Source organism: Schistocerca gregaria, chromosome X (genome assembly GCF_023897955.1).
Source record: "Schistocerca gregaria isolate iqSchGreg1 chromosome X, iqSchGreg1.2, whole genome shotgun sequence".
Taxonomy (NCBI): Eukaryota; Metazoa; Arthropoda; class Insecta; order Orthoptera; family Acrididae; genus Schistocerca; species Schistocerca gregaria.
In genome coordinates, this window is record NC_064931.1 from 612,394,796 (window position 1) to 612,939,043 (window position 544,248).

The 544,248-nt window shown below is 42.5% G+C and overlaps 1 protein-coding gene and 1 non-coding gene across 2 annotated transcripts; both read left to right on the plus strand.

Moving 5' to 3' along the window:
• The first annotated feature begins 116,321 nt into the window (after window positions 1-116,321).
• On the plus strand, window positions 116,322-486,827 carry LOC126298026 (innexin shaking-B). Its single transcript, XM_049989349.1, has 4 exons — window positions 116,322-116,785; window positions 341,642-341,861; window positions 360,784-361,302; window positions 486,356-486,827. The coding sequence occupies exons 1-3, from the start codon at window positions 116,426-116,428 to the stop codon at window positions 361,296-361,298; spliced, it is 1,095 nt and encodes a 364-aa protein (XP_049845306.1). The 5' UTR covers window positions 116,322-116,425; the 3' UTR covers window positions 361,299-361,302; window positions 486,356-486,827.
• Trnat-ugu (transfer RNA threonine (anticodon UGU)) lies at window positions 284,349-284,422 on the plus strand. Its single transcript has one exon. It is a non-coding gene; the product is annotated as a tRNA-Thr (tRNA).
• Window positions 486,828-544,248: the final 57,421 nt, after the last annotated feature.

Here is a 544,248-nt window from a genome sequence, read left to right on the forward strand (position 1 = left end):
CTTCTTGAAGTCTGCGGGTAATTCACCTGTCCCTACAGCTTGCTCACCAGGTAGAAGAGTTTTGTCATGGCGGACTCTCTCAAGGCTATCAGTAGCTCTAACGGAATGCTGTGTAATCTTGTTTTCACTTAAATCTTTCAGTGCATTATCATATCTTTCTTTTCATCTTGATTTATGTCCTCTTTCATTTCCATAATATTGCCCCCTTCCTTGTATAGGCCCTCTATATATTCCTTCCACCTTTTTGCTTTGCCTTCTTTGCTTAGGACTGTGTTTTCTGTCTGAGCTTTTGATATTCACACAGGTGGTTCTCTTTTCTACAAAGGACTCTGTAATTTTCCTGTGTGCAGCATCTACCTTACCACTAGTGATATATGCTCTTATATCTTTACATTTCTTCTCTAGTCATTCGTGCTTAGCCATTTTGCAGTTCCTGTCGATCTCATAATTTTCCCTTTCACCTACCTCATTTAATGCATTTTTATGTTTTCTCCTTTCATCGATTAAATTCAGTATCGCTTCTGTTACCCAAGGATTTATATTAGCCTTCGTTTTTTTACCTATTTGGCCCTCTGCAGCCTTCACTATTTCGTCTCTCAAAGGTGCTCATTTCTCTTTTACTGTATTCCTTCCCCTGTTCTTGTCAGTCGTTCCCTGATGCTCCCTCTGAAACTGTTTGCAGCCTCTAGTTATTTCAGTTTTTCCAGGTCCCATCTTCTTAAATTCCAGCCTTTTTGCAGTTTATTCAGTTTCAGTTTGCAGTACATAACCAATAAACTGTGGTCAGAGTGGACATCTTCCCTTGGAAATGTCCACATCTGTCATTGGAAACGTTTGCAATTTAAAACCTGGTTCCGGAATCTCTATCTTGATATTATATAATCAGACTGTAACCTTCCGGTGTCTCCACGTCCCTTCCACGTTTACAGCCTTCTTCCGTGATTCTTAACCAAAGTGTTAGGTATGATTAAATTCTGCTATGTGCAAAATTATATCAGACAGCTTCCTCTTTCATTCGTTTTCCCCAGACTATATTCACCTACTGCTTCTTCTTCTCTTCCTTTCTTGCTATCGAATTCTAGTCCCCCATGACTGCTAGATTGCTTCGATCTCCTCCTCATCTGCGGAGCTGGTTGGTATATGAACTTTTACTACTGTGGTAGGCGTAGGATTCGTGTCTATCTTGGCTACAATAATGCGTTCACTATGCTGTTAATACTAGCTTACCCGTGTTCCTGTTTTATTATTCATTATTTAACCTACTCCTGCTTTACTCCTATTTGATTTTGTATGTATAACCCGGTATACATCTGACCAGAAGTCCTGTTCCGCTTGCCACCGAACTTAATTAATTCCTGCTGTATCTAACTTTAAGCTATCCATTTCCCTTTTTAAATTTTCTAACCTACCAGTCCGATTAAGGGATCTGACATTCTACGCTCCAAGCCGTAGAACTCCAGTTTTGTTTTTCCTGATAACGACATCCTCTCGAGTTCTCCCCGTCGAAAGACCGTTTACCTCCAGAATACTTTACTCAAGAGGATGCCATCATCATTTAACCATACAATAAAGCTCCATGTTCTCGGGAAAAATTAGGCTACGGCTGTAGTTCTCCCTTTCTCTCAGACGTTCGTAGTACCAACACATAGAAGCCGTTTCGGTTGACGTTAGAAGGCGAGGTCACTCAGTCATCCAGTCTGTTGCCCCTGCAACTACTGCAAAGGCTGCTGCTCCTCTTCTGGCTGTGGCCGAGTGGTTCTAGGCTCTTCAGTCCGGGACCGCGCCGCTGCTACGGTCGCAGGTTCGAATCCTGCGTCGGGCATGGATGCGTGTGATGTCTTTACGTTAGTTAGGCTTAATTAGTTCTAAGTCTAGGGGACTGATGACCTCAGATGTTAAGTCCCATAGTGCTTAGAGCCATTAGAACCATTTTCTTTCTCTTCAGGAACCACACATATGCTTGGCCTCTCAACACATACTCCTTCGTTGTGGTTGCACCTACGGAAGGCTTTCTGTATCGCTAAGGCTCGCAAGCCTCCCCCGTCAACGGCAAGGTCCATGGTTCAGGTGGTGGTGGTGGGGGGGGGGGGGGGGGCAGTAGCTATGATGTAATTAAAATCATGCTGCATTTATGCATTCTCTTTTTTGAAAAGAAATGTATTGTTTCTGGTAGTAAACAAAGAGTTAATTTTCCAATAGGCAACGGCCTTGCCGCGGTAGATACTACGGTTCCCGTCAGAACACTACAGATAAGCGCTGTCAGACGTGACCGGCACTTGGATGGGTGACCGTCCGGGTCGACATGCGCTGTTGCCCTTTTTCGGAGTGCACTCAGCCTCGTGATGCCAATTGAGGAGCTACACGACCGAACAGTAGTGGCTCCGGTCACAGGAAACCGTCATAACGACCGGGAGACCAGTGTGCTGACCACACGCCCCTCCTATCTGCATCCTCAGCTGAGGATGACACGGCCGTCAGATGGTCCCAATGGGCCACTTATGGCCTGAAGACGGAGTGCTTATTTTCCATATCTATGTTACGTTGTTATCATAGATATTAATAATATTATTTGATCCTTTCCCCATTAACGTTACTGTAGTTGTTGTTGTTGATGTTGTTGTCTTCAGTCCTGAGACTGGTTCGATGCAGCTCTCCATGCTACTCTATCCTGTGCAAGCTTCTTCATCTCCCTGTACTTACTGCAACCTACATCCCTCTGAATCTGCTTAGTGTATTCATCTCTTGGTCTCCGTCTACGATTTTTACCCTCAACGCTGCCCTCCAATGCTAAATTTGTTATCCCTTGATGCCTCAGAACATGTCCTACCAACCGGTCCCTTCTTCTTGTCAAGTTGTGCCACAAACTCCTCTTCTCCCCAATTCCATTCAATATCTCCTCATTAGTTATGTGATCTACCCATCTAATCTTCAGCATTCTTCTGTAGCACCACATTTCGAAAGCTTCTATTCTCTTCTTGTCCAAACTATTTATCGTCCATGTTTCACTTCCGTACATGGCTACACTGCATACAAATACTTTCAGAAACGACTTCCTGACACTTAAATCTATGCCCGATGTTAACAAATTTCTCTTCTTCAGAAACACTTTCCTTGCCATTGCCAGTCTTCATTTCTCCTGATAACGACGTCCTCTTGAGTAGTCCCCGCCCGGAGATCCGAATGGGGGACTATTTTACCTCCGGAATATTTTACGCAAGAGGACGCCATTATCATTTAAGCATACAGTAAAGCAGCATGCCCTCTGGAAAAATTACGGCTGTAGTTTCCCCTTGCTTTCAGCCGTTCGCAGTACCAGCACAGCAAGACCGTTTTGGTTAGTGTTGCAAGACCAGATCAGTCAATCATCCAGACTGTTGCCCCTGCAACTCCTGAAAAGGCTGCTGCCCCTCTTCAGGAACCACACGTTTGTCTTGCCTCTCAACAGATACCCCTCCGTTGTGGTTGCACCTACGGTACGGCCATCTGTATCGCTGAGGCACGCAAGGCTCCCCACCAACGGCAAGGTCCATGTTTCATGGGGGTAGAGTTAATGTAGGGCGGAAGTAAATAAGAACAGTTTTATAGAACAGTTTTCTTTATATTACACACAATCATTAAATTGTACAGAAACATCCAGATAACTGTTTCTTATATGATTCAAATTCAGCCTCAATACTATTCAATCCTGTATTTTTATTGTCACAGACTCAACACTTACACACGTTAGTATGTCGGGATTACAGGATATGATACATTACTCCACTTGATCAATATTTACACTGTTATTGCGCAAATATTCAACAAATTCGTAGTACGCTCCTCTCACATACTGACGCCAGTGACACAGTCTATCAGTGGGAATTGATAACATACAAATCGGTCTTTCTGTTTTACAACACTTGGATGTTTTAGATACATTTTCGTGTCCAATGAGATTAAGTCTAGCATTGAGTCATCATACATATCTCCTGAAATATGTGAGAAGGATCGTACTCGTCTGTCATCTTCCTATCTATGTCTTCCGTCGTATTGCATAGACAGTCCCACTCACACGATGAACACTGTACTTAAGCACCGGCAAACTGTGCATTTTCTACCTCTATAACTACTTTAGTCATTTTCAGGTGTCAAACCTACATTTCCACGTATAAAACCACTGACTGTTACATTGTATGTGTGAGCGAATAATAGTAGCCTTGTGCGACTTGGCTGCTGTAGTTGTACCACGGTGTAGTCGAACGACTCCAGGTCGATTACCGTTGGTAATACATAAGTCCGAGCGATTGAACAAGAAGGTCCTGTGTGCTGTGACTGTGGAAGCATGTGAGTTGTCCTCGTTCAGCACTGGACCAGGCGCGAGTTGCAGCTGCTCCGTTTGTGCTACAGCACAGTCTAACAACACTGGACATCGTGTCAGCTGCAAGTGATACTGTTCATCTGAAACGCCTATAACAAAAAAACTAAGCATAATTAAGCATACACACTTAATATTAATACTTTGAGTTGGATTGGCATAAAACATACTGTTAGTCTACTTCTTCCCAGCTGCTTGCTGTTTCTGCTGCTGGCAGCACCTCATTCTTGACAACAAATGATGATGCACATCCAATAACATTATTATAAAGAAATGCTCAAGGGGAGGGGAGCTGAGCCCACACGAGCTACTGAGCTACCGAGCAGGGCACTTGAAGTGGAGGGGTTCTTCATGCAAAATTTGCAGTAGCGTGTGAGCGCACCAGGGAGCCCTCCCCGGCCGGCCGCGGTGGTCTCGCCGTTCTAGGCGCGCAGTCCGGAACCGTGCGACTGCTATGGCCGCAGGTTCGAATCCTGCCTCGGGCATGGATGTGTGTGATGTCCTTAGGTTAGCTAGGTTTAAGTAGTTCTAAGTTCTAGGGGACTGATGACCACAGCAGTTGAGTCCCATAGCTCTCAGAGCCATTTGAACCATTTTTTTTAGCCCTCCCCTCCCTACCCCCTCCTTCACCTTAGCATGGGACAGGATGTCGTGATTGTGCCGTAATGGCCTTGAGGATAAAGTTCTGATGTGGCTGTCAACGAAACAGACAGGCATAATTGTCTCAACTACAATATGTCACCAGAAAAAAGTGCTGATGCTGATGTCAACTATATTCTTATCCATTCTCTCTTTGCCCTGCTACTATCTGGGTTCAAGTCACAGTCTGTCACAAATTTTTATATGCCACTATTGAATAGTAGATATATACCTAATACAGTTGACGTCAAGGAATTCGCAGTCAGCGAATTAATTTTGAAGTTTGTATTTCGTACAGCTGTAGATCGTCAACGGTGTCTGTCTTTCAGACATGCATATAAAGATTTATATCCCAGTTGGTGAGGCGGGTGCACGCCTGACTGGTCACCACTGAAAGACAAACATAGTAACGTCCTCCTCTCACTTCCATGCACCATTTGGCGGCTATGAACATCTCCGCTTCCTGCAGTCCCTTGAGGCTAAATGTCAACTTAGCGAAGACAACAGATAGGTCCATGTATTTTTGTAAATATATTATTTAATGCATAATGAAGACATTTCAACAACATTGTTTTTCTTTATACATAATTTATATACTGCTAAAAAGTATCCATGGATTCATGGTTAAAGAGGGGAACTTTGAAAGGAGGTAGTTGTCGTAATTTAACCAATACATCCACTACTGAAGAAAAAGGGATACACAAGCAAGTGTTAACCAACATATTTTCATTCAAGTGGACCTAAAATGAAGTGTTGATCAAAGATACTTAAGATCTGGATTCTTGTGTACTTGCGAGTCAGATGCTTGTGTTCCAGTGTGCGTTTTTTCGTCATCCATAAAAATTAGTTCGTTTCTGGGAACACGAAATCCAAGACTGGCTGGAAATGGCCTCCAAGTTGCGGAATATAACCCATTTCCAGTCAATGATCGGTTCAGTTGGGGCAGAATCCTCAGTACATTCCATATAAACGAAGAGAATTATGGCCCACGAGACAGACATTAAAGGTATCCTGTACGAAGTATGTCACGAGACAGCACAGCTGAACCCGATCGTAGATGAGTAGTAAATCAGACTGATAACTTGGCAACTCAACAGGAGGAAGAACTATTTCAACTATTGTCGAGAAGAAAGAAAGTTTTCTCAGTCAAACCTGGCAAGGTGATGGGGTATGAGCATCACTTAAATGTATTACCAGAGCGTTAGATAAAATATTAGGCAGCGAAATAGATTCGCAAATAGTTTTGTGTGCTGATGATCTTATGATCATGACAAAAAAGTGGTAGGAACAGTCATCATTAAGACAGGGTTCTCAAAGCTCGTATTAGAGGAGGGATGATCCTTAGAGTGAAAAAATGAGACTCCATTAAGAAGGAACTCCATTAAGGAGTTACTCCGGCAGGCAGTGAGAAAGATCTTAAGAAAATAAAGGCAATAAAGTACTATTCCAGAGCGAAAGCCTGTAAGCAGTTAAAAGCCTTTCTAAGAATGTGTTCCTTATACCGCAAGTATGTGAATGATCAGGTTTTCAATGACCCAAGCTAGAACAGTTTACTTATGAAGAACAGTACGTTCATATGGACCAGCGGTTATGAAGCACCGTTTGATCGGTTAAAGGAGAGTATGACAAGAACATTACATTGTTTCATCCCAATTTGAGTCATACATTTCACATTGCTACAGATTTCTCCATCTGTGGATGAGGTGTTTTGATATTTTAGAAGGTACTGAAAAGTTCATACCAGATACATCAAGATTGTCATAATGTGTGTCAGTTCCTAATAAAGCAGAGGAAAATGAATGAACTTTCCGCACAAGCTATTTCAAAACAGTAGAAGGAAAAGACAGAATAAAAGAAAGCTGTCGTAGTGAGCGATTTCAAAATAGTTTAAGGGAAAGATAGAATTAAAGAAATCTATCGTAATATGAGAGGACACCAGAATGCTGATGCTGTTGAGATAATACCGTCTTATGCTATTTACAAAGGAGCTTTGTATTTGAAAAAGGAAAGTAACCCAGGCATATAGAGGGCGTGTTGGCTCTTTCAGTAAATTAATGAGGCTGTAGAATACTTTCATTTAGCATATCGCCATTGCGGGGCAAAGGAATGTGCTGAGACAAGCTTTGAAAGTATTACTTTAAATAATTTGATACAAAGTGTAATGCAGAGAATTAAATCCTGCGATGTTTGTCAGAGTGCAAAAGTGGCAAATGTCACCAGTAGAGGACCAGTGCAGACCATAAAACCAGAAGATGTAATGGGTTACGTCGCGTTGGATATTTTCGATCCATTACCAAAGGTGTCATATTTTGGTAGTAGTGGAGCTTTTTTCAAAAGTTCATAAGATTAGACCCACTAAAAAAAGCGACAGCCGAGGCTGAGTACAACAAGATGGCTCTAGATTACTTAGTGAATGTGGGTAAGCTGAAGCGAATGCTCTTAGGTAGTGGTCCTCAATATTGTTCAAAGAGATGAAAGATGTGAAGGCTGAAAACCATTTAGCAGTAACGCACATTTATCATTTCTGCTTGCTGTCTTTCGAGCAACGCGACAGAACATAACACGAGAGAAATAGGACGTTTATGACCTGCCCATTGCCATGAAAATAACTAATCCTGGGGCAAACATGTGGTAGAGTTCAAAAAGATAAGGATATACATTGTACTAGTGCCGACATTGTGCATGCTCTGTTGCCTGTGTATATGTGCCTGTGGTTCTGTCAGTGTGATCATGTGATGTATCTGACCCCAGGAATGTGTCAATAAAGTTTCCCCTTCCTGGGACAATGAATTCACGGTGTTCTTATTTCAATTTCTAGGAGTGTATATGATAGCATTCAGAGGCTTCATCATATAGTCCAGAAGAGAGTAGCTTTAAGTACACTGGTACACAGAGCAAAAACTATTCCTGACGAGGACCAATTCGATTCCAAAATTAAACATTTAAAGTATGCGATCCGAGTGAATGTCTATGGATCACGTGATATGAAGTCAGCATTCTCCAAGAAAAGGAAACGTGAAAATGTTGAACATTCACGTGATGTACCACCGATTGCATGCCTTTCTTTCTGCGGCGCTACATCCAGCAAAATAGGCAGAGTCTTGGGAAGACGAGGTATAAGATCTATCTTCCGATCTCCTAAGAAGATACAGGAGATGATGCGCCCTGTTAAGCAAAGTCGGCTTCAGGATCGCTGGGATTTACAGTTTTTGTAGAAGCAATTAAATCGAGCAGTTCGTCCGCACCATTTTCGGCCGCTGTGCAGCACATCAACGACAAATGGTTCAAATGGCTCTGAGCACTATGTGACTTAACTTCTGAGGTCATCAGTCGCCTAGAACTTAGATCTAATTAAACCTAACTAACCTAAGGACATCACACACATCCATGCCCGAGGCAGGATTCGAACTTGCGACCGTAGTGGTCGCTCGGCTCCAGACTGTAGCGCCTAGAATCGCATGACCACTCCCGCCGGCCATCAACGACATATTAAAAAAACGAGAACTGGAGAATCTACAGTTTCTGAGCACAACCTCACAAACAAACATAAAATACTGTTTGACGAAACTTAAGTTTTGTCACAGGCTCCTACATAATGGGACTCTGTAATTAAAGAGGCTGTAGAAATAATAATGTGTGAGAAAAACAGCGGATATAATTTTAGCGGTGATTGGAAGCGAGCTCTAGTCGCTGAAAAGAGCCAGAGATACTCATCGCAATTTTCACCCTATGGCGAGAACGGTGGCACCATCGGCGCAGACGTGGAGATTATCTGCGACAACTTTACGTAATTACCGACCAATCAAAAGTCGTCTATGGGCAATATAAGGTCACTACAGAAGCAATTTTGACAGTCAGTTGCTCCTGACGAAAACGATGGAGGTAATTGTCAAAAGCTGGATGTTTTCTCCTGAACTGGTGCGGCAAGAAGTCAAGAAAAGTTTTATGTAATTCAAAAGTTGTGTAAAAGATATTTATTAAGAAAGTAATGTTAGGTTTGTTAAGTGCAGACTGTAACGTCAATACTCTACTGGGCGCAGCGAGTAACAGTAGCTGACGGGGCACGGTGCACAGCTAACGACAGTTTTTTGTTGCTAGGAGACGCACCACGCGTCGGTAGCACCAAAAAACAGTCGAGACAGCGGCCGTTTTTGCCTTCACAGGCCGCACCTGAGCAGTGTTTCCACATGCTAAATTTCAATTCTGTACTGTGTTCAAACATTGCAGAGAGCAAAACCAACCTTTAAACCTTCCTTCCCTGGGGAATGTCAACCAACTTCCGCTCCCAACAAAGATATCCGCCCCGTGATAAACCCCTTTTTCTAACCCTAGTCATGATGCTCCACCTCACACCATCCTTCCATTTTATCTTTCTCCGTTTCTCCAACTTGCTGACTTTTAACTGCTACATGCTGTTCCGCGGGGCCCTATGGTCACTCTCATCTTTCTACCTTCATCATAACAGCTATCATTTTCATGTATCACCAGCATCGTCATTGCTCCATAACATCGTTCCCAGTATGGTTGGTGACTATTTCAACTCTAATACAACATCCTCAGACAAGTTATAAATCATCAATATCTTCCATCTACGTGTTTTTTTTAAAGCTCATTTATTGTCTTTTTTGTAAAATCGAAAATGTCGTTCACCAGAGTATTTTTTTAACGAAAATCATCCGTTACTGTCATATTTTACGTATTTGAACCCTCTATTAAATATACGTATGTAACCTCTTGCCCAAGAGCGGTTTTTATCTGCTGCCAACGCTCCCACTTTGCGGAGAACTGAAATAGCAACAAGGAGAAAAGCGGTCTCTGCTCCCCTTTCGAGAGGCAGCAAACGAAGTATTTTTATAAATCATTTAATAAAAAATAAAAATATATGATCATTTTTCAAATCCTGCACAATGACGTTGTGCTTATGGTGTTTACGGTCTACTGTCACAAGGCTTCGTCTATTGCATCGTTTTGCGCATGTTAAACAAATAACCTTTATTTCCATACAGAAAAATAAAGTTATTGGGTACATAGTTTCCACGTATATAATACAGATGCTGACGATTGATACTTATTTTTAATTTAGCCTTTAGGTTGACCTTATTTGAAGCTTGTTCCGTGTTGAACAGGTACTGAGCCAATCATAAGGTTACAGCTTTTCTTCTTTTACAGATGTTTTTAATTTGGCCGGCGGGAGTGGCCGAGCGGTCTAGGCCGTACACTCTGGAACCGCGCGACCCCTACGGTCGCAGGTTCGAATCCTGCCTCGGGCATGGGTGTCTGTGATGTCCTTAGGTTAGTTAGATTTAAGTAGTTCTAAATTCTAGGGGACTGATGACCTCAGAAGTTAATTCCCCTAGTGCTCAGAGCCAATTGACCATTTTGTTTTTAATTTGTCTAACGTTTTTATTATGTTAACACTAATGATTATGTAAGACTCTTTGTGTTTTCATGAATATTGTACTACTAGTGTCTTCTACACTGTCAATTAAGTTATGGCATTACATGGAGGATATGATATGTAATTAGATTTTTTGGTATGAGTATTGCTGTTATATTGATCTTATGTCCTTAGTATTAACCACCAGCTGTTAGGCCTCAAACAGTACGCTTATTCCTCGTATGCCAGCGTATAACTTTACAATATTAACATTGTACCAGTACCAACAGTTTTCGATACAAGATTTAATACACTACAAACCGTAGTTTCATGGCTTGCTTGTAAAAAGGCAACAACCGATTTTTTTTAAATTATTTATAAAAGAAAGAATTATTACAATAACTTTTTTCTTCAAATTTAGCTCTTGTTCGTTGTTACATCCGCGACTGCGAACTTATGCTGTCACTGCCTACCCCTTCGCACATTATGGACAACTGATATTTACTTCCATAAGAGGATACATATAATTTGTACGTAGGTGCCATGTATATAGCGCATATATTGATGATTACTACTCATTTTTATACTTAATCCTCAAATTTTCAGTGGCATATGTAATGTTATTGTATTATTCTGATATCCTTACTATTAGCCGAAAGCTGGTAGACAGGATACAGTATGCTCTATCTCAAATTCGTGCGCACAACTTTACAAATTTAACTTTATATGCACATTTTTGTTTACAAAACAGATTATATTTGATCATATCTATACCTGTGTATTCCTTACTATCAGTTTTAGGCACGGACGTTATGGGTGGTATGTAATTGTATAAAGCCCTTGAACCCTTCATTCACTAATAGTACGGATATATTTATACATCAGCGCCATCTAGTTTGAGAGATGTGCATCAAACTCGGTACAGTTAACTTTAAGAAAAACTTTTAATTTATATTATGGAAAAATTATTCAAGGATATTGGTTAATCAATACTGTATGCTGTTAACAAAATGCAAATTACTCCTTTAATGCCAAAATATGACATATCATAACCACCAAGAGTTCTGGTGGTCTCCCACTCTTATTGGCTTTGTGAGTGCACTCTAATCAGTTTGTACTTACTTGTCATGACATTGAGGTTGACGAGATGCTGTGTATCTGTATTGAACAGAGTCATTCTCCTTTTTGTTATCCATAAAATATTGTTATATTTGTGGTAAGTGTTAAGTTTCACTCATTTGTCATGGTATACCTTCTATTTTTGAAGTTATCACATGTTTCTCATTGATACCCATTTAATTGAAGATCCTTTGAAAATGGTGTAACGCCGAAACGCGTAAGGTATAATAAAGTCAATAAAATACTCTGATCAAGATAAATAGTGTTATTATAGAATCGTCCTTAGAAGTAACGACCTATCCCTTCCAGTTGGTGAACCGGTTCAACAATATGTAGCGATGTGACATTACTATCATTTTACTCTTCCCCACTATTCCGCTCTTGTAAGTAAACTCTCTTAGCTGCGTCATAATGGAACGCCCCATCAGCTTAACACAGCAGTTACGTATAACAACATTATCTTCCGCATAAGATAGCATTCGGTTACATGTCCTAAATATTGTAACTTCTCCGAAAGCAGCAGTCGGCTTTTGAAGAGGGAAACGCCGTTAAATTCGTCTGCAATACTGGCAGTAGAACTTCCTATAGTTTCATTTGAAAAGCGGAGTTGATACCCACACATCATTAATTGATATAGCTATGAAAATAGACTATACGGCATTTAGTGAGGACTTTTTTTTACAGTACATTTTGGTGAGAACGGAACTACGGTATCCTAAACGGTTCCGAAACTGAGGTGAAAAACTTCGCTAAATCACCCTGTATTTCGGACAGATGCACTCTTCGGAACAACTTGTCGTTGTCGGGAATCTTTATGTCCACGCTCCCTGAAAACTGGACAGACATTAGTATGAAATTTTGAACTATAGGTAAAATCATCTACCGAAATAATTAACATTCCTCTTGAAATAATGGACTTAATTACTAACGAAATGTATATACTCGTTATACAAATAACATGTTTCACAACATAACGTTTTTTGTGATTCTGGTTAACAGAACATGTGACCCAAATGAAAAGGAAGTTTTTTCCTTCGACCGTGTAGCCTTATGGAATTCGTGTCGTTACATCGCCTTTGCCTAACGTGAAAAATATTGTGCACCCCACATGTCGCTGAATCGTGTAAACCGTGTTGTGTGTATTTTGTTGTTACGACTGTCTATTTATTGTAGATATGATATGAAAATGAGGGCAAAGGTCCACATTCACCTAATCAGCGCATGAAATACTCTAAAAATCACACCAGTGATCATAAATCCAAAGCGTGGAATCCATTCAGGTCTGGGTGTCGTCCTCGTTTCACAAAATTGCAGTCTACTCCCTCCAGTATGGAAACAGATCATTTATCTTAAAGATGGATGAATACGTTATTACAGACATTAACGTTTCATATCTATTAAATAACTTTAGAATTTACTGCCGTACCTAAAAGATTTGTTGCAAAAGCCGATACGGGAGCTGATTGTTGTGGGTTAGGAATAAAAGCAACAGAACTACCGATGATGAAAATAATTACAGCTTGTGACCTCCTGCTCTAGACGTATTCGGGCTTTACACAACAATAAAATTTCAGGTGTACTGTGTGAGTATTACATATGATAAAATTTCTGTACGATCATACAGAACATTCTAGTAGACATTAAAACATTTACTAGTTTGTTAATCATCTCTTGTACGTCATAATGGATTTTGTTGTGCAAAAATAGCCTCTATGTTTGATTGTCATTCAACAGCAGCATTTTTCCCTGTTGGATGAGTATTTCATCTCACTTCATCTATATCGCTGGCGCGAAAATATCTTACCAGAATTTTCAGAACACACTTCAGGAAAAAAGGTCGGCGCGGGAATCAAAGAAGCCATCCAACGGGCTCTTTCAACGGGAGCCTAATGGATGTGCCGACGGACGACGAAAAAGCCTCTGTTGTGCTGCCAAGGCTAAATGTACACATATCCGGAAGTGAAGCTGCGACTTGCAGCGAAATTTACGACCGAAACAAACACTGCAGCCGCCGGTCTTGCAACGAAAGTACACGCCTCACACACGGGCATAGTCTATGCTGCATCTTTCATGACTGTAACATGTCACCACGCTAAGTTGCTTTGTGCCAGATATAAATAACCTCAGGTGCTCCAAACAGTTTTTTATGAGAGCAGTGAAGAATAGAAATATACGACATTGCAACTGCATACATGCAGATGGCAGACAAAAAATGGAAACACCAAAAATATAGCATATTAACCAGCCTAATACGGTGCAGAAAACCCGTTGTCATTCAAACCAGCTTTCTGTCATCTCAGAATAGATAAACACAAGTTGTGGAAAATCGGCCAGATGTTGGAAACTGTGTGAAACAAATTCATCTTCCTGTGCCCCACAGTCCAGGTTTTAGTCCTTAAGCACTACATTTTCCTGTTACAGGCGTTTGCATCACTAATGAGAGGTTTTGAAATTCCTGCTCGCCCTGCAGATCACCACTAATGGAGCTCTCTTGTTGTTATTTTACTGACAGGGTTCGCGAGTGCAGATTTCAGTTCTACAGTGACACTGACAGCTTTTGTCCTCTTATGCTTCGTCACAACGACCGTCCGTCAAGATCACTCAACTCACTCTTTCTTCCGCGTTGTTACTTAGCGGATGCCCGCCTCTCGTGGTCGTGCGGTAGCGTTCTCGCTTCCCACGCCCGGGTTCCCGGGTTCGATTCCCGGCGGGGTCAGGGATTTTCTCTGCCTCGTGATGGCTGGGTGTTGTGTGATGTCCTTAGGTTAGTTAGGTTTAAGTAGTTCTAAGTTCTAGGGGACTGATGACCATAGATGTTAAGTCCCATAGTGCTCAGAGCCATTTGAACTTAGCGGATGATGTTTATCCGCTTTTGTTGTATGCGGTTTAAATATTCGATACAACGACTCTTGAAATACCAAACACTAGGCTGCATGGTTAAGGGAGCACGCACCATACGGGCACCAACAAATCACTTAACTCCGACATTACGCAGTCACAATCACACGAAACACTGTTGTGACCACGATTGACAGGTGTAGCGTATTGAAGTAATTCCAAACGCCGTTCGTGGTCAAATACAACAGCTCAAACTGCAGGCTTGGCTAGCATCTGTATTTACCTTCAAGCAGGCGTTGCTTGTGGTGTTCTCATATTTTTGGCCAACCGCTGTATGTCAATATTTGATAGATCTTAGACAAAAATCCAGATAGTCTCACGATTTTAAAGTAACATTGCCATAATTTTCTTGGCTAAGATTATTTAAAGTGCTATCGAACTATCAACAAAACTCAAGCGTCTCTCTATGGGTGTATCCCTGTACTAACTCTGTCGATATTTCTGGTTCATAACAATCACTTCTTCCTGTGGTTCTTAAAGCGGTTGATGGAGAAAGATTTGTCGCGAAGTTGAATATTAGTTAAACACAGAAAGTGGAGCGCTATTAGTAGCAGTTGTGTTAATGACTGTGTGTCATTCGTCTAGAGGAAATTTCAAAATTATTCACATTACGGACTCCTGTCTCTCGAAGGGGTAGCACATCCTTTCTGCAAAGGAGCGACACAGTAAAACACAGGTTCTGCAGATAAGAAGTATTTTCAAACTTTATCAGGGTATTTATTCTATGTACACTGCTTGACAATTGCTAAGCAACAAACACCAATAGCTGCAGAACAACCAATGATTGCTACGGAACACCCGATCAATGATATAGAAGATTTAGCCAGCAGAACGTGTTAACAGCAGCGAAGCCTGCATACGAATCCTCTGTATTTATTCGACAGTTTGTGCAGTACGGAGTCTGATGAAGGTGGTAATTACGTGTAATAGGCAACATGTTTGCAAGACATCATTTCAGTCCTTACGATCGTCGACGAGCAGTTGAACGGCTCGAAGCCGGTCAAAGTATCTTTACTGTGACCACAGTACTGGGTGCGTCCAAAAGTGCCCTCTCGCCACTAAAGAAGGCCGCTAAAGGTGGAAATGCTATGCGAAAGAATGCCAGTGGTCGTAGATAGACCGCCACACCGCGACAGCATCGATAAATAGCTCTAGTGTTCTGTCGTCCGAACAAAACAGTGACCGGACGACAACGTACAGAAGCCTACTCGGAAGATACAAGAGCAGCTCTCACCCACTGGGTTATAGATCATCGTCCAGGGCTGACTTAGACAGGAAACGCCGTTTCATGAACTCTTAGAAGTAAACAGAGAGTTGCTCTAAATTGCAGTTGCTATGTACTGTGAAGTTTACCTAGGATTATTTGCACTTAGCCATTGAGGGTCTTTTTGTGTTATATTACAAGTAGTGCTGCAAACTTAATAATTCAACAACTCATAAAGATAAGTAAAACTTTTAACTCATTTGTGTGACTTTGTTACTAATTTGTGGGAGTGTTCTAGAACCTTCGTTTTCCTATGCTGTTACCTGACCATGGGCCATAGCCCTGTAGCAGTGGCTGGGAGAAATTGTCTTAGCGGTGTACTGCACCAGAAGCCGTATCACGAACTTACAAACTCGGTCTACAGTAACATTAGTGTCAATTCGGCGTCCACAGCAGTAGCGAAGAGGCTGTTACATAACTGGCGACGAGGGCATACAAAAATCTCATTGCTAGACAGATTGCTGCAAATCTTGTAACTGCTACAGGTGCACGTGTATCTACCAGAACCATTTCACGGCGATTAAACCAGGCTGGTTCGGGTATTCGGAAGCCTGTAATGCATCCCACTTAAACCATACTATAGTCGAGAAAGAGTTCGGTGGTCTAGGGGCATGTTGGTTAGGGTCTGCAACAGTGGTCCAAAGTAATGTTCTCCGACAAATCCCGCTTCACTGTGGCGAGTGATTCCGGCCACCTGTTAGTGTGGAGAGAGAGGGGAACGTGTGACACAACACAGAATGTTCATGAGCGTCATCGGTGTAGCCTAGGCGTTATGGTGTGAAAAGGTATTATGCACAATCACCGAACATCGCAACGTATCTTTGCGCGAGGTGCCGTTAGAGCAAAGCGGCATTGCAGAGAAATGATCATGGATCACGTCCGCCTATTTATGTGTGCGGTGCCCACACACACAAGACTGCTGAGGTGTAATACATTCTGGAAAATGAAGATATTAAGGTATGGAATGGCATGCGTATTCCCCGTGCCCAAACCCTGCAGAAAATGCCTGGGATGGTTTTCGGGGACGACGTGTTTCTTAACATACACCCAAGAACTGAAAACCGCCATGAGAGATGAGTGAGACGATATCCCTCAAGGAACCCTCAACATTTTGGTATCCAGCATGAATAACAGTTGAAAAATGTGCATTAGTGCCCCAGCACTGCGTATTCCCTACTGCGAGTCCGATATTGACATTTATATTGGGAGTCCGATCAGTGTGAAACATGAACGTTATTTATGTCTGTTATCCTGATCTCCCATGTGGTGAAATCTGTACCATTTTCCGTTATAAACATACCATTACACCTGCATTACACACGTACTACACTCCTGGAAATTGAAATAAGAACACCGTGAATTCATTGTCCCAGGAAGGGGAAACATTATTGACACATTCCTGGGGTCAGATACATCACATGATCACACTGACAGAACCACAGGCACATAGACACAGGCAACAGAGCATGCACAATGTCGGCACTAGTACAGTGTATATCCACCTTTCGCAGCAATGCAGGCTGCTATTCTCCCATGGAGACGATCGTAGAGATGCTGGATGTAGTCCTGTGGAACGGCTTGCCATGCCATTTCCACCTGGCACCTCAGTTGGACCAGCGTTCGTGCTGGACGTGCAGACCGCGTGAGACGACGCTTCATCCAGGCCCAAACATGCTCAATGGGGGACACATCCGGAGATCTTGCTGGCCAGGGTAGTTGACTTACACCTTCTAGAGCACGTTGGGTGGCACGGGATACATGCGGACGTGCATTGTCCTGTTGGAACAGCAAGTTCCCTTGCCGGTCTAGGAATGGTAGAACGATGGGTTCGATGACAGTTTGGATGTACCGTGCACTATTCAGTGTCCCCTCGACGGTCACCAGAGGTGTACGGCCAGTGTAGGAGATCGCTCCCCACACCATGATGTTGGGTGTTGGCCCTGTGTGCCTCGGTCGTATGCAGTCCTGATTGTGGCGGTCACCTGCACGGCGCCAAACACGCATATGACCATCATTGGCACCAAGGCAGAAGCGACTCTCATCGCTGAAGACGACACGTCTCCATTCGTCCCTCCATTCACGCCTGTCGCGACACCACTGGAGGCGGGCTGCACGATGTTGGGGCGTGAGCGGAAGACGGCCTAACTGTGTGCGGGACCGTAGCCCAGCTTCATGGAGACGGTTGCGAATGGTCCTCGCCGATACCCCAGGAGCAACAGTGTCCCTAATTTGCTGGGAAGTGGCGGTGCGGTCCCCTACGGCACTGCGTAGGATCCTACGGTCTTGGCGTGTATCCGTGCGTCGCTGCGGTCCGGTCCCAGGTCGACGGGCACGTGCACCCTCCGCCGACCACTGGCGACAACATCGATGTACTGTGGAGACCTCACGCCCCACGTGTTGAGCAATTCGGCGGTACGTCCAGCCTGCCTCCCGCATGCCCACTATACGCCCTCGCTCAAAGTCCGTCAACTGCACATACGGTTCACGTCCACGCTGTCGCGGCATGCTACCAGTGTTAAAGACTGCGATGGAGCTCCGTATGCCACAGCAAACTGGCTGCCACTGACGGCGGCGGTGCACAAATGCTGCGCAGCTAGCGCCATTCGACGGCCAACACCGCGGTTCCTGGTGTGTCCGCTGTGCCGTGCGTGTGATCATTGCTTGTACAGCCCTCTCGCAGTGTCCGGAGCAAGTATGGTGGGTCTGACAAATCGGTGTCAATGTGTTCTTTTTTCCATTTCCAGGAGTGTATGTTTTATGTCGTCCATCAGTGCCTGTGATTATTCCTGTCCAACAAGGTCTCTGTTCTTTAGCAGTTGTCAATTAAAAATATACACCAGCTGCACAACATACTGTTATTTATTCGTCACAGTAGTCCCAGTTGATGTTTAGGCAGTTGTCAAAGAAAGAAATGACGTTACAAGTTTTTCAGGTTGCACATCCACTTTTAAGAGGGACGAAGTGGTGCAACACAGCGTATTTCGTTGGATGCTGGCCTTCATAGCATTTCAACTTAGTTTTTGATCGGACATTTTGAGTTAGACTGATATTCTCACATTTGCTTACAGTCTGATAAGGGCACACACTTGGACTGTTCGACTAACGGTGTAGAACATCAGTCCACTCTTTTACCGCCAAAACATTCATTTGTATTGATTGGTACTTGTATTTCTGTAGCGCGAATATAATATTCAAACAACAACTTTTTATTGCTGTTGTCTCCTTTGTTTGTAGGCAGCGGGCAGTTTGGCAGACTTTCGTGATCTTGTCAAAGTGTCACTTTTGATGATTATTCTGCCGAGAAAAGCTCAGGCAGCATGAGCTCTAGAATATTTTAGAACAAGATAACCATAGCTTTTACGACAGACAGTTGAACACCAAATCTCACTGACAACGGCAATCCGGATACTTCAACATTCTGCGTTTTACTTTGGTCTGTGAGTGCAAGCGCAAAACCTTATTTAATTATATGCAGTTGTGCTCATCACAAACAAATTTCCTTCTCCTCGGTAATGGTAGAATTTTATCGCTACAGTTGTTTATTTCTGTTTTTCTGTATTAAAATGTTCTCAGTCCGACGGTCATATATGTTACCGAAGTTTAACGCTCAGATTTTCCTTTCCTTATTAGGCGTCACATACAGCTGATGTGGAAAGCATTTGGTCTACCTCCGTTTCATTCTTGCTACACCACGAAGATGACGTGCTACAGACGCGAAATTTAACCGACAGGAAGAAGATGCTGTGATATGCAAATGATTAGCTTTCCAGAGCATTCACACAAGGTTGGCGCCGGTGGCGACACCCACAACGTGCTGACATGAGGAAAGTTTCCAGCCAATTTCTCATGCGCAAACAGCAGTTGACCGGCGTTGCCTGGTGAAAGGTTTATGTGATGGCACGTGTAAGGAGGAGAAATGCGTACTATCTCGTTTCCGACTTTGATAAAGGTCGGATTGTAGTCTATCGCGATTGCGGTTTATCGTATCGCTACACTGCTGCTCACCTTGGTCGAGATCCAATGACTGTTATCAGAATATGGAATCGGTGGGTTTGGGAGGGTAATACGGAACTTCGTGCTGGATCCCAACGGCCTCGTATCACTAGCAGTCGAGATGACAGGCATCCTATCCGCATGGCTGTAACGGATCGTGCAGCCATGTCTCGATCCCTGAGTCAACAGATGGGGACGTTTGAAAGACAACAACCATCTGCACGAACAGTTCGACGACGTTTGCAGCAGCAGGGACTATCAGCTCGGAGACCACGGTTGCGGTTAACCTTGACGCTGCATCACAGACAGGAGCGCCTGCGATGGTGTAGTCAACAACGAATCTGGGTGCACGAATGGCAAAACGTCATTTTCTCGGATGAATCCAGGTTCTGTTTACAGCATCATAATGGTCGCATCCGTGTCTGGCGACATCGCGGTGAACGCACATTGGAAGCGTGTATTCGTCATCGCCATACTGGCGTTTCACCCGGCGTGATGGTATGGGGTGCCATTGGTTATACGTCTCGGTCACCTCTTGTTCGTACTGACGGCACTTTGAACAGTGGACGTTACACTTCAGATGTGTTACGACCCGTGGCTCTACCCTTCATTCGGTCCCTGCGAAACTGTACATTTCAGCAGGATAATGCACGACCGCATGTTGCAAGTCCTGAACGGGCCTTTCTGGATACAGAAAATGTTCAACTGCTGCCCTGGCCAGCACATTCTCCAGATCTCTCACCAATTGAAAACGTCTGGTCAATGGTGGCCCAGCAACTGGCTCGTCACAATACGCAAGTCACTACTCTTGATGAACTGTTGTATCGTGTTCAAGCTGCACGGGCAGCTGTACCTGTACACTCCATCCAAGCTCTGACTCAATGCCCAGGCGTATCAAGGCCGTTATTACGGCAAGAGGTGGTTGTTCTGGGTACTGATTTCTCAGCGTCTATGCATCCAAATTGCGTGAAAATGTAATCACATGTCAGTTCTAGTATAATATATTTGTCCAATTAATACCGGTTCATCATCTTCGTTTCTTCTTGGTGTAGCAATTTTAATGGCCAGTAGTGTATATGTATATATTCGGTATAAGGTCTGTGCAATAACGTTTGATGCATTTCACGGTGGTTCATGCCTTTCGCTTGCAGGAGCCAGTCAACTTCTTTTGTACCTTTCGAAAAATATTTTCACGTCGAAGCCACAATCAAGTTCAATTCGGAAGCATGATTATAAGCAAATGCAACACTCACAAAGGAACATTACCAACTCGACCTGATAATTTAAGGAGTAAAAAGCCTCCTTGCAAAATATCAACCCCAACAATTGATGCCGCGTGAAAATTTGGGCCACACTTCTACCAGTACGCAGTTATGACCTTCTGAATATACGGATTTTAAACTTTGGGCGCACCGGTTGTTTGTCACTCGCGCCGTCCAACTGCAGCCGCTGAATACCCGAGCACGAAGCCCTGTACAGCAGACTGACCTCCAGAGACCTCCTATTCGCGGGATGTTGGAAGATCGGGCGGGAGGGAGAGTCACTTCTGCTGGACGTGTTTTGAAATCTTGTCCCTGTACACGTTTCTTTTTCTTTTTTTTTTTTTACACGCAGAGGATGTATAATATGTCAATCTCGAGCATATATTTGTTCAATATTGCCCGAAAATAAAAATGAATAAATTTAGACAATTAAGAATTATTATGAAATGGAGTTACTGATTTTCGATTCACAATATGATTATGCAAATCACGTTGAAGTACAGCGCATCTACTGCAAATGTACTTCACTTTAACACTGTCAGCTTTACACGCCAAAGACAATAACGCACAACAGCGGTGTTAATAATTAAACAGCGCTACGTTACTTTTGTAATGATACACTCAATCGTTTTTTAAACACTGCATTTGGGAATGATAACATGAAAGTGTTCAAAGCAAAGAAATCTCTGTCGCCAACTACAGGTTAGAAACCGCGCACTCTGACGCAGTGAACAAAGCATTATCGCTTGTTTGTTCTTCAACATTATGAACAAGAAAGTCTAACTCCCTCCGCTTCACAGTGATCAGTGATTGGCGATCGGGCATTAGGTGGCTGTAGTGGGGCGGAGCGTGTGACAAATAACGGTGCACGCGGAAGTTTAAAAGCTGTACTTTTAAATGTTCATAACTTGTTACTATCAGAATTACGGCCCAAATTTTCGAGTGGGATAGATTGATGGAGCTGATACCTTGCATGTGTGCTTTTTCTCCTTAAAATATGAGGTCAAGTTGATGATGTTTCCTTGTGAGACTAATAGGAAGAACATTAAGGAAAATGTAATTCATCCATGAAAAAAAGTGGCTTACTAAATACTTGTCTGATTCTTGAACATGCTCGTCGGCCAGAGATCTTTACCAGGTTAGTATAACAGAAGAGACAGACAAGACCCAACGGAGAGTGTTGCTTTTTGCTATGGGATCGTTTAGTCAGTGTGAGAGTGAGAATTTGACAAACTCCAGTGAAAAACATTACAAGAGAGGCATTGCACATCACAGAGAAATTTACTATTGAAATCCTGAAAGAGCACATTCCGCGAAGAGTCGCACAAAATTTTGCTACCTCCCACATATGTTCCATGAAATGACCACAATGAGAAAAAAAAATTCAAATGAGTGTGAAATCTTATGGGACTTACCTGTAAGGTCATCAGTCCTTAAGCTCACACACTACTTAACCTAAATTATCCTAAGGACAAACACACACACACACATTCCTCGAACCTCCGCCGGGACTAGCAGCACAGTCCATGACTGCAGCGCCTGAGACCACTCGGCTAATCCCGCGCGGCACACAATGAGAAAATTCGAGGAATTAGAGCAAATATAGAGGTCTATTGACTGACTCTTACGACACACCGTTTGCAAATGGAATGGGGAAGGGGAGATCAGATAGTGGTACCAGAAATACTCGCCACCTCACAGTCGGGTGGCCTGCGGAGTATAGATGCAGAGGTAGTTGAAATTTTAAAGTACTAATACCCAATACCCATTATTAATTGTTTGATCATACCATTTGTGATTAATCACTGGTAACCACAACCTGAAAACATCGAAATGTATACATTCGAACGGATTCGAGGTAGGAAAGCTAACAAAACAAAGTGTAGGAAAGAGAGTTGCCAGAAGGCTGAATGCTGTAGGCAGGTTCGAACTGATGACCTGTAACACCCTAACCAGCTATGTCAAACACTATGCTACACTACATGTGCCACTAATCACGTCATTTTTCCCCCTAATAAAGTGACAGCGACCCGCCATTTCAGAAATTCTCATTGGAACTGGCAGTATCTAGATCTTGTCAGTGGTCCTCTGTATGACTGCGTTGGCGACTTCTGGCTTTCTGATGGTGTTACGTTCTCTTCACTACGCTGAGCATCGAAAACAGCTTCTCCAGTCGAAGCTTCTCGACTGTCGAGTGGGTCTGCAGGTTTCTTGAATCATACATCGTCGATTGGCGCCTTTGGATAGCAGTAGGGCTTCATATGGAAGAAATGTATGATGCGTTCTTATCTTCTGATGAAGGGCCATAATCTTCTGCTTCACATGTGGCCTCCAACAAGTGACGGATGCGATACGGAGCCAAGTAGAGCTTTAATAACTTTTCCGATAGTTCCACTTCCCATGCAGGCGTAAATTTTCGTACCATTTCTCCCAGGCTGTATCTAACTGTCTGGTGCTTGGAACTGTAGCGCACTTGGCCTTCCTCCTGGGTGCCCAGGGTCTGTATGCGAACCAGTTACCTCGCTTCTTCGGTCTTGGTAATGAGGTGTTTCACGTAGTCATCCTGCGTATCGTCCAGTTGGGGCGGGAGCACTGTATCCACTGTCGTTCTAGTCCCGTGATCGTGGAGCAGAAATAACAGCATGAAGAATTTAGTGTTTTGTTTCACTGTGTTGTATACAAATGCCACGATGGGCAGTATTGTATCCAAATCTCTCTGTTCGGCATCAACGTACATCAAGAGCGTGTCTACCAATATTTTATTAAAGTGTTATGTGAGGCCATTACTCTTTGGATAGTACCAACGCAGATCGTCTCCTCAGTTTGACGGCTCAGCTCCACGGGACAGCGGCTGCCTGCGTCATAGACACTTAGGTCTCCGAGAACCAACGCAGCTAGAAACATCGTTTGCTGTTGAGTTGTCAGAAGACTTTATTCAGAAATTAGAAATGCTTGGTGTGTTCCACATGACTGCTCTCAAAAAATAAGTAGATATGTTTGATTATTCAATTATCGCACTGTCCATTGATATTCTATAGTGTGGCCAGCTACCTGGTTTGTGTCCTGCTTCCTAGTCTACGAATTACTGTTGTGACCACCCGAGACACAAAAAGTAGTTGTCAAACAACAGGTAACGTTGCAACATGAAATTACCTCTGATACTAGTTTCGACCGGAAATTTTTTCCACGATCAGAGATCATCAGATGAGGTGCTTCATGCCTCAAACTGACGTCCTCTGCAAGGAAATCTGCAATTTCCAGAGTTTCAGCAGTCGGCGTAGCTTCGGTACAGCTTAGCGATCTAGGTAGTCTGTGCAGACTATGATGCATCAATTCCCGTTTGTAGACTTCAGTAAACTTCCCAAGAGGCCTATTATAATTCGGCAGAACGCCGCTGCTGTAGGAAGGATTTGTGTCAGATTCGTCGGTGGTAATTGCAGCACATGCTTCCGCCATTGGCACTCTTTACAATGGCCCACGAAGTGTCTAAGGAATCAGTAGATACCTGCATGTGATTCGGTCTAGAGTCTTCATGAGTACCAGCATCGTGAAAATACTTCAGGATCACTGGCCACAGATGAACTGGGATGAATACAAAAAAAAATCCAAGACATGTTTCTGTGATTGCAGGAAACATGGAAAAATACAAATATCGAAACATCCTTGAAAATTAAAACCGTGTGCCGGACCGAAACTCGAACTCGGGACCGTTACCTTTCGCGGCCAAGTGCTCTGCCATCTGAACTACCCAAGCACGGGTCACGCCCTGCTCTCACAGCTCCACTTCTGCCAGTACCTCGTCTCCTACCTTCCAAACTTTACAGAAGCTCTCCTGCAAACCTTGCAGAACCATCAGTCCTGTAAGAAAGGATACTGCGGAGATATGGCTTAGCCAAAGCATCGGGGCTGTTCCCAGAATGAAATTTTCACTCTGCAGCGGAGTGTGTGCTGATATGAAACTTCTTAGCAAATTATAACTATGTGCCCGACTGAGACTCGAATGCTGGACGTTTGCCTTTCTCGGGCAAGTGCTCTACCACCTGAGTTATCCAAGCACGACTCACGACTCGTCCTCACAGCTGGAATACAAATATCTACTAAATCTGGAGAGTGTAACGGAGATAGGTGCAGATATTTCAATTGGCGACTGAGGATGGTGTGCTAAACAACATTACATCAGTATTTGCGTCTTTTGCAGACTAATAATTATAGGCATTGGAAGTCATATGTTTTTAGGTTGGTTAGTACCTCCGAGTAAATGTGGCAAGAGCAAGCCATTATTCACAATATACGTAAATGACCTTGTGGATAACATCGGAAGTTCACTGAGGCTTTTTGCAGATGATGCTGTAGTATATCGAGAGGTTGTAACAATGGAAAATTGTACTGAAATGGGGGAGGATCTTAAACGAATTGATGCATGGTGCAGGGAATGGCAATTGAATCTCAATGTAGACAAGTGTAATGTGCTGCGAATACATAGAAAGAAAGATCCTTTATCATTTAGCTACAATATAGGTCAGAAACTAGAAGCAGTTAATTCCATAAATTTTCTGGGAGTAGGCATTAGGAGTGATTTAAAATGGAATGATCATATAAAGTTGATCGTCGGTAAAGCAGATGCCAGACTGAGATTCATTGGAAGAATCCTAAGGAAATGCAATCCGAAAACAAAGGAAGTAGGTTACAGTACACTTGTTCGCCCGGCCATCCTGATTTAGGTTTTCCGTGGTTTCCCTAAATCTCTCCAGCAAATGCCGGGATGGTTCCTTTGAAAGGACACGGCCGACTTGCTTCCCAGTCCTTCCCTAAACCGATGAGACCGATGACCTCGCAGTTTGTTCTCTTCCCCCAAAAGAACCCCAACCCAACTTGTTCTCCCACTGCTTGAATACTGCTCACCGGTGTTGGATCCGTACCAGATAGGGTTGATAGAAGAGATAGAGAAGCTCCAACGAAGAGCAGCGTGCATCGTTACAGGATCATTTAGTAATCGCGAAAGCGTTACGGAGATGATAGATAAACTCCAGTGGAAGACTGCAGGAGAGACGCTCAGTAGCTCGGTACGGGCTTTTGTTGAAGTTTCGCGAACATACCTTCGCCGAGGAGTCAAGCAGTATATTGCTCCCTGCTACGTATATCTCGCGAAGAGACCATAAGGATAAAATCAGAGACATTAGAGCCCACACAGAGGCATACCGACAATCTTTATTTCCACGAACAATATGAGACTGGATTAGAAGGGAGAACTGATACAGGTACTCAAAGTGTCCTCCGTCACACACCGTCAGGTGGCTTGCGGAATATGGATGTAGATGTAGATGTAGATGTAGAATGCTTATTTTTGCCTGGGAAGCAGATCAAGTGTTTAAGTGTGGACTCATGGATGCAAAACGGTTAGTCTACACTCAAAGTGTAATCCGCTTAGTGGTGCAGTACAACTGTGCAGAAAACACCAGGTCGCAAAATTTGTGACGTGTTTGCGAGAAGACTGTTCAAGGCAGAGAAAAACAATCAAAACACAGATGTGTGTACATATTAAGGTACCACACATGCAACTATCTGCACTTATACCCATTACGCACCGTGTTGTGGTGGGTTAATATAGCGACATAAAATTTCGTTTTATAGCTTCCTTCAACTTCCTGGTGCACTCTTCGGAAAAATGCGTCTAACATTTAAATCCTGAAGAGCTGAAAATAGCGAGAGAGTATTTTCTCGACAGCGAGCAGTTTAATTTGATCATTGAGAAAGGCACCTTTCCTTGCGAGCATACAACTGATGAATCCCGTTTGTTGGAAGAACAGTTGCCATCGACTGAATTGTTCAAAATCGTGCTGTCCGGTGAAACAAGTCAAAGAACACAAATATCAGAGAGCGTATGAAGTGTGGAGTTTATTTGAATGCAAGACATAAGGACATTACATTGACTCATTTTTTAAAAACCGACGTCTTGCTTTTGGCTAATGTTTCTGAAAACTTCCACACATTCTAACTTGAAACATACGAACTAGATCTGGCCTATTATGTGACCTCATCTGGCTTTGCATGGGATATGTTACTAAAAACTACTAAAGTAAAATTACAACTCATTACCTATATTGAGTAATTGTAATTTGTTTAGTGTGGTGTGAGAGATGGTATTGTTCACTGCCCATATAGACATGCAGTTGCAGACAATACGTTCATGGCTGACTTTGATGAAAATAAGGATGAATCTTATACACCTCGATGTTAACAATGTGTACAGCTAAGTCATCTTGCAACACTTAGTATTCAGTGATTTTCTGTGGGTGTCCACGGACAGTTCTGATTGTCATTCCATCCGTTCACCTGGATGATAAAGTATATCGATATTAGTGATGAGAAAAGCACGAATACAAAGGACAGTTTAAGGACGGATGTAACGGATTTTTGACCAAGAAATCGATTTTTCAATTATATTATCTGCTTGTTCTACACAGTTTAATCTATGTTGTATGTGAATCTTATCGTGATAGCAGCTTTAGAAATGCCTTTAAACTGTTAAACTGATTAACTGTGCACTGGTGGCCACTCCCAATTTTTCCGACATTTGGGAAACTTGCTTGCTTTAGCAGAATTTTTGTCAATGCGACGGCTATTTTCTTTCGTCATCTTTGGCTGACATCTATATCTCTGATTCATATGTTATCTTTGCCTGAAAACTTTCTTGCATGTGGTTTATTTACGTTTTGACAATACTAACCATATTAGTAGGTGGAAGGCTGAATTATCAAACCTTTACGTGGAAGTCAAGATTTAAGCATAATGCGTGGTGGAAAAACTGTGTTTAGGAAACGGATGCTTTATGTAAATCGGTTTACCAACAAAAAAGAGGAATCAGCTCGAAATGAAGAGCATAAGCACTCATGAAGAGCATAAGCACTCACCTTCAGCATCGAAACTTGGAACAGGAGAATTTCACAAGTGCGTGAATAATGTTGATATTCATTCCACTGGATTCAGACTTATTTATTTAGAGCTTCTCTGCCAGGCTATTAAGTTTTCATTTTGATGTGTTAGCTGTAAAAATGTGGAATATGAAAACGGTTTAGAAGATACCGTTGCGGAATTGCAGAAAGAAACAAGGAAAGAGGGAATTCCAGCGGAAATGAATGAGGAATACTGCGGATTGCAGCTCTCTTATCAGAAACTAGGGAACGGATGACGGAGGCAATCGATCTGGTGCCTGGGGCATTAAATTTGGAGAAGGAGAGAATCGATAAACGCATATGGAAAACTTTGGAAGACTGTGTTTGGAGCAGCAGGTGACGGAGATATTCGAAATTAACACATTAGGCAAGGTACGAGCACTATCAGACGTTACGAGGAGTAAGGTGGAATGGCATACCACCCAACTGATGAACATGGAACAAGCTGTACTAAATAACACTATAGTGGTACGGGAATTGGCAAACGATTTGATGTAGTACCCTAGAAGCGTTAAGCAGATTATAAGTAAAAATCTTAAAGGGTTATAGAACAGGGGAACAAGAAATTGATGGGCAGATAGTCGTAGCCAGACTACAGATTTTGATAGGTAGTATCAAAGATGCAAAATTGCTGACATTAACATTGCAGGAGTCTGTTTTCCATGCCGTACATGGGTAACTAAACGATACACTATTGCTACTTCAGCACTTCTTGGCAGGAATACGAGATGAGCAAATCGATTTTATAACTGAGTTATGGGATAAGCGGAACCAACTAAGGGCAACTTAGTATTATTATACCACATGAGAACAGATGGAGCGCCGCTGCATATGTGGATACGATTTTTGGCATTGATGTCTTATTATACACCCTTACCCTGTGAAATAGATATTGGTAGGAAAATACGTGAAATTGCATACTGGCAAGGTACTGATAAATTCAGAGAACAGCGAAACATATGTGTTGATGTCCTGGGAAGAGTTACGGGATTCTCAGCAGGCGAGTATCACGGTCTGTCCAACCAGAGCGGTCTGGACTAACACACACGTATGTGAGGTACTATTGTTCCTGTGGTAATCCCAAGCAACAGGATGTCGGAGGGAAGTATTAAACTCTTGAAATTTCCTGGCAGATTAAAACTGTGTGCCGGAGCGAGGCCGGCCAGGGTGGCCGAGCGGTTCTAGGCGCTTCAGTATGGAACCGCCAGACCGCTACGGTCGCAGGTTCGAATCCTGCCTCGGGCATGGATGTGTGTGATGTCCTTAGGTTAGTTAGCTTTAAGTAGTTCTAACTTCTAGGGGACTGATGACATCAGAAGTCCCATAGTGCTCAGAGCCATTTGAACCGGAGCGAGGCTCGAACTCGGGACGTCTTCCAGGAAGTTTCATATCAGCGCACACTCCGCTACAGAGTGTTAATTTCATTCTGGAAACATCCCTCAGGCTGTAGCCAAGCCAGGTCTCCGTAACATCCATTTTTCCAGGAGTGCTAGTTCTGAAAGGTTCTCAGGAGAGCCTCTGTGTATTTGTAACACATTGATCACTGTTCACTCCCACAATGTATTCAAAAATACAACGGCCATTAACGAACAAAAGGAAACAAAAAGTCGGTAGAGCTCTTGCCCGCGAATGGCGAAGGTCCCGAGTTCGAGTCTCGGTGCGGCACACTGCTTTAATTTGCCAGGAAGTTTCATATCAGCGCACAGTCCGCTGCAGAGTGTAAATTCCATGCTATTTAAAACCTTGTCTGCATTTCCAAAGAAAGTGCGCGCATTTGATATATTTGTTATACACAACGGAGATCATAATTTTGAGCCGGGTGTAGTGGCCGAGCGGTTCTAGGCGCTACAGTCTGGAACCGCGCGACCGCTACGGTCGCAGGTTCGAATCCTGCCTCGGGCATGGATGTGTGTGATGTCCTTAGGTTAGTTAGGTTTAAGTAATTCTAAGTTCTAGGGGACTGACCACCCCAGACGTTAAGTCCCATAGTGTTCAGAGCTATAATTTTGAACTGCTATGAAGAAGGAAAGCCACAAGGTGTGTCCAAAATTGAGTTAAAAGTAGTGGAATCTTAATAAATGAAGAGATTGTGATATAGCCGGAACAGATTTTTGCTTATCAACAACAGGCACGGATACAACAATAATCGAGTTAACACATCCTTTGCTTCCAGAATGAGATTTGGAAGGTAGGAGACGGATACTGGCAGAAGTAATGCTGTGCGTACCGGACGTGAGTCGTGCTTTGGTAGCTCAGTTGGTAGAGCACTTGCCCGCGAAAGGCAAAGGTCCCGAGTTCGAGTCTCGGTCGGGCACACAGTTTTAATCTGCCAGGAAGTTTCACATCCTTTGCTGTTTCGGTCAGAGAAGCCGTCAGAGATGCTGCCAGTCCAAAACCCAACATTTTTAAATGATATCTTAAACCCAGATATCCTTCACTCAGTGGACCAACAATAGCATCACGGAAGGAGCAGATTTCTTCAAAACAGACGTTACATCCCGACAAACTGTACTGCGAAAAGCAGCGTAATCGGATTGCAAACTTAGACATTTCAGCTTCGACTACTGAGGGGTTCTAATCGCCATTTGTATAACTTACGCTTGCGACAAAAAGAAAAGAATAACTACACAACCCCTGTGCATTAGATACCTACTGCCTGGTTTGGCACCTCGCACTTTCAAGCAGCGCGGTCTGAGTACCGTCGCTGCTAGGCAGCTTCGGGAAGAAAACGGGATGATTGTGAAACCCACGTCAATAAATGACTGTTAATTGGATGAAGTTTTATTAGCTCTCCGGCGATTCACAGGAATATTCACTCCCATTCTCTGCTCGATCCCGGCACGGGTCGTAACACTTTGTTCAAAAAATGGTTCAAATGGCTCTGAGCACTATGGGACTCAACTGCTGTGGTCATTAGTCCCCTAGAACTTAGAACTACTTAAACCTAACTAACCTAAGGACATCACACACATCCATGCCCGAGGCACGATTCGAACCTGCGACCGTAGCAGTCGCACGGTTCCGGACTGCGCGCCTTGAGCCGCGAGACCACCGCGGCCCTCTAACACTTTGTTGATGGACTGCAGTTCCCCAGGATTCTTCCAACTGATGTGACTGTCATCTGCCTTACAATTAATTTTATGTGGTCGTTCCATTTCAAATCGCTTCGTAGGCATACTTCTGGATATTTTATGGAAGTAAATTCTTCCAATGATTGTGCTGCAATTACAAAATCATACAATAAAGGAACTTTTTGTCTCAGCATTCGCAACAAATTCCATTAGTTTATGCTGTGGGTCAATTGCGACTCCCTGCACCAAGTTTCGATCCTCTGCAGGTCTTCCTGCATTTCGTTACAAATTCCTAGCGCCACGACTTGTGTGTCTACAACAGCATAATCGGCGAAAATCTTCATGGAACTTCCAACATTATCTAATAGGTGATTTATACTGCATATATTGTGAAATGCGCTGTGTTCTGTTGGTTAGAAACACATCAGACGAATCTAATATTCCGTTAGCTCGGTTTTCGTTCACTGGGTGTCACTGCGGAACTCTTTCGCACGCGCTTCGGAAATGAAGAAACACAGCATCTACCTGGGCGCCAGTATCTAGTGCTATCTGCGTCTCGTGGACAAAGAGAGCGAGTCGGGTTTCACACGATCGTTGTATTCAGAACCTGTGTTTTTTCCTAAACAGGAGATTTTCGCCTCCAGAAATGTCATAGTACACGAGCATAAAAGACGTTACAACTGCCCGACGTCAGAGATATACACTCCTGGAAATGGAAAAAAAGAACACATTGACACCGGTGTGTCAGACCCACCATACTTGCTCCGGACACTGCGAGAGGGCTGTACAAGCAATGATCACACGCACGGCACAGCGGACACACCAGGAACCGCGGTGTTGGCCGTCGAATGGCGCTAGCTGCGCAGCATTTGTGCACCGCCGCCGTCAGTGGCAGCCAGTTTGCCGTGGCGTACGGAGCTCCATCGCAGTCTTTAACACTGGTCGCATGCCGCGACAGCGTGGACGTGAACCGTATGTGCAGTTGACGGACTTTGAGCGAGGGCGTATAGTGGGCATGCGGGAGGCCGGGTGGACGTACCGCCGAATTGCTCAACACGTGAGGCGTGAGGTCTCCACAGTACATCCATGTTGTCGCCAGTGGTCGGCGGAAGGTGCACGTGCCCGTCGACCTGGGACCGGACCGCAGCGACGCACGGATGCACGCCAAGACCGTAGGATCCTACGCAGTGCCGTAGGGGACCGCACACAGTTAGGCCGTCTTCCGCTCACGCCCCAACATCGTGCAGCCCGCCTCCAGTGGTGTCGCGACAGGCGTGAATGGAGGGACGAATGGAGACGTGTCGTCTTCAGCGATGAGAGTCGCTTCTGCCTTGGTGCCAATGATGGTCGTATGCGTGTTTGGCGCAGTGCAGGTGAGCGCCACAATCAGGACTGCATACGACCGAGGCACACAGGGCCAACACCCGGCATCATGGTGTGGGGAGCGATCTCCGACACTGGCCGTACACCTCTGGTGATCGTCGAGGGGACACTGAATAGTGCACGGTACATCCAAACGGTCATCGAACCCATCGTTCTACCATTCCTAGACCTGCAAGGGAACTTGCTGTTCCAACAGGACAATGCACGTCCGCATGTATCCCCTGCCACCCAACGTGCTCTAGAAGGTGTAAGTCAACTACCCTGGCCAGCAAGATCTCCGGATGTGTCCCCCATTGAGCATGTTTGGGACTGAATGAAGCGTCGTCTCACGCGGTCTGCACGTCCAGCACGAACGCTGGTCCAACTGAGGCGCTAGGTGGAAATGGCATAGCAAGCCGTTCCACAGGACTACATCCAGCATCCCTACGATCGTCTCCATGGGAGAATAGCAGCCTGCATTGCTGCGAAAGGTGGATATACACTGTACTAGTGCCGACATTGTGCATGCTCTGTTGCCTCTGTCTATGTGCCTGTGGTTCTGTCAGTATGATCATGTAATATATCTGACCCCAGGAATGTGTCAAAGTTTCCCCTTCCTGGGACAATGAATTCACGGTGTTCTTATTTCAATTTTCAGGAGTGTAGGTCCGTCTGTTCGACGACCCCTCTTGAAAAGGGGAATGCCCGGTGCTTTTTTCTAGTCATCAGGAATGTTTCGCTCCTCCAGAGACCTACGATACACCCTTGCTCCCTCCTGCTGAAAGAGAGGCAAGTTCTTTTGCATACTCTATGTAGAATCGTATTGGTCCAATGGCCTTCCTTCTGTTGAGCGACTACAGTTGCCTTTTTATCCCATGCCACTTATTTCGATATCAGACATTTTTCATTTGTGCAATGATATTTAGATAGGACTCTACAGTGTGATATTCCTGCTTGAAACAGTTTTGGATAAACACTTACGGTATTTTGACCCTTTCCGTCTCGTCCTCCGTTTCAATGCCATGACGGTCACAGATTGCCTGAACAGATGGCCGAGATGTGTTTACTGATTTTAAATGGTTTAAATGGCTCTACGCACTATGGGACTTAACTTCTGAGGTCATCAGTCCCCTAGAACTTAGAACTACTTAAACCTAACTAACCTAAGGACATCACACACATCCATGCCCGAGGCAGGATACGAACCTGCGACCGTAGCGGTCGCGCGGTTCCAGACTGTAGCGGCTAGAGCCGCTCGGCCACCCTGGCCGGCTTACTGATTTTAACGTAAGGCCAAACCTACTTAGTACTTTCTCTCAAGTCGGTACATAGAATTTTACTTTCGAATTCGTTGGACGTTTCACGAACGGCACTCCGTTCGTCAATTTTCGCTTCTTTTTATTTTTGTTTGTCGGGTTTTATCTACGTTTAAATTTGCAGTGAAGCTCTCTTTGCTTTCGTAACAGTTCTCTGACATGGCTTTCAAACCATGGTGGACCTTTTCCATCCTTCACAGCTTTCCTCAGTACACAACTGTTTTAAGCGTATTGTACAATGCTCTCGAACTTTACCCGGTGATACTTAACGCTCTTGGTGCTAGAGATGAAATTTTCCGTGCTGACCGCTCAGGTAATCTGAAATCTGTTTCTTGTCGCTCTTGTTACGCACCCGCAGTCACTAACACCGCTTCAGTCCGTATTACAACGCCGACTCTTTAAGAGAAGAAGAGATGAAACTGTCGCAGATTGTGGCTTTACTCTGACTTTATCGCGAGGGAACGCACACTCCCAGCTCACCTGAGGCTTGTACATTCCCCCTGAACTACAGAGATGTGCAACGAGAACTAGGTGTGATGTACTAGGTGAACAACTTCAATTCTGCACGCAGCTGACATTCGAAAGGCAGTAAATTAGTGTGCGAAGAACAGCATCAGGTCTCTGGCGAGAAGGTCATTGGGTGACAATCCACGAGTTCTGCGAAAGTCAGTCATCGCACTGTGATGCGTATGTGCATTCCTGTGTACACTGCTCCAACTTCGACCGTCGCTACAGTCGCAAAGAAGGTGTATACCGGAATACAACAGCGGAAAAAAAACAAAAAAGGTATTCTAATCAAAGTTACACCATAGTAGACATGAAGATTACCGTTTCTCTTGTAAGGCTTTTATTTTTAAATTCATGAGCGGTGTCAGTGTAACGAATGCCCATAATCAGATGCAATTACAGAAGAAAACAAGAGAAGTGTCCTAAAAAATAACCTTTACATATGCTTGTATGCATAAGATAAGGCAAATATATCCAATCATTTATAAAAGTCTAACAGTGGTCAAGTTAGGTACGGTGAAAAAGTGAGAAAGGAAAATGTCGTCATACCATAATAAAACAGAGAAATCACCTAGGTGAAGAGGCGTCGTATAAAATAAGGAAACCAAGTACCTCAGCAGTCCACATTCAAATTGACAAATTTAAGTGCAGAACCGAAAATCTGATAAAGCGATGTAGACAATACGAAAGTCGCGTAGAAAGGTGCCGGGTGGTTATAATTAAACTTTCCCTTACGGAAGGCTGCTCTCTTTCCATCTGCTGTGCGGAGCTTGATGAAGAAGTTGGAAACAACTGGAGAACTGGGCGTCGCTCCGGATAGAGACCAACGACCCGTTGCACCACAGGTGGTTGATGAAATCGCTGTTGCTGTGGCAGACCTGCCCTACAGGAGAGATTCGCAGTGAACTCAACAGTTTACATGCAAGATGGTGCACCACCGCACATCGTTCGTGAGGTTCACCTGCTTCTTCGAAACACGTTTAGAAACGATCGAATTATCACCAGATCGTTTCCAAATGCCTGGCCGACACGATCGCCTGATCTCACTCCCTGTGATTTCTAGTTGTGGGCCTACCTGAATGATTGGGTTTACTAGGGGAACATTCGCACATGTTCTGATCTCAAGCGCAACATACAGAGAGAGAGAGGTAGCCAGCGTACCTACGGACATGCTTCATTTTGCGGTGCAGAATGCAACCTGCGCTTTCAGACTCTTCAGGACACTGATGGGCGCCGCATTGAGGCCTTTTTGTAGCAGTAATGGTACAATTATGTAATGGTATGTGTACCGTAGCGGCACATTAAAAGTGTTTCAATTGGGTTGATTCTGCATTATTTCCCTTCCTCATGAACTTGACATTAATGCTACCACGTTTGGTACTCAACGGTAATTAGTTTCCGTGTTATAGCATGTTAAGTAGCGAAAGTTTAATTATAACCACATGCCATTTAGTGCCTCTTTCCTCAAAACTCTAGTAATGTGCCATAATCGGGAACTAATTATTACTTATGTTTATCACCTACGGTAAAAAAAATGGTTCAAATGGCTCTGTGCACTATGGGACTTAACACCTGAGGTCATCCGTCCCCTAGAACTTAGAACTACTTAAACCTAACTAATCTAAGGACATCACACACATCCATGCCAGAGGCATCACCTACGGTAAATACTTCAGTGGTTCACAAATATTTTATTCTGCACAGTTTTACGAATTCTGCACCTTCAATAGTATTAATGGTTTCATTAACTTCTGATTATGGTATATTATTGTAAATCTGCTAAATATATAGCCACTAAATAGCATATGCCTACCACTTTTGGTAAGAACTTTACTGTTCATTTCGGTTTTATTTGGAATACGTTCCCTTAAGCTACTAGCTTAGTTGATTTTATCCCCTATTAGTTTTATTCTTCATTTTAAAGTGTTCTGTAATCCCTTAAAATTTGTCGTCTTATAATCAAAATATCCACGGGTGTACTGCCGGTCTATAGTGTCCAACGGGCACAATATTTCGGCGATCAAACATGTCGCCATCATCAGGTGAACTGACGGACTGAGCTCCGTTTTTCTATGCGTCTTTCGCGTTGTGAATATCACTTTCCCCCCCATGAACCATGGACCTTGCCGTTGGTGGGGAGGCTTGCGTGCCTCAGCGATACAGATGGCCGTACCGTAGGTGCAACCACAACGGAGGGGTATCTGTTGAGAGGCCAGACAAACGTGTGGTTCCTGAAGAGGGGCAGCAGCCTTTTCAGTAGTTGCAGGGGCAACAGTCTGGATGATTGACTGATCTGGCCTTGCAACATTAACCAAAACGGCCTTGCTGTGCTGGTACTGCGAACGGCTGAAAGCAAGGGGAAACTACAGCCGTAATTTTTCCCGAGGACATGCAGCTTTACTGTATGATTAAATGATGATGGCATCCTCTTGGGTAAAATATTCCGGAGGTAAAATAGTCCCCCATTCGGATCTCCGGGTGGGGACTACTCAGGAGGATGTCGTTATCAGGAGAAAGAAAACTGGCGTTCTACGGATCGGAGCGTGGAATGTCAGATCCCTTAATCGGGCAGGTAGGTTAGAAAATTTGAAAAGGGAAATGGATAGGCTAAAGTTAGATATAGTGGGAATTAGTGAAGTTCGGTGGCAGGAGGAACAAGACTTCTGGTCAGGTGACTACAGGGTTATAAACACAAAATCAAATAGGGGTAATGCAGGAGTAGGTTTAATAATGAATAGGAAAATAGGAATGCGGGTAAGCTACTACAAACAGCATAGTGAACGCATTATTGTGGCCAAGATAGATACGAAGCCCACACCTACTACAGTAGTACAAGTTTATATGCCAACTAGCTCTGCAGATGATGAAGAAATTGAAGAAATGTACGATGAAATAAAAGAAATTATTCAGATAGTGAAGGGAGACGAAAATTTAATAGTAATGGGTGACTGGAATTCGAGTGTAGGAAAAGGGAGAGCAGGAAACATAGTAGGTGAATATGGATTGGGGCTAAGAAATGAAAGAGGAAGCCGCCTAGTAGAATTTGGCACAGAGCACAACTTAATCATAGCTAACACTTGGTTTAAGAATCATGAAAGAAGGTTGTATACGTGGAAGAACCCTGGAGATACTAAAAGGTATCAGATAGATTATATAATGGTAAGACAGAGATTTAGGAACCAGGTTTTAAGTTGTAAGACATTTCCAGGGGCAGATGTGGACTCTGACCACAATCAATTGGTTATGACCTGTAGATTAAAACTGAAGAAACTGCAAAAATGTGGGAAATTAAGGAGATGGGACCTGGATAAACTGAAAGAACCAGAGGTTGTACAGAGTTTCAGGGAGAGCATAAGGGAACAATTGACAGGAATAGGGGAAAGAAATACAGTAGAAGAAGAATGGGTAGCTCTGAGAGATGTAGTAGTGAAGGCAGCAGAGGATAAAGTAGGTTCTAAGACGAGGGCTGCTAGAAATCCTTGGGTAACAGAAGAAATATTGAATTTAATTGATGAAAGGAGAAAATATAAAAATGCTGTAAATGAAGCAGGCAAAAAGGAATACAAACGTCTCAAAAATGAGATCGGCAGGAAGTGCAAAATGGCTAAACAGGGATGGCTAGAGGACAAATGTAAGGATGTAGAAGCTTATCTCACTAGGGGTAAGATAGATACTGCCTACAGGAAAATTAAAGAGACCTTTGGAGAGAAGAGAACCAAGTGTATGAATATCAAGAGCTCAGATGGCAGCCCAGTTCTAAGCAAAGAAGGGAAGGCAGAAAGGTGGAAGGAGTATATAGAAGGTTTATACAAGGGCGATGTACTTGAGGACAATATTATGGAAATGGAAGAGGATGTAGATGAAGACGAAATGGGAGATACGATACTGCGTGAAGAGTTTGACAGAGCACTGAAAGACCTGAGTCGAAACAAGGCCCCCGGAGTAGACAACATTCCATTAGAACCACTGACGGCCTTGGGACAACCAGCCCTGACAAAACTCTACCAGCTGGTGAGCAAGATGTATGAGACAGGCGAAATACCCTCAGACTTCAAGAAGAATATAATAATTCCAATCCCAAAGAAAGCAGGTGCTGACAGATGTGAAAATTACCGAACTATCAGTTTAATAAGCCACGGCTGCAAAATACTAACGCGAATTCTTTACAGACGAATGGAAAAACTGGTAGATGCAAACCTCGGGGAGGATCAGTTTGGATTCCGTCGAAATGTTGGAACACGTGAGGCAATACTGACCTTACGACTTATCTTAGAAGAAAGATTAAGGAAGGGCAAACCTAAGTTTCTAGCATTTGTAGACTTAGAGAAAGCTTTTGACAATGTTGACTGGAATACTCTTTTTCAAATTCTAAAGGTGGCAGGGGTAAAATACAGGGAGCGAAATGCTATTTACAATTTGTACAGAAACCAGATGGCAGTCATAAGAGTCGAGGGGCATGAAAGGGAAGCAGTGGTTGGGAAAGGAGTGAGACAGGGTTGTAGCCTCTCCCCGATGTTATTCAATCTGTATATTGAGCAAGCAGTAAAGGAAACAAAAGAAAAATTCGGGATAGGTATTAAAATTCATGGAGACGAAGTAAAAACTTTGAGGTTCGCCGATGACATTGTAATTCTGTCAGAGACGGCAAAGGACTTGGAAGAGCAGTTGAACGGAATGGACAGTGTCTTGAAAGGAGGATATAAGATGAACATTAACAAAAGCAAAACGAGGATAATGGAATGTAGTCAAATTAAATCGGGTGATGCTGAGGGAATTAGATTAGGAAATGAGACACTTAAAGTAGTAAAGGAGTTTTGCTATTTAGGAAGTAAAATAACTGATGATGGTCGAAGTAGAGAGGATATAAAATGTAGACTGGCAATGGCAAGGAAAGCGTTTCTGAAGAAGAGAAATTTGTTAACATCGAATATAGATTTATGGATCAGGAAGTCGTTTCTGAAAGTATTTGTTTGGAGTGTAGCCATGTATGGAAGTGAAACATGGACGATAACTAGTTTGGACAAGAAGAGAATAGAAGCTTTCGAAATGTGGTGCTACAGAAGAATACTGAAGATAAGGTGGATAGATCACGTAACTAATGAGGAGATATTGAATAGGATTGGGGAGAAGAGAAGTTTGTGGCACAACTTGACTAGAAGAAGGGATCGGTTGGTAGGACATGTTTTGAGGCATCAAGGGATCACAAATTTAGCATTGGAGGGCAGCGTGGAGGGTAAAAATCGTAGAGGGAGACCGAGAGATGAGTACACTAAGCAGATTCAGAAGGATGTAGGTTGCAGTAGGTACTGGGAGATGAAGCAGCTTGCACAGGATAGAGTAGCATGGAGAGCTGCATCAAACCAGTCTCAGGACTGAAGACAACAACAACAACAATATCACTTTATAATTTTTTCTCTCCTATTTGGCGTGTAAATTTGTTAGTGTGAATGTGAACGGCTGGCTTAGTCGTTTTCATACTGTTCAATTCCATTCGTCCTAACAGAGGCCATAGTATCGTCGCACCAAGGTTTACCGGTTTAGCCCCCTTGTGCCCCATTCAATGCTCTGCGCTCGCTCGCGGTGGTCACCTCCGCCCTACTCAATCTTCTGTTACTCGGGGTCGCAACACACGACGTAAGTGATCTGCGTCTTAATTTATACCATGTCTCTTCACACACGCTGTTCCTCTATTTTATTATGGTATGACAATGTATTCTTTTCTCACTTCAGCTGGTCCCGGTGGAGGTTCGAGTCCTCCCTCGGTCATGGATGTGTGTGTTTGTCCATAGGATAAGTCAGCTTAAGTAGTATGTAACCCTAGGGACTGATGACCTTAGCAGTTAAGTCCCATAAGATTTGACACACATTTTAACATTTTTTCTCACTTTTTACCGTACCTATTTCGACTGCAGTTAGACTTTTATAAGTGATAGTCCCCATTTGTTTTGTTTTACGCATACAAGTGTACGTAAAGATTATTTTTTAGTGCACCTCTCTTGTTTGTTTTCAGTAATTGCACCTGATGATGGGCATTTGTTAGCCCCAAACCGCTCGCGAATCTAACACTAAAAGCCTTGCAACTGAATCGGTGATTCTCATGTTTATTACGATGCTCGTTTGCGGATGTTCCTCCAATAAGATTGTTTTAAGCAAGTGTGCCAAATTACTGTCATACAAACACATTATTTTGACCGTGGAACCATTGAAACCATAGTAGGCCTATACCGCAGTAAAGACAGTACGATTTGTGCTGAACCGTGTGAAACCAATACCAGTGAAGACGCTCGACCAGCTCATTACCTCGGACTGATTGAGGCGCCGGAGTGTGTTAAGCTCACATTCAAGACGATTGCTACACCAGTCCTCGTCTACCCATCAAGATTTCAATTTCTGTAAACCACTTAGGGTTGGCGCCGCAATGGATACGTTGTAAAGGGCTCAGCCGATTTACTTCTCCTCCTTTTCCTTCGTCCCTACCCGTCATTGAAGATACTTGAACGGTAATTCCTTTTGCTTCCTTGTTCGGTACTGGACCTCCTCGTACTTGCAAGTTTGATGACTCATTAATACGGAAGACAGTTAATACGGAAGCAGATCCTCGCCACTCAAAGTACAGAATACTGCAAGGAAAGGGTTGTCTACGAAGTAGAAAACGTTTGATGCAAAGAATTCAAGTGCAAACTGATGACCATCAAAACAACCGTTTGGGAAGATGCAAGAAGAACTGAAAAGCCCGATAGTGCTCCATAAAAGAATAGCCTACTAACAGAACTGACCTCTGTACGTGGCAGACGCTGTACAGGACTACGCTGGAGTGCCGTACAGCAAGACCAACTTGCAGGAGTAGGGCTTCCACCCAGCAGATACGGATCTTGTCTGCGAATGCGGCAAAGTGCAGTACCCGGGCCACCTGTCGCAGTACCGTCTGCCGCGCAAGAAAATCATTTAAACTTAGCGACAAGACCTTCTTGTTCGAGAGTATTCAGAAACATTTTATTTTAATGGTCAAAGAAGGTAACGAAACAACAAATAAAGTGGTCGTGAACGACAAACTTTGACAGCACGCCACATTAACATTATTGCTGCATGTTGCACAAAAAGATAATAGAGGATAAGGTTTGCTGTCGAAAATGAGAAAGATATTATCAGTAATTTCCAAGTACCAAAGTAAAAAGCTATCACACGATTGAAATCCGAGTTTAAACAATAACAGGAAACATCGGAGTACACGGTTCCTCTTGAAACTCAGCAACACAAACCCAGGCAGCATATAAAACACTAATCAACAGAGCCAATAAAAATGGCCACCAGAAGGAATACAGTATAATCAAACAAACAATAGTGGCAATGGATATGCCGACACTTTTAAGACATAAACAATAAAAGTCTAAACACTAAATTAAACTCCCTCTGAACAGGCGTCGGAACTCCCAAAGGTAGCGACCAACTGCTATGTCATTCTCAGCCTAGGTATGGACAAATTTTTAAAAATGTCGATGTATATCGCATCGACCTTTTTGATGTATATCGATATTATCGATAAAAAATATCGATAATACGACATGTCCGTTGGCATATTCAATGTTTACAGGAATTAAAAAAAAATCGTTTAAAAACTGACAAGTACTTTCTATACTCACGAAATTCCAATCACCAACTTTCTCCTCCGAATGCGAAAATATTTTGTTGACACCGACTTACATAGGGAGGAACGACCACGAAGATAAAATAAGGGAAATCAGAGCTCGTACGGAAAGATATAGGTGTTCATTCTTCCCGCGCGCTATACGAGATTGGAATAATAGAGAATTGTGAAGGTGGTTTGATGAACCCTCTGTCAGGCACTTAAATGTGATTTACAGCGTATCCATGTAGATGTAGATGTAGATACTCAAGATTAGCTATTGAAAGACATATAATGTACTATAAAATCACTTATTTACAAAAAAATCAATTAATGAAACCAATAATCATCACCAATAGACTTTAACAGAATTGTTTGTTTAATTTGTTCCCCTGTAAGTCTGCTTCTGGTATCTGGAACAACCAAGCCTACTAAGGAAGCAACTATTGCGGCCGAAACAGAAGAGTGTTCGCATATTCAGTATTCTGAGCAATTTCTGACAAAACAGGTGTGAACTGACGATTATCAATCCGGAGTTCCCTCCTAAATGTGGCTGATCGAGGTATTGTTTTAGCTCGTCTGACACAGAATCAGAGCTTCGAATTTCTTGTGTTGTTTTCGGAGAACAGTTTTTCATGCCGTGGCAAGATTGGACGACAACCAGCTGAAAGCCCGAAATTTGTTTGAACAACTGTTTTTATTTACTTATTATTGATTCGACAATAATAAAAAATCAGTGAAAGGTAGTTTGCAACTCACCACGTTTCACATAAAATGAGACAAAACATTGATTTTCGTGTGTTGAGCGTCTACAATCTATTTTTGACGCAAGGAATACAAAGACAAATGTCTCACTTTACTTTTCTTTCTTACAAAGGTGGTTACACTTTGGCTGCTGGCGTTTTGCATACAGCATTAAACCCCTAAAATAATAAACAATGGGCACAAAATTATTAGGTACACACATTAACTTTATGAGATATGCTATTAGGTAGTAACATTTCCTCTCAATGGAACAAGAATGTACGTAGGGAAATTTTTTGAGATACTACAAATTTTCTGCTCCGACGTTCAGAAACTTGTTTCCACAGAGTGAGCCACTGATGAAGCTCCAATACTTCATATCAATTCATTTTATTTCCATTACTAATTTCGTGTATTATACTACATTCACCTTTTCTGACATGGAATGGATGGTCAGTATCCTTAACGTAGGAGCAGCTATTGCTTTCATGTATTGTACCGTAGATAAGTATGCATATCTTCACTGCAGCATTTATCAAAATCTATTCCTGTTTAGCTACAACAGAAGGCTGTACTTATACAACAAACAATTTTATACGTACCTAACTGTGTACATTTACCTTACTGTGTGTTTATGTTGTGACGGAGTGTGCGTTAAAATTTGGTTTGGTCTGAACAAGTTGATGTTGTGTTATCCGAATATGTTACGTGCATTACAGGAAATCTTCTGAACATACACTATCTGATCAAAAGTATCCAGACACCGCCAAAAACATACGTTCTTCATATTAGCTGCATTGTGCTGCCACCTGCTGCCAGGTACTCCATTACAGCAACCTCAGCAGTCATTAGACATCGTGAGAGAGCAGAATGAGGCGCTCCGCGGAACTCAAGGATTTCCAACCTGGTCAGGTGACTGGGTTTATACGCGAGATTTCCGCACTCCTAAACATCCCTAGATCCACTGTTTCCGATGTGATAGTGAAGTGGAAACGTGAAGGGTCACCTATAGCACAAAAGCGTGCAGGCTGACCTCGTCTGTTGACTGGCAGATACCACCGTCAGTTGAAGAGGTTCGTAATGTGTAATACGCAGACATCTATCCAAACCATCTCACAGGAATTCCAAACGGCATCAGGATCTACTTCAGGCATTATGAGAGTTAGGCGGGAGGTGAGAAAACTTGGATTTTATGCTCGAGCGGCTGCTCATAAGCCACACATCACGCCGGTAAATGCCAAACGACGCCTCGCTTGGTGTAAGGACATTGGACGGTTGAACAGTGGAAAAACGTTGTGACGAATCACGGTACACAATGTGGCCATCCGATGGCAGGGTGTGGGCACGGCGAATGCCCCATGAACGTCATCTGCCAGCTTGTGTAGTACCAACAGTAAAATTCTGAGGCGGTGATGTTATGGTGCGCTCGTATTTTTCATGGAGGAGGCTTGCACCCCCTGTTGTTTTGCGTGGCACTATCAGAGCACAGGCCGACATTCAAGTTTTAAGCACCTGTTGTAGAGAAATTGGGTGATGACGATTGTATCTTTCAACACGATCGAGCACCTGTTCATAATGCACGCCCTTTGGCGTAGTGGTTACCGACAATAACATCCCTGTAATGGACTAGGCTGCAGAGAGTCCTGATCTGAATCCTACAGAACACTTTTGGGATGTTTTTGAACGTCGACTTCGAGCCAGGTCTCATCGACCGACATCGATACCTCTCCTCGGTGTAGCACTCCGTGAAGAATGGGGTGCCATTCTCCAAGAAACCTTCCAACAACTGATTGAACGTATGCCTGTGAGAGTGGAAACTGTCATCAAGGCCAGCACCACATTGAATTCCAGCATTACCAGTGGAGGGCGCCACGAACTTGTAAGTCATTTTCTCATTTTCTGCCAGGTGTCTGGATACTTTTGATCTCATAGTGTACGTTATACAGTAGCAGATTTCTATTATCTGTTTTTTTGGAAGTTCCTGCAGTGGTTACAGTGGTTCCACTCAGATCAACGACGTTAGGCACTATTGGGCCTGGCTATCACTTGGTTGGGTGACCGTCTGGGTCTGCGGAGCGCTATTGGAAAGCAGGGTGCACTCAGCCCTTGTGAGGCCACTTACGGAGCTACTTGACTGAGAAATAGCGGCTCAGGTCACGAAAACTGGCAATTGCTGGGGAGAAGTGTGCTGACCACATGCCCCTTCATATCCGCTCCCAGTGACGCCTTTTAGCTGAGATAGAGATCGTCAAAAATATCGAAATATTGATATCTGAGTCACATATTATTAATATACATCGTTAATTACAAGTTATTGATTTATCGATTAATCTATATTTAATACTTAATAGTGAACGCTTTTTCCTTGTCTGTCTTTTCTTGAGTCATAGGCATTATAGTCCTCATCAGCAGGTTTCTTTACTATTCCAACTACATTCAATCTTTGTAACTTGACAGTAAGTGTCTTACAATGAGCTTAATTTAATGTTATGTTCAATACTACAAATGAGCACCGGATTTCAACATGAATGTATCCATAGAGCATATTCACGAAATCTTGTTACTTCCTTGTGTCACTGCTACTATTACAAATGGTAGGTACGAGGCACAAAATGCATATATTTGGTGACAGCTCTGTATGAGAATACTGGAAATTATCACTCCCTGCTCCAAACTATGAGGCAGAATGTGTACTTCTCGTACCCACTGGATCAAGAAAAGACAGATGGACTGTAAAAGTCACTTACGCTGGGCAAAATAGTCATACACATTACTGCACTGGTATTTAATTGAAGATGGACTCTGTTGCTTTGAATGTTTATAGTGAGTACAATATATCATTCTCAGAACACATGTCAGAAGTGTTTCACTCCCAAGAAGCTAAGGCTTCCCTATCGTTAGCCATTTCCTTCCTGCTGGCTCGTCATTTGTTTTTTAGTTCTGGTATCAAAACTGCTACTGTGATTAGGTTCTTATCTAGCATAATGGGGCCAAATCTTTTTTGTAGACTTCTCATTACGGCTCTTGCCAGAGGTCTGCATGGAACTGTCATTACTTTTTTGGGAGTTCCAGGAGCAAACATTTGATAGTAGGAAGTAAGTATTCTATGTACACATTCTTTTCAGGTTGCAAAATCATCAGTTCCATTGCAGCAGGCTTCATGACCCGAATAGAAAATTATTAAATTAAAATTCATTGATATCGTAACGTACTAATGTTTAAGTTGTGTATGTTTTACGTTAAAGTGAGGTTAACTGAATGTAGAAGTTAGCTGAGTCAAACTATTAAAAATGAACAAACAGAGGAATTTTATTAACAAGAAAATGTAGTTATCTTAAGTTCACAAAACATTGTCACCTCAAATGATGTTTCTATGGGTAAAATAGGTAGTGTGTCATTAACCATTGAAGAGTTAATAAGATTCGAAGTAAGTTTTCGAACTCTTTTTTCGTTTACGATGATGGCCTTTAAAAATATGGTTTAGCGGTTTCATTGCATATCTCATTTTCAAACATCCTTTTGCTGTAAGCTAAACTGTTGCAAAACATATTTCACTGATGCGTATCGGGTTAAGTGAACCATAGTTTTGTGGTTGACTAGTAAATGGTTCAGTTAAAACCACTAACTCACTGGTACACACCAACAGAAGCATTATTAAGCATTAGAATTAGATACAGTGTGAATTATAGGCTTCATAATGCCAAGAATAAGACAGACAATCATCTAAAAGACGCAGTTAGTCAATATATCCATGAAAAGTTTCTTTATGGAAATTAGAAAGAAACAACGCTTAAACGAATACAGAGAAAGCCTTTATTCTAGAAAATGACAACAATTTCAGATTGTCAAATGAATATTTCAAATTGTTCAGAAAATTGGAGAAACAGTATCTAACTATATTACATCTGCACACGATAGTATGACCAAATAACTACAAGAATCTTTGCCTATGGATTTTCTAAGGAGGATGCAAAATCTGTACCAAAGAACTGCGATAGGCAGAACATACGTAGCTAGACTGGAGTGGTTCAGGGCATTCATTATACTAAACAGACTTTCATAACATTTAACAGAACAGACAAGTGTATGAAACGGCCACTAACTATGCAGACGCAAATATCGAAATGTTAGGTAACAATAAGGTTTTCCTTCAAGAAAAGTACAAGTTTTAACAGCAAGACATGTGCTATGTGGATGAGACAGGAGCGGCCACTGTACAGATGCCACTGGGAATATTGTGTCAGTCTGGGTGCAGACCGGTTGGAGAAGCCACGTGTGCTGGAAGATGTTCACCTGTGACAATGTTGGGATAATTACCCCTGTATCCACATCGCTTGTGTTTCCTAAGGTGCCCTTTAATCATCATATTCGCACAGTTTCCCACATTGTTCTGGGGGTGGAGCCACAGTCTCGCTTTGGACGAATAATTAATTGTTTTACCCAGTACTGCATCAGTCAAACATGAAGTGACTGCAAAATACTCCCTAAACTCATTATTCTGGACGGTCACTGAAGCTAAACAAGCATACCAGCAGTCTCATATGCGGAAGATAATGGTATTATTTTATTTACTCTGGTACTTCACACAGCACAAGCTACATCTGGAAGTTTTGTTTCTTTCAAGAAATTCCAAAAAACAGAGAACTTTTTTTTCTTATAGCAAGCACAGAGTTTTCAGTCACAACCTGTGATGTTGTTGGACTATTGAACTGAGCATTACCCCTTGCCATCACCAACGGAAATATATGCATCAGTTTAAGGGATGTGGCAGTGAAGAACTGAACACAGATATTGTTGGAAATGAAGATTAGCAGCCAGCTTATTTGACTAATTGTCTTTTGCCAAGTTGTGTACCCAAAGAATGTATGTCCCGTCTACGTACACTGTTGATGATTCTGACAAGATCATAACTGCAGATGTGAACATTCCTCAGCCGTTGAACATGCCAAGGCCAATGGTAAAAGAAGTGTGGCAATATCTTCAGAAGACATTCTGCCTTATCTCAAAGCCTCTCTTGTAGGAATAAAACACGTTATGAAAACTAAATCAATGATTCTGACCCACACACCCATCAAAAACAGTCCTAATGAGGAAACTATATTAACAAAAAGAAACTGAAGAAATGTAATAGGCCTATAGGAAAATAGTCTGACAATGAAAGGAATAAAACGTAAAGAGAAAAGTATTTGATTTGGAAGAATCAGAAGAGGCTTAAGAATCTGATCTGTTGCCTAAGACAACTCATTTGCAGCAGTGAGTCTTTCTTCAAATGAAGAAAGCATGGTGTATTTTCCTGGAAATTTCGTGACTGTGACCGTCAGTGGCAAAAAATTTACCAACTTTCCGACATTATGTTGGTAAGTTTTTTTCAGATCCTGAAAGATACAGTTCAGATGTAATTTTAGTACACAGGGCGTCTTGCCTAAGAGACATCAGGTGCATTTTCTCTTGTGTTTTGACAGATATTTGCAATCGCGCTTTTGCGATGTGTAGCTGGAGTCAAACCAAACAAATACTGCTCGCTACACCTTTCTTTCGACGCCTCGTGTCGTAGGAAAGGGCCTGTTTGTTTTTATTATTTTTAAGGCGGAAATTTACGGTGTCATTCGATAGAGCGGTCCCGAATTAGCCTAGTGAGATATTTATTTTATCGCTATGAATTAACAGTGACAGTGAAACACGAAGTATAACCAGCATTCCAGTAGCAAGACCAATGCCTTGGCCCGTGCTGACTGCTAGCGCCACGTAATACCGCTGCTGTCCAGGCGCTACTGTTAATCCATATCGATAAAACAAATGCCGCACTAGACTAATTTCGGAATGCACTATCTTACGAACACGTAAAATTCCCCTTTAAAAATAATTTTGTTTGAAATGGGAAACAAACAGACGCTTTCCATCAACGCTGGGCGTCGTACAAAAGATGTGGTGAGCTGTATTTGTTTGTGCTGCCTGACACGTTGCAAAAACGAAATTGCAAATATTTGCGGAAACAACAGAGAAAATGGGCCTGACGAATCTTGCGACACCCGCTATATGTCTTGAACATTGAAATTTTTGCGAACACGCAAAAGAAGTTTTGTACAAGAGACTGGTTAAGGTGGGCTTGGTATGAAAATATGTTGTCTTTTAATTGTCTTTCGAGTGACTTCATGTGGTCACAGCTATTTATTAGCCCTTTGGTGGCCGTTGTGATTCTACGATTCTCGTATAACTTATTGTTTGCGTCACGTTATACTGTATTCCTATGGGTGCAGCGATTGGCTACTTTGATGTGACTTTGTTACTGAATGTATAACAGTTAATGACAACGACTCAGCAACGTCCTGCAGGGGGTTAAGCGTACCACTTGCAACTGTCTTACGTTTTGGTTTCTGGTTTTATTAATATTTACATTAGGCTCTTAACACTTTTTCTAACATTCCTTACACAGCAAACAAATCCGTGATGTGGTAAACATTTACTTGCCGTGAAATAGAAAAATGCAAAAAATTAAAATGTATAGAAGGTCCTGTTAACCTAACGTTACCATATATTATGACTGTAATATATTCAGTCAGGCAGACACATATCAACTAGGCTGGCTGAACATGAACGCAGCTGGAGATTGCAGAATTCAGACTCTGCATTTCCTGAGCATGTATTGAGTGAGGGTCACAACTACCAGCCAGTGTCCCATGTACTTCACTTAGCAAACAAAGGCCGCGAACGCAACCTGCTGGAAGCCCTGGAAATTAGCAAACATCTTGCTCATAGTCCGGATCTCATCATAAATGACCAGACACAGCTCAACACTTCCCCTCTCCTAAACTTCATATAATCATCTTTGTTGTTCATTACTTCCCACACTCTCTCTTCCTACATATTCCCATTTTCCTGTATTCATTAAGTTGTTTTGTTTTGTTGAAATTGTCTTTGTATTCCACATAGACTGTATTTTCAATAGTTAAGACTTTCTTTTAACAGGTACTTGTATTACTGTCCATGTTTAACACCCCTTGTAGTTGTCTCATCAAATACTGTTCATATTTTACTTTGCTTATTTATTTAATGAAAGCTGTTTCACAGCCATTGCTTTGATTATAATGTTAATGTTAAAATTCAATACCACCACACTCTCAAACTGTAGGTTCCCTCAAACACCCCCATTTTCCTGCATTTATTTATCTTATTGATATTGGTTAAGTTTCTTATGTTTTCTGTATTTACATTGATACCTGTCTCTTCTTTTAATTTGTTGCGTATCACTCTCTATGTTTCATACCTCCCGATGCAACCTAGTGTAGTACTAATTTTTTTTGTTTTATTAGTTTTGTTTATTAATAGAAACTGTTCTGTAGGCAGGCTATTGCGATTTTGTACTAAAGCATTTCCTGTCTACTCCATTGTTATTTATGTACATTTCAGCTTTTACTTTTTCATTGCAAAGATGTTACTTTCTGTATGTTTCTACTTCAACCTAGATGTGATACTTCTCTTCCAATGTTGTCTGCTAACATTTAACTTCTTTGGTGATAATACACAGTAAATGTCTGAAGATGGCCTTGTAAGCCGAAAACCGGTTAACAATAACAGTAATATTGTAGAACAAAAGAAAACTGGTGCTTTTCATTTATTATAATCTTGTTCTACCAAGAACAGACGGAAGATTCTGTTAATATGTAATACATTTAAAATTTGCCGCAGTAAATTCATTCAGAAATGCCACGTCTACTGGTCGACAGCGTGTTAGCCCCATGCTGTCCATAAAGACATCTAATGGATCTAGGCCGCCCTTTCTGATGCAGACATCAGACATTTAACACTGTCGTATATGCTCTTCCATCTTGTAGCAGTAGGAGTCACAAGCAACTCGCAGCTCATCGTGGGGATGGAATCGGCAATTAACGCAACTTTTTTGTTTATTCCATAAATCTTGGCAACGTGCAAGTGTTGTTATTGCTACTTTCTTAAAGTGAGAATCGTCGTCTGCTTTTTGGCTATCCTAAAATGACTATAAATGTTAGCATGTAAAACGCAAAGAGACAGTTGGCAAAAAAACAATTAAATTATAAAGAAAAGAATTCCTGTTTACCTTCAGATTAACTGTATGCGCTGCATACCGCTGATGTGGCGACAAGTTATACTAGAATTCATTCACACCCTCGTCAAGAATGGATGCTACTTGAACGAGCTCCATCTCTTCTGGTTCATCAGATGCCTCAACTTCACCTTCACCACGTGTCATGCCAAATATTCTTAAAACAAATAAATGAAAAGTCGATATTTGTAAAAAAGTAAAGCAGAACTGATATGTTGGAAAACTCAATCGCCGGCCGGAGTGGCCTAGCGGTTCTCGGCGCTTTAGTCTGGAACCGCGCGACCGCTACGGTTGCAGGTTCGAATCCTGCCTTGGGCATGGATGTGTGTGATGTGCTTAGGTTAGTTAGGTTTAAGTAGTTCTAAGTTCTACGGGACAGATGACCTCAGAAGTTAAGTCCCATAGTGCTCAGAGCCGTTTTGGAAAACTCAATCAAAAGCTACGTTACATTAACTTACGTGAAAACCTTGACAAAATTGCTGTCATTTTCTGTTACACAGGACACCACTTTACCGAGCGAGGTGGCGCAGTGGTTAGTACACTGGACTCGCATTCGGGAGGACGACGGTTCAATCCCGTCTCCGGCCATCCTGATTTAGGTTTTCCGTGATTTCCCTAAATCGTTTCAGGCAAATGCCGGGATGGTCCCTTACAAAGGGCACGGCCGATTTCCTTCCCAATCCTTCCCTAACACGAGATTGCCCTCCGTCTCTAATGACGTCGTTGTCGACGGGACGTTAAACACTAACCACCACCACCACAGGACACCACTTTGTTATGAATATTAACATGGAAACAGCAGCAGCCAGAACATCGTGTGTATGGCGTCCCACAAGCCTCCTTATAGCAAGTATAGCACGTTGTCTACGTAGTGCCTCGTCATCGAGTCTGTGACCGATAACCCCAATAAAAGCCCTAGTAAAATGTGACCACCAATGTGCCGTGGTTGAAACTGCATCAGCTCTTGACAGCTCTTCTACGAGTTTCATTTCTTGGTTATTGTACCTTTCCTTCAGTTGTGCAGCAACAGTCTTTCTGGACATCACTGTCCTATTTGGTGCCAAACCCTTTATTAAATTTATGAAGGAATCATCTTCTACCACTGAAAAGGGCTGAACAGAATAGTAGACAAAATTTAAAATCAATCCGTCGATAGTGCTTTGGCTGGTAGCGCAGTTTGTGAAAGAAAGTGTAGAATGTGTTTTCTTTGCACCTATGCTTCCGGTTTGAAGATCATACTTTATTTTTTTCTCTCGCTGCAGGGATTGTTCCATTTCAGTTAACTTTGTTGTATGAATCCTCTGCACGGGAAACAAAGATTGTGCGATTATTCGTAAAATGATTACATTTTGCCATTTGTTGTATATGCACCATTCACACAACATTGTTTCCTTAGGTTAGCGATGTATACCGGTACTTGGAAAACTGTGGTACCACTTGGCAGTAGAATGTACATATCTTTCAATTTGTAACTTAAATATTACATAATACATTTTGAAATTGTAACTGCATACCTGTATATGCTTCTTTAAGTTCGACACCGTACTCCAGACAGACTTTAAAAATTTATTTTCCGGACAGAGCTTACATTTTACGGTCATATATTGTTTGCTGTGTGCACCATTTAACTCAAAATAAGTTTTTGAGTAAAGATATGAAAATACTCTCACCGTCCTCTCACTGTTTTTTGTTTCACTGGACATGCTATATATCAGAGCAAAAAACGAACAAGAAACAAATCTCGACTTCGCTCATGTCAAACAACTTTAACAATGACCGAATAAAGATTGGGCCAAAGGATATAGAGTGACACATTCTTCGCCACCTACGGGATACGTGCAAAAGAGAGCAACTTATGACTGTAACAAAGTAACGATTCTAATGCTGTAACGATTACTGTTCTATTGGAATAAGTAAATTACAAGTACAAATTACATTTTCTAAAATGTATCGATTACAAGAAAAAATACATTAAAAGTAACTGTTATGTGTAATTCAGTTACGTTTACACACTTACTTACCGTCACTGAACACAACCAACTTAGATACTCATCTGAAACTTAAACATCATTTTGCCTACTTGCAAATGGCGAAAAAATGCAAAACCGTTGTCTTGAGTGCCAAGTCCATCAACATCTGTAAACGAACAAATACTTCTGCCCAAGATGATGTCGATCGTTTCAGTGAAGGACCATGGATGATTCTACTGTTGACGATGTAAGTATTATGTAATAGCCATACAGAATTAATATTAATAGGTTGTTTACTCTAACAACCCAAATTTTCACAGTGAAAATTTTATTTCACTTTCTTGTGCATATTGAGGTACATCGTCATCTTCAGACGCCCACTACTAATTATTATATTTCTGAATTAGATACTACGTGAAAAAATCATTTCGTCTTTCTCTCCCTCCCAGTTCACACATGAAGATCGTAACAGTAATGAGGCTTTCGAAGTGACAATAGCTATTTTATATTATTATTGTATTTATGTATTGTTAGGCTATGAATGAATGTTTTCTACCTGTATCTTTTTGTTTTTAGGCTACACTGTGCAGTAATAATGATTCATAAGTCACAGCCAATTCTGGGGCGGAGACCTATTTTGTATAAGATCCTGATGCAAAGAAAAGAAAGCAACCGACCCTAAAGATTGTTTTGAGAGACATACAAATTTTGAAGGTAAATTGAGAGTGCCGTACTTTGATTTTAAATCTGGATTTGTCGAAGATATTTATCTTTTATTCACAATTAAAATTTATTTGTAATAAAAAATCATATGAACAAGTGAGGGTCATAAAGTTTCTATTTTATTTTATTGTCGTCGGACCAAAATTATCAAATCAGAGTGGCAAGTACTAAAGTTTAGTGAAACCTAGGCCAAGCTTTAAAAATATCGGTAGTTTGATATTACTTATTCCTGTTTCTAATATTTCTCATTCAGTACAGATTTAAACTTTTCGGAAAGTGGCCAAAGGCATTGTGACGTTACAAAAGTCTTGATCTACATCATTTGTAAGGATAATTTGCCATTTTCATGCTTTGAAAAAGTTGGAATGAAAAATATTGCGCATGCAGTTTGTCCCCTCTATAAAACGCCTTCCAGAAAAAAAGGCTTGTAAATTACATTTTCATTATTTCATTTTACTGAGAAGCACATTATATTGTATAATAATTTCTGTAACTATTTTGTAATTAATATTTATATGTGCTTCTAAACTGTAGGTGAATCAGTTAGTAGAATGTAGATATAACACTGTAAAGGTTATTCTTTAAAAAAATCTGAATGAAGCAAAATTTGTTTATTTTACAAGAGACATACTGACTGTTAACGACTCCACAAAGAATTTCTTGGTATTGGCAGTTCATTTACTTGACAATATCAGTGGCTTTTCTGTGCTTCAAAATATAAATCCATCAGAGGAAGACTGTCTCAAGTAGGTTTTGTTTAATAAACAGATATTTTCTAAATTATTATATCAAGTACATCAGAATAACTATGTTATGAATAAAAATAAGATTTATCTACATCTACATTTATACTCCGCAAGCCACCCAACGGTTTGTGGTGGAGAGCACTTTACGTGCCACTGTCATTACCTCCCTTTCCCGTTCCAGTCGCGTATGGTTCGCGGGAAGAACGACTGCCGGAAAGCCTCCGGTAGGTCGAACGAGTGTTTTATAAGCCACCTCCTTTGTTGATGGACTACATTTTCTAAGGACTCTCCCAATGAATCTCAACCTGGCAGCCGCCTTACCAACAATTAATTTTATATGATCATTCCACTTCAAATCGTCCCGTACACATACTCCCAGATATTTTACAGAAGTAACTGCTACCAGTGTTTGTTCCGCTATCATATAATCATACAATAAAGGATCCTTCTTTCTATGTATTCGCAATGCATTACATTTGTCTATGCTAAGGGTCAGTTGCCACTCCCTGACCCAAGTGCCTATCCACTGCAGATCTTCCTGCATTTCCCTACAATTTTCTAATGCTGCAACTTCTCTGTATACTACAGCATCATCCGCGAAAAGCCGCATGGAACTTCTGACACTATCTACTAGGTCATTTATATATATTGTGAAAAGCAATGGTCCCATAACACTCCCCTTACTTTAACGTCTGTGGACGTCTCTCCATTGAGAACAACATGCTGTGTTCTGTTTGCTAAAAACTCTTCAATCCAGCCACACAGCTGGTCTGATATTCCGTAGGCTCTTACTTTGTTTATCAGGCGACAGTGCGGAACTGTATCGAACGCCTTCCGGATGTCAAGGAAAATTTCATCTACCTGGGAGCCTGTATCTAATATTTTCTGCATCTCATGAACAAATAAAGTGAATTGGGTCTCACACGATCTCTGTTTTCGGAATCCATCTAGATTCCTACAGAGCAGATTCTGGATTTCCAGAAATGACATGATACGCGAGCAAAAAATATGTTCTAAAATTCTACAACAGATCGATATCAGAGATATAGGTCTATAGTTTTGCGCATCAGATGGACGACCCTTCTTGAAAACTGGAACTACCTGTGCTCTTTTCCAATCATTTTGAACCTTCCGTTCCTCTAGAGACTTGCGGTACACGGCTGTTAGAAGGGGGGCAAGTTCTTTCGCGTATTCTGTGTAGAATCGAATTGGTATCCCGTCAGGTCCAGTAGACTTTTCTCTGTTGAGTGATGTCAGTTTCTTTTCTATTCCTTGGACACTTATTTCGATGTCAGCCATTTTTTCGTTCGTGCGAGGATTTAGAGAAGGAACTGCAGTTCGGTCTTCCTCTGTGAAACAGCTTTGAAAAAAGGTGTTTAGGAACTGTACTGAATACTCTTTCATCTTGGGCATTATGTTTCAGACATACACAGTACAGTACGTCAAACATCGCTAGGAGGAAATTGTAGAAGATTTTGGCTTAGACAAGAAATAAATTATGTGTATTACTACCGACGGCGGTGCAAATGTAGTGGCAGCGGCACGATTGTTTTTAGGAGACGAGAAGAGGATGCCTTGTATGGCTTAACTACTAAATTTAGTACTCGTTGTTGCACTAAAAGAGGACAATGGCGTCTTTCACGTACTACCATTCCTAACATCTGCCCAAGTCTCATGGAAGCAGGCAGCTGGGCACCCAGAAAGCGCCCAAGTAAAAACACAGCAACTAGCAATGACAACGAAATTGCTATTCTGGTTGCTGTAGCACACAATTCTGAGGCGAGTGTACGACAGATTCACTAGGTTCTGGAATAAGCAGTAGCAGAGTGTGGAGAATTCTGCATAGGCATACGTGTCATCTCTATCATATCAATTCTGTCATTTTACACGTCAGCGGTTGCAGGATACATTGTTTACGATGAAACCTTCGTTCACAAATCATGATCATGTGACTCTGCCGATTATGCACTACAGGTCCCACTGCCTTCGCGTTGTGCTTATTAACGACACTGGGTTGTCAATCTGCGGTGTTGCATCGTTGTTACCCATATTGTAGGTCCCTATTTTTAACAGGGAACATTAAAACATTAATGGATGGTGATATACATCATTTCTACAAGACATTCTACCCCTTCTCATGGAGGACGTGGGATTGGAAATTCGTCTGTCAATGTGGTTCCAGCATCAGGCATGACAGATGCCGCGCACGCTACGCACGTGTTTCCAGGGAAGTCGTGGATGCAATGTTTCCAGATAGGTGGACAGGACGGAGAGGTCCTCTGTGCCGCCCACGCTGCATCCCCCCCCCCCCCCCCCCCCTCTTCCCCGCCACCCAACGGGATGACGTTAGGCGTCTGTCTCTGCGGCACAGCGAAAGAGCATGCGTACTATAAACCCCAATGACAACAGAGGCTATACAGCAACATATTACTGCTGTGTGTGTGGCAGTATCTATGGAAACACTACATAATGTACAAAGTTTATTTGTTCACCGTCTCCACGAGTGTACTGACGCAGTGCGCTCTTCGACCATCCGTTGGTGTGACGCAGGTTGATCAGATGTGACGTTACCGGTTATTTGTAAGTTTTCGTCTGTTATATACCACTAATAGCTGTGTTTAGGACACCGAAACTATATCTTATAACTGAACTGTACCTCTAATTTTCATTTTTGTAGAAAAACATACATGTGCCATTTTACCATTTAAATAAATGGAACTTTGTATTGCAAATGATGTTTGTTTACTTTTATGGAATGTGGATTCCGTCCCATTGCGTGAGTCCCTGTTATCAGGCTACAGGAGAGTGCAGTCAGTTCTTGCTCCGTGCATTACAGCAGATACCGCGGCTCCGTAGTCGTCCTTTCAGAATGTATGGGGTTAAGAACAGCGAAACCAAGTTTGCCGGCACTAAATGTACCTCTAGTTTTCATTTTTGCAGAAAAAGGAGCATAAGTCATTTCAAAAAAATGTGATCTCCACGACATACACTGCCCCACAAAAAAGTGAAGCACCAGAACAGGAGGAACAAAATGAAATTTCACGCATTGGTTTAAGTTATTCAGCATTCAAACATTTTGATCCATCTAGGATCGTCTGTGCCACCAAACTACTGTGTCACAGAATGGTACATCGTTGCGATACACTTTCACCAACCCAGGATTGATTGTTATTGCACTCTATTCCTTCAAATGCAGAAGGCGAAAAACGCACGATATTCAATTTTAGCAACATGTTGCGGTGTGTTGTTTTCGCCAGCTCTAGGGGCGAGCTAGGGTACTGTCGCTCGAGAATTTCACTGTGCAGGCATGTACGTGTAAACGAACAAAAAGTTATGACGTGATTATATTTACTGGAATTAAATTACGAAATGACACACTAAAAAGAGTCGATGAGTTTTTTCATTTGTCAGTAAAGTAACTGACGATAGCCAAAGAACAGGGAATATAAAATGTGGACTTGCAACGGCGTGAAAACTGTTCTTGAAAAAGAAATATATTAACATCGAACATAAATTTAACGCCAGCCGGAGTGGCTGAGCGGTTCTAGGTGCTACAGTCTGGAACCAAGCGACCGCTATGGTCGCAGGTTCGAATCCTGCTTCGGGCATGGATGTATGTGATGTCCTTAGGTTAGTTAGGTTTAAGTAGTTCTAAGTTCTAGGGGACTGATGACCTCAGAAGTTAAGTCCCATGGTGCTCAGAGCCATAAATTTAACTGTTAGAAAGTCTTTTGTGAAGGAATTTTGAATTCTTGCGTGGAAAGGCGACGTGGAAGATAAACATTCAGACGATAAGAGACTGGAACTTTTAGAAACGTGGTGCTACAGGAGTATGGTGAATATTAGATGGGTAGTTCGTATAACTAATGAAGAGGTCCTGAATCTAACTACGGAGAAAACGAATTTGTGGGATAACTTGACCAAAAGAAGGGGTCAGTTGTTAGGACACATCTTGAGGCCTTAAAATCGTCGATTTGGTAATGGGAGGAAGTGTGGAGTGTAAAAATATTAGAGGGGGACCAAGGCACGACTACATTAAACGAGTTCAGATGTACGTAGTTATGCGAAGATGAAGAGGTCTGTTCAGGAGACCAGAATAAAATCAGTCTTCGGACTGAAGACCACAATAACATTTAGTTTTTCCTTATAGATATTTCTACATGGCTCCCTGTGAGTTTCTTAAACTTTGTAACCTACTGGAATGTTAATATTTACTGAGCATGGATAGAGGTTCTGCGTATCGGTTAACATTTTCCGCATATAAATCCAGCAGAAGTAAATAACTCTAATTTTTCCAAGGGTATTTTCCCTTAGGCTGAATAACTGAAACCTAATCGTTTGGCATGGGATTTACATGGAATGTCACACTGGATCTGCCTCTTGCTCTCATGTACAGGGTGTCTATAATTAATGTTCCAGTTTCAAAATGCTGTAGAAAGAGAATCACTCCTCAGAATGAGGTGAAATTTCGACAGTATATTATTGACGCAACGGCAACAAAAGATTTAATAAAAACGTCTTAACGTAAGTGGGGTCAGCTATAAAAGACAAATGATTCACAATACGACGCCCATGGTTTGAGATGCGCATTGCCCCATCTGTGCTGTTCAACGTGCATCGCTGCACAAGTTGGGCACTCAACAGTTGTGGCACTGTTACTTTGGTAACCCCATCCACCACGGAAAAACCGTACTACTTGGATGGCAAAAATCGGTTTATAATTGTCCTGAAGCTAGAAACCGCATAAAAAGCAAAATTACGTAATTGTCCAGGGGCCAAAAACCGAATAAAAACCAAAATGACATCGGTTTTTAATTCTCCTTGGGCCAAAAACCCCGCAGGACATCGCTTTTTAATTGTTCTGGGACCAAAAACCGCATAAAAAGCGAAATGACGTCAGTTCCTAATTGTCCTGAGACTGGCGCAAGAGATGTTCCATATGAACAGTGATCACAGTAATCATATGACTATATGAAAAGTGATCAGTATATGGCGCTGATTTTTTTTTCGTTTTTTGTTCCATAGCGTTTCCCCCAGCGTCAATAATACGCTCTTCAAATTTGACACCATTCTGAGCAGCGGTTCTCTTTTTGCAGCGTTTTGAAACTGCAACTTTAATTATGGACACTCTGTATATCAGGCATCCAGCATATTCTCAGATGTAGTGATTTGTCACCAAGCGAACAGCGGAGCCTGTGTGATGGGATCGCTGGCGTCCCTAGTCACTCAACGCCTCGTTCTTCTCAGTTGTCGCTGGACTCCATTTCGTTCTTCTGCGATTACAGCGTTCCTCTACTCCCGACATCAACTGTCATGTGACACGCAGTAAATTGTGCTGGCGCGTGATGTGGTGTTGCCATTAGCCTCCTCCAAAGCTTGCTTTGACGCTGGGGCTCACTATATCTCACGAATGTATTAATTCTTCTACGAATCGTTCCTATCGAAAGCAGAGTGAGAAGTTGGTAATTCTGTTCCCTAAAACAGAGATATAAGACACACATTCAGTTATATCTGATAATGCGCAATACGTCCGCAATACTATGTCAGTCTTACCATGTCTGATCGTAATACCACAAATCGACGTGACATAAGGACGGATTGACGATCGGCAGTATTTCTGAGGAAAGATAAGACATTAATCACCAGCAGAAACCGAGCTCATCAGAGACAGGGAAAGAAATCAATTCCAGACTAGTTTGAGAAACAATCTCTGTAGCCGGCAGAATGAGTTAGGGGTCCTATGAAGGCCTAAATCAGGATGGACTGACACGCATTTGATTCCTGCTCCTTCTGGACGCTTGTTCGGCGTCTTAAGCAATGCACCTCTTTACTCGGTCACTGTACTTCAAGAGGGCATAGGATTCGGAATCGGTTACCTGAATTGCAAGACACTATTGAGCTTGCCTTTACCTCAAGGAAAATTTGCGAATACAATAAATGATATCAATTACGAATGTAATAATAACAAATCAGGACGAAACTGGGAGAATATACCATTCTTTCAAACAACATATCTTTATACTAAGGTTATCGTCGGTTTTAGTCACCTGTTTATCGAAAATAGGTGCTGTTGCAAAATTAAAAAGTGCTAACTTAATTAACCGAGAAACGCTTTCAGTAAAAATTCACAAAGTTTCCTTCTGTCACAAATCTCGGAGGAAAATATACTCGAAAACTGGATATCAGTCCGTCATGTCACGGGACCACAATTCTTCGCGACTGGTTTGAAGAACATACTGGACAATTCGAGCAAATGATTTGGTCACCAAAATCTCCCGACACGAATCCCAAGGGACATTTCAGAGGCCATTTGATGCACGAAATCTTGCACCGGAAACGCTTTTGCAATTATGAGCATGGCTCAGTAATTCTGCAGGGGACTTCCAATGACTTGTTGAGCCCATGCAATGTCGAGTTGCTGCAGTACGTGAATAGAAGTATTATTTCTGTTCGTCTCGTTGCGAATTTCTTACAATTACCTTCTGCGCTATACTATCGTAGTTCTTTCTATGTGTGGTTCAAGTTTCATCGAGCTGGGCTATTTTTCAGTGGAGGAAGATACTTTCATCATTAAGTTTTAGACATCGTTGTATATTTTTGCCTCTTAAAACGTGTCCGGCGGTCGTTGTTATGTTTTCCACTAGGGAACGGGACATACCAAGGAAAGTTATTTGGTGTTTTTTTTTTTTTCGTTGTAGTCAAAGCTGGTCAATAACTTAGTACCAGTTTCGGATAAGGGGAAGGAATGTTAAGGCTCAGTGTCCCGTAGACGAGGAGGTCGTTAGAGACGCAGCACATTCTCGGATTAGGGAGAAACTGGGATGAGCTTCAAAGGAACTACCCCGGCACTTGCCTTCAGAGATTTAGGAATTCAGCGGAAAATCTAAATCTAGATGTGGAAGCAGATTTCAACTGCCCTCCTCCCAAATGAGAGCAGACTGCCAGACCACTGCGGCATCTCTCGCAGTCCACACCAATTCTTTTCAAATACACTCCTGGAAATTGAAATAAGAACACCGTGAATTCATTGTCCCAGGAAGGGGAAACTTTATTGACACATTCCTGGGGTCAGATACATCACATGATCACACTGACAGAACCACAGGCACATAGACACAGGCAACAGAGCATGCACAATGTCGGCACTAGTACAGTGTATATCCACCTTTCGCAGCAATGCAGGCTGCTATTCTCCTATGGAGACGATCGTAGAGATGCTGGATGTAGTCCTGTGGAACGGCTTGCCATGCCATTTCCACCTGGCGCCTCAGTTGGACCAGCGTTCGTGCTGGACGTGCAGACCGCATGAGACGACGCTTCATCCAGTCCCAAACATGCTCAATGGGGGACAGATCCGGAGATCTTGCTGGCCAGGGTAGTTGACTTACGCCTTCTAGAGCACGTTGGGTGGCACGGCATACATGCGGACGTGCATTGTCCTGTTGGAACAGCAAGTTCCCTTGCCGGTCTAGGAATGGTAGAAAGATGGGTTCGATGACGGATTGGATGTACCGTGCACTATTCAGTGTCCCCTCGACAATCACCAGAGGTGTACGGCCAGTGTAGGAGATCGCTCCCCACACCATGATGCTGGGTGTTGGCCCTGTGTGCCTCGTTCGTATGCAGTCCTGATTGTGGCGCTCACCTGCAAGGCGCCAAACACGCATACGACCATCATTGGCACCAAGGCAGAAGCGACTCTCATCGCTGAAGACGACACGTCTCCATTCGTCCCTCCATTCACGCCTGTCGCGACACCACTGGAGGCGGGCTGCTCGATGTTGGGGCGTGAGCGGAAGACGGCCTAACGGTGTGCGGGACCGTAGCCCAGCTTCATGGAGACGGTTGCGAATGGTCCTCGCCGATACCCCAGGAGCAACAGTGTCCCTAATTTGCTGGGAAGTGGCGGTGCGGTCCCCTACGGCACTGCGTAGGATCCTACGGTCTTGGCGTGCATCCGTGCGTCGCTGCGGTCCGGTCCCAGGTCGACGGGCACGTGCACCTTCCGCCTACCACTGGCGACAACATCGATGTACTGTGGAGACCTCACGCCCCACGTGTTGAGCAATTCGGCGGTACGTCCACCCGGCCTCCCGCATGCCCACTATACGCCCTCGCTCAAAGTCCGTCAACTGCACATACGGTTCACATCCACGCTGTCGCGGCATGCTACCAGTGTTAAAGACTGCGATGGAGCTCCGTATGCCACGGCAAACTGGCTGACACTGGCGGCGGCGGTGCACAAATGCTGCGCAGCTAGCGCCATTCGACTGCCAACACCGCGGTTCCTGGTGTGTCCGCTGTGCCTTTCGTGTGATCATTGCTTGTACAGCCCTCTCGCAGTCTCCGGAGCAAGTATGGTGGGTCTGACACACCGGTGTCAATGTGTTCTTTTTTCCATTTCCAGGAGTGTACTTAGATTAACACCCATATATAGAACAATGGTACACGCACGATTCAGCTACAGGGGTCTAAATGTAGTAATTGAAGTCTGTCAATGGCATGCAGTATTTGTCTGAGAAACTCCACCTCTCATGCCATTCTGCAGTTATTAAATTCCTTTTATTGAATTTATTACTTTTCCATGAGAAGTTTTTTTACATTCCTCTTTCCTTATTATTTATTTAAGCGACATACGCCCAACAGTACAGTTCGAAAAATCTATAGATATGGTGCTAAAAGTTCTACAACGGCGAAGCAGCGAACTTTCATCTTCTTCTCGACGTCACAGTGGCTCTGACCAATCGTAAGCCAGAGCATTGACTCGATAGTGCCCAATTGCTGTTAAAATGGACACATGGTGGAGCCTAATTACAATAAGCGCTGGACTTTAATTCCTTTGTCCTATATTAATAATTCTGTTCATGGTAAAATCACCTTTTCCTGCTGCAAAATCTGCACGTATTTTTTTGGATGTCCAATGTCCATACGGGTGCTCTCTTAAAAGTGTGTTTACTATATGCCTGAAGTTCGCTGGCCTCCTTTGTAGTGGGCCCGGGTTCAATTCCAAGCCGGGTTAGAGATTTTCTACGCTCGTGGACTGGGTGTTGTGTTGTCCTCCTCGTCATTTCATCCTTAACACCGACACTTGAGTCGTCCAATGTGGCGTCCAGTGAAATAAGACTTTCATTCGGCGGCCGAACTTCCCCGGATGGGGCCTCCCAGCCAGCAATGCCACACGATCATTTCATTTTTTTGTGTGCCTGAAAATTATTGCTTAATTTATTATAATTTATGGGTTACTTACTACTCATCCAAAAGGTAAAAAATGTGTTGATATCGTGGTACTATCTTGAGTCACACATCAATATTCCACATATGTAGTATTCCAAATTTTTGCCGTAGTTATTTTCTATCAAATATGAATTGCTAGCCAGTAACAAGTTCCACGGGTCCGCCGCAACTCCTAGAACTTTTTATCTGTTCGTAATATCCTCTGAAGTGGTTCTAAGGAAACAACCTAGAATTCGGGACTGTATACAAATCGATTCGTAATACGTTTCGTTGCTGTTCTTTTCCGATTTAACCGTGCCGTGTACCAGCCTTCACAGACAATAGCATAATAACGTAAATTTCCGCGTTATGACCAATGAGCCAATCGGACCGCCGTGTCATCCTTTGCTAAAAGCATTATTGGATGCAATATGGAGAGTCATGTGGTTACCACACCGCTCTCCCAGTTGTTATCGGGCTTTCTGTCCTTGGAACCGCTACTAATTGGTCGAATAGCTCCTCAGGTGGCCTCACGCGGCTGAAGACCCCCCACCGAGGGAAAAAAATTCATGGCAGTACCGGAAATCGAACCCAGATCCACGGGATGGCCGTCAACTGCGCTGCCCACTTTGCTACAGAAGCGCACTGCATAATATTATAGGGTAACTCATTTTCTTCTGTCTTCTAGAGAATGACGGACATTATAACTTGTTAACGGAGGAGGATATTGGAGTTTAACGTCCCGTAGACAACGTGGTTATTAGCTACAGAACACAAGCTCGCATTAGGGAAGGATGGGGAACGAAATCGACCGTGCGCTTTCAAAGGAATAATCCAGGCATTTGCCTGAAGCGATTTAGGGAAATAGCGGAAAACCTAAATCAGGATGGCCGGACGCAGGTTTGAACCGTCGCTCTCCTGAATGCGAGTCCAGTGTGCTAACTACTGCGACACCTCGCTCGGTCAGTTTGTTAACGGGCTAGAAAATACATATCGTTATTCCTGTTACATTGTTCCCGTTGTAGCACAGCCTCAAGTTTTCTCCTAATTAACTGTGTTCTCCGAACTTTTACCTTTCCTGAACCCAAACTGGGAACTACTTAATCGTGTTAGTACTTTATTTTATTGATCAAAACTTTTTTCAGTATGTTACCCATTACATTTATTAGGCAGATAGGCCACAAGATATAGGGAATTTTGGAATCTTTATTTTCGTACTTTCTTCATTATGACAGTGCATTAGTCGTATTGTCACACAAAGTGGTCTACTGGGAAAGAGCGACAGAGTTCGCTGTATACAATCCCAGTCTGAGCTCGAAAACATTCACTCTGCCTTTAATCTAGCCTACACTTCCCAACGATGTGAGGTGTCGCCAAGAACGACACATGGTTTGGAGTCTACGTTAAACTGTAGGATCCCTTTCCACGGTTGAATGACTGGCGTAGATTAGGAACTAGAGGTCTGAATCTGACGTTTGTGCTCGCTCGAACTGCTCGATGTATGTACTTCCGTGTAAGTGTCAATACACTCGCTTTGGATACGGGGAGCAACTAGACTCTGCTCTGACTTCCTTGACGCCTGGTGAAGGGTCTAATGATGGAATTGCCTGACCTACACTAATTACTCCAGCGTTGTTCAGTCACCCGCTGTAGGTTCACGGAGCGTGAACGTGAGATGATGGAGAGTGTCAAAGCCATACCTGATTAGAAAGAATATATCATAAGTGCGAAAGACGGTGGTCGTAAGAATGATTAGGAGAGATTTTTGTCAGTGATTGATAAGAATGTCGGCTACATGTACTGTGGCAATTGGCCTGGTCTCCTGTGTTAAAGATCCGCCATAACTCATCTGAAGGCACATGTCTGCAGAACACACCAAAGTATGAGTTCTGAAGTGTTACCAGTTCCAGTAAAAGCTACGGTAATTAAGAAGGTACGTAGAAATTAGTGCGAGAGATTTTCGTCCATTGACATTGATACAAGATTAACGTAGGAAGACAAAGCAGTTCTGAAAGCTGTGATTGTGACAGGCAACTATCACGTTTTTGCCCTCTACAACGCCCTCTAGTATCATGAAAGTTATTTACTGATGTCTTAACACAAGGAACTCAGGCTGTATGTCAGGAGCTTATAAATGTCGATTCAGAACTGGGAACTAGGACAAAAAAATGGTTCAAATCGCTCTGAGCACTATGGGACTTACCAGCTGAGGTCATCAGTCCTCTAGAACTTAGAACTGCTTAAACCTAACTAACCTGAGGACAGCACACACATCCATGCCCGAGGCAGGATTCGAACTTGCGACCGTTGCGGTCGCGCGGTTACAGACTGAAGCGCCTAGAACCGCTCGGCCACTAGGCCGGCGAACTAGGACATGAAGACATCTCCAACATTTTGCCTTATCCTACGACAATAGCACGAAACACTGAAAGCCAAGCCGTTGAAATACGGGCGAGTATGATGCCCAGTATTATCTAGGCCATAGACATGAATGCATGTGGACATATAGACCGAAACATACAGGAGAATGTGTTACCTGCCTGTTGCTCAGGTTGAAGAGCGGCGTCCTAAGCTGCTGCCAGCCCGCCCCCTTCGGGGGCAGGGGGGAGGGGGAGGGGGGCGGAATCGAAACTCAAAAAAGGAAGAAAAATCTGTTGCTCTCAAATTTGTTTATCAAGGTTATGCGCTGTGAAATTCGGTATTGGTGACAACTCACTTTTTTGAGAAGAAAAAAATCTATATGATTCATTAAGAACAACATCGGAGAAACGTTATTTAACTTGTAGGAGTAACTCTAGAGAGTCTGAATTAGATTTCATTTGTCATTGACCAAGGCCCTGATAAGTGCAAGGCATTGCAATCCTTTCAGCATTTTGCATGCGTTACACATGTTTGGAACACAGTCCTGAAACACATTTTTGATGAGGATGATTTGATAAATGACGACTCAGTGATTTATTCCACGACTTATGCTACCAAAGAGAGTGTCCGCTTCATGAAGAAAGCTGGCGACTTGAATTCGATACAGAAAGGCTAGACTATGCGGAGACTAGATGGAACAGCGTGTTTAGAATGCTACAGTCTGTTGTTAGGCAGTACGATAAAATCATGAAAATGCTTCCGGAGAGTAGCATCTATGAAACAAATACTGGTTACAACAACAAACCTGCAAAAGAATTCCTGACATTTTTAGAGCTATTCAATGGTGCAATTGAAGTGATGGGAAGCGAGAAGTTTCCAACAATTTCGTTCGTTTTGCTATGAGAGCACAAACCGAAAGATAATTTTAATTCAGGGCCCGGAGATACAGAGGTACCTTTAAATTTTTTTAAAGTTGTCTTAATTAATACACACTGCGTGTCCAGCACATGAAAAATGTTCATAATTTGCAATACGTCAGTTTGAATATCACGGGTACTTGAGAAGTTCAGTATGAATGTCGTCATATCGTCTGTTAACGCTAGGTCCGACACGCTGAAAGAGCGCTGTCTTCATCTCATTAGACGAGAAAATCGACATTCGGGCATTTTATAGAACAATAACATTTCCGTAGACACCGTTTCTGTTATTGAAAATTGTCTGTTTCTCAAAGAGATGAAACGCTAAATACTGTGTCAAATGTATAATGAAATACCATTTCCTGATAGGTTAGAACAAAGTTATAAGGTGACAGTAATATCTTACTCACTTTTTGTAATATTTTCAAGTATTTATTTAGGACCATTGAAACAATGTTAGTCGCAATCAATAGTAAAAAAAAAAACTAAATCGGTGTTTTCGGAGTGACTAGACTGTGGGCCATTCACATTCATTCTAGCGATGAAGGTGACTTGTATTAACTCGAACGGATAGTGGTGACGACAACGATCCACATGACACGTGGAAGGGTAACAATGGTCTCTCTCGCAAGCTATCTAATTTAGGGAGAACAGTGTTCTGTGTTGTAGCCTCAAATGCGACTAGCGAAAGAAATTCCAGTGCGGCATGGAACCTTATCTCGAACGGACGATGCGGACTTGTCAAAAATGAGACGATCCATTGTAATTACGCTAACAGGTAGTAATTTGGAGATGATTTTGTTCCTATTAGATTTCTAATATCTTAGGTAGTCAAGTTCATAATTGTAAATTTCAATCGACGAAGCAGAAGGTGTTATTAAAAAAAAAACAGCAGTGTGTTTTTTTCATAAAAAGTCGGTAGTTACAAAGTTTTCCTGCGAAACTTCAAACTGTTTCCAAATATTTGTTATTGCATAAATCAAGCTAGTTTCTCTTATGGATCACAATGATGTCGCAATTAGACACTACCGCACAGGATATACGTGCACAGCATAAATACTAAACTGATCTGACTGTAGTTCCATCAGCTTGTGGGAGTATGTCAGAGGCAACACCAGTCTGCAGACACACAAAGTTGCCAGTAAAACGACCGCAACAGCAGCTCTGCGAGCCCGCCAGACCTGGCGCCAACTACCCTCCTCCCGGCGCACTAAGTGTATTTTATGCAAAGAGTTGGCCAAAATTTGTTTTTGGTGTTTTCTGTTCTGTGAGGCCCCAGAGAAAGTCTTTGTAAGATGACAATGTATTTACATTCCTTGTAACATGAAATAAAACAAAATTACCGTGTTTTTATTAGATTCTTTATTTATTAGCTACAATACTATGTAATGTTCAGATGATGCCTCCGAGTATTCAGCAGCGAGGAGGCGACGAAGCAGGATTTTTCTAAACAGTTAGATCTTTATTCGTGCGACAAACAAGTTGGAGAGGCACTAAATGTGAGTGAAATATGTTCGTGTCGGTATCGTGACTGGTTTCAAATTTTCGTTTGAACTTAATTTGCTGTGAACCGTCACAACCCCATTTATAGATGAGTTCCAATGAGTTTATGCCATCATCTGGCAGATCATTTAAAACCTCTTCCAACTATAATATTTATCGCGCATATGGGCAAGGTTAGGTGGCAGCCACCCGATGGATTCAGTCTCAGGATAGTAGTGCTTTTTAGCCTCTTGAAGGGTTCTGTAACAGGGGTAGACCTTCTTGTCAGTTGTTCGTATTATTTCGTATTGTTTCCTTGTATGTCGCTATGACTCCAATGTAACGCTTGTCTGGGACTGGCATATATTAATTCTGTGGCTCCAAAATTATTTCACGATAACTGTGTCTGACGTGTTTTACTGCGTTCGCTTAATTCTACGAAGAGTTTTGATGGCATACCAACTCGAGTTTTCCAACATTGAATTTTAATGGTACTTTGCAGTCAGTTATGGTTACTTTTTAAGAAGATACTTTCACGTTTGTGTTTAAGCAAGCCATCATATCTTTAATTGTGACTTTATATAAGTCAGTTTAGGTTTAATACCTTTCATTTCTTCATCAGGGAAGGTAGAATCTGGTAATACATAATTTTTTACGAATTTCTATCTGTTTACAAACTCTTTTTCAGATCATTTCTTCGTAAGATCATAGAGTCCTTTTCTTGTCATAACCTTGACTTTCGAAAGGCCTAGGATAATAGCATTATGCTTTCAGAATTGATTTAGGAAATGACATTTTTTATAGCTGACAACTCTTTAATGTAAAACAATCGCAAAAAATCAAATTGCGGTATTCAGCGGTTATTGTTTTTAAATTTCGAGTAGAGTAATGGTTTACCTATCACACTGTGTTAACAAATACGTAGGGAATATAAATAACGATAGATACTCGGATTTTCGCAATCCATATTGCTTTTCACCACACACTTCAACACATTCAGAAATGGAGAGTGATTTCAAACCAGTAGAGAGGCTTCAGATCCACTGCAAGCAAGACATAAATACAAACTAGCTGTACCGCGTATCAGCGCACAATACGTATATAGCTCATTGCCTCAGAAATGCCTCTTCTTTCAGATTATCGCAGCAAGTTATGCTTTCCAGGTATTACTCGCATTTGAAAAGTGGACATTTGGCCAGCTTTTAGGGCAAAATACCCCTATGTGCGGTACCTCGTTGGACCGCACATATTCGAGCAAATCACACCCGAGCGCGTTGGACTCGAGCGAGTATGAGCGAGCAAGACGCACAATTTGTAGATCTCTATTAGGAACTCTTAAGGCGCAGAACTGGCGACCAATTGGAAGACATGAACCCGGCCACTGAACCACACGAAGTTCGTGTTAGTTGTATTCTAAACATCTTGTGAAGAGGGGTCTCTGGGATGTACAGGGTGTACCCAAATTCCCTTTACAGACTTTGAGGACAGTTTCCTTACACCAAAATAAGAAAACAAGTATCTAGTAAACATGGGCTCTAAAATGAATATCTTGAGAGCTGGAGCACTTTTTCATCTTCAGTACTCTGAAACACATCTCCTCTACTGGAAGCCCTTTGCTTTCCACATGTTACCAGGAGACAGTATGAACCAAAACAAGAAAAAATATTCAGTAAACATTATCTCTAAAATACATACACTGGGAGCTATGAGCACTTGTTCGTCTACGCTACTGTGAAACACATCTCTTCTACTGAACAAGTGCTGATACCTCTTAAGGTATACACTCCTGGAAATTGAAATAAGAACACCGTGAATTCATTGTCCCAGGAAGGGGAAACTTTATTGACACATTCCTGTGGTCAGATACATCACATGATCACACTGACAGAACCACAGGCACATAGACACAGGCAACAGAGCATGCACAATGTCAGCACTAGTACAGTGTATATCCACCTTTCGCAGCAATGCAGGCTGCTATTCTCCCATGGAGACGATCATAGAGATGCTGGATGTAGTCCTGTGGAACGGCTTGCCATGCCATTTCCACCTGGCGCCTCAGTTGGACCAACGTTCGTGCTGGACGTGCAGACCGCGTGAGACGACGCTTCATCCAGTCCCAAACATGCTCAATGGGGGACAGATCCGGAGATCTTGTTGGCCAGGGTAGTTGACTTACACCTTCTAGAGCACGTTGGGTGGCACGGGATACATGCGGACGTGCATTGTCCTGTTGGAACAGCAAGTTCCCTTGCCGGTCTAGGAATGGTAGAACGATGGGTTCAATGACGGTTTGGATGTACCGTGCACTATTCAGTGTCCCCTCGACGATCACCAGAGGTGTACGGCCAGTGTAGGAGATCGCTCCCCATACCATGATGCCGGGTGTTGGCCCTGTGTGCCTCGGTCGTATGCAGTCCTGATTGTGGCGCTCACCTGCACGGCGCCAAACACGCATACGACCATCATTGGCACCAAGGCAGAAGCGACTCTCATCGCTGAAGACGACACGTCTCCATTCGTCCCTCCATTCACGCCTGTCGCGACACCACTGGAGGCGGGCTGCACGATGTTGGGGCGTGAGCGGAAGACGGCCTAACGGTGTGCGGGACCGTAGCCCAGCTTCATGGAGACGGTTGCGAATGGTCCTCGCCGATACCCCAGGAGCAACAGTGTCCCTAATTTGCTGGGAAGTGGCGGTGCGGTCCCCTACGGCACTGCGTAGGATCCTACGGTCTTGGCGTGCATCCGTGCGTCGCTGCGGTCCGGTCCCAGGTCGACGGGCACGCGCACCTTCCGCCGACCACTGGCGACAACATCGATGTACTGTGGAGACTTCACGCCCCACGTGTTGAGCAATTCGGCGGTACGTCCACCCGGCCTCCCGCATGCCCACTATACGCCCTCGCTCAAAGTCCACGCTGTCGCGGCATGCTATCAGTGTTAAAGACTGCGATGGAGCTCCGTATGCCACGGCAAACTGGCTGACACTGACGGCGGCGGTTTCACAAATGCTGCGCAGCTAGCAACATTCGACGGCCAACACCGCGGTTCCTGGTGTGTCCGCTGTGCCGTTCGTGTGATCATTGCTTGTACAGCCCTCTCGCAGTGTCCGGAGCAAGTATGGTGGATCTGACACACCGGTGTCAATGTGTTCTTTTTTCCATTTCCAGGAGTGTATTTTTAAGAGCCCATGTTTAATAGACTTTTTTCCTTGATTTAGTCCATACTACCTCCTCGCAAAATACTGAAAGCAAAGAGCTTGGAGTGAGAGATGTGTTTCATAGTGTCGAAGATGAACAATTGCTCACAGCTCTTAATGTATGCATTTTGGAGCCCATCTTTACACGACATTTTTTCTTGTTTTGGTCTATGTAAACTGTCCTTTAAGTCTATAAAGTGAATTTAAAGTCTACAATTGAATTTAGTTACACCTATGGAAATGAGCCAAAGATGTACATTTAAATTCAGTGTAATAGAATGCAAAATTTAACATTATGAAATATTAGTCCATTACAACAATGTTTTAATTAGAAAATAAACTAAAACATTTGCTTTATGAGTTTCTGTGCTGATACTCTTCAAAGGAGTAGAAGGTATTGCTGAAAAGGTTTTTATTTAATCTTAAACTTTACCAGGTTACCTATAAGATGTTTAATATTCTCTGCCACGTTGTTGCATACATAATTAGCCAATTATTTCGCTCTTTTCTGCACTAATGTTGACATTTTCACATCCTTTGTAGAGGTTGTTTTTCGTTCTTCTGTTAAATTTAGGCTTTTCACTATTTTCTTACAGAAAAGAGAAATGTTGCTAGCGAAAAAGAGTAATTATGAAAAGACAACTAAAATCCAAAATATTACTACTATATGTTTAATAGCGTGTTGATATGCATTTGGAATGCAATATGGCAGAGACTCTGTGCACCATGGATTCAACAAGTCCAGGGTAAGTATCAGAGATTTATGGCACCAAATGCCTACGCACAGGTCACGCATTTCGCTCACATCACGGGCCGTTGATTTTGGACGAGGACCTTGCGTCTGATAGAGTCCCAGATGTGTTCCATCGTGTTCAGATCAGGAGAATTTGGTGGCCAAGACATCAACGTCAGTTCACCACCATTCTCCTCAAACGATTATGGCACGAATCTCGTCTTGTGGCACCGACATTTTCCTTGGTGGAAGGTGCCATCACTGTCGGGGAAGACATCAGTCATGAAGGGATGAAGAAGGTCCGCAGTGATGTTCACAAAGTCCACAGTTATCATCAGTAGAGGCTCAATGACAGTGCTGGCCAACATTTGCACTTTTTTTACGTCAGTGTTCCACAGGTGGAGTATCCATCTGGTCTGAGGTAATCGCGCTTGCTATATTTCATTGACATCAACATCAACATTCCCAGAATTGCCACCTCTCCTACTACTACTGACAACTGCACTGGGAGCATCAAGAATATCTTGCTGTTAATATGTACACTAACATACTCCTTATGCAGAAACATTTATATCTATTATGGATTCAGATCTACATCTGAATGATGAATGTTGTTCTTCAGCCAGTAATTCGATGAGTTCAAAAAAGGTATTTATTTTACCTCTTGTCTCTTGCATAAGGCTATATTTGTGTGGGTGTAGAATACCAGCTCCTCTATTCCATATTCTTGCGGAATATCCACGAACAATTTTAAGTTAACAATCTTTACAAACAAATTACCCGTTAACTGCTGTTATTCCACCGACTTTTGACCTCTGAAAACTGTTGTTCTGTTCCTAGGTGCACAACACCTTCTCCACCACATTAACCATACTCCTTTATCAGACCCAGATGGAAATGGAGCATTATAAGCAGATTTTTGTGTGTCCTTTAATGTAGTATACGTTCTCGTTTCTGACATCCTCAGCAGGTCGTAATGCAAGGGATGGCTAATTACCATTGCTGCTGACAGTCTCTTACAGTCCCTATTTATATCCAGATGTATCACTAGAGATATACATATACTGTGACATACTGAGATGGGACCTAACGAAACAGTGAATACATAAGAGTTGAGGGTTGACTGTGTGGAGGTACACATATTACAGGCAATCAGAATCGATAATTGGTTACAAAAATATGCCTTATATCCATATAGTCTTACTTATTTTACATGAAAATTAATTGCACAAACTACCAAACACCTATACAGACAGATGTATTGTGGATTATCTCTTCATCGTATTCTATGTCGTTCTGCTAGATGAGTGCATATTTGTCATAAACAAATTATATTTCATATTCTGCATGGGATATATATGCTGTACAAGACGGTCAGTTTTTAACATAGCATTTTTTAGTGGCTGGAATGAGTTGATCACTGACTATTCATTGAAGAATTTCCATACAGAACTTTAAGTTCATCTATGTTGTAATCGACTCAGAAGTTATATTACTCTTGTCGGATATTTAGTACAGAGACAAGATTGGGTAAGATAATGATACTGGGCAACACGTTTATTATTTGAGGTTATTATGGCTGGCAAAAGCACTAACTTCCCAGCAGTATTCTTTGCTAGTGTTAGGAACGAGGACAAAAACTAGTAACGTTATTGTCTCCATGACAGTAACTATGGGAATTAAAAAAAAATACATATCTGCTAACAAAGAAGAGACCTGACAGTCTCGTTTGCAAATAGTGAATGTGTTAGGCAAACTTAATGCCTTCCAGGAGCTACTAATCCAGTCGCATTACCATGACGTCAGTCATTGATGTCTTAGCTTAGCGCCGAATCTATAATTATTTATCAACTGCATAACACATTTCGGATTTTTGTGGTGTATTATATGCAAAATATGGCATCTGTTCATGAGCCTGAGACACTTACCAGGTTGGATTAGTAGATGTGGGATATAATTATCATGAGAAAATTTGATGGAAGCCTATTTTACTGCGAAGGTGGTAAACCAATTCATTGTTTACATCTACATATATTCAGACCACCATCAAACTGAAACACTAGTTAATTCAGTATACCGGTACATGTTACAGGTTCTTCGTGTTTTATGTGGATTGTCATGTTGGAGGGGTTGCAGCACCATCATAAGTACTATTTTACACTTTGCATTAGGTAGTTAAATCTTCAGTATACATGTGGCATCTCTGTGTACAGAGCTGTCGAGCCTCAAACTCTGATTTGAATTTGCAACCATTGTCAGTTTGCCATTACACAGACATACAGTTAAAATATGTTCACTGTTTCACTGACTCCTAACCATGTGTAGGGCACTGCAGGAAATGCATGCTAGCAAAGTCAGCAAGTCGTGTAATCAGAAAGGCACCTGTGGGATATCCTCAAGTGTTCTGTGAGTGCTTTCTGTTGGAGCTCTTTTTGAGGAGGCAATTTATTATAGGCTTAATTATTTGAGCATTAGATTTATTTATCATAGAAGTGTCCCTATATTTATAAGTTGTGCGATTTGCATGCTGCTAAATTGGAATGAGAGTGCACTGCATCAAAACTCATGCCAGCTATGTAGTGAACGTGACACGTATCATCAAGGCTAGTGACATCTATGTGTGCACGTGGCATGACTGGCGAGCTGAGACAGGCAGGGAATGCAATGCCTTGCGAAATGCACTCAGTATAAAGCTGACCAGCTGCGTGACACCCTGTTTATATACAATTTCTCTAGGTATGCATTAAGATATGGTTCCTACACATATATGGATGCAAGATGTGCATAATTCCAGTTTCCTCAAACCGCAGGAGAATATTAATTTACCATGAGGGCGTGGTTTTTTTTATAGTTTGTGCTACTAGGAACTAAGGTCAGACATGCAGGTTCCACACTCTAACAGCACTTGGGAGATGTATGAAATGTAAAATGAGGTTTTCCTTGCCCATCTGGAAGGCCATCTACAGTGGTTAGCTCAGCTGCCAGCTTTTATGAGCAAATTAATCATATTGTTGACAATGTGTGTTCCATGCATTCGGTGGGGATTTCATGCACAGGGTGAATCACAGTGTAGTACATGGAACGTTTTTGCTGTAGGTGTGGCTTTAGTGTGTGAGAGTGTAATAATAACACATGAATATGCACCAGAATAAATGACGGACGATGATCATGCATTTTAGTGCTTACAGATGACACGTGGAGTCTTTGGTGGGCAGTGAAAGTTTGTCTTTCTTTCTAGAGCACATTATAGTGGAGGCACTGCCTCTAATCTTGTTAAAAGTAGCCAAGTAATTATTTCAAAGGCGATGTTTTACTTCATGTCAGGCATCTAATCCTACCAACCTTTTAAACTCGCATTTTGGTCCGTTCCGTCGCTTTTTATGGCTGCTCACAATTGGCAACGGTGACATGTCGACACGCTAACGTCATTTTCGGTGCACTTGCAGTGGAGTAGTACAATATCTTCTTTGTTTGTGTAGAGTAAATATTATAACTGTAAATCTAAACTTAACACACAAGAACAAATCAACCATATGCTGCAAGACGCGATTGCACCTCCTTTACAACAGTGTCTCAATTTCCTCAATAAAAAATTAAAACGACAGACAGTTGGATAATCGTTCATGTTTCATACACTGTTTCTTTTCTCATAAGTGAAAAGAAATTTTATCCTACTTTGTTAATGTAACACTTGTGTAATGTCACATGCACTGGTGTACACATGGAAGTAGGCAGAATGTTCGTCCTGACAATTTGGGGCTTGTAAAAGTACTTAGTCTATACCTTTAGCAGTGATAAACTTGGTAGAAATTCATGTATGTAGGAACAGAAAAAATTCAAGCTACCTAACCGAGATATTACGTCAAAAAGAATCTTTACCATACATGATCACTATTGCGTATTCATACTACCTGACCATAACACAAATGTGTACACAGTTTCAATATTTGTGAAGTGCTTACAGAAAACGCCCAATATTTTTCTGCTGGATACAAAAGCCAAAAGCTATTGCCGGCCGCCGTGGCCGAGCGCTTCAGCACGGAACCACGCGGCTGCTACGGTCGCAGCACACTTCACCTAAAGGACTAACATTTCTGTAGAATTCTCACACACTGTAATGCCAAGTATATTATGTTAATATTTACCACCATATTTTTGTGGAATATGCTATGAAGTCTCTCTCTCTCTCTCTCTCTCTCCCTCCCTCTCTCTCTCTCTCTCTCTCTCTCTCTCTCACACACACACACACACACACTGCAGTGTTAACGTATCTTACCAAACTATTTTTTTGCTCTGTCTCTCATTACAGTGCATGTGGACACCAGCAATTCAGCAATCTTTAAATCCACAGCACTCGAATATTTTAATGTCAATGCACATCCACAAGAATAGTTATATTTACATATGTACCAATTATTTTTACGCTGATACATCTGCATCTTGCTCTCTTCTATCAATTTTACCAATTTATGATTTGGTATCCTACCAAATTGAAATTTTTACAGACCATTCTCCAATTTCCAGATGTGTCACCACTCGACTAACATGTTTACAGACTATACTATGATGTCGTTATTTTATATTGCTGAAGTACCTTACCATGAAATATGTACAGCATACGTGCTGTGTATGTATGGCAATGTACAGCTCATGTGCAGTATATGCAACGGTGCATTTGTGGCGTAATTGTGGCATATGCATGGCATAATTTCTTCATAAGTGTGGTGTAATTGCAATGTATGTAGAGTAATTGTGGTGTTGTTATGGTCTTCAGTCCAGAGACTGGTTTGATGCAGCTGGAGTAATCATAGCATATTAAGTGTATGGTGTTGTATTGGAGTTAAACATTTATTTATTCGTGTCAGAAGTACCAGGACACAGTCAGTGTTGATTTAAAAATAAACATATTTGTATAAAATTCAAATGGCTCTGAACACTATGGGACTTAACATCTGAGGTCATCAGTCCCCTAGACTTTAGAAGTACTTAAACCTGACTAACCTAAGGACATATCACACATCCATGCCATAGGCAGGATTCGAACCTGCGACCGTATCGGTCACGCGGTTACAGACTGAAGCGCCTAGAACCGCTCGGTCACAGAGCATATTTGTTTACATGAGTAATTCAAAGAAATACAAACATAATAATATGAACAAACAGGGTAAAAAGAAAAGAAATCAGCATTTACATAATACATAAAGTAGTAAGAAATCAATATTTACATAATACGCACAGGAGTAAGAAATCAATTTTTACATAAAAAACACATTTACACTAGTTGTATCCATTATTTGGCAACATTGACTGCGTTGCTAAAAGCCAAGGCCAGTTCCAGTCCTGTACACGAGTATGGGCAGAGACGTCACTTCAGGAGATGGCTTGTAGTTTGTTCATCTCCACTCTCATACGATGTGTCTCCGCCTTGTGCGATGCTCCATTCCTTCAAGTTATCCTTCGTTCTTGCAATGCCGGAGCGCAGTATATTATGGACTTCTATGTGCACCATCCTTCTTGGTGACCAGGGGGCAGAGTTTCTTCAGTTACGTCTCGCTCTGGATGGACAGGATGTCTTTTTTTCCACAGTTCAACCCAGGATACACTTTGATCTCTGTCAATTGGAACAGGAGACTGTAGAAAGTCCTTCCTGGACCTTAGTCGAGGTGGTGGTGGCTGATGTTCGTGCAAAGGGTGGACCGGGTTATTGCAGACCTTTTGCCTCTCGTTGCTAGCAGCTATCTAGCGTCTAATATCGGGTGGGGCTATACTTGCAAGTCTGCACAGCTTCTGTATTGGCGTTGGCTTCAGACAGCCTGTGATCAGCCTGCAGGTTTCATTCAGGGCGGTGACCACTTTTTTTTGTATATGAAGAATTGTACCACAATGTTGCGGCATATTCGGGAGTGGTGTAGCAGAGTGTCAGGGCAGTTGTTTTTACTGTCTGGGAGTGGGCACCCCTATCCAGAACCTGTCACCTTACGCAGTAGGCAATTTCGCGATGAAACTTTGGTTTTAAAGTTGGTGCAGTGTGCCTTGAAGGTCAGGGAGCGGTCCAGGGTAACACCTAGGTAAACTGGAGCACTGCAGTATTCCAACTCCTTACCATTCCAGTTCACATGCAGCTGTCAAGAAGCTTCTCTGTTCTTCAGATGAAAAGCACATGTTTTAGTTTTTGATAGGTTTGGCTTGAGATAACTTTCCTCATAATATTCTGAGAGAATCTTCCGAGCAGCAGTGAGATTATCTTCTACTGTCTCAAAATTTTTACCCTGAGTTGCCAATGTCAGGTCTCCTGCATATAGGAAGCTTCTTGTGCGGAGAGGAAGTAGTTGGTCACTGGTGTAGATATTAAACAGCATTGGTGCTAAGGCACTGCCTTGCAGGAGCGACTTCTTTTGTATTCTCCATCAGCTCCGCCTGCCTTGAAATGCTACAAAGAAACGTCGATTCTGCAACCTGAAGTCCATGGTAAGGTCATAAATCTTTCTTAGCATGATTTGATGTTGTACAGTGTCATAGGCTGAAGAGAGATCGACAAAGGCCACTCCAGTGATATTTTGGGGCTGAAAACCATCTTCTATGTGCTGTGTCAGGTTAAGGGTCTGTGTACAGCAGTTCTTTCCTGTTCTACATCCAGCTTGCTTTGGGATGAGAAGAGGTTTGATCAGAAGTGTAATGCGATTCAATAACAGTCTTTCGAAAACATTGTAAAGATGGCACAGAAGTGATATTGGCCTGAAGTTCTTTGGGTCTGTTGGCTGCTTCCAGGTTTCAGAACAGCAACAACTTTAGTCTTCCTCCAGATTTAGGGATTTGGCATCGTCCCAGGCAGTTATTTAAGGGCTGTAGAATCCATTGCTTGGTAAGGTTTCCAAAGTGATGAATCTGCTCCATACGCATTTTATCTAGCATGGCTGTCTTGCCTGTCTTACTCTTTTTTGGTCAAATGTTTGTGAAACCTTATGGCACTTAACTGCTAAAATCATCAGTCCCTAAGCTTACGCACTACTTAACCTAAATTATCCTAAGGACAAACACAAACACCCATGCACGAGGGAAGACTAGAACCTCCGCTAGGACAAGCCACAAAGTCCATGACTGCAGCCCCTCAGACCGCTTGGCTAATACCAGGCGGCTTACCCTTTTTTATGACATTTCCAACTCTTGTTCGACATTTCTTTGAAGATTAGATGGTCTTCTTGTTTTATTTGTTTTGCCGTTGATCAAGAGTTGATGAGCAATCTGGTTTGGTGTAATGTTGTAGTGCAAGGGATCTTTCGTGTTCAGAGATCTTATTAAATTCCAGGCCTCTCCGCTGTTTTTTGCCATGTACAGTTCTTCCATCAGCTTAACCCAACGTTCTCTCCTCATTTCGTCCATACTTGTCGGCCAGTTTTAATAGTATCCTCGCTAAATGGGTTGTCTTCATAGAGGGAGATATATTCTTTTAACTTATCTGGTGTTCTGGGGTCTAAGCTCTGTATATACCTAGACCTACAGCCTCTTGTAATTGACTTGCGAGAGCACTCTTGCACAGCAGTAGTAAAAACATACTTCTCTGGGACGCGTTGGATGTCATTTCATCTAAGCGCTTTGTGAATTTCGTCCAGTCCGCTTTTTTGAAGTTATATATTCTCATAAATGGGACAGATTGTGGACGTACTGCTGATACAACCTGGCACATGATGGGTCTGTGCTGTGTACTGGGTAAAGGTTCGCAGGCATTCTTCCATACTGCTGTGATATAGCTGCACTGACAAAGATTAAGTCCGGATTGTATCCGCGTCTTCACCGACCGCTGTTGAAAGATGCAGGTAGTGTGTTGTCGTGTATTAGAGATACTTCATAAGATTTTGACCATGTAATTACGGCTTCACCATCTTAGTTGTCTTCTCTGTATCCCCGCTGGCAGCTATGGCTGCTGAAATCGCCCACAATGACACGGATCTTCTCCTCTCACCCTGCGTCTTATTCGGAAAAGTGGAAGGGAACAGTCGGTGGCTTGTATACAGATGTTATTATACAATCAGATAGTTCAACTGATAATACTTCGATGTCGTTGTTGTCTGTGTTAGTGGTAGATATTACTTGTAGTTCTGTCTTTATGAAAATAGCGATTCCATATTTATTAAGAGGTCTCTCAGTTGCTAATCGCATTCCTGGGACTGTTGGCCGCTTTTGGTTAGCATTCCTGTGAGCCTCTTGAACACAGAGAACATCGCACTTATTGGTTTGACACAGTTGTTGTAGCAGGGTTTCCTTGTTTGAATTTATGTCTTCTGTGTTAATTGATATGACTGTCAGCTTTGGCTCCGAGGGGGGCCGAATGTGCGGGCTATTAACCATTGTCATTCACTGTTGGTACTTCTGGAGTGGAAAGAGCTGCCGGTTCATCACCGTTGCCCAGGGATGCCTGAGTGTGGGCTATACACTTTTCTGGGAGGCTCTTTCCGTGTCCCCCAGAGGATTCCACAGCAGTCACATGCCAGGCAGCAATGTCTCCTACATATTGTGCAAATCCCCTCATCTCTCCCCCCCCCCCCCACTCCCCCTCAGTGAATATTGTTGGCACTCCAAGGCATGGTGACCGATCCGATTACATCTCTTATATCTTATGGGATACACGCCGCCATCCATCTCTCCCGATTACCTTTAAATTCAATAGGCTGTTGTGGCTCGACCAGCACCAGATTGGGGGCTGTTACAATAACAAGAAAACCAAGATATAATTACATTAAAAGATATCGTGTACACAGGTTACAACGTCATTAGTTTATTACAATAGTTAAGCATGTTTGTAAAATACACATGCACTGTGAAAAAACAAATGGTTTTCTAAGTCTAGCATGGAAGCAGTACAACATTCGCTGCTGCATTGGAGTGCCGTGACACATTCGTCCAAGAATTGACAAATACTTACTGGTGGACGTCTTCTGTCCGGCTGATTGTTGCTGGTGCTGTTTCATGCTCGGCAGAGTATGGAAAGCAAATGATAGCCATCATACAATCGAATTATAAGAAAGTAAATATTGCTCAAGGGATGTGAGGCTCAACTTGCATGCCATTGGCTAGAACATCGTTGCCACTGGGCTCTGGGACTTCAGCACAACGGGCTGAGAGCACAATGACGTCAACACACATACGTAATGTGATTTACCATTGGGTGGAGGGCTTGGAGGGAATTCCAGGAAGTGAGGCAAGGAAAAGAAGTCCAGGAATGCTGATATTGATGTTAGCGAAATATAACAAGCACAATTTCCTGATGACTGGATGGTGCTGACACCAGTTCCTGGAACACTGAAGGCAAAGAAGTGCTGACATCAGCAGTTTTGACCGGAACCGGCAGTGACCCTCTACTATCATGGTACCTTCGATTACTACCATAGACCTCATGGCACTCTAGTTGAATGTTTCTCCGACCATAATACTGCCTTCATCGACCTATTTTTAATTAGCGTTGCATGTTTTGCGGAGCCATTCACCTTGAAGACGGCGTAAGCAGACATGACCATATTTCTGGTGTAGCAAAAAACATGATTCAGTCACCCAAGCAACACGTTTCTATTAACCTACGATCGAATCTTGATGATCCCGTGCACATTGCAGTCATTACTGTTGGGTCAACATGACAACAAATATTGTGGAACTTCCTGGCAGATTACAACAGTGTGTCACGCTGAGATTCGAACTCGCGACTTTGCCTTTAGTGGGAATGTTCTCTAACTGATGAGCTACCCGTCTTGATAGCTGTATTTTCGCCGGTACCTCGTTCCCTACCTTCCAAACTTCACAGAAGGTATCCTGCAAAACCTGTCGGACTAGCACTGCTGGAAGAAGGGGTATTACGGAGACATGGCTTTGCCACAGCCTGGGCAATATTTAAAGAATGAGAAACATCGTATTGTCTTAGGTGTATGTTGAACGGTGCGAATGAAATGACGTGGCTACTGGAAACGTACTCTAGAGTTGAAGTACGCGGGACGGTAGGATTCTTGTGAGTAGAATGTCCAAACTGCATGCACATTCACCTTTACATTCTGGACGAAATGCAATGTCAGGTCAACCGTAATGAAATGGTGCCAAAAAATGGGACCAAGACCACACAGTCGTAGGTGATGGTGATAGGAACGGAAGGCCTTCGACATTGACCAGCCGCGCGGGATTAGCCGAGCGGTCACAGGTGCTGCAGTCATGAACTGTGAGGCTGGTCCCGGCGGAGGTTCGAGTCCTCCCTCGGGCATGAGTGTGTGTGTTTGTCCTTAGGATAATTTAGGTTAAGTAGTGTGTAAGCTTAGGGACTGATGACGTTAGCAGTTAAGTCCCATAAGATTTCACACACACTTGAACACTTGACATTGACCACAGAGGATAATGTCCAGGCAATCAAGTAACTGATTCTCGTGGATGAAGACTTTTTAACCATGAGGTAATCCGATGCAGAAGGTTAGCAACAACTTACACAGAAATCAGACTGCAGGTGTAACGGTCGAAGGGGACGAGAGGGAAGCAGGCATTGAGAAAGGTGTGAGACATGGTCGTAGCCTATCCTTGATGTTCCTCAGTAAGTATATTTTGTAAGCAGTAGAGGGAACCAAGGCAACACTTGGAAGAGGAATTTAACTTCAGGGTTAATAAATTAAAAAAATTTCCACTAACACCGTAGTTCTTTCCGAGACCGCAAAAGACTTGTAAAATCAGTTGAACCGGTTGTATAGCGTCTTAAAAAGAGGTTATAAGATGAACACCAAACCAAGTAAAAAAGAGGGGTAATGGAATGGTTTCGGATTAAATGAGGCGCTGTTGAGGAAATTAAATTAGGATATAAGAGGCCAAAAGTAGTAGAGGAGTTTTATTATTTTGAAGTGTAACTGACGATGTAGAGTAGATATAAAATATATGTTGCAGATAACAAGAAAACCGTTCCTCAAAAAGAGAAAATTGTTGACATGGAGTATAAATTTAAGTGTTAGGAAGTCTTTTCTGAAGGTATTTTCCTTGAGTGCAGCCTTTCACAAAACTGAATGTAAGACTATAAACAATTCACCCAGGAAGAGAACAGAATGATGCTATAGATGAATTCGAAGATAAGATGCGTACACCTAATGAAGACGTACTGAATTGATTCGGGGAGAAAAGTTATTTTACCAGTAACTTGACTAAGGAAGGGATTGGTCGATAGGACGCATCTTGAGGTATCAATGAATTGCCAAGCTGATAATGGAACGAAGTGTGAGGAGTAAAATTTGTAGAGAAAGACCAAGGCTTGAGCGTGCTAAGTAGGTTCAAATGTATACAGGTCGCAATAATTACGCAATAATGAAGAGGGTTGCACAGAATAGACTACAGTGGAGAGGTGTATCTAACAGTATTCGGATTGAAGATCTCATTAACAACAAAATTAGAATAGCATGTAGTTACATGGGAAAGCAGCAGGTCATATGATTCGAATGATCCTGAGCTATAAAGCATTTAGCTAAAATATTTTCAAATTGTTTGCACAGTGGAAAATTAACAAGAGATTGGAATAAAGCCAAAATAATCCTGATACACAAGAAAGGTAGTACTAAAGATATAAAGAACTATGGCCCTACCAACCTCCTGTCCATACTGTACAGAGTTCTTATTAGAATTTAAAATCAGATTGGGCCCCACACATGATCTGGCCCAACACATTGAGCAAGCTGGGTTCCGCGCAGGATTTGTAACAATTCATCACATCCTCACTCTACTCGAAGCAATTAGAAGAACAAATGAGTACCATCAACCTCTTTGCCTTGCCTTCATAGGCTTTGAAAAGGCATTCGATTGTATCAGTCACCCAGCTGTGTTTGAAACTCTAACAAAGCAATGAATAGAACAGGCATATATTAAAGTTTTGTACAACATATACAAAACCTCCACAGCGTTAGTGAATGTAGTTGAAGAAAAGGGCGTAAGACAAGGTGACTCTTATCACCAAAACTAATTTCAGCAGTACTCAGGAAAGCAATGTCTAAATTACATTGGAGAACAAACGAAATCCAAAATCTGGGGATGATATTAAATAACCTTAGCTTCGCTGATAACATTGTACTATCTGCTAGTGGTATAGAAGAACTTCAAATACTGGTTAGTAAACTGTGGTCAGTCTGCTCTGAAGTTGGCCTAAAAGTGGACTATGATAAAACCAAGATCATGATGAATGAATGGGCACTGGAGGTGGGAGTACGCAACTTCAAAGGGACGTAGAATATCTATCTCGGACAACGGTTAAATATGAAAAAAAGAGATTTATTTATTTGCTGCCATTTACAAATGACCCGCCACCGTGCAACTGAGACAATACGAAATTGTACATTCACATAATGTAAAGCTTATTTGTTATTTCTTATTTTTAATACGGCTTAATAATATTGCGCCTTTAATTATTTTTAGGCTTCAAAATAAATAAGAAACTAAATCTTAAAATTAATGATTTATGAATAGAAGATAGGAACTTTTGTAGCTAGAGAAGATGTTATGACATATTATAACTTTAAGACATATTAAAATAAGGAAATATTTTTCTGAATAAACAAGATTCTTGAATTTAAGGTGGATGAATAAAATATATTAAACATTTATGAAACTAACAGTATTTTGGAATATCGAAACATAAAACACAAAAATATTTTTAGGAAGAATAAACACAGAAGATAGGGAATATGATAGTGGAAGAATGTACCGTCACCAAGTGTGTATGACGGCGAGTGTCTTGAAGTTGTCCATCTAGCCGTCGACCTCCAATCACAGCCCTTGGTCTAAATCTAACTACTACTCTAAAGTACCAGATAACTGAACCTTAACCTCTAATTATTGTCTTTACAATATGTTGCCAGTGTGCGCCTTTTCTGCTTGCATATAGAGTTGTTGAGATTAACATTTTTTAGGCTGTTGTGTTGTTTATTTAGGGTATTTATTCATTTTAATTTACGATCGTGTCGGTATCAGTATCATCACCTGATTCCATGTCGGAATCTGTGTTGTTTTCTACCCTGTGGATCCCTTCCTGTCTTTGCATATAGGCTCGTTGTCTCGTTCGGACATACTCTCTACAGGTCGCTTTGGACATATCGTCAGTGAGTATGTTTAACGTGGTCCATTGGTCTTCGTCTCTGAGTATTACGTGTTTAGTGTCTCGAATATTGTTTAGGTTTAACCGTAATGTGTGTCTGATGTTGGTATATTTTCCGCAGAAAAAGACGATGTGTTCTGGAGAGCCTTCTTCCCCACATGCGCATTTTGGCGTCTGGCTCAGACTCATGCAGTTAAAATGTGTAGGATAAGGTTCAAATGGCTTTCAGCACTATGGGACTTAACTTCTGAGCTCATCAGTCCCCTAGAATTTAGAACTACTTAAACCTAACTAACCTAAGGACATCAGACACATCCATGCCCGAGGCAGGATTCGAACCTGCGACCGTAGCGGTCGCGCGGTTCCAGGCTGTAGCGCCTAGAACCGCTCGGCCACTGTAGGATAAGGGCTGTGTTCTGTTTATAACTAGACCATACTACGGCTGGGATCGAGATGTTTAATTTTTCTTGTCTCTCCCTTACATCGGGAAAGAGCTGGTGTAGCCCGGTGCACTTATCACTTGTGTCCCTCTGACCTTGCCAGGTACCTATCTTCCAATTTTTTAATTGGCGTTTGGTGTCAATTGGTACTCCAGTGATCTTTCGAACCTGGTCGTGCCTTCCCACCTTAAGCCAAACATAGGCTCTTTGTATCTTATCTTAATGTCTACTGGGAAGATTCCGAGCACCACGCAGAGCGATTCCATTGAGGTGGTGCCGAAAGTTCCCGATAGTCTAAGTAAGCCGCTCCTTTGTCCTCGTCTGACGAGGGTCCATTTTGTTGATAGGCTCAACCTGTGAGTCCATCTTCTGGCGGCAGTGCTAAGTACCGATACGGAGAGAGCACAATGGTATGTTCGTGTAACTGACAAGGGGAGTTGAAAATTGTTCTGAATTTAGTCTTTCCAATTTGTTTAGTATTTTTTCTGCTTTGCGAATATGCGTATGTGTCCACGGAAATTTTACTTTTCGTCTTCGTGTACTTCAAGATAGCGTGTGGTGACTGCTCGTTTAATGTTTGTCCCCTATTTCCCTGAAGAGACCCTTTCAGTAAAGTGTATGTTGTATTGCTATCGAGTAACTTGGGTTGTTATTGTGACACCACTGCGTTATTGTTTTGAGTGTTATATTTACTCTTTCTTCTAGCTGGGTCCTATTATAAGCAGAAACTGCGACCAAGAGCGTGTCTGCGTATGCGACAACTACATTTATCGTTATTGTTTCCTCCATTAGCTGCAAGAGGGGTTCAGTAGTGATGTCCCAGAGGATGGTTCCACAGTAGACCGTTGGGGGGGGGGGGGGGGGGGGGGGGGGAGGGTAGGGGAGCCTTTTGTAATCGTTTTGATTACTTTTCGGCCGTCCATCTGCCATTCGACCACTCTGTTCTTACAGTGGTCTAGTAGACTGTCGAATAGTGATTCGGATTCTCCAGTTGCCTGAGTCCCTTGAACATTACGTGCTACCAGAGATTATCAAAGGAACCCGCAATGCCGATCTTAATTGCCATTGCATTCTTAGTCCTGGTGTTAGCAAATAGTAACGCTTGGCTGATGCCATCATGAATCGACTTTCCCTCTCTCAAGCCGAACTGATGGTGTCTTAAGCCATGGAGAGAACTCTTTGCGCCTACATAGAGCTTTTCCTGGAACGTGGCAAGTGTATTTATAAGACATATAGGCCTATATGACTTGGAATCTGATGGATCCCTGTCAGTTGCCTTCTTTATTACGACTGCCTTGGAGATCTTCAAAAGTGTAGTTACTCGGTCTACCCGTAGAGAGTCGTCTAGCAGAGCTGTAAGGAATGGGGTGATCTGTGGTATTATCTGTTTTAATACTTATGAACGAATTGCGTCTGATCCAGGCGCTTTCAGGTTTGTGAGCTCTGAGATCGCTATCCGTACCTCTTCTTGCGCAAAAGGACAGGTAACTGGCAGTGTTGTATAGTGCGTCACTTCCTCTCGCAGTGTGCTTGTTGGTGGGTGTCAGTGCTGAAGATGTCATCAGGAAGGACCTTGTGCAGCAGGAATTGTGCATTTTGTCTTCATCCTTTTGTCATCGCGCCGTCACCCTATCTTAGCGTTCCCAGAACTATTAGGCAATTTATTTTTTCGGTAGTTATTTTGTATGGTTCTCTCCATATGTTTGTCTGTATTTGCTATGCCACATGTCTGTCCCAGTGTTATTTACGTGCTTTGAACAATTCGTTTTTGTATTGATCTGTTACGAGCCTATATACTTCTGGTCTTCTTTGTCCACCTCTTTCTGCTATTCACAGTTGGTATAATCGTCTCGGTATTCGGGTTTCTTGGTTTGGCCTGGTCAATTTATTTCTCCATGGTATTTGGGCGCGTTTCGTATTCTGTGTTTTTGGTGTGGATATATTTTGTGCTTTTGTGTTGAGATTGGTAAGCATGTGTGCCTTGAAGTCAATGCTTCCGTCGATGGCCTCAAGGTTTCCGTCTTGTACTTTTCCTCTTAGTCTCTCCCAGTCAGCTTTATGGAACAGTAAGTGTCAGGTGTGTACTTTGTTGGTTGTGTTGTTTTGTCTGGTTAGTCTCACATTGATCGCGTTGTTGTCACTGACAGTAATATGGTCACGTACTTTCCAGTTCGTTATGTATTCTCTGGCATCGTTATTTACGAGTGTGATGTTTATATTAGTTTTCGATACGTCATGTCCACTGTGTGTCGGTATTTCCCTTCCACGGTAACTACGTGTAGTCGTGTTTCCTGTATGACGTAGTTTATTATGCGTCATCTGTCGTCTGTTGTGTTGGAATTCCAGAGGGAGAACCTGGCGCATATGTCCGAGCATATGAGTACCATCATACCTGCTGCATATTCGGCTATTAGCCTTGTATAATTTGCGTAGGGCGGTATGGAACTACTGTATTGGCGTACAGTGAAGCAATAATCCGTATCTTTCCTTGGTATGAATGTTCAACTGTTACCAAGTGTTCATTACATAATTCGGTTATTTTGACAATATTTATACATTTATTTAATATGGAAACTGCTGCCTTGCTGTCATGACTACCGGTTACGTTTATGACATTTGTCGGAAGTACGTCAGTTTGCCTTGGTTGTCGTATGGGTCTTGTAGATACGGTATATCTGTATTTAGGTCTTTAACTATTTTGGTTAGTTTATTACTTACTTGCTTGCTCCTCATATCAAAAGACACCTAAAACCAGAAATATTTAGATGTACTAAAGTAGGCCGACAAGCTTGTGGAAGTTTTGAAACCCAAGATGTCGGCCGAGCTGAAGAAAAGTGTTTTTCATCGACGTATACAGCCAGTAATAACTTACTGCTGTGAAACACGGGCAATAAATGAGTTTATTGTCAGAAAACTAATAGTAGCCCAGAGAGGAATGGAAAACTCAGTTTTGGGCTATCAAAAGGAAGACAGAAAGAAAGCATTGGTATGAGGCAGACGATAAAGGAAAGAGTGAGTACTTTAAAATGGAAGTGGGCTGGTCATGTCTCTCTCGAAGAAAAAATTGCAGGTGGTTAGAACAAGTACTAGATTGGAGCTCTATTTACCAAAAAAGACAAAGGGGAAGACCACCGGACAAATGGGACAGATATTTAAAAAAGACAGCCGGACTGAACTGGCAACGAGAAGCTCAGTATCGCAGAAATGGAGGAACCTGCAGTTATCCTATGTTGGACGCCGACTCAAAGAGGCCACATCACCAAGCTGATGATGATGCTGATGATGATGATGGGCAACAATCGTGCCTGACCTTAACGACAGTGTCAGTATCAGTGACCATGACGTCATCCTAAAAACGACAGTTGCTGAAGTTAACAAATCCAAGAAGAGGACTAGGAGAGTTTTTGTGCTGGAAGAACAGTTAAGTAAGATTTAGACAATGAGTGGACAGTATTTAGTTCCTATATGATAGACGTAGAGTAATTACGGGAAAAGTAAAAATAGACTGTGAATTGCGCTCTGGAGATTTATATGCCTAGTAAGTGGATTCGTGGTGCAACCTGACCAGAAGAAGGGATCGGTTGGTAGGTTACATACTGAGACATTAAGGGATCACCAATTTAGTATTGGAGGGAAGTTTGGAGAGTAAGAAACATAGAGGGAGAGCAAGAGATGACTGAAGTTTGCAGATTCAGAAGCATGTAGGTTGCAGCAGTTATTCGGAGATGAAGAGTCTTGCACAGGACAGAGTAAGATGGAGAGTTGCATGAAACCAGTCTTCGAACTGAAGACCACAGCACAACAACTGGCTTAAGGACGATGAACAACAATAACAAAATTCCGAAAATGCTGAGAAAACAGAGATTGTTGGACTCTCGGTTACAAATCGTATGTAGAAATGCTGACAGGTAAAAGTTAGTAGAAATCGTGTGGCGATAAATAGAGTGATACCCGAAGTATACAACAACACCCGTTGTTAAACGCTAGCGAAAGACTTTTGCGAGAACTCGAGAAAATTCTAGTACTACGTAAAATAACTAAGCAGGTCGAAGGCTTTTATTCAGTTGCTCTTCGACCAGCAAGATGTTGTCAGTAGAACACAGCAAAAGGAAAGCTGAAGTTTTCAATTTCGCGTTTAAAAAATCATTCATTAAGATCGAAGGATCGTACAGGCCATTGTTTAACCGTCACACAGATCCGGCACAATGGAAGTAGAAATAGGCATCCCTGGTGTTGGAAAGCAACAGAATGAGTTGAAACCAAATAAGTCGCCAGATCTGGATGAAATCTTCGGAGTTGGCCCCTTACTTAGCTTGTGTTATAAGGAAAGTCTCACCCAGCGTGACTGGGAAAAACACGCAGGCAATTCACGTTTATACAAACGTTAAAAGAACAACCCGTAAAATTACAGATCAACATTCTTAACGTCGGTCTTCTGCAGAGTTCTTGAGCGTATTCTAAGTTCAAATATCGTATATTTCCATGAGATAGAAAAATTTCTGTGCACAAGTCAGCACGGATTTAGAAAGCATCGCTCCTACGAAACCCGGCTTGCGTTCTCTCACATGATAACCTGCAAATCAGAGGAGAAGGGCAACAAGGAGGTTCCATATTCCTAGATTTCCAGAACGCCTATGACTCCGTGACCCACTACATAAAGTTAACGAAGGTTTGAGCATTCGAAATAGGTTTTCATATATGTCACTGGCTAGGATTTCACAAGCAGTAGAATCCAGTACGTTGTCCTGGATGGTGAGTGTTCATAAGAGGCAATGGTATTGTCGGGAGTGCCCCAGGAAAGTGTGACAGGATTTCATATGTTCTCCGTGTACACGAACGATCTGACGGATAGAGTGAGTAGCAATCTGCAACTGTTTGCTGATGACTCTGTAATATACGGTTAAGTGTCGTCGTTGTGTAGCTGTAGAAGAATACAGGATGACGTGGAACGAATTTCTGTTTGGTGTGATGAATGATAGTTTCCTCTAAACGTAAAAAAATTTAGATAATTCAGATGAGGAGGCAGTCGTATAATGTTTGAGTTTAGTATTAGCGGTATACTGCTTGACACAGTCATTACGATTTGATATCTAGGCGCAAGGTTGGAAAGCGACATGTAAGGAAACGAGCACGTGAAGTCAGTAGTAGGGAATACGAATGATCGACTTCAGTTATAGGGAGAATTTTAGAAAAGTGTAGTTCGTCTATAAAGTATATACACTCCTGGAAATGGAAAAAGAACACATTGACACCGGTGTGTCAGACCCATCATACTTGCTCCGGACACTGCGAGAGGGCTGTACAGGCAATGATCACACGCACGGCACAGCGGACACACCAGGAACCGCGGTGTTGGCCGTCGAATGGCGCTAGCTGCGCAGCATTTGTGCACCGCCGCCGTCAGTGTCAGCCAGTTTGCCGTGGCATACGGAGCTCCATCACAGTCTTTAACACTGGTAGCATGCCACGACAGCGTGGACGTGAACTGTATGTGCAGTTGACGGACTTTGAGCGAGGGCGTATAGTGGGCATGCGGGAGGCCGGGTGGACGTACCGCCGAATTGCTCAACACGTGGGGCGTGAGGTCTCCACAGTACATCGATGTTGTCGCAAGTGGTAGGCGGAAGGTGCACATGCCCGTCGACCTGGGACCGGACCGCAGAGACGCATGGATGCTCGCCAAGACCATAGGATCCTACGCAGTGCTGTAGGGGACTGCACCGCCACTTCCCAGCAAATTAGGGACACTGTTGCTCCTGGGGTATCGGCGAGGACCATTAGCAACCGCCTCCATGAAGCTGGGCTATGGTCCCGCACACCATTAGGCCGTCTTCCGCTCACACCCCAACATCGTGCAGCCCGCCTCCAGTGGTGTCGCGACAGGCGTGAATGGAGGGACGAATGGAGACGTGTCGTCTTCAGCGATGAGAGTCGCTTCTGCCTTGGTGCCAATGATGGTCGTATACGTGTTTGGTGCCGTGCAGGTGAGCGCCACAATCAGGACTGCATACGACCGAGGCACACAGGGCCAACACCCGGCATCATGGTGTGGGGACCGATCTCCTACACTGGCCGTACACCTCTGGTGATCGTCGAGGGGACACTGAATAGTGCACGGTACATCTAAACCGTCATCGAACCCATCGTTCTACCATTCCTAGACCGGCAAGGGAACTTGCTGTTCCAACAGGACAATGCACGTCCGCATGTATCCCGTGCCACCCAACGTGCTCTAGAAGGTGTAAGTCAACTACCCTGGCCAGCAAGATCTCCGGATCTGTCCCCCATTGAGCATGTTTGGGACTGGATGAAGCGTCGTCTCACGCGGTCTGCACGTCCAGCACGAAGGCTGGTCCAACTGAGGCGCCAGGTGGAAATGGCATGGCAAGCCGTTCCACAGGACTACATCCAGCATCTCTACGATCGTCTACATGGGAGAATAGCAGCCTGCATTGCTGCGAAAGGTGGATATACACTGTACTAGTGCCGATATTGTGCATGCTCTGTTGCCTGTGTCTATGTGCCTGTGGTTCTGTCAGTGTGATCATGTAATATATCTGACCCCAGGAATGTGTCAAAGTTTCCCCTTCCTGAGACAATGAATTCACGGTGTTCTTATTTCAATTTCCAGGAGTGTACTATTGTGCAACCTATTCTTGAGTACTGCTCGAGTGTCTGGGTTCCCCTGCAGTTCATAATAAACAAAGACATAGAAGCAATTAAGAGGGGTGCAGCTGTTACTCGTCAGTTCGATCAACTCTGGAATGAGACGAATATTCTTAGTGGACTGGAATGGGAATCCCTGGAGGAAAGACGACGTTCTTTTCACAAAACAATGTTGGGAAAGTGTAGAGAAGCGACAGTTTCCGCTGATTGCAGAAAGATTTTACTGCCATTGACTTATATATTGCGGAAAACCACGAAGACAAGACAATTAGGGCTACTACGGAGGAATAAAATGGTTCAAATGCATCTGATCACTATGGGACTTAACTTCTGAGGTCATTAGTCCCCTAGAACGTAGAACCACTTAAACCTAACTAACCTATGGACATCACACACATCCATGCCCGAGGCAGGATTCGAACCTGCGACCGTAGCGGCCGGAGGCATATAGACAGTGGTTTTTCCCTCATTCCTTCCGAATAGAATAAGGAAACGCATGACTAGTTGTGTTAAAAGGTACCGTGCGTCATGCACTCTATGGCTGCTTTCGGAGTATGCCTGTATACGTAAATGGGCAATCCATAGTTTTCCTTTTCTCTCTCTTCCATACAGTCAACCCGATGATTCACTGATGCGTAGCCCCTTTTCATAACTCCCTGCTTCGCAAGACTGTAGTCTCACTCTGGCACTATTTATTGTCAGCGAGAAAGTTACTGTTGAAATTTAAAATTCTCTTACCCCGATTCTCCACTGCCGCAGTCAGGATCCTGATTCTAATTTTAACTGTTAGGTACTGACTGCTAGTAATTTTAAAAATAAAAAACTCTGACTTTTTTTTTGTTCATACGAGACGGCTGTATTTTGCAAGGGTTGTACAGCAAAATTGTTGTTTGGTGTTGTTTCGGTGCAATATAATGCAATTCTTCGACACTTTATACTTACCGTACCTTTCTTACGTGTGACATACTCGTCAGACCTCCCTAACTAAAAGTTTACTGCTTTAACTTGTTGTTTAACGTTCCCTCTACAGATCTTAAATGTATTTCAGTGCAGTCGACCAACGGGGTACCACTGACTCAATTTTGGATCCACGCCCATGTATCTGTTTTGTGTCCTCGCAGACTACGCTGTAGCTCGGTAACTGGCGCATTCACAGCCTTACATGTTTTAGCCCTATGCCGATTTATGCTTCAATAATTAGTGTTGACAAAACCGCTGAATGTAAATGCTTCCAAATATTTTGTTTAATATGAACCAATAGAATAAAGTTATGCTTTTCGACAAATATTGCACTAGTCAACGTTCTAAGAATCTTCCTCGTAGGGCAGCCAAGCAGCGAAGGGCATGTGCTTTCTTGTACGACCACGCCGATCGTTACTCCTAAAGTCACAAAAAGGAGTGGAGTTTCTGAAGAAATAAAGAGGGCTACCTGCTTTTCTGTGCAGCTGAAATCGTTTCAGATTGGTATTATAACGCAATTCAGTTGTGTGGAACAAGAGCTGGAAAAAAAGTGGCTTTAACAGACTTAAATATGTTCCATTTCAACATAACGGCTGTGAAAAAGGCCTTTTATCAGTTTTAATTGGCAACTGGGGAACAGTTATTGTAACTTTTAAATCTAATAAATAAAGTCGCAGTATACAGATCGAAGACTTTTCCTTGTTCATATACGTACATCTCATAGCCTTCAACGCTGCAGCTGATTTTACAACGCGGTTAAGGTGCATAATTTTGATACAGACGCTCAGACACTTCGTTCGCAGCCTTATGCTTTGCATCACAGGCACTACATTGATGTGGAATCTTGCTGGTACATCTTCATATACATCTACATCTACATCTATACGCTGTAAAGCACAGTTAAGTGCATGGCAGAGGGTACCTAGAAATGTACCAGTTATTTGGGTTTTTCTCGTTCCATTTACGTATAAAGCGCGGTAAAAATGATTACCGAAACGCCTTTGTGTGCACTGCAATTACTATAATTTTGTCTTCACGATACCTAAGGGATTAATACATAGAGGTTGTAGTACGTTTCTAGATTCATCATTTCGAATTTTTCTTCAGTTCAGTTTCTTCTGCAACTCTGCGACACTCTGCTATGGGGCAAACAAACCAGTAACCAGTCGTGCTGTCCTCTGTACACACTATCTGATGAAAAGTATTCCAACACTCACATGTAATGCGGAATTGACCACTAGACGTCACGAGAGGCTCATCCACCAATACAAGAGGAGGCATGGAGTATTGTATTGTCTGTGTAGAAGCAGTACAGCAGAAAAGTCAGTCAGGAGAGTTCACTGACTTTGAACGTGGACTTGTCATTGGATGTCACCTGAGTAACAAATCCGTCAGAGACATTTCAAACCTTCTAAAGTTGCCCAAATCGAGTGTTGGTGATGTGATCGTGAAATTGCAACGCGAAGGAACAACGAAAGCTAAACCGATGTACTGACAGACAGTGGCTGTGGAGCACTGCTGAGGGTGGTTTTAAAAACAGCATGAAATTAGTGAAAGGATTCAAATGTTAAGCAACGCTTGCGGTGCTGTAAATAGCGACGCCTTGGTTAGTGAATTACTGGGTAGAGTGATTTGGGGTGATTCCCTGTGGCAGTCCGATGACGTGGTTTGGGTTTGGCGAATTCCTGGAGAGTGGTTCCTACCATCAAGTGTAGGGCCAACAGTGAAGCACAGAGCGGGAAATGTTTCTGTATAGGGATTTTTTTTCGTGGTTAGTTGCGGCCCCTTATTGCGCTGAAGAAAACGATATATGCTCAAGGATGTAAATAAATTTTATAGTATTGTGTTCTGTGTATGGTATGGAAACAGTGCGGAAACAATAACCGATTGTATCAGCATGACAGTGCACCCTGTCAATAAGGCAGCATCTGTAAGGTAATGGTTTGTGGGCACCGCCCGCTGTGGCCGAGCGGTTCTAGGTGCTTTAGTCCGGAACCGCGCTGCTGCCATGCTCGCAGGTTCGCGTCCTGCCTCTGGCATGGATGTGTGTGATGTCCTTAGGTTAGTTAAGTTTAAGTAGTTCTACGTCTAGGGGACTGATGACCTCAGATGTTAAGTCCCATAGTGCTTGGAGCCATTTTTTGGTTTGTGGACAATAACATTCCCGAAATGGACTGTCCTGCCCAGAATCCCGGTCTGAATCCAATGGAACACCTCTGGGATGAGTTACAGCGACGGCTTCGCTTAATGTTCACTATTAGGTATCCGGATACTGCTGGAAAGATATTGTACGTTGAATCTCCCCTGTTAGTCCTATTTGGTACAGGTCTCATGCACTTGAGCTATTTTCGAAGAGGGGTCCTACGAGTGATTTTTAAGCAATCTCATTTGTAGACTGATGATGACTTTCCCTAGTATTCTACCAATTAACAGAAGTCTTCCACCTGCTTTGCCTACGACTGAATCTATATACATCTACATCAATACCCAGCCAGTCACCTGACGGTGTATAGCGGAGAGAACTTCTGGTACCACAAACTGATCCCCCTTCCCTGTTCTATGCGATCGTCTCATCTTGCATCCATACAAATTGTTACACCTAGTTATTTGTGTGAGTTGACTGATCATAGTTGTGACTCGTTGCTACTGCAGTCATACGTTACTATGTTTTTTCGTTTCGTGAAGTACAGAAGTTTACATATCCGAACATTTAAAGTAAACTACCTATCTTTGTATCACTTTGTTATCTTATCAAAATCGGATTGAATATTTATGCAGCTTTTTTCGGACGGTTTTTAACTATTAATAACTGCATAATCTGCGAAAAGGCTCAGGCCACTCTTAATTTTGCTTGCAAGCGCCTCTTTATCTAGTCTATTAAACATATAAATATTTCTGATTGTTTTAGTTGCCCTTTGACTTTTGTTAATCGTTGTTGCTACAACTGATACCAGTTTTAATGTGGACATCCTCAAAAATGTTGCGTCTGTTTTCTGACATTAGATCGAATATATTCCCATCATTAACGAGGTTCCGAACGATCTGTTATAGGTAGTTCTCATAGAAGGCACTTGATGTTTCGCAAGAAGTCTCGTCATGCCAACCATTATACAACTGCAATTTTTCCAATTGATTGTTGGATGACCGAAGCCTCCTCCGATGATTATAGTATGATTAAGGAATTTGCGCACTAGCGTACTGAGTTTTTTTTCTTAAGGTTTCAGTGACATCAAGAAGTGAGTCTGGTGGTCAATAAATGGACTTGACCGAACAATGTCACACGCATCAGTTTCTATTTCTCTGGATTATAGTTTCTAGTCTATTGCTACAAATACACCACATTCATAGCCCATTAGCCTATTCTTCTGATATATGCTTAAATTGCTTCAAAAATCTCACTGCTGTCAATTTCGGCTTCTAACAGGTATTATGTGACCTTCATTGCCTTTTCTTAGGAGCGCTTCAAACATGAGAACTTTGCTGTGAATGCTTCGGGAGTTTACCATTGGGAATAATCTTTGAACTTAGACTGATACTTCTGAACCTTTTACAGGTATCATTGTACCGATATATATATATATATATATATATATATATATATATATATATATATATACACTCCGGGAAATTGAAATAAGAACACCGTGAATTCATTGTCCCAGGAAGAGGAAACTTTATTGACACATTCCTGGGGTCAGATACATCACATGATCACACTGACAGAACCACAGGCACATAGACACAGGCAACAGAGCATGCACAATGTCGGCACTAGTACAGTGTATATCCACCTTTCGCAGCAATGCAGGGTGCTATTCTCCCATGGAGACGATCGTAGAGATGCTGGATGTAGTCCCGTGGAACGGCTTGCCATGCCATTTCCACCTGGCGCCTCAGTTGGACCAGCGTTCGTGCTGGACGTGCAGACCGCGTAAGACGACGCTTCATCCAGTCCCAAACATGCTCAATGGGGGACAGATCCGGAGATCTTGCTGGCCAGGGTAGTTGACTTACACCTTCTAGAGCACGTTGGGTGGCACGGGATACATGCGGACGTGCATTGTCCTGTTGGAACAGCAAGTTCCCTTGCCGGTCTAGGAGTGGTAGAACGATGGGTTCGACGACGGTTTGGATGTACCGTGCACTATTCAGTGTCCCCTCGACGATCACCAGAGGTGTACGGCCAGTGTAGGAGATCGGTCCCCACACCATGATGCCGGGTGTTGGCCCTGTGTGCCTCGGTCGTATGCAGTCCTGATTGTGGCGCTCACCTGCACGGCGCCAAACACGCATACGACCATCATTGGCACCAAGGCAGAAGCGACTCTCATCGCTGAAGACGACACGTCTCCTTTCGTCCCTCCATTCACCCCTGTCGCGACACCACTGGAGGCGGGCTGCACGATGTTGGGGCGTGAGCGGAAGACGGCCTAACGGTGTGAGGGACCGTAGTCCAGCTTCATGGAGACGGTTGCGAATGGTCCTCGCCGATACCCCAGGAGCAACAGTGTCCCTAATGTCCTGGGAAGTGGCGGTGCGGTCCCCTACGGCACTGCGTAGGATCCTACGGTCTTGGCGTGCATCCGTGCGTCGCTGCGGTCCGGTCCCAGGTCGACGGGCACGTGCACCTTCCGCCGACCACTGGCGACAACATCGATGTACTGTGGAGACCTCACGCCCCACGTGTTGAGCAATTCGGCGGTACGTCCACCCGGCCTCCCGCATGCCCACTAAACGCCCTCGCTCAAAGTCCGTCAACTGCACATACGGTTCACGCCCACGCTGTCGCGGCATGCTACCAGTGTTAAAGACTGCGATGGAGCTCCGTATGCCACGGCAAACTGGCTGACACTGACGGCGGCGGTGCACAAATGCTGCGCAGCTAGCGCCATTCGACGGCCAACACCGCGGTTCCTGGTGTGTCCGCTGTGCCGTGCGTGTGATCATTGCTTGTACAGCCCTCTCGCAGTTTCCGGAGCAAGTATGGTGGGTCTGACACACCGGTGTCAATGTGTTCTTTTTTCCATTTCCAGGAGTATATATATATATATATATATATATATATATATATATATATATATATATATGTGTGTGTGTGTGTGTGTGTGTGTGTGTGTGTGTGTGTGTGTATGTGTCCCACATATTCAACCAGCTGGGTAACAGCCTTGATGCATAGTGCACAGCTGACCCATTTTGGAGGATCCTACAGTTCTCAACCTGGGAAGTAACAGCCTAGCTTGTCACAGAACCTTCGAAATCTCTGGTTCAAGTTACCCACTCGACTCAGAACCAGGGGCCACGATTATTTCTGGGAACAATGTTGCATATTGTGACCTTTCTCAATCTGCTCTGCTACTCTCTGGAATGATCTACCTATGACGTCAGAACCCAGATGGCAGGCATCGTTTTTCCTAACTTGTGCCACAATCTGCAGTTGGTTGACCCCTGGTCCCTCTATAACTGACAGAATAAGCACTTCACCGTGTTGAAGGAAGCTTCCAGGTATACTCACAGAGTTCAGATGGTGTTCCTTCCCATCACTTGCTGCCATTTCCAAAAGGGTTGCAATAATTTCTCGCAAGTTTGAAGTGACAACGATTAATATGTCTCTACCCTTTTGTGATCGCTTTCTCTTGACACGGGATATTGCAATTTCCTAACGGGTGAAGTGGATCTCTCTGGCTCAGTTTCAGTTTCAAAGCAAAACAGCATCTCGAAATTGTTGGCTGGGGTGAATAGTATAACATCCTGAGTTCTCCCTGGTCTCGTCTCCACTGTGCAGGGCACCTACACTTATGATTGACACGCCATTCACAGTCAAGTGAACAAATAGAGGTAGATCATGTACTTCGTGCGGAGGAGACTGTATCCAGAGAAGGGGACAGTATTTTAAATACCTTAGCCATCTCTGGTACACGACTCTAGGTAGCTCTCCGAACACACCCATTCGCAGCAGCTTCGAGCCGCTTAGTAGCAGTCAGGGCGATTTCCAGCAGCCAACGAACAGCACGTAACTCGTCCCGTGACCGATATTTGGGCTGCATTGTGGTGGGTACAATATTTTACAGACCAGTAAACAAATCATTTTAAACGAAGCTTACCCATTCTCTTTTAATTTATGAGTCTGATCTGCCACGAGTATTATTTGTAGCCAATAAGATCTAAAGCTATTAACAGCCAAAACATCATACCTGTTATAACAACAGAAAAACTTGTATAAAAATTTGATATTTTTCGGAGACGTTTTTGAGGTTATTGTCACTAACAAATTTGACAGTAACGTTAATTTCGCTAAATGCAGACGATATATACTCCTGTTAAAATAGGAAACTAATGTGACACAGTAATTATAAATCACATATGCCGGTTTTCTACGAAATAAGTTATGCACAGTACTCAAAACGTAAGAAAATTCTTAAAATATTGGTGTACGTTTATCCACGTAGATAAGCGGTGTAATATAAAATGACATTGTTTCTAAAAACTCCAAACTCCGCTTACAATTGATGATATAGTTGGAGTTATTTGCAGCATTCCGAAAATACGCAATATATCACGATACACACGAGTACTGATACAGTCAATGGACGATTACATGAAAATGACACGAACAGCAGAATATTAGAATTTAGAATTTCGAACTGATCCTATCTAACACATGTGGTCTCACCTAAAAGGAACTTCGAAAGTCGGCTTATACGGGGTCTATTTTTATTTCAATCTCCAATCGGTCGCGAAATTAAATCCACTGTGAAAAATCCGGTGAAGCTTAGCGCATATTTGTTGCGTAGTGTCTCTAGTTTCTTTTTCTTTTTTTTATGGGACTTAAATTCTGAGGTCATCAGTCCCCTAGAACTTGGAACTACTTAAACCTAACTAACCTAAGGACATCACACACATCCATGCCCGAGGCAGGATTCGAACCTGCGACCGTAGTGGTCGCGCGGTTCCAGACTGTAGCGCCTAGAACGGCTCGGCCACTCCGGCCGGCAGTGTCTCTAGTATGCCCGTCTATCGTGTCACGTTACACTTTTGAGTTCTGAACTGCCAGCCGCTGTGGCCGAGCGGTTCTAGGCGCTTCAGCCTGGAACCGCATGACCGCTACGGTCGCAGGTTCGAATCCTGCCTCGGGCATGAATGTGTGTGATGTCCTTATGTTAGTTAGGTTTAAGTAGTTCTACGTTCTAGGGGACAGATGACCTCAGATGTTAAGTCCTATAGTGGTTGTTTGGTTGGTTGGTGGTTTTGGAGAAGGAGACCAGACAGCGAGGTCATCGGTCTCATCGGATTAGGGAAGGACGGGGAAGGAAGTCCGCCGTACCCTTTGAAAGGAACCATCCGAAAGTCCCATAGTGCTTCGAGCCATTTGAACCATTTTTTTGAGTTCTGAACTCACAGTGAACATGTAAAAATTCCTTGAAAATAGTGTCTTCCGCCAGGTTTGAAGAGCATGCTGAGAGGTTTCACCTGATTTCATGCAGCTCACATAACGTAACTGTCATGCTTTTTCTTCTTCATGTCTATTCTTGGCCGCAGACTGCCGCTACAAAGAAGCTCCTGCAGCGTTTTCGATGGGAAGTATTTGATCACCCACCATACAGCCCAGTCTTGGCTGCGTCCGATTTTCATCTCTTTATTAGCATGAATTGTTTTCTATGAGAACAGCATTTTGGCACAGATGACGAACTGCAGACCAGCGTAGGGAATTGGTGGAAAGCACAGACGGCTGCTTTCTATGACGAAGGCCTTGGAAAATTGGTACCACGTTACTGACAAATGTCTATGTCAGCGGTGACTATCTAGAGAAATAGCTAAATGACGAGAATAAAACATTCTTATTTTCACAGTGGTCTGCATTCCGCAGCCGATCAGAGATTGAAAAAATAATAGCCCTCGTGTATGTAAAGAAACGTGCGAATTTACGTATTTTTACTTACCATAATTTGTGACCCCTTTTACACAGACATGCCAAAGATGAACACTGCAGCGTCAATTTACCACAAACAAAATTTGCAAAACCTGTGGAGCGCCAACAAAGTACGTCTTCCTCTTCGGCCGGCTAGCTACGTATTTTTCGTCTATGAGTTTTACGTGACATCCTGTGTTACTTTCAACTATGACTTGTGTAGTGAAATCAGTGATGAATCTTTTTGAACACAGTATCAATTTGTATCAGTTATGGGTAAGAGAATTTATGCGAGATTGTCTCTGTACATTAATTGTCGGAGACAGCCTTGAATAAAAATGGTGACAGCAATCTTCACTTTGTGAAACACCTCAAGTTGTTTTAAACCTTCTGCGTCCCAAGCGTCTGAGAGGTTTCTAATCCCGGTTCTTTTCTATTGGTATTGCGTCCTCGGCTGCTATTGATCTAAGTTAACAGTCGCTTTTTTAAAAGCATAGCTTCACTCCACTCAGACACGTATAGTTTTTTTAACCAGTATGTTAATAATATTCCTTCCTCCCTTCTCCATACACCATCGCTCTAATACGCTATTTGGGATTATTCAAGTGTTTAACTTTCGTTTAAACACTTAACACTACATTTTACCACATCGCCACCTCACCCAAATAGTTCTATAATTTTTTTGTGGTGTTAGAGACGTAGGACCTTTTAATATTTTATCGTTCAGCTAGAGAGCCAAATGTCACTAAAACGCTAATACGGAGAGAGTTGTGTCCGATATGAAGGTTCTATTTCAGTACGCTACTTAAATCATTTACGAGAAAATGTGAAGAGTGAAACGGTTTTCCCTTAAATAAAATAGAAAGAGGCAAGAATAGAGAAAACGTTAGTATGATTTCTACACAAAGCAAGAGTCAGACTGTGATTTCACGTAGGTAAAGAAAAGAGTAAGCGTGTGACAAAGTAAGAGGCCCATGATCTCAACCATTGCACTAAACTGTTATGAATTACCAATACTCAGCAAGAAAGAGAGTAGAAAATTCTTTTCCAGGCACATATATCTGTGCTACGTCATGGAGTAATTGGAACTAGTTTATTATTTGCTTTGGCTTCCTAAGGACAATGTGGTTTTATAACGCGCTTTTCGTGCATTTAATTTATCTTTCTGCTAAGTTATCGAGACAGACTTCCATATTATTTGCTGAACAGGCAGGACAATCGTTTAGTATTTAAAATGTGACGTCCCGCCTAACTCGGTATCATTGGTATCGAATCAGACCTCAATTTTGTGCCAGGAAGTCTATGTATGTGAAATGACACACGCTTTTTTCACTTAGGAAATGCGCAAAAATAATCAAGAATCAGCTACAAAAGTATCAGCATATGTTTAAGTTCCTAAGAATAGTTCTGTAGCTATGTTTACGATTCTTGCAATTTTGAAATATCCACCGTTTACGCGTGCACCTGAATAGAGTTATTTGCAGCGTCGCATGTTTATTTGCATTTACGAGAATGACTGTGCATTTCAACCATTGGGACTCACATATTACGAAGGCGTGTGGAAAAGTAATGCCCCTGAATTTTTTATGTGAAAACTAATGGAGCTTTTTAAATAAGACAAACGTTATTAACTTTATGAATCTCCAGTATTCATGTCTACATATTTATTTCTCAACATAGTCACCCAGACAATGAACACGTTTCTCCCAACGGCAGGCCAGTTTGTTGATACCCTTACTGTAGAATGTCTGACTTTGTTGACGGGACCACAGCCTCACCACTGCTTACACCGCTTCATCACTACAAAACTGGTCTTTAAGTTTTAGAAACTCATGGAAGTCGGATGGGACCAAGTCGGGATTGTATGGAGAGTCATCGATGACAGTGTACCCAAGGCGTCGGCCTGTTGTGGACGTCGCAGCGCTCGTGTGTGCTCTGGCGGTAAAAGAGAGGGTGCTCCATGCATGGGCGTAGTTTTCTGCCGTTAAAAACTCGATTACAGTAAGCTGTTACTCACACACCGACTTTGTTACGTTACACATTGCCATGTTACACGCTACAATTCAGAACTCTCTAGCGGCAGAAGGATGCAAATATGTAGACATGAAGAATAAAAATACAAAATGATAACAACTTTTAAAAAAAAAAATTAAGAGTTCTCACATAAGAAATTCGGAGACATCACTTTTTAGTACGCCCTCGAAGTTTTATTTAATTTAAATTCCGAAAAAGTTTATTTAAATAACCGCTACCAGTCACGGTCGAAATATAGTCATAATGGCTTTAAATTGATTAATTTAAATTCCTTCTCTCTATGGCTTACAAATGACAAGATTTGTTTGAAGTGCATGTTAATTGTATAGGGTGTTTACAGAAGATTAATCCGACTCCATAAGACTACATCTTTGCCATAAATGAAGACGCAAACTCGGGTGGCAGTTTATCTTATCATGGGAACTGAAAGTGTACTTTGGCGACAGTTGTAAGCTCCCATTTCATTTGGTTTCCGGTAGAGGTCTCCCTGCGGTAGCTAGCTCGCTTGTCTGCTACCAATGGGCGTCGAATTGAGATGAAGATGAAAGAAACAAAAGGCTCTCTGTGTTTTGCGTTCTCCATTTCATCACGTGCAATTCAATTATAGCTGTGCGGCATGATATCCATCGAGCGCACGGCAATGCACCTCCTAGAGCTCAAAGCATTCGATGATGTCACTAACAGGTTTAAGACACTTGTTGCTTATGAAAGGGGAAATACGCAGTTCCCCGTTGAGATTCTCGATGTATGCTCCTTCATGACGTAAAGCGCAATCAATAGGGTTTTACATGTAGTCCACAGTAGTCTGCTCGTCGTACCAGACGAGAGCTAGCCATACTTTATATGTCCGTCTCGCGTGTTTGGTGTCGATGTTTATGATTCAATCCGCACAGCATTCAGCTGCCACAAGCCCATCGTGATGGTCATAAATAACGTTGAAAATTTTGTTCATTCGTTCTGAGATACCAATTTCCTGTCGCTACGTTTCATTTAAGTGGAAAACAGAAACACCACAACCTAAAGATACGGGAACACACCAGCCACATTACATAGTCGAACACGAGAGAAATTTTACTAAGCTTCATGTTTTGTGCGTCGTTTCCCGAAAAAGATTTACGGCCCGTTCTTTATTGTGTAAAAGACGGTTACACGAACCACACATCTGGGTGTGTTAGAAACCTGGCTTTATCCACGATTGCAAGAAGATTCATTTTTCAATAGGGTGGAGTGCCACCGCAGTGGAATCTACATATAAGAGAATTTGTTAACAGTGAGTTGCCACAACGCTGAACCATTCGCAACGGGCGCACGGAGACTGCACTGTACCATTGGCCTCCAAGTTTGCATGATGTCACGGCATGTGGAGGTTTGTAAAAGACACCATCAAGGTGGTACATTAAGTACCGACCAACTTCGAGATGTTGTAGAGGGTGTCTTGAGGAACAAATTGAGAATAGGAACCCGTGTCCGGAAAAGCCATTCAACGACGCTACAGGCCGACGAAGCTACAGGCGCCGGCGCCTGCATCCAGGCCACCCCTTCGGCAGCATGTATGACTGTATACTGACCGACCAGAGGCGGAACGTCTCGCATTATTCTTCGTTGTACAGCGATAGTGAATGAATGCCACGATCGCCGGCAGATAAAATGGAGCTAGCTGCTGCATAGCCAGGACTCGTCTCCTATGAATACGTTTCTAGGTCATGGAAGGTGTCAGTACATGAAATTACAACATAAAAAATAACGGAAAAAATAAATCAATATGAACCCGAAAATAGTCAGCCCATAAGTTTAAGTAAACGCAATCAACAATACCATAAGAATCAGCTTAAATTTTCAAGGAACTTCTCCACAGAATAGAAAGAGTGACCCATGAGGAAACTCTTTATTTTCGATTTGAAAGCGCGTGGATTACTGCTAAGATTTCTGAATTCGTATGGTAGCTTATTAAAAATGGATGCAGCAGTATGCTGCACACCTTTTTGCACAAGAGTTAAGGAAGTCCAATCCAAATGCGGGTTTGATTTTTGCCGAGTATTAACCGAGTGAAAGCTACTTACTCTTGGGAATAAGCTACTGTTGTTAACAAGAAATGACAATAAGGAATATATATATTGAGAAACCAATGTCAAAACACCCAGACTCGTGAACAGGGGTCGACAAGAGGTTCGGCAACTTACACCACTTACTGCCCGAACCACCCGTTTATGAGTCAAAAATATTCTTTTAGAATGGGAAGAGTTACCTCAAAATATAATACCATATGACATAGGCGAATGAAAATAAGCAAAGTAGACTAATTTTCGAGTCGAACGTTCACTACCTTCTGATACCGTTCGAATAGTAAAAATGGCAGTATTAAGCCTCTGAAGAAGATCCTGAAAATGGGCTTTCCACAGCAGCTTACTATCTATCTGAACACCTAGAAATCTGAACTGTTCAGTTTCACTAATCATATGCCCATTCTGTGAAATTAAAACGTCAGGTTTTGTTGAATTGTGTGTTAGAAACTGTAAAATCTGAGTCTTACTGTGATTTACCATTAGTTTATTTTCTACAAACCATTAACTTAGGTAATATACTGTTCTATTTGAAACCGAGCCAATGTTGCACACAACATCCTTTACTACTAAGCTAGTGTCATCAGCAAACAGAAATATTTTAGAGTTACCTGTAATACTAGAGGGCATATCATTTATATAAATGCTTTGATGGTTAGGGGTTTCAGACACTGGTTTTCATCCATAGTTTATTTTTCTCTTGATACCAAAAGAAATTGAAGATTTTAGACGGTCCCAAGAGAAAAATAAACTACTGATGGAAACCTATGTCCGAAATAGACATCCACCAAGACAGCAGACCACAGCAGCTAGCTCCATCTTCTTACCGACCTTAAGAGCTAAGAGCAATTTTCATCTTCAGCTACTGTGCAACACATGTCTTCTACTGAAGAAGTTCTCGTAGAACGTATTGTAAGCATTTTCGAGCTCATGTTTACTAGACAGCTTTTCTTTCATTTTGTCCATCCTACCTTCCCCCAAAATATGGATAGCAAGGAGCTTGCAGTTGAGGACATTTGTTTCACAGTATTGGAGATGAAGGCCTGCTCTTAGCTCTTAAAGTATGCATTTTAGAAACACTTTTTCGCTTGAAATGATCGTTTCTGTCATATCCTTGTATATTCACCATTACTCGTAGAGTACTCCGCACATCCGGACGGCTTTCATGGTGTACAATATGCTACCGCCATCCACATGACCGCAGGACGAAAGCGCAGCTGCAATGACATTCTTCTTGGTACACAGATGAGCGCGGACAGTTCGTTGACAGAGTCACGATCGGGCTGTCGCTTACGAGCTCGATTCATCGTCGTACAACTGCGAAAAGTGTACAACAGTAGATGTCTGAGACGAAACAGGAAAATGTGCAGTGCATTTAATGTCCAGAATTTTGTTTTGTATGAAATGGATGCCGAATTTGTTGAAGGAAGGTCAAAAGCAAATGTAAAGGCGAATTTATGAATGTTGTTCGTGGCGCGTAACTGAGAATCCAAGTGATTTTGAGCACAGATTTCGGACTACGGAAGAGAAGTGGGACTGCCACTTCATGCCAAAAGCCTAACAGCCGTCCAGGGAGTTGATGGAATACGGTGATTCTGCACCAGATATTGTGATGCTGACTTCAGTTTCCAGAAGGCCTATATCCTAAATTCTCTTTCGCTTTGTTGGCCACCAAAAGTAAAAAAAATAATTGGCGAATACTTTGCTAATCTTCTGAACCAACTCAAGGAACAAAATGTGATTAGAGGCCTAGATTGCAAAGGCAGTAAATAAAGGCAAATTTCATTGGGCTAACCCAAAGATTTGATGTACGAATTATTTGAATATCCAAACTATTCACCGGTTTAGCACCCTTTGACTCTTGATTATTTGCACAAGAAATACAATTTGTTCGAAACATTTTGAGTTAAATGAAGAGTTTATGGCTGGAATAAGTTCTGTTTTCCAAACATTCTAGAATCGCACTTAAGGATGGAATATACTTACTGAAATGACATTGGGTGAAGTAGACACGCTCAAAGTGGAACAATGTCAAAAAACAGGTTTATTTTTTTTCTAACCTAAAAGCAGAATCTTTCACTGTCAGGCCAAGAAAATTCACATTGGTTCCATACCCCCTCGCCATGTACGTAATAAGCTCATCGGACAAAACTTACTCACGTCCTTAAAAGTTCAACCTGGTCACTTTGGAACAGCGTATATGGTATACACTTCGTCATGTTACCCTCCACCGCTGACGTAAATCATCACAGAGGAGACAGAAGTGTGTAGGTGGCTGTCGGTTGTGTACAATGAGCGCAGCAAGATTGGTCGATGAGAAGACGTGACAAAATGGCTGCAAGAAACTATTGTGATTGGACATGCCCGTGACTGCACCACGAATGAAGCTACACTATTTGTTGGTGTATCAACGCGGACTGTGCAATATATCTACATTGAATGATGTATCACTAGCGACCATGTGATACGACGTAAGGACAGTCGCCGTAAACAAATCCTAACCGACACTGGTTCAAATGGTTCAAATGGCTCTGAGCACTATGGGACTTAACGTCAGAGGTCATCAGTCCCCTAGAACTTAGAACTACTTAACCCTCACTAATCTAAGGACATCACACACATCCATGCCCGAGTCAGGATTCGAACCTGCGACCGTAGCGGTCGCGCGGTTCCAGACTGAAGCGCCTAGAACCGCTCGGCCACAACGTCCGGCTTACCGACAGTGATTGGAGACGAGTGCCACGTCTTGTCAGTGACAGTCGGTTTCAAACTCCACGGGAATTGCTACTTCCAGTGAATGTGGATCCAGTTTCTGAGCAAAGATTGAGTAGTAAACGGCATGCAGTATATATCTCGAGTTTAACACCTTGCAAAAGGCCAATGCTCATAGAGGCACATAAAGCTAATGTCTCCAATGGGCAAAAAACACAAAAACTAATCTGTAGCTGACTAGAGACGTATCGTGTGGGGCTGACAAGTCACAGAGTTTTCTCTGTTTTCAAACGATGCAAGGTGGTGAGTGCATCGGCGGCCCAAAGCGACGTTGGACCTGAAGAGTCTGAGGTATGCAGCTCAACACTAAGGTGGATCTGTCATGTCTTTGAGGCCTTTATCGTAGCCTGACTTCGGCCTACTCATTCAGGTTGTCACTGACATGGACAAGAACGTTTATTTCAACAGTATCGGTGACCAAGTATTTCCAGTTCTTCTACATCTTCGTGAATGGTACACTGAGGACATTCCCATTTTCCAAGATGACAACAGCTGTGTTCAAAGTTCAAAAAAATGGTTCAAATGGCTCTGAGCTCTATGGGACTTAACAGCTGTGGTCATCAGTCCCCTAGAACTTAGAACTACTTAAACCTAATTAACCTAAGGACATCACACACATCCATGCCCGAAGCAGGATTCGAACCTGCAACCGTAGCAGCCGCGTGGTTCCGGACTGAAGCGCCTAGAACCGATCGACCACAGTGGCCGGCGTCAGAAATGAAGGAATATGGAAAACTATAAGAGATGCAGACACTGTTCTTGATGACATAGACATCAAAATATTAAATTAGTATAGCAACCTCCAACGAATGGATTATAACCTATGGCCAAAAAGAATGTATGAATGACACCAACTGAGAGACGAAAATGCGGAAGAACATGTAGAAGACGGATGCAAGATATTAATGATGCGATGAATTCAAGGGGCCTTCAGAAGAAGATCGGACAGTTACAAACTATAGAAGTTGTGAACCCGTAGAGGACGGTCCTCGTTAAAAATATATGCAGGGTGAACCAGAACTCCACATACAAAATTTCGGAGGTTATTCAGAGATTTTTTGTGAGTATTATAAGGGACGCGAAGTCTCTGGTGACTCGCTAGAATCTAATGATGTAATCATGATTTTTTTCAGTTTGTAACTCTCGTTTCCCTTTCTTATAGGAAAATATGTCCAAAACATTGAAAAAGTATGTGATACGACAGCACAACACACAGAGTACTGCAACAACTCTCTAACAGATGCAAAAGTAGTGTAATGGGGTTGCGGTCGAAGGGAAAACACATCAGCACAGCGTCCTTCTGCCCCTTTTTCACTGAATTCGGTGAACCCATAACCCGCTTCCGTAGCCGGCGTCGCTAACGAATGCGTGCGCGATGGCACTCGACTAGGAGGTAAGCCGGTTAAAATCCAAGTGGTGTACGAAATTTTCACTGCCTGTATTTGGCCGGCTATGGGGGGTGAGGTGGTGCCGTAACGTCTTTGATCAACAATCTTTGCACCAATGTCCTGGATTAAATTTCGAACCTCTCCACAGTGTCCTATGAAGTGAGGGCATATGATACTGTTGATGGTCATCCGCCTGTCATCCGCCTGTCATATGTGGACGTTAAGCTCGTCTGCACCTTGGTGCTGTTCGCGAGGAGTAGCTATGTGCTGGCAGGGGGTTTCACCGTTTCCGTTCTCTCCTCATCTCCAACACGAACACGACACTGCACTATACATACACCCATTAGGCCACCTACACTTATCAGTTACAGTTACACACACAGTTCATACTTAGTGAGGGAAAGATGCCTGCAGGCGCGAAGGATAAGGAAAACCTTTCCAATTAGATGGCTGAACCTGCTCTTTGGGGTCTCCCAGGTATTCTAGCCATCCTGCATTACTTACTTTATCAGTGAACTCATACAGGAGATGAATTTCGGCAAACTCTTTATCAGCAAAAAATTCCGTACTGCTGTTTCCCACTGTTTAACGGACAAGTAACGCAACCTTAAAAGAAGGAGGCAAAACCGACCAGTAATGAATGCTGTATTGAGGTCGAGCAGTAAAGTGGGCTTTACTGTTTTCAAGAACAAGTACCACTAGTTTGTGGAACAAGTGTTGCTGAACAAGACACACAGTCCATACCGTCGACGTTTGCAATGTTAAACTGATGTTTTCGGTGCAATACAGATAGAAAGATACACGAGGGCAAGAAATAAAATAAACTGCAATTACTTCGTAACGAGACACTTGAGATCACCTGCCCCTTGTACCAAAATACTCGGAAAATATCCGTGAGTATCCGCAGAAAGTTTGTCTCTTGAATTCTGGACCACCCTGTATACACTGTCGGTCAAAATTTCTCTATCTTCTATCGCAACAATGGATTTCTGGTTAGAACATGAATTTCGTTTAGAATTTTATATCATATCCCAGTTCTGATAACAAAACAAGTATAAATATGTAAAGACTAAGCGCTTCTGTTGTTTATTTGACTGGTTGTTCGCAGAAGGGAGCTGATGAGTATGCATAACAACACTGACGTGCTTTTACCTTTTATTCGTATGGGCCTCATTCCTTTAGCTGTCTCTGTAGCAATCAGTTAGCATTTGTTTACAGTACATTGTGTGTATCTAGCAGTGTGTTTGTATTCCTGGTCAAGTTCATATCGTGTTACCTCCCTATGGGACAGTAGCAGAAGACTGGAATTGAAAAACGAGCAGTAATTGTAGCTTCGTACCAGTAAGGCTATTCTAGTAGGATGCTGTCAACAGAAGTTGGCGTCGTCCAATCTAGTTGTGCGTATATTGCAGTAGTTCAAGCAAACTGGTGCGAGTGTAAGAGTTTCGCGATCTGGAAGACCCCGAGTAACATCAACTTGAGAAGATCAGTTCATATGCGCACAAAGCCAATGTTAGAGGACTCGTACTGCACCTGAAATTCGTGAGTAGGTAAATAGTATGTGAGCAGCTCCCATCTCTGTCTCTGCAGTACAGCGCCGTTTTTGTAAACAAGGTTTAAAGGGGTGCATAGCAGCCAAAATCCTTTACTACGCAAACAAAACAACATGGAAAGATTGCAATGGACACAGTAACACAGAAACTGAAACGCGCAGCAACGGTCCAAGGTGTTATTCACGAACGAATCTACGACTGAAGCAGTTGGAAGGCCATCGTCGAATGTCTATTCGTAGACAACTTATATGTCAGTGTGTCACGCCAACGGTCAGTCATGATGTGGGAATGTTTTCACGTGGTAAAGTTAGTGATCTTGTGAGAATTAATGGAACCGTAAAGAAGAAAGTGCATCATAGGATACTGATCAACAAAGCCGTTCCATCTGGTAAGTCGCGGGTTTGTTCTGCAGCAAGACAAATATCCCAAACTTGCTTCTAAATTGTGCAGAGGGTATGTCAATAGAAAAGGGAGATGTGGAAACTAAAGTCTATGGTTGAACCAAGTCAGCCAGCTGACTTAAATCCCATTGACCTCTTACGGGATGAACTTAACACGGAGGTCAAAAAACTAAGATCATCTAATGCTGAAGATCTATGGAATAATTTATAGACATGTTGGACTGCAATATCTGCATGAACACTGCAAAGTCTTATCCACAGAATGCAAAAAGTATGTGCAGCTGTTTTGAGGGCAAATGGTGGATACTTTGAAGAGGCTTAAATCAAAACCATTGTACATAATGATAGAGAGAGAAAATATTTATTTAATTGGCCTATTTAGTTTGTACACTGTGTTTTTACACTGAAATAAAGTGCATACGGTGTCTCTCCAAATGGTCGTCAGGCGAATTTTCTCCGGTGTTTTAGGAAATGTTTACAATTTCGTCTTTGCGCAGTGTAGTTGGAATCAGCTCAAACAAATAGTACACTTCATGTCTTTCACCTGAAGACCAGCAACGACGGAAAGCGTCGATTTTTCCGCGTTTCGAACAAAATGAATTTACAGGGCAATTTTACATGCCTATTCTATAGAGCGGTCCCAGATTATACCAGTGCGATATTCATTTTATTGATGTGTATTAACACGGACAGTAAAACTCAAAGAATAACCAGTACTCCAGCAGCGAAAGCACCACCCTGGTTCTCGCTGACTGCTACCGCCAAACCTGCAGCGCTGCTGGGTCGCTGATAGATTGTTGTTTATCCTCCATGTTTTACTGGCTGGTGCAACTGGTTCAGCTGGCTCTAAGCACTATGGGACTTAACATCTGAGGTCATCAGTCCCCTAGACTTAGAACTACTTAAACCTAACCAACCTAAGGACGTCACACACATCCATGCTCGAGGCAGCATTCGAACCTGCGTCCGTAGCAGCAGCGCGGTTTCAGACTGATGCGCCTAGAGCCGCTCGGTCACAGCGGCCGGCCCCTTGTTTTACTATCACTGTTAATACATATCGACAACACAAATATCAGATTGGACTAATCTGGAACCGCTCTATCGAATGGTCATATAAAATTGCGCTTTAAAATTCTTTTTGTTTGTAACGGGAAACAAAAAGTGACGCTTCCCATCGCGTGAAAGACGTGAAGCGCACTATTTGTTTGGGCTGACTGCAGCTACACAACGCAAAAACGAAATTGCAAACATGTGATGAAACATAAAAGAAAATGCGCCTGAAGACTCTTAGGAGAAAAAATATCCACTACCAGTCACAATAAAAGGTTATATATTTGTCACACTACCGGTACCGGGCTTGCGCCCATCCTCAGGTATTTATATATTCATTTACATGTTTATACTGTTGTAGATCAATAAAGATGAAGCACCATTATTACAGTTATGCTGTGGTGACAGTTTTGCCACTTAATTACACACTTATCGTCAGTTTCACGTGCATATTTCATTTTTCTACATCTACATCTACATACATACTCCGCAATCCACCATACGGTGCGTGGCGGAGGGTGCCTCGTACCACAACTTGCATCTTCTCTCCCTGTTCCACTTCCAAACAGAAAGAGGGAAAAATGACTGCCAATATGCCTCTTTGCGAGCCCTAATCTCTCTTATCTTATCTTTATGGTCTTTCCGTGAAATATAAGTTGGCGGCAGTATAATTGTACTGCAGTCAGCTTCAAATGCTGGTTCTCTAAATTTCCTCAGTAGCGATTCACTTAAAGAACGCCTCCTTTCCTCTAGGGACTCCCACCCGAGTTCCTGAAACATTTCCGTAACACTAGCGTGATGATCAAACATACCAGTAACAAATCTAGCAGCCCGCCTCTGAAGTCCTTCTATGTCCTCCCTCAATCCGACGTGATAGGGATCCAAAACGCTCGAGCAGTACTCAAGAATAGGTCGTATTAATGTTTTATAAGCGGTCTCCTTTACAGACGAACTATATCTTCCCAAAATTCTACCAATGAACCGAAGACGAGTATCCGCCTTCCCCACAACTGCCATTACATGCTTGTCCCACTTCATATCGCTGTACAACGTTACGCCCAAATATTTAATCGACGTGAGTGTGTCAAGCGCTACACTACTAATGGAGTATTCAAACATTATGGGATTCTTTTTTCTATTTATCTGCATTAATTTACATTTATCTATGTTTAGAGTCAGCTGCCATTCTTTACACCAATCACAAATCCTGTCCAAGTCATCTTGTACCCTTCTACAGTCACTCAACGACGACACCTTCCGGTACACCACAGCATCATCAGCAAACAGCCGCACATTGCTATCCACCCTATCCAAAAGATCATTTATATAGATAGAAAACAACAGTGGACCTACCACACTTCCCTGGGGCACTCCAGATAATACCCTCACCTCCGATGAACACTCACCATCGAGGACAACGTACTGGGTTCTATTACTTAAGAAGTCTTCGAGCCACTCACATATTTGGGAACCAATCCCATATGCCTTGTTAGGAGTCTGCAGTGGGGCACCGAGTCAAATGCTTTCCGGAAGTAAAGAAATATGGCATCCGTCTGATACCCTTCATCCATGGTTCTCAAGATATCATGTGAAAAAAGGGCGAGTTGCGTTTCGCAGGAGCGATACTTTCTAAAGTCGTGCTGATGCAAGGACAGCAACTTCTCTGGCTCAAGGAAATTCATTATATTCGAACTGAGAATATGTTCGAGAATCCTGCAACAAACCAATGTTAAGGATATTGGTCTGTAATTTTGAGGATACGTCCTTCTACCCTTCTTATATACAGGCGTCACCTCCGCTTTGTTCCAGCCGCTCGGGACTTAACGTTGGGCAAGAGATTTGCGATAAATGCAAGCTAAGTAAGGAGCCAATGCATTAGAGTACTCTCTGTAAAACCGAATTTGAATCCCATCACGACGTGGTGATTTATTTATTTTCCCAGGTATAGCTTCATATTTCACTATTATGAGGTGCACTCGTGAAATACACTACGCTTACCTACAAACATGTGGGCTGTCACCACAGCATAACTGTAATGGTGCTTCATCTTTATTGATCTCCAACAGTATAAACATGTAAATGAATGTGAAACCTTAACTTTTCCCGGCGAATTGACTGTTCAAATAACTTTCGGGTTTGCTGCCGGGTGACGTCGTCGAACACCGCCGAAATTTCGACAGGAGCACACCCTGCCATTCTCAAGGCACAAATGCAACGAAGAAGGAATGTGCAAGCAAATTTAATACCTCGCTTCACAGAGGAGAAACAAGAAGGACGCCACACACAGAACAAATGTCAACACAAACAAAGATAACCAACATCAGAAATATCGATAGTTACTATTAATCAACAGGCGAGGTAGTCTGAAATCAGACTATCAAGCAACTTTATTAACAGAGATGGTGGATTTTGTTTAAATGCTGCTTGGAATCCGGCTCTGTCTCTCATAAAAAAACAGAGGGACAGAATTAGTGCTACCTCACCAGTTGATTAATAGTAACTATCGATATTTCTGATGTTGGTTATATTTGTTTGTGTTGACACTTGTTCTGTGTGTGGTGTCTTCCTTGTTTCTCCTCTGTGAAGCGAGGTATTAAATTTGCTTGCACATTCCTTCTTCCTTGCATTTGTGCCTTGAGAATGGCAGGGTGTGCTCCTGTCGAAATATCGGCGGTGTTCGACGACGTCATCCGGCAGCAAACCCGCAAGTTATTTGAACATGTAAATGAATGTTAAACACCTGAGGATGGGCGCAAGCTTGAAACCGGTCGTGTGACAAATAAATAACCTTTTATTGTGACTGGTAGCGGATATTTTTCTACACCCGATGAAGGAACAGTCACGGAGTTCGACAGCATCCACTATGGATAAATTTCATTCTTACGAGAGACACCCCGTATAGCTTTTACCGAGCGTAATCGAAAACGTTTGAGGTAGTGTACCGGGTGATCAAAAAGTCAGTATACATTTGAAAACTTAATAAACCATTGAATAATGTAGATAGAGAGGTAAAAATTGACACACATGCTTGGAATGACATGTAGATTTATTAAACCAAAAAAAAAAGCAAAGTATTGCTAGACGCGTAAAAGATCTCTTGCGCGCATAGTTTGGTAATGATCGTGTGCTCAGCCGCTACTTTCGTCATGCTTGGCCTCCCAGGTCCCCAGACCTCAGTCCGTGCGATTATTGGCTTTGGGGTTACCTGAAGCCGCAAGTGTATCGTGATCGACCGACATCTCTAGGGATGTTGAAAGACAACATCCGACCGCCAATGCCTCAACATAACTCCGGACATGCTTTACAGTGCTGTTCACTACATTATTCCTCGACTACAGCTATTGTTGAGGAATGATGGTGAACATATTGAGCATTTCCTGTAAAGAACATCATCTTTGCTTTGTCTTACTTTGTTATGCTAATTCTTGCTATTCTGACCAGATGAAGCGCCATCTGTTGGACATTTTTTGAATTTTTGTATTTTTTTTTTGTTCTAATAAAACCCCATGTCATTCCATCATTCCAAGCATGTGTGTCAATTTGTACCTCTCTATCTACGTTATTCCGTGAATTATTCAGTTTTCAAATTTATACTGACTTTTTGATCACCCAGTATATCAGCCACTTTATCCTGGGTGTTTGGGTGAGTTTTCAAAAATGGCTCTGCACACTTTGTACTTGTGCCACCTTTGTGGGGTAAGTCGACTTACATTCCCGAGTTGTCGCACGAAAGCTCTGTTGTTATCAGTTGCATCAGACGGTATTAACGTGTTGTCTTCTGGCGCTACTAATTTTTTGTCCGGTGTGCTTAGTAATGTTGATATAGATGGAGAGCAGTTACGGCAGTTAAGGCTGGAGTCAGTGCTTGAAACACGAGAGGCGACGCTGTGGGGCAGCTAAGAGGTGTGGAGGTGGGAGCGCGGGTTGCGGGGTTGCGCATGAGCCGGCGGCGGCGGCGGCGGCGGCGGCACCGGGTGTAGACGCGTGCCCCGCCGGCGGTGGCAGACAAGTAGAGCCGTGTCGAGAACTGGCCGAAGCGGGCCGACGCGGCACGAAGTCAAATTTAGCATGGTGTGTGTACAGAGAGGGGGAGCGTGACAGTTGGCTGCTGGGATGTGCGGCGCGCAGGCGAGGCGGCGCGGGCGCGGGGCCTGCTCTCTCGACAGCGAGCCGCCTAGGCCCCGACGACAACATGCTCGACATCTTCCGCGGCCTCAAGAGCTTCGTCAAGATCAGCCACATCCACATCGACTCGCCCGTCTTCCGCCTGCACTACAGCATCACCGTCATGATCTTGGTCGCCTTCAGCCTCATCGTGACCACGCGCCAGTACGTCGGCAACCCCATCGACTGCATACACACCAAGGACATTCCCGAAGACGTACTCAACACCTTCTGCTGGATACACTCCACGTACACGATTAAGTCCGCTTTCCACAAGAAGGTCGGCGTCGACGTCCCTCACAAGGGCATTGACAACTCGAGAGGCAGCCAGGAAGACAGAAAGAGCTACATGTACTATCAGTGGGTGTGCTTTTGCCTCTTCTTCCAGGTCAGTATCCTCACGCTCGCATTTGTGATTCCTTTTACAGCTACTGTCATGCAGTTTCCCTGTCATCTAACCATTCGAACTTTGACAAGCCTCACTCATATTCTTTTTTTTTCGACAATAATTTCTGTAATATCACTGTTTTTTTTTTTAATGCTGTTTTACACTAGTAGTTACTGATGAGAACTATATCATATCAGATATAATCCTACAATTCCTCGCTTATAACACTGCTGTTTCAGTTATCGACATCATCGTTTCTTCCATGTCCTTCAGTTACCTGTAGCGCAAAACCGGTGACTGAACTATATGTTTTGCATACGATTCTGTAGCAAGGAGCACGTAAGTTCCTACTAGTGTAACGATGCATTTCCGAGAGCGTCACAATGTGTGTGGCACGCAACTTGGCAAGGCGAGCTGTGGAGGAAAAGGATGACCAGACATTTTTGTTCTTTCCTTTCCCTCATTTTGTGAAGATGTTAACGAGACTAGTACATACCGAAAGAGAGAGGATCGTCGTAAGTGTGTTGAGTTTCAGCAACGACCGTTGACAGGAATAGTGCCTGTGAGAGGCAGGCACCGCGTGGCGCGTGGCCCGACCTGACAGCAGCACGTGCGCCGGGGGTCCAGCGTGTTCCAAAATCCTCTCTGCTGCCATCAGTTCACACTAACAGCGAGCCCTCAAGGATCTCATGTGGCTTGCTCTCAGCTTTTCGTCACACTTCCGCAACTCCCAGAACAATATTTCGCCTGACTGAGCACCTATTTCGACATCTTTCTTACGAGAGCTAACCCACTAAGAAGTGCGAGCCGTCACTACTTCAGATTCATCTATCACTGACGTTGGTAGATCCCTTCTTTACTATCACCAGACGCGTATAATTTGTTACGGAAAATCATCAACAGCAATATATTGCTGCAACGGAGCATTATAATTGTTTTATTTATAATATACTTACAGGCTGTGGTTACATTAAGCTGCTAATTTGTTGCTTATGCGCTGGATCCACATGCTACTGGTGTTCGTCGTATATTACCATGTTCATTCCGCTTTTCTCACCGCAAGATTTTGATCTGTGGTTAATTATTTTATACCTACATATGCATGCCACAAGCCACTGCACTTTATGCTGTGGGGGTATATCGGTATAACTTCGTTTGGACTACCAACACACACGGGGAATGTCGGTACGCCACCTTCAAATTTCGAGGTAGTCTAATTATACAGACCAACTTCTTGCCCAGAATGTACGTAGGCTGAAGCTGCATATTTATTGACTGATACAGGAACGTTTATTTCCATAATTATAGCAGTAACTTTCCGTGATGCGCGATATCTTTCTTGTAGTGTGTCACGCCAGAGTTTGTTGAAAATGTCAGTGATCCTGTCACGCTGACGAAAGTGATCCCTGCATATGCAAATGGATACACTTAGATACTTGTGGTTCTGACTTACTGTAATTATTCTTCGGCGACTGTGTAGCGAAACATTTTTTGATTATGTACGCTCCTTACATAATTTTTTTTTACCAAGGAACAGATATAATTAAAAAGCGAAAATGACTCATAAACACAGATTTAGTGATGTGTCAACCCGGGAGCTGTTTCTAATCTGGACGTAGACAACAATGAACGTAACGTAAGTGTTGCAGCACAGCACTAGTAACGATGCTTTGATGAAACAATTCGTATGCGTCTGGTGATGGCGAGGAAAACGATATAGATACCTGCAGACAGTTTTTCTAAATCTAATCGATGCATGAAGAAATTGTGAAAGGTAGCTAGAAAGTGAAGATTCTGTCGCACAATTTAATAACAAAACTAGAGGTACAGTATGCTGAAGTGGAGGTATATAAAATAATTTACAACTTAAAGTAACTGCAAAGAATGGAAGTAAATAAATCAGACACACTTATTTAGAGGTTACTTGGTAGAATTATGGGCAATGCTCTGTAGCGTCCAGACTTATTTCCAATAGCTGAAATTTCTGTCAGCCTGCATACTGGACATTTTCAGATTAGTTGCACAGCTCATGAACTAAAACACATATCCGGAGAGTAATCATTTTTGGGGACAGGAAAAACGCTGGGAACAAATGTGTAAAATTCTGTGTTCCATTCTCCTACACCGTTTTGATGAGATAGTGAAAGTAATTTGCTACGATTTTGATAATTACTATGTTTTTTACCAATTAAATAATAGTTTAACATTGCCAATCAAACTGCTGACGCTGTAATGGAAAGGTATACAAATCACCAAAAGAAGCAACATTAAGTTTGTAACGTGGTTTGTGGAAACTGCATGTTTCGTGTGCAACTTACCTGAGACATTATTAGCACATTCGTAGCAGTTGGCTGTATATGTAGCAAGTACCAGAATGATTCAGTATCTCCATATGCGTGGGAAGATAGAACGCAGTACCTTAAATGTTACTTTCACAGCACGCAAACGATTCACCTATTGACATGGGTCCCTATTGAAACCATGGTCTAGACAGCATCCTCTGCAAAGCGTGGGAGTTTGCAAAGGCAATTGAGGAACATCTTACACAAATTAAACGTGTATGGCGGACCCACACTCGAAACCGGAAACTTACCTTCCGCGAGCAATGCGGTGTCCAGGCACAGTTATGTCTGCCAGGAAATTTCAACCGAGCGCACATCACACTACAGAGGGAAAGATTCATTTGGACTCTGCATAGATTTCGTCTCATGCTATACAAGAAGCCATCAAAAAGTTTCCATTCGAAGGGCGTTGAGTCCAGAATCGATATGCCAATGAGGCAAAATCGCGTTATCATATGTCCCACCGACGCACTAGGTTGAAGATACCCGTTTACCAAACACCTTGTGAAGAAGTCCGTAACTGCCTGCGCCACATCCTCGTCCAGCTGGAGTCTTCGACCCATAAAAGACGTTTTTTAAAGGGACCGAAGGTGTGGTAATCGCACGGAGAGAGATCAGAACTATAGGGCTGGTGCTCGAGTGTCTCCCACTGGATGAGGCTGGGCTTCCAGATCGACCGGCATCATATGTCGAATCGCGACCAGCACAGAAATTGATGCACCGTTCCACAACGGTGGTTTTCGACAGACAAGTTTCCCAACATTTCTTCATTCTCCGACGGATGTGTACCGTTGTGTGTACATTGGCAGCCAAGGAAAGAACGACAGAGTGTTTGGAAGCATTTGCTAATACCACCACCATAGTTCACGTTTCTGCGTTTGCCGCACGCACGTCGGAAAGACAGGAGTGCCACTCTAATCCCTTGCCTTCATATCGATGCTTATACAGGGTGGTCCATTGATCGTGACCGGGCCAAATATCTCACAAAATAAGCGTCAAACGAAAAAACTACAAAGAACGAAACTTGTCTAGCTTGAAGGGGGAAACCAGATGGCGCTATGGTTGGACCGCTAGATGGCGCTGCCATAGGTCAAACGGATATCAACTGCGTTCTTTTAAATAGGAACCCCCTTTTTTATTACATATTCGTGTATTACGTAATGAAATATGAATGTTTTATTTGGACCACTTTTTTCGCTTTGTGATAGATGGCGCTGTAATAGTCACAAACGTATAAATACGAGGCATCACGTAACATTCCGCCAGTGCGGACGGTATTTGCTTCGTGATACATTACCCGTGTTAAAATGCACCGTTTACCAATTGCGGAAAAGGTCGATATCGTGTTGATGTGTGGCTATTGTGGTCAAAATACCCAACGGGCTGCTCGGTATCCTGGACGACACCATCCAAGTGTCCGGACCGTTCGACGGATAGTTACGTTATTTAAGGAAACAGGAAGAGTTTAGCCACATATGAAACGTCAAGCCCGACCTGCAACGAATGATGATGCCCAAGAAGGTGTTTTAGCTGCTGTCGCTGCTAATCCGCACATCAGTAGCAGACAAATTGCGCGAGAATCGGGAATCTCAAAAACTTAGTTGTTGAGAATGCTACATCAACATCGATTGCCCCTGTACCATATTTCTATGCACCAGGAATTGCATGGCGACGACTTTGAACGTCGTGTGCAGTTCTGCCAATGTGCACAAGAGAAATTACGGGACGATGACAGATTTTTTCCATGCGTTCTATATAACGACGAAGTGTCTTTCACCAACAGCGGTAACGTAAAGCGGCATAATATGCACTATTGCGCAACGGAAAATCCACGGTCGCTGCGACAAGTGGAACATCAGCGACCTAGACGGGTTAATGTATGGTGAGATGTACTTCCAACATGATGGATTTCCGGTACATAGCTCGTGTGCGATTGAAGTGGTATTGAATAGCATATTTCATGACAGGTGGATTGGTCGTCGAAGCGCCATAGTATGGCCCACACGTTCACCGGTTCTGACGTCCCCGGATTTCTTTCTGTGGGGAACGTTGAAGGATATTTGCTACCGTGATCTACCACAACGCCTGACAACATGCGTCAGAGCATTGTCAATGCATGTGCGAACATTACGGAAGGCGAACTATTCGCTGTTTAGAGGAATGTCGTTACACGTACTGCCAAATGCATTGAGATTGACGGACATCATTTTGAGCATTTATTGCATTAATCTGATATTTGCAGGTAATAACGCTGTAACAGAATGCGTTCTCAGAAATGATAAGTTCACAAATTTACACGTATGACATTGGAACAACCGAAATAAAATGTTCGAACGTACCTACGTTCTGAATTTTAATTTAAAAGTCCTACCTGTTACCAACTGCTCGTCTAAAATTGTAAGCCATATGTTTGTGACTATTACAGCGCCATCTATCACAAAGCAAAAAAAGTGGTCCAACTAAAATATTCATATTGCTTTACGTACTACACGAATATGTAATAAAAAATGGGGGTTCCTATTTTTAAAAAAACGCAGTTCACATCCGTTTGACCTATGGCAGCGCCATCTAGCGGGCCAACCATAGTGGCATCTGGTTTCCCCCCTTCAAGGTAGACAAGTTTTGTTCTTTGTAGTTTTTTCGTTTGACGCTTATTTCGTGAGATATTTGGCCCGGTCACGATCAATGGACCACCCTGTATAACCGCATGGGAGTCGCCCTACGTTGCATATGCGCTGCAGCAACATCCTCAAACGGAAACCATTTGATCGCTTCTTATATAATTTGATTTCATCCTCAAAGTTGCTTACACTGTCTGATATAAATATCCTGTGGACATTAATATGGAGCGTGTCCAAGTTTAGCCTTTATGGCGGCTTGTGCTCTACTGGAGACACTGAATGAGGTGTTTGAATTTCTGGAGGAACTACAGATCATTCTTCCTCAACAGGCGAAGTCTATGAAGGTAGTGATGGTGCACGCTTTGTGTCTGGAGCGAAGTCGACGTTCTAGCTCATCCAAAGGTGATACATTGGGCTCTAGTCGGGACTCTGGGGAGGTCAACCCATTTCAGGAATGTTATTGTTCATAAACCACTGCTCCACAGATTCTGCTTTATGACAGGGTTCATTGTCATGCCGACAGAATCATCTCCTGCTCCTCTACCGGACGCAATACACACTGCTGTAAAATGTGTTCATATCCTTCTGAATTTAATGGTTTCTGAGACGTAATAAGGGGACCACACACTAACCACAAAAAACGCTCCCATACCGTAACGTTGTCCGCCCCCGGTAACTGAGTGGTCAGCGCGACAGAATGTGAATCATACGGGCCCGGGTTCGATTCCCGGCTGGGTCGGAGATTTTCTCCGTTCAGGGACTGGGTGTTGTGTTGTCCTAATAAACATCATTTCATCCCCATCGAGGCGCAAGTCGCAGAAGTGGGGTCAAATCGAAAGACTTGCACCCGGCGAATGGTCTACCCGATGGGAGGTCCTAGTCACACGGCAACATCATCGCCATAACGCTACATCTTCCGTATTTCAATGTTGGACCTGTACAGGATGGCAGGTAAGGTTCTCCAGGCAATCACCAAACCCAAATCCTTCCGTCGCATTGCCGTAGCGTATAGCGTGATTCATTACTCCAAATCACACGTTTACAATCAACCATTGTCCAGTTGCGTTGCTCTTTACACCACCTCAAATGTCACTCAACACTGACTACAGAAATGAGAGGCTTACGAGGAGCCACTCGGCTATTGTATCCGATTCTTTTCAACTCCCTACGCACAGTCATTGTGCTGGCTGGACTGCTGGTAGCACTGAGGAAGTCACCAGGGATTCCATCCGTTGATTTCATGTCAGTTTTTACAACCACCCTCCGCAATGTTCAACGGCCAATCAGTACATGAAGTCTGCCTGGTCGTGTTTTAGCTCTGGTTGTTCCTTTGCATTTCCACTTCACAATAACACCACGAACAGCCGACGTTGGCAGCATTAAAAGACTTGAAATGCACTTAATGGATTTGTTACTAATGTGACATTCAAGAACTAATCCACGCTCGAAGTCAGTGGGCTGTCCGACGGCCCATTCTGCTATTACTGCTTTGGTACTGACAAAGCAATACTCCCCGCCGCTTTTCATTTTGGCGGGTCCGCATTACATGGGGGTGTCAAGATTTGTTTGATCAGATAGTGCTTTTTTTTTTTTTTAGTACCACGTTACCAGCGTGGTTCAAATGGTTCAAATGGCTCTGATCACTATGAGACTTAACTTCTGAGGTCTTCAGTCCTCTAGAACTTAGAACTACTTAAACTTAACTAACCTAAGGACACCAGGCACATCCATGCCCGAGGCAGGATTCGAACCGCTCGGTCACTCCGGCCGGCGATTTCCAGTGTGTCTCTGTAGCAAATTATAATAAATATGAACGAACAGATATATTATACTGTACACTATTTGTTTAGGACCAGATGGATGTAGACCGCGTTTAGGGTTTGCGAAAAGGAACTGGAACTTGCATTTAATGAAAGCAACAGTTTTCCCCATTGAAGAACAACTGAAAAGCATAATAGTTCATGTTTCCACTGAGTAAATACAGACTGTTTCTGGGACTGTGAAGTTGTGCTCTTATAAAGGCAGATTACCGTCTAACATCATTAGAGACAAAAAACACAAGTGGGAGTGAGTAGGGAAGGATGGGGAAGGAAATCAGCTTTGTGCTTGTCAACATTACCATCTCGGAATCTGCCTCAAGCGAATTAGGGAAGCCTAAATCTGTATGGCAGGATGAGGACTCGAACCACCTTCCTCCAGAAAGTGAATACATATTCTTAATCTTTGCATCGCCTTGCCCTGTTGTGTTATTATGCTAGTTTCAATAAGCAAAAGCTGACTATGGGAAAGCAACGTTAGTCAAAAAACTGCTAAGATCTGGAAGGGAAGAGCACAACAAAGGCTTTTTGTGTTCACATTTCACTGGCTTACCGGCTGAATGAGATAAAATTCTATTACTGCAGTGATAGTAACTTTTCTGAAACTGTTTGACATGCCGTCATGTTAATTCTTAATTATGTGAGATTCTAAAAAGTTTTCTTTTGTTCGCTGGGGGCACACAAGAGAAGTCGGGCTTCATTCTCTGAGATCAAATATGTAGGATAGAAAGGGATGAATTTATCGAAATGATATAAGTGAAATACCTTCAGAAATTTGGACACCTGGAAAGTAATAAGTAAGTCGTGACAAGTAAAAATTTGTGTCAGATCAAAACTCGAACCCAGATCTCTGGCTTTTATCGAGCGGTCGGCTGTACCAATTATATGACCCGTTAAATACTGACTGAAATGTTCAGTACCACCAATGATTTAACAAGAAACATGCAGGCCCCAATACCTTTGTTCGACTTTATTGGCACTCTCGATAAACTAGAAATAGTTACCCTAAGTATTTTGGCTTTCGAAGGCGATAAAAGAGGACACCACCTTAAGAGGATGCCGTTACGCAGGGTTAAAGTAATGCATTTTCGATCAGTACCCTACTGTGGCATATGCTGATGGCACGTATCACGTAATAGTTCGGAAGCTGTTGCAAAAATACAGCCCACATGAGTATCACTTTTAGAAACTCTATGTAACTCTTATCATATTTGTACAGAGGTTTCATCAGCACCGAAGTGCTAATAATACTGCCCTCGAAACACACGTGTTCAAAAAATGTTCAAATGTGTGTGAAATCTTATGGGACTTAACTGCTAAGGTCATCAGTCCCTAAGCTTACACACTACTTAACCTAAATTATCCTAAGGACAAACACACATACCCATGCCCGAGGGAGGACTCGAACCTCCGCCGAAACACAAGTGTTATTGTGGCCCTAATGACCACGTCGTCGACCGCTCGATACTTCCTAATCTGCCGTCCTTCCTTCCTCCGTACGTGTTATTCACAGATGAGTCATACTTTATTCTGGCCGGTTATTTTAACAGTTCACATCAGATCCATTTCACGTGTAGTTAGTGGTCAAGTTAGTTATCCTGAGAATTTAATCACCAAGTGCAAGAGATATATTTATACATAATTTCGACCACCATGTTGTGTATTTATTTCCTTGGGTTAAATTCAAAACACCTTGGTGGATGGGCAAATTAAGGCTGGGAGAAGCTTCACGCTTACAGAGAAAAAAAGGAAACTTAGAGATCAACGTCCGGTGAATGTGGAGGTCTGTGGAGATGCAACGTCGGCTCAGTTGAAAAAGCTGGATTTTGCAACTCTGTTGGAGATCACTCGTTTCATTAATTTAAAACGTGTCAAGCTCAGCTGTGTAATCGACCATTCTTCCGTAGTGTTCAGTTACAAAGTTAACAGTTAACACAGTGGTGGCGGGCACAAGCACAAAGTAGCGAATCATTGAGATATTTAGGATGCCTGATAAGGCAAACAAAACTGACCCTCCCATCCTCCAGTCTGCGGTCTGTCCAGCGCATGTCTTTGCGTGTGTCTCCTGTGATTACTGTCTAAGTCTGCGCTGTTGACATCAGTCGTGAAGAAATGAACCGTCAAACATACGCTTGCATTTAATTGTGGAAACCAAGAAGAACTACAGTCCGACGGCCAGACAGGTATTTGAATTTGGGTTATCTCAAGTACAGTGTCAGATTTTTTCACGGGACTTCGTGTTATATATTCATCTTATTTTCACAGCCATTCGTACAACACTAACAAAATACTCCATATGATACTATTATCAGCCGGCCGGAGTGGCCGTGCGGTTCTAGGAGCTACAGTCTGGAACCACGCGACCGCTACGGTCGCAGGCTCGAATCCTGCCTCGGGCATGGATGTGTGTGATGTCCTTAGGTTAGTTAGGTCTGAGTAGTTCTACGTCTACGGGACTGATGACCTCAGATGTTAAGTCCCATAGTGCTTAGAGCCATTTGAACCAGGTGCAGATAAGGCTTTTTCTAATGAACACGCTGCATCCTCGTGTGCTTCGCACTGATCACTCAATACCTGACGCTGTTCATGCCTCTTACCATATGGAGCCCAGTAACAACACTGAACACGAACAAAACTAATATACTCTGGTGCACTGTTCTACCTGGCACAAAAATTGCAGCACTGATCATTTATAAACCCTACAGCGGCGTGTGCGTGTAAAAAGTTATACATTGATATCCGACCTTGTCTTCCATGTGCTTCACTCTTTTGTCAGGTAGTGTATGTATACAGTTGTCTAATATATCATTGACTTTAAATAATATCTTAACAATGGGAAACTTAGTTAGCCGGCCGGAGTGGCTGAGCGGTTCTATGCGCTACCGTCTGGAACCGCGCGACCGCTACGGTCGTAGGTTCGAATCCTGTCTCGGGCATGGATGTGTGTGATGTCCTTAGGTTAGTTAGGTTTAAGTAGTTCTAAGTTCTAGGGGATTGATGACCTCAAATGTTAAGTCCCATAGTGTTCAGGGCCATTTAAAACTTAAGTTATTTACCCTGAAAATGTTAGGAAATTAATTTAGGGAAATAACAAAAGTGACTGGTCGACGTTTTCTGTGTTTATATTCAATTAATATGTCATCTGGTTTATTATCTATACTATATCTAACCGACTGGAGTGGCCGAATGGTTCTAGGCGCTACAGTCTGGAACCGCGAGACCGCTACGGGCGCAGGTTCGATTCCTGCCTCGGACATTGACGTGCGTGATGTCCTTAAGTTAGCTAGGTTTGATCTACAATATCCATAATGGTTAAGTTTATTCTGCAAATATTGTCTTTATTAACAGCTCTGCCGTGTACATTTGTAGAAATGTCACTGGCGTTTCCGTCTTGAAAACTCGTTGTCTTGTTGGACTTTTTTTACCTTCCTCAAATCAGTATAGGATGTATAACTGAACAATATGGACGCTAGATGCAAGGAACTGTGCGGTGCATTGCCTCATTTGTCTGGAAAAGAGGAGCACAATACTGGCGCATAGCACACTCCTCACGAATAGAACCGAACGGAAGGTTTTCCCTACATAGATGTTGAAACTTGTCGGATGTGTCACTCTGATCTTTATAGTTTCCAGGAGCTACAAATCTGTCATCTGTTAGCACTTTCGGTTATAAAATAGGTGTTTGCTAGAGATATGTTAAGCGGTAAGATAAAATGTTGGCGTAACAGAACTCAGGGGAGGCTCAAGATGTGGAATGAATTCCCAAGACCACTTATCTGCTTTCGGACGTTGTATAAATACAACCGTATGATATAAGACGATGAGAGAACTAAAAGTAGTGCATTATGTTTGCTCAAAATGACTAGGAAAAGCCATGAAAATGTTTATACAGGGTTTTCGTACTCCGCTGTGTGTCGTATAAACAAGCACACGTGCGAGATCGATGTGTTGCAGTCGATGCTGGTGTTTATTTCGAGAATTTTAGGGAGAATCCCGCAGTGGATGAGTTTTGTTGGAAGCATTAATTGGAGTAACAACAGTAATGTTGAATTCTTTTGCAGTTACTGCGTCTGTAGCATCACGTAAACAGTCAAAGACTCTCAGAACGAGATAAGTACATGATGTGTATGATTGCTCCAGTTAGGACGAAGCTCACTCTGGAATAAGTCACACTATCCCGCATTAAGGAGTACTTTGTAGTTATATATGGCAGCCGACGGCGTTAGGTTACTATTCAGAGCCTCGAAGATCAGTCTACGTTCAGTTTCAGTTTGCTATTCTTTTTCCGGTATTGAATGTGACTTGTCTCTCTAGAACAGCTATACATAAGTGAAGAGTAGCTACTTGCAGTGTAGTTTGGATTCCACATTAAACTAGTGGTTTTATTCTAACTGATAGCGAAAACCGGTTCACCTGACGGAGGAAGTCATGAATAGAGGCAGCAAAGTTTGCCAGTTCGTTTGTCATCCATCTTCTGAATGGAGTGCAGAAGAAATAATTATATAATTCCATCGACACATATACCGTTCTTACCTTACATTCGCGAGGTACGCAGTAGCCGCAGTGGAATCGCATCATCGATTGTGTCGACAAACTAGCGCAATTGAGTTTCGTGAAAATAGCGTAATTTTGTTTTATTAGGTGCTCCTGTAAGCAAGCCCCTGAGCAACCACAGTCCTCTCAACAGAGCGATTAAAAATCTGGCAGCATACCGCCGTATTTTCTCGATTATTTTCTGTGTCAGTTTACCTGTGTAACGGTTTGAGTGAGTCAGAGAGAGAGAGAGAGAGAGAGAGAGAGAGAGAGAGAGAGCAGAGGGAGGGAGAGGGGGAGGGAGGGAGGAGGATATCACGTCATCCCAACATTCGTGTTAATGACGAGAGCAAATTCATATTTGGTATTTCTACGTCAAGTGTTTAATTTTAAAATCGACTAGCGTAGGTTTGCTGTGGACTGAAACCCACATGCCACAAAGGATTATACGCTGATCAGCGAGAACATTATGACCACCTACATAATAGCTGGTATGTCCACCTATGGCGTCTTCCACGGGCTCTACAATTATCTGAGTTATCGAATAGTCTCAAACAGAACTAACCCAGCTGAACTGTGCGCCATCGCAAACCGTACCCTTCAACAGTTTGTTCAAGGAATGTTGGACAGAATAGTACGTAACCAGAACATTATGCGGCCCCCATCCTGTTCCCGTTCCTACAGGATGGTAGCGTAGTTTCTTGGGCTGTTACGCAAGGCGATATCCGGATTGAGAATATGTAGACATTTATAGGACATCGTCTGGTTTAAATTGCTAGTAATATCCCTAGACTAGCTGTGATAACATGTGGAAGTAGCGTGCAATACTGTCTCCCAAGGTGGCAGTGAACGTCTCCATATTTAAAGCGAGATGGACAAGGTCTCTTCAGTGCAGATGCTCACTAGTCTCGAAATGTTACGGCAATCGCTGAAATGCCGCAAGTAATGAGGATAATGGGCAAGGGGCACTACATTAGTAGTATTTGGATAAGTTGAGAAGTTAGGTTTGGCGGGAGGCCTGCTAGGGCAGTCCGTGTGTCTGGATGGCTCAGTGGTCAGAGCATCAGCTGTGTAAGCAGGAGATCCTGATTCGAATCCCGATCCGGCACAAATTTTCAACTTTCCCCATTCATTTCAATCAATACCCGCTTGCAGCCAATGTCTGTAACCCATTTTTGTCTTAATCTCTACGATTGTCTGTATGCATTATAACAGGAACCGTTGCTTCAATGCGTCATATTTACCTTTCCGTTTCTGTAATTTGTAATCCGATTAACGGCAGTGGGGATTAGGCCGAGTCGGCCGCGGTTCCCAAGCGGTTCTAGGCGCTTCTGCTACGCGAATGCTACGGTCGCAGGTTCTAATCCTGCCTCGGCATGGATGTGTGTATTGTCCTTAGGTTAGTTAGGTTCAAGTATTTCTGAGTTCTAGGGGACTGATGACCTGAGAGCCATTTGAACCATTTTTTGATTAGGCCGAGACATAATCGTCTAGATCAGGTGTGTCACCTTTTTAGCTCACCTGGGCCACACTAGAACATGAGTAGTTTTGGGCCGCACGTAGTGTGCTTAACACTAACAATAACCACTGGAGTGGGGGGGGGGGGGGGGGGGGGAGAAGGGGGAGGAAGAAGAAGGGACGGACCAATGAGAGAATAGCATCATGTGGTTGTAGTTCCAAATTGAAAATATTCAATTTATCAAAACATTACATAAACGGAATTTGACGGAAATTTTAAATATTTTACCGATCATGTGATAGATACATTCTGGGCCGAACTGATACTTGCGATGTGCCACATGCAGCCCGATGGTTAGACACTCCTGTTCTAGATTTTTACGGTATTCATCTGAAGTGATTTAGAGAAATCACACTTAGCCTGAGTTAATGTGACCGGGCTGAATTTATATCCAGCATCTCCTAAATATGGATTTTACCGCTACTTTGCCCGTCGGCTCTGCTCGTTCGTAGCAAGTTTTAAAGAAAAATTGAGAACTGCGCCCTTTCGTCAACTGTCTTCCACACTGAACAAAGCAGGAAGAATTTTCTGTATAATACAGTCCTGGTGCTGATATCTCATTAGTTGTTGAGCCACGTGAGTCGTTATTTTGATCTACCTCTTTTTTAATGTGGTATATTATCGGGCGAAGCCATATCGGGTCCTTGTTAAACGTAATGAATGAAAGAAATAGAATAGTGAGAAATAACGTCGCACTGGCAAGTCAATCTGCAATATCCTCACATAAAAATGTTTATATGACGTCTTTACAGGCGTATTTTAACTAGTAATTTGAGATAAAATAGGTAATGACAACACGTTGCCCGTTGTCCCTAAAAGGTTTACTATAACCACGCACTCCCACGTTATAAATTAATTCTCCAGGATTTGAGGCTGGTTTGTAATAATGTATTTGACTATTTTCTGGAACCTGTTTTAAATGATAATTATGTCATTTTATGCTCCTAACATGCATTTCAGTATTCTTTTATAAAAACGGAATTTTAAATTGAAATAATTTGAAAGCCCGCAAAAAAGCTCCATTCGAGTCCTGTGGTGCTTGTGACTTAACTGGCTAGGTCGCTGCTCCTACTTTCATAATGCTAATTCACAATGAAGTTTTGGAATTTACGTTTTGGAAAATGTGTTACAAATGGTGTGTAGTACTATACTGTACAAACACATCAACAAAAATCCCATAATTTTTTTTGACTACTCCAGAAAGTGAGAAGTTGCGTAAAATGTGGTTCCACTGTACTGGCAAATTACCACCACGCAGAAGCATAAGTTCACTAACTTATTTAAAAATGTGTTGCACTGTGAAGTTAACATTAAGGGGGGAAACCACATTAGGAGGTTCAAATAAACCCATATTTTTATTTCACAAATCGTTAGCTTAACTATCCAAGAATACGCTGTCAAACGTTCAAAGCGAAAATCGCATTCGTTTAGATTTTATGAGCATAGGACCGAGTGCACATCGGTTACAGGCTCGAGCGCAGATAGGGCGGGGTACTGCCTTAGGTATGCTTGACCGGTACAACCTCAAAATGCGAATGAAAGTTTTATTTCCACTATTTGGCGATTAGCTGCTAAACTCTTGCACTCCAGAATAAAAGTCGTTGAATTGGCATCGTATTTAGCACCATGCTTATTCAATGAAAGGAATTCATCCATTCTGATGGTCATGAACGAGGCTGGAGTTGTAGTAGGCACACAAAGCTTCAGTTATGCCGGACAAATGGACAACCAGCGCGTGAGCCGGCAGAATCGACGTAGTTCGTTGGAATCGAAGGAAGATCGCAAAGTTCGGAAAGCACTGCTGCAAGCGCGAAACGAAGCCTATGAGGAGGAAGAGGGATTACTATATGGTGCTGGGATCGCAGATTAATCGATATGCATCTTATATTATTGTTAACGTCTTTGAATTTCTAGTTTCCGAGAATTTATTTTTCAACCGCGTTTATCTCGAAATGACTTTTTTCACATTTGCGTGCAGTCTGTTGTGGTTGGCAGGAGAGCCAACCGCATGGTTAAAGGAGGCCGATATGCACGCGTTTTAGCTCACGCAGGCTCGCGTGAGGTCTGGAACATGACAAGGGAATTAGAAGTGAGAAAAACGGACGTAGCTGGTGGAATACTTAACTTTAATCCAATAATGAGGAACGTCGCTCTTTATGGTACATGATTGACAATATCAATAGTACGGATACTGGCGCCTTGCTAGGTCGTAGCAAATAACGTAGCTGAAGGCTATGCTAACTGTCGTCTCGGCAAATGAGAGCGTATTTTGTCAGTGAAGCAAAGTCGGCTGTACAACTGGGGCGAGTGCTAGGAAGTCTCTCTAGACCTGCCGTGTGGCGGCGCTCGGTCTGCAATCACTGATAGTGGCGACACGCGGGTCCGACGTATACTACCGGACCGCGGCCGATTTAAAGGCTACCACCTAGCAAGTGTGGTGTCTGGCGGTGACACCACACAGTCTAATTCAAAAAGTGTAGAACCGATCATTATTAAAACTGATAGTATAGTTCTTTATAAAATTGCGAATTATATGAACCAACTTGTGAGATGAGATCATGATTTTAGGGGCTTTTTCTTTGCATTATTTGAGAAAAAAATCGTGAAAATCGAAGTAAATTGTTCCAACGCCTGCAAAGTTTTTAATTTTCATTATTTTCACCTGCGTTGAGGTTCATATTCTTAGAAAATAAGTTATTAATGTAAACTCAAAAGTTTTTGATTTCAGATGAAAATCGGAATGGCTACACTGCACACTATTGGAGAACTATACTCACAACCTTCAGCGGACGTCACAGTTTAACTTCGTTATTTTAGGCTGAATTTATACAAACAAAATCACAAAAACTGTTCGAAATATGAATGAAATGATGTAAAAATTTGATTAAATTGTAATTAATTCTTCCCACCCAAAAAAACTCCCAAAAAATCAGTGTCAAACAGCCTCCTAATGTGGATTCCCTCATTAACTTAGCTCCGAGATATGCTCTCCCACTGTTACAACGAAGCATAGCGTCATTCAGTGAATGTAAACTCCTAATGAAAATTATCGTTTAACCAACAACACCCGAATTATTCGGCAGCTCAGTTGGTAGAGGAGTAGGCCGCGAATTTTATAAGATGATGTCGATAGATCGCTGGTTCGAATCTAACCCGAAAGAACATTTTCACTTATTTGTAAAATGACTAGACAGCCCTATCATATGAAAAACAAATCACAATTACAAAACTTCACCACACAGATCAGAAACACAATACTGTTGTTTTTTCCTTACTGCTTGCATGCACGTACTGTTGCAATCGCTGTTCACACATGTCACGTTCAAAATGATGTTTTCTAGTTAATGTGACCATATACTTTTTACTTTATTATGAACAATGTTTTTATCTTCGTACTGTCCAGCTAGAAACCTTATTGTTTAAATTTTCGCAGTTTCCTGATCTTAGATAAAGATGAAGTAAGTCTGCTTCAGACACTAACGTTAGTTTACACTCACAAACATCACAGCCTTTATGTTTGGGTCACCTGCATGTTGTACACGCGTTATATCTCTCTATATAACCTCATCGTCCTACACCTCGTTGTACTGTGGGTGTATGGTGATATCTTCACTACTATTAACGCTTTCCAAAAAAGTTAACAGTTTGCTCGCAAAGTAAATTCATTTATCCTCTGTCTGACCATTTCTCACACTAAGACTATTGTGTATCTATATATATATAATACATCCCACAATCGAAACAACTCCCACAATCAGTTGTTGCTAACACTGTTTTCGTATTTCGTGTAAAACTTTTTAAAAATACAATTCGAATACCTGACCTCTTAACCTGCTGTTGGATGCGATATCCGTTGCACCACAGGACGCCTGCTGGATGCAGTATCTCTGCTAAGTGTCATTTAGAAAAGAAATCAACACTAAGTTTTACCAAGAATAATTTTATTGTGTTTTGGCAGCAGTTCATGACTGATAGTCGACAATCTAGTTATAATATACAGGCCCATTTGAAAAAGTACTAAAATTCATTAGCTTTGAGCAAGTTCCACGGCGTTACATGGAGCAGGGCAAAACAAGTCGATCGTAGCACATATCGTCGTTCTAAATGGGTGGAACATAAACGCATCATTTTTCACAAGACTTCCACTTTCATCGTTCACAAAATTCGTTTCCATTGTTACTTAAAAGTTGTAACTGCGTTTTTCATCACCAAATAGCTATACTGTTTGCAGAAAAAGTACGTAAAAACTTCGTTCCTGTAACCCACGTATAGCTCCGTCTTACTCCTAATGTCTGACGCCACAAGAGCATTAGCCAATAACAGAGCGTTTGCGATCACGCGATCAGATCTTGATATTTAATGATTTTTAAGTTTTAATTGCACAAAAAAGAGAGATTTTGTGAGAATATTGACAGTAAATGCTACTGAAATTTTATAAGCAATCAGAATAACAACACTATGAACCATATTTCTAACATAGGAAGATAGTCTATTGTATTTGTGTTTCAGTTCAATACTGTAGTCACCGGCCGGGGTGGCCGAGCGGTTCCAGGCACTTCAGTGCTACCGCTACGGTCGCAGGTTCGAATCCTGCTTCGGGCATTGATGGGTGTGATGCCCTTAGGTTAGTTAAGTTTAAGTAGTTCTAAGTTCCAGGGGACTGATGACCTCAGATGTTAAGTCCCATAGTGCTCAGAGCCAATACTGTAGTCGTCAGAGACACTTACGCATTACATCACATATTCTGCGTCAGTACTCCACAACACTATTCTTAGTCAATATATTTTGTTTTTAAACCTCGAGTTCATAGCAAAAATTCGAAAACCGTGGACAGCTGTGGATCCATACAAATATTTCTCGAAAATTTTCCTCTTTTGAGTTGGAATACGTCGTAGTTTTCAGCAAGGCAGTTGTCATTACGGAATACCAGTCTTTCTGCCGACACCATTGCTGTGTTTGATGCAATGCGAAGTGCACCATTTGTCACGCAGCTGACCGTTCGCAGCTGTGCTGCTGAAGGTTCTCATACGTCTGCGAAGATCTCTCTCTCCCTCAAGCAACTTTGTCGTATCCTGGCAACTAAAGTGTAATGGAACAATTACTGCGAAATGGTTTCCAGAAGAGTCTCATTGTAAATATTCTAGTGTTTACCTCCTGAACTTAAAAGTAAATGAGTAGTGTAAAAAAGCCCGTTTCACTTAGGACGTACACAGTTTTCCGTTTAGTTGGCAACAGTCTGCGAATAACTGTTTTACGATCACACGCGTAGTAAATAAACATTCTTCAGTTGCAGGGCTTGTAATGTTTATACCTGGGCTGACAGTGTTGGACAGTATATGCAGAGTTCCTCTGAAGCATGTAGCTGGGCACACTGCACCGAGCAAGGAGACGCAAAAGCAAATTCAGTGGGTAGATACTCTGGAAGAACAAGATTCAAATCTCCGTCGGTCCATCTTGACTTAACTTACCTGTGATTCTCCAAGGTCACTTATGCCCACTGCGGAGCGATTACTTCGATAACGCTACCGGCCACTCAAACTGAAACGATGTGTCCTGGAAAACGATCGTTGATCATTTCTTCCATTTGTAGGTGTCTTCTCTATCAGATTTTACATTTTATAGCAGAATAATCGGTCGTACAACAAGGCCAGAATTCTGACCCAGAGCCCACAAACCATGTGCTTATGATCTGCAGGAATTGTGTAACCTGTGCATAGACACCTATCTCTCATTACGTCTAGGATGCAGATTCAGTCCCACGAGATACTATAGATGTTTCTTGCGGCTGAGGTATCCTAATAATGCCATAGTGTTCTAGGATGACAAATGTAATTACAAAACGCAAGGAAATGGTAGCGTTAGCTCGAAAAATCAGACGGAGCAGCACGTGGCTCTCAAATGAAAACTAGGCAGATGGAAAAAAGTAGCTAAACTATTTATTATTTTAAAAGAAATCATCTTAATTGTTAATGAATTTACCTCACTGTGAGACAAGATGGTCTATGCTTTCATGGAAGAAAAGTTTGCAGTTGCCTACGGAACCCTGATTATACCCAGACGTGCACAGCTTCGTCCGAAGCAAATCGACGGCCACGATGCATGTTTTCAGGGCCCCAAAAATTTGGAAATTTCATGGGTTAGATCAGGACGGTAGGGAGGATGTGAAGGGCTTCCCAGCGAAACTTCTGCAGAATGCTCTGAACAAGATTGGTAACATTCTTTAATTTTGCATCAATTTAGTGTACCGCTTTCACAGGAATGATCAAATACGCGTGGTTGGCATCGAAGTTGATTGAAGAAAGAGCGATCTTTTTGAATCCAAACGAACTGCCATTTCCGAGAGTGCTTGTGAAAGACAGTTATACTATCTGGATGACGCTGGAAATAAAGAAATTTACAAGACGATCACATTGTTCCCCTGCGGTAGTATGCATAGTGTAGTATATCGTGTCGAGAGTTCATAGTCTGCGACGTATCTGATCATTGCCAGCCATTGCGTGTGAATACATAGGTGCCATGGGCGCGGAACATAAACTCTTTGTCGTCCATCTTCCTTACTCGCTGAATTACACGAAGGTATAAAAAGCTGTACGGCCATTTTTATTCATCATTCTGTTCTTTTCCTTGGCTGATGATTGCCAGAAAGGTACATGTACGCTTATACGCAATAAATGTTGGTTCTACGTGAAAATCATAAATCACTGTTAGTAATTTCAGGCATTATCCGAGTCACTTATAATAATTATTGCTGGTTGATAATGATTATTATCCAAATATATTTTGTAGCATCATGATTAGGTATTTACTACTAATAGCGAAGTAATATAATGCAGGATGTGTTTAAATATCTATCTGGCGTGGCTAGTAATTGAGGTGTTATGTGCTATCTTTCCTTAAGGCGAAATTTCGAACCTGCATCTTCGCGATTTATTTCAAGGATTATTTCCTTTTTTTGGCTTAGAATAAAAATTTATTTGCTTTTACACCTTTACCCGTCAGGCGGAACGAATAAATATAATACAATTTATTCTGCTTTCAGATGCATCGTACATTACACTAGGCTAGGTAAATTTTAACTTTTAAATCAGGAATGAATACAATTAAGTGCGTTGGTTGCAATTTGCTTCTCAGTTCTGAGAACAATTGTAGGAAATCACTGCTTAGTGTTCTAGGTTCTTGAAGGTTCTACTTATTTATGTTTATACAGAGGAAATTCCTCGTGTCTGCACAAATAGCACATATTGTTTTCATTAAATCTGTGGAGTGATTAGTAAAAGCGAAAACTTAATCCTCTTGTAAAGAAGTACTATGATTAGTTTAATTGCGTGGCACCTGTCTATAGATTCTAGCTAACTCACTCTGAAAGCAGTTCTTCTTTGTAACTGTCACAAAGTTTCATCTCTTCCGATTGCTCATGCACTTAACAAGGAGGAGATATACGAGTATGAGAACTTTAAACGACTACTCCCAACCAAAATTAAAATAGAAATGACGTATACATGGTGCTCTTAATATATCTGCAATTCTTCTCAGCCTGTAGCTCGGACACACAAAGCACTGGAGCTATCAATGCGAAAGAAACAACAGTGAAAGAGAAATAAACCATGTTCGTTTCGAAAAAAAGGCTTAATAGGAATCAACTGCTAGCTGGACCGAAGAATTAATATCATTAACTGTAATCGCAGATGAAGGATTAGACGTCATATCAGCAAAAGTAGTAGCAAACATAAAAAAATTTCAATTAATGTTGAAATATTTCACAGAAGAATAAGCAGGTTGGTACAAAATATAAATTTAGAAAGGCATAAGTACTAAACGCTTACATTCACGTCGCATCTTCACCTTATTTTTACCCCAGAATGGTCAGGTATTATTTTAATTCTGTTTAGAATATAGTTAAATACATTATAAAACAGAATACTAAAATATGGTCAATAAATAACTTCCAAAAATTATCTGGGCATTACATAACAATGTGTTACATTTCTATTCCATCACTTAGCCGCAAACCGTGTAGATTCCGTGTAACTGAGGGCAAAAAAAAAAAAAGAAACCTTACATGATCCTGTCGTTTTAATATAATTAAAAAAATTAAGTCATGGGATATCTCATAAAATCGTTTTAGTCCTCCTTTTGACTGGCGCAGCGCAGCAGTTCGACATGGTGTGGACTCAAGTCGTCGGAAGTCCCCTGCAGAAATATTGAGCCATGCCGCCTTCACAGCAGTCCATATTTGCGAAAGTGTCGCCGGTGAAGGATTTTATGCAGTAGCTGACCTCTCCATTATGTCCCCTGTCTACATCTACTTTATTACTCTGCAATTCACAGTAAATCTTCCACATGTTCCTGTCTGATTACAGACTGCGTGTCTTGGATATTATGAATCTTATGTGTAATTACTCTTTCTTTCAATTGATGTTAACATATTACCAACAGTAACAAACTTTTGCAGAAAAGAGAAGCATCTGCATGAATATCAAGAGTTCGGCTGAAAAACTAGAACTAAGCAAAGAAGGGTAAGCTGAAAGGTGGAAAGAGTATATAGAGGGACTACACAAGGGGAATGAAGTTGAAAGCAATATTATAGGAAGATGACAAGAGGTAAATGGAGAAAACATGTGAGAATAATTTGACAGAACACTGAAAGAGCTAAGCCGAAACACGGCTCCTGGAGTAGATTACATTCCCTCAGAACCACTGATATTCTTGGGAGAGCCAGCCATGAGAAACCTATCCCAGTTGGTGCGCAAAATATATTAATGACCATTAAAATTGCTATACCACGGAGATGACGTGCTACAGACGCGAAATTTAACCGACAGGACGAAGATGCTGTGATATGCAAATGATTAGCTTTTGAGAGCATTCACACAAGGTTGGCGCCGGTGGTGACACCTACAACGTGCTGACATGAGGAAAGTTTCCAACCGATTTCTCATACACAAACAGCAGTTGACCAGCGTTGCCTGGTGAAACGCTGTTGTGATGCCTCGAGTAAGGAGGAGAAATGCGTACCACTACGTTTCCGACTTTGATAAAGGTCGGATTGTTCCTCATCGCGACTGCGGTTTATCGTATCGCGACATTGCTGCTCGCGTTGGTCGAGATCCAATGGCTGTTAGCAGAATATGGAATCGGTGGGTTCAGGAGGGTAATACGGAACGCCGTGCTGGATCCCAACGACCTCGTATCCCTTGCAGTCGAGATGACAGGCATCTTATCCGCATGGCTGTAAAGGATAGTGCAGCCACGTCTCGATCGCTGAGTCAACAGATGGGGACGTTTGCAACACAACAACCATCTGCACGAACAGTTGACGACGTTTGGAGCAGCAGGGTCTATCAGCTCGGAGACCATGGCTGCGGTTACCCTTGACGCCAAATGAACAGTGGTCGTTACATTTCGGATGTGTTACGACCCGTGGCCCTACCCTTCACTCGATTCCTGCGAAACCCCACATTTCAGCAGGATGATGCACGACCGCATGTTGCAGGTCCTGTACGGGCCGTTCTGGATACAGAAAATGTTCAACTGCTGCCCTGGCCAGCATATTCTCCAGATCTCTCACCAATTGAAAACCTCTGGTCAATGGTGGCCGAGCAACTGGCTCGTCACAATACTCCAGTCACTACTCTTGATGAGTTGTGGTATCGTGTTGAAGCTGCATGGGTAGCTGTACCTGTACACGCGATCCAAGCTCTGTTTGACTCAATGCCCAGGCGTATCAAGGCCGTTATTACGGCCAGAGGTGGTTGTTCTGGGTACTGATTTCTCAGGATCTTTGCACCCAAATTGCGTGAAAATGTAATCACATGTCAGTTCTAGTATAATATATTTGTCCAATGAATGCCCCTTTCTGATCTGCATTTCATCTTGGTGTAGCAATTTTAATGGCCAGGAGTGAATATTAATGGCTTTTAAAAAAATGTAGGGCATTACTTATTGAACGGCCCTCATGTAATAGCCTACTGCTACCGATACGAAAGCCGAAGGTTGTACAACAAAGATTAAAGAAGCGAACTATGGTGCAGCAATTACTGCAATGAGAAAACAAAATATGGGATAGATTTGCCGATATTTATAAATAATAATGACAGCACACTACGTAAAATTGTGATGCTTATTTTAATGGAATCCACAAAAAAGCATCATCATAGTTTTAATAAATGCTAACCAGCCTAAGATGACCTAAAACTATAACGATCTCATACTGATTGACTTATAAGGGCAACCACTTCGAGTATTTGCCATCTTCGGAAAAATTGGGGTAAGTTTTGCTAATCTGAACCCAATTATTTTCATTAATGGTAGTGAATTTTAAACTTTTACACTAAATAAAACTTTTCATTTTCCAAGGGGCTTCACAGACACCTCATCTGTGTGTGTTTTTCTCATCTGGGTGATTTTTACTTCGTATATCGGTTGTACATTAGTTTCGTGCATCTACATTGAGTACATTTCTCCGCCCCCCCCCCCCCCCCCCCCCCCATAGCGCTGGCCAGGAATTTATATCCTGTGGACACTATGGTCGTCAAACTGCGGGCTGCGGGCCGTGTGCGTCCTAATGAAGTACTCGCGCGGCCCTCGATTCTCAGTCGTATTTTATAATAATATGGATCCATCAACTAGCAGCTAGGGGTTAATGACGGTTTGGAGGACCGTGGTGGACCGCAGTTTTGGATAGCACCTCTTTGCCATGCATAGTATACATTAATCGCGGCGGCACACGAACCACTTACTGACTTAGCCATTTCGGAAGCGCTTCCACCCTTTGCCCGGCAGCCAATGGTCAACCCTTGTTGATGTCCGATAAATCGCTCCGTTTCCGCATTACGACAACAACAGCAGTGCTTCCCACGTCCCATTGACATGATTTATATATCATCCACTGCTAGTGCTGCCACCTGACTTCTGTGAATGGTTATTGCATGCTGACGTCGAACATAGGCGGTGGTCACGTTAATGTGACTAGATCATATAGATCCTAATTGGATGCCGACGCCGGCCGCGGTAGTCTTGCGGTTCTAAGCGCTGCAGTCCGGAACCGCGGGACTGCTACGGTCGCAGGTTCGAATCCTGCCTGGGGCATGGATGTGTGTGATGTCCTTAGGTTAGTTACGTTTAAGTAGTTCTAAGTTCTAGGGGACTGATGACCAGAGATGTTAAGTCCCATAGTGCTCAGAGCCATTTGAAACATTTTGGATGCCGACGTCACCGTGTTATGGAAGAGGACGATGGGAACAAAATCAATATCGGTGGTGGTTGTGAAAGTCTTAGTAATGTGTTAGAACGTCTCTTTAGCGTCTGATTTTTCTTCCCCATCAACGTATGTCAGGAGGTAGATAGTTTCTTTGTGATCGTAAGGTTCTGTGGTCAATACGCCGAGGGACTATACACGTATTACGCTTTAGAATAAGTAGTAAAATTCTTCACGTATGAAACTAAAAGTAACTCCGTTACTTCGAGCAAAACATAGTTATCGTACACCTTGTGATGAATGCAGCAACGTGTAATGCGCCATAAACTGACGTACAATGTGGTCTGTGTATTCTGTTTATTGATTACTAACAGTGGAGCTGGTGAAGCAGTTTGGAGGTTCCATTACGGAGGCGGAACAAGTCAGCCAGTGAGAGCTGTGCGTGTCTGGTAATCAAAGGCTGGCCCGCAGCCTACTTCTGGCGGAGCTCCAGCCGCTCAACATGTCCCCTTTCTTCCACCGCCTCGGGGCCGCTCTGTTCGAATCCTCGTTCTTCGACATATGTCATCGTATTACAACCCGCCTGTTATTATTTCCCAAGTTGTGGAGGGCACATACGCTATACGTGTGTGAACGTCAGGTTCAAAACTGTCCCAGTAAGACTTCCGTGTTAATGTTTTTTCCCTACTGCGTTATCCCATTTGCTGGGGAACTTGTTTGACTGATCCTTGATCACTGCGGTAAAGGAACTTATTTTTGTGATAAAATACCGTCTTAACTGATCGATGACTCTACGCTGACGTGAGGAATGCTCTATGCATCTTTATCGCAACCATTCTCACATTATGGAGGGGTTACTACTGTCGTGAAAAGAAAGGATGATTCGGTCAGAAACAGCGAGTACTACGCCAAGCAAAGTGTGAGTCTGGCGATGAGGAATTCCATGTGATGATGTTGATGATTGGTTTGCGGGCCGCTCAACTGCGCGGTCATCAGCGCCTCTACGAAATCCCAGTTTTGACACCGTCCAATTTTTTTTACACAGTCCAATCTAGCAATTGTCACGAATGATAATGATGATGATATGATGAGGACAACACAAACACCCAGTCCCCGGGCAGAGAAAATCCCTAACCCGGCTGGGAATCGACCTCGAGACCCGTGATCCAAAGGTAGCAACGCTAGCCACTAGACCACTAGCTGCGGACGGAATTCCGTGTCGTGCAGTGCTTGAGCGAGAGAGACGCGGAATTATAGTATACTCAGAGGAAGATATAAACAGAAACACAAAGTATAAAGGTCTACAGCAGGTATTAACGTACTGTTGGGAAAAGAGATACGGTATAATAAGGAACCAAAAGGTGGTGGTTTTACTGCTGATATTTGATTTTGTTCTTGGTGCCAACCACTGATGCATTACTTCATTTCCTTTATACATGCACATATAGAATACTTCGGAATTTCCCATAGCTCATACGCGTTTATAAATGGTAATACACACAAAATAAGGTCAAAAGTGTGCTCATATCTTGATGTCTGTGTGTTTTAAATACACTACTGGAAATGGAAAAAAGAACACATTGACACCGGTATGTCAGACCCACCATACTTGCTCCGGACACTGCGAGAGAGCTGTACAAGCAATGATCACACGCACGGCACAGCGGACACACCAGGAACCGCGGTGTTGGCCGTCGAATGGCGCTAGCTGCGCAGCATTTGTGCACCGCCGCCGTCAGTGTCAGCCAGTTTGCCGTGGCATACGGAGCTCCATCGCAGTCTTTAACACTGGTAGCATGCCGCGACAGCGTGGACGTGAACCGTATGTGCAGTTGACGGACTTTGAGCGAGGGCGTATAGTGGGCATGCGGGAGGCCGGGTGGACGTACCGCCGAATTGCTCAACACGTGGGGCGTGAGGTCTCCACAGTACATCGATGTTGTCGCCAGTGGTCGGCGGAAGGTGCACGTGCCCGTCGACCTGGGACCGGACCGCAGCGACGCACGGATGCACGCCAAGACCGTAGGATCCTACGCAGTGCCGTAGGGGACCGCACCGCCACTTCCCAGCAAATTAGGGACACTGTTGCTCCTGGGGTATCGGCGAGGACCATTCGCAACCGTCTCCATGAAGCTGGGCTACGGTCCCGCACACCGTTAGGCCGTCTTCCGCTCACGCCCCAACATCGTGCAGCCCGCCTCCAGTGGTGTCGCGACAGGCGTGAATGGAGGGACGAATGGAGACGTGTCGTCTTCCGCGATGAGAGTCGCTTCTGCCTTGGTGCCAATGATGGTCGTATGCGTGTTTGGCGCCGTGCAGGTGAGCGCCACAATCAGGACTGCATACGACCGAGGCACACGGGGCCAACACCCGGCATCATGGTGTGGGGAGCGATCTCCTACACTGGCCGTACACCTCTGGTGATCGTCGAGGGGACACTGAATAGTGCACGGTACATCCAAACCGTCATCGAACCCATCGTTCTACCATTCCTAGACCGGAAAGGGAACTTGCTGTTCCAACAGGACATAGCACGTCCGCATGTATCCCGTGCCACCCAACGTGCTCTAGAAGGTGTAAGTCAACTACCCTGGCCAGCAAGATCTCCGGATCTGTCGCCCATTGAGCATGTTTGGGAGTGGATGAAGCGTCGTCTCACGCGGTCTGCACGTCCAGCACGAACGCTGGTCCAACTGAGGCGCCAGGTGGAAATGGCATGGCAAGCCGTTCCACAGGACTACATCCAGCATCTCTACGATCGTCTCCATGGGAGAATAGCAGCCTGGATTGCTGCGAAAGGTGGATATACACTGTACTAGTGCCGACATTGTGCATGCTCTGTTGCCTGTATCTATGTGCCTGTGGTTCTGTCAGTGTGATCATGTGATGTATCTGACCCCAGGAATGTGTCAATAAAGTTTCCCCTTCCTGGGACAATGAATTCACGGTGTTCTTATTTCAATTTCCAGGAGTGTATATTCCTATGATACAGACCTTTCTTGACCGGTATCATCAGTTTTTGACTGGTTTGATGCAATCCGCCACGAATTTCTTTCCTGAGCCAAGCTCTTCATTTCTTTTTATGTCATACCTTTCTTAAAGGGGTTGTAACGTAGGATGTGGAGAAATCCTTACCTTGTGTAGTTTAAGGGGTACTTATGTTTCGGGAATTTAGTTTATACTAAAGTGACATTGTTTAAATCGGTTTCTTCTTCATTGTTACAATCGCACTTGAGCAGAATTTAAAACTTAAATATTCTACACTGACGAAACATCCATGTTTTAACCGCATTCGCACTATGAAGCTTTGGTTCTGTTTAGTCATTCTGACTCCGTCAAATCACGATTTCCTCTGCTCGTCTAAATCTAACCAAGTAAAAAACCTTCCTTTGCTTTTTATCAGGATGTGGGTCAGAGCATAATCCAGCTACTTTATGGTTACTGATGTTTCATTGGAACAAAATCGCGATGAGGGAGTGTTCTTCCTTGGAATGTCCCTAGTGCAGTACTTTGTTTATAATGTTCTGGCTGTTTCATTGGCTGTGGCTGTTTCATCTACTACGAGCTGAGTGTATCATAAATATAATGAATATCAACTAGTGGGGTGCTTCTATGTACCGTACCGAGCGAGGTGACGTCGTACGTAAGACCCTGGCGCTATATTCTGGTGGAAGTCGGTTGAAAACCCTGACCGAATACTGCAAATGTCGGATGGTTACACTGAAAATGTGAGGTGAATGATCCTTGGTTTCAAGCGGTAGATCTTTCAGCTGATGGATCTTCTCGATCCTCGTGTTGTTAGCGTCTGTGTGTCACCGGAGTAAGAATTTCTTTATCAGTCTCTTTCATAGCATTTCTTTTCCATCTTAAAGAAATAAATATGTTTACAGTGTCGATATTGTTCTCTGTGTTGTACATACCTTGTTCAATTTCTGCAGTACATATTCTTAGCGTTTCCAAATGATGCACATTAATTTACTATGGATCATATCAACGATCTGTAGAAAAACAGAGTTTTTCGTAAGGTTACTCACTGTGTTAGTATGGTAGATCAAAATATATCTAGTGTTTAGTTAACTTTATGTACTCGATACGTCCATATCATGATAATCGGCGACCTAGATGTATTTCTAGGAATTTGATTGTGTGTGTGTGTGTTTTTAGTCTACTTTGGATTTTTACCACCAAGTGGTAAAGGAAGAATGCATTAACTTGAGTAGGGCTTGTCAGCAAAGGTATACTGACTCAGACATACGCCGACTTCTTTTCATTTAAGGACTAGCGAAGCTATAGATAATGAGACCCATTTAGATCGGCTGTGCAGTTATGGGACCCATAAACTGAAAGAATTTAATACCCATGAGAATGAGAAGATGATATATGCATTTACGCTTCCTATGTATTCTACCTTTGTACAACTCTCGTATCAAGAGGAAATGCATTTTTAAGGTCTGCTGACTACGAAATTTTGTCTTCAGTTGCAATATGTGAGACTGAATGTGTTATCCTGCTGTCATACAAAACAATTTGTTTGAACAGGTTTCCGCACATGATGCGGATATATGTTTCTGGTGCCTTAAAATTTGAAATTTTTGCATAAGTTGTTTACGCTCCACATTCTGTCGTCAGACACATTTATACCAAATAATTAAGTCCGACATCCGGTTTTGCGATGCAAAGATTGTCCACGGGAGCTCTTTTCCTGTATCTGCGACAATATAGCTGTTTTTTCTTACCACCATTCCAAATGAACTTTCATAATTCTTTCAGAGACTTACACTGAAAGACGTAAATTGTTTGAAAAGGGTTAGCTTTAAGTGGACGGTTTTTAGGTTTCGGGAAAAGAATTACTAAATACTTGCGCCACTTCATCATAAATGTACAATATCTCCGCAGGACCCAGTAAATTTCGATGATGTTCTTCTTAGAAGAGTTTAAAAGTAATTAGATCATTCAGTAGGTTATGTGATTAATCCATTGCGTAGGATCTTTACTTAAACGCATGTTCAAACTACGCTACCAATATTAGTTTTTGCAGCATCCAGATTGCTGTTTCTTCGATGTTAGAGGGTAAAACTAACATGGGGGAGCAAGTCTTCCTTTCCATCATCTTCGAGAGTGATATTTATGAGTATTTTTCTTTAGGTTTTACTAAAACATTTGAAAATGTATGTTATAGAAAGAATGTTACTTAATAACCGTCTCCGTAATGGTATCTGCTCGTTAAGTTTAAACCGCCTTCAAAGTTACGATGTTAAGTGGTCATTATGTATTATTTGACCGAACCATCCTTGTTTACATCTACCTACAAATTATGAGGCTCTGTACCAGTTGTTTTCATGTTAACTGTTAACCTGCTGTGTTTCTCAGGTAGCTGCGGGGATCAAGCTATGGAGTCCCTTAAACGGATGTACGAAACCCTTTGAAAATCACATCCACCTGCCCGGTTCACCAAAGCAACGGTTGTTAATCCGACGCACGGATTCGATCCGTGTCTGGCTCACTTCTCTGTCTCACAGTCTAAGCGAGCAGGTCACTTGCTGAATAAATATGAAGTTTTAAGTTTTCCCAATGAATATTTCATAAGGAACGTGTTCTTCGCCTCACAGAACGGAAGGAACCGTCGCTCTGGGCCCGCACTATTTTGTGCTCCGTTTATGTTAGCAGAAACATTTTTTCTTGCATTTAGAGAACACATTATTATTGTTAGCTCCCTCTTTCATTAGTCTTAACGTGATGTAACGTGCAAGAGTCTAGAATATATTATATTAAAGATTTTTCACTTGTAATTATAAATAGCTATTTCGATTATTCGAAGTATGTGCTACTGAGTCGGCACGTTCACAAATGTATTCTGCATTTCGTTGCCAGAAACTAATGAGTTTGCAGTAGTACCTGTACGTACTTATGATATGATCAACATAGGAGCATGAGAAATGAAAATAATAGCGGAAAAAATTCAAAGTTTGTATCACAAAAATAACAAAGATATTTATTATAGAGTTGGGGAAACAGTGAACAAGCGTTAAAATTATCTTTAATTTTACAGCTCCCATGGTCTGACAAACTATTCTTCAACAGAAATACGGTTGTTCTAAATATAAGAATCAACTGTACACTAAAAATAGATTTAAACTTACATTTTACACCAAACTAATGCTAAACCAAATTTAGATTAGGCTAAGGGACAAAGAAAATTATTCTTATTGTGGGTTCGTCACGGAGATGCGAATCTAGTTCAATATCAGATATGGTTATCGGGTGATGGCCCTATTGTGCGAAAGACCCACTCTTCTTTCCGAATGAGGAGACGGGAAACTGAAATATGTAATCTACATATTGGTGTCTTGCCGTCCTCCTTCCGTACTCCTTATTCCTCATGCCATTGAAAGAAGTAGACCTGTCAGACACCCATTGAGACGAAACATGAATCGCTTCCTGTCAGTGACTATGTAACCTTCTTGGCGTATACATAAGGTTTCGTGTTGCTGAAAACGACTAAACTTCGGTGACCAGGCTTCTCTTCGCCGAGACGAGTACTCGGTGTATCTAGTATACTACTGTTCTGCGTACTTTTAGCTTATTAAAAATTCTTAGCAAAATTAGCTTCAGGATGAGTAACAAGCCCTTACATCCTGAATGTGATCTCACTGTCATAATTCGCTCACATTTTTGTTGTACCAGAAACAATAAAACGTTTATTAATGTAGAAGAATTTCACTGATATACTGCCATACACGAAGTAGGTCGATAACCAGTCCAAGAAGATCTTTCATTTTAAGAGGCACAACACGTTCCGCTACCAAGCCTTTCAACACCCAGTCCATTGCAGAGGATAAACTACCCGTAGAGAAGCCCATGGATAAACAGGTTCAGGCGTAGCGATATAGTTTCCAGCCAAAGCAGAATGTCGTTGCATTTAAGCTAATAAATGCCACACAGCCAGTTCTTCTTTTTCTTCTTATTATTATTTAATAGGGGAGGGGGCCGGTGGGAAGCGTTGGTAGTGGCCAAAAGGCTGATTAAAATTACCGTTATACAGAAAAACATGTTCCTATGATTAGTGAAGTAATGATTACATGCCTGACGTGGTCTTGATATGACGTAAGCGGATGTTTGAGGGGAGGATATGGAACGTGTATGGGGGCAAGAATCTGACGGGGCGTTTGGAGACAACAGGGAGATGAGATGCGATGATTTATTGATATATTGTGCACTGATATAGGCAAATGTCCTCAAGAATGGGGAATACAATTGGATGTTGACACTCAAGTTAATAGGAAATATAGGACAGGCGAAGGCATTCTGGGTATACAGGGAAGTATGGGGATTTGGAGTTGAAATAGGGTACGAATGGGAGAAGTCAGATACATAAAGCGAGATCGGGTGTATGTCTTTCATGGATTTGGAGCAAGCGGTATTGCTTGTGAGGAGCAGGATATTGTGAATTTGTGAAGTTGGGGGGGAATGAAACTCTCGTATGTTTGGGTAGTAGTTGTGCTATTTACTCCCCACATTCTCTCAGTAGGATTTTCATTGATTTTTAGTCTATTGTGAACTTCCTTTTCGATGGTAAGAAAGAGGGACTTCTAAGCTACTATTTCAAAGAGTGTTGCTGCCAGATATTTTCGTGTTTCAATTAGATGTGTAGGACGGTTCTGTGTTATTAAGTAGAGGTTCCTCCACATTATCCAGCCAGAATATTACATCTCAAAAGGCGAATATAGTTCTCAAGGTGAGCGCTAATTTGATAGTAAGGACACTAGACAAAAAATTAGCCACCTGAAGGAGATCTCACACTAATACCATGACTCATTTCGCCGAGGAAGAAAGTCTACAAGTTTCTTCAAGTATGCCATATCCAGATCAAGTCAGAGCTGATAATCACTTTCTCTAGAGCTACCAAATTACGAAGTTTTTGGCTGCTCACTGTTCATCCGATATTCGAAATAGTCCAAGACGTTGCCTGTGGTATTCACATCGGGTGATTTAAGGGGTCAGTAGATCTGCGATAGAGTGCTTGATTGTTCGTCAAACCAGGGAAGTATGCATGCAGCCCTGTGAGCACGGTTGTTGTCATCCTGGAACATGGCAGTGTCCGCAGGATACTCATACTGAAAATGTAGAAGAAAGGGCAACACATCGTCACCAAGAATGTAGGAATCAACATCCTGGTTAACGTTGACGGAACCTGGTCAAGTAGGCCAGTCTTGGGTAAAAAAAAAAATTAAAAAATCATAGAACCATCTCCACCAGTAAAATACTGTGGCTTATACGTTCCATTGGGCCTTCGATGCACTCAACACCCAGCACCATTTGAAAAGAGGTCAAATCACGACTCATCGGACCACGCTACACGCCTACACCCTACACGCCTACTGTCCAGTTTGTGTTGTTTGGCCCACTGAAGACGTGCAGCCTTGTGTACTTCTGTCAGCAATGGCCTTTTGTCAAATACCAGTCTCCAAATGACCAGAGAATATAGTTCCCTTCGCAGTGTTTATTCAGAAACTGGCTGAGATGTCCTGCATTCACTGAAACCAGCAGTGACACTTCTCTCTGGTCCCTACCGGTTTGGATATTTTTACGATCACTGTTGTTACACTATGTTACATGGTAGCGAGTAATAATCTAGTTCTTGTCGTTCCGCTGGATCGTCCGTGTCGATGAGCCAGTCGAAGTGGCCGAGCGGTTCTAGGCGCTACAGTCCGAGACCGCGCGACGGCTACGGTCGAAATTTCGAATCCTGCCTCGGACATGGATGTGTGTGATGTCCTCAGGTTAGTTAGGTTTAAGTAATTCTAAGTTCTAGGGGACTGATGACCTGAGAAGTTAAGTCTCATAGTGCTCAGAGCCATTTGAACCATTTTGAATCCGTGTCGATGCACTAACAAGTCGGGCAGCTTTGCTCACAGTGTGGTCATGGACACGTCCATATACGATAGTTCGTTTCTGCCATTTTGTCACGTCTCCTAGTCGACTCCCGAGGCAGGATTCGATCCTGCGACCGTAGCGATCGCGCGGTTCCAGACTGTAGCGCCTAGAACCGCTCGGCTACACCGGCCGGTACGTATGGAGTGAAACAGCTTAAATTTACTGAATTAAATTATCGCTACTGTTCTGTTCAACATTTCTGCGTCATCAATATATCTTGGTGCTTTAATACCTTGAAAACACTGGGAATGACAGTTTCAAAAATTTTGAAATAAAGAGGTTAAAATGAATAAATCTTTTCATGTCATTCATCGAGATCAGGATATCATCTAGACCTTGTAACAAGAGTATTTTTGTGTATGGTAGCTTTTCCTGCGCCAGAGGAGCAATACTTGTTCGACGTAAGCTGGACACTGTATCTGAAATTTTTATTCATGTAATTCTTGAATTCAGTAATAATCTGCATCCATTTTGAAAACTTCTGTGTCAGTTAATACATTTAACCCTAAAATATACAATAAAACTGAGAAATTAACACCATATATACCATTTAAATTTCACAAAATTAACAGTTCACCCCTCCATCCCACACTGGGACCCTTTTGATATTGTCAGTAGTGAGGCTAGTTGCGGGTACTCTCACATAATCAACTATGTAAGTATGTGACATAAACTTATGACCACACGTGCTATTACACGTTACACATGAAAAGTACCCACTCTCTCGTTCTTATTTACTAGAGGATTTAATATAACGCAGTAGACACTAAGGGCTTTGGATGGCATATTTAGATTTGAAAAACCTCCCACAAATGTTCGTACAAAATGTACAAATACTCACCATTTACAATGCGGGTAGTTGAAAATTATTATATTATCTCGTTAATCGTGAATCTTATATTAAAATTCAGAAACTGTTTATTAATTATTATTTATCTCCCTGAAATCGGCATGGAAGTGATTAATGGCAAGCTTTGACGGAATTCGGAGGACCGGGAAGCGGCTGCTCTAGCCAGATAGGCCGTCCAAGGCCCTGAAGACGCAGCGACAAACAGTCGCCGCGTTATGCTGGCCACTCCCCCAACAGCTTTTTCGTGGCTTCTGAAAGCTACCGGCGGCGCATAAGGCGCATTATCTTGACACTAAGCTACTCGACTTTGCCGCTCAGCTGATGAAAACGCAGTTCCGCCAGACACAAGTAGAAACGCTCGTGACCAATACTCGCACTAGGCTATATATATGTAGTCTGTCACACACGAATTGCCATAGAAACTCTGAAAGAAATTATAGCGTCTACAATCAGCACTCCTTTCTAAAACTTAAAACTGTAAGAGCTTACACACATGTGAATGTGAAACCATTAAAGGGCTCTAAAACTTAAGAAATCAGTTTTATTGGTCATAAACAAATAGAAGAGATAATATCGCCAACTGATATTCTAATACTGTTCGATTTATAGTAGTAAAAAATTTGAAACACGCACACACACGCAAGAAAGATTACTTCCTTAATATTACAGACATTATAGCATTCTAGTTTCGACATCTATTTTCACTTTGTAATTTGTTTAGTGTCTCATGGCAGTCTTCCATTAGATCGTCGTATAGGTCATTTATGACTACGAGGAATTTGTTACAGGATTTCATCACTCAACATTTCGTTAGTTCTTATATGTCTAGCCTCAATTTCAGTTTCGTAATATTCATTCTGACACACTTCTTTCATATTACCCATCTGTTCGTACTCATGTGGTATCTCATTGCTCCTTACATTATTCGTTGGGGAACAATTTATTTCTAAATTATTGAGCCCATTTCTAAGTGTTGTGTAGTAGAAGTTCTCATACACATCCCTTACATGCATTCAATTTCAGGCGGATTGAGAATTTATTTTTTGGATCGATGCCATGTCATTTTCTTCTCCTATATTTATTTTGGTGCTCATTTGCGTCTATTCCGTTAACGCTAATCTATAGTGCTTTCTTTTTTGCGTACTGGTTATGTAAAATTTTGGTATTACTGTAGTTCATCTTCTCGACGACTCTCTTCAGTGTTAAGCTTCGCGTCATTGTTCCAAATTTCCTACACGTAAAAATAAAAAATGGCATCTAGAAGTCGAAAATAGATCAAACAGCTCCTGCTAAAAAAAGAACATTGTCTGATGATCATCAATATCTGAAAGAAACCGATTACTGGTAGTTGAATTGTTTTTGTGACTGCTGACGAAAGAAAATAATACAGTATAACCCGTTGATGTGTGATTCTTCGGTCCAGATTAGTGATTCGCATGGCTCTGAGCACTATGGGACTTAACATCTGAGGGCATCAGTCCCCTAGAACTTAGAATTACTTAAACCTAACTAGCCTAAGGACATCACACACATCCATGCCCGAGGCAGGATTCGAACCTGCGACCGTAGAGGTCTCGCGGTTCCAGGTTGAAGCGCCTAGAACTGCTCGGCCACATCGGCCGGCGCCCACATTACTGGTTTAAAACTCTGTCTCAAACTACAGACAACAGTTGTGATGAACTTGAGAGATTTTACGCAATTCTTTTTGAGTTCTGACGTTTCCTTCCAGTTGCTGGAATACATCACGAACTGTAACATTATTCAAAATGTTTCTTACTTGTTTTCAAACAACTGACCACCAAAGGTATTAGAATCAGACTGCAATTTTTTAAAATCTGTAAATTTTGCATCAAACAGCAATTCATACTAATTTTCATTCCTGTAATAGTTCACACTCTACTACTTCCAGACGAAGCTTATCCTTTCTACTACTTAACTTTTTGTTTTTGTGAGTTTTAGTAAAAATCTCATTTATCTTTGACTAATATTTCTTTACATCTTTACATTTACTTTTTAATTTGTACGAATTACGCTGGTGTTCCACGTAATTGCTGTTATAATTATCTTACACAGGCATTTTAAATAACTATGCCAACCTCATTATTTTCGAAAACCTTACAGTTTTTATCCCCTCTATTGCTATCTCGGCATGCCCATGTTTTATTTTTTTGTCTTGTGTCAAACATTTGTATCTAATTCTGGAGATGTTGAGGAACTTAATCAGTGTCACACAACGACAGCTAATTTAGAATTTTATTCCGATTGCTTAAGAACACAGGAAAGGCAGTATAAAATGTACAAGCTACAAGCCTCGCAGTTCCTGTGTTATTCATTTATTGTCGCTAGGCCATTACAGCTGACTTTCTTAACAGGTTCGAATCCTGCCTCGGGCATGGATGTGTGTGATGTCCTTAGGTTAGTTAGGTTTAAGTAGTTCTAAGTTCTAGGGGAATGATGACCAGAGTAGTTAAGTCCCATAGTGCTCAGAGCCATTTGAACCATTTTTTCTTAACATTTACTTGCGTCAGATGCTATTCCATACTCTGCTCACGTAGTAACAGAACATTCTTTCTACTTCCTGAGCAATTTTATCCTCTCCCTTATCATATATCGCCCTCGTTAGCTCTCCAATAATGCAGTGAGGCTGACAGTGTGAATATATTTCAGTGGCAGTTCGAATCCTGAAGTAACTCCAGACTTATTACTCATTTGATGACAATTACAATGTAGTGTTGCCGGCCGCGGTGGTCTCGCAGTTCTAGGCGCGCAGTCCGGAACCGTGCGACTGCTACGGTCGCAGGTTCGAATCCTGCCTCGGGCATGGATGTGTGTGATGTCCTTAGGTTAGTTAGGTTTAAGTAGTTCTAAGTTCTAGGGGACTGATAACCACAGCAGTTGAGTCCCATAGTGCTTAGAGCCATTTTTGAATATAGTGTTCTTGAATGTTTATATATCGACTTCACCGATTCCTGCAGTCAAGGTAATAGGTGAGGCACGTGATTTGGCAGCAGTTTCTTTAACGAGCGTCTGTCTTGGGCTGTTATCAAATAATGCGGTAATATTTGTGGGGACAAGGTTAGATGTATAGTCCGACTGTCTTAAACAGTTAGTTTATTAACGGAAAGAAATCTTGAAACGTAAAAGTAGCTTCCGGTGTTCCCCAAGGAAGTGTTACAGGACTATTACTTTTCAGAATATGCAGGGTTATTCATAAGTACATCCAGAGTTTCGGAAGAGGACTGCATGAAAACAACAATTTACACGGAAAATAGACAAATATCAGTGGATAGAGCATCTCCCCATGTTTCTAACTCGCATTAGAGGTGCTCTATATGGGCACTGTTTTTGAAATGGCAAACGTCAATACATACGTATAATTAATTAAAGTAGCTTATTAGAGTAGCCTGGGAAGGAAGACCGCTATAGAAATCTGTTCATCGGATTGCATATCTGTAGGTGCTAACAAATTCGATGCACCAATACGGAGCAGATGATTCGTCTATAACACAGGTTCCCAACCTTGCTTGGTCTAGCGCCCCCTTTCCAAAAAATAATGTTACTCACAGCCCACTTTAAAAAAAAAGCAGACTTTCATGCATGAACTCAATAAGGTATCTCATGGTTTTGCAGCTTTTCCCGGTCATAGCACCCGTTTTCGTACAGAGATTCCCTGGCGTTTCTTTTGGGTGAAGAATGTTACATATATTGCAAAAAATTCAGATTTTTAAATTAACTTTATTAAAATATATTAACAATGCTGGCGCATTACTAAAATTATTAACAAATAAATATTACTACAATGTTAACATAATGTTATTGGTGAAAGGCGTGAGCTTGATGCAGTGACACACATTTTTCGATATTTGGTCATATTTGTCATCAGAAATCTTAAATTGGCACTTTCCACTATCGATAATTTTTTTAGGACACTAAATTCATGACTACACTAAATCGTCCTTCGTCTAAATATGATGGGAATGCTATACAGAACTTATTTGCTGTAGCCCATTAAGCTGGATATAATAGTGAACTTTTTGCTTCGAAGACAAAATTCGTAATTTCAACTTTTAAATTTCAATAGTAGACCTGCATTTGTTGAGAATTCTATCAGTTCCTCTTGTAGTGATAATTCTGGTGTTTTTAGGATTGAGGTAGGTTCTCGTTCCAATCTGGAATGATCATATTAAGCACATCTTGAAATCTGTTTTTAAAGATTACTTTCAGTGCTCAGAAACGCTGGAAATACAAGACATTGTCATCATTTGTTTCCACAGAGGAAATGTTCTGGAAGTGATAGAAATGTCTACGACATAAATTTTGTTTGTACAAGTTTTTAAATGAACGCATAAATTGGTGCCATTGATTTGATCAACTTCAAATTATCTCCTCGCAGCTGCAGATTCATTTCTTCAAATGCGTTACCCATGGTGCCCCATGGTAAATAGTACATTTTCAGTCGGCCACCGTGCGAAGATGTAGATGTGCTCACGCCATATACCACATCCAATCGGGCCCACGAAGTACGCCAGTCGGTTCAGTATGGAAGTTGGCCAGTTCAAGTACGTATTGAGGCAGTGGAGGTGTTGTGTCGCGTGCAGAGAGTTGCGTCTCCACAACGTGGAAAGGACCTTGCAAGAGTCCGCTGTTTCCATGTTCCAGGTGAATAAAACAAGGAGATTGAGATGGGTCTACAACTCATGTGAAGTATAAGTGACCTGAAATTACAGTTCGAACGCATGAAAATATACGACGAGCTCATGCAGCTCTGCAAAAAAGCCGATAGGGATCTCCCAGTCTCTGTCCCAGAACATTAAAAATCTCTCACAGATCTTTGCAGAGGATTGCGAAACATGATTTAAAGTTTCATTCTTATAAACTACAAGTGGGTCAGCCGTTACGGCCGGAAGATAAAGTTTATAGGTGTAATTTCTGCACAACATCACCTGCCGTAATTGACCAGGAGACTCAATTTAGACAAAGCTTGTAATGTCTGAAGCGGCAAAATTTCATCTGAATTGGCATCTCAAGACACAATACGTGTGATAATGTTCGGACACAAAGCATTGTTGCTAAGTTTCCTTATCTTTCAGCCCATGATTTTCTTCTGTGGGATGAAGTCAAGAACAAGGTTTTTTTTCGGTTGTTCCACAGTACTGATGAATTGAAAGAGCAGAAATCCCGGAAGAGACAGAAGCCATTCACCAATAAATGTTTAAGAACCCAATGAGAATCTTACGCGAACGTTTCCAGCAATGCATCGCCAATGATGAATGCTGTTTATCTAAGGACGTTTTAAGAATAAAACTTGTCTTTGGCTTTCCAGTAATGACAATGTGTGTAGAACAGTTCCCTACACGTTATATTGATGCAAATACTGTATATGCTATACCTCGTAAGAACCAAATGAAAATGTACTATTCCCTGTAGGCCACGCTGTATAAATCAGTTAAACAAACTTTATCATTCTGAAATTTCATTACATTCATTCTTACGGAATTTTCAATAAACGTCATACCTGAGTCAAAGAGATCATAAAATCTTTTTGGGCAGCATTCTTTGATTGACAACGAACTTCTGTGTTTGCAGAAGTACGCGACTGTATTGTTTATCATTTGATTCACAACTCCCTTAAATTGACCATGGTCCAGGAACACTGTCTTAGATATCATGAACGTCCATAGGTGGACAGTAGTACTCCCATTGGGAACCGCTAGTTTACATTTTCTGCCATGCTTACCCCTTAGTGCATCTACTCTACGGTGCGTAATATGATTCGATACTGTATCCGCTGACATGTGTCAGTCTTCTGTATGTATTGTCGCTTTCTGGCAGTCGTCTTATGAATCTCTGGAGCTGCTAATGAATAACTCTGTATATGAAGCGTCCCAGGAGGAATTTTAGGTATTTGTGGATATGCCAGGAACGCTCATTTGAAGCAGAAAGCTTCAGATGGACATGTGACCTATTCCGAATGGTTTCCGAAACAGAACACACTTAATGTACATTTGGTTTCTGCCTAGTGGTGCTGACGTATGTGCTAGTCATTTTAGAAGAGCGAATGACGGGACAGAATAACTTGAGTTTTTGGAAAATACGTTTCTTGAACATCCTGGGGACGTTTCTTTAACCACCGGGACTGCAATTTACTTCCAGTATGACGCAGTGCCTCCTCATTTTAGCACCTGAGTGAGGAAACATCTCAACCGCACTTACCTTAATCGCTGGACTGGTCGTAGTGGTACAGTTAACTGGCCACCAAGATCGCCAGACATTACGCCATTAATTTTTTGTTTATGGGACTGGATGAAGTCTGTGGGAAAACGAACCTTGAATAGGTGAGAAGACCTTCTCGGTTGTATTATGGACACTGTTGTCCTCAATAGGGGAAGAGCAGAGGCACTCAGACAAGCAACACCACATGTTTCTCCAGCCAGTACACAAATGCACTGAATTTGACTCTGTAATATTTGAACAGTTATTGTGAACTATGCAATAGCAGAAATGCGACATGCACTCTAATTCTTGGAGTTGAATGCGTAGAAGATACGCATTTACCAATTGATACGGTGTAAAACGCACGTTGTGATGTTTTCTAACTGCTGTACATGTATACTTGTGTAAACCTGACAGTGTACTGAATAATGCAGAAAATAAATAAGAATGCATGTTAAATGTGTTCTGTCTCGGAAATCTCTTGGAGTATGGCACATGTCTATACGAAGATTTTTGCTTCAATTAATCATAATCTTCCTGGACACCCTGTATAAATGAATTAGAGAGCTAGGTCGGTAGTTCCATTAAACTGTTCGCAGAAGATACTGTTGTACAGGATGATTCCGTTATGATTCTACAAACTTTCAAGGATGGTGCGAAGGGTAAATGTATCAATTTGAGGTAAGGGACCCTGGTCAAGAAACGAGTAAGTCGAAAGCTATAACCGTAAAGCGTTCTCATACCTCTGACAGTGGAATTAATTTACCGGTACGGTTGTTGTTATGACTGTGAGTAGGCAACTTTTAGAGGTTGTACTATGGACCAATAGAAAAGGAAAAATTGTGTTAACTATGTGTTCTTAATAGCTATGAGCACTTGTGCCTCCACAGTACTATATTCACAGCAAGCTCTTTAGTTTCCATATTTTGGAGGAAGATGTATAGACCAAACCGAGAAAAAGTGTCCAATAAATATGAACACTAATCCGCAAACCTTCAGAGCTGGCAAGAGAAGAATTGTGTTTCACAAAGTGGCGGCCGGTAATCATGTGCGAATAGGCTACACCAAACTGTAAATGTTGCTCTAAATTATGTCATTTCTCTTCGAATACAAGCCGTAAATCTCAGAGAAATTACGAGATTTCTCTTCGAATGCATGCTCATATACAAACAAACCGAACGAAAATATGTTTCATAGCACTCTCTCAGGGGTAACTAGAAACCACTGTGTCAAGTGTTACAATGATTTCAGCCGAGCCATGATCCATTCAGAGAAGAGATACAGCTGCCTGTTTGTGGCTGCACATGCTCTGAAGCGACGTTCTCTGTGCAGGCACTAACTGTACTAAAATCCTTGCAGCACCACTGAAGTGACAAATGCTATGTTTCGCTCATGTGCAAATTCATGTTACTAATGTTGCTTGTAATGTATGGAAGATTTATCACAAACAGGTCATCCCTGATACGACATTTTATAATTAAATATCAGTTAATGATGCATGAGCAGTAAAAGCCTTCAGGAGACATATGTTCTTTTTTGGTTGGCTCGGAGCACTATAAGACTTAACTTCTAAGGTCATCAGTCTCCTAGAACTTAGAACTAGTTAAACCTAACTAACCTAAGGACATCACACACATCCATGCCCGAGGCAGGATTCGAACCTGCGACCGTAGCGGTCGTGCGGTCCCAGACTGTAGCACCTCGAACCGCTCGGCCACTTCGGCCGGCTTCTTGTTTTGGTCCACATTACCACCTCTGAAAGTTGCCTACTCTGCAACCTTACGAGGAAAACTCCCCATCGCAACCCCCCACCCCCTCCTGCGCAGATATAGTGGCCAAATTAAAAACTGAACACGGATCAAGTATGAAAACAGGAAGAAGGTGCCTGAACTGTGAAAAAGAAGCAAAATAGAAACAGTGAATGGTCCAAGGTCAAGATACGCAATATAGAGCGCATTGCAAGAATCACTGCGTCTTTCTTTCGTGTTAGACTGCAAAACGGAAGATCAGCGTTCAAATCTCCCTCGTGCTCCCTTTTTCTCCCCACAAAATTATTAACTTTCTCTCTGATCGCTGACGTGTCTGTCCTCCTTATGTAGTCTTGGCAAATGTCATGCTATGCATAGATTACAGAATATGAGTCACGTAGTAAGAATATATTACCGTCGTAAGTTAATGTGATGAATAGTGAAAGCAGACCAGATGTCGCATAAATCTCTCACAGAAATGAGAACAACAAATAATCGGATGTGAACTATATTGCAACAAAGGAATTCAAGAGTAAAATCTTCCAAAACGTAAGAGCCATAACATCTGGTACTTGTGTAACACAAACAGGAGATACGTAAATCTATAGGTCCCTTCGTTACACGTCGCTTTTGCAAATGGACGTTACACCACGACACAGACACAAGTTGAACTTCAGCTAACGAACACTGCAATGACCGGACGGACAGTTCATAATTTTGTGAAAAAAAAATTTGGCATGAGCGAGATTTGGACACGGACTTCCCACTTCGCTGTCTAACTCCGACGTTGCAGCCATTCATGTTCGCTCGATGTTGCACATCTTGAGCTTGTACAGTTCACTATTTCTATTTTGCTTCTTTTGTCAAAGTTCAGTACACCTTCTTCCCTTGTTAGCAACAACGGTACAGGTATTTCACTTTCAGAGGTATGAGAACGACTACCGTTTATGATTTTCAACTCCGTCGTTACTGCACAGGGTCCTTTACCTCAGATAAAAACAGTTACCCTTCTCCATCATTCTTGAAAGTTTGTAACATCACGATATACACAGAGAAGTCACAACAATAGATCACTGTAGCAAAATGCGGGAAGATGGGAATAGGATTCGTACTTAATGAGATTGGTAGTTGATCCACAACATACAACAAATATGAAGTATTGCGCATAAATATTCGGAAACAGCTGTTGTTTTATAACTATACGATTGCAAAAGTCACTGGAAGCGTCCGTTAAATGTCTACAAGTACACCTGGCGTTGACAGATGTGAAAATTACCGAACTATGAGTTTAATAAGTCACGACTGCAAAATGCTAATACGAATTATTTACGGACAAATGGAAAAACCGAGGAAGATCGGCTTGGATTCCGTAGAAATGTTGGGACACGTGCGGCAATACTGACCCTACGACTTATCTTAGGAGATAGACTAAGGAAAGGCAAACCTACGTTTCTAGCATTAGCAGACTTAGAGAAAGGTTTTGACAATGTTGCCTGGAATACTCTCTTTCAAATTCTGAAGGTGGCAGGGGTCAAATACAGGGAGCGAAAAGCGATTTACAATTTGTGCAGAAATCAGATGGCAGTTACAAGAGTAGACGGGCATGAAAGGGAAGCAGCGGTTGGGAAGGGACTGAGACAGGGTTGTAGCCTATCCCCGATGTTATTCAATCTGTATATTGAGTAAGCAGTAAAGGAAACAAAAGAAAAATTCGATGTAGGAATTAAAATCCATGGAGAAGAAATAAAAACTTTGAGGTTCACCGATGACATCGCAATTACGTCAGAGACAGCAAAGGACCGGGAAGAGCAGCTGAACGGAATGGACATTGTCTTGAAAGGATATAAGATGCACATAATCAAAAGCAAAACGAGGATAATGCGATGTTATCGAATTAAATCGGGTGACGCTGAGAGAATTAGATTAGGAAATGACACACTTAAAGTAGTAAAGGCGTTTTGGTATTTGGGGAGCAAAATAACTGATGATGGTTGAAGTAGAGAGGATATAGAATGTAGACTGGCAATGGCAAGGAGAGCGTTTCTGAAGAAGAGAAATTTGTTAGCATCGAGTATAGATTTAAGTGTCAGGAAGTCATTTCTGAAAGTATTTGTATAGAGTGTAGCCATGTATGGAAGTGAAACGTGGACGATAAATAGTTTAGATTAGAAGAGATTAGAAGGTTTCGAAATGTGGTGCTACGGAAAAATGCTGAAGATTAGATGTGTAGATCACATAAATAATGAGGAGGCATTGAGCAGAATTGGGAGAAGAGAAATTTGTGGCACAACTTGACTAGAAGAAGGGATCGGTTGGTAGGACATGTTCTGAGGCATCAAGGGAACACCAATTTAGTATTGGAGGGCAGCGTGGAGAGTAAAACTCGTAGAGGCAGACCAAGAGATGAATACACTAAGCGGATTCAGAAGGATGTATGTTGCAGTAGGTACTGGGAGATGAAGAAACTTGCACAGGGTAGAGTAGCATGGAGAGCTGCATCAAACCAGTCTCTGGACTGAAGACAACAACAACAACAACAACAACACTATGTGATCAAAAGTATCCGTACACCTGGCTGAAAATGACTTAACAGTTCGTGGCGCCCTCCATCGGTAATGCTGGAATTCAGTGTGGTGTTGGCCCATCCTTAGCCTTGATGACAGCTCTCACTCTTGTAGACATGTAGACATGCTTTCAATCACGTGCTGGAAGGTTTCTTTGGGAATGGCAGCCCATTCTTCACGGAGTGCTGCACTGAGGAGAGGTATCGATGTTGGTCGGTGAGGCCTGGCACGAAGTCGGTGTTCCAAACCAACCCAAACGTGTTGTATAGGATTCAGGTCAGGACTCTGTGCAGGCTAGTCCATTACAGGGATGTTATTGTCACGTAACCATTTCCCCACAGGCCGAGCATTATGAACAGGTGCGCGATCGTGTTGAAAGATGCAACCAGCATCCATGAATAGCTCTTCAACAGTAGGAAACAAGAAGGTGCTTAAAACATCGCTGTAGCCCTGTGCTGTGATAGTGCCACGCAAAACAATAAGGGGTGCAAGTCCCCGCCATGAAAAACACGACCAACACCACCTCTGAATTTTACTGTTGACGTTACACACGCTGGCCGATGACGTTCACCGGGACGCCATACCCACATCCTGCCATCTGATCGCCACATTGTGTACCGTTATTCGTCACTCCACACAACGTTTTTCCACTGTTCAATCGTCCAATGTTTGCGCTCCTTACACCAAGCGAGGCGTCGTTGGGCTTTTACCAGCGTGATGTGTGGCTTATGAACGGCCGCTTGACCATGAAATACAAGTTTTTTTTCACTTACCGCCTAACTGTCATAGTACTTGCGGTGGATTCTGATGCAGTTTGGAATTCCTGTGTGATGGTCTGGAAGATGTCTCCCTATTATACGTTACGACTCTCTTCAACTGTCGGCGGTTAGTCAACTGACGAGGTCGGCCTGTACGTTTTTGTGCTGTACGTGTCTCTTCACGTTGCCACATCACTATCACATCGGAAAAAGTGGTCCTATGGATGTTTAGGAGTGTGGAAATCTCGCGTACAGACGTATGACACAAGTGACACCCAATCACATGACCACGTTCGAGGTCCGTGAGCTCCGCAGAGAGCCCCATTCTGCTTTCTCACGATGTCTAATAACTACTGAGGTCGCTGATATCGAGTACCTGGCAGTAGGTGGCAGCACAATGCACCTTATATGAAAACGTACGGTTTGGGCAGTGTACGGATTCTTTTGATCACACAATGTTTGTGTACAAAGTGAAATGACCATATAAATCGCAAATAATGCAGGTGGCAGACTGAGAGTCATTAGAGAATCTTCAGGAGGTATCTTACAGAACTCTTTTTGACTGATACATTAATGTTACTTGTGGATTTGAGACCCCTACAAGATGAGATTGATAGAAGAAGTAGAAAAAAAAAACAAAAAATAAGAACATCGCGATTCAGCATTCGTTCTTTTAGTAAGGGCGGAAGTGTCCTAGAGATACTCATCAATCTGCAGTGGCGGCTGCACCACGTGTATTTTACTATTAAAACTACGACAGCATACATTCCTCGAAGAGTCAACCATGTATTGCTTCCTCCTAAATTCATCTCGTGAAATTTGAGCTCACCTTTATGTTTACGAACAATCGTTCTTCCCGTGCACCATTCATGACTGGAAGAAGGAAATGGGAGAAGTATAGTCGCACACGAATAGGTGACTAGCGGAGTATAAATGTAGATGTAGTCTCTCGAAGAGCTGATTGTGATAATTTTGCTCTCATAAAGAATGGATGGGGCTAAACCATAATACGTGATATGCTGAGGATGCTACGTAATTTTGCCTTTCAGGACCTGAAAATCGCAAACCTTGACAATCATCTGTCTAACAGAGTATATTTAACCCCTCTTTATCATATCTTGTGTATTCGTGGCATAGTTAATGTAAGAACTCATACCAGCCAGAAATTTATGCTTTATCAGTCGTCTCATTCAACTAGTCTCATTTCGTAGCCTACTGTGTTTTCCGAATTATTTGCTGAGCTATCTGAACTATTAACTGCGTGACAGTCAAATTTAGCAGAAGTGTCACGTGTAGTGTACTAAGAAGTGTGGCAAATTCTTACCGTTTATTTCTGTATCAAGCCAATATCTTTCAGTTATAATAATTTTGTATGACGACAAATATCTTGGAATCTTTTCCGACATAGGCACTGGCAACCACCACCACGTACATATTAATTGTAATCAAAATTCGCAGAGTTGGTCCCCTGTCCCATCGCCAGTAAGTTGAAAATGGTGAGTCCACGCAAAGTAAATTGGTGGCAAGGAGAGAGATGAGCTATAAATCCTCCGGTCTTCAACGTCGTGTTTCTGGTAGCATATTTTACCAATCAATAAGGACGCAAATCCTCCAATGAGCCGTGAGGTACATTGGAACAGAAGTAAGCCAAAAGATGACAAGAGACTACATACATATTAAATCCTACATCTGCCTCACAAAGTCTCTTAAGTCCGTCGTCTTTCTGTTACAATACGCTTGTCTTGTATCAACTGTGACTTTATTTTGTTTTTGTACTTATTATGACGTCGACGATAATATTCTTAGAAATTGATAGGCCTAAATTCTGTATGTGTTTGCGCAACACAAATTCTATTTACATTAGTTTTCTCGCTCACACACGTTCAAGACATTTGTACCGTCGCCAGTGAGTTGTCATTTTACTGAAATGGGAAAATACTAAATGTGTTTTGATAATAATAGTGATCGGAAATAAGACCTAAAGTATTTTATTGTTTTGTTGCGATTGATTTTTTTTCTAGAGTACTATCTGTATATGTTTCGTACAATCTGCATAAACCGATTGGATAGATTGTAATCTACAAAAGGGGATGTTGTCATGAAGGTATTCGGAAAAATTAACATTTACTCAAAATTTGTTTCAATTTTATCATGGCATTTCTGTACCTTCCACGCATATGGAGGCATAAATACGTTACATTTGTTATTTTTGGTACGCAGATTTCAATTTGGTTAAAAACTAACTTCAAGCTGCCAGGGGCATACAGTTCTTGTGTGAGTATGTGTGTGGTGAGCATGGGTCACAAGCCATCACAGTACTGCTTCCTTTCCTGCGATTATATGTTGCTGAGCCTTATTCTCTAGGACAGATTCAATGTAGAAGACCCAGTATGTTTGTGCGACATCGATTCTGAATTTTATCCCTTGGTTTTCGCTATCTTATTGTTGATAGCCAGCGCCACTTTGTATGGTGAGCGGTGTAGTTGCAGGCAGGTGAGGTCCACTAGATACACTGCTGACCGAGAAACAATGCTTTGTTAACTTGAGATACACATGTCGTTAGCAATGTGAGGTAGACACATCCCACTCGAGCGACCCTAGCCGGCAAAGGCTCGCAGGTGTCGACATCCATCCCTGTGAGAAAGAACGGCGCAGCGTTCGCGATGCTGAGTGATGGCCGATGGCCTGAGACAGTGGGCCACTGCCTTGATGCCAGCGGCTTTCCGTGTTGTGCTGCGACAGAGTCCTTCAGTGGCGAACGCTCGCACTTAAACGATTCAGGCCTGGCGGCGTCCACCTAGTAGGCGAAGAAAGACTGCTATGCACGGAACATGACCCACTGCCCTCTGACCGGAGTCGGTTGGCGGCAGGCGTGGACAGCAGGACAGCGGCGCCGTGGTGCTAAGTCTCGAAGGCAGTGTTTGGCCCGACCTAGTCACGAACTCCTGGCTGCAGCTAGCAGAGCTCAGTCCCGTCGTTGTCCGGCGTGGACCTGGCGTCATGGTGGTGCTACTGGACTCGGAATGCCTCTGCACCATACTATTTATGCGACTGCGAGGCGCATTTGTTACACTATAACTCTGCACCTGGTCACGTCGCTCACGACAAGAGTTATGTCGTGGTATGGTGACACCGTCCTGCCCGCTGCCGCTGTTACTGCTGTGCAGTGCAATTTTTTGCTGAGTATGGCTAGACTTTCTCACAATCCTTTTGTGTATACATTATTCAGTCCCACATATTGCCACACTGATTACTGTCCAGCAGTAGCCTGCTGCAATGCTACACCTGGCTCTTTACAAATTATTCCAAGTTTTACTAAAACTTGGTAGTGACACTACATTATATACAGCCCTGTATCTGGGTTTGACTTCCATTTTTCCAAATTTTTTAATGAAATGCGGATAATGCGGAGTAGGTCGGCAATACCCAGCATGGTAGCCACTCCATGTGGGGACTCCTCAATGGTGCCCCCCCCCCCCCCCCCCCCCCAACTACTCAAGAAACACTTTATTGATGCTTGCCCAGGAGTATTTGCCTGTCTGTCTGGGGGAACCGGGACTCTGATCAGTGACTGTCTAGCCATTTTTGGGGAGAATATTCAAAATGTATTTCGAGAAGTCTCTTCTCGTAGTGAATTACGAAGTGGATCTATCTTATTCAAGACGGCTAATCGTACCCAGTCCCACATGTTACTCCCTTGTGAAAAACTTGGTGATGTACATGTTGCTGAAACATTCTTGAACAGGTTGGATGAACTACGAGAACACTTGAACAGTTGTGAGGTTCATTTCGTATGTTGTCTACATCGAGGCTCGTCAGACAACGATGTTTACTTTGGAACATTCATCCTCACTGTTGAAGGGATTCAATTACAGAGAAGGCAACTTCACGAAAACTCACCATGTGCGCTACCACTGTCTATTGCAGAAACCTCCACCCATCCCCAGTCCCCGAAGAGTACTGCCCTAATTAAGGAACGCAAAATCCACCAGTAATAGAAGATGATTGTGGGTAGTGATCTGTCTGCCTGGCCCCTGGACGCCTAACCAGGATGTCCTTAACACGATAATTCAGTGGAACTGCAATAGACATTACTGTCATATGCCAGAACTACAACAACGAATGTGCTCCTGTTCTGTGAACTGTGTTTCACTCCAAGAAAATCACTTCGCTGACGATCATTCTCCAGATCTTTAAAGTTGCCGTACATTCTGTGGGAACCGTACTGCCACCAAGAAGGCATCTGGAAAGGTATGAACATTGGTTCACACAGATGTCAGTGAGTGGATTCCTCTCCATGTCGCATTGGAAGCCAATTGAATGTGAGTGTGAATACCTCCATGAAACACCATTTGTATCGTTTTTATCTCTAGGATCGGAGACTTACATATGTTAAAATCACCTTAATCAACAACTCGCCTACTGAACTGATTATTCCATTCATCTAAAATTATTTCGCAGGTCTGGCACCAATGTTGCCTTCAATGCCTCGATATTCTCATATTTTCAAAATTCGATTAAATTTATTAGCTGACTTCACTAACTCCAGATGATCCATCTCTTGACGTACTGGCTGGTGACCTAGCTATTTAATCCCTTAACTTTCTAGCTACAACCAAAGTAGCTGCAAGTAAAATTTCTGCATGTTCTAAAACAACGATGTCAGGTCACCGGGCCACAGTTGCTAGCGACTGGTTTCAAGAACATTCTGGACAATTCGAGCGAATGATTTGGCCACCCAGATCTCCCGACATGAATCCCATCGAACGTTTATGGGAAATAATCGAGAGGTTAGTTCGTGCACAAAGTCATGCACTGGCGACACTTTCGATGTTATGGACTGATGTAGAGGCAGCATGGCTCAGTATTTCTGCATGGAACTTCCAACGGTTTGTTGGAAAAAGGAGGTCCGACACGACATCACGGGGTATCCCATGACTTTTGTCACCTCAGTATAATTCCGAAGAGTCTCTCGAGTATACTCGCATTCGGGAGGCCGACGGTTCCATCCCGAGTCTGGCCATCCTGATTTAGGTTTTCCGTGATTTCCCTAAATCACTCCAGGCAAATGCCGGGATGGTTCCTTTGAAAGGACACGGCCGACTTCCTTCCCCTTCGTTAATCCGATGAGACCGATGACCTCGCTGTCTGGTCTCCCCCCCCCCCCCGCCCCCCCCAAACACAACCAGTCTCTCGAGTATATTCATGTGGTAGTGCCAAGTGTAGAACCATCAATGCTCAGACATACTAGAAAGGGTGAAAGTCTGGATTCTTGAAGGATTATTTCAATGCTGATGCTTTGGTTGTATAGCAACCTTTGATTGTTTTCGACATGTGAAAGCTGCGGTTAACATACACATAGTCTTCTGATAGATAAAGAGATGGAACTTTTGGTAGCGTTTATTCTCCTAAAACGAAATGCCCTACTCGGAGTCCAGCCTGAATGTAACAAAATCAGTTCACCCGCTAATGTGGTAACAATGAGACCAGACCATCTAATCTGCAAGCCTTTGCCAGCTGTTAAATACTGCAGACACGTTGCTATTAATGCTTTTCGATGGCGAGATGCAATGCCTTGTTATTCACATTTCCGCAGTTCGTACATCTGAGGCGTCAGTTGCTACTGCAGTACGAAAGACCGTGCGACCGCATACCAATATATTGACTATGCAGCTACTAGGTAACTCAAATAAGTAGGGAATAATTCTAAAATAGTCCTTTTTATTATAGATTTCCTTGTCTTTATACATCTCATGCATAATACTTCAGCAAATCTCTCGCTACGATTCCGGACTTTACTAGCACAGATAGTTAAGTGGAGTGACAAGTCCGAGTAGGAAGAAAGGCAGTCCACAAAGAGACTTCAGCCAGTTGTCGTGACAAGATGCTTTTATTCCTGAGTGTAGGGATTTATAAGAACCTCTCAAAAAACACAAATTATTCAAACAACAAATTTCAGTGAAAAAGTTGTTTCTCGTTAATTTTGCGGACTGCCTTGATGAAAACATCGTCTTGCTGTAGAAGACAAACTGTCCGAACATTTTAAGAATATTTTAGAAAACCTAAGCAACCGGTAATCAAGGTTAGCAACGATACGACAGAAGATTGTATACCTAATTTCAAATCACAACTATTATCAAAACAAAGTAGGTATTTTGTGACTTCGATAAAGTAAGGACTCCCTAAAATGTAAATATAGTGTGCCTCCCGTCGGGTAGACCGGTCGCCGGATGCAAGTCTTTCAATTTGACGCCACTTCGGCGACTTGTATGGGTATGAAATGATGATGATTAGGAGAACACAACACCCTGTCCCTGAGCGGAGAAAATCTCCGACCCAGCCGGAAATCGATCCCGGGCCCTTAAAGGACTCCCTGATGATGGTACAGATTTGTTGATACATGTCTGGGCAAGAAAAGTAACGTAAATGATTTTTTTTCCCAAAACAGGCAGAATGTAGTCTGATGAATTTGTAATGTTATCGTCGTCGATAGCACAACGAGTCCAAAGACAAATTGAAGTTTCAATTAAAAGTTCCAGGCTGGGAGGCTGTGATCGATATCTACAGGGTGGCCAGAAACAGTCTAAAAACCTAGTAAAGGTGTTGCAGAGTAGATTATGCTGAGAAATAATTGTTAAGAAAAAAATCTGATACGTTGCGCCGTTGTCGAGTTAATTGGCAGTGTAGTTAGCCCATCAGGCCGTTACGCACGCAGATTCGGGAGGCCCGCCAGAGACCGTGTGGCCGAACGTATTGTTCGTTTTGTTTCCTAAAGCCGAACAAGAAAGTGATACAAGAATGGGACACGGAACGGTAGTAAGACTCGAGCCCGAGCCAAAGGCTCAGCAAAAAAAAGTGTGTGAAATCTTATGGGACTTAACTACTAAGGTCATCAGTCCCTATGCTTACACACTACTTAACCTAAATTATCCTAAGGACAAACACACACACGCCCATGCCCGAGGGAGGACTCGAACCTCATCTGGGTGCAGCCGCACGGTCCATGACTGCAGGGCCTTAGACCGCAAAGGCTGAGCAATTTCGTGAGCTATCATCTACACTATGAGAGCAACTGACGCTAGTTATACCTGACGGGCCGCTTTAATTTGCGCGAGCACCTACCTGAGTGGCTAACTTTAGTGCTAATTAACTCGGAAAAGGCGCAACGTATCGAAGTTTTTTCTTAAGATTTATTTCTCAGAGCAACCTATCCTGTAACACCTTCCAAGCTTTTCAGACAGCTTCTGACTACCCAGTATACTTCTAAATGGCTAACCTGAGGCACTGTCACCAAAATAAGTAAAAGGTTGCCTACCCCAAGGGTTCTAGGGGCAACAAAAATTTGATTTTCAATACTTTTTATAATTATTGACCGAATTTAAAATTTCAAATGGTATCAAAATTTACTTAATCAGAGGTATAATCGTACATTAAAAGTTTGACAGAATAAGACAGGTATTAAAGTAAGATACTGCATACACATCTTCAGGCAGCGTAAACGACGGCACAGAAATTACTTAGATTTATTCATCCTGTGTTTGAGAATGACAGAACTTAGCGACTTCCAACAAAGTTTACACATAATTTCAAATCCTTAAGAAACTTTTCGTCGTTGACATGCTCCAAACATTTATAAAAGAAAAACGTTTATCGCTTAACATATTTTCGCTATTCGTGCAGTGAAACTTTATCATCAGGCATTGCCTTTAATTTATTACTTCCTTATTACTAATACTATTCGCATCACATTTTGCAAGCAATGTCCACATATACCACTAAATGTACCTGCACAATTATATTATTATACGATATATAGTTCAGGAGCTATGATGACGTAATCATTAAGATGCCTGAAAAACTAGATTTTGCTGAAAACGGAGCGTAAGTTACCCGGACTATACTCATCCAGTATTTGATAACAAGCGCACCTAGCGACTTCCAACAAATTTCTAATATAGTTTCAAAAATTTGCTAAACTTTTTCTTGCTTGCGTGCTTAATGTCAAATATTTAAAACGTTAACCCATCAGTAAAGTAATCATATACTAATTTATACATGGAAGTTCGATTGTTTAAAGAATCGATGGTTCACTGGTAGAAAATTATTGCCCGACGTTTTGTCTCCGACTGCAGGAGACATCTTTGAAGGTAAAACGATTAGTCCAACAAGGACCTGAGGGGCTCCAGAAGTTATAGAGCACCACCATTCGTCACGTGATTCCGATTGCGTGACGAATGATGGTGCTCTCCATGCGACTCTATAAACTCGAGAGCCTTACGAGTCCCAGTTGCAGGAACAGTTTAACCTTCAAAGATGTCTCTTGCAGTTGGTGACGAAACTTCGTCGACTAGTTTTAACGGCCTCTAAAGCCGGAAGTTTTAACTGACGTAAACACCCTCCGTGAAAGCCTACATTGTATGACAAAATGAAATCATGGTTTCTATCGGTCAGCTCGTTTATCCGTGTGATGCAAGACGAGCAAAGCACTCTATAACACAAGAAAACAGACTCAGATTCATTCTGTAGGCGTAGATGGGTTTTAATATGCGTCTGTATAGTGTCATCTTTCGGCGGCTATACTTACATTCCGAATTACCTCTCAGGTTCATTTTCAGATTTAAGTCGTTATTGATTGATAAAATATGCAGACAGCATCTCGTAGGTAACGACCGGAGGGCGTTTAATTCACCTCTCCCCCTTATTACATTTTATCATATATGTGATGTTGTACCATTTATATGTATAAGTTGAGCTTTCTTCAGTGAATCGATCTCAACTATATCTTGAAGCTGTATTTTACCTGGTTCTTCAGTATGTCTTACAATATTTATGGTCGTGATCGACACTGATCATGCTAATGTCCACGTGTGGTTCCACATCTGGATTGTTAGATCTATTTACATGCCACATGTGCTACGGCATGTTGCATAGAGATACTATGTATGTGCTCGATAACGACTTCACAGTCGAAATTGGTCAATAGCAGCAAATAAACGGGAAATTTTGCGGACTAAAACGGACGACGTTTTCTCTCGAAAAATAAGAAAATCTTAATAAGTGATCTGAAGGAAATTTTTTGTCCGAATTTTCGTAGCGAAATGAAGAGTGGGAAGTTGTCAAATGGGGTATACAACTCACTACCGACATGTATGGTTTTGCAAAGCACGATATAATTGCTTGAAAGAATTCAGGGAAGTTAATAAATCGTAGTGATTAGATGGAAATCCGAAATATTTCATGTAAATGAAGTGTCAAAATGTTCGCGTCTTCCAGGCCTAGTTATTTTGAAGATAAAAAGTTTCAGCAGTGTAGAAATTGTGCAATTCTTTCTCTCGTGTTGAAAAATAAAACAAATATCAAATTGTAGCACAAAATGAAGCTTCTCTCGATCTATATCCTCTTCATTATAATAGAACACCGATCGACATTTTAATATATTTCATACGTTCTGAACAAACCCTGAAAAAAGGTTTTGAAAAACAACGACCAAATATTTTCTGAAATGATCTGTCTGAAAGTAAGAAATAAAACAGAACAGATAAACATTTGACGCGCCTCATTTGATATATATAGTTTCGAGGATCATTCAAAGGTGCATCGAATCTTTATTAATATATAAATGTAGAAAACCGCTACCAGCCATTTTTTGACACACTTATTTATTCCATTAACAGGTTTGCAAAACTTCAGAGGTTTATCTTCAGATGGTGCACAGGAGATTACATCACTATTTTACAGCTTAATATTGGGTGCTGGTTTGCAACAGTATTGTCAGATCCATGAAGTAGGCTTGTAACTTTCTGTGCATTATCTGAAGATGAACTGAAAAGGTTCGAAAACCTGTTTATGGGAGAAACAAGTATTTCAAAAGGATGACTGTATTTACATTGAATAAACATTTACGGGTTCTTAAAATCCGTAATGGATAAGTTTAATCTTTTTCTCTAACACATTATATTTCTTACTTTGAGACAAATGGTTTCGCAAAAAAATTGACCGTTTTTTCCAAAACTTTTTACATTCAGTCGGCTGTTTGGCTGTTACAAGTTAAAATTGAAAACTGAGTGCTCTGTGATTCAGTACAAAAGAATAAGGTGCCTCTGTGTGTTACTGAATTCAGGCTCAGATGGTGCTTCATTGAAGCAGACTTGCAGCTAGAAAACGGTTCCTCTGTGTGTCCGCTGCTTGACGAGACTCCACTCCTCGCTGTGTACACCTCGCCGTGTCAAAATGCAACCGGCTCACCAGCCTATGGCCACTGTCTTACGTCGCCTGTTGTGCAAGGCTAAAGCTGTGCGCTTCCACCTCTCAGAAGAAGGATCAACTAATCTCGAACACCTATGGACTGAAAAGGATTTGCTAGAAAGGACCATTTTAACACGTTTTTAATAGGCCACTTTCTTGCCAGTTTGTTCGGTACAAATTTTGTAATTGATTTTAAACGAACCTCCCGATGAGCTAGAGACTTGGAACTTTCAACATAGCTCGGAACCTGATGACGATGTAGTATTAACCCGCTCTCTTTTCTAGTGTATGGTGGAGGGCACTCTGTGTACCATTGCTATTTCCCTCTTTTTCCCTTCCACTTGAGAAACGGTAGCTGTTAAGATCCCGTGTGAGCTCATTTCTCTCTAAATTTTACCTTCGAGGTCTTTTCCTGAGATAATCGTAGGAGGAAGCAATGTATTTGTTGATTCATGTGAAGAGGATCTGAAATAATCCTGAATGTCTCTGTTGAAATCTCATAAAATTTTTTGAAATCGACTGAAAAATTTGACACACAAAATACTAAAAAGCAGAAATAATTATCTAAATAAAAGCTTTGAAAATAACACATTTAAAACTAACTTAAAAGTATAAAATAATTTCTCCTAGCCTCAAACAGATTTATAACCCCCTACAGACAGTCCTGAAAATGTTTACCTGTGACTTTTTAATCGCTATGAAAATACTTGTAGAATTTAAAACAAAATAGGCGGGGCGCCTGCAGTGCATGACTGATGCATGAATAGTTCACCTTCTTTCTATTATCTGTTGCATGGGCCCCACGTTTCTCGCTTTAATCTCTATAAATATTTTATAGCTATTAAAAATTCACAAGCACAAATTTTTAGAAACTTTTTGTATGGGATTGGGAATCTGTACTGGGCTCGGAAAAATTATTTCATCCTTTTTAGTCTATTGTGAAACATGTTATATTAGAAACGTTTTATAATATACTTAGTATTCAACTAATTTATTACATGTCCCAAAGATCATTTGCTTGGCTTATCTTACAACCCCCTCCTCACCCCCTGAGACGAAGCATGGGGCTTGCAGCGGTGAAGTGATTTGTGTGCTTCAACTATACAGATAGCCGTGAAACGATATTGGAGGCACATCTGTGGAGAGGGCATATTAAACTAACATGTGGTTCCTGAGAAAGTGCAGCAACCTTTTCTGTAGTCACAAGATCAAAAACTTCGATGACTGACTGATGTAGTCGTAAAGTTAATCAATATGGTTTACTTTCGGTATTGCGAAAGGCTTAAAGCAAGGAAAAACAGCCGTCGTTGCATTTCTCGAGAACAGGCAGCTCTAGTGTAAGGCTCTATAATTGATGGTATCCTCTTGGGTTGTAGAGAGGATATAAAATGGAGAACAGCAATTGCAGGGAAAGAGTTTCGGGAAAAGAAAAATTTATTAACACCGAATATAAATATATGCAGTCTTTACTGAAAGTGTTGGTCTGTTACGTAGACTTGAATGGGAACTTTTGAATTGTGGTGCTACAGAAAAATGCTGAAAATTATATTGGTGTCGTTAATGTTCAGGTACTGAATCGAATTGGGGAGCAAAGAAATTTGTGGCTCAGCTTGATTAAAAGAAGGGATGAGTTGATGGAACATATTCTGTGCAATAAAGAAGTGTCAATTTCGTACTGGAAGAGTTGCACCAGACCAGTCTTCGGACTGACAATCACAACAAAAACACCGTAAAAATTTATAATTGGTCAATCTAAAGAGGGCTGAAATAATTAATTTTATACAAAGGTACAACCTGCTCAAGTATATTATGATGCTGTTTCATTTTTCCCCGAGGTAAAAGAATGTACAATGCCAAACACTAGACTGTAAGTCGATTGTGAAGATCGCTATTGTTTACCTATTGACACGTAAAAAAAGCTTATTCAAGTTCAACAAAATCACTTGGTACAGCCGCTGAAAAATTGTGTTCCTGGAACAAATCGTAACACACCCGCCTTCGAAAATTAAAGCTATCGAAAATATATTACCTTTGTCCTGCGCCCCACAGGATAGTAAATATGCTCAAATGACTCAAGGCATATCAGTTATAGCACTCAAAGATTCTTAAACATTTGCCTTTTTACGCAAAGAGAAAATTGATTAGTGACTGATAGACTTTAGTCTAGTAACGAATCTTCTCATTGGCTCTAGCCCATTTTACACAAATGCACTTCTCAGCTAGATGCTACTCGCTGGCAGAATATCTCGTTAGTACTACGTACATCTTAACTTTTAGAAAAGTTTCCATTGATTTCCTGTAAAGTATTTAGAATTTAGACCAGCCCAGAAGCAAATGCAAGGATACGTTTCTAGCATCGGCACCATTTCTGGGAACTTAACACGTTCCACTTCGGGAAATCCACCCACCACCAATAGTACATTAAAAAAAGGGATATGTAGCTCCAGAACACATCTATATACTTGCATATGCTCTATATAATAGGGACTGGATAATTTGGTATTATGAGAGCTCATTCCGTACACACTCATAAATAATAAGTTTACATATAAACTCCGTAATGTCATCTTACTGATCTCGAACTGGCACTGACCACCAAAACAATGTTGGCAGTGAGCGGTATACAAAATGATCATCTTCTGGTTTTCTTCCCAAGTTCTTAAATGACAGCCGGCCGCGGTGGTCTCGCGGTTCTAGGCGCGCAGTCCGGAACCGTGCGACTGCTACGGTCGCAGGTTCGAATCCTGCCTCGGGCATGGATGTGTGTGATGTCCTTAGGTTAGTTAGGTTTAAATAGTTCTAATTTCTAGGGGACTAATAACCACAGCAGTTGAGTCCCATAGTGCTCAGAGCCATTTGAACCATCTTAAATGACAAACAACTTGGAGAATATGCCCTCAACAGGAACTGCATCATTGTAAAGGAGTTATAACATGCGAGGATATTATGTATATGGATGCAAAATAAGTCAATCAGGAACGGAAAAACGAAACCGTCATTCAGGTTTAGGATTTCATGAAGAGAGATAATTGTGAGCACCAGAAGCCAGCATCTTTTATCGGGACATTTAGGCTACCGAAGTTCCCTGAGTAAATTACTGTAGAAATTCTCCGCCTCAAGATGAGGACCTTTATCCCTCAACCAACGTGTTGCTTCAAGTGTCAACGCCTTGACCACATTCAGGCTACGCGTGGGAGATGGGGCTCCGCTGCCTACGGACGTGGTGCCCAATGTATTGCCCTACCTACGTGTGTTAAGTGCTCCCAAGCTCATCCTGTTTAGCAAAAGTTGTCCCGTTTCGCAGAAGAAATGAAAACCAGGATATTATAGTCGAACAATGCAACAATTATTCTGACGCGACGAAGGCGATTAGGGCCCCACAGCCATCCACTTCCTCGAAGTCATTTGTCTCGCCACTAAAGCAGCTTGTACAGAAGACAAGTATTAACACCTAGACATTCACACTTGAGGAGAGCACAGCAATCTGCAGCTGTAAATCTACCTTCAAACCTGCTCCTCTAGTCCCATAACCAAGTTTTCCTACCTTTGAAATCATGGTGGCTCAGAACATATTGTCGGAAAAAATTACAGACCTTCACGGCAGGCTGAAGACGAGATATAAAAACATTTTTCTATTAAATCGGTTTGACCACAATCACCAAAATCCAAGCTCGGGACGAAAAACAATAGGCCAAAACGATCAGCTCTGAAGATAGTCTATAATACTATGCGACCTTGGTCATGTCTAATCGATCAGACGTTGCCCATATTGTCGATGGTATGAACATGGAAATCTGCGTGGGGAATCGGCGAAAAGTGCCACAAGTAACTCCCTCCTCACCCCCCTACCATTGCTATCACCCCTCCCCAGAGGAAAGATGGGGGGAAAGACAGAATTAAAAGCTCACCTTTAAGGTCGCTACCATACTGCAGTGGAACTTGAATGTGTTAACGATGTATACGGAGAAACTATGTTTATTAGCTGGGAGTAGACGAATGTACATCTGATTTCAGGAGACACATTTTAAATCTATGAATCCCCTCTGCTACGTGACTACATTCTCCACAAAAAGAGCAGCCTTAGTGAAGAGAGAGCTAAAGGAGGAGTGACTACTTTCGTAAATAACACTTATCACACATCGCTTCTCTCACTCACAATCAATCTGCAACAAGTCGTGTTCACAGTACATGTGTGTCATCGGTTGACAATATGTTCACTCTATCCGTCCCCACATGAAGTGCTAGACGAAGAGGCTCTCCGTGGCCTCCTTACTCAGCTCCTCCACCCTACATCCTCTGTAATGATTTTAACACACACGTTGTGCTCTGCGGCTCTGCAGCCACCTGCCACAAGAGTAGAGCAATTAACAGCGTGCTCATGTCCTCATGTGCGAGTTTGTTGAATTTGGAGCAGAGCATGTACTTCAGCACCGTAACAGGGTCGGTCACTGATGTCGATCTCTCGGTATATTCTCCAGCCATTGTACACACCGCTTAATGGAAAGTGGTAAATGACTTGCAATCAAGAGACCACTTACCGATCTGGGTTCACCTGGCACACTGTGGTGTCCGAAGGGAAGCCGCCACGATGAGACACAGTAGGACAGACTGGACGTTTTACATTCGACTTGCTGTGTTTGAACACCGTGGCAGCGTCCAGGAATGGATGGATCATATTACACAAATGATCAACGTCGACCTTGAAGCATGCTATACCGCAGCCTTCCGGGCAGCTGAAAAAGTAGCTTGTCTCTTGGTGGAGCGATGGAAGTCGCTGTGCTAAAGCGGGTGAATCATCATAGCTCACATGAAGGCCAACTGCAGAGAACCTCGCGGCCTTTCGAGTAACGAGGGCCCGCGCGGGATTAGCCGAGCGGTCTCAGGCGCTGCAGTCATGGACTGTGCTGCTGGTCCCGGCGGAGGTTCGAGTCCTCCCTCGGGCATGGGGGTGTGTGTGTCGTTAGGATAATTTAGGTTAAGTAGTGTGTAACTTAGCAGTTAAGTCCCATAAGATTTCACACACATCTGAACATTTTTTTGAGTAACGAGGGCGAAATTTCGTCGAATTATTAGAGAGAGGAAGAAGAGATCGTGGCACCAGCTAAACTATTCCAGTAAAAATACATTCCTATGGGAGACCACCAGGAGGATATATAGGGGAGGAGGCAGGTGTCCAATGGCTTGTCTCATGGGAAATGGAAGTCTCCAGACCAGCCCACAAGACACAGCCCGGACTATGACGGATTATTTTGCTGCAACTGCCGCCACTGCCAGTCAAAATTCAGCATTCCGGTGCTACAGAATGGCTGCTGAGGAATCTGCTACTTCAGTTACAATACTGATGAAGAATACAAGAGCACCTAATCCATGTGGGAGCTGGAACGTGCATTATCTGCAGCTCATGACATGTTGCCTGCTGACAATACTGTCCATTTATACCATGTTACCGCACCTCACAGGGCAGCAAGGAAATCCTCCTTACCTTTTTAAACCTCATTTGGACATTAGGAAATTTTTTGACTCGTGTCGAGAGGCAATACCTTAGTAGTTATCGCTTCACATCACGCAACAACTCCGCATGGTGAAAGAGACCTATAAATTAACCAGCGGAAAAATGGTCCTACCAGTGCTTAAAAAGTGAGAATATGTTCCTGTTTTTATAAAGGACTTAGACTGAAAAGTGAAGTACCAGCTGCCTCATTCTACCATTCGCAGCACCTTTAAAAGTTTTCCGAAAAATTTTGACATGCAGACAAGTTAGCACTTTCTTTTAACATGCAGCTTACCTCAAACTGGCACAAGATTCCATAACTGTAACTCACTCACACTCACTAGTCCACCGCTGTAAGTTGCTCGTACCCATTCATTCCCAGCAGCTATTTTTCACTTTCAGCCCAAATCATTGTCATTATCTGTTTGTGACTCTCAGTTATTGTCTCCCGTGTCATAGCCACAGTCAAAAAGTGGTTCAAATGGCCCTGAGCACTATGCGACTTAACTTCTGAGGTCATCAGTCGCCTAGAACTTAGAACTAATTAAACCTAACTAACCTAAGGACATCACACACATCCATGCCCGAGGCAGGATTCGAACCTGCGACCGTAGCGGTAGCCCGGTTCCAGACTGCAGCGCCTAGAACCGCTCGGCCACTCCGGCCGGCTAGCCACAGTCTCCTTCCTTCTGTCCTAGTACTATAGTGTGCTCTCATTGTCACTGTCTGTCTTGCTCTCTCTTACCGCTAATATCTCATTCCTTCCCTCCACTGGTACCATTTTTTTTCTCTGCCGTAGCAGGTCCTGTAACTCATATGAAAAAAAATGTATTGCTCAGTAAAATTTAGCAATCCCGTCTCCAGCCATCCTGATTTAGGTTTTCCGTGATTTCCCTAAAATCGTTTCAGGCAAATGCCGGGATGGTTCCTTTGAAAGGGCACGGCTTCCCTCCCAATCCTTCCTTAACCCGAGCTTTCGCTCCGTCTCTAATGACCTCGTTGTCGACGGGACGTTAAACACTAACCACCACCACCACCATCAATAAAATTTAGATAGTTAACTAACTTGAAATTGAAATAACGAAAAACTAATTTTACTCCTCAACCGGATTTTACGTGCAAAAAATATTTCTTGTGCGTCAGTACTACAAAATGGGGTTCACAGGTGATAAAGGAAACACTTTACAGCATATCTCTCCGTGCTACGTCACTTTATACACTATGTATTCGTCTCGCACGGGATTTTACGTGCTTACTTAACGTGTAAAAGTAGGGTAACTATGAATCTCAGTACCTTGGAAACAGGTAAATGTATGAAGGAAATTTTCAAGGTGGTTCGAGATAGGGATCTTAGGAGTAAATCGCAGAAATTAAAGTCGTTTGCTGTGTATAGCCGATCCCGAATCCGCGGCTGGGTTTTGGTACCCAAAAAATAAGTTTTGGGGTATTCTCGATAACAGATAAAGATTTTTGATAGCGGAGAGACGGCTCTTCCAAATAGATGCCTAGAGAATCTTCCATTACAATGAGAATCATTTTCTTCTGTTATTGATTATTTAGATTTCACCACATACCTGATTTTGCGAGTAGAAGTGAGTTAATTTTAAACCTCTGTTTCTTGGAAACGGATGAAGATATCAAGAACATTTTCAAAACTTTTCGAGATCGGGATCATAGGAATATATTGCAAAAATTTCAGCCTTTACTGTGCACAGTCGTCTTGGAATCCTCGGCTGGATTTTGGTCCACTAGAGACTGCGAAAATATATTAAAAACGCTTTTTTTTATTTTCCGAGGAACAGCCATGAAACAATGCTACCTCCGTAAGTCCCATCATGCACACCGTAGACAACTTCCAATGCAAAGAGAACCAACCGATATGCTCCATTCGCCTATGGTGGTGGAAATGTGTGACATTCATACTTTGTCCCTGTACTGTAATGTTGGATAGTGACACTAAGACGATCCTTCTGTTGGGTATACAAATGGTCCCTAGGCGAACTGCAATCCAAAGCACTTGTCTCTACTCTTTTATCACCAATTGAAGTACGAGCACCGAAAAAGCCGTTTCTATGCACCTTCCTGTGAATACACACTATGTGTAGCAGAACTCCTCACGATCCTGAAGACACTGGAGCAGATGAGGCGTCTTCAGAACAAACAGTTTCTCATCTGCTACGATTCGCTTAGTGCCCTAAAATCCTTCCAGAAGAGAAAATGATCCATATCTCACATACTCAACTGTATTTCGCTTCAACAGCGGAGGAAGCTGGTATCATTCTGCTGCGCACCGGGGTATGTGGGAATTTGGGGAATATACAAGCAGACGAAACAGCAAGGAGCCCAGCAGAGAACATGCCGTGTCACAATGTGCAATTCCCCTGCAGAATGTCGTGTCAGAGCTCTTTGAAACTGGCGGAGGAGGAGTGGATGGCAGTGAGGGACAACAACCTGTGGTTGGTGCAGCCAACTTTCCGGCTATGGCGTTCCTCTTGTCAGCCACTCAGGCAGGATGAAGTTACCCTGACGATTTCCAAATAGGGCTCTGTCCTCTAACACATGACTTTCTATTCTGGCGAGAGGATCCCCCACTCTGAGATGCTTGTGGTGACCAAATCACTGAACGGAACATTTTAACTGAGTGCGTTTTATATAGTGTTGAGAAGGCAGAAGCGAATTTCAGTGGAGATCTGCCCTGTATTTCAGCTGGCGACGAGATGAGTGTGGTGAAGGTTTTACAGTTTTGTGAAGTGTCTGCACTCCGGCCTAAGCTTTTAGACTGAAGATTTTAGTGTGTTGCAGAGTGGCTGACTCATACTTTTTATTCCGGCGGTCAGCCATTCTCAGCTATCTGCTGTGCTATTTTAATTCTTTCCACCACTTTCTCCTGTTTTAATCTCAGTTTTGGACGTGAAACTTGACATAAGTTTCATAGTTCTGTATATGTGTACACGTATTGCTGCGTTTCTATTATTTTCGATTGTAGCTGAAGTTTTGAAATCCTGTTTAATGTATTTTATCGACACTCACTTCATAACATTTTCGTATAGGTGCTGAAGACCGCGGGCCTTTATGGTCGAGCGGTTCTAGGAGCTTCAGTCCGAAACCACACGGCTGCTGCGATCGCAGGTTCGAATCCTGCCTCGGGCATGAATGTGTGTGATGTCCTTAGGTTAGTTAGGTTTAAGTAGTTCTAAGTTTAGGGGACAGATGACCTCAGAAGTTAAGTCGCATAGTGCTCAGAGCCATTTGAACCATTTCTTTTGCTGAAGACCTTGATATCGTGCGCCCACACCAACATATTACCATTATCATCTTTGCTCCTGTATATATCTCACCGCTTCCTTTCTCTCTTTCTCTTTTTTTCTCTTTCTCACATTGTCCAGAAAATCATGGATGTAGGTAATCGTATAGATGAAATATTTCCTCACTTCGTAAAAATATTTTACTCGGTACCACACCATCTTTTCTTAACAGAATAACAACTGTGTGGGTGTCTCAACAAAATTTGTGACTATGTTGAGGATTTCTTTGTAGGCAGGATGCAACAAGTTACCTTGGATGCAGAGTCATCAGCAGTAGTAGAAGTAATAACAGGAGTTCTACAAGGAAATATGTTGCGATTCTTAATGCTCATGTTGTATATTAAGGACCAGGCTGGAAATATTAATAGAAACCTCAGACGTTTCGCGGGCGACGTAGTTGTCTAAGTACTGTTCAAAATAAAGAGCGCCGCAGAAATATTCAGTGGTGCAAAGATTAAGAAACTTGCTTTAAACGTACACTGCATGATATTCGGAGCACGGGGCAGAAATCACATTGCATCGACATCCGCTAGGGCCATCGCAATGCTTCGTTTTAATTAGACAGTCGGATCCCCCCAGTCCGGGCCAGTTCTGAGTTGATCGTTTAGTGGCGGCCGAAGAGAATCCGCGCACCCACGCGCCCCTGGAGGAGCATAGGAGTATGCTAAGGCGAACGCGGCCTCACAGCCAGGCAGACCCATAGGAGGCCGAGGTATGGGATCGAGCTTGCATCCTGCGCTCATACTAAGCACCGGGGAGCGAACCCCGCGCAGGCGCTCGCATTCTGCACCGCCGGCCAGCGAAGGCAGACCAACTGCGAAAGCTGACCACGCCCACGCTAAACGCCCGCACTTACCGACGGCACTGTGGCACTCGCCCAGGCCAGGACGTTAATGTTGGCCCACTCCCCGACCAAGCTCAACACGCCCCGATCCTCACTGCCAAATCTTATCCCGAAGTTACTAATCTAATTTGCCGACTTCCCTTACCTACATTATTCTTGGAGACCTGCGAAGAATATGGGTACGAACCGGTGCGACACCTCCACGTGGTATTCTGCCAGATTTTTAAGGTCCGTGTTGTAGAGCAGGACGCCGCCATAACTGTAGTGCTCTCCCCATTCAAAACCTATCCCCCTGCTAGAGGATTCCCGGGAACTTGGACGCTCATGAAGAAAAGAAAACTTCTCCCATCTCGTGACGGCATCTCCTGGCCCTGTTGCGTTACCCTGACGAGCATCTCTAAAAAAAGGGTCCGACTTGTATCGGTTCCGGTGCCGGGTTCCGGAATAGGAACAAGATTCCCTTTCGCTCAAAGGGGCCAGTACAAAGTGCATAATGCTATGACGGCCCCCATCAACATCGGATTCCTCCTAGGTTCAAAATGGCTCTGAGCACTATGGGACTTAACTTCTGAGGTCATCCGTCCCCTACAACATAGAACTAATTAAACCTAACTAACCTAAGGACACCACACACATCCATGCCAGAGGCAGGATTCGAACCTGCGACCGTAGGCCGCGGTTCCAGACTGTAGCGCCTAGAACCGCTTGGCCATCCCGGCCGGCTTCCTCCTAGGGCTTAGGATCGACTCACTTATGTGCAACGGTTGTTCACACGAAACCCTCCTCCGCGTCAGCCAACCAGAGCCTTGCTGGAGTATTTCTACTACCACCTAGATCTGCACCGATGGCGGCTCACGCCCAGACCCTTCTGCATCCACCGCCGCGTCCCTCCTACTCGTCATGTCGCGAGGACAGTCCATGACTGCCAGACTGATGGCTGAGTATAGGCCATTTTCATGGCTAGTTGCTTCGGCAGGTGAGTTGTTACACACTCCTTAGCGGATTCCGACTTCCATGGCCACCGACCTGCTGTCTTAAGCAACAAACGCCTTTCGTGGTTTCCCATGAGCATCGATTTGTGCACCTTAACTCGGCGTTCGGTTCACACATAGCGTCAGTTGTGCTTATCAGAAGTGGTCCACTTGGCACTCCGATCGTTGCTCGCGGCTTCAGCACATCAAGCAAGCCAGATATCTCACTAATTTAAAGTTTGAGAATAGGTTGAGGTCGTTTCGGAGCCAAGGCCTATTATCATTAGCTTTAGCGGATGAGACTCGTACGAGCACCAGCTACCCTGAGGGAAACTTGGGAAGGAACCAGTTACTACCCCGTTCGATTAGTCTTTCGTCCATGTACCTAGCTCCGACGATCTATTTGCAAGTCAGAATCGCTACGGACCTCCATCAGGGTTTCCCCTGTCTCAGTCCTGGACAGGCATAGTTCACCATCTTTCGGATCCCAACCTCGCAATGAGGACGCCCCAGGAGTGAGGAGGCCGCCACCCCATGAGGGGCGGGGAAGCTCATTCTTCCCTCAGTCCGCGCAAGGCGAGACCTCTACATTCATTACGCATTTAGGTTTCGTATATCCCAATGACTCGCGCACCAAAAATTATCGTAGTATCATGTGACTAAAATATCAGCGAGGATTATGAAATGGAATTATCACTTGTTGGTAAGGCAGGTGGCAGACATCGATTCCTTGGCATAGGTTGGGAAAATTCAGTCTGCGAAGGAGACTGCCCAAAAATCACTTGTACGTTCCAACTTAGAATGTCATCCGGTGGCGAACATATACATTAGAGGGCGGTACGAATGGTCACAGGTCTTTTTGACTCACGAGGGAGTGTCAAGTAAATGTTGAAAAACCTCTACCGGCATACTGCTGAAAGTAGTCGCAAATTAATCATCGAAAGCCTACTTACAAAGTTTCAAGAGCTAGTATTAAGTGAAGAATCTTGAGACATTCTTCAGCCCTCTACGAGTCGCTCCCGTAGGCCCTGTGAAGACAATATTAAACTAATTACAGCCGGCATTGTTGTATTTCAGCAGCAATTCTTCCTGCCCTCCATACGCGATTGGAACGGTCAGTAACTTTAGCATTTAATACCGTGCCAAATAGCCTCTGCCACGTGCTCCACAGTGGTTTGTAGAATATTTAAGTATTTCTAGCACCAAACGTAAACATATGCAAAGGGAGGGGCCGTAGCGGAGTGTACGCAGGATGAGCCAAATTCGATTGTGTGTTGAAATCTTGTTGCATAATAACAATCGCCAACATGCTGCAAATAATAAGTTCAAAAATGGTTCAAATGGCTCTGAGCACTATGGGACTCAACATCTTAGGTCATAAGTCCCCTAGAACTTAGAACTGCTTAAACCTAACTAACCAAAGGACATCACACACAGCCATGTCCGAGGCAGGATTCGAACCTGCGACCGTAGCAGTCCCGCGGTTCCGGACTGCAGCGCCAGAACCGCACGGCCACCGCGGCCGGCCAAATAATAAGTGCTTTGCAGGTATATACAACTACGAGGAATAAACACAACCGTAGACAGGAATACACGCAGTTATAACAATAGAATATTGAGTCTTTTATCTAGAACAAGGATTTTGTAGTTGCTAGTCCGTCACTAACTTTATTGAAACATATAAGATACACATACTCGATGCTAATACATATTAATTGCATTAAGAGATATTAACTTTATTGAAACATATTAACTTCATGGAAAATTTATTGAAACAAACCACAGTCCAGGCCGAGCAGTATTATAATCCACTATTGAGCGTCATGGGAGAGCACAAAAAGAATTTAAAAAGAATTTAAGACAAAAATATTAGTAACATCACAGTTATGTGTATAGATTAAGGAATCGCTACCTATACATCTTCGTAATGATGTTAATTTACACGTTACTCTTTGCGTAGTGTTTTCGCTTTGATATTTGTATATTTAGTATGATAACATTGTTCACACTTACTATTAAGATTCTGCGATTCATTTAGTTATTAGTGACTTGTTTCCTATTCTCGAATGCCGCTAATTTATGGGCACCTATAGCACAACATTAATGATTATTATCTTATTTATGCTGAAATATGTGCAGGTATGCGAGATAATGCCTATGCCTTGTTACACCATGAGCCGTTCCTCGTATCAGCTTTAAGTGCTTCATCCTCATTCTTTTCTTGAGCTCTGGAAATAATTAACAAATCCTACTGACATTTTAGGAGTCTTACACTTTTACTACCATTCATCGCCCACCTAATTATTTCCTTCGTTCTTGTTCACTTTTCTGCATACTATGATCTCTCTTACCTTCTTCGTGTTTCCGTTACGAAATCAGTAGGTGGCATCAGTTGCTCATATTTTTAGATCTATTTTATACGGACCAAAGCCTATTACTAAGCTCCTGCAAGCACTATTTTGTAGGCCACAGCGAGCTTCAGAAGTACCTCACATTGCATTTCACTCAGTGCTTTGATAGGTGTAATTTGTCGAAGTACATGTGCCCCACACGACTATTCCAGAACTTATTACAGTACCTAGGATCGCTTCATAATATGCACGTATGCAGTCTGGAGATAGTCAATAAAGTTAGGCTATGTTGGCAAAATGTGTATATGACTGGATGCTTTGAAGCAACGTTTGTAATCTTTACATTGATGTTTATGCATTCATTTGGGAAGAGACCAGATACCTGTTTATTGTTCCATGTAATTTTATGCTTGAGCATTTGGTCCTATAAAACTTTCCTCTTGGTAACAAGTGGCTCAGTTCACTGTGATTGCAGTAGTTTTGCAGTGAGGTTTTGCCCGAGCCCACCTTGTATCACTTATCTGACTACCATCTGCATTCACAACTACTACTTCTACAGAGTCACCGTCTTTTAGCAGCTGGAGCAATGGCTTTGTGACTATGTCCAGTGGCTTGGGTTGTTTTGGTGGAGGAGACAAGACAGCGACGTCATCGGTCAGGTCGGATTAGGGAAGGATGGGGAAGGAAGTCGTCCGTGCTCTTTGAAATGAATCATCCCGGCATTTGCCTGAAGCGATTTAGGGAAATCCCAGAAAACCTAAATCAGGATGGCCGGACGCGGGATTGAACCGTCGTCCTCCCGAATGCGAGTCCAGTGTGCTAACCACTGCGACACTTCGCTCGGTCTATGCCCCAGAGAATAGGTTCACAGGTAGCCCTGTGTGGGTAGCCTTTCGTAATTTCTCTTTTGCTTATCGTATTGCTTATCGTGGTTCCTTGTACCACTCTCCATTCTTTTGTAATGGTCCTTGAAAAGATATAGGTTTCTTGGAAGTCAGGTATGGCGAATAGGTCTGCCTGTCGAAGATGGTTGAACATTAAACCAACTGCATATTGTTCGTCTCAGTTGTTCACGACACCTTTGGCCGAATTAATAGTGTAGTGTAACGATCACCTTCCCTGAAAACGTAATCATTATATGTCAGTACTGCTATCCACTGTGTGATGTTAGTCTTGTAGTTTTACAGCAAACATGTTGGCTTGTATGCTCTTATAGTCTCTAACCATTCGCTCAAATATTCTGAACGTTCCCCGAACCACTCTTATACAGTGCCGGTGATGGTGGAGTGGTGGTAGTGATGATGATGATGATGATGATGATGATGATGATGTAAAAGTGCTTTATTTTTTACGATCTGTAGGTCATTTATAGCTCTGACTCTCACTCCTGGACCTTTGTTCCAAATGCACTCTATTAAATGTATAAGTTCATTGCTTAGTTTAGATTCCTTGAAACTAACATCATACTTTGCGTCCTTCTGTTCTGGAAAACGTGTGGATTTATGTGTCTGGAAGCTATCCTGAAGATGTGCTCTGTCTCCTTCAAGACGTTAATAGCATTATAGTTGCCTATCTATCTTCCATGCTACTGGGTACGTTTTTACAACTGGAGCATTTTCAATTGATTTATGGGTGACATCTCTGATCCTTCGTGATTTGTATGAAACTGCCTTCTTGTTGTGTTTTCGTCACATGTTTTAACCGCATAAGCTGTGACAGTTAGGATATCTTCTGTGTTGCTTTCTTTCAACATAAACGAAAACTGTTGGCTCCCGTGGTACTGATGAAGACATCTCATAAGTCTTTGCTTGACATTCCTGTCTCTTTTGTGTTGACGTAATCATACAAGAACGTTCATGGAGTCTTCTTTTTCCTACCACTTATTAACGTTTCTGAACGAAGTATCGAGCGAGGTGGCGCAATGGTTAAGGTACTGGACTTCAGTGGATAGAACGATGGTTCAAATACACGACCAGCCATTCACATTTAGGTTTTCCGTGGTTTCCCTAAGTCACTTAAGAAAAATGCCGGGATGATTTCCTCAAAAAGGAGACAGCCGACTTATTTTCCCCACCCGAGTTTACGTTTCGTCCCTAGTGGTTTCGGTTTCAGAGGGTATATTAACACTGCTCTTACTTCCCCTCTGACAAAACATCACTCTCTTTAGTTATAAGCATGCTTGTGTATTACGTTTCCTGTCGTTTATTGTCGAAGTTATTTCACTTTCAGCTATACTACTTTTGATGGCAATTGCCGGGACAACAATCTTCTCACAAGAATTTCCGTAACATATTCCTGCTGCAAACTTTCAGGAAGAGGGCTTCTGACTTCGACGTGATATCTGGCCTCCTATGGACGCAACCCATTACTCCACCATCTTCCATACCAACTTATCACAAGGAGACCGTGTAACAGACGTACTGTCGTTATTTTCTGTGCAGCCTCCATCTCTGTTTTGAGCTGGAATCTAGGGGCATCAATTATTGGAATGATATGGACGATATTCTGCCTCTACATAGATACTCCAAAAGCCAACGTATGGTGCGTGGCGGGGAGTGCCCAATACTACTACTATTCATTTCATTATCAGGCCTCGTCGCCTCAATTACGACAGTTATCTTTATATGATTCCACTCGAGGTTCAAAGTTTGGCACATGTATGCCTCCGGTGACCTTGTGTGCTCATTCCTGTTGTAAATACATGCCCTATGACTGAATTTACTCGTCGTTGCTGTCGTAGACACAGCCTGTTATGTTCCTTGAATCAGCAGACATTGTCCCACTGGCCTCTACGGAGGTTTTATCGACTATTCTATCGAGGAATTAGGCTATCATTCTCGAAGAAACGTCGCTGTTCCATTTCTTGATTCCCTAGCTGTTCATTATCATTGTTGGTGAGCACCCATTCCTATTGGATATAGCCAAGGGACCTTTGCACTTCAGTAAGATTTTTGTTATTCGCTCTTCTTAACTTTCTCTGAACATACACTGGGAAAAGCGATCTTAATGTGTCGGACCACTCGGACTTGGCTTTATATTCTCCTAATATCCAGACAACTGGCGAAGTTGAACGCCCCCTGAAGATTTTTACTTTCATAGTAATTTCTGCCGCATTGTTCCGACATGTGACTACAATTTCTTTTTCAGAGTACGTTCGGCATTCTGCACGCTATACAGCCCAAGTTAAGCGCTTGTTCGCCGCCCAAAGGCTGTTGCGCGACCTATTTGCTGATTTTGGCAATTACTTTGGTTGCAAAGTCACTGTCGACGATTAGCTCAATTGAAGATTTACCTGGCAACATAATCTCATTTTCCGAACAGTTTTCCGCATTCTCAATCAACTTCTCTTTTAAAGTTTCTGTTTGCAACTACGAAATTATATCTTCTCGCAGTTGGTTAAGATCTACTGATTAAGCCGTTTGCCGTAGTGGCTAAATTTTTATGATATGCTTACCAGCTTCAGTTATTCTCTTCAAAGTGTTTCACAATTCATGTTACACACTTCTAGTGGGTGCAAAGGACATTTAGAAGACCAAGTTTTACATAGTAACTCATCTCTGGAAACGTCATCCAACGACGCTACAGAGCGTCAAAGTTATAGGCGCCCACACCTGTAAATTTATGTATATACACGGTGATTCCGTGAAGAGGTTAAAAACTTTCAAGGACGATGCAGAAGGGTAACTGTATCAATTTGAGGTAATGGTCTCTCTACTGAAAACGAACGAGTCGAAACTTATAAGCGAAAACTGTCCTGATACCTCTGACAATGGTATACATGTACCGGTACTGTTGTTGCTAAGACTATGGGGTACGAAACTTTCAGAGATAGTAGTATGGACCGAAATAAGAAAAAATTCCAGTAAATATTGACTCTAAAATACATACCTTAAGAGCTGTTCAACAGAGGAGAGGTGTTTCACACTACCAAAGATGAATAAGTGCTCACATCTCCTGAGGTATGCATTTTAAAGCTCATGTTTTCTAGACATTTTTTCTTGTCTTCGTCCATACTGCCACCTTTTAAAGCTCGAAACCCTACATTCTTAGCAACAACAGTATCGGCACATGTATGCCACTGTCGAAGGTATCAGAATGATTTTCGCTTGTAACTGTCGACTCGTTCGTTTCCGAACCAGGCGCTCTTACCTCAAATTGATACATTTACCCTTCTCCATCATTATTGAAACTTTTTAACATCATCACGAAATCACCCTGTATATACATACATTTATAGGCGCCGGAGCTAATAATTTTATTGCTCTGTAGCGTTGTTGGATGATGTTTCCATACATGGGTTCGTATATGAAACTTTATCTACTAAGTCCCCTCTACAACCTCTAGAAGTGTGTGACATGAATTTTGAAATACCCTGCATATCCGTGACCTGCTCTACATCTTTCATTAGTCTCCGCAAGGTTTTATCAATACCCACTCAGTTCCGCGAATTGCCATCCAATAAAATTGTCATCCTCTCTCCCAGGACGAGCAGTGTTTGCTCTGCTAACTGAATGACGGAATTTCTCTTATTACTGTGAGCAAAGGGAACAGCCAAAATAATCGCATCACCGTCTGTTAGGTACTTCGATTAAATCGTTTCCTCTTGACTTTCTTAAAGGGGGGGAGGGGGGAGAGGGGTCTGCAAATTCCTTTGCATAATTCCGGAGATTAAAACTTCCGACAGTGCACGCATTAACGCTGTCTTCTTATCGTGAAAATATTTACCCCCGGTTTCTTTTAACGTACTTGCCTTTTCTACTAAAACTGGGGTCGCTAATATTCGCATAACCGACTAGCACCTATATTTAGAAATCAAACACTTAATGACAAACGTACAAGACAGTCAGGAGCAGGAAACAAAATAACACACAGCTGATTAAATAACAGTCTAATACACATCACAAAAAGCAACTGATTACTAAAACAATCTACCACTCAAAACATACATTCTCTACTGTAACCAGGATACTCAACTACGTGAGACATTTAGTACGATACACGAATGGACAACTTGCTCAATGATAAGAAATTCATCGAGAATTTTGACTCGGATTAAATTAAATTTTTTTACATTTTCCGGAGAAAAATCAACTGCCATAGATTACCGCTGAAATAATTTATAGAAGGAACTTCATTGAATTATACATTTTGCTAAAATATAAACTTATGCTAAGCAACTATTTCTTTTGTAGCCGCCAACCTAAAAGCAACTTTGCTGATAGTTAAGTTTAGCGGTGAGTGCTAGCTTATTAATTCTAGAGATAATAAAAGAGGTCAGTGGATAAAGAGCCAGAACAGTCTCTGGTATTGTGCTGCAACGTTGAACACACGCAAGGCAACATATAAAAAAATAGTTGTACGTAAGTCGAGTGGGTGTGGTTAATCATAACGAAATGATAAAGATATAAATCTTAAAAGGAATTGGTTTCTTTCCATGTCATAAATGAATGTAGCATAACTTTCGAATTTGGAATAAGTAGCGGCAGAAAAGTTGCGATTGCGCTATATGTAGTATGTGGATCTACGTTTACATAGATACTCTGCAAATCACAGTTAAGTGCTCGGCAGAGGGTTCATCGAACCACCTTCACAATAATTCTCTATTATTCCAATCTCGAAAAGCTCGTGGAAAAAACTAATTCCTACATCTTTCCGTGTGAGCTCTGAATTCCCTTATTTTATTATGATGATCGTTTCTTCGTATATAGGATGGCGTCAACTAAATATTTTCGCATTCCAAGGAGAAAGTTGGTGCTGGAATTTCGTGAGAAGATTCCGCGACAACGCAAAACGCCTTTGTTTTAATTATGTCCACCTCAAATCCTGTATCACATCAGTGACGCCCTCTCCCGTATTTCTCGATAACACACATCGTGCTGCCCTTCTTTAAACTTTCTCGTGTAATCAGTCAGTCTTATCTGGTAAGGATCCCACACCGCGCAGCAATACTCCAAAAAAGGAAGGACAAGCGTAGTAGATCTATTGCATCTTCTAATTGTTCTGTCAATCAAACACACTCTTTGTTTCGCCTTCCCCATAACATTTTCATGTGTTCTTTTCAATTTAAGTTGCTCATAATTTTAATTCCTGGGTATGTAGTTGAATTTACAGCCTTTAGATTTGACTTATTTATCGTGTAATCGAAGTTTAACTGATTGCTTTTAGCACCGATGTGGATGACCTCACACTTTTCATTATTTAGGACCAAATAACAATTTTTCCATCATATAGATATATTTCCTAAATCGCTTTGCGATTTGTTTTGATTTTCTGATGACTTTACTAGACGATAAATGACAGCATCATCTGCAAAAAAACCTAAGACGGCTGCTCAGATTGTCTCTAAAATTGTTTATATAGATAAGGAACAGCAGGGGGCCTATAACACTACCTTGGGGAACGCCAGAAATCATTTCTGTTTTACTCGATGATTTTCTGTCAGTTACTAGCAACTGTGACCTCTCTGACAGGAAATAAGAAATCCAGTCACATTACTCAGGCGATATTACATAAGCACGCAATTGAACTTCAAGCTGCTTGCGACGTACAGTATCAAAAGCCTTCTGGAAATCTAGAAATACGAAATCAGTTTGAAATCCCTTGTCAATAGCACTTCGTGTGTGTAAGGAGCTAGTTGTGTTTCACAAGAACGATGTTTTCTAAGCACGTGTTGACTGTTTGTCAAGAGACGGTTCTCTTCGAGGTAATTCATGATGTCCGGACACAATATATGTTCCAAAATTGTGTTGCATATCGATGTTAATGATATGGGCCTGTAATTCAATGGAGTACTCCTGCTGCCTTTCTTGAATACTGGTGTGACCTGTGCAACTTTGCAGTCTTTGGGTACGAATCTCTTGTCGAGCGAGCGGATGTAAATGATTGTTAAGTATGGAGCTATTGCATCAGCATACTCTGAAGCAACCTAATTCGTATATACTCTGGACCGGAAAACTTACTTTTATTAAGTTGATTAATTACTCCATGGATATCTACTTCTAAGTTACTCACGTCGGCAGCTACTCTTGATTCGAATTCTGGAGTAGTTACTTCGTTTTCTTTGGTGAAGGAATTGCGGAAGGCAGTGCTTAGCAACTTTGCCTTAGCAGCACTGTCGTCGATAGTATTTTCATTCCTATCACGCAGAGAAGGCCCTGAGTGTGTCTTTCCGCTAACATACTTCACATACGGCGAAAATATCTCTGGGTTTTCTGCCAGGTTTCAATAAAAAGTTTCGTTGTGGAAACTATTATAAGCATCTCACATTGAAGTCCGGGCTAAATTTCGTGCTTCTGTAAAATATCACCAATGTTGGAGATTTTGCGTTCGTTTAAATTTGGCATGGTTTTTGCGTTGTTTCTGTAGTACTGCTCTGATTCGTTTTATGTAAAAACAGGGATCAATTCCGTCGTTTGTTAATTTATTTGGTATAAGTCCGTCAATTGCTGTCGATAGTATTTTTTTTTATATAAGTCAATCTGATGTACACTTACCGGTTCATTGATGATTTGGATAAAGATGAGATTTTCAAAAAATTGATCGACTTCAGAACTCTTTGGCAAGGCACATGCATGCATGTCCTAAGGACCTTCGCATCGTAATCAGAACAACACAGGCACTGCAGTATCGTATTTATCTGCCGATACAAGGCAAGCGACTTTCCAGTACAACGTCTGATCTCTACGGGAGTATATGTAATGAATGCACGAGTACAGATCGTTGACGCATGGTTGACGACATATGGAATTTTGGGGTTGGCCATGGCTCGTGCACGGATAGCCAAATGGTCAGGTGACCGCTCGCGATAAACGGGACATTCGGGTTTGAGTCGCCGTCCAGCACAAATTTTCGATGTCACCATTCGATTCTACAACTGATGGTTATCGTTATTCGCTATTGCGAAGTCGTTTAATGTACTGACTTACCAAGTATAGACGTAGTGATTAAAATTCTTCTGGATATTGTGCCGCGTCATTGCTAAAAACTAACAACAATAATAAACTAATAGTGCCCTGAGGAAGGCCGTTGCAAATTCGGCCGAAACGTCGGTTTTAGTTTATTATTGTTGTTGGTTTTTAGCAATGACGCGGCACAATACCTAGAAGAATTTTAATCATTATGACACCGGCAGCGGAAGCCTAAGTTTTTATACAAGTATAGACGTGTATGAATTCATTACAGTTGGCACAGACAGACAGTCTTGTGAGGCACTACTAACCGCGTCTTCCGAAAATTGTCATGAGCTGCCAACTTCGACATCCAAAAGACAATGGAAGTACACTAAAGTGACAAACGTTATGGGATAATGGGATATCGACATGCACATACATAGATGTCGGTAGTACTGCGTACACAAGGTGTAAAAGGGCAGTGCACTGGCGGAGCTGTCATTTGCACTCACGTTCTTCATGGAAAAAGTTTAACAACGTGATTATGGCAGCACGACGCAGTTAACAGACTCTGAACACGGAATGGTAGTTGGAGCTAGACACATGGGGCATTCCATTTAGGAAATCGTTAGGGAATTCAATTTTTTTAGACCCACAGTGTCAAGAGTGTGCAGAGAATACCAAATTTCAGGCATTACTTCTAACCCGGACAACGCAGTGACTGATGGCCATCAGGTAACGTCGGACGTGCGTAGAGAATTTCTCTGAATGACATCATTCCAGGACGTTGGGTTGGAAAAGGGGCGGGGGGGAAATAATAGATGAACTTCATTGCCGGTGGGCTCCCAGGTCTCCATATCTCACATTTTGTGGCTTTTATCTATGAAGTTACGTAAAAGACCGCGTTTTTATCCTCCCCCCCTCCCCCTTATGCCTTGAATCGAATTGTTGAAGCTGTGAATTCGATAACGGGAGACCAACTGCTTCGTGTGTGGCAGGAAATGATCTTCTGTTTTGATATCTGTCGTGTAACACATGGTGTTCACATTGGATGCATACTTTTCTTTTTCCATGAGCGTTGGGATTGTGTTCCTACCTTTCGTAGTTTAGAAGCAATAAATTTTGGAAATCTGATCCTTCTTTTTGAATAGTCCTGGATGTGAAATAACACAGTCGTAAAGGGCGCAATATTCAATGACAGAGCCTGGAAAATTGTTGCCTAAACTTTTCCTGTGCTCATGAGAAAGTAATGATTAATTTGGTTCTCGGATTGTAGAAAAATTCAGTCGTTTAAACGACTTGTTAAAAAATGTCTACGGAACTTCCTCTAAGCCCGGAGAACTAACAAATTGAATTTACAAGGCACATCTTGAGAACATATTGCAACCAGAGGTCGCTAATAACAGAGTCAACCGATTACCACGGAAGAAATAGTACCGCCAAACTGCACACCTGTGTGCCAATCATGTGATGTTTAATTTTATCACCAAGTTAAAAAAAATTATTTCGAGGCGTTAAAATTAGCATCTGCTTCTAGAAACGCAGTGGGAATTGCACAACGGCGCGAATGCAATAACAATCCGCAACGTAATTCATTATCAACGTTCAACACCGACTTTTCAAGCAATGTTATCGTATGCGTTGTGTGTATCAGAATTATTTCCCGAAAAAGAAACATTTTAAAATGTAAACCAAGACTGTTTTCATCCGGAACTTCGTGGGGAACGATGTATTTGAACGAATATTGCATTCATTAATTGTTCTTGGTAACACGAGTATATTCCATCTGAATTTTTATATGACTAGCACCATCCATATAGCTGTTCGAAGGAAATTGAGGGTATGTGACAAAGTGAGTGACAGAGTCATTATAAGGCGACTAGGAATAAATTTTTAATTCCTTAGCAATACAAGTCGTTTGAGAACTTTATTTCCCTGCCTTGTTATTGTTCTATATTGATTTACATATCTTATTAACCCTCCTATTTCTACCTATTTCGGAACTGGGAAAAATACAAATAAACAAAAGCTGCAGAAGTATCTTGGGTATCGAACCTAGGTTTGCTACTCCGCAGTCAGATATCTTGCTCGCTACGCGAATGGGACTGTCGCCCAAGACACTTCACCTTGTGGGTACGTAAGAGGCAGTCGTAAATGTTTTTTCTTCGATTTATATGAAAATATTCGTTTGCAGACACCATATATGATGATGAAAAATGATTAGTTTGCAACTATCTATGGATCCTGTCAATATGGAGTCGACAGCGCATCATAAACGGTAAGGGTAGTTTTCTCAAAAACAGGGAGGTGCTGGGCCAAAATATCGTAGTCTCTTATTTTAGGTTGTTGGAAAGAGACCTGCCAAATAGAAGCCGAACCGGTTGACCATGTCTGAGGCCTTCCCCTTGTAAGTCTATCACCCGCAGTACAGCGCATGTTGCGGACAGTCTAACCAGAGGAACCCGCCGTAAGTCGCTCTCTGATACAGGCGAAATTTGGCATCGTGAAACAAGGATGAAACTAAAGAGGCCACCTATATCGGCTTAGATGCCAACACTTAACAGGTTTCGAGAAAAATGATCGTCAGTCTTTCGGCAAGACTTCAGCAGTCCACTTACTCATCGTAACACCAAGTGAGCTGACAGCGTAGCGATCAGAGAGCACAGTTACGAAATTTCGCGCCCCGTATTCCAATCCAGTTTTATGTTTTGTTTTTCTTTTGTTCTCGTGAATGTACGTCACATCAGTACTTTTTGCGACATCGTAAAATATAATGGAATTAATGAAAAAACAAAAAACTATTTCAATTTTTTTAAAAACGTATGAAATGAAAAGTAATTGAAAATTAAAAACATGAATATTCTATTACATAAATTTTTTTCCTTTGATTTTTTCTTTTATGTATCAAGAGAACCGGTGCATTCATAAGAACATTCATAGCATGAAAGTTCGGGGCACCACGAGCTACATATGAAGCCGCATGTACCAGTCACATTTTTTGTGTGAATCTCATTAGGAAAACAACCTCGCAAACTCGCTGTAATTTCGCGACAAACCACGCGCATCGAAGCATTTACTCGAAAGCTGTAGCCTTCAAATGATTATGGATCTGGGACGTATCTTAACTGCACCGTTTCCACGTGTATTTTCTCTTTGCCGTACCGTGAGAGTAGAGCACCTCCGTAATCGGCGAATGTAATTCTTCACCTGTCAGTAAAAGTATACGACAGAGGGTTTACATAGCGGCATAACTTTGGCCGAATTACTGTTAGGGAACGCTTCGGTATTCTGATTTCAATGAAAAATGACCCACCGTATAAAGAGGGATCGTTTTGTCCACCCCACGAGTCAATAATGTACAGAAAGGCTCCATTTTTACTTAAGGTGGCAAAAATGCGTGTAGAAATTGTTTACAGGTTTCTTTTGCGAGCAATCCAGATTTTGCGTTGTTGCAGGGCACAGTATGATATCGTCCTATTAACTGGTTTAAGTCTTGATGGAATCGAAGCCCAAATCTGTCACTAACTTTTGGAAGATAAACGAAAAGTGTTGTAACAGTTTTCTGGAAAGTGTTAATTCGTCCCAATTGTGATGATAAAATTTGTTTTCAATAAGACTTGCAATCCTTATTCCTTTTGCCATTAATTCCATGGTACTTCACGAGATCAAAGAAAACTCTGATGTCACCTACTCCCGCGACAATAAAAGGAAAAGAAACATAAGACTGGATTTGAACACGGGGCGCATAATAGTGAAATAGCGCTCTTAGCCTGTGCTACAAACGCAGTTACTTTTACACCACGCCAGAAGCCTGATTTAGCCGCTTCAACACTTTGACCGTCATTTTCTCGGAAGCTACTGCGTGTTGGAACCCAATCCAAACTAGGTGTCCTTTAATTTTCGTTCTTTTATCACCCAGGCAAGTTCCTGATGTATCAGACAGCGACCTGTGCCTGTTCCCCTGGTAAGTTCCTGACAGTTAAACGCTGCGAGATTCGGTGCGGTGGACAACAGGGAATAAATGGAGGCGGCGGCTTGCTGTTTTAGGTTTTTTCTGTTGTTGATACTTCATTATTTGCTTCTTGTTGATATACATATAGATCTGCGACAGAGAAACTAAAGCAGACCGTAACTTGCTATTGTTTGCAATAAGTATCATTCTTCAATTTTATTCAGTAACTGTTTTCATAGATATAACGCTTCACAGCTAATTCCTTAATAACTGTGACAAAATACTTACTAACTAAATTTAACTGCATACAGCCTTAATTACTCACTAAAACGTCTATTCTTTCTTTTGCATGCATTCTCAGCTTGTACACTACTACAAGAGGCGATAACAATATCGATAGTTATTATTGCCTTCTGCATACAACTGCATTGTACTTCAAAACAGATACGACCAATTTTGCGGCCCCAGACACCAGCATAGCGTTTCTGGAACCCGGAAGTCGTTGACCATGCTAATGGGTACTATATTTGTAACTTCAGCATTTATGTAAAACTTTATACTAATCTACAATGATTTTAAATTTATTTTTCTTTCTCATACACTAATTTTGTGCTGCCATTAATGTCAAACGCTGTGAACCCCTGAACCTGCCTCTATAACTACAGAAAAAACTTCCATGACGAGCGTCCAATCTTATTCGCGTGGTCTTGGGTCGAGGTACAGCAAAATGCCACGGATCAACCTATGTTTTAAATAAACAAACAAAGTAATTAGTGTTTTTGACACTTGTTGTTATCTTGGGCTACAAGACCCGAACAGCAAGAGCAACTTGCGACTAGCGCTTATAAAGAGCCCTATTAGTATATCCCGCTGCCATAGAGCGCTCATGTTGAGTTATCCTGCACTTACCAAACTCTTGAGAGAGCTGTGGAACTAATTCGTTCGTTTGACTCCGTAGCTGACGTGTCTACATGCATAGCACGTACGAATACAAGACAGACCTTTCCTGCACGCTTTACACAAATATGGCCATAAATCGCACCAAGCAGTTACATATTAAATTCCGCGGAACTGTAGCTTTTATTGGAAAAGACCGTAGAACGTATTCAATTCATATCTGATTCACTAGGATTTCCGACTGTTAAATTATTTGTATTACGTTGTTTCATCATACGATAGTACGAAAACTGTGTGTCAAATAGGACCATAGTGCACACCAAATATCAGTTCTCAATTAGTTCAAAATGGTTCAAATGGCTCTGAGCACTATGGGACTCAACTGCTGTTGTCATCAGTCCCCTAGAACTTAGAACTACTTAAACCTAACTAACCTAAGGACATCACACACATCCATGCCCGAGGCAGGATTCGAACCTGCGACCGTAGCAGTCGCACGGTTTCGGACTGCGAGCCTAGAACCGCGAGACCACCGCGGCCGGCTCTCAATTAGTACCGCTTCCTAAATGCAGATACGACACTGCAGCACAAGTAAGCTGAGATACAATTCATTTATCCAAACTGGTTCCGTGCTTCTGTTTAATTCAATACGGAGTCCCTTTCGTCGCCATATCAGTCGGAAACCTGATCTCGTCCTTCTGCGGAAACACAGTCTGCCACAAATACGAACCAGAAGTAAGTGACGGCTGTTTCATTTGGCAGCAGATACGTGAAAGGGCTGAGCTACTTTCAGGAGCTCCAGATCCAGACTACATGTGGAAGGACGACGGAAATGGGGGAGCTGTGCAGCGCCGGAGGCTAACTGCGCTCGCCGGAGGCAAAACAAATCGCAAGGCGAAACAACAGCCAAACAAAACAACCTGTCATTCATCGTAACCGCATTCCCGTCAAACATAATAACAGAATTGCTCTGGAATACCGTGCCAATCGTTCCAAATAGCCTCCTATTATACCGGATCACTTAACAGCTGCAGTGCGCACCAAGGCGAGAGGAATGGTAAACATTTCGAGATGGTTCCAGAAGGATTTGAGTATTCCCGAGATTTGAGACTAGTACTTGCCACTAACGATCTCTCTTTTCGTGAGTCAAGGTTTCGGACTGCATTACTTGCTTCTAGAAATAATGTGTTTGTTTGGTTCCTGTTACAACATGGGCTTATTTATGTTATGCGCTTTATTTATCTAATATTCTGTTAGAAAATTTTAATACTTTTGTGCTTATTTTACTCGCGGTGTTATACTGGTTTATCCCATATCTTCATGGGATTACCCTGCTTAATACGTATAGAAAATTCTGTATAGAATTTATCAAGGGGTTTGTATATTTATCCATTTACTTTAATCATAATCGGCTTCAAGTACAAAACAAGATAGCCAAAATACACAGCCACTGAATATCTCATAGCTACTTCTGCGGAATAACAGCCAAATAGACGACCACAAAAACACAGGTGCAATGTATATTGTGGAACGGAGTGGGGGTCTGCACAGGACTGGGGAGCATAGTTACAGCTTTTGAATGTAGCGCCGGCCGCGGTGGTCTCGCGGTTCTAGGCGCGCAGTCCGGAACCGTGCGACTGCTACGGTCGCAGGTTCGAATCCTGCCTCGGATGTGCATGTGTGTGATGTCCTTAGGTTAGTTAGGTTTAAGTAGTTCTAAGCTCTAGGGGACTGGTGACCACAGCAGTTGAGTCCCATAGTGCTCAGAACCATTTACAAACATTTTTCTAAAAGAAATATTTTCAATCCCATCCAGCATTTTAATTTGCTCATTATTTTTATAATAATTTTAAGAACTAACAGTTGTAGATTGTGCGAACAATTATTTCGGCAAAAGACTACAGTTACTATAAACTGAAGACAAATATTAACAACAAAGAACTTTCCCATCAACGACTTTATAAAACCTAATTTTCATGGCAGTAATCATCCCTGTAAACTTAAGCGATGGACATTTGGGTCAATATGAAACAGATTACACGTATCATACTCACGTTAGTAACTAAGGAAGAAACGTATTCTGCCGTAATGCAAGGAAGGCTGTAACATTTTGGGTGTCATGTAACTGAATGTTCCACTGCCGCAGTATTGAGCCGTGATATACGGAATATGGGTTTGGTTAGGTGCCTACAAGGTTTTTATAATAGTAGTACTTCTTGAGATTATCTACAGTCCTTGCTACCATCCGTGAATGCGATCATATCCTACAGCAGTCCGTAGAATAATGATTTTGAAAAGTCAGGAACCAATTACAAAAAACGAAAGCAAAGCAAAATATTAAGTTTAGAAATATATTTATGAATCAATATACTAAAAGTCCGCTCCAGTTGCCAGTAATTTCTTATTTATTGTACGACCGGTTGCGAAGCCTAAAAGCCTCACCTTTAGGTGGCACCAAATAATTGAGGCATTCGGTCGTAAAACATGGTAACCAACTAAATAAAAACTTACGGGAAATCGGCTGTTAAGTTTTTATGAAAATATCAAATAGTTTGCTCTAACAAAACTCACATAATTATGTTGCGCAGATATTCTATGTGTACTGAAAAGTAAAATTCGTCTTAGCTGCTCCTCATAAGATTTTGTTTGCGAATATAAGAACTAAAATCAGAGGAATGATGGTGGTAGATACCACATTTTTCATTCATTTATGAGACATTGCTACCTTATTATCTGTCAGATACCATGTTTCACAACAACTGACGTTAAATGTTATTTCTGGTTCAAATGACTCTGAGCACTATGGGACTTAACATCTATTGTCATCAGTCCCCTAGAACTTAGAACTACTTAAACCTAACTAACCTAAGGACAGCACACAACACCCAGTCATCACGAAGCAGAGAAAAATCCCTGACCCCGCCGGGAATCGAACCCGGGAACCCGGGCGTGGGAAGCGAGAACGCTACCGCACGACCAGTTATTTCTGGTACGTGGCAGTTACCACATAGATGGAACCTTACCAGGATGTTTACAGTGCAGTTGTGTAACGTGATAATCACATTGGAAATAAAATAAAGTAGCCAAAACTTGCATTACCAATTGCTTTATTAGTAGTTTTTAGGTACAATAATTTTACATTTAGTGCTCAGGAACTAAACTCGTGTAATATCAGTGATATGCCTTAGGAATATACTTGAACAGACTGAGGACATCGCGCAATTTTTCCTTATTGACTGGTATTGGTGTATTATACAGCAGTGGAAGACGTGCGTTAAATTTCCCCAGAAAATCTTCTGTAAGAGGACGACCTTTCAGCTTCAATGATATTTCTTCACCAGATCCGAAATATCATTCATAAACAGTCAGAGAATCTGGTTATTCGCGGCCCAACAGAAGTTTGACAGACACAGAAATTACGTTCTTGGGTGCTCTAAACAATGCCTTCAGTGAAGAAACTTGAAAGAAATCTCCGTGCTGCATTATGTACACATTAAAGGGAGGTGAGCGTTGGGGGTTTTTCTAGATCTGTCCCCATTCCTCCTTGCAGTACACATACTGAATGTGATCCCTCACATACTGCTCTACTCGGCCGAAATCTCTGTCTGATGGCAACATAGTATGTCCAACTACTGCAAAAATATGTTCAACACGTTTTACACGGCCACTTGCTAATAATTTAAGCCAGAGAGCGACTATTGTCCAGTTTTTATTTTGACCACAGCAGTTATCTGATATTACTGTCAGTTTCTTGCACTGTGTGATATTCACGGTGAAGTGTTTCAATGCGCAACTTGCAATTTCATCACTTCCTCTCCTAGCAGTAGCCTCGTCCCAGTAATAAAAGTACCCTACGTTATTGGAGCAATCATGAATGCTGAGGTTGTAGCAAAACAATTTTCTTTTGTAAAATGCCGGTCCAGTGGATAATTTTGGAATGGGCAATGCCTGTTGGAGATCAAATGTTAGAACAAGGGCTTCTTTGTCCTCTAGGGTAACTTGCAAAACTATTTGGCCGGCAGCAGCATGTAGGTGGTGTCTCTCGGTTTTGTGTCCAATTTCTTGGTCTTAAGCGTCATTTTTATCGTTTTCGGCTTGTTGCAGTTTAATTCTCATTGAGTCGCAGTCCTTACATGTGTCTGCCTTATGAGACTTGAATCCTATATTATATTCTTCCGTAAATATTTTTCTGAACTTGTCGGAAGATACAGGACTGCTACCACTTGTTGAACAGAACTGAGTATATTTTTCAAAACAACGTTTAACTGTGTATTCCATAGACATAAACATCTTATAAGGATTTTTGCGCCTGGTGTAGTGACTGTCGTATTTGGGAAATTTTGATATAAAAGTATGCACATTTTTTATATCGTCTTATGAATAGTTTTTCTTGTGGTGCCCATGTGCACCTCTTTTATCTGATGGTGGAGTATGAGCGCCATTGTTTTTTTTTTTTACCAGAATTTCGACTCTCCCCCTACTTTTTCTTCGAGAGGGACTTCCACTCTTTTTCGTACTTCTGGCAGTTTTTTAACATCTATTACACCAAATAGACAAGCGTTTTAGATGTTGTAGTTTCCAATTCTATTGAACTCTTCAAAAACCGAGTGTCGTTCGTCAGCATCAATCTTTGAAAAACATTTTTTCTTACAAAGGCAATCTGGGCCTGCTTCTCGAGGTGATTGTGGATTTCCTTTTCCTCGATAAGACAAATAGCTTTTACCTAAATTTCTTAATTTTTTATTTTTTTCCTGTTGCTTTACCCCACGTTTCCTTTTTCTACCTTTTTTGTTTGATTTTTCCTGATCATCTACAGTATCCTTTTGTTCAAGGGGTACCGACGATCCTGCATAACGGACTCTACTAGGCGGATTAGAATTTTCAGAAGCAGTAGGTGACCTTAGATCCGCATTGTTTTCATCGTGACTGTTGGTTGTAGACCTACTGGTATATGGTTCTGATTCACAATCCTGGTTGATATTGAGAGCGGTCGATTTCTGAAACAAAACAAGGAATAGTTCTATCGAAAAGCTCATTGCCCTTCTTTCTAAAAAAAAAAAAGCGCAAGGTATAATAATAAAAATCTCGTGTGCCTCCCGATTCTGTTGCTAGTCTATCAACTTGAAGCCACTTGGGAGGTTCCCGTATCCCCAACCTGCAAGAGAAGGGATTTACAGTTTATCGCGGAAGCCGAGCTGCGACTGTATCTGGTGTAATTCGTATCTTATTGAAGACGATCGGTCCTAATATTAACTGAAAACGCTTCGTGATCCGACCAGGATTCAATCTCGTGACCTTTGGCTTGGTAGTCAAGCGCTACACTACAGGACGCAAGATAAAAGTGTTGTGTTTACGTTTCAGGTAGACATTTCTTCTGAAGAGCTGAGTTACGCCATGATAATAGAAAAAATCCTAAGTGATTTAACCTAGTGGGAGTAAAACATGGTAACTCTAGTAATACCGTGGTCACCTCCGCACATATTTATAATTTGCGAGTCAAACTGAAACCTATTTCGGTTATTTCTATATAATGCATTGAGTTTATGTTTTACGAAGTTTGGTTACCACGTACCCAGTTTATATTTGATGAAAGGAACGTTCAGAATTTCCGTTTTTGAAAAGTTTCAATATGGAATAGGTAGTAAAACTTAGTAAGTGCAGTACATACCATCTTTTACTTCAAACAGATTAAGAAATAAAGGCATCTGTTCTTCCTTTTTAAGGAGTAATTTGCACTCATAAACAGGATAATACTCTGGGGTTTCATCTTCGTCATTACAGGAAGAACTGTAGTCAGAATTATTGTTAGCGCTCGATACATTCGATTCAAGTTCCTCATCACTACGGAACAGACTGTGTCGGGCCGCCATGTGTGTTACTTACAATGTTTTACCTGCAGTTATCTGTCACTTAACCATAACATAATACGAACATAATTTCTAACAACGTACACATCTCCCACAGATTCCTTCACCAACCTACGAAATCTGCTGTAAGGAGTCCGACGTTGCCATAAACGACAATTGGCAAAAATTGTTAGACACCATGTTTTACGACCGAGTGCCTCAATTATGGAAACAGGAAATATACATGTGTGGCGGTACCGCCAGTCGGTCATTTGGGGGAGGGTTTACACACACACATCAAACAAATATACACTGAGGCGCCAAAGAAACTGGTATAGGCATGCGTATTCAAATACAGTGATATGTAAACAGGCAGAATACGGCGGTGCTGTCGGCAACGCCTATATAGGACAACAAGTGTCTGGCGCAGCTGTTAGATTGGTTACTGCTGTTACAGTGCCAGGTTATCACGATTTAAGCGAGTTTGAACGCGGTGTCAAATCTGCGACGCTTCGAAAGTATTATAACGTTTAGAGCCGCTATCTGTTCTTCGTCTGCACGATACGTGAACTCTGGTCGCAATGTACTGCCTATTATAACACGTTGTAATTCGCTACACGGCCATGTTAGCGCTTCGAGTAATCCCCTCTTAGATATGTCGGAGGAATGCAGCCTTGCGAACGGGATTTCCAATTAGAAGTTATCAAATACGGGCCTTCCCTACCCTTTTAGCATGGAGGAGGGGTCCCACGTGCCACTGGTTATTCGAAGACATTCTATTCCTTTGATTACACCGCCATCATGGCGAAAGGAAGAAAATGTATCAGAGAAATCGTATGTAGGTTTTCCAGTAGAATCGAAAACGGGGGTTCCCACTGAAAATTTCAAAGTTTCCCCCGCCAAGCACTCACGGGGTAGGAGGGGGGAGGGAGAGGGTGGCGGGTAGTATCATTGGATGTCCCCCTCCGAGACAAACAAATTGGAATTATGGCTTTTTTGATCCGTTGTGTAGTTATCGAGATATTTCAATCCCTTCAGTTAAAATGAACACTCAGTATGTATTCGAGTCAGAAGCATACATGTAGAATTCCTACATTTAAAATTTCAGGTAAGGGAGGGAATGAATTTATACATATACTCACCTACAAAATTAAAATCAAACAGTCTTGGCCCAGAAACGAGCAACTGCTACAGCAATTTGTTGTTCCTTGAACATATCCTATTCGTTACAGATATCAGGATAACAATGACACAAATGTTTCGTTGTCTGTACTTCTCCACATTCACATAGTGCTGGCCCTTGTAAGTAAGTAGGTTGTCCTTAGACCTTTCAACGCCCAATTGTAACCTGTTCAGTGATCTCCATGTGGTCCAATCCAAGCTGTCTCCGGCTGGTAAGCATTATGCTGGATTCATTGACTTTTGTATTTAGTGCAGTTGTTATTGTAAAAAGCTCTTTCTAGGCTTCAGCCTATGTCTAGGTGAAACAGTGACATGAAACGTAGTGAAAATGGAGAACACAAAACGTTACATAAATTATTTGCCTTCATTTACATACATACTCCACAAGCCACCGTCCGGTATGGCGGAGGGTACCTTGTACAACGACTAGACATTCCCGTTCCTGTCCCCTGGCAAACGAAATGAGGGTATAACGACTGCTTATGCCTAAGTACGAGCCCTAATTCCTCTTATATTGTCTTCTCTGTCCGTAAGTGAAATGTGTGTTTGCGGCGGTCAGCCGCAAATGCTGGTTCTCTAAATTTTCTTTAAGGTATTTCGCGAAAAGAACGCCGTCTTCCAACCAGGGATTCCCATCTGCGTTCATGAATCATCTCTATAATACAGGCGTATTGACTGAACCTGCTGTTAACAAATCTAGCAGAATACATCGGAGTTGCATGGAAGTCTTTCTTTAATCCGAAATGGAAGGGATCGCAAACACTACCGGTACTCAAGAATGGGTCGCACTAATGTTCCATACGCGATTTCGTTTATATATTACCTACAGTACGGTAATCGAACATTAAAGCGTTGTTTTTCCAATCATCTGCACTAACTTGCATTAATCTACATTAAGAGCAACCAGCCATTCTTCATACCTAATAGAAATTATGTCTAAGTAATCCTGTATGCTCCTACAGTCACCTGACGAGACTTTCCCGTGCCCTACAGCGTCATCATCAAACAGTCACAAATGCTGGAGTTACAGGGAGTGGACAAAAATATGGAAACACGAAAAACACAACACATCACCACGCCTAGTACGGTGTACTAAACCCGTTGTCATTGTTGGAAAAAGCTTCCAGTCGTCTTAGAATGGATAAATAGAGGTCCTGTATGGTTTTCATGCGAATATATGCCATTCCTCCTGCAAAATAGTGGCAAGTTCAGGTAACGATAACACATTTCCAGAATAGACCACGAAGGTACTATAATATTGAGATCTGATAGATGTGGTGGACGAATGAGATGTAACAAGTCACCTTCGTTCCCATAAAACGAGTTGAGGATGATTCGAGCTGCATGAACAGCGGCCCGTGCAGCTTGGAATACAGTAGCACCAGTGGGGAACAAACACTGCGCTATGGGATGGACATGATGAGCCAAAAAGGTCATCAACTACTTGGAAGCAATGCGGCCTTGCAGAGTAACCATGGGGCTCATGGAATGCTACGATATGACTGCCCAAATCATCATCGAAGCCCAGCCATGTCTCGGGACGTAAACTCGGCAGAAGATGGAGACAGTGTGAAATAAGACTCTCTTCTACTGCTCCATAGCCCAGGTTCAGTGGCTTCGGCACCACGTTCTCCCGCTATGGACTTTTGCTGCACTGATAAATGGTTTTATAATTCTAGCTCCCACTGTAATTCCTGGCTTATGGAGCTTCCTTCGTGTTCTTTTTGTACTGACAGGGTTCACGTGCGCGACATTTAGTTCTGCAGCCATTTTTGCAGCCACCGTCCTCTTCTTTTTCGTCACAATTCTTTTCAATAACCGTCCGTCTCTATCACTCGACACACACTTTCTCTTTCGTTGTTACTTACCGGGCGACGTTTTCCTGTTACTTGTCTAGCATCTGAATTTATGTTCAAGCGCACGTTTCTCATAGTGTTCCCACATTTTTGTCCAATCCTTGTACTAAGTAAAATTTTTTGTATTTGACTTAGCACATATGTGAAACGTTAAAAGAGAAATTATCATTTTGCAATAAACTATCTAGTTTTAATGTATGCACCACTGCGCCCGAGGCCGGTGAGCAACGTTGGTGCTGCGCCCTTCGACCCTACATTAGTCGATTAATCTTGATGGTGGAACAAATTTTCATCACTAATATTTGCCCGACAAGAGATAAAATATGGCTGGGTACAGTCCAGCATCTCTTAAGTCTATAACGAACATCTTCATTAAACACCGCAGCGTCTCGTCGCATTGAAGTGGCGCAGTGGTTAGCACACTGGACTCGCATTCGGGAGGACGACGGTTCAATCCCCTCTCCGGCCATCCTGATTTAGGTTTTAAGTGATTTCCCTAAATCGTTTCAGGCAAATGCCGAGATGGTTCCTTTAAAAGGGCACGGCCGATTTCCTTCCCTATCCTTCCCTAACCCGAGCTTGTGCTCCGTCTCTAATGACCTCGTTGTCGACGGGACGTTAAACACTAACCACCACCACCATGGCACAAGCTCGCACTCTCTTTCTCTCTCTCTCTCTCTCTCTCTCACTCTCACTCTCACTCCCTCCCTCCCTCTCTTCCTCCCTCCCAAAGAAAGAAGTCGCGCAATGCTAAGACACTTGACTGCCATTCTGGAGGATAGCGACGCAAATCTGCATCAAGCCAACGAGGTTTTTAATGTCCACTTTCCTTAAGAGAAATTCCGCAATTGTTCCCTTTTAAAGGACACGGTCGACTTCCTTCTTCATCATTCCTCGGTTTGAGCTTTTGATCGTTAATCTCTACGCTTCCTTCTTTCCTTTTTGACGCTGCTAATGCCAGTCGGATCCATAGAGCGTCTGTATTATTCATTATGGAAAGCAGCTATCTGCGACAGATCTCTTCGGTGGGAAGGAAGGAAGATTGGAGCCCGCTGCGGTAGCCGAGCGGTTCTAGGCACGTCAATCTGTAACCGCGCGGCTGCAACGGTCGCGGGTTCGAATCCTGCCTCGGGTATGGATGTGTGTGATGTCCTTCGGTTAGTTAGGTTTAAGTAGTTCTAAGTTTAGGGGACTGATAACCTCAGCTGTTAAGTCTCGTAGTGCTTAGAGCCATTTGAACCATTTTTTGAAGATTGGAGCATAACGTTCCGTCGACAACGATGACATTAGAGACGGATCACAAGCTCGGATTGTTCTGTTAATGATGGAGGAGAAAATCAGCCGCGCGTCTTCAAACGGATCACCCCGGCATTGCCTGGAGCTATTTGGGTGAGTCACGGAAAAAAAAAAACTAAATCTGGATGGCTGGAGGCAGATCTGAACCACCGTCTTCCCGAATTCAAGTCCAGTGAGCTAACCACTGCGACACCTCACTCGGTGGTTCTTGGGAAGTGGACTACGATCGACAATAAGTCTCCAATGAGCATTGTAAACAATATTTCTTAATTTCTGTTTGGGACGTTGTGATAGGCTCTAAATGTACGAATTATATTTTTCGTTGGAAATACGAGCATTATGTGGTAAAACAATGCGAGGGAGTGCAGCGGTTCACATACTTCTCCTCTCATGAGACGAGCAGGGTTGAAATCCCAGTGTGCCCATCAGTATTAAGATTTTATGTGGTTTTCCTAAAATCACAAAAAAGTTTGATAGTTTCGTAAATAAGGCAGCGTTCGATTTTCGTCAGCATTCTACGCCAGTCCGGAATTGCGATACCTTTTGAACGCTCTTATCGTCGACGAGATTTTCTTACACAGACTTTTCTCCTGTGACGTGCGACGCGTAGTACAAAAGTGACTTATCGTGTTCCACCACATACCGCCCTCACGAAGTCGTCTACACGTAGTGGTCTATGATATCATGTAACTGGTGGCTGCACGAATGGCACACCAAAGTTGGGATGAAATTGCTGTCGTAATCTTTGCAATGCATAACAGGCGTAAAACATTCGCCGATGCATATTATTACCATAAGTCATCTGAACCATCTGGATATCAAATCTTTAATTGTAAGTTGTTCCCGCAGTCTAAGAACAACAGGAAGGCTTTCATCTAAACACCTGATTATTTCTGTCTGTGTTTGACCTGCTTTCAGTCTGACCATGGCACTCTATCGCTGTCAGTCTTCTAATTGAAAATGATGCCTCAACCCCATTTGACCTATTTGGCGCAATACCAGCTGCCTTTTGATAATCTTACACCAGCTGACGTCCTAGTCTGAATCATGAAACTTTCTGCATTCCTCAAAGTAGGAACTGCCCAATGCTCCGTAGTTGGTTTGTATGTCGTCGCTGGGCTTTCATGTCAAATGCTTAGTTTTTTCCAGATTGACATCTATTTTTTGACTTATCCCGTATTTATAGACACCAGTATAACATAACAACTGTTCATGGAGTACAAATCTCTAGTTGCTTGCTAGACAGAATTCTGTAAAAAGTTGATGCCTGAGGTCACGATGAACACGAAAATGTCGCATCTCATTCAGAGTGGCGATAAGACGTATATTCGTAAAACTCATTTATCGCTGATTCAAGTCATGTGCATATCTGGATTATGTGTCTTTCACGTTTCAGTGTACATATGGAACATTCTCCTGGACGAATGACATAGAATGAAGTAGAGCTGTGGTTAAGGAATGGCGTTGGATACAAAAGGGCATAGTAAAAGTATTTGACCGACATTACAGATTGTTAGCATAGTTTATGTCCAGGGGATGGTGACACAACAATCTCATTGCCTGATTACTGTTCTGAGATTTCCTGCAAGTTGACTGAAATACAGGTAGGACCTGGCTGGTGAAAAAAAAAGATACTTCCACAAAGAGCAACTACAGTTTAGTATATAATATGTTTATAGTCTTCCATAAAAATCATCGAACGTCCTTTAAACTAACTGAAGAAAATATTGCGAATGTGCGTATTCATTCAATAACTTACAACGCCTTCAACACCACGCTGCAGTTCTGACTTACATTCCAAAAAATATCCTGCGGAAAACTTTTCCAAGTCAGTGAGCACACGAATAAATTTCGCAGTTTCCTAGACCAACGCCATAACAAAATTTTTAACCCATTTAGAAGTGAATGATGGGTTGCTCATCCGCACAGCTTTTGCCTCTATTAGAACATAAAACTGACTGACCTAGTCTAATATGGCCGCGATCCTTATATAACCGTCAATCTGTTGTTATAAAACTCACAAAATGTATTTGTTGTACATATTATTACTAGAACTATACATCCAAATATGTCTCACAACCCGCTGATTTCTCTAATATATTGTAATACATTAGTTTCGTTGTGATTCACAGGTAAATCTTGTACAACGCATCTCATCCGTCACGTGACGGCTTCCCAACAGAGTGGCCGAGCGGTTCTGGGCGCTTCAGTCTGGAACCGCGCGACCGCTACGGTCGCAGGTTCGAATCCTGCCTCGGGCATGGATGTGTGTGATGTCCTTAGTTTAGTTAGGTTTAAGTAGTTCTAAATTCTAGGGGACTGATGACCTCAGATGTTAAGTCCCATAGTGCTCAGAGCCATTTGAACCATTTGAACCTTCCCAACAGATTAAAACTATATTAAAACTTACCTCATCATATAGAACTAGAATTTCATCAGTTTTTACACTGTTTTCTTGGTGTTTTATAGAGACTCTTAGTTTGTGAGTTTTTGCATATCATTACCATCAATCTGCCAAAATTACCGTTATTCCCAATTAAGTATAAAAACCAAGAACAATTGGACATACACAGATTATTGCTCTGATTTGTTATTCCATCCTACCACTGCACTTATGGTTATCAAATTATTATTATTATTATTATTATTATTATTATTATTATTATTATTATTATTATTATAGGCCCAACTCAGGACCACGTGAAACGGCTGATTTACGACATCATATGCTTTTTCTGTTTTTGGCTACCCAACGATTTTTAAGTATTTCTTTCTGTTGTGTTCTTCTATCTTCTTTCCATGTCCTTCCCCTGTTATTTTGTGTTTTACTCTGTAAATCGTTGACTTTTTGTACATTTTCCCTGAATTCATGTCTGTTCCCTATGTCTTTTCCGTTATTTCTAACTGTTTTATATCTTCCTTAACTTCTGTAAACCATGAAATATTGGTTTTTGAATTTTTTTCAAAGAATTTCTATGTATTTTTGTCAGCCTCTTGTTATACATTAGTTTCAAGTGGTCATAAAATGTAATTTTACTCTTTCTCATTGTATCTGGTACATTCTCAGTTTCTTGATATATTTCCTTATTGCTTGTAAATTTCCAAACACCATTTTCATACTCAAATTATTTTCAAACCGCTTGTACTTTAATAACTATTTTTCAAACACTGAATGAGGTCATTATAATTCCTATTATTTAATAAAAATGTGGTTCTTCCGGTCAGTACAGTACAATTTTTTTATAGGATGACGATGACTTGAAAGGTACTGTCGTGATCTGACAGAATGATCAGCCAGTCATTTAGTACTCAGTTTTACGTCGGTGTGCCGAGCGTGGTAACGCAATAGTAAAACATTGAAGTCGTATTCTGGAGAACGTTAGTTCAAATCCCCGTCTGGAAATCCAGATTTAGATTTCTCTAACTCGCTCAAAGTGAATATGTCGCAGTCTGATGATCAAGAACTTTACGCCACGATCTCTCTAGAATATCTCTCAGTCGAGCGCCACCGCACAGATCTGCTTCAGCGACCTGGGCTGCCTTCTCTCTGCGTAGTGTTGTCGCTTAATATCTTTGTATGACTATATGTTCTTTTCGAATGGCTGGCAATGTAACAACTACTTATTTGCGCACTGCCACTCAACCACCTTCCTGCCCCTGGCACGGTTCTGCTATTCCCTTCGTTTTAAACATGGACTACCACTTTTAATAAAGTTTTTATAGCCATTACTGATAATTTCATTCCAAATTTAAAACGTACATTATGTTTATGCACATATACTCAACTTCCTCTTTCGACATAAATGTCACATCAGAGAGATGAATAATTCTCTAAAATACAGCATCATTGTCGATTTGGAGAAGGCTTTGAGGAATAATTCTTTTTCTTCGTTCAATATCCCCGACGACAGTAACCGCTTTTATTTTTAAAATAACCGGTTTCATCTGCGATTTACAGCCGTATTCAGATCAGATTTCCTGCATAAGAAAGCTCGTAATACGGAGGCTCACGCGTTGTCATACTTACGACAGGCATGCTCGTACTCATGTCTACGTAAAGACGCATGTGCCTATATGTTACAAGGCTACCTTTACTCCAACACTGTTCTGAAAATGGCTGAAGGCCGCAGCGTAAATCGGTCATTCAAAATAGATCCGCAGACTGTCGTCAAGTGAAAAAAAGACACAAAAATGAAGAATATTCTCAGGTGACTTAAGCTTTATCAGAACATGGAGAAAACACGCAATCGAAGGAGTACGAGAAAAGGCGATTTCGGAAGATCTGTTACAAGATGGGTTGGGTCGTTTGGGGGGAGGAGACCAAACAGCGAGGTCATCGGTCTCATAGGGTTAGGGAAGGAAGTCGGCCGTGCCCTTTCAAAGGAACCATCCTGGCATTTGCCTGGAGCGATTTAGGGAAATCACGGAAAACCTAAATGAGGATCGCCGGACGCGCGATTGAACCGTCGTCCTCCCGAATTGTTACAAGAAATTCTCTTCTTTCGAACTACTCTAATTTCTTCGTTTAAGTGTTCGACTAGCTCAGAATAATCTTGGGTACAATTTTTGATCGTAAAAAATATCTACTTTCAGAAGCCACAAATAATTATGCGGATATAAGTGCGCTGTTCATCTTCATCGAATTCAGTAGTGGTTGATAGGTAGGTGACTGTTTAATTGGTTGAGTCTTACGAGCATATAATATTCCGATCACAGGACTGATATGTTTATCGTTATTGCTCTTTTGAAGTTCGTACTTAGTAGCGTCAGCTGTTGCTAAACCAGTGTCTACAAAGTAGTATTCCTGTGAAGCAGGATTTCGGATGTGACTGTATGCGATTGTCACATGTTGGGCAGTGATGCAGTCTGCTGACGCAAGTGTAGGAGGGCGCGCCGCTTGCCAGAATCAACAACCCTCCGCCAACGCGACACACCATATTCTCGAGTGGATGCTCGTCTCGCTGGCCGCTCTTTGTTAAATGTTTGGACTCCGGTAAAGACTGAAATAACTTGTTCTCATTCGCAGAATGAAAAAAAAAATTGTCGAAAGCCAACTTTTCACGTTTCCACTAGTTCACCGCTAACAATGATGAAATACACAGATCACAGCAATGTATGAAAATAAAATATTGCACTCTTCACTTGTGGAGTGCGGTCAGTATAATTTAGTTAAATATCAGCCAAGACGCTTAGCGTCATACACATAACACAGCATAGGTAAGGCATAAATAAACTTATTATTGACTGCAGAAGGAATAAAAATATCAAGAAGGGTATCACGTGTATTACAACGTTTTGTCTTAGCGACATTTACTAAAGGAATCGATCATCTAGTTTCCTGTCGTTTGCGTATTATTAAAAATGAAATACATCGCAATTCCCTTTCCAATAAAATTGTTTTATGCAATTACACAAAAAAAAAGACACAACCTGTTCGCTATTTATCTAATTTACCTGAGTATACAAACCAATGAGTTTTATCTCCTTTAAGGCCATTTTTAATGAATATAGTGCTGGAGTCATTACATCTAACCTCGTTGTGTAGATCCATCTTGATTTATAATACTGCCCGCTATAATTCTCCTGTAAGTTCTTTGAGCTGTTAACAATTTTGCTGTAAATTCAGGCCACGAGCCTCAGGTTCCTCTGCTAATGTGAAGATTACCCGTTAGATTTGGGGCAATCACTGTATTCCCACACATGTAATTTTCTGTGAAAAGTGAGTTATTCATGTAGTTAAAAATTTAATACAAGTGTATATTTCAAAAAAATTCCCTTTTCTTCTTTCTCGTTTTGTTGGCAGATATGACATCGTTATTCGGGTCATCTGTATGATTTAATCAAACTCGCCAATCACTTGTACTAAATATCTGTGTTACCTTCAAATCCTATTCTTAGAAGGTAAGATCGAATGCTAGAGAAAACGACTGAGAATTCTCCTGTCGGCTTTCAAAACCGTCGTTTCTCATAATTGACAATTTTTTGAGTAAACACGAATTAGAAAATTTTGAAGTGTGTGTGAATTCCTAAGGACCAAACTGCTCAGGCCATCGGTCCCTAGACTCACACAGTACTTAAACTAAGAACAACACACACACCAATGCCTTAGGGAGGACTAGAACCTCTGGCGGGAGGGAACGAATTAACCAAATGAAACAAATATATGAGGTTATCTCCTCCAGATTGGAGTAAAATTTTGCTAATGCCCATCATAGGTGTTTGATCCTCGTATTTCTGTATCTGTTGTGGGCTTTCCCGAAGCAGAGTGGCTGATACTCTGCATTAGCTGATTTGTCCTCAACTCAGTGACCAATGGATCAATGTCTACATAGCTTCTTGCTACATAGCTTATCAGATGGGCATAGGCTCACCAGAGGAGTAGAGATTCGCCGCCAGTGTAGGGCCAAAATTCGCTGATATCAGTATTCGAGGAATTGATAACATCAGCATCAGCTTTCCCAGAATCGCTGACGCCAGCATCCGGTGCTCAGGCAATGACATCATTCCTCTCCTCGCCCTGCAGACAATGACGTTACTCCAGCAGGACTCTGGGACACCAGCGGCATGCAAGCTTGGTGGCCCCACCCGTCAATCAATTTTAATTTTTATAATTCGATTGCACAAGCAGTCATTTACCGTCTGTATATCCATCCAGTGTTATTACTATTATGATTATGTGTGTGTTCAGCTGCACTTATGGCTTTGTTATTACCTCCCCACTTCCGCATTAGAGTTCACCGAAACCTCAACAACATCTTCCCCTACGTTGGACAGGAGATAGAGGCCGTGCAGGATGGCCTGCTATATCGCTGGACTTAAACAGCCTGGATTTTTACCTCTGGAGGCATCTGAAAAGCATTGTATATGGTGAACCGGCTTGTGATACGCAGACCCTCCAATAGCATGTTCACGAGATCTGTGACGCTATTCAGCGAAAGACCAGAACGTTCAAAAGAGTGCGGCAGTCCATAACGCGACATGAGAACGCGTGCATTGCATCCCATGGGGACCACTTTGAACATCTGTTGTGACGTGAATGCAGTGCAGCTACGTACTGTGTTCCGGGATGATTTGTTGTCATTGTACGCACACCGTCCATTTCTGAATACATGTTCATAGAATCTTTTTTCCTCCATTTCCAGTCAGGAATTCGTCCCTGCAGTTTGTCACTATTATTAATGTTCACCCCCTACGTAGTCAGCACACACACATACTAAAGTATAACAAATGCTTCATTATCTGCTACACACACACACACACACACACACACACACACACACACACACACACACACACACAATCTCTCTCAAACGAGTAGTGCGAGAATGGTTGGGTCCTGATCCCATATGCACAGATGATTCATTTGCTATCACGGAGTGATAGACTAACTCCCAGTGGCAGTGCAGTGTGCACCTCGTGGTCTTATGACAAAAAGACTACTTAGTGTACCATATGCAGAAATGCATTGATATTGTGTAGGCACTTGTTATTGTCCTCGACCGTGAGAGCTTGAGAGGCTACATGATACACACCCTTAACCCATCTTTGGGTGGCACCTGCATCTATACAATATGCATACATTTCTTAGATTTGAGCTCTACAAACTCCACAGTCTGTGCGCCATTCACTTCATCTGTCATAGGCTGATAACCTCCTTTGATCATGTTATGCTGAAAGAATTATCGGTAACATATCAATAGGTGCCGAATTCCTCGGGATCGTGCCAAATTATTTCACATGGTTCACAGCCATTCATTCAATAAGTGGAACTCTCTGTATCCATATAAAGCAAATGGGGTCAGCGAAGTTTTGGATTTCCAATCTCGTAGTTGAATCAGTACATGTGGAGTTTGGAGAGGTCCAGAATACACATGCCAACATAGACAGGCTTCGTGAACGCCACTGAAACCTTAGCCATCTCCACAGTGACTACTCCTTCACCGGATATGGTGGCCTGCTTAAAATTTGTTGTGGTACTGTAATCTCTTGTGAAATAACGTCCATATCAACCATAAACTGGATGAATTTAGCGGTGGGTTCTAAGATGCTCCATTCTTTTCCCCAAAACGGATTTAGTCATTAATTTATAAAATTATTTTTCAAAATCACATTTAGGGAGAGTCCTCTGTTCGGCATTAGTATCAATGCACACCTTCAAACAGAGACGCTGGTCTAAATAGATGCCATGGATAATTCTAACAAGTTTCATCCACAACCTGAGGCATGGCTACAGATGTGTGTAGAGTAGAATGTACCTCTGTTTTACTTCCCAACGTTGTAATCAGCCTGAAAACAGAACCATTTCACAGCTTCAAATGGTTCAAATGGCTCTGAGCACTATGGGACTTAACATCTAAGGTAATCAGTCCCCTAGAACTTAGAACTACTGAAACCTAACTAACCTAAGGACATCACACACATCCATGCCCGAGGCAGGATTCGAACGTGCGACTGTAGCGGTCGCGCGGTTACAGAATGAAGAGCCTACAACCGTTCGGCCACTCCGGCCGGCCATTTCACAGGACTAGGCACTCCGGACACAGTGACAAGGCACGAGGCACGTCGTGAAAATTGGTTGGATATGCTAGGTTTACCACTAGCACATATCACCTACCAGCAGCCTCACTATGGGTCTCTTCCTTCCACATGATTTCATCTTTGGGCAGACATTAGATCCCTCCAAACGGCTGAGTTTGTTCCATGGTATACCCACAGACATGCACTAAATGCTTGTCGCCACCAGTTTGATGGCTTGGGATGGTGTGATGACAATCGGAATATCATCAACCCAGATTGTAGTGAAAGTTTGCAAGTGGGGACCACAGCAAGCATGGTGATCCAACCTGCAGCGCTTGTGGCTGTCAATTCGAGGGTCCAGGCTGGGTGATGATGATGACTATATCATCAGCTGGAGGCTGCAGCCATGGGTTTTCAAGCAATGACCATAGTGAGCATAATGACCCAAGTAGTGGTGTTTGTAATTTTAGGTTCAAGTGTCCAGGCTGAGATGATGAGTACATCAACATCAGTGATGTAGTTAGTCTGTCTGCAGATGGCTCCAATACTTCTGCAAAGGAAGAAGTGAGATTGATAAGTATCACACATGCAATAGATGCATCCAACCATCAATAACAATCTTTTTCTGATACTTATTTTGAAGTTCACTGATACTAACAAGTGACTTTTAACCACTTCTCATTTTTGTTTTTCGTGTTAGTAGACATATATTCAGATATTTTTTCTTTCAGTAAAGCACCCACATCTGTAGCTATGTTTTCATCAAGTGTGTCTAAAAATTAAGAGAAAAAATACATCACAAGCACACTATGCAAGTGTAAATTATTGTTGATAGAGGAATTAGTAATATGTATCCTTACTTCAAAGACCAGTGAAATCCCCCATGAGCACTGAGTACAAAATGGTGTCATGGCTGTGATACCTTAGTGTCTATGTTGTCATCAAGTGTATCTAAAAAAATGGAGAAAAGAAAACATATAAGCACTCTATGCAGGCATAAATTATCACTGGTAGACTAAGTTGTAATACTCACCCATCCAGTCGTCGATGATCAGTGACATCCCCCACAACTTGTGACTAGAAAAAGATGTAATGGCCTGTGGCAGATTAGTGCTGGTAGCAGGTATAAAGAAAATAGGAACACATAAGCACTGCACGAAAGCGTGAGCAAAATTAAGACACTCATACTTACGTTTGCCCTCCTGCAAATCACACATTAGGAAAATCATAGCTTCAACATCAAACTGTAGTGATGCAATGTTAGTGTTCAACTAACACATATGTATGAGAGAATTCAGATCACCTAGGAAAAAAATTCATCTTATAAATACTGTCTAAAGTATTTTTAAAAAAAACTTACATATGTATATTTCCATTCCTGGAGGAAAGCCTCACTTAACTCATCAAAGAGCGAAGGTGGTAAGCTTACATCAATTGATAGATGAGGATAAGACCCACACCATCGCCATTAGCACTGCCAGACAGAAGCTTTAGCTTCACACTATAGTGGACGATGATAATCGGTACAAGAGGCCCTGCTCAGACCGACTTATTTATACCCATCATTGGTAAGTGTGACCAATCCTACTCATGCTGATGAGGCAATCATCAGGTTGCACATACCACACATTTCATCATCTCAAGACAGTCTGCAAAGAAAAAAGTACAATTATGTGATGGCTTGGAAGCAGTCGGCATGTGTATACATGTGGGAACTTCATGGTAGTACAGACTCAGTCACTGTTCATGTACGCAATTTCGGGAACTCAAATCACGCCACAGTGATCTTCTTCCGCACTACTGAAAGTGTAGTGTATTCAGTAATAGGAGTGCTTTATTGAATGAAAAAAAATCTGAATATACACTCCTGGAAATGGAAAAAAGAACACATTGACACCGGTGTGTCAGACCCACCATACTTGCTCTGGACACTGCGAAAGGGCTGTACAAGCAATGATCACACGCACGGCACAGCGGACACACCAGGAACCGCGGTGTTGGCCGTCGAATGGCGCTAGCTGCGCAGCATTTGTGCACCGCCGCCGTCAGTGTCAGCCAGTTTGCCGTGGCATACGGAGCTCCATCGCAGTCTTTAACACTGGTAGCATGCCGCGACAGCGTGGACGTGAACCGTATGTGCAGTTGACGGACTTTGAGCGAGGGCGTATAGTGGGCATGCGGGAGGCCAGGTGGACGTACCGCCGAATTGCTCAACACGTGGGGCGTGAGGTCTCCACAGTACATCGATGTTGTCGCCAGTGGTCGGCGGAAGGTGCACGTGCCTGTCGACCTGGGACCGGACCGCAGCGACGCACGGATGCACGCCAAGACCGTAGGATCCTACGCAGTGCCGTAGGGGACCGCACCGCCACTTCCCAGCAAATTAGGGACACTGTTGCTCCTGGGGTATCGGCGAGGACCATTCGCAACCGTCTCCATGAAGCTGGGCTACGGTCCCGCACACCGTTAGGCCGTTTTCCGCTCACGCCCCAACATCGTGCAGCCCGCCTCCAGTGGTGTCGCGACAGCGATGAGAGTCGCTTCTGCCTTGGTGCCAATGATGGTCGTATGCGTGTTTGGCGCCGTGCAGGTGAGCGCCACAATCAGGACTGCATACGACCGAGGCACACAGGGCCAACACCCGGCATCATGGTGTGGGGAGCGATCTCCTACACTGGCCGTACACCTCTGGTGATCGTCGAGGGGACACTGAATAGTGCACGGTACATCCAAACCGTCATCGAACCCATCGTTCTACCATTCCTAGACCGGCAAGGGATCTTGCTGTTCCAACAGGACAATGCACGTCCGCATGTATCCCGTGCCACCCAATGTGCTCTAGAAGGTATAAGCCAACTACCCTGGCCAGCAAGATCTCCGGATCTGTCCTCCATTGAGCATATTTGGGACTGGATGAAGCGTCGTCTCACGCGGTCTGCACGTCCAGCACGAACGCTGGTCCAACTAAGGCGCCAGGTGGAAATGGCATGGCAAGCCGTTCCACAGGACTACATCCAGCATCTCTACGATCGTCTCCATGGGAGAATAGCAGCCTGCATTGCTGCGAAAGGTGGATATACACTGTAGTAGTGCCGACATTGTGCATGCTCTGTTGCCTGTGTCTATGTGCCTGTGGTTCTGTCAGTGTGATCATGTGATGTATCTGACCCCAGGAATGTGTCAATAAAGTTTCCCCTTCCTGGTACAATGAATTCACGGTGTTCTTATTTCAATTTCCAGGGGTGTATTTCTAATAACCCGAAAGCTGAGGTCTAGGAGATGCAGTCAACTTGCAGCACCCATATTGAGCACAGATCATACGTACCCTCGGAACCGTCAGTAGTCATACAGACAAAGTTTCCAAACTTATTCCCTCATTTCTTCATGAGCAGCACAAGAAGCCTCTAAGTGACAGGGTGAAAAACAATTCAAAGCCAATAAATAAATACAAGGCACTTAAACAAAAATAATTTATTTATTGGCAACACAACTTAAAATTATTTGCACATTTTCTAAAGCGCATATAACTGCTGACGTTGTTGTCACCACACACTTATTTGAGTCTTCGGATTGATGGGAAGCTAAACTCCTCATGACAGCATATTGATGTGAGCTCCTCAAGACTGATGCACTCTTGAAGATATCATCCAGCCACAAAACTTCCTCACGTCCTTTGACATTAACTACGTTACTTTTATTGTCATGAGTTCGGAGTGATGTCAGTATATTTTCACACGACACTGCCTTATCACCCCACAATTTTCCAAAATGATACCAAGTAAGTCATACAATTGTTTGATGAGTCTTAGCACAGTGCTCTGTACTAAACAATTTGGATAAAGCAACGATTGCTGAATACATCATTAAATCTTGCCCAGCGTTGGAGAATGCAGCAAATGCAACATTTCTAAACACAAATTGTGCACATTTTTCATAAATCACTATATATCCACAAGAAAGGTGTTTGCACTTTGAGGTGTCATTGTGCGATATGATGCATGTGGCGGAACGCCTCTACATGTATACCATACATTGTTTGATTCTTATAAGAGGTGAGTAATTTATGTCACGGTCATGTAGCAATAATTCATATGCTGCAATGTCTTTAGCGAAGTTTTGCAAATGATTAAAATTCAATACATATATCTACAGTTCCACTTTTAATGGCTTCATATTGCTTAGAGTAATTAATCACAATTGTGAGTGCTAATTCCTTAAACTTCTTAGGACTGAGCACGCATGCAACTTCATTACTCTCATAGCAGGAAGAGCAAAACCTTGTGTACTATAGGGGTACAGTCTGACTCATACAGTTGTCAGGAGACAGCTAGGTAGGATACAGTGGTGAGGTCCTAATTACGCTCGAGATTGCCAAGAAAACATCAATGTCAATAACATATTTATTAGGTCGAAATACAAAATGTTCAGATGTGTGTGAAATCTTATGGGACTTAACTGCTAAGGTCATCAGTCTTTAAGCTTACACGTTACGTAACCTAAATTATACCCATGCCCGAGGGAGGACTCGAACCTCCGCCGGGAGCGGCCGCACAGTCCTTAGACCGCTCGGCTAAGGTCGAAATACAGGACTGTCTTAAAAATCACTGTGCCACAACCACGCCACATCGTGGGTGGCAGGCAGCTTGCACTCGTCTTGCAGTATCGCCAGCACAGTGCAGTAAAGCGTCAGGTACCGGCTGCCACATTATGGGCGGCTGTCAACTGTGGAATCTGGCAGCCTCTAGCTCTATGTATCAATCTCGACAGTGCTCTCCTGGATGTCGAAGATTTTCATTCAAGAGTCTCGACCCAGGTCTGCCTGAAATACGCACTGGCATGTAGGAGTCGGTTCTCAGCTCCCGTTTAGGAAGTACGGACCAGTAGCATCAGTGTCTGCCACAGCTACAGAATCAGCAGCAGCAGTGCTCCCTGTCTCGAAGGCGGATGACAGACAGTGTCCAGGCAATGCAGGTCAAGCCTTCAGTAGATCTGCAAGGTGATAACAGTCCTCGCACCCCACCAGTGACGCCTTGGAAGTTGTTAGTGCAGTTGGGAGCTGCAACACCCTTCCAGCTTGACTCTCTGTTCCATAGATGATCGGAGACAGCGAGGTGTGCCGAGGGTTGTCCTCCATAGCCTCCCCTCTCACTGGATAGCGGCAACTGACATGAGGGCTGAGACCACACACTGAGCAGTCGGCTATCAGCACTCATCAAAGAGACATCTGAATGGTGGGGTATTTATGTTGGTGCTTCTAGTGCACTTTGAGGTAGCGGGGATGGCTATGACATCGTGTGTCCCACTTTTTCCTTAGCTGTCAGATCTCCCAAATGACTTCAGACTTTCACATCTTCATCTTTCAGAGGCTCTTGTCTGCTGGCTCGACACCTGAATACTTAAAGTTGTCTTGTACCTAGCCTTTCTTACGAAACTCTGTTTTTTTCACTAGTATGGCAGTATCTCTCAGCTTGCATGATGTCATTATGCTTCACTCACAGACCTGGGTTCTCAGTGGTTCCCCATGCCACGATAGCTTCCGTGTTTGCTGCAACTCGCTGAGAATTACCTCCTAGCTGGCAGTCTGGTGGTCACTGACACAGGCCGTACATCTTCCGTGAGTTGCCAAGATAGAATTTATAGAACTTGGACGAATTTTTAATATCTGCCCGGCATACTGTACTGGGGTATAGCAGTACATGTCATACAGTATACCAAGACATATTATTCCAGTCAACTTTAAGTCATTGAATGGAAAATTTATGTTCACTTTGACATATATGTTGCAATTGCACCAAGTCTCAAGTTTGTGGCTGTTAATAGGGCTCAAAATAAAACATTTTTAAGGAATATATTTATTTACCACCAGCAATTATATATAGTTCTGCTAGCGCTGTAACAATGACAACGATGTCCTAAGTATACCGAAACACACACATGATAATAATAGCTTAGAAATGGATGAAATAGTTGCTGATACATATTTTCCAACACATCTCAGAACCGTTTGTTGCATGATGGGAGACTGCATACACATTTTAAAAAGGACATACAATTACTGCAAATGTGGTACATTGTGTTGTGGATCCAGTCACATAATACACCTTCTTGGCATTCTGCTGCCTCTCCATTGTTTGTTGAGCAGTATTCCTCCTGTCTGCAGTCATATGCACTACTCTTACCATGCCTTTCCCCTCTTCATGTAGAAAGGTGTGAGTATATGTCTGTGATATGTGTTTACCAAAAATTGTTGTTGTCAAAGTCTTATTTGCTCATCGCATGCATCTAGTCAGTTTGACGCAGGAGACCTAGACGAACATACAGACAGTAAAGAAATGATTGTGATCTCGCAATCGAGATATAAAGATTAAAATTGCTCGATGGATGGGGGAGGGGGGGGTAGACCTTGCACACCTTTGGTGCCCTGGGGGCCCATCGACGCAATAAAATTGTCCGCAGGGAGAGAGAGGGAGGGATGAAGTCATTGCCCGAGCACCACATACTAGTGTCAATGATGCTGACGTCATCAATTCTTGGAATGCTGATGCCGATGGCAGTAGCTTTTGTGCCAATACTGACTCACAGGGTATTCTAAAATTTGATGAACAAGTGTCCATCAGAAATAATTCTTCTTCTAACTTCAACCATTTGAGATACGTGGAATATTCATTGCTGGTGATTCACAAATTCTCTGAAACTTATCCTGCAGGAAAATTATATTTTCTTGCTGATATTGCTTGTCTACGTATGCTGCTGGAAATCTGCCGCTGCCGCTAAAAGCTAATAAGTAACAACCAGTAATCTCATACGCTTTTCCGAAACAGACTACCACGTCCTAACCTGAAATCCAGTACGTGTTTTAAGTGGTGTCAAAGGACTAAACAATCAACTTCCTTTTAAAACTAATAACCATATGTATCGAGCAGGCGATCCACGTTGAAGACCGGTATGTCTTGAAAATTAAAGATTCTATGCATTACTCGGAGGCGAGAGATACATTTATCTATTATGGAACGTATGAATAAGAGTTCGAATAACACAAAACTCTTGAAGAAAAGAAAACAAAAAAGAAAAAGAAAAGAAAGACATTCCGTTTAAGGAGATCGGTAACTGACTCATTATCATGTTCTTTTTATTTTTAACGCGATCACTTTTTAAAGTTGTTGTGTCAAACACAACCAGAACTTTAAAATAAGACTTGCTGTTAATATTATTCATCAATAAATTTAAAAATATTAACTTTCTTACTGCTTTTCAATCTTTATTGCAGAACTAGTTTGCCTCTGTGTGTTTCGGCAGCGTGATTCTAACTTAATGTGCATTATTCTGCGTGTTGCACGCCTAACTGAAGCTCGATGTTTGTCCTGAATAAGCCATTTAGTCTTCAACTTTGCTTTCGTCGTTTTACGGTAGGGCCGGCCGCTGTGGCCGAGCGGTTCTAGTCGCTTCAGTCCGGAACCGCGCTGCTGCTACGGTCGCAGGTTCGAATCTTGCCTCGGGCATGGATGTGTGTGACGTCCTTAGGTTATTTAGGTTTAAGTAGTTCTAAGTCTAGGGGCCTGATGACCTCAGATGTTAAGTCCCATAGTCCTTAGAGCCATTTGAACCATTTTTTTTTACGGTTGGTGGCAGTAGCGGTAAGTAGTGTGCATGCAGGTAGTAGGTCGTGACATACAAGCTTAGTCATTTCTAAACATAACGTCATCAAAATGTTGGTCGATTTGTGATTGCATCATAAAGTTATTCTCGACTGAACATCTCAACTTCTCGCCATTTGCGGGAAGTATTAATTTTCTGCTTTAACATGAAGAAACTTGCGGCAGAGGCTAATAAAACGAGGGTAAGACCTATAGTGAGGAACCTGTTAGTGAAAGAACATGCAGACAATGGTTCCAGCGCTTCAAGAACGGTGATTTCGACGTCGGAGACCTACATGGCAGTGAGAGAGTGAAGATTTTCGAAGCTGCTGAAACCGACGGAAACGATCACAGGAGTTGGTTATCGAAAGCAATTGATGCGTGTGAGCCCAGCACAGAAAGCAGCGATAGACAGTTCTCGACTCCATATCGCAAAACCTGTGTAAACACAGTCGGAAACGTTGAAACTGGAAGTCCTACCCCACCAGCCGTATTTTCCAGGTATTGCTCCCTCTGACTACAAACTTAAGATCAATGGCGCATGGCCTGGCTTGCCAGCACTTCAAGCCATATGAACAAGTGCAAAATTGTACTAATTTATGTATCTCCAAAAAAGACATCCAGTTCTTCCGCGGCGGGATTTCTATGTTGCCCGAAAGATGGGAGAAAGTAGTGGCCAGTGATAGATAATACTTAGTATCGTTGATTTTTTGTACGTTTTTCACAATATACCCTCGAACTTCGAGAAAAAAAACGGCTAAGCAAAGCTGTAGAGCTAATAACACGAATGAAACTTTAACTGAAGTTTTGAAAAAAATATGTAATCTATTTCCGGCGCTCTAAACTCAAAAAAACATAGTTTCATCCTCTTCCCCTACACAGGTTTTTGCATTGGCGTGGGTAGTAATAAAAAGAAACCGAATCAAAAAACATGTGAAATGCTATAAATTTAGCAAGACAGTTCCAGAACTCGATTAACCCTATGGTAGAATGCATAAATTTTGATCAAGAATGCTTAATTGTGACTGGTGACTGTAACAAATGTCACTACATTTATGCCAACATATACACACTGTAAATAATGTAGGATGATTCTTACAAAGAAGAAGACAGCAACCAGCCACTGTAAATAGGTATGTGACAGTGTTTTTTACTTTCATTCCACGGATAGAGCGTGGTAAGAATGGCTGCTTACAGGTCGATATATGAGCTGACTGTCTACTTTCGTGTTTACGGTCTCCATGAATGAGATATGCAACGCTCTGATCAATATTCGTATCTTCCTCACAGAAAATCTGTTCTTGCAGTTTTCTAAGTAGATTTAAATCGAGGAGTTAGGTGAGCCTTCTTTCAAATGCCTCCCTGTTGAATTTTTCAAAATTTCTCTTTCTTTTGGCCTACCGCGAATTATTCTTCTTTGCGTACAATGTATATCTCTCGTTAATCAATCCTGATATCGATCTGAAACACTTGAGCAACATTCCAGCTGAGGCTGTAAAAGAGTTCAAGTTTTCAGCATAAAATCGTGCCATTTTTATTACCCTCTACTGAACCTACAAAATCGTTCCATTTCGTGCCACTATATTACGACCTAACTGATTTCAGTTGAGAATTAGTAATTGTGTCGTAAAGTAGAACTCCCTTTTAACGTTACGTGAAGTTCACACTTTTACATTTTTTCATGTTCAAAGCTACTACACAGTTTTTGCGCCAGGATGATCTTTTGTCAATATCTGAGAAAGTATTACTCTTTCTTTTGCGGGATACCACTGTCTCGTGGATATCCGTATAACCAGCAAGAAGTCTGCGACTGCAATTAATATCCACTGCTAAATCATTAATATTAACGGTCTTTCCAGCATGATGATACAGATTATCAGAGACGATAGGGACGTGCAAATGAATCAGTCCGACATCAGAATCGCTTGGCTGGAAATGCCATCCGAAAGCTACAAAGCCAAACGGTTTCTGGGATAACCCTGTAGGTGACAATGTAATACGAGTACCTTCAAGTCGTTGTTCCATGATGTAGCAAAGCCATGTCAATAACATTGTAGTACTTACATGATCACTGATAATTTATTGGTATGTAAGACTACATTAGAATTTATAATCTGAAGTGTACAGTCGATTTCCCGTAGTGAAATGGCGCTGTATCTGGTTACAGTAGTATCAGGCAAGAGTTTCGTTTATGAACAAGGAAATGTGAAATGTTGGAAAGCTGTGACAGGGTGTCTGGAGCCAAGTCGCGAGGTAGGACATTTCCGTCGTGGACCATGTTTCCAACATTGAATGGTTAAGGGGAATTTGTATCAAAAAACGACGACCAAGGAGGACAAAAAACTATGCAAATTCCAGACATTTCCGTATAGTCCATGCTCGCTTGGACATGAAGTCCTCTGCCATCTCCTGATCAGTTGGATCTGGTATGGGCATCACATATAGTGATATTTGGGAGTGCATGCATGTCCGGAGAACATTGAATCGTAATTCTGAATAACACAGGCACTGCAATGTCTTATTTATGCAATGACACCGAGCAAGTGACTTTCAATGAAATTGTCTCCCCTGCACGGGAATATAAATAATGAATGTACGAGTGTAGGTTGTAGACACGTGGCTTTGGTCTCAGGAGTATCCATGTTTCATCCACAGTAGCGAAACGACGCTTAAAGTCCTGCGGACTCTTCCTGAACAGCTGCAAACAATCCTTGCAATACTTCACACGATTCCGTTTCTGGTCAAGCGTGAGCACTCGCCGAACCCATCTTGCGGATAGCTTTCTCATGTCCAAATGTTTATGCAAAATATTATGTAGCCGTTCATTCGAGCTGCCCATAGCACTAGCAATCTCACGCACCTTAACTATTCTGTTATCCATCACCATTTCATGGATTTTATCAATGATTTCTGGAGTCGCAACCTCCACATGGCGTCCAGAACGTTCAGCATCACTTGTGCCCATATGGACACTCCGAAAATTTTGAAACCACTTATAAGCAGTTCTAATCGAAGGTGCAGAGTCATTTTAATGTGTATCAAGCTTCTCTTTAGTCTTCTGAGACGTTTTGCCTTTCATAAAGTAATGTTTAATCACCACACGGAATTCTTTTCTTGTCAATTTTTTGACGCTTGATTGATTCATACGAATGCCAAACATAAAGAAATAGACCAATATGGCTGAAACTTGGTTAGCGTTCTTTCCAAAGATGCTACTAACTACACATGACCTCGATAGGCGTCGGTGGTGCCATCTCTCGGACTTTGCACGGACTTTTCAAACGCCCCTCGTATTCGCAACTGCAAATACATTTCATGTATTTCATAATGGCTGTAGTCGCCGCAGTGCTTGTTCCTACGAACACACATGCATGTGCGAAGGAACACTGCATCGTAACTCTGAACAACGCAGGCACTGCATTATCGTAGTTGCGTTAATGTCGTATGGGAAGTTGAGAATGTGAGGTCCTGCCCACTCGTGTCTTATAGTGTGCCTAAAAGATGCAACAATTCAGGCAAATCACATTAATACTTTTTATTACAATAAAGTTGGTTGACAATACTTAATTTAGGGTCGCAAGCAATTGGCGACATGCAAAAAATCATTGTTTTTCGCTATGTACAATGTCCGTACAAGTAATTCACAGAAGTTCGTATGGATCACTAATCACGGCTCTTCTAGTGCCTCTCTACTAGTTGTGCGTGGTTTCTAGTCCGGGTCTGCTAGCGCGCGTCTTCTACTGTCCGACCGAGACTGGCAGGTGCGGTGCTTATATTCTCTTCGTCTAGTTGCCGCTCCTGTCGTGGTGACGTCCTAATCAGCGTACTATTGGCTGGCGTCGTCTCACAGCCTTCTCTGCGGTTACGTTCTCGATCTTCGTGCCGCTTCTTGTCTTTACGTCGGAACAGAAAATATCCTCGCAACGGCTGCGAAGTGTCATAACAGCGATTTCCAGCGAATGTGTGAGCGTGAGTAGTAAATGAACGGTTCACAGTACCACACAAACTTCCCTCTCGCTCTAACTACGTTTTGTGAGAGACAGTATCCCGAAGTCGTAGGAAGATACCTCGCTTGATCTTCGTGCCCATACGTAGTTTCAGCGTGATGGAATCTCAGGAGATTTTATACATTTTCGTCATAAACAAAATCGTAAGACGTATCTTGAAAGTCGTATATGGAGAAGACGTCCTGTTTCGCGGTCAGCTCCTTCACGTCACCTGATTTCTCTTGATTTCTTCTACTTGAACCATGTGAAATGTCTTATGTATAAGACACTGTAGACATTGAAGAGGATCTCATGGCAAGAAATTTCGATGTCTCTAACATTCTTCGAACAACGTTGAGGCTGTTAGAACGGGTACAACAGCAACTTGTGTGACGGTGTCATACCCGCATAGTAACTGGATGAAGCCACTCTGAATAGCTATTGTGAATGTCTAAGACGTACAGATAAAATTATTATATAAATGTGTCGACTAAAATTTTTGACGTCAGCAGATTAGTGGTGAAAGTGAAATGACCTCTTTTTTTCGCTTATAGCTTTTGACTCAGTCGTCTCTGGATCAGGGTTTCCTATCTCGAATTGATAGACGTAATTAAATGGAAGCAAGCCCCATCGTCCCTGAAAGTTTGTATCACCACGGATATACCCTGTACAACAGAATCAGTAATGGCCCAGTCATTGTTACGTGTGGCATGTTTCTATATTCGTGCTAGCCTTTCCATCTATGACAATGCACTGAGTTCTACCAGTGAAGAAGTTCTCAGTACAATACCAAACATCGGTGGACATCCTGTAAGAACGAATTTTATATGGTGTATGTATCAGCGTAATGATGTCTTATTATGCGTCCTGAACATGCAATTATAACAATGCTCGTAGATCTTTAATAACATAGGCTCAGAGACTAATTACATACGAATCAATTACGGGGAAAATCAGTAAAATACAGCCAGAAAGTAATAACAATAAAAAATACATTGATTAACATGTGCAACAGGAATTCATAGAATGCAGACAAAAAGATTAAAAAACGAATAAACGGGAAGATATCTCTCCTCAGCCCATTATTCGTCGGTTTTGACTGCTGTTTTGTTAGCTGAAGTAAAATCATTGGTAGTACTTGTCTCTGGGAGCCTCCTGCATACCAGCAGATGTTCGTCCTGCAGGTCATCACACTGGCAAATTTCATCATCACTGCCGAAGCTAAATTTCCTGAGTTGATTTTGTATCGTGACACCAAGTGTTCAGTCTGTTCAACGTCTTCCATCTCACATAAGGCAGGTTCCAACGGCGGTTGGTTCCTCCTTACCATTTGTTTAGTGTGCCTCAAGCAAAGTATCTCGCCGAAGTTCCTCTTGCCAGTACCAGGAGATGAAGGAATCGATGCAAATGTCCATATGAAACTCTTATTTGCTTAAGTCACGCTGCTCAAACAAGCGATTTCTGGGATCAGTTTCCTGTTTCTACTTCTCCGCCTCTGCAGCTGCTTTCCTGCGAATACTTGGTGTTGCTACACCCGTAATTTAGTACAGTTTACTGACAGGAGTTCGTCATCGAGAGCCTATCACAATGTGTCCGTCTTGTTCAATGCTTTGGGTTTACAGACTTTGCCGTATTGGTGTAGAATATCCTGCTGCGGAGAAACATAGCGCCAGGGCAGATGTTCTTACCATTGTTTGATGAGCACCTGACGTGGTTTCTGGTGATCTTGTTCCATGCAGATACTTTGAGCTTTATTTCTTCGAAGTAGGTTTTGAACGCAAAGGAACGGTTCCTCTCTTCGCTCATGTGCTTGGGAGTATCGCTGTGGAATCGTTGCTCTCCTTTCCAAATGATGCTCAGCTTCCTTTTAGCTTGACTATTTCTTAGACGAAATGCACATATCTGTGTCTTTATAGGATTTGACTTCGGATGGTTATGATCATAGTTCTTGACCAAATCTTCGAGGGCTCTTGTGAGCTTAAGTTCCACCTAGTTTTACCCTAGGGGCAACAATCGCTGTATCATCAGCATAAATAAATGCTTTAATTACAAAGATAACTGGTTGTTCATTTGTGTAGTCTACAAACAACAGCAGGGACAACATTTTTCCTATGATAGCGTGATGAGAATAAAAAGGCGAAACAGCCACGTGTCCTCATAGTGTGAGTGAGAAAAAGCTACCATACGCTATATGGTGGACCCGAAAACCACCTACTTAACTTCTAAGATATTTTCTGAGTATTTCGACATATAGGACCTGTGATCTCCATTGGCTCGTTACATAGTAATAATGTTCAAATGTGTGTGAAAATCTTATGGGACTTAACTGCTATGGTCATCAGTCCCTAAGCTTACACACTATTTAACCTAAATTATCCTAAGGACAAACGCACACAACCATGCCCGAGGGAGGACTCGAACCTCCGCCGGCACCAGCCGCACAGTCCATGACTGCAGCGCCCCAGACCGCTCGGCTAATCCCGCGCGGCAGTATGGTTTATTCGGTTTATTACTCCAATTATCTTTGTTTCTGCACAGCAGTGAAAGAGCTTGTCATATACAGTCAGCAAAACGTAAAACACATGTACAGATGCAAAAGTGCTGTGATGAGGCTGCTTCGCTATGGTAACAGCTCAGCACAGCGTCGTGCCGCTAATTCACTGCATTCAATCAACATATTCACGGGGTGCATGTCAACCGACTCTTCATCAGCAAACTTATCCCAGACACAACCGAGCAGTACTGAACGCATGCTTGAAGGCGAAGTGTAAAGTGGGCGTTACTGGTAGCAAGAGCAACTGTCGTGAATTAATGGAAGAAGTTTGTCTTCAAACAAGACTCACAGCACATGCCGTCTACATCTTCATTGTTCTGCATGTTGTTCAATAAGTAACGCAACACATTTCTTTTCCCGACTAATTTCTGTTGAAAAAATGCGGAATTTGTTGAGGGACATCGTGTAATATTCCCGCTTCGCTCTGTAGTTTCATGATGTTCAGATAGGTAGCTTCAAAACGGCGTCTGTACCGGAGGTGCGTTCCACGCAGAGAGCTGTCATTGAGTTTCTTTTGGCGGGAAAACCATAGCATGAACAAAAGCACAGTGAATCGTTGGGCGAGGCGTCTGTCATCGTCGTCACACGGTCGCGCAAACCTGTCCGATATACCTCGCGCCGGCTGGCCGCACGTAGCTGTGAAAAAAATTGTTCAAATGTGTGTGAAATCTTATGGGACTAAACTGCTAAGGTCATCACTCCCTAAGCTTACACACTACTCAACCTAAATTATCCTAAGGACAAACACACACACACCCATGTCCGATGGAGGACTCGGACCTCCGCCGGGACCAGCCGCACAGGCCGCTCAGCTAATCCCGCGCGGCGCACATAGCTGTGACTCCTGCAATGTTGGAACGTGCAGACACTCTCATTCGCGGTGATCGACGGATCACAATCAAACACCTCGCTGCACAATTGTTGGTAGTGCTGACACACTCGTTCATCAGTGAAATGCAGCTACAAAAATAAACGGGGGGAGGGGGGGAGGGGCAAGAAATCTAAGAAAAAGTGCTGTTACCTTGTTACGAGATACCGGAAGCCACGGATGTCTTAACCCAAGTAACTCAGAAAATATTCCTGAAAACCCCCAAAATTTTGATGTTGCAGTTCAGGTTCACCCATAACACAGCGACAGAACATCTAGCGGTTTTTGGAGGTATTGTTTAAGTATTAAATATTGGACGTAGTTGACATTGACATTGACCGTCTCACGTTGCGAAGTATTATTCTCGATCACGGAAGGTACTCCTTCATCTGGCGTTATTTAGGAGACGCAACGCTACCTGGCGTTACCGGTGCCCATTGTTAATTTTATTTTAGAATATGGCCTTGTACATCGGAAGTAATACTGACGGGGGACTTATCACCTCCCTCCTTTCTCACGACACAGCGAGTGTCGTCAGTCTACGGCTGCTTGTTAGTATGGATTGCAGACGTGAATTATTTTACGGGCGTTATTTTCTGGTCATCTACAATCACTGCAGGTTCGGGGCCAATCCTACAAGAGAGTGCAAGAATTTAAATACCTAGAGGCACTTTTCATTGAGAACTCGTCATGTGAAGCAGAGATCAATGCCAGAATACAAGCAGGAATCCGATCTTACCACAGCCTAACACAACTGCTTCGGTCCAGATATCTCTCCAGACAGTTCAAGATTCGACAGTACAAAACCCTGATCTAGCCTGTTGTTCTATACGGCTGTGAGACATGGAATATCCGGAAACAGGACTTCCATAAGCTCCTTGTTTTTGAGAGAAAATTGCTTCGGAAGGTCTTCGGTCCGCTTTTGGATGCAGATACAGGGGAATGGAGGATCAGATACAACTAAGAGCTTGAGGAACTATACCAGCAGCCCAACATAGCAGGAACTGTCAAAGCCAAACGAATGCAATGCCCTCGGAAGCTCCTACATGAAAGAGATCGCCGGGTAGACCCTAGAAGCGTTGGAGGGATGGACTCCATGAAGATTTAAACCAAGTGTCAATAGATGTGAACGGATGGTGGATAGCAGCAATGGACAGAATACAGTGGAGCAGGAAACTTGTAGATGCGTGCGGTCCACTGGGCCTGATCACGTAGTAGTAGTAGTAGTAGTAGTATTTTCTTGGAAAATAGAAATTCACTGAACACCATCCTCCCGCGTGGACCAGCATGCTACCGTAAATAGAACACTATCTAAATTAACCGTTTGATTCTGTCGACACGGACCACCAATCATACTTAATATGAAATGTAGTGCGACTGGCCAATGTACATAATGATTGTGCGACTTTATTACATCTAGATAACAGCTTCTGAGACTGAGTTGACACTATGTCTAATGTCCTACCACACAGTACAACTATTTTTAACAAACAAAAATCCGGTAACGACAACCATTCCCCGTTCACAGGACAAAGTGCATTACGACCGGACATACGTTTGCGCATGCTGGCTTTTTTGTCAGAGAGCGTATTTGTGGATGTGAGTCAGTGTGGGCTACAAGCTGTAAACCGGGTTATCCTGTCCGGGAACTGAAGCGCAGGCGGCAGACGGCAGACGGTGCCGCTAATGCACGCTCCCGAAATAGAGCCACGCGGCACGCTGCATGCTGCGTTTCTCTGTCCGCATCAGTAAACACGCATTCCCAATGAGCAGGCCACATTTTAGGTCCTCACTGCATGTGTGAAGGTGCTGCGTGTGAAGTGTTTGACTCCATACGGTAATTTTTGACGAAAATTCTATGGAAACAAACATTTAATAAGCTACTTAAGTCTAACATGATGAACCACCTGGAGTTAAGAAAATCCTCAAAGGCAATAGTTTTTTTTTTTTTAAATCTTCTAGAGGTTTTGAAAATATTGTGATATGCGAGAGAGACGTCTGTAAGTTTTTCATACCTACCAAACTCTTCAGACAGCAATCTGCAATAATTTTTTCCATACAGGACGGCCGGCCGTTGTGGCCGAGCGGTTCTAGGCGCTCCAATCCGGAACCGCGCTGCTGCTACAGTCGCAGGTTCGAATCCTGCCTCCGGCATGGATGTGTGTGATGTCCTTAGGTTAGTTAGGTTTAAGTAGTTCTAAGTCTAGGGGACTGATGACCTCAGATGTTAAGTCTCGTAGTACTTAGAGCCATTTGTACCATTTGGACCATACATGACGGCGTGTTAACTTAAGCCACACCACTACGATTCTGTTGACTGTTCTATTGCCCACAATTTTTTTTTGTTATGATGCTGAAATTCAAGGATGTCATCAAGCTTCATGTAACCCAACTTACGTACATACACTGCTCAGAACAAGATTTCAAGATCTATTGTTTGCCATTGACAATGCCATGATGTGGCTCAGGTTTGGAGAAATGTTATCTGAATGTAAATTTGATCAATTCGTTTGTCTTGCTAATTTACTTTTCTGTAAATACGAATAACTAATGTCAATAAAATTCTTCTGGGTTAGAGACCGCATTGTCATTTATAAAATTCCAACGTTTCGGCGCACACCCTGAGGAAGGCGTCTTGCAACAGGCGCCGAAACGTTGGAATTTTATAAATGACAATGCAGTCTCTAACCCAGAAGAATTTTATTGACATTGACAACGGCCGCGGAAGCCTACGGTTACATTTAACGAATAACTAACTATGACTTTTGCGTAATTATATATATATATATATATATATATATATATATATATATATAATTGTACATGTTTAGCATGCTTCCGACACGACAAAAAAACACCTGACTTAAAGTATTCCGACATCATTATGTAATGCGGAATTGACCACTAGACGTCACACAACAGTTCAGGGAGCACTGTGTTGTCAGCAGAAACTTTAGCAACAGAGTGGGTCTGTTAGAAGAGCTCAGTGACTTGTAACATGGACTGGTCATTGGATGTCATCAGAGTAACAGATACAGCAGAGGCAATTCAACCCCTCTAAAGCTGTCCAGGTCGACTGCTGGTGATGTGACTGTGAAGTGGACACGTAAAGGAACAACCACAGCTAGCGAAGACCAGCAGACATCATCTATGCAGCGTCAGGTAAAGTCGAGCACTGCAGACGTTGACTCCAGATAATTGCATGAAATCAGCGGAGGGAGTCACTCGTGAGTTCCAAAGTGCTTCCAGCAATCCAGATAGCACAACGACTGTGTGTAGGGCGTTCAAAAGAAGGCGCTGGGATGGTCGAGCAGCTCCTCGTAAGACACACCTGTCTAGAGTCACTGCTGAGTGACGTTTGAGGTGGTATAAAGGGCAACGCCACTGGGCAGTGCGTGCCCAGAACCGAATGATCGACTGCTACGGTCGCAGGTTCGAATCCTGCCTCGGGCATGGATGTATGTGATGTCCTTAGGTTAGTTAGGTTTAAGTAGTTCTAAGTTCTAGGGGACTGATGACCTTAGAAGTTAAGTCCCATAGTGCTCAGAGCCATTTTGAACCATTTTCTTTCTAGTTTAAAAGCTTGAGTGTTCGTGAGACTAATGCCGACGAAAGTGTTAGGACATGTGTAACAACAACACTCGGTACTTGTTGTATGTATACAACCACCACTACTACAGCTGTTAATTGCTTAGGCAATCACGGGTTTCATTGAAACTTTCTGGCAGATTAAAACAGTTTGCCGGTCCGACATTCGAACTCGGGACCTTTTACTTTGCTGGCAAGGGCTCTTGCACATGCCCGCGAAAGGCAAAGGTCCTGAGTTCGAGTCTCGGACCGGCACACAATTTTAATCTGCCAGGAAGTTCCATATCAACGCACACTCCGCTGCAGACTGAAAATCTCATTGTGGACTTCATTCATCTGTATTGATACGAATTAATTTAAAAATTATTATTTACTTTGGCACTGCATAGTCTAATCGGCATCATGAAACGAAGATTTGTTTAACTTGTATATCGTTGAATTATTTCTTCAAGTATCTGAGAAGTTGGCAGTGGAGCGGCAGAACGTGTTTAAATTCTGTTGCGGAAAGATAGACTAGGATTTGTGGACACGCTGTTTGCATTACCTTGAGGCGTGGGCCCGCCGCTGACGCTGGGAAGCCGTCAGTCAGCGCTCACGTGCGCGCGCTCGCCGCCTCACTGACGCACGTGCAAAACCTGCGTGCGGGAACGCTTCAGAATTTAGAAACCAATACACACCGGCGTACTGCAGAAGGCGGGACGTATTCCCAAGGTTACTTACATGCCTATAAAATATGTTTACATGAAACTGTCTTGCCTCAGGCTCTGTGATTCACTCGTCGCACGTAAAAGAGAAATCGAGCAGTAAAATTACGAGCTGTTAATGAAATCTCCAAATAGTTTTTGCTCCAACTCCAGAGCGTTTGCTTTGTACATGCACTTTCTCTCCTACTCCCTGAGCCGAGGTCACGAAATGGTGTTATTACCTTAGAATCAAGGGGTGCGGTTCAAATCCTTGAATCATAAAAAATATTGTTGATCGAATTCTGATGAGAAGGGGAGAGTAGCTGATTGTGAAAAATTCTCAGATGAAATGTTACACCAGAACGTTGTAGCAACGTCAGAATCCACTGAGTACCATATACTCACACTTAAAAGTGCTCCATGATTCAACCACTGCATTCAAATGATAAAGCCTGGGAATTTTAATTTATTTGTAACTGAATAATGAAAAAAAATATACAGTTATTTCAAAATCGCTAATATAAATTTAGTCCTTTTCAACGAAGAGACCAAACACCATGGAATATTTAGCAATTATATTGTGCTCACTATGTGCAAAAAATTCATCTTCAGACGTATTTTCAAAGAAGTCTCTAGCACAGCCATTTTGTCTTTCAAAGGACAATTTAGATGTCTGTGCCTTTGAAGTAATTAAATATCGTTTCATTTACTCAGTTACAAATAAACTAAAATTAATAGGCTTTATCCTTCGAATGGAGAGGTCGAATGATGGAATATTTTAAAATACTTGTATACGATTTTCAATGTTTTCTCACGTGTCTGCAACGCACTGATGAAACATTTTATTTGAAAAGCATGTACCATTATCTAGCCTCCCCTTGGCACTCGAATTCGATGTGATTTCCCTAAATCGCTTCCGGCAAATTCGGGGATGGTTCGTCTGAAAGGGCAGGGCTGATTACCTTCCTCGTCCTTCCCTAATCCGAAGGGGCCGATGACCTCGCTGTTTCGTCCTCTCTCCCAAATCAAAGAAACAACCAAGTGAAAATTAGTGTTTGTTTCTTCTACTTGCTTTTTATCGACACTAAAACTAGACTTAACTTTTGTGCTTGTGCGATGGTAAGAGTCAACAAATTTAAATAGGAGTAATTTATAGATTTGTGATTGCAATGTGGAGTAGAGGAAAAACAGCACTGTCAGAAAGAGGAAGCATGAGTGAGAGTGAGAAGGAAGGATACAGACAAAGACAGAGGGAAGTAACGTCCGCCTTACGAAACCCTCCACCCTTGGGAACATCTCTGCCAACATCTCGATACCTACCGCCAACAGCCTGCTCCATCAGCAGTATTACCGAGTATTAAAGAAATGTTGATAACACTATTGCGGCCACACATTTCCATAAAATATGACTTGCTTTTGTAAACGCAACTTTTAGTTTTGAAGTGTTGGCGTAAGTAATAACCGTAAAAATGTAGCTGTGTGCATGTATCGCAGTAGTTAAGGGGGGTAGGACGTCAAACGGGTCGACTTGGAGCAGGAGAGGTACCACAGGACATTTTAATTTCCACTGTCTATACTTTTGCAAAAAAATTCATAAAACTTAGTCAGCATCACTAGGAAGGATTCAGGATTCACACTCATTGCGGGGGAAGATCGAAAACATAAAATATTTTTTTTTACGTGTGAAATTACGTCATTCTCTCACTTACTAATGGCTGCATTTGTTGCTATAGGTACACTTTTCTTCATAAGTTAGAGAGATTCTTAGATGAATTTTGCACAGCATACAAACCATACATGCAGTTGTATGAAACTCTAGAATTTATTTAATTTATGAAAAAACGAATGAGCTGTTACATTTTAAACTTCATGTTTTAAAAAAAAACATAAATTTTCTAGTTAATTACATCAATTTTTACCACAGTTTTTAATATAATTGTAAAATTCTAGACTTTCATACACCTTTGAGTATGGTTTGCATGCTGTGCAAAATTCATCGAAGAATCTCTCTTACTTATGAAGAAAAGTGTATCTATAGCAACAAATGCAGCCATTAGTAAGTGAAAAAATGATGAAATATCACATGTAAAAAAATTATTTTGCTATGTTTTCGAACTTCCACTGCTGCGAGTGTAAATTCGGAATCTTTCCTGGTCACGCTGACAAAGTATTATGAATTTATTTGTAAAAGTATAGACAGTGGAAATTAAAATGTTCTGTGATGCCTCTCCTGCTCCAAGTCGGCCCGTTTGACGTCCTACCCCCCCCCCCCCCCCCCCCCTTATGCAGAATACAGGGGTTGGACAAAAATATCTCGAGGAATGCATGCTTCAATATAAATGCATCTGCTAGCCAAGCCTGCAGGTTGCGCCGTTGTATTTGACCACGAACGGCACCTGTGCAGTGTCCTCAATACGTTGATGCTGTGAGTCTCGGTCAGAACAGTGCCCTGTGCAGTTGTAAGTGGATTATGCCGGAGCTAAGCGAATTCGAACTTGGTGTTCGTATGGTGGTTGTTCCAGTGCGAAGGTAGCCGAACTGTCTGGTGTTTCTAGAGGCACCGTATCGTAGATTTCTACCGTATACAGGGAAAGCGGACAAACATCATCTGCTAAGTTATAACGCGGAAGACAGTGTGTGTTGGGTGTAAGCGACAGACGGTCATTGTAGAGCGTTATGACGGCAAAAAGAGGACGACAGTTTCAAAAAACACTGCAGAACTGAATGTTGCACTCGCAGACCCTGATAGCACTAAAACAACACGAAGGCAGCTCCATAAGCAGGGAATTGCACGGAGAGCTGGAATTTGAAGAACGCTTATCAGTGCGGCAAATGCTCGTAATCGGAAAACGTGGTACTGTGATATAAAACCTGGACTATGTTGCAATGGAAGAAAGTCATTTGGTCCGATGATCTTGTTTCACAGTAATTTCTACTTCTGATCGAGTTTCCGTCCTAAGAGTGGAACGTAGCGAGGGGTTCGGTGTTGATTTGGACATAAATATAATGGTATTCCATCGACCAAATGGTTACTCAGCAAGACCGCATTACTGCCATGTATCATGTGATCATTTCGGCCGATCCGGTCTACAACATGGTACAGAGTTCGTTCCCCAATGCTGATACTGTGTTAAAAGACGGCAGGGCCCTTATTAGCACAGGTCGCATTGTCCAGGATCGGTTTCGTGAGCGAGAGGATGAGCTGTCGCATCTCCCTTGCCCAACAGTTACCAAAGCCGGCCTTTGTGGCCGAGCGGTTCTAGGCGCTTCAGTCTGTAACCGCGCGACCGCTACGTCGCAGGTTCGAATCCTGCCTCGAGCATGGATGTGTGTGATGTCCTTAGGTTAGTTAGGTTTAAGTAGTTCTAAGTTCTAGGGGACTGATGACCTCAGATGTTTAAGTTCCGTAGTGCTCAGAGCCATTTCAACCATTTTTGAACAGCTACCAAATCTCAGTATTATTGAGCCTTTGTGGCTCACTTTGGAGGGAAGGGTGGTATAAGATTCTCTTGAAAACCATAAACGATCTGTGTTTATTCATCCTGAGACACCTGGGAACTGTGTTAAATGGCAACTGGTTTCCTACACCATATTAGTACAAGGCGACAATAACTCAGCCACTAGCCAACTCGATACTAAGCAGAACAATGTTGTGTTAGCTGTATATCCTAAATGTCAAAGTATGACAAACGACTTGTATTTCCGAACACAGAAAATGTATTCCAGTTCGAAGTCACTCTCACGGCGTCCGCTGACATTGGCGGGTGTATTAGCAGTTGCTTTCAAGGTGAACGACTCTTCGTTGACCGAGTTAGGAATAAAGCTGTCACATCCGGCCATATCATATGGGGCCGCTGAGCCTCCATCTACACTATCCCTCTGCAGTCTTAATCAGTTATTGTTGATATAGTGTACTTCGTCCGAGGTTAGGTTCATTCTGGTCATTATACCTGGGTGGGTGACGCTATTCTCACAAATTTCAAGCATGTAAAGATAAATTTTCTATAGTTGAATTCCAAAATGATTCCCTCAGCACGCTGAAAGCCGAACCCTTCTTCTGTCCTCCAACAAGAGAGTACTCTGCTGGCTTCTGGCTTGACAGTGACAAAACAAATAACTTTCTTCATTACCTCCATGCTTTTAGTTTCTGTGAATTAATTTCGTGTTATTTATTGGGGAAATGAACCTATGGATACTTCACTTGCCCAACGGGACAACTTTAACAATTAACCTTTGTTTGCGCGTTCGTTGTGCTGATAACAATTATTGGCACATTCTGCTTCCAGAACAACTGAACGACTTGCTTGTATGATTCTGCATCTCAGATCCAATGAAAACACACAATGTCACAAATACGTGCAAACCGTTTGGAGAGCAATATTGCAGCCTTTGTGAACGCTTCCCTGACTTTTCCGTTAGCAATACGTGGAGTCCTGCTCTCACACTTGGGGATGGCAGTGACTCGGCCGTTCATACGGTATTAACATGTTATCTTAAACGTCACTGCATCATATGGCCTAGTAGGCATATAAAGCCAAAACATTACGATTACCACTCTGTAGTGGTAAAAACCGTCTGAATCCCTTGGAGGACACATGATAGGATGTAAGAGGAATATACCAGATGTCGCGGATAGAGAGATATCATTCCGTGCCTTCATGTCAACAGAACAAGGGAAAACTACCAATTTACATGACTTTGACAAAGTGCAATTTGTACTGTCTTACAATGACTGCGAAGAAACGTCAGTGAATTAGCCAGGCTCGTTAGATGTTTGCATACTACGAAAAATACCCATTTTAGTCAGGTGTTCAGGTACTAAGAAAAATAAACAAGACTACGATTTAACATCCCGTCGAAGACAAGGTCATTAGAAGATTTATAATTGTCAAAAATGTATAAATGATACGTACGGCTGTTTGCTGTTTAAATTATAAATCTGGTAATTGTACTACAGCCACCTCTCTCAACATGTCAGCTTTTGACAACATGGCGTTAAGGTCATTAGAGACTGAGCTCTAGTTCAGATCGTGAGGAAGGAAATCAGCCACGTCATTTGCAGCATTGGCCATTAGTGATTTTTGGAGACCACGGAAAATCTACATCTGTGTGGCCGAACGGGGATTTAAATCGCCGTATCCGGAATGCGAATTCAGTGCCTTACCACTGAACTACCTTACGTACTATCGTCACTAGTTTGCACGCTCGTGGTACACGTCCTACAACAGAAGGGATTTCTTTAACTTCTGGACAATTGTTTGGTAAAAAAATTGCAAATATCTCAATGCTACCGGTTTTTCTAAATCCCTCTGAGTGACTAATACGTAGGCTGTTAGCCATTTGAGGACTTTCTGTTGATACTTTACACCGTCATTATTTATAAATATTACGTATTTCACTGAATGAAAAAAATTACAACGTTATATGTGTGGCGGAGATTTTAACTTGATGGCATCTGTCTAGGAGGTATCTGGTTCGAATTCCACCGATTGAACGAACTTTCGACACCATAGCTTCCTTGTCAAAGGAGCAGTGCCTTGCAGCAGCCACGAGATTTTATATCATTTCTTTTAGATTTCTCTTGATTTCCGTGATTCGCTTAAGGCGAAAAACGGGATGGTTCCCTTGAGAAGAATACAGCAGATTTCCTCCACTACCGCTGCCTAGTCCAGGACTATACTCCCTCTCTAATCAACGAGATGTTAAACCCTAACGTAAATAACGAGAAGAAAATATATGGAATGTTAACTAGCGAAATAAATGTTTCGTGCGCAGTCCAGCACTTCGAGGCGCATGCAGCAAGATAAGTCAACAGCATTTTTTCTAAGCTTTGAAACAACAGACACAGAATATCTGCTGAGTTCACTGCGATGTATGTATTAGAAAAATCTATCTCCCTGTCGGTATTTTGCTCTTGAGGAGGGTAACTGAGGTTAAAGTTACTACGAACTGAATTAATTTCTTATACTAGTAGATTTTGTGTTACATGAAAGCGAGGCACATGGTTCTTACTGTATCTGAATATATGTTTGTAAGGGGACTTTCAACATTCCTGAATCCAAATACCAATGCACATACGGCTTTACCGTTAAACTTATGTAACGTAAAATTTTATTTCCATGAAAACGGCAAATATCGTAGAGAGAGAGAGAAAAAAGAATTGAAAATAGAGAAAGGAAGACTAATACTCGGAAGGAAGCTTAGAGGAACAGAGGAATACCGTAGTCCTCAGTAATATAAAGAGCTGTTCGCCCCGATGTTTACATTTTAATCTCAAAGTAAGCTGGGGGGGAGGGGGAGGGGAGCAATGTAGTCATTCGTCCATAGCTCCGAATTCGAAAAAGTACAGCGAGTGCGAAAATCATAGTCGACTATGAATTCATGTTGACTTTCATTTGGCGAAGGACAAAGTTTTTACTTAGTTCGCACGGTTTTATTGTCACATAGAATTCGTTCTACCAGCAGTGGATTTCTTCTGCACTGGCTGAGGCACAGGAGGCTGGTGTATGTAGCGTGGCTTCCTTCTGTTGGTGACATGCCGTGCGCATGTTTTAGACATGACATCCGCACCAGACCGGAACCGCCAGCATTCTAAGCAACTCGGGAGTCTTTCTTCCCGGAACGTCCTCAAAATATCGTTGCTCTTCTATTTGTTCCCGTTTGCTCATCTTTCACTGTTTCTCCAACGTGATGTAGCACATTTAACAGCTTCCGACTCTCAGAATCAAGTATTTTTCTAACTCTACCTGAGAAAAATTATCTACCAACACATGCCCCTGCGTATTATACACATAGGAATCGTCTCTTATCCAAACAGCTTCGCCGCCAGCTATCGATTATTGATAGACTTCAGTTTTAGTGATCGATTTCGCTGCAGTTGCATCTCTTGTTGCTTATGTTGATTTCTTGTAGGCATATAGCGTGTATTGCGTGTACAGCTCAACGTACAAATCACTCGTGTTTAAGTTCTCTCTCAAAGCACGTGAATGGCTGTATCAACGCGTATCACCGCTTAACGTGTTTCAAAGACAGTAAAATTTTAGTTTTAGAGGACGTGTTATGCTCAAAGAATAAGAAGATGAACAAAGAGGAGGCAAAAGGGAGAGTTATATTTTTAACATATTGTAGAGATTCCCATTGTTCATCGTTTTAGCTCTGAACAGTGTTCTCCTTAACCTTGTCGAACCTTCTTAATTTAGATGCAACATATATTTCGTTTTTCAAAGCGATTTTTTATATAAATATTAACGGGGGCCTTTCCCCACCGTTTTGCTACAAGCTAACCATTCGCAGTTACGTAGATGTATGGCGTTCCTAGAATATCACGTTATGTTTCACAGCTATCATCAATTTATTGAAGGATAACATTATTTTCCCCCGGTGAAAAGACATACTGCTATTAAATTTGTGATATTTCGGATTGTGAGACGCTCGACTGCTATTAGATACGCTACTTACACTTTCAGCAACTGTATGTACTGGAGGAAAAGCAAATTGATGTTCTGAATGATTTCTGGCGTACCTCAATAAGTTTGACTTTATATGGTTTCTAAAGATAAAACTTGCCCATATTGACAAATCAAATAAAAATCTTACAGGAAAATGTGGTTACCCTTAATGTCTACGGAGAATATGTAACAAGGAATACCTACCGAACCTTAAATAACAAAACAAACAGAAATCCACAATAGAGACATTTTTATCTGCTGATTAAAATTCATTAGATTCAATGTAATCTAAACTTCTAAGTTGCAGCGTAAGTAATTTTTTTTCCGCACTTTCTCACACACTTTAGTACTATGAGGACATCACGTAATGTCTGTGTTAGTTAGAGGAATACCGTATATTCGTATGGAATACCGCGCAATTGATAATGTCTTATCAAAATGAAATTACTAATGGTGGCCCACTTAAGGATCAAAGCATAGGTTCCGCGCCTCACACAAATGTATTAATGAAGGTACTCGTCAGACTACGAAAGGAAACTAGCGGTCCTTATAACAATTTGGTTTATTGCCAAAAGACCTCAAATAAATGACTTATCTACTAAATCAGGCTTATAAGCTTTTAATAACTGAATAAGTGTTTCCAGATATAAGCTATAGCCTTGGCACAGGTGGGTGGACCCATGAATGCATAATATGAAACTGTTTCGTGGATATAGCAAATATCTGTGAGAATGGTTAGTGACTTGAAGAAAGATCCCCAGAAAATAAAGAACGAGCATCAGTACTTTCGCCAAACCGCATGATGGGTACATCTAGCTAGCTGTGAATATTAAGTCTGTGCAATGAAACTACGATGCGGATTAATTACTTTCACATCTCCCTCGTCTCACTGGCTGCAACATCGGCAGACGTTTACCAATCGTAAATGATGCGGATGTAGAAGAAAGTAGCAGTAGTGGCGGTAAATTCTGAGTGCAGTTCCATCGCTGTGCTCTGTTCTAAGTTGGAGACATCTCTCTCTGTGAATATCTCCGACGGCTGCCTAAAGTAAAGTGCGTTCTTGACGGCACCCCTGGTGTGTAGTCATACATCTCCTGGCATCAATGTCCTATGACTATACTCTCCGAAACTTTGCTGGATCGCCCGGGATAGAATCTCGCCAGTGAATTACAGCATACTTTGCGAGTTCCGGCCAATAATAGTTTTATTAACTAACTTAAGAAATTCCTACCCTCACGGATTTTGTCACAATTAAGCAATAATGGTATGGCTCTGGAAGAAAGGCAGAAAATCTCTCCCACTCCGTGCTACATTTCCAACTTCAGCCAGTCAAAAGCCTTGCATGTAAGCACGTATTGGAAAACGCCCCTTACACTGAAATCATTACTGTGGACCTGTCTCACCGTCTGCATCTTATCTAGCCAAAGGAATTAATTTTAGCATCTCGCACAATGTAGTTATTATGGTTCAAATGGCTCTGAGCACTATGGGACTTGACATCTGAGGTCATCAGTCCCTGAGAACTTAGAACTACTTAACCCAGCTAACCTCAGGACATCACACACAACCATGCCCGAGGCGGGATTCGAACCAGCGACCGTAGCGGTCGCGCTATTCCAGACTGAAGCGCCTAGAACCGCTCGGCCTCAACGGCCGGCAATGTAGTTCGTATGGAATCCAGTACACCTCTCCTATGCTCTGCTACGCAGACACGGATGGCCGCTTTTTCCCTATCCTGTACCTTTGCAGAGCCAGGTTTCAGAACCAAACAAGTTTATGGCACTTCTGTCCTTGTAAGTTAATATACGTGTCAACAGACAGCTTAGGAAATCTCTCAAGGCGGCAGAAAATAACAGGTCTCCCTCACCATAATAAAAGGAAAGGGGAAGAGGAAGCAAACAGCAGTGCAATCATTGGCAGTAGTAAATACTGTCTGCAGTTTTCATGCAGCGTTACAGAATTTACTATACTGACTACCGGGATTTGCATAATACGTTACAAATAATAGGCTGCATAACAGTTCGGGCATAAACTGCCACGTAGCAGTGTACATCTATGGAACTTAGAAACTAGGAGAGAAAAATAGAGCTTTCATCCAGGCCGTGATGTGTGTCTTGAGAGACTGAGTCGCTAGCTGTCACACAACTTCAATCTTCCAGGGAAATACCCATATTGTAAAAGTATAAACAGTCTTATTAGCTAATAATTAAGGAAAGAACATCCTTATAAAGTTCTGTAATCATTGTTTATACTGAAATGTACTTTCCACCTAGATAGCAAAATAAATCTATAGCTATTCATACATAGCATATTTCGGGTCATGCCATCTTCTGATGGTATAAAAACAGGAAAAGACGAAATTCAATTGACAATTAAGACCCAACCAACGTAATAACATTAAGTAGGCACATTTCTCGATTGCCTTCCGTCTGTATCTGTTTTTCACAGCATCAGATGATACCATGAGCCGAAATAACGGGTCATTCAGGAGGAATGTCAAATAAATTGTGATTCTAATGTGAAAATGAACCGAACAAGTTGTATGAATATGTGTCCGATTTTCGATCGTTATGGAACTGGAGTGGGTTGAAGATTATACACATCCATGAATGGATATGAAGAGAGGTGTGATATCACTTACTGAAATGCTGTGTGGGCGCTGTAGTGTGCAGAATAAGGGTGAGACAGATGACTGATCCATCCTCCATCCTGCAAGAGGTATGGGGGTTATCCAACAGATGGCAGCACTGTGAAGTCGCACCGAGGCAACAGCTGCAAGCATGCACAATGTGCAGTCATGTGTTGGATCAGTGAACAGTCATGAGGCTGTGCGCGTGTCGTGCGTGAGTGTTGTTTAATTGAGAAAGCCCATTCTGTCTGTGAATACCAACATGCCATACATGTTCGCCCAAGCAGAATACGCAGACTTTTTGTTGGTATACGGGTACTGTAATGACAGTTTCCGTGCAGTTCTGATAGAATACCAGAGACGTCTCCCTGATCGACGAACGCCCTGTACTAGGGTATTTCCCAGGGTTTTTCAAACGTTATCTGGATCTGGAACAATACCCAGTGTATATGTATCATCAGAACATAAGGCTGTCTAGTCAGTTGAAGAGAGGGAAGACATCACTGCAATGGTACAACAGAGTCCCTCCATAACCACATAGCGCATTAACCGTCAGCTTTATATTTCAAAAACGCGAGTGTGGCTTATGTTACATTAGGAGAGCTTGTTCCCATTCCATGTGCAGCCTCTGCAGCATATATATCCAGGATACTAAGTAAGCAGATAACAATTTTGTGAATAGTTGGCTGTACACAGAGACATCGTGCAGTACACTTTATTGTCAGATGAGGCTACATTTACACTCAGTGGTATCATGAACACAAACAATTCTCGTGCATAGATGATGGAGAACCGGCCGTTGTGACCGAGCGGTTCTAGACGCTTCAGTCTGGAACCGCGCGACCGCTATGATCGCAGGTTTGAATCCTGCCTCGGGCATGATATGTGTGATATCCTTAGGTTAGTTAGGTTTAAGTAGTTCTAAGTTCTAGGGGACTGATGACCTCAGATGTTAAGTCTCATAGTGCTCAGAGCCATTTGCACCATTTGATGATGGAGAACATATATTAAACTAGGAAAATAAAATTCGAAGTTAGGTTCTCAGTGAATGTCTGGTACGATATGACTGATGACCTGGTGATAGGACCTGTGTTCCTGCCAAATTTGCATGACAGCTGCAGCATACGCACATTTCCTGATAGAAGACCTAACTGTACTTTTGAAGATGTGACATTAGAGCAACGATGGCCTAGGCACCGACAACATGATGGATCAACTATTCACTGTACCAGACAAGTATCCCAGTATCTGAACAACGCATTTCCTCAATGGTGGATTGACTGCGGTGGGCCCATTTATTGGCCTGACAGAGCATCCAACCTAACCTCATTAGACTCCTGTTTACGGGGCTGGGTAAAAGGGAAAGTGTACGCTAAAAAGGTGGATACACACAACACACAAAGAACTTGTCGCTCACATTACCGATGCTGTTGCCTTCTCTAAAGACCACCGATATGATGTTCGATGTGCAACACAACACACCTTGCAACACCCTGACAGCCGCGCAGGATAGCCCATGATTTAAGGCGCCTTGTAACGCTCCACGCGGCTGCCCTCGTCGGAGGTTCGAGTCCTACTTCGGGCATGGGTGTGTGTGTTGTCCTTAGCGTAAGTTAAAGTTAGCTTAAGCAGTGCGTAAGCTTAGGGACCGATGACCTGAGCAGTTTAGTCCCATAAGACATTATTATAACAAACTTAAAAAAAAAAAACGCTGACAAGTGATTGGGGATGGATGTGGAACTTTTTTGAACACCCCTTGTAGGGTGCATCAGTCATCTGTCTCACTATTATTCTGTTCACCACAGCACCTACACAGCATTTTGGTAATTGATATTCAGCCTTGTTGTCATGATCATTCATGGAAGTGTATAGTCTTCAACTCACTCCAGTTCCTTAACGATCGAAAATCGGCCACATATCTGTAGGACTTTCTCAATTTATTTTCACTTGTAGAATCATCTAACAAAGTATGTGGCATTCCTCCTGAATCACCCTGTATACAATGAGTAAACAGCAGAATTTATTTTGCGATTTAGACACGAAGTAAATTTTAACAGTCTTATTTGCAGCAATTCTGAGCTTGTTGTATTTATACCAATGAGAAACAATTAATGGTATGGCGTTGCTCTTTTGTAATCTCTAGATGTTACAGAAAATTCAATGAAGGTAAAATCTGTATGCTTTATCACTACTACCTGGACGCACAAGATGCTGAGATAAAACCACCAACATGTTATCACATCATTTCCAAATGTCCTTGAACGTGTGTTAATAAGCGCTATCCTAGCAATCGACCATAGGACGACCGTTACTGTAAGTTTTCATACAGGGTCCACATAATGTAGTCTATAAAACTTAATCACAGATGGGTTTCTTCCGTGTTAGTTTTGCGAATAATCATCTTTCTTGCCCTTTTTTCACGTGGTTAGTATATTTCCTTGCATGCACGTAACATGTGTGTGACATAGTATATTATCAAGTCTACAGGGTGTCCCAGGAGGAATGGTCAGTATTCACAAAATGACAGAAACCCTCATTTGAAGCATAAAGCTTCATATTCCAAATGGTTAACTAAACAGAACACATTTAACGTATATTTGCTTTTTGGTTAACGGTGTGCGCTTATGTGTCTTACACATCTAGCGTTTTATTTTAGCCCAACCTACTTCATTGTTGAACACCTTGAGGACGTTCCCTTGCCATGTGGACTGCAATGTAATTTGCACATGCCGAAGCCCCTCCACAAATTAGCAGACGTGTGAGGGAGCACCTCAACTGCACAGACCCTAATCGCTAAACTGGTTGTGGAAGTATAATTAACGAGCCACTGATATCAACAGACTTTACGCCATTACACTTTTGTTTACGGAATTGGATGAAATGTGAGCCGGCCGCGGTGGTCTCGCGGTTCTAGGCGCTCAGTCCGGAACCACGCGACTGCTACGGTCGCAGGTTCGAATCCTGCCTCGGGCATGGATGTGTGTGATGTCCTTAGGTTAATTAGGTTTAAATAGTTTTAAGTTCTAGGCGACTGATGACCACAGATGTTAAGTCGCATAGTGCTCAGAGCCATTTTTTTGATGAAATCTGAGGTGTACAAACGAAAGATTTTGTAAAACACATGTTGCTATATTTATGAACTGTTGTAAATGTGTACTGAATAATACAGAGAATGCTCTTACGACCTGGGAAGCTGGGGTCGCATTGTCAACAAAAAAATGATTCAGATGGCTCTGAGCACTATGGGACTTAACATCTGAGGTCATCAGTCCCCGAGAACTTAGAACTACTTAAACCTAACTAACCTAAGGACATCACACACATCCATCCCGGGGGCAGGATTCGAACCTGCGACCGTAGCGGTCGCTCGGTTCCAGACTGAAGTGCCTAGAACCGCTCGGCCACTCCGGCCGGCCGTTGTGACCAGGAGGCCGAGCACGGAGTATGGGTGAGTGTTCCAGCTCACACCCAGAGTAGTCAGTGACTCAGAGATATCTGCAGTAACATTTATTTATCGTGAAAAGTGTACTAAATTGTGTCTTCAGAGCATGGATCGGTGGACAGGAGTGAAGCCGCGTGCCTCAAAATGTGCTGACACCTTGTAAGCGAACTGTGACGTCACCCCACAGGTCAGTGCCACGACCACATTCTGTGCTGGCGGCAATGTAGGGACGAGGAGGTATCGCTAGGCCAGAGCCTCCACGATACAGTGCAGCTTCCACCTCAGCTCTCTCAAAGGCGACCCCTCCTATGCTCAGGTGGACTGCCGACTGTGGTCCAAGATGTCAGTTCTCGTGAAGATTACGTCCTGATTATCCACCATGGGTTGACTAAGACTACAGAAGATCACTAGTCAGCCAGGAGACTGTGTGAACTCAACAGCCTGGTTAGTGTGAACATGGCAGCTTGCAGATCACCTGCATTGAGGTGTTACGGAGAAGGACTGGCCACACACCAGATTTCTCACCCACGATGACTCAGCAGGCACCAACAGCAGACCGTGGCTGTTGTATGCATCAGGTTGCTGGATCTCGGTGTTGAATTCAGCAAGCAGGTAGTTGGCAGACCATCATCGATCAGCTTGTTGTGGTTTCACTGAAACGGAATAGGCTTTCATTATGTCTGGTGCTAGCAAAACTGACAGGATGGCAGTACAACTAAACGTGTGACTGAGCTGCGACAGCCTTGTTATAGAAAGAACTGAGCCAGCACCTGTGGTGTCGTGGCCCTGGGTGTATGATTGCATTTGCCCTTAATTATCACACTCGTCAGGGCTCCTTGCCTCACTGTGGTAATTCAATAATTATTATGGGTCGCTGAGCTTGTTTTTTTTCTGCCTACGTTTGATTTTACAGTGGTTTTTTGTTGTTGAAGTTCCACAGTGTTACCTCACAGCGCCTTGTTGCGTAGCATGGCAACATTAACGTTTCTGCCTGTCTCACTCTGAGGTTGTGTCGCTATTCTCACCTCTTTGCCTGACATCAGTTACGTTGTCTGTACTCCTTCTTGACACTCTGATTAGCACATTGACCCAGACCTAACCTCCTCTGTCTGTGCTTGCCCGGAAAAACTTTCAAAGAATTTAAACATTTACAATAAAATTATTCTGCTGTACAACAGTACAGTAAATATGCTCTATCTCAGAAACCATTCAGAATATGTTATATGTCCTTATGACATATTTGCCTCAAGTTATCGTTTCTGTCATATTCCTGAATACTGATCATTCATTCTGTGACACCTTGTGTACTTTCGTGTTGCATTTGCATCTAACTTCAGTCAAAGAGAAGCACCATTGTACTGTTATTTCATAGTTTATTAACCTTTTTCTTAAGTGTTTCTGTGACATGGTGTCGCACTCCTGTAATCTGTTGGATGAAACAAAGTATTATCGTCTCATAATAATGAATTAAATGGGGTCCATCTTGCTGCAAGCACACTATTATTGTTTTGCTTTACCACCTAAATGTGTCTCAGAACAGTTGAGCCATTCTCAGTGGGCTTTTTGCTTTTATTTCTCCTGAAATATACGCTTTAAGGTTTTATTTAAGTTAAGGAAAATGTTATATCGGATACTGTTTATTGTTTAAATTTCATACGGCCTTTACCTTTGCTTTACAGTATGTGCGTACTGTGGCTGTCAACCATTAATAGCCACAGGTCTACTGTAGATTAATACACCATGTCGTCTGCAAACATACGCATGTTAGGGCATCATCTGAATTGAATTTTCTTATAGGATACAAACTTAAAAAATGTATATTCCGGTAAAACCCCTTCTTTGTCTCCTTGCGTAGGCATATCATTGCCGTATTTGGTTTTTCCTGAGCTATGGCTGTTTTTGTGTGTCTGGAAAATGTGTTTTTTTCTTTTTTTTGTGTATTTAGAATGATCCGTGTATATCGTTTAAGGTTTGTGAGACATTGGTTTTGAGAAATATTTGTGTAGTTTGTTATTTATGGATGATGTTCCGTATTTTAAGTGCGTTTTACTAACGTTTTTTCCCGCTCATTGTTGAATCCCGTGTGTCGTTCTGTTACTGTAGCTTGGATACATGTTTCCCTGCACAATTTACGCTTTTGATGCGCCTTTAATAGTCATTTCTTTCACTTTTTTTTGGAAACTATTGAACGTTGGTGCACTGGGATTCTTTTGTGTTATTTCTTTCACTTAGGGCTTTGTGAGGGCGTGAATTCCATGTTTTTGATAGTTTTTAAATCTGTTTGGAAACTTTGGGTGGAGTCAATTTTTATCTTTTTACTTGGTTTTCTGTTATGATTATTAGTGTTTTCTTAGTATAGTCCCTCTCATGCAAGATGACAAATGGTCTGCCCTTGTGACCATTGCATTGTGTGCCTTCAGTTTCATGTTTGGCTGTGTTCTTCACTATCACTGTCTTGTTATCATTGATGGTATTTTTGTTGATTCTATTAATCTTCCACATTTCTTCTGCTATCAGTTCCCTGTATAGCCCTTCATTGACGTTTTCTGTATCTTTTGTTTCATCTTGTTTCATTACTGAGGGTGTCCAGGAGTTCCCATTACTAAGTCCTAGGACTCGTAGAGGGGACTGAGCACATAATATTTGGAATAGGAACCCTTTTATGGAAACATACCGTTTCATTTCGACGATAGTTTCAGTTCAGATGTTGAACGCATCCACTACTGCTTGATGAATTGAAAAATGTTCAAATGTGTGTGAAATCTTATGCGACTTAACTGCTAAGGTCATCAGTCCCTAATCTTACACACTACTTAACCTAAATTATCCTAAGGACAAACACACACACCCATGCCCGAGGGAGGACTCGAACCTCCGCCGGGATCAGGCGCACAGTCCATGACTGCAGCGCCCAAGACCGCTCGGCTGATCCCGCGCGGCTGATGAATTGAATTAGGCCTAATGCAGCACAATTATCAGATAAAGAATCATAACAAAACATCCAGTTATCACAGTTTATGCTATGTTTAATGTACGAGACTCCCGTAGACACAGAGGAAGATCCGCTGGCACGAGTTCTGGGCACTGCACTAGAAACTGAAGAGAGACCAAGTGGGATGGAGAATGTGTACCACATCATGCTTCATAGGTACAATGTCTGTAACAACACTGGTGGTCGCCACATCGAGCTGCTGTTGTAATGCGTCAGTACCGGGTCCTTTTTGTTTTGGAATAATGTAAAAACTATTTCGAGCAATTTGTTCATGAGCCCACGCGAATAGCAAACGGTTGTCAAAACACACTTGACCTCTTAGCAACAAATAGTGCTGAGGTAATAACGACAATCAAAACGGATAGAGAGATTAGTGAACACAGGGTTGTCGTAGCGAGACTGAATGTGGTAACTCCAAAATCCTCCAAAAATAAACGAAAAATATACCTATTCAAAAAAGCAGATAATAATTCACTTGACGCCTTCCTGAGAAACCATCTCCACTCCTCCCAAATTAATAATATAAATGTAGACCAGATGTGGCTTCAATTCAAAGAAATAGTATCGGAAGCAATTGAGAGATCTATACCAAATAAATTAACAAGCGACGGAGCTGATTCTCCTTGGTACACAAAACATCTCAGAACACTGTGGCAGAAACAACGAAGCAAACATGCCAAATTTAAACCGACGTAAATTCCCCAGATTGGCGATCTTCTACAGAAGCTCGAAATTTAGAGAGGACATCAATGCGAGATGCTTATAATAGTTTCCACAACGAAACTTTGTCTCGAAACCTGGCAGAAAATCCAAAGAGATACTGGTCGTATGTGAAGTATGCTAGTGGCAAGACGCAATCAATGCCTTTTCTGTGCGATAGCAATGGAGATATTATCGAAAACAGTGCTGCCAAAGCAGAGTTACTAAACACAGCCTTCCGAAATGCCTTCACAAAAGAAGACTAAGTAAATATTCCAGAATTCGAATCAAGTACAGCTGCCAACATGAGTAACGTAGAAGTAGATATCCTCGGAGTAGTGAAGCAACTTAAATCACTTAATAAAAGCAAGTCTTCTGGTCCAGACTATATACCAGTTAGGTTCCTTTCAGAGTATGCTGATGCATTAGCTCCATACTTACCAATCATATACATTCGTTCACTCGACGAAAGATCCGTTCCCAAAGACTGGAAAGTTGCACAGGTCGCACCAATATTCAAGAAAGGTAATAGGAGTAATCCACTAAATTACAGGCCCATATCATTAACGTCGATATGCAGCGGGATTTTAGAACATATTTTGTGTTCGAAGATTTAGAATTACCTCAAAGAAAACGGTCTTGACACACAGTCAACATGGCTTTATAAAACATCGTTCTTGTGAAACACAACTAGCTCTTTATTCACGCTAAGTGTTAAGTACTACAGACAATGGATGTCTTATCGATTCCGTATTTCTGGATTTCCGGAAGGCTTTTGACACTGAACCACACAAGTAGTTTGTTGTGAAATGGCGTGTTTATGGAATATCGTCTCAGTTATGGGACTGGAGTCGTGATTTCCTGTAAAACAAAAAAAAAGGCCACCGTTAGTAGTAATTGACGGAAAGTCATCAAGTAAAACAGAAGTGATTTCTGGCGTTCCCCAAGGTAGTGTTATAGGACCTTTGCTGTTCCTTATTTATATACACGACTTGGGAGACAATCTGAGCAGACGTCTTATGTTATTTGCAGATGCCGCTGTCATTTATCAACTAATAAGTTCATCAGAAGATCGCAACAAATTGCAAAACAATTTATAAAAGATATCTGAATGGTGCGAAAATTGGTAACTGATCCTAAATAACGAAGAGTTTATGGTCATCCACGTGAGTGGTAAAAGGAATCCGTTAAACTTCAGTTACACTATAAATCAGTCAAATCTGGACAAGGATGTGTAAATGAGTAATTAGAAATAACTATAATACTCGTGTGAACCGAATAGCATCTTCTAAGTAATCGTGTGGGGCTTTTATACAGAATGTTATAGGAATGAATGTAAATATTTCAGCACAATGTTTTATACATAGTTTGGATCTATAAAGCTTTAATTCGTACTGTTTCGAGTGGATATGAAGACATAGATACTAGAAGTTACATATAGTTTCGACGCACGCATATAAGCCCACAATAGGTGTCTGACACCAGCAAATCTGCGTCTCAATAAAACGAAGCTAGACCTTCAGGTTGACTAGTTATGGTTATAAACGTATTTAGAAAAACACCACATATATTTACGCATACTAAATTTGCCAAGACAATGTTTTCTTGGATATTTGTCCCCTCCCCCTCCTCATGAATCATGAACCTTGCCATGGTGGGGTGACTTGTGTGCCTCAACTATACAAATGGCAGTGCAATGAGTACAACCACAACAGATGTGTGTCTATAAAGAAACCAGGGAATCAAGTGGTTCCTGAAGATGGCCACCACCTTTTGGTGTAGTTGCGGGGGCAACAGTCTACATGACTAGCTGATCTGGCCTTGTATTGTAAGCAAACATGACCTTCCTGTACTGGTGCTATGAACGTCTGAAAATAGGGGAAACTATATCCGTTATTTCTTTCTCGAGGGCATGCAGCTCTGTTGTATGTCTTAATGATGATGGCATCCACTTGGGTGAAATTTCCCGGATGTAAAATAATCCAATATTCTGATCTCCATCTAGGATGTCGTCATAATAAGGACAAAACTCGAATTATTCAGTTCGGAACGTGGAATGTTGGATCCGTACACCGAGTAGGTAGATTAGAGAATTTAAAAAGGGATGTGGATAGGTTGAAGGTTGACTTTTTTCAGGAGAGTACAGAATTATAAATACAAAGTTGTATTGGGGTAATGCAAGAGTATGCCTAGTAATGAATAAGAAAATAGGAATAAGAGTAAGCTGCAATGAACAGCGTAGTGGACGCTTTAAAATGCCAAGATAGACACGAAGTCAACACTCTCTCCACTAGTAATAGTTCATATGCCAACTAGATTTGCAGATGAAGAGAGTGAAAGAATATATGATTAGGTAAAAGAAATTGTTCAGGTAGTTGCGGGAGACAAAAACTTAATTGTGGTGGGAGCTCGAATTCATCTACATCTACATGACTACTCTGCAATTCACATTTAAGTGCTTGGTAGAGGGTTCATCGAACCACAATCATACTATCTCTCTACTATTCCACTCCCGAACAGCGAGCGGGAAAAACGAACACCTAAACCTTTATGTTCGAGCTCTGATTTCTCTTATTTTATTTTGATGATCATTCCTACCTATGTAGGTTGGGCTCAACAAAATATTTTCGCATTCGGAAGAGAAAGTTGGTGACTGAAATTTTGTAAAAAGGTCTCGCCGCGACGAAAAACGTCTATGCTGTAATGACTTCCATCCCAACTCGTGTATCATATCTGCCACACTCTCTCCCCTATAACGTGATAATACAAAACGAGCTGCCCTTTTTTGCACCCTGTCGATGTCCTCCGTCAATCCCACCTGGTAAGGATCCCACACTGCGCAGCAATATTCTAACAGAGGACGAACGAGTGTAGTGTAAGCTGTCTCTTTAGTGGACTTGTTGCATCTTCTAAGTGTCCTGCCAATGAAACGCAACCTTTGGCTTGCCTTCCCGACAATATTATCTACGTGGTCCTTCCAACTGAAGTTGTTCGTAATTTTAACACCCAGGTACTTAGTTGAATTGACAGTCTTGAGAATTGTACTATTTATCGAGTAATCGAATTCCAACGGATTTCTTTTGGAACTCATGTGGATCATCTCACACTTTTCGTTATTTAGCGTCAACTGCCACCTGACACACCATACAGCAATCTTTTCTAAATCGCTTTGCAACTGATACTGGTCTTCGGATGACCTTGCTAGACAGTAAATTACAGCATCATCTGCGAACAGTCTAAGAGAACTGCTCAGATTGTCACCCAGGTCATTTATATAGATCAGGAACAGTAGAGGTCCCAGGACGCTTCCCTGGGGAACACCTGATATCACTTCAGTTTTAGTGTACCAGTTCGTTAGCAAGAAAAGAAATGAAGGAAAAATTGGAGGAAGACTTGGATTGTGGTTAGGAATCAAAGAGGAAGCATTCTAGTAGAATTTTTCCCAGAGCATGGCTTAATCACTGCTAATATTTTGTTTAAGAATCGTGAAAGAAGGTTATTTACATGGAAGGGACGTAAGGGTAACTGGAAGGATTTTATGAATTAGGTAATGAGAAGACAGATTTCTAAATCAGATTATAACCTACAAAATACTTCCAGGAGGTAGCTGTGGACTCTGACAGTAAATTATTCGTTATGAACTGCAGATTAAAACTGAAAAAAAATGTAAAAAGTTTGGATATTCAGAAAATGAGACCTGCTACGTTGAAAGAACCGGAAGTTCTTGAGAGTTTTAAATGTGGCATTAGTTAACTATTGATTGGAACAGGGGAAATTAAAAAAAACAGAACACGAAGAAGCAGCTCAGAGAATCTATAGTGAAGACTGGAGAGCATCAACAGGCAAAAATACCAGGTCTGGTAGAAATCCTTGGACAACACTGGCGATACTGTATTTAACTAACGAGACGAGAAAATATAAAAAAATGCGGCATGAGCAGGAGAAAGGGAATACAGACGCCTAAAAATGAGATTGACAGGAAGTGGCAAATGGCTGAGAACAGATGCAAGGCTGTAGAAGCACGAGTGACTAGGAAAAAGATGGATGACGCGTACAGGAAAATTAAAGAGACATCTGGAGAAACGAGAAGCAGCTGTATGGATGTCAAGATCTCTCATACCAGGCCGGTACTAAACAAAAAGGGAAAGCATGAACGTGGAAGAAATATAAAGGTCTACTTAACGGAGACAAACTGGAGGACATTATTATGAAAAGAGAATAGGTAGCAGGAGACATGGTAGGTATGATACTGCGAGAAGATTCTGACAGAGCTGTCAAAGATTTAAGTGGAAACACGGCCCGCGAAGCAGACGATTACTGGGATCCTTTGGAGAGCCAGCCGTGACAGTTATTCCGCCTGGTGTGCGAGTCATATGAGAAAGGCGAGACAACCTCAAATTTTAGGAAGTGTGTAATAATTCCAGTTCCGAAGAAGGTAGATGCTGACGTGCGTGAATACTCGAACCATCGGTTTGATAAGTCATGGTTGCAAAATATTGACACGAATTGTTTACAGACGAATGGAAAAACTGGTATAAGACGATCTCGGAAAAGATCGGTTTTGGTTACGGAGAAACTAAGGAACACACGAGAAACACTAACCCTGTAATTTATCCTAGAAGATAACATGAAGAAAGGCCAAGATGGTGCCTATGACACACTAACATGTGGGACGCCATCTATACAGAGTGTGTTATCCACTAACGTATTACGTCAACGGCTTACAGTTTGGTCTTAACATTAGTATCATGAGCGTTCACTGTTGCTGATTGATAGCAATCTCAGAGGCAACCACTGCTGGCTGCAGACAAATCTGCGTATCGCTACGTGGCCTCCTTGATTCAGCATATTTCGAAAACAGTATTCTAGCACCACAACACTGGTCGAAATGTTACAAAGTATGTTATTCACTTTTCCTCTGTTCGAAATTTGCTTCTTCCATCCTAGCTAATGCACATATCATATTGCCCTTTGAACGAATATGGAGGTTAGTCGGTCGACTCAGAATATATTTGGAAAGTTATATACAGGAAGTCTACTAAAGTTTGTTTGATTCGATGTCACGATGAATAGAATCTTTTCTTATAGAGAGCTGTGACTGCACCAATATTCATTTTGAATATGTAATCCAGTTTCATTATTTTCTGCGTTGGGCAGTTCCGTTGTGTACCTACAAACAATAAGTGTGTTATATTTCATTCATTTCTGACTATACATCCCTGGTGTTGCAATTTTTTAAAACATTAATGAGTTATAAACAATAGTTACCGCTTGAAAATGAGTTCTACGATCAAATAAGTTTTCATTTGATTAAAGAGACACATAACATTTATAAATAATATCTCGATCATGGTAAGTATTCCCGAGTACGGTGTTACAGGTGTGTCACTTACGTATTCTGCTAAGTCTTTAGAAACAGAGACAACTACATTTAAACATAAATATCACCAGGTTCTTGATACAGAGGTCCTGTGAAATTATTTACAATCCCCTATTTAGCTGAGAGGCGTCGGAGCTAAATCGGAGGACACTAGATGTCTGACCTTAAAAAGTGGAACCTAATTGTAAAAGATTAATTCTTTGAAATAGCTCGGACTTTCCGAGTTTAAGGAAATGTCTCGTTTGCTGCTGGCAGGAGGCTCATATAAATTATAGAGGTTTGTTGTGGTTGTAAGCGTGCCGTTAAACTAAGGAGTTGTGCCACTAAATCACTTCCTAACATCTTCGAACGGAGCTGCTGAGCCGCCGGCGTCTCACACGTAAGACGCGTTGACTGCTCGTGCGTCTGTGATTATTTGCGTGTGTGCGTGCGTGCGTCTGCGCGAGCGCGTCTGTTTCACAACGGCCATAAAAATTTTATTATCAGGTGACGTTTGCAGCAAACTCACTTGCTTCCTACATGGTGCAAAGAGACAGCTAAAGGCCCAACACGGAAACATCTACGTGACTGTCAATTCGATTGTTTATGCATTATCGTCGAGACTCACCCATCTGTAATTCTTATATGTGAACGAGTAAATGCCTGTGGAGGTAGCATTGTACATCCACACGGTCAAACAGTAGAAATGGTACTACTTTTTTCCATTATATTTTGGGCATCGATCGAACACAATAGCTCACCCACTTTTTCCTTGACTTGTAACAGTAGTCTAGTAATCTCTAAATCTTTTTAGGGGACATTCCTTTCTTTCTTCGATATATATCTTGCCTGCCTTCTTCTCAGGTTTTTGGCTCAAAGGGCTGTTGTCCTCCAAGTTTCTTCTTTAGAGGTCTACGCTCCGTGATATAACACGATATCTCTATAACATGGTATCTCTAGCTCTTGTAAGACTTTTCTCACTTCTATCGACGAGGTTCCTTTTTTTATTTACGAAGTAGACGAAGATTCAACTAAAACAATTTCTGATCTCATCTTTTCCTTTTTGGATTGGTAACTATTGTTTATTATTATTATTATCACTGTCGTTATTGTTATTATTATCATTATTATTACTTCAGCTTTCTCAAGGTGTAGTTTGATGTCTGTGGATTTGGCATTATGAAGTGCCTTAGGAGAATCACGAATACGACATTTATCACTCGACGGCAATTTAAAACTGATATTGTATTCCGTGTTGAAAATGGTTTCATATTCATGTTGTTTCATTGCGACTTCATTTGTATTTTTAAGATGTTTACAGTAAAAACGATACATTCCAGTAATCGAGTGAACAGAGGTTATGTAGGACTTGTTCGGATTCCGCGTTCTACTGTAATGTGATGTGTACCTTGGGAACATTTCATGTGATTTCTAATCTTATTTTTTCTCTCGTTATAAATGGCATAAGGTCTGTTAGAATGCTTGCCTCTTCTGTCCTGTCTATGTATATGTACAGATACATGTGTTGTTGATTGATTCCCAGTGACACATTCTTCATTGCTACGGACAGTCCTCAAAAGTTTAACAGAAACGGCATGAACAGCTAAAAAAGCAGTCCTACACACTTCAACCTCAATAACTGGAGTGTCACGAATAAAATACTCGAAAGAAAACTTCCTCTAGCTTACTGTTGGAACCTTCCTCTTCTTTGGATACACCGAGCGATGTGGCGCAGTGGTTAGCACACTGGACTCACAGTCGGGAGGACGACGGTTCAATCTGCGCCCGGCCATCCTGATCTAGGTTTTCCGTTATTTCCCTAAATCGCTCCAGGCAAATTCCAGGATGGTTCCTTTGAAAGAGTACGGCCGACTTCCTTCCCCGTCCTTCCCTAATCCGCTGAGACCGATGACCTCGCTGCTTGGCCTCTTCCCCCCCAACCCTTCTTTGTATACACTTTTTGAGCTTATTAGGCCGCAATAATTCGAATAAATAAGCATTTTTATTATAATCTACTAACCGATAAATCTCAATAAATATCGCCTCCTGTTCTTCATTCAATGTTGAGTATTTTCAGAAACTAGTTTTGCAGCATGGATCACGGACACTACGAAACACTTTTTCGGGCTCAATCTTATTTTTTAGGTATTTATATTCTTTTCCATTGTTTCTTAACCTCTTCCTTTCATTATCTTTCCACTCATTTTCTTTACGAATTCTTTTTTTTTTTTTTTTTTTTTTTTTACTTGTACAATTGCATTTTCGTCGTGAGTGACATTAATAGCAACACCAATTGCCACCATCTTGGAAACATATGAACAACATTTGAGAAACATTTTCTGATTGGCTTTCTGAAACCAAGTCAACCAATGAGACTAATCGACTCATGATACACAGAGATACTATTTGCATGAGCCTCTTTTCCACTGGGAATGTGTCAGTCCAGAATAACAGTAAAGATAATATACTCTCTTTAAAGGAACGGGCACATGATACTGTGCTAGAAGTTCCCACCTACGATACTAGATGGCATCGGCTGTGTACCAAATTCGCAAAATCACTGCGAAGATGGCATGTGCCCTTTTTCCACTGGGCCCCTCAATTTAACAATTTATTGGGAGAGTTACGTGAGTGTTCCTTTCTTCTGCTCACGAGAAGAACATTATCCCTTGGCTTGCGACTGTAAAAAATTTCGTCTAAGTAAAATCATAAAGAAATGACTGCTACCAACATACATCTGTTGCGAACATGATTTAGGCGATAACAGTGCGCCTGATTTACAGTTGCCACCTATATAGCTCACTCATGTTCAGTAAGGGAGTTTTTGCTGCTACGATATAGTGGAATTTCAAAAGTCGGTGAGCAGGTGCTGAAATATGATATTTGACAATAGACTTGGATAATTTCTGCAAACCGACAACTAGAACGAGACGACACGGGGTAGGAAGCAAGCAAAAAAAGTGGAGGGGATACGTGATTTACTTGTCCCTCCAGCCAATACTGTCACTGCTACGAAGTTTTGGTTGATACGACCTATTGCGAGACAAAAAAAGTGCAAGCCTTCTGTGGTTGATTAATAATATTATGGCAGATGTTAATCGCTATTTCTATAGATAGCTGCACTCTCTTCACCAAAATCGCACCCTCATGTAAACAAACATACGCACTGCCATCGGTCATCGGTTGCACAGATCAAACATCTAGTGTCATCAGACCACTGGAATTAGGTCTTACGTATTTATTAGGTGTTTTCTTGTTGTTCTAGTGCAAACGAAACTCCAAGATACCCTAAAGCATCGAAACTCTGACGTTTCTGTTTCTTAGCTATTCTCTGTGCTAGGCGTTTAACTCAAGTAGTTGTATCAAATCTCACTGGACGGACACTTGCGTAGTGTCTACCAGCCACGCAGTTGCTCTGGCTACACATATCCTGAAAAAGAAAACTAACACTATTGGGCAACGTATGTACTAACCTCGAATAAATGAACCAAATTTTGTCATAATAACGAAAATGCTGCGAAAAACTATCTACAATAGAGACTGTTAAACGCGAGCTCTTAACGAAAATGGCAAAAACTGTAGGTGAGAGGTCTGGCAGCATAACGTAATGAATTGCGATGGCGGGCTAATCATGTGGACTGTCGGATTCGATTGGTGCTGACCACCTCAAACTTTATATGAGGGCGGGGGGGTAAATACAGTTTGGTAATCAGGTACTGTACGCCAGCATCTCTCCTGCCCTTTTGTCGACTAAATATTGGCGACAAAAATTTCTGGCACCACAAAGATTTAAAATGACTGACTATTTATGGTCTAAGATGCGTTACCAACCTTTTTATGGAGAGTGTTGTTGGTAATCTACAAATCAAAAACGTTTCGATTGTGGTTATCGTAGTGTAAATGTGGGTTTTTTATGTAAACCGTTAGCATGAGAACTATACAAAGAAAAACCAAAATTTACCTTCTCCCTCCGATAGACGAATAAACTCTGTAGTCGAGCACTCTGCTTAATGTTGTAGCGTAGCCGGCGAGTAGAAATGAGGGATGTATTTGGAGCCGTACATTTGCCAGGCGCGTGCAGTCTTCGTGCCAGATGCAGACCGTCTGTATCTGCTTTCTGGCTCTTTGACACCGTGGTTACAGCAGATGCAAACAGTGCTGTTTATTTTAGCTTGAAAATGCTGGGGAACTTGTCAAGTGTGCTTTTAACGGAATCGTGACGGCATTTGCCTATGAAACTTCAGCTCTCCGGAAATGAAACCCAGCGAGATGCCTACCCACTGACAAACTGAACATATATTGCGAGAGCGCAGTCTCGATTCACTTTTGGTCTCTTCAAATGTGGGTTTTCATCGATGCTTCTAGTTGCTACAAAGTAAAGCTGAATTCGGAGAGATATGAAATTTCGGTGAAAGCTGCAGCCAGCCTGTTTCTCGAGTGTGGAATGGATTACGTACGGATTAAGAGGAACATATTATACGCTTTCTCCGAAAAAGCAACCCGTTTAACATGCTATGTTTCCAGACTGTCTACTTGTAAGTATATGTATGCCCACGTAGTGACCGTACAAGTTCGTGAATGTATATTGAAAATTAATGCTCTTGCTATTCTGCAATAAAGTTAAAACTACTTCCGCGAGGTCATTCGAACTTTGATGTGAAATTTATTTAGTTTTCAGATTCTATGTTGCAATCGGAATTTTACTTACTGCATAACTGTGAAATACCAGAAACCTAGGTTGAAAGATTCCCCGTGTATGCGTGAATCAGGTGATACGTAGGCCTACTTTGAGTAATTACAGACTATTTCAGTACACAGCAATACACGATGAAATAATCATAATATAATAAGTATTTTAGTTTCAAATTAAAATTTGCTCAGCAGTCACTTGTTCTTCGAATAAGTCCTCATCAGTAAAGTGAAACATTACTCATTCAAATAACAGGCTCCGTTTTTATTGATTTTAGTTCAGGTATTGGCTGAGCATTTCACATTTAAAACCGTATCCAAACTAAGAACCATGTTTCAGGGCATATTTAGGGACACAGTTTATAAAGTCACAGTTTATGTTTGCTCGATCCTCTTGGTTCATCTATGACTGCAATAATTTATGCAACAACCAAGACTGATTACTAAAAGTAAAATCATTGCTCTAATCCTCTCGCACAATATATTTAAGGAAACCAGTTTCATATAATATGCCAATAACTCAGGTGAAATGAATTATGTGCCAGTAAAGGCCAATTCACACGTACTAGCGCAAGTATAGATCACACTCCTCTTCCCTCGATGTTCAACAATGCGATTCATTACAATTAGTTGCACTTGGATATGACGTCATCGAGACGTCATGCACGTAGTGGTTAAACTTTCAATAACGCAGTCAAAGCTATATTGCATTGGCTTGACATGATTCATCAGACGATATTTTGTATCTTGGATCTCGCAGTAATGCCCACATACTAAATTATCACTCACTATAAAGTTTTTTGCAAATCATACGTTCAATTTTCCTCTTATATAGTTATAAACAGTCAGATCGTCTCACTACCATCCAAGAAAATTATGATAAAATACTCTGTGTAGCGAACAAAGCGGGTTAATTGACTATCGGTGGAATAAAGGAGAAAAATCAAGAACCTGCATAGTTCTTTGACGAGATACATCATGCTGAAGAAGATCAGTAATCAGGCAGTTGAAATTAGACACATATAGGCATTCATTTTCGTCAGGAAACTCTCTCATCAGCAAGAAGAATCTATGTGTAAACAACGGGAACCCCGAAACAGAAGTGCAAAACACGCAGAAAAAACTTTATTTCAAACACTGTAAGAATTGTTCGAAAGCTTAATAGAGATGACCAGCGGTCGCACTTCACGGCTAGATGGATGACTTTGTAGAGACCATAGCATAGCTAACTATACATAACAAACCTCAACAATTAAATACACTCCTGGAAATGGAAAAAAGAACACATTGACACCGGTGTGTCAGACCCACCATACTTGCTCCGGACACTGCGAGAGGGCTGTACAAGCAATGATCACACGCACGGCACAGCGGACACACCAGGAACTGCGGTGTTGGCCGTTGAATGGCGCTAGCTGCGCAGCATTTGTGCACCGCCACCGTCAGTGTCAGCCAGTTTGCCGTGGCATACGGAGCTCCATCGCAGTCTTTAACACTGGTAGCATGCCGCGACAGCGTGGACGTGAACCGTATGTGCAGTTGATGGACTTTGAGCGAGGGCGTATAGTGGGCATGCGGGAGGCCGGGTGGACGTACCGCCGAATTGCTCAACACGTGGGGCGTGAGGTCTCCACAGTACATCGATGTTGTCGCCAGTGGTCGGCGGAAGGTGCACGTGCCCGTCGACCTGGGACCGGACCGCAGCGACGCAGGGATGCACGCCAAGACCGTAGGGTCCTACGCAGTGCCATAGGGGACAGCACCACCACCTCCCAGCAAATTAGGGACACTGTTGCTCCTGGGGTATCGGCGAGGACCATTCGCAACCGTCTCCATGAAGCTGGGCTACGGTCCCGCACACCGTTAGGCCGTCTTCTGCTCACGCCCCAACATCGTGCAGCCCGCCTCCAGTGGTGTCGCGACAGGCGTGAATGGAGGGACGAATGGAGACGTGTCGTCTTCAGCGATGAGAGTCGCTTCTGCCTTGGTGCCAATGATGGTCTTATGCGTGTTTGGCGCCGTGCAGGTGAGCGCCACAATCAGGAGTGCGTACGACCGAGGCACACAGGGCCAACACCCGGCATCATGGTGTGGGGAGCGATCTCCTACACTGGCCGTACACCTCTGGTGATCATCGAGGGGACACTGAATAGTGCACGGTACATCCAAACCGTCATCGAACCCATCGTTTTACCATTCCTAGACCGGCAAGGGAAGTTGCTGTTCCAACAGGATAATGCACGTCCACATGTATCCCGTGCCACCCAACGTGCTCTAGAATGTGTAAGTCAACTACCCTGGCCAGCAAGATCTCCGGATCTGTCCCCCATTGAGCATGTTTGGGACTGGATGAAGCGTCGTCTCACGCGGTATGCACGTCTAGCACGAACGCTGGTCCAACTGAGGCGCCAGGTGGATATGGCATGGCAAGCCGTTCCACAGGACTACATCCAGCATCTCTACGATCGTCCCCATGGGAGAATAGCAGCCTGCATTGCTGCGAAAAGTGGATATACACTGCACTAGTGCCGACATTGTGCATGCTCTGTTGCCTGTGTCTATGTGCCTGTGGTTCTGTCAGTGTGATCATGTGATGTATCTGACCCCAGGAATGTGTCAATAAAGTTTCCCCTTCCTGGGACAATGAATTCACGGTGTTCTTATTTCAATTTCCAGGAGTGTAGGAACGGAGATCCAACATACGGAATAAATAACAGTCTACGAACCCATTTTGAAAGAATGTCAGAGTTCTTGAAAATTGAGAAAAACATATATTCAGTTATACGTTGCGTACGCTACACTACGATACATACCTTACCAGATGAAGTACACCCCATTACATGTATTCAATAAAATGTAGATATTGGAGAACCTTCCCGAAGAGTGGTGTACTCAAGCCATAATTAGGGCAATATAACTGAGAAAATACGCTAAGAAGAAAATTCGCACCGAATAGCAGCCTTATCTTCATGTGTAACATTCCCGTATGAAAGACTTTTCATGCCACAACTTGTTGGCGCTGAGGAGATTGTTCACATAACACAGTTTAGATCCGAAAGAGGTTAATATACTACGGGAAATTAACACACAGCCCGCATCTCGTGGTCGTGCGGTAGCGTTTTCGCTTCCCACGCCCGGGTTCCCGGGTTCGATTCCCGGCGGGGTCAGGGATTTTCTCTGCCTCGTGATGGCTGGGTGTTGTGTGATGTCCTTAGGTTAGTTAGGTTTAAGTAGTTCTAAGTTCTAAGGGACTGATGACCATAGATGTTAAGTCCCATAGTGCTCAGAGCCAATTAACACACACCATGAGTAAAGAAGATCTATTCGACATACCGGCTTCGTGGATGTATTTTGAGGTAATAAACCTACAGGGCTTGCTTTTCTTACGAGGAAGCTACGAAATTTGTAATTACTACTGGTTTTTTAGCAACACATCTGCAAACTCTTCAGCAAAATGAAAATCTACATCCAATGTTCAGTTTGCCTTTCTTCAGGCAATGTGACGTAACAAGGCCTGCCCTAAAGTATAAATCTGAGTCCAGTATTATATACGTCGGCTACCACAGCGGAGTTTCTATGGGCCGTGTTTACAGCAACATTAGATTTACGTGCTGAAATTTGTAGCCTGGGACGCTACGCGTGGGAGGCAGACAGCCTCTTAGTTGACGAGAGGTGAGTACCAGCCATTTCGATGATTGATTTCGTCTTCTGTTATCCGTGCAGAAGCTATCACTAGATTGGAAAATAACATAAAAATGATAGCTTTCTAACAGATTAAGTGTAGCCATCTCAGCGAAATTATTAAGTTGGGATGCCTCATTCTTGATTTATTGAGAGCAACAATTTTCATTAGTCTTCATCATAAAGTGAGAACTGTTGATTCATTAACAAATTACATGCACTCGTTCGCACTGTTCGTTGTCGCCATTTTTGTCACTAGAAAATTAGCACTGAAATGATCTTCTAACTGAGTGTCAACTGACACATCTGAGAGCTGAAAATCAGTAAGGCTATACAATTCTAAGTGTCGACTGTCACTGTTTTAAACAAATATTTAACGGACATTGTTTGTTAACTTCGTAATTTAAATTCGGGACCTACCATTGCCCCAGCTAAGTTGACCGGATAGGACTGATACGCCTACAACATTGCCCCACCACCTGATAACGAAATATTACTTATTGTGTGTGTGCAGTACAGTAGGAAGAATACATTATCAGATGTGTAAGTGATTTGAGGGTGTACTGGGTGAAAAATATAGGACTTAGTCAGGAGCTTAGACAATTTTTTAAGGCGGGCCGCTGTGACCAAGCAGTTCTAGGCCATTCAGTCCGGAACCGAGCTGCTGCTACGGTCGCAGGTTCGAATCCTGCCTCGGGCATCGATGTGTGTGATGTCCTTTGCTTAGTTCGGTTTAATTAGTTCCAGTTAAGTCCCATAGTGCTTAGAGCCATTTGAACCATTTTTGAACATTTTATTTTTATTTTTGGGGGGTAGTAGGGGTCAGTTTTGTTCAAGTATAAGATGTCATTCAGATCAGTAATCAGTATCCTAAAATATCCGCAGAAGAACTATCATGAACTGTTTAAACGTTTAGGATTGGTACAGAATTTGCATTTACTGAAAATCTGATACAATTGAATGGAAATTAAAGCACTGTACAAGAAAAATTGAGATGTTTACTAATGTTAATCAAAATCGCTCCGGAAATCGCGAGAACTTAGCGCCTATAAACTGCATGATATGCAACACACCACTTCAAATGCTTTCGTTCTCAGTATAGGTAGGCATATATTGCTTAATTTTTCAAAACGGTCAGCATCGCTTAAGTTATGTCATTTTGAGGTTTCCTTTCCTCAATCGGTAAAAACGAAATCATTATAGGATCGCTTCGTTGTCCGTCTGTCTGTCTGTCAGACTGTTAAAAACAAGTAAGGGAAACAACCTGAAAAATTTAATTTTTTTAATTACAGGAAATGAAAAAAATATTTCCTTTGTCATTTGCTATCCGAAGTCAAACTTGAAACTAAAACAATCAGTAGTTCTGCATTCAGGCTGACGGAGTCATGATAGTCTAGTCTGCGAATGCTTGTTTCACATACAACTTGAAACGCCATATCTACGTGCAGTAATCGCTCCTGGACATCCGATGATGGATAAGTTTCGAAACGTAGATTATGAGTAAGCAGTAAGAATGTGATACGTTCAGTGTTGAAATCTTCCATATTGAAATCATGTGGCGTTGCAGGACTAATATAACCGTAAATTCTGTGTGTTAAAGAATGAAAGTTGTCTAGGTAAGTTAATTTTCTTGAATATGTGTTTTCTAATACATAACCTGAGAAGTGAGAAATTAAATAGAATCAAATGGTTAAAAGTTCTACAGATTTCTTTTTGTAATACTGCAGAAGGTTCGAAATCCACATCTTCGAAATTTTTTATTCATTACAGCAAGATAACTATTAACTTTGAAGGTGTTAGTGTGGAAGTCAGTAGATTATTTTTTTCTTTAATTGATTAGCCCTGTCTGGTAAATTGAAGAGTGTGATTAGGGTGTGTCGAGTTGTGTTTTTATGGCTTAAACTTCCAACTTGAAATTTTTCGAGTTTAAATAAAAAAGTGTTATTGCTATATCTCTGCCCACACGTAACGCGCTGTATTTTAAATCGCGAAGATACCATATTTAAGAGAACGAAAAGGACATGTAACATATCATTCCCTCATCTTTCACACTCATGAAGGGCGATCCAAGCGAATGACCCGCACCTTCCGTAAACGTTTGTGTGAAGTAACCTTGCGATTCCTTACTTTGCATACTAAGGAACACAGCATTCGCGTAAAGTGAGCCTACTATGTGGCTTGTCCAACTCTTCTTGAGACAATGCTCTGTAGTACTGCCCAGAATTCATCGATAGAATTCGGATGTTTTAGTGACGTGCTTGCCAGTCTTAACGAGCTAACACTAAATGGCATTACACGAGCCTTTACTCTTGACCTTGAGCTGTGGCATTAATTTAATTTCATTCAATACTCATAGCTACAAATAAGAAACAGTTGGATCATGAACATAGCTGTAACGCGATTTCACGAATCCTAGTAACTTTGTTGGGCCATTTCCATCACTGCAAGTGGTCAGATCTAACGTGAGATGGAAATGTTAGCGCTACAGGAGATTTCCCCCCATAACATTCCATTGAACAAGCTATATTGCTACTGGCTTATGGCAGATAAACGGCACCGCAGTACTGGATTATCGTGATTTCGCTGTATTCAATAGTTTTCAGTTTCCTTCATCATGTTATTTTTTGGTGTTTCCCCTATAAACATACGGAAATTTGAAAATACTATCGAAATAAGGTATAATTTGTAAGTGTGGCATAGCAGGGAAAGGTTCAGCAGCCCTCTGGAACTATTAACGAAATGAAATACAAATCTTAAGCAAAATTATATACAGGTATACTAAACTGTAGGATGGCTTCTCTGTGCCCCCCCCCCCCCCCCCATACCCCACCCTTTCCAGCAGCCCCTGTAATTAAGTTAGTAATGAAACATTCTCAGTTCATTTACAAACATTGTTCTATACATTACAGTATATATATAAAGTCACAGTTCCTCTCTTAAAGCGTTTTGTCTCCAAAAGCTGTGTCTTCAGGAACAGTACTATCATTTTTAATGCACGGAAAAAGGCCTCTATAAATAAACTATTTCTGGTTTAGTTAAGTGATAACTCCCTAATCTTAATACTGAATGAATGATACAGAAGTTAGATTTATTGTCATGTAAGATTAACATGACTAAATTAACACAGTTATATAATAACGCTTCACTCTTTCAAAATATAATTTAAAAAACTTAAAGTGAAATATCACCCCAGGTGAACAGGACAAACAACGTAATGCCAGTCACACTAAGAATTGCAACTCCGTTCTTGCTATTAATGTGAGGAAACTTTTTAAAAGTTCCACAGACTGTATTCGTCTTTAACCCTTGCGTAAACAAAAGCACGGTCGCTGACTGATCAGGAACCCTAGGACAAAGCCACCGGGAGCTCACGGAAATTTCGCAAGAGGGCAGCGTGGACAATACTTCAGAATTCCGATTCTTTTTTGTACGAATAAAAGCGAGTTGGACAGCTTCGAGACATGTCATGCCATAAGAATTAAATTGAAAAGTGAAATAAAAAACATGTATCACAGAGAATTGCTGACGCCTGTGGGCGGGCTGCACTTCGTCGTCGTCATCGTCCCCGTATCTACGCCCCTCTACACAGTCACCTCCTCCGGCAATGGCTCTACACCGGCTGGGCATCGATTCAAACTGAGCTTGGGTAATAGATATTGCCGCGCTATTCCATGCTGCTTCTACTCCATGCTAGACTTCACCGTTTGTAATGTCTGGTGAGTGGTGGCCTGCCAGATGCTCAGCAACCCATAACCAGATGTTTTTGGAAGGTTAGAGGTCTGGAGAATCTGCTGGCCAGTACAACAGACGAACACCTTCTGTATCAAGATAGGTCAGGAAAAACACTGTTCAAAAAGCGGTCTTGCGTTATCTTGTTGAAAAAAAGTCATGAATACCTCGAATGCACAACCACCGGCCGTAATATCTCATAAACGTAACGGATGCTATCCAAGTTATCGATTAAGCGATCTAGAGGTGATCGTGTTGACTACCCAATGGCAACCCATGCCATCAGGTCAGGTGCTGTGACTGTGTGACGATGTCGAATGTATTCTGGGAATATTTGTTCTCCTCGGAAACACCACACACTGATTACGTCCAATGTGGTGCTGTATGCTGAACGTGGACTCGTTTGATAAACCACCCCCGTCGCCAGTGTTGTCTATACTGTCTATACTGTTGGCCCGCCATTCTCTGCAGCCACGTCGAGGAAAGCCGCAACAATGGTCTAAGTGCTGAAGGCCCTTCGTGCGCCAGACGTCATCGTACTATCCATGTGAATGTATGATTTGCAGTAAAGGAGCCCATTTCCTAACTCAAGGTACATGCTGTGTTTGTACAGTCGTGCACGACCGAGCGAACAATATGTCTGAACTCTTGGGTGCTAATCTATCAGGACCGTTGAGGTCCTGCAAGACGTTTTACTATCCTCCCGAGTCATTGATTCCATACACGAAAATTACAGTCACAGAATACTGACTGCTACAGGCAGCAACATTTAGATGTGGCTTCTGAATGGGAAACCCGCTATGTAATAATTTCTTATGTTCAGAATGTTGTCATGCGGAAATGCTAATCATTTGCGTATCACAACATATTGCATTCTATCTATGTTAATCGGGGGCCTAGAAACGCACCGTCCCCGTCGCAGCCGCAGGGATCCACGACGAATACCGCATTCCACTTCACTTCACCCCACCGCCGCCCTACACCTAACCACTCTTTCAGGGTTATTGTGCGGTTCGGCCCCCGGTGGACCCCCCCACCCTCTCACACCAGACGAGTGTTGCCCCTATGTTTACGTGGTAGAATAATGGTGGTGTACGCGTACGTGGAGAACTTGTTTGTGCAGCAATCGCCGACATAGTGTACATGAGGCGGAACAAGGGGAACCAGATCGCATTCGCAGAGGCAGATGGAAAACCGCCAGAAACCACCCACAGACCGGCTCACCAGACCTCCGCTTGGCGGATTCGTTCCAGTGACCAGGCGCTCCTTCCCAATCCTGAAAAATATTGGACTCGCATTCGGGAGGACGACGGTTCAATACCGCGTCCGGCAATCCTGAGTTAGGCTTTCCGTGAATTCCGTAAATCGCTCCAGGCAAATACCGGGATGGTTCCTTTGAAAGGGCACGGCCGACTTCCTTCTCCATCCTTCCCTAATCCGATGAGACCTATGACCTCGCAGTTTGGTCTCTTCACCCAAAACAACCCAACCAAACCAATCCGGAAAGCCGTGCGTTAGACCTCACGGCTAACCGAGCGGGCTACCACAACAAATGGTACAATTCTTGCCAATTTATATTTGTTGCATTCCATCTTCATGATTTTGTAATATTAAAGGCCAGCAGCGTAGGATAGAAAAGTAATGTAGCACCGCTGTATGATATAGATGGTAAGGTAATTTACTCATTAGCCTCCAATGTTTTTTTCATTTACATTTTGTGTCAAAAACAAGTCATGCGATCCCTAGAGACGAACTTGCTGGGTAATTTACATATCTGTAAAGAAGTCTCCATAAGTTTGAAAGTTTGAAGTTATATAGCAGAAATTTTAGCTATAGAGCTATAAAGGAAGCTACTGTTCACGGTATATCTTAGGGGAGTATTTCGGGAAATCAGTGAAGAGAAAATACGAGTCTACAACAACCTGTTAAGCATTGACGTTCTGAAGATAATCGAGAAAGCAAAAGCAAGCGAAAAACCACTAATCTGTTGTGGAATAAAATCGGTATTGGCATGAATGCAATATAGCTTGACTGTCACTTCATTCTTTCTTTATTTTACAAATCTACTAACCACATTTTACAACCATATAAAAGTATTATTACAGACACAGAGGACTTTTGGCTTTACATCTGTATTATAATGCCTTAATTTAGCACCTTCAGAAAAATATTTTTACTGTACAGATTTCTCACTAGCAGATGTACTGTTTTCATTTTTTTCACCTGTTGTTTTAACTGTTTCTTTTTTATTACCTATGTCACATTCTGTTTCCTGTCTCCTTGACGCTGACTTACTTGGGGTTCAAAATTCTTTGTGCGTTGCATTCAGTGGTTATGTATACTGTCTTTTCAAAGGGTAGTTGTAGATCTGCTTTTCAGCTGTCTCCTTCAAAAGTTAATCTTTTCCTTACATTATCTAAGGCTCATCTTCAAACACAAAACAATTTATTGCTTCTTTCCATTTACTCGGCTTAATGTAGTTATTAACTTTTTGTTTTCTTCTTCTATTTTCCTTTCTTTTATAATTTTTTCCAGCACAGGGCTGAATAATAGAGATGACAAAAAGTCTACTCGTCTGACTCCTGATAAAATATGGGTAGAATTTAGAAGTTTTTTTAAGAAATTTAACTTTAAATATTGTTTTGTTAAGAGTTTGCTTAGTTATTTACAGAGTTTTCCACTCTACTGCAAATTCCTTCGTGGTTTTTAGGAGTGAGTCTCTCTCTATCGAATCGTAAGCCTTATTAAAATCTATAAATAAAAGCACCATTTTTTATTTGATATTGTCATATACCCAATTATCTCTGTCCAGGATCTGCTACTCTTAAATCCAGAATGATACTTCCAATTTGGTTTATCTAATATTCCTTTATAATTTTAATGTCTGTCTGCCCCCTTTTTCTGAAGTTGGTGAAGTCATCCAACCTTTCAGTTTTCTGAAATTGTTTCTATGTCCCAGATCTTATCTAGTGTTTCTTTTATAATCGTGACACCTAAATCTCCAACAGCTTATAGAATATGTGCTGTGAGGTCATCCTCAAGTGGGGTTTGTTGGGTTTTAATTGTTGATGTAATTTTTAATCACATCGATGCTTTTGATATGGACTGTTGTCATGGTTTTCCACCGTTCAATAGCTTTCTTCTTAAATATACGCCAGTGAAACTGAAACAACAACGTGTATTTATTTAAGTATTTAATATTTGATTTTAGTAACGTGCTTTTCATTCGACGTAGTAGAATGTGAAAAGATTTTGACTGTATCGGTACAAACTGCCGCGTATGTGATGTGGAATGCAACAATATCTGATTTCTACAACCAAACTCCATAAACAAAATTTTCTTGCATAACCAGCTAGCTATGTGTCCAGCGTCGCCGTCCTAAGACGATACGATAAGATTAACTACTGAAATGGGATTTCAGTTATTTGGAAGCTGATGTTTGACGATCATAGTTGCGACGTTGTTGCGAAATGTACTGCCTTCAGGCAGTCGCAATACTCCGCCCTCCATGACGATAGAAAATGGCCTTAAAGTCTATCTTCCACACGTAAAAAATCCGAAACTCATGTGTGATATTCATCTCTATAGTGTCTCTAAGCATATTAACAGTGTGTTCTTAATGTAGATTCAGGTCGGAGGCACGTAACAATTTTTTTTATATGGACGAAATTTTCCCGTCGGGGAAACAGTTTCAAAGTTACAGCGCCATATTTCGGAAACTACTGAGCTCATTGAAAAACTCTTTTAAGTGATTGCCAAAATAACTTGCGCGTCAATACATCTTTCCAGAGTTGCGTACCATACTGAGTTTCTATGCGGAAGCTTCGTAAACGACATTTTTCTTTTTTGTAATTTTGTCAGCATTTGACTTGCATATTAATAAGTATGAATTTTAAAGTTCCTAGGTCGTACAAAATCACGTCAGATTTGTGATATCTGCCTGTGGTGTAAACCACTGTAGCTTTTCTAAACATGTAAAAAAAAAGTTCTTAATTGTGGTTGGAGCCCAAGTTAAATTTGTTGTTTGGAGCAGACGAAACTCGTGAGTTCGGAAACGCTTCCTACTAGAGAACTGTCACGCACAGTTCCTTGTGTAGCTAAAGTGACGACATCGTGGTAACTAGGGGTAGGGTATCGGACAGCGACACATGGAAATATCGATATATCAGAATAAGTTACGTGATGTTTTTAATAGATATTTGCACAGCATGTTTATCGCTAACATCGATATTTTGTAGTGATATAATACGGACTGTTATTATTATTATTATTATTATTATAATCATCATCTAACTCCACTTTCTTTCAATATTTGAAATATTTACAACATAAGAACAATTTTTTACGATGAAGTTCTTAGAGATATTTGGACTGTTTTCACTTGTGTATTTTTGTACTCTCCTTTCAATATTTAAAATAGTGAATCTAGAAAAAGAGAATAACTCTAGGCATTGAAGACACTTCTCCTGAATTATCAGCACCCTGTGGACGGTTAGGAGAGGATCCGTTCACAATCTGCAGGAGCTTCTCTTCCAAGAGAAATATATTTTAAAAAGCTCATGATGTTATTTTTGCTAAAAGAAGTAAGTTAAAAGCATAATACGGGAAAAAATTGTTTTTTAAGATCTTTAGAAAATAAGTTATGGATCTGATAATTTTTCCATTTACCTTACCAGTTTTTGAGTGATTTTTTATGTTTATTTTTTCATTTGCTGTAATACAACTTTATAAATATTTTTCTCAGATTTCTTCGTTTATATGTGAAATGTACAATTAAATTTTGATTTCCTTATTTTCATATTCATTCTTTAAAAAAACACTTCTCACCCTTTCAAATATCACGTGCCGTCATAAGCTATAATCTGAATTTTAATGCTAATGGTTTTGGCAACGATTTACAGAAATATCGTTATTTTCTTTCGATGAACTCGTCGATCTTGACGTTTAGTACAGCGATATTCGATTATATCGAAATTTGACATTTATCTTTTGATGGCCCATACCTAGTAGGAAGCGATAATTCGATAGGCTTCCGTCTGTGTACTGTTGGTAGGAGCAGCCCAGCCTGCCGTCTGCCAAGTGCCAAGTAATTTCAATCGGACTATAGTTCCCACAAAAATCATTTCTTGCAGCTGCAGATCATTTATTCTATTGGATCCGTTAACGATATCGGGCGTTTCTCTTTTGTTTGACTACGTACTGTTAACACTTGCACGTCCACTTTTCGCTGCCGATTGCCGAACAGCGCTAAGCTGAAACGCAATTAACAAAAATGAGACGCGGGCGCGGAGATTTATTGCTGTCCCTAATTGTTGCCCCGAGGAACGAGCCGACCGTGTTGAAGGTTCTCCCTCCCGAAGCGAACTCTTTATTTCCTTTGTGCCTACGCAGTGCCCTCTTGCCGCACTCATGTGTATTTGAATTAGTTCATCTGCGTCATTAATTTTACTTGCCTATGTTTTCACGATTTAAGCGTGGCAGTCAGGTGTTACTAATCGCAACAGATTTTGCCTGTTAGTAAGCATTACTATGAGATTGGAATTAGTTTTTGTGAGTGAACTACAGTCTTTGCTAAAACACTTGTTTTCTTTATCACAGTCTGTTCCTGCCAATACAAAGGAATAGTCGTAGATTACCCAGAAAAGTTTCTTCATACCTCTATTAATTTACGTGTTCAGACGGAAACGACTTCATTTCCTCCATCAGATTAATCTACCTGCATCAATGAAACATTATTTCATCAGATTTCTAGTACAGAGTCAAACTCTAGAGTAGTGGTCGTCAAACTTTTTTTCTCAAGGGCTAATACTGACATTATGGAAAGTCACGTCGAGTCGCATATGTACCGGTGTCATTATTTATTGATAACCTACATAAATTAGTATGTTATAGGCTACCCCTAGATATACACTCCTGGAAATTGAAATAAGAACACCGTGAATTCATTGTCCCAGGAAGGGGAAACTTTATTGACACATTCCTGGGGTCAGATACATCACATGATCACACTGACAGAACCACAGGCACATAGACAAAGGCAACAGAGCATGCACAATGTCGGCACTAGTACAATGTATATCCACCTTTCGCAGCAATGCAGGCTGCTATTCTCCCATGGAGACGATCGTAGAGATGCTGGATGTAGTCCTGTGGAACGGCTTGCCATGCCATTTCCACCTGGCGCCTCAGTTGGACCAGCGTTCGTGCTGGACGTGCAGACCGCGTGAGACGACGCTTCATCCAGTCCTAAACATGCTCAATGGGGGACAGATCCGGAGATCTTGCTGGCCAGGGTAGTTGACTTACACCTTCTAGAGCACGTTGGGTGGCACGGGATACATGTGGACGTGCATTGTCCTGTTGGAACAGCAAGTTCCCTTGCCGGTCTAGGAATGGTAGAACGATGGGTTCGATGACGGTTTGGATGTACTGTGCACTATTCAGTGTCCCCTCGACGATCACCAGAGGTGTACGGCCAGTGTAGGAAATCGCTCCCCACACCATGATGCCGGGTGTTGGCCCTGTGTGCCTCGGTCGTATGCAGTCCTGATTGTGGCGCTCACCTGCACGGCGCCAAACACGCATACGACCATCATTGGCACCAAGGCAGAAGCGACTCTCATCGCTGAAGACGACACGTCTCCATTCGTCCCTCCATTCACGCCTGTCGCGACACCACTGGAGGCGGGCTGAACGATGTTGGGGCGTGAGCGGAAGACGGCCTAACGGTGTGCGGGACCGTAGCCCAGCTTCATGGAGACGGTTGCGAATAGTCCTCGCCGATACCCCAGGAGCAACAGTGTCCCTAATTTGCTGGGAAGTGGCGGTGCGGTCCCCTACGGCACTGCGTAGGATCCTACGGTCTTGGCGTGCATCCGTGCGTCGCTGCGGTCCGGTACCAGGTCGACGGGCACGTGCACCTTCCGCCGACCACTGGCGACAACATCGATGTACTGTGGAGACCTCACGCCCCACGTGTTGAGCAATTCGGCGGTACGTCCACCCGGCCTCCCGCATGCCCACTATACGCCCTCGCTCAAAGTCCGTCAACTGCACATACGGTTCACGTCCACGCTGTTGCGGCATGCTACCAGTGTTAAAGACTGCGATGGAGCTCCGTATGCCATGTCAAACTGGCTGACACTGACGGCGGCGTTGCACAAATGCTGCGCAGCTAGCGCCATTCGACGGCCAACACCGCGGTTCCTGGTGTGTCCGCTGTGCCGTGCGTGTGATCATTGCTTGTACAGCCCTCTCGCAGTGTCCGGAGCAAGTATGGTGGGTCTGACACACCGGTGTCAATGTGTTCTTTTTTCCATTTCCAGGAGTGTAGTAAGGATACAGTAGGTTGGCCAACGGCCCCCAAGTATTGGTAATTAATAATAGGCACCAGATGGAGCAGTTAGCGCTCGACTGTTTACCGTTTCAGACTGCGGCCACACTCAGCGACCCAAAGTTGTGACACTGCCTGATGAAGTGGCGCTGTGTTGCCCGTGTGAGCAGATTATTAACAGATTAATAAAAGTAATTGCACTTATATTTAAATGCATCATGAGACATGACCACAAATTTGTACTAAAACTTTCGAAAGCCATTTTTCTTCTACTCATTTTGTAGTATTATAACAGCCTTAATTTAATTTCATTCTCCTTGCTACAAATTAGTACCGGACTTCAGGATGGCCAACTCTGTGATGCAAATTCATGAATCTATATTACTTCCGCCTCAAAGTTTATACCATAGCAGCTGATATGTACGAGTTCCGCACGCCCAAGAGTTTCCTGTATGGTAACACAAACAATAAAATATTCCCTCTCTCACATCCTACTCACAGTGCCACACTACTTATCCCTCTGTTCCTAAGGTAAGCGGGCAACTTCACTTACCTCAGGGCCGGATTCGCCAATGTCAATTAAAATTAAGCATGTCTTAAAGTATTATTGTCTCTGTTAATATTTTCGTTTTAACGTTGGTTGCCGATTTTGGATTAAGCTGTTAACTGCTAGATGCGTCTTGGTATAAAATAGTCTGAGAACGCGTGACGCGTGCCGGTCTGTAATATGATGACCGTTGCTCTAGAGCATGGCTGAAGAACCCATACATAAATTATGCAAGTTACCTGACACACACGCGAATCATGGATATCAGCACAAATTTCCCAGTATTTCAACTGGGCTCTACGAATAACATGATGTTGTGACCCGATTCTATCTTCAGAGAATCCTTCAATAAATATATAAATTCTGTAATATGAGTTTTTGACAGCAAGAACACTAAATTTGTGGACACACAAAATTTTTCTTCAGTAAGAGGGATAAATGGCAGAAATTTTTTTTCCTCTACTTGACTTTTATCTCGTTATCCTATCTTGTTAGGGAAGTATACAGTTTTTTATCAAAAATATTTATCCGATTTCACAAGATTATGTTATCCTCTACATGAGGGAATCTACCACGCTACTTCTCCTCTAGACTCAGTGAAACTTGACACCAGGATCGCGAGCACACCTTCAGTTGTGCACGTTCTAAGGAGCTTTTGCGCATGCGCAGCTCGCGTGCCGTGATTGCCTTACGGGCCAAATGAATACGGATCTGATAAACAACGTGCACGGTTCAGCATGTCCACAGCTAGCCCTTGCCACTCAACTAGAAATCTACGTCAGTGCCACCAGGTGATAGCATACTGTAGCAGACTTTTATCCCTGTTCACTGGGCATTGGGCATAAATCCTGCTAGATGGTAGCACACGTCTCAGATATGTTAATTCTCTCACTATATACTATAGTAAAGTTAGACTGGACGTCAATATATGTGAAGTTGTACTGACAGTAAACCTATTTTGTGGGTTTCTGAATGAGCCATAGTATATTAAGTTACCCATTTTATCGTAAAATATCCCATTCGAGGCGCTGAGAACCATAAGGGCCTAAAGCACATCACCATTGATTGTGAGATTGTAGAATTTATCCATGCTTTTGAAATCTGTTGATCTTATTGTGAGTGAGGTTTTTCTGTGTTATAGGTCCACACTGTATGTATGAAAACTCTCGAAAAGCTATATCATTGGTTTCTCTGACATGCACTTAAATGTGGGATCGCTGGCTGAGTGCTTTAGAACCTTCTGGGTCTCAGCACCTCACGTGTGTTCTAGTCAAGTGAGGATGTTGGTACACATTACTACTTGAGTTTAATCATTTCCACAAACGGCACTTTGTGTTTCGAGTTGGTTGTTTACTGTGCGGGAACCGGATTTCGTGTGCGGTGCTAAAATTAATTACATTGAATCTATTTTAAATGTCAACAGAAAAGTAAAGCTGGTCGTGAGTCGTGTCTGGGTAGCTCCGTCGGCAGAGCACTTACCCACGAAAGGCAAAGGTCCCGACTTCTAGTCTCGGCCTAGCACACAAATTCAGTCTGAAAGCAAGTTTCATATTAGTGCACATTCCACTGCAGAGTGAAAATCTCCTTGTGGGAACAGAAATGTAAGTTACCATGAAAAGTTAAACGCAAAGAAAATAGGGTCTCTGAGAACAGACCCCTTGGTTTGGGAGAATGACGAAATCAAGTAAGCATGACTACAAGAAAACATTTAACAAGGAAGTGTACAGTTAGCACAAGTTGTTGTGTAGGTGCAGCGTAAGAATATCTGATTTTCAGCCCGGAAGTAAATTCGTGAACTAATACATGTCTTAGGAAACTTGTACATTTGGGTGAAAAAATGGAAAAAATCCCGAAAACTCCCACTGACAAAAAAAAAGAGAAATGGAGAGTTGCGAAAATTACACATTATTTCGTTATTTCAAAAAAATGGTTCAAATGGCTCTGAGCGCTATGGGACTCAACATCTTAGGTCATAAGTCCCCTAGAACTTGGAACTACTTAAACCTAACTAACCTAAGGACATCACACACACCCACGCCCGAGGCAGGATTCGAACCTGCGACCGTAGCAGCCCCGCGGTTCCGGACTGCAGAGCCAGAACCGCACGGCCACCGCGGCCGTCTTCGTTATTTCCTTAAACTGTACTTCATTATATACAAAACAACAAAATTCCACAGAAACAATTCTTCCTTTTGTCGGATAAGTTATGCACTTTATTATTATTAGTAGTAGTAGTGTTATTATTATTGGCAGTGGCTGTAGATTTATAAACTTGTTGATAAGCAAAGCTGTTATACAGCAGATACTGTTAACTTCACAGTCTCAGATTTATCTGAACCTAAAAATCTGAGAACACCCAGAATGTATACTCACGAGCAGCCACTGGTAACTGAGAAACGAAGTGAAGCGTGCCCGCACGGAGTGCATTAGCGGGAGGCTGTGTGGGAGGAAACGCCGCTCGCCCTTTCTGAAAACTGATTGTAAACGGCCCGTGCTTGCGTAATCCACGATATCTCGGCTCGTGGACCACTTACAAAAATATAAGACTGAATATGAATCTCCATCTCCATCAAGCGTATAAGTGTAAAATGTTAATTGCATCCACTTGATTTTTAAAAACAAACGTTAACTCGACTCCAGAAGGTCGAAGAAAAATTTTCGTCTCAATCCGTGGAAAAATTTCAGCAATTTCTTTCTTAAGATTTATTTTCATACAGTAAAAAGCGATTTAGTTAGAAAAAACGAATAGTTACGACAAAAGCGTGAAAAAAGAGCCTGGAAAGCTACAAATAGATAAAGGCAAATTATGTCGCCGCAGGCAGCAGATCAGATCTCTCTGCTGTGCGTTCCCATTCCTGCTACACCCTCAGCTTCTCCACAAATACATTAGTCTGCCCTGTAAATGTGACAGTTGGTTTTATTTCGCTTATTATGTTTTTTTTTAAATTTCACTATTAACGTCCTCTAGGATATCTGTTTCTGTTAAGTATAGCCGGCCGAGGTGGCCGAGCGGTTCTAGGCGCTACAGTCTGGAACTGTGCGACCGCTTCGGTCGCAGGTTCGAATCCTGCCTGGAGCATGGATGTGTGTGATGTCCTTAGGTTAGTTAGGTTTAAGTAGTTCTAAGTTCTAGGGGACTGATGACCTTAGAAATTAAGTCCCATAGTTCTCAGACCCATTTGAACCATTAAGTGTAAAAGACGCGCCAAACAATAAAACAGTGCTGCTGAGATTCTTATGTCCAGTGTTCGTTGGTCATTTCTAGCTGTCAGCATTGTTATTAAAATAGCACTAATAGTTTTCCTCATATTTTATAATAACCGAATATTTCAAAGCAATTTAAATTTTACTGACAAATATTACTCGTTTTAAAAAACGTTTAATTTAGAAAGGAAAATAAAATTTGTACACAAATATATCGGTCATTCTACCCGGTCACTAGTAAAAAATAGAAACACTGTTGTAACCGAAACCAAACAAACACGAAAAATACCGGTTATTCAGAACCAAAATACCGGTGTCGGTTTTAACCGATCGGTTTTCTCCATCCTTGTAGCCTCACACACGGCGCAGCCTCAGTGTGCTTTCTAGGCAATTTCCCACTCTCGTCTGTACAAATTCCTGGCTGGATACCCATGTTTGCCTCTGCACGAAACAACAGACATAAACACATAAAACAAAAAATACATGATTCGCAAATAAATCACGGCCTCGACATTCATTGTTGTCTTAGGTTAAGTTAACGTTTTGGCGTCAGAAAGCCCGTCCGATAACAGGCAAACTTCAATGCAGACTCCATAGAAACTAAATAAATAATCGAACAATACACTATTGGTGAACTAATACCAGGAAAGGAGAAGATAAAGAAATATGTACTTGAGGATGCTTTTCAGATCATGAAAGGAAGACAGAGGGAATAAAAGCCACCGGTGAAACGGTACATTGTATTAGATTTGCTGTTGACATATGATACTTGCCGACTACGAAAAAGAAATGAGTAGGACGTTCCAAGACCTATCAGACATAGAAATTAAAGGTGAACAGAGGGGAAATAAAAGTAATGGTAGCAAGGAAAATATGGGTGAAATTAAAACCAATATAAAAACGGATGATGTCAGAATTATTCACGTGAAAAAATTTTGTTATTTCGGAGTTTAATGGAAATGAAGAGAAGCACTGCATTGACAAAACAAGCATTTATGACGAAGAAAAAAATTTTAACTAGAAAACATATGAATGGAGATGTCAGATAATCCTTTACAAAAAGGTTCAAATGGCTCTAAGCGCTATGGGACTTAACATCTGAGGTCATCAGTCCCCTAGACTTAGAACTACTAAGTAACCAAAGGACATCACACACATCCATGCCAATGGCAGGATTCGAACCTGAGACGTAGCAGCAGCGCGGTTCCGGACTGAAGCGCCTAGGACCGCTCGGCCACAGTGACCAACAATCTTTTACAAAATCTGTTTTGTAGAGTACTCTGCTCTATGGAAGTGAAAGCTGGACTCTGGGGAAACTGAAAAGAATCAATTTGAAGTTGTTAAATTGTGGAAAATGACAGGAACGAGATGGATAGAAAGAAAAACCAACCTGGTAGTCTTGAGTAAAGTCAACAAAGCGATAAAATTATTCAAGGAAACTGAAAAGAGAAAAACAAAATTTACCGAAAACGTCACCATACGTAACACCTTAATCATTAATATTCGTGAAAGGAAAGTACTGAGGACGAAAGGAAGAGGAAGAGGAGTATCTGAAAGACACCGAGAAGAGGATAGCATATGACAATTACTGAAACGGAAAGCCAATGACAGAAGAGAGTGGTTGCATCCACAAGCCATTAGCCTTTAGAATATGTATGCATAAATTACTTTAGCTAGCGTCATTGTGGATCGTAAGTCTTTGTATATGTAGTTGCTAAAAAGTAAGGAAGCTATTACGCTACCCACCTGCTTCCCTCTCGGTATGACAGTACATGCCTAGTTGCAATGGCATTACTTCTCCCTAGTGTTGCTGCTGATATTGCGTTTAAAGTAACAATTAATTTTTTTCTATTGTTATTAATGACTGGACGTGTTCAAGGTTTCTAACTGTGAATCGCTGATACGAGTAACGAACTCGGTCATTTTTGCAGGTAGATTAGCAGGAAACCAGAGTACAACATTTTTGCGCATTTCCAAGGATCACTCGTACAATATAACGGGAATCCTTATTACTCCATTCTACACTGATACGAGAGTTAACCGCCCACTACGATTTTCTCCAACAGACTCCATCATACTGATTCGATTCGACCAAATGCACCATTCCCGCATTTAACACTATCGATGGACATGCATCATCGTTAATCTTCATTGCATCATGGAATCATTTATAATTCATCATTGTTATTCAAAGATTAATTTTATACGTCGCTTCTTCATCCGCCAGAAGCAGCGTACGCCAAGAATAGAATATATCGAGCATCACTGGTGAGTAGACATGTAGATAATATTCCGTTAAAAACTCGACGGGTGAGAATAATTACATAAGGAGAGGAAAAAGAAGGAGGGAAAGAAGGAAAAAGGAATAGTTGAGAATTTTTACTGCTATACAAAGACAGATTAAATGCTGCTTTGATGTCTTCTTAATACATTATGGACTACCCTCTTTCGAAAGTGCACGGACAGCACGGGCTAAATAGGGAAAGGTAGTATCTATTCCCGTAGTATCTGGTAGTATCTGTTACCGTCATATATAGTTAAAATATGGCTTCCCGGCCATTAACCTTCTTGTGTGCGAACGCACACGTTATGCTCGAACTCGTACGGGACTTCGTAGATTAACCTGCCACAAGTAATGTGTATGATGGGCAAACATCTATTAGGCGCACTACGAATGTAGTGGTGTGGAGATGTTGGGAATGTGGGTCTCACGGGGAGCGTGCAAGGAAAAAGTCCCTGCAGGTGCACTATCCTCTGTACCCTCGATGGCTCAGATGGATAGAGCGCCTGCCATGTAAGCAGGAGATCCCGGGTTAGAGTCCCGGTCGGGGCACACATTTTCAACATGTCCCCAATGAAAGTACATCAACGCCTGTTTGCAGCTAGGGTGTCCATTTAATTACCATTTCACAAATAGGGAAAGTCTGAGTGTTGCACACAGGTATAGCTGGAACAGACAACAACATAAGATGAACTTTGATGTAACTAGAGTGGGGTGCCAAACTTAAGGAAGAATGTAGTTTTTTGAATGATCTGCAACTGTGAAGTAATATAGCTCGATGAAGCTTCCACCATACATAAGAAGAACTGCAATGGAACAGTACAAGTAGTAACTGAAAGAAATACGGAATGAGAATAACCAAATGGCACTTTCATTCAAAGACAATAATTAAACTGAAGTCACTGCGACTTGTGATGTTCCCCTGAACTTCACAGAAGGCGGGACATGGTTCTTAAAAAGGGTGTGCGGTCACCACGGACAGCAAAGCATGCTTTACAGCGCACACCAATGCTGGCTACAAGGCCGGTAAGGAGTTCTTGTGATAGGGCGTTCGAGTCCCCACCAACGCGGTTGACAATTGCTAGACGATTATTGGTACATGCGGACGTGCTGGAATACGTCTCCCAACGTTGCTCGATAGGATTTAAGTCGGGGAAACGAGCAGGCCAGTTAATTTTCCGAATGTCTTTTCCTTCCAAGAAATCCTCCAACTGGTGCTTTTCGATGCGGTAGCGCATTGTCATTTATAAAACTGATGTCTGGGCTTAATAGACTCCTGAAAAGACGCATATGGAGAAGGAGTACAGTGACAGAATACGCCGAGAGGTGAGTGTACCGTGTTCAAAGATTTGGAAGTCAGTACACGAGTGCAACATTGTGCATCCGTACACCACAACAGCTGGACCACCAAAACGATCATGTTCGATAATGTTCCTGGGTGCACTAAGTGTAGCCATCTGAGGATCCGTATTTCTTAATGAAACGGTGAAGCCGGCGGGAGGTGTGACCGAGCGGAGGCGGGCCACCAGAAGGGGAGCCGGTTATTTCTGCCGGCCACGCTAAACTCGCAACACCAGCCTTCCGCTCAGTGTTCCGCATTTTATAAGCGGATAAGTCCCGCCCCGCGGCCGGATCCGACTGCTGCTGCTGCCGCCGCTGCGGCGTCCTTGGGTAGAAGTCTTCCAGGACACTCACCTGCTTAACAGAACAGCTCGCCAACTGCCTCTGCCTCATTCAGCTTACGAGATAATAGGTACGTTTGTTTGGAACTATTTTCACTTTTCTTCGAACAATGGCGTTCGTCGATTAGAGTGCGAGTTTCACGAGCTAATGTTTTGCCAAAACAGTTCACGTTAAACTGAAGTCTCGCCTGACTTCTTCTTCTGAATAGTTCCCGAACATTTTCATATGTGACAGGAACTGCTCCGACACCATAATCCAAAAGTCACTTGCTTCTAAGGTAGCGATGTTAAGTGGATCTGTATATAATCTGGGCGCCTGAATAATTGCTAAGATACCTGTCAGTTTATCAAAAGGTCTCCAAGCCATAATTCCCAGCTACAAGCTCGATCCGGTGCGCAGCATGATAATACGTAAAAAAGAACTTTTCACACGGTCACAAATATATGGCACATGTGACTTTTTTCCGTACTATAAGCTAACACTATGTTGTCACATCGCTAAGGACAAAACAGCAGCACAGCAGCACTCCGTCTTCAGGCCACAAGTGGTCCATCGGGACCATCCGACTGCCGTGTCATCCTCAGTTGAGGATGCGGATAGGAGGGGCGTGTGAGCAGCACACCGCTCTCCCGGTGATTATGATGGTTTTCTTTGACCGGAGCCGCTTCTATTCGGTCGAGTAGCTCCTCAGTTGGCATCACCCCGAAAAATGGCAGCACCACATGGCGGCCTGGATGGTGATCTATCGAAGTGCCGGCCACGTCCGACTGCGCTTAACTTCGGTGATCTTACGGGAACCGGTGTATCCACTGCGGCAAGGCCGTTGCCCTAAGGACAAAACGCCATAGAAAATACTCTGTTTGACAAAGAGTTGAAGCACTCAGAAGGAGAGGAGAAAACGACATGAAACTTCGCAGATTTAGAGGATATGTGTCGCTATTTCAGTGATAAACAAACCGGGAAAATGTATACAGAACTTGACAAAGTGAGCTCAGTTATCCGCCTGACGTTTCAGTCTCTCTGGCCTGGATACGTGCACTGTCTGGGTTGAGAAGGGTGTCATAAAAACTTTGTACCCTCTCCTTAGGCAAGCTGGACAGTAACTGTTGTAACTTGTCTTAGCCAGCCGCGGTGGCCGTGCGGTTCTAGGCGCTGCAGTCCGGAACCGCAGGACTGCTATGGTCTTAGGTTCGAATCCTGCCTCGGGCATGGATGTGTGTGATGTCAAAATGGCTCTGAGCACTATGGAACTTAATATCTGAGATCATCAATCCCCCAGAACTTAGAACTACTTAAACCTAACTAACCTAGGGACATCACACACATCCATGCCCGAGGCAGGATTCGAACCTGCGACCGTAGCGGTCACGCGGTTTCAGACTGAAGCGCCAAGAACCGCACGGCCACACCTGCCGGCTGTGTGTGCTGTCCTTAGGTTAGTTAGGTTTGAGTAGTTCTAAGTTCTAGGGGACTGATGACCTGAGATGCTGAGTCCCATAGTGCTCAGAGCCATTTGAACCATAACTGGTCTTTGGTATCCTGGATACTGCCATGGGACAGTCCGTACTGGTCCCACATATATTCTAACGGGAACAGATCTGGGGATCTTGCTGGTCACATGAGTATTTCAACATCACGCTGACAGTTCATGTTTGGACGAGCATTGTCTTATTGAAAACTCGCTCTAATATACTGTCGCATATTTAAGCGAGCATGGTCGTTTTGGAAAATGGCATCTGCATACTTTCGCGTGAAAAGTAACACATGAGGACGCAGATTGTCCTTGGCGTACAATTGTGCCGTCACAGTTACCCCAATTACTGCCAGCCGTGACCTGAAATCATACTCGATGGCTTCTCACACCATGGTACTTAAAGATGGAGTACCATTTCGGAAAACCTGCGGACTGCTGGTTAAATGTTTGAACTCCTCTCCTCACCATGGAGAGACCGGTGTCCTACTCAATATGCCACCTCTCCATCACATTTGTGAGTCATTTGTTTTCCTTTTAAATTAAAAATGAACTCTATGTTCTATCCTGTTGGGAGACCACACTACCCGTAAGACAATTTTTGGGTGGCTTCGCTGTGAATCTGAGGACAGTTTCCACTAAATTGAGGCTCTAATACATGTCCCACAGAGCCATATACCCTCCCTTCCTTATTTCATAATAGCTATGGCACCAACTTTGTCCGTTCGGTATCTGAACATACCACCTATAAATGTCCTTAAACAGCACTGAGAGCTTTTCGCAGCTTGATTTGTAATAGCGACAGCTCTTCCAATACTAACATGGAAACAGACAGGTTCATTTTGTATCTATAAAATGCAACGCTGCATTATGTGCTTGCTCATCATTAGGTGTCAGGAAATCTCTCTTTAGCGGTTCAGGAAAATGCCTGAAATGGTCCCAGCCTGAAATAAAAAAACGGATGATCGACACTAACTGAACACAATAGAATGTATTTAAATTTTACCATTCCCTTTTCTTTTACAAAATGTCATCCAGTTTCGTTGTACATATAGACGATAAATATTTTACTTCAGTCATTACATTGTCATTCTGCTTAGGTTCTAAGCCTGATATTTGAAAACCACAATAAAATTGTAAACCAGATGACAAAATGAAATATTTTGTAATATGTATGCAAACGTAACAAATAATGTCTAAAGCGGCATCAGGTCAACGGTACCAAATTAGTTAATATTTATCTCATAAATATTCAAATATTTTGGAAGGATATGTAGGAAATTTATTTTCTGTTCACAGAAAAAGTTCCTGAATTACAGTATGATACAGGGTGTAACGGGTGTAAGTGTAGATGTCTTTATGTGTGCTATTTTGATATGCTCATACATCAGTGTGTTGGTCGATAACTCTTCCGACAACATGTCACAAACTTTATTACCTGATGTTTTTTGCACACTAAGCTATACATGTCAGTATAGACTAGCCGTTATGTGTCCGCACTTCAACACCTGACATGCTGCCCAAGGGAAAATTAACCAACCTAAAAACATACGACTTGTTATGGCTATCATTATTAGTTTGCAAATGTAAATTCTGATGTAATGTTGTTCAGTATGTCTTCCTCAGTCATCCATAGAAATATCTGCACTTATAACCGTTATATAGTGTAGTGAGTGAAAGGCTCCAGGCGAATCACTCTAGTTTGCCCCAATGTATTTTGACTGGAGGTGGTATATCGGTCTAGAACATTACGCCGAATTACTTTGCTACATTGTTTGATGAAGTCGTCGGAAAACATGAATATAAGAGCTATTAAATGACATCTAGTATTAACTACATCGCTGTCCTACACTGACAAAGGGACCGCGCCTACTCGTCATCACCGATTTCGTTCTGATTTATGGTATATGCAGGGCTTGGCAGGAAATGAAAGTTACTGAAGTGGGGGCGCCAAACGGATAAGCCTTTAAGAAAAGTAGCATTTTTGGTGGGGCCCGGACGAAGCATGAGCCATTTATGTTAGCGTAGTTTCCAGATAGCGACTGCTGCAGCAGAATGAGTACAGAACAGTAACTCGAGGGTTGTGGTGTCAAGTCCCTATAAGGAAACTTTTTTCTTTTTTATTTTCAATTTTTCCGTTGCTTAACTGCAGATAAACCGAAAAATACTCAGTATTTTGCCTTCATTAATATTTTCATAAAAGACATGAAAAGTAAAGGAAAATTTGGGATTGCAAATAAATTTCGACCAAGCGTTTTCAAGACGTACACGAGAACTTAGTATATACATTAGGTACTTCTCTTATTTCACATTTGATGATATACATGAGCTGGGTTGATATTAATCGTAAATACAGAGGAACAGTAATTTTCTCAGCCTCTTGCACGTGTTATAGACTCCGTAGTTTTACAATTTCATGGTTTTAAATTGTGTAGAGAAAAAGAAGCTTGGTTATGTTCATAATCTCTCCCATCACACAGTATGGTAGAAAACCACGCGTAACGCATAATTTCACCAAATACTGGCGAGGATCACTTGTACAATGGAATGTATTTGAATGCAGTCTTCTCTGTATATAGATTCTTTTTCTCTCTCGATGAGATAAATGGAGATTTGAAGCTTTAAGTAATTTACCTGACGATGATAACAAACAACGCAGCGTTTCGGGGGGGGGGGGGGGGGAGGAATCACTATAATCCTTCACTATGGCAATCCTTCTTTGTCTTGAAAAATCTCGTCGTATAGAAATTGTAGATTGATTTGTCCTCTCCAGGAGTCAATTGTTCTCCTGCACGCAAGGCTTCATTCCATCAGTCAACAGACTTTTGTATCAGGATGTTACACCTTTCCGAGATTTTAATTGAAGTAATCAACAAATTCTTTATTTTGCCGCTTTTTCCATCACCGTTTTCTGAATCCCGCGTCGAAATGAACCAATACTGTCTTGTAGTCGTAGGTAGACTGTTGTCAATAATTTTCCAGAAATGGTTATAGCACATTGTTCCATATACGAGTGGGTTACTTTGTTCATATCCTGTCGTTGGTTATAAGTCAGTTGATAGTGGCCCCCTGGAAAGAAAACATACGAACGTAAATATTTTATTATGTGTGACGTTAAAGAGAGTATTTCGATTGACGTCAACGAATTAGAATTCTTCACTTACCTGCCTGATCAGACGCATTAATGAAATGTCTCTTCTTGGAAACACAGTCGCATAGTCCTTGTGGGCGCTGTAAGTACAATCCTTTCTTGGAAATTTATTTGTAATCCCAAATTTTCCTTCGACTTTTCGTTGCATGTCTTTTACGAAAGTATTAATAAACGCAATATATTGGCTATCATTTTGCTTTATTTGCAGTGTAAATAACGTAAAAATTGAAAATAAAAATTTTTACGGTTGGGTACTCGACCCCGTGACCCTTAGTTTAACGTTCTGCATTATTTCCGCTGCGCCGAACGCTACTTGGAAACTACACTAGCACAGATGGCTCATGCCGCTGTCGACTCGCACAAAAACTGCTACATTTGCTAAAAGCTAGGACGTATGGACCTCCCATTTCTGTCACTTTCATTTCTCCCCAGGTCATGCAGACGTCATAAACTTAAACGAAATGAGGATGACGAACAGTGTGAATGTGAGAAAAGACAGAGGAATTCGATTCTTCTTCATTAGCAGCACATATGACGTCCATCACTTCTCTGTTAAGCTCTTGGACAAAAACCAAACAAGGGGATATTTTTACAATAAGAAATAAAACGGCTATGATGATATGACGATACCCTGTGTCTTATTAAAGTACTTCTCTACTTACAAGAAGACCACACGGCAATCAGACATTAGTAATATTTTTTATATCTACGGTACGTGAAGTTCAGAACTCAAATATACCTCTCCCATAGCAGTTCGATGCAACTCTCATAAATTCTCGAGAAAATCAACTTTGAAGTTTTCTAACCATGTTTAATATGCTAAATTAAGATGCATATTTTTAGACGAGCAGTGTGGCTCTATCGTAGAGAGCTTGCTCGCTGTGTGGGAAAGCCTGGGTTCACTTCCCAGTAGAATCAGATTTTTAAACAAAGGTGCGTTCTATGCGAGCATTTGCGTGAAGCTTAGGATACACAAGGCGCATGAGACTTGTACCCTCAAAGTCGAGTCTCGTTTCGATTATTATTATAAAATTCATCAAACATGTCAATTAATACATCTAATTGTCAATTCATGAAAAATGCGTGTCCTCTTACTTTTAATTACGTATTGCACACAAGAATTCATCTTTCATTGCAAATAAATGTTCTCAATTACCGGTCTTTTATAAAAGATTGATAATAAAGATTGTATAATTTCAAGAATTAGAATTACATTTTTAAAGCTTTTTCTATTTTAGGTTTCACGTAAATGTTCATAGAAAATGAACTTTTGTTTAGAAATTGGATTCCGCCAGGATTCGGACCGAGGCCCTCATGACTCAGGCGGGTGAGCACTTTAGTATATAGCCACGGGGCTTGTCGAAAGAACATGATCTTTGCTTAGAATACTAAAAATTTTCGGAAATCTTCAAGGTCGAGAGCTGCATCGAACTTTTGGGGAAAGATGTATTTGAGTTCCGAATTTCGTGTAGCACACATAAAAGATTACGTAAATCCGATTGCCGTGTGGTTCCACTTTTAGAAGATTCTGCGACAAAGCGTTACGTAAAGAAGTAAAGAGGAGCAGCCGGAAATTAAAAAGATTCAGTTTGACATACATTACATCTCTGACAACAGCTTACGGCTTATTCCCTTAAAAGACGACCAGCCGCAGTATTACGCCTATACTTAATGGGAGAATATAGAACCCCTCATTCAGAAGCTTAGCATCAGTCAATCTTAACAGCAAGCATGGAGGTAAGGTGGCCCATATATTGTAAGTAGCTGCTTAAAGTATGCAATTATTCATGCTGGAAAAGTCTGCAATAGATGTGTCTTGATTAAAGAGTACCAGTATCCGGAGAAGATACGCCAAAAGAAAACAAGTCTCAAGATATTTCCCGCATGTCGTAATGGTGGCTGCGACGAAGAAACAGATGGTTGCGAAATTCCTTTTCCTCAGAAAATTCCCTAAAAAATGTTCGTCTGTCATTGCAAATACCTTTCGCAGGATCTAGTCGAATATGATCGAAACTTCATCCTTTATTTAGTTGCGCATGAATTTCGTGGTCTCTAGATGATAGTTGCAGATGTAGATATCGGTCGATATTGCTGAAAAAGAAACTGCGTCTGTGTGAGTGTTCTGCAAATTGTTGTGAAGTACATGGTAGGAGGTACTTCCTGTACTTCCCAGTGTACCTCATATTATGGTTTCTTCGCATAATCATTTGTTTGCCTGCTCATGTCGGCATACGGATCGTTCCTTTGGTATGCATCTTTTTTTTCCCCCTCAGAATCTAGTTATACCCAGGAATTTGTATGAATTGTCGGGGGCCAACTATGACTTATTGATGTTTTAGTCACAGGATATTGAGATTCACGTTTCCTGAAGTGCACAATTCTATAATTTTTGTAAATTTCAAACAAGTAGCCAATGTTCGTATGACTCATCAGGGTCTAACTATACTTGTGCAGCTTTCTGTAGACAGTACTTCATCACGAGTAACTGCAACATTTACAAACTGCCTGAGGATACTATTAATACTTTCTGCCAGGCTATTAATTTACAACATGGACGCCAAGGGTCACAACAGACTTCAATGCAGACAATTGTAGACCTGTTTCTATGCCATCGCCGGCCGAGGTGGCCGAGCGGTTCTAGGCGCTACACTCTGGAACCGCACAACCGCTACGGTCGCAGGTTCGAATCCTGCCTCAGGCATGGGTGTGTGTGATGTCCTTAGGTTTAGTTAGGTTTAAGTAGTTCTAAGTTCTAGGGGACTGATGACCTCAGAAGTCAAGTCCCATAGTGCTCAGAGCCATTTGAACCATCTATGCCATCAGTGTTTGCTAAAGCTATTAAAAAGGCTGTGTATGTAAGGATAATTGACCATTTTATATCACACAATTTGCTGTCAAATGTATAGTTAGGGTTTAGAAGTCGTTTAATAACTGAAAATGCTATATTCTCTTTTCTCTGTGACGTACTGGATGGGGTAAACAAAAGATTTCGAACGCTAGGCGTACTTTTTGATTTAACTGAGGCGTTTGATTGTGTTGATCACAAAATATTGCTCCAGAAGTTGGACGATTTCAGAATACAGGGAGTAGCTCACAACTGGTTCACCTCTTACTTTAGCAACAGACAGCAAAATGGTCGTTATTCACGATGTTGAGAATGGCTGTGATGTGGGGTCTGAGTGGGGTACAGTCAAGTGGGGGTGCCCCAGGGATCAGTATTGGGGCCACACCTGTTCCTTATTTATATAAATGATGTGCCCTCTAGTATTACTGGTAACTCTAAAATATTTCTGTTTGCTGATGACACTAGCTTGGTAGTAAAGGAGGCTGTGTGCAACACTGGCTCGGTTTCAAATAGTGCAGTTCATAACCTATGTTCATGGCTGGTAGAAAAAAGCTAACGCTATATCACAGTAAGACTCAGTTTTTACAGTTTCTAACAGAATTCAACAAAACCTGACGTTTTAATTTCACAGAATGGGCATATGAAATAGTGAAAGTGAACAGTTGAAATTTCTAGGTGTTCAGATACATAGTAAATTGTCGTGGAAAGCCCACGTTCAGGATATTTTTCAAAGACTTAATGCTGTCACTTTCACTATTCAAACGGTATACGAATTGAGTGATCGTTCGACACGAAAATTAGTCTTCTTTGCTTATTTTCATTCACTTATGTCCAATGGTGTTATATTTTGGGCTAACTCTTCCCATTCTAAAAGGATATTTTTGGCTCAGAAACGGGCGGTTCGGGCAATAAGCGGTGTAAGTTCACGAACGTCTTGTCGACCCCTGTTCATGAGTCTGGGTATTATGACTTGGCCTCTCAATATATATATATATATATATATATATATATATATATATATATATTCCTTACTGTCATTTCCTGTTAACAATATTAGCTTATTCCCAAGAATAAGCAGCTTTCACTCAGTTAATACCCAGCAGAAATCAAACCTGCATTTGGAACGGACTTCCTTAACTCCTGTGAGGAAAGGTGTGCATTATACTGCTGTATCCATTTTCAATCAGCTTCCACTCGAATTCAAAAAACCAGACGACTTCCCTTGCCGTTCTTGTCTTTAAGAACTAGCGCTCGCATCTAAGTACTTTGTCGTGGGCAAATTGTTACCTCAAGGCATGATTTCTTCTTCCAGTATGTTATAAGTAAAATACCTATAGTAAATGCATACATGTACAATTTGCATTTTTTTTGGACCGGAAACTAGAAGTTTCACAGTAAGGTTATTATCCATTGTTATTTAGGTTAATATTTTGCTTTATTTATCTATACAGCAATTCAGTATTGGTTGATTCCACCCATAAGGGACAGGTTAATTTGCAGGCTCTGGACCGGCATCTGTGGCCGAGCGGTTCTAGGCGCTTCAGTCCGGAACCGAGCGACTGCTACGGTCGCAGGATCGAATCCTGCCTCGGGCATGGATTGTATGATGTAATTACGTTAGTTAGGTTTAAGTAGTTCTAAGTTCTAGGGGACTGATAACCTCAGATATTAAGTCCCATAATGCTTAGAGCCATTTGAACCTTTCTTTTTCCCACGCTCTGGCCCTAGACGGGTCAGTAGAGCCCGAGTGACCACCGGGATGAAGACTATTCCACTCACGTCTAACTGAATGATAGAAAACATAACAGCGATTTGGTAACGCTTATAATCCTGCTGACTTATTATTCCATATCTCATTTTTACAAATCTTGACAGTTTATTAAGTTGATCTTACAGTGATGTGGCTACACTGAGATTACGAAAGTCATGCGCTACCACCTAACATCGTGTCAGACCTCCTGTTCACCGGCGTAGTGCAGCACCTCAATGTGATATGGATTCTGCAAGTCATTGGGAGCCCTTGCAAAAATACTGAGCCATGCTGTCTCCATAGCCGTCAACAATTGCGAAACCGTTGCCGGTACAAGATCTTGTGAACGATCTGACCTCTCCATTATGTCCATAAATGTTCGATGGGATTCATGGCGGGCGATCTGTGTACCAAATCATTCGCTAGAATAATCCTGAAAGTCCTTCAAACCAATCGCGAAGAACTGCGGTCCAGTTCCATGGCGCATTGTCATCCATAAAAATTCCATCATTGTTTGGGAACATGACGTTCATAAATGGCTGCAAATTGTCTCCAAGTAGCCGAACATAACCATTCCCAGTCAATGATCGGTTGAGTTCCATCTAAACACAGCCCACACCATTACGAATCCACCACCACCCTGCACAGTACCTTGTTGATAACTTGGGTCAATGGCTTCGTGGGGTCTGTGCCACACTTGAGCCGTGCCATCTGCTGTTACAAAACTGAAATTGGGACTGATTTGGCCAGGCCACGGTTTCCCAGTACTCTAGAGTCCAACCGATATGGTCACGAGCCCAGGAGAGTAGCTGCAGGCGATGTCGCGCCGTTAGCAAAGACACTAGCGTCGGTCGTATGCTGCCATAGGCCATTAACGCCAAATTTCGCCGCACTGTCCAACGGATACGTTCGTCGTACGTCCCACATTGATTTCTGAGGTTACCTCGCGGAGAGTTGCTTGTCTGTTAGTACTCACAACTCTACGCAAACGCTGCTGCTCTTGTCGTTAAGTGAAGGCAGTCGGTCACTGCGTTATCCGCGGTGAGAGGTAATGCCGAAAATTTGGAATTCTCGACACACTCTTAATGTGGATCTCGGAATATTGAATTCTGTAACTATTTCCGGAATGAAATGACCCATGCGTCTAACTGCACCTACGATTCCGCGTTCAAAGTCTGTTGATTCCCGTTGTGCGTCCACAATCACATCGGAAACCTCTTAACATGAATGACTTGAGTACAAATGACAGCTCCTCCGATGCGCTGCCACTATATACCTTGCGTACGCGATACTACCGCCATCTGCATCTGCGTATGTCACTATGCCATGACTTTTGTCACCTCAGTGTATATGTAATGTCTTTGTAATTGTATTAGCATATATCAATAAGAACACTGAATGGAACACATTAGATGGACACCAATCTCAATGTAATAACAGTTTTTATCCAGGCGTTACTATTCACTTCTACCATGTAAGTTTTACATTTGAACACTAGAGATGAACGGAGTTAATTCTAATAAATGTGTAGCTCAAACGTGGTATGTTAGGAGAATCCAATAATATCTAAACTATAATGCTTATATACTAATGTGAAAACAATGGGTATCCTTTTTAGGCGCATACTATACCGTTTGTTATGCTCCCATAACCAGAGATTGAAAAATGACGAGGAAAAGCTCGTACCTCCGAGGTAACAAAACCTGTTCATCGGGCCGTTCTTCTAAGCTAAACCGTCGGAGAAGAATAAATTCTTCACCTGTAACTTCTTTTTAAGTAATTATTTCAAACGATGTTGTATTCTCGACACTACTAGGTGCATTTGAAATAATATAGTTGTTTCTAGATTGTTAATATATGAACAACTGTTGTTTTCCTTGTTTCTTTCATAGTGTTACAGCTGTTTTTCTCCATATTATTTTTAAAAAATTTCAATGCTTATCCTTCTTAAGCACTTCCAGAGTTATAGATAATTTAGAGCGGAAGTATGGTTGCAACAACTCTCAATACTATCAGCTAAAATTAAACAGTTGTGAACATTTAAAGCAAACATAACGCCAGAAAGTATTACTGTGCTAAGGCCGAAAAAGTGAGATAAGGATTTTTTGTGGAAATTTTTAGATAACCACAACTTTTCGACCAAAATAAATACATAATCGTAATTAAATTGAATAAATAATTGTACCCTGGACTGAAACAGTGGTAAGAAGTCTCATCAGTATTTTTTAACGTAATTTTGGGAAGAGAATGAGATTTTCACTCTGCAGTGGAGTGTGCGCTGATATGAAACTTCCTGGCAGAATAGTGCTTGGGTAGCTCAGTTGGTAGAGCACTTGCCCGCGAAAGGCAAAGGTCCCAATTTCCAGTCTCGGTCCGGCACACAGTTTTAATCGGCCAGGAAGTTTCATCTTCGAGAAGATTGATAGAAAATTTAATAGAAAAGTAACCAAATGAATTCAGCTCCATGGTGTAAACATTACGAAACGGCCCTACGCAGATGGTGTAATAATTCCAGGACAGGTTATTACCCCAACGATACGAAAATATTATAAAATTTCTGAGAAAAATACGCCCTTGGCTCTAGACTGATTAACCGACATGAATTTGACTATTTAAAACACTTAAGTTATTTGTACAGTAATTACAACGTAACATATATAAAAACAGGCTATCGTGTAGCAGCCGCTAACAGAAGACTTTTCAGCTATACTAAAACACCAAGGAAAAGAACACTCACCACCAACTTCTAAATTCTCTTTTATCAACCTCCAATCATTACAGTGGTCTTATATCGGATGCAAAACTTAAACATTTCTGGAAAAAAATAAAGAGGAAAAGGTGTTACCATTGGAACTCAAAAAAAATTAACTTGTAATTCATGAAGATACCAAAGAACTGAGAATTTTTTGAAAAAGGAAAACAATTTCTGCAGTAGTTGTATCAACATCATAACACCATTACAATGCTAAAAAGGAAGGTTGTCGAAGGTTAGATGACCCAGTACAGCATTCTCTAAAAGAATAGATTGAATACGAGGAAGAGGCACGTGCAAAAATGTATGGCAGGGCAGCATCAGTGGCCGCTACATCTTGGATGAAGACGAACATAATGGGGACGCAACGCATTAGACACACGCAAACGTCTACATCTACATATACATCTACGTGGATACTCTGTCAATCACATTTAAGGCCTGGCAGAGGGTTCATCGAACCATCTTCACAATTCTCTGTTACTCCAATCTCGTATAGCGCGCGGAAAGAACGAACACCTATATCTTTCGGTACGAGCTTTGATTTCCCTTATTTTATCATGGTGATTGTTTCTCCCTGTGAAGGTCGGTCTCAAAACAATATTTTCACATTCGTAGGAGAAAGTTGGTGATTGGAATTTCGTGAGAAGATTCCTCCGCAACGAAAAACGCCTTTGTTTCAATTACGTCCACCCGAAATTCTGTATCATTTCAGTGATACTCTCTCTCCCATTTCACGATAATACACAATGTGCTGCCCTTCTTCGAAATTTTTCGATGTACTCCATCAATCTTATCTGGTAAGGATCCCACACCGCGCAACACCGCGCAACTGAAAGAGTACAGACAAGCGTAGTGTAAGCTGTCTCCTTAGTAGATCTGGTACATTTTCTAAGTGTCCTGCCAATAAAACGCAGTCTTTGGTTAGTCTTCCCCACAACATTTTCTGTGTGTTCCTTCCAATTTAAGTTGTTTGTAATTGTAATTCCTACTTATTTAGTTCAATTTACGGCCTTTAGATTTGACTAATTTATCGTGTAACCGAAGTTTAACGGATTCATTGTAGCACTCATATGGATGACCTCACGCTTTTCGTTATTTAGGGTCTATTGGCAACTTTTGCACCATACAGTTATCTTTTCTAAATCGTTTTTCAGTGTGTTTTGGTCTTCTGATGACTTTATTAGTCGATAAAGTACAGCGTCATCTTCAAACAGTTGTCTCCCAAATCGTTTATGTAGATACAGAACAGCAAAGGACCTATAACACTTCCTTGGGGAAAGCCAGGAATCACTTCTCTTTTACTCGATGGATTCTGTCAATTACTACGAACTGCGACCTCTCTGTCAGGAAATCACGAATCCAGCCACGTAACTGAGATGATATTCCATAAGTACGCAATTTCACTACAAGGTGCTTGTATCGTACAGTGTCAGAAGCCTTTCGGAAATACAGAAATACGGAATCAATCTAACATCCCTTGTCAACAACACTCAATACTTCATGCGAATAAAGAGCTAGTTGTGTTTCACAAGAACGATGTTTTCAAGATCCATGTTGACTCTAAGTCAATAGACCGTTTACTTCGGGGTAATTCATAACGTTCGAACACAACATAGGTTCCAAAATCCTGCTGTATATGCAAGTTAATGATATGGGCCTGTAATTTAGTGGATTACTCCTACCACCTTTCTTGAATATTTGTGTGACCTGTGCAACTTTACAGTCTTTGGGAACGGATGTTTTGTCGAGCGAACGGTTGTATATGACAAGTATGGAGCTTTTGCATCAGCATCCTGTGAAAGGAACTTAATTGGTACACTGTCTGGACCAGAAGACTTGCTTTTATTAAGTGATTTAAGTTGCTTCACTACTCCGAGGATATTTATTTCTACGTTACTCATGTTGGAAGCTGTACTTGATTCGAATTCTGGAATATTTACTTCGGCTTCTTTTGCGAAGGTATTTCGGAAAGATGTTTTGGCAGCACTGTTTTCGATAGTATCTCCATTGCTATCACGCCGAGAAGGCATTGATTGTGTCTTGCCACTAGTATACTTCACATACGACCAGTATCTTTCTGGATTTTCTGCCAGGTTTCGAGACAAAGTTTCGTTGTGGAAACTATTATAAGCATCTCGATTTGAAGTCTGCGCTAAATTTCGAGCTTCTGTAAAAGATCACCAATTTTGGGGATATTGCGTCTGTTTAAATTTGGCATGTTTGCTTCGTTGTTTCTACAACAGTGTTCTGACCCTTTTTGTGCACCAAAGAGGATCAACTCCGTCGTTTGTTAATTTGTTTGGTATCAGTCTCTTAACTGCTGCCGATACTACTTCTTTCAATTCAAGCCACATTTGGTCTGCACTTATATTGTTAATTTGGAAGGATTGGAGATAGTCTCTCAGGAAGGCGTCAAGTGAATTTTTATCTGCTTTTTTGAATAGGTATATTTTTCATTGATTTTTGGAGGATGTAGGGGTTACAATATTCAATCTCGCCATGACAGCCCTCGGTCGCAGGTCCGAATTCTGCTTCGGGCATGGATGTGTGTGATGTCTTTAGGTTAGTTAGGTTTAAGTAGTTCAACGTTCTAGAGGACTGATGACCTCAGATGTTAAGTCCCATAGTGCTCAGAGCCATTTGAATCATTTTGAACGACAACCCAATGTTCACTAATCGCGTTATCCGTTTTGATGCTCGTTATTACCTCAGGAATGTTTGTTGCTAGGAGGTCAAGTGTGTTTTCACAACCATTTACTATTTGCGTGGGCTCACGAACTAACTACTCGAAATAATTTCTGAGAATGCGTTTAGCAAAATGGTTTAAATGGCTCTGAGCACTATGGGACTTAACTTCTGAGGTCATCAGTCCCCTAGAACTTAGAACTACTTAAACCTAACTAACCTAAGGACATTACACACATCCATTCCCGAAGAAGGATTCGAACCTGCGACCGTAGCGGTCGCGCGGTTCGAGACTGTAGCGCCTAGAACCGCTCGGCCACACCGGCCGGCTGCGTTTTGCACAATTTCGGATGATGTTTTATGCGTACCTCCGGAATTAAACATGTATTTTCGCCAACATATCGAGGGTAAATTAAAGACACCACCAACTATAATCGTATGAGTCGGGTAAGTGTTTGAAATCAAACTCAAGTTTTCTTTGAACATTTCACCACTGTATCATCTGAGTTGGGAGATCAGTAAAAGGATCCAATTATTACTTTATTCCGGTTGCCAACAATCACCACTGCCCATACTAACTCATAGAAAGTATCTACTTCAATTTCGCGACAAGATAAACTACTTCTAACAGCAACATACACCCCACCGCCAACCGTGTTTAGCCTATCCTTTCCGAACACCGTTAGGTTCTTCGCCAAAATTTCGTCTGAGCTTATATCCGGTTTTAACCAGCTTTCAGTGCCTATAACGATTTGAGCACTAGTGCTTTCTATTAGCGCTTGGAGTTCTGGTACTTTCCCAACACAGCTACGACAATTTACAACTGTTATACCGATTGTTCCTGTATCTACGTTGTTCCTGTGTTCGGCTTGCACCTTTAGTGACGGAAGCCCTTTTTGTTTTTTTCCGAGTCCCTCTAACCTACAAAACCACCCAGTCCACGCCACACAGCCCCTGCTACCCCTGTAACCGCTTCCGGCGTGTGGTGGATTCCTGACCTATTCAGCAGATCCCTAAACCCAACCACCCTTTGGCGCAAGTCGAGGAATATGCGCCCTACATGCCTGAGGCTTGTGGATCAGGAGTACTGTCGATAAGACGTTTTCCACATAAAGGGATGAAGAAGAAATGACAATAATACGAGGTATAGCAATAACTTAAAAAATTGTGTAAACTACTGAATTATGAATTTCACCTGCGAGCATTACATAAATTACGTAGTGATTGTACTGTGTAGTGGTTGTTATGCGCTTTTATAATATTTTTTAATTTATCGATTTAACTGTACACTTACATACCGATCAAATAAATCTCCTTACTCACGATGCTCTACAGTCCGTAGAGCAAGGAAAGCATCCAAGTTATGACAAGAGAATGAAATCTGATTTGCTATAGTGCGTTAAAGTTATTACTTTGCTTGATACAAAGTGTCAGACAACAACATTGAGTGAAGAGACGGAAAAGGAATATGCAAGACGAGTTGCGAAAATTTTAACTGGAAACACTTTAGCGCAGCGGAGCCTCGTGAACGACTGTTACGACACGTTTCGAGACCTTAGAAAGGAGGCGGTGCCGTGTGTTATCCCATTACACGTGGGTGTCCACGTAACGCCACACTCTTACAATAGGCGCGTGTCCGTCTCCATGCCAACTAGTCGTTCATATGTCAACACTACAGTCCATTCCTTTTTCTGAATTAGGATGGCAGTGACATAACTTTGTTCAAATGGGAAAGTTTTCATCGTCCCGTCACTACTGGGGAACTGTTTTGCGACATAAATTTCGTGTTCCTAAATACAGCTTCTAGACGGTAATTGTTTGAAAAGATTGCCATGTATTCTATTTTTATCAGTTATCACAAGCGACATAATTTTTTAGGTGTTAGTTTTTAAACGTGAAGAATGCTACTCTACGAGGAGTTCTTAGCTCTTACCGCCTACTGCATGCGTTTTCTTGATCGCAGATATTAATTTAGTTGCGGACTATTATTTTGGAATGTTGCGAAAAATCAAGGACCATGCGTATTGCCAGTACAAGAAACTTTTTAAATGAGCCAATGCAGATAGGCAACCATTTTGTGTTGTCTTGCATTTAAACACAAAACTCTCGCCAAGCGCTCGTTACGCGCCTATGAGATCTACAACCATAAGAAAACAGTGAGTCGTAGTGATTCATTCTGTGTACCTCAAGAACTTCAACTATGGTTAGAAGAATGGTTGCCAACAGTGTACCAGGCCGTAGTGGAACGATTGCAGCCCCATATCCATTTACGAGGCAGTCGTCTCTGCCTTCAGCGTGAAGTGAAAAATAATGTTTGTTCTTTATCTCGAAAATGAAAATGTTTCTCTCCCAGTTGCAGCCCAAAAAGCCGTCTATTGTCGCAAAGGTCTTTCTGACAAACGAGTAACTTTTCATCGCTTCTCATTCTAAATCAATATGGTGTTTAGTTGATGCGATTGTTCATGATATTCCTTGAAAATGACGGTAATTTTTCTCTGAGATGAAGACCGTACAGAAATGAATCAGTGATATGTTCTGCCCCATTATCTGTCCTAACCAAGTCTGAATAAACCTACTGACCTGAAGTCATTAACCCAAATTTGGATAGCTATTTCGTTCTTGGAGTAGATATCTTGAAAATTTATCGAATATGTGTTCTAAAAGTCTTCATCAAAGGCCAATGATCATGCTAAAACGATAAATGTCTTAATTTGATAATCACAATATCTGCTGGCCAACGGTCTTGAATCTCTGAATTATCGTCACGAAACTAAGCAACGCTGAGAGTGGCTAGTACATGGATGGGTAACCTTCTGGGTACGCCACGTGCTTTTGGCAGTTTTTCCTTTGCCTTCACTATAAATGGGAGGAGGGGTGGTGGCGTGAAGTTCCGGATCACCAGATTTATCGCCAGTATCCTGAATTAAATTCTAAACCTCTTCACAGTGTCTTGTGAAGTGAGAGCATTTGACACTGTTCACGTTCATCTGTCAGTAGGGTAGGGACGTTAAGATCGGCGGCCAACTTGGTGCTATTCGAGAGGAGTAGACTATGTGCCGGCTCTAGGTTTTACCCTCTCCCTTCTCTCATCAAAATCCAACACAGACATCACACTACACTAGACATACACCCATTACAGTCACCCACACTTCTTCCATACACTTAAATGCCCCTCGGCTTTCTCACTTTGCGCACGAAGATGCCATTGTACACGAAGGACATAAAAACCTTTCCCATTAGGTGGCTGAACCTGCCCTTCCAACGAAAAATGCCGTACGGCTTTTAATTTGTTTTTTACTGTATCTTCGTAGCTGTATGGTGTCTGAAGTGAAATTTGTGGGTGGAACACTCAAGCTTTTCGACTTGTTCCTAGTGGAGTGTTTTCGGACATTCTTTCGTTAACTTGACTAGGTTATGGTACAGATAAAGTGTTTGCCTACGCCAGTAGCTACTGCGGTGCATCGTACGAAGCAGCCAAAATTTTCAGATTTCGGCTCGATTACAGCTTCCCTAAATACACCAAATAAGATTTTGTAAAAAACACATTGTTTTTTCCGCAGCTTCCCACTCAACGTCCTAAAGCATTTCCGATTCACTTTGTTCTGGGCTAAACAAACTTTTACAAGTGCACCTTCCGTCTTTCGTCAGGCAGGCTATATTAGGATTCCAAAAACTGGCGCACTATTCAAGAATAGTTAGCATCAGATTCTTGTGTTATCTAAAGCGACGCACTATACCATGCCAGAATTAGTCCAAAAATTTCAAGTTTTACAAACACTTTCCCTAACACTCGTATCCCATATGTGTTCCTTTTTAACGGATTCGTAGTGAAACGTTGTGACTGGCCCCGGAAGTTTAGGAATCTCACACTAATGAACTATGGGGACTTCAAAAAGTGAGTTATACACTACTAGGCAGAAAAGCAACGTTACTACAAGGCAAGTAACTGAATACTGCACTACATTTCACAGTGATGCAGGTATATGACACTATCGTTTAACGTAACCAAGTTTGTGTAAACAATAGACGGAACGTTCTACCAATCGTTCGGTTCCTCGACAATAGAGATCTAGTTGTTGGTCACGCAGCCATTCAAGAATCACTGTGTGAACGTCCTCATGTTGGAAAAGCCCTTTGTCTCTAGATGTTTTTCGCCTTGCTGAAAAGATGGGAATCACATGTTGCAAGATCTGGACTTCCCAGTCAGCAGCCTCGGTCACATTATTGGCACCATTTCACTACTGCCGGACACGACATTGCATCTGGTCCATACACCACCAGAATTTCGTGTTGTATCCGTGTGTCATTTAGCCGTTGTTTTACAGTAATTCACCTGTCACACCCACACCAGCAGAACTATGCCTGTAAGAAACCATGAAAGAGTACTCTCTTCTGTCAAAGCGTCACTCCTGTTGCGCAATGGTCTTAGCGTGGTGCAACATGTATAACTTATATTCTGAAGTCCCTACGTATTTCTGTTATTTATGCACATCACCCTTGTATTTCGACACATTAAAAAAATTATCTCTTACTTCGCTAAGTCCTTCTACATTTTCTTAAAATTATACAGGGAGAATACTTTGCTGTGGACAGCAGTATCGTCAGCGAACTATCTGATGAATAATCGCGTATTTGTACTAAGAACTTCAGAATATCCATCACGTTTCGTTGGAGCACACACTATGTTGCTTTAACTTCGATTGAATATTGGCTGTAGTGTGTAGCGCGTGAATTATCAGTGAAAAATTCTTCACGCCATTCTCATACTTGAAGAGATGTTCTGTATGATCAGATCTTCTTTGTTAGGCGACAGAGTCACGTACTGTCGATCGTCTTTCAGAAATTTAGGAAGGTGGAATCTGTTGGCCGGCATCAGTGTTTTCAAGATATCGCGTGTGAAACATACGTCGTGTTTCATACGAGTAGAGTTTCCTGAACCAGCGCATATTCTTTGAGAAAAGTTTATTTTCCTCGATGCATTCTATTGCAGCTTTTGCAGAATTCTGGAGCACATTTTAAGCTCAAACGAATGTTATGGATACTGGTCTGTAATTCCTGATATTTTACCCAAACCAATTGGAGTGACATGTGCTCTTTTACTCTCACGTGACCCTACTCAGTCCATGAATGATTCACTATGAACGAAAGCCTGTAAAGGTCTAACAGTGCTGTGAAATCAGTGTAAAACCTTACAGCCGTCCTGAAACTTCCTGGCAGATTTAAACTGTATGCTGGTTCAGAACTCGAACCCAGGATCTTCAGTTTTGGGGGCAAGTACTCTGCTGACTGCAGTCCTATCCATGTCTGGTGTGTTGTTCGCTTTCAGATTCAATCATTGATGAATAATTTTTGAATGAAAAATGTGCGCACGAACTTGGAAAAATACAAACACAAAAAAGTGTTGCATCACCTCGGTTCCAAGCTCTCCTGAACACTGACGTTGAATGTGTATGTCGCATCAATAACACAGTCTCTTAGATTTTTCACACGTCACTCAACCCGCGCAAAGATGTAAACAACCATGCATGAGCAGTGCCTGTGCGACTGAGTGCGTAAGAGAGCCGATCAGTTCCAGTCATGACACCAGGAAGGAAGCACACTACTTGTGTTATCTGTAGTTCCGCCATGCCTAGAAAGTCAATTCCGAACTTTGTGGCAGGAAGGGCTCTCATCAAGAGAAGTTTTCAGATGTTTCAAAGTGAGCCAAAGCGATGTTGTTCGGACATGGTGGTGGTACAGAGATACAGGAACTGTTGTTGATGACTTGCCTCGCTCAGGCCGCCCAAAGGCTACTGCTGTAGCTGATGACCACTACTTATGGATTTCAGCTCGCAGGAATCCTGAGATAAATGCCAGCGTGCTGAATACTGATTTTCAGGCAGACACAAAACGTTGTGTTTCAACTCAAACTGTACGAAATAGGCTGCAAGATGTGCAACTTCACTCCCGACGTCGATGACGACATCCAACTTTGACAAATAGACACCGTACAGCGCAGTACAAGTTGCCTAACCAACACGCTGAATGGACTCGTCAGAATGGGCTTCAAGTTCTGTTTACAGATAAGACTCGAACACGCCTTCAGTCAGACAATGGTCAGAGATGGTTTTAGTGGCAATATGGTTAGCCTGACCGTCTTAGACGCATCGTCCAGTGACTGCAGCAAGGTGGTGGTTCCCTGATGTTTTGGGATGGCATCATGTGGGGCCTACGTACGCCACTAGTGGTCATTGAGGACAATCAAATGGCTATACGATATAGGGACCACATACTCCATCCAAATTGGCAGCATTCGCAGAGGGATTCATCTTAATGGACAGTTCTCGCGATCATCGTGTACATCTTGTGAATGTGTTCCTTCATGATAACGAAATAGCTAGATTAGAATGGCCAGCATGTGCTCCCGAGACAAAACCTATCGAACATGCCAGGAATACATTGAAAAGGACTATTTTTGGACAAGATGATCCACCAACCACTCTTAGAGATCCACGCCGAATCGCCGTTAGGAGTGGGACAATCTGGACAAACAGTGCCTTGATGACCAAGTGGACAGTATGCCACGACGAAAAAAGGCATGTATCAATGCAAGAGAAAGTGTTACCCGGTATCAGAGGTACTGGTGTATGCTGAAATCTGGAACGCACATTCAGAAAGTCTGGATTATTATCGTACAACTTGCAGTATTTTTGTTTTCATGAGCAATAAAGAGAGCTGAAATGTTGTTTTTGTATATCTCTATTCAATTTTTATGGACCCCGGTGATGCATCACCTCTTCCCTTGCCTGTACTTATTTACATTGCACGGCTGGAAAGAGCCCGCTTTCACTACAGTAACCTGCCAGCTACGGACCCGTCTACTGATAGTTCTCATTTTAGATATACTCCGAAAAATACGTATGAGTGATGTCTGAATCAGGCTTCCGTATCAGATCAAAATGTGTCATATCGAGGGCTATTCTCTTAGTAACTGACCAAGTAAATGGAGCCCCTCCCCCCAGGAAGCACATAGCTGACAGCTGACGAGCACCATCCGGACGGTATAAGCGTTGAGGTGCACTGGCTGCAGCTGTGCAGGGCGCTATATATAACGCTTGAGGCGCGCCTAATTAGTGCTGAGCGCGCGCTGCCAGCCTTCCACACGCGGCCCAATCCGTTCGCTCCTTAGTTCCTCATCACTGAAGTTCGCTCCCGTCCTGTAAACGCTGCGCGTGTCAACAACGTCTTTTCCTTCGCTGCTCTACACATCTCTGTAAAACAAATTATTTTCAATGAATATTCCGATAACAGAAATTCCAAGTTGGAAACAACAGCGTTGGCAAAGAAAGGAAAGGAATGTTCATGTGTAACATACCGTTGGCTATGAGACAGTTAAGAGTTGTTAGTACATGCACGGAATTGGGAAGCGTGAGTAAGGACCCGTTTCGACATTCGCCTGCAGCGATTTAAGAATCTCAACAAAAACTAAAATCTGAATGCGCCAACTGGTATTTGAACCGCCGTCCCCCGGAATCCTAGCCTCAGCGGCTTAGTACTATGACATCTAGCTCAGCAGCAGCGTAGGGAGGGAGGGAAGGTTTGAACGTCTGCACACACATGTGTATGTGTGTGTGTGTGTGTGTGTGTGTGTGTGTGTGTGTGTGTGTGAAGGTGTGCTCTAGAAAAAGAGCACATTTTCAAAAGCTAGGACAGTTTTCTGATCTGGTACGTTGATCCTTACGCCAGTTTTGGAAATACAGAGTGGCGCACGAAATGTGTTACCATTTTGTTTTTGAATATAAACTTTATTGTCAATACAATCTGAAAGGAACATATACTACAATGAAGAGCAGTCCATGGAGATTTGTTCTAACCCAGCACATGCTCAATATGTCCACCATTTAGTTTCCTAACTTCCTTCAAACCAACACTGAAGTTAGTGATTACCCTACGGCACATGTCTTCCGTAATTTCACTGCAAGCTTGAAGAATAAGTCTTCTGAGCTCCATTAAATCACAGTGTTTGCAGTATGTGGCCTTGCTCCATATTGCATTAACCACTGTGTGTTGAAGGGCAAGAAGCTGTGGAATGAAGCTATTGCGAAGCTGTTCACAGTTTCTTCAAAGAAAAAGGGTCCGATAAGCCCGTGACTGGAAATTGCTGCCCACGCTGTAATCCTCGTAGCATAATGTTGTCGTTCATGAAGCACTTGTGGGTTTTCAGTGGCCCAAAAGCGTACATTTTGTTTTTTAACCACACCGTCTAAATTAAAATGCGCCTCGTCTGAAAACCAAACGTTGTTGAGAGTTTCTTCCCTATCCTCCGCCCACTGAGCAAACAGTAGTCTCTGCTGCTTGTGTTCTTCAGTAAGCTTCTGTGCACAGGTCAGCTTGTATGGGTACATCAAGAATGCGTTGAACTGAGCGTCTGGATATTCCCAGTTGCACTGCTGCCTGTCTACACGATTTCCCGAGACGTCTCTGTACAGCAACTCGTACCGCTTCAATATTCTCCGGCGAACAAACAGGCTTAGGCCGAGGTCGCTTCGCTTCCAATACTGTTCCTTCTTGTACAAATTTATCGTACAACCTGTGGATGGTCCTCTTGCAAGGGACCCATCGTGTGTTAAAGTATTGTCGAAAACGCCTCTGAGTCACAACAAGGCTTTTCGTTTCGTGAAAAAGTAACACAATTGCCGATCGTTGCTCTGTCTTCAGTCTTCCATTGTCAGCCATTCCTGCTTAGTAGTCTCCTAGCGGCAGTATTGTGAATTACACGTAATTTCGTAATTCATTTGTTTTTCCAAGCACTGCTGGTACTGCTGTAGAGATCCCAGTGGGTTATCTAGTGTGTGTCGTAAATTGTGAAAGAAACAATTGGTAACACATTTCGTGCGCCAACCTGTAGATGAATATCTGATGGCGCCAGGTCGGGACTCTGTGGAGAATGATATATGACAGTGGACGCAAGGCACTGCAATGTTGCAGATGTCGCAGCACTAGTGCATGGTGTTTCATTGTCATGCTGAAGGAGAGGGTGCTTCATGTGTGACGAACTCTCTGAACTCGAAATTGGATTACAGCATGCTGTTTCTCACGCACCTACATAGTTACGTTATACAGCACTACTTTACACGCTACAATTCTGAGTCCTCTAACGGTAGAAGGTTGCAAGTATGTAGACAAGAAGAATAAAGGTGTAGAATATTTAAAAAGGCTTAACAGTTTTCACGTAAAAAATTCGGAGACGCACGCCGTCGAAAACTGAATTTTTGTTCACTGATCGCTGTTCACTTTCTAATTCGTACTCCATTGTTCACTTATTGTACCGTATTTACTACCAATATTTTTGTATCTTGTTGCCGTTCCGGCGTGATAGGCATGCTAGAGATCAGTACAGCCTTCTCTTTATTCGACATCCCAGAGACCATTGTGCACGTAAATTAAGCGAACTTCAAGTTGGTTGGTTTGGGGTGAGAGGATCAAACAGCGAAGCCATCGGTCCCATAGGATTAGGGAAGGAAATCGGCCATGCCCTTTCAAAGGAACCATCCCGGCATTTGCCTGAAGCGAATTAGGGAAATCACGGAAAACCTAAATCAGGATGACCGGACGCGGGTTTGAACTCTCGTCCTCACGAATACGTGTCCAGTGTGCTAACTACTGCGCCATCTCGTTCGGTCAAGCTTCAAGTTCTTTGCTTCTCCAAGTATCCTCTTAGTTCATGACCGCCTTACTCTTTTATATCAACATAACAACATCATATATCTTCATTTACATACATACTGCGAAAGCTACTGTTGAGTGGATAGGGTAGAGTACTCTGTACCATTCCTACGGTTTCATCTTTATTTTCACTCGCACATAGTTTGCGGGAAAAAGGAGTGCCTCTATACGAACTGTAGTCTCTCTAATATGATCTTGCGCCGCTTTATCAAGATGTTCGGTGGAGACAGCAGAATTGTTCCGCTAAAAGAACACCCTCTCTACATTCGACCGTCACACGGACGCGTAAATTAAGACGGCAATAACTGAGTATGGAACTGAAAAATAATTCAGATCGCTCGATAGACGAAACGATGATGGACTTGATGAAGTTTTCGTAAAATTATGGCTGACAGAAAAAAGGTAGGCAGCGAGAAGGTAAGGAGCAAACAAAAAGAAATTTCACTGGTTAAGAAAGTATATGATATTATTTCAGTGATTAAAAAATTGAGCCAAATTTATAACGAATTTGATTTATGTAGCTACTTATCAAAATGACGTTACACCCTCTCAGGCCTGGATGCATGCACTGATTCGGTTGGGAAGGGTATCATAAAGGCGTTGAATCTAATCCTGAGGCAAACTTGTTCACAACTGTTGTAACTGGTTCTTGATATCCTGGATACTGGCAGTCGGACGGAGATGATGATCGCGCTGATCCCACACGTGTTGTGCCGCGGACACGTCTGGGATTCTTGATGGCCAAAGAAGCATCTCAGCACCACGCATGTAGTTCATAGAGACAATTGATATGTGCGGTTAAGCTTCGTACTGTTAAAAATGGGAACACGGTGTTGTGGCTTGAGAGGTGAGACATGAGGACGCAGGATGTCCGTGACGTATCAATGCTCCTTCAGAGTTATCTCTGTCACTTCCATGCACTATAGCTCCCCACGACCTGACGTTAACAAGCACCGCTATGCCTCTCCAAGCATTGCAAGAATTGGTTGTCACGCAGGGTTGCTGCCATACTCGCCGCTGTCTTGGGTAGTGCAGAACCGCGTTTCATCGCTAAACACAGTGCGACACCACTCGTCAGCAGTCCACACGTTTCACTCTCCGTGCCACTCCAGACAGAACCGCTTGTGTTGTGGTGTTAACGGCAGCCTACGCGTACAATGGTAATTCTCTAGCCTGCCTGCTGTTGGTCTCCGACTAGTAGTGACGGATGACAGAATGCTGCACGGAGTCTATTACTTGTTTTCGGATGGCAGGCGGTGATGTGAAGGGGTTACGATGTGCATAATACTGCGATCCTCATTTGCGGTGGTCATTCGTGGGCAACCGGAAGTTGGATGACGAATATGACAGCCCTCATGCAGTCCAGCATCGGGCCAACGTCACATGCTATTGCCCCCAAAAAACCTGGACATTGAGCGATTCGACCAGCTGGCTACACCGAGACCCAAAATGGGGCTCTTTCAAACTCTGTCAGCTGCTGATAACGCTACCTCACGTGAGACGTCGGCATCTTCGGTCTTTCACTGTGATAACTCCACATCTGGTAACAACACAAACACGAGCAAACTAATGCACTCTTACCAGTCACAGAGAATTATAAACCTTATCATTTACATACCAGACCAGTAGATGTATGAATTTACTCTGGCATACGACCGAGTCTTCCGAAGTGTTCACTTTCTTTATCAGACAGTGTATGTTGAAAATCTAGATGATCTGGCTCTATTTCTCGCATCAATTTACGGCAGGCCGCCAGAACAAAGAAGAGTGACAAATTAGGAATTAAGGACCAGATCTTTCCAACCTACAAGAAAGGTTGGGAGTCCAGATTGCAACGACATATCAGTATATCTCAAATATCAACATTTCGAAGAATTATTAGCGGTATTTATATATTGACGAATCTGATAGGTTTTCCCGATATATCGGGTTCTCAGAATTCTATTTGCTATATACTTTTACTGGTTCTGCATATAAGTAATCACTGCGTTTTCACACACCCTGCTGAATAAACTAAAGAAAATATAGTTTCATTATTTCTAGAATCAGGCTGACATTTGACACGTAATAAAGAGGATTTACAGACATCGTAACACTCATAAACCACCCAGTAAATTCAATGATTGTTTCAAGCAAGCGCAAAAATGGGTTAATTACAGAAGTAAAAATTTTGAAACTGGGATAGGTCGTGAGGACGCGTTAGAACTCCACATTCTACTGCTTTTGAGCTTCGTCGAACACTATGAACAAAATTCCGTCAAAAAAAGATTGAAGACTGATTTTATTCTTGGCGTATAAGCGACGTAAGGGCAGTAGCTACGGTGACAGCTTGAAGTAACTTCTGTGAACAACAGATGCGCATTCGATCAGTCAGCTGTGAGGAAGCTGTGTTACGTAGTGGATCGGCGATCGTAATCTGTCAACGTTGTGTCGCAAGTCGCAATGGAGCAACATCTCTAAATCAGGTGTTGAAAACATTCTCCAGAATGTTTTGAAGAACATGGAAGTGTGTGTTAAGTTGGCCTCGCACAATTTCACTCGCGAAAAAAAAAAAAAAAAATGAGAAGAGAAAGACATGTGAACGCCTGCCGCGACTTGGTTGAAATATGCAACGCATGGAGAAAACATATATGGGAGACAAGACCTGGTGTACCAATACATCTACATCTATATACTAACCTACTACAAAATTACATAGTGCCAAAATTCACATGAAAAGTCAGTGCTTTGACGACTTAACCGACACTCAAACCATTTGACGCACGAGTTAAAAGAGTATCCCAAAGGAGAACTTTTCTGACAGTTTCACGTGCATATATAAACGTTCTGTGCGTTGTACGTACGTGGAGGAGACTATACAGAACAGCTGGAGTACTAAAACCACCATCTTAGCGTTTCTCTATTTTTGATTAATCCAGTCTCGAAACTTTATGGACTTCAGGCTATAATACAGAAATAAACGATCTGCATTCTTGGTGCCGCTCACACAGAAGGTGACACGTTACTGAGATGGTTTCAGAAGTGGAGCAGTACCGACAAGTGGCCAGACTTCAACTGCAAACAATTCTTCCTGTCCTCAAGAGTTGGTTGCCAAAAGCTAATGGACGTAATAATTGAGACAAGACTCTCAGAACAGTATACATCTACATTTACTTGATTACTATCGAATTTACAATTAAGTGCCTCGTAGAGGGTTCATGGAACCACCTTTAAGCTACTTCTCCACAGTTCTGCTCTCGAACAGCGAGCGCGAAAAAAACGAAACTCCAGTTTTTTCGTGCAAGAACTGATTTCTCTTATTTTATTATGATGACCATTTCTCCCTAAGAGGTTGGGTACCAACAAAATATTTTCAGAGTCTGAGGAGGAAGGTGGTGATTGAAATTTCACGAGAAGGTCCTGCCCCAGCAATAAACGTTATTGCTTTAATGACTGTTATCCCAATTCGTGTATCATGTTTGTGGCACTCTCTTCCCTGTTTCTCCATAATACAAAAAAATTGTTGCCATTCCTTGAACTTTTACCAAGTCCTCCGTCAACCTTATCTGATTCAAATGGTTCAAATGGCTCTGAGAGCTATGGGACTTAACAGCTATGGTCATCAGTCCCCTAGAACTTAGAACTACTCAAACCTAACTAAGCTAAGGACATCACACAACACCCAGTCATCACGAGGCAGAGAAAATCCCTGACCCCGCCGGGAATCGAAAACGGGAACCCGGGCGCGGGAAGCGAGAACGCTACCGCACGACCACGAGTTGCGGACCCTTATCTGATGCGGATCTCACACAGCACAGCAATACTCGAGAAGAGGGTGCACATGCGTAGTGCAAGCAGTCTCTTTAGTAGACCTGTTACATTTTCTAAGAGTTCTGCCAATAAATCGCAGTCTTTGGTTTGCTTTTCTCTCCAAAATGGTTCAAATGGCTCTGAGCACTGCGGGACTTAACTTCTGAGGTCATCAGTCCCCTAGAACGTGGAACTACTTAAACCTAACTAACCTAAGGACATCACACACATCCATGCCCGAGGCAGGATTCGAACCTGCGACCGTAGCGATCGCGCGGTTCCAGACTGCAGCGCCTATGTGAAAGTTCACAATTTAAGTTATTCGTAATTGTAATTCGTAAGTATTTAGATGAGTTTACAGCCTTTAGTGTCGTATGATTTATAGTGTAACTGAAATTTAGCGGATTCTTTTTAGTGCTCATGTGGGTGACTTCACACTTTTCATGATTTAGAATCAATTTCCACTTATTGCATCACACAGATATCTTGCTTAAATCATTTTGCAATTCTTTTTGATTATCTGATGACTTCACATGACAGTAAAGCTAACAATGTAAGATTAGTGCTGAGATTGTCCCATAGTTCAATTATGGAGATCAGGAACAACAAAGGGCCTATAACACTTCCTTGGGGAATGCAGATATACTCCAAAGCGGCGGAATTTAATTATAAGTCAATTGTGAGGAATGGAGTCAAAACCATCTCGAAAACTAAAAGTATGGAATCAGTCTGACGTACCCTGTCGATAGCACTCATTACTTCATGAGAATAATGAGTTAGTTGTTTTTCATAGGAACGATATGTCCTGAATGCGTGTTTGCAATTTGGCAATACTTCGTTTTCTTCGAGGTGATTCATAATGCGAGGGTTGTCCAGAAAGTTCCGATAGGTCGCGAAATGGACAGCACAGTGACAACCTGATGAAGTTTTGCACAGATGTCTTGGGTAGTGTCTCTAGTATGACCGTCGATCGCATCAAGACGCTCTTTTCAGTTGTGAGCGAGTAAAGGTGCCTAGAACAACGCCGTCTCCCGCCAAGTAGGAGGGCCCACTGAGTGGCTTCGCCTTAATGTATGCAGCCCACCTAACACAACTGGGCTGTGGCCGAGCGGTTCTAGGCGCTTCAGTCCGGAACCGCGCTGCTGCTACAGTCGCAGGTTCGAATCCTGCCTCGGGCATGGATGTGTGTGATGTCTTTAGGTTAGTTAGGTTTAAATAGTTCTACGTCTAGGGGACTGATGACCTCAGATGTTAAGTTCCATAGTGCTTAGAGCCATTTGAACCATTTTTAACTGCCACACACTTGCTTCTGCATGGCAATTCTCAGCCGCACTCTCCAGGGGCAGTGGAGACGCTCCTGCAGCATTTTCGATGGGAAGTGTTCGATCACCCACAACACAGCCCTAATTGGCTCAGTCCGCTGCTCGTGGTCGTGCGGTAGCGTTCTCGCTTCCCGCGCCCGGGTTCGATTCCCCGCGGGGTCAGGGATTTTCTCTGCCTCGTGATGACTGGGTGTTGTGTGCTGTCCTTAGGTTTGTTAGGTTTAAGTAGTTCTAAGTTCAAGGGGACTGATGACCATAGATGTTAAGTCCCATAGTGCTCAGAGCCATTTGAACCATTATGAACATAACTGGCTCATCCTGAGTATCATCTCTGTACAGGTGAAACGCTGGATACGAAGACAACACTTGGAGACAGGCTACGCGCTATAGAGCAGCGTAGAGAATTATCGGAAAGCACAGGCGGGCGCGTTCTATGACGACGGTGTTGGATATTTGGTATAACGGTCTGACAAATATCTAAGTCAGAGCGGCGATTCTATAGAGAAGTATCTGGAAAGTGTAGCTAACTCCTGCAAATAAAATGTTTCTGATTTTCACTGTGGTTTCCATTTAGCGACCGATCGGAACTTACTTTCTGGTTAACCCTTGTCATCAAGCACAGTATATGTTCCAAAATCCTACTGCAAATCGATGTTAGTGGTATGAGTCCGTAATTCAGCAGATTACTCGTACTTCCTTTCTTGGATATTGGTGTAACATATGCAGCTTTCCAGTCTTTGGGTGCCACTGTCAATAACATCACCATTCTTATCATGCAGTGAGGGTATCGATTGCGTCTTGCCACCGGTGTATTTTACATAGAACCAGAATATCTTTGCATTTTCTGCTAGATTTCGAGACAGAGTTTCGTTGTGGAAACTATTAAAGGCATCTCACCTTGAATACGAATTTCGAGTTTCTGTAAAAGCTCGGGAATCTTGGGGATTTTGCATTTTTTTTAAAAATTTGGCATATTTTTCGTTGCTCTTGCAATAGTGTTCTGATCTGTTTTGTGTAGCATGCGGGATCAGTACCGTATCTTATTAATATTTTAGTATGTATTTCTCAATTGCCCTCAATAGTATTTATTTGAATTTAAACCACATCTGGTCTATGCTTACATAGTCAGATTTAAAGAAATGGAAACTGTCTTTTAGGAAGGTCTCAAGCGAATTCTTATCCGCTTTTTAAATAGATGTATTTTGCGTTTATTTTTGGCGGGTTTCCACGTTACGATATTCAGTTTAGCTACAGCAACCTTGTGATCACTAATCCCTCTATCTATCATGACGCTCCTAAATTGGTCAGGATTATTTGTTGCTAAAGGTCAAGTATGTTTTCGCAACTATCTACACTACGACTGTGGATTATTTTAAAATAATTGTCTGAGAAGGCATTCAATACGACTTTGGACGACATTTTATGCCTACACCGACTTTAAACATGTATTTTCGTCATCGTATCAAGAGTAGATTGACGTCACCACCAACTATAATTGTGTGAGTGCGGTACCTATTAAAAAGGACAGTCAAGTTTTCTTTGAGCTTTTCAACAGCTGTAGAACTGTTCAACAACTGTATCGTCTGAGTCTGGGGTCGGCAAAAGGAACCAATGAGTAATTCATTCTGCTTGTCAAATATAAACTCCACCCATACTAACTCACAGGAACTATCTACTTCAATTTCACCACAAGATAAACTACTTCTGACAACAATAAACACTCGACCACTAACTGTATTTAATCTATTCTTTCTGAACAGGGTTGGGTCCTCAACCATTTTATTCGCGTAACTTCTCCATTCCATAGCTGGGATGTGAAAATCTCCACGATTACAACAGTATGATCAGGATTTTTATTTGCGATATTCTCCAAGATTTCCCCTAAGCGTTCGGCCACTTAAATTACTTAGACAGATGATCTATAAAAGCACCCTATTACCAAATGTGAGTCACCGTCAATGCCGTAAACAACCCATCATCATTGCCGTTTAGAATATCCAGGCACATACAGGGTGAAACAGACCCTAAACGATAAAATATAGGTGGATGCTTCTGGTTATTTTAGCATAAGGGACACGTGGCCTCTAGGGGATTGTTACAGAGTAATAACGTCATTCCGATTTACAAACACCAAAAAAGGTTTTGCATCACCTCGGTTCCGAGAGTTGCGGACCTGTACAGAAAATTGGAATAGAGATCAACATAAACATCATTGCCATCCTTTTTAATGCTCATAAAAACCGCACATTCCATGTTGTACCACCATACAGCGAGACCTTCAGAGGTGGTGGTCCAGATTGCTGTACAAACCGGTACCTCTAATACCCAGTAGCCCGTACTCTTGCACTGAAGCGTGCCTGTATTCGTCGTGGCATACTATCCACAGGTTCATTAAGGCACTGTTGGTCCAGATTGGCCGAGCGGTTCCAGGCGCTTTAGTCCGGAACCGCGCTGCTGCTACAGTCGCAGGTTCTAATCCTGCCTCGGACATGGATGTGGGTGATGTCCTTATGTTAGTTAGGTTTAAGTAGTTCTACGTCTAGGGGACTGATGACCTCAGATGTTAAGTGCCATAGTGCTTAAAGCCGTTTGAACCATTTGGTCCAGATTGTCCCACTCTTCAATGGTGATTCGGCGTGGAGCCCTCAGAATGGTTGGTGGATCACTTCGTCCATAAACAGCCCTTTTAAATCTAACCCAGGCATGTTCCATAGGATTCAAGTCTGTAGAACATGCTGGCCACTCTACTCGAGCGATTTCATTATCCTGATGGAAGTCATTCACAAGATGTGCACGATGGGGGCGCGAATTGTCATCCATGAAGACGAATGCTTCGCCAAAACGCTGCCAACATGGTTGCACTATCGGTCGGAGGACCGCATTCACGTATCGTACAGCTGTTACGGCGCCTTCCATGACCACCAGTGGCGTACGTCGGCCCCACATAATGCCACCCCCAAGCAGCAGGGGACCTCCAACTAGCTGCACTCGCTGGGCAGTGTGTCTAAGGCATTCAGCCTGACCGGGTTGGCTCCAAACTTGTCTCCGACGACTGTCTGGTTGAAGGCACATGCGACACTCATCGGTGAAGAGAACGTGATGCCAAACTTGAGCGGTCCATTAGGTATGTTGTTGGTCACATCTGTAATGAGCTGCATGGTGTCGTGGTTGCAAAGATGGACCTCGCCATGGACGTGGGAGTGCGCACAGTTGGAATCGTAACACGACGTCCTGTGGCTGCACGAAAAGCATTATTCAACGTGGTGGAGATGCTGTCAGGGTTCCTCCGAGCCATAAACCGTAGATAGCGGTCATCCACTGTAGTAGTAGCCCTTGGACGGCCTGAGCGAGGCATGTCACCAGTAGTTCCTGTCTCTCTGTATCTCCTCCATGCCCGAACAACATCGCTGTGGTTCACTCCGAGACGCCTGGACACTTCCCTTGTTGAGAGTACTTCCTGGCACAAAGTAACAATGCGGACGCGATCGAACCGCGGTATTGGCCGTCCAAGCATGGTTGAACTGCAGACAATACGAGCTGTGTACCTCCTTTCTGGTGGAATGACTGGAACTAATCGGCTGTCGAACCCTCTCCGTGTAATAGGCGCTCATGCATGGTTGTTTACATGTTTGGGTCTGTTTAGTGACAATACCGAACATTCAAAAGGACTGTGTCTGTGATACAATATCCACAGTCAACGTCTATCTTCAGGAGTTCTGCGAACCGGGATGATGCAAAACTTTTTTTCATGTGTGTATTTGGTTTTGTTTACGTGAAAATATATGTTGGCGCTGTTAAAAGTAGCCCACCTCCCCTTTGAATGTGACATTTCGACTTCTGAAATAAATTGGAAATTTGTGGTAAGTTATATTGGACCAAACTGCCGAGGTCATCGGTCCCTTACACTCTACTCAATCTAACTCAAACTAACTTACTCTAAGAACAACACACACATCCAAGACCAAGGGAGGACTCGAGTCTCCGACGAGGAGAGCCGTGCGAACTGTGGCGAAGTCCCCTAGACCGCAAGGCTACCCCGCGCGGCTCGACTTCTGAAACAGAGTAAATTGCTACAATAATGGACAGTTTTATGCAGTAATCGATTGTTAGCATTCTTTTGTCAGCATTTCAATTTAGTTCATAAGTTAAGTTAGACGTTTCTCTTTGAGGTCTGCAAAACGGCTTTTTTGATAGAGGAAAGAATTGAAAATGTGGAAGCATGTGGGGAAGGTTCGATTAAGGGAACTCACAAAATTTCGGGTCCAGGTATCCGGATAGAGGACTGCCGGAGAAGACAGCAATACAGAGTCTGTATAAAAACTGGAGCACCAACTGATCTGTGCAAAATGTAAAACAACAAAAAATTGCTTCAATTCGCACACCAGAAACTACTGTAGACATTCACCGAAGAATTATTCAGAGCCCAAAGAAACCTACACGTAAACTGGCCCATCAGGCGCATTTAGATAGGAGGAGATGCCACCGTATATTGAAAATTTTTCATTTGGAGCCATACCGCGTTACGCTTATGCAGCAATTACGAGAGGATGAGAGTCAGAAACGTGTAGGTCACTGAACATGGCTTTTGAATAACAGCAACGGTGGTTTGTTAACCATTTCCATTACATCATGAGTGATGAAGTACGGTTTCATCTTTCCGGTAATGTGAATTAATACAACACGAGGTATAGGGCAACGGAGAACCATAACAATGTGTGTCAGCAACCGCTCCATGACGAAGTGTCGGTGTTTGGTGCGGTGAAATAGGAAACGTCATGGTTAAAATGGTTCAAATGGCTCTGAGCACTATGGGACTTAACATCTGAGGTCATCAGTCCCCTAGAACTTAGAACTATTTAAACCGAACTAACCTAAGGACATCACACACAACCATGCCCGTGGCAGGATTCGAACCTGCGACCGTAGCGGTCTCTCGCTTCCAGACTGAAGCGCCTAGAACAGCTCGGGTAGTGCATAGGTATAAAAGGACAGTATACTGGCGCAACTGTCATATGCACTCAGATGATTCACGCGAACATGTTTCCGAAGTGATCATGGCTGCACGACGGAAACTAACAGACTTTGAACGCGGAATCATAGTTGGAGCTAGACGCGTGGGACGTTCCATTCCGAAAATTATTAGAGAATTCTATTTTCCGCAATCCGCAGTGTCAACAATATGCCGACTATACCAAATTTCAGGTATTTATCTCTCACCATGGATAACACAGTGGCCAACGGCCTTCACTTAACGACAGAGAGCAGTGGTGTTTGCGTAGAGTTGTCAGTGCAAACAGACAAGCAACATCGCGTGATGTAACCGTAGAAATAAATGTAGGACGTATGATTAATGTATCCGTTACGACAGTGCGGCGAAATTTGGCGTTAATGGGCTATGGTAGCAGACAAACATCACGAGTGCCTTTGCTAACAGGGCGACATAGCCTACAGCGCCTCTCCTGGGCTTATGACCATATTGTATGGACCCTCGACCACTGGAGAACTGTAACGTGGGCGAATGTTTACCGATTTCAGTCGGTAAGAGCTAATGGTAGGCTTAGAGTGTGGCGCAGACCACACGTACCTAAGTTGTCAACATGGCAGTGTGCAAGCTGGCGGTGGCTCGATAATGGTATGGGCTGTATTTACATGGAATGGACTGCGTCCTCTGGTCCAACTGAATCGATCATTGACTGGAACTTATTATGTTTCCCTTCGTGGAAACAATTTGCAGCCATTGATTGTTTTCATGTTTCCAAATGATGATGGAATTTTTATGGATGACAATTCGCCATGTCACTGGGCCGAATTTGTTAGTGGCTGGATTGAGGAACATTCTGGACAATTAGTTCGAATAGTTTTACCACCCAGATCGCCTGACATGAATCCCATCGAACATTTATGGGGAATAATCAAGGCGTCAGTTAGGGCATAAAATCCAGTACCGGCAACACTTTCGCAATTATGAACGGTTATAGAGGCAGCACTTCGGTAGGGGACTTCCACCTACTTGTTGAGTCCATGCCATAACAATATGCAGCACCACGCCGGGAAAAATGAGGTCCGACACGACATTAGCAGGTATCCCGTGACGTTCTTCGCCTCAGTGTAAGTTGAGACACTGAACAATGTCAGAAAATCTTTGTCTTCACCAAAATTTCTAGGTCATGAATACCACTGTAACAGTTCGATCTTAGAACCAGATATGTAACTGGTTATAGCACTGATAAATTCTTTCGACATACAAGAAGTCGTATATGGTTTCCGTAGCGTGACCTCTATTTATACAGACAGATGGACAATGCATATGAGACAATACAAGCCAATATGTAGAAAATTTAAATCAGTGAAGGACAACTCAATTATGACAGCGGAGCTAATCGTTATCTTGGAAGATCTTTTCTTTATTCAGTGTATCACCGAAACAATTAACCTCATTGTATCAAATTTCAAATCAGCTCTTTTCCTGCTAAAGACCAATGATGCCTTAAAAAAATCATCCACTTCATTGCAAATAGAAGTGGAGCAAAGGTCACTGTGAGGTAAAAGACAACTAAATTTCATAATCTGTCCAAACAGACAAATCAGGCAATATATGCTGGCGAAGAAAATCATAAAATACCGGCAAACGACTTTCTGAAAACTATAGAGGAATAACGAGAAATGAGTGGTATAAAAAATGGGCAGTTTTCTCGAAATTTGTAGTAAAACGAAGAAAACCTTGGCATAAGAAAAGCTATTGTGGTAGAAAGTTTGTGGCCACTACGACACGACTGAGCATCAGCCACGCATGCATCAGAGAGCACCTACACATCATTTATGTTCTTGAGATGCTGGCACTCCAGGAGGCAAGTGACTACAATGTATACTAGGAACTCTTTCTCTTGCTGAGTGCACAAAAAATTAATATGTAGTATAGGTGTATGCAGTCAGATGAATCGCTGTTAATATGAGACAGACCATACGTGTAAATTTGAATGTGCATGTTAATTTACACGTGTTAATTCAGTACATATAAATGTCTCATTTGGGATCTAAGCAGCATGTACACTCCTGGAAATGGAAAACAGAACACATTGACACCGGTGTGTCAGACCCACCATACTTGCTCCGGACACTGCGAGAGGGCTGTACAAGCAATGATCACACGCACGGCACAGCGGACACACCAGGAACCGCGGTGTTGGCCGTCGAATGGCGCTAGCTGCGCAGCATTTGTGCACCGCCGCCGTCAGTGTCAGCCAGTTTGCCGTGGCATACGGAGCTTCATCGCAGTCTTTAACACTGGTAGCATGCCGCGACAGCGTGGACGTGAACCGTACGTGCAGTTGACGGACTTTGAGCGAGGGCGTATAGTGGGCATGCGGGAGGCCGGCTGGACGTACCGCCGAATTGCTCAACACGTGGGGCGTGAGGTCTCCACAGTACATCGATGTTGTCGCCAGTGGTCGGCGGAGGGTGCACGTGCCCGTCGACCTGGGACCGGACCGCAGCGACGCACGGATGCACGCCAAGACCGTAGGATCCTACGCAGTGCCGTAGGAGACCGCACCGCCACTTCCCAGCAAATTAGGGACACTGTTGCTCCTGGGGTATCGGCGAGGACCATTCGCAACCGTCTCCATGAAGCTGGGCTACGGTCCCGCACACCGTTAGGCCGTCTTCCGCTCACGCCCCAACATCGTGCAGCCCGCCTCCAGTGGTGTCGCGACAGGCGTGAATGGAGGGACGAATGGAGACGTGTCGTCTTCAGCGATGAGAGTCGCTTCTGCCTTGGTGCCAATGATGGTCGTATGCGTGTTTGGCGCCGTGCAGGTGAGCGCCACAATCAGGACTGGTTACGACCGAGGCACACAGGGCCAACACCCGGTATCATGGTGTGGGGAGCGATCTCCTACACTGGCCGTACACCTCTGGTGATCGTCGAGGGGACACTGAATAGTGCACGGTACATCCAAACCGTCATCGAACCCATCGTTCTACCATTCCTAGACCGGCAAGGGAACTTGCTGTTCTAACAGGACAATGCACGTCCGCATGTATCCCATGCCACCCAACGTGCTCTAGAAGGTGTAAGTCAACTACCCTGGCCAGCAAGATCTCCGGATCTGTCCCCCATTGAGCATGTTTGGGACTGGATGAAGCGTGGTCTCACGCGGTCTGCACGTTCAGCACGAACGCTGGTCCAACTGAGGCGCCAGGTGGAAATGGCATGGCAAAGCCGTTCTACAGGACTACATCCAGCATCTCTACGATCGTCTCCATGGGAGAATAGCAGCCTGCATTGCTGCGAAAGGTGGATATACACTGTACTAGTGCCGACATTGTGCATGCTCTGTTGCCTGTGTCTATGTGCCTGTGGTTCTGTCAGTGTGATCATGTGATGTATTTGACCCCAGGAATGTGTCAATAAAGTTTCCCCTTGATGGGACAATGAATTCACGGTGTTCTTATTTCAATTTCCAGGAGTGTATATTGGTGTGAAGCTATCATCAATTATATATATATATATATATATATATATATATATATATATATATATATATATATATATACTACTGGCCATTAAAATTGCTATATATATATATATATATATATATATATATATATATATATATATATACTTATGTACACTACTGGCCATTAAAATTGCTACACAACGAAGATGACGTGCTACAGACGCGAAATTTAACCGACAGGGAAAAGATGCTGTGATATGCAAATGATAAGCTTTTCAGAGCATTCACACAAGGTTGGCGCCGGTGGCGACAACTACAACGTGCTGACATGAGGAAAGTTTCCAATCGATTTCTCATATACAGCCCGCATCTCGTGGTCGTGGGGTAGCGTTCTCGCTTCCCACGCCCGGGTTCCCGGGTTCGATTCTCTGCGGTGTCAGGGATTTTCTCTGCCTCATGATGGCTGGGTGTTGTGTGATGTCCTTAGGTTAGTTAGGTTTAAGTAGTTCTAAGTTCTAGGGGACTGATAACCATAGATGTTAAGTCCCATAGTGCTCAGAGCCATTTGAACAATTCTCATACACAAACAGCACTTGACCGGCGTTGCCTGGTGAAACGTTGTTGTGATGCCTGGTGTAAGGAGGAGAAATGCATACCATCATGTTTCCGACTTTGAAAAAGGTCGGATTGTAGCCTATCGCGATTGCGATTTTTCGTATCGCGACATGGCTGCTCGCATTGGTCGAGATCCAATGACTGTTAGCAGAATATGGAATCGGTGGGTTCAGGAGGGTAATACGGAACGCCGTGCTGCATCCCAACAGCCTCGTATCACTAGCAGTCGAGATGACAAGCATCTTATCCGCATGGCTGTAACGGATCGTGCAACCACGTCTGGATCCCTGAGGCAACAGATGGGGACGTTTGCAAGACAACAACCATCTGCACGAACAGTTCAACGACGCTTGCAGCAGCATGGACTATCAGGTCGGACACCATGGCTGCGATAGTGTACTCCACGACGAACCTGGGTGCACGAATGGCAAAACGTCATTTTTTCGGATGAATCCAAGTTCTCTTTACAGCATCATGATGGTCGCATCCGTGTTTGCTGAGCAACTGGCTCGTCACAATACGCCAGTCACTACTCTTGATGAACTGTGGTATCGTGTTGAAGGTGCATGGGCAGCCGTACCTGTACACGCCATCCAAGCTGTGTTTGACTCAATGCCCAGGCGTATCAAGGCCGTTATTACGGCCAGAGGTGGTTGCTCTGGGTACTGATTTCTCAGTATCTACGCACTTAAATTACGTGAAAATGTAATCACAAGTCAGTTCTAGTATAATATATTTGTCCAATGAATACCCGTTTATCATCTGCATTTCTCCTTGGTGTAGCAATTTTAATGGCCAGTAGTGTATTATGTACCTTGCATTACAGTTTATCCCTCTGTTTTACTCTGGCCATTCTTTTTAACTTATTAACATAATACCACATACTGTCCAATTCTGAACTTTCGTTCTAACTAGTTACATCTTTGTATGTACATCAACAAAGAATATTGCACCCGAATTACCTACTCTAGCTAACACACATGCTAAAATTTTTTCAAGAATTAATTACTAAAGATTAGAAATTGTCTGTAGACAACTGTATTGGCCAATAAATATATAAAAATATTATGATATCGTACGCTCTTGGAAATTTAACAATAAACCACTCCGTGAAGCATAAAGCTTTCTTGAAGTGAGTGACAATGGAGGTGGATGGGTATCTCAGTGAAACTATCCCCCTTACTAAATGATCCGTGACGAAAAGCGCTTGTCCTCAATGTATCATGTTTACTTGCTTCATCAGTCCTATCTGATAGACTACAGTTCCGTAGAATTCTTGCAAGGTATCTGTCAGTCATCTGCCTTTTCTGCGATTAGACTTACGTGTTTATTACTATAACATCTAGAGTATCCGAACACCCCTATCTAAAGAGTTACTGACCACTAGATTTCATGAAAAGCGAATCCACCAGCGCAGAAGGCTTCGGGGAATATTTTGTTGTCATTGGGAGATGCAGAATGAGTCGGTCAGGAGAGTTCAGTGATTTTGAACGCTGACTAGTCATTGGATCTCTCCTGAGTGACAGGTCCATCAGGGACACTTCAACCTTTCTAATGCTGCCCAAGTCAACTGTTGGTGATGTGACTGTGAAGTGAAAACGCGAAGGAAAAACCACAATTTAACCAAGACTAGGCATACCTCATGTACTGACGGACAGGAACTGATGAGCAATGCGGGTGTTGGTTGTAAAATATGGCATGAAATTAGCAGAAGGAATCATTTGTGAGTTTGAAAGTGCTACCGCCGTGATGAACCAAGGAGCTGCCAACATTGTCTCCTCAACGACCGTTCAGTAAAAGTTAATGCGTATGGGTCTCAGTAATAAGCGCGTGGTTCGTAAGCCCATGCTCATATACATCTACATCCAAACTCCGCAAGCCACCTGACGGTGTGTGGCGGAGGGTACCCTGAGTACCTCTATCGGTTCTCCCTTCTAGTCCAGTCTCGTATTGTTAGTGGAAAGAAGGATTGTCGGTATGCTTCTGTGTGGGCTCTAATCTCTCTGATTTTATCCTCATGGTCTCTTCGCGAGATATACGTAGGAGAGAGCAATATACTACTTGACTCTTCGGTGAAGGTATGTTCTCGAAACTTTAACAAAAGCCCGTACCGAGCTACTGAGCGTCTCTCCTGCAGAGTCTTCCACTGGAGTTTATCTATCATCTCCGTAACGCTTTCGCGATTACTAAATGATCCTGTAACGAAGCGCGCTGCTCTCCGTTGGATCTTCTCTATCTCTTCCATCAACCCTATCTGGTACGGATCCCACACTGTTGAGCAGTATTCAAGCTGTGGGCGAACAAGCGTACTGTAACCTACTTCCTTTGTTTTCGGATTGCATGTCCTTAGGATTCTTCCAATGAATCTCAGGCTGGCATCTGCTTTACCGACGATCAACTTTATATGATCATCCCATTTTAAATCACTCCTAATGCGTACTCCCAGATAATTTATGGAATTAACTGCTTCCAGTTGCTGACCTGCTATTTTGTAGCTAAATGATAAGGGATCTATCGTTCTGTGTATTCGCAGCACATTACACTTGTCTACATTGAGATTCAGTTGCCATTCCCTGCACCATGCGTCAATTCGCTGCAGATCCTCCTGCATTTCAGTACAATTTTTCATTGTTGCAACCTCTCGATACACCACTTCCGATGTCATCCACCAGGTCATTTATGTATATTGTGAATAGCAACGGTCCTACGACACTCCCCTGCGGCACACCTGAAATCACTCTTACTTCGGAAGACTTCTCTCCATTGAGAATGACATGCTGCGTTCTGTTATCTAGGAACTCCTTAATCCAATCACACAATTGGTCTGATAGTCCGTATGCTCTTACTTTGTTCATTAAACGACTTTGGGGAACTGTGTCAAACGCCTTGCGGAAGTCAAGAAACACGGCATCTACCTGTGAACCCGTGTCTATGGCCCTCTGAGTCTCGTGGACGAATAGCGCGAGCTGGGTTTCACATGACCGTCTTTTTCGAAACCCATGCTAATTCCTACAGAATAGATTTCTAGTCTCCAGAAAAGTCATTATACTCGAACATAATACGTGTTCCAAAATTCTACAACTGATCGACGTTAGAGATATAGCTCTGCACATCTGTTCGACGTCCCTTCTTGAAAACGGGGATGACCTGTGCCCTTTTCCAATCCTTTGGAACGCTTCGCTTTTCCAGAGACCTTCGGTACACCGCTGAAAGAAGGGGGGCAAGTTCCTTCGCGTACTCTGTGTAAAATCGAACTGGTATCCCATCAGGTCCAGCGGCCTTTTCTCTTTTGAGCGATTTTAATTGTTTCTCTATCCCTCTGTCGTCTATTTCGATATCTACCATTTTGTCATCTGTGCGACAATCTAGAGAAGGAACTACAGTGCAGTCTTCCTCTGTGAAACAGCTTTGGAAGAAGACATTTAGTATTTCGGCCTTTGGTCTGTCATCCTCTGTTTCAGTACCATTTTGGTCACAGAGTATCAGGACATTTATTTTGATCCACCTACCGCTTTGACATAAGACCAAAATTTCTTAGGATTTTCTGCCAAGTCAATACGTAGAACTTTACTTTCGAATTCATTGAACGCCTCTCGCATAGCCCTCCTCACACTACATTTCGCTTCGCTTAATTTTTATTTGTCTGCAAGGCTTTGGCTATGTTTATGTTTGCTGTGAAGTTCCCTTTGCTTCCGCAGCAGTTTTCTAACTCGGTTGTTGTACCACGGTGGCTCTTTTCCATCTCTTACGATCTTGCTTGGCACATACTCATCTAACGCATATTGTACGATGGTTTTGAACTTTGTCCACTGATCCTCAACACTATCTGTACTTGAGACAAAACTTTTGTGTTGAGCCATCAAGTACTCTGAAATCTGCTTTTCATCACTTTTGCTAAACAGAAAAATCTTCCTACCTTTTTTAATATTTCTATTTACGCTTTATGATCGCTGATTCCTTGTTCTGCAGTAACTGATTCAAATAGTTCGGGCCTGTTTGTCACCAGAAGGTCTAATATGTTATCGCCACGAGTCGGTTCTCTGTTTAACTGCTCAAGGTAGTTTTCAGATAAAGCACTTTAAAAAATTTCACTGGATTCTTTGTCCCTGCCACCCGTTATAAACGTTTGAGTCTCCCAGTCTATATCCGGCAAATTAAAATCTCCACCCAGAACTATAACATGGTGGGGAAATCTACTCGAAATATTTTCCAAATTATCCTTCAGGTGCTCAGCCACAACAGCTGCTGACCCAGTGGGCCTATAAAGACATCCAGTTGCCATGTCTGAGCCTGCTTTAACCGTGACCTTCACCCAAATCATTTCACATTTCGGATATCCGTCAATTTCCTTCGATGCTTTTGCACTTCTTATCGCTATAAACACGCCTCCCCCTTCACTGTCCAGCCTGTCTCTGCGGTATACATTCCAATCTGAGTTTAGGATTTCATTACTGTTTACGTCTGGTTTCAGCCAACTTTCTGTCCCTAGTACTATATGGGCGTTGTGACCGCTTATTAATGAGAGCAGTTCTGGGACCTTTCTATAGACGCTCCTGTAGTTTACTATTAGCACATTAATATTGTTATTCCCTATTGCTTTTTGCCTACTCCTACCTTGCCGCGTCTCAGGAGGCGTCTTGTCGGGCCTAGGGAGGGAATTCTCTAACCTAAAAAACCCCCATGTGCACTCCACACGTACTCCGCTACCCTTGTAGTCGCTTCCGGCGGGTAGTGCACGCCTGACCTATTCAGGGGGACCCTACATTTCTCCACCCGATAGCGGAGGTCGAGAAATTTGCACCCCAGCTCTCCGCAGAATCGTCTGAGCCTCTGGTTTAAGCCTTCCACTCGGCTCCAAACCAAAGGACCGCGATCGGTTCTGGGAACGATACTACAAATAGTTAGCTCTGATTCCACCCAGCGAGCGAGGCTTTCCGCCTTTACCAATTCCGCCAACCGCCTGTACGAACTGAGGATGAGCTCTGAACCCAGACGGCAGGAGTCATTGGTGCCGACATGAGCAACAATTTGCAGTCGGGTGCACCCAGTGCCTTCTGTCGCCGCCGGTAGTGCCTTCTCTACATCTCGGATGAGACCCCCCGGCAAGCAGACAGAGTGAACACTGGCCTTCTTCCCCGACCTTTCCGCTATTTCCCTAAGGGGCTCCATCACCCGCCTAACGTTGGAGCTCCCAATAACTAATAAACCCCTCCCCCCGTGTGCCTGCTCGGACCTTGCTGAAAGAGCAGACACATGTCCACTCACAGGCAGAGCGGGCGATGCCACACTGCCAGCCTCCACATTTACCCACCGCCTCGTGCGCCTCGAACGCCGCTGAACTCGCCACTCCCCTTGGGTAGAGGGTGGCCCAACCACGCCCGGTACCCGCGAAGATGTCTCGACAGCAGGGACAGTGGGTGAAGCATGTAACACCTGGGGTGTACCTTGCGACGCACCAGACTCCCCACTGCCGCTACACTCCGAGGCAGCAGCCTGAAGACGGCTGACCGCGGGCATCAACACGCTCAGCTGTTGGAGAAGAGTGGCCAGCTCCTCCTGCGTTGGTACACAGCAGTCACACATCCTATCCATCCTAAGGAATCAATTTACTGAAGTGACTTAATCAACTTTTAACTAGACTGCTAATTCACTAAAGGCGGCTGATTATTGACTAAACTGTGATTGCTAACCACTTCTTGTAGAAAACAATGAAAATAGAACTACCTGTCTCTGGACTGTATTCAAAACAAACACTAGCGCTACTAGCACTATGGCTGGCTAAAGGGACTCTCTCTGACTGTATTCAAAACAAACACGAAATCTATGGAACACTATTAATAGCACTCGACAATTAAAGCTTCCTAAAAGCAAAAACACACGGAAGAAGAAGTGACAAGTAAGAAAAATACAGTTAATACTTAAATTAAGGTAGCTCGCTGCACAGCACACGTGGAGCAGACGGCGGTTAGGACTGCTGTTCATCGCCGACAAAGGCTGGAATCTGCACGCCAGTACCGCAACCAGACGTCCACTGAGTGGCGACAGATGGCATTTTCAGATGAATCACGTTTTTTGCTCCATCGGACAGATGGCCGTTGGCGTGTACGGCGTGAAACGTCTGTAAGCAAACGCCCTGCAACAGTTGTCGGAAGGGTCCAGGCCAGAGAACTTTCCCTGAAGGATCTCGTCATTCTGGTATGCACAATGGATCAACAAAGTATGCATCTATCCTTGGGGACCTTGTCCACACCTACATGCTGTTTGCTTTTCCTCGTCAAGATGGCATCTTCCAGCAGTACCATGCAACGTGTCACACAGCTTGCAGTGTACGTGCGTGGTTCTAATAGCAGCGGGATGATTTTACCCTACTCCCGTGGCCGCCAGGTTCTTCAGATTAAAACCCAACCGAGACTGAGCTGTTCATGCCATGGATCCTCAACCGGAATACCTAGCGGAGCTGGAGTCGATATGGCACCACATCCCCCCCCCCCCCCCCCCGGCACCTTCCAGAACCTGTACGTTTTGCAGCGATACACGCTGAAAAAGGTGGTTATTCAGGCTTTTGACAGGTAGTCACATTAATGTGACTGGACAGTGTATTTTCTAGCGTTTTGCCTTCTATATTTACAATAGTATCATCCGCAAACCGCATCGTGTACTTTCCGACATTATCCGTTAAGTCACTGAGGTATGCGGTGAATAGTAGTGGTCCCACGAGCGTCACTTGGTGAATGCCCAAAGATACGGTTACCTACGTCCGAAGATAAGATTATGTCATGAGAGTACTCTTAGTCAGTGACGCCATCCTGTGTCCTTTTTGTTATTGACTCTTCAGTCCAGTCACAAAGCTAGCATAAAATCCTGGCTGACCACGTTGGCCGTGCGGTTGTAGGCGCTTCAGTCCGGATCCGTGGGACTGCTACGGTCGCAGGTTCGAATCCTGCCTCGGGCATGGATGTGTGTGATGTCCTTAGGATAGTTAGGTTTAAGTAATTCTACGTTCTAGGGGACTGATGACCTAAGATGTTAAGTCCCATAGTGCTCAGAGCCATTTTATAAAATCCTGTACACCCGCAATTCGTTCCTTAGATGACAGTGCCGAACTCTGTCGAACGCCTTCCGGAAGCCAAGGATCACTGCATGAACCTGGGTGCTTCTGTTTGCTGTTTGCTGCAAATCGTGGGCAAACTGAACGATGTGAGATTCACAGGATCACTGCCTGCGGAATTCACGTGATTCCCACAGAGGAAATTCTGGGCCTCCAATTAGCATAAAACGTGTTCCTTAATTTTCCAACCATCTGACGTCAACGATATAGGTCCATCGTTATGAGTAACTGTTCGACTAGCCTTCCTGAAAGCGGGATGATCTCCGCGTTTTTTCGATTATATTGAACATTTAATTCCTCAGCTTCCAGAAAAGGAGCAAGTTCTGTTGCATAGTCTATGTAGAGTTGTAAAGATATCAGATTATATGACGGTTGTCGAACCACGGCTCTCCTCTCTGAACCATCACTACCTTGTACCTGTCTAGGGCGTATTGTACTATGCTCTTGAATTTTGTTCATTTATATTCGACATTCTGTCTCAACGATGAATATTAGATGTTGTCTGCTCCGGTAGTCTGAAATCTTATTTTTTTTGTTTTGTTTTTGCCACACTTACTAAACAGTATTCACTATCTACCTCTCACAGCATTCCCACTTGTAAATGTAGTCAGCGATGCCATAACGGGCTTCTCATCATTGATTTCCTGCTCTACTTGAACGAATCGAAATGTTCGATCCCGTTTTTAACCAGGAGATCTAGGAATTTACCGTCACGAGTAGCTTCTCTGATTAACTGCTCAAGGTAATTTTCGGGTGAGGAATTTAGAACAATATCACACTAACCCCTGTGCCTGCTACTTGCTCCAATCCATAGTTGATAAGCTGAAATCTCAGCGTTAGACGTGGTAATATACATTGCTTGCAGACGTAGTTTCACTGTGAAGTCGTCTTCAGAGCGAATTGAGGACGGGGCCAGGTAACATGATTTATCAGGGCAGAACCCAGCATCGCGACTGATTGGATCATCCGTCAGTAGTGTTTACAAAGCTGCATTGAGATCCGGAGTCTAGAGAGAAAACGCAGCGTCTAAGATTTTAATGCTAATATAAGACTATTAATTCTTCATTATAGATGCAGTACTTAACAACCACAGATTTCTGGGATATAAAAGCTGGATCATATAGGATGCATTACTCCAATATGGTGCTTGTAAAAATTTGTAAACACCCTTCTTATATAAAAGCAAATGTCCTTTCACATACCCAACGAAAGTTCCAATGTTGACTGGAAGATTACTTTCATGATTCTTTAGGCATTTGTAAAATATGGAAGAAATACTCAGTCGCAAAAGAGAGAGAGAGGGGCGGCGACACTCTGTGTGACCATTTAGATCCTGTAACTGACTACAGAGTTAAATTTTGATAGATCAACTGCTGAACTATAAACAAAAACATTCGACTCGCTCAGATGATGTCTGCGGGCGCCGCAGTCTAAATATTAGTGGAAAAAGTTATTTGCAACAGCATGAGGATCTGACAGCCTTTATACGTGTACGAGGTTTACTATAAATCGATATTGTTGAATCAAAATATCGACGGCAGAAATCCATCTGAATAAACCACTAAGATAATCTCTTCCTTCCCTTATACGTTAATGCGAATTTAACGTTTTCTGCTGCAGAATATGGAACTTTTAATTTGCGTTTCCACTTACTCCTGTGACATATAAATTAAGATACTACATCGTGAAGAAAGACACACACTCATTGTTTAACGCTCTGTTGAAAGCGATAAATATCACTGTGCAGTTTAGAAAGGGGTTTGCGAATTACAGAAAATTGCTGACACTTCTGGTTATTCTAAGCTAAACAGCGCGTCTAACACGAACCGTGGCAGGCTACTGGTTGCTTGCCAACGCATTTTAAGTGGGTTGCGATTAATCTGCGTAAGTGAAGGGTTCTCACTTAAAATAAACACGGCCACCATTTCAGTCACGCTACACTCATAAGTAAAGGAGGGCAGACAACGGAAACTTCTATTTCATAATACTGGCGTCGTTTATTTATCTTCGTCAGCGAGCTGCGTAATCGCAGAGCTGAAAACACACTGCTCCGCTCCCATTCAGGAGTCACGTTAAAGATGAGTTCATTAAAGACAATCATTTTAGCCATTTTTATGGGCAGCGTCAGGCTCACCCAAGTTAGATCAGATCGCCTGCAGTCTAAGCGATCTTTTTATACGATGTGGAAGTACGCTTTTAATTCTGGAGTGAGATTTGATACAGGTTTATTACAAAGCGAGACTAAAGTGCGATTAAAGAACCTATATTTACATATTTGTATTAGGGTTTAGACATGAACAGTTCATCAAATTTTCCTTATTTTAGTTTCGGGAATTGTTTCCACAACGTAGTGCCTTTTTTTTATTTCCTCGTTTTCCGCAACTTCCACATGTCGAAGTCTCAGCCTCCTTTCAATGCATTTGTAGTCAAACTATCGTTTAAACTTATCCCTGTAGCTTCTGCTATTTAAATGACTCTCGTAGACAAACACAGATTATGCGATGACCCCTCAGCACCTGTCAGTATCAAATAGAAAAGTAAGTAGGTTAGAAGAAAAGTTTGGTTTTAGGCACTGGCTTTAAAACGTGCACGTATGAGGCCACAGTTTACAGCAGCCTACATTAAATCAGTCCGTTCAGATTTATTGACTTCTTTCGTCATTTCCACTTTCAGTTTTATCAAAAATTTTGAACTACTATCTTCCAATCTGCTCCATTTCTCTTCAATTAAAGCATTTGTCTGCAAATAGAGACAGGAAGATTAGGGTTCAACGTCCCATCGACTCTAATAAATGCTTCCTAATATCTGACTGTTACAGCGTACATGAGGTTAATGACCCCAAGTGGACAAATGGCTTACTGGTATCGACACTGGGAAAATTTTTAACGAACTAAGTTGATTCCTAACTGAAATGTATTCACAAAATGGAGCGTACTCCCGAACTTCAGTAAATCTTTATCACGTATTAAGTCATACCACTATGGTTCTGTAAAGGTAAACTATTTGCTATTATATTAATCATCATCATTCAGCAAGGATTAGGTTCACTAAGGAATCCAAAATGAATGCTCATGTACTCACACATCAAGGTTCAAAAATTCAGAGAATAAAAGAAGGCGAAATCCAAAATTTTCTAGCAAAAGTAGAATTGTCAAAACGGGCTTGTGGCTTATGGTAGAAAGAAATACGTAACTTAATCGTAATTACGATGTATGAATTGAATCGTGGCCGGATAAAGAACAACTTCGGCCCCATCAGAGTCTAGTTAAACATAGAAACATTACGGGGTTCTCACGAGTTACAATTTTACTAACAAATGGCTTTAAAATTAAATAAGGTCCCTAACACAAAAATCTAAACTAACTCCATCCAAAATCACCGTCTAAGATCCCACATAAGCGGCACACCTAATCCCAGATCTGGTTCTAGGCGCTACAGTCTGGAGCCGCGCGACCGCTACGGTCCCAGGTTCGAATCCTGCCTCGCGCATGATGTGTGTGATGTCCTTAGATTAGTTAGGTTTAAGTAGTTCTAAGTTCTAGGGGACAGATGAACTCAGAAGTTAAGTCCAATAGTGCTCAGAGCCATTTGAACCATTTTGAACCCAGATCCGGAATTAACTACTCTCTACAAAGTCCGACCTGCCTGGTCTCCGAGGACAGAGACCGAAAAGACTTGGAGGGGGGCGAATTGACTAATCAACAAGACGATTTTTTCAGTGGTACCAGGCATATATATATATCCTGTATCCAAGCCAGTGCCATCAGCTATTTATATCATTGCGTCCATCCTGTGCTTCCTTGGTCAATTTGTATCCATACGCCACTGTTGCTTGACACACTGTTGAAGATGCAGTCATGGACTGTGCGGCTGGTCCCGACGGAGGTTCGAGTCCTCCCCCGGGCATGGGTGCGTGTGTTCGTCCTTAGGATAATTTAGGTTAAGTAGTGTGTAAGCTTAGGGACTGATGACCTTAGCCGTTAAGTCCCATAAGATTTCACACACATTTGAACATTTTTTTGTTGATGTAGGCACTTTCCAAAAAAGACAATGTCAATATGTTGTTGGCTGTGCTTCAGTATGTTACTCAGATCAATATGTCTAGCATTATGCCAACCATTTCATTAAAATGATAGCCGGCCGGTGTGTCCGAGAGGTTCTAGGCGCTTCAGTATGGAACCACTCGACCGCTACGGTCGCAGGTTCCAATCCTGCCTCGAGCATGGGAGTGCTATGTCCTTAGGTTAGTTGGGTGTTAGTAGTTCTAAGTTCTAGGGGTCTGCTGACCTCTGATGTTAAGTCCCATAGTACTCAGAGCCATTTGAACCATTAACATAAGCCGATACAAAATTCTCGTAGAAAAATGTATTATTTTATTACCTGACAATTCTTACATCTGTATTGCCCGACAAAAAGTGAAGCATCCAGAAGACACTGTCGGATGTCAGTGTAGCTTCGCACATTTACACACCATCGGTGGGTATGTAAATGGCTAGAGTTGCCATTTTCTGACATTCTGAGCCTGTAGCTGTGTACAAAATGTAGGGCGACTCTTATAGAGAAGATAACAACAACCAGCCCCTTTTTATAATGCTATTTACTTATTTAAATAGCGCCGTTACTGGTTTCGAACGACGTTCTCATTAAGATATATTTTACATTAGCCTTCACTTTTTGTGTTCCCAAACGATGAAATTTCCTTGGGGTGGTATTGCCCCGCAGCCAAAACAAGAAGTGAGACAATGTGTACGTAACTGTAATTGTGCCTCACAACGATTTTAATCTGAATGGTGTGAGGCACAATTACATCCAAACAGACATTGTCTCACGTCTCGTTTTGTTTTTAGGGCACTACCATTCCAGGGAAATTTCAGCATTTAGGAAAACAAAAAGTGAAAGCTAATGAAAAATGTATCTTAATATGAACAAGCCATCTGAAGATGAACCTATCGGTTCGAAACTGGTAATGGCTCTATTTAAATAAATAAATAGCATTATAAAAAGTGGCTGGCTGCTGTTATCTTCCCTATAAGGGCCGACCTACGTCTTCGTAATGTTGAGGTACTCTCGTGGAGAGCAAGATTCCCAGATCTGTCCCGATAGAATGAATATGTGTGGGGTTAGCCGTCAACTCCGTCCTAGTATACCGAGAACCAGTAACAACAGTTATGTGCCAGCTTGGCTCATGAGAGGTTACAACGGCTTTATGACACCCTCCCCAACAGAATCGAGGCCAGAGAGGATGCAACATCGGGGCTCATACCGCAAGTTCTTTTTAAAATTCACTAGATTTTGTAATCGCTGAAATAACATCATGTAACTTCTTAACCTGTGAAGTTTCATTTCGTTTCCTCTCCGTTCCGGGTGCTTCACTTTTTTAGGTATGAATGGTAGTTACCTTGCAAAATCCGCCGTATACTTTCTACCAGATTGATGTCTGGTTATCTGACAACGAAATATATAAGAATAATTTTTTTTTATAGTCTTCGAACCAATTCTGGATTCCCTAGTCTGACGAAGTGGTCTATGTTTTTGAAAGTAGCATTTAATGTGCACATTTGGCGCAAAAGTGGCAAATTTAACTGGTCGAATTTTCGGTTAAAATATGTTATTTGGCAGATACTGAAAAATCTGAAGAACCAGTGTTTGGAGTGAGCAGCAGTGCTGTATGGTAGTAGCAAACCCAGAAAGTTGAACAAAGAAGACGGTACGACGACGTTGGGACAGTATTATTCTGAAGATTTTCGTGAAGATGGCCCTCTGTTTCATTCTTCATATCTTTAACTAGATAATATGTTCTGTATTGTAGTATGCTTTGTGATTTACTTTAAAGGAGTAACGTTTAGCTCCATTGTCTTGTTACACTCGTTGAAATGAAATGTCGTGTGACGAGGGCCTCCCGTCGGGTAGACCGTTCGCCTGGTGCAAGTCTTTCGACTTGACGCCACTTCGGCGACTTGCGCGTCGATGGGGATGAAATGATGACGATTAGGACAACACAACACCCAGTCCCTGAGTGGAGAAAATCTCCGACCCAGCCGGGAATCGAACCCGGGCCCTTTGGATTGACAGTCTGTCGCGCTGACCACTCAGCTACCGGGGCGGACTTACACTCGTTAAAAGGTGAACATCTGTTAAGTCTGGCCGTCCTTGTCCGACTTTCCCTGTGTCGTAGGCTGACCTGCACTGCGTTGTCCGTTTGCTACTACTATGCGGCTGCACTGCTGAGTCGCTGCTACGGCTCTTTAGTGTTCGTCACGAAACTAGACGGCTCGAGATCATCTCATCTACTTACGACATTTCCAGTTAGTGATAATATCAAATGTTAGTAAAAATTCCGAAAATGTTTTTAGACAACTCTGTTTTCAGTCTAGAGTACGATGGAGTACTTTTCAAAAGAAAATTCTTGCCAGGTTTTACGAAAGAAATGAAAATTAAGTTAGAAGAAATTTTCAAGAAAAATAATTTTTACTGCAACCTGGGGAAGAGAAACAGATGCACTAACTTACGTGCACAGATAAAAATATATGAATATTCTCAAAGTTTATAGATGCATCTGATACATATTTATTCTAAAGACATAAAATTATTCCGAGATTCAAAGTAAAATATCGTAAGAAGTGAGAAACTGTTTAGCTTGTGCAACAAAAAGTGTCACCGCTGATGAACTGGCATTCTGTTGTACCTACTAGAGCAAGTTGTTAAGGAAACTATAAAATTAATTGTAATAACACCTGACACATCATTATTTTATCGTGTCACCTATGAACAAGACCGTCCATACGATAGTTTCTAACTGGGGACAATCGCTATCGCAACCCCCTCAGATTTAGTGGTAAAATGGCCTAGTAGATCGCCCGTCAAAAACTGAACACAGATCAAGCATGAAAACAAGAAGTTGTACTAAACTGTGGAAAAAGAAGCAAAATAGAAACACTGAATGGGCCGAGCTCAAGCTGTACAACATCGAGCGAATTGCAAGAACCACGGTGTCGTGGCTGTGTGGTCACGGTGTGAGATCCGTGTTCAAAACTCCCTCGTGCCCCTTTGTTCCACACAATTATGAACTTGTAGTCCGGTCATTGACATGTCTGTTCTCCTTCTGTGGTCTAGGCAATTGTCATACAACACATTAGTTATAGAATATGAGCCATGTGGTAAGAACATATTACCGTCGCAAGTAAATATGATGAATCGTGAGAGCAGGCAGAAAGCCGCACAGACCTCTCACAGAAATGAAAACAAAAAATAAACGGGTTGAAACCATGTTACAACAAAGGAATTCAAGAGTCAAAACTTCCAAAATGGAGTTATAACATGTGGTACTTGTGTAAAACAAATAGGAGGTACGGACCTCTGAAGGTCCTTTCCTTACACCTCACTGTTGCAAACAAACATTACGCCACGACACGCACAAGATCGAAGACAGCGAACAGACTCGTCAATGACTGGACAGCCAGTTCATAATTTAATGAAAAAAGGGGTACGAGGGAGACCTGGGCACGTCTCTCCGCCTTGGCAGTCCAACACTTTTACCACATAAACCCGACGCCCTGACTATTTAGATTCTCTCGATGTTGCACATCTTGACCGTGGACCGTTCATTGTTTTTATTTTGCTTCTTTTTTCATACTTCAGTTCATTTTCTTTCCTTTTCCTGCTTGATCTGTGTTCTGTTTTTGATGGGCTATCGGCTGTGCCATCTTATCACTAAATCTGACTGGAGTGCGATGGACACTTTCCATTCTAAGAGGGGGCAGTAGACCTAGGCCCATGGAGTATTTTGAATATTTTGGAAGACAAATGGCGACTTTTAACTAGCCATAGAAAGTTCCAGTTCCGCCCCTTTTAAAAACCTACGTAATACGACTTTTAATCATTTTCTTAAAAGAAAAACATCTGACTACACTATATTTTTTTCCTTTTCCTAATATCTAGGTGGGAAGGCCAGGGGTATGGCCGCCCTTGCCTCTGAATGCAATTTGTTTACGATATACTACGTGCACGATAGCGTGTGTGTGATTGTATGCCTCCGCCCGGATATTTGTGTTGCGACGACTCACCTCTACAGGGCAAAATGTGTTCCCACCTCTCGAAAATTTTTTTATTTGCAGCTGTCATAGCCCTTCATCACTGCACCCATCACCGAAACACCGACACAAAAGCAACTGTAGAACAGTAGAATCTTTCAGACTACTATTTCCTTTGAGGTTGACGAATTATATTTTTTCAAATGGTTTCGTGAAACCCTAGTTCCTTCTAAATGTACAACAAGCCTATTTTCCAAAGCATGCAATAATTGCATTGTACACAAAAACTACGCTCTTGTTGCTGCAGTGTCTCTGCACTCCCTTATACATTTTCATCCATAATTCCACTTTCAGAACCAAAACCCTATTGAGCCGAGAAGACAACGGCCGGAGATCTGAGCCACAATAATTAATTTTTGCGCGGAGAGCACGCTGTATTTTTCCTGCCGTCGGATACTCACCTATGTCGTAGTAACGAAGCACAGTTCTACTAACTAGTTTTTGTTAGTGTCGTCAGAGTCTGTGGATTTCCATTGTCGTTTATATCCATTTCCTGGAGAATCAAAACACGTGCTCACATCTGGAGATTCTACCAATGTTACTGTACTGTTAATAGGACATAGATTCAACTCGAAAATACTACAAGTTTTTTCTATCAGTTCATGAATTTGCATACACGTGCACACAGAATACCGCATGGGAACATTGACCATACAGCTGGCGTTGACCTCCTTTACTGCTACAGTGTATATATGGAAACAAAGCTGTGAACTGGACGAATCACAGCATTAAAGAGTGCATGCAGTGGGTGTGGCCTTGGGCTGGCGATTCTCGTGATGGCCACTGTAGTTACCGTTCGTGTTCAGCTGGCCTTATTGAAACATCGAGAAATAGGGGAGAGAGTGTCACGCGCATGATATAGTATTTCGGATGGAAATCATTTTCGTTGCGGTGGGATCGTCTCACGAAATTTCAATCACCAGCTTTCTCCTCCAAATGCGAAAATATTTTTGTTATGGCGCCCTATATTGGTGAAACGATCAGCATGGTAAAATAAGGGAAATTGGAGCTCACACGGAAAGATATCGGTGTTCATTTTTCCCGCGTGCTGCTCGGAGGTGGAATAATAGTGAATAAGTGTGAAGGCGGTTCAATGAACCCTCTGCCAGGCACTTAAGTGTTATTTTCAGAATATCCATATAGATGCAAATGTAGACGTAGATATGGATGTAGATGTATATCATAAGGTTTTAAAACATTTACGGATTTGATATATTGTGCACTCGAATTTCTATTCCAAAAATAAGAAGCATTCTTACAAAGTTGAAACTGAAGTAGTTAATTAAAGTTCTCAACTCCAATAAGATCATACCAGATGTAAGTTTAAACTGCTTTCTGTTTTACGGAGTTATCTCTCGGTTTATGGTAACGAGATAGTGTGTGTGTTTAAGTGGACACCTTATAATTACGATTGTGGTACAGCATTCGTCTCGTTCAGCGGAAGATCGCTGAGAACATCTATGTAATGTCATTTTTCCATTCTGTTTTTAAATCTGCTTTCACACAAGACAAATCTGCAAACACTTCTGTTCATTTGTGCCAATAACGAAAAGTAAATTCACTTAGGAGTACGGTACCCAACTATCAAAGGTGCAACAGCCTCTCTTTTAATGACGAGACAACCGCGAATGGACGCCTTTAATTTCGTTGGAGTTTAGATGTTTAACTAAGGAGTTATGCAGAGGGTAAAATGTAGGCTTTTTTCTTGCTTTTGATTTCACAGTTACATTGACAAATTTACGTATTTTCGTACCAACAACTTCTTATACACACGTTGGACAATGGAGAATTCAAATGTCTGAAGAGAATAAAAAACTTTTGTATTCAAGACTTAATTTACCTCTGAGTGCTGGACAAATGATGGTCGTGCGCTATTACGCGGTATTTGTCACATGTGAAAAATAACCAGGCATTGAATGCCACTCAGAAGTCAGTGAGGTAACAAAATGCAATATAAAAACTTGATACCGACTCATCTTGACAATGACTGAATGGTTTCCAACAAAAGTATTGGGAGAATAATTATTGGTGCACCAGCCATGCGTCCGAAAACTGATGGAATAGCTTTCTTCTTCGTAAACTTCAAGTTGGTGTATTTGAAGCATAATCATACCCTGTAAATCTGCACACAACTCTCCCGTAGAAGAAGAAATTATAAATACGTCTGTAAGCTGAGAAAGTGACTTTTTTTAGTTTTCGGATGTTTCAGAAATACCTTTTTCTTTCTTCCGTTTTCTCTATTTATCTGCCATTGATCTCACGTAAATCAAATCATTTCATAACTTAAAGACTTCCAATCTGTATTATTTAGAGATTTTTACACGAATATATTTCATGTTGCAGGCTATTCTGTTCTACACGCCCCGTTGGCTGTGGAAGAACTGGGAAGGAGGGAAGATCCACGCCCTTATAATGGACCTGGACGTGGGTATCTGTTCTGAGGTGGAGAAGAAGCAGAAAAAGAAACTGCTTCTAGACTACCTGTGGGACAACCTGCGTTATCACAACTGGTGGGCCTACCGCTACTATCTGTGCGAGCTGCTGTCCCTCGTTAACGTCGTTGGTGAGTCTAACTGCCATAATTTATGTGCTGCTGTACAATACATTCGTGCGGTAGAACATCAGTGCACTTCATAAAAATATTGATTATAATCTCATATTACAGCAAGGAGCATTTAGTTACGTGTCTCTCTCGAGCGTAAGTGTTCGTAGCCTGTTAGATACACTGTTGTTCATACTTCCGTTAATTTTGACTTGAATGGTACACATTTAACGTGTTGGGAGAGAAACTAGATGACTAAGATAGTTTGCACATCCGCCACCAGCAGAAATCGGTACCTACTCTATCTTGACATACGACCATGAGAGAAAGTGTGCGTGCCACCTGCCCGCGTTGTGTGTAAAATGAACCCACTTGTTTTTGGTGCAGAAGTGAGATTTTGCGTTAATCTTCCTTTTCTTGTCTTTAACATATAAATTCCACAATTTCTCATTTAAATTTCGCTAGCATTACCTTTCACTGGAAATGCCCTGCATCCTCATGAATGCATATAAAAAATCACGCACAGATCACTTCAAGGCGTTTAGCAAGCCATTTAACTGAATTCGGACAAGATCTTGTTTACTTGCACACAATGGCAACTATATATACAACAAACAAATACGTAGATGAATCCCACACAAAGTTATATTTACTCATTTTTATGTAAGTAATACTTCTTACCTATGTGATGAGCTACGCACAAATTGCATCAACGAATGAACATAATGACCTCCGTTTTAACTTAGTGTTCTTCATATCCCTTAACTTCGTAGTTACTATATTGCTTTTGCGATATAATTTTCCCACCAGCATGTCCATCCAAGAACTCAGAACTTGCGATCTTGTTTATGATTTCTTGTTCTTATACCGTATTAAGTGGATTTGAGGGAAGTATTTTAGGTAGTACAAAACTGGATTAGCGTGTCTTAAGGTAGCCTATTTCTGCAAAATCATTTAATACCTTTCACAAAAATGACATGTACTACATTCTCTGAAGATGCTTATTTACGCGGACTGCAAATACAACCATATATCCCTCCACATTCAAATAAAACAGTAGATTATAATCACACAGTATGTAAAGTAATGAGTCCGTTATGGATGATGATGACTGCTAGTTTTCTCCGGGCGCACGATGTCGAAGTTCTTAACTCCTAAAATATTATGAGATGAGTGTGAATATAAAGGATACAAATCAAAAATCCATCTACAATATAAAAATCACACTTTAAAATACACATGAGCCTCTTGAGAGGCCGAAAAGGGCATAAAACATCAATATTCACCGCACCAGACTCTAAATTAATATCCTTCCTTCTATCTCAAATTGAGCTCTCGTTTCTCGGTGATGACTGTTGGTGAATCGCGTGCAAGCTGAGTAGGAATTTATGATGTTCAGGTGAATATAGGTATGATTCAAATTTTACGATTGTCGCATCACCAGGAGTTGCAGGGCAGTAGAGAATGGACTCGTCCTATAGGAACCAATGGCTACCTTGATTTCCTCATGGTCGGCAGCGTGTTAAGATTTAAATATGATAGTCTGGCAAAACTACATACCACACATCCATAGCAGATGCTGGATCGTGCAAACTTTTGAGAATACGGGAGCAGACAAGTTCTGTCTGTATCCCATGCTCTGTGGCTAACGCGTTGTAAAATATTAAGGGCTTTGAGAGACATTTCAATAAAAAAAGACAACAATGTTTTCTTCCCACTCCTCCATTCTCTTAATTGTTGGTTGCAGTTTACGTTTGGTTTCTGGGAGAACACCAGAGAAATAATTACCTACAAATAAGGAGCGCTGTGGCTACTAACGGCTATTAAAATCACGGTCAAATTGAGAATGATACCTTGAGGGACAATGACATTGCGTATAAAACTACTTGATAGTTAATCTCCTATTCGGTATCTAAAATCGCGTAGGAAGGGGAAGGACCACACGAACTGTATAAAATTACGTAAAACTGTCTGAGGATGTTACGAAATACTGCAGTGCTTGTCGATCGAAGGAAGAACCTATTAGTGGTGCCTACACTGGATAGCTCATTCCATAGCCGGTTCCAGCAGGGCCTGGTTATCAACGATGGAAAGATCTCTCCAGAACCAACACTGAAAGAGGCTAAGAAGTTGCCTGGATTCCAAGATGAAGACACGGTGATCGGTGAGCATGGGCTCCAAGACTTTCCAACGAAGCTCATGGCGGCAACAATACTACAGCTACTTCGTCATAAACAGTTCTTCCCAGTTTTATGCACAGGAATCAAAATTGCTTAAATTCACAAGCCGGAAGATTGTTCTGCTTTGTATTTGACGTTAAAAATCGAGAATTACTTCTTTTGCAGTTCTAATAAGGCATTACAACGTACCACAATACCTCGTTACTTGTCACAAACAATATCGAATCCAGCTCCCACGCACAGAAATGGTGGTTGTAAACTTCGAAATTGAAGCTACAGAAGTCCCAACCGTTCTTCTCCGCGTTCACTCGATAGAAAAGAGATACAGTAGAAGTCCGATAGTCCGACACGTTCGGAAACGGCTCAGTGCCGAATAACCGAAAATGCCGTACTATCGGGCGGTATCTCTCACTACCGTACAGCGAAAACAGCTGTAACACGGTGTTTTGCAGTGAAATGTTGATTAGCAGAATCATCATGTCAATACCTTTAGCTCAAGATTAGGCCAGTGCCAAATTTTTATTCAAGACATTTAGTTTACACACAAGTACTGTATAATACTTTAGTTTAGTTTGACATAAAAAAATAGGAATAGGTTTTTGTTTTCGAAGTCTTTCTCGCTTGGGATAAAAATTATTTCTAATGATGTGTAAATCAATAAAATCAGAGCCATCAAATTAGCATTACACTCAGCAAAAGTGATGAATTTATTTAGCGAATCTCAGGATTCTGCCCACCTGATTCTCTCCTCTTCTTCCGTTTCCTCATCTGAGTCACTCTCTTGAAGACTCTATATAGGGTGAGGGTTTACTACACTTTGGATAATGTTCTCATCAGTTAGCTCCTGTTCGATAGCTTCATTGCTATCCATCTACATCCACTCCGCGAATTCAGATACGTTCTGCAAAGGATTGTTGTTGTTTACTCTTCTTATAACATCCAAAACTTCACACAGTGGTTCGGGATGTTGCTCCTCCTCAACAATCTGTAGTGTTGAATCAAATGAAGGATCTGCTGTTGGCTGAAGTTTTCTCAAGAACCGCTGTAAAGTAATATTTGGTACTTGAGCCCAAGACAGTGCCACGGCATATACGGCATCTTGTGCGCTAAGGTTTTATGAAAGTCAGTTTCATCACAGCCTGCGTTAAACAGGCCATGAAGGAAATAGCTTCTACAAAATAGTTTAAAGTTCTAGATGACCGTTGATCCATTGGTTGAATCAGTGATGTGACATTACATGGCAGAATTGTTGCAAACATGTTTCTGAAACCCAACTCAGCTAATGGCATATGTGTTTTACAGTTGTACAAAAGAAGGATGGTTTTGCTGTCTTCTGGTATACTAAAGTTTTTAAATTTTCTTCAAAACAAGAACGATGAAGAAACAGTTTTTGAAAAGGATGGCAGTCATATATTAATATTATTTAGCATCATAATGAACATGCAAGTCCGTAACATTCTTAAATGCCTGAGATATTCCAGATTTACCAATTACAAAAGGAGTTATTCGGTGGCTTCCAGAAGCATTAGCACATAGCAAAACTGTCAATCTATCTTTGCATTTTTTTAAAAACCCTTTACTCGCATTTCTGCATACCCCAGTTACAGTAGATGTTGATAGGTACCACCTAATAGGCCTGTTTCATCGACATTGTAAATCAGATCAGTCGTTAAATTATTATCTGATATTATTTCTTCAAATTCGTCTTTGTATGTTCCTTCTGAGTCTTGGGTTGCTGACAGTGTTTTTCCAGTTACATCAAGTTTTCGAATTCCATGCTGAAACTCAAAGTTTCTGAGCCAACCATCAGAAAGTTGCATTCACTTTCGGCAACACCTAAATCTTGTCCAAATTTCTTTGCCTTTTCAGTAACCATTGGCCCCTTTATCGGCTTTCATCCGGAGCATACTGGACTAAACCATCTGTATAATACGCTATCTATTTGTTGCAATTTTGGGGTTTTAATTTTTGTCTGGAGCAAATTTCTCAGTTGTCACCTATTGAGAAGCAAATTTCATTAGTTCATCTTTCTGTTTCTTTTATGTCGTAAATTGTTCACGAGCCAATATTAAATTCATTCATCAGAATATTTCTATTCTCACCTTTCTCCAGTTGTTTGACGATTTCAAGTTTCTGGATGGTGGTCAGAGTTACGTGCTTACGTTTGTCTCTCGATTTAGAACTTGAAGAATTTCCCGGGTTAGATAACATTGTCACTGCTTAAATGCGATAAAACTTACACAGGATACTTTGATACTTAAGCTCACTACGGTAATACGGATCCTTCTTCGGAAGAAAAAATGGCGAAAACAGCTCACAATCAAAACAAAGAACTGAACCTCAGTGTGGTGACAGCCGAGATCAGTCGAGTTAAGTTCAAACGCTTCCGATTGCCTCTGAACAGTGGTGATTGCGTCTAATAGTAGCAGACGCCCGGTGAAAACTTCCGAGTGGTTCAGAATCTGAGATGGTGTCAGACTATCGGGCGTTCCGGACTGTTGGATGCCGGACTAAAGGAAGACTATTGTACTAAATTCTGGCTGGCGCTAACAGTAGTTTCTTTCTTGGCGTAGATTTCCGCAGATTTCTTTCAGACACTGCGAAATGTGGAATTTCTAGGCAGAATAAAACAGTCCCGGAGCAGGACTCGAACTTGGAACTTTTGCCTTCCTAGGACAAGTGTTTTTCCGATTTTTTTTTTGCGTCTTGTTTGTTACTGGTCGTTGTATTGGGTCGTAGCGGACATCACATGACATTCGCTGAAGTTCGTTTTGATCCCTTCACTCAGGGTTTTCTTGTTTCTTTTTTTTTCTTTTTTTTTCGGAGACAAGCCAGTGCTCTGCCGAACACGCTGAGCTACCGTGCCGGCGCCTGAGCTATCCAGGCACAACTCACAATCCGCCGTCACTTCTCGTATTACCTCTCGCCGATCTTCTAAACTTCACAAATGTTCTCCCGCAAACCTTGCACTATCCACTGCAGAGCTAATATTCATTATTGAGACTTCTAAATCTTTCAAATGTATTGAGACAGGGAAAAAATCTCTTGGAGAGCATATCATCGAGCACTTCCCACTGAGCAATGATGGCGAGGACAGGAAAATAAAAATCAAGGGATCAATGGTGTGGAACAACCCCTTAACACTCCTGAAGTTTGTGCTCTTCCTCATCTTCAGAAGATATAGTTCCTCCGACAACGTGGAGCTCTCAGTATCTTGGTACCGTTAGAAGTTGGTATAGGAGTTCCATAGAGCGTTAGTTGTGTTAAACAAGCTAAGGTGATGTATGATGAAGTTGAAGATAGTGACCGCGTGATGCACATACACTGTCGAAGTAATGCTTGCAAGTTCTTAGTGAGAGAGACAGATGAAAAGTGGAATGCTTGGTCTTCAAAGATGGTCAACTTTCTTTTAGATCTCTCCTATTGAGGCTGTCCATTCCTAGGAGGCTACAACACTTAAGCACAGGGGTGTCTGACAGTTTAAAATATAATGTCTAGAAGATATGAAGACAGGTGTCTAACACAAGTTGTAACTTTTCTGCGTGTAATGTGAACGTATTTAGGGTCTACTGTAGAGTGGAACTCATCTTACAGGTGATGTTTAGTATCATTCCTTCCGTTTCCTCACCATTGAGATGGAAACACTGCACCATTCTGGCAATTGTTACAACTTGTTGATGCCGTCGAGCAGGCTTCAGAATCCATGTCAACTGTTAAAAGGCATTCTTCTGACTCAGATAGTATCTTTCGAGTATGGTCTAACTTACTAGCCCGCTCTTTATCTGTCGCAATGGTTGAGAAGATGTTGAGCATCATTCGATCATGTCTATCTTCTTCTACGGGGGTGTGGAGCAAATTGCAGCTTTTATCTTCATGTGAACATTCGAATATACATATCTTCACACAACCTTTCATTAATAGTGTTAATGTCGACGAACCTTTGTATCAGGTGATTCTATCGCCACTTAAGTCAAATATGCAACACATAAGGTGATCGTCCGAAAAGCGTACTTGGTGATGCACAAGAGGCTCCTTCCTCATGTGTGGCTTGTCCGCATTTCGTACATACAACTTTTCCTTGAAAGAGACGGTTGTTTGCCCAAACGCTGCAGGGATTAATTAGTCGCTAACGACTGTTTTGCCCCAGCTGTAATCGACACCAGCGGTCCGTAACATAACACGCGGCTATGATTTTTTCAAAATGGTTCAAATGGCTCTGAGCACTATGGGACTTAACATCTATGGTCATCAGTCCCCTAGAACTTAGAACTACTTAAACCTAACTAACGTAAGGGCAACACACAACACCCAGCCATCAAGAGGCAGAGAAAATCCCTGACCCCGCCGGGAATAGAACCCGGGAACCCGGGCGCGGGAAGCGAGAATGCTACCGCACGACCACGAGATGCGGGCGCTATGATTTTTGTCATCCTCGGCATCTAGGCTATTAAACCAAGGTTCCCGTACCATCTGATACACCCGGTGGTTATAGTCATAGCGCATCTACTCACAGAGGTCCAGTGTGGGCTCTATTTGTCGTATGGCGTCGAAATTTGTTAGATATTCTGCAGTGTTAATTTGGGAACGGATTTACGCTGGAAAAAAATTAGTTCCAGTTTTGGTCACCAGGTGCAAATCTGTCACTATGAATCCAAGAAAGACGTATAGAAATGTTTCCATATTTAATGGATTAGAAATAGGACGTGGCCATAAAATGTTAAACAAGTGAGAAAGGCATAATGTTGATTTTATTACTAACGGCCACTTACCAAATTTGTTCAATGTGAGCACTGGAGACGTCGAAGAGATGCTGATGCGGAAAAAAACGACGTGATCAACAGTTGCTCACAGCAGTTCTGGTGGAACCTGAGCAACGTGTTCCTGTATACTGGCCTGTAGATTAGGTAGAGCCGAATATGTCCCAGGTAAACAAGTTATACTAAGATGTCCCCAGAGCCAAAAGTCACATGGATGCACCTGGAAAAAGTCTGGAGACAACACGTTCGTGGAAGGTTGCATAAAGCATATCTTTCACTGGGCTAGCGACTTGATGAGTTGCCCCATCTTGAATGAACAGTGGTTTCCACACAGTTGCACTCTTCCAAAGCAGGACTAACAAGTTTTAAGAGATCTCGATAACGCGCAAACGTCATGGTACACCTGACAGGATCTCTGGGTGTATTCTCTTCGAAGAAGATCGGACCTACAGTAAAGGTGCTCGTGACTCCACACCATACAGTCACATACGGTGACTGCAATGGCTCTTTGTGCACAACACGTGGTTGAACAGTACCCAAAATTCAGCAGCTCTGTGTATTCACTGCACCCTGTAATGTAAAATGAGCCTCGTCACTCCACAGAATATTGCCCAGCTACATGTCACTATCTCCGATCCGTGCCAGAAACCGAAGAGCAAATTCAGAACGTCTCTACCGACCATGAGGTTGCAGCTGCTGCACCGTCCTGATCTTGTACGGGTACCCGTGTAAAACAGACCGCAAAACTTTCTGTACTACCGACCATGGGATGACGATTTTCGTGACGCTTCACGAGCACTACCACATCCCGGGGCACATGCTGCATGGTCAGTCACAGCAACAGCAACCTCGTCAATAACTTGGTTTAACGTCCCGTCGACATCGAGGTAATTAGAGTCGTCAGTAAGTCCCACTAGTATAAGACTTTTCCCCTTCCGCTTCCACACCAAACTCACACGTTTTTTTTCGAATTTCATTATTATCATTTTAAACCAGACCTTTCAGTCGGAGATATTCTTTCAATGCAGCACTGTAACTGCTGCCGTTCACAAAAAAGCAGTTTCACTGACAGCGCGCGGTCTCCCTTCTCGATAGCATTACTGTTCACTCACGTTATGGTAATCAGACGAGAGTGTGGATGTCATACCGTCATACAAACAGTGTAAAGAGCCAGATTAGCACTGGAACTAATTTGTTTTCCAGCGTGAATAGGTTACGCAATAACACATTAGCATATCTACCAAGTTTCGCTGTCATACGATAATTACAGCCCACACTGGACCTCCGTGAGTACCTGCACTTTAATTATAACCATCCGACACAACTTTTAACCCTTATGCCACACGATGAACACTTACGTACACGCAGAGTTTATGGTTAAAAGGCACAAAGCTCCTGGCTAGCTTGAGAACGCTGTTTGCTCTTAACCTATACGCAGGCAAGACTGGCAGAGTTTTCTGAAATTCTTGCCGTTTGGTACGACCCACAGTACGTTTATCATATCGAATGCCACAGATTCACCGGCCCACAATCAAACTCTGTGGTATCCCCATAGTAATTTCTCACCATGCAGATGATGTGGCGTCACATTATCACTTATGCGAACAGCCTAGTGCCACTTCCTCATGCTGTTACTAAAGTGGGAATTAAATCTACAGGTATTCCATAAAAACGTAATTGATCTAATAGGATGATACAATTAAATTCCTTTGATAAGCCACAGAATACACTATTTGGTGGTATTCTATCATTTAAAATTTTTATCATCTACTGACTGAATGTTTAAAAAGCATTTCGGTAGAGTGGATCCTTTGAAATCAGAACTGTGAATGGTGAAGTAGCCCACTATTTCACAAGCCATGAGTACATCACCATAAAAAACCTTTTGCAAGAAAAGTGGTGCAAATGGCTCTGAGCACTATGGGACTTAACGTCTGAGGTCATCAGTCCCCTAGAACATATAACTACTTAAACCTAACTAACCTAAGACATCACACACATCCATGCCCGAGGCAGGATTCGAACCTGCAACCGTAGCGGTCGCGCGGTTCCAGACTGAAAAAACTTTTGCAAACTGATATTTCTATAGGATACTTATTGACGTCTGTTGAGTCATCTTTCCTATAGAGAAGTCCAATAATAGCATATTATAATCTATCTGGAAAAAAGCCCTGAACTAACAATATACCAATCTTAATTACAGTTTATATAAACAATACTTTTAGGGTTCCGTTCCTCAGTCGATATAAATGGAACTGCTATAGGATCATGAACCCACGCAAATTGTAAATGGCTGCGAAAACAAACTTGACCTCTTAGGCACAAATAATCCTGATCTAATAGAGAGCGTTATGACGTATACAGGGATTAGTGAACACAAGGTCATTGTAGCGAGGCTCAAAACCATATCAACCAAAAATAATAAAAATAAACGCAAAATACATCTATTTAAAACAGCAGATAAAAATTCGCTTGATGCCTTCCTAAGAGGGAGTCTCCATTCTTTCTAAGATAATTATGTAAGTGTAGACCAGATATGGCTCAAATTCAAAGATACAATATCGACAGCAATAGATAGATTCATACCGCATATGTTAATAAAAGACGGGACTGATCCACCATGGTACACAAAACACGTCAGAACACTGTTGCAGAAGCAATAAAAAACTGCATGCCAAATTCAGAAGAACGCAAAATCCCCAAGACTGGCTAAGTTTCACTGAAGCTAGAAATTTAGTGCGGATGGCAATGCGAGATGCTTTTAATGGTTTCCACAATGAAACATTGTCTCAAAATATGGTAGTAAACCCAAAGAGACTCTGGTCGTATTTAAAGCACACCAGCGGCAAAAAAAAGTCAATACCGCCACTTTACGATAGCGAAGGAAATGTTACCGATGATGGTACCACTAAAATGGAGTTACTAACTACAGTTCTCCGTAATTCCTTCACGAAAGAAGACGAAATAAATATTCCAGAATTCGAAATTAGAACAGCTGTCAGCATGAATGAAATAAAAGTAGAGATCTTAGGTGTTGCGAAACAACTCAAGTCATTTAAGAAGGGCAAGTCTTCTGGTCTAGATGGTATACCAAACAGGTTCCTTGACGAAAGGTCTGTTCCTAAAGACTGGAAAGTAGCACAAGTCACACCAATATTCAAGAAAGGAAATAGGAGTAACCCATTGAATTACAGAGCCATATCACTGACCTCAATTTGCAGTAGGATTTTGGAGCATATACTGTACTCGAACATTAGTTATTGATACATAACCAACACGGATTCAGCAAATATCGTTCTTGTGCAACACAGCTATCTCTTTATTCCCATGAAGTAATGGGTGTCGTCGACAAGGGATCTCAGATCGATTCCATATTCCTAGATTTCCGGAAGGCTTTTGATACCGTTTCTCACAAGCGACTATTAATCAAATTGCTTAGTTATGGAGTATCGTCTCAGTTGTGTGACTGGATTCGTGATTTCCTCTCAGAGAGGTCACAGTTCTTAGTGATAGACGGTAAATCATAGAGTAGAAAAGAAGTGATATCTGGCGCTCCGCAAGGTAGTGTCATAGGCCTTCTGCTGTTCCTGATTTAAATAAATGATCTAGGTGATAATTTGAACAGCCGCCTTAGACAGTTTGCAGATGACGCTGTAATTTACCGTCTAGTAAAATCATCACACGATCAATTCCAATTACAAAATGATCTAGAGAGAATTTCTGTATGGTGCGAAAAGTGGCAATTGGCACTAACCCAAAAAAAGTGCGAGGTCATCCACATAGGTACTAAGAGAAATCCGATAAATTTTGGGTATACGATAAATTGCATAAATCTAAGGCTGTCAATTCGACTAAATACCTAGGAATTACAATTACGAGCATCTTAAACTGGAAAATCCACATAGATAATATTGTGGAGAAGGTGATACAAGGACTGCGCTTTGTTGGCAGAACACTTAGAAGATGCGACAAACCCACTAAAGAAACAGACTACATTACACTTGTCAGTCCTCTGCTGGAATACAACTGCGCGTTGTGGGATCCTTACCAGCTGGGATTGACGGAGGACATCGAAAAAGTACAAAGGACAACTCGGTTCGTGTTATCGCGCAATAGGGGTAGAGTGTCACTGATATGATAAGCGAGTTGAGGTGGCAGTCACTGCAATCAAGGCGGTTTTCTTTGCGGCGAGATCTATTTATGAAATTTCAATCACCAACTTTCTCTTCCGAATGCGAAAATATTTTGTTGACACTCACCAACGTAGAGAGAAATGATCATAATAAAATAAGAGAAATCGGAGCTCGAACGGAAAGATTTAGGTGTTGCTTTTTCCCAGCACCATTCGGCAGTGGAATGGTAGAGAAGTAGTATGAAAATGGTTCGATGAACCCGCTGCCAGGGACTTAAGTGTGAATTGCGGAGTAACCATGTAGATGTAGATGTATAGGATCTCTCTGTCTATGTCTGTTCGATGGTTAAGACCCCTTTATGTTAGGAAGGGTAGAGGTATCATGATGAAATTTGCTTCGGGTACTAAGGTCTACAGTCCCTCGGCGGTGCAACAAATTTAAGTTTATAAGTAATTGCAATCAAAACATACGGCCTTCTGTAAATACCTCTTTGTCTTAGGTATCACGTTAAAATTTGTACAAATATTAAGATCTAAGGCCACCTGGAGGTGTAACTAATTTGAGCTTCTAAATCAACGCAGTCAAAAGATACGGCCGTGTATATTACATATTTTGGTACTATGAAACTGACTCATCAAAACCTGTGGATGAACTGTCTATATACACACATCAAAAACAGTTTTGCATCACCTCGGTTCCGAGCGTTCCGGAATCTGTACAGAAAATTGGAATAGAGATCAATATAAACATCATTCCTCCATTTTTATAGCTCATGAGACCCACACATTGCCTTTTGTACCACCACACAGCGAGACCGTCAGAGATGGTGGTCCTGATTGCTGTAACACTGGTACATCTAATACCCAGCAGCACGTTCTCTTGCATTGATGCGTGCGAGTATTCGTCGTGGCATACTATCCACAAGTACATCAACGCACTGTTGGTCCAGATTGTCCCACTCCCCAACGGGAATTCGGCGTAGATCCCTCAGAGTGGCTGGTGGGTCACGTCGCCCATAAACAGCTCTTTTCAGTCTATCCCAGGCATGTTCGATAGGGTTCATGTCTGAAGTACGTGCTTGCCACTCTAGTCGAGCAATGTCGTTACCTTGAAGGAAGTCGTTCACAAGATGTGCACGATGGGGACGCAAATTGTCGTCCATGAAGAAGAATGCCTCGCCAATATCCTGCCGATATAGTTCCACTACCGGTCGTATAGCTGTTACGGCGCCTTCCATGACCACCAGCGACATACGTCGGCCCCATATAACGCCACCTTGCTGCACTCGCTGGGCAGTGTGTCTAAGGCATTCAGCCTGATCGGGTTACCTCCAAACACGTCTCCGACGACTGACATATGCGACACTCATCGGTGAAGAGAATGTGATGCCAATCCCTAGCGGTCATTTCGGCATGTTGTTGGGCCCATCTGTACCGCGCTGCATGGTGTCGTGGTTGCAAAGGTGGATCTCGTCATGGACGCCGGGAGTGAAGTTACGCATCATGCAGCCCATTGCGCACAGTTTGAGCCGTAACACGACGTCCTATGGCTGCACCAAAAGCATTATTCAACATGGTGGCGTTGCTGTCAGGGTTCCTCCGAGCCACAATCCGTAGGTAGCGGTCATCAACTGCAGTAGTAGCCCTTGGGCGGCCTGAGAGAGGCACAAAGTAACAATGTGGACGCGATCGAACCGCGGTATTGACCGTCTAGGCATGGTTGAACTACAGACAACACGAGGCATGTACCACCTTCCTGGTGGAATGACTGGAAATAATCGGCTGTCGGACCCCTCCGTCTAATAGGCGCTGCTCATGCATGGTTGGTTACATCTTTGGGCGGGTTTAGTGATATCTCTGAACAGTCAAAGGGACTGTGTCTGTGATATAATATCCACAGTCAACGTCTATCTTCAGGAGTTCTGGGAACCGGGGTGATGCAAAACTCTTTTTGATGTGTGTACATATTATGCCTGGTCGGCATAGTCTGCCTGCGGTGACGGTGTGCAGACATAATATGTACAGCGTGCTGCTGCCGTCAGTGTTTACATCGATGGGTGAATCGCGAGCCAGCAGCGTCACTCGGCTGTGTTTGTGACTACTGTGCCATGGGACTACAACTACTCAAACTTGGAAAATGAGTACAGAGTGATATTCATTGGAACATTAGCATTACATTTATGTAGTATATTACACACACTGTTAACAAAACATTCATAGAAAACATAATACGATCAGGTCCGGGGCAGGAAGTGCAACAAGCCGTTACAGAAAGACATTGAAGTTCATGATGCTTTAACTCCACTTAAATTCGAAAGCAACATCATATGCTTTCCCTAACACTGATTTCCTGGCATATAAGTTATCGCACATTTCATAGCGATAGCAACAACCCACTTGGTGTGCTTGGCAGGAGAGTCAACACCGTGTTACTAAAGGAGGCCGAAATGCACGCGTTTTAGCTCACGCAGGCTGGCGTGAGGTCTGGAATATCACAAGGGAATTAGAATTGAGGAAAACGGACGTAGCTGGTGGAATACTTAACTTTAATCCATTAATGATGAACGTCGCTCTTGACGATACAGGGTTTACAATATCAATAGCCTAGCCTTGCTAGGTCGTAGCAAATAACGTAGCTGAAGGCTATGCTAACTATCGTCTCCGCAAATGAGAGCGTAGAAGTCAGTAAACCATAGGTAGCAAAGTCGGCTGTACAACTGGGGCGATTGCTAGGAAGTCTCTCTAGACCTGCCGTGTGGCGGCGCTCGGTCTGCAATCATTGATAGTGGCGACACGCGGGTCCGACGTATACTACCGGACCGCGGCCGATTTAAAGGGTACCACCTAGCAAGTGTGGTGTCTGGCGGTGACACCACACCCGTAATACTAAGAAGACATACACTCCTGGAAATGGAAAAAAGAACACATTGACACCGGTGTGTCAGACCCACCATACTTGCTCCGGACACTGCGAGAGGGCTGTACAAGCAATGATCACACGCACGGCACAGCGGACACACCAGGAAATTCGGTGTTGGCCGTCGAATGGCGCTAGCTGCGCAGCATTTGTGCTCCACCGCCGTCAGTGTCAGCCAGTTTGCCGTGGCATACGGAGCTCCATCGCAGTCTTTAACACTGGTAGCATGCCGCGACAGCGTGGACGTGAACCGTATGTGCAGTTGACGGACTTTGAGCGAGGGCGTATAGTGGGCATGCGGGAGGCCGGGTGGACGTACCGCCGAATTGCTCAACACGTGGGGCGTGAGGTCTCCACAGTACATCGATGTTGTCGCCAGTGTTCGGCGGAAGGTGCACGTGCCCGTCGACCTGGGACCGGACCGCAGCGACGCACGGAGGCACGCCAAGACCGTAGGATCCTACGCCGTGCCGTAGGGGACCGCACCGCCACTTCCCAGCAAATTTGGGACACTGTTGCTCCTGGGGTATCGGCGAGGACCATTCGCAACCGTCTCCATGAAGCTGGGCTACGATCCCGCATACCGTTAGGTCGTCTTCCGCTCACACCCCAACATCGTGCAGCCCGCCTCCAGTGGTGTCGCGACAGGCGTGAGAGTCGCTTCTGCCTTGGTGCCAATGATGGTCGTATGCGTGTTTGGCGCCGTGCAGGTGAGCGCCACAATCAGGACTGCATACGACCGAGGCACACAGGGCCAACACCCGGCATCATGGTGTGTGGAGCGATCTCTTACACTAGCCGTACACCTCTGGTGATCGTCGAGGGGACACTGAATAGTGCACGGTACATCCAAACCGTCATCGAATCCATCGTTCTACCATTCCTAGACCGGCAAGGGAACTTGCTGTTCCAACAGGACAATGCACGTCCGCATGTATCCCGTGCCACCCAACGTGCTCTAGATGGTGTAAGTCAACTACCCTGGCCAGCAAGATCTCCGGATCTGTCCCTCATTGAGCATGTTTGGGACTGGATGAAGCGTCGTCTCACGCGGTCTGCACGTCCAGCACGAACGCTGGTCCAACTGAGGCGCCAGGTGGAAATGGCATGGCAAGCCGTTCCACAGGACTACATCCAGCTTCTCTACGATCGTCTTCATGGGAGAATAGCAGCCTGCATTGCTGCGAAAGGTGGATATACACTGTACTAGTGCCGACATTGTGCATGCTCTGTTGCCTTTGTCTATGTGCCTGTGGTTCTGTCAGTGTGATCATGTGATGTATCTGACCCCAGGAATGTGTCAATAAAGTTTCACCTTCCTGGGACAATGGATTCACGGTGTTCTTATTTCAATTTCCAGGAGTGTATATGGCTATAAAATGAGTCCAGCCAAGAATTATTCCAAAACAGATTTTAGTGTGAACCTTTCGTGTGTTACCAGTCTTGCTATGGCCACACATCTCTATATTCTAATTTTCTACACAAGGCCCCTTGCACTCTCATTTGAACATTTCCAGTTAATCCTAGTAATAACACGACTAAATCCTGAAGCCAACGATAGTATTACTAAAATTCAAAATCAAAATCTAATTCATTCATCCATTCATAAATTCGAAAGCACATTTATTTAGGACATAAAGGTACAAAACAAACATTTAAATAATTTGCGAATATCGGCGAAGTGGAGAGTGCAGTTGCACCTTTTGTCACCAGCCTGATACATTTCCACTCATCTAACCGCCGTTCCTTGTTGGGCGTTTCTGTTTACTGTCCACACAGATAACTGGAAGTTAGCATACGTAAGAGTAATCTGAAACAGAGATACTTTACGATACAGCTCCTGCTGCCCAACAAGAAACCGGAAAATCCACGAGAGGTTCGATGACACGGTTAGCACTCCGCAGTTAGGTGAAAATGATACCAAAAATGCACTATAAACAGTCCCCACATTACTTCTCTATGGACTTTATACTAGCACTGTAGTATACGCCCTAAACCGATATCCAACTAAAATCTGTGAGATCGCTGCGGCTGGAAAAAGATCCTGTAAGAACGGGACCAACGACGACTGAAGAGAGTCGTCCAGCGTGACAGAAGTGCAACCCTTCCAAAAATTCCTGCAGATTTCAGTGCTACACTATCAACAAATGTGAGCGTGTGAACCATTCAACGAAACATCACCGATATGGGCTTTCGGAGCCGAATGTCCGCTCGTGTACCCTTGATGACTGCACGACACAGAGTTTTACGACTTGCCTGGGTTCGTCAACACCGACATTGGACTGCTGATGACTGGAAACATGTTGCCTGGTCGGATGCGTCTCGCTTCAAATTGTATCCAGCAGATGGACGTATACGAGTATGGGGACAACCTCATGAATCCATAGACCCTGCATGTCAGCAGAGGACTGTTCAAGCTGCTGGTGGCTCTTTAATGGTGTGGGGCGTGTGCAGTTGGAATGATATGGAACCCCTGGTACGTCTTCTTGATAGATCATTTGCAAAACCAAAGTCATGTGAATTTGAAGACTGACTAGTATGTTCTAATGAATCATGTTACAGGTATTTATTTTTCGATTGCCAGGCAGATGGTGTTCCTTAAACCGAAACCTCCTAATCTATGCGAGAAAATTATTGAATCTACTGGATGATCAGTTAAGTTCTACCACAGTCATTGTAATATTGGTGAAGTGTCCATCATTCAAAGTAGTCTAGGGGGACGAACTATTCGAATATTCGTTTGAAGACCCTGCAGACCGATTAAATGCACCAGTGTCAGCGTATGGAAATGTCATGGGTAACATTGAACGGAATAAGACAAATAGAAATCGACCTTCACAAGCATATACCATCATATATTACTGTATGCGGATACAGCGCGATAGTAATCTATGGCGATCAGCTGAGGACCTATGCTGATTTTAACTCTACTGGTCACGTTCGTGCGGTGTGCATTCAGACGCGTGTAGCAGCTACCTAGGTGTGAACCCACGCAAGTTCCCGAAAAGACAACATTGCCCAGTTCGTATGCAGCGGCAGCGGCGCATTGTGACAGGTGATTAAAGCTAGGTACACCATTTTCACCACGAAAACAAGAGAGTATCAGTGGTGTTACACCACGAAGGATTACCGACGCTAGAAAAGTTCAAGCCCGTGCCATCCAGAATTAAATTCATGCTTACAGTACTTAAGGCTATTCAAGCAGGGATGCATTTGAAATTCATGCCTAAAGGCACCACCATAAACACTGGAAGATTCTGCGAGACCCTCAGAAAACTGAAAGCACATGGAACACCCTCTCCTTCAACATGAGAATACCAGGCTACACGAACTATGTTGCATCTTAAACTATCCAACGCCTTGGGTTTCTCCATACAACCCAAATTGGCCCCATGCGATTTTCAGTTATTTCCAAAACTTAATGAACACTTTTGGTGACCCCACTTTCATAATGATGAAGCGTTGCAAGGTGATTTGAGGTTGTACCTCCGTCAACAAAGTCTGGCATTCTACAGTGACGATATCAACAAGCTCATCTCTCGTTGGGAGAAATGTGCTTGTAGCCAGGGTATGTAGTCACGAAGAATAAAGAAGTATAATGTTAATAAAGTTTGTTTCATTTGAAAAGCTTTACGATTGAGCACACAAAAGATTCGGACGCATTTGCTGTCCATGAGGCCTCCAAAAACGAATTCTGCCACCCAGCATTCTTACTGTATCGCTCACGTCAAAGGTCGCTCGACCTGTCGAAACATACCTTGCAGTTTCCACTTAATGATGTGCTGCCTGACAAGTGACTGTCGTAGTACCCAGGAAAACGTAGCATGAAATGCGGTCGTGCCGAAGAAGGTATCTTTCAACATTACTGTGTTGCTGGTTGGTAAGGAATCACACCCTGAAATTTGAGGGGGGAAATATTATTTCACCTTGTATAACATAATACCAATATTTAATTAAAAGAAGTTACATTTCAGTATTGTTTCTAAGGTCAGAAAATGCTTGAAGATAGCTTTTTATCCTTACATGTATTTAAATATTTATTAGAGCGAAATGTACGTCAGTTGTACAAGGATGCTGTTTCCATTCCGCTGGCTTCAATAAGCCGTGGCTCCAATGCACATTATCCTTGTCAGATCACTACATCAAAATTTTGTGTGTTGATTGACACAGCTAACTGAAGAGTTACATTAATGTTATCAGCATATGTCTTTGGCATGCACTAAAAGAATCAAAACATGTAAGATGCGGGTGAAGCTGGGCTTGTGGACTCTACCAGTCAGACAATGAAGAAAAAAATAATAGTACACTAGTGAGTCTCTAGATTGATTTATATATAGTGACACGATATGACTTCGAGAAATTAACCCCACCAGTGGCTACTTCATCCTTACATTCGTTTTAACATTTTGGCAGCATTTCTTTTTATTTGTCACAACAAACAGAAAATCACTATACAATTCACGCGCATCAAAATTTTAATAATTTGCAACCAATGCTCTACAATCGCAATAAAGTCATGAGATGTTCAATTGACTCTTTTTATTAGAACATGTAACGCGTTTCGGGATTACACCCATCTTCAGACATCACAAACTTCAACTCCTTCCTAACCAGTCAGGAGTACAGCCTTGACAACTGAAAGAAAGTTGAGTTGTCAAGGCTGTACCCCTGGTTGGTCAGGAAGGAGTTGAAATTTGTGATCTCTGAAGATGGGTGTAATCCCGAAACGCGTTACATGTTCTAATAAAAGAGTCAATTGAACATCTCATGACTTTATTGCGATTGTACAGCACTGGTTGCCAACTATTAACATAAAAATGATCTCAGGCCTCAGACGGGATTTTATGTCCTGTATATCATCGAAATTTTAGCAAACATTACTTAAAAATTACGTATTTTACAGTATCTACTCCACAACTCTGTGTGTACCGAATGTGAGAGGACATTTTTGTTGTAGGGCAAATGTTCCTGATGAACCGGTTTTTCGACGGCGCATTCCTAACGTTCGGCATCGACGTACTGACATTTATGGAAAGTGACCAAGAGGACCGTTGGGACCCGATGATCTACATCTTCCCTCGGATGACCAAGTGCACGTTCCACAAGTACGGAGTGTCGGGTGAGATAGAGAAGCTGGACGCGGTGTGCATCTTGCCGCTGAACGTGGTGAACGAGAAGATTTACGTCTTCCTGTGGTTCTGGTTCCTGCTGCTGGCGTTCCTGACGACGCTGAGCCTGCTGTTCCGCGTGCTCATCATCATGAGTCCCCGCATCCGCGTCTACCTGCTGCGCTTCCGCTTCCGCATGGTGCGCCGCGACGCCGTCGACGCCATCGTGGTGCGGTCGCGCATGGGCGACTGGTTCCTGCTCTACATGCTCGGCCAGAACGTCGACTGCCTCATCTTCCGGGACGTCATGCACGAGCTCGCCGACCGTCTCAAGCGCAGTCCGGTCATGCTGCCCGACGCGTAGCATGGTAAGTACCCTCTAGAAAGAGAATTCCCTAGCCTCCTTAAGGGAAAGGAAACGGCTAACTGCAAACACTTGTTGGGACTGCACTGATGGAAATCGAGTGTGTTATACCATGAAGCAGCAGTCCAATATTTACACACTTCTTGGAGATGTTAGCACATAGCTGATATTAAATGATTAAAATTCCATTAGGAACTGTTTGTCATCGTCAACATCGTTATGAGATGACCCCCACGGCAGTATTGTTTTCGTTTTGGCATGCAAGCTAACACCCTCCGGAAGTCATTATGACTAATTTCTATGTATGACACACACTAAGTCAGTTCAGAAAGACTGCTGGTTGGTGAATCTTGTGAAAGCGTAAGTATTCCCATCGCACCCCAGCCATGCTCTGTGGATGACAGACCATCGGACCAGTTCAGGCAAATCAAGATCCCAGAATGAGATTTTCACTTTGCAGCGGAGTGTGCACTGATATGAAACTTCCTGGCAGATTAAAACCGCGTGCCCGACCGAGACTCGAACTCGGGACCTTTGCCTTTCGCGGGCAAATGCTCTACCATCTGAGCTACCGAAGCACGACTCACGCCCGGGCTCACAGCTTTACTTCTGCAAGGTTCGCAGGAGAGCTTCTGTAAAGTTTGGAAGGTAGGAGACGAGATACTGGCAGAAGTAAAGCTGTGAGACCGGGCGTGAGTCGTGCTTCGGTAGCTCAGATGGAAGAGCACTTGCCCGTGAAAGGCAAAGGTCCCGAGTTCGAGTCTCGGTCGGGCACACGGTTTTAATCTGCCAGGAAGTTTCAAATCAAGATCCATTCGTTTCTTAAGGCGTTGGTTATGTGACCTGCAGTGTGAGGTCTTGCATTATCCATAGTATTTCATTTGGTACCTTGGTGATGACTACAGTTAACCATTCGTGCCACATATCGGATAGTATTCTGCCTCCCTTCAAAAACTATCCAATCAATCCTTCTGTCATTCCAACAGCTTCCCACACCGTTATGGTGTGGCATGAAAAACAGCTTGCTCTAAACTTAGAAAAATGTGAGTTAATGCAGATGAGTAGGTGAAAAATCCTTAAATATTCGAAAGCAGTATTAATGGTATGCTGCTTGACACAGTCACGTGAACTAAACGTGCGGGGTGCCCAATGAGGAATGATCAGTATTCAACGATATGACAAATTCGAAGCACAAAGTCTATTAAACGTGGGCTCTAAAGTGAATACCTTAAGATCTATGAGCACTGCTTCATCTTCGCTTTCCATATTTTGGGAGGTGGTCACATTGACCAATACACGAAAAAAAGTCCACTAACCATGGGTTGTAAAGGGCATACGTTAAGAGCTATAAGCACTTGTTCACCTTCGCTATTGTAAAACACATCTCTCCTAATCAATGAATGCTCGTAGATCTTACGGTAAAAATTCTAACGCCCATATGTACCAGGAGCATTTTTTTTTTTTTTTGATCCATATTACCTTCTCCGAAAATACGGAACACAAAGAACCTGTAGTAGAAGAGATTATCTTCACACTACTGAAGATGGAGTAGTGCTCATAGTTCTTATGGTATGCGTTTTAGAGCCCATGTTTATTAGACTTTTCGTGTCCAATGATCGTTTCTGAACATTGACCATTTCTCCTCAGGATACCCTGCATAGGCGTAACGGTGCTATGTGATATGCTCTTGCTCTAAACCATGCAAGTCGTTGTTGTCTGCTGCATGATGTAAACCAGGATCCAGCAAATTGTTCCCGACAGTTTGTAGTGACATTCTGCCTGTCCATATTTGAGCTTTTGCCATCTGTCTATCCGTCAGAGCCAGTCGAACAATCCTATGATCTTTTCGTGGTGCAGTGTTTCTAGAAGAAACTGAACCTACTCTTCTTGCCACACTGTTGTCCTGAATCGACCATATCAACACTTATTCTGCAGTCATTTCCCTACAGAAAACTGTCTGTGCGATCTGTCGGTGTGATTCCCCAATGTCCCTCATACCAATGAGTCGACATCTCCAAAGCTCTAAATCTGGTGATAGACGGCACGTGCCACTGCTCTGGGTATTTACGTTTCGATCTTCACTCGAAAAGATCCAGTAACGTTAGACACCCAGAAGTCTACTTATGCTCACATCATTCTTGACCTCTTCGAATGGCTATTTTCTTTACTAGAAAAATGAAAATAAAATCGCTGAAGGATAAAATTTTAAACAACGTATCCCAAATATGGAAGTTCTGCTGCATCAGTTAGGCAGATTTCGGTAAAAATGTTTGTGGTATAACATTCTCGTTTTCGTCAGTGTATTTCTTAACATATTCACAAAGACAAAAGACGCTTCCCAAACCATGGAAACAACATTTATATTTTTGTGTCATAGTTGTATTTTGTTCGGTACTAGTATGTCATAGCCGTGTGTACGCCTTCATTGCAGCAAAAATGTAAACCAGACAAAAATTCCATAAAATAAAACAGTAAATATAAATCTATGCGAGCCAGGTCCTAAATGTGAGATAGATGGTCCTGTTCACTTACGACTCGGTGCACGCTACCTACCCGCATCATTCATTATCGGCCCTCACAGCTTTGCTTCCCCTGTTTTCCACACTTTACAGAAGTTCTCCTGCATAGCTTGTGGGATTAGAACTCCGGGAAGGAGGGATAGTTCGGGGAAATCGCTTAGTCACAATCAAGGGGATTGTTTCTTAAACGAATTTGTAGCTGTGATAGCTGGAAGACTAGAAATGTATACCATTTCGGGACTCGAGCCCGGAAACTTTCCCTTTCGCGAGTAAATAGTCTAATGATTTATTTTCTTAATTTTAAGATAGGACCTCTATCCTGCCCCACTACGTCTCCTTATGTTCGCCAATTTCGCCTTCTTCGGCGTCGGCCTCCTCTTCCATTGCAATAATCCTCTTCTTCTTATTTCTATCCAATAACGGACATAGAAGAGAATTGAGTAAGCTCTTCAGTATTGAAACAGTTATAATTATTAAGGCATTTCTACATCTCCATCTCCATCAATACTCCCAAAGACACCCGACAGTGTGTGGTGGAGGATATTTATGATACTATTGATTATACTACCTTCCTCGTTCCATTCGTGAATGGCACGTGGGAAGATTGATTGTCGGAAAGCCTCTGTATAGCTCAAATTTCTCGAATTTTCTAGTCGTGGCCATATCACGAGATGTATGTAGGAGAAATTAATATGCTGCTCGATTCTTCCGGAAATTTCTCACTCGAAGTTTTAATAAGTCTCTCCATTATACACAACGTCTCTCGCGTAGCGTCTGCCCCTGTAGTTTGTTGAGCATTTCTCTAACGCTCTTGCGCTGACCAAACGATTCCTTAATGAAACACGCCGCTCTTTGTTGGCTCTTCTCGATCTCTGCTATCAGTCCTACCTGTCAGTGTCCCAGATTAATGAACAATATTCAAGAATCGGTCGAAAAAGGTCCTTTTAAACCACATATTTCGTACAGGAGCTACATTTCTTTAAGATTCTTCCTGTGAATCTCAATTTGGCAGCTGCTTTTCCTACTACTTGTTTTACATGGTCATTCCACATAAGGTCGCACTGGATAGTTACTGTTTGGTGTATTACGGTAGATACTGTTTCTAGAAATTTGTCATCAGTACTGTAGTTGTACAGTGGTGGATTTCTGTTTCTGTGTATGCGCACTGTGTTACATTTAATTACTTTTAGGGTCAACTGCCAGACCCAGAAACATTCATCAATCCCTTGAAGGTCATTCTGCAAATCGGTACTGTCTTCTGGCATTGCTATTTTCTTATAGACAACCATATCATCTGTAAACACTCTTAAAGAGCTGTCGGGCTTTCTACCAGATTATTTATATATATGGGACCATCAAACAGATTCCGTCCAAGGGTGTTGCAGCGTATATCCAAAGTAACGCGACTCCGATTCCGTTATGTAAGCACCGACACGTAAGCAAGGGATTAGTGTACCGTTCGTGTTTTTCCGACGTGGGTGCGGTATGTTCCGAAACGTCAACTATATCAAAATTATTGCCAAATGCGTGCAAACGCTGACAAAGTGCTGTTATTCTTTTCTTCGCTTCCAAATGACAAATACCGGTAGATATCGATCGGAGAATTATGAATATGTATGGGGCAGCGTGTCTGTCGAGCATCACCCTTGTGGAATGGTACAAGTTTCGTTGTCCGCAGCTCGTGGTCTAGTGGCTAGCGTTGCTGCCTCTGAATGAAAGGGTCGCGGGTACGATTCCCGGCCAGGTTGGGGATTTTCTCTGCCTGGGGACTGGATGTTTGTCTTGTCCTCGTCGTTTCATCATCATCATCGTCGTCGTCATCACCATCATTCGTGACAGTGACCAGATTGTATTATGCAAAAATTGGACTGTGTCAAAATTGGGACTTTGTAAGGGCTCTGATGACCGCGCAGTTGAGCGCCCCGCAAAACCAAACACCAACAAGTTCCGTACTGGTCACGATTCGACACAAGACGCCGATCGAGCTGTCTTAACGCATAAGTTACAACTGAAGTGGGAGACACTCGAACACCCATCCTGATCTCTCTCGGTCCTTTAAAAAACACCTTGATGGGTCGACGATTCCAATCGGAAGATTATGCACATCAGACAGTTCTTTCCGAGGTAATTGGCTTTCAGGACGTGCCCATTCAGCCATCTGAATAGCGTAATGTCAGTTATGACGATACGAACTTAAGGACAACACAACACCCAGTCTCCGAGCGGGGAAAATCGTGCCCGGGCCCCTTCGCTTAGCAAATCGCCCTGACCGCACAGTCATCGAGGCGGACAAAGCAGTTAGTTATGGACTTCCTCAGACAGCAAGACACAGTGTTTTGCCAAACGGGTACCTTCAACATGGTGCGTCCGTGGGATGATTGCCTCAACTTTCACGGTGACTTTGCGGGAGTGGCTTACCGATTATAGACAGTACGGCCTTCGAACGGAAACTTTTTTTATCGCCCTTATACACTGTAAGCATAACGGTCCTGTCACACTTCCTTGGGATACTTCGGAAATTACCTTAATACTTGTTGATTTTGTTTCGTTTTGTAGATGATTGTCTGCAAGGAAGTCTTGTATCCAGTCGCAAACCTGATCTCATATTGGGTAAGATCAGTTTTTTTTTTACTAAATTGCAGTGTGGGACGGTGTCAAATGCCTACCTGAAGCCAAAGAACATGGTACCGACTTGAGCGCCCTTGTCTAAAGCGCTATAGATCTCATAGAGGAAGGGGGCCAACTGAGTTTCGCAAAATCGCTCTTTGCGGAATCCATGTTGATTTTTATGGGATTTTCGTTCTCCAAAAATGTAATAATGCTTGAGCATAAAAGATGTTCCACAATTCTACAACATATTTTTGTCAATGACATAAATCTGTTATCTCTCCTACGACCGTTCTTGGAAACGGGTATGATCTGCGCTATTTTCCAGTCGCTGGGTACCCTTCGTTGCTCCAGCGATTTACGATAAACTGCTGCCACTAGGGAAGCAAATTCTTTCGCGTGATCTTTGTAGAGTCTTACATTATCTGGTCTAGTCATAATGTCTTTCCACTACTAAGTTGTTGCTATTCTATTCCGCGGTTGATTATCTCAATATCTGCCATTTCGACCTCCGTGCCGCGATTGAAAGGAGGGACCGTATTACGGTCTTCCGCGGTGAAGCAATTTCGGAATACCGAATTCAGTATTTCAGCCTTCTCTCCGTCATCTTCTGTTTCAGTGCCAGAATGGAAACTAGGTGAGTGACTGAATAGATGATTTCGAGCCAATTAATGCTTTTACGTAAGATCAAAACCTATTAGGGCTTTTAGTCAAATCGGTTGACAAATCTTACTTGCAAAATCATTGAACGCTTCTCTTATTTCCCTCCTTACGCTCGTTTTCGTTTCGTTCAGCTTTCGTTCGTCAGCTGATTTTTGACTTCCTCTGAATCTGTGACGAAGCTATCTTTGTTTTCGTAATGGTTTTCTAACACGGTATTTAAACTACGGTAGGTGTTCTGCACCCATTAAGACCTTGCTCGGAACATACTTTTCTAATGGATACTGAAGATGCTTTGAATTTCTTACGTTTGAGATCCACCTCTTCGTCCTCAGAACTTAATAAATGATGTTGGCTCACCAGGTACTCTGTAATTTGTATCCTGTCACTCTTGCTAAGCAACAATATTTCCCCAACTTTCTTAACATTCATTGTAACACCCGTTATCATAGTTGCTATCGCAGCCTTGTGGTTACTGACATCTTCCTCTATGTTAACTGATTCGATAGTTCACGTATGCTCGTTTCTAGGAGGCCTAAGACGTTACCTTCACGAGTTAGTTCTCTAATTATCTACTGGAAATGATTTTTGGACAAGACATTCAGAATAATTTCACACGAATACTTGACTCGGGCATCAGTTATGATCGCACAACTCTTCCTATCTACGAGGGCGTGGTGAGACGTAATACCTAAGAATTTTTTATAAAGCTTTATAAACAAGACAAACATTATTATCGTTCTACGACTTGATTCTTCACGACTATTTCTCAACATAGTCGCTCTGGTGACGAACACATTTCTCCCAACGAGAGACTAGTTTGTTAACAATGCCACTATAGAATGTTTGACTTCATTGGCGGAGCCACAACCTCACCTCAGCTCGCACCGCTTCACCACTATCATAGTAAAGTCCTCGGTAGTGTTCTTGAAGTTTTGGAAACAGATGAAAACTGGATGGGGTCAAGTCGCAAAATTATGGAGGACGATCGACGACAGTAAACCCTCGGCGTGGGATTGTTGCAGATATTGCAGGGCCCGAGTGTGGTTTGGCTAAATGAGAGGGTACTCCGTGTACGGACGAACTCTTCGAACTCGAAACTCGATGACAGAATGCTGTTTCTCATGCACCGACGTAGTTACGTGACAGATTATCTTCCGCACGCTTGTTTCTTTCACGTCTCAAAAAATTATGTGCTTTCTTATCATCGGTAACATTCTCTCCGTAGAAAGTTTGAAGCTGTTTACGAACTTCTTGTACAGTGCTTTTGTGATCTCCCACCATATTGCCTTTCTCCATTAAAATTATTTTTACTATATGTTGATTCATCCTTTTGCTGTGTTTTAGATGGTACAAAGATGTTTGTTCTTATTCGACTTTGCTGATCACTTTGGCTCTTACAGTCAGACTATCCAACTGTTGCGATATGATACGTAAAATTTTAGCCTTAACCTGATTAATACTTCATCTATTACACAATATACATCTACATAATTCATCTACATAATTCACAAAGACATGAATAGCTGTATTAGGTGTCTTCTTGTTTTCTCCTTCTGCAGCTTGAAAAGTGTATTAAAAACTTCCTATTAATTGGCTTTGTCAGTTTTAGCCACCAGTCTAGCGCATTAGAATATTTCTGTACTTTCTCTGTAAAGGTCCGCCATATACAATGAAATTCGTATTCTAATTCTTCGTCAAAGAGAATACTGACATCCAGCTTCCATATCCCTCTTGCACGCTTGAGTTGCGTCTTCATATACGTCATGTGACAGCAATGGTGAGAGAAGGCGAGAGGAGCTATTTCAGAATTAATTACATTTGTTTTTAATGGTCCTGTTGCATTTGGTCTATCCAGACTGTTCGCTGATGTATGTGTTACGCAGGTGTAAGGCGGCGCTGGTACCCGCCGGGGTAGCCGAGAACGCTAACGCCCTGCTTCCTGGACTCGGGTAGGCGCGCCGGCCCCAGATCGAATCCGCCTGGCGGATTACCGACGAGGACTGGTGTGCCGGCCAGCTTGGATGTGGTTTTTAGGAGGTTTTCCACATTCCGCTAGGTGAATACCGGCCTGGTCCCTACGTTCCGCCTCAGTTACACGCGTCGCAAACATTTGAAACACGTTCGCACTATTTCACGATTTACACTAGATGCAGACAGCTGCCGTACACTGATTCCTTCCCTGGGGGTACGGGGTGGCGGCAGGAAGGACATCCGGCCACCCCTAAAACTAATCTTGCCAAATCCGTTGTAACCACGCCGCCCATGCGATCGCTGTGGGACTATGGCGTAAGCGAAATAAAGAAAGAAAAGAAAGAAAGTGTAAGGCGGCACTGATGAATTTGTTGGTTTCCACGTGTCATGGGAACTAAGGCTTTCAATGAGCATCTTTAGTTCTGCCAAAGCTGTGAAGTCTGTATTCTGATCAGTAACATTTATAACACAATTGAAATCACCGAGTAAGATTATGTTTTATGGGTTGTTACTCAAAAAGTATGCTACTTTCGTCTTTAAAAATTTTCCTCTCTGTTAGTTACCTCACCCAGATAGGGCATATACACTTCCGGAAAAAAATTTGTACTCTCTTTTAGAGGTTTACAATTCATTCAAAACTGATTGTTGCAACAGTGCATATAGGGTACACGAAATGATTACATTTACAGATAAAGAGCATAAGCGGTTCTGAGGTATCAGGTATCGACCCATGCTGAAACACCCGTATTAGTACTTGGTATAGTCTCCACGGACGGAAATGCAGACGCTGCCTATGGCATAGAGACGATCGTAGAGATGGTGAATACTGTCATGGGATATGTTATTCTACGCTTGCTCGACTTGTTCACGTTGTTCTGGAACACTTGTTGGTTTACGAGTCACATGAGTCACTACTCGTCCCATCATATCCCACACGTGTTCGATTGGAGACAAGTTCGGATATCGTGCCAACCAGGGAAGTTGCAGTACTTCTTCCAGAGCACGTTGAGTTTCACGGGCAGTGTGTGAGCGAGCATTATCCTGCAGCACCCTCCTGTTGCTAGAACGGCAAAAGAAGGGATCTAACAACGTTCTCCACGTACAAAGCGCTTTTAAGCGTCCTCTCCAAAAACACCAACGGTGAAAGAGAGTTGCAGTTTATCACAGCCCAGACTGGAATGCTTGAGGTGTAGCCATTGTGTCTTGGACGAATGCACTCTTCGAGACCGCGCACCAGGGTTACGTCGTATGGGCAAATGACCATCACTTGTGTGCAGGCAGAATCTGCTTTCATCGCTGAAGACCACGGCGAGCCATTCCAAGTGATCCTCTGACGACACCAGCCGAGCCGTGTACGTCGATGCTGTGGTGTGAGTGGAGCACAGGCTATAGGTGTGCGTGCCCGTAGTCCCACTGCTAATAACCGGTTCGCAACAGTGAGTGTTGACATGTCTGGGCTCACAGGACCCCTTACGTGTGTAGCTGTGCTAGCTGCCACTGTTGCTCTTACAATACGAGAATCCAGTAGGGCATCTGTGTTGCATGGACCTACAGAACCTCGTCTATAGGTGTGAGAATGTTCACGTGACCATTGGTACCAGCACAACTGACGCAGCCCGTGCAACTTGTGTGGCAGCTCTGCGAAAGGACCATCCCGCCACTTGGAACACCACAGTTTGACCCCTTTCAAATTCACTCAGTTGGCTGTAGGAAGCACGAGTGCGTCCGTCTCAGTGGCATGGTTGCCTGCTTGCTTCACACGATTGCACCACACTTCTGATTTTGAGCATTCCTTGTTAAAGCGGAACACCCAGATGATGCTCTGGTAGCTATGCCACTATACTGTCTGTTGGGGGACGACGTTGAAACCATTATCAGTACAGGTGGCTTGTGCCGTCATCGGATCAAAAGCGACGTCGTTTTTCTAGGTGTACTTTTTTTTGGCAGTGTATATTCACTATTTGTGCGTTAAAAAGAAGCCCGGATATTATATAGTCTGAGTTTTATTTCCGAAAGTGGACAAGTCTACTCTCAGTAGGATCACTGTCCCACTACAACTAGTCGTGGCGCTATTGAATTAAGATTCTTAGTCTGTCACCTGCATTTCGCCGGCCGTGGTGGTCTCGCGGTTCTAGGCGCGCAGTCCGGAACCGTGCGATTGCTACGGTCGCAGGTTCGAATCCTGCCTCGGGCATGGATGTGTGTGATGTCCTTAGGTTAGTTAGGTTTAAGTAGTTCTAAGTTCTAGGGGACTAATAACCACAGCAGTTGAGTCCCATAGTGCTCAGAGCCATTTGAACCATTTGAACCTGCATTTCCTCTGTACAAACTTCTTCAAATGGTTCAAATGGCTCTGAGCACTATGGGACTTAACTTCTGATGTCATCAGTCCCCTTGAACTTAGAACTACTTAAACCTAACTAACCCAAGGACATCACACACATCCATGCCCTAGGCAGGATTCGAACCTGCGACCATAGCGGTCACGCGGTTCTAAACTGAAGCGCTTAGAACCGCACGGCCACACCGGCCGGCCTACAAACTTCTTCCAAGGGTGCAACATCAACAGCGTAGAACTATAGAGAATCAGCAAGTAACGATATTTTTAATTTAATCGTTAGGTTACTTACACTTATTTTGGCAGTGGTATAGATCTGCTCCATTAAATTCTAGTGTGCATTATCCGTGTTTCTGAATGTCACTTATTTGTCCCACTTCCTCATACTCTTGTGTGTGCACGAATTTGACTAATACATATGCATGACTTCTTTTTCAACCTTATATTTCTTTTTCCTAACACCTGGAGTGTCACTATCATTTGCAAAGATCTTTCCTTGTTTTGTGATGACGCTATTCGTTGTCTGCTTCTAGGTCTTCCCCTGGCAGTGTTTGCACCATTACGCTGTTCCCTGTGCCACTAGCCAGAGGAAGCTCCTTCTTTTCACAGTCTGCAGACTGATTTACAACGTTTGCTCCAATTTCTTCGAAACTTACTCTTCTGTTGATCAATTGTACCTCACTCATGGATCTCGTAACTTTCTCCTCCTTTTCCATAGTTATTGACGACTGACTTATTTCTTGATCAAAAGAACGTGCCACGTACATTTCGTGGATTCCTTGCTGAGTTTCATCGGTCTGTTTAAGGCTATTCGCTTTAATTTTTGTTTCTGTCTTCTCATTCGATTTGTCTTGACACTGCCTGACAATATTAAATTTGTCAGTTTGTGGTACAGATGGCTCTGATGCGCACGCTATGTCCATTGCATTTGTTTTCGTTGCATTATTTGTCTCTTCTAGTCGTTCCACTTGATTCTCTTGACTGGATTACAGTGACTTCAATTCGCTTTGAGAAAATGGTTGCGTACGTACTTACCTGCTGGTAGCCCGTGTCACTAGGAATCGTACAGGCCTTCTGTGAACACAAGAATTCCTCAAATTTTCTGTTGAGCTACAGACTGAAGAAGTTGGGGGCTGATTTTCGTATGTTACATACGCTCTGTGACCACAGATATACGGATAGGACGGAATGTGCTTCTGCAAATCCACTCAAGGTATGATTCCATTTACTTTGCTCTACATGTATTTCTCTGGACATGTATCCTCCCTGAAATCGTAGGCAGTCCCGCAATGTTTCATATTTTATCAAATGGAACTTCAAACGGCAAACTTTAAATTTCGACAGATCGTAAACCTAAACCAGCATATGTAATTGCCACCGTGCTTCTTAAATTTACCGGTTCCGCTCCTATTTTGTACTGTTCTTTCACAAACTTCAGCATTGATACACCTCATAAATACGTTTTTGTAACCGTTTCCGTTGAACAGCGTATACAAACCCGATTCCTTAAGGAGAACGGAGATGGATGTACATTATTCTTCTCAAACATAAACCTCGACGTTATTTTCCATGAAGAACACATTTTCATTGCACTTGAATTAGGAAGCTACACCACGGAAGGATGCGGCGAGCGCGTTCGTTGTATACACAGCCGCTCCACCAGGAAGGCCGCCCCACACTACTGTACACCATGGCGCCTTGGCATCGACTGGCCAATGAAGCAAACACGATTCGGCCTCTTCACAGATGTACTTACACCAGTATTTCTTTCATAATTTCCAAGCTTCACAGAAGTGAAGCGGGTTCGATTCGCAGTCCGGTACTAAATTCAAATAAAATACGTTTTTTATGTTTCCGTTTCTACTCTTTGAGTGTCATCGTACTCGACATGTTAGTTCTTGCGTTATTCTTGTTTTACCTATTTCTATAATTTATGATAAATTTTCTATTCGTGCCAATCAAAGTATTGGGGTATAGCACATAACAGTGGTATAAAGCGCAGCAACCATCTTAATTGTGGCATATATATGCAAGTCTTGTAATCGGAAACAACTGATTGTTTAAGGTACCAGTAGACATGAGGTAAACAAGAAATGAAACTCCAACTCTTAAATGTGACGGACCGGTACTCGAACCCCGATTTGCCGCTTTACGCTTGCAGTCGCCTTAACGGCCTCAGCAATTCCAGAAAGCCTCCAGGACTGACTTGTGTCTAAGCCTTGTGCTCGAACAAATCCTGTGTTTCTCACCCAGTAAAAAAAAGTATTTCTTAAAGTCCCAGCCATTGTTTTAGGCATGAGAGAGTATATTTCTGTGTCTGAGTCGCTTCGATGGATGATGCAATACAGGCACTGCAATACACTATTAAAGTTAACATCCGACACTGAGCTGCATCTAGACCGGTGTGAGTTACAATGGCTGTGGTTCACAGAGCCAGGATTCAAGAATGTAAATGCTCAGCAGGAGTCCTATGTAGACTGCGCGAGCGAATTCTTATGAAAGAGACGCCTTCTCAAATTTGGAGGGTGCGTGGTGCCAAGTGTTGTCGCTAAACTGGGTGCTCTGTCAGTTGGTCTGGCGATGGAGCAAATGGACAGCAGGAGAAGTGCACCAGTCGCAGAGGTATCTGTTTATGATGGTGGTTGATCTTGCTATCAGGCCTCTGGAACGGTACTAGGCTACGGCCTCTGAGGGTCATTGCTGCGGCTGGTTCAAATGGTTCAAATGGCTCTGAGCACTATGGGACTTAACATCTTAGGTCATCAGTAGCCTAGAGCTTAGAACTACTTGAACCTAACTAACCTAAGGACATCACACACATCCATGCCCGAGGCAGGGTTCGAACCTGCGACCGTAGCAGTCGCGCGGTTCCGGACTGAAGCGCCTAGAACCCTGCGGCTGGTGCTCAGCATCGGCTGCGGCTGCGGCGTTAACAGGAGGCAGCCCTGGCAGGAAGTGCCATACCATTAACAGATGTCGTCAGTGGAACGTCTCGTCTGGCCTGTGACCTTTGATCGCGTTGTCTGATACATGCTGAAAAAAAGTGTGTAGAATGTCAGTCGATGCCATGCCCCTCCATTCCCCATCTGGTTCTGGAAGGTTCTTCAAATTATTGTAGTCCCTTCATTTGAGTGCGGACGGAATGCCGAATTGAGCAAGTGTCGGATCCCATATAAGTTGAAAAATCTTGAGATGTAATTGGTTGAAAATTGTTTTATGTTGTCTGAGTCATTTTACTTGGAGACTTCAATTAATGATATTTTCCTGTAGACCTCAAATGCTGTTTAACATATCAATAACACAGGGATAATTTTATAATGTTATAACCAGAAATAGCTACATATTGGCTAAGAAAACATCCTCTGGAATCTAGGTGCACTTAGCCCTACAGTTTTATGAGAGTGGACCTAGGGCTGAATTTCACTGCTTGGACTGCTTGCTGTTTCACGCAATGATCATATATGCGCATTAGCTTCTCAGTATCGTTGATCTCAGGCGAATACACATAACGCCACGCCAGTGTCTTCATACAATTGATTCCTTGATGTCCCTTTGGAGAACATCAAATAACTCGGATATCAAAGTAAAAGGAATAATGTTAGGGTGTTCGTTGTTTTGTACGTCCGAAGGAGAATATCGCTGTTAGTCATGAAAGGTATACATTTCTACAAATCCGATTCACCTAACGGCTTTCTTGTTGTAATGTACGGTCCACACTGGTTGCTTATGAAATGCAGTAAGTCGTAAGAGGAAAAGATTGTTTTGCATATTAATGAGCCTCAGCAGCCTAGAAAGGATCAGTCTTTGTTGGTATGCAGTGTTTGCCCATAGACGGTTTCGTTTACGGTAGGTTTCGTAATTATACGCTCTCGAGAAAATGTCCCAGTGCTGATTTCTTTGTGACTTTTTGTTTCGCAACAAGGAACGAAGCCAAAATAAAACAACTGACAGTTTGTCCAGAAACTCAGAAAAAGAAAGATACAAATTGAATTTCTGATCGCCATAAACTGTTGTCAGAGTCTTCTTCTCAGTCTGCGGATATTTTTCGTTATGCTGATAATATAATTCACGTGAAAACGGTTAGTTGTTCTGTACTATGAGGATTTCTGTCTATTATAACTTCTCCATTGTCGTAATGAGAAGTATCAGCGATCTATATTTCGCGTTTACCCGAAACAGGTGTATCTAAACAAGGAGAACGACTTAAATGCGTAGTATGTTTTCAACTGTACCACTTTGTTACAGAGATGGCTTAAAGGATGTGTGTTGTTAGAGATTCAGGGAATATGCTTCGTTCCGTACTTGATACTGCCTAGCAAACTGCAGACTCTTTGTGGTTTATTGGTCTATGCCGTTTTTCTGATCCTTCCATATGATACGATGTGAACAAATTAATATATGTTCAAAACAGTCTACACGATCATGAAAAAAATTGCACTTATTTGATTATACGTGTAGACTTGGATCTTGTCAACCTCCAAACAGCATACAAATATTTTGTGAATGTTGTATGCAGAATTTATAGTGATGAGATATCGTTAGTATAATTCGTTAGCTGTAAAAATCTTTGAAAAATCTCAGGATCGCTACCCGTAACAAGTGGCAAACGTTGCAACGATCCGAAAAATTGGGTTTATAACTAAAATTTTTAACCATTTTCCATCGATTGGTAACAAAACGTGTCAGACAAATGTAATTTTGAACAAATATTCTCCACCCCTTAATTTTTTTCACTTTTTGATACTGGTGTTTCTGTCCATGAGGCGGTATTTATGGTGATTTGAAATCATCGTTCTGTCGGAGGAAAGTGCCCGGACTTGGACCACCATTTTGTTTCTAATTTAAAAAAAATAGGAAATAATAAAAATTATCTTTTAAAAACATTTAATTTTTACATTATAGTGTTATGCACCATCTACATTTCACTCTTAGGAAATATAATTAAAAGTTATTGTTTAAAAGACTTATTCTCAAAAACCTTACACATAACGAGATGTTTTCCAAAATAGGGCCCATTTGTAAAATTAATCAAAATACACTAAACAAAATTAGGAAAAGATATGAAATCCAAGAAGAAATAATCTAGTTTCAAAGTACCTAATTATAAATTCTTCCTGAAGGATATAGAATTTCCCTGTGTTTTCTTTGCCGAGCGTAAGACCTTCGGTATAGGATGTTTCAGTAGGCTTCCTTTCTGACAGTTTGGTTTTGTAGCGACAAAGAAAAATACTATATCGGTACGCTTCCTTTCTGATAGATCATTACCACTAAGACCAAAGAAAGGGGGTTCCATAGCAAGAAAGTAGTAAACCAGCTCTTCTTCAAGATCTTTACCCAAAATTGTAAGGCCACCTCTTTTTGTCTTCCCTAATTCCTCAGATGTACCGTGCGTAATGTATTCTCTTCGAATATTAAAGTGTTTACTGGCCATCTACGAACCCATCTTCTTTTTCTGGTCTGCATCAGTAGCTTTAGTCATTCCTGATGGGCTCCACTTTTTTTGGTCATCCTTCACCATTGTCCTCTTGGAATATGCACCAAAGAAGGTGAAGTAAGCATTCCAGAATTCGAATCAAGAACTGCTGCCAACATTAGTAACTTAGAAGTAGATATCCTCGGCGTAGCAAAGCAACTTAAATCACTTAATAAAAGCAATTCCTCCAGTCCGAACTGTATATCAATTAGATTCCTTTCAGAGGAGCTGATATAATAGTTGCCTACTGAACAATCATATACAATCTTTCACTCGATGTAAGAAGAGTACCTAAAGACTGGAAAGTTGCACAGGTCACATCAATACTCACGAAAGGAAACAGTAGTAATCCGATGAATTGTAGACCCATATCACTGACGTCGATTTGCTGTATGATTTTGCAACCTACTCTGTGTTCGAACTTTGTGAGTTACCTCGAGGAAAACGATCTGTTGAAAGACAGTCAGCACGGATTCAGAAAATATCGTTCTTGTGAAACACAACTCACCCTTTATTCTCGCGAAGTAATGAGTGCGATTGACAAGCAGTCTCAAATTAATTCTTTATTTATGTATTTCCAAAAGGCTTAGGACACCGTTCCTTACAAGTGGCCTATAATCAAGTTGCATGCATGTGGAGTATCGACTCAGTTGTGCGACTGGATTCACGAGTCCCTATCAGAACGATGACACTTCGTGATAATTGATGGAGAGTTATCTTGTGAAACAGAAATGGGATGTGGCGTTCCCCAAGGAAGTGTTATAGGACCTCTGCTGTTCCTAATCGATTTAAACGATTTAGGAAACATCCTGAGCAGCCATATTAGATACTTTGCAGATGATGCTGTCATTCACCATCTACTAAAGTCATCAGAAGGTCGAAACTAATCGCAATGTGATTTAGGCAATATATCTGTATGTGCGACAAGTGGCAATTGACCGTAAATAATGAAATGTAGGAGTTCATCCACCTGAATACTCGTTAAGCTTCGGTTATATGATAAATTACAAAAATCTAAATATTGTCACTTCCCCCAAATACCTAGGAATTAGATACGAGCAACTTAAAGCGGAACGAACGCATAGATAATGTTTTGAGGTTGGTAAACCACAGACTGTGTTTTATTGGCAGATGAGTCAACAGGTCTACTAACGAGAATTCCTACATTACGCTTGTCCGTTCGCTGCAGGAGTATTGTGCAGTATGGGGTCCTTATCAGATTGCACTGACAGAGGACACAGAAAAAGTTCAAAGAAGGGCATCTCGTTTTGTACTATCGTGAAATACGGAAGAGAGTGTCACGGATACGAGATGAGAATGGGGATAGCAATAATTAAAATAAGACGTATTTCGTTGCAGCGAGACCTTTTCACGAAATGCGAAAATATTTTGTTGGCACCCACATAAATAGGGAGAAATTATCAATGTAATAAAATTAGAGAAATCAGAGCTCACTCAGAAAGATTTAAGTGTTAATTTTCCTTCCGCTCTGTTTGAGTTTGGAATGGTAGATAAATAGTGTGAAAGTGCTTCTGCGAAACCTCTGCGAGGCACTTAAGTGAGAATTGCAAAGATGTCACGTAGATGTAGATGTAGAATTCAGAGAGAGTAGGAGTGTGTATTAAGTTAGGCAGACTTTAAACATGAAAAAAGTACGGGCTTAAGCAACTGAAAGGCGTCCAGTTTACGTGACTGTAGCCTACATTTTGTTAACCCAGTAAGTTTTTAATCAAACAGCTTGAGTAAGCTGTTTAGTCATAAACATTAACCTTAAACCGTGCTGTGCAAGAACACAGAAAGGTTGAAAGGCTTACTTGGCAATATCCAGGAGAAATAAGGAAAAATGTAACACAATGTACAACTTTTTCCATTATCAAAACGTGTGATAGCGAACTGACAAGCAACGAGAGAAGCGAGCGACTGGTGTGGTAGAAGCCTGAACTACTTTTTACGCTTGGTTCCACTGGAGCTCAAGAGGATAAAGAGCAAAGAAATCTGGGGGTCCGCTTAAAGGGGAGAGTCCGGTTTAGGGCACTTCCGTCCAATAAAGGTGTAATCTAGTCACTGGATCTTATTAGTTGCAAGTACCTCGATTTTCCAGGCTATTCAATTCCTGTTTGACCACTGTTCACAACGCATGCGCAGTGGGTGTGCTTGTTAGAATTGTCAAACAGCGTTTTATTCTACCATTACTTGGACTTCAAAACATTTGCACATCCTAATGTAGGGCAAAATATTTGTGCACATGACTTCTATCTCTTGGTAAGAATGAGCGTCAGAAGTAGCATTAATTTCTCCTTGAACTGAAAACCTAAGTGCAAATGTGTCTAAGTTGAAAGTTTTCTCATCAGATAGGCTATTTATGATACGGACTGAAACATTACTGGCAACTTATTTATAAGCACCTTCAACTTCGGATCACCTTTTTATGGGAATTTGTTGGTTGCCGTAGAGCCTAACTGTCTACGTGTTGGCGTTGAATTCGTGACGATATGTCTAGCTTTTACGGAAACGAGCAGACTGGTGCATGTAAAGCCGTTTACGGAAAAGTGCCAAAGTAAAACCGAACAGGTCTGTACGAGGGGCGTTCAGTAAGTAATTCAATCTTTTCTATTTCTTGATCTATTTCTGTTAAAATAAATAATAATTATGTTTCTGACAGTTTCACGTCATTTCCTATATTTCCATTAACTACCAGAATTCCTGCGGGCGCCGGGCAGTGCAGAAACAACGAAACAAACATACCAAATTTAAACAGAGGCAAAATCCCCAAGCTTGACGATCTTTTACAGAAGCTCGAAATTTAGCACGGACTTCAATGCGAGATGCTTATAACAGTTTCCACAACGAAACTTTGTCTCGAAATCTGGCAGAAAATCCAAAGAGATTCAGGTCGTATGTGAAGTATGTTATCGGCAAGAAACAATCAATGCCTCCTCTGCGCGATACCAATGGAGATACAATCGAAGACAGTGCTGCCATAGCAAAGTTACTAAACACAGCCTTCTGAAATTCCTTCACAAAAGAAGACGAAGTAAATATTCCAGAATTCGAATCGAGACCACCTGCAAACGTGAGTAACGTAAAAGTAAAAATCCTCGGAGTGGTGAAGCAACTTAAATGACTTAATAAAAGCAAGTCTTCTGGTCCAAACTGTAAACCAATTAGGTTCCTTTTGGAGTATGCTGGTGCATTAGCTCCATACTTAACAATCATATACACTCGACGAATGATCCGTACCCAAAGACTGGAAAGTTGCACAGGTCACAAAAAAATGGCTCTGAGCACTATGCGACTTAACTTCTGAGGTCATCAGTCGCCCAGAACTTAGAACTAATTAAACCTAACTAACCTAAGGACAGCACACACATCCATGCCCGAGGCAGGATTCGAACCTGCGACCGTAGCGGTCGCCCGGCTCCAGAATGTAGCGCCTAGAACCGCACGGCCACTCCGGCCGGCTGCACAGGTCACCAATATTCAAGAAAGGTAGGAGTAATCCACTAAATTACAGACCCATATCGTTAACGTCGATATGCAACAGGATATTGGAACATATGTTGTGTTCGAACATCATGAAGTACCTCGAAGCAAGCGGTCTATTGACTCAGTCAGTCCGCATCTCGTGGTCGTGCGGTAGCGTTCTCGCTTCCCACGCCCGGGTTCCCGGGTTCGGTTCCCGGCGGGGTCAGGGTTTTTCTCTGCCTCGTGATGGCTTGGTGTTGTGTGATGTTCTTAGGTTAGTTAGGTTTAAGTAGTTCTAAGCTCTAGGCGACTGATGACCATAGATGTTAAGTCCCATAGTGCTCAGAGCCATTTGAACCATTTTTGACACACTGTCAACATTGGTTTAGAAAACATCGTTCCTGTGAAACACAACAAGCTCTTTATTCACATGAAGTGTTGAGTGCTATTGACAACGAATTTCAGATAGATTCCGTATTTCTGGATTTCCGGAAGACTTTTGACACTGTACCACACAAGCGGAAAGTAGTGAAATTGTGTGCTTATGGTATACCATATCAGTCATGTGACTGGATTTGTGATTTCCTGTCAGTGAGGTCACAGTTGGTAAATTGACGGAAAGTCATCGAGTAAAACAGAAGTGATTTCTGGCGTTCCCCAAGGCACTGTTATAGTCGCTTTGCTGTTCCTTACCTATGTAAATGATTTGGGAGACAACCTGAGCAGCCGTCTTCGGTTATTTGCAATGATGCTGTCGTTTATCAACTAATAAAGTCATCAGACGATCAAAACAAACTGAAAAACGATTTAGAAAAAATATCTGAATGGTGCGAAAAGTGGCAATTAACCCTAAATAATGAAAAGTGTGAGGTCATCCACATGAGTGCTAAAAGCAACTCGTTAAATTTCGGTTACACGATAAATCAGTCTAACATAAAAGCCGTAAATTCAACTAAATACCTATGTATTACAATTACGAGCAACACAAATTGGAAGGTTTTCAAATGGTTCAAATGGCTCTGAGCACTATCCGACTTAACTTCTGAGGTCATCAGTCGCCTAGAACTTAGAACTAATTAAACCTAACTAACCTAAGGACATCACACACATCCATGCCCGAGGCAGGATTCGAACCTGCGACCGTAGCGGTCACGCGGTTCCAGACTGAAGCGCCTTTAACCGCACGGCCACACCGGCCGGCCAAATTGGAAGGAACACACAGAAAATGTTGTGGGGAAGGTTAACCAAAGATTGCGTTTTATTGGCAGGACACTTAGAAAATGTAACAGGCCTACTAAGGAGACTGCCTACACTACGCTTGTCCGTCCTCTTTCAGAATACTGCTGCGCGGTGTGGGATCCTTACCAGATAGGACTGACGAAGTACATCGAAAAAGTTCAGAGAAAGGCAGCACGTTGTATTATCGCGAAATATGGGACAGAGTGTCACAGAAATTATACAGGATTTGGGCTGGACATCATTAAAAGAAAGGCGTTTTTCGTTGCGACGAAATCTTTTCACGAAATTCCAATCACCAACTTCCTCCTCCGAATGCGAAAATATTTTGTTGACACCGACCTACATAGGGAGGATCGATCACCACGATAAAATAAGGGAAATCAGAGCTCGTACGGAAAGGTATAGGTGTTCATTCTTTCGGCGCGCTATACGGGATTGGAATAATAGAGAACTGTGAAGGTGGTTCGATGAGCCCTCTGTCAGGCACTTAAATGTTATTTGCAGAGAATCCATGTGGATATAGATGTAGACTGTTACGATAAGGAGTGTCTAAGTTCAAGCGGCATAGATTGGGGGGGGGGGGGGGGGCGGGGAGGGTGGATACATTTTGTTTATTATGTCTTAAGCGTTTGAACATTATGATGGAGCATGTACTTCCTCTGACTTTATAAAAGTAATGCTGGCATATTTCTATCTCCTGTTTTCTTATCTGTGTATAAAAGTGTGAATATGGCGTTTTTCCATTTTCATCAGTTAGTGGTGAAACTGCATCTCCCGTTAGCACATCCGCGCCTTCGTTAAAGGAGATCCCAATGTAGGAGAGTATCCAACTAAAGCGATTCGTGTGAAATTGCTGAATTCTAAAGCCTTCTTTAACACTAGAACACTAAAGGGGGAGAAAGTTACATTGCTAGTAAACCATCGCGAATTTTGCTACAAATTTATTCAAAAGAAGTCATATTTTATTGATTATGCATTAGTTAATTACAACTATTAGATCTCCAATGGTATGTTACATATCAAACTAAGTACAAAATGTCGTGTTTTATACGCTACTGCCATCGTTAAATTCACGAGGGTTAGTAATCTTAAGTTAATAGCATCAAGTGTAATATGGCTCAGAGGATTCTTATTGAATACTGTAAGAGCTTTGAGAACAGTCTTCGAATCTGGTGATTTGTATCACATCCCAACTTCACAGCCAACCAAAGCAAAAAGCTTTTCATACTTCAACGGCTTCCGACGTGTATACACGAGGATGTGCTGAAAAGTAATCCCTCCGAATTCTTTATGGGAAAACTCTTAAAGCTTTTTAAATAAAATAAACGTTATTAAGATTCTACATCTTTATTCTTCAAGAGTACTTATCTAAAGTGGTTCTTTTCACTGTTTGTTGAGGGAGATTAAAACAGTATCAAAATATAACATAGTCTTCGTTAAACTGTTTACCGAATATCTAAGTAATGCTGTATCTACATACTTCCGTCATTGTCTCCTTGAGTAGTCTTAATAGATGATGATTTGGAATGAGGCCAGTAAAATATTTCTAATACCTCGAAACTAAGAAGTGGTGAGATCAGTTCGTCAGTTATCGGGAGAAACATTCGCGCGGTTATTACTGAAAGCGGAGATAAAACCCAGAATCATTGAACGCACGGCGCTGTAAATTTATCTGTGACAATTATTAATGTAGTCTATTCGACATTGTAGCATCTTAGACATTCAGACAACAAACAGCCCTGACGTCGCCGATGATATTACTGGGAACTGCATCCATCAAACAACTGTTATAAAATTAATTACACATAATGAAGAGTCTGGTAAACAAAAATTTTGAAATAACCACAAAAACAAATAAGGAGTTATCTGTATAGTGAGCTCAATTCAGTTGCGGTTAAGCGGCGATACTGTGACCAAACACTGTTGGCAGTGGCTGATTAAGGAAAGAATAGACACAGCCAAAGTACCAAAAAAAAATTTTTTTTTTAACTATAAGAATTTCTGCTCTTTGCTTGGAATACAACAACACTTGGGCAGATTTCTATTTGTCATTACCATATTGTAACTCCCTTCGCACGTTTTTTTCGATCTTTAGTGGATACAGAAGCGAGGAACAGAGACAATTTGATGACAGAGAATTCATATATTCATTTAGCCTACATCTAATATCAAATAGTAAAAGCAATACATAACTTTGTGTGCTGTGGTTGCAGCGTCAGTAGCTAACTGTAGATTTGAATTTAGAAATATGTACACATACAAAGGTTCAAAATTCAGTCTTCAATACAATGAAAATGGCTTAGACAACGAGCCCTGACCGCTATGAAAGTCGAGAAATGCTACGAAATGGCAAACACAGAAAATGGGCTCTGTGCAACGAGGTTTTGACTTAAGTAGACCCGCCGCTATAGATCATTCTTGCAGGTCATTCATTGGCTGCAGCGTAAGCGTTCGTGGCGGAACCCTCAGGCCACAGTGGCGGCTTAGGACACGCGGTGGCGCGGTTGGCAGCGCGCTTATTTTAAAGTGCGGCAGACCGGATGGCGGCCGATACCGCGCATCAAATATTAACAGTAGATTTTGCTGTGATCAACTCACTATAATAAAAGAACAAGGAAATCGTCTAAACTCTAATCTAATCCACTAAGCGGGATACCTTTATAAAGAGTAGTCACGCTTTCCTTTTTAACAAAACTAGTTAAGTCAGTCAAATACAATTTACCATCAAGATACTTAGGCTGACCAACAATCATTAAATTAAACCTCTTACTTAAATGCTACCCTCCACAAGAGATTAAAAAAATCACAAAACACAATACATAAAGCTTTAAACCACATCAGTATCCAGTCCGTCGTAGCTCCCTCTAATTGAAAATAACTCCGAACTTGGCTTTGGCAGCGGAACATAACTCTCAGTTATGCACACCCTTATCAAGAAATCAGGTCCGCAGACATGCCGCTTACATACACCAAGATTATTTACGCACTTAAGTGTGTAGCTGAAACGCAGGAACTCCAGGAACAATTAAAATCATCAGTTTCTACACAGCGGCTAGACAGCTTTCACAGTACATACTTTCAGAAAATATCATAACATAATAACTGCTCCTCAGTGCGACAACAAAACCAGTGTAAGAGAGAAAAAATTAGTACTCCAGCTGCACTATATACACACATTATACGGAGGTGACAAAAGTCATGGGATACCTTCTAATATCGTGCAGGACCACCATTTGCCCAGCGAAGTGCGGCAACTCTACGTGGCATGGATTAAATCAGTCGTTGGCAGTCCCCTACATCTACATCTACATCTACATGACTACTCTGCAATTCACATTTAAGTGCTTAGCAGAGGGTTCATCGAACCACAATCATACTGTCTCTCAACTATTCCACTCCCGAACAGCGAGCGGGAAAAACGAACACCTAAACCTTTCTGTTCGAGCTCTGATTTCTCTTATTTTATTTTGATGATCATTCCTACCTATGTAGGTTGGGCTCAACAAAATATTTTTACATTCGGAAGAGAAAGTTGGAGACTGAAATTTCGTAAAAAGGTCTCGCCGCGACGAGAAACGTCTATGCTTTAATGACTTCCATCCCAACTCGTGTATCATATCTGCCACACTCTCTCCCCTATAACGTGATAATACAAAACGAGCTGCCCTTTTTTGCACCCTTTCGATGTCCTCCGTCAATCCCACCAGGTAAGGATCCCACACCGCGCAGCAATATTCTAACAGAGGACGAACGAGTGTAGTGTAAGCTGTCTCTTTAGTGGACTTGTTGCATCTTCTAAGTGTCCTGCCAATGAAACGCAACCTTTGGCTCGCCTTCCCGACAATATTATCTATGTGGTCCTTCCAACTGAAGTTGTTCGTAATTTTAACACCCAGGTACTTAGTTGAATTGACAGCCTTGAGAATTGTACTATTTATCGAGTAATCGAATTCCAACGGATTTCTTTTGGAACTCATGTGGATCATCTCACACTTCTCGTTATTTAGGGTGAACTGCCACCTGACACACCATACAGCAATCTTTTCTAAATCGCTTTGCAACTGATACTGGTCTTCGGATGACCTTACTAGACGGTAAATTACAGCATCATCTGCGAACAGTCTAAGAGAACTGCTGAGATTGTCAATATGGAGCCATACTGCCTCCATAGCCTGCCACTGCAAGATTTTATGCACGTACTGACCTCTCCATTATGTCCCATAAATGCTCGATGGGATTCATTTCAGGTTCTCGAATTGCCCAAAACTGTTGTTCAAACCAGTCGCGAACAGTTGTTGTCCTGTGACACGGCACATTGTCATCCATGAAAATTCCATCGTTGTTTTGGAACATAAAGTTCATAAATGGGTGCAAATTGTCTCCAAGTAGCCGAACATAAACATTTACAATCAGTGATATGTTCAGTTGGACAAGAGGACCAAGTCTATTCCGTGTAAACGCAGACCACACCATTATGGAGCCACCAACAGCAAACAGTGCCTTGTTGACAGCGTGGTTCTGTGCTTTCCTGGTGTCCGCGCCACACTGGAACCCTTCCATTAGCTCTTACCCATTGAAGTATGGACTCATCTGACCAGACCACCGTTTTCCAGTCGTATATGGTCCAACCGAAATGGTCACAGGTTCAGAAGAGGCGCTGCAGGTGATGTATTGTCAGGAAAGGCACTCGTGTCGATCGTCTGCTGCCATATCCCATTAACACCAAATTTCGCATCACTGTCCTAACGGATACATTCGGCTATTTCAAGCAGAGTTGCTTGTCTATTAGCACTGAAAACTCTACGCAAATGCCGTTGCTCGGCCGTTAAGTGAAGGCCGTCGGCCACTACGTTGTCTGTGGCAGAGGTAATGCCTGAAATTTGTGTTCTCGGCACACTCTAGGCACTGCGGATCTCGGAATACTGAATCCTTTAACGATTTCCGAAATGGTATGTCCCAGGCGTCTAGCTCCAACTACTATTCTGCTTTCTGATTCGTTAAATCCCATCGTGCAGTCATAATCACGTCGGAAACCTTTTCACATGAATGACCTGACTGCAAATGGTAGCTCCGCTAATGCACTGCCTCTTTATACCTTGTGTACGCCATTCTACCCCTGTCTGTACATGTTCACAGCGCCATTACATGACTTTTGTCACCGCAGTGTAAATGCCATCAATATTTACGGTGTGGAACATGTCATGGAAATTCGGAGACACATTGAGTCTATTTACGAGTGATATTTGGAAAGTAAAGAACGATAGGTCGTGAAGTGGAAACCACAGTGCAGTTTTTTTTACTTGCATTCTGTATCATTGTCACGTCTGAAACATAGTCGTTCCCTGTAAACAACTGTCCGGCCGCCACAGTCGGGAACGCCCTCCGTATCGTCCAATTGACCAGCCATTACTCTTTTTCAGCACGAAGAGTAGTCACTTTTTCTCTCTTCAACAGTTCTGAACATAGGCAACTCATACACTATTTCACAGCCACCACAGCAGAGAGAGACAACCATACCATTCGACTGCCCAAATTTAACGGACTCCTCTATTCTCATCAGACACATCCCCACCCCCCTCCCTCACAAGACCTCGACTGAGCGATACAATCGCACAATGGTGCCAAGCCTTGGCACAAGTGTATTTATTAACACTGGTTGAATTTGTACTTACCATCAAGACAGTGAAAGCGCACTATCGAGTAGTAACAGGAATTTTGTAAGATAACAGAGAAACCCTTCAAGACATACTGTAAAGAAGTCAGAAGATTGTGTACGAGCTGAAGTTGAGTTAAGTCAAAAGTATATGTGAATTACTTAGACAATGTTGAAAGTAAATTTCTGTATACAGACCTGTTAATTATCGAGACGGACTTTGGTTTGCACTGTCACTAAATCTCTCTCAAGAACGTAAATAAACTAATAATCACTATACTTAAGTTTCAGCAGAGTTTAATCTTATGACGTAACAAGTCAAACTGTTCCGAACCAAGATCGCTGTCTTTCCAGAGGACTGCGCTACCTACACAAGGAAGATTACGAATTAACATTCCGTTGATGGCAAGGTCATTATAAATGGGCAAAAGCTGCTACAGGACGAATATAGGGATGAAAATCAGTCGTCACCATTTTCAGAGGAACCGTGTCGACATTCGTCTTAATCGATATAGGCAAACGACGGAAAACCTAAGTCTGGATGACCGGTAGGGTATTTGAAACCCACTTCTCCAGAATACGAGTTCAGTGATGAACCACTTACTGATTTACTCAAGGCTTCAACTTGCCGTACCCTTCTCAGAGCCAGTGGAAGGCGTATTATATCTTCCTGTAGTTAATAGGAATACGTTAGACTTGGTTGCCAGCAAGGAGTTGGCAAAGAACCCTTGCAGAAGACATTACACTAATTAGACGACTTTTCAGAAGAAATACTGTTTCGTATACTTTAAGCAGAATTGCGCTCCGCAGTAAATACTCCTCTAATTCATAAGTACAAAACAACAATAACTGCCTCTTGGCCAACGCATGGGACATAACACTGAGTTTCTTGTATGGTCTTCTATTTATCACCAACTACTACATATGTCTTACATTATCGTTATTGATCGTCAGGAGCACTAAAATTTATCCTCCAATCTCGCTAGTTGGGTCCTTCAGTTTTGAAGTTCCTTCTTTATTCTTCGCCGGTTAAGTTGTTTTAACACCTCTGCCTCCCATGGTTTTCTAGGTCTTCGTTGTGGATATTTTTCTGCGAGTTACCCATTGGCCTCAAATTTTGTATACCAATGCTTACCGAGTTCTGCCTATAGCGTAATTTGCACTCTTACATTATTTGCACAATAACGCATTTATGCAATACATATTACGACTCCTGGTCCTTCTTGTGTGACTCCCAACCTTTCATTTCACATGGATGCAGCAGTTCTCCACACCACTCACCGTTTGGATACCAGCAGTTTCTCAATTCTTTTTGTCGTTCTTAAGGTCTCTGCTGCATTCCATAGAGTGGGAACCGTTTGGTAAGCCTTTGACACTTACTGAACAGCGTGATTCCAGGACAAGCTGCTAGCTGTACTTTGTTTTGGACGAAGCCTGTGCACCACAAGTTTTTCTCTTTGAAACAGATTCGCAGAAGATTAATGTTCTATGCTCTGGTCGAGCCCCATTTAACAATATGTAGTATCACATTCTGTATATTTCTTGACACTGTACTACTACCTATCTAGTGTTGGTCTAGCCAGTCATTTCCTATATCAGTGCATATTCTAATTCCACCGTTATCCCTTTCCCACGAGAAAATTCTAGAAATTTCTTAACTATCATTGCCTGTTCATTTTACGGACGAAGACAAGATTAAAGAACATTGAAGTTATTGACTTCCATTAGCGTCTTTCTGTTTCTTAGATAGCTTTCTTTGGTACGTTGCAGCTCATCCACATCCAAGAAACAGCTATTTTAAACAGTTCTCATATCTGCTTGATATTGTAACTACAAAACATTTACGCAAAGTGAAACATCGCTGGTCAGGCTAGACAAGGCATGCTTCAAATCCCTAGAGTGACCAATTTAGTGGATAAAGCTCGAGTTATCTGGAAGGGGTAAGGAAAGAAACGTGCGACATAATTGCGTATAGCTAAGACCAACTTATGTTGGACATAAACAAGTCCAAATCTATTATAAGTAATAACTATTCCGAGGATCTTTCTTGCGTTTAAAATATTTTGAGTAATATACATTTCATAATCGTGCAGCTTTTACTACGGTCATGAATTCCGTGTAAATGACATTCTATATTCCGCAGCAACAGAAACAATGCCATATTTGCTAAGGAGAAAATCAGAATGTCGAGAAGGGAGCTTACACTTATCCTGTATCAACAGCTCCATCGGTGTGATGTGCTGCCAATGCAATGTGCTGGACAGCTGTTTACAGCCTGCCAGCTTGTTTTGCGATAGCCGAAAATATCATGTGTATGTTGGGCGTCTTGTTGAGCTCACTCAATTTCTTTTGGCCCGGTAATATTGCCAGCACTCAGTACACGGTCAGTTTGGTGCAGAGATACTGTGTTCTTTGCTCAGAGTAGTACGTTAAGCGTATTGTTACATCCGTACACAAAATGCAGTAATTAAGTAACCAGTAAACGAAAATTCCAAGCAAAGTTCGTTTACGCAACGAGCCTTGAAGATATTGGAAATATGAAGTATTGGTCCAATACTGGCTCCTTGAGCTCACACCTCATATTATAATTTGATTTTTGTACATACCCTTTTTCCTCTGTCTCGTACATCTTTTCATTAAAACGAGAAAAGAAACTTTCAAAGTCTCGATGTAAACCATATAGTAGGTTTTTCGAATTATCAGGTTCGTCGACAAAGCAATATTTTCTTTTCTTTTTGTGGTGAAAGTTTAAGGAGACCACTGGCTTTTCGGGTACTTTTTGTTTAATTTATGGTCGTTGATTAAAAAATCTGGTATTTGGCTTTGCACTCCAGATGCTCACTTTAGTTATCATTACTACTGACCGACGAAAAGAGGAACTAGCAATATCCCGCGAGTCATTTCTCCCTCTCTATTCTGTCTTTCATACTTCAGTTATCCTACCTGCACTTGGCACAAGAAATTAGTTTCAACACATACCATAATGCTTACGTTCCACTTTTTTGCATTTTTGGACAGAGCAAAACTGTATGTAGCACTACTCCAATATCTTCAGTGACAGAGGAGCGAAAGGAAGAAACATTGTACTCTTTCGATAACTATTCGGTACAACGTTTGAACACAAAATACATATTTAGCTTTTTTTCATACTAGAAGTCATGAAGCATGATTTTCGTCGCGAAGTATGATATTCGCCATAATAATGTCTACAGTTCCAATTTTAGACGTCATTAGTTTGTCTAGATGGTGTGAGATTATTTGTGTTGGACGTCATCTGTTAGCATATGTTTAAACGTAAAGTACTCGTACATTAAAATTACATTGCATTACTCTCATAGGCAACTGGTCAACAGTTATTTTATGTATTCACAATGACTGACCCTTGTTGTTTGTGGGCTGTTTTTTCGCGCAGTCTATTTAGAAGCCAGATGAATGCGCGTCGGCCTGATTCTCGTTTTGACGCGTCAGTGGAAACGTATAACGGTCAACGGTGGTGAATTGACTCGACCCGGTTGAGCCATTCTCTTTCCTCTGTCATTCTAGTAAATCTGTCTTTGTTCAGCCTAAGGTTTCCCGAGTTGCCTTAGGTCCCTGATTTATGTGTTTTCCTGACCCTTAATTTAAGCACCCTTGATCATTTGGCAGGTTTAAGAGATTCCGAGGTTTATTTCTGCCATGCCGTCCTTCCACAATTCTCTTCTCCACGCCTGGTAGACACAATGCTTCGGGAGATACCTCGTTAGCTTCTTTTTCAAGGATTCCCGCGACCAGCACCACTTTTGATCGACAACGGATAGCTAGTTATTTTAGGTGAGATATTTTTGGCGTAAACGGAGCAGCATTCCGCCCATGAAAAATGACTCCAGTAAATAGATTTAATTCATTACATGGTTAGCTTGCGTTTACCTTCAAACTTTCTGTAATTCAGTGTTTAATTTGCGTGAATTAAAGTGAAAAATTTCCTAATAGTTGAATTTCAAGCCTAGAATGGTTCAAATGGTTCTGAGCACTATGGCACTCAACTTCTGTGGTCATTAGTCCCCTAGAACTTAGAACTACTTAAACCTAACTAACCTAAGGACATCACACACATCCATGCAGGATTCGAACCTGCGACCGTAGCAGTAGCATGGTTCCGGACTGCGCACCTAGAACCGCGAGATCACCGCGGCCGGCTTCAAGCCTAGAAGTAAAGTATTTGGAGCAGTCTGTGAACTCAATGAGAAACTGAGAAATATTTTATGAACAGAGTTGTCTCCTGTAACGTAAGTAACGGGGAAAGAAATAAGACAGAAAAATTTTGCTCCTGCTGACAGGTCATTCGTGACTAAAACAATTTTGGTGGTAAAATTTTCAGCAAATTTACCTACTCATTTGAAATGCAGCGCCATCAGTTTTCTGCTATGTTAGCAGGCCCTTTTCGTCTGCACTTTAGACGCTGCAGGACTCCCTTCTTAATGTCGCTGTATGTGCTGCTGTCCAGTATACTGCCCAGGATCGAAAATCTCTTCCTCCCTCCACTTCTTTTTCCTTCCACATACCCTGTTTTTATAGATTCTTCCACTTTTATTAATATATGTCTTATCTAATTATATTTTCTTGTTTACTCAGTAATGTTGTTCCTGGTTCCACACTCTTTACAGTACTTTCTCATTTTTCACTCTATCCACCCAAATTATTTTTCTGTTCTTCACCCTAAGCTCCAGCCTTGCCCTATTTTCCTTTCTCCACTGACCTCGTTTTAGCACAGGACAGGTGAACATTCTGTACGATACACTGTATTTAACTTTTTCTCAGATATTTGTCCATATTGCTCGAGAACTCTCCCCTTTCTTGTGGAATATTTCTTTCGCCATTGCCACACTTGTTTAAATTTCTGTGCTACACTTCCAGTCAGTTTTTATACTGCTTCCTAGGTGTTTAAAGCTCTGCGCATGTTCTAAGTTTCCTTCATTAAGAGTTATATTTACCTTTTTATTTCCTTTTAATACCGTTGTATCGATTTTCACCCTATAGCTCTTTCCGTTAGCTTCATTGGTCTCCACTATTTATTGCAATTTTTTTCATCTGTTGCTAGAAGATCCATGTCGTCTACAAACCTCAAACAACATAATCTTTTGAAACGCATAAATAACGAGAAACTTTTAAAACACCAAAGCAGGAGAACGTATTGAATGGATGTTCTTCTGAATGGAATATCACTACAAGAAAAAGATCAGAATAACTTAGGTAGTTCTCATTTTTAGAACCGCTGGTCGTTTATAATTTAGTTAAATAAAATGCGAGGATAAGGCAATAACAATAATCCTTTTATGTCCGAAATATTTTTCACTTTTATCACGCAGTGTCCAGCCAGCTTGATTAATCGGAGAAAACCGTTAAAGCTTTCATATCACTGTAAGAATTGGTAATGCTTGTTCTCACATATCTAGAACGTTCAGTATAAGTGAATACCTTTTTACACTTTAAATAGTTATCTTAAAATAGGACATCAGCTACTTACTCGTTAAAAGCTGAATTTCTAACATAACCTGTAGTTTCCAGGATGGGACAACGTTGGAGTAATGTGGAGGGGACGGGACGGGACCGGAGAGGGGTGGTAACTGTATCCTGTCTCGATCGGTAGTGTAAGAACCTGGCAGAAGGGGGCTACTGCTTTTGTGAGTACCGAGGGCTATCACTTGAAAAGGAGTTGACTATCTACGTATACATGTGTATCTATCTCTGATTGGAAATAAATGACAACTAGCCTATTAAAACTAGTAGTCCTCAAACTCATGTGTTGAGATAGCTGAATGACTACGTAGTCGAAGTGCAAAATAAAAGTAATTGTAATAATGGGGACAGAAGGAAATAGTTACCAAGCAGTCCTTTGACAATATGTACAAAATTAGGCTCTATTTGGTTGTCGATTCGCCTAAATACCTAGACATTTCAATTATTAGCCCGGAAACATCACAAAGAAAATGGTTTGAAGAAGGTGAACTAAATACTACGTTTTATTAGTAGAACATCTAGTAGGTCTAAAAAAATCTACGAAAGGGACTGCCCACACTATACTTGTCCATCTGATTCAAGAGTATTGCTGCGCGCTAAGGGATCTTTACAAGGTAGTGTTGACGGAGGACACTGTAAAATTTCAGGGAAGATTAGCTCGTGTTTTTTTTTTTACTGCCGCGAATTAGAGGAGAGAGTGCCACGAATATCTACATTTGTATCACTGCTGTGCAATTCACACCTAATTGTCTGGTAGGTGGTTTTTCGAACCACTTTTAGACTATTTCTCTACTGTTTCGCTCTGTAACCGCGCTTGGGGGAAATTAACACTTAAATCTTCCCGTACGAGCTCTCACTTCCCTTATTTTATTACTATGATCATGTTTCCCTACGTAGGTTGGCGACAGTAAAATATTTTCACACTCAGAGGAGAAAAGTGGTGATTGAAATTTCGTGAAAAGATCTCGCCTCAACCAAACACGCCATTGTTTTAATGATTGCCACCCTCAACTCGTTTGTCACATCCGTGACACTCTCTTCCTTGTTTCGTGATAATACAAAACCAGGTACACTTCTTAGGACTTTTTCGATGTCCTCCGTCGATCCTCTCTGGTAAGGATCCCACACAGCACAGCAACAATCTAGCAAAGGACGAACGATAAGCGAATTGGGGTGGCAATTATTAAAACAAAGGCATTTTTCTTTTCGGTGAGACCATTTCACGAAATTTCAATCACCGACTTTTGTTGGCTCCAACGTACATAGGGAGTAAGGACTATCGTAATAAAATGAGGGAACTCACGTCTTGCACGAAATGATTTATATATTCATTTTTCCCATTTGCTTTTCGAAAGTTGAACGGTCGAGAAATAGTCTATCAACCCTCTCCGAAACATTCAAGTCTGAACTGTAGAGTTATGTTACAGATTTAGTAGTTGTAGATGTAGTCAAGAACTACGAAATATAGAAACAGACTTTCGCAGGATCCTAATTCATTGTGACTTGACATTTATCTAAAATAAGACCTCACATTTAAAATATGATTGTTTTAATATTAGAGCTACACAGGCTTGCTGCTACTCAGATATTGTTTTGGGAAGTACTTTGTTTGTATAAAATATTTACTGAATTATGTCATGACTATGTTGATGGTCAAGACTTCTAACTCTAACTCGGGATATTAACGTAAGACAACTTTAAACTCCCTCGGTTTATGACCATACAATAACAGCTTCCACTTCAACAATATTTAAAAATCGACTAGGGAAGCAGCGCTGGGCACATACACTCCTGGAAATTGAAATAAGAACACCGTGAATTCATTGTCCCAGGAAGGGGAAACTTTATTGACACATTCCTGGGGTCAGATACATCACATGATCACACTGACAGAACCACAGGCACATAGACACAGGCAACAGAGCATGCACAATGTCAGCACTAGTACAGTGTATATCCACCTTTCGCAGCAATGCAGGATGCTATTCTCCCATGGAGACGATCGTAGAGATGCTGGATGTAGTCCTGTGGAACAGCTTGCCATGCCATTTCCACCTGGCGCCTCAGTTGGACCAGCGTTCGTGCAGGACGTGCAGACCGCGTGAGACGACGCTTCATCCAGTCCCAAACATGCTCAATGGGGGACAGATCCGGAGATCTTGCTGGCCAGGGTAGTTGACTTACACCTTCTAGAGCACGTTGGGTGGCATGGGATACATGCGGACGTGCATTGTCCTGTTGGAACAGCAAGTTCCCTTGCCGGTCTAGGAATGGTAGAACGATGGGTTCGATGACGGTTTGGATGTACCGTGCACTATTCAGTGTCCCCTCGACGTCACCAGAGGTGTACGGCCAGTGTAGGAGATCGCTCCCCACACCATGATACCGGGTGTTGGCCCTGTGTGCCTCGGTCGTATGCAGTCCTGATTGAGGCGCTCACCTGCACGGCGCCAAACACGCATACGACCATCATTGGCACCAAGGCAGAAGCGACTCTCATCGCTGAAGACGACACGTCTCCATTCGTCCCTCCATTCACGCCTGTCGCGACACCACTGGAGGCGGGCTGCACGATGTTGGGGCGTGAGCGGAAGACGGCCTAACGGTGTGCGGGACCGTAGCCCAGCTTCATGGAGACGGTTGCGAAGGGTCCTCGCCGATACCCCAGGAGCAACAGTGTCCCTAATTTGCTGGGAAGTGGCGGTGCGGTCCCCTACGGCACTGCGTAGGATCCTACGGTCTTGGCGTGCATCCGTGCGTCGCTGCGGTCCGGTCCCAGGTCGACGGGCACGTGCACCTTCCGCCGAACACTGGCGACAACATCGATGTACTGTGGAGACCTCACGCCCCACGTGTTGAGCAATTCGGCGGTACGTCCACCCGGCCTCCCGCATGCCCACTATACGCCCTCGCTCAAAGTCCGTCAACTGCACATACGGTTCACGTCCACGCTGTCGCGGCATGCTACCAGTGTTAAAGACTGCGATGGAGCTCCGTATGCCACGGCAAACTGGCTGACACTGACGGCGGTGGTGCACAAATGCTGCGCAGCTAGCGCCATTCGACGGCCAACACCGCGGTTCCTGGTGTGTCCGCTGTGCCGTGCGTGTGAAGATTGCTTGTACAGCCCTCTCGCAGCGTCCGGAGCAAGTATGGTAGGTCTGACACACCGGTGTCAATGTGTTCTTTTTTCCATTTCCAGGAGCGTATATCATCATTATTGATGCACAAAAAAGAGTAAGTGTTACGACGCTGCAATCGTAGAAGAAACTAGAGCCGTTCAGATCTCCACCTAGCCACCTTTAATAAGGTTATCTGTAACTTCGAGATATTGCTATGCTTCGGGGTATATGACGATAAAGCTAATCTTCCTTTCTTCACTGTTGCCTTCATTGGCAGCACAACTTGACTGCAGAGCCTCCGTAGCCGAGGTCGATAGTGGACGTCTATGCGGTGTTGTTTGACTCGGTGCTAACCGGTTTCAGTGGTAATGGTGGAAGAAATTTTCATCGTCAAGACGGTTATGTCGTAAAATTCCTGATCACCAATCTTTTCGCCAATGTCCTGGATTAGATTCCAAACTTCTCCGCATTGTCTCATGGAGTGACGCTTTTGATGATAATCCGTCCATTCCTTTGCGCTATGTGATATATCTATCTGCCTGCAATCTGTTTCACTCTCTCCTTGCTCTCATTATCATGCAACGCAGACAACACACTATACTATACACACACTAATTACAGTCACCGTCACTCAGCACCTAACACACAACTCTTATACAGTGCCAGGAACAGGGCCAGCGTGAGCGGGGAAAGGAAAAGCCCCTTCCGTTCAGACACTTCAATCTACCCTCTGGTTCTCTCACCCAACAACGCCATAGAGGTCTTCCTTTCTTTATATACTCTATCCTGAAATGTACCCAATACTGTATTGTGTCACAGGATGTGACGAAAAACATTCTTCTTTCTTATTTAGACCAGGCGGTATGATATCGGATCCAGTGATAGTAAACTGTAGTAGACGCGTGCATTGAAGCTGACATCGAGCACAACATGATAAATCTGTCCACATCGCGGTGTTCCATCTCCCACGGCCTAATCATAAAAGTGCACTACTTGTCCCATCTATTTCTGTTCCGCCTCTGACGTTGATGGTTAGTGCTACTGAGGTCCTTAAACGGACAAGGAACTTGAACTATTACAGTCATGATTAGACTTCTTTTTCTGACTTCAAGGATACCCCTTGCTTTCATTTTTAGTCTCTATTCGTCATAACTTACAATGATTACATAGACGTGAACGGAGCTTTTTATGTGCGAAAACCTTCATTACATCAAATAATTTATCAAACAAAGCTACTGCAAGGAAATATATGAATCTTCTATTTAACTCAGTGTCGCAGGCGTCTTCATTTCAGTACGAACTCAGTGCCATCTTTTTCGTTAATAATTTGCTGGTTAATGTAATCCTAACTATTTCACAGGTCACTTCGTTGTGAGTTATTACAAATCTTCGTAATAGATCAGTTTTTTGATCTTTCTTATGTATTTATAATCGACAAATTACTTTATTAAAAGTTTTACTTTCGCAGATTTCTGTTTGTTTTCAGTTGTTATACCCTCATTGCTTGACACAATTTGTTTACATCCCGACTCACTTAATTGGTTATCACCCTCCACTTATATACTTCTCACGCTAAATTGCCCATTAATTTCCATTTTAAATGAATTCACTGTCAAAGTATGCTTTCAACTTTAATAATCAATTTTTGCAAATTACTGGATTTTGTGTGTTAATTTCATTCCTTAGGCCGTTAAACGGGATCTTCTTCTTGATTTCTGTCGTAGTTATTTGTCTGAGGTCGGAAGGGAAGGGGGGAGGGGGAGGGGAGCGCTAAGCCCACAACGCTGACTGGAGCTGTCCGCTGACATCCTGTTTGAAAGCGCCCTGTCTTATTAAGTACGGCATCACTCCGTCCGATAAGAGCAGAGCATCTTCACCATACTGCTGCCTGCTCTGATGTAGGTCAAAACAGAGAAAGAGTTGATGTACCAAGGACAACAGGGAGCTTTCAACAGTTCTCCTTCTAAAGATTCTATTTATATTACTCTAGGCACAAAATTTAACCTCTTCAGACTACATATTTATGATTTATCTACTATTCAGGCGATACGAACAGATTTCTATTATGCCAGGTTTAGGCTTGAGATGCTCTGTATAACGATATTTCACCATACATTCAAACTTTGTTGATTTTTCATTTCCATGTTCTTAGATGTCTTAGATCATGCAGCAACTGCTGTGTGATGTGCATAAATGAACTATATAATGTCGTGTCAGACTGATCCATGGTTTTAATGAAAGCTACAAAAATGTTGACCGTGGTGAAGTTGACAAAGAGCCTTATGCCAGCTCTAAATTCAACATCTTTCTTAATAACTACGTAGCAAGTCTTGAAAATAGTTTTCCATAAAAGTAGTTACATGCAATAAGGAAATCTTCAAATGAACCAGGGATCGCTGCATTGTTAAAGTATCTTCAGAATAAAAAAGACAAATCTTCAAAATAGCCAGAACAAGTAAGAATCCTGAACTAGTTTCATATTATAAATAGTACTGTAAAATTGTAAGAAAACCTGTAAAAAATGCAGGTGTATGCACATCTTGTCAGAAATTTGGAGATGAAACAATAAGATCAAATAAGTATTCCATTTCTTAAATGAGAGACAGCCAAAGAGGCATTAGAAAACGCAATTATTTATACTCAAGAGATTTCTTAAATCAGAGACAGGCAAAGAAGCGTTAGAAAATACAGTTACTGAAGAGAATGAGATCATTATAAAAGACACTTCAAGTTTAGAGGATATTCTTAACAAATTCTTTTTATAAGAAGGTAAGAAAATCACTTCAAGTTCAAAAGTGAAAACAAAACAGTTCACTGAGAATATTAACAGAGGAGATTTTATGAAATGGAAATTCGTCACACGACTTCATTTGAAATGCAGTCAGGCTTGGTGCACCAGTGGTAAAGTGCGTGCCTGGTAAACGAAATGTCGCGCCATCAAATCCCAGCAAGACCGCGAAAATTTTCAATCTGGCCTTAATCTAGTATTCACATCTTAACGGCGTGAGGATCCGCCATGAACGAAACGTGGTTCGGTCCAATTGAAGGTCGAAGTGTAGTCCACCTGAAAGACTTGCACTCGGCCACTGAGCAGCACGTAGGTGTTATTATTATCTGAAATATTGAACATCATAATGACACTCAAAAGTAGAAATTCGTATGGAGTTCATGAAATCCCCAGTAAGACACTAAAATGTTGTGGCCATATAATTTTCATGTTGTCAGTCATATGTGTAATAGGACGCTAGTTCAGGATGTTTTCCCAGACAGAATAACATATGCAATTCTTAAACCTCTCTACAAGAAAAGTGACTTCAGAGTTGTCAGTATTCACTTCATAAATCATTTCCCAAGCTTTTGAGAAGCTGATGTACCCGAGGTTTGTAATGAGAGTATTAATGAGATACTTACACAACCATAATTTGGACTGAAAAAGAGCTGCTCTACCGAGGTAGCTGTTTACATCTTCATTGAGTATATAATAAAAGATGGAAATGATAAAAAATCATGAGTTGGAATTTTATGTGACTTATCACCTTGTATCATTCATAAAATACTACGAAAAAACTTTAGTTCCTGTGGGAATCATGGTGCAGATTGCACCTGGTTTACTTTCTATATAAGAAAGAGGATGCATAAAGCTGAACAACGATCATCTACTTGCAAAGAAATCACGGTAGACGCTCAGCTGGGTTCAATCATGGGCTCATTACTGTTTTTGCTCTATATAAACGATCTGCCACTTTATTTTAATCAAGAGGCAAAATTAGGGAATATGCACCTGATACAGGTCTTATTGTCAAGCCGATCAGAGTCGCATCGAGAACAAAATAGCAAGTGATATTTCTTTAAAATTATTAATTGATTTTTGATAGGTGGACTAGCTTTAAACTTTCAAAAAATATAGCTCATTCAATTTTCTACCGTCAGAAATATCCCACGTACCATGAATGTAGTTTTAACAACAAAAAGTAATAAACAGGGTTGAAAAATCCAAGTTTATGGGTATGCTTATTGATGAAAACTTAAGCTGTGAAACTGGTATAGTAGATCTGCTGACCCAGGACATGGAGGTGCTCCGGCCCAAGGACGAATCCTTCTGGTGGATTAATGACGAGGGCCATTGTGCCGACCAGCCTGAATGGAGGTCTTAGGTGGTTCTTCACATCCTACTAGGTGAATACTGGGCTGGTACCCGAGTCCCACCTCAATTACGCAATTCGCAAACATTTAGAATACCTTCGCTCATTTTTACCTAAATAACACAATTGTGGTATACACATTCCATCCCGGGACGGACGAAAGAAGGTAACTGGAATTATATGTGCTCAGATACGTACATGCTGTAAGCATGTTTCTTTCTTTCACTGGTGCCATGTCCCGCGCTGACGCAGGGTCGGCATTGTTAGGAACGGATCTGGCAATGTTAGTGGAAAGGGGTGGCCGGATGCCCATCCTGCCGCCACCCCATACCCCACGGGACGGAATTAGTCCACCCCTGCTGTCTGCGTAAAGGTGTAATTCATGGAATAGTGCGAACGTGTTCAGATGTCTGCGAGTCGTGTAACTGAGGAGGAACGTGGGGACCAGCCGGGTATTCACCTAGCAGGATGTGAAAAACCGCCTAAAAACCACATCCAGGCTGGCCGGCACACCGACCAACGTCGGTAATCCGCTGGGCGGATTCGATCCGGGGCCGGCGCGCCTACCCGAGTCCAGGAAGCAGCCCATTAGCGCTCTCGGCTAACCTTGCGGGTACGTACACGATGTAAGCATCTGTTAAAATAATGGGAATATTCGCTTTCATAGCCGAGGTCGACGGTCTGCCTTACGCAGTGGTGCAGTTCGGACCTGTTGAGTGTGCGTGGAAGAGGAAGTGCTTACGCCAAGATACTCATGATAATGTTGCCTGAATACATCGAGATGTCACATAATTTCAGAAAGACTACGATCCAATTTACGACTGACAACGCAAATACCAGATGTAAGGCTTTTGCAATAGAGCGTTTTTTGAGGGATGAACTCCTTTACCTGCTACAGACCTCACTGGGTTGCATCTGTACATTGTGAGCAGCTCAATGTACGTCAGGATGATCGATGAAGCTGCATGTAAAGGAACTATCGCCACTGCTCAAAGAGGATTTAAATTTCAATACTCTAATGGCCATATCAGCGATGTAACAGTGGTTCCTTTGGGGTTGGAAGTGAGGGTCATTCGTATCTCTGAACTGCTGTTTGAGATGCCAGAATCGACGTTTATTGAATCGTTGGGACCATATGAGACAGTGCTCAGTCATATGCCTGAACGCTGGGCAAGTTTTACTACCTATCCCGGGCTAAACAGTATCCGATAGTTGCGGATCGCCAAAACAAACAACTCCATTCACACTTATACGTTGGAGGATGTCAAGCCATTGTGATTTAGTATGGCCAGCCGCAGACATGTTCTGGCTATGGTGTAGAAGGACATATCCGTAGTGCGTACAATGCCGCATCACGCAACTGCAACGTGGAGAAGGGTCAAGACGAGAAGTTTTCATACAACTGCCCATGACGTATGTGTCGGTAGTCTGCCGGGAGATGCTGCTGAGTTCGGTGCCTGATACGGACATGTTGATACAAAAGCGGACCGATTTAGGGGAGCAGGGAAGTGAGGGGGAGGACTTTTCTGCACCCTCTTTATGGCAGGTGGAGGAACCTTCCGCAACTTCACAAGCCGCACGCAGCACGGAAGTAGTGATCGAGAGGGTGGCAACAGCAGTCAATCAACAAACGCCCGATGAACAACGCGAGACTTCGCCTACTGCGACAGAGGGCAGGGCAATGAACGACGCTCGCCGACGTGTCGCAAAGAGTGCCGCCATAGTTCTGGCGGCACGTCCTCCCCTAGCCTACGGGACACGGAAGATCTTCGAGCCGAAGACACATCTGGAATGGAACACGTGACTTTAGGAGACGTCGAAAGGATTCCTTCGGATGACGATCAGATGTCCTGTCTTTCCAACGGTCCCCCTTCATCAAGAACGACTCAACCTGTACTGCCGGTGGAGGAGCCTGTGGCAGGGTCCCAGCAATTACATCGAAATCCAGAAGAAAGCGCTTCTTCAATTGTTGATCAATGTGACTGAGCAGAGCAAGTAGAAGACGTACCGGAGTTGGAACCGCCACTTGATGACGGCTCACTTACAGGACGCACACAACAGGAAGACGACATTGGAGAGAAGCCCGTTGTCAGCTAACACTCTGAGCACGAATAGTGGAGCTTACAATGATATGGTACTAACATGACGACGACAATGAACGAAGCATATAAGGCGAGAATAGTGAACACTAATACCGTACGGTCGCTTGTGTAGTTGCAACTTTTCTGGGACATGATCTACACCAAAGACGTGGATATCCTTCCAGCGCAGGAAACCTGCAATGCTGCTTTCCCAGACGTGCGTGGTTATATCACTTAACAAGCGCAGAGTCCAGACGTAGGGCGTGGCGATCTTGGTCTGGGAAGGGATTCCGGCGAGTGACTTTGATTATCTCCTTTCGTGCTGGGGTTTGGCGATGAGCGTGATCGGAAACCGTATCGTCAACCTCTATGCAGCCTCCGGATCTGACAATTGAATGGCGCGTGCGCAATTCTACTTGGAGGAGAATGCACCTCTATTCCTCCTTGGTAGGAGGGGATTTTAATTATGTTCTCACTCCGAAGGATCAAACCCAGAATTTTAAATCCAGCTATACACTGCGCTCGATCTGCCGAGACGTGACGCTAATGGACACATACGAAGAGATCCGTGGGCAGCGTGAAGGCTATACATTTTTTGCTAGTCACTCGACTGGATCGGATTTATGTTTCTGTCTGACTACGAGATCACGTTCTGGCTGCTGAACGTTGGCCCAGAGCTTTTGCGGATCACCTTGCATATTTATGCACGTTAACCCTCCCACTACAGAAGGTGTAACGGAGCCGTAGTTTGCGGAAGCTTAATTCATCGTTATTGTTGGATACTGAATGTCACCTGCGGATCGCAGGAACGTGGTAGACATGAGTTCGCCGTCTCCCAGTGCACCATACGGTTCTTTCACGATTACCGCAATGTGCAAAACCACCGTTGCGAAGAGCTCCCATATTTTACAGCAAGAAAAAAGCGGGATGGCTTCGAGTTACACTTGATTATTACTACATGGTATTTCGTCACCTGTCCTAAAGGACAGGGACTTTCAATCCGTGTTTGGTGTTTGGGTAGCGTCGATGGAGAACGTATTTCCATGCATCATGTGTTCAGGGGACATGCACGTTATTGCCAACCACTGATCACATTGCTCCGTGATGCAGATGATCGGCCCTTAAAGTCACAACAGGACATTGTTACTGGGTTTCCGGAGCATCACCGCCTCCTTTTCGCCGGAACGTCGACGGAAGATCGGATGGGAGAAGACATATTACGACTGATGCACACGGCGATGGATGGTTCGGATGCAGCTGCGTTACTGGAACCCCTGATGGAAGAAGAAGTAAGGATAGCACTCAGGAAGGGGATGGTGAGTAAATTCCCTGTGCCAGATGGGTTGACAATCGCATTTTATCGCGAATTGGCGGATATAATGGTGTCCAAATGGGTGTTGGCGTACAATGAGTTACTCCGCCATAACACAGACGTAGCTTTGTAATTCATGGCGGGAATGCTTATACCAATACCACAGCAGAATTTGATTTCTGAGGGGCACGAGGGACACGTATTATTACCGAGAATGTTCTCCGTATACAACCAATTCGTCAAACAGTGTCAGCAGCACCGGTGACAGCTGTTCGTACAACATTGCTGTTCTCCACAGGGGAGTACCGTCGCTGGATAATACTAAGCAAATTAAACGATAGTGCGAAGGAGTTATAAAGCATGGTAATTTTTGATTACAGCTGACAAATCTTTTATTTATTGCGACTGTAGTTTCCAGTATTTTTCATTTGAAAACAATAATTTCTATTCCAAGCATGCACGCAGGCATAAATACAGGCTGTATACACATTAGCATTTGATATTTTGCTTCGAAACGATGTATAGTCTAAACTGCAGTTTCAGTAAATACAAATGTTCACAGTGGTAAGGGAAAATTGCCATATTTAAGAAGTATACAACATTTACATTGTCCGCCTCGGAAGCTGCAGGTTTAGAGTCGTTGCATGCCAACTGAAAAGGACCGAGTTCGATTCCAGACCTGGTAGGCGATTTTTTTTACGCTCGAAGACTGGATGTTGTGCTGTCTTTATCGTTTCAGCCTCACCGACATGCAAGTTGCCCAAATGGCGTCATCTAAAAGACTTGTACTCGGAGGCAAAACCCCCGTGACGTACTGAATGACACCTCTACATAAATATGGTTAACTGAAAGGTAATTTAGACAAAAAAAAAAGAACCCCATATTATCAAATTACATTAGCGACAAACTTCTGGAGCCAGTCAGGTTGTTTAAATATCTAAGGGTAACACTACGAATTAAATCAGCATGATGGTGCACGAATGGAAGTAAGATTTCCTGGGAAGCTTCTAGGAAATTGCAGTGAGTCTGATAAGATGCAAGACTCAAACGGGAGAAATGTAACGCGTTGTTATAAGACACACACACACATACACACACACATACACACACACAGCTGAGCAGTTTAGAAAAAGTAAATGAGAATATCAAGAATTGTCTTATACAATACACAGCTGTACTACTTACTCTATTACTGGTTATCGATTTCAGACCATCCACAGGTGATACAATCTATTCATCCGTGTATTCCACAGCTGTAATGTTTACACTTTCCGAAAATTTCTGCTACAGTGTAACTGTGTTATACTCTACATGACCTCTGTGTTATGACGTAAACATTAAAACACTGCTCATGAAATCAATAGTCAATAATGGAAAAAAAACCAAATACAGCTGAGTATTGTATTATGCAATTCTTGACATTCCTAAAACATGTCCAACATCGTCTACGTAAAATATTTTTAAATGAGAATCTTGTCAGAACTGTTGGGTTGTTCTCACGAAACTCTGTGGGTATGTTTAGAAAATTCTTATTGGAGGTAGATGTTGCTAAGATAATAGGATCAGAGTCATCGGGAAGCTGTGAATTTATCGCTTGCCATAAGCGAAAATAAATCGAATAGCGAGAGCAAAGATTGACAAAAACGCCCGTGCCTCCAATCATTCTCTGCGCAGTGGGTTGCAGAGATTGTAAAGTGATAGGTCCTGGACATTTGGTTTTCTTGTGTTTCTGCGTTAAGTAGTTATTAATTCCTGAAAAAGAGCGCATAGATATCGATATGATGTAGCAGACGTACATCGTCGAAAGGGACAGGGATATGTATGAAATCTCTGGCAATGGTAAGACTTCGCGTGAACAGCCACGAATTTTCTTGAAAAGTGCGTAGTGAGCATGGAAGTGAAAGGTCCATGAAACGTGTTAAGAGCTGGCAATAAGCATGAGGGCGTTTGAGAATCGCTCAATGGGATTTGCCGTGTGCTTGGTACCGTGCGTTTCCTCGTAGCTGGTGTGGAAACCCACAATAGTCCTCCATCACTCTACCGTCCGTGGCATTGGCGGGAACCTATTCATGCCTACTATTACATACACATTGACGCAGCAGCCTATAAACCCATGCCGAGGTTTCAAACAAACCATCAGCTGCTGAGTAACGCGACTCAACACACTACGCTGCACAGAAACAAACTTTATCACGTCTTCTCTCGCGCTGTAGCCGAATGCTTCACGCTTGTTTTCAATTTGCTGTTGCAGATCAAAATTACGGAAAACGAGACGCATCCTTCTACCGTATTCCAGCTTCTGCTTAAAAAATTTAGACTCCTTGTCGAAGAGCTTAGGGTGATGTGTAGTGTCAACACGTCGTTTGAAGAAGCAGTACTTCATTGAATTCCACAAATATTCTTAAGTTTCTCATACGCACTCCTGTAAATACAGAAACGTGCTCTCCAGTTTCTACCGTTGGCTGGAAAATTACTCTACTATTTCGTTATCGCCCTGAAGTTACTCACATGTGTCGTTGAAGGAGGGGTGAGGGAGATCAATATCAACTTTCAAGCCAATATGGCAAACTGCTCTCAGTAGTACAGGCATTCGGTTTATCAATTGCCATAGTGTACAACTTGCGGAGCCCCACTTGTGTGTGAATGAAGTTAACCATATAAGAACTAATTGTGATGCAGACACACCCTTGAGACTCAATGCTGGAATAAATGTACGCAACGGAATGATTAACGCTATGAAAGATAGCGGCCCTTGCAGTGAATCTTGCGGTGAGAATACCCATTTTATCACTGAAAAATATAAAATATGACCAGCCCCAGCGTGGGACTATCTACTCGAATCAAAGACGTGATTTAAGTGAACTCTTTAGTTTATTACAAAAAGGAATGAGAACAAACATGTAAATAAGTCATGAAATCACTAAAATTACACACATAGAATATTAACTATAAGAAATGGATAACTCTTGATTGGCAACGTTACTTGGCATGGAGCGTAATTAGCTCATGCTCGTACACCTGAGTTTGTGAAATTTAACTGAACCTACGTACACATCAATTACACTGATTATTTGACTGGAGAAACCAAGATGGTTCAAATGGCTCTAAGCACTATGGGACTTAACATCTGAGGTCATCAGTCCCCTAGACTTAGAACTACTTAAACCTAACTAACCTAAGGACATCACACACATCCATGCCCGAGGCAGGATTCGAACCTGCGGCCGTAGCAGCAGCGCGGTTCTGGACTGAAGCGCCTAGAACCGCTCGGCCACAGTGGGCGGCAGGGGAAACGAAGAATCACATGCAACTGAGAATGCGCCGATGAATGTGGAAAAGCGAATCTTAATGATCCTGTATTTCTAGTTCGCGACGGTCCTAACATGCCGAAACTGCAACTCATGTTCACCATTATCGTCGCTGCGATGTGAGCAGATTCATTACACCGTGTCTAGTTGCCATCAAGTACCTCGCTAGAACTGCTCTGCCGAGGACTTGAACATTGGACCCCACTCTGCTAATGGCGTCTGCTGTGCCCGTTGGGAATGAAGCCTGTAAAGTACAGATGCGTTTCGCGCCAAGTCCAGACACAAAGTTCCAGATTTCTACCCAGTAAGGAACTGGCTGGTCAGTTATTCCCGCCCATAATCGGCAACCAATTGTCTTTAAGTTGCATCATTCTGACAATGGCGTAATTGTTTAATTGTAATAAGATGAGGCGAAATGATAACAACCAATAATCTCGAATTTCTTTCCACTTTGACTATAAGCTTCGCATCAGAGGCTAAAAACTATACTCGAGTCTTTCTGTTAACGCTGAGGCATATTTTGAACTTGTAATCTGTCAGAGCTGTTTCGACATGTCTTTTCCACAGTTGGGAGATGTTTATCAGCTGTATATACTTTTCTTAGAATGACCACCCCATTCGTATGCTTTCACGTCGGCCATCCAATGTGTGTGCAAGCAGTAAACTGCACAATAGGCTGGGAGCCTGTATGACGCTAGCCGAAACGACTTCCATCAAGACAATGCGAGTCTAGCATCTACCTTTAGATCTCCCCACTATCAATTCAGAAAATAGCTCCGTCTGCCATAAGGGAATCCGTTTCGGTGTGTCACCCCAGCAACTATATTGTCCCATATCCTCAGCGCATCCCATAGCTAAAGCACAGCCTGAAAAGCAACTGAAATAGCAAGCAGCAGGTTAGATTAAAGAATGTTAAAAGGAGATGAAATCAGTGCATATAACTTCTGTAATCGCATTAATCCTTATCAAAATTTATTTTATCAGACCCTGTCTAAATCAGCTCGGGTACATTTGAACTATTTTTGAAATACAAATGAAAAGAGACGAGCCAAACGGTTTGCCACTTTTCAAACTCATGCGTATGACGTATGGAATTACAAATATCGATAAAATAACACAGCGTCCATAAATTACACAGACTGTAATTGCCATAGCCGTATTCTAATTATTCTCCAGAATAAGGAAGATTATTAGTTCCATGCTATCTGTCTCCGGTCACTCCTACGTCATCCTTGCCACAGACCTTTCTAAAGACACTGTACAGTCAGAATCAGAGTACCCCTATGGCTTTATGGCAGGATGGATTAGTGAACGTTACGTCACCTTATCGTCAACGGTTATTAAATGTATAACCACTGTAATCAGGAGATGGCGAAGTTTTATTTTACAGTAGGAGATAATCAGTCATAAACGTATTACCCACAAAATAGAATAAGAGCGTTTATTTTGAATACTAAGTGCGTACATGAGGTGTGGTCTGAGCTTAAACTCATCGTCTACTGAGTGTAGGCTAATTCGTAGTTTCACCTTATTCAAAGGTAATATTATTTCTTTGCTGATAAATACTGTTTAATATCATATTTATAACAAAGACATTTGAGTGTCTACACATATTTTATAAATTATACGTTTTGTGTTTTGTATAAAGGAGGATTTTTTTTCTAGGGAAAATTATATTTTAGGGTCTAGTGGATCGTTGTGAAAGCTAATTGCTCTTTAGTACTTCGAATTGGTCTAACCTGTGGAAGCCGTAATAGTTTCAGAATCCTTCTTTCCTGATTCCAGTTAACGCAGACTTGTTATGTTTTCTACGTGCTACTGCTAACTTATCGATGGCACCAACAAAGTAGCATCCCAGTCCACACGGTATATTCCTTAATGCTCTTCGTATGCGGAGGTTGCACTAGCCACAAAGAATCCTACAAATTCCCACATTTGGTGATTCATTGTGTTTGTGATGTCCGTTGTACAAACCACTGACAATTTCAAGCCAAACCAATAACCTAATAATTACACTAACCGAAAAAAATTGTAACACCAAGAAGCAGTTGTGCGACGTAAATGAAAGTTGGTAGGCGTGTTTGTACACCTGAAAGACACTGTCTATTCAAATTTCAGGCCTGTCGCATAAGAGTGGCGCTAGCAGCGTTACTATGAGGATGCAAATCAGGTTTGCAATGAATACACGCTGCGACGGTCGTCAGCGTAAGTTACCTTTGAGACTCAACGTGGTGAGTTGATGATGATAGACAAAAACGCTTTTAAGGCGACAAAAAAGCCATTTTCAACGCTTCACTGAGTTTGAATGAAGTCGTGTAATAGTGAAACGAGAAGCTGGATGTTCCTTCTGCGATATTGCAGAAAGACTTGATAGGAATGTGGCCACTGTACATGATTGTTGGCAGCGATGGTCAAGAAGACCAGGCTCCGGACGGCCACGTAGTACTCTCGAGGGGGACGGCCATCGTGTTCGGCGTGGGGCTCTGGTGCATTGTACTGCATCTGCAGCAGCAACGTGAGCAGCAGTTGTCACTAGTCACACAACGAACTGTTGCAAATTGGTTTCTTCAGAAACAGCTCTGAGCCAAATGCCCTGTCGCATACATTCCACTGACCCTAAACCACTGCCGTCTGCGACTTTAGTGGTGTGAAACGAGAGCTCATTGGAGGGCAGGGTGGAGGTCTGATGTGTTATGATGATAGCTGGTTCTGCCTCGGTATCAGTGATGGCTGCGTGTTGAATAGGAGGAGGCCAGTTGAGTGCCTGACACCAACAGGTTTGCGTGTCAGACACACTGGACTTACAACTGGTGTTTTGGTCTGGGGTGCGAGTTCGTATGACAGCAGGACAACTCAAGTGGTTCAAGAATGAGGTTTTCACTCTGCAGTGGAGTGTGGGCTGATATGAAACTTCCTCGCAGATTAAAACTGAGTGCCGGACCGAGACTCGAACTCGGGACCTTTGCCTTTCGCAGGCAAGTGCTCTACCAACTGAGCTACCCAAGCACGACTCACGCCCCGTCCTCACAGCTTTACTTCTGCCACTATCTCGCCTCCTACCTTCCAAACATTACAGAAGCTCTCCTGCGAACCTGGTAGAACTAGCACTCCTGAAAGAAAGGATATTGCGGAGACATTGCTTAGCCACAGCCTGGGGGATGTATCCAGAATGAGATTTTCACTCTGCAGCGGAGTGTAATGTTTATTTTTTTATTCTTTATTTAGATATTAACACCTTGCGCTAGTTGTCAATTAAATCTCTATTTTTCACGATGAATAAACGATTAGATTTCGTATCTTTCATAGTAGGTCTCTGGGACAAATAAGTACTAATAATCGATTATATAATGGTCGTTCATTTCCATCATATATTTCTTTATTATTAGAAAACAATTAATAAATTGCATTCAGTAATTCACGTATTTGCTGCTGATGTTTCTGCCACAAATAATTTGCCAAACTTCCCAGGTCTTGAAACTTCCTGGCAGATTAAAACTGTGTGCCGGACCGAGACTCGAACTCTGGACCTTTACCTTTCGCGGGCAAGTACTCTACCATATGAGCTACCCAAGCACAACTCACGCACCGTCCTCACAAAAAAAATGGTTCAAATGGCTCTGAGCACTATGGGACTCAACTGCTGTGGTCATCAGTCCCCTAGAACTTAGAACTACTTATACCTAACTAACCTAAGGACATCACATACATCCATGCCCGAGGACCGTCCTCACAGCTTTACTCTTGCCAGTACGACGTCTCCTACGTTCCAAACTTTACAGAAGCTCTCCTGCAAACCTTACAGAACTAGCACTCCTGAAAGAAAGGATATTGCGGAGACATGGCTTAGCCACAGCCTGGAGGATGTTTTCAGAACGATGGTAGAGCACTTTCACGCGAAAGACAAAGGTCCCGAGTTCGAGTCTCGGTCCGGCACACAGTTCTAATCTTCCAGGAAGTTTCATATTAGTGCACACTCCGCTGCAGAGTACAAATCTCATTCCCAGGTCTTAATTATCACGTCTTTTGCCTAAGTGGAAATTTCTGGTCTTCGTACACCTACAGTTTCTCTCTCTCTCTCTCTCTCTCTCTCTCTCTCTCTCTCTCTCTCTCTCTCTCTCTGTGTGTGTGTGTGTGTGTGTGTGTGTGTGTGTGTGTGTGTGTAGGAGGAATGGTTGGGACGCTTTTGGTTTCCTGTGCAGTAACGCGACTTGCGTTTATCTTCTGTTCCAATTGTCACCTGAAAACGCATTCAGCATGGCCTAAACGGACTCGACGCCCTTTGAATCCTACTGACAAACTAAAACTGAGCATGAAGAGCTGTCATTGTGTAGTCTGAAATGCTACTGATAGAGCTTTCAGAGTAAATATGACATATTTATAGTCTAAAGATAAAACAGTACACATCAAATTAGATTATTACCATGTAAGGTGTAACAATTTTCATTTGCTTTTTGGTTAATATAGACTCTTTGAGACACTTACATCTATTGCCCTTCCTTCCAACCTATACACAGCATAACAATTTGCTATGACTCGTTTTAGAGGGAGGACTGAAATCTCTCTAGGCTGTGTCTTCTCACTGCTTGTATGAGTGATGACGCTGTCTGGTGGCAGTTCTGCTACAATGTCCGCTGAGTTCTTAAAGTTCCTGCGTTGTCTGGAGTCAAAAGCGTGAGCGAGACGCGTGCAAGTATTGGCGCCCAACAGCCGGAACCCTGGCTGCTGTTTGTTCAGGACACGGACAAAGGATGTTCTCTGCCACAACTTCCCGGGCTAATTCTTCACAGCAACGTAGTCTTAAAATAGGGGTTCCCAGCGACAAAGGACGTATTTCTGGAGTGCTCCTCCGTTTCCTCTGGCCCAGCTGCTGGAGGCGCTGCGTGCTGATGGAATTAGTAAGCCGCTACCCGCTAACCACTGCTTCCTCATCTTTGAAAGACGAGAAGCTACGGCAGAAAGCTTGCTTTCACTCTGGATTCCCCCAAAGACATGTCCTGCCTTTTCGCACGAAATAAGGAAGGAAGAGAATGTTAGAACTTCGACGTTGAGGTCATTACAGGTGGAAAGCGGTATGGAATGAAACCGGCCGTGGTTTTGTGAAAGGTACCGCTGTGTCAATCATCTCACCGGTAAATGTAATGGAGGTGGAACACTCCTGAATATGAATGCAGCGTCTCCAATCAATGTGCCACGTCATCAGGTTTCTGCCTGAGGCATAATTTTCAGTCGTCAAATTCTTGTTACAGGTTCTAACGATAATTGTGCAGTTCTGTGTTTTAACCACAGTAAAACAGACATCATCGCTGCTGAAGTATAGTGGGAAAAACGTCACTGGTCATATTAAATAGCTATATTTTATTTACAACAGAAAAATCACCAAACAGCCGTATTAGGACACAAAGGAATTGCAGACATTACCTACGAGCGGACGTTGATTGAAATCAATGGAGAAAGTTGAAAATTTGTGCCGTATCGGGATTCGAACCTCGGTTTCCAGTTTACTAGGCAGATGCTGTGACCGCTAAGCCATCCGGACACAGTGGCCTTTGCAACTTCACAGCCTACCCTAGTACGTCCCCTGTAAGACCTAAATTCTCAACTTATCCACATAATACTAATGTAGTGTCTCTTGCCCACTATCCTCAACACTCGCAGCGTTTCGGCGAATCATGTAGGAGTTCGAACGTGGTGTGCATCTGCGCTAAAGGGATCATTGGCCAGCCTCATCGTATTTATATGTGGGTGTCTGCTCTTTCGGAAATGTCCGGCAGAACAGACACCACATTGATAGTGACCGGGCCATATATCTCACGAAATAAGCATCAAACGAAAAAACTACAAAGAACGAAACTCGTCTAGCTTGAAGGGGAAAACCAGATGGCGCTATGGTTGCCCCACTAGGTGGCGCTGAAATAGGCCACACGGATATCAACTGCGATTTTTTTTTAAAAATAGCAACCCCCATTTTTATTACATATTCGTATAGTACGTAAAGAAATATGAACATTTTAGTGGGACCACTTTTTTCGATTTGTGATAGATGGCGCTGTAATAGTCACAAACGTATAAGTACGTGGTATCACGTAACAATCCGCCAGTGCAGACGGTATTTGCTTCGTGATACATTACCCGTGTTAAAATTGACCGTTTACTAATTGCAGAAGAGGTCGATATCGTGTTGATGTATGGCTATTGTGATCAAAATGCCCAACGGGCGTGTGCTATGTATGCTGCTCGGTAGCCTGGACGACATCATCGAAGTGTCCGGACCGTTCGCCGGATAGTTACATTATTTAAGGAAACAGGAAGTGTTCAGCCACATGTGAAACGTCAACCACGACCAGCAACAAATGATGATGCCCAAGTAGGTGTTTTAGCTGCTGCCGCGGCTAATCCGCACATCAGTAGCACACAAATTGCGCGAGAATCGGGAATCTTAAATCGTCGGTGTTGAAGATGCTACATCGACATCGATTGCACCCGTACCATATTTCTATGCACCAGGAGTCGCATGGGGACGACTTTGAACGTCGTGTACAGTTCTACCACTGAGCACAAGAGAAATTACAGGACGATGACAGATTTTTTGCACGCGTTCTATTTAGCGACGAAGCGTCATTCACCAACAGCGGTAACGTAAACCGGCATAATATGCACTATTGGGCAACGGAAAATCCACGATGGTTGCGACCTTGGCGGGTTAATGTATGTTTCGGCATTGTGGGAGGAAGGATAATTGGCCCCCATTTTATCGATGGCAATCTAAATGATGCAATGTATGCTGATTCCCTACGTAATGTTCTACTGATGTTCCTACAAGATGTTTCACTGCATGACAGAATGGCGATGTACTCCCAACATGACGTATGTCCGGCTAATAGTTCGCGTGCTTTTGAAGCGGTATTGAATAGCATATTTCATGACAGGTGGGTTGATCGTCGAAGCACCATACCATGGCCCGCACGTTCACCGAATCTGACGTCACCGGATTTCTTTCTGCGGGGAAAGTTGAAGGATATTTGCTATCGTGATCCATCGACAACTCCTGACAACATGCGTCAGCGAATTGTCAATGAACATGCGAACATTACGGAAGGCGAGCTTCTCGCTATTGAGAGGAATGTCGTTACACATATTGCCAAATGGACTGAAGTTGACGGACATCATTTTGAGCATTTAGTGAATTAATGTGGTATTTACAGGTAATCACACTGTAACAGCATGCGTTCTCAGAAATGATAAGTTCACAAAGGTACATGTATCACATTGGAACAACCGAAATAAAATGTTCAAACGTACCTACATTCTGTATTTCAATTTAAAAAACCTACCTGTTACCAACTGTTCGTCTAAAATTGTGAACCATATGTTTGTGACTATTACAGCGCCATCTATCACAAAGCGAAGAAAGTGATCCAAGTAAAACATTCCTATTTCTTTACGTACTACACGAATATGTAACAAAAATGGGGGTTCCTATTTAATTAAAACACAGTTGATATCCGTTTGACCTATGGCAGCGCCATCTAGCGGGTCAGTCATAGCGCCATCTGGTTTCCCCCTTCAACCTAGACAAGTTTCGTTCTTTGTAGTATTTTCGTTTGACGCGTATTTCGTGAGATATTTGGCCCGGACACGATCGATGGACCACCCTGTATACACCTGTGATCTTTTCCAGTCGCTTGAGACTTCGTGCTGGGCTTGGGATTCTCGACAAATTTAATCGAAGTAAGAGGCCAATGCCGTATAGTCCGTGTCCTTCACGGTGATTACTCCGCATCTGACGTTGCTCACACCATTTATATACCCCACCAGGCTTGGTATCAACACTAAACGAAGAAGACTAATGCACTCTACAGTGAGATTTTCACTTTGCAGTGGAGTGTACGTTAATATGAAACTTCCTGGCAGATTAAAACTGTGTCCCAGACGAAAATTCGATCTCGGGATCTTCGCTTTCGCGGGCAAATGCTCTATCAACTGAGCTACCCAAGCACGACTCACGATCCGCCCTCACAGCTACAATTATGCCGGTACCTCGTCTCCTACTTTACAAACATCACAGAAGCTCTTCTGCGAACTTTGCACAACTAGCAGTCCTTGGAAGTTAGGAGACGAGGTACTGGCAGAACTGAAGTTGTGCGGACGGGTCGTGAGTCGTGCTTGGGTAGCGCAGTTGGTAGAGCACTTGCCCGCAAGACAAAGGTCCCGAGTTCATCTCGGTCCGGCACACAGTCTTAATCTGCCAGGAAGTTTCCTAATGCACTCTGTTGGCCATTACAGAGAATTACAGCTGAATTCATTTACGTACCTGACGATGGTGTGTGTACATATACGAAGCTACATTGATAATCGACCTTATCTTGTGGGTGCTTCACTTTTTTTCTCAGGTATCGTATACTGAAGAACCGAAGAAACTTTTACGCCTGCCTAATATCGTGTAGGGCACTCGCGAACGGGCAGAAGTGCCTCATCACGACGTGGCATTGTCTCGACTAATGTCTGAAGTAGTGCTGGAGGGAATTGACGCTATGAATCGTGCAGGGCTGTCCATAAATCCGCAAGAGTACGAGGCTGTGGAGAGCTCTCCTGAACAGCATGTTGGAAGGCATCCAAGATCGGCTCAACAATGTTCATGTCTTGGGAGTTTTGTGGCCGGTGGAAGTGTTTAAACTCGAAAGAGTGTTCCTGGAGGTACTCCGTATCTATTCTGGAGGTGTGGGGTGTCGCATTGACCTGCTGGAATTGCCCAAGTCCGTCAGAATGCACAATGGGCATGAATGGATGCAGGTGATCAGACAGGATGCTTACGTAAGTGTCACCTGCCAGAGTCGTATCTAGACGTAGCCTGGGTCCCATATCACTGCAACTAGACACGCCACAAACCATTACAGAGCCTCCACAAGTTTGGACAGTCCCCTGCTGACATGCAGGGTTCACTGGTTCATGAGGTTGTCTCCAAACCCGTACACGTCCATCCGCTTGATACAATTTGAAATGAGACTCGTCCAACCAGGCAACATGTTTCTAGTCATCAACAGCCCAATGTCGGTGTTGACGGGCCTAGGCTAGGCGTAAAGTTTTGTGCGGTGCAATCATCAAGTGTACACGAGTGGGCCTTCGGCTCCGAAAGTCCATATCGATCATTTTTCGATGAATAGTTATCACGCTGACACTTGTTGATGTCCCAGCACTGAAGTGTGCAGAAATTTGCGAAAGGATTGCACTTCTGTCACGTTGAACGATTCTCTTCAGTCGTCGGTGGCCCCGTTCCTGCAAATTCTTTTTCCGGTCTCAGTGATGTCGGAGATTTGACGTTTTGCCGGATTCTTGATATTTCGTGTTGTTGTTGTTGTTGTCTTCAGTCCTGAGACTGGTTTGATGCAGCTCTCCATGCTACTCTATCCTGTGCAAGCTGCTTCATCTCCCAGTACCTACTGCACCCTACATCCTTCTGAATCTGCTTAGTGTACTCATCTCTCGGTCTCCCTCTACGATTTTTACCCTCCACGCTGCCCTCCAATGCTAAATTTGTGATCCCTTGATGCCTCAAAATATGTCCTACCAACCGATCCCTTCTTCTAGTCAAGTTGTGCCACAAACTTCTCTTCTCCCCAATCCTATTCAATACCTCCTCATTAGTTACGTGATCTATCCACCTTATCTTCAGTATTCTTCTGTAGCACCACATTTCGAAAGCTTCTATTCTCTTCTTGTCCAAACTAGTTATCGTCCATGTTTCACTTCCATACATGGCTACACTCCAAACAAATACTTTCAGAAACGACTTCCTGATACATAAATCTATATTCGATGTTAACAAATTTCTCTTCTTCAGAAACGCTTTCCTTGCCATTGCCAGTCTACATTTTATATCCTCTCTACTTCGACCATCATCAGTTATTTTACTTCCTAAATAGCAAAACTCCTTTACTACTTTAAGTGTCTCATTTCCTAATCTAATTCCCTCAGCATCACCCGATTTAATTTGACTACATTCCATTATCCTCGTTTTGCTTTTGTTAATGTTCATCTTATATCCTCCTTTCAAGACACTGTCCATTCCGTTCAACTGCTCTTCCAAGTCCTTTGCTGTCTCTGACAGAATTACAATGTCATCGGCGAACCTCAAAGTTTTTACTTCGTCTCCATGAATTTTAATACCTACTCCAAATTTTTCTTTTGTTTCCTTTACTGCTTGCTCAATATACAGATTGAACAACATCGGGGAGAGGCTACAACCCTGTCTCACTCCTTTCCCAACCACTGCTTCCCTTTCATGCCCCTCGACTCTTATTACTGCCATCTGGTTTCTGTACAAATTATAAATAGCCTTTCGCTCCCTGTATTTTACCCCTGCCACCTTTAGAATTTGAAAAAGAGTATTCCAGTCAACATTGTCAAAAGCTTTCTCTAAGTCTACAAATGCTAGAAACGTAGGTTTGCCTTTTCTTAATCTTTCTTCTAAGATAAGTCGTAAGGTCAGTATTGCCTCACGTGTTCCAACATTTCGACGGAATCCAAACTGATCCTCCCCGAGGTCTGCATCTACCAGTTTTTCCATTCGTCTGTAAAGAATTCGTGTTAGTATTTTGCAGCCGTGGCTTATTAAACTGATAGTTCGGTAATTTTGACATCTGTCAGCACCTGCTTTCTTTGGGATTGGAATTATTATATTCTTCTTGAAGTCTGAGGGTATTTCGCCTGTCTCATACATCTTGCTCACCAGCTGGTAGAGTTTTGTCATGACTGGCTCTCCCAAGGCCGTCAGTAGTTCTAATGGAATGTTGTCTACTCCGGGGGCCTTGTTTCGACTCAGGTCTTTCAGTGCTCTGTCAAACTCTTCACGCAGTATCGTATCTCCCATTTCGTCTTCATCTACATCCTCTTCTATTTCCATAATATTGTCCTCAAGTACATCGCCCTTGTATAAACCTTCTATATACTCCTTCCACCTTTCTGCCTTCCCTTCTTTGCTTAGAACTGGGCTGCCATCTGAGCTCTTGATATTCATACACGTGGTTCTCTTCTCTCCAAAGGTCTCTTTAATTTTCCTGTAGGCAGTATCTATCTTACCCCTAGTGAGATAAGCTTCTACATCCTTACATTTGTCCTCTAACCATCCCTGTTTAGCCATTTTGCACTTCCTGTCGATCTCATTTTTGAGACGTTTGTATTCCTTTTTGCCTGCTTCATTTACTGCATTTTTATATTTTCTCCTTTCATCAATTAAATTCAATATTTCTTCTGTTACCCAAGGATTTCTAGCAGCTCTCGTCTTTGTACCTACTTTATCCTCTGCTGCCTTCACTACTACATCCCTCAGAGCTACCCATTCTTCTTCTACTGTATTTCTTTCCCCTATTCCTGTCAATTGTTCCCTTATGCTCTCTCTGAAACTCTGTACAACCTCTGGTTCTTTCAGTTTATCCAGGTCCCATCTCCTTAATTTCCGACATTTTTGCAGTTTCTTCAGTTTTAATCTACAGGTCATAACCAATAGATTGTGGTCAGAGTCCACATCTGCCCCTGGAAATGTCTTACAACTTAAAACCTGGTTCCTAAATCTCTGTCTTACCATTATATAATCTATCTGATACCTTTTAGTATCTCCAGGGTTCTTCCACGTATACAACCTTCTTTCATGATTCTTAAACCAAGTGTTAGCTATGATTAAGTTATGCTCTGTGCAAAATTCTACTAGGCGGCTTCCTCTTTCATTTCTTAGCCCCAATCCATATTCACCTACTATGTTTCCTTCTCTCCCTTTTCCTACACTCGAATTCCAGTCACCCATTACTATTAAATTTTCGTCTCCCTTCACTATCTGAATAATTTCTTTTATTTCATCGTACATTTCTTCAATTTCTTCATCATCTGCAGATCTAGTTGGCATATAAACTTGTACTACTGTAGTAGATGTGGGCTTCGTATCTATCTTGGCCACAATAATGCGTTCACTATGCTGTTTGTAGTAGCTTACCCGCATTCCTATTTTCCTATTCATTATTAAACCTACTCCTGCATTACCCCTATTTGATTTTGTGTTTATAACCCTGTAGTCACCTGACCAGAAGTCTTGTTCCTCCTGCCACCGAACTTCACTAATTCCCACTATATCTAACTTTAACCTATCCATTTCCCTTTTTAAATTTTCTAACCTACCTGCCCGACTGAGGGATCTGACATTCCACGCTCCGATCCGTAGAACGCCAGTTATCTTTCTCCTGATAACGACATCCTCCTGAGTAGTCCCCGCCCGGAGATCCGAATGGGGGACTATTTTACCTCCGGAATATTTTACCCAAGAGGATGCCATCATCATTTAATCATACAGTAAAGCTGCATGTCCTCGGGAAAAATTACGGCTGTAGTTTCCCCTTGCTTTCAGCCGTTCGCAGTACCAGCACAGCAAGGCCGTTTTGGTTAATGTTGCAAGGCCAGATCAGTCAATCATCCAGACTGTTGCCCCTGCAACTACTGAAAAGGCTGCTGCCCCTCTTCAGGAACCACACGTTTGTCTGGCCTCTCAACAGATACCCCTCCGTTGTGGTTGCACCTACGGTACGGCCATCTGTATCGCTGAGGCACGCAAGCCTCCCCACCAACGGCAAGGTCCATGGTTCGTGTACACTTGTGAAATGATGGTATGGGAAAATCCCCACTTCATGGATACCTTAGAGATGCTGTGTCTCATCACTCGCTCGCGACTATGGCACCACGTTAAAACTCACTTAAATCTTGATAACTTGCCAACGGTGCACCAGTAACCGATCTAAGAACAGCACCAGACATTTGTTGTCTTGTATAGGCGTTGCCGACCGCAGCGCTGTATTCTGCCTGCTTACATATCCCTGTATTTGAATACTCATGCCTATACCAGTTTCTTTGGCGCTTCAGTGTATTTTACGAATATAAATTATTCACGGCTCCAATGTTTCGCTGCTGTTATGATTATTCATGGTCTTGCCTCTGAACGTATGACGGTTTACGCCATCTTCCCTTGTCTATTTTAACTACCATTTATCAGCATGCAACCATGTGAAATTCTTAGTTATTAGAAATCTTATAACGTTGACCAGTTTTGCAGTTCTTTAATTGATTTAATTATTTTTTATAAGTGAAACGTTCTGTCCCATTTTATATGCAGCTTTTTTCATTAAGAGTACTCGTAACCATTGTAAGGAACGTGTTGAACATCGGTTACTTTACTTGAGAGCGTAAGTTTGTGAAAAACCAACTCTTTATTTTTTACCTTTTAATTCCTGGCATTTGGACCTGTAACACCTTAAAGAATCTATGCTATGAATTACTGGAAGGGTGTTCTAACTAATTAATATGGTCAACATTCGATTCTGTATGGTTATTACATCAAGACTAGTGCAATAATGAAACTTTTGTAGATTTTCTACGTTTTGGGCTGAATAAACGCAAATATTTTCTTGATGGATGCTTGACTGATGAAATATTTCCTCATCAAAGAAATTATAGATAAGATATATGAAGGCGTTTTTCGTTGCCGCGAAATGCTTTCACGAAATTTCAATCACCAACTTTCCTCTCAGAATGCCAAAATATTTTGTTGACTCCCACCTACATGGGAAGAAATGACTATGGTAAAAAGTTAGAGTAATCGGAGCTCGCACGGAAAAATTTACACTACAGTGTCATGTGCAAACAGCCTCAATTGCTGCGAACCCAATCTGTCAGATTGTGTGTGTATGTATGGAGAGATTAATAGCGGTACTGTCACACCTCCCTGGGGCACTCCTGACGATACCCTAGTCTCTGATGAACACTCGCCGTCCACGACAATATACTGGGTTCTATCGCTTAAAAAGTCTTCGAAACACTCATATACCTGAGAACTTATTCCGTATACTCGGACCTTTCTTAACAGTCTGCAGTGTGGCACTGTGTCAAACACTTTCTGTAAATCTGGGACTATTGAATCTGCCTGTTGTCCTGCATCCGTGTTTCGTAGGACATCTCGCGATAAACTGGAAAGCTGAGTTTCGCGCGAGTGATGCTTCCTAAATCCGCGCTTCTCTGTGTCAAGGAAATTAATAATATTGGAACTCTTTTAGCTGAAAAAATAAGGTGCAACAAGTGTATATTCGGGTGAGGCCAACATACAGATCGTAAGTTGCTTTACCATGCGTCCACATACTGTTTTAGAAAATTACGGACTCGGTTTGTCTCGCTTTAAAAGCATCGCCATTGCACATGGTAGTTCATAGCAAACAATAAAAAAAATTGTTGGTACTTACAAAAGCTTACGAATTGCTAGGAGATTTGCAGATTTGTACGAAGTGCATTACATCGAATTTCTTAACATTTTTAACGCACATCAGGAAATAAATGGGTCATATCACTAACAGATGTCTGTAATAAATATTCGTTTGTGTGTAAGCTGCATGCACTGATTTTGTCAAGTATTGAAATTTAATGAACAGCTGCTTCCAGTACTGACATGGAAGAAAAATTGGATTAAGCGACAAAAAAAGTAATCATAGGCGTTTGCAGAGTACTGAAATCCGACTCATGCCTGCTGATCCGTTAAACTGTGAGATATATTTTCGAGAGAAGGTTCATCATCTTGGACATAATTTTGTGGCTAACGTTTCGTCTCCTATTGCGATCAACCTAGTCAGTGCCTGTGCTCGTAGACGTCTAAATTTTGTTATGATAACTGCTTCGAAAACCCAGTAATTCTAAGACTTTATTGGCTACAGTAGAATAAACAATTGGTTTTGTGTTTCACGTGTAGTGTATGAACTATGTTTCTTTTCGATGCAATTAACGCCAAAGGATTCAAACAACTACGATCATAGCCTCTAACAATTTACACCTGATACGACTTCTTAAGACATAAAAGATAACGTATTACTTACGAAGTAACCGTGAAAGCCTATCTTTATGAAGAACTGGTGTACGATCCCACATGTTACCAGCGTCAAAATACTTCCCTATTAATTATGAAGTAGCTGTTCGAGTTAGCGGCACACCACACATACACAACTAGTAATAATTTTCGCTAGGGATGGATTTATTTAATGTGGACATTAAGGTAATCAAACTGGAATACGTTTATTATTCTTTGATGAGTCACTAGCAGTTTCGGAGCAACGAAAACAAACGAAGCTGCTTCAAAGAAGTTGTAGACTTGTTTAAAAAAATATAATCTCAGTGAATGTTTTTTCTTGGTACACTGTGTATTTGCCGTCAACTGGGCTAACTGGCAGTAAACGTGCAATTAGGCATTCCTCTCGCGTGTCAGATTCATTTAAAAAGCCATTACGGGATTTTGTTTTAATAAAAAACACACTAATTCGCATACTAAGATTACTGTCTCTGTAGTGGTGAAATTAGATCACTCTACACGAGATTCGGACAGAAACATGGTAACACCAGACACAACATATTACCATACCTAAAACGGTGTAGGAAACCTCCTTGGCATTCGAAACAGCTTCTAGCCGTTTAGGAATGGATAAATACAGGTCCTATATGGTCTTCAAGGGAGTGTTAAAGCATTTATCTGCGTTTTGGCTTAATGGATCATGTTTTTCCGCTTTCCCTCTAGTGGTATCTCATTAATGCTATCTTCAGGCTCCTGAGCACTCCATGTATAGACAATCAGATGTATCGATACTTGTATAAATGAAGCCGTCAGTATATGCATTCCGTGAATTCATTTTTGGAGTATTTACTTTAATGTTTTGCTAATCAGAATGATCAGTTCTTCCGTTGCCTTTGCAGTAGCGAACGAGTTTAATGATCTGAACCATTCGTCTCTTGGAAACATTTGCTGATGGTCTCGGAGGACGATAAGGTAACTGGAACAGATAAAAAGTTCCTACCTTCGATCACACCTCGTCTGCTCCAGTACCTTGATTACACAGCTCAGCATTAAAGAACGCACAACCAAGTGAGTCTCTCAAATCTGATCCAATTTTATACGCGATGTGACAACTCCTCAGTTGAACTATAAAGAGCTAAAATCAGATTCTGACTGGTTTAGAGACTGCGAATATGGTTGTGTAGTTCTAAATACAGTGCCTACATGTCTTCGAGTATGACAGTACAAAACTCTGTAAAACTAGACATGACACATTGTAGGTACGCAATGAACGAGGTATTCACGAGGTCTGAACTTCAAATGTTTGTGTGAATTCCTGAGGGGCCAAACTGCTGAGTCATCGGTCCTGCCGGAGTGGCCGAGCGGTTCTAGACGCTACAGTCTGAAACCGCGTGACCGCTACGGTCGCAGGTTCGAATACTGCCTCGGGCATGGATGTGTGTGATGTCCTTAGGTTAGTTAGGTTTAAGTAGTTCTAAGTTCTAGGGGACTGATGACCTCCGATGTTAAGTCCCACAGTGCTCAGAGCCATTTGAACCATTTTGAACCATCATCGGTCCCCAGACTTACACACAACTTAACCTAACTTAACAACAATACACACACACACACACACACACAAACACACACACACACACACACACACACACACACGCACAAGAGAGAACTCGAACTTCCGGCGGGAGGGGCTGCGCAATTCGTGACGAGGCACCTCTAACCGCACGGCCAGTCGGCGCTGGCACATAAACTTCAGGCCTTATGTAGATTGTCTGGATTTTCTCTAAATCGCTACTTGCGAGTATCGGAATCATTCGTTCAAAATAAATGCATCTGATTTCACACTCTGTCCCTGTCAAGTTGATTTTGTGCTCTTTCTGAAATGAACTCGAAGTGGACTGAAATTGGAATTACCTTAAGTACTTTTAGTAAGTATACATTTAAATGTTTCTAATTTTTGTGCAGATGTAATTAATGTATAATTTTTTGACTTTTCCCAATGTTTGAGGACTATCTCAATATTCTTGGAAGGAACACTACCATATCAGTTTTTGGAAATATGTATTGTGTGTTTTTCTCTTTCTGACGTGTTTCACATTCTCGACCGTCTCCTCACTTCGTGTCTATATATCGAACCGCTTATCAAATCCAATGCAACTATAGTTTTTTTCGGTCCGTTCCCATTTCCTGTAAATTATTTATTTTTAAAACGTAGAGCGGTTTGACGTATTATGCCTTGGGATCTCCCATGTATGGGGTCAAATTACGTTTGTGATCGAGAATCAACAGTTTTCTGAGCAACAGAAAAGTGTACGGTCGAGGAAACATCCATGGAAGACCAGTTCATGACTCTGACAGAGGACATTATGCTTCACAAACTGACTTAGACAGCTCGAAAAAGACGCCTAGTAGGTGTTCCCTGCGAAGTTAATTCTATGATGTAGCTGCTTCTGGTAAGGTACTGAATCAGCGCTAAAGACGGAGCTTCACACATTCTAGGATACAGATAATCAGACAGTGTGCAATGTGTTCTCTTTGCAACAACTGGCGATGGCATTACGCCAATTACTCGGTCTGTTTCGAGCCTTTCTCAGTTTTAATCAAAGCAACTGAAACCGCTTCCTCTCATAAAGTGGGTAACTGTCTTGTTTCTATAAAACGTTGAGGAGCGCTTCTGTCAATGGGAAGTATGACAGCAAAATTTTCCTCCGGGTCACTCACGTACTGGAATTTTCCTGTACAACATATTAAACGGAATTAGTCTCATTACGTAGCTTATTCGAACTTTTCTGGAACAAAAACTTAAATTACATTTTTTTTAAAACCAAGAGGACGAGAAATGTGAACTACATGTGAGATTGTCGCATGACAGTCGTGGCATATAAGCGTGGTTAAAAATTCAACTAACAAATTCGTTTCAATCGCTATGTGACTATGTCGAAACGCATATCCATTAACTTGTAGATATCCTCAAAAACCTATTGACGAATCACTTGCGAGCGCGTACCTAGCACCACACCAGCGATGGGAAGCAAACAACCGTCTAATAACAGACGATCTCTACCAATCAAGCAGCAGGGCCCAATTGCCTGGTACTTTATGAGTGGGTCATCCTGAAAAGCTGCCGCAGAGATTCTGAAGTAGCGCTGCGATCGGCCTAGGGGGCTGGTATACATCAGGGCTTCCGAAGAAATATAATGGAGCCTGAGATGTGTTTGGACCAACAGACATTTATTGCTAAATGATAAACAATGATTTACGCTGGGTGGTATTTTTAGGAGGCGAGCGCGTCTTGAAGTGTATCTCGCAGCTCGCAGACGCCAGCTGTTATCTGGCAGGCGCTCATCTTAATAGCCAGTGCGCATCAGGCGCCCAGTGATCGGAGCCTGCGTCCGGCTATTTGTGGCGTCAGCTAGACCAACACCTTGCCATCCATCCCTCCTACCAAACGTTCGCTCCTTAAAACAGCAGCTAAAAATCTCACGCCACTCTCATATAGACTGCCAAAGACAACGATATTAATAACTTTATTTTTGTATTATCAAACTAACGCACTCTGAACTGACACAGAGTACAGCTGTTGCAGAATCTGGAGCCACTAGAGTACAGTTCATCATTACCATCAGGACCGTCGCTAATAATAACGCACTTAAAATACTCATAGGGTATAGGTGGCGCAAGTTCGTAGGGAGCAATCTGTCATTGGTGAATAGGAGAATCTTCTGCAGCCAAGAGCGCTTGGTATTTTTATTTAATTTCACAATGACCTTTCGATAAAATCTTGTTGTCATCGTCAGATCTACAATGTACCAAAATTAAAGCTATTGAAACAAGGATTTGTCACTGCGTACAAACCCATATATGCGTGATAATAAGTGCATAAGTGTTACTTCATACACCTTCGGAAATTCTTATTAACACCATAAATACTTGTAACACAATTAGACTCTATGTAATTATGTTAACTTATGTATCACCGAGAGGACTTATTGTAGCTACCACGTAACCTTGTGTCCCCTATCTTGTCTTCAAATGGGTCCTTACATTGTATGCAATTGTATTTGGTTACTATTAACCCTGCGTCTCCTATCTTGCCTGCAAATGGGTCCTTAAAGTGTACACAGATGTCTGAATATCTTGGCCTGTTGGTATGCCGATTTGTTGTTGAGCATTAGGTGCTGCTGCTCACAGATGCATTTATAAATGCAGCGGTTCTAGTCTGTCATTTTCATCTCACTGGTCACGTGTTATTACAACCTGGAAACTTGTGGCAGTTTCCAGGTGTCACACTGTCAAACTTGGTACTCTTTAGTGACTATGGCCTGGTAATATATAGTATAAATTCAGCCTACCCCTTTAAGGTTGGTTACATTATATTTCCAAAAAGTTTCTTTCTACGTATATCTCTTGACCCTGTTTGCAAATAAGTTTGTTACAAATTTTTGAAGGTTTTTCGAAAATATCTGACATAGTTTTCATTTTAAAAAAGGTTTGTAAAAACTGTAAAAATCTTTTGTGATAGTATTAAAAATGTTTTTGTAATTTTTTTGTTTCATCTGTAAGGAAGCGACTTGTGCACGTGCATTTCTGATCTATGAGGTCATACTTCGTTTATGTCATACACGCTATGTTGTTTTCTGCCTATTCAACTAGAGTTGGAGGTATTTATCTTACGTTAGAATAAATATGGATGTCAAACACTCGATGATCCATACTGTATATTTTGGATCCCATGGAGTAATGATTCTTCAGTCCAGTTTTTGTAAGAGTGTCGATTAATGAGTCTCCAGTGCACTTCCGTAAGATTGCCAGATATCGATATGCATTGTATTGTATGGAACTGGGGACCTAGAAAGAACGGAGAGGCTTCGTCCCCGCTGTAGCCCGCAGTGATACACAACCCCACAAAAGGGTACAGCAGTCCACTCACCCCACCGCCGCCCCACTCCGAACCCAGCGTTATTGTGCGGTTCGGCCCCCAGTGGACTCCGCCGGGAACGTTTCACACCAGACTAGTGTAACCCCAATGTTTTCTTGGTAGAATAATTAAGGTGTGCGCGTACGTGGAGAAAGTGTTTGCGCAGCAACCGCCGACATAGTGTAACTGAGGAGGAATAAGGGGAACCAGCCCGCATTCGCCGAGGCAGATGGAAAACCGCCTAAAAACCATCCACAGACTGGCCGGCACACCGGACCTCGACACTAATCCGTCGGGCGGATCCGTGGTGGGGACCGGCATGCCTTCCCGCCCAGAAAGCAGTACGTTAGACCGCACGGCTAACCGGGCAGGCTTATCGATATGTGGCCACATACGCTACCTGCTAACCTTTTACGTATGGGGTCACTCTGCCGCATTCAATTTGCCCGCTAAGTTTTTCCTCTGATATGCTTGGACCACTGAGTCTGCCGTTTCGCAACTGCGTAGCCGTATTGTCGAAAAATTCATGAGGAACATCAGACACTCCTCCTGAGGAACTGTTTCTAGTTCTAGGAATTCATGAGGGTTGCTAGTTAACCGGATATGTCCCTTCTAACTAAACTGCAAAAAGTTTTCAACAATATTCAGGTCTGATGTGCGCAATGAACGGGTCATTCGAGTGATATCCTAACCTGCAAGTGTTCAGTATGTCCTCTGCTATATTGTCCATGTGAGAACAAGCATTACCAGCCAGGATGGAAAATATCGCTACTGACTGCAGCAGTCAAACGTTGACCCTGCAGACAATAGACAGGACGCTGAAATACACTGTCTAATCAAAACTCTCTGGCCATGTACTACCAAATATTAGTATGGGTTGTGTCCACCGACCGCCTTTATGACGGCTTTAACTCTGTTGAGATCACTTACATTGATTTGTCTAATTATATATGGAGAAATAGAGACACTTTCTTCCTCAAGAACCGAAACAAGAGAAGCTAGTGATGTTGGACGTTGGGGTCTGGAGCGAAGCTGGCGTTCTAACACATCAAAAACGTTTTTCCATTAGATCTTCGTCGAGATTCTGGGTGGTGCAGTCCATTTTACGAATGTTATTGTTTTCAAACCATTGCCTAACAGATGATGCTTCATGACAGAGTGCATTGTCATGCTGATACAAACAATCATCGTGTCTCAACTGTTCCTCTACGGTACGCAGTATGCAATGCAGTAAGACGTGTTCATATCCTTCCCCATTAAGAATTTTCCTCAGCACAATATGGGGACAACACCATAGCTACAGAAAACACTCCCATACCGTAACACCTACTCCTCTGTGCTTCACTTTTGGCAGGTAACGTACTCCAGGCACTCGGCAAACTCGGTCCCTTCCATCGGAGTTCTACACAGTATAGAGTGATTCATCACTCCAGATCACTCGTTTCTAGGCACTGACTACAGAAATATGTGGCTTAGGAGGAGATTCTCGGTAAACGTACCCTATTTTTAACTCGCTATGCACAGGCATTGTGCAAACTGGACTGCTGATAGTACTTTGGAATGCACGAGTGACTCCTTCCACCGATTTCATGTCTAATGTCCGTAATGGCTTCGATTCTCAGGTAACACCCACTAACGAGCCCACGTTCAAAACCACTCAGCTTCTCAACTGACAACACAATACTCCCCTCCTCCTTTTATACCTTAGGATCAGCCTCTCAGGACATCTAGTAGCCAATTTTGCATTACACAGAGGTATGCGGAAACGTTTGATCAGACAGTGTAGAATTAACTATTAGCCATCTTTTCTGAAAATACGTCTTGGTAATGTGGCTTTCTACAGTATAAAAATAAGAAGGCAATGCACTATCGGGACCAAATCCAGCTGCGCTAGAAAAGAGCCACGCCGACTGACTACGTGCAGGGGCTATGAAGTCAAGCGCCACGTCTCTCCTAATCCATGACATCATTCACAGTCCAAGAAGTCACACCTCATTTCTTGGATTATTTATTTTTTATTTATATTTTTTATTTAAAGAACTGTATTTGTAACCATCAGCCGCATAACTAAACCTTTATTCACTACCGGTTTCGGTCACTCTGACCTTCATCACCAGAATACTATCAACTGACCCACTATGTCCAGCAAATAATGTTAACATAAAGTTTAAAGAGAAATATAAAAGTGCTTGCAAAGGTGAATATTTTAGATGGAAATGCTGTTCATTTTTACCTTAAATGTTTTGAAAGTCCTCAACATTACGATAACTGTACATGCCCATCTTCTGTGTACAGTCACCTAGAATAGCAACAAATTGGTATTACAATAACACACGACCGAAACAAAAGAACTATCAAGAAGACTGACTCCAGTTAACTAGAGAACAATACAGTTCTCATGTTTAGTAAGAACTCCAAAGAATATAAGGAAAAATGTATCCTACCACATTCCATGTCGATTGACAACAAATATATACACTATCACAGTCAGAAGAGTACGAGCAACAAAGTATATCTCAGAAAACATCATGTCTGCAGTGTGATTATCTTGTCCGTCTTATGGAAACCAGTAATATACACGAACTGATTGACTGTTCTGTCGGTTCTTGGTAGAATATCTAGTACATTATGAGTGAAATACACGCAACACAAGTGTAATATTCTACAGTATTTATAATTTTTTACACAAACTGGCTTAAGGTTATTATGCTATCATCAGGTACAAAGATAAGTATGTGGTACAGCGACATTTTGTTGGATCAAAGATTTTAAACTAGTGCATCTACCGAGTATCTCCATTCCCAGAGATGAAAAAGTTAATGTTAGCATTAGAAATCAAACAAGAATTATTTCAGTGTGAATGTGATGTAAGAATATTTAGTTAAGATAAAACATGTGGCACATTAACTAATGAGCTATATACAAATTACAACAGTTGTACATAGAAGAAAATAATTGAAAAATAAACTTTGGTGACATATTCCAAAGATGTGGCTGATCAAAACAATCTTGTCTTTAATAGGTCCTAAATTACAAACAGACAAGATATAATATTAGTATTAAGCGAGTGAATGGAGCAGCTGTGCTTACACAAGGTTAAATTTTTTAACACAACGAGAGAAATTGTAGTATCTGAAATAAAGGAAAATGGGGCATGTGAATATCAGAGGTAATTTACAACATGGGTTGGATGGGATAGGGAGTAGTACCTGAAGTTAGAAGTGGAGAGTAAGGGAACTGAGTCTGGTCATTCAGTACTAAGCTTTGGTTAATGAACATGTGTTTATTAACTTCAATTATTTCAAGATAGTTCATCTTCCTTCCTTTATGGATGTGACGTAGTACTTCATATTCCACCTTGTAGCTATGGCCTTCTTTAACAGGTGGTTTGCAAAAGTAGAGTGTCATTTTCTGTCTGGAAATAATGGAAATTAATAAACATATGCTCATCAACCCAAGCTTAGTACTGAATGACCAGACAAAGTTCTTTTACTCGCCACTGCGGGCTGCAAATATTTCTCATAATTCTATCCAGGCCATGTTGTAAATTACCTCTCTTATTCACATGCCCCATTTTTCTTTATTTCATATACTATAATTTCTGTCGTTGAGTTAAAACAATTTACTTTGTGTAAATACAGCTGCTTCACTCACCTCCTTAATATCGCCATTATATCTTATCTGTTTTTAATTTAGGACCTATTAAAGAAAATATTAATTTGTTCAACCACATCATTGGTGTATGTCATCACAGTTTACTGTTCAATTTATTTCCTCTATATACAGCTGTTGTCGTTTGTCTATAGTTCATTTTTAATGTGTCACAGGCCGGCCAGTGTGGCCGAGCGGTTCTAGGCGCTACAGTCTGGAACCGCGTGACCGCTACGGTCGCAGGTTCGAATCCTGCTTCGGCCATGGATGTTTGTGACGTCCTTAGGTTAGTTAGGTTTAACTAGTTCTACGTTCTAGGGGACTGATGACCTTAGATGTTAAGTCCCATAGTGCTCAGAGCCATTTGAACCATTTTTTGAAATATGGAGAGTATGAAGCACCTGCTGTCGAAAGTTAAAAACGCAACATAGTTCATGAAGGCATAATCCCATTATAGCAACTCATAATATGTAGGAACTTTACAGTAGTGTTATATTTTTACAAAGCATGTTGTGCTTTTAAATTAAATAAAGGAATGGTTGGAAAACTGGTGGGTCATATTTTTCATATTGTCATAAAGATGTGCTATGGTTTCACAATAGATTTCAAAGCTATGAAAGAGAAAGTTCTGTAATAATAAAATGGAAATACAAAATTAACAGAAGCTTTCAGTCGAAGATGATGTCCATATAATCTACCAATACAGTTCAATAGATTCCATAGTTCCCAGTTGCGATAAGGAGGTTTCTTTTCTTTAGATTTCTAGAGTTAGTGTTGGTAAATATTTAGGTTGCAGATTTTCCAGTGTTGCTTTTGACAATTCAGCAACAGTTCTTAGAATGGTAAGGTGTACTCAGAAAAAAGCTAACAGTAAAGCAAGTTACATATTCAACTTTTTAAACACCTTCAAAGCACAATGTTTGTTCACTTTAGTATGCTCGTAAGGAAGTCCCCAGAAAATATTTTAGACATCTGGTGATTAATGTTTTTAAGTTGACTAAAGCCAGAAGAGGTTCAGCATCCCACGAAAACGTGGTGACACATTACTAACTCGTCGAGCCACATATGTGACACGCCTGAGCCATATATCTTACACGCCATGCGTCTCATGACTTGTCACGCCACGTCTGTTAGTTGCGTGACATGGCCACATGATGCTTACTCTGCGCTTGGTGAGTGAACGCCATGCGTTGGCACATGGGGCGACACTGGCTACATGCTTCCATGTGTACTTGTAAAGCGAGTGATGGGCAACGTTCTAGTTGAAATTTTATCCTAAACCTAAATGAAACAAACGTGAAGAAGCACCATTTTAGGGGGAAGAAGCTAACACCACACAAAGTTTTTACGGCAAGTGGCACAGTGTCTTTTCATTTTTAAAATGTTCATATAAATACATACAGAATGTAGTATACAGTATTTCCTTGTTTAAAATGTGTGTAAAAGATTGTAAAAGTTTTCAGTAATGTGTCACCTTACCAAGCCTCCATTAAGGAGGGGAATAAGATACTCCACAACTTCTATGCCAGAAAAATTTTACCCATGGCCAAAGATAATGGTGGAACAAGTTTCCACACACACAGAGAGAGGGGACCTCGGTACCTCTTTGCACCACAGATCAGTGACTGTAAATAAATTTTCGATCTTTGCACCTAGATAAAAATTTTTATCAATACAAGTAAAGAGTTCCGTTACAGAAACTCACACAAACAGTTTGCTTATCGTAAAATGCAAGAATAAATATAGATCTCTGATGTTACTGAAAATTCCATCTTTGCCCCAAACTAAATCTGTTCCTCAAAACACACATAGCACTACCATCGAACTTGATTGTTCTGTAACATTAAAAAGTACATAAGCATTACTGACAACATTTACACTGGTGATAAAAGGAGTTCTATTATTGTCCCAGACTTTGCAGTGCTCACTGGACCTTCAAATTAAAATTTTTCCACATCTTCAGTCTCTGTGTTCGTTTGCAAATTAAACACAGCTCAGCTACTGGCTCTAGAGAAATAAATTATATGTTAGTCGACGAGACTAATCCTATCTTTTACCATACATTAAATTTATCAGAACAAGCAAAAATTGGTTCTGTAACAATACAGTACACACACAAACATTAGTGCTGTATAACACACAGCTCAAAGTGCACTTATTCATGAAAATAGAATGATCTCTGTAACTAGTATGCAATGTTATTTCCGCGTCTAAATTTGTCAAAAACTCGTCTTAATTCAGTTAAAACCGATAACAAAGTCAGCGAAACTTTATCCTGTAGCACAAACCGTTTGCCACCTTCTGCTGATCATTCTAACTCATACCGTGCCACATACATCTTCTTACTCTAAAACATTTGCGGCAATTCATTATCGATTATTTATACAAAAATGTAACCAAATGGGGCAATGGTGGTTAGTTGACAGAGTAACTAACATTGCACTGGAAACTGATGTGAGGCAATGACACACATTTGAGGCAATGATGTTCAGTTGACAGAGTGACTGCTTTTACTCTGAATGCAATGGAGAGCAGTGGTAACTTGACATATTGTGGCTACTATTAACTCTGAATCCTCCTGCAGGCATCGATATCAGTTGACAAGATGATTACCAACACCCTGATGCAACTCAGTGGCAATGATGGCTAGTGTACAGAGTGGCGGTCAATAATGATAACTGATATATCATGACTGCCATTATCCCAGATACTATTATCAATTGACAGGCTGGCCTCCATTACACAATATACTATTAATGAAACACTCGAAAGCTGAAAGTGTATGTGCTATAATTTGGCAGAATTAGTCAGCTACTTGATGTCCCTTATTTTATATTTCGTTACAGATAAGCATCAAGTGAAACAGTAAGAAATTGAACCATACTTCATATTGCAGCTAAATTGGAACACATTATCCATATTCGTCACCATATTACAGCAAAAATTGTAAAAAAATTACCTCATACATTTTAATGTTGTAAGTAAATTGTAACAACCTGTCACACACATCGCCATTGCTACAAAAAACGGTGACAAACTGCCTCTGTTCTATCAAAAATTGTAACACATTACACTCATAAATCAAGATGTTACAACAGATGCCCCACAAATCATTAATATTACACAAAGTTTCAACAACCTGCTCCATACGTCTTCAAAGTCTAGATGCATTATTGAAGTACAGTTAGACAAGACTCCAGAAGGGGTGCGCGTCTGAGAATGCTATTTATTCATTCACTCGTCAAATGCTATGGGCCTTAAATAATAAAATATCGCCATCTGGTATTTTTTGTGATCTTTCCAAGGTCTTTACTGGTGTAGAGCTTGTTACTCCTATTAAAAGAATTAGAGTTTTATGAAGTCGATAGTTTCACGCACAGCTCGTTAGAGTGCTACTTAGCAAACAGACAGGAAAAAAGTTGTGCTGAATAATTCAAACAGTAATGGAGCGGTAGTAAATTTAAGTGGCTGGGGAGAAATCACAAACGGAGTCTCACGGGTTCAGGTTGGATCCATTCCTATTTCTTATATGTATGAATGACCTTCCACTTAACATTCAACATGCAGATTTGGTTCTTTTTGAGGATGATACTAATGTTATAATAAATCCCATTAGAGAGAAAGTAACAGAAGAAATTGTAAATGATGGTTTCCAAAGAATTATTAAGTGAAGAATGAGATTTTCACTCTGCAGCGGAGTGTGCGCTGATATGAAACTTCCTGGCAGATTAAAACTGTGTGCCCGACCGAGACTCGAACTCGGGAATTTTGCCTTCCGCGGGCAAGTGCTCTACCATCTGAGCTACCGAAGCACGACTCACGCCCGGTACTCACAGCTTTACTTCTGCCAGTACCCCGTCTCCTAACTTCCAAACTTTACAGAAGCTCTCCTGCGAACATTGCAGAACAAGCACTCTTGAAAGAAAGGATATTGCGGAGACATGGCTTAGCCACAGCCTGGGGGATATTTCCAGAATGGGATTTTCACTCTGTAGCGGAGTGTGCGCTGATATGAAACTATCTGGCAGATTAAAACTGTGTGCCCGACCGAGACTCGAACTCGGGACCTTTGCCTTTCGCGGGCAAGTGCTCTACCATCTGAGCTACCGAAGTGATTCACAAAACATAGACTCTTCCTAAATTTTGAAAAATTCAGTTCTGTACAACAAATAGTCTTACTAACAATTAATGTATCACATGAGCAGGAGTCAGTAACTAGGGAAAAATGCTACACATTCTACATAATGTCGAAAACTTGAACTGAAAGGAGCGTTGTGCTGAACTTCTCAAAGAGTTAAGTTCAGCTGGTTTTTCCCTTCGTATACTTGCTAATCTTGGAAATGTACCAGTTAACTTCCAGACATATATGCATATTTTCACTCCATAATGTACTGTTGAATAATTTACTGGGGTAATTCATAACTTAGAAAGAAAGCACCGATTACTCGAAACTGGGCAGTTAGAATAATATGTGGCGTTCACACGCAAACGTCACATTGATACATCTTCAAGGAGTTCGGCATTTTAACTGCGCTTCACAGTACATACCTTCGCTAATTAAATTACTCATAAACTACCCATCACAATTTGAGAAGAACAGTGGTGTCCATACCTAAACCTAGAGCGAAAAATAACGTAAAACAATCAGCAGGTCAGAAAGGACTTCAGTATCCAGAAACGAAAATTGTTCATCGTTTGTTCACCGCTATAAACGTCTGACAAGTAACAAAGCACATTTTAAATCTAACTTACAGTCATTTCTCCTTGACAACTTTTCCTTTTCCTCCGACAAATTTATGTTTAAAAACTAATAGCCAGGAAAATAAAAATAATAACAACGTGTTCTTTAGGGTTAACAGTAATCATGTATAAATATCCTGTAAACTTATTTGTTCCTCATTATTTCAATATACATTGAAGCGCGAAAGAAACTGGTACAGGCGTATTCAAATACATAGATATCTAAACAGTCAGAATGCGGCACTGCGATCGGGAACGCCTATATAAGACAACAAGTGCATGGCGCATTTGTTAGATCGGTTAATCCTGCTACAATGGCAGGTTATAATGCTTTAAGTGATTTTGGACGTGGTGTTATAGTCTGCTCACGAGCAACGGGACTCAGAATCTGCAAGATAGCGATGAAGTGGTGCTTTTCCCGTACGACCATTTCACGAGTGTACCTTGAACGTCAGGAATTCGGTAAAACATCAAATCTCCGACATCGCTGCGGCCGGAAAAAGATCCTGCAAGAACGGGACCAACGACGACTGAAGAGAATCGTTCAACGTGACAGAAGTGCAACCCTTTCGCATATTGCTGCGGATTTCAATACTGGGCCATCGACAAGTTCCAGCGTGCGAACCATTCAACGAGACATCATTGATATGGGATTTCGGAGCCAAAATCCCACTCGTGTACCCTTGATGACCGTACGACACAAAGCTTTACGCCTCGCCTCGGCCCGTGAACACCCACATTGGGCTTTTGATGACTGGAAACATGTTGCCTGGTCGGACGAGTCTCGTTTCAAATTGTATCAAGCGGATGGACGAGTACACGGGTGTTGAGACAACCTCACGAGTCCATATACCCTGCGTGTCAGCAGGGGACGGTTTAAGCTGGTGGAGGCTCCCTAATCGGGTGGGGCGTGTGCATCAGGAGTGATATACGACTCTGATAGGTGAGACGTACGCAAGCATCCTGTCTTTCCACTCATGTCCATTGTGCATTCCGACGGACTGGGCAATTCCAGCTGGACAATGCGACATCCCAAACGTCTATAATTTCTACAGAGTGAGTGCCTCCAGAAACACTTTTCTGAGTTTAAATACTTCCGCTGGTCACTAAACACCCCAGATATGGACATTATTGAGATCTATGGGATGCCTTGCAACTTGCTGTCCAGAAGAGATCTCCACCCCCTCGTACTCTTACGGATTTATGGTCAGCTCAGCAGGAGTCAAACTGTCAGTTCCCTCCAGCAGTACTTCCGACATTAGTCGAGTCGATGTCACGTCGTGTTGCTGCTCCTCCGCGTGCTCGCGGGGGCCCTACACGATGTCAGGCAGGTGTACCAGTTTCAATGGCTCTTCAGTGTATGAATCGTTAAAATGATCTATTGAACACATAACAAACTAACTGACCCATCAGCTGAGACTTGTTCCACAATCCTAGAACTTGTTCCAACAAGCAAAAATGATTAGTCAGCAAGATGAGACATATCGATTCCAGCAAATCAAGCTTTTTGCAACAAAGGAAATGGTCACTCAAATTCGTGATGTCAGATGTGCTGGTCAGTACCATACGCATGAGCCACAAGCCACTCCTCCCTTTACAGTGATGTCATCATGACACCACATGCAGGTCGTTGACATTGACTGCGTTAAATCACAGTCCAGAATGGCAGAATCCATGATATCCTGGTAATATTTGCTTTAGTGGCTGGTAAAATATTGAGCTGTGATCATCTGTTTCAGTACGACGAAATCATGATTCCGCCATCTTGGTTTTTGTCGTCATGTTGTCAAGGTCAGTTCCCCCCCCCCCCGCTCCCCCTCCCCCATGATATCTGGGGTTTAAAGGGGGCCGGGGGTGTGAAGTTATGGATAAGGTGTTTATCGTGACACAAATCAGAAGAAGGATTTTGCTCATTAGAACCAGTATTGACTTTCTGGCACTGATAAGTTTGAACTTACTAACTAATCGGTTTTGCTTGTTGGAAAAGTTGCAGTTTGCCACAAGAGGTCTCCATTTGCTTAGTATGCAGTAGAGTGTTACAATTTTGTTGAACGATGTTGATGTATGGCGCAGTTTTTGTTCATGATCAGAGATGTGTGTTATACCTACGAATTGTAATAAGAAATGTTATTGTGTACGGTTTTGTTATCGAAGTCTTTACTTAATTTAATAAATAAATTTATTTCGGCACAAAGATTGAATTTTCATTTGCAGACAGAGGTCTGTGGTGCAAAGAAATGGTGAAGTTTAATCTCTGTGTGTGGAACTTTGTTCCACCATTCTCTTTGGCCTTATTTGCATACGTAGTCCATACATTATGAAACTCTCCTTGCATATTACGAAAACATGCAATTTGAGTTTGTCTTTGTGTATGTTGTGAGTTTTTATACCTCATATTTTGCAGAATTACGATTAGATCTTGGTATTAGTTTGTTGCTCATTGTGAGAGATACTGCCTGTAAAGTTTTAGAGAACCATGGCCCAAAAGTTCCGATCGGTGAATGTTGCAGCCCTTCTCGAAAGTTTTGATTGACGTGTAACCTCAATCAGGCATAGTAGAAACGTAAGAAATGCGATATTAGCCTGTGAATAACGTCGCTTACATTTTTCTACCGCAGATGATAACGCATTATCTTCTGCTCCCCTCAAAGGGTGCTTAGTGAAGTGCCACATTGTTGAAAAACTTATGCAATTTTTTGACACACATTTTAGACACGAATATAATACAAGCTACACCTCTTACATATTGTGGTCGACAATTTAAACAAGAAAATATAATTCTTACACTTCAAATTAACGTTGCGTATGTTGTTTTCTTCTTTCCCCTAAAATTGTGTGTTTGTTTCATCTAGCCCTAGGACAGAATGTCAACTGCTTTCTTAGCATGTTGTTTGTGTCTTGTACAGTTATAGATCAATTTACATGTGGAATTAGCATTGCGTCAATTAATTTGTAAGTTCACAGTCATATTTCATGCATCACACATTACTTACATTCTTCCAACAGCTGACGGAAATACAAACTGCCTATTTTTTTGAGTGCCTGGCTGCTTAGCATAGTTCTTTAGTCAACACGTGTTTTGTGCAGTTAAAGGCTTTGGCAGTTTCGTTTTGGTACATTGCCCCCGTTAGGCCTAAAAATGAAACGTTAACTTCTTGGTTAGGATGTTATTTTTTTTAGCCACATGTGTTTTGTAAAAAATATATATACAGGGTGTAATGGGTATAAGTGAAGACATTTTTATATGTGGTATCTTATGATGTATGCGCATCAGTATGTTGACTGGTTTTACTCTGTATGGAACAGTCTTCCTGCAAACACGTTGCGTAATTTACAACCTGATGTTTTCTGCACGGTCGTAACTGCACCAGTAAGTGGACTACACCTGTCAGTACATACTAAACGTTTTGAATCCATGTGTCGACACTTCAACACCTGACCTTCTGCCCAGAGGAAAATAAGCATTAATGGCTAGCTCTTGCCACATGTACTTGGAGATACTAACCAACCTAAATACATAGTACTCCTAATAGCTGTAATTATTAGTCTGAAAATGAAGTAACTACGGATGTAACGTCGTTCAGTACATTTTCCTCAGTCACCGATAGAAATATCTGCACCTATGCACATTACAGTCGGTATATATATATATATATATATATATATATATATATATATATATATATATATATATATATATATACAGGGTGTCTCTCCTGAGAGACGTCAGATGCATTTTCTCTGGTGTTTCGGCAGATGTCTGCAATTTAGTTTTTGTAGTGTGTAGCAGGAGTCAACCCAAACGAATAGCACTCATTGTGTCTCTCATACGTTCCTTTACAAACAAAATGATTTTTAAAGCGGAATTTTATCTGCCCATTCGACAACGGTCCAATCTAGTGCGATATTCGTTTTAGCGATGTACATTATCCAGGAAAGTAAAACGCGACAAACAGCGAGTACTCTGGCAGCGACTTGTTTATTCTTCGTGTTTTACCGTCCTGTAAAGCATATATCGAATTAGACTAATTTTGGACAGCTCTATCGAATGGTGTCGTAAAATTTTGCTTTAAAAATAATTGTGTTGGTAACTGGAGACAAACCGACGCTCTCCGTCGACACGGGCATCATTGGATAGACTTGATGGCCAGTATTTGTTTGGGCTGATTCCACCTACACACTGAAACAACAAAGTTGCAAATATCTGCTGAACATAACGTTTATGTATTTTAGATGTGGAAATACTACAACTTACAACCTAAACATAATTTTTTATAAACACTTTTATAATGCACAGAACATTCAGATTGTTAGGATACTTCTGAAAATGGCCAAAATGGCTACGTTATGAGTGGTTGCTTTGTTTTAATGGTCACTAAAATTCTACGGTGAGAGTGGCTGTTTCTTTTTATTAGCCACCACGTTCCACGAAATCAGCTTGTGGCATTCAATTATGAATGATTTCACAGATTAGGGGAAGGTGTCTTATCACGTGATGATGATGATGATGATGATGATGATGATGATGATGATATAGGTAAGGGATGTGACTTGTGACATAATTGCCCCGGCATGTAGGCAACCGACGTGGCTCGTCTAATCCGTTAGCCAAATGGGTCTGGTCTCCTTAGTACATTGCCACCCTCTTGATTGTCAAGAAGAGAACAGACTGCGGCGCAAAGAATTGATGACACAGCATGATTAAATGGAATAAGATACATTACAATGCATCAATGAATAATTAATTTGGTGACTGAGAGAAGTGTGCGGGGAGGGGGGGGGGGGAATGGGTGGGGAATTGTAGAGGCAGGCCAAGGTTTGACTACATTAATCAAGTTCAAGTGGATGTACAATGATCAGCCAGAACCTTGTGACCATCGACCTACTTTTGACATAAATACGACCGGCAGATAGTCGCGTCACCTGGGGAGGAATGACTGTTAGACACACGCACGGCGTATGTGCTATTAGTGAGAGTGTTCTCCATATGTACACCATTCGACGGTTTCGCAATACAACACTAATAGGAACGGTAAGACTAGTATCGTCGAATCAAGCGAATGTGAATGGTTTATTCCTTCGAAAACCAAATCGAATGCTTCTCGTTTATGGAGAATGCCAGCGAAATTACGTGAGAACTAGAGACTTATGCGCTAAAAGATATCTTCAACATACTCACCCTGCACGTCGTACACTTAAATATGTGTATGATAAACTGAGAACAACTGGATCTTTAACGCATCGGAAACATATCCGGCAAAGGAAAGTTACTAACGAAGAAACGGAAATTGGTACTCTTACCACTGTGGATCGAGATCCTTGTGTTAGTTCGCGTCAGATCGCAAGGGAATCTGGCATGAGCCAGAGTAGTGTTGTTCGTGCTCGACATCGCCATATATATCATCATTATCATATCAGTCTCCGCCAAGAATTAATTAGTACGGATTGTACGCGTCGCATTGCATTCTGCCGATGGGCTCAACTTCAGATTCAGAGGGATGACAAATTTATCAATTTCACGAACCATGGAAATGTTAATTTGCATAACATGCATTACTGGGCAACTGAAAATCCATGTTGGCTGCGGCAAGTTGTTCACCAAAAACCGTGGTCGGTGAATGTATGGTGTAGGATTCTGGAGGACAGAATTACAGGCCCCTATTTCATCGAAGGAAATCTCAATGGTAGGAAGTACACCACATTCCTGCAAGAAGCACTAGGTCTATTATTGGAAGAAATACCCTTAGCAACAAGGAACAGAATGTGGTATCAACACAATGGGTGCCCAGCACATTTTTCGCTGATGGCTAGAAACGAGTGGTAGAGACAATTCCCAAATCATTGGATCGAAGCGGACGATCGCCAGGCTTGACGCCTCTGGATTTTTTCTTATGGGGATTCGTAAAAGACATTGTTTATAAAGACGTTCCAACTATACTTGAAGATATGCGAGAGAGAATTGCCAGAGCATTTGCTTCGATAAGTGCTGATATGATAAGGAATACCACTCAATCCATGATAAGAAGATTGCACCAATGGTCATCACTTCGAACACCTTCTATAAATGGGCGTTCATGCTATCTTCTTGACCTTCGTAGACCTTACTGTTGCACATCATTGGATTAGTCTCGATAGGCATACTATAGCATCCCACTTAAAAACAAAGTTGACCTTCATTTCTCTGAAGCGACCCCACCTAGCAACAAAAAACCAACGACATATTATGGCCCCCGTTATCCGATGCTATTTTTGTCCCACAAACGTTTCACCTCCTATCATACTTTCGGAGTTATTCTTGGTGGCAATAGTTAGTGACTCACCCTGCATGATACCCTGTGAAATTTGCAGTTTAGAAAATAATTACTTTCAAGTCGCTCAACCAGCAGTCTAATCAGTAAAGTAGGTATATTTTCTATATGCTCCTGTTGCAGAGTATCTGTTGTGATGAGTCACCCAGGAATTCAGAATCGTGGATAAAAGGTAAAATTACGTATTCAGTAACTTCTGAAAAGCAGCAGATGCAGTGGCTGCCCCAACAGGCAATAATTTGCTCTGGTATAAACTAAAAGGAAAATGAACCATATCTACGTATTACGTCTATGCGCTGAGTGAGAGTGGCGAGTGTGAAACAGGAAGAACTATTTTTGAAATGCACTTGATTTCTTCTAATTAAGCAAACGAACAGTCTGGTCGAAGGATTGACTAGCTATGAAGCATAGAGTGAGAGTAGAGCGTGTACTTAAATCACCAATCACATGTCAGTTGTATCTATGAATGTTTGTAAGCTCGAAGAAAACAGTTTGGCAGTATTGGTTTCCTATGATGTCTTCCGGCCTTTTCTGTCCCGAAAATTTCTAAGAATTCGTGATAGTCCATCGCTTCTGAGTCGCTTAATGGCAACACTTCTTCTGCGAAGTATTTACTCTGCAAGCCACCTTATAACGTAGGAGACTCAGATATCTTAATATTATAGCAATTCCTCTTAAATTATTTCCAATAGTAACCGATTCCTGGAGCAGAGGCCTTAAAAAAAATGGCTCTGAGCACTATGGGACTTAACATCTTAGGTCATCCGTCCCCTAGAACTTAGAACTACTTAAACCTAACTAACCTAAGGACATCACACACATCCATGCCTGAGGCAGGATTCGAACCTGCGACCGTAGCAGTCCCGTCGTTCCGAACTGCAGCGCTAGAACCGCACGACCACCGCGGCCGACAGAGGCCTTAAACCTTCTAACTGTAGAGACGTTCTATATTTCATAATACACAAACCACAACATATTTCCATACGAGTTTATCTTCAATTGTAGAAACGTATCCGCTTTCTTAGAGTGCACTGAAGAAATATTGTAACCGGTTCTATAAGTTATTTAATAATTTATTTAGTTCAAGAAGTTACTGAATATCAATCACCAGCACCTCTCTTTAAGTATTTCATCTTCCTTCGTGGCGTATAAAGTGTATGGGAGAATGAAATTATTCGGAAATATTAGTTGATCTTTGCTGCTGGGCCACGAGAGCGCTGCAATGTGACTTTTAGGCATTTCATTTTACTTTCCGTGATACATTAGATGTCGCAGCAAGAGCGTTCGGGGCACAGCCACTTCTGCCAGGATTGTCCCATGAATACGTCTGCAGCGCCGTGTTAGTGCTTCTGTCACCACCAGCACTTAAGTGTCGAGGCAGGCGCTGCAGCAGCTAGTAGGGCGGGTAAAGGTTCCGCTTGGACTGGCAGCCCAGTGGTGTCGGTAAACGACCTGCTGGCACCAGCCCAATGCACACTTGGACAATAGTCCCGCTCCCACACGGATCTATCTCACCCAGACTGCCAACCCCTAGGGCTGTTCAGCAGACCTCAATATAGCGTCCGTTCACGGGCTTGTCTGAACGTGCACGTCGTGGTGCAATGGCGCTGTTCTTTTCGTCCCTTTACGACGAACCTGCACCTACATTGTCTCAGCATATCATCAGTAGGGAAGCCGAGCGAAACCTACTGTACTTCGACGTGAGCCAGACTGCAATTAAAGTCACTAATCTACGTTTCGGGAGAAAGTTTCCACACGAAATGAAAGGTTGGAAATTTTGTCCTCAATATATTCTGAAACTTAGGTGAACAAGTATCACTGCCAAGCCCGTGCTAGTCTTAACACAGTCACCCACAATCCCTTTCACTCACCTTAGCATGTTTACGGTGTTGCATTTCCCGAAAACGTAATAGCTGCAAAAATACTGATTGTTTTTGATTGAGAATGCTCGCCAAATATTAAGTCTGTCGGTACCAAATGCAGTCACAGTTTTTAGCCACCGACCTGCTCAATACGCCACTCGGAATATATGTCTTGTCTCGTCACAAAAGTCACTTAAAAATTCCGAAATTTCTTCTCGCCCATCGGAATAATTATGCCGTCACTTCACCACACTTTTAATGTATGAAACACTGCTAGACCCGGCAACTTATCGTTTCCATCGGAACTACTACTACACACGTCCGAACTGTTTCGTGGCTAGACTCCCACTCGTCCTAGAATACTCTAAGTCTTCTCTACCAGCAGAGAAAGGCGCGCGAAGAATATTGCTTTACCACTGGTCAGTTTACTCAACAGCCAATAGCAAAACAACATTCTCCCACGTCAATCCGCGCTTTTCATCAATTACCAATCGCAAAATAGTAAACCTAACGAGTGCACTTTTAAAGACGTAATTACCTAATATGCTGAAGTTTTGCTTATGCATAAAGTTATTTACTATTGTTATTTATACCTGAATTAACTTTCTCTTTACCATAAACTTACTTTGCAAATCTATTCTACAAAAATCCCCTTTGTCCATATGCATACTTCTTCGAAATGTTCCCACACTAAATCCTACTACATAACTCGTTAAACAATTATCTTCATATTAACCTTAAACCACACTCACGCATCATTAATACTGCTAAAACACATTTATAACATTTTACATACATAGAAAGACATAATAACACTTTATGAAAATACTAGAACAGTTTATGAAAAACATTCTATTACTTTAGTGCACCCTAGTGGGCACAATCGAAACTAAAATCACACTCCCCCATCCAATACAGTCCTCTATCGGCTGATACATAAACTATGTGCGCGTCCAGTCTCATGTCACCATCTGTCACTATCCAGCTCTGAGACACATCTCCCACTTAACCGCCTCCAAGGCAGGATTGTTATACGGTGCTACGCCTCAGTGGAATTATTGTGTAGGTCTTCTGTAACATTTCGCCGTATTGCAGTAAACACTGATTCGTTTTTCAAAACAATTATAATCGATTCAGATTAACTGTTAATGTGGATAATTTAACCAAGGCCATCGGACTGAACAGAACGTCGATTACATTCAGGTACTGGCAGTGAAGCCTGTCGAATTAGCTTTCTCTGTCTTGTCGTATTTCTTGCCGAGATCTCAGGTCCCAACGAGGTTACACACACACACACACACACACACTGATAAAACACTGCCTACCTACGTAACTCTAGGTTACTACACCATCGTAAAATTTACAGTTACTGTTGGTACCAATTCGCAGTTCCCGTCAGTCTGGTATTGTCAGTATGGGATGTAAAGCAGGGCAGTTTGTACTTATTTTGTGTATGACATACCTTTGGAGCCGAGCGTGTTGGCCGAGCGGTTCTAGGCGCTACAGTCTGGAACCGCGCGACCGCTACGATCGCAGGTTCGAATCCTGCCTCGGGCATGGATGTGTTATGTCCTTAGGTTAGTTAGGTTTAAGTAGTTCTAAGTTCTAGGGGACTGATGACTTCAGAAGATAAGTCCCACAGTGCTCAGAGCCATTTGAACCATTGCTTTGGAAAACTTATAATTGCAACTAATACACATGTCACGCAGTTCCCATAAAGTACATGCCGTTTCTTTTGTAGACGCAGAGCTCGCACACGATAACGGCCTATGAGTTGGTGGAATGAGTAAATGTCCTTAACGAAAACTGTCTGCTGTCCGGTAATTAAATCGTTTGTTGAACCCTTCCTTAATACTGTGACAGACTGATCAGCAAGCTCGACTAACCATGCACTAAGTCCGGCACACCAAGTTGCAGTTCAAGATTACAGCACGAAAAATCGTTTGGGATAAATAAGTCCTCGAACCTATGAAGAAATTTCACAAGTATTTAAACACGACACCGCACTTCACGTTTAAGGTTCACGAGCCACTGAAGAAATTTTTAGAAGTATTTAACATCATGATGTCGTTCAAAGCTATAGTCCACGACCTCATATTGAAATCTTATATGTCTTTAACACTGTTTTGTTGTTCAGAGTTAGAGTTGAAGAGCGCGGCTGTCGGAACAGTCTCTACGTTCCAAAACTCCTGCTCAAGTTCTACAAGTCCCTATACTTGTCACCCGAGAAATTTCAAACACTTTAATCGCGAGTGACACGTCCCACGTCATCACCGTCTTAACTCACCAATGTGGCAAAGCGAACTGACACAGGCCATCCACAAAATCACACATATTACTGTAAAAATTACATTTATAAACAACTGACATGATTTGCGCATGCGCGCTGATTCCTTTTGCGCTCTTAAAAAATTATTCTTTGTCAGTATGTCTAACGCAATATATCTCGATGGTTGCACGTGAACTTTATAACGAATAAAAATTTCATTAAAGTTATTGCTGCTGTAAGTATTACAAATGAATTAGGACCAGAATTTAATCAGCTTTTCCATGGCGACAGCATGTGGGGTGATTCAACTAAGCTGTTCACCTCAAGTTTTTTTTAATTTGTGGTAAAAACGGTTCAAATGGCTCTAAGCACTATGGGACTTAACATCTGAGGTCATCAGTTCCCTAAACTTAGAACTGCGTAAACCTAACTAACCTAAGGACACCACGCATATCCATGCCTGAGGCAGGATTCGAACCTGCGACCGTAGCAGTTTGGGGTAAGTTCCTATGAAACCAAACTACTGAGGTCATCGGTCCTTAGGCTTACAAACTACTTAATCTAACTTAAACTAACTTACACTAAGGAACACACACACACACACACTCACACTCAGATATTTCAGGAACCGTTTAAGATATGGTAATTCTGTTTTCATCAGGGTGGATTGTATCGAATTCCTCACTAAACGACGTATATTCTCTTTTCATACCTATATTAATTTGCAGATACACTGATCAGCCAGAACATGATGACCACCAACCTACTATTGACATAAACCCGTCCAGGCGATAGCAGCGTCACCTGGCGAGAAATGACTGCTAGTCAGACACATGCACGGTGCTTGTAGTATCAATGAGCGTGGTGTCCGTCTGTAGAATGCGGAAGGCCCGCGATCTGAGCTTAACAGAGGGCAGATTGTGATGAACCGGAGGCTCGGCAAGAGCATTTCGGAAACTGCGCGACTTTTCGTGTGTTCGAAAAATGCTGTGGTGCGTGTCTTCAACACGCAGAGAAACCAAGGTGAAACACGTCTAGACTTCGTGGAGGTTGGCCAACCACCCATCATCATAGATGTTGGACGCTGTAGGCTGGATAGACAGGTAAAACAGGACAGGAGGTGAACTGTGTCGGAACTAACATCAGACAGACTATAATGCTGGGCAGAGTACAAGTGTGTCTGAACACACAGTTCATCGAACACACCTAAAGATTGGCCTCCGCAGCAGATGACCCATGCATGTGCCAATGTTAACTCCACGACATCGGCAACTACAACTAAAATGGACACGTGGCTGCCTGCACTGGACGTTTTCGCAGTGGGAGAGCGCTGCATGGTCTAATGAATACCAGTACCTTCTTCATCATGCCGCTGGTAGCGCGCGAATCTGTCGTCTTGCCAGGAAACAGCTCCTTGACACCTGTACTGCGGTACGGAGACAAGCTGGCGGAGGCTCCATTATGCTCTGGGGAACATTCACGTTGGCATCCATAGGTCCAGTCGAACTGGTGGAGGACACCATGACGGCCAAGGAATATCGTACACTTGATGCAGACCACTTACACCTCTTCATGATGATCATGTTTCCCTGCGGCGGTGGCATTTTTCTACACGATAATGCGCCCTATCACAAGGCCAGGATTGTGATGGACTGGTTCGAAAAACAGTGGCGAATTCCAATTGATGTTCTGGCCCTCCGACTCGCCACATCAGAACCCGATCAAGTACATCTGGGACGTGATTGAACATGGCGTTAGAGTTCAACGACCTCCACCCGGAATTTACGGGAACTAGCTGAGTTGTGTGTGCAGATGTGGTGGCAACTCCCTCCAGCGACCTACCAATGCATTGCTCCCATGCCTCGATGCGTCGCCGCTGTTATCCGCGCCAAAGGTGAACATAACAGCTATTAGGTAGGGGGTCATAATGTCTCGCTGATCCGTGTATATCGGTATCAGCAATGGTTTTTTCAAATAGTACTACGGTTATTTCTGCTGCAAGTAGCGTAGTTCGAGAAGAGACAAATTGAACGGTGTTTCTGTCTTCAAAACCTTATTACTAGTTTCGGCGTAATTACAGTATTTATAACGTATGATTTATCTGTTTTGAATATGAAACCGATTAATGTCTCATGTGGAAGTTTATGATTTCACACCCAAATAAGTGAATGCTTCATGCCAGATAAGTAGCAAACAGAATGCACCACCGCGAAGAACCAATTGTTCTGATATCACTTCAGAACCGAGAGAAAGAATTACGTGTGTCTTCTACAATCCCGTTGGTTCATTTGATGTTGAAGTGAGAACTGACATGGATGGAAGCTGATTGTGCGCAAAATGCGAACAACGCTGGGCAGAGTCATTCCAGAGGCTCTCACAATTTCTCTGGATGTAACGTGTGGATTATGAGAAACAGCTACCAGAATATCTATTTCGTGTCCTCCGTTCGTTACAGGCTTGCTTTTAACCCTATGCTCAGCATTCCAGCGCCCTTCGGGTTTGTATACATTCCTGAATTGTCATTCTTGTTGGACACCTATCGTATGTTATCCTCGCGCTTCTTCTGCAGTCTCCGTGCGCAAGTAACAGTTCTTGTTTCTCTTGGTTCGTGAAAAATATTGTTTACAAACTTACCAGCACTCGACACACGTGACAGACAAAAGCATAATGAAATCTTCATTTCTCCCTTGACCCTTTCTCTCGGTTCTGAAGTGATATCGGAACAATTGATTCTTTCTTTAAAGGAATCTCTTTACAAATCGTGGAAAGCTGGATGGAACAAATATGCATCGTTTGGCCACTGAGAATCCACATTGGCTATAGCAGATTGAACATCAGAGACAGTGGAGTGGTAACGTTGGGTGCAGAATTGTTATAAAACTACATGATTGGTCTTTACTTCATTGAAGAGCCCCTAACGGGTAAAACATACCACAATGTCTTACCGAAATGCTACCGGGTCTTCTTGGGGAAGTGCCACTTGAAATACATAGCTGAGTGTGATACCAGCATGATGGTTGCCCGGCTTAGTACTCACCTGTAGGTAGGAAAGCGCTCACACAGATCTCTCTTGGTCGCTGCATTTGACGTGAAGGCCTTATCAGTTGCGTGTACGCTTGCCTCTTGTCTCGCCACTGCATTCTTTTTTCCTGCAGGGTTTATGAAATAGTTCCGTTGACCAAAGGGAATTTAAAACATCGCAATGTTGTAGCATGTGAGAAGATATCGAAGGCACCCCTTCTGTTTGTCCTGACCTTGCACCCGCGACTGCAAACGTGTTTTACAGTAGACGGTGGGGCATATCAAACACTTGATGACGTAAGAGGGATTTTAATAAAGTGTTACTGATTACGTTCTTTGGTAATTTTCCTTTTTTGTCATAGCAGATGTAATTTTGCAATGTAAGTATATCTTGACACTGAGCTCATGACCGGACGGTATTATTTAACAGTCCAGTCAGTTCAAACACATAAAGTGTGATCATTTTTACTTTTCTGCACTATACCGCTTCTGTATGTAGACTGAGCTGCCTTATGCTGGATCGCCCCTTCGCCCTAATACTGTGATTCCGTACGACATCACGAACTTCCGCATAAGACGGCAATCGGTTTCATGTTCAAAACAGATAAATCGTACGTTATAATTGTAGAAATTTGTCCTAAGCCACTAATCGGATTTTGAAGAGTGAAATGCCGCTGAATTCGTGTCTTTTAAAACTACGACACTAAGAGAAGAAATTGTTATAATTCCGTTTGAAGAAAGCGAAGTTGGTACCGATATCTCTATAATTAATGTAGCTATGGAAAGACTGTGTATGTCATTTAATGAGGTCTTTTCGGCAATTAATTTGACCGAGAGCAAAATTACGATGTCTTTCATAGTCCAGGAAATATCTAAAGTGTACAGCTTAGCTGAGTCACCCTGTTTATGCAAACGACTATGATTGGATGTTTGCATTTCCACTAACGTGTAGGAAAAACGGCTGACACTGGACGGTGCAATAATCCGTACAGGAAGCGTTTTCTCGTGCTGTCGTTCGCTGTCTGTGCTAATGGTCTAGGGATAAACGGCGTGCAGTGTAAACGCAAAGTACAGCGCTCCAGACTGCTATTTCCGTAATACTATTACATTCCGCACCTCGCATGTACGCTGAGTGTGTGTCTAATGAAAACACTGTCACAGTTCAATTCACTTCCTGAAACGCCAGTCATAGCAGTTCGGCCTAGAAATATTTACGCAACAGTTCTTGGCCGGCTGACCCCTCTGAATACTTCCTGTTGCAGATTTTTCCGTCGTCTGCCGGTTACTGTCCCAGTGAAGTTTACGTCAAATATTACCATGCAGTAAGATATCTATGCATTTTTGACCTTGCAACGATATTGTCTACTTGCACTCTAGTGTATATACAAGTGACATTAAAAGACGGCGAGGAAAATGTGGAAATAAAGTAGAGTGAGAAAAAAACATATTGAAATAAAGCAAACATACAAGCCCAGTTACATTAATGTGACCACCGCCTATGTTCGACGTTAACGCGCAATAGCCACTCACAGAACGGCAGCACTATCAGTGGAGGATATCTAAAAGGGCACAGTCATTGGATTTCGGGCCAAGTGCGAAACATTTCCGAAATGCCTAAGTTTGTAAACCACACAAAACTGGCGCCGAGGCAAATTGTGTCCACCAAGAGCCATAAAGGACAGGCGTTAACGACGGTAGCTGAGAATTGCAACTGCTGAGTAGCTGACCGCCCAGATGAACCAAAGGGCTACCAGCAGTGTCTCATCGATGACAGTTCAGCGAACGTTGCTGTGTATGGGCTTCTACAGCAGGAACCTGATTCATGCACCTATGCTCACTGTTGTTCTTCGGTGACGAAGGTTGGAATTTGGACGCCCAATTGAATCACGTTTTATGCCCCATCGGACAGATAGCCGTAGGCATGTACGGCGTGAAACGTCTGCAACCAAACACCCTGCAAAAATCGTCGGAAGGGGAATGAATTCTTGGAAATTCCTCGGTGATTTTGTCATTCTCAAAGGCACAATGGACTGACAAAAGTATGCTTCTGTCCTATCCTTACTTGCAGTTTATTTTTTCTCCGCACGATATCTACCAGCAGGACAACGCAACGTGTCACACAGCTCGCAGCTTACGTGCGTAGTTCGAAGAGCACCAGGATGACTGTACCGTACCCATGGCTACCAAACTCCCTGCATTTAAACCCAATCGAGAATCTGTGGAACCACTTCAATCGGGCTTTACGCGCCATGAATCCTCAACCGAGGAACCTAGTGCAGCTGGCCACGGCACGGGAATCCGTCTGGCTGCTCATCCCTGCCGGTACCTTCCGAGAAACTCACTAACTACCTTCCTGCACGTCTCGCAGAGACCCGCGTTGCAAAATGTGGGTATTCAGGCTTTTGACAGGTGGTGACGTTAATATGAGTTGACGCTGCAGTAAAATAACATATACACAAGAACCGCCGCTCGATGCAGAAAAAAATTCTTATATAAAAAAGTCTGCGTAACTACAGTGCCATCTGTTTTTACCTCTAGAAGCACGATAGAGTATCTATACTACTCCATTTGCTGTCATAGTTATTCCGTTGTTAGTGGGTCTTCATATTACGCAAATATCAAGGTATTTTGGAACCCTCCAATCATAACACTTTCTTTAAAGTAAATTGATATTCAAAAATGTTAACACCATTGGGAATTAGTGGTTCAAATGGTTCTGAGCACTATGGGACTTAACATCTTAGGTCATCAGTCCCCTAGAACTTAGAACTACTTAAACCTAACTAACCTAAGCACATCACAAACATCCATGCCCGAGGCAGGATTCGAACCTGCGACCGTAGCAGTCACGCGGTTCCGGACTGAAGCGCCTAGAACCGCACGGCCACCGCGGCCCGCTGGGAATTAGTACAGATATTCAACTGTGGCGGCGAGAAGGCTTACGAACCAGAGCTTTTCTTTTTCTTTTTAACTTCGTTTCAAAATTGGTTCTCACAATTTTAGGGTTGATTAAATAAAAATAAAACTATGTTATCAAAGTGGACAAGTACTACAACGAGATTTGAAGCAGCATAACAACCACTCATTACCATAATGTTGTTCAAAAATGTTCAAATGTGTGTAAAATCTTATGGGACTTAACTGCTAAGGTCATCAGTCCCTAAGCTTACACACTACTTAACCTAAATTATCCTTAGGACAAACAAACACAACCATGCCCGAGGGAGGGCTCGAACCTCCGCCGGGACCAGCCTCACAGTCCATGACTGCATCGCCCTACACCGCTCGGCTAATCCCGCGCGACTCCACAATGTTGCTTAAGGAAGATATTTTCAACGTGAAAGTTGAGAGGAGTTGTGGCGTACGTGTGGGTGACCCTCCTGGTCTTATTATTTTTTTTTTTTAACGTTTGCTTGCTCGATATCGTACCGTAAGTGGTAATCACTCGAATCGTTTTACATAGGTGACAAAAATATCTGAAGCGGATTTAAGTGGGCCCTCTTCTACCTGGCGTTTTAATCATGCAGTGTACTTGATGTGTTACACTGATGGGCAATGGCATGAACTTACCTAACACTAGGAATGAACTCACAGAGCCGGCCGGAGTGGCCGAGCGGTTCTAGGCGCTACAGTCTGGAACCGCACGACCGCTACGGTCGCAGGTTCGACTCCTTCCTCGGACATGGATGTTTCTGATGTCCTTAGGTTTGTTGGGTTTAAGTCGTTCTAAGTTCTAGGGGAGTGATGACCTAAGAAATTAAGTCCCATAGTGCTCAGAGCCATTTGAACCATTCTTGAACTCACAGACGCGCTGTCTTGTTGTTGCTACATCCTAATTCTCCTACCATTCCTGCATTATGTTTGACGTGATTTTTGCCTGGAGTTTGCTCTTTCGTCTTACATATGTGTCACCTTTTCGTAACCAGTATTGTGCTCTCTTCTTTCTAATTAGTAGGTCCAAGGGAAATATAACTAATATTATGAGAACAACTTCCATAGAAGTGGCCCTGTATTCACTTATAAATCTCATTGAGATGCTCCTCCGCACTCCGCATAGAGCTAGTTAAAAAGGAGCCTAGAGTGCTCGATTCGGTGCTTGTACTACGCGCAATTTAACACTAGAGTTTTGTCACATGCAGCTGAGGATCACACGAGCGAAATAAATTTATTATTGCGCATAGTTGCGTTAGCAATCAGCTTGGACTTAGTCACCGCGCCTGACCTTTTTACCCAAGCTGCACAATAACTGAAACTTAAACACAGAAATTTCTTAAATGGTGATTACCAAGTATTGCTTGTAAGGTATGATCTGCAGCATTGAAATTTTCCAGAAGAATTACGTCAGTATGAAGAAACGTTTGCAGCTTTATCGGCAACTTCGTTTTAGCATACTCTGAACATAGTATTTCTCGGATATAGTGTTATAAGAAAAGAGAGGACGAACAGCAGGAGATAAGTGGGTACTGATTCCAGACGAATAGTTGATGCTCCGTATTGGCTAAAGAAGGTCCAGTTGCTAAAGATTTTCAGATTGTTGCGGTTAGGCTGTATACATAGCTGACCTGTTCCTTGCTAATCTGCGTTTCCTGCCGCTCATAATTAGAATCCAGAATTGAACTTAACGACTTCAAAAATCAGATTGCTCCCTAAATTACCTCTTTACCACATCCAGTGAAACAAATGAGTCTTGTCCCTAGCTTTAATTCCGTCTAATACTGCGTCTGCATTTCAGGATTTGGCTAAATTTATTATTTAACTTTGTGGCTATATGCCGTTTCTGATGCCAGAGTAGTCAAGGTAACGTAAGGGAGAGAAGTCGTGGGTGAGATCTGTAGGTGAAACGTGTAACCTTTGTTCTGCGTGTTACCGTATTTTATCTGTTTGTGTGTCGTATTCTGGTGGAATGCAGAGACCGATACAGCATTTGCCTAAACGAGCGTGGAAAACAGCCTGAAAAGAACGCTCAAGCAAGCTAGAGTACCAGGTCACGGTCCTTGACCCGCCAACCCGATTCGATCCCTGTCTCGCGAGCCAATGCCTTACTGACTTGCTCAATTTTTGATGCACTTTCTTTTGAATAAAACATTCAATTTTTCTGAAACTATAATCATTTGTGTGTGTGAACATGTACGTCACATCAGCCAATTCCCGTCCCATTCGGATAGTACATTTATGGTGCGTCGGTCTTCTGTTTTACCTCTTAAACTGTACATACTTTTGTTTGTGCTTTTTCCAATCCTCGAAACACCTCTGGAACTCGATTTTTGCGACAGCTTTTAGCCCTCTCAGCAATACGTCTTAATGTCTTCTATGGTTGTAAAACAACAATCTTTACGGTTTTCTTTATTTTTGAGGGCAAGAGAAAGTCATATTGGGCCGCCTCTGGAGAATATGGAGGCTGAGAGGTCATTACAGCGTAGTTTTTGTTCAAAAATGCCTGACAACCAACTAGGTGTGAGCAGTTGCATTGTCGTGGAGCCAAAGCTCTCAATTTTGTATCACCATGAAAATGGGCTTTTCTTTTACATTTCCTCACGTTACGGCTCTGAACTGTTTACTGACCGTTTGATACTGTGGAACGAATATGCCTTTAAAATCTAATAGCAGAGTGAGCATAATCTTAATTTTTGAGCTCTTTTGTCGAATTTGCTGTCCAAATTGCGTCCACTGTTTCGAAATCATATTCATAAAGTCATGCTTCATCACCTCACCCATAAACACTTGTGTTACACATTGCACGATCACTGAAAGCAATATTTAACATTTCTCAAACTTTATTCCACCTTATGTTATCCTTATAGCAAAATTTAATTCAAATTCTCTTATCCATTTTTGATACAAAAAAAATAATCGCCGATGCTACCAAAACTCACGTAACATCTTTGACAGCTGACATTATACTAAACATTCGGCACGTCTAACAAGTTACAGATACTTTTTAACGTGTTTACTGTCACAACAACGGAAAAATCACGCGAAATTTTGTGATATTTTACTCACAAAAAATTAATTTTTGAGCACTTATCTGAAGATGCCTTTTAATACAAACATTCGTGTACGTGGTTGTTAAATTAGAAATGGCTGTGGGAGACAACTGGAGGTGAAGGAAGATTATGGACTGGTGTTACTGAATTGCAGAAAATTCGCCGAAGTATCTGTTGTTTATTCAAGATCGTAAGCGGACTGAAGGAAGACAGTGAAGGAATTCAGAAGCGGGCTGCTAGATTTGTCACCGGAAGATTCGAACAACCCCTAAGGTTTGCAGATATGCTTCGGGAACTCAAATGAGAATCCCTGGAGGGAAGACGACGCTCTTTTCGAGAAACACTATTGAGAAAATTTAGTAACCGGCATTTGTAGCTGACTGCCGAACGATTCTACTGCCGCCAACACACATTGCGCGTAACGAGAAATTAGGCTTCATACGGAGGCATACAGATTCGTGTTTCCCTCGCTATTTGAGAGTGGAACAGGAAAGGAAATGGCAGGTAGTGGTACCAGGTACCCTCCACCACGCACCGTACGGTGGCTTTCAAAGTTTCTATATAGATGTAGATGTAGAATTAACATGAGCTTTCTGAACTCAGCTACTTTAAACCACTGGACAGTTAAAATTGACAAAGTGCGTCATATACAGCGTAGATGATTCTTAAATTTATCAGCTTCTTCCATAAATGAGGGAGAGATTAATAGGAAATACACAGAAAAGGACACGAAGTAAAAGCTCAGCATCTAATTTCTAAACTTAGAGTACGCCGCAGTTATGAACACGCGTAGTTTAGTGGATTAATAAACTAAACAACTAAGAAAAGCCGGCCGGAGTGGCCGAGCAGTTCTATGAGCTACAGTCTGGAACCGCGCGACCGCTACGATTGCAGATTCGAATCCTGCCAAGGGCATGGATGTGTGTGATGTCCTTAGCTTAGTTATGTTTAAGTAGTTCTAAGTTCTAGGGAACTGATGACCTCAGATGTTAAGTCCCACAGTGCTCAGAGTCATTTGAACCATTTGAACTAAGGAAAAAAAACTTCATCGTCAAGAAAATATCTATAAATCCGAAGATATATACTACAATTTAGTATGACGCATAATGTTAAAGGACTTCGTGCGAAGAAAAGAATCTTAAGAGCATATCGTACGAACTGTTCACGGGATAAATTTCTACAGTACGAAAAGTAGACCCCGAAACGGATAATATTCTGAAGATAATTAGTAAAGGGTCCTAGACGGGATTTTTTAGAAACAGAAGTCATAAATCAAAAAAATGGTTCAAATGGCTCTGAGCACTATGGGACTTAACATCTGAGGCCATCAGTCCCCTAGAACTTAGAAATACTTAAACCTAACTAATCTAAGGACATCACAAACATCCATGCTCGAGGCAGGATTCGAACCTCCAACCGTAGCCGCAGCACGGTTCCGGGCTGAAGCGCCTAGAACCGCTCTGCCACAACGGCCGGCTCAGAAGTAATAAGTAAATGAAGGTTCTTTGCGGTGCCTTAGTGCAATACAATCGTTTGGATTCCTTGCGGCCTAAATTCGCAGTGTATCCACAACGTTTCTGGAGCTCTCCTTCCATCATTTGACAAAGAGACCTTGTCTCGCAGTCATCGGAAACGAAGGAGGACATTTAAATCCCCGCTATGGACACGCCATAACCATTTAACCGGTGCCAGGCCCTGTGTTCACGCTGCCGGCAGATCCCGCTCTCTGCCCTCCACTGCCTCATGCAACGCAGCGTGCTGAAGCTCCCATCTTATGCTTCAGAATCAAGTGCCAAGTTGCACTTGAGGTGAAGTCCCTAAGACGGCTCACTGTATTTACACTTACACGTATGTCGATCACTTCCTTAATGGCATTTTACCGGAAACCACTAGTGGACAGATAGTAGACGTCTTCTCTAATTGAAAGTGTGCTCCTCCGTTAAGTTGTGTTCAGCCAGTATTGTTTTACCTTCACGGCCTAATCTTACGTTGCGTAAGTGTTCAAAGGAAACGACGCAGGCGCAGGGCTGTGCATGCCCACCTTGCCACATTCGTCAGGAGTGAGATAGACTCCTGGCGTAAAAAGTCATAGATTATCTTTCGCGCTGGACAATAGAGTTCCATTCTTTCAAGTGGTCTGAAAATGGCTTTATTACTTTCTTATTTGGAACTTGATCGATTATTGCAGCTTGTGCGCCAGCATATGGTGAAATGGCAACTCTCTGGCCTCTTGATTTACTCGTTTCTCTACTTATTGGTATCCCGAGCACCTTTTTTCGTATCTAACCTACTATAGCCGTTGGAAGCAAAGGTCTTTTTCAGGCGATCGAGCTCCATCGGTGGGTTGTCCTCGTCACATATTGTTCTAGGCCTGTGCACGAGCGTTGTCAAAAGCGAAAATACCAGTCTTCTTTCATGACAGCTAGTTGCTTCCGCATATAGTTGCACGTAATTGGGTTTTCTGTACACCCAATGTCTCGGAGTATGCAGCCGGCCGTTGTGGCCTAGCGGTTCTTGACACTTAAGTGTGGAACCACGCGACCGCTATGGTCGCAGTTTCGAATCCTGTCTCGGGCATGGATGTGTGTGATGTCCTTAGGTTAGCTAGGTTTAAGTGGCTCTACGTTCTAGGGGACTGATGACCTCAAATGTTAAGTCCCATAGTGCTCAGAGCCTTTTGGACCTTTTATTTCTGTACTGGAACTACATAAAGTGTATACGAGTACAGGTTGTGACGCAGGAACAACAGCATATGGAGGTTTGGGTCTGGCTGTGAAACGTGCACGGATAACTAGCCTAAGGACATCACAAACATTCATGCCCGAGGCAGGATTCGAACGTGCACCGTAGCGGTCGCACGGTTCCAGACTGAAGCGCCTAGAACCGCACGGCCACACTGGCCGGTTTTCCAAAACACTGGAGAACCATGAACCACCGGTAAATGAGTGTTGACGTCGACAAAACCGCTGTTAAATACAGCAAAACTCGTCTGCATAAATTAACCATCGAGAAGAATAATACATACAAAATATGTCAGTGAATATTGAAGATATAGTCTAAAAAATGTTAAATTGCACCCTGCTCTGAAAGAACTACCAGGAAAAAAAGCAATAGCCCCCTTCTCCCCCCCACCCTCTTTCCGCCCCGCCCTTCCACTCTTGCTGCTGTCAACCACCTTCCTAAATGTCCAGTTATAATACACAAAATAAGATGATGAAAAGAATTAATGCTCAGCAAACTTCGTAGTGTGCTGAGGTTTTCCAACATCACTAGCTATAGACGAAATACTGTTTAAAAATGTAATATGTGCCACTAAAGAGAGACAGCAATATGTGCAACCAAATACGTTGTTAGATTAGATGTTTTTACACAAACTGTCAGTTCAGTTGATGACCATAATCTCTCCTGTTTCCCGGTACAGCGTAACATATATTTTACAGTGCAGTGAAAAGAAACCAACTAACAATGGTCTAAAAGCACAGAAACATGCATGGGAAAGAGTGAAAAGAAATAGAAATTGAAGATTAGGGTCTAGCGTCCCGCCGTCACCAATATCATTAAAGACGGAGAGCTGGCCTGTGTGGCCGAGCGGTTCTAGGCGCTTCAGTCTGGAAGCGCGCGACCGCTACGGTCGCAGGTTCCAATCCTGGCTCGGGCATGGATGTGTGTGGTGTCCTTAGGTTAGTTAGGTTTAAGTAGTTCCAGGTTCTAGGGGACTGATGACCTCATATGCTGAGTCCCATAGTGCTCAGAGCCATTTGAACCATTTGAAAGACGGAGAAAAATCTCAGATACATGAAAATTGCGTAAGTAAACCGGCTCTCTACATGTCAAGGAATCAACCTGGTATACGTGTTCAGCAATTCATGAAAACGACGGAAAACTTGAAGCTGGATGGCCAGACATGGATTCAAACTGCCTTTTTCCCCGAATACGAGTCCAGTGTCTTAACCACTGCGCCACGTAACTCGGCGAGAGTGATAAAGAATAAACTGAACTTCTTCAAGGCGCCATACGTAAAACTATTCGAAATAATTTATATGGTAACAGGGAACAAATTGGCGATAGGGACCAATGTTCGGAAACATAATTTTATACATTTCACAGCAACCCTATATGATAGTTCACGAGTTTTAATTCCGGAGGAGGTTGAGCGATTACTGCAACAAATATAAAGAATAGTCATTCACTTTAGTAAAACTTCTTCATACATAATATTTAACTTGGATGCTGTCTACGTCCATATCATGGCAACAAACGTAAATTTTGTAAGGATGCATTTATTTTGCCACAAAACAGTATAAACAGGTGACAGTAAAATAGAAACAATGTAAAGAATACAGCAAGTAAACGACTGCAACATGCATAACGGTAGACAAAAATGTTCTTCATTTTTTCCAACTTAATGGAATTGCACACACATTCAGACAGCTGATTAATGAGCCCAGTATGGGGTGTGACCACCTCTGGCAGCAACACAGGCCTGACAACGACTGAAAATGCAGTGAAAGGTGTCATCGATCTCATGTTGAGGCAATAACGCCCATTCTTCCTGCAGAGCTACTCGTGAGTCTTGGGAATGGTTGGCGGATGCTGACGTGATGCAACCCGTCTCCCCAGACATGACCTATGGGACTCAGATCGGAAGAGCGAGCTGGCCACGCCATGCGTGCAGTATCTTCAGTTTCGAAAAAGACATCAACCATCTGTGCTGAAAGAGGTCGAGCATTATTGTCCATCAATACAAACTCTGGGCCCACAGTAACTCACAACAATAGCACATGAGGTCCAAGATCTCGTCACGATACCTGACAGCAGTTAAACTTTACTGATTCATGAAGAGCTTTTCGAGTGGTCAGCATAATCCCTGCCCACACCATTAGGGATCCTCCTCGATATCGGTCTCTTTTCGAATTGTTTGGGTCCAGAAATTGTGTTCCAAGTACCCTCCAGAGGCGAATCCGTCGAGAATCACTCTCCAGACCCAATCGGGACGCCGGCCGCGGTGGTCTTGCGGTTAAGGCGCTCAGTCCGGAACCGCGTGACTGCTACGGTCGCAGGTTCGAATCCTGCCTCGGGCATGGATGTGTGTGATGTCCTTAGGTTAGTTAGGTTTAAGTAGTTCTAAGTTCTAGGGGACTGATAACCACTGATGTTAAGTCCCATAGTGCTCAGAGCCATTTGAACCATTTTGAACCCAATCGGGACACATCTGTGAGAAGAACACTGGCCCACTGTTCGACCGTCCAGGTGGCATGCTGACGACTCCACTCTAGACGTTCCCTTCTGTGAAGATGCTGCAGAGGTACACATGCAGCAAGTCTCCGACAATAAAGGTCACTCTGACTAAGCCTTCTGTACACCATTTGCCTCTATACAACACGACCAGTGGATGTTGCGAGGTCAGACGCTAGTTGCCTTGCAGTACTAAGGCGGTACCGTTATGCCCTTACAACCAAATAATCGTCCACTTTTTCTGATGTCACACGTAGTCTGCCCTGTCCTGGTCTCTGGGATACAGTTTCGGTCTCTACAAAGTGTCGCCACATCCGAGGAACAACAGAACGATTCACATTAAGCCATCGGTCCACATTAGTTTGCAACAGTCCTGCTTCGATCCTTCCTATGGCTCTCCACTGCAGAGAGTTTGGTCGGCGTCTTCTCTGGGCCATACTGCATCGTCTGTGACTGTGTACACAGTGGTTGTGGATGCGGTACTACTCAACAAATACAATGCGTGCGCTGATGTCAACACCGGCGTGGTTGTCCGTTGACCGGAATGGCATCTTCCGTGCAGAACACGATCGTACGGACATCTGTTGACAGTATGATTCTATCGTGAGTTAGACACAGGTAGAGGAAATAGCGATTTGCTGCTTTAATTTTGGACACTAGTGTATTTAGTACTTTCGCAGAATAGTATAACTGTTTATTACGTTAAACGATACTGAATTACAGTCAAATAGTACTATATATTTAACTTTTAAATTTAGTACACAGTCCTAACAAATAACAGTAGCACGCAACCGAGTCTGAGGTATGATGATGCTGCCTATCAGTCTCTACTATCAAAGAATGGGGTGAGAGTCGCTGCGCTTTAACGTAAATAGACTTCCAGCTGCGGCGGCGTAAGAGCCTCTTGAGAGTGTGTCTTCTTCAAAGTCTCTCATTTGTCGCTGCGTCTGGCAGCAACTGTCTCTAGGTCGTGGTTCCGTCGTAAGTTATTAACTTTATTATGGGACCTCACGCTCTGGAAGACACTTCAAATAAAACGATACTAAGAGAGCCGAAGTTGTAGGAACCAACACCTGGCGCTAGGCAAAACAAACGTGAGTTTGTTCTGTGATGGGCCACAACCAGAAGCGTTGCGACAGTCGTGGACGCATTCTGCGCCACCTTACGTACTGAGAGCTGTCTTGCCAAATCTGAGACGTTCCGTTTGTCATTCAACACAGTATGTAACTCACGTTTGCTGCGTAAGTCGTGGCCGAGCGGAAGACATTCATCCCTATAAATAAATGTATGGCGTTGTAGGATGGATTATCCCACGGGGTCCGATCAGCAATTTGTTGGATAGGGAGTTCTTCCTCCAGTCAGGTTGGCCCCTTCCCATGCGGATATGTGAGAATTGTGTCGTATGAGTATTTGTAGAGTGTAGGTGAGTGTAATGGATGCGTGTATAGTGTAGTGTTATGTTTGTGTTATATGATGATGATGATGATGAAAGAACGAAGAGGGTGAAACCCGGTACCGGGAAAACGCATGTTCTTCTCTTACAGCTCGGATCGGGTCGTCAAGATTAACGTCCCCATCCGACCGAATGATAACCATCAACAGTGTCACATACCCTCATTTCATCATATATTCTGGAGAGAGTTGGAATTTTTAATGGGCGCGAAATCTGGTGATCAGGAATATTCCGCAACTACCTCTCCCCCCTCCGCCCCCCTCCCCCTCCACCCCCCTCCCTCCGACTTGCTATCCCAGTACTGGCAGTGAATATTTCATGCACTACCGGGATTCGAAAAGGCTTACCTTCGAGTCGAGAACTACCGCACGTGGGTGCGTTAGCGATCTCGGTTGCGAAGGCGGGTATTGACCCATATAATTCGACGTATTGTTGCGTCATTGGATGACGATTCCGTACATGGTTTCGTATTCTCAGTGTGTTCCTCAAAACACACACTGCAACCACGCAAAGTTTGTCGGTATTGCTTTGCCCTGTAAAAGAAGAAGAAAATGAAGAAAAAGCCAACCCAGTGGAATAATGATTACTGAGTCGTTTAAGGGGAAGACTTGCAGCTCTCAAGTCAATTTTTTCCATCTTCAGGAGAAGGCTATTTGCACATGGATTAACACGTATGACAGTAGACCATCATCTGTTCCCTGTGAAGACACTGACCAATTTCTTTATGAATTAAAATGGAGCAACACCTCTCGTGAGCTGTAAATGCGTACCTAAGGGGAAATTTCTAACTTTGTCCCAATATGCTGTATAAAGACGAGATGATAAGAGCAGATTGAAAGGTGCTACTGTTGCTGTATGAGAAAAGGTAAATCTGTCCCATCCCAAAGATTGGTTTGTAAATCACAGTGCTTTAATAGAAATGGCCCTACTGGATGTGCTGCGGTGTTACATTCCTCCGGCCTTTGGACTGATTTACTCAGCTAGTTATAGGGCAACCTATCGTTCAACTTTCGGATTTCTAGGGCAACATTTTACCCGTTTTTGTTTTGCAATTAAGCCTTCAGCGGCGAGTTCACCCACTGAATATTTTTTTCTTTTAAACGACTTTAGAGTTCTTGTTATTGCAAAGTTTTAATGTCAATGATAGTTTAAAACAGAGTTAATAAAGAAAAGAAACACTTCTTCGTTAGGAAAATTAAAAGTTTCATGTCCCGATTAAAACTAAAATACTTTTCATTTTTAAAGTGTTAGTTTTATCGTAAAACTAAACACACACACACACACACACACACACACACACACACATACACACACACACACACACACACACACACACACACACACACACACACACACACACGCTCAAGGGAGGACTCGAACCTCCGACGGGGGGGAGCCGCAGCGTGACAAAGCGCCCCAGACCGCGCGGCTACCCCGTGCGGCATAGAATAAGTAAAAATGTTCTTCTATTCCACTAGAGCAAGGGTTTTTATTTGCATAGGAAAATTTTTAAAAGAAATAAAATGTGAAATTAACTTTATCTTGACGAATAACTCAAATATTTATGGAATATTCCGTCGGTTCTTGGAGGAATATAGACATGTATAAAACTTAAATATACAGTATTTATGTTCCACAATAATATTTAATAAATAGTGTATCGGCTTTCGACTTCTTAGGCCATCGTCAGAAAACTTAATACAAAACAGATACTCCAGACAACTTCAGCGATAATTCATAGCTGTACGAAGATTGTTGTACAAAGATTTTTGAGATTTTTGACTGTATCGATACAAAACACAAGCATAATGTGTGCCCAGAGAGACTCTGAACAAGTAAATCTTACATTACATTATATTCAGATTTTAAAATTATACAAATGTTGTACAAGTGAGTAATGACACAGGCTACTATGTCATATGGACAAACTGGTGAATGCGATGAACAGGCCGAAAAAGGGGGGGGGGGGGAGGGTCAGTAAGAAGCCTATGGAATGTGGGTGTGGCACAGTTATAACGAGCTTATTATCTAATCGTGAGAGAAATAATAACTGACTCTGGCTGCGGCTACTTTAGTAAGGATGAGAAATGGAACTGTGTTTGGTCATTAAGGACCAGGTCAGGATTCTTTGCTTGTAGTTTATTAATTCCCAGAATTTCAAGTAATGTTAGTTTTCTGCCTTTACTTCCTCTATTGAGAACATCACATGTCACATCATATGAATGACAGCCATTCAGATCATGTTCAGCAAAGGTGGCATCTTCCTCTTTCAGTCTCCAATTCCTTTCACGCAGTCAGTCTAGTGGTTATATCCCTACCTGATGGATCTACATATCATTTTCCACACAGACTGCAGGAAATCCTATAAATTGTAGTCTGTTCTAAAGTTGGAATCTTAACTTTAGTGTTGAACAGAATTTGTAAAACAGTATTTCTACTCTAAAAAGCTGAAGTATGTTTCCTGGATTTTAGTTCCTTGGCAAGAATCTGTGAAATCCTATCCACATATAACATGGGAGCACATTTGTTATCAGAGTGGCTTTGTGCTGTATAAGAAGGGTTAAAGAGTGCTGTTATCCTCTGCCTCTTCTTTCTGCTCGATATGTTGTCAACTGTATTCAAAAGTAAAGGTAAGATTCCATCTTTGTAGCCTGTGCCATCACTCACTTATACAACCTATTTGACTTATACAATCAGATTTGAATATACTGTAATATAAGATTTATTTTCTTAGAGTCTGTTTGGCTTTTACATTATGCTTGTGTTTTGAATCGACCCAGTCATAAAATGTCACATATCTTTGTAAACGATCTTTTTACAGCTATGAATATGAGTTATCTGACGATGGCCTAAGACGCCGAAAGCCGATTCATAACGAACCATTAAATAAATGTTATTTTGAAACATTAATACTGTGTATTTAAATTTTTAATAACTGTAATAATTACGAGTCTTAAGAAAAATAATACGGCATTCATTAAAATACTGAAACATAATATAAATTGTATAACAAAAACTGCTTCTTTTGCAATCTAACCTATGTACTTCGGCACACCATTTTCCACCTAATCGTTGAACATTCTACTAAAATAGTTATTTGTAGAAAATTTACGTAATTATTTTGTAATTTCCGGCTTAGTATAGTATAGTGAAATATAGTGAAATATATCGAGTAATGTTCTTTGGTTTTTTTCCTTTCTTTCTTCATAATCAAGGTTTTCTGTCCTTTAATCCAGTAAATCGCATTGCTTTTCACGTTTGGGAATGGGCTACATTTTGTCTGGCGGAGTGCTATATTTATTACGTGCTTGTGCATACAAATCTGTCTTTTCTTTATCTGTTAATTTACATATCGGGTACATCGGTGAATCGGCAAATGTGTGCTGTGTTATTTGAATTGGTAACAATTTTCTGTTTACTGTGAGAAACCAAGTAATTTCACTTTTAATAGCAGGTCACGATTGTACGAGGGCGTGCTGAGAAGTAATGCCTCCCAGTTTATTCTGTTCGCAATATTGTTTGAGGTGTTACATTTCATGCAGAGTATTCTATCGACTTTCCGCTTCGCTGACACAACTTACAACGCTCTGCACTAGTTAATTTTTGACTCTACATATACGTTAACAAGGACAGATTTTTTGATTTCATCCACTTTTCTGTCACTGCATTCACTACAATTTCATTGCCGTTAACAACTGGTTTCAGCCAGCTTACTGTCCCTAATACTATGTGGCCTCTAATATCATTTATAACCAAGATTAATTTTGCGACCCTTCCATGGACGTTAACTAATACTATGTTAACATTTTCTTCCTCTGATCTACCATGACGAATGCTACTCTTTGTAATTAATCCAGCTGTTATTGTTAGTTGCCTGAAATTACACTACTGGCCATTAAAATTGCTATACCACGAAGATGTGCTACAGACGCGAAATTTGACCAACAGGAAGAAGATGCTTCTCAGAGCATTCACACAAGGTTGCCGCCGGTGACGACACCTACAACGTGTTGACATTAGAAAAGTTTCCAACCGATTTCTCATACACAAATAGCAGTTGACCGGCGTTGTCTGGTGAAACGTTGTTGTGATGCCTCGTGTAAGGAGGAGAAATGCGTACCATCACGTTTCCGACTTTGATAAAGGTCGGATTGTAGCCTATCGCTATTGCAGTTTATCGTATCGCGACATTGCTGCTCGCGTTGGTCGAGATCCAATAACCGTTAGCAGAATATGGAATCGATGGGTATCGTCGTGCTGGATCCCAAAGGGCTCGTATCACTAGCAGTCGGGATGACAGGCATCTTATCCGAATGGTTGTCACGGATCATGCAGCCACGTCTCGATCCCTGAGTCAACAGATGGGGACATTTGCAAGACAACAACCACCTGCACGAACAGTTCGACGACGTTTGCAGCAGCATCGACTATCAGCCGGCGACCATGGCTGTGGTTACCCTTGACGCTGCATCACTGACTGGAGCGCCTGCGATGGTGTACTGCACGACGAAATTGGGTGTACGAATGACAAAACGTCATTTTTTCGGATGAATCCACGTTCTGTCTACAGCATCATGATGGTCGCATCCGTGTTTGGCGACACCCCGCTGAACGCACATTGGAAGCGTATATTCGTCATCGCCATACTGGAGTATCACCCGGTGTGACGGCACTTTGAACATCTGACGTTACATTTCAGATGTGTTACGACCCATGGCTCTACCCTTCATTTGATCCCTGCGAAACCCTACGTTTAGCAGGATAATGCAGGACCGCATGTTGCAGGTCCTGTACGGACCATTCAGGATACAGAAAATGTTCGACTTCTGCCATGGCCAGCACATTCTCCAGATGTCCTACCAACTGAAAACCTCTGGTCAATGGTGGCCGAGCAACAGGCTCGTCACAATACGCCAGTCACTACTCTGGATGAACTGTGGTATCGTGTTGAAGCTGCATGGGCAGTTGTACCTATACACGCGATCCAAGGACTGTTTGACTCAATACCCAGGCGTATCAAGTCGTATCAGGATCTAGCACCCAAATTGCGTGTAAATGTAATCACTTTTCAGTTTTAGTATAATATATTTGTCCAATGAATACCCGTTTATCATCTGCATTTCTTGTTGCTGTAGCAATTTTAATGGCCAGTAGTGTGTCGGCTTGGAGAATAATTTCTCTATCCTAAGAAAACTCACATGCGCATACCACGCACTCTCCTTTGGCCTAGTAGCCACTTCCTGCGTGTAGTCCACATCTGACCCTTTAAGTGGAGTATACTGATGATTCTGGCCTTGTAGAAGGCATTAGAGAAGCGTCTACCAGTTGAGGGCTATTCTATTTATTGTAGTGATATTCCTTTTCTTGTGACGATGGCCCATCCCATATCCATCCCGTTTCTATCATTAATTGTGCCACTGTAGGTCCTTCAGTTTTGTAACTGGATACAATAAGGCTATAGCAACTTTAACACAGTGCCATAAATCTTGCACAGTACTTGTCTGAATTGCTGTACGTACCTTATAATGCTTACTGTCGCACCTCTGTACGCCAATCGTAAGTTCGTGTCTTGTTTCTCTGGATGGTTTTAACATTTGTCGTTAGAGACTGTCTGGAGTTCCTCTTCCTGATATCTATTCTAGTGAGGTGTTGTCCTCTCTCCGTAAGTAATTACTGACCCATTAATGCTTCTTCCATTGCTTCAAGGATCTCAAACATTTCTGTGGCCTAGTCGGCTTCATCTGTTTCGTCTATCCACTTTCTTGAAGACGGTGTTTTTGATGGCGCCTTTATTATTGCCGTATCATAGCAAGAATTACCCACTTCACGTAGGCCAGTTGAGAAATTGATGCTTTCTTTAAAACCTTTGTCAGTTTAAATTAACCTGGAGGTACTTTTTTCGCGCTGAATTACGCTTGGTGCATCGATTTCATGTTATAATCATCAGATGTTTGCTCGATCTGTTTGTATCGAAGACTCTTCCCATTCTCGGGCAGGACGTCCTCATCTGTTTAGTGGTTGGGTTGGGTTGTTTAGGGGAAGAGACCAAACTGCGAGGTCATCGGTCTCATCGGATTAGGGAAGGACGAGGAAGGAAGTCGGCCATGCCCTTTCAAAGGAACAATCCCGGCCATCCCGGCATTTGCCTGGAGCGATTTATGGAAATCACGGAAAACCTAAATCAGGATGGCCGGACGCGGGATTGAACCGTCGTCCTCCCGAATGCGAGTCCAGTGTGCTAACCATTGCGCCACCTCACTCGGTCATCTGTTTAGTGCCTTGATGGTCTGTAAGACACTACTTCTCCTTTGGAGACGAACTTGACGTTATATTTTCAGATTTCCTTGTGGCAGAGTTTTGTCCTTAGCTACAGTTACGATTTTCATAGGAAGCCGTGTCGGATTCTTTCTCCTTTTCTGTACCCCGTTGTTCTTGCGTAGCTATATTTATTTTTGTTTCCTGCCCCTGAGGCGGCGTTGTCTCTTTGGAATAATTAATTCCCATGAGTAGATGCTTGACCAAGGTCGGTTCGTTTTCATTGGCATCTGGGTAGTTATCACATACTACTGCTGCGCCGGCGTTGCCATCATCAGGAGTTTTACGCCTTTGGCAGCTGGAAGCTGGGTGGCTCGACGTGGAACTCACTGTGCGCGGACGTGGCTGGTGGAACTGCCTGTTGCACTATTGTGGATGAATGCCACAGACGAGGACTTCACGTTCACAAATATTTAAATACAATTGCATATGGTATTGCAAGTCTGATTTGAACATGTAACACCATTTAACACTCAAGACTTATGATGTAACGACTATTTATCGGAAAAATGTATCACTTTGTCATACGAAAAATGACTACATTTATTTGCCCAGAAATTACACTACTGGCCATTAAAATTGATACAGCAACAAGAAATGCAGATGTTAAACGGGTATTCATTGTACAAATATATTATGCTAGAATTGACATGTGATTACTTTCTTACACAATTTGGGTGCATAGATTCTGAGAAATCAGTACCCAGAACAACCAGCTCTGGCTGTAATAACGGCCTTGATACGCCTGGGGATTGAGTCAAACAGAGCTAGGATGGGGTGTACAGGTACAGCTGCCCACGCATCTTCAACACGATACCACAGTTAATGAAGAGCAGTGACTGGCGTATTGTGACGAGCCAGTGCTCGGCCACCATTGACCAGACGTTTTCAGTTGGTGAGAGATCTGGAGAATGTGCTGGCCAGGGCAGAAGTCGAACATTTTCTGTATCCAGAAAGGCCCGTACCGGACCTACAACATGCTGTCGTGCATTATCCTGCTGAAATGTAGGGTTTCGCAGGGGTCGAATGAAGGGTAAAGCCACGGGTCGTAACACACCTGAAATGTAATGTCCACTATTCAAAATACCTTCAATGAGAGCAAACGGAGACCGAGAGGTGTAACCAGTGGCACCCCATACCATCACGCTGGTTGATACGCCAGTATGGCGATGAGGAATACACGCTTCCAATGTGCGTTCACCGCGGTGTCGCCAAACACGGATGCGACCATCATGATGCTGTAAACAGAACTTAGATTTATGCGAAAAAATTACGTTTTGCCATTCGTGCACGCAGGTTCGCCGTTGAGTACACCATCGCAGGCGCTCCTGTCTGTGATGCAGCCTTAGTCTCCGAGCTGATAGTCCATACTGCTGCAAACGTCGTCGAACTGTTCGAGCAGATGGTTGTTGTCTTGCAAACGTCCCCATCTGTTTACTCAGGAATCAAGACATGGCTGCACGATCCGTTATAGCCATGCGTATAAGATGCCTGTCATCTCGACTGCTAGTGATACGAGGCCGTTGGGATCCAGCATGGCGTTACGTATTACCCTCCTGAACCCACCGATTCCATATTCTGCTAACAGTCATTGGATCTCGACCAACGCGACCAGCAGTGTCGCGATACGATAAACCGCAATCATGATAGGCTACAATCCGACCTTTATCAAAGTCGGTAACGTGATGGTACGCATTTCTCCTCCTTACACGAGGCATGACGACAACTTTTCACTAGGCCGATGAACTGCTGTTTGTGTATGAGAAATCGGTTGGAAACTTTCCTCATGTCAGCACGTTGTAGATGTCGCCACCGGCGCCAACCTTGTGTGAGTGCTCTGAAAAGCTAATCATTTGCACATCACAGCATCTTCTTTCTGTTGGTTAAATTTCGCGTCTTTAGCACGTGAGCTTCGTGGTGTAGCAATTTTAATGGCCAGTACTGTATTTCTAATGAAAGATCGAAAATTCTGACAGTATAAAAATGAAGCCCTGAAAGGATCGCAGTAACTTTATTCATGTTCCCATTGTTATGTTTTGAACAACGGCCTTATCGTAGTGGATACACCGGTTCCCGTTATACACCGAAGTTAAGCCCTGTCGGGCGTGGCCAGCATTTGGATGGGTAACCATCTGGGCCGCCATGAACTGTTGCCATTTTTCGGGATGCTCTCATCCTTGTGATGCCAAATGAGGAGCTATTCGACCGAATAGTAGTCCGGTAGCAGAAAACCACCGTAACGACCGGGAGAGCGATAATCTAACCACGCGACCATCCTATCCACATCCTCAGCTGAGGATGACACGGCGGTCGGATGGCCCTGCAGGGCCACTTGTGGCCTAAAGACGGAGTGTTTTCCTGTTATTTTTAAATTTAATCGTCCGCCGACAGTATTCAAATGGTTCAAATGGCTCTGAGCACTATGGGACTTAACAGCTGAGGTCATCAGTCCCCTAGAAGTTAGGACTGCTTAATCCTAAGTAACCTAAGGACATCACACACATCTATGCCCGAGGCAGGATTCGAACCTGCGACGGTAGAGGTCTCGCGGTTCCAAAGTGACGCGCCTAGAACCGCGCCCACACCGGCCGGCCGACAGTATTCAACTAGACTGCCAGACAAAAGAGTGAAGCAGCCTGAAAACGTGGTCGGATACCACTCCAGCGTCGTACATTTACATACCATTGCTGTGTATACAAATGATTAGATTTGCAATCTCTGTAATAGGTACAACAGTCATCAGCTGTATTAATGTTGTTCGTGTTTAATGTTGTTACTAGGCCTGTTAGGGTATGTAAGGGGCGCGAGCAGTGTGAGATGTCGAGTGGGAATCCGCAGATGCTGTGTATTCATGTGGTGTAGAGTTACCAGCACCTGACAGAACTGAAAAGGAGCCTAATTGAGGGTCTCCACTAGTGCGGCTGGTCGAATCGTACAGTATCCACATGTGTGGGGCATTCATATGTGACAGTGGCCTGGTTCGTGGCTGCATGGGAAAATGAGAGGTCGTTAAGTTGCTGGTCTGACTACCACAACGGAGGATCATGGTATTGTGCACCAGTCACATAGAAACCACTTCATTTCTGCGCCTGTCAACCGAGAAGTAGTAATGAACTGCCTGCAACAACTGTGTCGAGCTGCACCATTGTTCGAATGCTAGCAGTAGCCGGACAAGGGAATTGCCGTCCACTGCATAGGCTGCTGGGAACAACATTACACAAACGGTTGCATTTCGAGTGGTTCCGTGACCGAGAAGCATGGAGTGCTGATGAACAGCATCTCATTATGTTTAGCGATGAATGGTAGTTCTGCACTACACCAGATGACCGTCGTCGGCAAGCGTGCTGGTGACCTTGGGACAGGTCCCATTCTTCCAAAGCTTTGCAGACGCAGTGGTGTACCTCACGGCGTCGTGGTGTGGGGAGCCACCGCGTACAACTTCAGGTCAGGACTTGTCGTGATCGAGGGACTGACGGCACAACGGTATGTCACTGACATCCTAAGTACTCATGTGTTACCTCTCCTGTGACAGCAAAATGCTCATCCGCACATAGACACGTATCTCTGAACAGTCTGCGTGATGTTGAGATACTCCCATGGCCAGCAAGAGCCCCAGATCTGTCCGCGATACAACATACGTGGGACGAGCTCGGACGTTAACTCCATTTCAGTGCCAGTATCAAGAATATCAAGGACCAGTTACTACAGTTGAAAGTCAACTTGCGTCAGTAGAGGGTAAAACGGTTTTATGATACCCTTCCCAACCGAATCAGACCTTGCATCCAGGCCAGAGGGGATGCATCATCATCCTAAAAGTGGGCGCAAACTTCCAAGTTCTTTGTAAATTCGACTCGATGTTGTAACCGCTGAAGTAGCAACGTGTACCTTGTCAACCAGTGAAGCGTCATTTAGTCTCCTACCCACAATCTGGATGCTTCACATTTTTTGTCAGGCAGTGTATTTCGTCACAGATCTTAGTATTTTCCAATTGTACGTACAAAACACAGTTCACAAGCGTTACACACATGACCATTACGTCTTCACAGCTGATTTTCACCAGTTCCTTGACCCATGATTCGGTTCCATAAAGTTATGGTAGAACAAGATTTTTTGGGTATCCTATTGTGTTTGTTGCAACCAAAAAAAAAGTTCAAATGTGTGTGAAATCTTATAGGACTTAACTGCTAAGGTCATCAGTCCCTAAGATTACACACTACGTAACCTAAATTATCCTAAGGACAAACACACACACCCATGCCCGAGCGAGGACTCGAACCTCGGCCGGAACCAGCCGCAAAGTCCATTGTTGCAACCATATACAGTTCTATAACAATAACTCCTTCAGCTATATACTTGCTGATTACAAAAGGAAAACGTGTAAGTTACTCAGCAGAGTTGCTGATAAAACACAGTCGTGAGGCACAGCCCATTCATGCACTACTGCTGCCACAGGCAGACTGACTTACCACTGAGCCTGAAGTATGTGAACCTAAAAGCAAGTAAAATAGCTTATGACTGCATGTTCATCAAGAGAGGAAATAAAAATAATTTCCCAGCTACAAGAATAATTGCGTTTAATTTTATCAGGACTTGCCTCTCCGCTACGTTTTCCACCTCACAAAAGGTACTGCTGATGACAGCTTGAGAAATGCGAAAAAACTTCCATTGGTAATTGCTATCAAACTAATTTCTTTTAAAGAATACGTTCTGAAAGGGAGATGTTACAATATATAGCCTCAGAATATCCTGTTCTTAAAACCCAGAATTGCGCGCCGAATCCTTGGATATAAAGGTCTTAGTGTATACTGATCAAAAGAGAGAGAACATATTCTAATGCTAGTTGCACATAAAACTGAATCATTATGAGAGATATTTTACTGCTACAAGGGAAGGACAGCAACATGGGAACTCCAAAAACACAACACATTCCCACACCTAATACGATGTGGGAAACCTGTTGCCATTGAAATAATTTTCAGTCGTCTCGAAGTGGATAAATACATGACCTGTATGGTTTTAAAGGAATCTTGTATCATTCTTGCTGCAAAATAATGGCAAGTTCAGGTAAAGATGACGGAGGTGGATACCGATCACGCACCCTTGTCTCCAAAATAGACTACAAACGTTCAATAATATTGAGATCTGGTGACTGTGGTGGGCAAGAAAAATGTGACAATTAATCCACTTGCGTAAAAAACAGTTCTGGACGATATGAGCTGTTTGAACAGGGCCCTGTCTTCCTGTAACACAGCATCACCATTGGGGAACAAATACTGTACCATGGGATGGGCCGGACCAGCCAATCCGTAGCAGTAATGCAACCTTGCAGAGTAGCCATGCGGCCTATAGAATATCACGATACAGCAGCCCAAATCATCACAGAAACACCGCCACATTTCGTTCTTGGGACGTAAACTCATCCAGAAGTTGAAAACAGTGTGAAACAAGGCTCACCCGACCACACTATTTTCTTCCACTGCTATATAGTCCATGTTGTACGGCTTCAGCACACGTTTTTATGTTACCGACATTTGCACCACTGATGAATGGTTTTGTCATTATAGCTCGCCGTGCAATTCCTTGCTTATGGAGCTCACTTCGTCTCGTTTTGGTGCTGACAGGGTTCGCGAGTGCGACATTCAGTTCTGCAGTGACTTTTTCTTCACAGTACTCTTCATTGACCGTCTGTCACGATCATGCAACACACACTTTCATCCCCGTTGTGACTTAGCGGAAGTTGTTTTTCGGCTTTCCATGTACGTGATACAAACACTTCCACTACCTTGGTTAAGGAAGGGCCCACCATGCGAGCACCAACAATTTACCCACGCTCGAATTCACTTAGCTTCGACGTAATGCACTCACAACTACACATACGCTTGTTCTACTACTAACCATGATTGTGTTAGAAAAAACGATCTTTTGCTTGTCGATCACTCAGCCTAGGGAGATTAGGTATGTAGTCACCTGATTTCAGAGCTGAAGCCAAGAGAAAATGAGACATACCTGTCGACACGTTAATTTGTGCAGTGGAGAATGTCTTTATAGACTCGACAAAAACGGGTCGGATTAAAAGTTTATAAATTCGAAACATTTATTTCCAAATATAATCTCCATTGAGCTCAATAGACTTTACTACGAGGCAAAAATAAAACACTAAGAACATAAAGCTGGATGTCAGTGAAACTTCGTACACATACCCACCATCACGTATGTATGTAAATGATTTAGAGCTGCAGTTCTCTGTAACAAGTAGAGTGCATTAGTGTCGTTTGTGTTTAGTGTTGTTACCAGGCCTGATGGGGTATATAGGAAGTGTGAATAGCGTCATATGGTGAGTGATCACTGTAAAACACACGGAGATGCACGTACTCGTGTGAGGCAGTGTTATCAGCAACTGGCAAGAGTCTGAAAAGGGCCTCATTGTGTGACATCGCTAGGCCGACTGAATGAATCGCAAGACCTCCAGATTTGTGTGGCATCCGGATGTGAAAGTGGCTAGATGTAGGATTGTATGGGAACGTGAGGGCAGGCATACCCATTTTCAACGCTCCCGTCGACACGTCTGACCACCACAAGAGAAGATCGCCTTTCCATTCTAGCAATGTTTGCGAGAAACAAAGCGGTGTTACTCCTGGTGTCGTCGTGTGGGGAATCATCGGATATGAATCCAGGTCACAGCTGGTGATGATTGACTAAACTTCGACGACACTATGGTACATCAGACATCCTCTCTGTCATCATGTGTTACCTCTTATGCGATAGTACTGTCATTTTTCAACATGAAAACGCTCGTCCATACACAGCGCACACATCGGTGAACTCTCTGCGTGATGTTAAGGCGCTACCTGGCCAGAACTAGCGCTACATCTGTCCTCCATAGAACACGCGTGGGATCAGTTCTAACGTCAGTTCAGTTCCGCTGCTAATACCCATGATGTGAAGGACAAGTTACATCATTTTTGGGCCAGCTTGCCTCAGTAAAGGATACAATGGCCTGATGGCAGCCTCTAAACCGAATCAGTGAGAGCATTAAGGCCAGAAGGGGTGCAACGTCATTCTGATAAGTCGGCTTTTACTGCCAAATTCTTTATAAATTTGACTCGAGTGTGTAATAATTGAAATAAATAACAGCACCTGCAGTCTCAATCTGTGAAGTTTAATTCGTTTCCTGCTTCCTTTCTAGGTGACTCATTTTTTTCTGTCTGACATCGCTTTCTGGTACATACCGCGAAATCAGCGACCTTGGAAGTCATTAGTGGATTGCTTGAGCCGTAAGCCCCTCCATCCCTGAGGATCTGCTATCAAAGACAGTCACACAGTGAAGCTTAAACATATTTGCATATGCTGAAGCAGAGGACGCAAAGCGTCTTTCGTTGCTGTGTTGTCGTCTTCTCGACTCTGCGCACGTTGAGGAATGAACGAGGGAACGCGGGATGGATGGATCTTACTGCAACCTGGAGACCTCTTTCGATATCCACATGAGTCAGAAACTTTCACATGGGCTAGTCACATTAATGTGACCAGTGCCTACGCTCGACGTCAATATGCAATAACCACTCACAGACGGCACGTTGCAGCGCTAGGAGTGGAGGCCACAGACTAAAGAGACAAAGAAAATGGTACACGTGCCTAATATCGTGTAGGGCATCACATCATTAAAGAGCATCCACCAGCTTGAACAGTCCCCTGCTGACATGCAGGATCCATGGATTCATGATATTGTCTCCAAACCGGTACACGTCAATCAGCTACATTCAATCTGAAACGAGACTCGTCCGACCAGGTAACAAGTTTCTAGTCATCAACAGTTCACTGTCGGTATTTACGGGTCCAGGCGAGGCGTAAAGCTTCGTGTCGTGGAATCACCAAGGGTATACGAATGGGCCTTCGGCTCCGAAAGCCCATATTTATGATATTTCGTTGAATGGTTCGCACGCTGAGACTTGTAGATGGCCCAGCATTGAAATATGCAGGAATCTGCGGGAGGGTTGCACTTCTGTAACGTTGCACGATTCTCTTCAGACGTCTCTGGTCCCGTTCTTGCAGGATCTTCTTACGGCCGCAGAGATGTCGGAGATTTGATGTTTTACCGGATTCCTTGTATTCGCGGTACACTCGTGAACTGGTCGCACGGGAAAATTCCCACCTCATCGCTACCTCAGAGAGGCTGTGTCCCATTGCTAGTGGGCCGACTATAACACCACGTTCAAACTCACTTAAGTTTTGATAACGTGCCATTGCAGCAGCAGTAACCGATGTAACAACTGCGCCTGACACTTCTTGTCTTATATAGGCATTGCCGACCGCAGCGCCGTATTCTGTTTGTTTACATATCTCTGTATTTTAATACGCATGCCTAGACCAGTTTCTTTCGCGCTTTAGTGTATAATACGTGTCGAAAGGCCATGGAGAACGGTTCAGTCGTTGTCGTAATGCTGTACCGGAGGTGGCAAAGTGACACTATCCAAAACTGACAGCCGGCCGTTGTGGTTCTAGGCGCTTCAGTCCGGAACAGCGTTGCTGCTACGGTCGCAGGTTCGAATCCTGCCCAGGACATGGATATGTGTGATGTCCTTAAATTAGTTAGGTTTAAGTAGTTCTAAGTCTAGGGGACTGATGACCACAGCAGTTAAGTCCCATAGTGCTCAGAGTCATTTGATCCAAAACTGGCGCCGAAGCAGCTGTGGTGTACCACACGTCATGAATCACAGGAGTGAACGACGGTTGCAGAGATGTGTGCCGGCGAGCAGACGTGCAACTGTTGGGCAATTAACCGGACAGGTGAACCAAGGGGCTACCAACAGTGTCTCTGGAACGACCGTTCAACGAACGGTGCTGCGTACGGCCTTCTGCAGCAGGCGCCAGGTTCATGCACCCGTGCTGATTGCTGTTCATTGGCAAAGAAGGCTGGTACTTATACGCCAGTAGCGCAACTGGACGTCCACTGAGTGGAGACAGACGGCCTTTTCAGATGAATCACGTTGTATGCTCCATCAGACAGATGGCCATTGGTGTGTTTGGCCCTGCAACAGTCGTCGTAAGGGTTCAGGTCAGAAGAGAGAGAGTTATGATCCGGGGAATGTTTTCGTGACATTCTTTGGGTTATATCTTCATACTGGAAGTGACAGTGGATAAACACAAGAATGCATCTATCCTAGGGGACCATGTCCACCCCTCAACGCACTTTGTTTTTTCCTCAGCACGATGGCATCTACCAGCACGATAATGCAATATGCCACAAAGCTCGCAGTGTATGTGTGTGGGTCGAGGGGCACCAAGATGAGTTTACCATACTTTCCTGGCCACCAAACTCTTCTGATTTAAACCCAACAGAGAATCTGTGGGACCACCTTGATCGGGCTTTTGACATCATGGATCTTAAAACCGAGAAACGTAGCGCAGCTGTCCACGGAACTGCCTCCACATCCCAGCCGGTACCTTCCAGAACCGCACTGCCTCTTTTAGTGCACGTCTACCAGCGTTCCGCACTGCAAAAGGTGGTGGTTATTCAGGCTTTTGACGCATGGTCGCATTAATGTGACTGGACCACGTAGTTTCCAAACTTAAGCTTATATTGACCCAAAGATTCTGTCTTTATCCATGTACAAGATAAAGTATTTTTAAATTAGATGATTATTGTAAATGACCTAGTGGATGTCGTCGGAATGTCCTTGAAGCTTTTTAAGGAGGATATTGATCTCTATAGGGATGCTGGAACGGCAGAAGACTGTAGCGAAGTCCAGGATGACCTACGAAGAATCGATTGCTGATGCAGGGACTATCTGTTGACCCAGGAAAAATATAACGTTTTGCACCTAAACAGGCGAAGATATCCTCGCTGTTCGATTACACTGTTAGTGATAAATCACTGAAAATAGTGACAATGTAAAATGTCTAGGGATACTCGTCCGGAGTGACCGTAATGTGAATTACCAAATGAAACTAATTGTGAGAAAAGCAGATGTGTACCTGAGATTCGTTGCTAAAATCGTAAGGAAATTTAGTTCATCCACGAAAGAATTACTTACAAAACACTGGATTGATCGATTCCTTTGTATCGCACATCAGTCTGGGACTTTTATCAGGTTGGATCAATGGAAAAAATAGGGAAGATTCAATGAAGAGCACCAAGATTCGTCACGTTACCGTTTAGAAAACGCGAGGACGTTACAGCTGTGCTTAAGAAACACGACTGGTGGTCGCTACACGTGAGGCGTTTTGCGTCACGGAGAGGATTGGAGTTATAATTCCGAAAGCGTACGCTCCAAGAGCAGTCGGATATGTTACTTCCTCCCACAGAGGTCTCGCTGAATAACGAAGACGGGAAAGTCATAAATTAGAGCTGAGCGTATACAAAGGCGTATGGAACAGGGAGGTGGGGAAACGATACTCGTTCAAGAATTACCCTGTACTACTTCCCGTAAGATATCATGTGGAGTAAATACGTAGAACAGAAAGTAAAATTGCATTATTTTTCCGATTTGTATTTTCCTAGGAAGCACCCTGTGCCAATACGAGTTATTTTCTTCTGTTTCTTAATTTTTTTGTTTCGAAACAGCTATCCAATATGGATTAAATTTAAATTATTATTAAGTAATTTGAGAAGTTAAGACAAAATGCGTCGAGTACAGAAACTGAGTTGGTCGCGAAAAGAGTGTATTGTGTGGTTGCCGCTGCCCCTGCGTGCGTGCAGTCGGCTTTCTGCGCTGCAGCGCCCAGAGAAACCGGGATGTTCCCCAGCCTGAGTTGGCCTTTATTTCTGGCGCTCTGTTAGATTCAGAATGTTTCCCGAAGCATCAGCAGAAGCTTAACAGGATTTTCTCTATTTCTGTCTGTGCACCCTACGAGAATCTGCAGTAGCTTATTTTTAGCGTTAATTTCGAGGAACATCTTTGGAATAGTCAGTAGAGTTTAGTTCCTTAAAATCGTGGATTTACTCTATCTTACCGTCACTGCAAAAATTCGAGCAAAACGAAGGAAATTTTCGAGTTAGGACTGTTCACCTTCATGGAAGCGGTGAGGTGGATCCTCAAACAATAGCTGCAATAGTTACAGTGCAAATTATGTTTGGGCTTAATTATTATGGATGATAAAATCTGGAATGTGTCATCCTAGAAAACATAGGTACTTGCCAAACCATGTCCTGAATTTTAAATCTACATGTACAATTTCCACACCGGTGTAAACTTAAATTCTTCTGTTATAAACTTAAATTCTTCTTCCTGCATATCACAGCACGCATATAGATTGCCAGGATTATGCGTCCTACCATCACTTAACTTTCATTTTATAATGGCGTTTCGGTAAAGAAACACAAAAACCGAGCGAAGAGTGTGGTTAAAATTGTCGACATATTATCCTGATTTATATTTCCGAAAATCATTCATTTCGAACGACAGCTTGGTTCCTTCTGCGAGTAAGCAGCAGATTTCCTCCATTGATGTTCTCTAACTCAATTCTACTACGCATCTAATGTCGCTCGCTGTCGATGAAACGTTACGCTCTTATGTGGCTTCCTTCATTAAAGATCCAGAAAGGAATCTCAGTCCAATCCCACATCAACAGATATGCCGCAGGTAACCTGACACAGAACATTTATTTAGTAGGGATGAAACCTTCAGCTGTATTTATTTGCAATCGATTTTGGTGTTACATTACACCATCCACAGGGCTTTCTATGACACCAGGTAATTACGAGGAGACCATGTAATCATTACTACAGATGTCATAGAGGTACGAAAAGATCTATGGGATGTAAGAAGATTCTTGCAGAACATTGTTTTGTTTTCTCAGTCTCCTGAATGATTTTATGCGGCCCACCAAGACTTCCTATCCACTGCCAACCTCTTCATCTCAAAGTAGCACTTACACTCAACAACCTCAATTATATTTCGGCGGTATTCCAGTCTCGGCCCTCCCCCACAGTTTTAACCATCTACAGCTCCTCATAGCGCCTTGGACTTGATTCTATGATGTCTCAACACATGACCAATCACCCTGTCCCGTCTTCTTGTCAATGCTTACCGTTACATTCTTTTCTCGACGATTATACGGAGACCTCCTCATTCCTTATCAGTCCATCTAATTTTCCACATCCTTGTGTAACAGCAAGTCCCAGACACTTCGATTCTCTTCTTTTCCTGTTTTCCTACAGTCCATGATAAGCTTTTAAATAATACTATGCTCTGGAGGTACGCTCTCAGAAGTTTCTACCTCAAATTAAGGCCTATGATTAATGTTGGCAGACTTCTTTTAGCAAGGAATGTCCTCTTTATCTGTGCTGGTCATCTCTTAAATCCTCTTTGCGTTGTCCATCATGCGTAATTTCACTTTATGACGTCTCGTTTTGTCTCGGCTCGATGTCGATGGTTGTCCCAGTCAATATGACGTGGAACGGCGTCCGTCGATCACGACAACGCCAAACTGTAACTATTATAAAAACAAACTCCTCGCGCGGGTTGGTTATTTTTCAGATACTGTCTCTCAAAACTGATATCAACGTCTCGCCGGAGTGTGTGCGCCGCCCATGCTTGTAATTAAAGCAATGGCGTTCGATGTCTATCGATCTTCTCCACTTATAAATATAGCAACTGCATCACTCGATAATGCTATGATTCCCTTGATCTGAAATGATAACCAAAAGTCCTTTGGGTGTTCGCGACAGACTTTTCAGTTTACGCGAACTTGCTGACTAGTTCTTATGCCCGATTTGAGAATGGGTATTCAAACGTTGAAAATGTAATGTCTTGAATCATCCCTCCATCACCCAAGCCGATGTCACATAATGATTTTAGCAAGGGTATTGAATTGTTAATTATTATTCCGTCGTCAAGGCGTCGCTACGTCACGTATTAAACAACTATACGACGTAACTCCAGAGATAACGTAGTCTTGAGCAATGTTCAGAATGTGTAGTATTTCGGTGTAAACTTATTACTGTTTACAGTTAAATTGTCACTAAGTCACTTTTATGTTATCCGAATAATCAGTTAATTCCACAAATATACTTTAAATGTCCATTAAACGATGTATGCGACACGAATAATTAAAGATGAATTAAAGTTTATTCTTCGTAATTATTTGTCCCTACACTGAGCACACACACTGATTTTTTATTCAGGGGATTGCATCTGTTAGCATCAGTAATTCTGACTCTGACGATAGCATCTGTCAACACTGCGCAATTGTTAAGTTCTTCGTGATTGCGTTTATCTGTTGCCTGCTGAAGTCTAATAATTGAGTTTATGTCGGCGATCAGTCTCTTTCTGTGTCCTTTGATGTCCGTGACTATTAAGTACCCCAAAACTAAGTCCCAGCACAAATCAGCAATCACACGAGCTACTTTTCTATCACATATATCAACTATCTCGTTGTCTGTCTAAACGGTAAAGATGATTTTACTTAAGTCCGACTTCTGACTAATACTTCCAACCGTAAGACGTTTAAACTTCAGATTGGTTTTAAAACAATCTAGTAGCGCTTAACATGCGTACCACTGTTGCAAGAGTACAAGAGAGAAGTAAAGTTAACATCTCCATTGCCGAGTTACGTTGTAGGCACAGCGAACTTACAACTCGAGGCGGCTACAACTCTCTTCTAGGATAAATGTTATCTTTGGTCAATTTATGGTCTGGGCTTTAACCTTCATAAATAACATTTTTTAAATTGTTTCTTTAAAGTTTCAGTTTCGTATCATATGGTATTCTTTCATTCAGTCCCTTCTTTATGATAAGCATTAGTATATACGTAACATTCTTGTTAATCGAACTGTCAAGAGGGTAAATTTTGTTGTCAGTAGCTGTCATCTTGTCAGGATGACTGATTTTTCTATTTCTTTTTGCAACAAAAGGGTGTTCATTATGGGTTCTATAATTGTGGTGTTACAATTCCTAAGGTAGGAAGTTCCTTCACTTCGTCTTTGGTCCATTGTCGAAAGGTGGAGGGGTGATGCACTCTACCATATCTGTGGAGTTCAGAACGTACAGTCCACATTGAGCTTCTCCGGTCGATGAATTTCCAGCAAGACAACATAAAACATACACCACTTGCACTCGCTAACAGCGTCTCCAAATCTGTATCCTATAGACTATAGAAGGTGTCCATGATGCATTGTGGATACCTGCACTATCTTACCAAAAGTATCAAAACACCCGTATAATGCGGAATAGACCCATGTATGTCACGAGAGATGGAGTTGCCAGTATAAAAGGAGGCGGGGAGTATTGTGTTGTTAGTACAGAACCAGTATCATGAGAATGGGTCGGTCTGGAGAGCAAGGACCTCGAAAGTGGACGTCATCTGAGGGAAAAATCCATAATAGACATTTTAACCCTTGTAAAGTTGCCCAAGACGATTGTAGGTAATGTGAGAGTGAAGTGGAACCGCGAAGGAATAACCACAGCTGAACCAAGACCTGGCAGACCTCATGTACTGATGGACAGGGACCGTCGAGCATTGCGAAGAGTGGTTGTAAATAATCCTATGAAATCAGCATATGGACTCAGTCGTGAAAACCGATGTGCTGCCAGCATTCCAGCTAACATAATGACTGTGCCCAGGAAGGTGAAAAGAATGCGGTTCAGCGGTAAAATAGCTCTTTATTAAGTCAGATATTTCTGTAGTCAATGCTAAGAGCCGCTTGAGGTAGTGTCAAGATCGACGCCACTCCACAGTGGATGGCTGGTTTGGAGTGATGAATCACGCTATACCTTGTGGCAATGTGATGGAAAGCACTGGATTTGGCGAATACCTGAAGAATGTGCAGGGTCAACAGTGAAGAACGGTGGAATTGGTGGTGCTGTGACGTGCAAATGTTTTTGCTTGAGTATGGTGTGGTCCCTTTATTACCTTTAAGAAAATGCTGAAATGCGGAAGGATATGAAAACATTTTACAGCATTGCATACTGCGCACAGCAGAGCAACAGTTTGGAGACGATGATTGCTTGTATTAACGTAACACTGCACAATGTCAAAAAGCAACGTATGTGAGCCAATGGTTTGTGGACTATAACATTTCTGAAATGGGCTGGATTGTCCAGAGTTCTTACCTCAACATAATGGAAACCTTAGTATGTTTCGCTCCAGACCACAGCATCTAACATGATACGTTCTCTATTTTCGGCTTTTGAGGAAAAATGGCTTTCATTCCCGCAAAGACATTGACACAACTCATGGAAAGTTTCCACAGCAGAATTCAAGCTGTCATAAAGGCGTAAGGTAGGCACACTTCATATTAATGTCCTGTAACAGGTGTCCGTATTCTTTTGATCAGATAGTGTAATACACACATCAGCTTACAACAACCGCACTTCCAGATACCCGTAATGTGTTTGTTAGAAATGGTAACGAATACCATAGAGACCATTTTATATCAGTGCCAGGTATGTGTGACAACTTGAAGGATCCATTTCGCTAACTCGTTGTTTCACATTAATTTTTTTTGATTTTGTCACTTTGAAAAATATTTAACTATAGCTTCAGAAGTTCTCTATTTGTTATTTTAATACTTTTGAGAAATGTCTGGTGGTTAAATCTTATCTTTTTCTATAACCGTTATTGTAACTAGTTCGGGGAGCATGGTCCCCTTTCTTAACTGTGCTTATCTTTTGGACACAAGCGTAAATTGGCCGTGACATTGTCATGTTCAAGTATCCACATTCTTTTTCAGACCCTGTAAAGCTAAATCTGTTGCACAGTTGAATTCCCTTCTTTCTTAGATTGCTATTTTCACTCTAAAGATAGCACCTGTTCGATACCGAATTTCTAAGAACTAGCTTGCTCCTCGGAAGTTATTTATTCTTCGATAGTTTTTTTCGTATAGTTTATCCTGTGTAAAAAGAATGCCTTTTCCTCTGCAATTACTATCTGAAAACTAAAATTACTTTCTGCCACTATACTGAAACACGTGCACATAAGGCGGGATTTGCAAATGATTCGCATTTCAGCGCAACCGCATAGATTAAATGGAAGTAACGCCAAATACTATTTGTATCTAAGAATTTCTGATTTAGATATCATATTCTAATGCTAATTGTTTGTGAGAAGATCTATTTATGCCTCATGTAAAAAAGAGCAACTGTCAATAAACAGTAGTCGGCAGTCAAGAGGGGAAGCATGGTGGCTTATAGAGATGGCAGTTTATGATACTGCGATATTGCTGCTCTCGTTGGTCAGTATTCCACAGTTTGTGTGGTGGAGGATGCTTTGTGTACTACTGCTATTTCCTCTTTTTCCTGTTCCACTAGCGAATATTTCGTGGTAAGAACTGTTGCTGGTAAGTTCCCGCGTGTACTCGATTCTCTCTAATTTCTACCTACTAGGCCTTCTCGTGAGATAATCGTTGGAGATAGCAATTTATTGGTTGCCTTATGTGAAGAGAAACTGAAATAATTCTGAAATTTAACACATGTGTCTGTTGTAACTTTATCAAAATGTTTGAAATGGATCGAAAAATTTGACTGAAGCAAAACTAAAAAGCAGAAAATAATTATTTAATAAAATTTTTTAATATAACACGTTTTAAAACAGACTAAAAAGTATAAAATAACTTCGCCTGGTCCTATATAGATTCCTAAACGAATATAGACAGTCCTGAAAATTTTTTGTTTGTGAATTTTTAATAACTGTAAAAACTCTTGCTAATTTAAAACGAAAATCATGGGGCGCATGCAGTAGATAATATAAAGGCATCAATAATTATGTATTGCATACGCTCCATGTTTTTCGTTTTAAATTCATAGGCACATATTTTCAGGACTATCTGTATGAGGTTAGTAATCTGTATGAGGCTAGGAGAGATGTGTTATATTAAATAGTTTTTATTTAAATAATTATTACTTACTTAAATTTATGATGTAAACTAGTCAAGTATAGTGGAAATATAAAATCCAATAAGATATATCTGTACCATAACTTTATCCCAAAATACACCTGAACATGGGTCTGAGTCCCTGAATCCTGGTAGTATAAGACTTCAGTCAATAAGTAACTGTACAACTGTAACTGATGTTTTAATGATTAACATTACATTTAACAGTAGTGGATGTCCCACCAGCAAACATTTATCTCATCCACTGGTAACATCTGGCCATGGGCCTGCCTGACATTACTGCCCAGCTACTACGATTGATGAACTCTGGTGTAAATTTTACGTAACACCGAAAGGCGTACCCGTATCTGTAATAAGTCCAGTTCAGCAACTTCGTGTACTACGTTTCGCACTCTGTATACCGCGTATCATATACAAATTTGTTCTTGTATTCATCTTCCTATTGTATATACACACAAAAAGAACAATTCACATCCATTCTGGTGATGCAACTTTAATTAGTAGCAATATACAGGGTGAGTCACGAAGAAGATGCATGCTTTGATGGGCAATAGTACTGGTGATTCTGAAGGAGAAACGTCATTTGCACATATGTCCTATTTCGAATGATTTTCGAGGCAGAACACTTTTAATGTACATTGTCACTTACAGGGTGACAATTATTGAACTATATGAAATAAAATTGTCATAACTACTGAATGATTTGCGTTAGGCCGTTCAAACTGCACGATTAGCAGCGGGACACGATGGGAATTAGTATGCGTATGCATGGTTTGGTTTAGCGACGAAGCTCACTTTCATTTGGATGCGTTCGTCAATCATCAAAATTGGCGCATTGGGGGTACTGAGAACCTGCATTCGGCGATCGAGAAGTCTCTTCACTCTCAACGGGTGACTGTGCGGTGTGCTACGTCCAGGCACGGAAGAATCGGTGCCATATTCCTCGATGGCACCGTACTTGACGGTTTTGGAAGATGATTTCGTCGCCGTTATCCAAAGTGACGCTGATTTCGACAAGATGTGGTTCATCCAAGACAGAGTTCGACCCCATCGAAGCAGGAGAGTGTTTCATGTCCTGGAGGAGCACTCTCAGGGCCGCATTCTGGCTCTGGGGTAACCAGAGGCCACTGGTATGGGCCTCGGTTGGCCACCATATTCTTCGAATCTGATCACATACGACTCCTTTTTGTGGGCCTATATTAAAGACAAGGTGTGCGACAATAACCCCAAAACAACTGATGAGGTGACAACAGCCATTCAGGGGTCATCGATGTTCCGACACCTCAGTGGTTCATGCAGAATTTCGCTATTCGTATGCGCCACATCATCGCCAATGGCGGCAGGCATGTTATAACATAAATCTGAATATCTGTACTGCCGTTCACATGCTAAATACAGTGTGTGTAGTTTTTAACTAATTTGTTTTTTTTTCATGTAGTTCAATAATTGTCACCCTGTATTTTCTGTGTTAAACAATACATTGAATACAACGTACCACAGTAATGTAGAGGAATTCGAGACGAACGATTTGATACAGAACACTAGTGGTTTATGAAGTCGGGAAACTGGCCTGCGCCGGCAGCGGTGGTCTCGCGGTTCTAGGCGCGCAGTCCGGAACCGTGCGACTGCTACGGTCACAGGTTAGAATCCTGCCTCGGGCATGGATGTGTGTGATGTCCTTAGGTTAGTTAGGTTTAAGTAGTTCTAAGTTCTAGGGGACTAATGACCACAGCAGTTGAGTCCCATAGTGCTCAGAGCCATTTGAACCATTTGAACTGGCCTGCAAAACCTACCTAAGCTACAGCGCATGCGCGTCGCACAAGATTTTCAATATACTCTTGTTCCCTTCGCACAAACAATTATCCCTAGAGAAAAAATGAATACCATTTTTGTAGGAAATTTAATTTAGTTTAATTTTGTAGCGCGACACTTTTCTAGAGCCGCCATTTTTGATTTGTTCACGAAAACTTGCAAAACTGACATTAAATGTGTTCTGTCTCGGAAACCACTCGGAATAGGACTTAAGTCCATATCAAACTTATTGCTCAGAATCACTATACTGTCACCCTGTACCTTTCCTCGTGATTCATGCTATGTGTTACTTAGTACAATGTGATTCGTATACTCCTCGTTTTACAGTGTGAATAAGGTTAAGGAAACCTGCTAATCTCTTTAGGAATTATTCGTTTCTATGGCAGTAACGTTCGTATATATTTTACAGGCGCAGCCAACGGACTGGCGCTCTGCATCTCCAGCCAAGCGGGAGCCTGCGCCACGGATGCGGTGAAACATGGAGAGAGTTCTGCGTGGAAGGTCTTGACGTCATCTGCCAAACCAGAAGCGGAACCTTTCAACATTCTGTGCAACCCCGTAAAGCACATAGTGAATATGTTGTTCAATATATCGTTGATATGTCGACAAAATCCTGTGGACTATAGGAATCTTGAACTCAGTGCTCGTACGTACATTGTCCTTTACAGACGCAAAATCTATTCTTTCGTTGTCTTCGAACACTCAACGCAATAAACTCGTAATATTTTAGTGAAAGACAAAGTGAGAGTTTGCTAGTGGAGCATATCGATAAGTTTTTATTTGTCATAAACATTGTGCAGCTACAGTATCTGAAATGAAATCTCTTAGATAATAGTTTTGTAATACGCACGTTTATTGAAAAATAACATTATTTTATTATCTGAATTATGTTCCTTCAGATGTGCTGGTAATCCTAAGTCAAACACAAACAAATATTGTTCAACTGATAACCTAAAGAAAGTTCCAGAGTCACACCGTTGTCGCTGTCGTCGCGTTCGGAGACTAATAAGCGATCCGGAACTGAAAGTATATAGTTTCACACAGTTGTCATTGAGTATAAAAAAAGGAAAAGAATGAGGCAGATGATGAACCTATTTAGTGTAAATTGCTCCTAATTTTCCAATCCAAACCACTCAAGTTGCCTGCTTATTATTATTACAAGAATGAGAATCAACGACATTTGCTATCGACATTTTGACATTCCCTCTAAGGTCCTAAAGTAGACGCACCTTCATCCCCAAATAAAACTTTCCTATATACAGTACCGAAGTATTAGAAAGCTGAGTAAGTGAAGTCATGCTCTAGAAATTACAGCGAAATGCTAGTTGATGTATTTATGGCTCCTCATATAAATTGCAAGGCCATGTTAGGAAACAGTTACTACTAATAATGTGATGTCGCAATTATAAAAAAAAACATTACCGTAACAGTTTACAATAAGTGCTTTATGATGTTCTGCACTTGTTTGGAAAATAGCATAATTTGCATTTTATTTTTAATAAGAAGTTTATGATGAGCAGATATCGGAGACAACCTAGGTAAAATGAGACACAGAGTTTCAGGTAAGGCAACACGATTTTTCTTGATCCTTGCATATAAAACCATATACACAATTTTCTGGGATTTTCGTAACTCTGTGATTCCGGCATCTAAGGATACTTCACCTATTCGTTCAAAAATGTCTGAAATCCTAATTGACGTTAGATTATCGCGCACTCACCCACCGTCAGCTGTGATTTTAATTGTTGCTAGGAAACCAAATAAAGCAGAAATATGAAAATTGTTCCTTGTCTAGAAAACTGAAATAATCATTGACTTGCGCTTTTGGGAAGTTTAGGCTTCAAACGGATTGGCAGAGATGCATGCGATACTTGTGGCGGCTTTAACATTTGCAGAGTAGTAGAGGCGTCATCTGGATGGAAACGAGGCGCCATCTTTGGACATTCTGTCGTGGTGGCAGACCAATATTTACGCCACCATCGACACAATCTTCCAGATAAGAATGACTTAATCAGTCTATTCCCACAGTATTGCTATCATAATACTAAATGGCCTGGTTTTCTTACACAGCCCATTAACGCAGTGTACTAAAGAATTGGTTCAATACACTATTTACATTCCAGTGAATTACTCAAAAGGATACATGTACAGCTTCGTTCCGTTTGCGATTGAGTCCCACCAGTATCTCACGCACTGACACACGAATGTAACGTTTCTCTTCTCGTCGATAAGATTGTGATCAGTAACGTAAATTTATTCATTCAACTTATCATTGCACAGTGCTACAACTGTATTTTCTGTTATTTTTCAGTTATTATGAATACTTCTGAGCAGGTCTACAAATATAAAGTTTTACGAACGAGCGCCCATATAATACTGTAAGAATAGAAATACAAACATGTCAAAAAAGACTACAAGTTAGATATGTACTCTATTTTATTTAACTAACATGAAATACGTGTTTCTGTGGGAGAAATGAAGAGTTGTGGAATGTTGCGCCTTAAGTAGTATCTGCTTACGAAAGATGGGAAGTAGCCTACTGCAGTTTATCAGGTTTACCGTAAGTACCAGGAGCATTCATTCCTTCGTTGTGCGACAGCATTTTATATTGCATTTATGTAGCAGTTATTATTCCTGATATTTACAGGGTAAACAGTAATAAAATAGTTAAACTTCAGGGACGGATTCCTGACTGGAAATGGAGGGAAAAAAAGGTCCTATGAACTTGTGTTCGGTAACGCATCGTTGCCAAGGTAGATGGTGCTGACAAATGAAAGTTTTTTGACGGCATTCTGTGTGTTCCTTGTATGTTACATACTGTGTGATTGATGCAGCATACAGTAAGCAGGAAAATGGTCCGATATTCATATCGGGAACAAGCCGAGATGGTGTTTGCGTACCGCCAAGCAGATGCAAACGGTGGAGAGTCAACACCGCTATATCGAAACTAGTACCCCCACAGATACCAACCACATCACACAACATTTAAAGTACTTTTTGGGCCTTTATGTGATCATGGGCTCTTTCGACAGACGAACTCACAGGGAGGCAGTGGACTACGCGTACACCAGATCTGGAGAACCTGGTTCTAGACGATTATTGGCCAACCCTAGTACAAGCTCCACGCAACTGGCTTGCCAATATGGTGTAAGCAAAAGTATGATTGTGTGTGAACGTTTGCATTGCATGCCGTGGAGTCTACTGTGAACATCTGTTGTGACGTGGATACGATACACCTCTGTATTGTGTTCCAGGACAATTTGTGTTTCACGCACACCGTCCATTTCCGGACACATGTTCATAGGACCTTATTTCCTCCATTCCCAGTCAGGAATCAGTCCCTGTAGTTTGTTGATTTTATTACTGTTCACCCTGTATTTCCATATTCAACGCTCTGATTACTTCTTCCAAAACGTAAGTATATTTTAAGCGTAAACCAGCAATTAATAATTTTTCTTAACTCTTAAAGTAACAAACCACAGCACAAATTGCAGAAATGAACAGCTACACATTCTCTCCCTTCCGCCACGGACTCTGTCAGAACACGGTCATTCATCGTATTTTACACCTTTCCTAACAGATTTCAAATACAGCACTTCATTAACCAAGTTTGCAAAACAGTTCTATCAATTACCAGATTCGTTTACAGTGCATTAATGAGCACATTTATCCTATATATAGCTATAGCGTTTTATAATCAAATAGCACTTTAGCAGATATTGTACCACATCATTAAATCACGCTGCGATTATAAGTAAACTTACTCGTGGGTAATTTCTTTATAAATGCTACCAGTTTCATTCTATCAGCTCTGGTTGTCATGTATAGGAAATATCATGTTCCTTGTTCATTCTGCTTGTTCATAAAAATTTAGCATTTTTGATATTCTGTTTAATTTAACATATTTTAAATGTGTTGGAAATGAAAAGAAAGTTGTAATATATCTAATTCTCTTTTTATCACGAACACATGAGTTTTTGTCTTAAATAGTCCAGTTATTCGACAAATAGCTACTTTTATAAAAATCTCAAAATTTTAATATACGATAGACATTTCACATAATATAAAAATGCGCTATAATTTACGCATACTACGACAATTCATTTCTGGTTTCTGTAGTTTGTATATCCTGGCGAAATCTTTAATATTGTGCTGTACTGACATAGCCGAGATTCTTAATAAACTACTGTGTGAAGTGTGATATTTATTGAAACTGTAAAGAAATAATAAAGGAGGGTTAAGGTTTAACACTGCATCGTCGATGATGCCATTAGAAAGGAGCCACAAACACAAAGTGCTGAAGAATGGGGAAACAATACGCGAATATAGTTTTCAAAAGAATATCTTGGCGTTCGCTTTGAGCGAATTAAGAAAACAAGAAAATTAAATGTAGCGAACCAGACTGACTTCAACCCCGCTTCTGCCTAATGTGATTCGAGTACCTTACTCCCGCTCAATCTCCCGCGATTTACCTGTCTTTCCGGAAAGACGAAATTTATATAGTGAGGTGAAAAGAGGGTTATGTAATTCTGTAAGATATTCATTCAAAGCTCTCTGTTCTTTAGCCACCATAACCTCACTCTGGCGCCGTTCTTTCCTGCTTAATAATAGTACTTGACCATGCTGTTGTTTAGGCAATACAAGCCACTATAGTTGTACACCAAGGAAAAAACTAACCCTGATCAAATATAAATAAGAAAAGAATCATTTATGTTTCTCGTAGTTTCCTCTAATCGAAATGTTTTCCTGAAATTTGTTTACGTGGTAAGCGTAAAGAAAAAGGAAACAAATATCGTCGATAAAAGTGCGCCTGCAGCACGTTGCACGCCGCTGCATTGAAAATACTCTGTAGAAGTTTATAAACTAAGGCTTATTTTTACTTGCTCTCAATATAGTAAAAATTGAATTTTCGTTCTAAATTGAAGCACACTATTCTTTTCCAGAGTTCAGGCAAACATTTTCGAAGGATCCTTCACGTGGCTTAGGATTCTGAAAAATAACAGATTACCTTACAGTCAAAATATTCGCTATTGAGAATTTTTTGAAAATTATGGTATCTGATTCCGCTGCCTTCCCCTTTATCGGAGCACGTAAAATTGTGTACATGCAAGACCCATCTTCTAAGAGCAGTGGTAGTTCAAATGTCGAATGGGTTCAATACTGGTCACGAAACGTGCCAGAGCGGAACTGCAAAAACACGAGGTTCTGGCGCATATACGGACCAGTCAGCGTCGCCTCTTTGGATTCCCTACAATAGTTGTAGAGTCTACGTTTTCGATGGCAGTTCTTCATATCTGGAGGTGTTGTTAGTAAATCTGTATTCTAATTTAGGATAGCGATGTTGGGGATCATAACAGATAAAATATGTAGGATTTGCATCGTGGAATCGATAGAAGTACATTGAAGCGCCAAAGAATGTGGTGTAGGCATGCGTATTGGCTCTGAGCACTATGCTACTTAGCATCGGAGATCATCAGTCCCCTAGAACTTAGAACTACTTAAACCTAACTAACCTAAGGACATCACACACGTCCATGCCCGAGGCAGGATTCGAACCTGCGACCGTTGCGGTCGTGCGGTTCCAGACTGTAGCGCCTAGAACCGCTCGGCCACTTAGGCCGGCATGCGTATCCAAATACAGAGATATGCAAACAGGTAGAATACGATGCTGTTTTCGGCAACGCCTATATAAGACAATAAGCGTCTGGTGTAGTTGTTAGATCGATTACTGCTGGCACGTTATCAAGATTTAAGTGACTCTGAACGTGGTGTTATAGTCGGCGCACGAGCGATGGGTCACAGCATCCCCGAGCTAGCAATGAAAGAGGGATTTTCCCTACGACCAATTCACGATTGTACCGTGAATATCAAGAATCATCAAATCTCCGACATCGCTGCGGCCGGAAAAAGATCCTGCAAGAAAGGCACCAATGACAACTGAAGAGAATCGTTCAACCTGAGAGAAGTGTAAATGGTTCAAATGGCTCTGAGCACCATGGGACTTAACTTCTGAGGTCATCAGTCCCCTAGACTTAGAACTACTTAAACCTAACCAAACATCCATGCCCGAGGCAGGATTCGAACCTGCGACCGTAGCGGACTGAAGCGCCTAGAACCGCTCGGCCACAGCTGCCGGCTCTAATCCCGGTCTTGGTACAAATTTTCATTCGTCCCTTTAGTTTGCCAGTATACAGTATACACATTTCTGAATTGAAAAGACCTCTGGAACCATATAGTCTCATTTCATCAGAGCAAGTGTGCCTCTTTGTTCAGGATCCTCCGTTTCGTTCGATGCCTAGGTGCTTTTAAACACAATTGGAGAGCCTCTGGAATGCTATCCGAATTCAGGGTGAATATTAAGTGGCCTGAGGCGTGAATGGGAATTTGTAGAGAGGAGGGGAGGGGAGCGTATTAGGGTAGTCTGTGAACTTGTGCAGAGCCATTGTGCCAGCGTGGCGTAGTGGCTAACGCATCTGCCTAGCGAACAAGACAGCCGCGTTCAAATCCCAGTCTTGGTGCAAGTTTTCATTCGTCATTTCAGTCTACATATATATATCATGGGTGTTTCATTGAAAGGTCTCTGGAACCATATAGTTTCATTTGATTAAAGCATCCATGCTTTAGTTTGAGGCAGGATCCCCCGTTTAGTTCGATGCTCAGGTATAGTATAGTTGGAGAACCTCTGCAATGTTTTTCGAGCTTAGGGCAAATCAAGAGGGCTGATGGGTGAATGGGAATTTGGACTGAGGAGGTGGACGTGCTAGGGTAATCCGTGCAGTTGTATAAAGCCAATATGCCAGGGTGACGTAGAGGTTAGCGCATCTGCCTAGAGATCAGTTTGACGTCGGCTAAGGAGCGGCGGCCGGCCAGACTGGCCGAGCAGTTCTAGGCGCTGCAGGCGCTACGGTCGCAGGTTCGAATCCTGCCTCGGGCATGGATGTGTGTGATGTCCTTAGGTTAGTTAGGTTTACATAGTTCTAAGTTCTAGGGGACTGATGACCACAGAAGTTAAGTCCCATAGTCCTCAGAGCCATTTCGAACAGAGCGGCGAGGACATGTGATTAGCGTAATGCCGATCGAGTGTCGTGTGCGAGCTTGTTTACTTCCCGGTGGCGCAACATGGCGCACTCCTGTAGGAAAAACACTATTAAGATTACGTTCCACATCAGCGCTGTTATCGATGAACATCCAGGCCGAGGCATGTCGACCCTCCAGGCTTTCGACCTACCTTTTGAGGCACCCGCTGATTCCGTTATTTTCGCTCTTAAACCCTACGGGACTGTCATTAGCCCTGTGGCTGAGGAGGGATACATTTTGACAACGTCTCCCCTACTCAGTGGAGTAAGACAGGTCAAACTTGATCTCACTAAGCATGTTCCTTCCCACTTAAGCAACGCCGGCTGTTGTGCAATTTTCATGTATGACTACCAACTTAGCACATATTTCGTACGTGGAAAGGAGTGTCAAGTTCGCTCCGATTTTTACAGTGGCGAATCACCCAGGTTCCGCCAGGTGAAGTGGAACACCATGCTCCTCCTTCGATTGTACCACTTCCTTATGCTCAAGTGAAGACGCATACGACGTCATACTGCAGAGATCGGCTTAAGTCACCACCACAGACTGACTGACACATTATTTCCGGGGTATATACCGCTACCTTGTTGCAGAGGGAGTTGCCAGGCAGCTCCGAACAGCAACTGCAACTCCAGGGAAATATTTCCGAATAATATGAGCAGATGAATGTTAACCTACGAGTCGTGGCAACCCGATCTTTCCTTTCGGGAGGCGCAGAGACTGATCTACACACACAATATGACAGGAAGACGCACGTACGGAAGCAGCATTTTTCCCCGCAAACACGAGAAACACCGACGGATGGCGTCTGAAGACTGTCTCTTGCGCATTGGGACACACGATGGTACTGATCTCGGTCATGTCGTGGACGCACCGGCTACGAAGGATCGACCGACACTGCTCCTGCTTTCGCAACTGAGATGGTGGATTTTTCTTCTTCATCTGGAAATCCGTTCAGAAATGGAGGAGGCGATGCAATACCGTCGCAGTTGCGAAGGAACAAGACAAGGGCCTCCTTAGTAGCCACTGTATCATACTGCCACACTCGCTCCAGTGACTCGTTGGGGGGACGACGTGGAAGACGACTTTGGGTGGGCACAGTACTTGTCACAGAGTGGGAGTTACACACCCCCCCTCTCTCTCTCTCTCTCTCTCTCTCTCACACACACACACAATCACACACACACACACACACACACACACCTCACGCGGACTGCATGATAACAGAGATGAAAGGGTAGCGTTGGGGTGACGTAACTAATCGCCACTGCTCACAATGGCGACGGCCACTGCCTTAGAGGGTGAACGACAGTCGTATCGATTCGCGACTATCGATAACAATACCACCGAAGCTATCATTCTTACGCGATATCCTTTATGCAGCCGACATTGACGAGGTTTTACTGCAAAGATATGCGTTCTTGGCTTCCTGGACATCTATGGATACACGGTATGCACATCTCATGGATTGGACAGGGGCAGTGGCGTCACAGTCCTTCTCAAAAATGGTTTAGTTGTCTCCGATGTATGTTACATACCGAATGCTAGGCGCTTGTGCTCCAAGGGATACACCTCATCATTGTTTACGCACCGTCGGGTGCTGGCAATAGGGATCGAAGTTCGCTATTCTTTGCTGAGGAATTAGCGCAATTATGCCAAGATAGGATAGACGATATGGCGATCAGGGACTATTTTAATTGTACATCATCTCCCAAGAACGAAACTCCTCACTACTCACCGTACCCAGCAGTTACCGCTTTCATTCTCGAGTTCGGCTTGGTAGACACATGGAACACGATCTATGCTGATAGATTGGGTTTCACGCACTTCACGGCACGCTCGTCTAGCAGTATTGACAGCATATATACCTACCACTCTCTTGGGGATGCGTTCACGGCAGCCCAGTTGTTGACAGCAGCTTTTACTGACCACACAGCATACATCTGTACCATCACGCTTGGACGCCTGCGGGTGTGGCGCAGCCGTAGCTGGTGGAAGTTTAACACCGCTAGCGTGGCCTCACCGGGATGTCAGGCGACGGCGGGACGACGCGTGGAGACTGTGTCTACGACAACGAGGAGTGTGTACGCCACCTTTACAGTGGTGGCTGCACTGTGCCAAGCCGAGCCTTCGACGCATTTTGAAGATGTTTAGTAGCGAAACTGCGACGTGGAAGCGCACTACTACAGAGTTCTACTACGACATCCTCAGGGAATGTTCCGATATGCACCCATCACCGGACTGCCAGATGACTGGCAACCGAATGAAAGAGAAGGGTGTGACGTTGACACGTCAACACTTGGAAGGGACGATCATTCGCACACGCCAAACTGCCATAATCGCCAACGAACGGTCATCCATGTACCATATGGCCATGGAACAAAAGCGAAGGCGTAGTACTTTGATCCATGAGTTGACAGAAAATGACGTACGCCACGTCACGCAGAGAGACAATGCATACTTTACGCACTATTCTCACCTGTACGCGAGGGAAGACATCCGATCCAGAAATTCTTGTTGCCATCGCTGGTTTGCCATACGCCACAGTTACTCCGGAACTGCAACAGGAACACCTACAACCGGTGACTGAAGTAGTAGTATTGGATGCCATAGGAAAATTGGGCACCAAGTAAGACACCGCGAACAGTTGGGTTACTCCTGGAATTTTATAGGACGTTCCGGAGGCTACTGATACCTTACTGGACGACTATTTACACTACTGGCCATTAAAATTGCTACACCCAGATGAAATGCAGATGATAAACGGGTATTCATTGGACAGATATATGATACTAGAACAGACATGTGATTATATTTTCACGCAATTTGGGTGCAAATATTCAGAGAAATCAGTACCCAGAACAACCACCTCTGGCCTTAATAACGGCCTTGATACGCCTGGGCATTGAGGCAAACAGAGCTTGGATGGCGTGTACCCGTACAGCTGCCCACGCATCTTCAACACGATACCACAGTTCATCAAGAGTAGTGACTGGCGAATTGTGACGAGCCAGTTGCTCGGCCACCATTGACCAGGAGTTTTCAGTTGGTGAGAGATCTGTAGAATGTGCTGGGCAGGGCAGCAGTCGAACATTTTTTGTATCCAGAAAGGCCCGTACAGGACCGGCAACATGCGGTCGTGCATTATCCTGCTGAAATGTAGGGTTTCGCAAGGATCGAATAAAGGGTAGAGCTACGGTTCGTAACACATCTGAAACGTAACGTCCACTGTTCAAAGTGCCGTCAATGCGAACAAGAGGTGACGGAGACTTGTAACCAATGGCACCCCATACCATCACGCCTGGTGATACGCCAGTATGACGATGATGAATACACGCTTCCAATGTGCGTTCACCGCGATGTCGCCAAACACGGATGCTACCATCATACTTCTGTAAACCGAACCTGGATTCATCCGAAAATATGACTTTTAGCCATTCGTGCACCCAGGTTCGACGTTGAGTACACCATCGCAGACGCTCCTATCTGTGATGCAGCGTCAAGGGTAACCGCAGCCATGGCCTCCGAGCTGATAGTCCATGCTGCTGCAAACGTCGTCGTACTGTTCGTGCAGATGGTTGTTGTCTTGCAAACGCCTCCATCTGTTGACTCAGGGATCTAGACGTGGCTGCACGATCCGTTACAGCAATGCGGATAAGATGCCTGTCATCTCGACTGCTAGTGATACGAGGCCGTTGGATCCAGCACGGCGTTCTGTATTACCCTCCTGATCTCACCGATTCCATATTCTGCTAACAGTCATTGGATCTCGATCAACGCGAGCAGCAATGTCGCGATACGATAACCTGCAATCGCGATAAGCTACAATCCGACTTTTATCGAAGTCGGAAACGTGATGGTACGCATTTCTCCTCCTTACACGAGGCACCACAACAACGTTTCACCAGGCAACGCTGGTCAACTGCTGTTTGTGTATGAGAAATCGGTTGGAAACTTTCCTCATGTCAGCACGTTGTAGGTATCGCCACCGGCGCCTGCCTTGTGTGAATGCTCTGAAAAGCTAATCATTTGCATATCACAGCATCTTCTTCCTGTCGGTTAAATTTCACGTCTGTAGCGCGTCATCCTCGTGGTGTAGGAATTTTAATGACCAGTACTGTGTATGCCAAGAGCTGATGACGCCAGAGGTGCCACTTTCGGCTTCCTTTGTGGAAGCTGCAATCACCCTGATCGGCATGCAGTCCTCGAGATGATCACGTATTACGGACTACCCACCACTAACTTTGTTGAAATGTGATATGAAAAATTTCCTACGCCTATTTGCGGATTGAACTCGGCGTGCGATGTCTTGTGTCCTATCAGTGGATCAGGCTTCGATGGGCGGGACGCATAATATCCACGCCGCCCTGTGTCGCTACAGGGACCTAATTCCCCTCGCTAAATTGCGACGCACAACGGGTGCACTGGCGCCGGCAGACTTAGTCATTTGATCGCATCAGTCATATGTATTTAAATGCCATCCTTCAGAATAAGCACTACTCGGGCTCTTTCATCGAGATGGTGCTCCGTCTCCTACGTGGCGCAACATCGAAAGTGTTTGTCAACGATATACTGTCGAACACCTTGCCCATTCGCCCCTCTGTTAGGCAAGGATGCCCCTTATCGACGGTACTGTACGCCTAAGCGTCGTTGTGTCTTCTGCGGCACCGCCTCACCGAATTGCCTATCGGTGACACCACGCACGTAGATTATCTGACGGTAACACTTCGTTACGAACATGATGTCCGCAGAGCCATTGATTGATTAGCCACATACGGTGAAGCTTCGGGGAATCGTAGAAATGATCGTAGGTCAGTGGCCTTCAATATTAGCACTGGGATGACAACTTCAAGCGTCACCCCACTCAGACTGTGCGATACAATCCGCGATCCTGGTATAGACTTCAACGACGACATCTCACGCACGACGACCCTTAATTACCTGAGCCTACTGAAGCATATCCATGCTGGACTTGTACGAGGGTTGACTGAAAAGTAATGCCCCCACCTTCGTAGCTCTTCAACAGTTGGCAGCATTGATATGCGGCAGGTACTGGCTTGTTCCGCAGCCTTTACTCTACAGCTCCAGTTAGCGGGAAGACTTAGAATTGAACGGTTGTGTCGTTACACTGTAAAGTATGGAACCATGCGCAGACGGTCGGTCAATGCGATTTAAGTAACATGCAGTCATTGAATTCTTGACAGCAGAAGGTGTCACCCCAAAGGAGATTCATCAGAGAATGAAAGCAGCTTATGTGATTGTGTTGATATGAGTACTGTGCGTCGTTGGGCGAGTAAGTTTAAAGATGTTGAGGCGGGAACATCTGACCTGCGTGACAAACAGAGTTGGAAGTCCTGTGAAAGCAACCACCGAGTTTCACAAGCTAAATGTTGACAGATTGACTCAGGACGATCGTCGTATCACTCAGAGAGAAACTGTAAGCACAATCGTCATCTCACAAGAACGTGTGGGTCACATTTTTGCTTTGCTTGGCTATCTGAAGATCTGTGCACGATGGGTACCCCGGATGCTGACTCCTGAAATGAAAGTGCACAGACTTGAAATTTCCCAGGAACTCCTCTCGCGATACGAGAATGAAGGTGACGCCTTTCTCCATTCTGCTTTCATTCTCTGATGAATCTCCATTGCGGTGACACCTTCTGCTGTCAAGAATTCAGTGGCTGCACGTTGCTAAAATCACATCACCGACCGTCTGCACAGGGTTCCATACTTAACTCAGTAACAACATAACCGTTCAATACTAAGGTTTCCCGCCAACTGGTGCTGTAGAGAAGAGCCTACGGAACAAGCCAGTACCTGCCGCATATAAATGCTGCCAACTGTCGAAGAGTTGCGAGGGTGGGGGCATTACTTTTCAGTCAATCCTCGTAGATCATCGTCTCTGGGCTCTGGACCATCCTCAAAGGACGGACTTCATTAACGTCTATGAGGCACCACAGCAAAAAGTTCGAAATGTATTGTATTGATCGTACTTAGGACTCTTCAGAAGACCACAGTGACGACTGTTTAAATATTTTCAGAAATGCATTAGATCTATATCACCACCTCCAAATAAATTAGGAATCGCGTGACCTCTAATTCACATGACAGCGTTATATTTCGTATTCGGCTAATAAACATCGCCCGGGTAGAGGAGAATCAGTGAGTAGACAGAAGCGGGCAACATCCGCGAAAACAGACGCAATATTTGACACTTGAAATACTATATTTCTGCCGGCGGCCCACAATGTAGCCGATGTTCTGCTGAATGCTGAACGTTGCAGTTTACACATAAGGGCGAATCGATAAAATAGATTTTATGGAGTCTCTCTCAAGTAATCTGTCTTTTGCTCACCGTGACGTACCAGGTAGAACGTACGTCTGAATCTAGCATTATTGCATTGACAGTGAGCCTTACTATCCCGCAGCTGGATCATTCATGGCAGGAGATGAACTTGCTACATTCACACGTATATCAATGAACAGATAAAGGTATCTACACGATATTACGAGAAGACATGCATGAAGATAATGCGGTGGCATTCGACGGCACATGTGCGGATTCCAGAAGTGTTCCCTTGTGTTTGTTCCTTTTTTTTTCACGTACTTAGTACTTATCCCTTCTCCTTTTAAAATGTCATGGAAATTCAAGGGGCGCCAATTGGGCGAAAGTAGGAACAAACTCCCGAAAGAAGTTCGCCATTCCAATAAATCTGGTCACTCGTTTCTGTCTCTTGGAGGGAAGGGGTGTGTCTCAAATAATGTGTAAGTTCCTGATCAGTGCTGACCCCCTGAGCCGAAACCGGACGACCCAAAAAAGATATACAAGAGCGAACCAAGGTAACCTTGGAAAGCTTGACAGTAAGCCCGGCCTCCCTAAGATGTAACAAAACTTCTTCGAGGTGATTCATACGCTCCACGAACGTGACACTGTAAACAACCACATCCTCAAGATAGTTATAAACAGATTTGAACTTAAGATCTCCCAAAACATGGTCCTAAAGACGAGACGTAACTGATTCCAAAACGACTTTCTGGTTGAGTGCCCATTAATAGATGACTAGCCGATAATCGCCAATCTGTCCTTTAGGAACAGGAAAAATAGGTGAAGCGTAGGCAGAAGTCGAAGGTCTAATGACACCTCCCAATATCATCTCATTAATTAGCTCATGCAAAATGTTCATCTTGGGTGGGGATAAATTATAAGGCGCCCGACAAACAGGAATATCATCAACCATGCGAGTCTTCTATCGGATCTTACTACTGATGCCTAATTTAGTAGTGAGGACACCAAAAATTGGGATGACACACTCAACAACTGCCTAGCCTGGCAAGGTTCCAAATGATCAGTGGCAAACTCAGCCGAACGCTACCGCACGTTACTAATCGGTTGAGAACAGCGACACGAATACAGTTCTATCCTTTCATTAGGGTAAAATTTGAAATAAGAGGCGCGAGATTGATAATCAAGAACCAGATTGGTACAAATTCTTAGCAATGACAAAGTTGACTGGTCATGTAGAATCCAGTATGCCTAACTTGCCCAAAAACTCCCCTATCAGAGGTAACTCATGTTCATTAACCACACATCATTGAAAAAAAATTTTGTCAATAAATAAATGCGTATTCTCTTGTGACCATTTAACTTTTCCATTTCTTCCTGTTCGGTGACAGAGACAATGTGGTAAAAATTAAAAAAGTGAGCAGGACACCCGGGTTCCAATCCCGGTCTTGGTTCAAACTTTCATTCGTTGATACAGTCTGCATATATACATCATAGATATTAGAGATATGAAAAGGTCTATGGAACCGTACAGTTTCATTCGGATATAAGTTTTGTTTATTAACTCTGTTCTATTTCTATGAATTTTTGGCAGACAGAGAAAAGTAGTGTTTCTATGTAATATTCATTCGTGTATGGTTGCAATGCCAAATGGCTGCATAAGCGTAGTCTCACGCAAGGAATACTTTCAAACACAAATTTATGAAGCGGCTGCCGGCCAGTGGTGGCCGAGCGGTTCTAGGCGATTCAGTCTCGAACCGCGCGACCGATACGGTCGCAGGTTCGAATCCTGCCTCGGGCATGGATGTGTGTGATGTCCTTAGGTTAGTTAGGTTTAAGTAGTTCTAAACTCTAGGGGACTGATGACCTGAGATGTTAAGTCCCTTAGTGCTCAGAGCCATTTGAATTTTTTTTATGAAACGGCAATTCTCTCAGGTCAAATGAAATATTACTGAAAATAGACCGTCCACCAGAAAACATATGGTACTGTTCCACTACGCTTTAGATAATACAAGAGTAATGCAAAAGCCACAATATGGCAGCTGTGTCAATCAAAATTAGTAGCACGGCTTAATGACGTCGTTTCCCAACATTTCCAAAACCACATAACATTGAATTTGCACGTCTACTGCAATCAGCTTAGTAACTGTCAAATATTGATTTTCAGGTCCTGATCTTTTACTACATACTCTGTCACAAACAATTATACCCGGTATTTCAGAAAGAATAATCTGATTTTACAAAACAGGGACAAATTGCAAATCCATGTAAATTGCGGATCCTTGAAGATGGTTCAAATGACTGTGAGCACTATGGGACTTAACTTCTGAGGTCATCAGTCCCCTAGAACTTAGAACTACTTAAACCTAACTAACCTAAGGACATCACACACATCCATGAACAAGGCAGGATTCGAACCTGCGACCGTAGCGGTCGCGCGGTTCCAGACTGTAGCGCCTAGAACCGCCCGGCCACCCAGGCCAGTCCTTGAAGATGGTCCAAGACCGAAACCGGTAGATGCTTGGCTGTAAAGTAAAGGAAGATGATGGTTGAGATAAACATTTTATACAATACTTAACAGCTGTTGGCAGCAACCTTCCAAAATGTTTAAAACAAATCTTAAAGGTTTTCGCATTGTTATTTGACTCAGTTTTGGTATGTTATTACTAGCCGGCCGCGGTGGTCTCGCGGTTCTAGGCGCGCAGTCCGGAACCGTGCGACTGCTACGGTCGCAGGTTCGAATCCTGCCTCGGGCATGGATGTGTGTGCTGTCCTTAGGTTAGTTAGGTTTAAGTAGTTCTAAGTTCTAGGGGACTAATAACCACGGCAGTTGAGTCCCATAGTGCTCAGAGCCATTTGAACCATTTGTTATTACTATTGCTCTATGATCCTATTACTAAACGTTCTAAATTACGCCTCAGTGAGTGTTCTGGGAAGGAGATATATGTTGATAAAATTGGGGTAGACTAGAGTTTTTGATGAACGCAGTTAGATGCCAATCGAAGTACTGATCGTGTTTATAACATCTGTCTCTGTAGCAGGGCGTCCACCCAACATAAGGCTTTTTGCTTTCTCCAGCTGAATCCCTGTTACTGATTTCGATGCAACGTATTTTTTCCTCAGTGTTTCGCGATTGTCCCGCTTGTGGCAAAAACATTCGTTGTCTGTGTCGCCAATCTGAAAAGTCAGTATCTCTGTGCTAAGGTAACAATCAGGTCCACATCGCACTACTGATGAAAGAGTGAGCTCTTCTAGAAATGTACGTTCTGGAAACTTTAACAGCATCCACACCGTGATGCAGTACGCCTTTCTAGCAGCGTCTGCCACTGGAGTTAGCTGACATCTTCGTGACACCTTCGCTGTTAGTAAATGATTCTGTAAAGAAGTACGTTGCTATTCGTTCCATCTTCTCTATTTCCTCTGTGGATCCGGTCCGGTACAGATCCAAGACTGATGAGCACTATTCAGTATTGGTAGAACGTGGGTTTTGTAAGTTACTCCACTTGCGGTTGGGCTAAATTTCCTGAAGATTCTCTCAGTCAATCTTAGAATGACATCTTCTTTACCTGCGATTACTTTTATGTGGTAGTTCCAATGTAAACACCTCCGCTCACATACTCCTTAAGTTGTATGGGTATGATTGCTTTCGGCGATTGTTCTGCAATCGTGTAATTATACAATAATCAGTCTTTCCACCTTTTTGTGGGTAATTATTTACTTTTGTTTGTGTTGATGGTCAACTGCCACTCCCTGCACTAACCGTCGACCTTCAGCAGGTCTTTCTATATTTCGCAACAATTTTATAGCGTTCTTACTTATCCATATATAACAGCATTACGAGGAAAAGCTTCACGGAGCTTCGTACGTTATCCAGTAGGTCATTTATGTATATTGAGAAAAGTAATGGCCAACTAACATTCTCCTAGAATACGCCCGAAGCTACTTTTGTTTCTTAAGATCCCTCTCCATTGAAAATGGCATGCTGTGTTCTATTTTCTTGAAAACCTTCAATACAATGAAACAATTTGTCTGATACTCCGTACGCTCGTATTTTGTTTATTTGGCGGAACTGTCTCAAACGCCTTCCGGAAATGACGGAAGCCGGCCGCGGTGGCCTCGCGGTTCTAGGCGCTACAGTCCGGAACCGTGCGACTGCTACGGTCGCAGGTTCGAATCCTGCCTCGGGCATGGATGTGTGTGATGTCCTTAGGATAGTTAGGTTTAAGTAGTTCTAAGTTCTAGGGGACTAATAACCACAGCAGTTGAGTCCCATAGTGCTCAGAGCCATTTTTGAAATGACGGAAGCCAGTTTCCACTCCATGTGCATACCGGGGGGAGTCATTCCGGGTGTGGAAATGGTGGTTTCGGATGTTATGGAGAGTATAGGGTGAAGCAAACAGCAGTTGGTGGCTCATGTCGGTACCAATAACATGTGTCGCTTTGGACGGGAGGAGATTCTCCCTGGTTTCGGGCGACTAGCGGAAATGGTAAAGACTGCTGGTCTTGCTTGCGAGATAAAGGTGGAGTTCACCATCTGCAGCATCGTCGACAGAACCGACTGTGGTCCTTTGGTGCAGAGCCGCGTGGAGGGTCTGAATCAGAGGCTCCCTCCGTGCTGTGATCGTGTAGGCTGCAAATTCCTTGACTTGCCCCATCGGGTGGTGGGTTTCCGGGTTCCGTTTGATAGGTCAGGAGTCCACTACACACAGGAGCGGCTAAACGGGTAGCGGGCGCTGTGTGTAAGGGACTGGGAGACTTTTTAGCTTAGAGGGTCTCAGGAAACCACAGAAAGGGCGTCCGTCTAAAACGGGGCAAGTAAAACACAGTATGGTAGTTGTAGAAACTGTCGGAATTACAGTTGTACATTGTCGTAGCTGTATTGGAAAAGGAGCAGAGCTCCAAGCCCTAATAGGAAGCACTGAATCTGAAATAGTTATAGGAAAGGAAAGCTGGCTAAAGTCGGAAATAAGTTCAGGTGAAATTTTTTCAAACGACCTAACAGTGTTTAGGAAGGATAGATTAAATACAATTGGTGGTGGAGTATTTATTGCTGTCAGAAGAAGTTAACCTTGCAGTGAAATTGAAGTACATAGTTCCTGCGAAATAGTATGGGTAGAGGCTATACTTGACAATCGGATTAAACTGTTTATTGGATTGCCTTACCAACCTCCCGACTCAGAAGATATAGTTGCTGAACAATTCAAAGGAAACTTGAGTCTCATTTCAAATAGGTACCCCACTCATACAATTACAGTCGGTGGTGACTTCAATCTACCCTCGATATACTGGAAAAATTATACATTTAAAGCCGGCGGCAGGCATAAAACGTCATTCGAAATCGTACTGAATGCTTTCTCTGAAAATTATTTTGAATAATTAGCTCATGAGCCCACTCGAAGAATAAATGGTTGCGAGAGCATACTTGACCCCTTAGCAACAAATAATCGTGGACGGATACAGGGATTAGCAACCACAAAGCAGTTTCTGCTAGGCTGAATACCGCAACATCCACAACCATCAAAAAGAAACGCAAAGTACATCTACTTAAAAAAAGCTGGTGAAAATGCTCTTAACGCCTTTTTAAGAGACAGTCTCCACTCCTTCCGATCTGATCATGTAAACGTAGAAAAGATATGGAATGATTTCAGAGAGATAGTATCGACGGTAATTAAGAGATATATACCACATAAATTAATAAGTGATGGTACTGATCCCCCATGGTACACAAAACGGGTCAGATCGGTGTTGCAGAAGCAACGAAGAAAGCATGCCAAATTTAAAAGAACGCAAAATCCCCATGATTGGCAAAGTTTTGCAGAAGTTCGAAATACTGCGCGTACTTCAATACAAGATATTTTTAATAATTTCCACAACGAAACTCTGTCTCGGAATCGGGTAGAAAACCCAAAGAGATTCTGGTCATACATGAAGCACACCAGTGCAGTAGACGTAATCAATACCTTCACTGCGCGATAACAACAGTGAAGTCACTGATGACAGTGCCACAAAAGAAGAGTTATTAATCTCGGTTTTCCGAAACTTCTTCACGAAAGAGGACGAAGTAAATATTCCTGAATTCCACTCAAGAGCAACTGCAAGGATGAGAAACTAAGAAGTAGGTATCATCGGTGTAGCAAAGCAGCTAAAATCACTTAATAACGGCAAAGCCTCCGGTCCAAATTGTATAACAGTCAGGTTCCTTTCAGTGTATGCTGATACAGTAGCTGCATATTCATCAGTTATATACAACCGCTCGCTCACAGAAAGATCCGAACCTAAAGACTGGAAAATTGCTGAAGTCACACCAATACCAAAGAAGAGAATTAGCAGTAAACCGCAGAATTACAGACCTATATCACTAACGTCGATTTGCAGTAGTGTTTTTATGAAGTACCTCGAAGAAAACGATTTATTGACACGTAGTCAGCACGGATTCAGAAAATATCGTTCTTGTGAAACACAACTAGGTCTTTACACTCATGAAGTAATGACTGCTGTCGACGGGGGGATGTCAAATGGATTCCATATTTGTAGATTTCCAGAAGGCTTTCGACACCGTTCTTCACAAGCGTCTTCTAACCAAACTGCGTGCCTATGGAATATGGCCTCAGTTTTGCAACTGGATTTGTGATTTCCAGTCATAAAGGTCACAGTTCGTAGTAATAGACGGAAATTCATCGAGTAAAATAGAAGTAATATCCGGCGTTCCCCTAGGAAGTGTTATAGGTCCTCTGTTGCTCATAATATATATTAACGACATAGGAGACAATCTGAGTAGCCCTCTTAGATATTTTGCACATGATGCTGTCATTTACCGTCTTGTGAAGTCATCAGATGACCAAAACGAATTACAAAATGATTTAGATAAGGTATCTGTTTGGTACGAAAAGTGGCAATTGACCATGAATAAAGAAAAGTGTGAAGATATTCACATGAGTACTAAAAGAAATCTGCTAAATTTCGATTACGCGGTAAGTCAGACAAATCTGAAGGCTGTAAATTCAATTAAATGCTTAGGGATTACAATTACAAGTAACCTAAATTGAAACGATCACATAGATAATTTTGTTGGTAGAGCAAACCAAAGACTGCGATTCATTGGCAGAACACTTAGAAGGTGCAACAGATCTACTAAAGAGACTGCTTACATCACGCTTGTCTGCCCTATTTTGGAGTATTGCTGTGCGGTGTGGAATCCGTATCAGGTGAGACTGACGGATGACAACGAAAAAGTTTAAAGAACGGCAGCTCGTTTTGTATTATGGCGAAATAGGGGAGATAGTGTCACACACATGATACGTGAATTGGAGTGGCAGTCATTAAAACAAAGGCGTTTTTCGTTGCGACAGAATCTTGTCATGAAATTTCAATCACCAGTTTTCTTCTCTGATTGCGAAAACATTCTGTTGGCATCCACATACATAGGGAGGAATGATCATCACGATAAAATAAGAGAAATCAGGGCTCGCACAGAAAAATTTTGCTCGTTTTTCCGCGCTCCGTTAGAGAGTGGAACGGTAGAGAGACAGCCTGAAAGTTGTTCATTGAACCCGATGTCAGGCACTTTATTGTTAATAGCAGAGTAATCACGTAGATGTAGAAAGAATACGCCATCAAACTGGGCGCCGGTATCTGCTGCTTCATGGGTCTCGTGGATGAAGAAAGTGAGCTCGGTTTCACACGATTCGTTGTATTCGGAACCCATATAGATTCCTGCAGAGGAAATTTTCGGTATCCATAAATGTCAGAGTATGCGATCATAAAACATTTTTTGCGTGTTTGTTCGACGACCCTTCTCGAAACCGGGAGTGACGTGCGCTTTTTTCTTCCAGTCATTATGAACGCTTCGCTCCCCCAGCGAAGCTAGCTCTTTCGCATACTCTATGTAGGTTCAGTGGCTTTTCCGCTAGAGAACAATTCCCCACTGTCGCAAATTTCAAAGGAAAAGTTTGTGTTGTCTTCTCTTTTTTGGGGAGAATACTGTGTATGCCACAGGCGTGGCTTTTTTTTTTTCAAAACTACAGTTGGGCTCTTAATTATTTCATATTCCAACAAGATGGAGCTGCACCACACTGTCTCAGCCCTGGATAGCGCGCAAAAGAGCACGAGACACTAGTGCTCTGCTACGGTCTGCAGTTCCTGTTCCACGTCTCGTGACACTTGTGGCCACATTACGACCAACTGTTACGTGCATTTCCTGAAGTTTCCACTGAAATAATGCCACAGTACTGCGTTTTAGCTGCACTTCTAGAGGCCAGAAGGGAGGGAAATTTTGTAGGATTCCTACTGAAAGGTAAGATATAGGAAGAAAAATTTTTATGCATTCATATAAATCAGCTTCAGATTTAAGATTAGCCGATGAGTATATCATGTAACAAAGAGTTGCAGTGTTTCAACTTGAACAAAATCGTGAACTAGGTTACTGCACAATGTTATTAGTTTGAATTCTGGTTGCTTCGATGATATGATTTTTATTTGTCTGTTGGTTGTGGAAACAGTCAAGTGAAGGTAGCGTACAACTGAACCGATGTACATGACTATTGTTTGAGTTCGTTGTGCAGTTAACATTAAATTCTTGAAGACTGCTGCATGTTTTTCTCATTCTGTTACTCGCATTTGGTGTACCTTTACAGCAACTGCAGAAGATAAGAAAAGCATAACACATGTATATGTAAGCTTAATAGTAGACATTTTGAATCATTGGTATTACACGGCTATTTTCATGCTAGACTAAGCGATTTCAAACACAATTACTAGGTACAATATGCGCATCAAACAATCTTTATTCTATGTTTTGCTCCGAAATTTCAGAAACTAAATGGAATGATACCTACGTGACTACACTGTAGTCCAGATATACATGTGTGGGCTGTTTGGTGTCAAGGAAGGATGCTGTGAATGCTACGTGCTTGAGTGAGACACTGATACATACGATACTGCTCATCGCGTACTGATTATCCTTAAGGCATTTATGTTTTTCAAACTACATTCCTTCAGTGAAAATTCCTTCACAAAAATACAAAAATAACGACAAAAGAAGAATAAAATAAACGAGAGCCTACGGAAGCGTTACAATAAGGAATCTTTCAGAAAGAAAATTTTTAATTAGATCTCTTATAGAAACAATGCTTGCTAGAAGAGTGTAGTTTAGAGTCTAGTAAATGGTTTGTTTGGACCTACGTTCTTTCAAATTTCGTTAACGTCAACAGCTCCAGAATGGTGGTGTTTAATCGGTAGCTTTCATTTTTCCTTGTAAAAACGGTGTTTACTACCTAATATTGGTTACCATATACTGGTGCTGTTGCCGTGGATTCAAGATGATTAGTTTAAAACTGCTTGCAACAAGACTACGTAGCTGACTTCGCTGTCTTAATAGGAGCTACGAAATCTATTGCTGTCGACGTTAATACATGAGAACAGCATGAAAACTGGTTTATCACACAAGATATTTTGGGAGCCTTACTTACATCCTTTAAGGATTCAAGACGTATGAAGTACCTTATCAATACATGAGGTGGTTAAGCTAGCTTCCTTTATATAAACAGCATAACATACTGTGGCTGTCAATATAAGGCAAGCAGATATATGGGTCCGAAATGGTGGTCGTCGGCATTACTGGACACCACATTACAATCTTCACCAAGTTTTTCAGACGTGACTCATTAAATATTTTCTCCTGGGGGTACGTGAAGGAGTGTGTTTCTACCCGCCCCCCACCCCTTCACTCCACATGACTTTTATGAGCTTACAAATCGAATAACAGCAGCACAGTCGATGAAGAACTCTTACGTAAAGTGTATGACGAAATTTTCTGTCGTCAATATGTTGTGCACGTGTGTGAAAGTGGATACATAGAGCATCTGCAACAACAAAAATCTTTACGCTTTCGTGGGGATTTTGGCTTTGGTCCCTGCCTCGCAGCATTTTTCAACAAATACAAATAAACAATTAAAATCAGGTTATTCTTTTTGTAAAACCATGTGTCTTATTTGTGCATCAAGGAATATTACAATTGTAAATGGTTTACACTTTAACACAAAGAAAATTGTTCATTAGGGAAAACTGTCAGTTTGTCCTGTATCATTTCTTACAAAAAGATCATTGCTTTTTAAAAGCAAATCTGTAACAACATTAAATAGGAAACACTTCCCAGTGATCTAATTTTGCGAACGATAAGAAAGTGTCCCATTAAATATTGTCGGTAGGGGGCAAAGAGGATATCAGTCCAGACTACAGTTTTACCAGATATCCCCCAAAGGTCAAGGACACCCCTCCCTTCTAGGCCAATTGTGTAACATATAACTGGTAAGAAGTTAAAAAATGAGAGGGATTGGCTGAGGTACTAGGACAACTACATAGTTTCCAGACTTCTGGGACCCTTACAAGGTAATTTATTATCCAGTCAGTATAATTTATGACCTAAAAACCGCTGAAGGTCACGAAGACACCGAATATGTAAAGTGTTTATTATGTCAAAATTTAAAAATTTAAAGCATCAAAGTGAAACTGCATAGTCTGTTTCCTTAGGAAAGTTTCTGGGCTTATGATAGGACTGGGAGAAGTATTCACTTGTGTTTTATTTAAATCAAACCAAAAGTAGGAGGGTCTCACTACCGGCAATTTTCCCACATCGCATAGCACTGCGACAACTCGCATCATCTTGCAGGTGCTGAACTACTGTTACTACCACCGTTGGCTCTTACCGCACATCTGCGATGCAATAAGCACATCAGTCACAACTTGGAGCACCACTGCGGACACCCGACACCTTCTCATGAGTTGCTTCCAGCCAAGCGTGAGCACGCCTATCAGCCGCCTCCACTCCCTGGTGACACCCGACACCATGGTGCGAGACGCCCCCAGCTCAGTGCACTCTGCTGGCGTCAGTAACCCAGCTCACATCAAGATGTCTATGGAGACGTTGTATATTTCGTTCAGCATCCTCCCGTGAGATGGCAGCACAATGTAGAGATAATTTAAAAGGAATCAGATCTCACATAGAAATGTGTACCTGTGTAATGCACCCATTTTTATGTCAGGTGTACCGTACCTTAATACTTGTCATTCTCTCCACCTTGTATTGTACTCAGTTACAATTAAGAGCTGTCCTACTAATCAGGTCGGAGAAGTGATCCCAAATTCGGCACAGTCAGGCAGTCAGAGGTATCAGCTCCTTCCCCTCCCAACCACCCCCCCCTCCGCCCCCTAACATTGTGATTCAAACAATTGATGTGATAAGTTACACTTGCAATTATTATGGAGACATGTAATGGTAATTAGGAAGTGAATGTCTGCAGTAGAAAGCGACTAATTTGTTATCCTATTTGTCACTTTGATGGCTGCCGTATTTTTTTCCCCCCAACAACAAGCAACAAAGTCTAATTAGTTAACAAATTGTAGCTTAGAGCCTACAGGTAACATGTGCACGAGATTTATGACTAACTAGTAGACAGATGAATCTGAGAGTCATTCAGATTTGTATTTCATGGGTTGACTTCTGTTCTCTGCGTTATAAGTGGTAATACATTCTTTTACTTTGCTACAGATATGGAACCATTCTCGCGAAAAGCGCACTTAAATCTCCTAGTCAGATCTCCAGTAGCGCCACGCAACCTGCGTGTGTTTTGTAGGAACGTAAATGTGATTCCATGGGAGAAACATCGTAGTTTTAGTAAAGCCATGTTAGGTAAATTTTGAGAACCCGTATTTGAAGAAGATGGCGTGGAGTGCATCAGGATCACTTATGTGTGAGGTAGTAATATGTTGTTTAGAAAATAATCTCCCAGACTTAAGACTCCTCTAAGCCAGTCATATGCTTTTCCATAGATTTTTTAACGTAGTTCTTCCACCTTAGGTCTCTACGGATGGTTAAGAATCTCTAATTGGTATGGACTCAAAATCAGTGATTTGTACCTAAAGCAACGAACTCTGTGTTTAAATTGAATCGTATAACAGATTATTTTAGGATTCCCGTTAGTATTCACGGTTCCAGAATTGCGTCAATTTACTCTGTACATCACTATGTTACAGCAAAACAATTGTAACAAACTCTCTGGTGGCAGTAAAAAATATTTGTTTGAGCGCCTTACGGTTATGTAGTAGAATACTAGAGCCATTGCAAATTACAACTGTGTCGTTGTTGTATATTGTATGGAAGCTACATATCAGTGATAAATGTAAAATTTTTGAAGAAAAAGTCAGCGTCACCCTCGTTCTTCAAAGATGGTTTCATCACTGCTGTTATAAGTATAGGAATCTGTGGCAGGGCGGCAATGATCCGTAAATAATAAAGTGGGGAATGGTGTATTTCGATTATTGAAACTACATTTCAAATGTACTACATGTTCCAGAACATGGATCTGTAAGCCAAAAATACGCACAGAACACGTTTTGTAACAGGTTATCTCTGCCAGTCAGTCACTTACCCCTGTATGGAATCACAGTCCTCGAACACTTTGCAGATATATAGGGGCTTTGCAGTATGTACAGAATTACTGCACAAGGATGTAATATAGCTGTCAGGCTACAACGTAAATGTAACTTTGGTACATATGCACAGCTAAATTTTCTCCCAAGTAGGTGTTTTGGGGTGGCAGGAGATGGTATGTGTACAAAACATTGCAAGTTGCGTATCGTAATATGAGTGTATGATTACTGAACTCTGATCAAAAATAAAATCACTTTATATGATTGATTAGTTGTGGATAGCCCACAAAGCAGCCATATCATTATAAATGATTCAGTGGATAATGTAGGAAACTCCATGAGGTTGGCTGCAGATGATTCGGTCATCTGTATGATAGCAGTGTCAGAAGATTGTAGCGACTCTTGGGAATACCCGCAGAGAATCTATATTTAGTTTGAGGACTGGGAGTTTGACCTATACGTAAAATGTAACGTACTGGACACAAGCAGGCGAAGGGACACAGTACTCTACAATTATACTATTGACAAATCACAGTAACAATCGTAAAATACTGGAAAGTATCCATCCAGATTGGTCTAAAGTGGAATGACCTCATACAACTAAATGTATGGAGAAACATACGTCCGGCTCAGAAGAATGTTATGGCACTGTAATCCACCCACGACAGAAGTGGCTTACAAAACAGTTGAAAGACTAAAATTGTTACCCGACATTCTCAGGATGGAGGAACGAAATATCAAATATATATTCACATACATTTTTTTTTAAATATAAAAAGAAAACCTGATACTACATAAAAGGCTCAATTATCGAGCTGATAGAATTATTAGTGCTGTCTTTAACTTGCAACTTTTTGCATTTAACGGGAAAATTTCTTGCCAGAAAGACAGACTCACTATGGGTAAAAAGCTTGAAAGTATGTGAGCAGAAATGTTAGTTAATGATGCTGAGAATAAATTCGTTGAAAAATATAAAATTTTGAAAGAGAAAACTATATAGTATAAGTGGTTCTTATTTTACGTAGAGACAGTGAAGGTGACATAAAAACTTTGCTTCCCTGTTAAGGAATACGCACTCGAAAATTAATTTCACCCTAGAACAAAATTGTTCCACTAATACATAAATTTGGTCTCACTAGAAAAGGTAACAATCATACATCTTGGATTTATGAGATACTGACAGTCACTGACGCGTTTATTAATACGAAATCATTTCAACCATAAGGCTACAAGAAAGCTTTCGTTTGCTCCGTGATACTTAGGCTTCTGCGTTTGTTCTTACCATAATATGAAGCTGCAAAAGAGATCAATGTCTTCAATCAGATCACTTTAGTTAGAGAAACTCAGGTTACCAATTTCTACAAAAACGTCGCAAAAAATTTCATCCACAGTTAGTAACGTTCAGCCTTCCGATAATAACCATAAATCTTAAACTAGATTTGTAGTTATAGCCTACAACGCACAAAACTGAGCAATGTTTGTTTGAATAAAACGAATGTCAAGCTAGGATTCCAAAAAATAAAGCAGATAATCTGAAAATGTCCATCCGACGTTATACAGGCACTAAACAAAATAAATTCACGAAATAAAATGTATATAAAATAAAATGTGATGATTTTGGCCAAGTCTACACTGACGGAAAAAAATCTCTCAAAAAATAATTAATGTAGAGTAACGAAATTTGAGGAATACATTTGTCTAGGTAATATACACTCCTGGAAATTGAAATAAGAACACCATGAATTCATTGTCCCAGGAAGGGGAAACTTTATTGACACATTCCTGGGGTCAGATACATCACATGATCACACTGACAGAACCACAGGCACATAGACACAGGCAACAGAGCATGCACAATGTCGGCACTAGTACAGTGTATATCCACCTTTCGCAGCAATGCAGGCTGCTATTCTCCCATGGAGACGATCGCAGAGATGCTGGATGTAGTCCTGTGGAACGGCTTGCTAAGCCATTTCCACCTGGCGCCTCAGTTGGACCAGCGTTCGTGCTGGACGTGCAGACCGCGTGAGACGACGCTTCATCCAGTCCCAAACATGCTCAATGGGGGACAGATTCGGAGATCTTGCTGGCCAGGGTAGTTGACTTACACCTTCTAGAGCACGTTGGGTGGCACGGGATACATGGGGACGTGCATTGTCCTGTTGGAACAGCAAGTTCCCTTGCCGGTCTAGGAATGGTAGAACGATGGGTTCGATGACGGTTTGGATGTACCATGCACTATTCAGTTTCCCCTCGACGATCACCAGAGGTGTACGGCCAGTGTAGGAGATCGCTCCCCTCACCATGATGCCGGGTGTTGTCTCTGTGTGCCTCGGTCGTATGCAATCCTGATTGTGGCGCTCACCTGCATGGCGCCAAACACGCATACGACCATCATTGGCACCAAGGCAGAAGCGACTCTCATCGCTGAAGACGACACGTCTCCATTCGTCCCTCCATTCACGCCTGTCGTGACACCACTGGAGGCGGGCTGCACGATGTTGGGGCGTGAGCGGAAGACGGCCTAACGGTGTGCGGGACCGTAGGCCAGCTTCATGTAGACGGTTGCGAATGGTCCTCGCCGATACCGCAGGAGCAACAGTGTCCCTAATTTGCTGGGAAGTGGCGGTGCGGTCCCCTACGGCACTGCGTAGGATCCTACGGTCTTGGCGTGCATCCGTGCGTCGCTGCGGTCCGGTCCCAGGTCGACGGGCACGTGCACCTTCCGCCGACCACTGGCGACAACATCGATGTACTGTGGAGACCTCACGCCCCACGTGTTGAGCAATTCGGCGGTACGTCCACCCGGCCTCCCGCATGCCCACTATACGCCCTCGCTCAAAGTCCGTCAACTGCACATACGGTTCACGTCCACGCTGTCGCGGCATGCTACCAGTGTTAAAGACTGCGATGGAGCTCCGTATGCCACGGCAAACTGGCTGACACTGACGGCGGTGGTGCACAAATGCTGCGCTGCTAGCGCCATTCGACGGCCAACACCGCGGTTCCTGGTGTGTCCGCTGTGCCGTGCGTGTGATCATTGCTTGTACAGCCCTCTCGCAGTGTCCGGAGCAAGTATGGTGGGTCTGACACACCGGTGTCAATGTGTTCTTTTTTCAATTTCCAGGAGTGTATTTAAGTGATTAACATTGAAAGATCACAGGTTAATGTAAGTGCGGGATAAGCCATTGCAAATGTCAAATGCTGATACATTAATAACCGGTGTAACCGTCAGACTGTTGTATGCAAGCATGTAAAACGGCATGCATTGTGCTGTACAGTTGCTGGATGTCAGTTTGTGGGATGGACTTCCATGCCGGTTGCACTTGGTTAGTCAATACAGGGACGGTTAATACTGTTTGAGGATGACGCTGCAGTTGTCGTCCGATGGTGTCCCATATGTGTTCGACTGGAGACAGATCTGGTGATCGAGCAGGCCAAGGCAACATGTCGACACCCTGTAGAGCATGCGGTATGTGTGCGAGCGTTATCCTGTTGAAAGACATCCTGTGGAATGCTATTGGAAATTTGTGGTAACGTCTTATGGGACCAAACTGCTGAGGTCATCGGTGCCTAAACTTACACGCTACTTAACCTAACTTAAACTAACTTACTCTAAGGACTCGAACCTCCGACGGAGGGAGCTGCACGAACCTTGACGAGACTCCCTAGACCGCGCGGCTACCACCAGACTGACGTACAATTTTGCAGTCAGGCTGATCGGAATAACCACGGGAGTGCTCCTGCTGTCACAAAACATTGCACCACAGGCCATATCTCCACGTGTAGGTCCAGTTTTCTAGCTCGCAGACAGAGTAGTTGCAAGTCATCATCTGATCTCCTTCTAAGCAACACACAGCCATCACTGGCACCGAGGTAGAAGCCGCTTTCATCAGAAAACATGACATACCTTCACCCTACCCTCCAATGAGCTCTCACTTGACACGCGTAAGTCGCAAATGACGGTGGTTTGGGGTCGATGTAACACACGCTACAGGACGTCTAGCTCGGAGCTGTCATTGAAGTAACCGATTTGCAACAGTTTATTGTGTCACTGTGGTGCAAACTGCTTCTCAAATTGCTGCTGCCGATGCAGTACGATGCTCCAGAGCCATACACCGAAAATGGTCTTCCCGCTCGGTAGTGACGCATGGCAGATCGGAGCCCGGTCTTCTTGCGACCGTACATTCCTGTGACCACCGCTACCAGCAATCGTGTTCAGTGGATACATCCCTGCCAAGTCTTTCTACAATATCTCAGAAGGAACGTCCAGCTTCTCGTAGCCGTATTATATGACGTCGTCCAAACTCAGTGAGGTGTTGATTATAAGCGTCTTTGTCGCCTTAAAGGCATTCTTTACTAACGTCAACTCTCCACGTCCAGTCTCAGATACTCTTGTGCGACTGGTGCGAAATTTGAATACTGGTCATTTTTAGATGAAGGAACACGCCTATCAGCTTTCGTTTGTGTCGTACAACTCTTTCTTGGTGTTGTGATTTTTTTTCCGTTAATGTATACTGGCCAGATGGACTCTGCTCTTGTCACCAGTTTCTCATCAGAGGAGGAAGGTTTTGCACGGGGTACCTAAAGGAATGAAATTTGATCTCCTGGAAGAGTTACAAATTTACATATTAATAGAACACTAGCAAATGAAGCGGATTTTTTATTCCGTTAATATGTTGTTCAGATGCGGATGCTCGCCTGATAAAACATTTTGCCAAAATTTACACTTACAGATATAATGAAAGATCCCAGGATTGTATATTGAATGAGGAATTATAATTTAATGAAGGGTATTATTTCTTTGGTATTATTGATGACTATTTATAAGTGATTTTAACTGAGGCAAGTTTGGCATCTGCAAATTGTTCAAATGTGTATGCAATCTTACGGGACTTAACTGCTAAGGTCGTCAGTCCCTAAGCTTATACACTACTTAGCCTAAATTATCCTAAGGACAAGCACACACACCCATGCCCGAGGGAAGACTCGAATCTCCGCCGGTATCAGCCGCTCAGTCCATGACTGCAGCGCCTTAAACCGTTCGGTTGGCATCTGCTGTCGCCGTTTCTGCCTCATCTGCAAGTTGCGTTTCAGTTCTTCTGTTTCTATCGGCTCATGCACGGCGGACGCCGACCGGAGATGCACTAACCTCGCAGGAGATGTCACTGCATTCTTCAGTAGCTGCTGGTCTATTAACATCGTGATTTACTCAGTATTTATACTTTGTTTATATTTCGTATATGTTATTTTATTACAGTTATTTTTGTATTCCAAGTTTTTACATGATACTGTTGCAATTTCTTTCTGCCCCTGAATTTTTGTAACCGTATATACTCGGGCACCATGCGCCGGATTATTTGGCAACCTTCTTGTTTGGCTTACGAGAATACACTCAGGTGTTATTCTGCTATGTTCCTTCGAATATGTCACTATGAACATCAATTTGCTTACACATCTGCATGTCGCTCCTAATCAACTGCCAAGTTATTTCACTTAGCGATGCTGTGCACGGTTTTTTATCTTGCACATGTGTGCATTTTCATCCAGCAGGGCATGGTTACCTTTGTAGACACTTATCTATTTATGATAACGTAGATTATTTTCGTATTTATATTATATTTCTGTTAGCCTGTTTGTTTTTACTCATAAAATGTTTATTTCCATACTTTCAAAGGTTTAGAAGCACAGTGGTGATCTTCTGTTGATATTATCTGTTTTAATGAACAAATAATCCTGTTGGACAAACATCTGCAACTGAGCATTATACTAGAGGTAGAAAATTTCGTTTCAGTTGTAAATTTCTTTTATTATCACGACCCGTTTCGGGCTCTCATACCCCCATCATCAGGTGTCGCAACTGTACTATGGCCCGAAAGATCCATGGTGGACGTGTACTTGGCGCAGTTTGCTACATATCAGCTACGTATCTCGTTCATGAGATTCCGCTGTGGTACATGAATTGTTCATGTTAGGTTATTCCTGGGACTTCTTCAGTAGTAGGGTCAGGCTGTTTCAAGCCATTTTGTAAGTGCGAGCTGCCTACATCAGGGGTAGGTATGCACTCAGGGGCAAACCTATTGTTCTCCTTTCATTGACACGTACTTAACCTATTGTTCTGCTAAAAGAATTCTTCTTTTTGATTGACAGGCACATAACCTATTGTTTCCCCACCACACTCCCCCTCCCCCCTCACTGATACAGGTATACTCTCAGGTCTGAGTTATTAGAATAGCTCCTCTCACACTTATCAGTTTGATTGACTACTTAATTAAATTGATCAATTAATTAACCTCTCACCCACTGCTAAATCCCCTCCCCTCCCGCTACCCTCCCCTCTCCCTCCCCTCCTCCCTTCCCCTCCCCCAGAAAATGGCGGGAAGTCCGAGTTTCATCAGGACAATGCAACATACCACAGCTACCTCCACCAACCTAAGAAAATGGCGGGAAGAAAAGGCACTTGGGCTACCTCCACTAACCTAATTCATCCGACCGTCACCTCTTCCTAGGAATTGGCTGGAAAAGAACTCAGCCTGTGCTGGATAGGATGGGCATAAGTCTTACTTAACCTATTGTTCCGCTAAGTGGTTTTCCATGTCACCCCATTTCCTTAAATTATTGTACCGCCTTTGATACCAAATTAAGTAATTAGTTATATCCTTCCCCCATTTCCTGGTACACTTTTCGAATTTCACATGCTTTTGATCGCCATTTCTGGCGCATTCTTCTTCTTTGTCTTGTCACCCACCCCCCTTAAACTATTGTACTGCGTGTTACATAAAATATATGCAAATTAACGTAGTGTTCTCCACTTAATCTACTGTTCTGCTCCATGTCACCCACTCACGCATACTCTCCCCTTAACTATTGTACCTCTAACACAACGTTGATATAAAAAATTTATGAAAATTAATTAAATCGATATTCTTCACACATATAGAGTAGTTTTTTTTTAATTCACAGCACCCTATTGATCGGTCAAATCGATGGAATATAGTTTAAACAAATGATTGCTAGTAAAAAACACATCCCCCCCCCACTCAACGCCCGACGCCGATGCCACCGACTCCGCTGTCACCTGCCAAGTTATGTGTATGTGTCAGTTTGGGTCCTGCAAGGATGAGGCGGCGACAACTCTTTCACACATGACACCTGAGAAATTCCTGTCGAAACACATGTTCACCAAGGCACCGTTGCTGGCACGATGATGCATATATACCAGTGTAACTACAATTAAAGATTACAACTGCTGCTACAGTCCGACACCGATCGATGTACAGGTAATGTCTCCTGTTGACGGCTGTGGTTCTGCAATGATCTCAGTATGTATAGCGCACATAATTTTCCTCTTAAAAATCTCTCTTATACCTTCACGGTATTTGATGTGCTGAATCTATTCATCCCTCACAACAGGACACACATTCATCTTCTCTGATCATGCCACAACATAAGCCACAGCAACTTTACACTGCAACGTATATGCATTTCAGACCAACACTGCAGTTATCTTTTATATCTGTACAGCGATCGATAAGATTATGGTACACCTACACTCAAAAAGGCTATATGTCTCAATTCTCCTCAGTCCTAGGAATTTATCGGACAAAAACATTGAATAAGGGATTCTAAAAGGTGCTGCATCCTGCCAAGGATCCTGAAGGACAGGCATCCAGCATTATGAGTAATAATGAATCCTGCATCCTGACAATATTCCCTCAAACAAGTGTTATGAAGGACAGGTATCTGGCACTATGAGTGATAATGAATACCACACACACGGACGTAATGCTTGAAAAGACATCACCGATATGGATTGGTGTACTGTAATTGCTATCAATAGAACAAAAGGAAAATACGAGGGCACTCTTAGGGATACCAGTGACCCGACGTATTGTTACAGCCGTGCACTCCTCAGTGCATTGAAATCACAATTCACCATGTCCAATCCATCCTTCCTTTTTTGTTTTTACGTGAATGGTAGTTTGATTACTTCTAACAAACATATGTTGGAACATAAGCCACAGTACCTTTACGTTCAAGCAGCAGCGTGTGCACTGTCAATTAAACCTTGCAAAATGGCCTACAGAGCGTCGAATACGGAAACACTCTTGCTCAATTACACTGCTCTGCCACTGAGGACAGAAGCTTGAGTATTAGAGCGTGAAAGCGATCTCCAACCCAGCAATATATCACTGTGAGCCACGTCGATGTGGCAAACATACAATTCGAATCCTGAGCCATACAGAAATCGCTTCTTTTACCTCATTTTTATAACTATTGACCACCATACACTCGTGCATACACTGCAAAGGCAGGCTGCACTGTATACAGGGTGTTACAAAAAGTTACGGCCAAACTTTCAGCAAACATTCCTCACACACAGAGAAAGAATAATAGTTATGTGGACATGTGTCCGGAAACGCTTACTTTCCATGTTAGAGCTCATTTTATTACTTTTCTTCAAATCACTTTAATCATAGAATGGAAACACACAGCAACAGAACGTACCAGCGTGACTTCAAACACTTTATTACAGGAAATGTTCAAAATGTCTCCCGTTAGCGAGGATACATGCATCCACCCTCCGTCGCATGGAATCCCTGATGCGCTGATGCAACCCTGGAGAATGGCGTATTGTATCACAGCCATCCACAATACGAGCACGAAGAGTCTCTACATTTGGTACCGGGGTTGCGTAGACAAGAGCTTTCAAATGCCCCCATAAATGAAATTCAAGAGGGTTGAGGTCAGGAGAGCGTGGAGGCCATGGAATTGGTCCGCCTCTACCAATCCATCGGTCACCGAATCTATTGTTGAGAAGCGAGCGAACACTTCGACTGAAATGTGCATGAACCACATGTTGCGTCGTAAAGGCACATGTTCTAGCAGCACAGGTAGAGTATCCCGTATGAAATCATGATAACGTGTTCCATTGAGCGTATGTGGAAGAACACGGGGCCCAATCAAGACATCACCAACAATGCCTGCCCAAACGTTCACAGAAAATCTGTGTTGATGACGAGATTGCACAATTGCGTACGGATCCTCGTCAGCCCACACATTTTGATTGAGAAAATTTACAATTTGATCACGTTGGAGTACATACTGATGAAACTAAAATGAGCTCTAACATGGAAATTAAGCGTTTACGGGCACATGTCCACATAACATCTTTTCCTTATTTGTGTGTGAGGAATGTTTCCTGAAAGTTTGGCCGTACCTTTTTGTAACACCCCGTATACTCCTCGCAGCACTAGATATTTTCGCACTGCCGATGGTCACGAGTCATCCACTCCCACCGCGTGACCAGAGCGCCCTCAGAAGACCAAAGTCACTCTCAGAACTGCTCTACAAATTCGGGCTCGTTTCCCCTCATCACAGATGCGTTACTATTCCTGGTCCAGACCTGCTTGTTTGCTTGCTTGCTTTTCTATACCCATCTCCAGACTCTGGGACTACAAGATCACATGTATATTCGCATGGTTTGCCATAATATTATACCATTTACCCAGTACTTCTCGATATCAAGCACACAGCAGTATCCTACCGATCGCTCGTACAACATAATTCCGAAGACATGGACTGCAAATTATTTCTCTACAAACCCGAAACTTAAGGAAGGTGCAATGTGCTGTAAATCAATGAGTAACTAGATACTTATCTCGTCTGTGAAGATCTTTGAGTGAGAACTCGAAAAAATAGAGGAAACTAATACTTCCACTCGCGAATGGCGATGTCGGTGATGTAACAGATTCTAAATCATCCCTATAATTTACAAAGTCAACTAAGGTGTTCCTCATGTCTAGAGAACCAGTTAACACATTGAATCTTCTCAAATTTCCATGTGATCACGAAAGCTATCCAAGAGATATTTACTATTAGTTCGCTATTCGGCCTTCTAAAGGACAGCACAGTTAAGTCAGTTACATTCCTTACAACTAAATGTTACGATTTCAGTCTCAGTTGATCGACATTGGAGAATGAACAATGTATCTGAAATACACCCTGCTGACAGCTATGACTCTGGAAATAGCAAAGGGAAGAGTATGTCAAGTCATAAGAATGGTACCGATATTTCTATCACAGTACTCCACGTCAAATCCATGCCTTCCTTACGACTGGAAACAGTCATTTCCTTTGCACATGCCGGAACACAGACACATACTTTATAATCCCGCTGCTCAAGTCTAACGTATCACGCACCCCCTGCTACTAAGTATAATATTTCGTCAATAACTGATTGCTGGCGATATGAAATAATACTGACCTAAAATCAACGATGGGTGCACATGTCTCATAAGTTTTTATTGCAAGTGCTATCACTGTGTCTTAGAAATAGAGGCTTAATCGTCTTACAAACCCTTTATATGTTAAAAAAACACAACCATATTACCATCACAAGTGGTCTTGGTTCTACAGATGCACACTAGTATTCATCTTAAAAGCTACACCGGCTTTATAAATCCATGTATGGCATTACCTACGAGTGACGTGAATTTTCCAGACAAATACCACAACACTGAATATAGACGGTTATCGCCAGAGTGTATATTATCACACCGGCAGTGCGGTTACACGTCGCCGACGGTGCAGCCTCGTAATAAAATTACCGAATTTTGAAAGTGATTCAGCTAAGGAGCGTGGTATGAAACCGGTATTTGCAACTCCCTCACGCCGCCGCCACTGGATATTTCTCCAGTATTTGTAACGCATTCTGTCTCGATGCCATGTCAGAGGTTCTGCGATATATACACTGAGTTAAAGGCGATGATTGATTGAGAAGGATCATAAACAGTAGCAGACGGTGTGATGATTGAGGTCATAATAAATGTACACTAGCTTTTAAGATCTCTAGTGCTACGTTATCGGTAGAAACGATGTCTATGATTTGGAAAAAAGTCTTTCCATTCAACCACATATCTGCGTTGGGTCCTATGGAGAAGTCCTTTAATGATTACAACCACTAGTGAATCAAATTTCTGTCACTCTCATATCTCGAAACGAGCCACCTTTCTTGATCCTATCGACTACAGTAAAATTCCAGCATGGTTTTAGGTAGCCCCTATGCATCTTGCAACTACCCCTCAGACTCTGCGCTATCATCCCTGCAGCTTTGTGCATGTGATCATTCCCACGCAAGTCAGAACTGACTAAAAGTCAGAGAATGCTATATCTACCACCTTCTTCAACCTGTGTAGAAACAGATGAAGCTGAGTTACTGCGACAGAATTGTGTTTTGACCATTTGATGGAAACAAAGCCTGCTCCTCCAGCATGAGGTAGTATAAAAGACAGTACAGGAACTGGGGGAAGGACGTGAATTTTGCTACTGCATTGTAGTGTTTCTCCAAACTACAAGCAGGTACTACAGATCCACGTCCCTCAGGACACATTCAAGTCTATCGCCCCAACATTCTGTCATTGTTATTCTGTACCATCCACCAGAGAAAAATTACAAACTGTAAAAGCTCCACTAACTCGATATAATTTTTTACTGCATTTCTCTCCCCCATATATCGAAAACAAATACCGCATGCATGTCAGCATCGAGCTCTTATGACGATCCTATTAAATATACAGGTACTGGTCCACTGCTCGAAAGTTTCATCACCTGTATCTAGGTAATTAACGTTTTTTATGTACAAAAACTGTAGGACCGATCTTTGAATACATCGCATCAGGCAGCCCTTAAAATATCTCGTTAAGAGAAAAGGCGTACAAAATCCAATGAATAGCGGTATGGAGATGATTTTGTGGTAGACGCCACAAGAGAGGCATTGTGTATTATGGAGAAATTTATTGCTGAAAACATAATGGTTCTTCCTACATACGTCTCTCGAAATTACCACTGTGAGAAAACCTGAGAAATTGTAGTTAATAAGGAGGTTTACATACAATCATTCTTTCCATATACCATTCGTCAATAGAGCAGGGACGAGGGTTAATTACAGAAGTACTCTTTGTGGTATCTTCCAAAGAGTGAAATCCAAGGTTGAAGTTAGTAGCTCATGACGGAACTACAAGCTAAGGACAATCGCTGCCAGACGCAGCCACGAACGAAAGCCTTTGACAAAGACACCCCCTCAAGAGTTTTCGTGTACCGCCGCTGCTGGAAGTCTGCCAACGACAGAGTGCAGGGCTGCTCGCCCCACTCTGATAACAGACACTGACAGCAGCATCATCATAGTTCAGACCAACGAACAAGCTTGTGTCGTTAGTTAGGTTGGTGTCAGGAAATTCATGGCTAAATGTAAAGCGATATTTGACTGTCATTCAGAGCAGCAACTAAACTAATATGGCTGGCTCTGAGCACTATGCGACTTAACATCTGTGGTCATCAGTTGCCTCGAACTTTGAACTAATTAAACCTAACTAACCTATGGACAACACACGCATCCATGCCCGAGGCAGGATTCGAACCTGCGCCCGTAGCAGTCGCGCGGTTCCGGACTGCGCCTAGAACCGCGAGACCACCGCGGCCGGCTAAACTAATATAATTGTGTCCTGTGTCTGTATGAAAAGTACATCGGCCTTCTTGTGGATATGGATGTCTGCCAGAGATAAGTAGTCTGTCTTTTACGCGGCTCTTCAATGAGTGTCTCACAGCTGGGAAATTTCCGAGAGTATGGAAGACAGCAAATGTAGTAATCATACAAAAAGGAAAGGACAAGGACCCCATGGATCCCAAATCCTATAGACCTATATGCCTGTTAGACATCATGGGGAAGCTGCTGGAGAGGCTGCTGGCGGACAGACTGACCGCACATAGGATGCTGCGTGGAATGAGTGACAGGCAGTTCGGCTTTAGGCCGGGGCGATCAGCGTCTGACGCAATCGCCCTGGCGGCTGAGGTCTGTGGCTCATCCGCGCACAAGTATGTCGTAGGCATCATGGTGGACATCAGTGGCGCCTTTGACAACCTCTGGTGGCCCTCGCTCTTCTCGCGTTTGCGTGAGATGGAGTGTCCAGCGCCCCTGTATGGCTGTCTGAGGAGCTATTGCATGGACAGGGAGGTCTGGCTATCATCGTCTAGCGAGAGAGTAAGTAAGACCTGTACGAAGGGGTGCCCCCAGGGATCGGTCCTGGGGCCACTCTTTTGGGACGTAAACATAGAGCCCCTGTTAGTCAGATTACAACAATGTAGAGATGTGCTAGACGTGATAGCCTACGCTGACGACCTCCTCCTGCTGGTAGGTGGCCGTAGCCGAGAAGACTTAGAGCCAAAAGTGGAAAGGTCAATGCAAATTCTCCAGGAATGGTGCCGAGAGGCAAAAATGAAAATTGCACCACACAAATCAACATATCTTCTACTAAAAGGCAGTCTGATAAGAAATCCAACTGTCAGGATCGCGGGAGCCCCAGTTCTTCGGCGACGCGAAGCTAGGTATCTTGGAGTAGTAATAGACGAAAAATGGAATTACGCAACGCACATAGAAATGATTGCACAGCGCGCGATAGAAATCCTTAATAACTTAATAAACATAGGACATAAAAGATTTCACTTACCCCCCCCCCCCCACCTTATAAAATTATATCACAATAGTATTCTGACTTCCTTAGTAGGGTATGCCAGCGGGGTCTGGGCACACAGGCTCACGAGGGTGGCGCCTGCCATGGCCGTGAGGAGGGTGCAGCGAAGTATGCTACTAAGGTCTGCTGGGGCATATAGAACTACTCCTGGGGGGGCGTTGCTAGTTATTATGGGATTATGTCCCCTTGATATAAAAATTAGGGAGCAGGCAGCGTGGTATTGGGTAACAAAGGGGAAAATTGAAAAGACTAGGGAAATTATGGGTGTGCAAGTAGGGGACAAATACGCTATCAAGAGAAGGGGGGAGGAACTATGGCAAAGTCAGTGGGAAGGGGAAGGAACAGGGAGACGAGTTTTTGAGTTACTTCCAGATGTTGCAGAAAGGTTAAAAATGGGATACTTTCAGCCAAGTAGGGGTCTGCTGCACTTCCTGACAGGACATGGGCCATATCCGGCATACCTTTGCCGATTTGGTAAACAGGCGACACCAGCGTGTGACTGTGGTGCTCCGGAAGGAACTCCCGAACACGTCATCTACAACTGCACGTTGTATGATGGAGTGGCAAGTGAACTTAGAGCGCAACTTCCTAGCCAAGATACATATACCTTGCTGCGGCGTGCCGACACATTCAAAGTCCTCAACAGTCTGGCAAATGAGATCTCGATGAAAGTCATGAGGGACTTTATTAGGGCAAGAAATTAATCAAGTACCAAACCGAACTTGACCAAGCTGCACCTGCACTACCGCCAGGCGCGGATCTGGCCAGCCATTTTATGGCTGGAATCCGCCGCGTCTTCGGACAAGGACGGCAGGTGCACTACCCGGACTTGGAATTATCGCACAACTATTTTTTGAGTAGAAAGTAGCTTAAGTAAGAACTAGAAATACTAACATACAAATAAGGTAGGGACTGCAGTGAAGTAAGAGTCGTAGCCAGCCCAGTGCCAGGGGCACGCCCACTGGGGTTAGCTCGGTGGGCAGGCAAAATAACAGTAGGTTTGTATGCATAACTTCTGGCACATACTGTAACACTGCAGATCACACTAGTTAGTCATGTAGGGTAGTCTAACAAGTAGCTTATTAATTATGCCCGTAGTTAGTGCCGTATAAGTAATACACTGCCAATTAGTAGTTTGTATTAAGGACCCACTAATTATTTGAGGTGGTGGGTTAATAGTATGGGAATAGTTTCTTGTATTTGACTTTTGTATCATACTTATTTATATATTAAGATGTTGTATAATTAAATTAATGTTGTGTCGTATTATTAATAAAGGTTTTTTTTTTTTAAAAAAAAAAAAGTAGTCTGTCTTCAAGTGCTTTACTGAAACTGATCTAATGTACATTATATGTTGTAGCATTCAGTAGAACTCCTCCAGAAGTCAAACCTATTCATTTGTTGTTTAGGCTTGCTACGACATATAAAACTCTCTATCACACACTGTAAGTTGACATGTAGATGTTTAGATGTTATGTATCTAATAGCATCGTCTGAAAGAGGAAAACTGTGTTACATTTAAGAGTTATCTAAATGTTGAATTCTCCAAGTTAATGTCTGCTATGTAAGGTGCCAGGGCAAAACCACCATTTCTCCTGCATTGAAACAATACTTTGACAGCAAGAGGCGTAGGATGTTACGCTACTCTTATTCGAAATGAAACACTTAAAAACGCAGAGAATAAAATTTATGGCGACCTTGGCTTTAATGAGCTGCTATAAGCTTCCAATATTCTACAGGTACAATTTAAGAAACTTGTAGGTATAAGGAGCTTTAAAAATTTGTTTAGCGTTGTTGGTGCAACATGAAGTGTATAAATGATATGGCGAATTTTCTACACTGTTCATTATTTTAAGTTATTAGTTAAATAGTTACTTTATACTGCAGTACAGCAACGGAAAGGCGTTATGGAAACTGGAGCACAGATGAGTTATACTTACATGTAACAGTATTCCAATTGGGGAAATAGATTAAATGCATGTGCACGAATATAAAATTAATACGTTTGCTGAAAAAGGAAACAAAAATATAGCTGAAGATAAAAAAAATTCTCTTGCCGTAGTAATGTGTTTTCTAATGATGTTGGAAATGATTGAAAGGACATATTCTTACATCTGAAGGGATTATGATCGGTTTAAGCTGCTTCTTCATTGAAGAATGAAACGGATTTCCCCACAATTTAAATCAGAAGAAGCCATGGCAGGCAAAAAATGAGAACTCAAGCTCCACCTGTAAAAGACTCTGCAGGGAAGCCACCACTGCCCAACACCTTCCTGTTATGCGGCTTTTGTCCCCACCAATGGCGCCACCGGCATACCTCCAAAGTTATCCAGGCAAAGACCGTCAATGAGGTGCCAAGCCCATATGGCTCAACTTTGCCCATGGGAACTCAACGACACCTCGGCCGGGTTCGACACCAAGGGCACAAGGTAAAGATGGGGCTATCTACCGTCCTTAACCTGACTTTCATGTACTCCAGAGATCTTCCCGTTCAATTCATTACAGACCAAGATATTAACTGGGCTCAGAGAACTTAAAATTTTACAGGGGCCTATAAAGCGGCGAGCCAGTTAGAATGGTAGAATGGGTTGCTCCATCCTTCGCTCCGACATTCAATCTACGCAAAAACACACCGTCTCCGACCTTCCCCATGACCTTGCATCTCTTCTAATGTACTTACGCGCCTAATACCTATGCGCGAGCTCTATATTGCGTCTCGGTCGCTCCCAGGTATGTTGGATGATTTGGGGGATAACACGCTAAGGGGCAAGCTCGTAAGTGCTCCAAAGATTGCTCAAGGGATTTTTGGTCATATAGACCAGGATTAATGAGGCCAGAGTGACCCTTATGACCTCATGCTGCGCAGTATTGAAAGCAAGATTTGACCATGGGGTAGAAAGGTCTCAGAGTTTTTTGGACCTAAAATGAAGTACTATCAATCCAACCCTCAAATTGCTTTCATGTGCTCAGCAAAGGACGGCTCGGGGTAGTGTGGAGTACTAGTAACACGATCAAAACAAAATGTCCAGAATTTCCTGTGTGTAAATGCCAGAGCATTATCACTTACATAATTAGGTTTCTTGGTGGTCCAAAGACAGCAGAGATTTCGGTAAGATGCTGTACAATTGATCACTAGTGACACCACAGCTGGGAGTTAACGATCTAAACCGGAAAAACCCGTCCACCACCACCAAGATGTAACGGTTGTCCCCCTCCCACAAAGTATGTACAAAGGGTGCTACGTTGTCCACAAAGAGACGGTCAATGGGTCTGGTCTCACGAGTAGACTCGAGAAGACCTTTGCATGAGTGAGAATTGGGTTTCCCTTGTTTCCATAACTGAGGCCCCCTCCCACTAACCGACTTATAACCTTACACATTGACAGAGGAGGAGGAGGAGGAGGAGGAGATTGGTGTTCAACGTTCGTCGACAACGAAGTTATTAGAGATGGAGCACAAGTTCAGATTAGGTAAGGATGGAGCAGAAAATCGGCAGTGCCTTTTCGAATGAACCATGTCGGCATCCGCCTTAAGCGATTTAGGGAAGTAGCAGAAAACCGAAATCAGAATGGCCAGAGGGTTTGAGCTGTCGTCCTCCCAAATGCGAGTCTTTTACATCGACGACCAAACCATATGTTGTCTAATTTTGGTCAAGGTCTTACGGATACCTAAATGACCACCCACCACGGAGATGTGAAAATACCTGAAACACTGCGGGAACCAGTAACTGAGGCAAACAAATTTTGAATGTGCAGTCGCCCTTCCCCTTTTGACACACAGTACACTTATTACCAACATAGTCGTCTATGTGCCTGCCATTTAAAAGCCTTTTTTTGTTTGCAAAATATTTCTTCCTATCTCATTTTGAGATCGCGAAAGAGTTCACGAACTTCAGTCAACACAGCGTCACCCATGACAAGTTGTCCACCATCCTAAGCATATTGCAGGGAGTCGCAATCTTCACACATGTGACTTAAACCGTCGACCACGCTGCTGTCTGGACCCCTGATATGATGACTTTAAAACGAAATGTGGAAACATGTGACTGCCCACTGGGCAACCCTGTGGCCGAGCGATTCTAGGCGCTACAGTCTGAAACCGCGCGACCGCTGCGGTCGCAGGTTTTAATCCTGCCTCGGGCATGGATGTGTGTGATGTTCTTAGGTTACTTAGGTTTAAGTAGTTCTAAGTTCTATGGGACTGATGACCTTAGAAATTAAGTCCCATAGTGCTCAGAGCCATTTGCACCATTTGAACTGAGCAACCCTACCAGATTTTCTGGGGCGGGCCAATGCCCAACTCAATGCCTCATTATCAGTATAGAGCACAAATTCCTTATGCTCTAAGCAGAACTTAAACTTCTCCAGGCGAAGAGAACTGCTAAAGCTTCCCACTCATACACTGAATATTTTAATTCAGCGGGAGATAAGCAGCGCGGCAGGCGACAGGACGCCGCTCCCCATGATGTTGTTGGAGGAGTGTCGCCGCTACCCCACAGTTGGATGCGACGGTCGGACAGTAAAGGGCTTGCTGAAATCTGGGATCACTAACACAAAATGTGTGTGAATTCCTAAGGGATCAATCTGCTGAGGTCATCGGTCCCTAGACTTACACACTACTTCCGCTAACTTAAATTAACTTATGCTAAGAACAACACACACACATGCCCGAGGGAGAACTCGAACCTCCAGCGGGAGGGGCCACGCAATCCGTGAAATGGGTCTTCTAACCGCGTGGCCACTCCGCGCGGCTAACACAGGAGGGTTGCTAGGGGTGGCTTTAACTGCCTCAAAGGAAGCTTGATGATTCTTCTCCAAACAAAGGACTCGCCTTTCTTGCGCCACCAATTTGGTGTAATTAGGAACAAACTCCAGAAAGAAATTCGCCATTCCAATAAATATGGCCACTCCCTTTTGCTCTTAGAGGAGAAGAATGTCACGTCAGCTTCTGATCAACTCAGCCGAAACCAGATGACCCAAAAAAGGATATATAAGGGTGAACCGAGGTAATTCTGGAAGGCTTGACAGTAAGCCCGGCCCCCCTAAGCTGTAACGAAACTTCTTCGATGTGATCCGAATGCTCCACGAACGTGACACTGTAAACAACCAATCCTCAAGATAGTTATAATCGGATTTGAACTAAAGATCTCTCAAAATATGGGAGAGACAACACGGCCTCGTCTGTAGACAGTCCGAAAGGAATCCGATTAAATTCGTAAACGACCATGCGAATCTTATATCAGATCTTACTAGTGATGCCTAATTTATTAGCGAGAACACCGGAAATCGGAATAACACGCTCAACAATTGCCTAACCTGGCCAGGTTCCAAATGATCTGTGGCAAACTCAGCCGAAGGTGACTGCACATTACTACTCGGTTGAAAGGGCCGACATGAATACAATGCCATCCTTTGACTGGGGTAAAATTTGAAATGAAAGACGCGAGTTTGACAATCGAGACCAGGCTGGTACTCTTAATAAAATCACAGTCCAGTATCAAGTTAACCAACAAATTCTTAACTATGGCAAAGTTTACAGGTAATGTAGAATTCAGTATGCGTAATTTGCCCCGAAACTCTTGTCCATTGACAACATGATACCTCTGAGGTGGGATATACAGAGGAGGCATTCTACATAAGTTTCCAGATTCGAGTTACCAGTTATAATAAAGTAGTAAAACAAAACTCCTAGAATCCAAAAGAGCACATAGAGGCTGATTTTTCAGGTAGATACACACATAAGGAAACATCAGATTTCGCATTGCTCAAGTGTGGGAGCAATTCTTAACAGGAAGGCGTGTACCTGTTTCTGCCAGTGTCTTATAGCTTAATATCTTCGGACGGGGCCCAGCTTCAGCGGACATGAGCAAGTAAAATGTCTATTATCACCACCCCCTCAAACAGACCTTATGTTTAACCTTACTGAACACAAGGATTCCAGTTTCCTGATGATTCCCTACAGACGGAGTAACTAGACGATATCCCACCTTCTGTTGCTCATCAGCAAATCTTATCCTTTCCATCTCGACAACATCTAACTCCACGAAAGTGGTAGGTTTCCTAGAAAAAGCCACAGATAACCGAGCTTCAGGTTTCATGATTTCTAATATGACATCAACCATGTCGTCTTCAACTACCTGAAACCCCAGAGCTAGCACAACAGTGTGCATCTCATCAATGTATTTAGGCAAGGTGTCGTGCTAGTATGTACACACCTAAAATACATGCGCCCCAAATGATGCCTGATCTGGGGTCATAACTTGAGTTGAATAATGCACTGTCTCAGATCACTATGGGCTCCTTCATTCTGCATAATTTCAGAGAAAACCTTGCTACAAACGCCGTGAGGTAATGGATAAAGAAGCCAAAGAACAATGGCATGTGAAATGCACAGTGCATCAGCATGAAATTCAGACTAAACCGTTAACCATAACACAATTTCAACTTGTTCAGCCTGCTTCATATAGAGCTTATTAATCCCTTTAGTAGATACAAAATGGGGTTTGACAACCTAGCAAAATCATTAGAGGAGATCACATTTGATGGTCCCTCGGTTTTCAGACCACTCTCCTGACATCGAGGATAATCACCTACACCGTCCCTCTCACACTAGTTAGGTTATTTAACGCGAGACGACTCAGATCTACCTGTAGCTCCCTAAATTGACTAATTAAGCTATCAACAGCACCACTTTCACTAGGCTTTAGGGATACCTGCTTTAAATCGCCAAGACGATTCAGCCAATGTGTGGTCTGCGCTTCAATCCTATACACTTCTTTGACTAGCTTGTGAGAAGTTCACATCTTTCCACAGTCCTGCCACCGCCGCGTAAACTGTCACTGAGCACAGCACCTACCTCATCAGCTGAGGTCCAAGGCTTTCTCACGGCGCCGTTCAAATGAGCAGCCAATTCAGACACTGCACCCTCGCTCGATTGCTGCCTAATTCTTAACTTATAGAAAAGGCGGTCTCTTTTGAGGTAGCCTGTGCCAGGGCACAACTTGGCTCCCACGCCGATGATTGGTACCTGGAAAACTGTACATAGTTAACCAAATACAGCTTACTGGTAACACGAGTAAGGTAGTAACTGAGAATGCTGTTACAAGAAGAGAATGCAGGCCACTCCCTACGTTTAGGTCTTTCCAGAAAAATGAAATAACCACGCTCTGCTACCAGCTGATAACTACGAATTTGGTGGGAAGATTTGGTATTGGGTCACCCTAATGGAAATACTGGAATCCGCATGTAACTACTCCTGTGTTCATCAATTTTAATATATAACATGCGTTTATTAAAGTGAGACGAGTTGTAAAACCAATCAACTGTAAAATTGACTGAGCAGACTTCAGAAAAATGACTTTTTAAACAATTGCTACTAATTAAGGGCCGCCCACCATTAACCAGACACCGAAAGTACAGAATTTTAAAAACAATTAACTACATTTAACAAAATTCACTGAGCTGTTTTAACTAAATGACCTTTAAACAGCCGGCCGCGGTGGCCGTGCGGTTCTAGGCGCTACAGTCCGGAACCGCGGGACTGCTACGGTCGCAGGTTTGAATCCTGTCTCGGACATGGATGTGTGTGGTGTCCTTAGGTTAGTTAGGTTTAAGTAGTTCTAAGTTATAGGGGACTCATGACCTAAGATGTTAAGTTCCATAGTGCTCAGAGCCATTTGAACCATTTTTTTAACCTTTAAACAGATACCATTAGTTATGAAACCACTGTGGATCAATAGACAGCAAAGGTATAGAATTTTATAAAACAATTAACAGTCACTGAACAGGCAGCTACAGTTAGCGAAAATTCACTGATCAGTTTTTATCCAAATGCATTTTAAACAGCTGTCTATTAATTATGAGTGAAGGTTGCATAAACCCCACCTTGCGGGGGGGGGGGGGGGGGCGCAGAAGGGGTAGAGCGAAAGGTAAGGATATAAGGATATTAACTTGGACAGAATGGCCGCTGTCCTTCTCCTCCATAAGCCTGCCAGAGATAGAACTGCCTTCACTAGCGCTGAACTGTCCAAATAACCTCCGAGTCACTGTTGTCTTTTCCCAAATTTCTTGCCCGCTCACGAAAACCACTTTCCAGAGAACGGGATAATCGACCGTCAAAACCAGGCTCGGCGCTTTCGCAGGAGCCAAGTTGCGTCTCCGGTTGCCTCGCTCCGCATACATCACACTTACTCACTACCCAAAATCTCCCTACTTTGCGGCATTTATTCCCACTAATGGCGCCACTGGTGTACTTCCAAAGTTATACTGGCAAATATCATCGACGAAGGCCGAAATCGATAGGAGGCCGAGCCCGCACGGCCCACAGGAGTGGGGAAGGAATGAAAAGGTTATATTGCGGTGTCTGCAAATAGTGCTGTAAGAATTAAAATACGGAACATTTCCTTAAACTTAGACTTGCACACATCTTTAAGCTCAGATTCCGAATTTGTGCCACTTGCAGATTCTTCTAAAATTAAGTGTAGTGTGCTGATTCGCCTCATAAATTCCATTCTTTAAATCAGATGCGAAAAGCAACAGCCTTCTGTTGAGGATGGCATTGTTTAAATAATTTTGTAGTCTACTGTTTAGGCTATAGCAAATAAAATTTCAGAACTTGTACAATTTAGGCAACTCTCTCCGATAGAGTGTAGCGGACATAAACAATACGTGTATAACACAGCTAAATCTTTCTGTTTCTTAAAGTATCACTGCATTGTGCTGCCATCTTGTAGGAGGGTGTTAAGAGAAGTACATGCTGTCATTATACACATCTGGATATGAGCCAGATGACTGAAATCAGCAGACTGTGCTGGATCGGGAGTGTCTATTGTCATGGTTTCGGCTGTCACTAGGGTGGAGACCCAGTTGTTACACAACTGTCATGCCGGCTGCGACGGTCTCATGAGAGGGTGTCGGTTGTCCAGAGAGGCACTTGGTGCCGTGCCTGGCACAGCCTTCACATCGCAGATGAGTAGCAACGGTCAGAGGTGGCAGTGCAGCGTGCGCAACGTGTGACGTGTGGGACGTGGGGGGAGGTAGGGATTGGGGGTGGGGGGTGGGGGGTGGGGGGGGCGTGATGTGGCACAGGAACCATACCGACGTTGAACTTTTATGATGCATACTGAGGAGACCCTCCTGCATTTTGTTTGTTTTGAATAAAGATGCACGTGCATACCTTTCCCCGTGCATCCTAGGCCCATAAACTTTCCTAAATAAATCTTACTTTTGAATTTCGAGTCATTTTATACTTAGTTCATTGCTGATGAAGTCTGCAGCGTTTTCGTGACGTAATACTGCTACGCACGTGTCAGAACCGTCCCTAAAAAAATAGATCACGGTATCTCACTCAGTTTAACAAGCATAGTATCTAGTATTTTGTACTTGTCATAGTGCTGCCTATATCTGCAGCGCGTTTTCTAACATAATACTGCCACATACATGTAAAAAACTTTGGTATATTAATATATCATGCTGTCTTACTCGGATTTCTCCTTAATTTTTAAATATGATGTCAGCCAACATTTTATTTATTCGGTGTCTGGGTGACATACAGCCATTTTTTTATCATAAATTGTATTAGTCAGGCGATAAATTATAAGGATAAGGCTCATAAATTATAATAATGGGGTAATAACTCACCCAATAAGGATCACTGAAAATTTTCCAACCATGCAGACTGTCCTAGCATCTAGGACAGCGTCCTGTCTCCCATTATTTCATTTCCCGCCATTTAATTCTTACCAAGTCGGTGTAGAAGGGGAGGAGGGAAAGGGGAGGGGTGGTTGATGATCTTGATTTACCTTGCAGGCGATCAGGCAACAATTTATGCTGTGCTGATCTCCCCTTTGTTCCCCCGTCCCTACCGTTTTTATCACGTTCTTCATTCCCCTACAGAAAATTTTGTTAATGTTTGAAAATCTATAAGCTAAGGTAGCCGGTCTGTGACTTACATAATGATTGATGGTTGGCAGCAATTCTTCCATGTGCAATATTATTTCGAGCTGTAAGGCGTCAGGCAAATCCAACACCTTCCGTGAAAACCCTGACATGGTAAGCATATCCAGTAGTATGTCACATAGCTCCGAATAAATCGTGACATTAAATTAACCAAAGTAATACGAGTAACAAGTGAGCAAATGGAGTACCACAGACTAACACAAGAATGCCTAAATGCATGTCATACCTTCCCACCGTGAGACAGACGCAGTTCCGAGGGGAGAAACGAGAACAGAAGCCGAGAGCAGCACCATGTTAAGCTGGAATACCCTACGATAAGGGACGGACTCCCACGTCGCCAGCTAACCGCTAGGATCACCCCCCAGCCCATGATAAAAGCTAGAGCCCTCCAGAAGAACAGTATACATTTGACGATAATACCAAAAGGACCACACCAGCTGCAAGTTTTAGCGTGACTTTTTTTTGCGTCTCTGTTGCGTTGCAAATTTTAAAAACATTTCCCCACCACGAAAAGTATAACGTTTCTCATTGGACAGACAGAATTTTTGTGGGCGGAGCTTAAGGTTAACATTGAGACCCTGATTGGACAGATGAAAACACAGCCAGATAGTTTTTTTAACCAACTTTGGTAAATTGTAGTAAGGAGAAGTTAGGGAAGAGTTGCTTCCGAGAGGGCGAGGTGAGCGGAGCTGTGCTGCCCGCCACCTCCTGACGAACACCGACAATGTAATGAACTCACGCGATGCCGCATAACAGCGCATAAAGCTTCACTCAGAACTGCAGACGTCTCACCTGTTACACCCCCTTTTTGCGTAATACTAGTGTCGATTGTCAATTAAAGCTCATGGTGTTCACATTTGCCACTTGAAGTAAAAATCTGAAACGCGATGATTTTTCTGTTATATAGTTATTGAGAAGCCACATCAGCCACTGTAATTTACGACAAGTTAGATAAGTAATTATAGATAATTGAGGGTCACTGTAGACCATTTTGATAGTTTTCTCTCTTGTGAATCTTAATTTAAACCTAGATTATAGATGTGATATGGCATAGGTCATCCTTCGATCCATTGTAGAACTTGGAAACCCATTCATCGAATATTCGTTCACATTTTTGTTAAACGCAGTTGGTTTTTACCATCCTGTATTAAAACATTTCCTTTTATCAATAGTGCAATTTATAAACAATATTTTGTGAGTAGAATAAAATTTCCAATGGTAAACTTAACTGCGTTTTCGACGTTATGTTACCGGCTAACTAAAAGTAGGAAAGCCTTGAACCCCTTCCTCTAAATTTAGTTAGTATTAAGATTCTTTTAAAGGGAGTGCAGTGGAGCTGACGCTGAGATCATTTAGTATTTGGTTATATCATCGCTAGTCTCACTGAACTCTTTTGAACTCTACATTTCATGTGTGGTCTGGCGTCTCCTTACCAGCAACAGGTCCCAGGTTCAAACTAGTAAATTCCCTAAAAAACACGCTCAGAGCGTCGTTGCGCAAAACTGGTAGGGAGACACGATATAGAACAAACAGACACCACGCAGAATGTTAGAGAGCTGACATTTTTCCGGTAGGTGTACCGCGCTCCTTCTTTCTGCGATCATTATAGTAAACCCATACAAATTCTCAAATATTAAAGCATTGGTCCTGGGCCACGTACATACCTCCACTCACTTTTCCGAATACATCTCTCTACGTACAACCCGTTTCATTTGTTTCGATAGACTTCATTTTAGCAGCAAGAACAGCACCATGCCAATTAAAATTCATCTCACTAATCTAGAAGTACCATCAATAACATATGCAAATCTATAAGGTCGATTACAGAATAAATATTCTGCAAGTCACATTTTCCGTCTTGTGAAGCACACCTCACAGCACAGACAATTGGCTGGCACAAGTCACAACTTAATTCCGGTACAGTACTGATGTAAATGAGATGCAACATCTCACATTTTTCTTTTAGCCATGGGAACGTACAGACGATGGAATAGTACTTCAAAACTTAGAGGCAACTGATATTGTCAGTATTCCAGATCTGTTTGAAGAACGCACACCGAGTGAGGTGGCGCAGTGGCTAGCACACTGGACTCGCATTCGGGAGGATGACGGTTCAATCCCGCGTCCAGCCATCCTGATTTAGGTTTACCGTGATTTCCCTAAATCGCTCCAGGCAAATGCCGGGATGGTTCCTTTTAAAGGGCACGCCCGACTTCCTTCCCCGTCCTTCCCTAATCTGAAGAGACCGATGACCTCGCTGTCTGGTCTCTACTCCCAAACAACCCAAGCCCCCCCCCCCCCCTACCCTCCCCCCCAACCTCAGAAGTTAAGTCCCATAGTGCTCAGAGCCATTTGAAGAACAAACAAAAAAATTTCTACAAATAGAATAGACTGGCATTATCTAGTACATGCTAACGGAATACATACAGTATAATGGCCACTGCAGCTGAATAAATAAAAGGGCACGCTTTATGTGTAAAGTTCGAATTCATGTGAATTTCTGTATTTCATCAAAAGAGACACATCTTTCTGGTTCAATAATTTGTTGGTTACGGAGCCTTCTTTCGTATTATATGAACCTTATTTCGATGATGTACAGCTAATTTCCCAGAAAAGATGCAACGGAATTTTGGCTACAAACCAATGAGAATCACTTCTGGTGGAGAATGTCCTCGCTAGTGTCGGTAACTTAAATTTACTAACTATAACTGACATAATGCATGAGAGTTATTCAAACAGTTTCAAAATGGTTCAAATGTCTCTAAGCACTATGGGACGTAACATCTGAGGTCATCAGTCCACTAGACTTAGAACTACTTAAACCTAACTTAACCTAAGGACATCACATACATCCATGCCCGAGGCAAGATTCGAACCTGCGACCCTAGCAGCAGCGCGGTTCCAGACTGAAGCGCCTAGAACCGCTCGGCCACAACGGCCTGCACACAGTTTCATTGATGTTACATGACAATAGATTGACAGTCTGTCGCGGCGGGTTTTTCTGGAAGCGCACCATTCGTTCTATAATAGCCATCGACAGTACGCGAGCAAGATCAAATATCTACGTCGTATCACTTTCAGTTGAGTCACATTTTCATGCACCATGCCTCATAGTCAAAGGCCTGTTCGTGGCTACGTCTTCGCTCTTGCGGAGGAAGGGAATTTGACAGCGTCGGAGACCGGAGCACGGAATGGCGTTCGTGAGGGAACTGCGCGACGATGCATAAAACGTTATGGAGATATTGGAGAATTCTGTAGGTGTGTGGGACCTGACTTTGGTGTGTAATAACACCCTTCCAGGTAAATGAACTTGACACATCAGGGCGAAATCCTTTTTCTAACACAGTGCAGTTGAAACAAACTTCTGCGTTTACCGAGTCTGTGGATATGGTTCGGCACCAGCTTTGGGAGGACGATTTACATAGCAAACGTATGGCCATCAAGGGGAGACATCATCGACTCTACCGATTATCGTTTGCTGAGGACAAGGTCAGTTAGTGGAATTTGATATTTTCCGACGAATCGATTTTGTCCTCCGTGAATAATGGTCCCGTATGAGTATACAGGCTGCGAGGTGTCTGTTTCGACCCCATATACACTGGTGTCCAAACCTTAACGACGAAAGTAACTTTCGCATGATGTGTCACTACCAAGTAACATACATTAACTTGGACCATACACAGAAAGCACTGCTACAGTGTAATACAGAAGTTTAATGAAAGAAATTCATAATTAGATGGACAGAAATGACACATTCATTCAAAGATAATAATTACATCGAAGTCACCGAGTTATTTAACATTACAAAAGGCGAAACATGGTTCTTTATCGGGTGTATGGTCGCCACGGACGGCAGTGCAAGCTGTGCAACACGCTCTTATGCTGGCTACAGGTTTGTTAAGGAGTTCTTGTGGTAGAGCGCTCCATTACTTCGCCAGCGCGTTTGACAACTGCTGGATGGTCGCTGGTGCATGTAGACGAGCTGCAATCCGTCTCCCCAACGCACCCCACACATGCTCAATGGGACTGAAGTCGGAGAAGAAGGCCAGCCCATTCCCCGAATATCCTCTCATTTCATGAGCTCCTTGACTTGACCAGGGTCGATGTGATCGCTCATTGTCATTCATAAAGGTGAAGTCAGGGCCTAAATTGCTTCTTGGTATAGCTCATGGTCCGAGTTAGTGATGTGTGTTGGGTGAATCGTTTCTGCTGTTCTATTGTTTAGTACTGTAAGCTTGTTTCTCGTCCAGCTCCAAATTTTGCTTTGGTTTCTTCTGATGAACACATGTGCAAGCGTGTCTACTAAGTGACATCGCATGCAGTACGGAGTAGGTCTTTCTTTCATATAGCTTTTCTCCCACATGGATCGTTTAGTTGGCAAATGAATACCTATACTGCACTTATTCTAGTTCCCAGCGTCACATTGTGGACACGTTTCCAGATCTTTGTCCAATCATTGCATCGGTATTTATGTTCTCTACTCGACTTAATGTTGCTCAGTTTTAAATAGACTCCTCGCACGCGGATTACATCAGGATTCATCTGTCCTATTTTTATCGGTAAATCGTATACTGTAGGTACTAAGAACGCAAACAACGTCTTAGTTGTAGCACTTTGATTACTTTTTAATATCTTCTGATCAATATGGCATTGCATAGTGACTGTGTATCCATGAGTCGTAATGTCCCTTGGTGTCATATTAACGACATTACTTGGAAGGGTACTTTAAAAAATATATCCCTTCCAAACGTACCAATGTGCACAAGCTAGAACAAGTTTAGTAACGTCATTATATATCGGTAAGATTGTTGTGATATGATGTACACTCCTGGACATTGAAATAAGAACACCGTGAATTCACTATTCCAGGAAGGGGAAACTTTATTGACACATTCCTGGAGTCAGATACATCACATGATCACACTGACAGAACCACAGGCACATAGACACAGGCAACAGAGCATGCAAAATGTCGGCACTAGTACAGTGTATATCCACCTTTCGCAGCAATGCAGGCTGCTATTCTCCCATGGAGACGATCGTAGAGATGCTGGGTGTAGTCCTGTGGAACGGCTTGCCATGCCATTTCCACCTGGCGCCTCAGTTGGACCAGCGTTCGTGCTGGACGTGCAGACCGCGTGAGACGACGCTTCATCCAGTCCCAAACATGCTCAATGGGGGACACATCCGGAGATCTTGCTGTCCAGGGTAGTTGACTTACACCTTCTAGAGCATGTTGGGTGGCACGGGATACATGCGGACGTGCATTGTCCTGTTGGAACAGCAAGTTCCCTTGCCGGTCTAGGAATAGTAGAACCATGGGTTCGATGACGGTTTGGATGTACCGTGCACTATTCAGTGTCCCCTCGACGATCACCAGAGGTGTACGGCCAGTGTAGGAGATCGCTCCCCACACCATGATGCCGGGTGTTGGCCCTGTGTGCCTCGGTCGTATGCAGTCCTGATTGTGGCGCTCACCTGCACGGCGCCAAATACGCATACGACCATCATTGGCACCAAGGCACAAGCGACTCTCATCGCTGAAGACGACACGTCTCCATTCGTCCCTCCATTCACGCCTGTCGCGACACCACTGGAGGCGGGCTGCACGATGTTGGGGCGTGAGCGGAAGACGGCCTAACGGTGTGCGGGACCGTAGCCCAGCTTCATGGAGACGGTTGCGAATGGTCCTCGCCGATACCCCAGGAGCAACAGTGTCCCTAATAATGGGAAGTGGCGGTGCGGTCCCCTACGGCACTGCGTAGGATCCTACGGTCTTGGCGTGCATCCGTGCGTCGCTGCAGTCCGGTCCCAGGACGACGGGCACGTACACCTTCCGCCGACCACTGCCGACAACATCGATGTACTGTGGAGACCTCACGCCCCACGTGTTGAGCAATTCGGCGGTACGTCCACCCGGCCTCCCGCATGCCCACTATACGCCCTCGCTCAAAGTCCGTCAACTGCACATACGGTTCACGTCCACGCTGTCGCGGCATGCTACCAGTGTTAAAGACTGCGATGGAGCTCCGTATGCCACGGCAAACTGGCTGACACTGACGGCGGCGGTGCACAAATGCTGCGCAGCTAGCACCATTCGACGGCCAACACCGCGGTTCCTGGTGTGTCCGCTGTGCCGTGCGTGTGATCATTGCTTGTACAGCCCTCTCGCAGTGTCCAGAGCAAGTATGGTGGGTCTGACACACCGGTGTCAATGTGTTCTTTTTTCCATTTCCAGGAGTGTATTTTAGTTTACAGGATATCTCTCCTATGAATCGTCAGGTGCATTTTCTGTTTATTCGGCACATACGAGGGTAATCCCAAGAATAAGGTCTCCTATTTTTTAATAAGTTCATAGACCTGTTTATTTCTACAGTGATTTACATCAGTTTACAGCTTGAACATTTAGCTATTTTTCGACATAATCACCATTTCTGTCGATGCATTTTTGTAGACGCTGTGGCAGTTTTTGTATGCCCATGTCATACCAGCTCGCCACCATGCTGTTCAGAAAGTTATGAACATCTTCTTTCACCTCGCAGGTGATAGTCACAGGGCGCCAAGTCAGGACTCTATGGTGGGTGGGTGATTATGTTCCACTGAAACTGTTGCGGGAGAGCAATGGTTTGCCGGGTGACGTGTGGGCGAGCGTTGTCACGAAGAATGTGTACGCCCTTGCTCAACATTCCTCTTCTCCGGTTCTGAATTGCCCGTTTGAGTTTTTAATTGTGGTCCCAGTGGGCATAAAGTAGGCCAACAATACCGCTTTCCGATCCCATGACTTTACCGGCAGACTGTGTTTGTTTGAATTTCCGCGGTTTTGACAAAGGAGGAAGCGAAGGAGGATGCCATCTTTAGCTTGCGACGTCGACATGTATACCTAAACTATCTTGTCTCGATCGTTTTTCAATTCGTTTTGATCATCTGTTGACTTTATGAGACGACGATTGATAGTATCATCTGCAATCAATCTAAGAGGTCTGCTCAGATTGTCTCATAAAGTGTCTACGTAGACCAAGAACAGCAGAGGGCATATAACACTTCCTTGGGGAACGCCAGATATTACTGCCGTTTTATCTTATGACTTTCCGTGAACTTCTACGAACTGTGACCTTTCTGACAGGAAATCACGAATCCAGCGGGACAACTGACGCGATACTTCATAGGCATGCAGTTTAGTTAGAAGTCGCTTGTGAGGAACGGTGTCAAAAGCCTCTGGAAATCTAAAAATATGTAATAAATTTGACATCCCCCGTCGATAGCGGTCATTATTTTGTGAGACTAAAGAGCTACTTGTGTTTCACAAGAACGATACTTTCTGAATCCGTGTTGACTATTTGTCAATAAATCGTTTTCTTCAAGGTAACCCTTAATGTTCGAACACAATGTATGTTCCAAAAAATCGATGTTATCTGTTGTTGTTGTGGTGTTCAGTCCTGAGACTGATTTGATGCAGCTCTCCATGCTACTCTATCCTGTGCAAGCTTCTTCATCTCCCAATACGTACTACAGCCTACATCCTTCTGAATCTGTTTAGTGTATTCATCTCTTAGTCTCCCTTTACGATTTTTACCCTCCACGCTGCTCTCCAATACTAAATTGTTGATCCCTTGATGCCTCAGAACATTTCCTACCAACCGATCCCTTCTTCTTGTCAAGTTGTGCCACAAACTCCAGACTGTTGCCCCTGCAACTACTGAAAAGGCTGCTGCCCCTCTTCAGGAACCATACGTTTGTCTGGCCTCTCAACAGATACCCATCCGTTGTGGTTGCACCTACGGTACGGCTATCTGTATCGCTGAGGCACGCAAGCCTTCCCACCAACGGCAAGGTCTATGGTTCATGGGGGGGGGGGGGGGGGGGGGGGGGGGGGGGGCATGTTAGCTATATGGCCTGTAATTCAGTGGATGAATCCTATTTCCTTTCCTGGGTATTGGTGTGATTTGTATAACTTTCAACTTTCTACCAGCGAGCGGTTGTATATAACTACGAAATATGGAACTATTGCATCAGCATACTTTCGAGAGGAACCTGAATGGTATACGATCTGGACTGGAGGACTTACCTTTATTAAGTGATTTAAGCTGTTTCGCTACCCTGAGGATATCTACTTCTAACTATTCATGTTCGCAGTTGTTCTTGATTCTAATTCTGGAATAATTCCTTCTTTGGGGAAGGAATTTCGGAAAAACGTATTCACTAACTCTCCTTTACTGGCACTGTCTTCCGATCATCACCACCGTTATAGAGCAGCCAGGGTGTTGACTGTCTTTCAGCAGGTGTACTTTACATACGACCAGAATCTCTTCGGATTTTCCGCCAGATTTCGAGACAGAGTTTCGCCGTGGAAACTATAAAAGCATCTCGCATTGAAGTTCGCGCTGAATTTCGAGCTTCTGTAAAACATTGCCAATCTTCGGGGTTATGTGTTCTTTTACGTTTGGCATGCTTACTTCGTTTCTTCTGCAACAATGTTTTGATATGTTTTGTGTAGCATGGGAAATCAGTACTATTTCGTATTAGTTTATTTGGTACATATCTCTCAATTCCTGTCGATACTGTTTCTTTGAATTTGAACCACATCTGGTCTACGCTTACACTATCTGACTGGAAGGAGTGGAGACTGTCTTATAGCAAGGCATCAAGTGCGTTTTTATCTAATTTTTTAAGCAGATTTACTTTTCACGCATTTTTGGTGGGTTTTGGTCTCGCTACAACAGCCTCGAGGTCACTAATCCCTGTATCCGTCATAGTGCCCCCTATTTGCTCAGAATTATTTTTTGCAAAGATGTCAAGTATGTTTTCGCAACCAGTTACACTTAGAGTGGGCTCTTGAACTAATTGTTCGATATAATTTTCTGAAAACGCATTCAGAACGATTTCGGGCGACGTTTTATGCCTACCACCGATTTTAAACTTGAATTTTAGCCAACATATCGACGATATATATTGGCTACCCACTGCAGCAACATGTCAGTAAGCACCTGAAGATGACGAGCAGCTGTCTCGTTGAAATATTGTGCAGTTTTCACAAC

Coding starts and splice junctions, on each gene's coding strand:
- LOC126298026 (XM_049989349.1), top strand. CDS start 116,426: ATGCTCGACATCTTCCGCGGCCTCAAGAGCTTCGTCAAGATCAGCCAC. Junction 116,786..341,641: donor GCTTTTGCCTCTTCTTCCAG/GTCAGTATCCTC, acceptor TTCATGTTGCAG/GCTATTCTGTTCTACACGCC. Junction 341,862..360,783: donor GTCCCTCGTTAACGTCGTTG/GTGAGTCTAACT, acceptor TTTTTGTTGTAG/GGCAAATGTTCCTGATGAAC.